Genomic DNA, 576716 nt, shown 5'->3' with positions numbered 1-576716 from the left:
TAGCAGGCAAGCTCCCTCACTCCTTCACAGAAAACTGGCCACTTTGAATGTTTGGATTTTGTTCTACTACCACTAGCAATGACTAACAGCTTCCACTATGGCTAGGAACCAAAATCAGATGTTTGCTCCCCTGCTGTTGTACTTCTCCCCTAAGCAACATCTATGACCAATGATTTAAGAGCTTTAAAAAATAAAATAGTAAGGACATGTCCATCGTGATATCATACCAACTCTGCCATTGCTTATAGCACTGTAGGGAGGCATGGCCTTAAGGCAGTCAAGATGGCTTCAAGACCAAGGCTCAGACGAGCAAGACTATAATCCCATGAATATGTGTTCATCATTTCTCCAAATACACTAAATAAAGTAAGGCATGAGGACTGAATATGTGTTCATTATCCCTCCAAATACACTAACTAAAGTAAGACATGGAGGACAGTGCAACACTCAAGAAACCAAAGACTGCTGCATGGCGTGAAAGAAGAGCAGCAGTGTAGACACGAAACTGAGCACAATGAGGTGTGGCCTAGTTGGAGCATCAGAAAACACAGCAGGTTTCTGACAGTGTGCAAATGGAGCCGGAAATAGCGGAAAGGGCTCATTGACTCATACTTTTCTCTTGATTGCTGACCATGAGGAGGGGCAGGAAGTGACATCGAGATGGTCAGCGACCTGGGGAAGAACTGGGGCTTAGGAGACCAACACCAACTCAGATGCCCCTTCAACCAAAATTCCAACCAGCAGAAAGGTATGTGTGAAGAATGAGTGCACCAGTACTCGCACAGAGCATAGTCACAAAGGTAGTGTGCTGCAGAAAAGAAGAGCTACAGATGGCGATGTGGGTGGAACAATAGGATCGGCAAATGATTGGCTGTGCCATGCACTGTAGAAGAGCAGCATGGCACAAACTGAAAAAACAAACTATGTTGCCTCAAGGGTGGCATGGTGCCAAAGTTCAAGAGTGCAAGGTATTCTTTATGAGCTGTTGTGAGGACTCCTAGTGAAGAAGGAATAATGGTGAATAACAACTGCACCTACATATGCTAAGCCTTGCTAGGATGCGGGAGAGACTAGTACGGCAATATTAGCATTCAAGCACTAACTGGTAGTACAGGTTATGATGGGACTGTCTGCTGGGCAGCTGTGAAAGGAGTAGGGGCAAGATATGTGGGGGGAATAAAAGAGCTGAAAGGCCACAGGACAGAGAAGCTAGCTAATGATTGGTGCATGTTATGTTATGTTAGGAACATTTATAGAGTCTATTAAACCCAAAGGTATCAAATCGCTGACAGACGGCATAAGCATTCACTCAAAGCTGTGCAAAATAAAAAGCCAAGGCCCATATTTATACTTTTTTAGTGCCACATTTGTGCCGCTTTTTGACGCAAAAACGGCGCAAATTTACAGAATACAATTGTATTTTCTAAGTTTGCGCCATTTTTGCTTAAAAAAATGACGCAAATGCGACGCTAAAAAAATATAAATATGGGCCCAAGTGTTTAAATGTTTTTTAAAGATAGAGAACATTTCTATGTCCACAATGTGAGATGGCAAAGTATTCCATAACTGAGCCGCTCGTACAGAGAAGGCCCTTCCACCCTGTCTAGCTTTGTGAAATCTAGAAACAGCTACAAGTTTATGTAGAGAACACCTGAAAAGCGTGGAAGGAGTATACCACCGGAACATTGCATTAGGCTGTTTGATATTCTGGGAGTAGAGGGCCTTATGAACTTCCCTATTCCCTATCCTTCCTGGTAGGCAACAGCAAGTAATGAAATCCCCTCCCCCAACTGCCTAAGCCAACATCTTTGTGTACAGGCACAAGGGTGTGACACAAGTAGCAAACCCAATCAGTAAACAAAAATGGTCAGATATGTAGTTATGTGCCGATAGAAATGAAAGACCGGGCAGGGAGGATCACCCCCAGGGAACCCGGATCATGAAGATCCTAAAGAACTGGGCCCCTCTCTCATGGATATAATGGTGGCTATACATGAAGTGAAGAAATTGTTACAGCGAAAGATTGATTCAGTCATGATAGAAGTGAACCTCCTATGTGCAGGCATCTGGACTTTTAGCAAAAGGGTCAAACACTTGGAAAAGACAGTAGCACATCTTAAAGTTGAAACAAAACTCCTGAGCATCAAAGAAAGTGAAATTACCTAAGCGCATCTACAAGATAATGAGGGAAGGTTGAGAAGGAAGAACATAAGGGTAGTAGGAGTGCCAGAAAGAATGGAGGGGCCCAGTGTTGAACTCTTTCTCAAAGATTTCATTCTCCACACACTGCAGCAGAAAGGCATATAAAAATCTTTCTATTGAGCTTTCTCATAATTCACTGAAACCAGAGTCCCCCTCACGGACAATGATTTGAAGGAATTTTAATCACAGAGTTACAGGTGCTATCCTCCAGGCAGCATTGATGTGGCAACACCTGTGCTATAAATACAGAAATACATATTTTTACTAATTTCACATTTAATGTGCAGTAGCAAATGCACAGCTTTGACGAAATTAAGCACCTCCTACGAAAAAGGGGAATACAGTTTCGAGTAATTACTGAAGGAAGAACATGGGCCTTTGCATCCCCAGAGGAACCTTGGGAATGAATGGAAGGTTGACAACCAGTTGAATGACTTAGAGGTATGGCCAGATAAGGTAACAGACTGACAAACCCAAAAAGTCAATGGTTGCTGCAACAGGTGAATGATGAAGAGCTGACCTTAATAGGTGAACAGGGAGATCTTTTATCAGCACAGAGGGGCTCAATAAATGTGTGGAGTGGAGAAATACTGAAACTAAAGTAGTACGAGTGGGTCAGGAGAATCATATCCAACAGCAGGGGTTGACCCAAGGAGCCACAGGGCACAGGGAAGGCAAGTACCTGAACACCTACACTACAGGGATGCATGGGGTGGTTTGGGGTTTTCTGTTACATAATACACTTTTGCCAGGTGAGCTACATGATTTTTGTACTTAACATATCCAACACTAGGAGATAGGGACAAAGTAGGATAAATGCATCTTAAGGAAGCAACACAGATCCAAACATGCAGGAAAGATCCAAGCTAAATATTATGCCATTGAACTTTAATGGATGAGGGAGCAAAGTTAAGAGAGGATAGTGCGCAATACCTTAAGAGGCATTGCTTGGATATCGTAATGCCACAAGATACTCATCTAAGTGGTAACAGTTGTGAGGCAGGGACAAGTGGTACGTACAAATTGCTTGCCCATCATAAGTACTTTATTGCCCCAAGAGGTGCTGGAATGCTCATTAAGAATGTGACACCATATATCGCTTAACAGACCAGGATAAACACCTAGGGGAATATGTAGAACTGATAGGATTATAGTAAGGCCCTCAACTTAATTTATACCCTGTATACACCCCTACCCAAAGACAAAGCAACAGCTATGGAGGCATTGACAGCAATGCTTTTGCAGTTACCCATAAGGATCTTGGGGGACACCCAAATGCTATCACGAGGGATGTAGAATACCAGACATATTTAGTGAAAGGGTTAACAGGCAACAAACCCTTTATGGGATTTCTAGCGGTGAAGGGCCTCAGAGATGTTTGATGCACACAGAAATAACAAAGGAGGCATTACACCCTTCATTCAAGTGCACACTACATGTATCAACTATATCCTGACATACATTGCGCAAGTGTGTTTTTTCCATTGATGCTAGAATGCCAATGGGTGGGTGCATCTCAGATAATTACCTCTTATAGGTAGAAGTCCAAGGGCTACAATTGTGAAATAGAGAGAGTTGGCGACTCGACCCCGGTCTCTGAAGAACAGAGAAATGGTGGATAAAATATGGGAGAGTACATATCTATATTTCCAAGAGAATGTAGATTCAGTAGTGTCCTCTGCTATGATCTGGGAGGCATATAAAAAGGTGCTAAGCGTGCAGGCCATCCCCTAACCTAAGGGGCAACAAAGCATAAAAGGGAACAGGTTGATAAACTGGAACATGAAATAATGAAGCATGAACAAAGTATGGAGTTGTCAAATGTTACAGAAATAGTGCATAAACTATGCCTAAAGCAGTGGGAAATCCGAGATCTAGTGGAAAATACAACCAGGGTGATGGCTGTGGTTGTATGGCGACAGCAAAAAAGATAGAGAACCTTTGGCATGGTTGGGTAAAAGTGAACGTGAATTGTACTCTAAGACTGAGCAGATGATATGGGGAGATGTATTAATTGCTGTGCTAGATACTATTGTAGGGTGCACCGTACATCCAATACAAAAACCAGTAAGGATGAAAGGGAATTTCTTAAGGATCTTATCAAGTTGCTGTCCTTGGAGAGGGCACATGACTTAAATGCAGATATCATCAAAGAAGAGATAACTAGGGACATAAGAGACTTGCAATCATATGAAGCATCTGAGCTGAATGACCAAGCTCTATGGAACTCTATAAAGGAGCGGCCAGTATTCTTGCTTCACATATGCAACAAATAATCAGAGAGGCTAATGAAAGGGGGATCCTCCCTCAGGACTAGTGTATGGCAACCATAATAACCATATTAAAGGAGGACAAACCATCTAGTAATTGTGCCTCATATCAGCTTATCTCTTTGCTCAATGGGGAACACAATTCCTTGCAAAACTACTGCCAACTAAGCTAAGAATTGTAATAACAGACCTGATCAATCAAGATCAGTCTGGAATTTTACCCCATAGAGGGACAAGACTAAATACAAGATGAATATTTGGTTGCATCCACAATATTAAAAGAGTATCAGAACCCACAGATGGATGTCCTCATACCCAATCAAAGTTTTGGACACTCTAGAATGAATTGCGTCCTCCCAGCCTCGGTACCCACCAATGAATATACCAAAGTGGAGCTATATATTATGTGTCTTTATTTTTCTATGTATAACCACAAACTCAACCTTCTAAACCTGCCTTCACTTCTCACATTCTAACGCTTATATCGCAGCTCTACGAATCCTTCAGCAGCCAAAAGGTTTTTGTCAGTCACACTCACACGACACTATCCCTCCCCCTCTGCTAAATAAAAAATTATGATTTATACAAACATATACACAATCATAGCTCTTTGATAAGCCATCTTGGTGCTATGATTATTCGTCCTGATCATGTCTTCAGAAACCAGGAATCAGCAACAGGAGTATCCATCATCTGCATTGGCGATGTACGGGCAAAAGAAGTTTGGGGTTTTCCCATTGTCTGTTTTGAACCAGTCTCAATATTAACTTCAGCATCTGACCAGTGGTGAGCCACATGTCTGAAATGTGAGGAATCTTATGTAATGGATTTTCCAGGACATTTGCCAGTCACTATGGGAGTCATTATGACTTCGGCAGACAGAAAAGCCCATCCAACGAAGTACTGATGGGTAGGTTGCCGCCAGTGTGGCTTCCTCCCCACCGGCCCCATTATGGGTATCCTGCTGGCTCAGCACCCATTGGACCAGCAGGAAACAGCCTACAGCTCTGTCACTGGCTTGTAATAGAGCTGATGGCAATGCTATAGTGCGTAGGGTGCACCAGCACCCGTCTTTGCACCGGGGTGGGCCAAACGGGCCCCTGAACTGCCCATGCCAAATGCATAGGATCTCACAGCAAAACTGTTCAAATTCAAGAGGACTTCATTGGATACAGTGTCTTACCTTGAACTGCCAGAAGATTTTAAACTCAAAAATAGCACCTGAATGTAGAGATTTTCACTGGGCAAAGGTGCAAAAAGTATCTGACCAATGAGAGGACTTCAATGGGCATAAAAGTTTAATTTCCTGCTCTCAGCTGTTGCTGGCAAAACCAATGGCTCCAACAGAACCCAATCCAAATGTTATCTGACCTTGAGAGGACTTCACCAGATAATGCCAGCATCCTTGTCCAGCTGCCGGAATTTGACATTTATTTCAGAGACTAAATCAGAAGGTAAAATATTTGACCGGGATGACCTGATAGGTGTATCCAACCTCTGCTCCATAGCAATCAGCCTAAATTTCCCAAACAGTGACTTATGATTGGCACTTTTTCTTGGAACATTTTGGTCTAAAACATTAAACATTCATATCTCTGGTTCCCGTTATTAGATTTTAGTTGTTTTGGTGTCATTTTTCCAATTACAATTTTCCCTATCATTATACATTGGTTGTGGTACTTCTAATGTATTATGTTTTCACTTTTCTATTATTAAATATTCTACATATTTTCCTTAAATTAAGCCTACATGCTGGGTGCCATGGCTACCAAAGGTTAAGCAGAGGTTTATTTATTGCACTTGTGTGTTGGACCTGACAACATTTTTGATGTATTAATTTTGACAAACTTACATTCTCTCAAACTAATAACCCACTTTCTTACAATCATTTTTACATACCACTTCGATTACTCTCCCTTATGAAGAAAGTACTGTTAAGAATCTAAAATTAATTTGAAACAATGTGAATGAAATTCTCTGTTTACAACTCAAATCAAGCCATTTGCCAATTTGTTTTTTAAATGTTACTTTGTCTAGAGAAAGAGATGTTAAAGAAAGAGATCTAGACACACCCTTCTCATTGAGTTGGATATTGTGGAAAACAATTTCCAAATTTTACAGCTAATATCAGAGATACCTTACTCTTATCAAGACAATGGCCTGCTTGCCAGTTTTACTCCAGATAGTCTGGAAACTACTGCCAACAGTTAATTTATAGGTAGAGGTAGATGCACAGAAACTGTCCAAAGCTTTCACATGCACTGAAAATGTTCAGATCAGTGTCAATAATATGGGCATACAACAGTACCTAAAATGAACATTAGCATTAAGGTGAAAAACCAAATTCAGTCACATGGCATTCAGGCTATGAGAAAGCATGAGAATCTATTGTTACCAACTAGAAATACATTTATAATCAATCTAATTTCTTTATATGTTCATTATTTATTTTATAAAGTGTCAATTCTTGTTTTCCCTACATATAATTATGTGTACTGTTTTACAAGGTTACTTGTGGAGGGGGGACCTAATTTTAATATTGTTCAAATGTATACATTAAAATAGAATAAAATAAAAAATCGTCCTTTTATGATAATGTCTGATTATGTCCTCAATCAGCAAAAGCACAGGATAGGTGGTCATGGAAATAAAGTTACCAATTCTCTATTAGGATATTTCCTAAATTACCTGTAGCTCAGTTGTGTTAGAAAATATGAGACATATTCTCTAGAATCATAGTTAACGATTTGAATTTGATACTGAAATTCCTTATAAGTTTTAAAACCAAGACCTCCTCAAACCTCACTTGCATTCCAAATGTGCAATACGTTGCTCATAACACAAGCAATTAGCTTTAGAATAGACATGGAAAATAATTTTCACTAGTAATATATGGACCAGCTTGAATGAACCTGAATGGTCCATTACACTCCTATTGTAAAGATATTTTATCAATAGAAAAGTAGACTTGTTGTTGAAGGGCCCCGGGTCAGAGACATTCAAAAAAATAATTTTGGATAGGCAGGAAAAAGAGCATGAGACTAGTTTGGTTATCTGGCCACTGATTTGGTGATGACCATGCAGGAGTTTACTATAAAGCTGTGATATGGCAAGTAACATACTAGGATTGTGGAGCAATCAAACTGCTAGTTTTACTTATTGAACAGAGTTGAGTTCTAACCAGGTGAAAAAAACAAATTATTTTATTTTGGACCTCTGTGTTTTTTTAGACTTCTTCTGTGGCTTTGGATCCCTAACAGAGTCTCACCCACTATTGCAAAATGGTTTTGAACTGTAACCTCCATTTATGTGTACACGTGCATGCAAGCAAGAAAGACTGTTGTCTGAATCAGCCTGGCATCACTGCACAGGTAGCACTGTGGCAGATTGGGCGTAGACAAAATTAATTTGATTTGATTGGAAACAAAAAAGAACTGAGCCATCCCTTTTTTAAATACAGTGTAAACTGTGCAATGTTATTTTCTGAGTAAACATGCGTACATTTGGTTTAATTCAATTTCAGATTGTAATGAGATAAAATGTAGGTTTGGACATGTCTGCATATGTTCGGGAGAGAAGGAAGCATAGGGTAATCAGAGGAAACTGGGCCACAACCATGGTGGATGAGGCTATTTGATACTGAAGTCTTAGGTCCATTCCATTATGGTTCTGGAACTGGGCCAGGTACAACCCTACAAGCTCACAACCTCACAGACTTCTCAGGGAGGTGGTGTGGAGTGCAACCGCCACAGAAAAGACACAATGAAGTATCATCCACCACAGTGCTAGTCTTCTAAGGGAAAGAAAGCTCTTTAATCACACAGGATTACTAAATAATAGACATTATATATATGGTTCAGTTACAGATTTGTGTATACCCTATAGGATCTATTCAAATTAATATTTCCTTATGGTGCCTGTTTCCTCCTCATTCTCTCGCTTGTGTGATTCAGGCAAATGTATTGGTATGGTAGATCACTGGTGATTGCCACATAGATTGACTCAATTAATCAATATTTCTATAACGTGGCTAATCACCTGTGGGGTCTCAAGGTCTCAAGGCGCTGTTTGCGGTTGTGCTGCTCTATCAAAAAGCCAGGTCTTGAGGTCCTTCCTGAACTGCTTCAGTGATGCAGTTTGTCTGAGTTTGAGAGGTAGCGTGTTCCATGTCTGAGCTGTGAGGTAGGAGAAGGATCTTCCTACTGCTGTGTTTTATTGCATCTTGGGAATAGCTGCGAAGGCGAGCGGGGAAGAACGGAGTTGTCTGTTGGGCACGTAGAATGTGAGGCGATGGTTGAGGTAGGTCAGTCCTATGTTGTGTAGTGCCTTGTAGGTGTGAATCAGAAGTCTGTATGTGATGCGCTTGTTGACTGGGATCCAGTGTTGGTCTCTAAGGTGGGAGGAGATGTGGTTGCTTTGGGGGATGTCCAGGATGAGCCTGGCTGCTGCATTCTGGATTCTTTGTAGTCTTGACTGCAGTTTCTTGGTGATGCCGGCATAGAGTGCATTGTAGAAATCCAGTTTCCTACTGACGAGTGCATGGGTGACTGTCCTCCTCGTGTCGGTGGGGATCCACATGAAGATCTTTAGAAGGAAACGGAGGGAGTGGAAACATAATGATGAGACAGTATTGACTTGGTGGGTCATCGACAGAGAGGAGTCCAGGTTATGTCCAGATTGCGTGCGTGGTCAGTGGGAGTGGGGTTTTTCCCAGTGCAGTTCCAGGTGGAGGGGGTGGAGCCAATTACGAGGATCTCCGTCTTGTCCAAGCTGAGATTGAGGCAGCTAGCTTCTATCCAAGCAGCGACTGCCACCATCCTATTGTGGAAATTTGTCTTGGCCTTTAAAGGGTCATTGGACAGGGAGAGGATCAGCTGGCTATCATCGACATAGGAGATGACGTTGAGCCCATGTAGTTCGATGATCTTGGCAACCGGGGCCATGTAGATTTTGAAAAGTGTTGGGCTGAGTGATGATCCTTGGAGTACTCCGCAGCATGTTTCTTTGGGTTCTGGTGTGAACAGCGATAGTCTGATACTCTTTGTTCTTCCGGTGAGGAAGGATCCTATCCATTCCAGTGCTTCATTACAGATGCCGGCGGTGTGGAGTCTGGCACAAAGGGGGTAGTGGGAAATGTTGTTGAAGGCGGCAGAGAGGTCAAGGAGGATGAGTCCGGCCGCTTCTCTGTGGTCAAGTATGGTGCTTATGTTTTCTGTTGCTGCTCTAAGTTCTATTTCGGTGCTATGGTTGCTCCAGAATCTGGACTGGTATGGGCCTAGAATTTGATGTGTTTCGAGGAAATCGGTGCTCATAGGTCAGATCAATTGTCTTTTGTTTCAATAAGTCCATGCCAGCAAAGGTTAGGGTTATCAGCAACAGTTCCTCTCTTTTTGTCATGCACAGTCTTTCAGTTAATTCAGTCATAGTACTACATAACCTGCTAAGTAACACTGGTCAGTTCCAGGTACAGACAGGTGCTATGAGTATCTTTACACTTTTGATTAGGCAACGGGGTAGAATACCCAGACAGCCATAGAGTCCACTGCAGGATCACGAGCAACTGAGAAATATGCTTGCTGGCTTGTCACTGGCCACAGCCTTTAGATCAATACAGGTTGGCATTCATCTTCTGTAGATGCAGTGATTGGGGCCATGCAGGTGGATGCTTGTTTTTGTCAGTTGAATGCTTGAAGGCCAAAGGATGTGGGTGCTTTTCTTCAGCAGTTATGGCCCTGCAGGCTGATAGACACAAATACTTATCTTCAGCAGTTACAACCTTGGGGGTCAATGTAACACATCCTCATTGGTGGGCACATACAGGTGGGGGGTGGTCACAGCATAAGTTACAAAGGGACACAAGGGGAACTTGCAGATTTTGGATCAGGACTGTCATTCCCTCTTTGCTGCCAGTTTCTTCTGGGTATTCCACACCCTGGGAACACCTAGGGAACACCCTGGGCAACCTGGCTAGTCTCTTCTACAGATGCTCGACAATACTGTTCCCTTTATGAACAGACAGGCATGCATTCTCACAGCAGATAGATGACTCAAAGTATAAATATCCAATACATGGACACAATGAAGTGAAAGTTCTCTGCAGCTGGCTGCCATCACCTTCATATAGTAATCAGAAACAGACAAAAGGGAAGGTCATACTTAGAAGGTTCCTCACCGGGAACCACAAAAACCACAGGCACAACCTCATCTGCCACCATCTACCAGATGTCTGTGCTCTGGAAGAAGTAATTAGTAGCATTTTGCTAACAAGGTTCTTGTTGAATTTCTAACATAGCTGTCTCTCCATTCGCCAGCAACATGAATGCAGTCAATAAAAACACACTATCTTGGAAAGCTATCATCATCCTGCATCTTGAGACATGCTAAACCAGGGGCATCCAACTGTGTTCCAGTGCACTGTACTGCAGGAAAGTAGTCTTTTTCTAGCACGGTTAACCCCATTTTTGGCCTGATTGTCAGTCTGTTTGACTGTGTCTACTGGGATCCTACTAACCAGGACCCCAGTAGTTATGCTCTCTCCCTCTGAGTTTGGTTGTTGGATACTGATAACACAGTATTCCACTCATAATTTGCATACTGGTGCCCCTTATAAGTCCCTAGAATATGGTACCTAGGCACCCAGGGCATTGGGGTTCCAGGGGATCCCTATGAGCTGCAGCATTTCTTTTGCCACCCATAGGAAGGCCATGCAAAGGCTTATACAGGACAGCCATTGCAGCTTGTGTGAAATGGTGCATGCACCCTTTCACTGCCATTTACACTTCACCAGGTCACTTATAAGTCACCCCTATTGCAGGCCTTCTGCATCTGCAGGCCTTGTGCATCTTGAGACAGAGTACCTGTGTGTGAGGGCATCCCTGCACTAGCAGCAGTGCCCCCCATGACCTACAGGACCATTTTCCTGGACTTTGTGAGTGCAAGGATTCCATTTTACACGTGCACTGGACATAGGTCACTACCAATGTACAGCTTTACAATGGTAACTCCGCATATGGCCATGTTTGGTATCAAACATGTTGGAATCATACCTCAAGGCCTTTGCAAGAATTGGTTGTATGATTCCATGCACTCTGGGGGCTCCTTAGAGGATCCCCAGCACTGCCATTATAGCCTTCTGAGGTGTTCCAGGCAGCCCCAGCTACTACCACCTCTCAGACAGGTTTCTGTCCCCCTGTTGCTGAAGCAGCTCCAGCCCAGGAAGGAAGAACAAAGCATTTCTGTTGGGAAAGGGGCGTTACACCCCTCCACCTTTGGAAATAGGTGCTACAGGCATTGGAAGGGTTTAAAGGGCACAGATGGTGCCCTCCTTGCATAATCCAGTCTACACCCGTTCAGGGACCCCTAGTCCCTGCTGTGCCATGAAAATGGACAAAGGAAAGGGGAGTGACCACTTTCCTGTCCATCACCACCCAGGGGTGGTGCTCAGAGCTCCTCTAGAGTGTCCCTGGGCTTTGCCATCTTGGATTCCATGTTGGCAGGGCACTCTGGGATCATCTGAGTGGTCAGTGTCAGCAAGTGACGTCAGAGCCATCCCCTGATAGGTGCTTACCTGTGCAGCTGACCAATCCCCCTTTCAGGGCTATCTAGGGTCTCTCTCTTAGGTGGGTCTTCCGATTTGGATTGCACTAGCAGGAATCGTCTGCATCCTTTACTTCACCTTCGTACCAATAGAACTGCATCTGGACCCTCCAGGAACTTTACAAACTGCAACAAAGAAGCAAAGACGATTTCTGCAACATTGTAACTTAAGCTCCTGCCAGCAACTGTAACTGTTTTCAGGTTGTGCATCCTCCGAGGACTGACTGTCTTCAACCTGCACCAGAAGAACGAAGGAATCACCCTTGAAGTGAAGGATTCACTTCCCTGCTTCAGCAGGCACCCCTCTGCAGCGACGACCTGTGGCTTGGGTCCCCTTTCCCGAAGAAGTGTGTGGATCCAGCAACACTGGTGGTAGACTGAAATGGTCCAGATCGTCCAGACGTCCAACTGTCCAACTTTGGTGGAGGTAAGAGCTTACCTCCCCACGCAAGACAGTTTCCTGCGTGATTCTCCTTTGTTTAGTGTTGCATGGGTCTCCTTTTGTACCTTCTTTGTCCCTGTAATGTGGGACTCCTGTGCATGCAGCCTGGTCTTCTGAGAGCCCCCTCTGTCTCCCCCTCCTGAGTAGAGGCCACCAGGTCCCTCCTGGTCCCGGCAGCACCATTTTCTGCTAACCGTGAGCTGTGCGTGTGCCAAGGCTTGTTGGCGGCATCCAGCGACACAAAGCATACTGCAATCATCCATCCGGCGTGGGACTTCATCTGCACCAACCAGGAACCCACATCTGTCTTTTTGGGTGCAGCACTGACTGTTGTTCTTCACCGGTGGTTCTCGTTTTGCACCTTTATCCAGGTTAGCAGGGGCTCCTGTTCTCCCTGGACCCTTCAGTGCTTCTTGGGCTTGGTCCCCTTCTTCCACAGGTCTTCAGGTCCAGGAATCCATTGCTGGTGTCTTGCAGTCTCTTCTAGTTCTTGCATAATCTTCTTTCTCGTGTTCTTGTGTGTTCTTGAAAAGTTACTGTGATTTACTCCTGCTTTCCTGGGCTCTGGGGTGGGTTCAATTACTTACCTTTGGTGTTTTCTAATACTCCCAGCGCCCCTCTACACACTACACTTGCCTAGGTGGGAAACCGACTTTCACATTCCACTTTCTTAGTATATGGTTTGTGTTCCCCCAGGACCATGTCTAGCTATTGTGATTTTCACTATTTGCACTGGTTTCTAACTGTTTTTACAGCAATTTCTGCATACTAGTTTATATAGTGTGTTTATTACTTACATCGTAAGGGAGTTTAGTCTCTAAGGTATTTTTGCCATTTGTGTCACCAAAATAAAGTACCTTTATATTTTGTAACACTGAGTATTGTCTTTTATGTGTGAGAGTTGAGACCGCAGCTATGCAGGGGGGTCCAACCTCCACCACAGCCCTAGTGGTTTCATGACTGCCAGGGTCGTAATGAGGCTCTATGTGTACGCAGCATCCGTAAATTAAATGCTACTAGTGGGCCTGCAGCACTCATTGTGTCACTCACCAAAATAGCCTTTTAAAACATGCCTCAAGCCTGCACTGCAGTCTATAGTGCAGTTTTGAGCTATCATTTCAACTTAGCAAGATAAACTTTTTGACAGGCATAAACTGCATCCCGTCCCTGCCACCGTTTGCATGGCAGTGCTACTGCTATGTAATCGATGGCTGAGAAGGGACTTGTAATCCCCAGGGCAGCAGTGCTTGCAGCACTGCCCTAGCGGATCAGGACCGCCAGCACCACCAGCACAGCCAGTCACAGTCGTGATTGTGGATGTCAGACTGCCACATTGGGGGCGGTTCGACTGCCACTGTGGACCTGGAGGTCTTAAGACCACCAGGGTCATAATGAGGGGCATGGTGTTTACTAGGGGTGGGCAGAATGTTTCGTTGCACTCGCAAAAATGGTGGAATTGTGGTCACTCCATGTTTCTATTTAGTGGAATTTACCTCCCACAAGGCTCCAGAAAATGAGAACCAGCTAGCAGGATTTGGGATCTCCCCTATAATGAAATTCTAATGCAGGCGATCACAGGTGGTCACAGGTGACTGCATTTAGGGAAATGCTGTTTGAGTAGATTTTCTGCTGCTTGAGTAGATATTCTACTCTAGCAGCAGCAAAATAAACCTGAATGGCCTTGTGCTCTTGCACAATGCATGGAGCAATTTCACTGATTTTTCAGCACTGCTCGAGCTACCTGCACTAAATTGTTGGCTTTTATGTAATTCAGCAGAAGTCTGTGAAGTGAAACTCCTTGAGTTCCACCCACCCCTAATGTTTACACCCAAATAATCACAATTTAAAATCATCTTTTATGGTAAAGTGGGATTTTAAGTCACAATTATAAAAATTACACTTTTAGAAAATTGGCATTTTCTTGTCCTTTCCTTTTTTGCCTTCTGCCAGTTCCTGGGACACATGACTGTGAATGGCTCTGAGTTTGCATATTCCTTCCAGACAGTGACACAAAGGGGATGAGACATGAATAGGATGGGTGATCCAGTCAGGAAGGTTGGGGCAGAGCTGTACCCATCCCTACCTTCATTTCTTAGGGCTTTGCCTCCAGTACACACAAAGGAACTTGACTCTACTCTTTTGTCACTGGTAGTTTAGGGAATACCCACACTTCAAGGCTGGCACCAGGTCTAAATACTGGACCTCCAGAGCTACTCTTCAATACACTCCTGGACCTCTGGACATTACATAAGAAGGGCTACCTTGCTCCTTGGAGTACTGCTCTGATGTTTGGGGTCTGCTCTGCTCCCTAGAGGACTGCGCTGCTGCAATGAGAGAAGTACATTGCTGCTTGGGGCTGCCTTGACCTCGATAGGGCTGCCTGGCTGCTTGAATACAGCCCTGCTTACTGAGAAGGGAGATCTGAGCTGTTCCCTTCTTCCCAGGCTAACCTGAGTGACTACTGGGGTCAGTTGGCTGACCTCTTGTCTGGGCTATCGGGAGACAACAAGCTCTAGAAGCCTCCCTGCAACTGCCCAGATGACCTCCTGCACTGTACCTGGCTGAACTTCCAACTGGATCTGCCCGAGCCGTGCTGGCCTCTACTTGAGTGAAATCCTGATCTGCAAGAGATGCTTCTCCATGTCCTGAACCCTTTGCTGGCATCAGTTGAGCTCCTCTTGTTAAGAAAGGTGAAATCCTGATGTTTTGGGCTTTTCGCAACTGCGAATGAGTCAATTCGTGCCAAGGCTGCTCCACCCATGACGAACGCCAATGCGAAGCTGCAGTGAACCCAAGCCTTCACACTACAGTGACCACCAGTGATGGCCGACAACACAAGATCTGCACTTCCTGCTACAGTGATGATTACCAGCTCCAATCATCAATGTGAAGCTCCGGTAACAACAGACTACAATGTTCAAACAGATCTTCATGCTACAACAATGACCATCCACTCCTGCTCCTCGCAGCCTCCCCTACCACAAACAGAACTCTTTGCTGCAGACTTTGAGATGTTAATTTTTCAACAGGACTAAATTGATTGCTCTGTTCAACTTGCACTCCAACGTAGTGGGTTTGAACCTATGCCTTTCCCCAGTTTAATATGACAAGATGCCCATGAGTGACGTTTTGTGCTTTTAGGCACTATATGGACTTATAACTTTGAAATTTCATATCTCCCGTCCTACTGTTTGAATTTTTGTCATTCTGGTATCATTTTATTTATTAAAATTTTCTCTAGTTTTTTTAATTGGTTTGATATTTTTCTTATGCCCTATTTTCACTTTATTACTGTTTGTGTGCTGCATAAATACACTTTGGGCCTCATTTACAAGGGCTTTGTGATACTGTTGTGTCATTTTTTCTGACACAATGGTGGTGCAAGCAGTGCTTTACACAGCTCCACAAATACAAACTGACACATTGGGCCCAAAGTGTCAGTTTTTAAATCCTTGCTAAATATTATATCATACTTGTGCCAGGTATCATGCATGCAAGGTAGGCATTCTCTCTGGAAAACCCACGCAGAACTGATGCAGTGAAATTTATAACATTTCACTGTGTCTTTCTGTGTCTTCACTGCGACAGAATTTTAAAGCCTGCTCAGAGTGGGAGTCAAACTGATAGAGGGCTTTTCTCTATTGGAGTCTTCCTTGGACTCCAATTGGAGTCATTACGACCGTGGCAGAGCATCCACAGTAGGACTGCCGACACCGCCACATTGCTGCCAGCCAACAGCCTGGTTGTCTTGGCGGTCTCAGCAGTTTGTAATCTGGCAGGGTGTCCAAGAGTGCACCGCCACACTGGGGATTATGACGCACGAATCCGCCAGCCTTTTCATGGCGGTTGGACCTCCATGGAAAGGCTGGTGGAATGGGGGCATTGGGGGCATCCTGTGGGCCCCTGCACTGCCCATGCACTTGACATAATACTATTTACTAACTACTCACAAATAAATTAAATGTGTCAATTAAATGGAAGCCAATTTTACCATGTTTGAATGATAGATAACAAACATGTTAGCAATGGTAAGCAGTGGTAAATTATACAGAGCCAAAATGCCAAGAAATAAAAATTCAGCAAAACAGGAGGGGTGAAGACCAAAGCATGTCAGATTTAACATCACCCTTACTTAGTAGGCATTATTTTATATAACGTTTAACATGGTGCCTTTACATTAAGGTAAATGTTACATTAGGAGTCTTTAAGTCACCAAACAGTACATCAGAGTTTATACCTAGTATGGGCGTTAGTAGATTATGGGGGTGATTCTGACCCCGGCGGTCTTAGACCGCCGGGCCAGGGTCGGCGGGAGTACCGCCGACAGGCCGGCGGTGCCCCGCAGGGCATTCTGACCGCAGCGCTTTGGCCGCGGTCAGTGCAGGAAAACCGGCGGTCTCCCGCCGGTTTTCCGCTGCCCCTAAGAATCCTCCAAGGCGGCGCAGCTCGCTGCGCCGCCGAGGGGATTCTGACCCCCCCTACCGCCATCCTGTTCATGGCGGGAAAGCCGCCATGAACAGGATGGCGGTAGGGGGGGTCGCGGGGCCCCCGTAAGAGGGCCCCGCAAAGTATTTCAGTGTCTGCCTTGCAGACACTGAAATACGCGACAGGTGCCCCCGCACCCGTCGCACCTTCCCACTCCGCCGGCTCGATTACGAGCCGGCATCCTCGTGGGAAGGGAGTTTTTCCCTGGGCTGGCGGGCGGTCTTTTGGAGACCGCCCGCCAGCCCAGGGAAAAACTCATAATACCCTCCGCGGTCTTCTGACCGCGGAGCGGTATAATGGAGGGCGGAATTCTGGCGGGCGGCTTCCGCCGCCCGCCAGAATCAGAATCACCCCCTATATTTGTTGAGGACTCAGTGACATATTTTTAGTGACAGATTATTAGAACAATCAATGTTATGGCTGGGTACTTATTATTTTGGGAGTTTTTTTAGAGTTCAGAGGTGGATTTTAAGATAACTGTTAACAGGACATTAGGGGTTATTGATGGGTAATATTTTGGTGTGCAGAATTTCATTTTTATTATTTGGTTTCAGTGACAGGTTATTATGGACGGGTTTTTGGAGTTAAAAGGGTTATGGACTGGTAGTATATGCAATTTAGGGTGTTTTGTTAGTGTTATGGGATGGATTTTAAGTTATGACTTATTTTTTACCACAGGTTTTCCATTTTTCTAGGTGGTAGGCGATCTTTCCTATAATTTGTTTCTACTTTCTTTTAGTTTGTGGCAGAAACAGTTGTAAAACCAGTGGGTGAACCTGGAAAGATGTCAATTCAGCAAAGATTCACTTGTGTAGATTGGTTATGGCATCCACAAATAAACTAAGTCTTAATATAACAAAATAATGAAAATAAGATAGTTGAGGTTGAATAGGTGACAGCGTTATCATTTATAATTCTTTGCCCTGAAAGTCAAGTTACAAAAGTAATATACATGTCATACCCTTCTGGTGTTACACCCTGAGTACCTTAAAAACATTGTCACATCTGGGTAGGGGAGGCATAGTATTTGCTGGTTGTCCAAAACATGTGATACCCAGATCCAACAACTAAGCTGCTGCTTATAATTATTATTCATTGTGTGCCACCTATGCTTTGATGTACTAAGGTAGAATCTAATGAATGAAAAATGGGCATTAGGGAAACCTGTGCATTCTCTTAAAAGGTGCCCAAGATAATGGGTTTAGGAATAGTGGCTGTTTATACTACCCTGAACTTAGGGCTTCACATGGTATCATTTGACTCAAAGGGCATATTGTAAATTGTGTTCTTTTTTGCACACTGTATTAGGTATGGAAGACACAAATGGAGAGAAATTAATTGTTAATAACATATGTTATACTATTCTATGCTTATAAGCTTTTGCGGATAAAACCAGTACCTCATTGGTGAGGGTGGGCCTATCACCCATAACAGGAATGGCCCCAAACGCAAAATTAAAACATAACATTTTTTTGTGTGGCATATTTCACTGCAGTGCCCCACTCGATATTGTTATTTAGTCCATTAACATTCCACATAAATATTTTATATGTGCTAGGAGTGCCAGAGCCACTATCTGATGCCATATGTTGTACTAGTGGAGGAAAGGACCACCAAGTGCTGTGCGATCATGAGAGGTAAAGCAGAACAAGAACAAAATATTCACCCCAAGACCCCTCTCCCCACATTTCTTCCATTGAAGCATCTGTCACTCAAATCATGGAATATTATAAAAACATGTTAAGAAAACAATATACAGACTAGAGTACAGCTGGGAGAGGGGTATATATATCTGGCACATAGGAGACTGTCCTCACGCCCCTTTTTGGTGGATACTTGCCCGTGAATACATTGTCACATCTGCATAGGGGAGGAAGGTTGCTCCCACATCTATGGCCACATTCAGCCACCATTTCAGCTTCATTGTGGATACACCCAGCTTCTTCTGAGATGAGTTGGGCTTGTTTCTTTGTTGTCGGAATTTAGAGTGTTGTTCTTTTGGGTGGTGGCTGCATTTGGGGGACTGTTCAGTCCCAGCCCCCAATTCATGGGCCAAGTTTTGGCCTGTTGGTAAAGCGGCTTCAGCCACTCCCAAGCTTCATATGGCATTTCAAAGAAATGGGTATTCCCTTGCTGGATCATCCAGAGCTTGGCATAGACAATAGCATAACGTACCTCAACTGCATGGTGCACAGTTTGTGTTTGATGCCAGAGCAAAATTTTGCTACTGCTGGACTTTAAAGGTGACTTTAGATGAGTTATGAAAGACAGTTCCTTTGTGCCTGGTGGCTATGAGGATTGTATTGTGGTCAGTGTAGTTCAGAAGATGCGCTTTGATGCTACTTGGTGGGGCATCCGGGGAACATTTAAGGGCTAGGGAGAGGGGGTCCATAAAGCTGAGGGAGAGGTCTTTTGCAGGGACCAAGGAGAGTAATCAGTCTGACTTGACATCTGTGGGAGTAGGACCCTCCGCCCCCTCTGCAAACCCCACAATTCTTATGTGGTTATTCCTCGGGCAGCCTTCTGTATATTCTAGTTTTGCTTTCAGGTTCATGGTAGTGTCTGCAGTTGTGGGAACCTCGTTTGCAGGCCTCAGTAGACCTCCTCAGCTCCTGTGAGTTTACTATCTGCCTCCATCAAATGGTCCACCACATTTCGTAAGTCTTGTTGCAGCAGTGAGATATTGAGGCCCACTTCTTCAGAGTGCCAGGTTTTCTGTCCCGGAAGATGGAGTCCATTCATGGCTTGATGCTCATTCTGATTAACAGAACCTGAAGATGCTTGGAAACCTTTTCAAATATCCATATACTTTGAGAGGTCTCTTTGGAACCCATTAAATAAAGGTAAACATCTCCCTAATTCCATCTGCAATGTTGATCCAACATTTTACTTTTTTTCATCAACACTCGTTCTTCGACCCATACGTTTTTTACTTCATAAATTGTTGCAATTGCTAAAATGTCTATTGACATATGTATCCTGCTTCATCTTTTGCAGAGGGACATTTCAGCCTGAGCAACCAAAAAGGTTAGTCAAGGATGCTTTTGGATTTGCTGCTCTCTTCATACCTCTACACATTGTATGTAAGACAATGGCCCTCATTATGAACACTGCAGTCCGTACCGCGCCACCTGCGGTGGCGGTAAAAACCACTAACAGAGGTGCGGTCCCGACACCAAATAATGAACCAATCGAAATACAGGCATCCAGAAAACCACCCACTGCCAGTAGAGGCGTGCTGACGACGACAGCAGAGTCTGCCCACAGGCTGACGGAAAGGCCCAACCCACCCCACAAATAATGAACCACTGTTCCGCCACCAGTTCCGGGGTGGGAACCACCGGCACGCAAGTCCAGGCGGAAATTAATTAAATCCAATGAAATACTCACCGGAGGCCCACACAACGCGCCAAAGAAGACATGGATAGAGAGCTGCAGATCATGCCAGCCCTGCTCCTTGCCATATACCTCCACGATCGAGACCACCGACGAAGACAGCGATGGTAAGTACCGCAACCTACGAAACAAGTGAGGAAAGGGAACAGTTACATACTGTGACGGGCCGACCCGAGGCAGCCTGTACACAAAACCGACTGGTGCTGACACTGCCCCAGGTGCTCCGGAACTTCCTGGGGCAGGAACCAATCTGCTGTCCCTGATGACCGTGACGGAGGGACCAGGAAGAGGAACCGCGGAACCCGAGGGAGAGAAAAGCCGGCGTTCGGGAAACGAGAGGCGTGCAACAGGGAGGCAGAGGAGAGCGGCGCTGACGGAGAGAAGAAACATATTTGAAAAAAGCAAGAAGACGAGGAGGAGGCAGGCGGTGGAACGAACATCGCGGCGGCCGAGGAGGCGTAAGGAGGACTCCCCAGTCACGCTTCTGGAGAAGCGTGGCACACTCAGGTGCGTTTCACTAACCAACTGATGGGCCCCAGAGGGTTGGGAGGACGGGAGGAGCAGGGAATAAAGAACAAGGGGGAGTGGGTGGTTGGGATAAGAAGGGAGAAGGGACTAAGGTCAATAGGAAAGTCTTATACTAAAAAAAAAGAACACCCAGGAGTACAATAAGGCTACAGAAAGAAGTACCTCAGTAGTTTCACCACCTGGAGGAAGGTTTTCAGAGGAAAACAACCTAGGCAACAGCATAGCAAGGGAAAGAAGGAGAAGGAGCTATACGAATAAGGAATCCATAAAGAAAGAGAGGTCCAGTAAAGAGACAGTGGAGGCTAAGAGGGCTAAGTAAAAGAATGTCTAGCAGAAGATCTTATCAGAGGAAAAGAAACACAGAACTCTATACAGAGAAGAGACAACAGAAAGAGAGAGAGATTAAACATTTAAAACAGGATCAGAGAGAGAGAGAGAGAGAGAGAAATACATACGATGTGACAGAGAAGGAAGGAAAAGAAGGGGTAGAAAAGAAAAAAAGGACACAAAGAGAAAGGAAACTTACCGATACTTCTCTTGTTCTTCCCCACACATGCGCTTCCTGGAGCCCTGAAAGAGAGGAAAAGACCACGAAGAGGTGAAAATCCAGGGAAAAGGACAAAGAAGCTATAAAGGAAACAGTATAAGAAAGACGAAAAAGACACATTATTCACTCCAAAATATTATTCAATAAATCACATCCGAAATCAAACCTAGAGCTTCGTGTCGTCCTTGAACCCGGCCAACCACACAGGGTGCCGCCAAAGCACAGGCCACACAGAAATAATTATTCAAGCTCACAGAGCCAACTACTTCCAACAAGGCCAATGGCCAGTCCGTAGCGCAACAAGTGCCATGGGCCACAACGGACCCAACCTGACTCCCAAAAGTGCACAGGTACTCCGCCTAATGGGGCAACAAAGGGGCATCCAGACACCTCACGGAACGGGGGCAGGTGGTGGTGAGTGTGGGGACTTGTGACGGGGGTGGGGCTTGGACTTGCGCATGGAAGGTGGAGGGGGTGTGGGTTTGTCCTTTGAAGGTTAGGGGGGGTTGTTTCAAGCGGGTAGCGCCAGATGGACTTGGCTCTGCACAGGGCTTCTTCTTCTCTGGGAAAGGGGCACAGGAATGTGAGGGGTGGACAGGGGTGGACTGTGAAGTGGAAGGAGTGGAAAGGGCAAGGAAGTGTGCACGCTTAGGGACAAGGCGGGGTGGGCCAGTGGAGGCAGAGGGTGCGGACGTATGTGGTGTAGGGGTGCGTGTAGTGGGTGCAGGTGACTTGACAGTATGCTGAGGTGTGGTGGATGTGTGATGGGTAGGTGTCTTGGTGCATTTGTGTGTTTTTGGAAGAGGGGGTGGACACAGTGGGAGAAGACAGACTGCCAATGTGGATGTATGTTGTGTGGGTGTCTGCAAGTCTGGTGAGTGTGCTGCATGTGTCAACTACAGTAGTTGTGGTGAATGCAGGTGTGGTGTCTGGGGTGCATGTATGAATGCCTGCTATTGTGGTGAGTGCAGTAAGAGGAGCAGCAACAGTGACTGACAGTGCAGTGCATGAGGGTGTGCTTGTAGAGGGGACAGACAGGGAGGCGGAAGAGATAGGCACACTGGGGGAAGTGGATGTTGTTGTGTGTGCATGTGTATATTAGCTGTGTGAATGCTTGTGGTGGGAGGTGTGGTGCTTGTGTTTTGGAGTGTGCTTCTTGTGTGTTGATGTGCTTGACTGCATGTCAGATTGTGTGCTTTGGACAGGTGAAGGGAGTGGGGTGCTGGAAGGGGTAGAGGAAGTTAGAGGGGGGACGGAATGGCCAGGGCAACTGGCTGCCATCCAAGAGAAGGGCAGCGGATGTCTCTGCCTCCAAGGATCCATGGGCCGCTGCTTCCCCACTTGCTGGTGCCTCAGCTCCCTCGCCAGATGTTGCTGCTGTACAAAAACAACACAAAAGAGTAGGGACGGGGAGACAAAACAGGAGAGACACTTGTAAATAGCTGAATGGAGATACATAGGGCCTCATTCCAACCCTGGCGGTCTATGACCGCCAGGGTGGATGGCCACGGAAGCACCGCCAACAGGCTGGCGGTGCTTCCATTGGCATTCTCACCGCGGCTGTAAAGCTGCGGTCGCCCAGCCGGGTCCGGCGGTTTCCCGCCGGATTACCCCCGGCTGGGAGAATCCTCCATGGCGGCGCTGCAAGCAGCGCCACCATGGGGATTCCGACCCCCTTCCCGCCAGCCTGTTTCTGGCGGTTTTCACCGCCAGAAACAGGATGGCGGGAACAGGTGTCGTGGGGCCCCTGGCATGGGCAGTGCAGGGGCCCCCTAACAGGGCCCCAGCATGATTTTCACTGTCTGCATTGCAGACAGTGAAAATCGCGACAGGTGGAACTGCATCCGTCGCACCCCTGCAACACCGCCGGCTCCATTCGGAGCCGGCTTCAATGTTGCAGGGCCTTTCCCGCTGGGCCGGCGGGTGCTCCTTTTGGCGGGCGCCTGCCGGCCCAGCGGGAAAGTCAGAATGGCCTCGGAGCGGCCATTTGCCGGTTCCCGCCAGGCGGGCGGATTGGAATGACCCCCATAGTGGCCAGACAAACACCCACCCAGAAGACACCCCCAACAGGCAGCACCTTTCACTATGCCCATAGCCATGCCCCTGACTACTGACCAGAACCGTGCTCTACACACATCCCCTGAACTACCATAGGACCCGACGTGTGGGAGATATGACAAAGACACCCCTACACCCTACGGGGACCATCATGTTGATGGACAACAGTCAGAGTCCCTGCCTCTAAGCAACATGAACCCTAATGCACACACAGACATCCTTCCAGACTTAAGTTTGTGACATGAGTACTCACCCCCTTGTGACTGCTGTGCAGCCTTCAAGCGCCCATCCAGGTCTGGGTATGCCACCGCCAGTATACGTTGCATGAGGGGGCTCAGTGCCCGATGGGCACCCCTTCCACGTTGGGAGGACTTCCCCAGCCGGGCCTCACAGATTTCACGCGCCCAGCGCCGCAGGTCCTCCCACCTCTTCCTGCAGTGGGTGCTCTGCCGGTTGTAGAACCCCAGGGTCCGCACCTCCTTGGCGATGGCATGCCAAAGTGCCCTCTTCTGGTGGGCGCTGACCTAAAAGGGTGACACAGAAATGGAACACAGAGGTCAGGCACTTGCAAGATAGGTACAGCTGGCTATTCGTCCACTCTGGGATGGACAGTACTGTCAGACTTACAGGACACACACACGCAGCATGCCATGATCCATGGCCCATGCAGGCTCTGAGGTGCACACATATGTCCTTACAACACCATCCATTACACCCAAATAGTGCACCCCAAACCCCGACTCACCTGTTCCTCTAGCCGTCCATAGAGTTTTGCGTACAAGGGCAGGACCCCGGCCACTAGCCTCTCCAGTTCCTCCTGGGTGAAGGCTGGGGCCCTTTCCCCTGCAACACGAGCCACATCCATGACCAGAGGCAGGACACAGCAGTACACACAGTGGAGTACCTGTTCGCACGAGATCAGGGAGTCTAGTGAAATATAAATGATGAATTAGCATATGTACAACGGAGGTGTGCACCGTCACCGCCGGTGGCAATCACGATACGCCAGGATTCCCCATTTGCATCCATGTTAACCAATGACGGTGTGAATGGGAGTAAACACCTCCTTACACTGTTACGTCAACCACTAGTGATATGAGGTCACTTCCACAATGACAGGCCTGGATTAGAATGGGAAGACACTTTGGCATTAACTACGCATCTATAAATAAAAACTGTGCACAATGCAGGCCCTACTTTCCACATGAAGCACCTATGCATGTGACCATTTCAAAATATAACACACATGAAAACCACTGTTTCCTCATTGAGGTGTAGATGTAGATCTGTCAAGAACATGTTACTGTTGAGTCACTACAATGAAGTGTGCAGTGCACAATTGATGACAATGTGAGCCTATGTATGTGTGTTCCGCACACTTTATTGATATCCCTCGTATGTACTGACCCTTGTGACAAGGAAGGGCACCATCGGTATACAGACCACTTGTGGATATGAGGACCATGGTGGAGCGTCAGATCATAATCAATTACAGACTCACCGGTGCAACAATTCTGGAACTTTGTGCATTACTGGATCCTGCACTAACCGAGGGAAATCGTAATCAGCATGCCATCCCTACTGAAGTGCAGGTGCTCTCCACACTCCATTTCCTGGCCATGGGATCATTTCAAGTGACTGTGGACATGGGTACTAGATTTTCACAGCCAATGTTCAGCATGGTACTGACAAGAATTCTAAATGCATTTGTCCCACACCTGCAGTCCTATGTGAGATTTACCCAATGTACTGACCTCCCTGCCATCAAGTCTGATTTCTATGCCTTTGCCAACATACCCCATGTGATAGGTTGCATCGATCGCAACCACATACCGATCATACCCCCAAGAGTCAGTGAACAGATGTACAGAAACAGAAAGAACTTTCATTCCATGAATATCCAATTGGTATGTACTGCAGACCAGTACATCTCACATGTGAATGTCATGTTCCAAGGTTCAGTCCATGATTCCTTTGTGCTGAGGAACAATAGTGTGCCTCTGAAGATGGAACAACTCCAAGAGGACAGATGGTGGATCATAGGTAAGTGTTTCTGTCACTAACTGACACATAGCAGACAGCCAGGCTGTCTGACTAAGGGGCTTGACAATGACTACTCTGTATTGCACCTTTTTCTAGGTGATTCTGGCTATCCAAACTTGCATTGGCTCCTGAAACCAGTGAGGAATCCTAGGACGGATGCTGAGAGGAATTACAATGAGGCCCATGGACGTACTAGGAGGGTGATAGAGCAAACAAAAGGTCTCCAAAAGGCTAGATTTTGTTGTCTACATATCTCTGGGGGTTCCCTGGCCTATGGGCCTGAAACGTTGTGAAGAATAGTGGTGGCATGCTGCACAACGTGGCAGTGAGACATTCTATCCCCCTCTTGGAGGTGGAGGATACTGTATGTCCTGACCAGCTACCTCAGAAAGGGGATGAGAGTGATGATGATGATGATGAGGAAGGGGAAGATGTCGATTCCAGGACCCAACTGATACAACTCTACTTCCAGTAACTATGTGGGACTTAGGGCTGACATTGGGGTTTGTGACACATACTGTCAGTGTGCTTTGTCATATGGGGGGGTTTGATTCTTATATGTGAAACAGGGTCCAGGTCTGCATGGTACAGATTTCAATTTAGTGCATTTACTTTGGGGCCACATTTAGGCACACAGGAGTCCTTTCATGCAATGATTTGACAATAAAGTGGTTATCAGCCAGTTGCATCCATACCTCACTTTGTTCACATTTTATGACAGGGGACAGTGTTACAGGTGTGATATGTGTTTTATTGGTGGCAGGGGGTGAATAGTGCAATTTACAGTGATGGCAAGTGGTCATGGATGGGTGTCCTCAATGCCAACATGGTGGAAACCTTGTTGGTAGTATTGATGGGTCCATCAATCCTTACATTAGTTCATATTGCCTCTTAGCAATGTGTGGTGGTTGATTGTGTGGGATGGTTGCTGTGCAGATTGTTGCTGAGTTACTTCTTGAAGGGGGCCTTGTTTTTTGCTGGGGTTCCAGTGCCATATTTTGGCCTGAGGGTCCGTTTGGGCACCTGCTGTTGATCTTGAGGGGATGACATGGTTGGCCCTTGGGTTTCCTGTGAGGTTAGTTCCTGGGATGTGTCTGATGATGGTGTGATTGCCAGGTCTGTGTCCGGTGCTGTACTGGTGGCCTCCTGTCCTGTGTGGGTCTCAGACTGGGTTTATACCAGCTGCAGCAGTGCTCCTGCTATGCTGGCCATTGTGGCGTTGTGCTGTTTCCACTGCTTCATGGCCTGTTGGCGGTGTTCCTGCTGCATCTTCTGACTGTGCTCCAGGGTGGATACTATCTGTGCCAACCTGTCATGGGTTTGCTGGTAGGTCCCTAATACCTCAGATATCACGTCCTGGGCTGCTGCATCCATCCTGTGGCCTCCCCCTGGCCCACTGAGGACCTAGCACTTGTCCTAGTCCCCTGTGCCTGTGTCCCCTTCACAGGTCTGGCAATACCACTTGTACTGGGACCCTCGCCTTCTTGCATATATGGATTGGGAGACTGTGGCCTCTGTACCTGTGTTCCATCAGTCTGTGGCCTGGATACACTGGTGTGGGGACGCTTACCCCTGGCTGCTGTTCTTGACTGGGTGGTAGTGGTGTCAGTGGTATCCTGGGTGGGGCTGCTGCATGGTGACAGTCCATGACTGTATGAGGGGCCTGCCTTCTCATCTGTGTCCAGGGATCCTTCACCAGTGTCCTATGAAGTGCCTCTGTCTCCGGGGGGGCACTGGCACCCCTTGTCCCGTCCATGAGGGTGGCATGGGTGGTGGTGCCTGTTGGGGGACATAGACATGTCTGTTACAAATGCATGAATGGTTGGGGTGCAGAGGACTTTGCTATTTTGTGCTGGTGTAAGTTTTAGTGGCCATCCAGGGTGCCTTTGTCAGGTTTACACTGCATTTTGCTTAGTGTGGGGGTTGCATGGGGGGGGTGTTGTTCCGTTGTGGATCCTTGCAGTTGGCTGTGCACAGGGGGAGGGATGTGGGCCTGTTAGAGGGTTTGTGGTCATGCAGGGGGTGGATTCAGTGGCTCTTACCTGGGTGGAGTATTGGTCCTGGTGGGTGTGGGTGGGGTGGTGCATGCATTACAGGTATGGTGTATATGGGATAAATGTGGACGACTTACCTGAATCCATTCCTCCAGTCAGTCCAGTGAGTCCCTCAGGGTGCAGGATGGCCAGTATCTTTTCCTCCCAGTCGGTGTATTTGGGTGGTGTTGGTGACGGTCCTCCCCCAGTCTTCTGGACTGCAATGTGGTGCCTTGATGCCATGCCCCTGACCTTACCCCGCAAGTCATTTACTCTCTTCCGGATGTCGTCCCTTGTACGTGGATGGTGTCCCACTGCGTTGACCCTGTTGACAATGGTCTGCCATAGCTCCATCTTCCTTGCGATGGGTGTGTGCTGCACCTCAGCCCCGAATATTTGTGGCTCCACATTGAGGATCTCATCCACCATGGTCCTTAACTCCCATTCTGTGAAGCGTGGATGTTTGGAGGGGGTGACATGGTGAGTGTGGTGAATGGTGTCGGGGTATGGAAACGCGGTGAGGGTGCTCTTCTGTGGGTCAGTGTGCGTCTCGTGTATTGTGACGTTCGGTGTCTGCTTCTGGTGCTCTCCATCTTCTTTGGCCTTGTTTTGTTGCAAAGGATTGTGGGGTGCGTCTAGCAGTGTTTTATGGGGTATGAATGTGTGTCAGGTGTGTGGGTTTCAAGCTTATCCAATGTGTGCACGTCTTGCTGTTGAGTCGACTTGCCGCCCATGGCAGAGCTCTCAGTAAGCTGAGGGCAGCATGAACAGATAGGGAGTCATGGTTTGGGGACATAGTTGAGACACTGAAGAGGTGGGCAACAGACCAAGAGTGACAGGGAGGAGAGCCAAGAGATTAAGAGAGTGAGCCAAGAGACTGAGGATACACAATTGGAACAAAGGGAGAGAGAGAGTAGACTGAAAGTGGTAGATGGGAGAAAGGAAAGCCTAGGAGAGAGAGCAAGGAGACTCAAAAGAAGGGGAAAAGACTGAGGATGGCATGTGGGGAGCTGAGGGACTGGGTGAGAGAACAGAGAAAGATGAAGGATTGTGGAAAGACTGAGTGGGAGTGAGAACCCACCAAAGGTGGTGGAGAAGAGAGTGGGGAGAAGAGAAAAGAGTTATGGTGAAAGAGGTGGAGTAGAGAATTTGAAATTGATAATTGAGTCAGAGCTGAAAGTCTAAAAGGAAGGAGAGCAGACCATGGGTGGAACAGTGGTGAGTGGATAAACTGAGAGAGAGCAGAGAAGGTCAGGGCAGAGTGGAGAGACACCAGTTAGAAAGAAAAAACTGGTGGTGTTAAGGAGAGAGTAGGGGGACTGGAAGTGAAAGGGAGAGAGAACTGACCAAGATTGTCAGGAAGGATAAGTGACTGATAGTGATAACAGAGAGACACAGGGGATAGAAAACATCCTGATTTGGCTGGTAGGAGAACAGAGTGACTTGGAGGGAAAGTGAAGAGGTTCAGAGAAAGGAGAGCAGACCCAGGATGGCAGGGGAAATCTACTAGACTGGGAGGGAAAGCAGAGCCCCTCAGATGAGAGAGAACAGACTGAGCGGGGCAGGGGGAGAGCATATGGATAGAGGGAGAGCAGAGACATTTGCAGTAAGCAGTGAATGGCTTAGAAAGTGGTGAGAGACTGGCAAGGAGAGTAGAAAGATAGAGAGATTGGAGGGTTGGTGAGGTAATTGGACATACTGGGAGGAAAAGCAGACATTCTTGGGGTAAATTTACACAGGGGAAAATAGAAAGAGTTGATGGGCGACCAGGTAGGGTGCAGGAATGCATACCAGCTGAGGGGGCAACAGCCAGTTCTGGAGATGGAGCAAATGGGGAAAGCAGGTTGACTTGGGGAATGTGAGCTGACTGAGGAATAAGTGGTCACAATCTGTAGAGAGTTGGTAGAATCAAGGGATTCCAACACAGTTGTGTAGAAGTGTACAAGGCGTTCTTCCACCATCCAGTATCCGATAACAGTAACCATATTACTCAAAAGTATACATTCTATAACTCCCTCAACATTCCAATAGCCCATCACTGAGCAAACAATTACATCACTGAGCGGACCATGGAATGTACAAACAGAACATATCTCCCCTCCTTCCCCAACAAAAATCTAAAAAAGGAAAAAAAAATAAAAAACATATATACAATTAAAAACTGACCACACGTACCTGCCAGAACTTGAGGACAAACCTCATTAGAGAAATCACTCATGAAACCACTTAGGAATTACAATAATTCTATAACTTCTCCTTCTACTTTCATCTTTAGACAAAACAGATATACCACACTCCTTGGTATGTATTTGCTTGTTAGTTTGTTCTTGTGCCTTGTCCCTTAGGCACATGCCACTAGAACTGTGTTTGACTTTGACCACTTTAGCAAGTTTCCACCAATGTCCCCCATCAACTTGAACTGTGTTGCAAAGCATCTTTTATCTTCTGACCTGCTTTCCAAACTTGTTTTAACCTTTCTTCACATATACAGGAGACCTTAATTGAACCATGTTTCCTCTTTCTAGGGGAGCTAGTATGACACATTCCTTTTTACCTTACCACATTTCTGGTTTCTTGTGGCTGGGCCATATTTTCCTTTACCGCAGATATCAAATTAGCGTCATTGGAATCACTTTCAAGCCATTTTGTTGTCCATGCAGGTCTAAAACTAGTGATGGCCCTTCCTCCTCTCAATAATTCAGGAGACATTTTATTGGATGAGTGTAGTGTTGTCCTATAGAACCATATCATGCTATTAACAGCCTTGTTAACATCATGATTTCCATTGGATATACTCACCCACCACACACTTCATTCTCTACACATGTCTGTTGGTTGTGGATGGTACAGAGAAATCTTCACATGTTTGATGCAGCAAGCTTCCTAAAACATTTGTAATTCTTAACTCACAAATACAGTTCCATTGTCTGAAACTAGGACCTCAGGAAACCCTTCACTTGAAGAAACTAGAAAATGATTGTGGTAATTGGTTCCTTGACCATCTTAACTTCAGGCCATTTCGATGCATTGTCCATGAGTACTAAACTATATCTACAACCATTCAAGAATCGTAAGGCAGCCTCATGATATCAATGCCTAGTTTGACCAAGGGTCCCAAAGGACATTCCATTGGTTTGAGGGGTTGTGTCACTAATTTAAAGGTTTATCAGTAGACCCACACACACAATTTCTAATTTCTAATTTTTTCATCAGCTTCAACATCCATGCTCGGCCACGAAAAATGTCTCACAAATATGTCATTTGGTGAGAGACCAACCTAAATGTTCCTCATGAACCTTTTAATGACATAAATCCTAACAGGTTGATTTGGAATAATTTTGTCAGCATGCAACATCATTCAAGATTCAATAGAAATTTCACTACCAACCTTACAATATGATTGCAACAAAGGGGATATAATTTTCTCTCTGTGCCATCCTTTTCTCACCATTTCATACACTTGTTGTAAAATGTGGTTGACTGTCATAGCAACAACCCATTAATTTCCAGTACTCATTCTTAATTCAGGTCTGTCCACTACTCCTACAGTCCTCAGAATTTTCATCAAGAAGATCAGAAAATTCCAAGTCATCTGCATCCTCCTTTTTGTGTGGGAAACAGGAAAGAAAATCGGCCCTTCCATTCTTACCACCCGAGATGTGATCTACATCAAATTGATACTGCAATAACTTAGTGACCATTCTCAAAATCTTTGGAGTGCAACATTTGCTCATACCACTAGCAAGAATGCTGACTAAAGGCTTGTGATCAGTTTGTAGCCTAAAAATCTTTTCCATACATATGGTGGAAACTTCTCAATGACCCACAAACACACCAATAGTTTTCTTTCAATAGCCAAAAACTGGAGTTCTGCTTCTCTCAACACTCTGGAAGCAAATATTACAGTATTTTCACAACCACCAATTTCTTGTATCAACCGAGTATAACTTGGCTGGCATCAACTGTGATGCAACATGAGAACTCTGGATTGAACGGCTTGAGTGCTTTACTCTGACTCAACAACAGCTTGATCTATTCAAAAGCCTTAACGCAATCTTTGCACCAGACAACTTTGACACCTTTATTGAGTAAGTTGTTAATTGGACATACTTTGGTGGCAAAACCAGGAATGAACCTGGAGTAATATTTACACAACCTTGGCAGAGACTTAATACTTGTCTTCTCTTTGAAAGCCAGGGGACTCATAATTGCTTCTACCAAACCTGGTCTGGGTTTTATTCCCTTCTCCGAAATCATGTGTACTAGGTACTCAACCTCAGAGCACTTGAACTTACACTTCTCTGTCTTCAAAACCACACCTTGTTTTTGAAAAATACTTAACATCTTTTGTAAGATGTTTTCATGTGATTCAGCAAAAACTAGTACATCATCCTGACACACCAGGACTCCCTCCATCTCTTTGGAACACCAAATTCGCAGAGGCTAACCCAAAAGGCATGCGATGATATTGAAAGGTTCCAATGTGAGAAATGAACACAGTAAAAAGTCATGAATCAGGATGAATTTCCACTTGATGGTAAGCACTGGGTAAATCAAGTTTAGAAAATATCAAGTGCCTCTTGTTAGAAATGGGGTCTTTGGTTGGCAGTCAGGTTTCCCCCGTCCAAGCAAGGACCCTCACTCCAGTCAGGGTAAAGGAGAATCACTCTCAGTTAACCCCGCTCGCCCCCTTGGTAGCTTGGCACAAGCAGGCCGGCTTAACTTCAGAGTCTAGGTATAAAGTATTTGTACCAACACATACAGTAACTCAGTGAAAACAGTACAAAATGACACAACACAGGTTTAGAAAATAGGTCATATTTATCTAAACAAAACAAGACCAAAATGACAAAAATCCACCATACACAAGTCAAGTTATAAATTAAAAAGCAAAAAGAGTCTTAAATCCTTTGAAAACAGTGCTAACAATGTTAGTGGGAAAAAGTACCTGGGTTACATCAAAATAACGCCACTCGGGCAAGTGTGCATCGGAAAAGGCCAACGATGCGTTGATTTCTTACTTGCAAGCAAGACTGTGCATCATTCCGCCTCCCGTCGGGTTGGCGTGCGTCGTTTTTCCTCTCGGCAGGAGAGTGATGCATCGATCCAGACAAGCACCTCTGGTCTGGGCAGGCTGTGCATCAGCGATGTTGCATCGAAAATCCTGCCGCACGGTACCAGAAAAACTGCGCCATGTCGGTTGCGACGTGATCAGCCTCTGTCAGTGGGTGTTGCACGTCATTTCTCCAGCCGTGTGCGTTGATCTTTCAGCCACGATGCAGGTGGAGCGTAGATTTCAGCCGCGAAGCCAGCGGAGCATCGTTTCTCAGCCACGTCTCGGAAGGTGCGTCAAAATTGTTCCCTGTCTGTGTGTGTCACCTTTCAAGGGCCCAGGAACCTCATAGGGTACCACTCGGCAGGGTAGGAGTCTCAGCAGATAGTCCAGGTGCTGGCAGGGGAAGTCTTTGATGGCCCTGTTGTCAAACTAACCCAGACAGGGATTCCACAAACAGGCAGAGTCACACATAATCTCAAAACCAACTTTACTAAAAGATGTATTTTTAAATTGTGAGTTCAGAGACCCCAAACTCCACATGCCCATCTGCTCCCAAAGGGAATCTTCACTTTAATCATATTTAAAAGTAGCCCCCATGTTAACTTATGAGAGAGAGAGAGAGAGAGAGAGATAGGCCTTGCACAGTGAAAACCACATTTGGCAGTATTTCACTGTCAGGACAGATAAAACACATTAGTATATGTCCTACCTTGATCATACACTGCACCCTGCCCATGGGGCTACCTAGGTCCCACCTTAGGGGTGTCTTACATGTAAGAAAAGGGAAGGTTTAGGCCTGGTAAGTGGGTAGATTTGCCAAGTCGAATTGGCAGTTTAAAACTGCATTCACAGACACTGCAGTGGCAGGTCAGAGCCATGTTTACAGGGCTACTAATGTGGGTGGCACAACCAGTGCAGCAGGCCCACTAGTAGCATTTGATTTACATGACCTGGGCACCTCTAGTGCACTGTTCTAGGGACTTACAAGTAAACCTAATATGCCAATCTTGAAAATCCAATTAAACATACATTTTACATAGGAGAACTTGCACTTTAGCACTCGATAGCAGTGGTAAAGTGCCCAGAGTAACAAAAACAGCAAAAACAGAGTCCAGCCTACATCAACAACCTGGGAAACAGAAGCAAAACGTTAGGGGAGACCACACCAAGGATGCCAAGTCTAACACCTGTTATGCCATCAAGCAGATCATTAAACTTTGTCAACGGGTGCAGGTCCACTCATATCTCCTTATTTAATGATCTCAGGTCCACACACACGTGTAATTGTCCACACTTGTTGTGCGTGACCACTAGGAGAGACAACCACAATGACGATTCAATTGGTTCAATGATGCTACTCTCATGCAGATTCCTAAGTTCCTTCTCTAGGTCATCTCTCACTCTAAAAGGGACACTTCTAAGCTTATGTTTTGTAGAAACAGCACCCTTTTTAATTTTGATCTTATGTTTGAATCTACAAATGTTCCCTAAACTATCACTGAACACAGAGGGAAACTTTTCCTTCTACCTTTGATCCTCTTCATCACAGTCAACAACCAAAATTTGCTCTTTGTCTCAATATCATTCCAAACAGTAATTTGTGGAACCACTCCAGAATGTTGAGCCCCTTTACAGCCACATAGGCCTTCATTATGACATTGGCGGTAAGTTCCGCTTACCGCCATGCGGACTGCCACCAACATACCGCAACCACAGCGGTATACCGATACCCATATTATGACCCACACATAGCAATCCATCACTATACAGACACACACACAAGTCCGCCAGCCCAGAGATTAGTGATAAGCTGGTGGTACCAAAACCCACACCGTTACGCTAACAGAACTATGCCCACAGCATTATGACCCATGAATCACCGCAGCAGACATTCAACCACGGTAAACCATTGGCGGTACATACTGCTGCGCTCAAAATACACACACACATACAAAACAACACCACATTGGACAATTCAAACTACACACACCTGACACACATACACACACCACACCCACATACCAACATTATAAAACACACACACACATTACCCACATCCCTTTACGACTACCAAATATTGCCCCTACAGAGAGATACAGCAAGAGCACCCACAGAACCAGAGCCACAGAACACAATCACCAGTACACCATCCACCCACCTCACAGCACACACCCCAACACATCACCCCACACACCCTCACACACACCACACACACAACACTCATTGCACCACAAAGACACCCCAGGCTCTCAGAGGAGGAGCTAAGGGTCATGGTGGAGGAAGTCGTCCGGGTAGAGCCACAGCTATTCGGATCACAGATGCAGCAGACATCCATTGCTAGGAAGATGGAGCTGTGGCGGAGAGTTGTGGATAGGGTCAACGTCGTGGGACAGCACCCAAGAACAAGGGATGACATCAGGAAGAGGTGGAACGGCCTATGGGGGAAGATGCGTTCCATGGTAGCAAGACAACAGAAAGCAGTACAGAGGACTGGCGGTGGATCCCCACCTCCTCCCCCACAACTAACAACATGGGAGGGGCAAGTCTTGGCAACACTGCATCCTGAGGGCCTAGCAGGAGTAGCAGGAGGACAGGACTCTGGTAAGTCAAATTTCTATTACAATCACCCCCCTACCTGCATGCCATCACATACTCCCACCCCTACCCTCATCACCCCACCAACTCACATACATCCCACCATCACAACCCACCCACCCCAGTGCCCAGCACTGCATGCACCTCCAATGCATGGACACCACTCACAGCCCTGCATGGACACCCATCAACACAGCATGCACACTTGAGAGAACCACCTAGCCCACAAAATTACTACTCACACAAGGCAAAGCTGACAGGGCACTCACAACCATAGAGGCCAATACACCCATGCACAAGATGTCACATGCAGAAACAATAACACTGCATTTACATCCCCACAGGTCCCCCACACAATGTCACCGGAGAGGAGGTGCCAGCAACATCCAGTCCCCCCCCCAGAAGAGGCCCACAGTGATGACAGCAGCTCTGCTCCCCTGGATCAGGATGACCAACCTGGCCCATCAGGGACCTCTGGACAGTCGGTTACCCAGGAAAAGTCCCATACCACCACAGATCCTCCCCCCTCAGGAAACACCACCACAGAACCCACCCAGCGGGCCTATACCTCTGTCCCCAGGACACGTCAATCAGCAGTGTGTCCACCACTACAGGGACCCCAGGCTACCCCACAAACACAGGACGATCAGGGACCTGGGGTCAGTGGCAGTGGGCACACGGTTCAGGGGACAGAGGCACAGGACAACATGGAAGCTGGGAGGACTGCTGTGTGACGGGGGAGGACAGGCACAGGGAACCGACTCTCCACGAGGCACTCAGCAACATCCTGGGAGCATACCACCACTCCCAGGAGACGATGGGCCAAATACTGGCCGAGTTGCAGGAGACCCAGTGGCTTCAGGAGGGACAATACCTTGGGATCAGGGAGGACCTGAGGGACATCCACACCACCTTGGTCACCATTGCAAGTGTGCTGGCAGACATGGCCAACACCATGAGGGAGGCAGTGGCACACCAACGGGCCCCTGACACTAGCCAAACCGATGAACAGCCCTCCACCTCCGCTGATGTTAGTGGACAGGACGCCCCGCCACAGGAACAACAGGCCACCAGCACACCATCCCCTGCAGAATGAGAACCACCCCGCAAACGGTCCCTGCGATCAAGGCAGAAGCCAGAGAACATTGCCAAGACCCCCACCAGGAAATAAGACTCTCCTGATTGTCACCCTGTCCACCTTGAACTGCCATTGCTACACTTCCTATGCCCCCTTGGACAATGCACCTGTGATACAAATAGACTGGACTCTAACTTGGACTCTCCTCCACCACCCCCCAGCCTATAGCAAAACACCATCCACTTGTTAGCACATGAATAAACATCCTTGTAAAAAATTAAAGTATTGAGTCTGTCAAGTGATTGAACTATGTATTTCATAATCTGTAGACATTGCAATTCAACTGTACAGTAATGTATACTTAGGTATGACCTGTAGTTTGCTGCAGTCAATACACCAGGAACCAGAGTGGGGCACAGATATCTGTAAATAGACATGTCAAAGGGTACAGTAAGTGGCCATAGTAGTGGGAATATCAGCCTGACAGTGAAAATTTACAATACAAATCTGCAATGGAAGGTGAAGTTACAGTGTCTTACCTGTGTGTCACTGGAAGTACTATCGAATGATTGCTGTTCTGTTGTCCACATCCTCATCCTCTGCCTCATTTTCATCACTGTCCACAGGGTCCAACGCTGCCACACGCCCATCCTCCTGCAGAAAAGGCACCTGGCAACGTAAGGCAAGGTTGTGCAACATTCAACATGCCACGATGATCTAGCACACCTTCTTGGGTGAGTAGCACAGGAAACCACCTGTGCCTCATTGTAACATTCCCCTGCCCTTGTCCTGGGATTCCTCACTGGGGTCAGTAGCAATGAGAGGTTGGGGTAACAAGAGTCACCTGCAAATACTGAGGGATACCTGTTAGCCAGACACTAACCCTTAGGGCCAACCCCATACACCAACATATACTGGGTACTCTGTGCCTCTGGAGTTGAGCCATCACATATGGGATGCTGCTATTCCTCAGGATAAAGGCATTATGCACAGGCCCAGGGTACTTTTCATTGACATGGGAGATGTACTGGTCCGCCAGGCACACTATCTGCACATTCATAGAGTGAAAGCTCTTTTGATTTCTGAACACCTGTTCATTTCTCCGGGGGGGGAGGGGGACAAAGGCAATATGTGTACCATCTATTTCCCCAATAATGTTGGGGATATGTCCCATTGCAAGGAAGTCAGCTTTCACTGTGGCCAAATCCTCTACCCGGGGGAAAACAATGTAGCTGTGCATGTGTTTCATCAGGGCAGACAACACTCTGGTCAGAACTATTGAGAACATTGGCCGAGACATTCCTGCTTCCAAGCCCACTGCCACTTGGAAGGAGCCAGTTGCCAAGAAATGGAGCACAGATAAGACTTGCACAAGAAGGGGGATCCCAGTGTGGTGACGGATAGCAGAGATCCGGTCTGGCTCCAGTTGGGCACACAGCTCTTGGATTGTGGCCCTGTCAAGTCTGTAGGTGAGGATAATGTGCCTGTCTTCCATTTTTGCCAAGTCCACTATGGGCCTGTACACGGGGTGATGTCTCCATCTCCTATTCATCCTCAGCGGTTGTAATCTAGGGAGCAAAATTATAAGCAACTGGTCAGTTTTCAACATTTCCTAAATGTACAGTGCATTGCATGTTGTGACAGAAACAGTATGTTGATGTATAGACCCAAATGGTGCCTATGTGTGCTGTGACACAGTTACGTGCCATGGCCTGCCCCCCTCCCAAATGGCAGCCGCCTGTCCTGTGTGGATGGACAGGTGGAAATGAGGTAATGTTCCTGATGTTGTCTGCCGTTGCGGGAGGCGGTTGAGTACTGGCGTGCAACTCCTCATTGGTTAACATTGGGCCCTATGGGTAATAGTAGCCAATGGTGATGTAAGCTGACGGTGACCATACACACCGCCGCGGACGTGACCGCCATTTTCTCTCTGTTCACTCACTTGCTACCTGACCTTCAACAGGAGAGGACCTACACTGCAAGTACTGCTGTGACCTTCGTCTGGAACCGACCATGGCTCGTGTCACTGGGGAAAGGGCCCCTGCCTTCACCGCTGTAGAGTTGAGAGAGACTGGTGGATGGGGTCCTACCCCAGTACCGAATTCTGTATGGGCCTCCAGACCAACAGGTGAGTACACTGTGAGCACGATGCATGGGGCATGAATGCATGGAGTGCTGTATGTGAGGGCCTCGTGTAAGGGGGCAGTGGTTGAGGGGTGCTGGGCTGCGTGCTGCATGTATGGTGGGCAATGTATGTGCGTAAGGGGATGGGAGGGATACGGTGGGCCATTAGTGTAACAAGCCGGACGGTATGATTGATACCCTTTTTATATGTGTATTTCTTCTGCTGGTTCGCACTGATCAGAAAAAGGGTATATGGCATGCCATTGCCAAGGATGTGCGGTCCCTGGGGCTCTACAGCAGGTGGAGCACCCACTGTCACAAACGGTGGGAAGACTTGAGATGCTGGGCACAGAAGATGGCAAAGGCCCAGCTGGGGATGGCCTCCCAGCGAGGGAGGGTGTCCGTTGAACCCTGACCCCCCTGATGTTCTGCATACTGGCGGTGGCCTAGCCGGAGCTGGAAGGGCACTTGAGGGCATCACAGCAGCCACAAGGGGGTGAGTACTGTTCCCAATATACTACTTGCACGTGATGGGGTGGTCTCTGGGTGGGGGATGTGCGCCTGTTGGTGCCCCAAGGCCAGGACGGACATTGCAGGGTAGGTTCCATGTTGGGCAGGGGCTGATGAACTCCACCTCAAACCAAGCTAGTGGGCATCCACTACTGGGTAGGGCTCTGTGGGTCTCAGGGAGGCTGCAACTGACGTTAGGTATTTCTGTCCATGACATGGTGACTAGCATTGTGACTGGTAGTGCATTGGCTAGTGCGTAGGGCTGTTCCCTGTGTGGTGTGTACGCCAACGGTGGTATTGTTGTTGCCATTGACCAATGTATCCTCTGTCTCTTCTACCCTTTTTGTTTTGTCATTCTGTCCTTATGTGCATTAGCATCATCTGGTGGAGGAGCAGAGGCACCTGCGACAGAGGGGACTGCATCTCACATGGCCAGGGGGACGAATTCACTGATGGTGAGGGCACCAGTGGGACGGAGGGTGAAGGGAGCACCACAGCAGAGACAGGAGGGGACAGTTCTGACAGTGATCCCTCCTCTGATAGAAGCTCCCTGCTGGTGGTGGGCACCTCTGTGGCCACCCCAACTACAGGTACAGCTGCCACCCCCATGCCAGCACCACCCTCCCAGCAGCCCCTCAGTGAGTTTCCTGTGCCCGCTCACCCAGGAGTGTGGGCATCTCCTTCATCCCAGGCACCTCAGGTCCTACCCCAGTTAGCCCTGCTGCCCTGAGTGAAGAGGCTATTGACCTCCTGCGATCCATCTCTGTTGGGCAGTCAACCATTGTGAATGCCATCCAGGGCCTGACAGGGCATTTGAACATACAAATGCATTCCTGGAGGGCATTCACTCTGGCGTGGTGGCCCAACAGAGATCATTCCAGGCTCTAGCCTTCTCCCTGATGGCAGCCATTTTTCCTGTCTCTAGCCTCCCCCCTCCAACTTCATCTACCCAATCCCATTCCCCTCACCCCCAACCTATCCCAAGTACACAGTCAGACCAGCATGCACCCAAGACAATACACAGGAGTGGCTCAGGCAAACACAAGCACCACACATCATCCCACAGGCACTCACACAAACATAATCCAAATGCTGACATAACAACATCTACTACCTCCACTGTGTCTCCCTCCACCTCGTCGTCCACCTCTCTCCCAGTCACGTCTCCACTCACACCTGCATGCACTACATCCTCATCCACTACGCCATCAGCATCACGCCTATCACTACACGCCCCTCACTGGCAGTCACCACCCCCACATCCATGCACACGTCCCCTGTGTCCTCTCCCACTGTGTCTGTGCCCCCTCCTCCCAAAGTATACAAACGCAAGCAGTCAGCCACCAAACAGCCATCCTCCTCACAACAGCATCCAGCCCATGCCCCTGCACCCAAACACAGCAGACAGACACCTCCTACAACCACTCCCTCTTCCTCCACTCCCAAACCTTCACCCTGTTCCCACCCAGATTTACCAAAGAAGCTTTTCCTCTCTGCCGTTGATCTCTTCCCTACTCCTCCCCCACAGTCCTTCACATTGGGCCAGGGTGGGCAGAACCCAGGCTACCACCTCAGCCACCCAGTGCACAGCCACTTTTTTTTTGGCAGCTACTGCAGGTATGAGAGGCTCCAAGGAAACACCCATCAGCACTGGCAGTGTGCCTGCACCAGCTGCCAAGGGGATGGGCAAGGATGTACCACCAGCTGTCAAGGGCAAGGAGGCACCACCAGCTTACAAGGGGAAGGGCAAGGAGGTACCATCAGCTTACAAGGGGGAGGGAAAGGTGGCACCACCAGCTTGCAAGGGCAAGGAGGCACCACCAGTCGACATGGGCAAGGGTAAGGAGGCACCACCAGACGGCAAGGAGGCACCAGCACGTGGCAAGGGCAAGTGCAAGGGCAAAGGGCCTGCCCCTGCAGGCAGGAGGGACTGGAGGCCTGGTGCTGGGACTCAATCAGAGCCCCCACCACCAACCGTGGCGCTTCAGCCATCCGAGGCTGCATGGAAAAAGCTGGAGCCTCCCCCACCACTGCCAGCCCCGACGCCAGCATCGCCATCAGCACCGCCACCTGCACTGCCGCCAGCACCGCCACCAGCGCCACTGCCAGCAGCAGCAGCCCCAGTGGGCAGCCATCCAAGCTGCAGGGGATGGGCTGGAGCCTCCCCCACCACTGCCAGCACTGCCACTATCATCACAGCCAGCAGCAGCAGCCCCAGTGGACAGATGTCCAAGGCTGCAGGGTATGGGCTGGAGCCTCCCCCACCACTGCCAGCACCGCCACCAGTACCACTGCCAGCAGCAGCCCCAATGGGCAGCCGTCCAAGGCTGCACAGGATGGGCTGGAGCCTCCCCCCACCACTGCCAACACCATCACCAACACTGGCACTGCCACCACTGAGCAGCCATCACCGCCGGCGGGCAGTGTGTAGTCCTGCCTCCATGGAGTGTAATGCATCCTGCCTGATGCAAATCGTGAGGGTCTGACACCCAAGGGAGTGACTGTGACCTTGCACTCTCCAAGATCTTAATCACAGGGCAGAAAGCCCCCTCCAGAACCAATGGAAGAAGGCACCCATTCACCCCCTCCTTGCCAGGATGAAGCACACTGGGCACAAAGCCCCCTCCAGAACCAGTGGAAGAAGGCATCCACTAGAGAGAGTGTGGCCTTGCACTCCCCAGGATCAAGCAGTGGGCAACCCACCCACTAGAGACATTGTGGCCTTGCACTCCCCAGGACCAAGCAGTGGGCAGCCAGCCCACTTTAGAGACTGTGACTTTGCACTCCCCAGGACCAATCAGTGGAGAAGCCATCCACTAGAGAGACTGTGGCCCATTCCCTGTCCCCGTGAGGTGCCTTTGTATTTTCAACCTGATGCCCCAGCAGTGTTCTCTCCGTGTTGATGCAGGAGTAAGGTGGGGCCTTGGCCTATGTGATATGACTTTGTGACCCATGGACATTATGGACTGGGCAGTGTCCCTTCATTTGTATATATGTAAATACGGTTTTGAATTTTGAGGACGTTTTTAAAGTATTTTATCTTATTACACTCACTTTAATCAATTCCTTTTTTCCTTGCATTATTCCTGAGGGGTACGGGGTGGAGGTGTAATGTTGTTGCATCTGTTTGTGTGGATGTTGTTGGGGCTGGGGGTGTTGCGTGTTGCGTGTGTGTGTCACTCTCTTTCCCCCCGTGTGATAGGCGGCAGCACTCACTGTGGTCGTCGTTGCCGGTGTTGGTATTCCTGGTGTAGGAGGAGGGAGACCAGCGTGGGGAACATCTGCATTTCGGGCTCCATGGCGGCGTGGTTCTTCCCTGAGTCTCCAGAGGTGAGTCCTTTGACTTCTGAGATCTGTTTCCGCTGTGCTTTTGTTGTCATTAGTACCCCCGCGGAAAAGATGGCGGATAGGCCTATTGTCGTACAGTGAGCGGTACATTGTCTTCCACCTGGTTGTTGGCGGTTACCACCGTGGTGCTTATTGCTACTGCCGTGGCAGTCGATGTGCTAAAGTGGCTGTCTGCGTTGGCGGTTTCCGCCATGGTCATAATTCCATTTTTTTTACCCCTGGCTTGTTGGTGGTATTACCGCCGCTTTATCATAAACCGCCAAGGTCGTAATAAGTGCCATAATTTTCTCTCTGAATTGTCTCCCTTTGAACTTCATCACCTCTTCTATATAACCCAACAGTTCAATTGTATGTCCTTCACATGAGACAGGAGAACGATCGGTATTAACATTGGTCTCTCTCCTCATGTCTCCTCAAACAGATGCTGTGTTATCATGGTGATTTTGACACCAAAATCCACCAACATTTTTAGAACCTTGCCATAAATATTTACGTCTGCTATGGGATCCACACAATGTGGGGGATCACCTACTATCAGATCAATAGCAGCATCAACAAATTTTGATATAAGTTCAGTGGACGGGATAACCTGTCTGCTGAATTTCCGACAGGGAGGTTGCCCCATGCTGGCTTCCTCCCCGACGGGCCCATTATGACTTTCCCTCTAGGCTAACGGGTGGAAACTAAGGTTTCCGCTCGTCAGCCCAGCGGGAAAGTGGCAACAGTATTGCTGCAGGCTCATAATCAAGCCAGCAGCAATGCTACCACCGCAGGGTGCACCAGCACCCTCACAATGCTCACTGTCTGTAGAGCACACAGTGAGCATTGCGAGGATTCTTGGCAGGCGGGCCCCTGCACTGCCCATGCCAAGTGCATGGGTGGTGCAGGGGAACCACTGTGGCCCCCTGCACCTGTTCTCCACCAGCCTTTTCATATGCAGGGATACCACTACAAAAAGGCTGGTGGAGAACCAGGTTGTAATCAGCAGGGCGGCGCTGCATGCATTGCTGCCCTGGCTGATTCTGACCTCCACTACCGTCAGCCCATCAGGATCACTGATCCTGTTGGAGACTGTGGTACCATGGTGGTCTGACCGCCAGGATTATAATGTGGTGTCCGGACAGTCACAGCAGCAGTGGTCCTGACCGCAATCGCGAGGCTGGCAGACTCCAGACTGCTAGCCTCGTAATCATGCCCTTAGTGTGGTGTCCCAATTTCTGAAAGCATTTACCTGCCCCAACAACATTGACAATTTCACCTGGTTTGTCATCAAGTTCTTTTAACGAGACCTGAGAGATCTCTAGGTTTTTTGCTCCTGTGATGGTCTCTTCTAAAGTGGGTTTGCCAATAGTCAATAACTTCTGCTTACTTTGTTTGTCTCTGAAGTAGCACACAAACTGATCTCTGATCAGTTGATCTGTAAAATGTTCAAATTGACATACAACTGCCAATCTACGTAGGATTGATACATATGCATCTTCGTCTTCTCCCTCGCTCTGTTTCCTTTTGAAAAGTGTATGTCACAAAGCCATAAGACTTGGTTGTTTGCCAAATCGGTTTTAGAACAGCAGTGGCATACTCATCAACTTGAGCTTCATCACCTTTTTGTTGAGGTGACTCAGCCAAATGTTTAAAAATGGATTTACCCTCAAATCCCAACAAATGAAGAAGCAGACATTTCTTCCTCAGTGCTGAATCTCACAGCTCCTATTGCTTCAAGGTAAATCTCGAATGCATCAAACAAAATTTCCCATTTCACATGTGGTTCGCCTGGAGTATCCAAGAAGGAAGGAGGGGTAGAAACAGCTTGCATAGTGCACATGTTATTGATAGCCAAATTAACTTATACAAAGAAAAGGAAAAAAATTAATGAAGCAACACTACTGAAAGATCTATGGGAAACTAGAAATGTAATCTAGCCACATAATGTACATGCAATGAGTGTTTATAGTTGTTTTTGATTATATACTTAGGGAAGCTGATATGATAAATGCAGTAGAATGTATAAAAACTCCTAATGGTGTGCACATCATCGTATGTACACAGTAGTAAAAGGTTTGTGTGCCGAGTTAAATGTGTGCACGGTATCAATGGTGTGCGCGTCACAACAAAAACCCAGTAAAGTTAGGTATTATTGTGCACATTCCAAATGCTGTGCGCGTCACTGAAAGAACTCAGGGGCATATTTATACTCCGTTTGCGCTGAATTAGCGTCGTTTTTTTAGACGCAAATTCGGCGCAAAACTAACGCCATATTTATACTTTGGCGCTAGACGCGTCTAGCGCCAAAGTATGAGTAAAGAGCGTCATTTTTTAGCGTGAACGCCTTCCTTGCGTTAATGAGATGCAAGGTAGGCGTTCCCGTCCAAAAAAATGACTGCGCCGCAAATGCGTCGTATTTATACTCCCGGGCAAAAATCACGCCCGGGAGTTGGCGGGGCAGAAAACCCCGCATTTGCGCAACTTTTTAACGCCTGGGTCAGGGCAGGCGTTAAGGGACTTGTGGGCTCAAAATGAGCCCACAGCTGCCCTCCCATGCCCCCAGGGACCCCCCCTGCCACCCTTGCCCACCCCAGGAGGACACCCAAGGATGGAGGGACCCACCCCAGGGACATTAAGGTAAGTTCAGGTAAGTATAATTTTTTATTTTTTTTGGCATAGGGGGGCCTGATTTGTGCCCCCCTACATGCCACAATGCCCAATGACCATGCCCAGGGGACAGAAGTCCCCTGGGCATGGCCATTGGGCAAGGGGGCATGACTCCTGTCTTTACTAAGACAGGAGTCATGTAAATGGCGTCTGGGCGTCGTTTAAAATGGCACAAATCGGGTTAAGACGATTTTTTAGCGTCAACCTGACTTGCGCCATTTTTAAGACGCCCTAACGCCATTTTTCCCTACGCCGGCGCTGCCTGGTGTACGTGGTTTTTTTCCACGCACACCAGGCAGCGCCGGTCTGCTTGCGCCGGCTAACGCCATTCAATAAATACGGCGCCCGCATGGCGCTTCAGAATGGCGTTAGCCGGCGCAAAATTTTTGCCGCTAAACTGCGTTAGCGCAGTTTAGCGTCAAAAAGTATAAATACGGGCCTCAGTACAGATATAATGTTTAGTATACTTCATGCACAGTTCAAATGGTGTGCCTGTCAGCGCAGAAACCTAGTACAGAAATAAAATAAAGTTAATTACACTTCACCAATATACATGCGGAATGCTGAAAGAATGTCAGGTACGATGATTTATGCCAGCATTCCAATAAACGTGTTAAATAAAATGGCTCCACGGACTTTGTATGTGTGATAGTGGCCTTTGAAAATGCCGAAGGTGTTGAATAAAGACAGGTAAGGAGAGAAATGTCTGCTGGATGTGGCGCTTACGACGTGCGTCAAGAGACGTTGTACGAGGAACTCTTGATGGCCTTTGGGATATCTTGCTGGCCAGTGGGAGATTAGGAGATAGTGACGGTCTATAGGCAGCGCGTGGCTTCCAAAGTAGCCGGATGGACGGACAGCAACAGCCGTTGAAGTCGAGCGATAGGAACAGGCAAACCCAAGCATAGCAGTAAGAGTATTGAATGCGGCAGAAGTGCAGGAAGGACCACGGGCACGGTCCGGCGGTGTACCAAGTCGTCGGCAAAAATCTCTGTAGTAATGGTGCTGTTACAGGGAGGTGATATATTGGTAGGTTTGTTTCCAAAGGCTACACTGCTGTGTGGAAGCATACAAGCCCTCTTTCCACCATCCAGTATCCGATAACAGTAACCCGGTTATTCAAAAGTATACCTTCTATAACCCCCCGCATAATTCCAATACCCCATCACTGAGCAAACAATTACATCACTGAGTGAGCCATGGAATCCACAAATACAGCAGAGGAACAGGCAGACTCTTGTGGACTGAGATGAAAGGGGCAAGAATGTAGATTTTCTTTATAATTTATGAAGGAAAGTCTTAATTTCAATTCTTGCTTTATATCGAATAGCAGCAGTCAAGATAAATTACAAATCCCATGGGGCAAATAAAAGTAACCAATGGGAAAGAGCAAATGAACCCGCCAATTGCAACCCAGAGACCCTTTATAATACCTAACTTGACTGCCAATAGCCCTCTTTTTCTGTGCAAGAATTTAGAAAACAAATAATGGAAAAAGGGAAAAAATAATAGCTAATGTCATAATGAAAGAGAAGAGTTCTTGAAAAAAGTTCATCAATCCAGGACTCCTGAAGGTAGCTGGAAGTTCATGTAGAATTGGATCCTCACAAGAAGGCAAATAAAAAGGAACATCCAAGGATGGAGAAAGTGAAGATGATCTTATGAAATCCTTAAGAAGATGTAGAATGCAACGCTGAAGCTGCTGTCAGGGAGGGAAAGGAAACATCAGTTAATAAGTGTTGAGGTGGGATAATACTTGCCTCTGTGTCTTTAATAAAATTAAGACTTTCCTTCATAAATTAGGAAAATCTACATTTTATGTCAAAACTGAGGCTCCTATTATAACAACAGAAGTAGCAGTATGAACAGGTTTGCTATAAAACATTCTAAACATATTATCATTTGTCCAGTGAGCTAAGCTCAGAATGTCCTCAAGTCTGGAACCTGCCCAGAAGGCTCTGGAAGCCATGACACCCCCAGAGGAATGAGCGCCAAAAACAGAAGTATCAATGCCTGCTAAGGACATAATCGATCTGACCCAGCGAGCCAGAGTGGTGGAGGAAACTGGAAGATGAGGTTTACGGAAATAAATAAGTAACTGAGAATGAGAGGGTATTCTGAGAGCAGCAGTTTGTTGTTCATATACTTTGGGGGCATTGTTCAACACATAGCCAGTCATTACGTCCCTGGCACCACCACCTTTCAGCCGCCCGTTTGCCTAGCGGCGCTGGCAGTCCCAATCCACCCGGGCAGCGCTACATGCACCAGAGCAGTTCTGACCTGGGGATTACCACCCCCTCTCTGCCAGCGTTTACATGGTGGTTGCCCTGTCACGTAGAGGCGGGCAGAGACGGGATGCACAGGCCCCATGGGGGCCCTGCACTGCCAATGCAATTGGCATGGGCAGTGTAGGGGCCCCCATGGCCAGCCCCATGGTGATGCAGCCTATGCACTGCAACATTGCCGCCGGCTCAATTATGAGCCAAATTCAATGTTGTGGGCTGTTTCCTGCTGGGCCAGTGGGCGGAAACTCTGTTTCCATCCACTGACCTAGTGAGAAGCTCGTAATGGGACCCGCGGGAAGGGAACCACACTGGCAGTAACCTGACAGCTGGAGTTTGGCAGACAGCCTTTTCCGTCCGTCAAACTCTTTAAGACCCCCATAATTTGAGATAATCTGGAAAACAAGATTAAAATATTGAATTTAAATTAGTTTTTGTTCATTTATTAATTGTAAACATTACTTAAGTGGGGGTATATTGTTGAGAAAATATATCTAAAGCTTTAACATCTGATAAACATTTAATGGAGATTAGACATAACAACATTGTAAGTTTTTACAGAAAGCATTTTTAGAAATAGAGTTGTATTATCAGGCCAAGAAATAAACAACTTCAAAACCACATTTATGTCCCAAGGTTTATTATACTTTGGAAGAGGAGGTTTTGAAAACTTTACTACCTTCAACAGATGACAGATGAGCGTGTGTTCTCCAACTGGTTTACCATTAATGTGGGGATTATTTAGCTAGATTGCTGATCCATAGAGGTTTATAATTCTATAAGACTTACTTCCACTAGCTTTCCGCTGCTAAGAAATTAACAATATAGATTACATCTGTTGAAAAAGGATTGATATGTTTTCCGAAACACCAGCTAGACTATAAAGACCAGGCTGACTTGTAGGCCTTTGTAGTCGTAGGAGCCCAGACTTTGCCAATGAATTCTGAAGCCTCTGATGAAAGGAGATGGGATTGTCGGGATGACCAGATATTCTCCAAGCAGATAGAGTGAGGGAACTGTTTAGACTCAAGTTGTGAGGATGACCTAGTCGGTCCAATAGAAAAGTGGGAAAGGATGGGTGAAGGACAAGAAAATCGAAAGTCATTTCGAGTAGATGAAGAAACCATACCTGTGACTGCCAAAAGGAGGCTATAAATACCAAAGAGACTTGCTGGTATCTTACTTGAGCCAGTACTCTGTTGATCATTAGAAAAGGAGGAAAAGCATAGTTGGTTGACTGAGACCAATCCTGTAAAAACGCATCTGTAACTAGGGCAAGAGGATCTGGATGACAACTGAAGAACAGAGGAAGGTGGGAATTCAGATGGGAAGTGAAAAGATCTATGTGAAAGGGAACCCATTTTTGAGACAGAGAACGAAAAACAGAGGGGTGAAGTCTCCAATCGCTAGAATCCGTCAAATGACAAGAGTGTCATTCCGCAATAGAATTGAGGTTTCCCCAAAGATATTCTGCTTGAACCGAGATTTTGCTGTACAGACATAGGGGGTCATTATAACCCTGGCGGACGGTGGTAAAGCGGCGGTAAGACCTCCAACAGGGTGGCGGTCATTTTTTGATTATCATGACCATGGCAGTTACCGCCATGGTCATCCGCCGCTTCTCCGTTCCGCCCACCAGGGCGGAGACGACCGCTGGGCTGGAGATCTGGGTCTCCAGCCCAGCGGCCGCCACAATACCACCGCCGGTATTTTGACCTGGCTTACCGCCGTGGATTTCCAGCTGTAGGAACCGCCATGAAATCCATGGCTATAAGCACTATCAGTGCCAGGGAACTCCTTCCCTGGCACTGATAGGGGTCTCCACCACCCCCCACCCGACTCCCTCCCCTATACCCCCCACCACCCCTGCCACCCCCCAAATGTGGCAGGGCCCCCCTCCCCACCCGACTCCAGACATTACCTTACACATACACATCCAACACGCATGCAGGCACCACCAACACACATACACGCACACCCACATTCAAACATACACGCACACATCCATACAGTCATACCTACAGACATACACGCACTCATTCCCAAAACACGCAACACCCCCGCAAGCATACACGCACTCACACACACCCCTACATACACAGACGCACATCCCCATGCACCCACACAACACACAACACCATCCCACCCCTCTCCCCTAACGGACGATCGATTTACCTGTTCTGTCGATCCGCCGGGAGGGGACGGGAGCCATGGGGGCAGCTCTACCGACACCACACCGCCAACAGAACCCGCTGCGCAGAATCACAGGACGTGATTCGCTGGGCGGTGTTCTGTTGGCGTGGCGGTGGAGCAACCTCCACTTCCCCGCCGCCAGTATGGCTGTTGGTGGCTCTCCGTCTGAAAAACGACTGAGGGCAGCCAACGGTCATAATACGCCGAGCGGCAAACCGCCACTACTGGCTGTCTTCCGCACGGCGGTCCCTCGGCGGTCTTGTTAAAAGACCGCCGAGGTTGTAATGACCCCCATAGTTCCCAAAAACTGTTTGCTAGTTCTGCGAGAGGTTTGGATTAGGTACCACCCAAATGGTTTATATAACAGACCACGGAGATGTTGTGCATTTGCAAGAGGATAGATCATTGAATCGTGTCTTTTGCTAGGCTTTTGATCACAAAGGCACCTGCAAGCATCTCATGTACCTCCAGTCGAGATTGTACCACAGCAAGCGGCCCAACCTGTCAGGCTTGCATCTGATTCTGATACAAGATCTGGGGCTGATGTGAAAATAGTCCTACTGTTCGAGCATCTAAATGTTCTATCCACCATTGGAGTTCTAACTGGGATTCTGGGTCAATACTGATGGAATCGGCATAAGTCAGACCTCTGCGAAGATGACCAATTTTTAATCTTTTCAGAGCTCTGTAATGAAGAGGTCCTGGAAAAAATTGCCTGCTTGGAAGAGGAAAGAAGGCCTTTTATCCTTCCTAGGAACCTGAGAGAAATTTCAGAACTGTGAAGGGTGTGGAGAATCTCATGTTTTATCGCTTTGACTTTTGCCTGAGGAAGGTGTAAAACCTAGGAATTCGATTTGTTGCATCGGACCATTATTGATTTTTCTATTTTTAGGCAAAAACTGAGATCTGATAGAAGAGTACACAAAAGATGAAGCTGATCGCGTAAAGTTTAAATGTCTTGGCTCATGAGTAAAATGTCATCTAAATATATTATAAGTCTGATGCTTAGAGACCTGGGGTAAGCCACAATGGGGTTCATCACCTTTGTGAAGCACCATGGAACTGAAGAAAGACCAAAGGGAAAGGAGGAAAACTGGTAAGTTTGACCTTCCAACTGGAACTGAATAAATTTCCTGTGGGAAGGATGGATAGGGATTGTGGGATAGGCATCCTGAAGATCTAATCTCACCATCCAAGCGTGTTGACGAAGAGAATCTCTGAGGTGAATTATAGTCTCAATTTTGAAATGACGGTATACCACAAATTGGTTAAAGTATCTGAGGATGATGACTGGAGACATCTTTTAGTTTTTCTTCTGAACTAGAAAGATGGAGCTGAAAACCCCCGTTTGATCTTAAAGAGAAACTTGAATGGCTTGTTTTGTTAAAGAGATTGAATTTCCAATGAAATCAGGATGGTCTTGTCTGAGGAAAATTTTGTAGGAGGAGGGAAGATGTTTTGAAAAGGTGGAGTGTAAAACTCTATAAGATAACCCAAGGATCTGCAGTTATCGTTTGCCACTTTGAGAGAAAGAACTGAAGCCAACCCCCTATAGGAGGAAGGTTGGAAAGAGGACTCACCTTGTTGATTGATGTTTCTAAAGTTTCTATGTCCGCAAACTCTGTAACCTCTACCCCTTTGTGTGTAGAACTGTGGCTTGTACTCTTTGTAATTATAGTTGGTATTAAAGGAGCTTCTTGATCCTTGATTGAGAAAGGAACGCCTGGTAAAGCGGCTCCTGCCTTTACCGGCCCTTGCAAAAACACGTTGGGAGAACATTTTTCATAAGGATTGTTGAGCCTTGTTGATCGAGGAAATGGTTATCATATACCTACTAAGGTCTTTGATAAATGAATCTCCAACTAGGAGTCCTTCCGCTTTGATTCGTGGATCAAGAGTATCTAGGTTAGCTAGTTTAGGATCCAATTTTAGTAGGATTCCTTTTCTCTGTTTGTGTGTGATTGCAGAGTTCGCATTTCCAAGTAGCCAGAAAGCTCTCTGAAACACATGGAAATATCTTGAGGATTGATATCTCAATTGTCCAATCTGGCGGCCTCTACTATATCAAATATACGGGCCAAGGGACCCTCCACTTCCAGCAGTTTGTCTTGATAGGTGATCCAAGTCTTATTGACAACTTTGCATGGGTCTTTGCCAAACTTTGAAAAGAAAGTAAGTTAAGACGGATTGATAGAAGGAATGGCTGCAATATTCACAGGGAGAGAATGTCTTGGGTCTTCAGATTTTAATTTACTCTGTGTTTGTTTATCCAGAGGGAGTCGAAGTCTAGAAGATGTGTAATCTACATGTGCAACAGGGAGCCACTCCTTAGAATTTGGGTGGCGAATAAGGGAGGCCACAGGAGACCCTTCAGCACCTAGAATTATTTTGGTCAAAAAGTACTCTGATTTAAAAAAAAAATTATGGGGGAGGAAGAGGAATTTCCAAATATATCGGTAATGTCATCTGTGTCACCCATTTCATTCTCAGTATCTAAAATACAAGAAATTACTATTTGTTGAGGAGCATATTGCGTATTTTGAACATTCTTAGTTCTGGCAATATAATTATCAGAATTGTTAGAATTCCCCTCCTTTGTAGGAGGCCTCAGAGAAACAGAGCCCTCAGTCTGCTGTGAGGGAGCCTCTCTGTTCAATGAAGTCAAATCAGTAGAGATGAGTCGCTTACGTGATGATGATGATAAAGACTTATGCTTTCTGCTTTCCGCCGCAGACTGGGCCAACAAAGTTTTTGACATTAAAGTCCTCATAGAGTTCTCAATATTTTTTAAATGTTTCTCCATAGGGGCTAAAACAGCTTGTTCCACAGAAGAATGAATGAAATCATTCAGGTCATTTTTAAATGCTTTCCCATCATCATATTCAGAATTGTGTAAAGGAGAGCTATTCATCCCCATTGTTAAAATAGGTAGGCAGAAAAAGGGTGAACTTGAGGAGAAAGAGAGAAGGGGAGGGGACCAGGGCCTAAAACACTTCTTGTGGGCATTGCCGTGTGAGGAAATGGCTTGAGGAGGCCGGAGAGATGGAGAGTAGGCCACGCCTCCATGGTGACGCTTAGAAAGAAACATAACTAAGCAAAACGCTGACAAAGCGAGACGCGGTGAAAACACAACCCGCTTCAGGTGCAAACATTTGAAGAATAATTTGAAGGAAACACCAAGGATATGCAAGTGCGATGAGCTGGAAAGATGGTGGTTGCTGAGTGAAGGGACTGAAGCGACGAGCATGCAGTAAATGCGGCAGAAGCAGAGAGCCCGTGGCGCTCACTGTATAAACAAAGAGTATAGCAAATAAGAAGGGAAAACACTGTTACAACTAATTGAATAGTATAATAATGTATATAACCAATGAACTACGAAGATGAATTATAAAGGTACTTATGTGAACTGCGAGCAGCAAGAAAAGAGGGCTGATCGCAGTCAAGTTAGGTATTATGGGGGTCGCTAGGTTGCCATTGGCTGGTTCATTTGTAGTATGTTTCTTTTCCCATTGGTTACTTTTATTTGCCCAATGGGATTTGTAGTTTGTTATCTTGATTGCTGCTATTCAATATAAAGCAAGAATTGAAAGCATATTGGGAACCTCTGGTCTTGAAATAGAATTGTGTCCAGAATAGGCATGCTGGGAAAAAGCAAGCAGGCTTGTGGGGAAAACAGAGACATTGGGGTAAAGTGGACAGGCTGAGAGGAAAGTGTGCAGAATCAAGGACAAAGTGGAGAGAAAGTGCATAGCCTCAAGTGAGAACAAGCAGACTAAGGGAAAGTGGGAATGCTCGGTGAAAATAGACGGATTAAGGGAGGGTGAATAGAGGAAGGGAAGAAGGGGTTAAAGGGGGAAATATTGACGAAAAATGGGAAAGGCTGTGAGGAAATTCATCAGACTTAGAGAGAATATGAGAAGACTGGAAGAAAGATGGCAAGCTGAGAGTAAACTTTGCAGACTCATGGAGAATGGACAGACTCAGGGAAAGCAGGCAACATGAGGGGGAATGGGCATGCAATTGTCATTCAAATGGCAAATTGAAGACAATTGACTTGGATGAGGGAACATGAGTTGACTTTGGGGGAGAATGGGCAGATGCTGCGTAAAGTGGTGCAGCGTAGGTAGAGGGCAGGCTAGCAGACTGAGGGCAAAGTGAGACAATTCGAGTGGAGAAATGTGTGAAAAGTGTGCATTCTTGGGGTGGGGCAGTCACACATGGAGAAGAACAGCCAAACTGGGAGACGAGAGCAGACTGTTAAAGAAGCAGGCAGACTTGAAAGGGCATGGACAGACTGCAGATAAAGTGGACAGACTGAAGCATAAGTAGGTAGAGTTAAGAAGAATGGGCAGACTTTTGGGAAATAGGCAAGCTGATCAGAAAGCTGTCAGACTTAGGAGGAGAGGGAACAGACATTTCGGAAAGCGGGCAAACTCAGGAGAGAGTAAACAGGCTGTGGGAAATTAGGCAGGCTGAGAGGAAAGATGGATGATGTGTCACAACCAGTGCTTGAAATGGAAAATAGAAGTGCAAGTTCTGTGTATCAGAGTACCTGCTTGTTTCTGAGAAGTCCTTGTACTCTCCAATGAAAAGTATTATGTTTTTCTTGAGAAGTGCAGGTACTCTCCCTCTTTAAAAAAGTGCCATTACTCAGTACCGGATAGTACAGACCCATTTAAAGCACTGGTTACAACGAAATGTCTGCGGGGAAAAATAACTGCCTGAGGAGAAAGTGTAGAACCAAGCTAGAAATGGTGATGGTGGGCAGAGTCTAGTGTTTACAGAGAATTTAATTGATGTGTATCATTTTATACTTCTGTGCAGTTTGACCACCCTTAAAGAGTAGCACAGATATATTCACAACATACTATTGGAATTGCATGGTGTTCCACAGGTTCTGATCACTGAAAGAGTGTCACAATTGCAAATTCTGAACTGCTATTTTTAAAGAGCTAGATATGGACGTTCATCTGTGCACTCATTGCCATCCTTAAGTGGGCAGACTGACAGACTGACTCAATGCGTTGAACACTATTTGGGATATCCGTCTTATTACAAGAAATGTTTTGGTACACAATGTTGCAGTTGTCAGAGTTATCATACTATGGCATAGACTACTCATGTATTTATTTTTATGTATGTGATTATCCCAGCACGTTTTCTTTGGAGAATTCTCAATCCATATCAGCCATAACGTTGTTTCACAGATCTCTGATTTCTTTCCAGTGGACCTGTATTGAATTGGAAGTACAGAGAAGCATTCAGGAAGTTATGTTGTTGTTGGAGACAGACTTTAAACTATCTTCTCAAAATTTTTATAAAATATTAGAAAGCTGCTGACTGCTATATTTACAAAGGGTTATGCTGTTACAATACAAAAAGGACTGATTTGCTTGTATTATGTATGAAAGACAAGTATACGGTATTATAGTTCTAGTATTAACACACACATTTCCAGAATTAGGGAACAACAGAATATTAATGTAGTTGGTTACCTTGCATTTTATTGGGCAGATTTAACAAAAAATGACGGTGCCTGGCTCTGCGCCAAATTTGGCAGTGTCACCCACTGTCATTTTCAAAACACAGGGATGCGCTGTATTTAAAAGTATACTGCACACCGCTATGTTTCGCCCTGTGCCGGCGGTATATTTGCTGCCAGCTGCCAATACAACAACCCTTGCACCATTGTGCAAGGATGGCTGCGTTGAGGGGGAGATTGTTTTCGTACAGAAAGAAACACCTTCCTGCACAAAAACAATCTTAAATGGCGATTTGATTATTCCATGTGTGCTGCATAATGCTGCACACATAGAAAGTGCAACAAACGAGGAGAAATGAAAGCATTTCTTCTCGTTGCACCTTGCTAACACCACCCCTGGGGTAGCGTTAGATTTTGGCGCTGTAAATCTGAGGCAGACTCAAAATGCAATGGGTGTTGCTACGGCACGCCCACAGCAACACCTATTGCATGCCCCTTCCACGCAAAGTGCTGCATGTGAAGGGGATGTATTTACAGTGTGGTGTTAAGCCACAAAAAGTGGCTTAACTCCACCTTGTAAATATGGTGCATTGCATAGCACCACCCGAGCGTCACTAAAAGTGACTCTTCGGTGGCGCCTGGGGGCTCTTAAATATGCCCCTATATCTTTTCAAATAGAAACTATAACTCATGTTCTACAGAGACAGAATAGTGTTGAAGATTGAGGTAGTTATTCGAGTCAGAGGGTAAAGTGAACATATATTGGCATTAACAGACCTGGGTGCCGGTCCCACTATGTCAGTGGAACCAAGCTACACCTGGCTGAAGAGCCCTAATAAGGGGCAAAACTGGCTCTTTGTTGCCTGTGTTTCGTATCCAGGAGGACCTAACCTGGCACTTTGGACTGGACTGTTGCCATGAGGAGCATAGTCAAGATTGTTGTGGATATGGCTGCGTCCAAACTGAGGTGGTGTGGTGAGTGAAAAATTATGGACTTGAATGTGGTCCAAGTGACTGCCAGTAGCTGGGATTAATTCAAGCATTCCATTTATAAACTTGTTGTTTTTGCATTTGATGCCCTAGGTGCGTTGTGTATTCTCAGATGTGTGTCCCGGTCTTACTGTGCCGTTGAAACTAAGATATATATGGCTGAAGAGCCCTAATAAGGGTGATCCAGTCCTGGTTGTTTGTGTTCCAATTCAGTGAAGACCTGGCCTGGTAATTCAGGCTGCATTGCTTCCAAAAGGAGTAGGGTCAAGACTGATTTACACATGGCTGGGTGCAAACTGAGGTGGCATTGCGCGCAAAAAATGATGGATTGGGATGCAGCCCTCCATTATCGCCAGTGGCTGAGTTAATTCAAGCATTCCATTCATCACCTTGTTCTTTTTTTATGTGATGCCCTAAGTGCTCTGGATATGACCATACATGGGCCCCAATGTTCTCTATGCCAATGGAACCAAGCTGTACATGGCTGAAAGCCCTAATAAACTGACTCTGGGATGTTTCTGTTCAGTTCGGGCTGAACTGTCCCAAGAGGAGCAGGGTCAGGACTGATTTGCTTATGGCTGGGTTGAAACTGAGATGGCATGGCAGACAAAAAAATAATATATTCAGATGAGGCCCTAATGATTGCCAGTGGCTGAGATTAATTCAAGCATTCAATTCATTACCTTGTTATTTTTGCATATATTGGATATAATTATTCATTGTGTGTATTTACCACACATTTCAATTACAATGAAGTCATTACAAAGCATATACCTTTACCACACATACCACTACCATGAATTTACCTTTGTCATACATGCCTTTACAACACATGTAATTACAACGCATACCTTCAACACGCAATATTGGGTAAGTAAATGGGTATGTATATGTAGGTATGTACAAGTACTGGCTAAATTTGTTTGTAAGGTTTAGAAATTTGTTGGAAAATAGTTATATATGCTATATTTTATCTACAGGCCTATACTAGTATTACATATTTAAATATGATAGTAGTTAGTAGGATTTGTAATGCTAACATTGCTTTTAAAACATATTGTAAAAACAGGGCACTGTATTTTAGGGGTGGGATGTAAGGAATCTGGGATGTTTGGTGGGGAAGTGTATTAACTTTAATACCCGAGTATTAACTTTTAGAATTTGAATGTAAAGGGTTTTTATGTTAAATTGTTTTTTAAAAAATATTTTAAAAACTAGAAAACTAATTTTTACGGATGGGAGGTAAGGGATATATGGGTACTGGGTAGGAAAATATATCAATACCCAGGCATTCATTTAATAAATTAGTATTCAAAATTAAAATATGTTTTTAATTTTATTTTCATGGTAACGTTTTTTAAGTATTCTAAAACCTAGAAAACAAACTTTCGGGGTGGTATGTAAGGAATAGAGGGATATTGGGTAGGAAGGTGTATTAAGATTGAGGTTTTAAGTTAAATACCTTAGTATTAATTTTTAAAAGGTTATTTTAAAGGGTTTTTAATTGTAATATTTCTTATGAAAATATTATAGAACCTAAAAAATAAACATTTAGGAAAGCGTTGTATGGGACATAGGGGTAGTTAGTGGAGAAGTGTATTAACCCCCAAGTATTACCTTTAATGACTGAGAATTATTTTTTTAAACAAAAAGTGTAGATTTTTAATGCTTAAAATAAATTTAGAAAATATATTTGAAGTAGAAAATTAACCAATAGGGACAGAATGCAAAATATATGGAGTAATGGGTGAGGACATGTATTATTTTAAAGGTACTAATAACTGATTATTAGTTTTAAACCTATAATATTACTCATTTAGTATCATACATCATTAAACTAAAAGTAAGGGGAGATACACAATATGTTAAACATTTTCTAAAAAGTAAACGTTACTATCAAAATGCTTTTTTAAATTGATAAAAACATATAAAATAACATTATTACTAAATATAAAATATGACAACTAGTTTTCAATTAAAATAATTATTAACACATTTAAAAAAAATCTGAATTTCTTTCAATAAACAGTAACATACCTAATTTTTTACAAATATAACATATTTATGTAGTACATAGCATAATCTTTTTATATGTTTTAATACATTTTCCCACTGTTTTTCATAGACTTCAAAGTGTCCTTTTTCATTTTACTTTCAGGCTTGATGTAAGTGGTGTTGGTGGCTCGTTGCAGTCAAGATCGGATGCAAACAATAGCTGTGATCCGGTAAGTAAAACTTACTTCACGGTTTTTAAACAAATTGGTGGTTACGTTAATTGTAAGGAGGGATGGGGAGAGGTTGATAGATGGTGTAATGGATAGGTTTTATTGCTGCTTTAATCACCTTTACATCCCCATGCAGGTTGTCTTCATATGCACACCTCTGCATGATTGTTTTATTTCAATGTAGGTTTAAACAAGTTGTGAAAAATTAATGAATACAACCTTTTCAAACCTATTTGGTATAAAAAACATCTTTTAAGATTTTCGTGTGTCTTGTTTTTCTCGGTTTTTGCCACTTAAGAAGACAAAGACCAGAGCTTTGCTTGGAAAACTTGGGATTCATGGATGGATAGCAGCTGGTTTTGTTTTGGCAAAAATCATTTTGAAAATTGAATGTTTTGACACTGCTTTTCTTTGGGAAATTCAATTTTGGATTCTATTTTTCTTGCTTTTTTGCGGAGTGCCAAAAAAGTGGAATGTTGGAGAAGGTGTAGATCTTTTTTGTGGAATTGGGCTTAACTGTTTGGATTATTGGATTGCTTTTGGCTCTTGGTGACAGGTTTTTATGAAACATGACAAAGAGTCAAAGAAAGAAGAAAACTACAGGTAGGAATAAAAATATTGTTTGAACTTATCGGGTTCTTCTGTGAACTGACTTTTCTTTGTGGTCTTGGTGTGAAAGGAAAGTTCACTGTTCCGGATCTTGAAGGTTCTTGTCTGTCCAAGATAGGGGCGACCCTTTCTGGTAGCCACGGTGCTGCAGATAATGGAACACCTACCTTCTAGAAGGAGTCCTCAAGAGGAAACACCCTGAAGGCAAAAAACCTGTGATGATAACTGGAGACTCCAGGAGGTGGAAGATCGCTGGAAAAATGCGGAACCTAAGACTAAAACAGAAATAAAGAGTAGTAGAGAAGGAAGGCCCAAGGATGAATCAGGACAGGAAACAGGAATCAGAACCACCAATGGAGTGACACAGCAGAAATGAGGAGTCAGCAACTAAACAGCAAAAAAGCAAAGACACACCAGAATGAGAAGAGAGTGTTGCAACACAAATAGAAAAGACAGTTCTGACCCTTAAATACCCGATGACGGAAGTGATGATATAAGAAGTTAAAACACCATTTTGGTTATGGAAAAAACAACAGAGAAAGCATGGTACCACCTCTATGATGGATAGGTGTAACAAAATCCCTTCCTGAGGGATTCTGGGAGGAAGAACTACAAAAAAGAGGAACATGCCCCCCCCAGGAAGAAGAATCCCTCCATGCCAGTCACCCAGCAAAACGAAGCATAGCCTTCCGCAGCCCTTCACATGGCCCTCCAGGCTGCAAATGAGTGAAAGGAGTGTCACACGGTATGACAAGGGATGCTGTGGAGTCAGTTGAGGGGCATTGCACAGCCCCGCAGACTGGGCAAGAATGAAAGTGGTGAGCCGTGGGTCGAGTCAGGGACCACTGTGTAACAGTAGGCTCCACCCAAGGCTTGTCAAGAAACAGACAAAAATATCGGAAGACTTGGCTAGGTGCATGAATCGAATCAGCATCCTTACATGACCTGTCACTCGGGGGATACCCCTTCCAATGAATCAAGAGCTGTAAGGGGTTCCAAAAGAACTGAGAGTCACAGATTTCCTGGACCACATATTCAGGAACATTATCCACCAAAACAGTAGGTGGACGAGAAAACACACAGCGGTAGGGAGCAGGAACTTAGGGTTTCAACTGAGAGGTGTGAAAGACAGGGTGTATCTTCTAAGAATGTGGCAATTGTAGGTGGAAGGCAACAGAATTTACAATGTGAACAATCTTGAAAGGCCCGTAAAAACGTGGCTTGAATTTATTGAGAAACAGATATATTGGCAAGTACTTCAAAGAAAGCCACACCTTTTCATTCACTTGATGACAAGAAGAATGCCATCAGAGAGCATCAGTAGACACTTTCATTATCTGTTTGGCCTCTCATAAATTGGAGATGATTTTTTGTCACACAACATGTAAAAGAGGCGACCGCTGGAACAGAAACAAAATCTTGCAGGGCAGAAGGATAGGCTAAAGGATGATAACCGTATATACAAAGGAAAGGTGTCGTTTTTGAGACACTATGTAGTGCATTATTGTAGGAAAATGCAGCCAGAGATAAATATGTGGACCAATCACTTTGGGTAGAATTGCAAAAGCAATGTAACTATTGCTCAAGACTATGGTTTAAATGTTCAGTTTGTCCATTGGTTTGAGGATGGAATCCAGAAGACAGGTCTACCTCAACATGTATGGATTTGCGGAAATGTTTCCAGAACCGAAATATATATTGAGGTCTACAATCTGAAATAATGGTTTGTGGTATCCCATGAGGATGGAATATCTCATACATGAAGATTTCTTCTAACTCGTTAACAGTATGCAATTTAGTTAGAGGCATAAAGTGTGCCTATGAGAAAACAGGGCTGATTGCAGAGGCCCCCTAACTTTCTGCACCCATTTTTCACTTTTTGCTGAAGTTTTTACTGACTCTAATGGTGTTCTGGGTATTGCTAATCAGTCCCATGTCCTGTACTCTGTGTAAAATGAGTATGCAAATTAGGCTAATGATAATTGGCTGTTTCAAACTGCCTATAAGTCCCTAGTGTATGGTAGGCCATGTAGGCTTAGGAACCCCAGCATAGGTAGTGCACCCATAGGTGCACTGATGAGATGCCCAATGTCATTTTAAAGGCAGGCCTACCTATCTGGCTGCTTTTACATTAAAGTTGTATGCAAATTCGACTTTGGAATTAAAAGTACTTCTAAAGTCTTAAAATACCTTTTGTTACATATAGGGTGTGCCCTATGTTCCCCTAGGGTGGGTGCCATGTAACTATAAGCAGGGACCTTATAAAAATAGTTTTATAAGCCCTGGTGAGGTAAGATAGCCAAATCCATTTTCCCCTCACTGTAGTGAAAGGCCTCCGTAGGCTCAAATGGGGAGACTTTATTTTAATTATGTTAATTAACAAAGTCCCTTTAAGAAATCTCAGTTTGGTATAAAATTAATTGTTATATTAAATCCCACAACTTACAATTGTTTGATTTAATATAACTAGTTTAGGTAAAGAGTTTTAAAACTATACCTGAAAGTTGTCAACTTCACCTCTGCAGTGCCCTTCCCTGATTGGCCAGCCTCTGGCAGCCTGGCCAGGCTGCATTGATGAGGTGTGAAGTGGCCTGGGCTGAACACAAAGGATGTGCCTGGGGGAGGAGATCCGCCTCAACAGATGGGGAAGCAGGAATGGGGGAGGGTGGCCAAACTGGTCTTCAAAGGCAGGGAAGGACAATTGGAGCAGCCCCGTACCTCCCTCACATCCTGCAACCCCAGACAATTAGGTGCCCTCTTGATTAGATTAGGAGAGGGCAGGAGAGGGGTGTGTTTAGGATTTTTAACCATACCAGTGGGTTGGCTCAGCCAGATCTAACCTCCAAAAATCACTTTCAGCCATGTTGGATTTTTGAGGAATGTTGCTCCCTAGGATTGATTTTTGCCACACTCCCTAGGAAGTGGTCATCAAAGGGGGAAGGAGCCTGCCTGTGATTGGATACCCAGGATACCCCTTTTTTTCACCCAGAAGCAATGATAAATATGGAAGAGCTGAACCCACACCTCAGATCCCTACAAGAAAGAACATCAGAAGAAGAAAGACTGCCCTGTTGGACCCGTGACCTACACCTGGACACTGCACTGTGAAGGACTGCACCAGTTGCTCACTTGAGTTTTACCACAAGAAGGACTTTGCCTGGCTTGAACTTATTCAAGGAGGGACTCCCTGGTTGCTGCAGGTGAAAAATAGCTAACCAGAGTCCCCGCATCAAATCCTGAAGAAACTGACCAGCTGACCACTGACCAGTGGCCATTTTGGAGTTTGAGCTATGTGCATTCTGGGAGTTGGAGTCTGTACCCTCAAGGAGCAACTCAGAGCTTCTGGAACCTTGAGGTGAGTTGTGGACTCCTAAAGGACCTTCAAAGATCTTCTGTAAGAGGATCCAGAAGTTTGGAGAAGATTGGCGAACTTTTTTGGAAAAAGCTCCATAGAGTGACCAACCCACAGCGGGGAGTCTAGCCGGTTTGCTTCAACCGTGACCCGATCTGACTTGCAGGTTCGTCCCACTAAAGAAAATCTCCCAAAAAGTGACTAAGGGGGTCATTACAACATTGGTGGTAAAAGCCGCTTACCGCCGTGCAAAAGACCGCCAATACACCGCCGCGGAAATCCGCCACAGCTATTATGACCCACATCTCGGAATCCGCCTTAATTCAGACACCCACACAAGTCCGCCACACCAAAGGTCATTGATAAACTGGCGAAAACAAATCCTCCACCGTCACGCCAACAGAAACACCCCCATGCTATCACGGGCCACGAATCCACGTGGCGGTCTTCCATTGGCGGTACACACCGCCGCGCTCAAAATACACACACATCTCCAAAACACCGCCACATTGGACAATTCAAAATACACATACAAACACCACTCCCACACAATCAATACAATATAAAACACACACCCATATCACCCACAAACCCCTATGACCAAAAATTACAGAGGAAGGCGAGAGAGAGAGCACAGCAGAGACAACCCCACCACACAAAGGCACACAACACCATCACCCACACAACATCCACACACAAAACACCCCACACAACTACACATCACCACACTCATCACCACATACACCACCCCACACATCACCTACACCATCCCATGGCATGCCAAAGACACCCCAGGTTTTCGGAGGAGGAGCTCAGGGTCATGGTGGAGGAAATCGTATGGGTAGAGCCACAGCTATTTGGATCACAGGTGCAGCACACCTCCATAGCTAGGAAGATGGAGCTATGGCGAAGAATCGTGGACAGGGTCAACGCAGTGGGACAGCACCCAAGAAATCGGGAGGACATCAGGAAGAGGTGGAACGACCTACGGGGGAAGGTGTGTTCTGTGGTCTCCAGGCAAAACATTGCTGTTCAGCGGACTGGCGGCAGACCCCCACCTCCTCCCCCACAACTAACAACATGGGAGGAGCAGGTCTTGACCATTATGCATCCTGAGGACCTCGGAGGAGTCGGTGGAGGAATGGACAGTGGTAAGTCAAATCTTAACTATCATATCCCTCACCCTACCTGCATGCTATCACACACCCCCACCCTCACCCCCTCCCCTATCACTCCAACTCCGCACTAATGTACTAATAACACAAATCACTCATCCCAACACCAAGCCCTGCATGACACAACAAAGCATGGTCACACCTCACTAAAGCATGGCCACTTCACATACCCATAACACCCCCTAACCATCATCACACAAGCCCCCACACAGGAATGCTAGCACTGGGGTACACGCTCACCCACCCATTGCACACCATGACACACACAGATGCAATAATCATGCTTTTACACCCCTGCAGGACCACTACCCAACGTCACCAGACAGGAGGGTCCAGACGTCTCTACCCTACCCACAGAAGAGGCCCACAGTGATGACAGCAGCTCTGGCCAACTGGATCCAGATGACCAGCCCGGACCATCGTGGGCCTCGGGACAGTCGGTTCCCCTCACCCAGTCACAGCCCAACACTGACCTTCCACCCTCTGGAAAGACCAGTACAACACCCACCCAGCGGGCCCATACCTCCGTCCCCAGGACACGTCAATCAGCTGTGTGTCCACCACTACAGGGAACCCAGGATAACCCACCACCCCAACAACAACAGGGACCTGGGGGCAGTGGCAGTGGGCACACGGCCCAGGGGACGGAGGCACAGGAACACAGGGGAACTGGGAGGGCTGCTGTGCGACAGGGGGCGGACAGGCCAAGGGAACCCACTCTCCACGAGGCCTTCTCCTCCATCATGGTAGCATACCACCACTCACAGGAGACGATGGCTACGGTCCTGGCCAAGTTTCAGGAGACCCAGCGCCTGCAGGAGGAACAGTATTTGGGGTTCAGGGAGGAAGTCAGATCCATCAGCTCCGCCCTGGGCACCATCGTAGGGGTGCTGAAGGACATACAGAACACCATGAGGGACACCGTGGCACTCCAAGGGGCCCCTGACACTAGCATGGATGATGAACGGGCCACCACCTTCGCCGGCGCTAGTGGACAGGACGCCCCGATACAGGACCACCACACCAGCACCCCACACCCTGCAGATGGCGAACCACCCCACAAGTGGTTCCTGAGAGTTAGGAGCAGGACAGAGCACGATGGCAAGACCCCCGCCAAGAAATGAGACCACCCTGATTGTCATCCCACTGTCCCACTTTGGAACTGCCCCAGCTCCACTTCCTATGCCCATATGGGCAGTGCACCTGTGAGACTAATAGACTGGACTCTGCCATGGACATTCCTCCACCATCACCCTTCACCATTTTACCACCCCCCTCCAATATTTAGCATGTCAATAAATACCCTTGAAGCACAAAACAATCTGGAGTCAGTCTGTGATTCTGAAAATGTGTATTAGCTATGATAGTGACAAAATGTGTTTTCAAATATAATGTCAACATATCTATTTCACACATCACAAGTCCATGAAGGATGCAAGCAGATGACACACATTGGCAACCACTCCTGTGAAACCGTAATGGAAATGTACAACTCAATTACCAAATACTGCTTGAATTTGACAGACAGGATAAAGGTAGAAGTGTGAAAGTACTTGTAGTAGTCAAGAAAGTGTTCTCTGTATGACTGAGTCCCTGTTGTCAATGTCTTCTTCCTCTGCTTCCTCCTCATCACTGTCCACAGACTCCACAGCTGCCACAACATCGTCATCTGGACCATCCTCCTGCAGAAAAGGCACCTGGCGTCGCAAAGCAAGATTGTGAAGCATACAGCAGGCGATGATGATCTGGCACACCTTCCTTGGTGAGTAGAATAGGGAACCACCTGTCATATGGAGTCACCTGAACCTGGCCTTCAGGAGGCCGAAGGTGCGTTCGATCACCCTCCTAGTCCACCTATGGGCCTCATTGTAGCGTTCCTCTGCCCTTGTCCTCGGATTCCTCACTGGGGTCAATAGCCATGACAGGTTGGGGTAACCAGAGTCCCCTAATAGCCACACCCGGTGCCTCTGGAGTTGACCCATCACATAAGGGATGCTGCTATTCCACAGGATGTAGGCGTCATGCACTGAGCCAGGAAACATAGCATTTACCTGGGAGATGTACAGGTCTGCCAAACATACCATCTGTACATTCATGGAATGATAACTCTTCCGGTTCCTGTACACCTGTTCACTCCTGTGGGGGGGGACCAGAGCTTCATGGGTCCCATCAATGGCACCTATGATGTTAGGGGTATGTCCAAGGGGATAGTAGTCACCTTTAACTGTAGCCAAATCCTCCACCTGAGGGAAAACGATGTAGCTCCTCATGTGTTTCAGCAGGGCAGACAACACTCTGGAGAACACGTTGGAAAACATAGACTGGGACATCCCTGATGCCATGGCCACTGTTGTTTGAAAAGACCCACTTGCTAGGAAATGGAGCACTGATAGCACCTGCACTTGAGGGGGTATTCCTGTGGGATGGCGGATTGGTGAGATCAGGTCTGGCTCCAACTGGGTACACAGTTCCTGGGTTGTGGCACGGTCAAACCTGTAGGTGATGATTAAATGTCGCTCCTCCATTGTCAACAGGCCCACCAGCGGTCGGTACACCGGAGGATTCTGCCATCTCCTCACATGTCCCAGCTGACGGTGCCTAGGAAGGACAAAAGCGACCACAGAGTCAAGCAACTCAGAGGTATGTACCCACAGCCACACAGAACACAAAACATAATCCAAAAAGTTGTCTGTATGTGTGTTGAGTCCAGGCCTAGGTATGTGTGACGCAGTTGAAAATGAAGCCATGTGGGCCCCTGAAATGGCGGTTGCCTGACCTCTAAACTGGGACAATGGAATGTGAGGTAACTGCGCTGGCGTTATACACCGTCGCGGTAGGCAGTCGAAGACCGCTGCGCAATGCTGCATTGGTTAACATTGGACCCTATGGGTCCCAGGATCCAATGACGAAGTGCGCCGGCGGTGATGATACGCACCGCCGCGGACGTCACCGCAGCGGACGTGACCGCCATTTTCTATTTGTTCAATCACTCGATACCTGATCTTCCACAGGAGAGGACCTATACTGCAAGTGCTGCTGTGACCTCGGTCTGGAAGAGACAATGGCATGTGCGTCTGGGGAAAGGGCCCCTGCCTTCCCTGCACAGGAGTTGGAGAAGCTCGTGGACGGTGTCCTCCCCCAGTGCACGCTACTCTACGGTCCAGACCAACAGGTGAGTACATAGGGTGCAAGTTGTATGGGCTATGCCTGGGTGGAGATGGCTGGTTGTAAGAAGGAAGGGGGCAGCGTTATGCGAGCATGAAGGACTGTGCATGCATGTGCCACATGGCAAGGGGAGGGATGTGGGCCACACACTTAGACGGTGCAGTTGGTAATGACTTCTCTTCTTCCCCAGTACATGTCATGTAGGTCAGCGCAACCAGAAGAAGGATATTTGGCGTGCTATCAACAAAGGAGGAGGGACCGGGAGAGTTAGTGGTCCAGTGTACAGTCTCCCAACAATAATCACTAAACAAAGGTACACTGTTCCAATCGAAAAAGAAAAAGGAAGTGAAAATAAAAACAGGAGACCTGTGATCTCAGGAGCGAGAACCCTCAAGCATCACCCTGGATGACTAGTATCATCATCGGCAATTGCTCCTCACTAGGCCGGCACTGCAATGCCTAGTGGGCACCCCGAAGTGGGGGCTCTCAGCCGGATCTTTTATGATAGTGACTAGTAAGTTCGACTATGCGAAGTGTGGATGCTGTTAGTCATCATCAAAAAACAGAAAAAGAGGTTAAAATTGGTTCTTCATCCATAGAATACCATCATTTAATTTATCTGACATAAGGATGAGGACCAAGGTTAAAAACAGAAATTTGAAAGTTGAGTTGAGAATTATGCTCAAAAACCTTTGGCCGTCTCCGAGGGTAGGTCCACAAGAAGGACCGGGGTTCGAGAACCTAGTGTTACTCTGAGTCCCAGAGACGCACTACCCATGGCACCTGTTCTCAAGTAGGGGTTGGGTACCTGTACTAACCATTTAACTTAAGTAAGTAACCGGTTTCTATGTATCTTGATTTATGATACGCACTTAAAAGAGGTCTATTTATTGAGTTACGTAGGTCCTGATGAAGCCTCGATGGATCCGGATGGACCAATGGACGCGAAACATGTCGACCATAATATAGTTTTTTTTTAATTGTTTAAAACTCTCTATAACATTTATCCATTTTTTGAAAGGTTTTTGAGCATAATTCTCAACCCAACTTTCAAATACTAGTCATCCAGAGTGATGCTTGAGGGTTCTCGCTCCTGAGATCACAGATCTCCTGTTTTTATTTTCACTTCCTTTTTCTTTTTCTATTGGAACAGTGTACCTTGTTTAGTGAAGGATATTTGGCGTGCCATCGCCAAGGACGTCCGGACCCTGGGGGTCCACCAGAGACGGAGCACCGACTGCCGGAAGAGATGGGAGGACATTCGCCGCTGGAGCAAGAAGACGACGGAGGCTCAGCTGGGGATGGCCTCCCAACGTGGGAGGGGTGCCCGTCGAACCATGACCCCCCTGATGTTCCGGATCCTGGCGGTGGCCTACCCTGAGTTGGATGGGCGCTTGAGGGCATCACAGCAGACACAAGGGGGTGAGTATACTCTCATTCAGCTGACTTTGCGCGCAGTGGAGGGGTCTGGGTGGGGGAGGAGGGCTGTGGGTTTCCCTAGGCCAGGGCGAGTTCCGTAGGCTAGGCCCCTCCGTAATGCAGGCCATGTGGCACTCCACCCCACCTCTGTAGAATGCCAAGTACAGGTATACATGCCCCGTGTCATCTATGTGTGCAGATGTCCACCATAGCCATGTAGGCCATATCCCAGGAACTGCATGAGTAGAGCCCAACAGCGCGGCGTAGTGCAGGGGGCTGCTGTGTCTGTATTGTCCGCCAACGGTAGCAGTAAGCCATGCACTCAACCTGTCTTTCTTCCGTCATCCCCCCCCCTTTTTGTGCTCTCCCTGTTCTTTTGTGCATCAGCATCATCAGGCAGAGGTACAGTGGCACCGGAGCACGAGGGGGCTGCATCCCACATGGCCATGGAGGGCCACACCACGGACTCAGAATACTCCAGTGGGACGGAGGGCGAGGGGAGCTTCACGGCGGTCACCGGATCAGCAACCTGCGACACAGACTCGTCCTCCGATGGGAGCTCCCTTGTGGTGGTGGCAACATCTGTGCCCCCCACTTCTACAGGTACAGCTGCCACCCCCCCTACCAGCACCGCCCTCCCTGCAGCCCCTCAGCCTTCGCCCTGTGCCCGCTCACCCAGGAGGGTGGGCATCACCTTCGACCCAGGCACCTCAGCCCCTGCCCATGTCACCTCTGCTGCCCTCAGTGAGAAGGCCATTGACCTCCTCAGGTCACTCACTGTTGGGCAGTCTACCATTGTGAATGCCATCCAGGGTGTAGAAAGGGAGTTGCAACACACTAATGCATTCCTGGAGGGCATTCATTCTGGTCAGGCGGCCCATCATCAAACCCTGCAATCTCTGGCCTCAGCACTGATGGCAGCCATTGTCCCTGTGTCTAGCCTCCCACCTCCAACTTCCTCCACCCAGACCCAATCCCCTGTACCTCTGCCTATCCCAAGCACACCATCAGACCAGCCTGCACACACCTCAACACACAAGGGAAGCTCAGGCAAACATAGGCACCACACATCTCACAGGCACTCACACAAGCATCACCAACATACAGAAACAGCAACATCCACTGCCTCCACTGTGTCCCCCTCATCGTCGTCTCCCTCCTCCCTCCCATTGTCGTCTACACTCTCACCTGCATGCACTACCACTACAGCCACTAGGACTCGCACCAACACACCCACCACAACACCCCGCTCACCTGCACTCACCACCCCGACTACCATTTACACGTCCCCTGTGTCCTCTCCCAGTGTGTCTGTGACGCCCCCTCCCAAAGTACACAAACGTGGGCACACACACACCCAACATCAACCTACAACCACCTCCTCTTCCTCCACTCCCAGACCCCCTCCAGCTACCCGTCCCAGTGTTCGTCAGAAACGTTTCCTGAGCAACGTTGACCGCTTTCCCACCCCCCTCCAATTCATAGGTCCCGTACTAGCACCTCAGCCAAAAAATCTCCGGTACCAGTGGTGCCTGTTAGAGGTATGTGGAGTGCACCGGGCACCAGGGCAGCCAGTGTAACACGAAGCCAAAGCACAGCCAGTCCCCCCCGTGAAGCACCAGAAGTTGGACAGTGCCCGACGGGATAGGGGGAAGACTCCAGCCAGTGTAGAAGCCTAATTATCTAAGTATACAGCTGCAGTGCAGGGAGGAAGGAAATGGTGTAATACAATGGAAGAACCAAATTAACACAGAATGCTAGCAGCCTGCGTATGGCTATAGTTAACTATCTGAATGTTTTCGCGAGGTGCATTATCGGAGCCCGCAACAGAGGACAACAGAGGAAGAAATGCCCTTGGCATGCCACCGGAGACAGAGAAATAAAAAAATGTCATTACAAAAAGCTGGCTAAGGGGTACGGCAAATAGAAATATTAACCATAAATGCATAACCACTGTATGCAGGAAACATATTAACGAACACCCCAGTTAACTCCCTGTTTCGCAATATTTACACCGAAAACACAGTAGAGCAAACAGCGAGAGCAGGACCACGAAGCAGCAATAGATACTCACGACAGCTCCAGCCTCCGTCGCAGGAGGGGCCCTGTCCAATGCGTCAGCTGTCGCCCCAACCGAAACAGGAGCTGGGATGCAGGGAGTCATCCGCTGAACGAGACCGCATTCTCCACCAAATGTAAAAGCCTAATTATTCAGCACCCATTCAGGATACAAACGACCGTTAGCCAGCTCTTCTAGATAAACATAATGAATTTATTAGGGATAGAATAGAAAGACATGTACATGGAGGATGCTCTGTACTAGTGTACACTCGAGCAGCCTAATACAAGGAAGTAATACACAATCTTTTATAGTATTAAACCACAAACATAATTCAACGTCTTATTGGTTCTTTGGCTTTGACGTATGACTACTTCTCCATTATGGCTGAGGTCATTTTTCCTATCATACCATATATAGTAACAAAAAGCATAGAAAAGGATTTTACACAAGGTGGCCTACGTGCCTAATATCACATGGTCCATCTTGTGACAGAACTTGAGAACATCACGTACTCAGACTGGTACTTTCCAGAAGGGAGATTGCTTCAGCTAGCATGCAATGACGATGATATTTCATGATGTCTGTTCAGAGGGCAAGCCTTGCAACATAATGTGTTCCTAGCAGTAGCGAATTACATTTGTAGGCCTCTTTTCTTAATGATAGGCCTGTGCAGAGATTGTCATTGTGTATCACAGGGGCCACTAGGCATAGCATACCTAAGAACTGTAAAATGCGATTCCACACCAGCAAAGCCGCTCACAAGGGTCCCGGGGGGAGTGTCGAGTCAGCTGTGACTCCTCCCAAGGTGGGTAAGGGGCAGAAGAAAGCACCAAAGTCTGGGAAGAGCAGCACGGCGGAGAAGGCCGCCATCATCCCCGCTGCCCAGGAGGCCTCCGCCAGCCCGATCGTCAGTGGTCAGGAGACCACCGCCAGAGTCAGTGCCCAGGAGGGCACCGGCAGCCACAGCCCTACAGGGCAATGAGGGACAGCCATGACAAACACCGCTGCACAGGTCAGAGACAGCAAAGTGAAGCACCACTGAACAGGGCAAAGACCGCCATGGCAAGCACCGCTGAACAGGTCAGAAACTGCAAAGTCAAGCACCGCTGAACAGGGCAAAGACCGCTGAACAAGTCAAAGACTGCCATGGCAAGCACCGCTGAACAGGTCAGAAACTGCAAAGTCAAGCACCGCTGAACAGGGCAAAGACCGCCATGGCAAGCAACGCTGAACAGGTCAGAAACTGCAAAGTCAAGCACCGCTGAACAGGGCAATGACCGCCATGGCAAGCACCGCTAAACAGGTCAGAGACTGCAAAGTCAAGGACCGCTGAACAGGGCAAAGACCACTGAACAGGGCAAGCACCGCCAAGTCAAGCACCGGTAGCCCATGTAAGGGAGGGGCAGTGACAGAACTGGGACCATCACGGGGAGAGTGAGGCACTCTGGGCACCAGTCCCCCTCCAGAACCAGTGGAGAACAGCATCCACTCCGTCTGTCCTGCACAGGATGAAGCACTCTGGGTACCAGTCCCCCTCCAGAACCAGTGGAGAACAGCATCCACTACCTCTGTCCTTAACAGGATGAAGCACTCTGGGCACCAGTCCCCCTCCAGAACCAGTGGAGAACAGCATCCACTACCTCTGTCCTTAACAGGATGAAGCACTCTGGGTACCAGTCCCCCTCCAGAACCAGTGGAGACTGTCATCCACTTGCGAGACGGTGGCTTTGCGCTCCCCAGGATGGTACAGTGGGCAACCCACCCACTGTAGAGACTTGTGTGACTGTGGCTTTGCACTCCCCAGGATGGTACAGTGGGCAACCCACCCATTGTAGAGACTTGAGAGACTGTGGCTTTGCACTCCCCAGGATGGTACAGTGGGCAACCCACCCACTGTAGAGACTTGAGAGACTGTGGCTTTGCACTCCCCAGGATGGTACAGTGGGCAACCCACCCACTTTAGAGACTTGTGAGACTGTGGCTTTGCACTCCCCAGGATACATCAATGGGCATGGAGCCCCGTCGTGGATCTAGCGTGGTGCTGTCATCCGGCTGAGGTGCCCCCCCTTCCTTTCCCCCTGAGGTGCCTGTTGTATTTCGATCTGATGCCCCAGCAGTATTCTCTCCGTTTCTGGTCAGATATTGTGTGTGGGCCTCGCCCATGCATTTTGGGCCCAGTGGTCCATGGACATTGAATTGTGCATACCTGCACTTCTAATCGTGATGTATATTTTGTTGAATGTGTATATATATCTGTGTATATTAGCTTACTGTATTTTGCTACATTACAATGGTTGAACTAATTTCCTTTTGTCTTTGCATTCTTCCTGGGGGGTTGTTACTGTGATGTTTGCATATGCATTGGTGTGTGTGTTGTAGTGGGTGAGGGTCGGGGTGGGGGTGGGGGTGTTGCGTGTGGGTGTCCCTGACTTTTGCCTCCCCCCTCCCCTATGTCGTAGGTGCAGTACTCACCGTTGTCTTGAGCGCCGGCATTGCTGATGATCGTAGAGGAGCAGGAAGACTATCGCAGGGAGTATTTGGAGTTCCGGCTCCATGGTGCCCTCCTTCCTCGTGGAGTGTGTTGAGGTGAGCGTTTTCCCATTGAAATGCCTGTTTCCGCTGTGTTTTTATCCACTGTGAATCTTCCCTGGAAAAGGTGGCGGATTGGTAGGTCGTGATACTGTGGGCGGTACTTTGTCTCCCGTCTGTCTGTTGGCGGTGACCGCCGCGCTGCTTGTCTGTACCGCCGTGGCGGTCGGAGTGTTAAAGTGGCTGTCTTTGTTGGCGGTTTCCGCCATGGTCATAATTCCCTTTTTTTTTTCGCCGGCCTGTTTGCGGTCTTACCGCAGCTTAAACACCGTCCGCCAGGGTTGTAATGACCCCCTAAGTCCGAACTTAAAAAGTTGACCGGGACCTCCTGCGCAGTGTATCCGAAGAGGGCTCCAGGGACGTCGGATCAAGAATTAGGTTTGGCTCGGCTGGAGGATTTCCGTCTTGAAAAATCCGAAAGTAGAAATCTTCATCAAGGTTTCCTGCAATGCGTATCCGAGGAAGGACTCCAGGGAGGTTGGATCTGAATGGTGACTTCGTCCCGCTGAAGTAAATCTTCAAGAAAATGACTAAGGGGATCATTATGACCCTGGCAGTCCTGCCCCACCACGCTGCCAGTGGCAGCCAGGCCACCAACAGCATGGAGGTGCAGGACCACGAAATTATGACAACAATAGTGAACTGGCTGCCTTGCAGCCAGTTCACCACTTGTACCGTCAGGGGGGTAGGACTGCCTGGCCGAAGGTTGACCACATTCGACCCGACAGTCCACCTAACACTGCCCGCGGTATTTTGAGTATCCTTATCATCAGGGATTCCATGGTGGTAAGGATACTGATGACAGGAATATTCATTCCTGTCGCCAGTAAAGGACTCCCCAAAACCCCCTCCATGTCAGAGCCCCCCACCCCCTGAGACCATCAGAAGCCCCCCAAGCAGTGATGTCCCCTCCCCATCCCCATTCTGTACCTCACACCCCATCCCCATACTGTACCCCCACTCCTCATCCACTCATGCACACAGCATACTTGCATACATGCACTCACACACCACACATACATACATATACACACACATCCATGCTCACTCATTCACACATGGCCACAACACTCCTCCCACTCCCGCATGCACGCAGTCACACAGGCACACAGAAACTTGCACACACATGCCCACAGACATACCGCCCCACCCACTTCCATTGAACCACAGCCCCCATTTGCACACACAACACTCAACACCCTCCCTGCGGTCGATCACCTTAGCTGGTGGTCGCAGTCGTCATCCAAGAGGGAACGGGGTCCTTGGAGCTTGCTCCACTGCCAGTGCCCCACCAACACAACACCACTACACTGCTTACAGTGTTGTAATATGGCAGAAAGTGTTGTGGTGACATGGGGTGGCAGTGGAGCAACCTCCACTAGATGGCCGACCATTAGTATGGCTGCTCGCCCCTTCCCTGCCAAATAGTGGTGGAGAACAGCCAGCAGCCATAATATGGCGGTACGAAGACCGCCAACACAAGGGGCGTGTCTTCGTCAGTCTGAGAAAAAGACCGCCGAAGTCATAATGAGGGCCAAAGTCAGAAAGCAAATATTTGACCGAGGCCTCTCGCTTGCTGTGGCCGAACAGGGCTCCATCACGGTCGGCCTTAAACTTTGACTTTGCCCCGCTCCAGGTACGACCAGATGAACAGATTGGCGCCATTCGTTTCTATGTGCTAAAAAACAATAAGGCCCTCATTATGACATCGGCGGTAAATCCCATTTACCGCCAGGCTGACTGTTGCCAACATACCGCTGCCTTGGCGGATATCCGTTCACCATATTATGACACACACACACACACCAGTTCGTCACTATACAGCCACAGACACAACTCCGCCACACCAAAGGTCAGTGATAAACTGGCAGTATCAAAACCCACACCGTTAGGCCAACAGAATAACGCCCATCATATTATGACCCACGAATCACCACAGCGGACATTCAACCGCGGTAAACCATTGGCGGTACATATCCCTGCGCTCAAAATACACACACTCAAACAAAACAACACCACATTGGGCAATTCAAACTACACACACCTGACACCCATACACACACCACTATGAAACACACACCCACAGACATTTACGACTGCAATTAGTAGCCAACAGAGAGAAACAGCAAGAGCACACACTCAACCAGAGCCACATACCACCATTACCTACACACCACCCACGCACCTCACAGCACAGACCCCAGCACATCACCCTACACACCATCACCCACACCACTCACACTACACCCATGGTACCACAACAACAACCCAGATTCCCTGAGGAGGTGCTCAGGGTCATGGAGGAGGAAATCATCCAGGTAGAGCCACAGCTATTTGGAGCACAGGTGCAACAGATATCCACTGCAAGGAAGTTGGAGCTATGGCAGTGGATCGCAGACAGGGTCAACGCCGTGGGTCAGCACCCCAGAACAAGGGATGACATCAGGAAGAGGTGGAACTACCTATGGGGGATGGTGCGTTCTGTGGCAGGAAGACACCAACTAGCTGTACAGAGGACTGGCGGTGGACCCCACCTCCTCTCCAACAACTAACAACATGGGAGGAGCAAGTCTTGGCAATCAAGCATCTTGAGGGCCTGGCAACAGTAGGAGGAGGACTGGACTGTTGTAAGTCAACTCTATACTACTACAACTCCCCCTACCTGCATGCTATCACATACCCCCACCAAACCCTCACTCCCATCACTCCACCACCTCCCACACACCCTACCATCACAACCCTCTCATCCCAAGACCAGCATGCACCACCAATGCATGGACACCACTCACAGATCTGCATGGACACCTATCACTAAAGCATGCACACTGGAGAATCACCTAGCCCACCACATAACAACTAACACAAGGAAAAACTGCCAGGTCAATGACAACTGTAGAGGGCAAGCCACCCATGCTCAATATGTCACACACAGAAATAATAACACTGCATGTACATTCCCACAGGTATCCCAGCCAATGTCACTGGAGAAGAGGTGCCAGCAACATCCAGTCCCCCCGCAGAAGAAGCCCACAGTGATGACAGAGACTTGGCTCGTCTGGATCTGGATGACCAACCTGCCCCAACAGGGACCTCCGGACAGTCAGTTACCTAGGCACAGTCACACACCACCACAGAGCCTCCCCCTCAGGAAACATCACCACAATACCCACCCAGCGTGCCCATACCTCTGTCCCCAAGACATGTCAGTCAGCAGTGTGTCCACCACTACAGGGACCCCAGCGCACCCCCATACCAAAGACAATCATGGACCTGGGGTCAGTGGCAGTGGGCACACAGTTCAGGGGACAGAGTCACAGGACAGCAGGGAAGCTGGGAGGACTACTGTGTGACAGGAGGAGGACAGGACCAAGGAACCAACTCTTCAGGAGGCACTCACCACGATCCTGGGAGCATACCAACTTTCTCTGGATATGCTGGGCCAGATCATGGACAAGTTGCAGGAGAAGATGTGGCTGCAGGAGGGACAGTACAAGGGCATCAGGGAGGACTTGAAGTCCATTAACACCACCCTGGTCTCCATTGCAGGGGTGCTGGCAGACATGGCAACCACTATGAGGGAGGCAGTGTCACACCAGCAGGCCCCTGCCACTAGCCAAACATCTGAACAGCCCTCCACCTCTGCTGCTGCTAGTGGACAGGAGGCCCGCCACAGGACCAACAGGCCACTAGCACCCCTCCCCCTGCAGAAGGAGAACCACCCAGCAAACGTTCCCTGAGATCCAGGCAGAAGCCAGAAACTATTGCCAAGACCCATGCCAGGAAATAAGACTCTCCTGAATGTCACCCATGTGTCCCACTCTGTCACCCTGTCCACCTTGAACTGCCATTGCTCCACTTCCTATGTCCCCTTGGACAATGCACCTGTGCTACCAATAGACTGGACTCCACCTTGGACTTTCCTCCATCATCACTCCAGCCCATTGCACTACCCCCTTTTCTTCATAGCTCTTATATAAACACCCTTTGAAAAAATACAAGTATGGAGTATGTCGAATGATTTATGTATGTATTCGTTTAACAAGGTTTAAACATTGCAATTCAACTGTACAGTAATTAATTTGTAGGAAAGACCTTTAGTTGGCTGCAGTGAACACACCAGGAGTGATAGTGGGGCATCAACATCTGCAAAAAGAGTTGCCAAAGGGTATAGTGAGTGGGCATAGAAGTGGGAATTCACAGCCTGCCAGTGACAATGTCAAACACAAAACTGTCAATGAAATGTGAAGTTACAATGTCTTACCTGTGTGTCATTGGAAGTATTGACATATCACTGCAGTTCTGTTCTCCTCATTCTCATCTTCTGCCTCCTCATCTTTACTGTCCACAGGGTCCACTGCTGCCACACGGCCATCTCCAGCCTCCTCCTCCTGCAGAAAAGGCACATGGCGTCTCAATGCAAGGTTGTGCAACATGCAGCATGCCATGATTATATGGCAGACTTTCTTGGGTGAGTAGCACAAGGATCCACCTGTTAGATGGAAGCACCGAAACCTTGCCTTCAGGAGGCCGAAGGTTCATTCTATTATCCTTCTTGTTCGCCCATGTGCCTCATTGTAACATTCCTCTGCCCTTGTCCTGGGATTCCTCACAGGGGTCAGTAACCATGAGAGGTTGGGGTAACCAGAGTCACCTGCAAATTCCGAGGGACAACTGTTAGCCACACACTATGCCATATGGCCGACACCATACCCATACACCAACATATACTGAGTGTGAACCAGGGCTCACCTATTAGCCACACTCTGTGCCTCTGAAGTTGGGCCATCACATTTGTGATGCTGCTATTCCTCAGGATAAAAGCATCATGCACCGAGCCTGGATACTTAACATTGACATGGGAGATGTACTTATCCGCCAAACACACCATCTGCACATTCATCGAGTGAAAACTTTTATGATTTCTGAAGACCTGTTCATTCTGGCGTGGGGAAGAGAAATGCAATAAGTGTTCCATCAATCGCCCCAATGATGTGGGGATATGTCCCATTGCATAGAAGTCAGCCTTTACTGCGGCCAAATCCTCAACTTGGGGGAAGACAATGTAGCTGCACATGTGTTTAATGAGGGCAGACAACACTCTGGTCAGCACTATTGAGAAGATTGGCTGTGACATTCCTGCTGCCAAGCCCACTGTCACTTGAAAGAACCAGTTGCCAAGAAATGGAGCACAGATAGCAGTTGCACAAGAGGGGGGATCCCAGTGGGTTGACGGACAGCAGATATCAGGTTAGGCTCCAATTGGGCACATAGCTCTGTGATTTTGGCCCTGTCAAATCTGTAGGTGAGTATAATGTGCCTGTCCTCCATTTTTGCCAAGTCCAACTGGGGTCTGTACACAGGGGATTTCTCCATCTCCTATTCATCCTCAGCGGTTGCAATCTATGGGGCAAAAGAGTGAGGAGCCGGTCATAATCTGTACATTGTAGCCACTACAGTTCAATGCATTATGTGATTTATTATTGTATTACTGGCCTATGTCTGGAATGTACAGTTGTGATCTGTGACGCAGTTAGGATCCATGGTCTACACCCCCATTGAATTGGTGTCTGCCTGTCCTGTATAGAGGGACAGGTGTAAGTGAGGTAATTCCGCTGACATTGTGCGCCGTTGCGGGATGCAGCCGGGAACCGCTGTGCAACTCCTCATTGGTTATAATTGGGCCCTATTGGTTACAGTGACCAATGGTGATGTATGTCGGTGGTGCAGCAACAAGGGGGTGCGTTCAGTACCCATCATTACTACTTACGTCTGGTGGAGTGGTATCCGGGTGCTGGATGTGTGCCTATTGGTGCCCCTAGGCCAGGGCTGACATTGCAGTGTAGGTCCCATGTTGGGCAGGGTTTTGATGTGATATTCCTCCAAACTAGCTAGCAGGCATCCACTACTGGTCAGGGGGGTGTGGGTCCCAGGTATGCTGCAGTGGGCGGGATGTGCCCCTCCCCAATGCAAGGTGACTAGCATTCTTACTGGTAGTGCCATGCATAGTACATATGGCTGTTCCCTGGGTGTGCGGGTGCTGTGTACGCCAGCTGTAGTGTTGATGCAGCTATTGACCAAGTGTATCCTTTTTCTCTCTCCCCCCCTTTCTTGCTTTGTCATCCTGTCCTTATGTGCATTAGCATCATCTGGCGGAGGAGCTGATGCACCTGCGTCGGGGGGATCTGCATCATACAGGACCCAGGAGGCAGAGTCCACCGACGGTGAGGGCACCAGTGGGACGGAGTTCGAGGGGAGTACCACGGCTGGAGGGGACAGTTAGGATACGGATACCTCCTCCGATGGAAGCTCCCTGGTGGTTGCAAACACCTCTGTGCCCACCCCATATACAGGTACAGTTGCTACCCCATACCAGTGCCGCCTTCCCAGCAGCCCCTCAGCAAGTAGCCCGTGTCAGCTCACCCAGGAGGGTGTGCATCTTCTTCGCCCCAGGAACCTCAGGCCCTGCCCCAGTTAGGCCTGCTGCCTGGAGTGAGGAGTCTATTGACCTCCTGCAATCCATCGCTGTTGGGCAGTCAACCATTGTGAATGCTATCCAGGGGCTGGCATTCACACTGGCTTGGCGGCCCAACAGTGATCAATCCAGGCTCTGGGCTCCTCTCTGATGACAGCTATTGTCCCTGTTTCTCCCCTCCCCACTCCAACTTCCTCTTCCCAATCCCATTCCCCTCAACCCCAACCTATCCCAAGCACACAGGCAGATGAACATGCACACAGGACAACACACAGGAGTGGCACAGGCAAACACAAGCACCACACTTCATCCCACAGGCACTCACAAACACCATCCAGATGCAGACATACCAACATCCACTGCCTCCACTGTGTCCCCCTCCTCCTCCACCTCCCTCTCAGTTGCGCCTACACTCCTGCATGCACTACAGTCTTATCCACTACCACCATCACCAGCACACCTATCAGAACATACACCTCGCTGGCAGTCACCACCCAAACATCCATGCACATGTCCCCTGTGTCCACTCCCACTGTGTCTGTGCCCCCCCAAGGTACACAAATGCAAGCACTCAGACACCCAACAACCATCCACCTCACAACAGCATCCAGCCCATGCACTTGCACCCAAACACAACAGACAGACACCTCCTACTACCAGTCCCTCTCCCTCCACTCCCAGACCTTCTCCCTCTTCCAGCCCTAATGTCCCTAAGAAGCTTTACCTCTCCACCATTGATCTCTTCCCTACCCCTCCCCCTTCCTTCACGTCTGGCCAGGATGTGTGGAACCCAGGCAGGCACCTCCGCCACCCAGTCCATGGGCCCAGTAGTGTCCACAGCAACTCGTGGTGGGAAGGGATCCCGGGCAACAGGCAGCCACACAGAAAGAGTGTCTCCCCTAAGTGCTGCCAGGACGGTAAAGGTGCCACCACCAGCTGCTACTGTGAAGGTAAAGGTGCAACCCCCAGCTGCTGCTGTGAGGATCAACGAGCCACGCCCAGCTGCTGCCAAGAGGAGCAAGGAGCCATCCCCAGCTGCTGTGAGGAAGGGCAAGGGGTCTGCACCCACAGGCAGAAAGGACAAGGGACCTGGTGCTGGGACTCAGTCTAAGCCCCCACCACGAACTATGGTGGTGCAGCTGTCCAAGGCTGCAGGGGATGGGTAGGAGCTTCGCCCCACAACCACCACCAGCAGCACCAGCACCACCAGCAGCAGTGGGTAGCCATCTGAGGCTGCAGGGGATTGGCAGAGCTTCCCCCCACAACCACTACCAGCAGCAGCACCAGCAGCAGTGGGCAGCCATCCGAGGCTGCATGGGATAGGCAGGACCTTCCCCCCCACAACCACCACCAGCATTGGGCAGCACAAGCACCACCACCAGCATTGGGCAGCCGTCTGAGGCTGCAGGGGATGGGCAGGAGCTTCACCCCACACCCACCACCAGCAGCAGCACCAGCACCACCACCAGCATTGGGCAGCTGTTCCAGGCTGCAGGGGATGGGCAGGAGCTTCCCCCTACAACCACCACCAGCAGCAGCACCAGCAGCAGTGGGCAGCCATCCGAGGCTGCAGGGGATGGGCAGGAGCTTACCCCACAACCACCGGCAGCAGCAGCACCAGCAACACCACCATCAGTGGGCAGCCGTCTGAGGCTGCAGAGGATGGAAAGGAGTTTCACCCACAACCAGCAGCAACATCACCATCACCGCCACTGAGCAGCTGTCACTGCCAGCGGACAGTGTGTAGTCCTGCGGGGTTGACACCCACCTGAGAGACTGTGACCTTGCACTCCCCAGACCTGCATCACAGGGCATGATGCCCCTCCAGAACCAGTGAAGAAGCCATCCAGTCACCCCATCGTCCCCAGGATGAAGAGCACAGGGCACGATGCCCCCTCCAGAACCAGTGGAGAAGCCATCCACTCACCCCATCCTCCCCATTATCAGAAGCACAGGGCACGATGCCCCCCGCCAGAACCAGTGGGTAAGACACCCACTCACCCCATCCTCCCTAGGATGAAGAGCACAGGGCACGATGCCCCCTCCAGAACCAGTGGGTAAGACAACCGCCTACCCCAGCTTCCCCAGGATGAAGAGCACAGAGCAAAAAGCCCCCTCCAGAACCAGTGGGTAAGACACCCTTCTACCCCAGCCTCCCCATTATCAAGCACAGGGCATGTTGCCCCCTCCAGAGCCAGTGGGCAAGTCACCCACTTGAGAGAATGTGGCCTTGCACTCTCCAGGACCAAGCACAGGGCATGTTGCCCCCTCCAGAGCATGTGGGCAAGTCACCCACTCGAGAGACTGTGGCCTTGCACTCCCCAGGACAAAGTGCACAGGGCATGTTGCCCCCTCCAGGACCAGTGGTGTTGTCCCATCTGCCAGCTGAGGTGCCCCCCATTTCCCGCCCCCCTGAGGTTCCTGCCTATTTTCAAAATGATGCCCCTGCAGTGGTCTCTCTGTGTTGGTGCAGGAGACAAGGTGGGCCTTGGACTTTGTGACGTGGCCCACGAACATTGAGGACTGGCCATTGTCCCTTGATTTGTAAATATGTATATACTTTTAGATTGGATGCACCTATTACTACTTTATTTATCTTATTACAATCACTTTTGTCTATTCGTGTTGTCCTTGAATTATTCCTGAAGGGTACGGGGTGCATATGTTTTATTACTGCATCTGCTTGTGTGTATGGTGTTGGGGGTGGGGATGTTGTGTGTTGTGTGTCACTCTCTTTATCCTCCCCTGTGTGCTATGCGGCTGTACTCACCGTGGTCGTCTCCGATGTTGTTGGTGATCGTGGTGGACCAGGACATAGAACAGCATTGGGACGCAGTTTAGCGTCAAAAAAATTAGCGCCGTCTAACGCCATTCTGAAGCGCCATGCGGGTGCCGTATTTATAGAATGGCGTTAGCCGGCGTTAACTGACCGGCGCTGCCTGGTGTGCGTGGAAAAAAAACACGTACACCAGGCAGCGCCGGCGTAGGGGAAAATGGCGTATGGGCGTCTCAAAATGGGGCAAGTCAGGTTGAGTCCAAAAAATCGCCTTAACCTGATTTGCTCCATTTTTTTACGACGCCCATCCCCCATTAACATGACTCCTGTCTTAGCAAAGACAGGAGTCATGCCCCCTTGCCCAATGGCCATGCCCAGGGGACTTCTGTCCCCTGGGCATGGTCATTGGGCATAGTGGCATGTACGGGGGCACAAATCAGGCCCCCCTATGCCACAAAAAAAAATAAAAAAAATACTTACCTGAACTTACCTTAATGTACCTTAATGTCCCTGGGGTGGGTCCCTCCATCCTTTGGTGTCCTCCTGGGGTGGGCAAGGGTGGCAGGGGGTGTCCCTGGGGGCAGCGCAGGGCACCTCTGGGCTCATTCTGAGCCCACAGGTCCCTTAACGCCTGCCCTGACCCAGGCGTTAAAATCCGGCGCAAATGCGGGTTTTTTTGCCCCGCCCACTCCCGGGCGTGATTTTTGCCCGGGAGTATAAATACCACACACATCATTAACGCAAGGAAGGTGTTCACGCAAAAAAAATGACGCTAACTCCATGGACTTTGGCGGCAGACGCGTCTAACGCCAAAGTATAAATATGGAGTTCGTTTTGCGTCGAAATTGCGTAAAAAAAAACGACGCAATTTCGGGGTAAACGGAGTATAAATATGCCCCCTTGTATTTAGTAACTATTCTGAACATTTCGCGGAATCCATTTTGTATTCATGGCAGCCATTTTCTCTGTCACATGCTGCCATGTGCTCACCATGGGCTCTGTCCTACCTTTCTGTTAACTACTCTTGAAAATCTGCCTAGTGACAAGTTATATTTAGCATCTCCCACTTTCGCACATGCTCAGTAAGGTCTGCAGCTGTTAGTTCTTGAAAACTGTTAGCTCCTCCTACCTGTCGACTGTGCATTTCCACATGACCTTACATGTATGCAAGTCTTGCTTCTATAATTGTACCACCTCCTTTTAGCCCCTGCGTGGGTATAAAAGGACCATGCTCTCTCAGTTCAGTGTGCTACTTTAAACATTACCGAAGGGTGCTGTTTGAACTGTAGTACCACCTCATGAGGTTAATAAACTTTGTCTTTTATTTCAGTTTCTGTGCCAACTTCTTCCTACATGGTCTGAGGACTTTGTGCAGAGAAAGGTGAACCCCTTGCACTAGTAAGCCTTGCTGAGGCTTACTTCTACAAATTGGCACCTGAACAGGGCGTCATCAGCGAATCGGACGCCCAACAGGTTGGTCGCGACGAAGGATTGGGATCTCGCTGCGGACGATCAATGCCTGAGGAGACCTGAGTCTTGGCAACCACGGCGTTTTTTCCTTCTTTCTGATTTGACCATCCAGGTGGCGCCGGTCCTCGACTGATATCCTTTTTGTTCATTCGTCATGCAGTGACCATTTGTTCGATTTTAGAACTTGGCAGTTGGAACCTGGACACCCTGTGATTGGTAAGAGCCGTTTTACGACACTTGCTGTGGGTTTTGATGCCTTTGTTTGGTAATGTACTTTAGCACTACTTACTGTGGCTCTCGTGTTTTGGGTGACTAGTCAATTTGTGTCCTTTGAATTGATATATAAATTGCAATTTATACAGGCAGGTAATGAGGAGAATTTTCTCCAATTTAATTTTGATTTGAACGGCACCTTAAGTGCTACTTTGATTATAATATTGCATATTCTGCACTATTTTTTGGCATGCCTGTTTTTAGCGCACTTCGTAGGATATGTTGCTTTTGTAATGGTACCAATTTGAGACTAGAAGAATCGCAACCGGCACCCCCAGAGGGGACGCCAAATAGAGATATGTATGTTAAACATGGTCTTTCTTCTATAATGTACAGCACATTATGGAATAAATACACTTGTGCGGATCCTGAGTTACGTTGGCCTATGCATGGGTCATTTGATTTGCGAAAGATTGAGTATGTGGAACAATGTATGTGTAAGCGAAAGTCTAGGCAAGATATGTTTGACTGTGTACGAATGTGGGAGAAAGAAGTGCGTGGACGAGTGAAGCGTGAGCAAGCCGTGCATGAGAAAGAGCAGCGGAAGAATGTATATGTGAAAGCATTGGAAATGAGAAAGAAAGAAATAAATGACTTAAAGGAGTTAGAAGAGAAAGAACGTAAATTGCAGGCAACTGGCCAATACACCGTTAGGTAACCTCTCTATCTTATCCTTAATAAACCACATGATGATTTTTTGTTACTAGATCGCCCTCCACCTCCGTATGTTGTTCCTTCTGCCCCTCATGAGTTAGCTAAGGTCTCCAGTTTGGAGCAACAGAAGATGCAAGACAGTCGCTCTATGTTGCCTGCTGACCGTGCGTCTGAGCTTAGATCTATTGCTCGTAAAACAATTTGTAGCGTTGTCTCTGCTTCTGAACTTCTAGACAACATGAAAGGGTGGACGGAAAAGGAACAGCTGTATTTTACTGAGGCATTTGGCTCAGAAGTTATTGAACTATATCGGAAATATTCTGATGAGTTAGAGCCCAATGATGTAGCAGCTGATCATAAGCAAATGCGTGATGGTCTTTTTGTTTTCTCCCAGGTGGCTGATGCAATCAGGCGTTTGGTGAAATTATGTGTTACGGCAGTCCGTTTGCAAGAGGAGAAAAGGGCTGTGGACGTAGTTGCACGGACATCTAAGACCGGTGGGGTGCAAGCTTCCATCTTCAGAGCAGATAAGACTATGATAGTTCACGCGAAACCAATGCGGGAGGCCGCGTCTTTGTATGTTCCTACTAAAGGATTGGGTACAAGTGATGATAAAACTTCTGTTGATGCTAAGGGTTATTTTATTTATAATTGGGTGAATACTCCTTGGAATAGGGCAGATGTAATGGCATTTAAAACAGCATTACCTGACCCACGGAATAATCCAGCTGCCTTTTATGAGGAAGTTGAGGGAGCAATTAGTTCTTGTACTATGACTTTGGCTGACATTGATTTATTTTTTGGATTGATATTACATGCCAGATATGTGGAGAACTGTTCGTAAAATTGATGATCATGCAGTTTTTGGGGCGTCATGGAAAGAATTAGAACAGATGGACGGGGATAGGGAACCTGCGAAAAAGCAGCATATCAGTTGATTCTAGAACTTCCTGCAGCCATATTAGTTAAGTTAAAAACGATTATTCCCCCTAAAAGATAGATTGGACTGTTTTAGCGTCTTGTAAGCAAAAGGCAGATGAATCGGGCTCTGATTTCTTTACACGCTTTGAAGAAGCATTTCATGATTTTAGCGGTCAGTTATTGTCAGATGATATGGGCAGACATTTGTTTGTTGATAAATATGTCGCAAATCTGTTACCAGGAATAGCTGGTCGTCTAAAAGCTAGCGAAAGTTCATGGACTACCTCTACTCCAGTTTCTCTTTTGACTATGGCTCTGTATTATGAACGTCAGGAATTAGAAGCAAAAGGTAGCAAGGATAAAAAGATTAAAGAATTAAAGACGAAGGGTATGTTGGCTCAAGCTTATGGTCCGCCTTTTAGAGGTAGTGATAGAGGTGGACGTGGATCTTATGGTTCTTCTTACACTCGTTCAAATTTGTCTGTTGATCAGTGTGCGTATTGTAAGAAATTTGGGCATTGGGCTGCCGATTGTCCAGCACTACGTGTTCAGCAGTGTTCATGTGGTCGGGGACAAATGAGAAATCGCTCAGGATATTCAGGACCTAGAAGAAGCATGAATGATCATGCTAGGGTTGATGCTAATGTACGAGGGCAGGATGGGTTTAACACTTTTGATAGACGGAACCAATATCAGATGTCTAACCATGTGCAGCCTGATTTCCAAGATTCTGCTTATGCATAGGATTGCCTAGGATAGGGTAAGAAATGAGTCGAAGTTTCAGTAGATCAGAGGGGTCCCTTTGTTACAGCACATGTTTTGGGTACTACTGATCAGTTTCTGGTTGATACAGGAGCTACTCGTAGCGCCTTGTCTAAACAATTGATTCCAAGGGCTCCCCTGTCTGGCTTAACCATTACATCGATAGGTTTCGATGGAACACCTTCCCCTAGCCCATTGTCACAAACACTTGCATTCCATGTTGATAAATTTACTGCTCCATGTCCATTTTTGCTTTCTCCAAATACACCAGACAATATTGTGGGTCTTGATATGCTCAAGTATTTCAGGGCTACAATACGATGCTCTCCTGAAGGGGTGTGTGTTATTTTAAATGATAATCATCCTGTGATGGAAAGAGTTTGTCTTGTTGAAGAGGATATTGCATTAGCTTCACTCCCTAGTACTTTGTGGGCTACTTCAGATACTGATGTGGGACAAATGATTATTCCACCTGTACATATTAGTGTCAAGGAGGGAGCTGTATTGCCACGTTTGCCTCAATACAAAATTTCACAGGAGGGCGAAGAAGCACTCACACGAATTGTGCATGATCTTATTGCAGTTGGAGTTGTTGAGGAAGTTCTGTATAATGTTTGTAACAGTCTGATTATTCCTATTCTGAAAAAGGATACTGATACCAGGATTTACCGATTCATTATTGATTTACGAGAAGTCAATAAGATTGTGATACCACAATATCCTGTGGTATCTGACATCACAACACTTCTTACTTTGGTTCCCCCAACAGCAACTACGTTCTCTGTGATAGACTTGAATAATGCTTTCTTTTCAATCCCTATTTACCTGACAGCCGATATTTGTTTGGTTTTACTTTGAATAAACAATCATGTAGATTTTGCAGAGTTCCTCAAGGCTATACTGAGAGTCCAAGTATTTATAGTCAAGCGTTAAAACAAGAACTTGATTCTTTTGTTTTGCCTGAAGGTGTGGCTCTCATACAATATGTCGATGATATTTTGTTGGCGGCTGATACCCCTGAGCAATGTGAAAAGTGTACTTTGTCCTTACTTTCTTTTCTTGCTTCACACCATCATAAAGTTTCACAAAAGAAACTGCAATATTGTAGACCAAAGGTGACCTATTTAGGTCACCTTTTGTCTAAGGAGGGCCATGCACTTACATCAGATCGTATTCAAGCAATTTTGGACACACCAGTACCCTATACTCAGAAAGATGTTCGTGCATTCCTTGGTCTTACTTCTTTTTGTAGGCAATGGATATTAGGGTTTTCACACATTGTCAAACGTTTGCTAGCACTTTTGACTAAAGATACTCCAATGCCCCTCCCATGGACAGATGAATGTGAGACTGCTTTCCGGCATCTGCGACAAGCCCTTTGTTCAGCACCAGTGTTAGGTACTCCAGATTACATGAAGCCTTTTGCACTTTACGTACATGAGAAAGATGGATGTTCATTGTCAGTTTTAGTACAGACACATGGCGATAAGGAGCGTCCCTGTGCATATTTTTCAGCAGTACTTGATCCTGTCGCTCAAGCGTTGCCTGGGTGTTTTCATTCAGTTGCCGCAACAGCTGTGTCAATACGTCAGAGTGAAGGGATAGTTTTGTCACATAAGCTGTTGGTGTTAGTACCCCATTCGGTTGATGCTCTTTTAAATCAAACAAAGACACAACATTTAACTAGCGCCCGCATAAGAGGATATGAATTGACATTGCTGGCTCCTCACATTACACTGAAGAGATGTACAACACTAAATCCAGCCACTTTGTTGCCATATCCAGTGACTCAGCTTCAGTCACAAGAAACACATGATTGTATACTCCTTACCGAAGAACAGACAAAGGGTCGTATTGATTTTCAAGATACGCCCCTTCTAGCTGTAGACTGGGAATTATGGGTTGATGGGTCTTGTTTGAAGTTGCCAGACGGTACGACCTCAGCTGCATATGCAATCACCACAATACACATGGTAGTGGAGACAGCTCGTATACCACAGAAGTCAGCTCAAGCAGCTGAACTAATAACTTTGACAAGAGTATGTGAGCTTAGTACTGACTTATGTGTGAACATTTATACCGACAGCCACTATGCTTTTGGAGTGGCTCATGATTTTGGTTTGCTTTGGAAGGAGAGAGGTTTTCTCACATCCCACTGGATGCAGATAATGCACGGAGAATTAGTGCATAACCTCTTGACTGCATTGACATATCCAAAGAAACTAGCTATTGTGAAATGTAGTGCACATAAGAAAGTGACCAATAAGATAGGGCAAGGTAATGCTCTTGCGCACCGCGTAACACGTGAGACTGCGATGCAGCGAAGTACTACTTCTATGTATGTAGTGAAGTCACAAGCTGAACTTTGGCATAATGCTAGACAAGACGTATTAGATATACAGAAATCTGCTTCTGTGAAAGAACGTGAGCAATGGTCTGAAAATGGAGAATTGGATGATGAGGGCTGTTGGCGGAATAAGCAGATGGATAAATGGAAATTGCCTATAGCTTTTGTACAACCTATGGTTCAGATGGCACATGGGCTGGCACATGTTGGAGCTTCAACAATAACGAATTTGCTTTCGCAAGTTTGGGAGCATCCAGAAATTTCCAGTACAGCTAAGAGAGTAGTACAGTCTTGTTTGATCTGTTTACAATACAATCCTGGAAAAGGGACATGTACTCCTGCAGGAGGGTTTGCTACACCAACTGCAGCTTTTGAATTTCTACAAATGGATTATATTCAGCTTGAATGCTGCAACAATTTAAAGTATGTCTTGGTGGTGGTATGTGCCTTCAGTAAATGGATAGAGGCGTACCCCACAAAGGATAATACTGCCATTACCACAGCGAAGGTGCTTTTGAAAGAATTTTTCCCTAGGTTTGGTGTTTGCAGACTATTATGGAATAATAACGGACCTCATTTTGTTGGGGAAGTTATTAAGTATGTCCTGAAAGGATTAGGGATCAAACAGAAGTTCCATGCGGTTTTCTACCCACAATCAGCAGGGTTGGTGGAAAGCTATAATGATACTTTGAAGCTGAAGTTAGCGAAGATACAGGCTTCCACATCCTTAACTTGGCCGGATGCATTACCGTTGGCATTATTGTCTATTAGGTCAGTGCCGCACTCTCGATTCGGCCTTAGCCCATGTGAAGTGGTTTTCGGGAGGCCAATGAATATTTGGGGAGTTCCTAAGCCAAATTCTGTATATGATGTACCTTGTGTCCTAATGAATGATTATTTGGCACAGTTAACCGACAATTTGGTTTCTATTCATCAACAGGTTCGAGAAGCACTTCCTGACAGATCTACAGGTGAAGGCCATGAACTCCGACCTGGTGACCAGGTGATGATTAAGTCCTTTGAAAGATCAAGCAGCTTGGAACAAAGGTGGCAAGGCCCAGAACAGGTGCTCCTTGCGACAAGGACAGCAGTTCGAGTGATGAACCGAAAGAATTGGGTCAATAGTACTCACTGTAAGAGAGTGCTACCTACCTTGGTGGAACCTGCTGTGCTGACCGATCATCGAGAGATTTTGACTACGGAGAAAGGCCGTGCTATATCACCTGACGAATCTGCAGAGGTCTTCCCGGACCAAACGACTTCTGGAGTGTCATGATATAATTTGAGACCGAGGAAAGAATCTGAATTTTCTTTTTAAAAAACTGGTTGAGCTACCACCCTGGGTTAGTGAAACGGAGAGCCAATGTGGCAAGGGGGGGGAATCAGCCATGCATTAGAGTAGTGACACCCGTCTTGGCCTGTGGTGAAGAAATCAGCGGCTGCCCAGGGATAAGAGCTCCAACGATTGTTTTTAATTCATTTCTGAAAGGCTAGATTATCACTGTTGCTAAAATGAATAACAAACTGATCATTATTACTATGGGGTTTGTTGTTGTTTTGGTGGTTATAGCAATAATCACCTGGTTTGTTGAAAAGAAGGCTCCTGCTTGTGAGTTTTTTGTTGCCACTACTCCAGTACTAGAGGATCACTATTACTTTACGCTTCCCTATCAGGAGCAGAAGCACTGTCAATCGTACTTCAATAATACTTTCATTCAGATGTTGCATCATACTCATAATGCTACAAAAACTACTACCTGTTGGGTATGTGGAATGATACCTGCGCATCAAAAGAAAGGAGGAACACCTTTCATTCCTCTTCCTTTCTCACACAATGGTTCTTGTCAAGCTTGGTACACGCTTTTGTTTGCATATGGAAAACGTGCAGAGGGCGGACTTCTTTTTCGAATTAATAAAGTATGCTACCAAGACAAAGATGGGTATCTGCAAGCCAAAGGAACTAAATGGTAATGGGAAGAGTATCAACCGGGCAATGTTTCAATACCATATTTCTTCACAAATATAAGAGACTCTGACAAAAAAGAACAATTTGTGATTTCTGTTACAAAAACTAAAGCAGATTTATGTATACATGGCATTGGGCGAATTCCAGTAGGGATGAGCGATTGTACCTTGATTTTAATTATCAGGGGTGTAAATAATAGTAGTTTTACAGCTTCACATAATACATATTTTGTTTGTGGTAACTATGGATATTACCAAAAACCTGTTGGGTGGTCAGGTGTGTGTTATGTATCTTTTCTATTACCCCCTGTGTTTTTGGCCCCTGCATCATATCACCGAGATTTTAAACTGTTCAATTACATCATTAAAAATAGATATAAAAGGGCAATAAGTACAAATGAGGTAGACCAAACGGATACTAGCCTGCAACAATATATTGATTTTAATTTGGGGTTATTCCCCTTTGTGGGTGCTGCGTTAAACAGTAGGAAAGTGAGATGATTGACTAGGGTTGTGGAAGCTGTTACCAATCAGGCAGCTCTGGCACTTGGGAATATTACTGAGGAGCTCCAAATTGCGAGGATTGTAGCGCTCCAAAATCGTATGGTACTAGATGTGATATTAGCTGACCGAGGTGGTGCATGTCGTATCATCGGTAGTAGTTGCTGTATTTTTATTCCTGATCACTCACCTTCAGTATATGATGCAATATCTAAATTGCATAAAATTGCTGCAGAAATCCACACAGAGACTGATACTTGGACCTTTTCTGGATGGTTTTGGGCTCTTGTTTCCGCGTGGGGTTGGAAACTACTGACTATCCTGTGTGTAATGATTGCAATATTTTTCACATGCTGTATCTGTATTCAGTGTGGTCCAATGTTCTGCTCCATGTGTATTACTGCTTGTATGCCTACCAAAAGAAATATTACAGAAATGAAAGCACAACATATGTTAGATAAGGAAATAGCTGAAATGATGAGCATAAATATACAAGATGAATATTTAGATTTTCCTAGAAAGACGAATGTCTTCAGCTAATGCTGAAAGGGTCGCCTGTTGTAGTTTAGCAGCGATTAGATTAAGCATTAGCAAAATACATCTTGTATTTAGTAACTATTGCGAACATTTCGCGGAATCGATTTTGCATTCATGGCAGCCATTTTCTCTGTCACATGCTGCCATGTGCTCACCATGTGCTCTGTCCTACCTTTCAGTTAACTACTCTTGAAAATCTGCCTAGTGACAAGTTATATTTAGCATCTCCCACTTTCGCACATGCTCAGTAAGGTCTGCAGCTGTTAGTCCTTGAAAACTGTTAGCTCCTCCTACCTGTCGACTGTGCATTTCCACATGACCTTACATGTATGCAAGTCTTGCTTCTATAATTGTACCACCTCCTTTTAGCCCCTGCGTGGGTATAAAAGGACCATGCTCTCTCAGTTTAGTGTGCTACTTCAAACATTACTGAAGGGTGCTGTTTGAACTGTAGTACCACCTCATGAGGTTAATAAACTTTGTCTTTTATTTCAGTTTCTGTGCCAACTTCTTCCTACATGGTCTGAGGACTTTGTGCAGAGAAAGGTGAACCCCTTGCACTAGTAGGCCTTGCTGAGGCTTACTTCAACAAATGTCCATCAGAAGAAGAGGAAATGGAGAGTCATTGCCCAGAAGGTGCGAACCCCCGGTACACAGCTGGCGGAGCGCCCACCGCTGCAAGAGGTGGGAGGACCTGAGATGCTGGACCCTGAAGATTGCGACGGTCCAGCTGGGGATGTCCTCCCAATGTGGACGGGGCACATGTTGGACCATGACCCCCCTAATGTCATGCATCCTGGTGGTGGCATACCCAGACCTTGATTGGCATTTGAGGAAAGCATAGCAGCCAAAAAGGGAGTTGAATACAGGGCATATTCCTGCCTGTCACATTGCCAAGTTATTGTGTTAGTTTCTGATATCTTCCACTGTTGATTAGGGATGAGCCATGTATGACACAGTAGATGAGTGACTGTTTGTGTAGATATGTCATGTGGTGCCTACTGATGTGTCTTGCCTATTGGTTGAGGAACCTAGGCCTCAACTGGGTACAATCTACAAACAATTTGCTCTCTAGGGGCAACACATGGCTGTGTACATTGATCCATCAAGTACTGTTTGTTGTTGTAGTGGGTGTAAATGCTATGCAACAGACCACTACTCTTCAGTGTTACAGGCCAAAGGTAAGGAAGTGATGGATCACTGTCCTCAGCCACATGTCTGGTCAAATGAGCATATTTGCATCTGCCCCCTGGAGGCTACTTGTCTTCAGTGTGTGAAGGGTGTTGGTGCCTCACTGCTGTCTGTAATGTGAAGATGGCCATAATATGTGTGCAAGTGCATATATTGGCCCTCATTACAACCCTGGCGGTTGGTGATAAAGCGGTGGTAGTACCGCCAACAGACCGGCGGTAAAAAAAATGGAACTATGACCACAGAGGAAACCACTGAAACAGCCACTTTAACACTCCAACTGCCATGCCGGTAGCAACAAGCACCACAGCGGTAGCCACCACCAGCCAGGCGGAAAACAATGTACCACCTACTGTATTAAGACAGGCCTATCCGCCACCTTCTCTAGGGCGGTACCAACGATATCAAAAGCATGGCAGAAAAAGAACACAGAAGTCAAAGGACTCACCTCTGGACACTCATGGAACAACCACGATGCCATGGAGCCTGAGTTGCACATTTTCCCCATGCTCGTCTACCTCTTCCTGCATTACGAGCAGCAATGCCGGCGAAGACGACCACGGTGAGTACTGCCACCTAGCACACAAGGGAGGTGGGAGGAAAAAGAGAGTGACACACACGCAACACGCAACACCCCCACCCCCAACACCATACACATAACCAGATGCAGTAACATTACATATTCACCCCCTACCCTCAGGAACAATGCAAGGACAAAAAGATTGGAAGAAAGTGACTGTAATACAATAAAATAACATGCATAAGTGCATCAAAATACAAACATATATACATATTTACAAATGGAGAGACACTGCCCAGTCCTCAATGTCCATGGGCCACAGGGCCACAACACATTGGCCAAGGCCCCACTTCACTCCTGCAACAACACGAACAGAGCACTGCAAGGGCATCAGGTCAAAAACACAAAGGCACCTCAGGGAGACAGGGAATGGGGGGCACCACAGCTGGAAGATGGTAAAACGTCACTTGAACTGGAGGGGGCTACATGCCCTGTATGATGTCCTGGGGAGTGCAAGACCACAGTCTCTCAAGTGGGTGGTTTGCCCACTGCTTGGTCCTGGGGAGTGCAAGACGACAATCTCTCAAGTGGGTGGTTTGCCCACTGCTTGGTCCTGTGGAGTGCAAAGCCACAGTCTCTCAAGTGGGTGGTTTGCCCACTGCTTGGTCCTGGGGAGTACAAGGCCACAGTCTCTCAAGTGGGTGGTTTGCTCACTGCTTGGTCCTGGGGAGTGCAAGGCCACAGTCTCTCAAGTGGGTGGTTTGCCCACTGCTTGGTCATGTGGAGTGGAAAGCCACAATCTCTCAAGTGGGTGGTTTGCCGTCTGCTTGGTCCTGGGGAGTGCAAAGCCAGTCTCTCAAGTGTGTGGTTTGCCCACTGTGTCGTCCTGGGGAGTGCAAGGCCACAGTCTCTCTAGTGGATGGCTTTTCCACTGGTGCTGGAGGGGGACTTGTCCGCAGTGTGATTCATCCTGGGAAGGATGGGGTTAGTGGATGGCTTCTTCCACTGGTTCTGGAGGGGGCCTTGTGCCCAGTGTGCTTCATCCTGGGATGGATGGGGTGAGTGGATGGTTTCTTCCACTGGTTCTGGAGGGGGCCTTGTGTCTAGTGTGCTTCATCCTGGGAAGGATGCTGTAAGTGGATGGCTTCTTCCACTGGTTCTTTAGGAGGCATTGTGCCCTGTGATGCAGATCTTCAGAAGTGCGAGGTCACAGTCTCTCACCAGGGTGTCACACCTACAGGATTTGCAGGGTCCAGGACGCCCTACAGCCCATGGAGGCAGGACAACATACTGCCCGCTGACGGTGATGGCGGTTCAGTGGTGGCAGTGGCGGGTCTGGTGTCGGGGCTGGCAGTGGTGGGGGGAGGCTCCAGCCCTTCCCCTGCAGCCTCAGACAGCTGCCCACTGGGGCTGCTGCTGCTGGCAGTGGTGCTGGAGGCAGTGCTGGCAGTGGTGGGGGGAGGCTCCAGCCTTTCCCCTGCAGCCTCGGACGGCTGCCCTCTGGGGCAACTGCTGGTGGCGGTGCTGATGGCGGTGCTGGTACTTGTGGGGAGTAGGCTCCAGCCCTTCCCCTGCAGCCTCAGACAGCTGCCCACTAAGGCTGGTGCTGGTGGTGGTGCTGGTGATGGGGCTGGCAGTGGGGGGGGCTACAGCCCTTACCCTGCCACCTTGGATGGCTGCCCACTGGGGCTGCTGCTGCTGGCAGTGATGCTGGTGGCGGGGCTGGCAGTGGTGGGGGGAGGCTCCAGCCCTTCCCCTGCAACTTCAGATGGCTGAAGCGCGATGGTTGGTGGTGGGGGCTCTGAATGAGTCCCAGCACCAGGCTTCCTTTTCTTCCTGCCTGCTGGTGCTGGCCCCTTGCCCTTTACTTTTGTAGCTGGTGATGCCTCCTTGCACTTCCCTTTAGCAGCTGGTGGTGTCTCCTTGCCCTTCCTTGATGAACCTGTTGCATGCACACTTCCAGTACTGCTGGCTGGTTCCCGGGATCCTCCCCCACCTGCAGTAGCTGTTGAGACTACTGTGGCCTTGGACTTGGTGGCTGAGGTGCTCACCTGAGTTCTGACCACCCTGGCCCGACATGAAGGACGGTGGGAGGGGTAGGAAAGAGGTCCACGGTGGAGAGAAAAAGTTTCCTAGGGACATTGGATCCTGCAGAGGGTGAAGATTTGGGAGTGGAGAAGAGGAAGTGGTTGTAGGAGGTGTCTGTCTGCTATGTTTGGGTGCAGGTGCATGGGCTGGATGCTGTTGTGAGGTGGATGGCTGCTCGGTGTCTGAGTGCTTGTGTTTGTGTACTTTGAGAGGAGGGGGCACAGACACAGTGTGAGAGGACACAGAGGACATGTGCATGGATGTGGGGGTGGTGACTGCCAGTGAGTGGTGTGTAGTGATAGGCGTGATGGTGATGGAAGTAGTGGATGAGGATGTAGTGCATGCAGGTGTAATTGTAGACTCTACTGGGAGGGAGGTGCACGAGGAGGAGGAGGGAGACACAATGGAGGCAGTGGATGTTGGTATGTCTGCATCTGGATGGTGTTTGTGTAAGTGCCTGTGAGATGATGTGTGGTGCTTGTGTTTGCCTGAACCACTCCTGTGTGCTGTCCTGGGTTCATGCTGGTCTGCCTGTGTGCTTGGGATAGCTTGGGGTTGAGGGGAATTGGACTGGGTAGAGGAAGTTGGAGGGGAGGCTAGAAACAGGAACAATTGCTGCCATCAGAAAGGAGCCCAGAGCCTGGATTGATCTCTGGTGGGCCGCCATGCCACAATGAATGCCCTCCAGGAATGCATTTGTTTTGTGTTTCAAATGGGCTGCCGGCCCCTGGATGGCATTCACAATGGTTGACTGCCCAACAGAGATGGATTGCAGAAGGTCAATAGCCTCCTCATTCAGGGCAGCAGAGCTAACTGGGGCAGGGCCTGAGGTGCCTGGGGCAAAGGAGATGCCCACCTTCGTGGGTGAGCGGGCACGGGAAACTCGCTGAGGGGCTGCTTGGAGGGCTGTGCTGGTATGAAGCGGCTGTAGTTGGGGTGGCCACAGAAGTGTCCGCCACCACCAGGGAGCTTCCATCAGTGGAGGTATCACTGTCCAAACTGTCTCCTCCAGTCTCTGCCGTAGTGCTCCCCTCTCCCTCTGTCCCACTGTTGCCCTCACCGTTGGTAGATTCGGCGTCCTGGCCCTGTGGGATGCAGCTTCCTCTGTTGCTGGTGCCTCAGCTCCTCTGCCAGATTATGCTAATGCAATGAAGGACAGGGTGACAAAACAAAAAGGGGTGGGGAGAGAAAAACGATACACAGGGTCAATGGCTGCTCCAACACCACCGTTGGCGTGCGCGACACACACACACAGGGAACAGCCCTACGCATTAGGCAATGCACTACCAGTCACAATGCTAGTCACCAGCCCATGGACAGTAATACCTAACAGCACTAACAGCTTACCAGAGACCCACAGACCCCAGTCCAGTAGTGGATGCCTACTAGCTTGGCTGGAGGTGGTTCACATCATACCCTGCCCAACATGGGACCTACCCTGTAATGTTCGGCCTGGCCTAGGGGCACCCACGGGCCCACATCCCCCACCCGGGGACCACCCCACCACACACAAGTAGTATATTTGGAAACTGTACTCACCCCCATGTGGCTGCTGTGATGCCCTCAAGCACCCATTCAGCACTGGATAGGCCACCGCCAGTATGTGAGCCATCAGGGAGGTCAGGGTTCGACGGGCGCTCCTTCCTCATTCGGAGGCCATCCCCAGCTGGGCTTCCGCCGTCTTCCTTGCCCAGCGTCTCAGGTCCTTCCACCTTTTCTGACAGTGGATGCTCTGCCTGCCACCAGTCTCTCCAACTCCGCAGCGGTGAAGGCAGGGGCCCTTTCTCCAGTCACACGAGCCATGGTCGGTAACAGAAACAGGTCACATCAGCGCTTACAGTGTAGGTCCTCTCCTGTTGAAGGTCAGGTAGCAAGTGGGTGAACAGATAAAAAATGGCGGTCACGTCCGTGGCAGTGTGTACCGTCACCGCCGGCGTACATCACCATTGGCCACTGTAACCCACTGGGCCCAATGGGATCCAATGAGGAGTTGCACAGTGGTTTTCGACCGCCTCCCGCAACGGCGCACAATGCCAGCGGAATTACCTTATTTCCACATTTCACTCTATACAGGACAGGCAAACACCATTTCAGGGGGGAGGGGAGGCCATGGCACCTAACTGCCTCACAGTACACATATGCACCATTTAGGTCTATAATACAATCTTGTGTTAGAGTCACAACATGCAATGCAATGTAGTGTTTTGAAATATGGGATACTGATCAACTACTCACTGTTTGCCCCCTAGATTGCAACCACTGTGGATGAATCGGAGATGGAGACATCCCCCGTGTACAGACCACTGGTGGACTTGGCAGCATTGAAGGACAGGCACATTATCCTCACTTATAGACCGGACAGGGCCCCAATCACAGAGCTGTGTGTCCAATTGGAACCTGACCTGAGATCTGCTATCCGTCAGCCCACTGGGATCCCCCCTCTTCTGCAAGTCCTATCTGTGCTACATTTCCTGGCAAGTGGCTCCTTCCAAGTGACAGTGGTCTTGGCAGCCGGAATGTCTCAGCCAATGTTCTCAATAGTGCTGTCCAGAGTGTTGGTTGCCCTGATTAAACACATGTGCAGCTACATCGTTTTCCCCCAGGTGGAGGATTTGGCCACAGTGAAGGCTGATTTCTATGCAATGGGACATATCCCCAAAATTATTGCGGCTATTAATGGTACACATATTGCATTCCCCCACCTCCGGAGAAATCAACAAGTGTACAGATATCGAAAGAGCTTTCAGTCAATGAATGTGCAGATAGTGTGCCTGGCAGACCAGTACATCTCCCATGTCAATGCAAAGTACCCTGGGTCTGTACATGATGCCTTTATCCTGAGGAATAGCAGCATCCCCTATTTGATGGCTCAACTCCAGAGGCACCAGGTGTGGGCTAATAGGTGAGTCCTGGTTCCCACCCAGTGGATGTTGGTGTATGGTATGTGCCCTAAAGGTTAGTGTGTGTCTAACAGTTGTCCCTCTATATTTGCAGGTGACTCTGGTTACCCAACCTCTCATGGCTACAGACCCCTGAGAGGAATCCCAGGACAAGGGCAGAGGACCGTTACAATGAGGCACATAGGCGAACAAGAAGAATAATAGAAAGGACATTCGGCCACCTGAAGGCCAGGTTTCGTTGCCTCCATTTAACAGGTGGATCCCTGTACTACTCAGCCAAGAAGGTGTGCCAGATCATCATGGAATGCTGTATGTTGCACAACCTTGCCCCCAGGCTGCAGAAGGATGAGGATGGAGATGGGCGTGTGGCAGCAATGGACCCTGTGGACAGTGAAGATGAGGAGGCAGAGGATGAGGATGAGGACAACAGAAGTGCTGTTATAAGACAGTACTTCCAATGACACACAGGTAAGACACTGTAATTACACTTTACATTGACAGTTTTGTATTTGACATTGTCACTGGCAAGCTGATTTTCAAAATTCTATGCCCTCTTACTGTACCCTTTGGCATCTCTATTTTCAGATATTTTTGTCCAACTATCGCTCCTGGTGTGTTGACTGCAGCCAACTACAGGTCATTCCTATGTATACAATACTATACAGTTATATTGCAGTTTTTAGCTTGTTAAATGAATACATGGTTAAATGACTTGACAGACTCCATACATGTATTTTTTCAAATGGTGTTTATTCAAGTGTTTATGATTAGAGGGGGATGTGCAATGGGCTGGAGTGATGATGGAGGAAAGTCCAAGTTGTAGTTCAATCTATTTGGCTCACAGGTGCATTGTCCAAAGGGGCATAGGAAGGGGAGCAATGGCAGTTCAAGGTGGACAGGGTGACAGAGTGGGACACAATGGTGACATTCAGGAGTCTTATTTCCTGGCGGGGGTCTTGGCAGTGTTCTCAGGCTGCTGCCTTGAACGCAGGGACCATTTGTGGGGTGGTTCTCCTTTTGCAGGGGGTGGGGTGCTGGTGGCCTGTTGTTCCTGTGGCGGAGCCTCCTGTCCACTAGTGGCAGCAGAGATGGAAAGCTGTTCATCGGTTTGGCTAGAAATAGGGGCCCCATGCTGTGCCGCGGCATACCTCATGGTGTTGGCCATGTCAGCCAGCACCCTTGCAATGGTGACCAGGGTGGTGTTTATGTCCTTCAAGTCCTCCTTGATCCCCAGGTACTGTCCCTCTTGCAGCCGCTGGGTCTCCTGCAACTTATCCAGTATCTGGCCCATCGTCTCCTGGGAATGGTGGTATGCTCCCAGGATGTTGGTAAGTGCCTCCTGGAGAGTCGGTTCCTTTGGCCTGTCATCCCCCTGTTGCACAGCAGTCCTCCCAGCTTCCCTGTTGTCCTGTTCCTCTGTCCCCTGAACTGTGTGCCCACTGTCACTGACCCCAGGTCCCTGATCATCCTGTGTTTGTGGGGTGGCTTGGGTTCCCTATAGTGGTGGACACGCTGCTGATTGACATGCCCTGGGGACAGAGGTATGGGCCTACTGGGTGGTTACTGTGGTGATGTTTCCTAAGGGGGGAGGCTCTGTGGTGGTATGGGACTGTGACTGGGTAACTGACTGTCTGGAGATCCCTGATGGGACAGGTTTGTCATCCAGATCCAGGCATTCAGAGCTGCTGTCATCACTGGGGGCCTCTTCTGGGGGTAGACTGCAAGTTACTGTACCTCCTCTCCAGTGACGTTGGGTGGGGGACCTGTGGGGATGTAAATGAAGTGTTATTTTTTTTTGTGTGTGTCATCTTGTGAATGGGTGTGTTGCCCTGTATGGTTGTTATTGCCCTGGCAGATTTGCCTTTGAGTGAGTAGCTGTTTTGTTGGCTAGGTGATTCTCTCCAGTGTGCATGCAGTGGTGATAGGTGTCCATGCAAGTCTGTGAGTGGTGTCCATGCATTGGTGTTACATGCAGGGTTTGGTATTGAGATGAGTGGGTTGTGATGGTTGGGTGTGTGAGAGGTGGTGAAGTTATGGGAGTAAGCGTAGTGGTGGGAGTTTGTGATGGCATGCAGGTAGGGGGGGGTGATAGTAAAAGAGATTTGACTTACCAGAGTCCAGTCCTCCTCCTACTCCTAACAGGCCCTCAGGATGCATAATTGCCAAGACTTGCTCCTCCCATGTTGTTAGTTGTGTGGGAGAGGGCGGTGGTCCACCGCCAGTCATCTGTGCAGCTATTTGGTGTCTTGCTGCTGTGGAACGTACCTTCTCCCGTGTGTCGCTCCACCTCTTCCTTATGTCATACCTTGTTCTGGGGTGCTGTCCCATGGCATTGACCCTGTCCACGATTCTCCGCCTTATCTCATTCTTCCTTGCAATGGACGTCTACTTCACCTGTGATCCAAATAGCTGTGACTCTACCCAGATGATTTCCTCCACCATGACCCTTAGCTCCTACTCAGAGAACCTGGTGTGTCGTTGCGGTCCCATGGGTGTATTGTGAGTGGTGTGGGTGAGGGTGTGTGCATGGGTGTCAGGTGTGTGCTATTCAATGTGTCCAATGTAGTGTTGTTTTGTATGTGTGTGTTTGTGTGTTGAGCGCGGCGGTATGTATCACCAGTGGTTTAGCGCCATTGAATGTCCCCTGCGGTGATTCGTGGGTCATAATGCTGTGGGAGTAGTTCTGTTGGCGTAATGGTGTGGGTTTTGGTACCGCCAGTTTCTCACTGACCTTTGGGCTGGCGGACTTGCGTGTGTGGCTGTATAGTGACAGATTGCTATATGTGGGCCATAATATGGGTGGCAGTAATCTGCTGCAGCAGCAGTATGTTGGCAGCAGTCAGCATGGCGGTAAGTGGGATTTACACCAAGGTCATAATGAAGGCCATTGTTCTTTGGGTCTGGTACAGATTAGCACTTTCCCTTTGTAAGTGTGAAATTTCTATTGACATGATTTGGGTGCCGTCACTGTTGCCAACATTAATTGTGCCTACATGTTAGCATGTGTCCCTTTCTCTTTTGACAAAATGTGTATTCTTCTGTCTCATGCATAGTCTACCTGTATTCATGGGCTGATTCCTGTATTCCCTCACATATATGTGCATGCCAATCTGTGTGTGGAATAGGACATTTGCAATAGGAGCACATTTCATGCAGTGCCACAGACAGGAGTTTGTCACCATTGATTGTTGGCTGACACATACCCTCACCTGTCAGAGCATGTCGTTTGGCATGTACAACTGCAGTAGCAATGAGGGACATGACCGGTTGACCTAGATTTTTTAGCCACAATGTGCATTTCCAGGCCAGTGATGTGGCATCATGTTGCTAAGTGCACTGCACATGCGTAAAGGGGAAGGTTTGTAACCTGACTGTTAGCATACATCATGGAGTGACTTGCAGTTATGTTGAAACCACATGTTGCAGTGTACAACCATTCATCCACAGACATCTGGGTTTGCAGAACTAAAATGAAGACAGTGATGTAGCTTCCCATTAGGCAGCATGTTTATGGCCTGATTTAAGAAAAGTGGTGCTGCACCCAGTGCAGCACTACTTTTCTTACACCCCTTAGTGCCCCCCTAACCCCACCATGTGTGCGCTGTATCTAAGATATGGGGCACCATGGCGGTAGTTAGGGGAACTAGCAACAACATTTTTGATGCTAGGTTAGAGCTTAGTAGGATTAGAGCCAAAAATGTTGAAGCTAATCCTGCAAAGACCATTGAGGCCCCTTGTAAACAATGGGGTGCCTCCTTTTAACGACTGCTCTGAGCAGGCGTTAAAAGTACAAAAAAAAAATCTCTTAGATTTATTTGCTCCATTTATTTGGCCCCCTTAACGAGGAAAGCCTCCTTTGCAGATATTATGCCCGGTGCAGGCATAATGTAGTGCAAAGGGTTACAAAGTGGCACAGTGCATGCATTGCACCACTTTGTAAATATAGAGCGGGAAAATGGCCACCTTAGTACAAAAAAAAAATGAAACTAAGGTAGCGCTAATGTGGCGCTAGGCCCTCTTAAATCAGGGCCTTACAGCCTTCTATAGGTAATTGCAAATCTCTGGGCCCCTCCCACATACAAAGGACTATTGGCATCTACTAATGGAATCAGAGCATGTAATTGTAAGGGGAGCCAGACAGAGTGGTGATTTCCCTGGGGCTTGCTGATTCATTGGGTTGTGGATTTTAGGGACATATCTTCCTGTCATTTGCACATGATGCCTACAGTGTACATTTCCATGCCAAATGTGTGGGATTTCAGAGCAACATTGGTACTAACTTTATGGCTCCATTGGGACAAATTTCACTTGCTGAAGTGTGCATTGTTGATATGTTTCCAGTGGGATATGAGTAATTCCATGTCACCTTTTTCAGGCTATTGTACTGTTGTCAGCAACGTGGCATGTTCTGGGACCATCATTTCTTATTGTTGTGTTATTGCTTATGTGACAAATATATGTCTGTATGACCTTGTTTGGGGTCCATGGGAATAAAGGTGGCATTGGGCTACTATTGTACAACAATAGGTAACTGAGGTATGCTCCACAAGGCAAAGCATTGAAGGTGGTGAGGTCTCCTACTTGTTCAAAGGTTACTGTGATTGCACAACTTTAGCCATGCAATTGTAGTTGTCTAGGGTCTAGATTTTTCTGTGGGAAACTATTGACAGTTCTGATGGCATACATGCATATGGCATGGTACATATAGGGGTCACTTAGGTGAAGTTTGTTGCTGGGGCTTACTTGACATCATGGTAGTGTTTGCTAATCAGAGCTCTTGTTCAAGTGTGATCAGGAAGATGTGGTGACCCTTTTTCTCTTTGTATTTTCATCATCAGCCCAGGAAAGTGAGTAGACAGGGCACAGCCAAGCGAGGAAGCATCTCAACACGGTACCTCTGGTCAAGACATCACCGACATGGAGGGACCAGGGGCCAGATGTAGCAAATTAAAAATTTGCGAGGTGCAAAGTGCGAGTCAATGCGACTCGCACTTTGCACCTCGCAAATTGGTATGCAGTACGGTGTCTCAAACACCGACTGCAACTCGCTATGGGGTCGCAATGACCCACCTCATGAATATTCATGAGGTGGGTCGCAAATTGCGGCCCCATCGCGAGTATAGGCACTCGCAAACATGGAGGCCTGCTGTCGTCAGCAGACCTCCATGTTCGTGACTGCTTTTAAATAAAGCAGTTTTTTTTTTTTTAAGTGTAGCCCGTTTTCCTTAAAGGAAAACGAGCTGCACTTAAAAAAAGCCCGAAACCTTTAGTTTCGGTATTTTTTCAGGGCAGGGAGTGGTCCCTTGGACCACACCCTGCCCTGAAAAAATATTTGTGGGTCCAGTCACAAACTGGAAGGGGTCCCATGGGGACCCCTTCCAATTTGCGAGTGGGTTACCATCCACTTGAAGTGGATGGTAACTGCGATGCCATTTGCGACCGGGTACGCGGTCGCAAATGGTATTGCATATCACTCAGACTCGCAAATAGGAAGGGAACACCCCTTCCTATTTGCGAGTCGGAAATGCATATTGCGAGTCTTTACCGACTCGCAATATGCATTTCTGCATAGCAAAGAGGCATTTGCATCTCGCAAACATCGATTTTCGCCGTTTGCGACGTGCAAATACTTTGCTACATCTGGCCCCCAGTGGCCAAGAGGGTGAGGGGAGTGCCTTGGAGGAAACCGGATCTACATCCTCATCATCAGATTCTACCTTCACTGGCCACTCCCTAGTGGTGGAGGACCCTTCGGGACGTACTCCTGTTCCATCTTTGTCTGCCACCCCCAGTTCTATCGCCACCCTCTCTGTGGCTCCCCAACCAGTTGTCCGTGCCTGTCTCCTTTGCCACAGGCACCTCTGCCCCAGCCCCTGTGACCCCCTGCTGCCCTGAGTGAGGAAGTTACTGACCTCCTGAGTAACATCTCTGTGGGTCAGACTGCCATTGTGAATTCCATCCAGGTGTTGGCCAGCCATCTTTAGCAGATCAGTGCTTTCTTGGAAGGCATTTATAGTGCCATGTCTGGCCTAAAGACATCTTTACAGGCTCTGGCCTTGTTACTGATGGCATCCAGCCAACCCCCCATTCTTCCCCCTCCACCTCTCTCTTCCCCATCTAAATCCCCATTTCCCTACCTATCCCAAGCACACAGACTCATCCGCATGTATCAACCTCAACATACACAAGCAGCACACATTCTCACAAATACCACAAGATACACTGGCACTTAGGCACTCAACATACACCTACACACACACATCAGTCACCACTTTAGCAGACACCCCCACTGACCCACACACCACATCAAGCATACCCAGAAGCACCACCAAACCAGGCAGTGACACATCCATGACACCCACCATACACACAGACACCACCCTAACAGATACACATACATCCACCACACCCCCCATACCTGCAGACACCACCCCACCAGACACGTAGACATCCACCACCATATCCATCCTACTTGCGGACACCACCCCAACAGACACACAAACATCCACCACTACCAGCATATCTGCAAACACCACCCCAACAGACACACACCCATCCACAACTACATCACCTAGCATCTCTACCTCCCAGCCCTTGAAGACACAAAAATGCCCACACTCACACACAACAGACACCACCCAAAACAGAAACATACTTCACACACGCACACATCCAAGACATCTACACCCACACAGCAGAAGACCACTCCCTCAAACTCCAAATCTCCAACCCCTTCTGATCACCATCCCCATGTTCCAAAGGAGAGTTTCTTCTTTGATCTTGACTTTTGCCCTGTTCCCTCCATTTCATCCCAAACCCAAGAGGCCCCCTTCCTCATCTAAGTCCTCTCCTGTCACACCTGCCCCCCTGCAATCACCCATACCAATCCCCCTAAGAAGTCCACCCCTCCTAAGAAATAGTCCACTCCTTCCAAACCCAAACCTACCCAACCTACATCTGACCCCCCCAAAGGATGATCTTTGGGGGGCCTGTCTGCCCACTTAATGCCTCTTCCTGTGGAGGTTCCCTGGCAGGAATAGGAGACATGTGTGGGCAAAGTACTGTGCAATGACTTTATAATGGACTGGTAAATGGCCTTTGCTCATTATCGTTTTGGTTAGAATAAACCTAAGTAGTAATTGTTTTAAGAACACATTTGTCCTGCAATTCCTTCTGTACCTTTATGTTGTTCTATAGTAATTTGTGTTATCTGCCTACAGCTGTGTGTGTCTTTGACTGACTGATGATCCGTTTGATGTTGTTTGAAAAATCTGACTTTGTGGTTAGTGCCCATGTTACCCAGACAAGGGTATATGATGACTGTATAGATATGTGTTTGTTAATGTAGTTGTGGTGTCATTGTATTGTGTTCTATTTGATATGGTAAGTATTTCATCATGTGTGGTCCAATGTCAGCAAGTATGGTGTTAGACTAGTGCGACTGGTACGGATTGTAGATTTGTCTCATGTGTGGCAGCTTGAGTTTTATTTGTGCAGAGATGGAGGATATTCAGTTGTGCTACTTTTGTTTGGATTTGACTGAACATGCTGTTGCTGTTGTATGTACTTTCTTGGCTTGCACTTCTACATTCTGCAGAGAGGTATGTCCCTTGACTCTAGTATTGTTTGACAATATGTGTGTAATCATTTGCTCCAACCACATGTGGTATGCCACCGAAAGTATACAAATCTTCCTTCACATTTGCAAAAGTCTAATTTCATGGAAAATGGATGAAGATGTTGATGTTTCTCATCATTGAAGAAAGAAATTCTTGTAGCACACCACTAAAAGTTGGTAGTGATATGCCTCAAGATACTGACACAGTGTATTGGAATGGTCCTGCAGCCACAAAATGGAATGTAGCCATGATGTTCACCATTGATGGTTTTGATGTGGGATTCCTTTGTGAGGAAGAAGCTCTAACTTCAGCTGACGACATAAATCAAGAATAGTTTGCCTATTCAATCTGATTTTTTTGATAATATCCCTTTCTTCCATGGTGGCAAGGTCTGGAAATGGCCAAAACTCTAGAGGCTATTTTCTTTCACCTCTCCCTTGGCGCATATGTCTGCATTTAAGACAAAAGAGAAACATCACTTTAAATGGGCAAGCAATACTTTGATAATCAATCAATCAAATTTCTTAAGCGCACTACTCAGCCGGTAGGGTCTCAAGGCGCTGGGGGGGGGTGGTGTTACTGCTCGAAAAGCCATGTTTTGAGGTGCTTTCTGTAAGTTAGGAGGTCCTGGGTCTTGCGTAGGTTGGTGGGGAGGGAGTTCCAGGTTTTGGTGGCGAGGTGGGAGAAGGATCTGCCACCGGAGGTGGTGCATTGGATGAGGGGACTGTTGTGAGGGCGAGGTCGGCGGAGCTGAGCTGTCGAGTTGGGTTGTAGAAGTTGATTTGTTCATTGAGATAGGCCGGTCCGGTGTCATGAAGGGCTTTGTGAGCGTGGACAAGGATTTTGAAAATTATCATTTTGTTGATGGGTAGCAAGTGTAGTGATCTGAGGTGGGCAGAGATGTGTCCGTGGCGAGGGGGGTTGAGGATGAGACGTGCGGCTGCATTCTGGATGCGCTGGAGTTTTCTCTGAAGCTTGGCTGTAGTCCCTGCATAGAGGGCGTTGCTGTAGTCCAGTCTGCTGCTTATGAGGGCGTGGGTGACTGTTCTTCTTGTTTCTAAAGGAATCCATTTGAAAGTCTTGCGTAGCATGCAGAGGGTGTTGAAGCAGGAGGATGATATCGCGTTGATTTGCTGAGTCATGGAGAGAGATGATTCCAGTATGATGCTGCGATTGTGTGCGTGGGTGGTGGGTCTCCAGGCATTGTTCCATGCTGTCTTGTTGGGACCGAAGATGCTGATCTCGTTTTTTTCTGAGTTTAATTTGAGGTGGCTTGCTGTCATCCAGTTAGCGATGGCGAGGAGTCCGGCGTGTAGGTTATTTTTGGCGGTAGATGGTTTCCTTGTGAGGGAGATGATGAGCTGGTTGTCGTCAGCATATGAAATGATGGTGAGGCCGTGGGGGCGGATGATGCTGTTGAGTGGAGCCATGTAGATATTGAAAAGGGTGGGGCTGAGGGAGGATCCTTGTGGGACCCCACAGATGGTCTTGGTGGCTGTAGACCGGAAAGGAGGGAGGCAAATTCTTGGGTTTCTTTCGGAGAGAAAGGAGGTGAGCCAGTCCAGGGCTTTGTGGCGAATTCCGGCATTGAAGAGGTGTGTGAGGGGGGTTTAGAGGCATACGGTGTTGAAAGCTGTGGAGAGGTCTAGGAGGATGAGGGAGACGGTATCGCCCATGTCCATTATGGTCCTGAAGCCGCCTGGGCAGGCAATGTCAGTGGTTTCGGTGTTGTGGTTTTTGCAGAATCCAGACTGGGAGATGTTGAGTGTGTTGTTGTCTTCCAGGAAGCGGGAGAGTTGTTTGTTTACTATCTTCTCTATGACTTTCGCGGGGAAGGGGAGTAGAGAGATAGGTCAGTAGTTTGTGACTGCAAGGGCTGCTTTGGGTTTTTGGAGAAGAGCGTTGACTTTGGCGTGTTTCCAAATATCTTGGAAAGTTGCGGTCTCGAAGGAGCTGTTTATGATGGTCCGGAGCTGGGGAACAATGAATTGGCTGGCCTTGTTGAAGATGTGGTCGGGGCAAGGGTCTGTTGGGGAGCCTGAGTGGATGGAGCTCATGACCAACACACATCTCATTTGTAAAATCCCATATGTTCTTTTGACATATACATACACCTCATTTTTAGTGAAGTTGTAACAGATAAACACTCTTTTATGTCTGATATTTTTTAAACATAATGTGTAAATTATACATTTTAAATGTATTATTTACACATTATTATTTTTTTCTAAAATTCCATCAATGGAAGAATAAAATAAACCTCATCACTATTGCATTTAAACACAGAGATGCACTACATTATACTTTTTAAATTGTATTAAAAAATAGTCATGTACACATTTTGTATAAGTTATCAAACTAGCCACCATTTTGAGTGGTGGTGATGCATTTAACATTTAAAAATACATTGGTTCACTTTATAAAATGGTGGTCGTCTAACCATACTGTCAGGACATTGGCAATCTAACCGCCGTCAGTGAAATTTGACCACATAGTAGGTGTAACACTCCACGACGGACACAGCCATAGGCTAACATGTGTGACAGCAATGTTTGAAAGACAATGGCTGTGGCTGTCTCCGTTGACGATCGCGTATGTCGTGTACATGTACAAGGCTTTATGAAAAAAGCTCACTTGCCTCCTAACATTGCAGCCTACAACATCTCCACTTTTGCTATTGTTACCAACCTCTGGGAGCCTCAGTGCTGGCAAAGCAGGTGACAGCCCGTTAACTTCTTAGCTGAAGTGTTGGAACTGCTAACCACGGAGGTCCTGTCCCTGTATAGCCAGCTGTATAGGAACACAGAGGAACAGGTGCATGTTTGAATGTAAAATGTATTTCTAACTAACTTGTTTTTTATAACGCAGGCTAAATTGTCCCTTTTAGTCCCTGAGTGAAGGGTTGTGATTGGAGTATGGTCAATTAAATATTTTGGCTGGGAACACTATGATGTTTAACAATATTTTAATTCTCTATAAATGGAAATGAAAAGTTATCAGAATGAATAAGGTGACTTTTCATTTCAGTTTACTCACAATTCAAAATGTTCAATTACCAAACGGCATGCCCCTTATTTCCAGTGTCCTGTAGACACTGTACCATAAATATACGTGAAATATACAGCCATATGTAAAGATTAGAGAAATGTAAAGTGCAAGAAACCACTCTCAAGTTATGGACTTGTCTGTATATTTTATTACTTTAAAAGTATCCCATTTTCTGATAAATGAGTGTCAGTATGTATTGTCCATGTAATGGTGCCAGATGTGAACAAAGATATATCTTGTGCTACAAGTACATATGATACAGGCTCTCACTCACCCATATAAATATGTCCTAATCCGCCACACACTTGTCCATAAATCACCAAAAAGTGTGTTCTCAATGACGCACATAGCAGCCCTTTCATACTGCCCTTAGTCATAGTATGTGGTTCTAACCATAGTATCAAGCTCTAAAAACATTAGGATTTAAGCCAATGAAACTGGGTGTAGGGGTGTCTGCTAAAAATGTAGAAGTTGTTTAGCCTTCAGTGGCTCACAATGATTTAGACTGATTAGAGGTATCTCTCACTAAAGGAAATGTTTCAGACACCTGGCCTAGATGATGTTTGTGGCCTGGATTTGTACAATGAGGACATCAAAAGTGATGAGGGTACTCAACTGGTCACTACAAATTAATATTTGCTAGGAAATAATACATTGAAAATACACATTACACGCCAACACTCACAAAACATGATTTCTTTTTTTTCATATCCATAGAGGTCAACCCCCATTAGAGAAATGTGATATGGAAGGCCATCGCCAAGAAGGTGCAGACCTGGGGTCTACAAGTGGCACAGCATCTATTGCCTCAAGAGTGGGAGGAGCTATAATTCTGGACCTGAAAGTCATTCGAAGTCCAACTCGGTCAGTCCTCCCAATGTGAGAAGTGCATACATCATGCACAAACCTTCCTAATGTCCTTCAACAGCAGCATTAAAGAGGGGTACATTTTTTTGAGTTCTTACCGTTATTTAACTTATTTTTGTTAAAGCAATACTTTATGCCATCATCAACATAAAGGTTGACACACATCCAACGCACAAAAAGAGTTCTGGAAGTTGTAGGTTTTGCACATGATAATGTGTTTTGTGTATTGATTTGTGTTAAAGGTCAGCAGTAGATTCCTTAGCACTACAAAAGGACCGTTTTGAGCAGACACATGCCTGCCTAAGAAAAAAGAGGTACCTGGAATTTTGTCTATGTTATTATGAACGGAGGTACCAAACAGGCTACAATTGGTGATTCTGTCAGGTGTGATGCTCCATCACAATTGTGAGGAGGTTATGTTGGACTTATTACAGGTGAGACAGCATACAACGCACTTATGATACAGTGGATATTTCTGACTTCACATTGGTGAGTTGGCATAATGACCAGACAATATTGATTATCTGATCCAAAAAAACTAGGAACATAAGAACATTGGCGAAATTTCATAGCAAAAACATTTCAAAACCTTTCCTAAAACATTTCACGTTAACAGTTCCAGATTGCCACAAAGTCTTACTCCTTCACATATGTGCATGTAAGCAAATCTGTTTCAACAAAAATGAATTTAGTAGGCAAACATTATTAATTGAAATTAACAGGAATGTGTAACCATTGGTGACAGAGTTACACATACCCCAACCAACATTTTTTGGCCTTTGTTGTGTCCAGATGACTAATCAATATTGAAGCAAATTAGTTATTGAAAGGGAATATTGAAGGTGTACAATGTACATGATACAAAGGTTTCTTGCTAGATATTTATTTTTGTGACATCATTTCTGTTACAAATGGGGTTTCTAGTTGGCATAGGTATACACCCTTGTCCAAGTAGGAACCATAATCCTAGTCAGGGTAAGTCACAAACAATCCAAACAATCCTGTGGCCACCCTCTGGTAGCTTGGCACTGAACAGTTAGGCGTAACATAGAAGGCACTGTGTAAACTATTTGTGCAATTAATCATACAGTAATACAGGGAAAACACCACAGAAAGACACCACACAGGTGTAGAAAACTAGCAAATATTTATCTGAATAAAATAAGGTAAAAATGATGAAAATCCAATGTACATAAGCAGAGTTATGCATTTTTAAAGATTAAATCCAACCAAAGCACCTGGAAAACACAATAGCTCCAACTGGGGCTATCACGGCATCGTTGACAGAGTTGTTCCCAGCAATCCAACACCGAATTGTACTGATCACTGAGACACAAAGCCCCCCAGGTACAGCAGCTTTGGAAAATGAAGAAAAGTAATGTTGCACAGAGTTGGAGAGAGGTGTCACTGAAGTCGGTGTGGTGTCAGTCCCTTACGGAGTCCGAGGAGATGAGGCACCAGTTCCGTGCTGCGAAGAAGGTGGAGGTGAGGCGGTGATGTCAACGGAGTCGTGGCAACATCAGACTTGTGTTGCAGGCCAGAGTCGTTGTGTGCAGAAATTTCCACGGAGCGGGACCAGGCTGCAGCGTCGCTGGCTTTGCTGAAATTGTTTCAGCATCGCTGAAGTAAAAAACTATCAAAAATCTAGCTGGTGAAGTCTTTTTTAGCCCTGAGACTTCAGAAAATAGGATGCATGCTCAATCCAAGCCCTTTTGGAGCACTTCTCAGCAAAGTCAGAGTTCAGCAGGGTAGCAGGGCAACAGCAGGTCAGCAGTCCTTCTTCGAAAAGCATTCCAGATGAGTCCTTTGTGCAGCCAGGCAGTTCCTCTTGGCAGGTTGCAGGTTCAGGTCCAGAAGTGTCTGATTTGGTGGGGCAAGGACCCAGTTTATATACCCAAAAATGCCTTTGAAGTGGGGGAAACTTCAAAGAATGGTTTTGAAATGTACAAGTTTCCCTTTCAGTACAGGTCTGTCTGTTAGGGTCCCAGTAGGGTAGTTTGGCAGTCCATTGTGTGAGGGCAGGTCACTAGCCTTTGAAATGTAAGTGTGAGGCAATCCACCCTTTCAGCACAGGAAGACCCATTCAGTATGTAGATGAGCGTAGATGTGACTAAGTTTCCTGTGTTTGTCTGGGTGAAATGCACAAGGAAACTGTCAACAAGCTCAGCCCAGACATTGATTGGAGACAGGCTGCAAATCACAGATGGATTTTAAGTGAAAAGAAATGCTCACTTTCTAAAAGTGGCATTTCTAAAATAGTAATATAAAATCCAACCTCACCATTAAGCAGGATGTTCTATTACCATTCTGGACATAGTAAATATGACCTGGTTACCCATTTCTGATCAGAATCTAACACTCAAAACGTATAGGAGGGTAGCCCTAATGCTATCCTATTAAAGGGGCAGGTCTCACAATAGTGGAAAATGAATTTAGGGGTTTTCCACTACCAGGACATATAAAACACACATGTACATGTCCGGCCTTTTACTTACATAGCACCCTGCCCTATGGTTTACCTAGGACCTACGTGTGACTTATATCTTGAAAAAGAGGAGTTTAAGGCTTGGCAAGTACTTTTAAACACCAAGATGAAGTGACAGTGAAACTGCACACACAGGCCTTGCAATGGCAGGCCTGAGACATGGTGAAGGGGCTACTTATCTGGGTGGCATAACCAGGGCTGCAGTCCCACTAGTAGCATTCGATTTATAGGCCTTGAGCACATGTAGTACACTTTAAAAGGGTCTTACAAGTAAATCAAATATGTCAATTGGGATTGAAGCAATGTCACCATGTTTAAAGGATAGAGCATATGCACTTTAGCACTGGTTAGCAGTGGTAAAGTGTGCAGAGTCCTAAAACCAGCAAAAACAGTGTCATAAAAGTGGAGAGAGGTATGCAAAAACTTGGGGGATGACCACCCTAAGGCTGTCAGGTCCAACAATTTCACTATTCAAAACAACCAATCTGTACCATTTAGCAAGGTTAAACAGTTCCATGAGAAATTCAAAGTTTTTAAGAAAAATTATCTAAAATGAAATGGGACTAATGATGTTAATTTACCAAACTGTGAACAAATGGGTCTGTAATATTTTCCATACATGTATGGTGTAATAGTAAAGTATACTCAAGTTTTATATATGGCTCATTGTATCAACCTGGCTGTGCCGACCTTTAAGGTCAACAAGGTCCATGTACTGCCCCCCCCAGCACTAGACACTCTACAGGGAGTTATGCAGCCCTTTTGTGAATCGAGGCACATCCCTATTCAGGAGAAAGTATCAGCTCCTCCCTCCCATCTAACCTAGGAAGACCCATCAGCCTGGTGATGGGCCATCAGTATGCAAATGGCACATCCAAGCTCCCTTTGTGTGTGACTGTCTAGTGGGAATGCCCAAAGTTTAGCTGTCATCTACACCAGACTGGTATTTAGAGAAAGACGGAGTCACAAAATGGTTAAAGTGAAAAAAATGGCAACTTTCTGAAAGTGACATGATCAGACTTACAATTTAAAATCCAACATCATCATAAGTTGTGATTTTAAAATGTGAGTCAAGGGACACCAAACTCCATAAGCCTATCTCTTCCAAATTGGAAATTACACTTAAAATATGTTTAAGGTAACCCCAGTGCTATCCTATGGGAGAGGTAGGCCTTGCAATAGTGAAAAACAAATGTAGACGTTTTTCGCTATCTGGAAACGTTAAACTCAAAAGTACATGGCCATCTTTTTAAATGCACCCTGCTCTGGGGGCTAACTAGGGGCTCTCTTAGGGGTGACTTACATGTAATAAAAAGTAAGGTTTGGGCCTGGCAAGTGGGAACACTTTCCAGATTGAAATGGCAGGTTAAAACTGCACATGCAGGCTCTGCAGTGGCAGGCCTGATACATGTTTGAAAGTCTACTGTAGCGGGTGGCACAATCTGTGCTGCAGGCCTAGTAGTAGCAGTTCATATACAGGCCCTGGGCTCACACAGCTTTCTTTACTAGGGACTTACAAGTAAATTAAATTAAATATGCCAATTGTGGAGAAGTCAATGTTAAAATGGTGCCCCAGGCATCCCATCCCCAGAGACCATACTTTTTTTTATTAAGGGGGGTGGGATATGCAGCCCTGTCAAAAGTTTAGGGATGACCTGCAAAAATGTCCAGCTCTAACACAACCCCCTACCATCCTAAAGTCAAAGGAGATAAATCAGTACCTTGACAGGCTTCCCTGATTGGGGAGATAAAAGAGGGACCCTGGCCCACAACAGCAGGGGCATGTTCCAGTTCTTAACCTTCCTGTACCCAGTTGGATCCCTCTGTCCATACTCTCAGGGCCCACTAAGCTAACCCATGGGGAACCTTTCTCCTCACCTTTTGATACCACCTGTGCAGCAATTAATCTTACTTTGCTCACAGATGTATTCCAGTGGGCAGACAGTAACACCATGGCCAACACAGTGGTGTGGCCCACTTCACCCCCTGGGTGTGACTCCTACCCCCCCAAGGGGCAACTCTCTCCAACAGGACAGCAAGCCACAGTGGCCACTGACAGCTGTCAGGGATGAGAGGCAGGCCCCAGGACTCTCAAGGCTCTCCAACCATTGTGACTGGGGAGAGTGGGGAGCAGTAGCCCCAGGTGCCTAGCACCCTTTGACCACTCTCACTTCCACCAGGTCAGAGATGATAGTCTGACACTTGTCCTCTCTTCTGGGACTCTACACCCTCTCTCTATGAGCGGCCCCCCATTGATTCCAGAATTACCAGACTGCTTGTAGAAGCAGCTGTGCACAATTCTACAACCAGCGCAGGGATCTTAACCTACAACTGGCCTTCCAACCTGGCCTTCCAACCTTGGATCTGTACCTTCAGGTTAGACCGGGGTCAGGGGTGACGCTTCCCTTCCCCTACCCTAATCCAACAGGGTAGGGGCACTGTTAGTAGTGGCCCCTCTCTCCAGGTCAGAGGGGACACCCTGAACCTGGCCCTTCACCTAGGCTCCTGGTGTATGTTAACCCTCTCCTTCAAGTTGGGCACCAAGACCCTAGGCATGTGTGCTTCCTCAGTACTGGTCATAAGACTTTTCCTGCCCCCATCTGAACTGGACTCAGTCCTCATGGCTCCGAGTTTCAGCTCTTCAGAGCTTAGGTCATGAGCTACAAACATTTCTTTTTCTTTGGTTAAGGCTTTCTCAGCCTCAGCTCTCTCGAGCTCTTCATCCAGCTCTCTCATCCACTGCTCCTGAGCTAGGAGCCATCCCTCTCTCACTGGTTCCCTTTCAGGGCCACTGCCCTCCTCATCAGAGTAGTCCTCCTCCTCAGAATCATCTGGTACGGTTGCTTCCCAGCGTTTCATCACATACTGAAACAGAGCTGTCTCAAGAACCCACCTTTGGGACCTTCTCTTCACAGCCAGCCCCCTTTCCTTGCAGAAAACCTTTAGCTCCCTCACTGTTTAGATCTTCAGGTGCCAGAAGTTGACTTGCATTCTGCAAAGGCCTCACAGGTGCAACCAAAAACCAGCATCCACAAAGTCACAATACCTCCAAGAGGACAATAGAGAACATGGGAGGAAAAAACAGTATGTGGTTGTGTAATGGCCTGTACTAAAAACAGTAGTTTACACCAATCACTGTATGTCAAGTACAAATACAAGTCAATTCCTCACCGCTGATCACCAAAGTTAGAAATGGGGTCTTTGAGGACCTGGGGGACCTTATCGCGATAACCTCCTACCTACTAACCCGGTGAACCCTATCTTGAAGGCGACCAGAGCAGCGTGGCGAAGGGTCCACAGACTATTTGGGGTACACCCCCTCATCCACGCTCAGGCGCCTCTATGGCATAATAGCGGACTCCAAATAGGTGGGGAAGTGCTCAATTGGTCACAGTGGAGGGAGGCTGGTATCCACACTCTCTCTCAGATACTGGAGAACGAGGTGCTCAAGCCCTTCCCAAGACTAAGGGAAGAATTCGGTCTACAGCCAAACCAAGAATGGAGGTATCTACAGCTTAAACACTGCATCTCCCGAAGGGTTGAAGCTACCCGACGGGGGTCCCAACCCTCACCTATAGTGGCCTACCTGCAGCAGTGGGCCCAACATACAGGAGTTATGTCGGGTCTTTACGCCCTAATCACCAGACAGCTCTACTCCCAACCTCTCCTAGACAAATTACGTCTGCACTGGCAAACCCGGTTACAGCAACCCTTAGATCCAGCTGACTGGGAAGATGTTCTGGAAGCTCTGGACAGAGGTACCCGCGAGGCACGATTAAAGTTCTGTCTTTTTAAGGTCTTACACGTCTGGTATTGGTCCCCGGCGAAATTGCATAGGATAGGACTCCTTCCGCACACGCAGTGTTGGAGCTGCCCAGAGACACACTGCGATCTAAATCATATCTTAATTGATTGTCCAACGGTCCGACCACTATGGGATGCGGTGAGCTCCACCTTGGCTGAATCATTGTCACTCCTGTCACCGCTCCCCCCTTCCTTAATACTTCAATAAGATACGACCTCTCTTTCAGACCTCTCTAGACCGCAAAAAAGGCTGCTGCATACGGCACTATCCACTGCAAAGATCTGCATACTCCACCACTGGTGGTCAGAAATCTCCCCAACCCCAGAGGAATGGATCATAGCCATGACCCGCACGGCTACCTACGTATGAAAGAATCATCTATAACTTGCAAGATCAAGCCCAAACCTTCGCCCAGGTGTGGGCTCCCTTTCTGGCCGGGGGGTGTTCGTAGTTCATAGATTGCAAGCCACCCCCCCATCTTCAGTTCTGTCTCCCCTCCCTCCTCTTCCCTCCCCCCCATTCTCTTTCCTTTTTTACTTTTTTCCCTTTCAATCCCCCCTCCCTGTCCCTCCCTTTCCTTTCTTTTTCTTTCTTTCTTTCAGCAGTCTCCCCCCACAGACTCACCCACACGCGCCGCTGATAGGACATTTGTACTAAATAGAAGCTGGGCGAGCACAGACAAATGCTTTAAGTCCCATCCTCCTGTCGTATCGGTCCCCCCCTCTGCTACCAACATCACCCTAGGGCATGCTATCGCCTGCCACTATGACCCCCAGGCTTGGCACGGACCCAGGTACCCAGGCACCTCCATACCGGCTCCCAACTCAGGTGGCAACACAATACAGTACAGAGCTTGCCCTCTTACTCCCAGATGGACAGACGACTCGGCCCTCATGCCTCATGCCTCATGTCCAAGCCACCCGGCTAGATTGGCTAGCTTGTCTATTTGATTCCCTGCTATTTTTGGTCCCCACCCCGATAGTCCTATAACCTTATAATTTTATAATCTTACAACTTTATAATCACTGTAATGCGATACAACCAGACATCACGTTTCCGCCCTGTTTCTTGCCTCTTACCTTTATTTACATCTTCTTCCCTATCATCCCCTCCCTCATCCTATGTGATCTGATACATGTTTTTCCTAAGTTACGTTCGACAATACCCCATCGATCCATCCGCTCCCCCATTTCATTGTTCATTGTACTTTGTATACAATTGTTGAAAACTGTTGGGGCTTTGATCCTATTTGGGTTTTGTACGACCTTGCAATGTTCACAATAAAACCTTAATAAAAAAAAAAATAGGTTCTTTGTTTGGCAGTGAGGTTACCCCCTGTCCAAACAAGAACCCTCCCTCTAGTCAGTGTAAAGGAGAAACACCTGGTTAAGCGCCACTCACCCCCCCTTGGTAGCTTGGCACGAGCAGAAAGGCTTAACTCAGAAGCAATGTGTAAAGTATTTGTACCAACGCACATAGTAATAAAGTGAAAAACTACAAAATGGACAACACACAGGTTTAGAACAATAGAGAATATTTATCTAAATCAAACAAGACCAAAACGACAAAAATCTAACATTTACTAGTCAAGATATGAATTTTCAAACAAATAAGTCTTACTCCACAGAAAACAATCAAAACATTGGTACTACAAAAAGTACCCGTTTTGCGTCAAAAAGAAAGCCACACGGGTGAGCGTGCATTAGAAAAGTCAGCAATTTGTTGATTCCTTACTTGCAAATTAGGTGGTGCGTCATTTGTTCTCCGGTCAGATAGGCAATGAGTCATTTTTCTCCCTTGCAGGAGTGCAACGCGTCGATTACTAGACAGGGCACCTCGGATCCTCACAGGTTCATGATAACTTTGACCTCTAGCGATGATGGGTGAGAAATCTAGTTGCTCGATCTTAGAAACCGCACTGCATGGGGTTTGTGTCATTATCAGCAGCCACAAGGGGGTGTTGCGTTGTTTCTCCAGCTCTGATACATTGATCTCCCAGCCGCGAGGCAGGTGGAGCGTTGATTTCAGCCACGAAGCGGGTGGCATTTTGTTTTTCAACCATTTTGCAGGTGGTGCATTGAAAACTTCCCTGCACGGTGTTCTGTGCATGGATTTCAGTCCTTGTTTCTGCTAACCTCAGCTTTCCAGGGCCCATGGACACCATGGGGCACCACTTGGCAGGGCAGGAGTCTCTTGCAGAGAGTCCAGGTGCTGGCAGAGGAAGTCTTTGATGGCCCAGAGACTTCAAAACAGGAGGCAAGCTCAGTCCAAGCCCTTGGAGGTTCTTCTCAAGCAGGAATGCACAACAAAGTCCAGTCTTTATCCCCTTTCACAGACAGAAGCAGCAACTGCAGGATAGCTCAACAAAGCACAGTCACAGGCAGGGGTATCACTTCTCCTCAGCTCTTCAGCTCTTCTCCGTGGCAGAGGTTCCTCTTGAATCCAGAAGTGATCTTGAAGAACTCTAAAAGACTGGGGTTTTGGGTCAGTAGTAGGAAGGGATACCTTTAATCATCATATTAAAAGTGACAGTTATCCCGCCCCCCGGAAATGACGTCATTTCCGGTGGCTGGGACTTCCGGTGTCCCTGAAAGCCCTCCCCGGAAGTGACGTGGGTGCATGGGGGTGTCAAGTGGGATGTGCCCTCATGGTGTCACGTGTTAGCCCCCCTTTTTTTGAAATGTTGCATATAAGGAGCTGGATAGAACCGGCTGTCAAACCGTGAACCAGGGCTGAAACAGTTTGGCAAGGTGTCATGAAGAGATACAATCCGATCGCAAGAAAAGCCGCCTCCTCAGGGGCCCTGAACACTATTGGTAGATATTACCGGACCCTACCCCCTCTTACGATGGATGAGAATGCACAACAGGGTGTCCCTGCCACCCAGGATACCTATGTTACCGGTTTTGAAGAGGAACTTTGCTATCGGCTTGAAAAGCTCAACCTCAAGGATGTGTCGACCCTGATATCCCATATTAAGGGGTCTGACAGCGACAGCAATGCCTCAAAAGATGAATTAAGTGTTGCATCTAACTTCATAGACATTAAAGATGTTGAAGAATGTGTAGCACCACCGAATTCGCCCATCTATGAAGACATGGGCGTCCAGGAGGACCCCGAGTCAGAGGCCGTTATTGTACAGCCATCAGGTGTAAGCTCCGGCGATGTTTCTACCCCAATGGACCTCTGCGACTCCCAAGATTTCAGAGGAGCCTCTGAGTGTGACGCGAATATGGAGGTTGGTAATGACAGTTTTTTTTTTTTTCTTGTTTTTTTTTTATGCCTGTATACTCTAATGTCATACTTTTAACTAATAATGGGCCTCATTACGACCCTGGCGGGCGGCGGAGGCCGCCCGCCAGGATGCCGCCCTCCATAATACCGCTCCGCGGTCAGAAGACCGCGGAGGGTATTATGAGTTTTTCCCTGGGCTGGCGGGCGGTCTCCAAAAGACCGCCCGCCAGCCCAGGGAAAAACTCCCTTCCCACGAGGATGCCGGCTCGTAATCGAGCCGGCGGAGTGGGAAGGTGCGACGGGTGCTACTGCACCCGTCGCGTATTTCACTGTCTGCTACGCAGACAGTGAAATACTAGCGGGGCCCTCTTACGGGGGCCCCTGCAGTGCCCATGCCATTGACATGGGCACTGCAGGGGCCCCCAGGGGCCCCACGACAATCCTTACCGCCATCCTGTTCCTGGCGGGCGAGCCGCCAGGAACAGGATGGCGGTAAGGATTGTCAGAATCCCCTCGGCGGCGCAGCGAGCTGCGCCGCCTTGGAGGATTCTTAGGGGCAGTGGAAAACCGGCGGGAGACCGCCGGTTTTCCCGTTCTGACCACGGCCAAAGCGCCGCGGTCAGAATGCCCAAGGGAGCACCGCCGGCCTGTCGGCGGTGCTCCCGCCCCCGTTGGCCCTGGCGGTTCTCTACCGCCAGGGTCATAATGAGGCCCAATGTGTCTTGTGCTTTCTGTTTGAACCCTAGAACGTAGCTGAAGAAAGAGAGCCTCTAGAAGGGTCAACTCCAAAGGTTAACGCCGTAAATTTTTACTGCTTATGCTGTTCCAGAGTGTCTGAAAGTATTACAAGCCAGAACAAAGAGCCTCATACGAAATGTGTCTGCACCTACACTAGCCGCGATTTTGAAAAGGAAGCTCCGGGCGTACCCTGGGCCACCATATGGCCAGGTAAAGGTTTTGCAGCGGCAGCTGTGAACGCTTGTGTTAAACGGGATTATTATGATCTTTGTTACGGGCATAAAATTAATGAGCCTCAACAGGAGGCTCATGAATGTTTATACGATGCATACACAGCAAGAATAATTCGCCACATTTGTAGTTGGATAGACCCTTACCGGGTATATAAGTTGTTAAGGGTTGTGTATGGGCTGTCTGCTGTGAAGAAAGGTGTCCACAGTGATATGATTAAGGTCTTGGCTGCAGCTGTCAATGAGATCCGATACGCTGCTGAGCCCTGCTCAAAACTCGACCGCATGCACGGGATGTGTCCCCACTTTGACATAAGTATGTTAGAACGGGTTATAGAAAGACGAATGTGTGACATTTATTATAAAAACAGAAGAATGATGTCTTTAGCCCCACGAAAGCTGTTTTAAAAAAAAAAAAAAAAAAGTAGACCATAAATGTGTTACTTAACGCTCCATACTTACTCACTTTTAGGCGGGGAATCCGGGTATCGAGATGCAAGATGTCTATGAGTTACACCCGGGCTACATCTGTATCGGGAGATTGATTTTTGTGCTGGTTAAAGAAAGAATAGCTGAAATACATACTGCGACTCTGCGGTATCTGAACATTTCGGAACCTTCGGCCTTGTTGCAATGTAGCAGTCATGTGTGTATCGCCAAGTGGTGTATCAATGGACGGCTAAACGCATCTGTTAAATGCCGGACCTCGGACAAAGATCACAATCGAGAGTTAAGACTTTCACCTGAGACGGGGATACACGAGGCTTTGGAGAACATGACTGAAGATTATCTCACAAATAAAGGTTCTGAATGGTCCTGGCTAGAACTGTATGAACTGTTGAATTCTGTCAGTATCCTGAGTGTTCAGAGTTATAGGCGTGGGGAGTGGGAAGTCATGTCTAGAGCTATTGAGAGTATAGCTATAAAAATATCAAAGTTTGTGGCGCTTAGGGTTTGTAAAAGGACATGCTCTGAGTAACATGTGTAGTGGGGGTTGTACTATGTATACGATTGTAAAAAGACCACAGCGGTCCAGCGTTATGACATCTATAAGCTATGTAGCACAAAATGTCAAATACACGCTGGTTGTGTTGCCCAGCCGCACTTTTATGTTTTTCATGTTTAATAAAATGACCTTACACAAAACAGTCGTCTTTCATTTCGTGGTGTTGGTGGGAGACAGCATGACGGATGCGGATTTAAGGAAGCTTTATTACGATAAACATGGGGTTGGAAGTTTCGGAGGCTCCGAAGCTCTATTTAGAAGGGCTCGAGCAGAAAATGAATCTGTAAAACGTGCCAGGGTGAAGACTTGGTTAGCTGGGGAAGAGGCTTATTCGCTGCACAAACCTGCCAGGAGACGCTTTAAGAGGAGGGCCACCGTTGTTAACGCAGAGCTCGATTATCAGTGGCAGGCCGACATAATCAGTCTTCAAGATCTAGCAAAACATAACGATGGAGCCATGTATATATTAACAGTCATAGATGTCTTGTCCAAGTACGCCTATGCAGAGGCATTAAACGATAAAAGTGGTACCAGCGTTATATCTGCTTTTAAAGACATCTTCGCTAGCGGGCGTGTGCCCCAGAAACTACAAACAGACGCCGGAAAGGAATTTTTAAACAAACATTTCCAAAAATTATTAGACCAGCACGCTGTTCAACATTTTGTAACGCACACAGAGGTAAAGGCTGCTGTTGTAGAGCGTTTTAACCGTACTTTAAAGTCGAAGATGTGGCGATATTTCACCACCAACAACACCTACAGATACGTGGATGTTCTAAAGGCTTTTATAGATGTTTATAACGCCACCTACCACAGGACAATCAAAATGGCCCCTGTTAAGGTAACAAGGGATAACTCGTTAACGGTGTGGAGAACGGTGTACGGTGGGCGTGTCACGCCGAAGGTCAAGAAACCGAATTTAAAAGAAGGGGATCATGTCAGGGTTTCAAAGTTGAAGGGGGTCTTCACCAAAGGCTACCAGCAAACATTCAGCAATGAGATATTCATAGTGGAAAGTGTGCAGCTTAAAGAAGGGATATATATTTACAGGTTAAAAGACTACGCTGGGGAAGAGGTATCGGGTGTCTTTTACACCGAAGAGTTGCAAAAGGTGCCCTACGATCCGAACAGGGTGTACAGGGTTGAAAAGGTTCTGAAAAGGAAAGGGAGCGGTGCCCGGAGACAGGCGTTGGTCAAATGGCGTGGGTGGCCCGAGAAATTTAACAGTTGGGTCCTGGCCAGCTTATTGCACGGTGTGTGAGGTCAAGCTGTAAGCGCCATGATGGAGAACTCCCCTTTTTATATCACGCTGCCATCCAATGCTTCGAAGGACATGTTCCCAGACAATCAGATTTCGAGTTATACGGTGAAACTTGCAAAACCAGTGGATTTGAAAGGCCCGTGGGAGGTGGCACTAACGGAAATACAGTACCCTAGAACTTGGAATACCTTTACAAAGGCCGATGTTAAATTTCATATAAAGCGCCCTCAGGATACCCTGACCTATCACCTGTCTTTCCCACACGGCTATTACCCCACCGTAGCGACGGTAGTCGAGGCCATCAACAAATCTATAGGCAGCATTGAGACGTATGCGAATATATATCTGGTATTGGATTACGTTAGAAGAAAAGTGTTTCTTAAAGCCCCAGAGCTCAGTACCGTGTTTAAATGTAGTGGTAAATTACAACGGGTTTTAGGGACCGTACAACATCAGCAAAGGCAGGTGGATCCAGACCCTACATGTCCCGATATTGTAGAGCCGCAGAGGGTCGGGGACAGTTATTCACCTTTGTTGAGGTGGGTCCCTGTGCAGGGCGAAAATAACACGATGGTTAATATACAACATCACAAACTTGACTATGTTGCAATTTCTAAAAACCATTTTGACACTATAACCATCATGGTGTACAACGATCAGTCGGAGCCGGTTGCTTTTAAATACGGGAAAGTTATTGTCAAGCTTCATTTAAGGCCACGGCGCGAAGGTGACTATTAGACAGCTGCAATGGTCATCATGAAAACCTACGGGGATCCCTCTATGTACAGGGACTATTATAGAGTTCAGGCGGGGTATGGAGGCCCCCAGCCCTACTTTCAAGGGGCTCCGGTTATGTATGGGGCGGGATTGGGTGGTTTCTTCCGGAGCATGTTTAGGAGAGCCATGCCCTTTTTGAGAAGAGGGTTCGAAATTGCAAAAACTCATGTTAAAGCGGCTGCTACAAACATCGCCCAGGATGTTGTGGGTAGTGTAACGTCTGCGGTAGCCGAACGCATGAATAGACAGCCCCAAGAAGGAGCGTGGTTGCTGTATAAAGCGCATGGTGGTGTTAAAAGGAAGCACAGGGCTTCGAGGCGTAGGACTACTTCAAAAGGCCCTCACAAAAGAAGAGCCGTAAGACGGAAGAGATCGAACAGGAAGAAGAGAACTTGTTCTAGTGCAAATATTTTTTAAAACATCAATCATGGCCTTCGTACACTGTGCATCGGGTGAATGCGCCAAATCTGAGTTAGATCTGTTTTCTCTCAAACCCACACAGACCAGCATTGAAAACAGTTTTTTCATGGAAGTGTCGCCGATGTCCGCTCTGACACCCCTTGCACCGATAGAGTTTTATGTGTCGGGGTCCACGGATATGTACCTTGATCTCAACAACACTCTCCTACACCTCGTCTGTAAAATAACCAAAGCGAACGGTGACAACATCGAGGATGATGCTAGAGTGGCCCCAATAGCCTACCCCATCTCAACAATGTTTAATCAAGTGGACATTAACCTAGGCGATCGCCTCGTCACACAGAGTGATAACATGTATGCCTACAGGGCCTACATAGAGAGTATTCTAAATTATAGTCGCAATGCGCTAGACACACATCTTTCAGCGGGGCTCTTCTACCGAGATACCGAAGCGCATTTGGAGAACACGGCTTTGGACGGGGACAATGAGGGATTCAAAAAAAGAGCCCGCTTCGTCGCCGGCAGTAGGCATTTTGACCTCCTAGGGCGCGTACATTCAGACCTTTTCTTCCAAGACAAACTGTTAGTCAACGGTATCGATCTTAAGATCAAACTCAATCGTAACAAAGACGCTTTCTGTCTCATCAGCGGTGATGCAGAGCAGTATAAACTGGTTATATTGTCAGCGAGCCTGTTTGTAAAGAGAGTGAAAGTGTCCCCAAGTGTCAGACTGGCCCATGCTGAAGCTTTACAATTATCGAACGCCAAGTATGCCATTGAAAGAGTTGCTCTGAAGATATTCAGCATCCCGCCGGAACCCGATTAACGCAGCAGCAGAATCTATTTCTGGGGCAATTACCGAAACTCATCATCATAGGGTTTGTGGACAATACCGCTTTTAGTGGCGTCTACAACTCAAACCCTTTCAACTTCAAACACTATGATATCAACTATGCTGCTCTGCTTCACGAGGGCGCCGTGATCCCCGCAAAACCTTTCACGCCGAATTTTGGAACATCAAATTTTGTCTGGGAATATCTTGGACTGGTCTCGATAACAGGGAAACAGCTGAGGGACTCTGGAGTAGTTGTTTCAAGAGAAGGGTATGCTGCCGGCTACACTCTGTTTGCGTTCGACCTGACGCCTGACATGGAAGACGGCGACCATTACAACCTGATCAAAAACGAAATCTAAAAGCGGAAATACATTTTACAAAGGCGGCGCTGGCGGCCAATGTGAACATGGTTGTGTTCTCGGTATTCGACAGCGTTATCCAGGTCAACCACACCCGTCAGCTTATGTTTGACTACGATTGAAAGAGTGTAAAGTAAAAAAAGAAAGATTTTGTTTAATATATAAAATGGACACTACGGAGATACGGGACTTCTTAAGTAGACATAAACATGCTTAGAAATACTTTCTAGGGGTATACCCTAGCGATGGACTACCTGAAAAGATAGGTCCAGAAAGGCCCCGCACCCTCATCTTTAACACCGATCCCCATTACAGGGGTGGTGCACATTGGGCGGCTCTGTTTCTGGATGTGGACAAGGTTATAGTGTTTGATAGTTTAGCCGAATTCCCTGAGCATAGTATTTATACAAAGCCGATATTCAAATATGTAAAAAAAGCATCACCCACTGTTGTGTATAATAAACTTTGGGTACAGGATCCTATGGCCATCACATGTGGGGAACATTGTATATACTTTATTAGTAAAATGTCTGAAGGTATAACGTTTAGAATTTTTTTTAATCTGTACTCAGACGATCTAGTAAACAACGATGGTGTTGTTATGAAATATGTGAATGAAAACTCCAGGACAATGTCGCACGTTGTTAAAGCAGAATATGGTCTTTGTCAAAAGTGTAAGGTATTGTAAAGCTGTTATTTGTACTTATGTGTGCCTAAAATAAAAACCATCTTAAACATGCTTTCATCCTTGGCATTTTTTTTTTTAATTCACACTGCGCACATTTTCAAACCATTTATAAACAAAAAGATGGCAGACTACTGATGAAAATTTAAAAGTGTTTATTACAAGCATGTTTCAACACTAACATTTACAAGGTTAAACATATAAAATGAAGCACAATTTTTCGAACCGTAAAAACTTTTAACAAAAACTGTACAGGTGTGCAAAATTAGAGCGGTAGCCAGGTGTTCATTTTGAATAGTCTCTTTTTAGGCTCCATAGGAAGAGCAGCACTGTTCCGAACGGGTGTTAGTTGTGGAAAGAAAGGTGATGTCGATATAGCGGGGCTCCTTGTAAAAACAGCTGGGGCCGGATCTTTTAATCTTTCAAGCTTACGGCGATTCTCTGCATTACCGATAATCGTGGAGGGAATGTTGAGTTCCGCAGCTGCACTTAGGAACTGCTCCAAGCCTCTAGGAGCGTCTTGTGTCGATAGGGTTTTACCGTGTGTGAGACCCCGGACCAGATCATACATATGGGAACCAGCAACCGGCTGCCCTTTGTAAACGAATTCACCCCGGTCGTTCCAGGTGGTCAAATCTTTAGTAGTAGTCATTTTACTGAGCAACATTTGAGCAGCCCCTCTATATTTCTGACTGATATTTTTTAAAAGGTCTAAGACAAAGGCATCCATTGTGGGTGTGGGGCCTATGTCTTGAGACGCCGTAGAGGGTCCTGGCTGCTGTTCAGCATCTGGGGTATACAGCGTCAGTTTGTTTTTTTCAGAGGTTAGCTGCTTGTAGTATTGTAGAAAGTTTTGAAGGGCTCCTGAGTAAAGCCCTGCTTTGTCGTGGGGTTTTAAATCAGTTCGGTTCAAAATGGCTTTGATTTCAGCATCGAGACGCTGCGTTTCGTTTTTGCGTATGTCCCAGACATCCGTGTTAGAAGGGCCAAGATGTTCCAGCTGTTGCCGTGGTACGAGGTACATTTTGTGGGCGTGCTCCATCAGGACCTCGACAGTAACCCTGTGATTAGGGGTATAGCTATACCTAACAGCGACCTTATAAAGCCTCCTGACTGTTTGAACAGTTTTCTTTTGGAAAGGAGCGATGCCCTCTTATTGCTGAGCTTCTTAATAATGTGGCGCTTCTTCTTCAGAACGCGGAACTGGCTCGTTGATATCGGGACATTACCTTTTAGGGTGTTTAGGGCTATTTCTGAAATGGCGGCCACTAAGTCGTCCGAGGCAGCGCAAAGGATTGCTTTTCTTTTAGAGGGGCTGGCTGTGATCAACATTTTTAGAAGGCCTAAATTACGCCGCAACCTCGCAGACATTGTGGGGTCCTTATATTACAAGGTTTAGAGTGTAAATGTTATAAACATCTTTTTACTTGTTCTTTTTATAGGTTTTGGGCATTGTTTTAGGCGTGTAGGCGACAGGGAAGTCAGGTGGTAGTATGCCGGCTCGTAGTCGGTAGTCTTCAAGAGTGTTGGGTTTCAAATCCACCAGTAAGTAACCATGGGGTTTTGCTGTAGCATCGTTAAAGGCCTCCATGAAAAACGGGGTGTTTCCGGGGTACATTTGTTTAGCTATAATTGAGATCTGAAGTTTGTCTCTGGGGTTTTTAAATAAGACCAGGTATGAGGCGTTGAGAGTTATGGACCGGCTGCTCTTGCCCTTGTAAAACAGGTTCTGCACTCTATAGCATATGCTCAGATTACGGTGGTGTGAATATTGCGTAAAAGCCCGCTCAATCTCGGGGTGGTCCCCGCCTTCACGCATGAGGTCATCCACCACGACCATGTTTACAAGTTGTTTTGGTAGCAAATCATCGTCGTTGAGATTATCGGGGATACCCTCTATAAACCGAATGTGGGGGAACTTTAGGGTGAGCTCCGTGTAAAGATCCTGCCAGCATGAATAAAGCCACACAATGTGGTTAGGGGTCTGAGATAAAACACCGGGAGCGTTTTCTAGCAGTTTCTTTATGAAAAAACTTTTACCGCTATTGGAGGGACCTGCTAAAACGCAGGAGAATGGGTGTTGTAGTCTAGTGTCCATATCTGGGTGGAGTTCGAGCCTCTAATGTCTTTTAGTAACCGTAAGGCAGTGTTTTGTAGTCCGATGTGAGGACCCGTTTGTCAAACACTACTCTTAAGGTTTTATACATAGGTTGGGTTGTAATTTCCCATTTTTTCTTGGACCTGACAATGCTCGGGTGGTTTACAACAATGGCTTTGCTATTTTTGTGATCGCTCGAGGCAGAGTATTCGTGCACCCGACCCTTCAGACTGTCAACGTTTATTTTAATCGTATTGTTGACGTTTAAAGTGATACCTTTGACTTTCATGCAAACCTTGTTGTTTGAGGTCTTATAACTGTACGTCTTAGGGCCTGATGAGGTAAATTCCTGTATATACTCCCCCTTTTCGAGCTCGCTGGTCAAATCCCCTAGATAATCACCCAGCAGAGGATCTTCATCACCCTCTTTACTCACAAAGATAACCGAGTCAGTGTCATGGTACAAACACCGTTCCTGAAGCTTGTCCAGCAACCTGTAAAGCTCTAGCCTGGCGTGAGCGGTTGTGAAGCAGGCTATAAAGATGTTTATATTGTTACACGTTGTGGGGTACTCTTTGGCGTATTTCCAGCATAGAACGGCCGTCTCGTCGTCAATAAATTCACAACTGGATATGTCATAAACCGGTGTGAATATATACTTAAAAAGCTCATCTGGATCTGTGACGATGGATGTGTTTGACAAATTGGTCCACAAGGAATTGAGACAGAGCTCAGCTAGCTGACGGCGGGCGGGGTTAACCTTAATGAACGCAGGTCTCAGTTTAATGCCCTCGCGAGCTTTGTAATCAGCGATATACTTTTTCTTTGAAGGCTCATCGACACACCATTCTGGATACCCCGAGGCCTCCTGTTTGTCTCTGAGAAACAAGTTGATGTACTCAGAAAAGAGCTGGGTTGTTGTGTTTGGAAAGTGCCAGACTTCCAGGATTTTACCTAAGCGATACCCTTTCTCTAGGGCCGTCTGCACCTCGATGGTACACCATGTCCCTTCCAGCACCCTCTGCTCATCACTATGCAGACATTCGCTAAGCTGTTTACTTTCAGCGCAGGTATGGCATAGGGGGAACATTAGCTTACCCTCGACTCTATAAGGGAGCACCGGAAAGTAAAGTTTCCGCGGTGGGTGAATCTGACACTTACTGATTCCAAAGTACTCTTTGAGAGGTTTAAAGTTCCGGTATATGATTGTAGGATGGCCCATAGGGTACAACTTCACCTTGTTCACAAACGGATACAGACTTGTGAAGTCGTAGTAATGTATTTTCTCACCAGGGCCAGCTACACGGTACAATTGAATGGCGTTTGTACGACCACCGAATAAGGCGTCACGGGGTTCCAGCGGTGAAGGTAACTGCTGGCTCTTAATAAAAGTGCTCAGTTCACCATCTTTCGATAGCTCAGTTACCCAATCATGTTCCCAGAGAGTTCTCAAAACAAACCCACAACTCTCAATATACTGCGCCTTCGCCATAGTCCTGCGGTGCAGATGTTCAAACGTGGTTCCCTGCAGTCTATTAAACTCATGGGGCTTGTAACACTGAGGGCATCCATGGTAAAAACACCTGTTGAGCTCAAAGGCCGTTGGTACACCGTTAATTAATGCATACCCGTCTAGATAGTAGCGACCCAACCGGTATTCGCCGCCCTGCAAAGCGTGCTGAATGAAGATGCTCTCATTCGCAGAGACGTACATGAGCCACTGAATAGAGGGGGTGGAGTAACGTTTCTGCTTGCCGTTATAGAGGTCAGGTGGTACTAAGGCGATAGTTCCATTCAATAAAAACATATGTTTATAAATAGACATGCACATTGAAGCCAGAGTAATGTTTTGAAATGGGTCCAGGTATATAGTTATTTTTTCCTTACTCTTGAGTGATTCGGTTTCAACAAACAGGACCCGCTTTGTCATCGCCACCACAATATCTCTGAAAAGGTTGCATGCTTTTCGCAATATCATAACATCCGCCTGACAGTATGCTTTCAATTCAGTTTGAAAATAAAACCATTTTTCACGGTTTTCATCGTACCACTGTAGAAAACTCTCTTTTTCAGAGGGCATCATGTACTTGCAACCATAACTGTCGGGCGGAGGCATAGGTCCGCTGTAATTCTGATTAGCCCAGGTGTTAAAAAAGTGAGGGAAATAACCTTTACAGCCTTCAAACCCAAAGGCTTTTGGCAGTTTGCTCAACTTCATGGGCAGAAAATTCAAGGTGTCTATGAACCTAATGTCAAAAGGTACAACCTTAAGCAGCATTAGTTTGGAACCTTGGGTTATGAGACTAATGGGCAGCTTTTCATGTATCAGGTCACGGATAATGAAGAATGAGTCATATGCTTTGGAGTTGTGAGCCAGACATGTATAATCCTGGTATCGAGGTTGCATGAACGTGATGAGGAAATCATTCACGCATGACCGTCCTTCAAACTCCCAGCTCTCATCACCTGTTAGATGGTGGGCGTAAATACAGTTTGGCTGGTGCACCCCCTTCTCTTGCGTACACTCTATATCAAATACGATATAGTCTTCTGTTTTTTTCTGGTGGTGACTTCTGAGCATGTAACACTCATGTGTTGTTCCGGCTATAAAAGCCTCGGTACACCTAGGGCATTGCATGCCTTTACATTTGTGGTCGACAGGTTTATAGCGACCGCATGTCCCACAGTCGGCTTTAAGAACACATTGGGCTAGGCCAATGTGCGTGATTAAGCAGTCTTGCGACCGACAAAACAGCTTACACTTTGTGCAGTTCACTTTCTGAGCATTGTCATTGACACAATCGTCCCTCTGACACATTTTACAGTGTAATTCACACTGGTGTTTGGTCCGATTGTTGTATATATGATCGCAATGCTCGCACACATACTTGGCCCCTAGAAAACCCTTCAGGTTCAAGACACCGTAAAAGTGTTTTTCATGATGCAGCACATACACGGTCTTGTTTTTCACACCTTCATTGGTAGTGAAGTACTTCCAAGAACCGGCATGGTATAGAACTTTAACCGTCACGGCAAAGTGATTCTCAAAAAGGCCCAGATCCCCAAAACCTACCATTTTGTCAGACGGTATCTGAAGCGTCTCATGTGCCGCTACAGCCATCGACATAATGACGGCGTCTGGGGTAGAGCGGTCCATCAATAAGCCCGCAATGCTTGCGGCCAGACACATGTTGGTAGCTCCGGTATTAAAATCGAGCAACCACCGAGATTTCTTGCCAATGATTTTACTGTACATACCGCTCTTTAAGGCTCTGGAAGCACCACCCTCGCGACCCCTAACAACGAGGGCGATGATTCTAAAGGACCCGTACGCCAATAATTCAGCCTTGCTCTGTAAAAGTTTAGATAGGTTTTCTAAAAACATTACAGCGTCAAACACATCCCGAGATGACCGTCTGGTGAACAGGGGGCTATTGAGACCCTGTCCCTGAAAACGCATCTGAAAGAAATCATTAGGACCCACATCGTGTAACAATCGTTCGATTAGCGCTTGCACAGCCTGATGTATAGCTATAATTCCATGATCTGAGGAGTGTAGGCGATCTAGGTTAACAAACCTAAACTCCTCATAGTGCTCTGTAGAGTTAAACCGCTCTACAACTCGACTATACCGTCCCACACTTTCCATAAATACTGGTTCTGAAGCCTCAGTTTGAGAATTACTGGTTGTTGGAGAGCTCACAGGGGTATGGTTAGATGTAGGTGTGTTTTTAGACCTTCTGGTAACGCAGAGTCTGGCATTCTTTAACTTTTTTATTACAAGCTTGCGTTTTCTAGAGCTACCAAGCCACTTTGGCTTCTTATGGGCCCATCTGGTTTTTGGTAACTGTCCCCCGCCGATCTGAACAATATTTGTGTTGTTTACAAATGGTGACACTGACCCTTCACCTACTTCGGATGGGTCTCCTTCAGACTGCTTAAGGCTGAGACTGCTCGGACCATCACCCCCAGAGGGCCTGTAAAGACCATCAGCACCTCCTAACTCTTTATTTTGAGGTCTTATGGGTGTTGGTTTTGGGGGTTGACATGACCTCTGACTATTGAGCGCTCGTAAAACTCTTAGAGCTCTACTAAGCAGGTGCTGTGGCTTCTTTTCATATTTAGACCTACCCATTGGCCCATTGTACTGGTAAATGTAGCTCTAACATTCCCCGTGTATGTATGCGCGCCTAGTCATGATGGTATGTTACCCATGGCTATAACTGTTGAAGCGCAAGTTTGGGCCATTGTGTTTCTACACCGAGCCATCAGCTGTTTTAAAGCCTTTATGCTAGCTCTGGATGCCCCTATATTACCGTCGTTCTTACATAGTTTTAAAGTTTTTAGACGGAGTTGGCATTTTAATTGTCTGAACGACTGATGGATTTCTTTAATGTAGCTGTCTAGAACTTTAGTACGGTTTGAAAGGTTGGTTTCAAGGCCCGTACTTATGACATTAGAGGTATGATTGCCAATACCCTGAGCCACCCCGGTTATAGGACAATGGCTGGCGTTATCACCACCACTCACTGTTGATGGACCAGAGCGGGACGTAAAAACAGGGTTCCAGTGTGAACATCCAGGAGTTTGAGAGCCCTGATCATCGCTCGAGGGTGTTCCAAAACTCTGATTTTGCGTTCCGCTACACCCTATACTGCTGTTGGGGTATATTGATGAGGATGGTGAAGACCACTGCGCACAGGCACTTGGCGTAGGACTGGTGGGGTCGTATGCCCCCGGGGGAGTATCGGGGGACATCAGACATGGGGAGGTTAAATGTTTATCGCAATAACGAATGGCCGCTGATGTAGAGGCAGTGTTGTGGCTGGGTGCTACTGATTGAGACCCTACTGATTGTAACCCTGAGGGGATCATCTTAGAAGTATCACAAGGGGATGCCGGGGCTTCAGAACTTTGGGTAGTACCAGCTAGAGCCTTAAGAAGTCCTATACAGTGGGAGTAAGGATCCTCTGCAGGGTGATCATTTTCCAATGACGAGTCATATAACACAGAGGGGATAGTTGTACACCCTGTAGGGGTTAGGGTGTGGCCTGACACCCCGGTATTAGAACTCTGGGCCCTAGGGGGAACCGGTTGTACCTTAACAACATTTTTAAAAGACTGGTCTAAAGGCCCAGATTGCAGCTCAGGGGTCTGGAACTTCTTCCTACGACTCTTTAAGGACAGCCGATTTATTTTAGGACTGCTGCACTGTTTTGGGGACCCTCCAGAGACCTCACACGGTACAAACAGTTGGGCTTTTGGTGATGTAAGAACGATAATGTCCGTTTGTCCATGCCCCATCCCCTGGATAGTTGTTGCAGAAGTGTTCGCTGTACTAGGTATTCCCTTTATGACGGATGGTGTGGTGCCGTTAAGAGTTGTACCTGGACCATGATCGGTGGCTGTAGAGGGGTTGCAGGGTGGGTCTTGATGTTCGGGTTGGTTCACGTGTACCGATGACGCGGTGGGGTTTTGAGCAGTCCCAGTGCAGACCTTTAAAGACGACATCCGCTGCTTAGGCTGAGGGCCAGCGTCTCCGGAGCTCTGGTGTGATGATTCTAGGATGTAAAGATAGCAAAATACATATTAGGGCTAGTTATAACTGCTATACTGTTGGGTGTGAAAGACGTTTAGACACACTAAGGACAGTATACATCAGACTCTACATTTTCTAAAACTCACCTTGGGTTTTTCGGCTTGAGGAACCCTTCTTAATAGGCGGGCCGTCCTTAGACCCAGGGGACTTCCTTTTGCGGGGCTGGCTTTTAAGCTTTGCATCCAAATTCCGGATCGCTTCTTCCATAGGGACCCCTCGGGATAAAAAACATAAAAAAAATAATGTTACACTTACAATATAATACATAGACTACACAAACTCACTGAGATGACCAAATATAGGTCTGATTGTAGGGCTTGTTAGGTTTTCAGAGGGGTTACAAAAAGAACCCTAATATTTACCTGCAGAAACGTTATCCTGTGACAAGATGCTTGACCCATCTTGAACATGAAGGATTTGTTGGAGAGAGGCAATGGCACACCTGAGTTCGGCATCATAACCTATGCAAACACATGGGTTCCCATTAGCAGTAAAATAAAAAAATAACATTCCTGACAACGTAGTTTAGAACGACCTATGGCCTGTAACTCACCTTGCTGCACGGTCTCCATTTCCACATGGGATTCCCCAGACTCTTGACAGTCCTGTGTACAAGAGAGACAGATTTGCCTATAAGCACCCCACAATTCATCTTCTAGGTCAGAACCCTTCATAAAAACACACCGAGTGTTGACATTTTTTTTTTTTTTTTAATTTGAGAAAAAAAAAAAGTAATGAAAAAAAATATATATATACATATATATACATATATCAAGATTCAAATTGTTGAATCCCTATGTTCTGTAAGTATAAATACATATTGTCAACTGTAAAACTTTTCTCAAAAACTATACACGGTTTAATAAACAAATTCCACATGGTGGCGCTCTTGCATAATACGAGCTCTAAGATTGTCTCTATAAGACATAGCCAGGAAACCGGAATCTAGGAGCCATGCCTGGTTTTCACCTTAGCTGAACAAGGCTGTGAACCATGTGTGGGGGCGGAGCTCAGTCTAAACTCCAAGCTGAGCCAATTCCAACACCACACAGTCTTTGTTTAAAAAAAAAAAGAAAATGGCCGGATGTGGATGCAACATGTGTGAGGTCCTGGGTTTTTCAGGGCAACAAAATCAGATCCAATGCCATCCTGAACTACGGTGAGTGGTGTGGGGTACTTGAGGGGTCTGAGGCTCCCTACCAGGGATAGTTATTTTTTAATCATTATTATTTTTTATTTATTTCAACAGCTTTTATTTTTTTTAATTTATGTGATTTTCTATTTTTAAAATGTTCTAGACTTCAGGGTCTCCTAAACCCCTGGTCACACTTGCCATATATATATATATATATATATTTTGTTTTTTATAAAGCATGCCCCATGGAGACCTGGGGTCTCTGACCCTGGTGCTCAGGGCCCTCATGGCCACCCAAACTTTATTTGTATTTAAAAAAAAAAAAAAAATCCTGCCCTAAGGGACCCTGGGAGCCCCAATCCCAAGGCCTCCTAGGGCGCGTACATTCAGACCTTTTCTTCCAAGACAAACTGTTAGTCAACGGTATCGATCTTAAGATCAAACTCAATCGTAACAAAGACGCTTTCTGTCTCATCAGCGGTGATGCAGAGCAGTATAAACTGGTTATATTGTCAGCGAGCCTGTTTGTAAAGAGAGTGAAAGTGTCCCCAAGTGTCAGACTGGCCCATGCTGAAGCTTTACAATTATCGAACGCCAAGTATGCCATTGAAAGAGTTGCTCTGAAGATATTCAGCATCCCCGCCGGAACCCGATTAACGCAGCAGCAGAATCTATTTCTGGGGCAATTACCGAAACTCATCATCATAGGGTTTGTGGACAATACCGCTTTTAGTGGCGTCTACAACTCAAACCCTTTCAACTTCAAACACTATGATATCAACTATGCTGCTCTGCTTCACGAGGGCGCCGTGATCCCCGCAAAACCTTTCACGCCGAATTTTGGAACATCAAATTTTGTCCGGGAATATCTTGGACTGGTCTCGATAACAGGGAAACAGCTGAGGGACTCTGGAGTAGTTGTTTCAAGAGAAGGGTATGCTGCCGGCTACACTCTGTTTGCGTTCGACCTGACGCTTGACATGGAAGACGGCGACCATTACAACCTGATCAAAAACGAAATCTAAAAGCGGAAATACGTTTTACAAAGGCGGCGCTGGCGGCCAATGTGAACATGGTTGTGTTCTCGGTATTCGACAGCGTTATCCAGGTCAACCACACCCGTCAGCTTATGTTTGACTACGATTGAAAGAGTGTAAAGTAAAAAAAGACATTTTTTATTTTTTTAAAAAAATATGTAAAATGGACACTACGGAGATACGGGACTTCTTAAGTAGACATAAACATGCTTAGAAATACTTTCTAGGGGTATACCCTAGCGATGGACTACCTGAAAAGATAGGTCCAGAAAGGCCCCGCACCCTCGTCTTTAACACCGATCCCCATTACAGGGGTGGTGCACATTGGGCGGCTCTGTTTCTGGATGAGGACAAGGTTATAGTGTTTGATAGTTTAGCCGAATTCCCTGAGCATAGTATTTATACAAAGCCGATATTCAAATATGTAAAAAAAGCATCACCCACTGTTGTGTATAATAAACTTCGGGTACAGGATCCTATGGCCATCACATGTGGGGAACATTGTATATACTTTATTAGTAAAATGTCTGAAGGTATAACGTTTAGAAATTTTTTAAATCTGTACTCAGACGATCTAGTAAACAACGATGGTGTTGTTATGAAATATGTGAATGAAAACTCCAGGACAATGTCGCACGTTGTTAAAGCAGAATATGGTCTTTGTCAAAAGTGTAAGGTACTGTAAAGCTGTTATTTGTACTTATGTGTGCCTAAAATAAAAACCATCTTAAACATGCTTTCATCCTTGGCATTTTTTTTTTTAATTCACACTGCGCACATTTTCAAACCATTTATAAACAAAAAGATGGCAGACTACTGATGAAAATTTAAAAGTGTTTATTACAAGCATGTTTCAACACTAACATTTACAAGGTTAAACATATAAAATGAAGCACAATTTTTCGAACCGTAAAAACTTTTAACAAAAACTGTACAGGTGTGCAAAATTAGAGCGGTAGCCAGGTGTTCATTTTGAATAGTCTCTTTTTAGGCTCCATAGGAAGAGCAGCACTGTTCCGAACGGGTGTTAGTTGTGGAAAGAAAGGTGATGTCGATATAGCGGGGCTCCTTGTAAAAACAGCTGGGGCCGGATCTTTTAATCTTTCAAGCTTACGGCGATTCTCTGCATTACCGATAATCGTGGAGGGAATGTTGAGTTCCGCAGCTGCACTTAGGAACTGCTCCAAGCCTCTAGGAGCGTCTTGTGTCGATAGGGTTTTACCGTGTGTGAGACCCCGGACCAGATCATACATATGGGAACCAGCAACCGGCTGCCCTTTGTAAACGAATTCACCCCGGTCGTTCCAGGTGGTCAAATCTTTAGTAGTAGTCATTTTACTGAGCAACATTTGAGCAGCCCCTCTATATTTCTGACTGATATTTTTTAAAAGGTCTAAGACAAAGGCATCCGTTGTGGGTGTGGGGCCTATGTCTTGAGACGCCATAGAGGGTCCTGGCTGCTGTTCAGCATCTGGGGTATACAGCGTCAGTTTGTTTTTTTCAGAGGTTAGCTGCTTGTAGTATTGTAGAAAGTTTTGAAGGGCTCCTGAGTAAAGCCCTGCTTTGTCGTGGGGTTTTAAATCAGTTCGGTTCAAAATGGCTTTGATTTCAGCATCAAGACGCTGCGTTTCGTTTTTGCGTATGTCCCAGACATCCGTGTTAGAAGGGCCAAGATGTTCCAGCTGTTGCCGTGGTACGAGGTACATTTTGTGGGCGTGCTCCATCAGGACCTCGACAGTAACCCTGTGATTAGGGGTATAGCTATACCTAACAGCGACCTTATAAAGCCTCCTGACTGTTTGAACAGTTTTCTTTTGGAAAGGAGCGATGCCCTCTTATTGCTGAGCTTCTTAATAATGTGGCGCTTCTTCTTCAGAACGCAGAACTGGCTCGTTGATATCGGGACATTACCTTTTAGGGTGTTTAGGGCTATTTCTGAAATGGCGGCCACTAAGTCGTCCGAGGCAGCGCAAAGGATTGCTTTTCTTTTAGAGGGGCTGGCTGTGATCAACATTTTTAGAAGGCCTAAATTACGCCGCAACCTCGCAGACATTGTGGGGTCCTTATATTACAAGGTTTAGAGTGTAAATGTTATAAACATCTTTTTACTTGTTCTTTTTATAGGTTTTGGGCATTGTTTTAGGCGTGTAGGCGACAGGGAAGTCAGGTGGTAGTATGCCGGCTCGTAGTCTGTAGTCTTCAAGAGTGTTGGGTTTCAAATCCACCAGTAAGTAACCATGGGGTTTTGCTGTAGCATCGTTAAAGGCCTCCATGAAAAACGGGGTGTTTCCGGGGTACATTTGTTTAGCTATAATTGAGATCTGAAGTTTGTCTCTGGGGTTTTTAAATAAGACCAGGTATGAGGCGTTGAGAGTTATGGACCGGCTGCTCTTGCCCTTGTAAAACAGGTTCTGCACTCTATAGCATATGCTCAGATTACGGTGGTGTGAATATTGCGTAAAAGCCCGCTCAATCTCGGGGTGGTCCCCGCCTTCACGCATGAGGTCATCCACCACGACCATGTTTACAAGTTGTTTTGGTAGCAAATCATCGTCGTTGAGATTATCGGGATACCCTCTATAAACCGAATGTGGGGGAACTTTAGGGTGAGCTCCGTGTAAAGATCCTGCCAGCATGAATAAAGCCACACAATGTGGTTAGGGGTCTGAGATAAAACACCGGGAGCGTTTTCTAGCAGTTTCTTTATGAAAAAACTTTTACCGCTATTGGAGGGACCTGCTAAAACGCAGGAGAATGGGTGTTGTAGTCTAGTGTCCATATCTGGGTGGAGTTCGAGCCTCTAATGTCTTTTAGTAACCGTAAGGCAGTGTTTTGTAGTCCGATGTGAGGACCCGTTTGTCAAACACTACTCTTAAGGTTTTATACATAGGTTGGGTTGTAATTTCCCATTTTTTCTTGGACCTGACAATGCTCGGGTGGTTTACAACAATGGCTTTGCTATTTTTGTGATCGCTCGAGGCGGAGTATTCGTGCACCCGACCCTTCAGACTGTCAACGTTTATTTTAATCGTATTGTTGACGTTTAAAGTGATACCTTTGACTTTCATGCAAACCTTGTTGTTTGAGGTCTTATAACTGTACGTCTTAGGGCCTGATGAGGTAAATTCCTGTATATACTCCCCCTTTTCGAGCTCGCTGGTCAAATCCCCTAGATAATCACCCAGCAGAGGATCTTCATCACCCTCTTTACTCACAAAGATAACCGAGTCAGTGTCATGGTACAAACACCGTTCCTGAAGCTTGTCCAGCAACCTGTAAAGCTCTAGCCTGGCGTGAGCGGTTGTGAAGCAGGCTATAAAGATGTTTATATTGTTACACGTTGTGGGGTACTCTTTGGCGTATTTCCAGCATAGAACGGCCGTCTCGTCGTCAATAAATTCACAACTGGATATGTCATAAACCGGTGTGAATATATACTTAAAAAGCTCATCTGGATCTGTGACGATGGATGTGTTTGACAAATTGGTCCACAAGGAATTGAGACAGAGCTCAGCTAGCTGACGGCGGGCGGGGTTAACCTTAATGAACGCAGGTCTCAGTTTAATGCCCTCGCGAGCTTTGTAATCAGCGATATACTTTTTCTTTGAAGGCTCATCGACACACCATTCTGGATACCCCGAGGCCTCCTGTTTGTCTCTGAGAAACAAGTTGATGTACTCAGAAAAGAGCTGGGTTGTTGTGTTTGGAAAGTGCCAGACTTCCAGGATTTTACCTAAGCGATACCCTTTCTCTAGGGCCGTCTGCACCTCGATGGTACACCATGTCCCTTCCAGCACCCTCTGCTCATCACTATGCAGACATTCGCTAAGCTGTTTACTTTCAGCGCAGGTACGGCATAGGGGGAACATTAGCTTACCCTCGACTCTATAAGGGAGCACCGGAAAGTAAAGTTTCCGCGGTGGGTGAATCTGACACTTACTGATTCCAAAGTACTCTTTGAGAGGTTTAAAGTTCCGGTATATGATTGTAGGATGGCCCATAGGGTACAACTTCACCTTGTTCACAAACGGATACAGACTTGTGAAGTCGTAGTAATGTATTTTCTCACCAGGGCCAGCTACACGGTACAATTGAATGGCGTTTGTACGACCACCGAATAAGGCGTCACGGGGTTCCAGCGGTGAAGGTAACTGCTGGCTCTTAATAAAAGTGCTCAGTTCACCATCTTTCGATAGCTCAGTTACCCAATCATGTTCCCAGAGAGTTCTCAAAACAAACCCACAACTCTCAATATACTGCGCCTTCGCCATAGTCCTGCGGTGCAGATGTTCAAACGTGGTTCCCTGCAGTCTATTAAACTCATGGGGCTTGTAACACTGAGGGCATCCATGGTAAAAACACCTGTTGAGCTCAAAGGCCGTTGGTACACCGTTAATTAATGCATACCCGTCTAGATAGTAGCGACCCAACCGGTATTCGCCGCCCTGCAAAGCGTGCTGAATGAAGATGCTCTCATTCGCAGAGACGTACATGAGCCACTGAATAGAGGGGGTGGAGTAACGTTTCTGCTTGCCGTTATAGAGGTCAGGTGGTACTAAGGCGATAGTTCCATTCAATAAAAACATATGTTTATAAATAGACATGCACATTGAAGCCAGAGTAATGTTTTGAAATGGGTCCAGGTATATAGTTATTTTTTCCTTACTCTTGAGTGATTCGGTTTCAACAAACAGGACCCGCTTTGTCATCGCCACCACAATATCTCTGAAAAGGTTGCATGCTTTTCGCAATATCATAACATCCGCCTGACAGTATGCTTTCAATTCAGTTTGAAAATAAAACCATTTTTCACGGTTTTCATCGTACCACTGTAGAAAACTCTCTTTTTCAGAGGGCATCATGTACTTGCAACCATAACTGTCGGGCGGAGGCATAGGTCCGCTGTAATTCTGATTAGCCCAGGTGTTAAAAAAGTGAGGGAAATAACCTTTACAGCCTTCAAACCCAAAGGCTTTTGGCAGTTTGCTGAACTTCATGGGCAGAAAATTCAAGGTGTCTATGAACCTAATGTCAAAAGGTACAACCTTAAGCAGCATTAGTTTGGAACCTTGGGTTATGAGACTAATGGGCAGCTTTTCATGTATCAGGTCACGGAAAATGAAGAATGAGTCATATGCTTTGGAGTTGTGAGCCAGACATGTATAATCCTGGTATCGAGGTTGCATGAACGTGATGAGGAAGTCATTCACGCATGACCGTCCTTCAAACTCCCAGCTCTCCTCACCTGTTAGATGGTGGGCGTAAATACAGTTTGGCTGGTGCACCCCCTTCTCTTGCGTACACTCTATATCAAATACGATATAGTCTTCTGTTTTTTTCTGGTGGTGACTTCTGAGCATGTAACACTCATGTGTTGTTCCGGCTATAAAAGCCTCGGTACACCTAGGGCATTGCATGCCTTTACCATTTGTGGTCGACAGGTTTATAGCGACCGCATGTCCCACAGTCGGCTTTAAGAACACATTGGGCTAGGCCGATGTGCGTGATTAAGCAGTCTTGCGACCGACAAAACAGCTTACACTTTGTGCAGTTCACTTTCTGAGCATTGTCATTGACACAACCGTCCCTCTGACACATTTTACAGTGTAATTCACACTGGTGTTTGGTCCGATTGTTGTATATATGATCGCAATGCTCGCACACATACTTGGCCCCTAGAAAACCCTTCAGGTTCAAGACACCGTAAAAGTGTTTTTCATGATGCAGCACATACACGGTCTTGTTTTTCACACCTTCATTGGTAGTGAAGTACTTCCAAGAACCGGCATGGTATAGAACTTTAACCATCACGGCAAAGTGATTCTCAAAAAGGCCCAGATCCCCAAAACCTACCATTTTGTCAGACGGTATCTGAAGCGTCTCATGTGCCGCTACAGCCATCGACATAATGACGGCGTCTGGGGTAGAGCGGTCCATCAATAAGCCCGCAATGCTTGCGGCCAGACACATGTTGGTAGCTCCGGTATTAAAATCGAGCAACCACCGAGATTTCTTGCCAATGATTTTACTGTACATACCGCTCTTTAAGGCTCTGGAAGCACCACCCTCGCGACCCCTAACAACGAGGGCGATGATTCTAAAGGACCCGTACGCCAATAATTCAGCCTTGCTCTGTAAAAGTTTAGATAGGTTTTCTAAAAACATTACAGCGTCAAACACATCCCGAGATGACCGTCTGGTGAACAGGGGGCTATTGAGACCCTGTCCCTGAAAACGCATCTGAAAGAAATCATTAGGACCCACATCGTGTAACAATCGTTCGATTAGCGCTTGCACAGCCTGATGTATAGCTATAATTCCATGATCTGAGGAGTGTAGGCGATCTAGGTTAACAAACCTAAACTCCTCATAGTGCTCTGTAGAGTTAAACCGCTCTACAACTCGACTATACCGTCCCACACTTTCCATAAATACTGGTTCTGAAGCCTCAGTTTGAGAATTACTGGTTGTTGGAGAGCTCACAGGGGTATGGTTAGATGTAGGTGTGTTTTTAGACCTTCTGGTAACGCAGAGTCTGGCTTTCTTTAACTTTTTTATTACAAGCTTGCGTTTTCTAGAGCTACCAAGCCACTTTGGCTTCTTATGGGCCCATCTGGTTTTTGGTAACTGTCCCCCGCCGATCTGAACAATATTTGTGTTGTTTACAAATGGTGACACTGACCCTACACCTACTTCGGATGGGTCTCCTTCAGACTGCTTAAGGCTGAGACTGCTCGGACCATCACCCCCAGAGGGCCTGTAAAGACCATCAGCACCTCCTAACTCTTTATTTTGAGGTCTTATGGGTGTTGGTTTTGGGGGTTGACATGACCTCTGACTATTGAGCGCTCGTAAAACTCTTAGAGCTCTACTAAGCAGGTGCTGTGGCTTCTTTTCATATTTAGACCTACCCATTGGCCCATTGTACTGGTAAATGTAGCTCTAACATTCCCCGTGTATGTATGCGCGCCTAGTCATGATGGTATGTTACCCATGGCTATAACTGTTGAAGCGCAAGTTTGGGCCATTGTGTTTCTACACCGAGCCATCAGCTGTTTTAAAGCCTTTATGCTAGCTCTGGATGCCCCTATATTACCGTCGTTCTTACATAGTTTTAAAGTTTTTAGACGGAGTTGGCATTTTAATTGTCTGAACGACTGATGGATTTCTTTAATGTAGCTGTCTAGAACTTTAGTACGGTTTGAAAGGTTGGTTTCAAGGCCCGTACTTATGACATTAGAGGTATGATTGCCAATACCCTGAGCCACCCCGGTTATAGGACAATGGCTGGCGTTATCACCACCACTCACTGTTGATGGACCAGAGCGGGACGTAAAAACAGGGTTCCAGTGTGAACATCGAGGAGTTTGAGAGCCCTGATCATCGCTCGAGGGTGTTCCAAAACTCTGATTTTGCGTTCCGCTACACCCTATACTGCTGTTGGGGTATATTGATGAGGATGGTGAAGACCACTGCGCACAGGCACTTGGCGTAGGACTGGTGGGGTCGTATGCCCCCGGGGGAGTATCGGGGGACATCAGACATGGGGAGGTTAAATGTTTATCGCAATAACGAATGGCCGCTGATGTAGAGGCAGTGTTGTGGCTGGGTGCTACTGATTGAGACCCTACTGATTGTAACCCTGAGCGGATCATCTTAGAAGTATCACAAGGGGATGCCGGGGCTTCAGAACTTTGGGTAGTACCAGCTAGAGCCTTAAGAAGTCCTATACAGTGGGAGTAAGGATCCTCTGCAGGGTGATCATTTTCCAATGACGAGTCATATAACACAGAGGGGATAGTTGTACACCCTGTAGGGGTTAGGGTGTGGCCTGACACCCCAGTATTAGAACTCTGGGCCCTAGGGGGAACTGGTTGTACCTTAACAACATTTTTAAAAGACTGGTCTAAAGGCCCAGATTGCAGCTCAGGGGTCTGGAACTTCTTCCTACGACTCTTTAAGGACAGCCGATTTATTTTAGGACTGCTGCACTGTTTTGGGGACCCTCCAGAGACCTCACACGGTACAAACAGTTGGGCTTTTGGTGATGTAAGAACGATAATGTCCGTTTGTCCATGCCCCATCCCCTGGATAGTTGTTGCAGAAGTGTTCGCTGTACTAGGTATTCCCTTTATGACGGATGGTGTGGTGCCGTTAAGAGTTGTACCTGGACCATGATCGGTGGCTGTAGAGGGGTTGCAGTGTGGGTCTTGATGTTCGGGTTGGTTCACGTGCACCGATGACGCGGTGGGGTTTTGAGCAGTCCCAGTGCAGACCTTTAAAGACGACATCCGCTGCTTAGGCTGAGGGCCAGCGTCTCCGGAGCTCTGGTGTGATGATTCTAGGATGTAAAGATAGCAAAATACATATTAGGGCTAGTTATAACTGCTATACTGTTGGGTGTGAAAGACGTTTAGACACACTAAGGACAGTATACATCAGACTCTACATTTTCTAAAACTCACCTTGGGTTTTTCGGCTTGAGGAACCCTTCTTAATAGGCGGGCCGTCCTTAGACCCAGGGGACTTCCTTTTGCGGGGCTGGCTTTTAAGCTTTGCATCCAAATTCCGGATCGCTTCTTCCATAGGGACCCCTCGGGATAAAAAACATAAAAAAAATAATGTTACACTTACAATATAATACATAGACTACACAAACTCACTGAGATGACCAAATATAGGTCTGATTGTAGGGCTTGTTAGGTTTTCAGAGGGGTTACAAAAAGAACCCTAATATTTACCTGCAGAAACGTTATCCTGTGACAAGATGCTTGACCCATCTTGAACATGAAGGATTTGTTGGAGAGAGGCAATGGCACACCTGAGTTCGGCATCATAACCTATGCAAACACATGGGTTCCCATTAGCAGTAAAATAAAAAAATAACATTCCTGACAACGTAGTTTAGAACGACCTATGGCCTGTAACTCACCTTGCTGCACGGTCTCCATTTCCACATGGGATTCCCCAGACTCTTGACAGTCCTGTGTACAAGAGAGACAGATTTGCCTATAAGCACCCCACAATTCATCTTCTAGGTCAGAACCCTTCATAAAAACACACCGAGTGTTGACTTTTTTTTTTTTTTTTTTTAATTTTTTTTAAAATTTGAGAAAAAAAAAAAGTAATGAAAAAAAATATATATATACATATATATACATATATCAAGATTCAAATTGTTGAATCCCTATGTTCTGTAAGTATAAATACATATTGTCAACTGTAAAACTTTTCTCAAAAACTATACACGGTTTAATAAACAAATTCCACATGGTGGCGCTCTTGCATAATACGAGCTCTAAGATTGTCTCTATAAGACATAGCCAGGAAACCGGATCCTAGGAGCCATGCCTGGTTTTCACCTTAGCTGAACAAGGCTGTGAACCATGTGTGGGGGCGGAGCTCAGTCTAAACTCCAAGCTGAGCCAATTCCAACACCACACAGTCTTTGTTTTAAAAAAAAAAGAAAATGGCCGGATGTGGATGCAACATGTGTGAGGTCCTGGGTTTTTCAGGGCAACAAAATCAGATCCAATGCCATCCTGAACTACGGTGAGTGGTGTGGGGTACTTGAGGGGTCTGAGGCTCCCTACCAGGGATAGTTATTTTTTAATCATTATTATTTTTTATTTATTTCAACAGCTTTTATTTTTTTTAATTTATGTGATTTTCTATTTTTAAAATGTTCTAGACTTCAGGGTCTCCTAAACCCCTGGTCACACTTGCCATATATATATATATATATATATATATATATATATATATATTTTGTTTTTTATAAAGCATGCCCCATGGAGACCTGGGGTCTCTGACCCTGGTGCTCAGGGCCCTCATGGCCACCCAAACTTTATTTGTATTTAAAAAAAAAAAAAATCCTGCCCTAAGGGACCCTGGGAGCCCCAATCCCAAGGCCTCCTAGGGCGCGTACATTCAGACCTTTTCTTCCAAGACAAACTGTTAGTCAACGGTATCGATCTTAAGATCAAACTCAATCGTAACAAAGACGCTTTCTGTCTCATCAGCGGTGATGCAGAGCAGTATAAACTGGTTATATTGTCAGCGAGCCTGTTTGTAAAGAGAGTGAAAGTGTCCCCAAGTGTCAGACTGGCCCATGCTGAAGCTTTACAATTATCGAACGCCAAGTATGCCATTGAAAGAGTTGCTCTGAAGATATTCAGCATCCCCGCCGGAACCCGATTAACGCAGCAGCAGAATCTATTTCTGGGGTAATTACCGAAACTCATCATCATAGGGTTTGTGGACAATACCGCTTTTAGTGGCGTCTACAACTCAAACCCTTTCAACTTCAAACACTATGATATCAACTATGCTGCTCTGCTTCACGAGGGCGCCGTGATCCCCGCAAAACCTTTCTCGCCGAATTTTGGAACATCAAATTTTGTCCGGGAATATCTTGGACTGGTCTCGATAACAGGGAAACAGCTGAGGGACTCTGGAGTAGTTGTTTCAAGAGAAGGGTATGCTGCCGGCTACACTCTGTTTGCGTTCGACCTGACGCCTGACATGGAAGACGGCGACCATTACAACCTGATCAAAAACTAAATCTAAAAGCGGAAATACGTTTTACAAAGGCGGCGCTGGCGGCCAATGTGAACATGGTTGTGTTCTCGGTATTCGACAGCGTTATCCAGGTCAACCACACCCGTCAGCTTATGTTTGACTACGATTGAAAGAGTGTAAAGTAAAAAAAGAATTTTTTTATTTTTTTAAAAAAATATATAAAATGGACACTACGGAGATACGGGACTTCTTAAGTAGACATAAACATGCTTAGAAATACTTTCTAGGGGTATACCCTAGCGATGGACTACCTGAAAAGATAGGTCCAGAAAGGCCCCGCACCCTCGTCTTTAACACCGATCCCCATTACAGGGGTGGTGCACATTGGGCGGCTCTGTTTCTGGATGTGGACAAGGTTATAGTGTTTGATAGTTTAGCCGAATTCCCTGAGCATAGTATTTATACAAAGCCGATCTTCAAATATGTAAAAAAAGCATCACCCACTGTTGTGTATAATAAACTTCGGGTACAGGATCCTATGGCCTTCACATGTGGGGAACATTGTATATACTTTATTAGTAAAATGTCTGAAGGTATAACGTTTAGAAATTTTTTAAATCTGTACTCAGACGATCTAGTAAACAACGATGGTGTTGTTATGAAATATGTGAATGAAAACTCCAGGACAATGTCGCACGTTGTTAAAGCAGAATATGGTCTTTGTCAAAAGTGTAAGGTACTGTAAAGCTGTTATTTGTACTTATGTGTGCCTAAAATAAAAACCATCTTAAACATGCTTTCATCCTTGGCATTTTTTTTTTTAATTCACACTGCGCACATTTTCAAACCATTTATAAACAAAAAGATGGCAGACTACTGATGAAAATTTAAAAGTGTTTATTACAAGCATGTTTCAACACTAACATTTACAAGGTTAAACATATAAAATGAAGCACAATTTTTCGAACCGTAAAAACTTTTAACAAAAACTGTACAGGTGTGCAAAATTAGAGCGGTAGCCAGGTGTTCATTTTGAATAGTCTCTTTTTAGGCTCCATAGGAAGAGCAGCACTGTTCCGAACGGGTGTTAGTTGTGGAAAGAAAGGTGATGTCGATATAGCGGGGCTCCTTGTAAAAACAGCTGGGGCCGGATCTTTTAATCTTTCAAGCTTACGGCGATTCTCTGCATTACCGATAATCGTGGAGGGAATGTTGAGTTCCGCAGCTGCACTTAGGAACTGCTCCGAGCCTCTAGGAGCGTCTTGTGTCGATAGGGTTTTACCGTGTGTGAGACCCCGGACCAGATCATACATATGGGAACCAGCAACCGGCTGCCCTTTGTAAACGAATTCACCCCGGTCGTTCCAGGTGGTCAAATCTTTAGTAGTAGACATTTAACTGAGCAACATTTGAGCAGCCCCTCTATATTTCTGACTGATATTTTTTAAAAGGTCTAAGACAAAGGCATCCGTTGTGGGTGTGGGGCCTATGTCTTGAGACGCCATAGAGGGTCCTGGCTGCTGTTCAGCATCTGGGGTATACAGCGTCAGTTTGTTTTTTTCAGAGGTTAGCTGCTTGTAGTATTGTAGAAAGTTTTGAAGGGCTCCTGAGTAAAGCCCTGCTTTGTCGTGGGGTTTTAAATCAGTTCGGTTCAAAATGGCTTTGATTTCAGCATCAAGACGCTGCGTTTCGTTTTTGCGTATGTCCCAGACATCCGTGTTAGAAGGGCCAAGATGTTCCAGCTGTTGCCGTGGTACGAGGTACATTTTGTGGGCGTGCTCCATCAGGACCTCGACAGTAACCCTGTGATTAGGGGTATAGCTATACCTAACAGCGACCTTATAAAGCCTCCTGACTGTTTGAACAGTTTTCTTTTGGAAAGGAGCGATGCCCTCTTATTGCTGAGCTTCTTAATAATGTGGCGCTTCTTCTTCAGAACGCGGAACTGGCTCGTTGATATCGGGACATTACCTTTTAGGGTGTTTAGGGCTATTTCTGAAATGGCGGCCACTAAGTCGTCCGAGGCAGCGCAAAGGATTGCTTTTCTTTTAGAGGGGCTGGCTGTGATCAACATTTTTAGAAGGCCTAAATTACGCCGCAACCTCGCAGACATTGTGGGGTCCTTATATTACAAGGTTTAGAGTGTAAATGTTATAAACATCTTTTTACTTGTTCTTTTTATAGGTTTTGGGCATTGTTTTAGGCGTGTAGGCGACAGGGAAGTCAGGTGGTAGTATGCCGGCTCGTAGTCTGTAGTCTTCAAGAGTGTTGGGTTTCAAATCCACCAGTAAGTAACCATGGGGTTTTGCTGTAGCATCGTTAAAGGCCTCCATGAAAAACGGGGTGTTTCCGGGGTACATTTGTTTAGCTATAATTGAGATCTGAAGTTTGTCTCTGGGGTTTTTAAATAAGACCAGGTATGAGGCGTTGAGAGTTATGGACCGGCTGCTCTTGCCCTTGTAAAACAGGTTCTGCACTCTATAGCATATGCTCAGATTACGGTGGTGTGAATATTGCGTAAAAGCCCGCTAAATCTCGGGGTGGTCCCCGCCTTCACGCATGAGGTCATCCACCACGACCATGTTTACAAGTTGTTTTGGTAGCAAATCATCGTCGTTGAGATTATCGGGGATACCCTCTATAAACCGAATGTGGGGGAACTTTAGGGTGAGCTCCGTGTAAAGATCCTGCCAGCATGAATAAAGCCACACAATGTGGTTAGGGGTCTGAGATAAAACACCGGGAGCGTTTTCTAGCAGTTTCTTTATGAAAAAACTTTTACCGCTATTGGAGGGACCTGCTAAAACGCAGGAGAATGGGTGTTGTAGTCTAGTGTCCATATCTGGGTGGAGTTCGAGCCTCTAATGTCTTTTAGTAACCGTAAGGCAGTGTTTTGTAGTCCGATGTGAGGACCCGTTTGTCAAACACTACTCTTAAGGTTTTATACATAGGTTGGGTTGTAATTTCCCATTTTTTCTTGGACCTGACAATGCTCGGGTGGTTTACAACAATGGCTTTGCTATTTTTGTGATCGCTCGAGGCGGAGTATTCGTGCACCCGACCCTTCAGACTGTCAACGTTTATTTTAATCGTATTGTTGACGTTTAAAGTGATACCTTTGACTTTCATGCAAACCTTGTTGTTTGAGGTCTTATAACTGTACTTCTTAGGGCCTGATGAGGTAAATTCCTGTATATACTCCCCCTTTTCGAGCTCGCTGGTCAAATCCCCTAGATAATCACCCAGCAGAGGATCTTCATCACCCTCTTTACTCACAAAGATAACCGAGTCAGTGTCATGGTACAAACACCGTTCCTGAAGCTTGTCTAGCAACCTGTAAAGCTCTAGCCTGGCGTGAGCGGTTGTGAAGCAGGCTATAAAGATGTTTATATTGTTACACGTTGTGGGGTACTCTTTGGCGTATTTCCAGCATAGAACGGCCGTCTCGTCGTCAATAAATTCACAACTGGATATGTCATAAACCGGTGTGAATATATACTTAAAAAGCTCATCTGGATCTGTGACGATGGATGTGTTTGACAAATTGGTCCACAAGGAATTGAGACAGAGCTCAGCTAGCTGACGGCGGGCGGGGTTAACCTTAATGAACGCAGGTCTCAGTTTAATGCCCTCGCGAGCTTTGTAATCAGCGATATACTTTTTCTTTGAAGGCTCATCGACACACCATTCTGGATACCCCGAGGCCTCCTGTTTGTCTCTGAGAAACAAGTTGATGTACTCAGAAAAGAGCTGGGTTGTTGTGTTTGGAAAGTGCCAGACTTCCAGGATTTTACCTAAGCGATACCCTTTCTCTAGGGCCGTCTGCACCTCGATGGTACACCATGTCCCTTCCAGCACCCTCTGCTCATCACTATGCAGACATTCGCTAAGCTGTTTACTTTCAGCGCAGGTACGGCATAGGGGGAACATTAGCTTACCCTCGACTCTATAAGGGAGCACCGGAAAGTAAAGTTTCCGCGGTGGGTGAATCTGACACTTACTGATTCCAAAGTACTCTTTGAGAGGTTTAAAGTTCCGGTATATGATTGTAGGATGGCCCATAGGGTACAACTTCACCTTGTTCACAAACGGATACAGACTTGTGAAGTCGTAGTAATGTATTTTCTCACCAGGGCCAGCTACACGGTACAATTGAATGGCATTTGTACGACCACCGAATAAGGCGTCACGGGGTTCCAGCGGTGAAGGTAACTGCTGGCTCTTAATAAAAGTGCTCAGTTCACCATCTTTCGATAGCTCAGTTACCCAATCATGTTCCCAGAGAGTTCTCAAAACAAACCCACAACTCTCAATATACTGCGCCTTCGCCATAGTCCTGCGGTGCAGATGTTCAAACGTGGTTCCCTGCAGTCTATTAAACTCATGGGGCTTGTAACACTGAGGGCATCCATGGTAAAAACACCTGTTGAGCTCAAAGGCCGTTGGTACACCGTTAATTAATGCATACCCGTCTAGATAGTAGCGACCCAACCGGTATTCGCCGCCCTGCAAAGCGTGCTGAATGAAGATGCTCTCATTCGCAGAGACGTACATGAGCCACTGAATAGAGGGGGTGGAGTAACGTTTCTGCTTGCCGTTATAGAGGTCAGGTGGTACTAAGGCGATAGTTCCATTCAATAAAAACATATGTTTATAAATAGACATGCACATTGAAGCCAGAGTAATGTTTTGAAATGGGTCCAGGTATATAGTTATTTTTTCCTTACTCTTGAGTGATTCGGTTTCAACAAACAGGACCCGCTTTGTCATCGCCACCACAATATCTCTGAAAAGGTTGCATGCTTTTCGCAATATCATAACATCCGCCTGACAGTATGCTTTCAATTCAGTTTGAAAATAAAACCATTTTTCACGGTTTTCATCGTACCACTGTAGAAAACTCTCTTTTTCAGAGGGCATCATGTACTTGCAACCATAACTGTCGGGCGGAGGCATAGGTCCGCTGTAATTCTGATTAGCCCAGGTGTTAAAAAAGTGAGGGAAATAACCTTTACAGCCTTCAAACCCAAAGGCTTTTGGCAGTTTGCTCAACTTCATGGGCAGAAAATTCAAGGTGTCTATGAACCTAATGTCAAAAGGTACAACCTTAAGCAGCATTAGTTTGGAACCTTGGGTTATGAGACTAATGGGCAGCTTTTCATGTATCAGGTCACGGATAATGAAGAATGAGTCATATGCTTTGGAGTTGTGACCCAGACATGTATAATCCTGGTATCGAGGTTGCATGAACGTGATGAGGAAATCATTCACGCATGACCGTCCTTCAAACTCCCAGCTCTCCTCACCTGTTAGATGGTGGGCGTAAATACAGTTTGGCTGGTGCACCCCCTTCTCTTGCGTACACTCTATATCAAATACGATATAGTCTTCTGTTTTTTTCTGGTGGTGACTTCTGAGCATGTAACACTCATGTGTTGTTCCGGCTATAAAAGCCTCGGTACACCTAGGGCATTGCATGCCTTTACATTTGTGGTCGACAGGTTTATAGCGACCGCATGTCCCACAGTCGGCTTTAAGAACACATTGGGCTAGGCCGATGTGCGTGATTAAGCAGTCTTGCGACCGACAAAACAGCTTACACTTTGTGCAGTTCACTTTCTGAGCATTGTCATTGACACAACCGTCCCTCTGACACATTTTACAGTGTAATTCACACTGGTGTTTGGTCCGATTGTTGTATATATGATCGCAATGCTCGCACACATACTTGGCCCCTAGAAAACCCTTCAGGTTCAAGACACCGTAAAAGTGGTTTTCATGATGCAGCACATACACGGTCTTGTTTTTCACACCTTCATTGGTAGTGAAGTACTTCCAAGAACCGGCATGGTATAGAACTTTAACCGTCACGGCAAAGTGATTCTCAAAAAGGCCCAGATCCCCAAAACCTACCATTTTGTCAGACGGTATCTGAAGCGTCTCATGTGCCGCTACAGCCATCGACATAATGACGGCGTCTGGGGTAGAGCGGTCCATCAATAAGCCCGCAATGCTTGCGGCCAGACACATGTTGGTAGCTCCGGTATTAAAATCGAGCAACCACCGAGATTTCTTGCCAATGATTTTACTGTACATACCGCTCTTTAAGGCTCTGGAAGCACCACCCTCGCGACCCCTAACAACGAGGGCGATGATTCTAAAGGACCCGTATGCCAATAATTCAGCCTTGCTCTGTAAAAGTTTAGATAGGTTTTCTAAAAACATTACAGCGTCAAACACATCCCGAGATGACCGTCTGGTGAACAGGGGGCTATTGAGACCCTGTCCCTGAAAACGCATCTGAAAGAAATCATTAGGACCCACATCGTGTAACAATCGTTCGATTAGCGCTTGCACAGCCTGATGTATAGCTATAATTCCATGATCTGAGGAGTGTAGGCGATCTAGGTTAACAAACCTAAACTCCTCATAGTGCTCTGTAGAGTTAAACCGCTCTACAACTCGACTATACCGTCCCACACTTTCCATAAATACTGGTTCTGAAGCCTCAGTTTGAGAATTACTGGTTGTTGGAGAGCTCACAGGGGTATGGTTAGATGTAGGTGTGTTTTTAGACCTTCTGGTAACGCAGAGTCTGGCTTTCTTTAACTTTTTTATTACAAGCTTGCGTTTTCTAGAGCTACCAAGCCACTTTGGCTTCTTATGGGCCCATCTGGTTTTTGGTAACTGTCCCCCGCCGATCTGAACAATATTTGTGTTGTTTACAAATGGTGACACTGACCCTACACCTACTTCGGATGTGTCTCCTTCAGACTGCTTAAGGCTGAGACTGCTCGGACCATCACCCCCAGAGGGCCTGTAAAGACCATCAGCACCTCCTAACTCTTTATTTTGAGGTCTTATGGGTGTTGGTTTTGGGGGTTCACATGACCTCTGACTATTGAGCGCTCGTAAAACTCTTAGAGCTCTACTAAGCAGGTGCTGTGGCTTCTTTTCATATTTAGACCTACCCATTGGCCCATTGTACTGGTAAATGTAGCTCTAACATTCCCCGTGTATGTATGCGCGCCTAGTCATGATGGTATGTTACCCATGGCTATAACTGTTGAAGCGCAAGTTTGGGCCATTGTGTTTCTACACCGAGCCATCAGCTGTTTTAAAGCCTTTATGCTAGCTCTGGATGCCCCTATATTACCGTCGTTCTTACATAGTTTTAAAGTTTTTAGACGGAGTTGGCATTTTAATTGTCTGAACGACTGATGGATTTCTTTAATGTAGCTGTCTAGAACTTTAGTACGGTTTGAAAGGTTGGTTTCAAGGCCCGTACTTATGACATTAGAGGTATGATTGCCAATACCCTGAGCCACCCCGGTTATAGGACAATGGCTGGCGTTATCACCACCACTCACTGTTGATGGACCAGAGCGGGACGTAAAAACAGGGTTCCAGTGTGAACATCGAGGAGTTTGAGAGCCCTGATCATCGCTCGAGGGTGTTCCAAAACTCTGATTTTGCGTTCCGCTACACCCTATACTGCTGTTGGGATATATTGATGAGGATGGTGAAGACCACTGCGCACAGGCACTTGGCGTAGGACTGGTGGGGTCGTATGCCCCCGGGGGAGTATCGGGGGACATCAGACATGGGGAGGTTAAATGTTTATCGCAATAACGAATGGCCGCTGATGTAGAGGCAGTGTTGTGGCTGGGTGCTACTGATTGAGACCCTACTGATTGTAACCCTGAGGGGATCATCTTAGAAGTATCACAAGGGGATGCCGGGGCTTCAGAACTTTGGGTAGTACCAGCTAGAGCCTTAAGAAGTCCTATACAGTGGGAGTAAGGATCCTCTGCAGGGTGATCATTTTCCAATGACGAGTCATATAACACAGAGGGGATAGTTGTACACCCTGTAGGGGTTAGGGTGTGGCCTGACACCCCGGTATTAGAACTCTGGGCCCTAGGGGGAACTGGTTGTACCTTAACAACATTTTTAAAAGACTGGTCTAAAGGCCCAGATTGCAGCTCAGGGGTCTGGAACTTCTTCCTACGACTCTTTAAGGACAGACGATTTATTTTAGGACTGCTGCACTGTTTTGGGGACCCTCCAGAGACCTCACACGGTACAAACAGTTGGGCTTTTGGTGATGTAAGAACGATAATGTCCGTTTGTCCATGCCCCATCCCCTGGATAGTTGTTGCAGAAGTGTTCGCTGTACTAGGTATTCCCTTTATGACGGATGGTGTGGTGCCGTTAAGAGTTGTACCTGGACCATGATCGGTGGCTGTAGAGGGGTTGCAGGGTGGGTCTTCATGTTCGGGTTGGTTCACGTGCACCGATGACGCGGTGGGGTTTTGAGCAGTCCCAGTGCAGACCTTTAAAGACGACATCCGCTGCTTAGGCTGAGGGCCAGCGTCTCCGGAGCTCTGGTGTGATGATTCTAGGATGTAAAGATAGCAAAATACATATTAGGGCTAGTTATAACTGCTATACTGTTGGGTGTGAAAGACGTTTATACACACTAAGGACAGTATACATCAGACTCTACATTTTCTAAAACTCACCTTGGGTTTTTCGGCTTGAGGAACCCTTCTTAATAGGCGGGCCGTCCTTAGACCCAGGGGACTTCCTTTTGCGGGGCTGGCTTTTAAGCTTTGCATCCAAATTCCGGATCGCTTCTTCCATAGGGACCCCTCGGGATAAAAAACATAAAAAAAATAATGTTACACTTACAATATAATACATAGACTACACAAACTCACTGAGATGACCAAATATAGGTCTGATTGTAGGGCTTGTTAGGTTTTCAGAGGGGTTACAAAAAGAACCCTAATATTTACCTGCAGAAACGTTATCCTGTGACAAGATGCTTGACCCATCTTGAACATGAAGGATTTGTTGGAGAGAGGCAATGGCACACCTGAGTTCGGCATCATAACCTATGCAAACACATGGGTTCCCATTAGCAGTAAAATAAAAAAATAACATTCCTGACAACGTAGTTTAGAACGACCTATGGCCTGTAACTCACCTTGCTGCACGGTCTCCATTTCCACATGGGATTCCCCAGACTCTTGACAGTCCTGTGTACAAGAGAGACAGATTTGCCTATAAGCACCCCACAATTCATCTTCTAGGTCAGAACCCTTCATAAAAACACACCGAGTGTTGACATTTTTTTTTTTTTTTTTACATTTTTTTTTTTATTTGAGAAAAAAAAAAAAGTAATGAAAAAAAATATATATATACATATATATACATATATCAAGATTCAAATTGTTGAATCCCTATGTTCTGTAAGTATAAATACATATTGTCAACTGTAAAACTTTTCTCAAAAACTATACACGGTTTAATAAACAAATTCCACATGGTGGCGCTCTTGCATAATACGAGCTCTAAGATTGTCTCTATAAGACATAGCCAGGAAACCGGATCCTAGGAGCCATGCCTGGTTTTCACCTTAGCTGAACAAGGCTGTGAACCATGTGTGGGGGCGGAGCTCAGTCTAAACTCCAAGCTGAGCCAATTCCAACACCACACAGTCTTTGTTTTAAAAAAAAAAGAAAATGGCCGGATGTGGATGCAACATGTGTGAGGTCCTGGGTTTTTCAGGGCAACAAAATCAGATCCAATGCCATCCTGAACTACGGTGAGTGGTGTGGGGTACTTGAGGGGTCTGAGGCTCCCTACCAGGGATAGTTATTTTTTAATCATTATTATTTTTTATTTATTTCAACAGCTTTTATTTTTTTTAATTTATGTGATTTTCTATTTTTAAAATGTTCTAGACTTCAGGGTCTCCTAAACCCCTGGTCACACTTGCCATATATATATATATATATATATTTTGTTTTTTATAAAGCATGCCCCATGGAGACCTGGGGTCTCTGACCCTGGTGCTCAGGGCCCTCATGGCCACCCAAACTTTATTTGTATTTAAAAAAAAAAAAAAAATCCTGCCCTAAGGGACCCTGGGAGCCCCAATCCCAAGGCCTCCTAGGGCGCGTACATTCAGACCTTTTCTTCCAAGACAAACTGTTAGTCAACGGTATTGATCTTAAGATCAAACTCAATCGTAACAAAGACGCTTTCTGTCTCATCAGCGGTGATGCAGAGCAGTATAAACTGGTTATATTGTCAGCGAGCCTGTTTGTAAAGAGAGTGAAAGTGTCCCCAAGTGTCAGACTGGCCCATGCTGAAGCTTTACAATTATCGAACGCCAAGTATGCCATTGAAAGAGTTGCTCTGAAGATATTCAGCATCCCCGCCGGAACCCGATTAACGCAGCAGCAGAATCTATTTCTGGGGCAATTACCGAAACTCATCATCATAGGGTTTGTGGACAATACCGCTTTTAGTGGCGTCTACAACTCAAACCCTTTCAACTTCAAACACTATGATATCAACTATGCTGCTCTGCTTCACGAGGGCGCCGTGATCCCCGCAAAACCTTTCACGCCGAATTTTGGAACATCAAATTTTGTCCGGGAATATCTTGGACTGGTCTCGATAACAGGGAAACAGCTGAGGGACTCTGGAGTAGTTGTTTCAAGAGAAGGGTATGCTGCCGGCTACACTCTGTTTGCGTTCGACCTGACGCCTGACATGGAAGACGGCGACCATTACAACCTGATCAAAAACTAAATCTAAAAGCGGAAATACGTTTTACAAAGGCGGCGCTGGCGGCCAATGTGAACATGGTTGTGTTCTCGGTATTCGACAGCGTTATCCAGGTCAACCACACCCGTCAGCTTATGTTTGACTACGATTGAAAGAGTGTAAAGTAAAAAAAGAAATTTTTTATTTTTTTTAAAAAATATATAAAATGGACACTACGGAGATACGGGACTTCTTAAGTAGACATAAACATGCTTAGAAATACTTTCTAGGGGTATACCCTAGCGATGGACTACCTGAAAAGATAGGTCCAGAAAGGCCCCGCACCCTCGTCTTTAACACCGATCCCCATTACAGGGGTGGTGCACATTGGGCGGCTCTGTTTCTGGATGTGGACAAGGTTATAGTGTTTGATAGTTTAGCCGAATTCCCTGAGCATAGTATTTATACAAAGCCGATATTCAAATATGTAAAAAAAGCATCACCCACTGTTGTGTATAATAAACTTCGGGTACAGGATCCTATGGCCATCACATGTGGGGAACATTGTATATACTTTATTAGTAAAATGTCTGAAGGTATAACGTTTAGAAATTTTTTAAATCTGTACTCAGACGATCTAGTAAACAACGATGGTGTTGTTATGAAATATGTGAATGAAAACTCCAGGACAATGTCGCACGTTGTTAAAGCAGAATATGGTCTTTGTCAAAAGTGTAAGGTACTGTAAAGCTGTTATTTGTACTTATGTGTGCCTAAAATAAAAACCATCTTAAACATGCTTTCATCCTTGGCATTTTTTTTTTTAATTCACACTGTGCACATTTTCAAACCATTTATAAACAAAAAGATGGCAGACTACTGATGAAAATTTAAAAGTGTTTATTACAAGCATGTTTCAACACTAACATTTACAAGGTTAAACATATAAAATGAAGCACAATTTTTCGAACCGTAAAAACTTTTAACAAAAACTGTACAGGTGTGCAAAATTAGAGCGGTAGCCAGGTGTTCATTTTGAATAGTCTCTTTTTAGGCTCCATAGGAAGAGCAGCACTGTTCCGAACGGGTGTTAGTTGTGGAAAGAAAGGTGATGTCGATATAGCGGGGCTCCTTGTAAAAACAGCTGGGGCCGGATCTTTTAATCTTTCAAGCTTACGGCGATTCTCTGCATTACCGATAATCGTGGAGGGAATGTTGAGTTCCGCAGCTGCACTTAGGAACTGCTCCGAGCCTCTAGGAGCGTCTTGTGTCGATAGGGTTTTACCGTGTGTGAGACCCCGGACCAGATCATACATATGGGAACCAGCAACCGGCTGCCCTTTGTAAACGAATTCACCCCGGTCGTTCCAGGTGGTCAAATCTTTAGTAGTAGTCATTTTACTGAGCAACATTTGAGCAGCCCCTCTATATTTCTGACTGATATTTTTTAAAAGGTCTAAGACAAAGGCATCCGTTGTGGGTGTGGGGCCTATGTCTTGAGACGCCATAGAGGGTCCTGGCTGCTGTTCAGCATCTGGGGTATACAGCGTCAGTTTGTTTTTTTCAGAGGTTAGCTGCTTGTAGTATTGTAGAAAGTTTTGAAGGGCTCCTGAGTAAAGCCCTGCTTTGTCGTGGGGTTTTAAATCAGTTCGGTTCAAAATGGCTTTGATTTCAGCATCAAGACGCTGCGTTTCGTTTTTGCGTATGTCCCAGACATCCGTGTTAGAAGGGCCAAGATTTTCCAGCTGTTGCCGTGGTACGAGGTACATTTTGTGGGCGTGCTCCATCAGGACCTCGACAGTAACCCTGTGATTAGGGGTATAGCTATACCTAACAGCGACCTTATAAAGCCTCCTGACTGTTTGAACAGTTTTCTTTTGGAAAGGAGCGATGCCCTCTTATTGCTGAGCTTCTTAATAATGTGGCGCTTCTTCTTCAGAACGCGGAACTGGCTCGTTGATATCGGGACATTACCTTTTAGGGTGTTTAGGGCTATTTCTGAAATTGCGGCCACTAAGTCGTCCGAGGCAGCGCAAAGGATTGCTTTTCTTTTAGAGGGGCTGGCTGTGATCAACATTTTTAGAAGGCCTAAATTACGCCGCAACCTCGCAGACATTGTGGGGTCCTTATATTACAAGGTTTAGAGTGTAAATGTTATAAACATCTTTTTACTTGTTCTTTTTATAGGTTTTGGGCATTGTTTTAGGCGTGTAGGCGACAGGGAAGTCAGGTGGTAGTATGCCGGCTCGTAGTCTGTAGTCTTCAAGAGTGTTGGGTTTCAAATCCACCAGTAAGTAACCATGGGGTTTTGCTGTAGCATCGTTAAAGGCCTCCATGAAAAACGGGGTGTTTCCGGGGTACATTTGTTTAGCTATAATTGAGATCTGAAGTTTGTCTCTGGGGTTTTTAAATAAGACCAGGTATGAGGCGTTGAGAGTTATGGACCGGCTGCTCTTGCCCTTGTAAAACAGGTTCTGCACTCTATAGCATATGCTCAGATTACGGTGGTGTGAATATTGCGTAAAAGCCCGCTCAATCTCGGGGTGGTCCCCGCCTTCACGCATGAGGTCATCCACCACGACCATGTTTACAAGTTGTTTTGGTAGCAAATCATCGTCGTTGAGATTATCGGGGATACCCTCTATAAACCGAATGTGGGGGAACTTTAGGGTGAGCTCCGTGTAAAGATCCTGCCAGCATGAATAAAGCCACACAATGTGGTTAGGGGTCTGAGATAAAACACCGGGAGCGTTTTCTAGCAGTTTCTTTATGAAAAAACTTTTACCGCTATTGGAGGGACCTGCTAAAACGCAGGAGAATGGGTGTTGTAGTCTAGTGTCCATATCTGGGTGGAGTTCGAGCCTCTAATGTCTTTTAGTAACCGTAAGGCAGTGTTTTGTAGTCCGATGTGAGGACCCGTTTGTCAAACACTACTCTTAAGGTTTTATACATAGGTTGGGTTGTAATTTCCCATTTTTTCTTGGACCTGACAATGCTCGGGTGGTTTACAACAATGGCTTTGCTATTTTTGTGATCGCTCGAGGCGGAGTATTCGTGCACCCGACCCTTCAGACTGTCAACGTTTATTTTAATCGTATTGTTGACGTTTAAAGTGATACCTTTGACTTTCATGCAAACCTTGTTGTTTGAGGTCTTATAACTGTACGTCTTAGGGCCTGATGAGGTAAATTCCTGTATATACTCCCCCTTTTCGAGCTCGCTGGTCAAATCCCCTAGATAATCACCCAGCAGAGGATCTTCATCACCCTCTTTACTCACAAAGATAACCGAGTCAGTGTCATGGTACAAACACCGTTCCTGAAGCTTGTCCAGCAACCTGTAAAGCTCTAGCCTGGCGTGAGCGGTTGTGAAGCAGGCTATAAAGATGTTTATATTGTTACACGTTGTGGGGTACTCTTTGGCGTATTTCCAGCATAGAACGGCCGTCTCGTCGTCAATAAATTCACAACTGGATATGTCATAAACCGGTGTGAATATATACTTAAAAAGCTCATCTGGATCTGTGACGATGGATGTGTTTGACAAATTGGTCCACAAGGAATTGAGACAGAGCTCAGCTAGCTGACGGCGGGCGGGGTTAACCTTAATGAACGCAGGTCTCAGTTTAATGCCCTCGCGAGCTTTGTAATCAGCGATATACTTTTTCTTTGAAGGCTCATCGACACACCATTCTGGATACCCCGAGGCCTCCTGCTTGTCTCTGAGAAACAAGTTGATGTACTCAGAAAAGAGCTGGGTTGTTGTGTTTGGAAAGTGCCAGACTTCCAGGATTTTACCTAAGCGATACCCTTTCTCTAGGGCCGTCTGCACCTCGATGGTACACCATGTCCCTTCCAGCACCCTCTGCTCATCACTATGCAGACATTCGCTAAGCTGTTTACTTTCAGCGCAGGTACGGCATAGGGGGAACATTAGCTTACCCTCGACTCTATAAGGGAGCACCGGAAAGTAAAGTTTCCGCGGTGGGTGAATCTGACACTTACTGATTCCAAAGTACTCTTTGAGAGGTTTAAAGTTCCGGTATATGATTGTAGGATGGCCCATAGGGTACAACTTCACCTTGTTCACAAACGGATACAGACTTGTGAAGTCGTAGTAATGTATTTTCTCACCAGGGCCAGCTACACGGTACAATTGAATGGCGTTTGTACGACCACCGAATAAGGCGTCACGGGGTTCCAGCGGTGAAGGTAACTGCTGGCTCTTAATAAAAGTGCTCAGTTCACCATCTTTCGATAGCTCAGTTACCCAATCATGTTCCCAGAGAGTTCTCAAAACAAACCCACAACTCTCAATATACTGCGCCTTCGCCATAGTCCTGCGGTGCAGATGTTCAAACGTGGTTCCCTGCAGTCTATTAAACTCATGGGGCTTGTAACACTGAGGGCATCCATGGTAAAAACACCTGTTGAGCTCAAAGGCCATTGGTACACCGTTAATTAATGCATACCCGTCTAGATAGTAGCGACCCAACCGGTATTCGCCGCCCTGCAAAGCGTGCTGAATGAAGATGCTCTCATTCGCAGAGACGTACATGAGCCACTGAATAGAGGGGGTGGAGTAACGTTTCTGCTTGCCGTTATAGAGGTCAGGTGGTACTAAGGCGATAGTTCCATTCAATAAAAACATGTGTTTATAAATAGACATGCACATTGAAGCCAGAGTAATGTTTTGAAATGGGTCCAGGTATATAGTTATTTTTTCCTTACTCTTGAGTGATTCGGTTTCAACAAACAGGACCCGCTTTGTCATCGCCACCACAATATCTCTGAAAAGGTTGCATGCTTTTCGCAATATCATAACATCCGCCTGACAGTATGCTTTCAATTCAGTTTGAAAATAAAACCATTTTTCACGGTTTTCATCGTACCACTGTAGAAAACTCTCTTTTTCAGAGGGCATCATGTACTTGCAACCATAACTGTCGGGCGGAGGCATAGGTCCGCTGTAATTCTGATTAGCCCAGGTGTTAAAAAAGTGAGGGAAATAACCTTTACAGCCTTCAAACCCAAAGGCTTTTGGCAGTTTGCTCAACTTCATGGGCAGAAAATTCAGGGTGTCTATGAACCTAATGTCAAAAGGTACAACCTTAAGCAGCATTAGTTTGGAACCTTGGGTTATGAGACTAATGGGCAGCTTTTCATGTATCAGGTCACGGATAATGAAGAATGAGTCATATGCTTTGGAGTTGTGAGCCAGACATGTATAATCCTGGTATCGAGGTTGCATGAACGTGATGAGGAAATCATTCACGCATGACCGTCCTTCAAACTCCCAGCTCTCATCACCTGTTAGATGGTGGGCGTAAATATAGTTTGGCTGGTGCACCCCCTTCTCTTGCGTACACTCTATATCAAATACGATATAGTCTTCTGTTTTTTTCTGGTGGTGACTTCTGAGCATGTAACACTCATGTGTTGTTCCGGCTATAAAAGCCTCGGTACACCTAGGGCATTGCATGCCTTTACATTTGTGGTCGACAGGTTTATAGCGACCGCATGTCCCACAGTCGGCTTTAAGAACACATTGGGCTAGGCCGATGTGCGTGATTAAGCAGTCTTGCGACCGACAAAACAGCTTACACTTTGTGCAGTTCACTTTCTGAGCATTGTCATTGACACAACCGTCCCTCTGACACATTTTACAGTGTAATTCACACTGGTGTTTGGTCCGATTGTTGTATATATGATCGCAATGCTCGCACACATACTTGGCCCCTAGAAAACCCTTCAGGTTCAAGACACCGTAAAAGTGGTTTTCATGATGCAGCACATACACGGTCTTGTTTTTCACACCTTCATTGGTAGTGAAGTACTTCCAAGAACCGGCATGGTATAGAACTTTAACCGTCACGGCAAAGTGATTCTCAAAAAGGCCCAGATCCCCAAAACCTACCATTTTGTCAGACGGTATCTGAAGCGTCTCATGTGCCGCTACAGCCATCGACATAATGACGGCGTCTGGGGTAGAGCGGTCCATCAATAAGCCCGCAATGCTTGCGGCCAGACACATGTTGGTAGCTCCGGTATTAAAATCGAGCAACCACCGAGATTTCTTGCCAATGATTTTACTGTACATAACGCTCTTTAAGGCTCTGGAAGCACCACCCTCGCGACCCCTAACAACGAGGGCGATGATTCTAAAGGACCCGTACGCCAATAATTCAGCCTTGCTCTGTAAAAGTTTAGATAGGTTTTCTAAAAACATTACAGCGTCAAACACATCCCGAGATGACCGTCTGGTGAACAGGGGGCTATTGAGACCCTGTCCCTGAAAACGCATCTGAAAGAAATCATTAGGACCCACATTGTGTAACAATCGTTCGATTAGCGCTTGGACAGCCTGATGTATAGCTATAATTCCATGATCTGAGGAGTGTAGGCGATCTAGGTTAACAAACCTAAACTCCTCATAGTGCTCTGTAGAGTTAAACCGCTCTACAACTCGACTATACCGTCCCACACTTTCCATAAATACTGGTTCTGAAGCCTCAGTTTGAGAATTACTGGTTGTTGGAGAGCTCACAGGGGTATGGTTAGATGTAGGTGTGTTTTTAGACCTTCTGGTAACGCAGAGTCTGGCTTTCTTTAACTTTTTTATTACAAGCTTGCGTTTTCTAGAGCTACCAAGCCACTTTGGCTTCTTATGGGCCCATCTGGTTTTTGGTAACTGTCCCCCGCCGATCTGAACAATATTTGTGTTGTTTACAAATGGTGACACTGACCCTACACCTACTTCGGATGGGTCTCCTTCAGACTGCTTAAGGCTGAGACTGCTCGGACCATCACCCCCAGAGGGCCTGTAAAGACCATCAGCACCTCCTAACTCTTTATTTTGAGGTCTTATGGGTGTTGGTTTTGGGGGTTGACATGACCTCTGACTATTGAGCGCTCGTAAAACTCTTAGAGCTCTACTAAGCAGGTGCTGTGGCTTCTTTTCATATTTAGACCTACCCATTGGCCCATTGTACTGGTAAATGTAGCTCTAACATTCCCCGTGTATGTATGCGCGCCTAGTCATGATGGTATGTTACCCATGGCTATAACTGTTGAAGCGCAAGTTTGGGCCATTGTGTTTCTACACCGAGCCATCAGCTGTTTTAAAGCCTTTATGCTAGCTCTGGATGCCCCTATATTACCGTCGTTCTTACATAGTTTTAAAGTTTTTAGACGGAGTTGGCATTTTAATTGTCTGAACGACTGATGGATTTCTTTAATGTAGCTGTCTAGAACTTTAGTACGGTTTGAAAGGTTGGTTTCAAGGCCCGTACTTATGACATTAGAGGTATGATTGCCAACACCCTGAGCCACACCGGTTATAGGACAATGGCTGGCGTTATCACCACCACTCACTGTTGATGGACCAGAGCGGGACGTAAAAACAGGGTTCCAGTGTGAACATCCAGGAGTTTGAGAGCCCTGATCATCGCTCGAGGGTGTTCCAAAACTCAGATTTTGCGTTCCGCTACACCCTATACTGCTGTTGGGGTATATTGATGAGGATGGTGAAGACCACTGAGCACAGGCACTTGGCGTAGGACTGGTGGAGTCGTATGCCCCCGGGGGAGTATCGGGGGACATCAGACATGGGGAGGTTAAATGTTTATCGCAATAACGAATGGCCGCTGATGTAGAGGCAGTGTTGTGGCTGGGTGCTACTGATTGAGACCCTACTGATTGTAACCCTGAGGGGATCATCTTAGAAGTATCACAAGGGGATGCCGGGGCTTCAGAACTTTGGGTAGTACCAGCTAGAGCCTTAAGAAGTCCTATACAGTGGGAGTAAGGATCCTCTGCAGGGTGATCATTTTCCAATGACGAGTCATATAACACAGAGGGGATAGTTGTACACCCTGTAGGGGTTAGGGTGTGGCCTGACACCCCGGTATTAGAACTCTGGGCCCTAGGGGGAACCGGTTGTACCTTAACAACATTTTTAAAAGACTGGTCTAAAGGCCCAGATTGCAGCTCAGGGGTCTGGAACTTCTTCCTACGACTCTTTAAGGACAGCCGATTTATTTTAGGACTGCTGCACTGTTTTGGGGACCCTCCAGAGACCTCACACGGTACAAACAGTTGGGCTTTTGGTGATGTAAGAACGATAATGTCCGTTTGTCCATGCCCCATCCCCTGGATAGTTGTTGCAGAAGTGTTCGCTGTACTAGGTATTCCCTTTATGACGGATGGTGTGGTGCCGTTAAGAGTTGTACCTGGACCATGATCGGTGGCTGTAGAGGGGTTGCAGGGTGGGTCTTGATGTTTGGGTTGGTTCACGTGTACCGATGACGGGGTGGGGTTTTGAGCAGTCCCAGTGCAGACCTTTAAAGACGACATCCGCTGCTTAGGCTGAGGGCCAGCGTCTCCGGAGCTCTGGTGTGATGATTCTAGGATGTAAAGATAGCAAAATACATATTAGGGCTAGTTATAACTGCTATACTGTTGGGTGTGAAAGACGTTTAGACACACTAAGGACAGTATACATCAGACTCTACATTTTCTAAAACTCACCTTGGGGACTTCCTTTTGCGGGGCTGGCTTTTAAGCTTTGCATCCAAATTCCGGATCGCTTCTTCCATAGGGACCCCTCGGGATAAAAAACATAAAAAAAATAATGTTACACTTACAATATAATACATAGACTACACAAACTCACTGAGATGACCAAATATAGGTCTGATTGTAGGGTTTGTTAGGTTTTCAGAGGGGTTACAAAAAGAACCCTAATATTTACCTGCAGAAACGTTATCCTGTGACAAGATGCTTGACCCATCTTGAACATGAAGGATTTGTTGGAGAGAGGCAATGGCACACCTGAGTTCGGCATCATAACCTATGCAAACACATGGGTTCCCATTAGCAGTAAAATAAAAAAATAACATTCCTGACAACGTAGTTTAGAACGACCTATGGCCTGTAACTCACCTTGCTGCACGGTCTCCATTTCCACATGGGATTCCCCAGACTCTTGACAGTCCTGTGTACAAGAGAGACAGATTTGCCTATAAGCACCCCACAATTCATCTTCTAGGTCAGAACCCTTCATAAAAACACACCGAGTGTTGAATTTTTTTTTTTTATTTATTATTTTTTTTAATTTGAGAAAAAAAAAAAAGTAATGAAAAAATATATATATATACATATATATACATATATCAAGATTCAAATTGTTGAATCCCTATGTTCTGTAAGTATAAATACATATTGACAACTGTAAAACTTTTCTCAAAAACTATACACGGTTTAATAAACAAATTCCACATGGTGGCGCTCTTGCATAATACGAGCTCTAAGATTGTCTCTATAAGACATAGCCAGGAAACCGGATCCTAGGAGCCATGCCTGGTTTTCACCTTAGCTGAACAAGGCTGTGAACCATGTGTGGGGGCGGAGCTCAGTCTAAACTCCAAGCTGAGCCAATTCCAACACCACACAGTCTTTGTTTTAAAAAAAAAAGAAAATGGCCGGATGTGGATGCAACATGTGTGAGGTCCTGGGTTTTTCAGGGCAACAAAATCAGATCCAATGCCATCCTGAACTACGGTGAGTGGTGTGGGGTACTTGAGGGGTCTGAGGCTCCCTACCAGGGATAGTTATTTTTTAATCATTATTATTTTTTATTTATTTCAACAGCTTTTAATTTTTTTAATTTATGTGATTTTCTATTTTTAAAATGTTCTAGACTTCAGGGTCTCCTAAACCCCTGGTCACACTTGCCATATATATATATATATATAATTTTTTTTTTAAAAAGCATGCCCCATGGAGACCTGGGGTCTCTGAGCCTGGTGCTCAGGGCCCTCATGGCCACCCAAACTTTATTTGTATTTAAAAAAAAAAAAAAAATCCTGCCCTAAGGGACCCTGGGAGCCCCAATCCCAAGGCCCCCAAAACGCTATTCATTTATTTTTTATTTTATATATATGTACGGGCCCCTAGGGCCCTAGCACGCGTGGTCAGGGCCCCACAGACCATGGCCACGCGCCATTAATCCTCCTTCTTTTTAAAAAAAAAAAACAAAAAAAAAAAACAAATGCCGCACCCTGGCGGCAAGCGATCGGATCACCGAGGCCTCAGGAACCCCTACGAGTTCTCGGTGAGCCGATCGGATGGTTTAATTACAGAGAATGCCGCGTTGAAACAAACACGGCATTCTCTGTATTTAAACCATCCAGGCGGCTCTCAGAAGCCACTAGGGAACCCCCAGCGGCTTCTGAGAGCCGCCTTACCCCTTGTAGGACACCTCGTCCCCACCCGGAGACCGGTGTAATTATTCATTAAAGCTGTAATGCTCGCAGGGACCTCGTGGTCCCTGCGAGCATTTCAGCTTTAATGTATAATTACACCGGGTTCCCGGGCGGCCGCGGCCACCCTGGAGACCCGCTGTAATTATTTACTAATGCTGAAATGCTCTCAGGGACCGCGTGGTTCCTGAGAGCATTTTAACATTAGTGAATAATTACACCGGGTTCCCGGGCGGCCGCCCTGGAGACCCGTTGGAATTATTTACTAATGCTGAAATGCTCTCAGGGACCGCGTGGTTCCTGAGAGCATTTTAACATTAGTGTATAATTACACCGGGTTCCTGGGCTCCCGCGGCCGCCCGGGAGACCCGTTGTAATTATTTACTAATGCTGAAATGCTCTCAGGGACCGCGTGGTTCCTGAGAGCATTTTAACATTAGTGAATAATTACAGCGGGTTCCCGGGCTCCCGCGGCCGCCCGGGAGACCCGTTGTAATTATTTACTAATGCTGAAATGCTCTCAGGGACCGCGTGGTTCCTGAGAGCATTTTAACATTAGTGAATAATTACAGCGGGTTCCCGGGCTCCCGCGGCCGCCCGGGAGACCCATTGTAATTATTTACTAATACTGAAATGCTCTCAGGGACCACGCGGTCCCTGAGAGCATTTTAACATTAGTGAATAATTACAGCGGGTTCCCGGGCTCCCGCGGGCGCCCAGGAGCCCGGTGTAGTTATACATTAAAGATGAAATGCTCCCAGGGACAGCATGGTCCCAGAGAGCATTTTAGCATTAATGAATAATTACACGGCCTCCGAGTGTCTACGGACGCCCAGAGGCCGTGTAGTTATTCACTAGTGTTAAACGGCTCTCAGAGACCATGCGGACCCTGAGAGTAGCTCGGAGCATAGTTAATAACAGTGCGCCCCAGAGCTCAGGACTACTCTGGGGCGCATTGTTATTAACTATGCTCCACGCTACTCTCAGAGACCGCATGGTCTCTGTGGTCAGGGCGGGAAATCAATAATAATAATAAAGGGTTCCCCAGAGCTTAGGGCATCTCTGGGGGGCACTGTTATTAACTTTAGAGCTCAGTGCAACACAAAGCAGAGAGCTGAGCTCTAAAGTTAATAACAGTGCCCCCCAGAGATGCCCTAAGCCACAATTATATATGTATGAACACATAATACCAAGGCTGAGTTACACATGTCTCTGAGAACAGCTCTGAAAAAATTAATAACGTGGTGTCCCAGAGCGCTGGTTATCTCTGGGGAGAACCAGAACTAGATAGTACAACTTAAACCTAAAACCAACCCCCAAAATACAACCCCACAAAAATACCTGCCCATGCACAACCCCTGAACCATCCCGTACAAATTAAGCCCTAGAGCAAACCCTAAAATAAGTGCAGACCCTCAAAAATACCTTCAAATGCATAACCCCTGAACCAGCATGTACAAATTAAACCCTATAACCACCCCACAAAATAAGTGCAGACCCTAAAAAATACCTTCACACAACCCCAGAACCAGGAAGTACAAATTAAGCCCTACAACCAGCCCACAAAATAAGTGTTCCCCCCTCAAAATACCGACACATACACAGCCCCAGAGTCAACATGTACAAATTAAACAATACAGCCCACAAAATAAAATGCTTACCCTTAAAAATACATGTACATACACTTCCCCAGAACCATCCGGTTCAAATTAAGCAATACAGCCATCCCACAAAATGAGTGCAGATCATCAGAAACTCATGTAAATGCTCAACATAAGAACCAGCCTGTTCAAAATAAGCAGTACCATTACATCCCACAAAATAAGTGCGCTCACGCAAAAATACAAATACATAGCCCACGACCCTACAAGTACCAATTAAACAAAACCATCCCATAAAGTAATTACAGTATCTCAAAAATACACTAATAGCTTTTAAATTTGTATTTGTTTTTATTTATTTTTTAAAAGCAGGCATTTTGCATATCTATGTATAGTTAAACAGGTTGGGGCTAATGTCATTGTTAAACTTTAGTAAAACGCATACACACACCACACTGTTACAGACCTTAAGTAGAAGATGTTCAGCATCACCAGTCTGAGCTCTGCCCTTCATGTTTCCAGCCATGATGTCCTGATACAGCCCTGCTTGCCACAAATGTCAGTATGTAGTTCAGAAAAAAGAGGTCTGTGAAGGTGGGGGGTTCTTATACCATGCTCACAGTGGTAATTATGCCTGTGCTCTATGATTGGTGGGACCTGGAAATAGACATCTGTTATAGGTTAGCAATACTTGGCCTTTGTTGTGTTTCAACTTTTAATTACTGGGTCAGTTTTCTAATTTAATCCCCTCTGTGACCCCTGGAAAGAATGTAGGCCCACCTCTGTTTTAGATTTGCTATGCCCCTCATCCTCTGTTGTGTTTCAAACTTTTAATTACTGGGCCAGTTTCTAATTTAGACCCCACTGTGTCCCTGGGAAAGGCTGTAGGCACACATCTGTTTTAGATTTGCTATGCCCCTCATCCTCTGTTGTGTTTCAAACTTTTAATTACTGGGCCAGTTTCTAATTTAGCCCCCACTGTGTCCCTGGGAAAGGCTGTAGGCACACATCTGTTTTAGATTTGCTATGCCCCTCATCCTCTGTTGTGTTTCAAACTTTTAATTACTGGGCCAGTTTCTAATTTAGACCCCACTGTGTCCCTGTGAAAGGCTGTAGGCACACATCTGTTTTAGATTTGCTATGCCCCTCATCCTCTGTTGTGTTTCAAACTTTTAATTGCTGGGCCAGTTTCTAATTTAGACCCCACTGTGTCCCTGGGAAAGGCAGTAGGCACACATCTGTTTTAGATTTGCTATGCCCCTCATCCTCTGTTGTGTTTCAAACTTTTAATTACATGGCCAGTTTCTAATTTAGCCTCCACTGTGTCCCAGGGAAACCCTATAGGCACACAGCTGTTTTAGATTTACCTCTCTAAATTGATAGGCTGGCTCTAACAAAAGCAGCATTTGACCATTCCCACTTTTTTGGATTAGCCAACAGTGTGGAGGTTTGACCAGACCACCCACTTTGCAGCCCTATGCAGAGGCACCCTTACAGCCACTTGGGCATGAATGTCTGACATGTCCAGACCTGTCCCTCTCAAGCTCTGAAACCACGTGCACATCACTAAGTCATACTTTTTACACATCTCATAGGCCAAAACCCAGGGGCTAGGACCCAGACACAGGGCTAACACGTGACACCATGAGGGCACATCCCACTTGAAACCCCCATGCACCCACGTCACTTCCGGGCAGGGCTTTCAGGGACACCGGAAGTCCCAGCCACCGGAAATGACGTCATTTCCGGGGGGCGGGATAACTGTCACTTTTAATATGATGATTAAAGGTATCCCTTCCTACTACTTGGGTCCAATACTTATACCCCTTTCTGCCTTTGAAGTTGCCCAACTTCAAAGAAAAAGTCTCTGTTTTTTACAGGATACTGCTGTGCCCAGGCCAGGCCCCAGACACACACCAAGGGGTTGGAGACTGCATTGTGTGAGGGCAGGCACAGGCTATTGAGTTGTAAGTGACCATTCCTTCCTCCACTCTAGCCCAGATGGCTCATCTGGATATGCAGGCTACTCCCCTGCTCCCTTTGTGCCACTGCCTGGAGGGGATTCACAAACACCCCAACTGTCAGTCTGACCCGGACAGGGAATCCACGAACAGGCAGAGTCACAGGTTTAAGCAAGAAAATGCCTAATTTCTAAAAATGGCATTTTCAAACTAACAATCTAAAAACCAACTTCATTAAAAGACGTATTTTTTAATTGTTAGTTCAGATACCCCAAACTCCAAATCTCTATCTGCTCTCAAAGGGAAAGTGCACTGTATGGATATTTAAAGGCAGCCCCCATGTTAATCTGTAAGAGAGATAGGCCTTGCAACACGGAATAATGAATTTAACAGTATTTCACTGTTAGGACATGTACAACACATCAGTATATGGCCAAATTTTTAAAAAAAACGGCACCCTGTCCATGGGGCTACCTAGGGCCTACCTTAGGGGTGCCTTACATGTATACCAAGTGAAGGTCCAGGCCTGGCAAGTGGGTACACTTGCAAGGGTCAAATTGGCAATGCAAGACTGCACACACAAACATACTGCAGTGGCAGGTCTGAGACATGTTTACAGGGCTATTCATGTGGGTGGCACAATCAGTGCTGCAAACCCACTAGTAGCATTTGATTTACAGGCCCTGGGCACCTCAAGTGCACCTTACTAGGGACTTGTTAGTAAATCAAATATGCCAATCATGGATAAACCAATCACCAATACAATGTATACAGAGATCATATACACTTTAGCACTGGTTAGCAGTGGTAAAGTGCCAAGAGTCCTAAAGCCAACAAAAACTTGTCAGAAAAGTTAGGTGGAAGGAGTCAAAATGTTTAGGGATGACCAGGAAAAAAAGGCCAGGTCCAACACCAGCCTATAACCTCTCTGGCTGGTATAAACCTTCTGCTCCAACATTCCAATGTTTGTCTTCATGTTTCTCCCCTTTTAATTTAGAACATTCTACCCGCACTGATAGTAAAGTTATTTTAGCCTTGTAAGCCTTCTGGCTAGAGTTATACCACTGGTTAAAGGCTCTAGTCCCCGGCAAAAAACATTCCTTTTCTTGTGATGAACTTCCAAAGATGTGGCTTGGCAGACTGGAAAGAACTCGGTTAACAAATTTAACTCGGTGGATAAAACCTTCGAGGAATTGTTGCATGTGTTTTATCAAGTGACTGCGTTCATATTGGGCCTGTAGTCTGGGTTGATATTAAATAAGGGCAATGTCCGTTCATTAACGGCTCATTGGCATCTCACTCGAAGGTTCAGGAAGTTAGAAACATTTTTCCGCGAATGATCGACCGTCATAATAGAAAAACGGTTTTGTGGTAAAAGTGTTCAGTACAAAATGTAAACCATATCGAAAAAAGATATGCAAAATATACAATTGAATGAAAAAAGGATCAAGTGCTGTGTTAATTACAGTGTTTACAACTGATTTACTGAGTGCTAAGCCATAGAGCCATGAAGGCACGCAAAACAGTTTTACTTTGAAACCAATTTTCAGGTAAATGCCTTGGAAAATAGAAGGCATCATGCATTAAGGCGTTCGCTTATAAACAGATAGACAATTCTTGAATTGAATGAATGGATAAAATTAATTGAATAAATGAAAAGGCTTGTTCCATCATGTTACTGATGCAGGGGTGCAACCAGGACAAACAAGAAAGAGTGTTGCAGCTTCATAGATCCCCCATGTTTTTAACGCCTTTATCCTGCTTGTCATCTTCAACCTACTTCCCAAGCAAGTTTGATACTGAGAGCCAGATCTCACAATCTTTTGACTCAAAGGTGACTGAAATAGGCTAAATACAGATTTTGTGTGCAGATGCATGCAGAGACCTGATCTTTGGAAGAATATTTGTACCAGTGCTTAATTTGTGGTTGTTTTTTCCGGTGCTGAGCACTGGCACTTATTTTTCAGGGCCGGCGCTTATTCTTCTGCCTCAAGCATTTGCTGAAAGCAAAAGACACATATGGGAAAGACGGAGGAAGAGAAAAACGAGAAAGCGTCACAAAGGAAGAAAGCAGAAAGCTGCTAAAGTGCACTGAAGGGGCGGTGAATGGCTTTAAATAGATTGAAGAGGCCCGACATGGCTTCAGGATTACGCTGCCTCAGTATTCCATGCTCGCACATTTAAATGCAGCAGCCGCGTGTTTCAGAGGAGGGCTTTGAGCAATGGCACGTTTTAATTTACAAATTAAGCACTAATTTCTACTAATGTAGGATATACATTTCCAAATTAGCTTCCCTTTTGACAGACCTTGTGCTGATCTGTACTCTCATTATGAATGGTGACAGGGGCACTGGATATTATCCTTACTTCTGCCCAGAGAATAGCTTGGGAAGGTGGGGGGGAGGGTGTGGCGCATGAGCAAGGGCAGAATGGGGCTTCTGTGACTGCCCTAGCTCCCTCTCTGAGTTGCTGCTGGATATAGTAAGGAGCGACAATACCTGCAACACACGAGTAAAGTATATAGCTTTGTACCCAGGCCAGGCACAGCCCATATGTGTAGACATAGTTAGATTCTCTGCGTGTTTTCCCCTACCTTTTTGCCTTTTGACCTCCAGTGTTTCTGACTGATTTTTGCTGAATTTAGATTCTGGAAACTTTACTACTGCTGACTAGTGCATAAGTGCAGGTGCATTGTACTCTAAATATGGTTTAGTTATGTCATGTCATGTTGTGTAGTATCGTGTCATGTCATGTTATGTTATGTTTTATGTTATGTAAATTAATAGAGCACATTCACCCAGGAGAGGATCCTGGTGTTGACCAGGGAAGAGGCTAATCAAATTTAGGGTCTAGGGGACTATTCGAAAAACCAGATTCTCATATTTATGTGGAATTCAAGTAGTGAGGAGGAAGAAGCTGTAATGTGTAGTAGCAGGTCATTCCACACATTAGGTGTGATGCACGAGAAGGCTTGATCACCACATCATGGTTTGTATATGCATGGGGTGTGTGCAAGTAGGACTTTGGATGGGATAAGGTGCCTAAATATTTTGTGAAAGCATATGGGACTGTTGAGGTATGCTGGGCCAGTGTTATTTAGTGTCTTGAAAGTGTAGGTGAGAAGTTTTAATTGTGCTCACTTGTGTAAGGGGAGCAAGTAGAGCTACTTCAGGTGTTGCATAAAGTAAGTGCAGCTTGGGATGTTGAGAGTAATTCTTGCTGTAGAGTTCTGAATGGTTTCAGCCTTTTGGTGAGTTTCTTGTTGATCCTGGTGTTTTTTGTACTCCAGCTTGCTTGTGACCAGGGCATGCATGATGGTTTTCTGAGTGCTGATTGTGCTGACTGGAAGCCATTTGACAATCCTCCTCAGCATCTGCTGGGTATGGAGGCATGAGGATATATTAGTTTTGATTTGGCCAGTCGTATCAAGTTTACTGTTGGGGATGATCCTGAAATTTTTGGAACTGGTGGTGGAGGTGAATCTTGGACCTAGATCTTTTGAGTCCCACGCTGAATTGCTCTTCATGAAGATTCCAATTTTTCTTCTGTCAGTGTTCAGCTTTAGATAGTTAGTCTTCATCCAGTGGGCAATTTAAGTTATGCAGACATTGAACTAGATCGGGGTACAAGGCGTCTTGTCCAGGAGGGAGAGAATGAGTTGTGTGTCTGAGGCACAGGAGAAGACGTTGATGTTTTGATAGCAGTTGATGTGTGCTATGTTGTTGAAGAGGGTCAGACAGAGGGTCAGACTCAAGGAGGATCCTTGCAGAACTCCACATATTAGTTTGAGGGTGTCCAAGGTGTATGGTGCCGGGCTGACTGACTAGACCCTTCCAGTCAGGGAAGAATAGATCCATCAGAGTGTGTGTGGCCTTGGATTCTTATCTTGTGTAGATGTTGGATGAGGATGGAGTGGGAGATCATGTCAAATGCTGTTGAGAGTTTCAGGAGGATGAGGGTCACTGTATCTCTCCTGCTGGCAGTCTCTGGCCTGTGGTTGGGTCTGAAACTAGACAGAGTGGTGTTGAGGAGTTGGTTGTCCATGATGTATTCTGTTGATGATTTTCTTTAAGACGTTGGTCTGGAATGGTAACAGGGAGATCTATCTGCAGTTGGACATTATTGAAGCATCCACAGAGGGGTTTTTTCAGTAATGGGAGAGCAGTTGTGTGTTTCCAAGCATCTAGGAATGTTGGGGAAGAGCATTCAGAATGGGAGTAAGCATAGGGCTGATGGCTTGTATCCTCCAGAATAGGCATAGTGGGGGCTGATGGGGCTCCTGGGTAGATGGACTTCATAGTGGTGGCAGTTTCATCTGCGGTGTGGTGCCATGGGGTTAGCACTAGTTCTTTGGATAGGATCTGGAAGAATTTGAAAGGTCTGCGGGGTCTGATTGTAAGTTGAAGTTGCTGTAAATGGCAGTAATTTTGTGGCTGAAGAATTGAAAGAGAATTGTGTAGAGGTAATACGAGGAGATGATCCAATTTGGAATGACTGTTGGTGAGATGAAATCCTTCTCAATGGCAAAAATATCTTTGCTGCTGTTGGTGCTGGCATTGATGCGGTCCACTATAATGGTGAATATTTGGAGGTCTGGATCATTTGATAGCCGCGTCTCAGAGCGGATTTGAATGCACTCCTGTCTGTATTGTCCTGCCTCATTCTGTATTTGCACTCCAATTATTTGCACTGGTATTTCATCAGTCTGAGTTCCTTCAATTACAAACTGGCTGGGGTCTAGTACTTGTTGTTTGATGGCTTTGGGGAGGCTGTTGCTGGGTTAGTAGGTTCTGAGAATGGTGTTGTTCAAGTCCTTGCCAGAGTTGCTGCTCCAGTTTTCAGTGGACTGGTCTTTTATTGGTACATGTGTGTTGGACAGGGACAGAGATGCAGAAATTGATGAACGCATAGTCTGTCCAGGAGGCTGCACAAAAGGGTTTGACAACTCAGATTTTGTCGAAGGTGGTGAGGTGCACAGCACCATAGGTAGACCCCTTTAATAGCTTGGTGAGGCACAGCCTTCCAAATTCTTCGTTAGGTGCTTTTGAGATGGGGTAGACATGGTCTTCCAGATGGAAGTTCAGGTCTCCGAGTAAGATGTAATTGCTAGTGTTGAGGGATGATTGTATGACAAAGTCCATGATGGTGTCATTGAAGATGGTGCCCTGTCCCAGTGGTCTTTAGTTGAGAGTGCCACTTGGGGTGGAGTTTGCAATGACATGGAGCTTGAAGGTCAGGTATTCCATATTGGAGGATGACATGCCCTTGGAGTTTGTGCAGTTAATGGTGTTCTTGTGGATGAAGGTGATTCCACCTCCGGGCTTGCAAAGTCTGCCTTGCCTGGTGACCTTGTAGCCAGAAGGGTTGTTGTGGTGATATCAGGTGTTGATGCAAAGTTCAGCCAGGTTTTCATGAAGAAAAGAAGGTTTGAGACATTGTCCTGCCACAGGTCCACGATCTCTGTGACACGTTTGGTGAGTGAGCAGGTCTTGAGTATCATGCATGCAAGTGCAGAGTGTTGTATGGGTGGCTGCATGAATGTGTGAGCATGAGAAAGTAAGGTGTTAGGAGCTGTTTGTACAGTGAATGTTTGGTGTCGGTAAGTGCCTTAAAACTTGCAGGAATTCCAGAAGAGAACTCCTTTGTTGTTGTCTGGTGAGGCAGCAGCATATGGAGCAGCTGCCACGTTTGAGGGCATAGATGATCACAGCAGGATAACAACGGGAGTGGGTAAGTCTTGGTTTCATTGGATTCTTGGTGCTAGAAATGGTCAAGATGCAGATGGGCATAAGCGAGCTTGCCTAGGACACTCCAGTGGCACACCAGCTGTGCGCGTCCACTGTGCATTCATCCTGTGGGCCCATATTATGACAATCCTAGGAGGTGGGAGAAGTGATACAAGCTCCTGTGCAGATAGGCAGATAGAAAATGGCCAATCCAGTGATGTCACTTCCTGTGCACATGGATAATGGGAAATCCAGTGATATCACCTCATGTGCAGCTGGATGATGGGAAATCCAGTGATGTGACTTCCTGTCCAGATGGGTAATAAGAAATAAAGTGATGTCACTTTCTCAGTGTTGTGTGTTGAATCACTTCAAGTTGAAAAACTCTATAGTTCATGTCATAATGATTGTTTGATGTCATCATTCATGCCATATTGACATGTTGTTAGTGATGTCATCAAGGTATCATTCAACATTTGACGAGTGATGTAAATAGCGCATAGGAGCATCAGTTATAGATAGCTCAGTAACTACAACTGGTGATTGTCATAACTCGCGCCCTAAAGTAACTATAACTTACGCCCTTGCCATGCAAAATTTTCTTATAAATAATTTTATTGCAAATACTGCAGTGATCGTAAAAAATATGTCATACAAGATCTCATCAGTGATATAATATGTGGAGTTATTAACTGTGCATGGCGAAGGTGCTAGTTATAGTTACCTTAGGACGCAAGTTGTAGCTACTTAAAATAACTCTAACTATAACTGCTAAGTTCCTATGGTTTTGTACGAGTAAATTCAGAACCTAACTATAACCTCCCTATAACCTTTGTTTTTCTCAGTGAATTCCGTTGTTTTTTTAACATAAAGCAATTTTAATTACTATACGTTATTCCAACCCCAGCTGCACATGGCCTTCGGCCCTGCGTGGCAGGGGTTTGTCTCAAGGTCTGGCCTGCAGCCAGGCCTTGCAGCCAAGCCTGTATAAGCACCCAACCCCACGCCACGCATGTCTTTTGGCTGTGGGCAGCGCAGGTTGGCCACATGGCCTGTCTCTGTCAGTGGAACTGTGAGTGGGTTAAAGGGGAGCATGGGTGTCTGACTGGGTGTGTGAGTAGACGCATGAGTCTCTAAATGCATGTATGAGTGAATGAATTAATTTATGAATGAGACTGTGGTTTTTCTTTCAAATGTTTCCAAATTTGTGAAAATTTGTGAATTTTCACAAATATCGGTCATGGTGATGCAAAATTAATTTAAACCCATAATTTGCACCTAAAACACACCTATGACACACCCTGGGGATCAGGGTACATTCACCCTGACTGCTTATGCCATTTCCAATTTAGATGTTCACCCCCAGGGACCGTGTACAGTGAAATAAAATGGTGGCTGAACTTTGCAGGCAGGTTGCGGTCAGCCAATTGCAACGCTTCTTTTTGCATGTGTATTCGTGGAAAATTAACCAAATTTGTGACTTATTAGCAGCCAGAGATATACATATTTATTTTCCCTTTAATATCTCAAATAACTACTGAATAGATTCAGTAAGTTTTAAGTGAAAGTGTAATATGCTTACTGACGGCTAGCTTTCTGCCAAATTTAGTGTAATTCCGTCCAGTGGTTCGGCCTTTAGTCCTCTCTAAAGAATCCTATGGGAATTAACATGGGAAATGCAATGTTTATTTAGTCCCATTTTTCTCAGCTCCCACTTGACAGGTCACCCCAAAATGTTTTATGAATAACGAGAATCACTGCAACACTTTTTTGGGAAAATGTTGTGAAGATTGGTCAAACAGCACCAAAGATATAGGCAAGTCATCACCACTAGGTAATATATATATATATATATATATATATATATATATATATATATATATATATACATATGTATATATATATATGCATATATATATTTATATGCAGAGAGAGAGAAGGAGAGAGATAGGACCTACTTTCCATAGGAAAAACGTTTTTTACCTTGGCTATATCTTTGGCAGTGTTTGACAAATCTTCATTAAATTTCCCCAAAAAAGTGTCTTGTTGGATCTTGTTGTGTATGGAAGGTTTCGGGGTGATCTGTCAAGTGGGGGCCGAGAAAAAGGGAGGGTCAAAAAAAGTGTGTTTACCATGTTAATTCTCACAGAGATTTTAGACACAAATGCGTCCCGAACCGCTGATCTGAATGACACCAAATTTGACAGGAAGGTAGCTCTTGGTCAAGAAACCATGCCTTCTGTCAATATGGTTAAATTCACTGAGTAGGTTTTGAGATATTAAAGGAAATCCAAATTTATATATATGGGCAGAGCCTAAGCACAGATCTCATGGTGAGATCTGATTGGTGAGGTACTGGGTTTTTCAGAACCGGTACTGATCCGGTAACCCAGCGGTGCCAGGGTACACCCAAAGACCTCGGGTACTTTCCTGATTCAGACCACAGAAACTCAGAGTCTTCTAGGTGAAGTCAAAGATCAAATTTATTGGCTGCAACCAAGTAACAAGCGTCCTAGAAGTACAACAGCACGATTTGTATGTTCTCAGGAGACTGTGTTTCAATGCAAAGTCAGGTTTCCTTATATACAGTTTTTTAAGCTTCAGGCAAACATTCTTGACATTTTGGTTGGTCATTCACATGTTTTCACTACAAAGGAAAAAACAGTGTCATGATGAAACCTCATATTTCATGTCATCCAACCCATAATAAATTACCCGGCAAGGCCTAGTATTTTACATCAGATAAGTGTGGACCCCCAATAAAAACGGGCACCTCCCCCTCGTAAAGTAAGAAGAAGAAAAGAGCAGGTGCAGGTGTGAGCAAGATTAGACAGGGTGTGTGAGCGATAATAAGGGTTTTATGGCATGGTGTGCCTTGATGCTATCTGATTCGGCCACTGGGAGAGGGACTGACCAAACAGGTTTGGCCTGAGGCAATGGTTCCAGCTTGCCCAGGTCAGAGAAAAGTCAATCAAGGTGTACGTGTCCTTGGAATCAAATCTGACTGTATTATAAGCCTATGTGAGGGCAACTTTTAAAAATGGCTGCCGTATATAAAATGGGAGCCAAGAGTGCAGGACGAAAATGGTGATTTCGAGGTGAAAACGCTGCTGGAATTGAACGAAAATGCTCATGCTTAGTGTACTAGTCATTATCGGTCTTTTGATACTAAAATCGTACTGCTGTGGCAAAGTAAATTATATGGGTCCAGAATTTTTAGAACCACAAACCCTCCTTTTGCCCTTACATAGGCAATAAACCTATTCTCATGCTAATCTGAGTCCAGGTCTATGTTTATAAGGCCATGGAAATGTTGCTGGAGCAAAATTCTAGTACTTGGTAACTCTCTCTGGACAGGTCTCCTCGAACATGAAGTAGCACAAAAGGCCACATATGGCAGGACAAAATAAGGAATACCTCTATCTGCAGTAGGTGGCATAAGATCAAACACCCAACAATTAGTGATGTTCACTACTAACTAGTGTTGATGCAGAAGCTGTACAAAAGAATTGCTTACGAATTCTGATCTTCTAACCTGCTCATGTTTAGGAAAAGGGTGAAAAGAGTGCAAAGAAACAATAGTAGGAAAAGACATAGGTTGGGAAGTGGGTGCAGAAGTCAATTGAGTAGAGAAAAACAATCCCACCCATAAATGACAACATCATGTTTAAAAGACACTAGAAAACACGTTATTAAGAACATATAGACAACGGGAGAAAGTAGTGACCACTATTACAAATGAAATAATAATTTTTCACAACCCTAACCAAAAAGCAAATCCTAAAATTATCTAGAACATTTTTAGGGCTCCTCTGCATTTCAGTAATTTTTGTATGTTCAGGTGGAACAGTGGTGTATCTCATCAATGCTCTAAGGTGAAAAGGGGGTACTCTTTCTACAGAAAATGGACTTTATTCTGCTTTTACTAAACAGAATAGTACTTTAAAACAATGCCAGCAAAACAATCAGTCTCCTAACACCTAGTCTATACAATCACACGGAAATCTCTTGTGAAACCAACTATGCCCAGAGTCCGTTCAAAAAGCCTCTCTGGCAGGCTTCTATTGTCCATCAAATTTTCTTTTGTTGTTTTCTTTCACATGGGCCTCTCAATTCAGGCCTCTTCGTGAGAAAAGTACTGCTTAGTTGGAGTGCCCTCCTGGCAAACACCCACAGCTCACTCGAAAGTCTCAATGTCTTAAAGCAATGCACCAGTGTCTTTCCTCTGTGGCAGACACTACAAACAATGTGCTCTTCATTGATCAAGGGCACAAATCATCTCGTGCAGACCCAAGCACCATTAATTGGGAAATAGCTCAAGCTCAGCAGCACTTTCAGACTCCAACACTCATTATTTAGTGTCAGAGGACGCTCAAGCTGCTCTTTCATGGGCACCACAATATAGTGCCTTTTTCCAAACTTGAAATTTCTGGTGCACTGCCCTTCTTCCGTTGGAGCAAAGAAAAGGGTGTGTGTGGCCAAAACTCAGGCCAAGGGGCTCAAGGGATTGCACACTGTCAGAGGTTACCAGCACATGACAGGTAGAGAAATGAAACCTCAAAACCGCTCTGCTATCAACAACAGGAATCCTTCTCTTTAGCTCTTTTACACTGAAACTTTGGTTTTGTGATGTCCAGCGCCGTCTGATGGAGCAAGTACGATACCATGCGCTGGCGATCGCTGTCCAGCTTTGCTACTTTCTGGGTGCTGAGACTGTAGGGCCAAGACGTCCGTCTTTCATCTGTAGCTGTCACTGATGGGAATTAGGCTTAAATCAATGTCCTGCAGGTTATTATGACTTGATACCCGCAGAATCTAGTGACGTAGGAAATGTGCCACAGTTGTTAGTTTCCTTCAATTTAGTAAAAAAAAAGTTAATGGTTTTTAACAAGGGGACTGCAAGCAGGTGGTCTGCAATCTTCAAAGGAGTAGCCATACACCATGGGCATAAAATACAAAGACAAAGGCAGAAGGGCAAAACAGGGTCTCTAGCATCTTTAATTGGGTTCTCTCCATTATTCTCTGCCATCTATAGCTACATGAGAATTCTATCTGAATGGATTTCCTCACACAGTAGCATTGTCTAATGGGGTAAACACATATTTTCCTCAATGATTAAGTCTAGGTGTTCCTCCTTACCTTAGAACATCTCAATAGAGAAATCACATGATACCGATTATCAGGGACATGTAGAAACCTTCCTTTAAAAACTGTGCATCAGGTGCACTATGCAATACACAGGCTAATAGTCAAATGTGCAAACAAAAAAACAAGAACTAGAGGGTCCTGATATTTGCATGATTAGGACATATCTGATCCCACCAAAAATTAATGTAGCAGGAACAGAAGGGAACCGAAAACCAAATTAAAATAGACATTGAAAATTCGTCATGTTCAAAAAGGTAAACATAAGATATCTCCTATTGAAATGGAAAACTTGTCTTACTATAATATTGAGTCAGTTAACCAGTCTATCGCTACCCTGACAGTCAGGCTGGAAAACATTGAAGCAGGCCTAAGGCAAATTCTTGAAAACCAGTCTGGTCATACCAAAGGGAATTATACATAACATGGGGGTCCCTGGTACATCACTGCAGTCTGGAAATGTGAACCTGAACAATACATCAATAATAATAAAAGGGCTGACTGGTGAAAGGAATTCAAAAAAGAGAAATGGGACTAGGACATAGCTAAAATCTCAATAACTAAGCATGATGCGACATTGGTCAGGAGAAGTAACAAAAGAAAAAATCTATAGGAAGAACAAAAAAAATTATTTGGGTGATAGTCAGGCATGTGACACAACACCGAGAGTACGGGTGATACACAAAGGCCAAAGTTACACAAATTTTAACTCTACCGTTGGCGACTACACCATATACGGTACTCCTAGCTAATGTTTCAGTTCCTTCTTCAGGAAAAAATGAAAACCTAGTTTTCTTTTAAGGAACGAAAGCCATATGCTACTTAGGAAACAGAACATCATTAACTAATGTAATATAGAAATTAGGCCACCTTGAGTCACAGATCTATAATTTCATCCTTAGGTCCAATCAAGGCTACATAAATGTAGGGCTGTCTGTTCCTTTAAGGGAAGGGGCAGTAACGTGACTAACTGCAGGTGACACACTTTGATCCTGTATATCTCTTTTTATTTTCCTTCAATACCATTATAGCCAAATAGACATGCACTGGTGAAGTGTTGTCTCTTATGTTCACAGCATGAAATATCATTATCTGTGGAATTTAGTAACCAGAACAAGTTCAACCAACTGTTGCGTAGCGATGGGCATCGTCATGACCATCCCCTCACAACACAGAGGAGCTTGTAATAGTATCAAAAGCAGCAACAAACATGCAAAAAACAAATAAAAAATAATAAAAACGCACAAAACGTCAAGCCATCAGATATACTTGCTGTGTATCAAGCACAAAAAGCATAGACAAAACAATAGCATGTGTGAATAAGCGGTGACACACAACACCATGTCATGTACTTTATGCACTGTAAACCTGCAGCCCAAAACCCAATATTTGGGCCTGTTTAATTTGTCAGGTTTAAAATCCTTACCCTCCTTTTGACAGTAGATCACCAGGCAATGGAAATCTGCTGTCAAATATAACTTTACTGTTTCTCTTCTAACATACAGGACCAGCAAGAACAATTCATGATAGGACCAAATACATGAAAATAAATTTCCATTACTTAACTGTTACCCTCTTGTCAGTTACTTCGCAACATCAAGCCACCTTAGTTTTACCTTTCTAAAAGTAAAAATTGTTACACTGACACTCCATATTAATTTGGCACCTACAATTTCCACTGTGAAAAATAAGTCTTAATTGGCAAATCGTTCTCATTAAGGCATGAAGCCTTCAAAATTTTAGAAAAGGGCTGCATCTTATTTTCTGTCTAAGACTTAATGCAACACTTCGTTTTCTGTCAAATAAAAGCAACTAGCTGGCATCATTTTATTTTTTTAGAGCGGAGACACAAATGTATCAGTTCTGCAGAGCATTTAACATGATGTTGGGACTTTCGAAGAAACCCCTTTTTTTATATTTTCCCTTTGGAATTAAGTTCTTTAATTGTATTGATGTTCTTCTGGAGAAACCAGAAATCCCACTTTTAGAGGCCCGTAGGGTCATTCTGCATTTCACAGAGACAAGGCCCTAATTTAAAAGGGCACAAGTGTCAACATGACAGCCTCCTCCATTGTTTATGGGAAAACTAAAGATAGCATCTCAGCAGCATGACTTGAGCCAGCCTCTGTAGCTCTCCTAGCGTCTGCCACTCTGAATCTGTCAAAGACAGTAGGCCTTCCTATTTTCCTTCTAACCTGCAATAATTCACTCTATTTAAAAAAAAAAAAAAATTCCTTTTTAGGCGCTAAAAAGAATTATCTCTATTTCCAGATTATTAAACTACATTTACTGTGAATAATTCACAAACCTTAATAACACACATACCAGTTGTTAGAATAAATGCTTGTTGCAATCCCATGCAATGGTACATATTTCATCATCCTCGAATGAATGAACGTCTCAGTAGGCCCAGCTGAAGTTAGAACCTTCAACCTTGATATTTAAACAAGCCTTTGTACTGGCACATTGACTCATTGAATCATAAGAAGGCACAACCTGCAAATATATATCAAACCTAAATGTATGCATTTACTGAAGCCTGAGACACTTTAAAAAGTACTCTGAATGAAAGAAAATGCAGTTTAAACAGTGCTTTTGCCCAAAATCGACTTTGATATTTTAGGCATTAAAAAATCAATATCCTACAATTTTCTTGCATAATATGCATTACCAGAATGTCTATTACACAATCCATGAGTCAGCCATTGAAAATATTAACTTATACTTTATAGAAATGAGCTTGTTTGCTCCTGCGCCAAGGGAAAATTGCACATACAAATGTCATTTTAGCGGTGCAACATAACTTAAATTAAATTTTAATGTTAGGAGGTCATAGTATAGGTATTAAGCTTTATAAATATTAAAAAACGATTTTGAAAGGCACTTAATTTTTAAATAATTTTTCCATAATTCATAATTTTCTTTTAAAAAAATAATAAAAACCCAATTATTATTTTTTTTGTGATAATTCCACATATAAAAGCAAGCTGCATCCCTTGCCTATTATTTGGGATACATTAACTCACAAGCCTAAGCGCATAAGCCTAACTTGAAATGCGTCACATTTTTGCGCCACTTTCATTTAAAAGGAAGGTTATGCAAAATTCCACCCATGTTTAACTGGGAAAGTGCTGGCTGAATTGAACATTCCTATCAAATATACTGCAGCTGAAAAGTTTGCCTGTGAACATCTAATACAATGCATCTAAGAAAAATGCTGTAAATGTATTTTTTTTTTGTTGCAAAAATAGATAATTTCGTTTTTTTTTTGGGGCCCTATTTATATCTATTGAATGTGTTTTCTAATTTATTAAGCATTTAACGGCAGTTTTGTATATGTGCACAATTGCTCATTCTATAAATTAAAGAGCAACATATAGCTATGTTAGCACATCACATGGCTCATTTCTGGATTTTTTCTAAGTTTCTACTTAATATTAATTAACCAACATTTTACTTAACAAACTGTAAACATCAAGAAGACCCACAAACACACATTGAGCTCATTTCAGATATAAACAGAAAACACTCAGTACACACAATACAGCGCGCTTTAGCCATTTTTCATAAATAGCGCCGTCGCAATTTACTTACAGAACCGTTTGCAGATCCTAGTTGTAAGTCATATTTACAAGAAAAAAATAAAACTTTTCTCAATTATTTCCAAGAATAGCGGACCCATACTTTATTAAACGTGATGGGGCCTACTCCGTGCTTCACATATACAGTAGTTCATAGGTTGGAGTTCCAATCGGAAGAACCGGACATGAGTCCTCCAACCGGGAGTCCCTTTTACAACCAAGACAAAACACATTTCCAAGTCTGCTAAGACCAGGCATCTTCGCTCACTAGTCTAGCTTCAAACTTCAAAGGATTATCGTTTACGATAGTCTTGTGAATACACGAGTCCTTCGGCTTTGGTACTTGCAAGTTCCAAATCAAAGTGATCCCGAAGTGATACCAAACCAAATGTCCAACTAAGGACCAAACCAAGGTGGTCATTCCGACCTAGGCGGGCGGCGGTTGCCGCCCGCCCGTCGGAAGCCGCCTGAATACCACCCCGCGGTCAATAGACCGCGAGGGGTATTCTGACTTTCCCGCTGGGCCGGCGGGCGATCTGAATCAGATCGCCCGCCGGCCCAGCGGGAAAGCGCCTTCCACAAGGAAGCCGGCTCGGAATCGAGCCGGCGGAGTGGAAGGCGTGCGACGGGTGCAGCAGCACCCGTCGCGCTTTTCAGTGTCTGCATCGCAGACACTGAAAAGCCTAGTTGGGCCCTGTTAGGGGGCCCCTGCAGTGCCCATGCCATGGGCATGGGCACTGCAGGGGCCCCCAGGGGCCCCAAGACGCCCGTTCCCGCCGGCCAGGTTCTGGCGGTAAGAACCGCCAGAGCCAGGCCGGCGGGAAGGGGGTCGGAATCCCCATGGCGGCGCAGCATGCTGCGCCGCCATGGAGGATTCCCCAGGGCAGCGGGAAACTGGCGGGAGACCGCCAGTTTTTCCTGTCTGACCGCGGCGTTAGCGCCGCGGTCAGAATGCCCTTAGGGGCACCGCCGGCCTGTCGGCGGTGCTCCCGCGCACCTTGGCCCTGGCGGATTGTATCCGCCAGGGTCAGAATGAGGGCCCAAGTGTCCAACTAAGGACTGGGAGACGCTCCACTTATACTTAACTGAAAATATCGATGACGTCACCAGAAGACTCGTCTTATCGTTTCGCTCTACCAAACATCAAGGGTCCAAATCAGAGCGATAGCCAGGGCAGCAGTCCTTCGTAGCCGTCGGGAAGCGGGGAACCTCGCACCAAAGACTTTCGGACCACGTCGACATGCAGGGGTCGATGAAGTGGCGGCCTTCCTCCAGAATTTTCACACAAAGCTCCCCACGGACCTCAGGCTTGGACCGGTACCGCTGGTATCGCCCCACGTTGGGCGCCAACTGAGGTACTGGGTTTTTCAGAACCGGTACTGATCCGGTAACCCAGCGGTGCCAGGGTACACCCAAAGACCTCGGGTACTTTCCTGATTCAGACCACAGAAACTCAGAGTCTTCTAGGTGAAGTCAAAGATCGAATTTATTGGCTGCAACCAAGTAACAAGCGTCCTAGAAGTACAACAGCACGATTTGTATGTTCTCAGGAGACTGTGTTTCAATGCAAAGTCAGGTTTCCTTATATACAGTTTTTTAAGCTTCAGGCAAACATTCTTGACATTTTGGTTGGTCATTCACATGTTTTCACTACAAAGGAAAAAACAGTGTCATGATGAAACCTCATATTTCATGTCATCCAACCCATAATAAATTACCCGGCAAGGCCTAGTACTTTACATCAGATAAGTGTGGACCCCCAATAAAAACGGGCACCTCCTCCTCGTAAAGTAAGAAGAAGAAAAGAGCAGGTGCAGGTGTGAGCAAGATTAGGCAGGGTGTGTGAGTGATAATAAGGGTTTTATGGCATGGTGTGCCTTGATGTTATCTGATTCGGCCCCTGGGAGAGGGACTGACCAAACAGGTTTAGCCTGAGGCAATGGTTCCAGCTTGCCCAGGTCAGAGAAAAGTCAATCAAGGTGTACGTGTCCTTGGAATCAAATCTGACTGTATTATAAGCCTATGTGAGGGCAACTTTTAAAAATGGCTGCCGTGTATAAAATGGGAGCCACGAGTGCAGGACGAAAATGGTGATTTCGAGGTGAAAACGCTGCTGGAATTGAGCGAAAATGCTCATGCTTAGTGTACTAGTCATTATCGGTCTTTTGATACTAAAATCGTACTGCTGTGGCAAAGTAAATTACATGGGTCCAGAATTTTTAGAACCACATTGGCTTTCAGCACTTTAACCAGAAAGTGATGGCAGCCATCTTCAGAACAATACAGATAATAGCACCCCATTGAAATGCGTTGTAGTGAATGGCAGGTCACAAAAAGGAGAACTTTTAAAGGGTGACAACAGATTTTAGTTGCAATATAAATCATTTGTTAATAAGGTAATTTTACCCTGTGAAATATGTTCCTGCTGGGATTTCATGAATCATGTTTGAGAGAAAACATTTTTTCATGATTGTCCCATAAAGGTTATGGAAGGTGCTCCAGAAGCTAAGATGAGAGTATATGTTCTGTAAAAGCACAGTATCTTTCTCAGCCATATGGGAATGAAGTCTGACATTCTCAGTAAAACACATACTTCCAACAGTATTAGCCTGTCAGTTGATTCCCTTGCCTTCTACTGCAGCCTCCCAGAGTGTTCTAAAGAACAACCAGAGCTCTAAAAGTTTTACGCATGACAAAAGTGTGGCACACCTGAAGCCATCTTGATCATAATCAAACTGGTAAAACTTAAAACACTTAATTTAGAAATAACAAAATGAGGGGGTTCATTTTGTCATTGAAATTATGGTTAGTGCTGTAGAAAGAAAAATAAAGGCACATTTTAAGTGAGTGGTCAAATATCTTCTTGTTGTACTTCAAGAGGAGAAGCCTGTCAGTTGATTGCCTTGTGTTCTGCTGCAACCTCCCAGAGTGATCTAAAGAACAACTAGAGCGCTAACAGTCAGTCTACTTATGAAAAAGGTATGGCACACCCGAAGCCATCTTGAATGAATCAATCAAACTAGTAAAATATAATACATTTAATTTAGAAAGCAACAAAGTCAGGTGTTTCATTTTGTCATTGAAATTATGATTAGTGCTGTAGAAAGAAAAAAATAGGAAACATATAAAGTGAGTTTTCGAATATTTTTCTCTTCTATTTCATTGAAACATTCTAACATGTAGACTGAAACATGCACTTTCAACACCAGCAGCAGATTGTTAGTTAGCTCTCTGGGGATCAGTTTACTACGTTGTTCTAATGAGCAACTAGTGTGTAAACATTCTGAATTTATGACAAAAGTGTGGTACATCTAACCGCCATCTTAATGGAATCAAAAAAAGCTGAAATAATTTTCTGCTAAGGATCATGCAGTAAATGAGGATATTACTGAGTTTCAGAACACATAAATCTCCCAAGATGGCCACCAAAGAAAAAAGAGCTCAACTGTAGCACAAATATAACCCAAAAGTAGCCCAAGCATAGCTCAATGACAGAAGTGTGCAAAACACTTATTTTCTTTTTTTTTTGCAGTTGTATGTAGCACAGGCTTGACCCAAAGGTATTGGAGTGCTTTACAAGTGCATCAGTTACATTACATAAGGACACACTCCTTTTGGACTTTAGGCATGGGGAGATTAAGTGATTCGCTCAGAATAAACAGATGTTGAGCTTACGCCGAAACTCAAACCTGGTTGCCCGGTTGCAAAGTCTGACGCTCCGGCCATAACACTATGTTCTCTCCTCTAACTGCAACATATAATCAAGTGATCTACTGGATAAAAAACAATCAAGTTGGAAATCATTTTGAAGTGCTTTGTCGCTATGTGAGAATTTAGAAAATATGTCCTCATTTTACTTTTTTAGAGCACTAACCATAATTTCTATGGGAATAAGACCCTCTCATTTTATCATTTGCAGAGGAAATGCTGTACGTATTACATTTTTAATACCATCAAGATGATGTCAGGTGTGGCACACGTTTGTGATAGATATAGATTGTTAGTAATCTAGTTGTCCAATAGAATACTGTAGGGAGGCAGATGCCAGGAGCACAGACTCAGATAATTGAGGATATGGAGGAGATTGTGGAAGCAACAAGTTGACAACATTGGGAGGGGGAGGGGCTGTGGCAGCACAACAGACCATGAACGGCAGAGGAAAGGGGTGCAGAGGCAACAAACCAACCATGCAGGACAGGCATGAGAAGCTATGGCAATATAACAGACTATTGAGGGCAGACGGAAGAGGCTGTTGGAGTATATCCATACATGCCAACAGTCCTGAGTCAGGCAGGATACTCTAAATGTTTTTAAGCCAAAAAGGTCTTTATTTTATCTGCCTCTGCCTACAATCTCTTCTTTTCAAATGTAAGTCAATGAGGAAAATCAATTGCCCAGGTTTTCTTTTCAAAAGCTTCTTTTAACCAAGTTCAAAGTGTTGGCTAATATGGTACATTGGATCACTGAGGGCAGGAAGAATGGGGTAGGGACATGGACTCGGATAACAGAGGGCTGGAGTGAGATGGGCAGTGGCAGCAAACTGACCTGTTCGTGTAACTATAACTCGTGCCCTAAGGTAACTTTAATTTGCGCCCTCACCATGCACTGCTTTTACCCCTGATATTACATCACTCACAACATCTTCTATGACATGATTGTTGACATCACAGTAACATTTTCAGAAAAGTTGTTGATGAGAAAACCGTGCAAGGCAAGGGTACGAGGTATAGTTACCTAAGAGCATGAGTTATAGTTACTTAAAATAACTGAATTTCTATGGTTTTGTGCATGTGAAATCTGAATCTAACTGTAACTTCCCTGTAACCTTTGTTTTTTTAGTGAATGTAAACACATGTAAATATAATATATACATATATATATACATATATATATATATATATGTATATATACCGTTTCCATTGTTTTCCATGGAAAAAGACTCTTATTCTTTTGAAAATTAATATCTTGACTTGTGTATGTTGGATTTTGTCATTTTGGTCTTGTTTGATTTAGATAAATATTCCCAATTTTTCTAAGCTTGTGTGGTGTCCATTTTGTTATGTTTCACTGTAGTGTGTTGGTACAAATACGTTACACATTGCTTCTGAAATAAGCCATTCTACTCATGACAGGCTACCAAGGGGGTGAGCGGGGTTTAACCAGATGTGTTTCTCTTTTGCCCTTTCTAGAGTGAGGGTTCTTGCTTGTACAGGAGGTAACCTGACTATCAAACAAAGAACCCATTTCTAACACCTGGCAGATGGGTATACTTGGTGGATAACAAATATCTCACCTGCCAGATTACAGTCGACAAAAAATAGAAAATGATGAACTATAGTGCAGCAAGCAGGATCTTTATCCTTTTCTTTGTGACAGCGTGTCCCAGCAGCCAAAATCCAAATCATGCCCTCAGTCCCACAATACACCCAGGCCACCAACATAGATTATTCTCAAGAAATACTTGACTTGGCAATGGGGAAAAGTGAGTCCACAGGGAGGTAAGTTACAGGCATAGGACTAGGTAGAGGTTCAACTATGTAATGGTTGGTTGGGTGTCAATAAATGACCATATAATACTGATTGCCTGTTCAAATAGTTTTCCTCCCATCAATCAGTGTGAAGAACTTCAAAGTCACCTTGAATGATAGAGGGAAAAATATTGAAATCATCAATCTGTAATTGACGATAAATAACTTCACTTGGGCAGAGAAATGTGACAGAGACTCCACATGCCAAGATAGAATTGACTTTATTTAGGTAGGCTAGAATAAAAAGACAGAATTATGAAGTGACTAAATGGGCACTGGGAAACACACCTTGTTTTTGATAGTGATTTGTGCACTGCACACTGTGCCACAGCAGACGCAAATGAATTAAATCACTGCCTGGACTCACTGCAGCAACAGCATTGGAGATTGCACGATGCTGCTGTTTTAAGTGGCATCTAGAGATGAGAAGCCAAGAGCAGGGACTGGACTATGGAGGTGCTGCGCAGGATATTGTACTCACCTAACCAGTGCAGTAATACATTGTCAATAAGAAAATAAGGTGACTTACCTCTTGTCCCTGGGGACTGGGACAACATCTCACTCTGTTGCTTGCAGCTCCAACAACGTCCCAACTGAGATAGTACTACTGATGGTGGTCTTTGCGCCTGGTGAAAAACATAAAGCACCCATCTTAGATACCAGATAGCCACCTAAGTATTTATTTTGCCCAAGATACAACAGCGCTACCTCACTACAGTTTTGATACCTCACTACAGTTATGTTAGCTACCTACCCACTTCATTTTTTGCTATCAAAAGTAATCAATGTGGTTGGCTTGTGTTATTTATTGCGTGACAGCAGCCAGGTAGCCATTGTGTCAACCATAAAAAATCTTTTTTTCCTGATGGAGGTATAGGGATCATGATGAGAAGGATTCAGGAATAAGGTTAGGCAGAAGGTGAGGCTAGACTATGATTCTATGAATGGATAAGGGGTAGAAGGGAATGCAAATGGCACATGGTATTGGTTCTGAACATGGTATCTCATTCCTACCTTGCTGCACTTTCATGGAAACTGTTAGTATAAGACAACATTGGTGGTCCATGATCAACATGACCACTCTGACTCTGCCCCTGTACTTTTTGAATGTTTGTTTTAGTACAATCAAGAAAACAACCAATTTGTTTGGTGAGTAGAGTACTACTTGGGCCTGGTTGTGCAATCCTTATGTTGCCAAAAATGTTCACCTCTTGATTCTACACAAAGTGACATGTAATTTAATTGTAAAAGAGGGGCAAGGGGAAGCTTAAGAAAAATGAGAGAAGAAAGGTACAGACAGGAGAAAATCAGCTACAGAAACAGGAAATATAGAAAAATACAGGGAAATGCAGATAACAAGCAACCTACATGACAAAATAGTCAGTGTGCAGAAGACCATAATTTAAAAGGGGGGCTAAATTTTTTTTACAGGGGCAATGGAACCATCAGCCGTGACACTGGTGGTGGTGGTGGTGTTCACACCCACTGAGTTGCTGGTAAATCCCAGAACTGAGGATGCGCTCTTCCCTCTTGCCCTGGGATGCTTAAGAAAGAAGATAAAAAATTACTGGTGGTACTGTGTACAAACATTTTTTGACAGGCGCAGTACTTTTTCCATCAAATCGCTTATTCCAATTTCTTAATCCTAGTCCTCACACCGTAACATTTTGAACTATTCATGCTTTCCAAAATAATGATCTTTGCTCCTCTGCCCTCTTTTGATGAGTCTAATCGGCCTCCCTTTGCCTATTGCACATCTAAGAGATTAGGACTACTAGCTACATAAAGAGATAAAGGCACAGATAATAACGTAAGTTAGTTACTCAACAGCCCTGATATAGTTTACTAACATTGTATGACTGACTGACATGCTGATGCGTTGAGAATCATACCTTAAGTCAGCCCAAGGGAGCACCTGCCTAGCTCATACTGAGACAGAATCCTGCAGTATCATTCACTTGACTTCTAATACCCTCCTATGTTGCCAACTTCCTTCATATATTCACTTAAAACAGCAAAGGTTACAGGGACGTTAAAGTTAGTTCTGAATTTACTCACACAAAACCAGAGAAATGCAGCAGTTGGAGTAAGAGTTATTTCAAGTAAATCTAACTCACGGCCCAAGGTAACTATAACTTGTGCCTCCATCATGCACAGTCCTTGTCTTCAATAATTTTACTTTGAATGTTTCATTGCTATTTTTATTGACGTTATCAAAGTTGTCATGAGTGTTCTAATATCTGTTGTAATTAGCAGTGAATGGCGAGGGAGCGAGTTATAGTTACCTAAGGCTCAGAGTTGCAGCTACGTTAATACAATCACCCCACACTTTTTTGGGAACATTTTGTGAAGATTTGTCAAATGATGCCAAAGATATAGGCAAGTCAAAAAATGCTTTTCTTAGGTAAACACAGTCCTAACTATAACTACCTACTGGTGACCACAAATAGGTAATATATATATGATGAGAAAACTATGCATGGAGAGGGCGCAAGTTTTAGCGGGTTTTAGTTACCTTGGGCACAAGTTATAGGTACTTGAAATAATTCTAACTATAAAAGCTACATTTCTATCGATTTGCACGTGTATAATCTGTACATAACTAAACCCGTCTCTGTAACCTTTGTTTTTTAATGAATTTCTATATAAGATATATATATATATATATATCACAGATTGTGCTGCCCGTTAATAATAATAGTATCCTGTTGCTTGTAAAGAGGAAAAAAGAGCTTAATAGCGGATGTTGACAATGTTATCACTCAAAAGCATTTATATTTAAAAATGTCCACACGTTTAAACTACATATCCAACGATATATCACTAATCTACAAGCCATCCTCAATAAGGTTGGCCGTGTGTTTATGAATCGCCCAACCCGTTTACCTTCCAGACGTAGCTATTATTGTTAACAATATCGTGTTTGCCTTCAGACGCGAGTACACTCATCAGTTGGGTGCGCAGCACAAACAGAATTAAATTAGCACGTATACGTGTTACGCGCGAGTTCCATGAGCTCACGTCCTAAGTCCTTCCTCTATTGCACTGTCCCTACATCCCGCTGGTTATAGAAAGAGGACTTTTAAAGTCCATCACTTTTACCTGAAATTCAAAAGGCATACTGTTCATCAGACACAAAAATTACGTTTGTTATACTCAAATACAATCCTTAATTGTCACTACCAATGAATGAGCGAGTACACTGAAGTATAATACACAAGTTATATAACTTGTAACTTTATTATACGTCCCTCTTCACTATGTATGTCCCTAATACCTTACTAGTAATCGAATAGGGGCCTGGCAAAACCACCTATTAATTGTATATATCCTAAAAGGACATAATATCCAATCCAGAGAAAATAATATATCTTGTTGGCCAAATTAGGTCCTGAAATTGGCAGTTATGTTTATCAAGTACAGTAACTGGTAGTTCTAGATTATAACTCAATCCCGTGGGATATTAATACTCAAAAGAAGTTAATAAACCTTCAACTCCATGCTTTGCTGTCTGTTTTAAAACAAAATCCAGTATCAATTCTGAATATCATATTATTAGTATAGTCCCCTGTACCATTATTTGTCACCCAAAGAAAAAATCAAGTAAGTTTGCGATCTGTCTCCTATGATTGTAAAAATGTGAACTATACATCCTGATATGGATATTGAATGCTCATCTGTTAATTGATTCTTTTCCCTTTAGTTTCCTATGCTTATGTCCTTAGAAAGTATTCTAACTCAGGGTCTGTGTTTGACCCACTTCCACCGCTTGTAACTTCATGATCCATAGTGATTCTTTATGTCTCAGTTGTAATTCTCTGTTACCACCCCTAGAGTCCACAGGAAAATGTTCTAAGCCAAAGAATTGTATTCCTGTATAGATGTGCTGATTGGTACAAGCCAGTATATGTTGTACTATTGGATACCTATCATCCTTTTGTTTCAATGCCATCAAATGTTCACTAATCCTTAATCTTAGTGGGCGTATCGTGCTGCCAACATGTATCCATTCACATTTGCATTTGATAATATAAATTACATATTTAGTGTCACAAGTTTTATATGTGATCTCAAACAATACACCTTCCCACAAGTATCCACATATTCCGTTATGCCATGACATGCCCACTTACAAATTCCACAATGGCCACATTTATAAAAACCTAGGTTCTTTGCTGTGAGCCAATTTACTTTGATTTTAGTTCTTGGATATGTCTGGCACAATAGATTCTTCAGAGATTTCCCGCTTCTATATGTAAAAAGAGAACCTGTTGATATAAACTTATTCAGAATATTGTCCTTTTTCAAAATGTTCCAATGTCGTTTGATAATCTTTTTCATAATAAATGCATTTTCATTGAAATCTGTAATCAGACGTATCTCATTGGAGTCTTCTTCCCGAGGTTTCAGACGTGGTAGTAAAGTTTCTGTTCTCTTGATTTTCTTGATTCTTTTCTGTGCAGAGTTAATGATACTCTTACTGTAGCCTCTTTGTTCAAAAAGAAAAATCATATCATGTGAACATTTCTCAAAGTCCTCATCCATACTGCAATTACGTCTTGCCCTCACTAGCTCACCAAAAGGAATTGCTTGTATTTGGCGTTTTGTGTGTGCACTGGAGACATGTAATATTGCATTACACGAAGTAGGTTTCCTAAACAATCTACTGTGAATCTAATCATCCTTAATAAAGAGTTCTACATCTAAAAATTCTATTTTATATTTGCTGTATTTTCAAGTAAATCTAATGTTTACATAATTACTATTCAGATACTCACAGAACTCAACTAAGTTGTTCCCTGTGTTCCCTGTCCAAATCATGAGACAGTCATCAATGAATCGTCCCCAGTATAGAATGTGGTCTTGCCACTTTCTCGTGCCTGGTCCCCAGATCCACTTCTCCTCAAACCAACCCATGAAGAGGTTGGCATAGGAAGGAGAGAGCCTGGCTCCCATTGCCATACCTTGTTTTAGTTTGTACCACTGATCATTGAAAAGAAATACATTATGGTTTAGAATTAAGTCTACCATCATTAAGATCATTTCCGTATGCTTAAGGAAACTAGCTGATATCCGATTTAATATATATCTCAACGCCTCCAGACCTGTCTCATGTTGAATACTTGTATATAATGCCATCACATCCAGAGTCACTAGCATCATATCTGTCTCCCATTGTAAGTCTCCCAATATTTCTAAAATGTGTTTAGTGTCTTTAATGTATGATGGCAAATTTATAACTAAAGGTTGTAAGAAGACGTCAACAAATTCTGAAATTTTCTCCGTAGGTCACCCATTCCTGAAATGATTGGTCTCCCAGGGGGAAATGGGAGTTTCTTATGTATCTTCGGTAACGTATAAAAACATGGGTATCTAGGTCTATCCACTTTTAAATACATGTACTCTTCCTCTTCTAATAATCCTTGTTGATGCCATGTTACTAATAAGTGATTTATAAGGTTACTGAGGCTACATATTGGGTTGGAAGGGAGAGCTTCATAACACTTTTTATCATTTAGTTGACTGTATATTTCCTCATCATAATCTTTCTTGCTCATAACAACAATATTCTCACCTTTATCGGCCTGTCTAATTATTATGTCCTCATCTTCTTGTAATATGTTCAAGGCCTACCATTCTTTATTATTAAGATTGTGACTCATTCTCCTGTTAGTATTTTTCAACATGTATTGTCTGAAATCCTTAATTACCGATCTATAGAAGACTTCAATGTTGCTGTCATTACCCATTTTGGGTGTCTAATTAGATTTTGTCTTTAGACCACTAGTTTCATGTGAGTTAGAAAAGATGTTTAAATCTTGTAATAGTTTTTGTGTAATCATAGGTGTTTCTTCATAATCTGTGATTGACATTGTAGTTGCAGTGTCATGTATATCCTGAATTGATAACTCAATGTGTTTCATCTGCTTATTTGTGGGCATAGAGTAATGGCATAATTGCTTCCTTACTTCAAATATACAAATATATCCCCTACTTGTGGGGCAACAACCCAAGCTTCTTTGACAAATTAATTACATTGATTTGCTGTCCTGTTTCGGACCCTGTGTTCTGTCCCATGATCTCGTTTTCATACCTCTTCTCTCAGTACTGTTTTCTCCCTCCATGTCCCCTCCTGGTTTTCCTATTCCTTCTCTTTTTTGTTGCCGATTCCCTTGTTTTATTCTCAGCATTTCCTGTAAAAAAGAAGAACTACCAATTGTAGGATCGAAACTTGTGCTTGCTTCATTCCCATGGTTGCTACTCTCCCTTGTTGCCTCACTACCACCTGAGGATGAAATAGAACTCAGAGAGATGCTCGGAGACGTTTTCTTATTGTTTTTTTTAGCTAGATGATCATATTTCCTAGCAAAAGTAAAAACTCTACCATTTAAATAATCCCATTCATCTCATTTTAGTTTTCTTGCCTTTCTTTGTTTGACTTCTTCTTGATGTTGAATTCAAATGTCATTCAATATTCCATAGTTTTTATCTATTGCTTCCTGTAATCCAGTGTCTTTAATTTCTTGTTCTTATAAATCAATTTCTTTATGTAATTTTGAAACCTTTCTATCTGCATTCTTAATCAGAATGTCCATTAGTCTCATACAGCTTGATGTTACTTCCTTGTCCCATTGTGATAATAAATCTAGGTCCTAATCGTCATATGTCAGAAAACTTGTAACCTTAGGCCCCTAGGGATTCTATTAATTTTTTTGTTTTGTTCTAATGTCATTCCCTCCCACCATATGGACATTTCAGACTTTTTACATTTTTGTAATCTCATAAATTTCTCAGACATACTCTGTTTATTTATTGGGTTCCCACCTTTCGTTGTTTCATGTACAGTGCGACCTTTCATTAAATTACTGAACAGTTCTTCTGCTATTTTCTCCCTTTTCATTGTATGTCTTAGTGTAAGGAATCCAGATGGAGCTGCCCACTCACAATAAATATGTTAATATATAGTGGGAGGTTTCTACAGAGTATGATAGCGCTTCCTATCTTAGATTCCTGCTTGCTTAGCTCTGGAGGTGCACCGAACAGCGTGATCACCCCCAAAAGACCCTGTGTATCAGCAACAAATTACGGCTAAACATGAATTCTTATTCTCAGGCACTCACCAGGCACTAGAACACAGTTTGTAAATCTCGCAGTACACAAATCATATTAATCGATTGTCCTTATTCCAAACAATATTTATTGCACTTCTTTACACTTTCCATGTGAGTAATGTCCACTGTACATCCAATACAGTGCCATCAAATGTTCATCCAGTCACATAGTCTAACTTTCACATTAAATTTCCAATGAAAAGAAATCTTGTGTTCATCAGTTTGATCCCAGCCTTGTGTTTATTCAATAGAGCCAATTTCCAATTTAAATAGATCTTGTGTTCATCAATTTGGTCCCAGCTTTATGTTCAACAATTAAGCCAACACGTGTTTCATCAGGGCTATCTCCCTCTAGACTTCATCAGGGCTGTGATGGTATATAGCAAAAATAATTAAATATGCAGTGCCACAATGGCTAAATCATATTAATTTACCATGCAGTGTTCCGTGGGTAATAATCTGGGGCCAGATGTAGGTAGGTGAAAATTTGCGACTCGGAAATAGCAATTCAATGTGAATCGGTATTTCCGACTCGCAAAATGAAATCCAAGAAAAAAATGCAACACCAATATGCGAGTCGCATATGTGTCGCACCGCAATTTGCCACCTCGCTAAAAGCGAGGTGGCAAATTGCGAGAAGGGTGTCGCAAATTGCGACTGTCTCGCAAATTGCCTGCAGGTGCAGCACAACAGTTTGGAAATCCACTTCCTGGCTCTTGGTGATGACATTAGAACCAGGAAGTCATCAAATACACCTGGGAAGAGGGAGGACCACACCCTTTCCAAACTGCTGTGCAACACCCAGGAGAGAGGACCTGCTGCTCCAATGGAGGAGACAGGCAGTGCTGGAAGGTGAAGGAAGCTCACATTTTCTGACAAAGAACTGGAGGTGTTGACCGAGGAATGCTGCCTGCACCACAACCAACTATTTGGGAAGGCAACCATGAGTGTCCCAGACACTCAAAAGAAAATGATTTGGCAGCAAATCCAGGAAAGGATAAATGCCATGGGGTAAGCCACCGCACCCTTGAGGAAATCAGGAAACGGTGGTATGACCTGCGCTCTAGGACAAAGGAGAGGGTATCAGAGCACCTGAGAGAGATGAGGGGCACCGGAGGAGGCCCATCCACCGTCCCACCACCCACAGCCATGGAAGCAATGGTCGAGCAGACCCTGGAGGCAGAGGCCATAATTGGAATGGGAGAAGTGGACTGTTCTGCGCCAGGGACATCCAAAAGTAAGTACCATGAGATATGCATTCACACCCACAAATGCAGTATACACACTCTCCCAGTACACAGCAGCAAGCACCACCAGAGTAGCTCCATTCCAGTCTAGCAACCTCTAGAATAGTGCATTCTGGGAAATGTAGTACTGTAGTCAACATATAGGCAAATGTTTATTATGAGGCATAAAATAGATGTGAGAGACTGAGAGTGCATTCCCTATGTCCCACAGGTCTCCCACAAGACACCCCCAGCAGCGACACGAGGCAGGGAGGAGAGCATGGGCCAGAGACATTGCAGGAGGCTGCTGCTGAAATTCCTGAGCCCAGCAGGACACCACCAGAGTCCTATGAGGAACATGCACATGAAATGGGGGCAGGTGATACAACCCCAGGGCCCAGCCCCACAGCAAGTCAATCTGAGCCAGCAGCAGGACAAAGGCGCTGACACCGGCACAGAGTTCTGGCGGGGCCCCAGGAGGCGGTAGGGGAAGCAGGCTTCCTCATCCTCCAAATCTGTGTCTTCAGGGGTGAGATGTAGCCCACGTCTGGTGGCAATGTTGTATAGGATTGCACAGGTGGCGGCAATCTTGAATGCTGTTTCTGGGACATACTGGAGTGCACCTCCGCTTTTGTGGAGGCACCTGAATTTTGCCTTTAACAATCCAAAGGTCCTCTCGATGACAGTTCTGGTCCGCCGATGGGCACTGTTATAACCCCAGGTGTTAGGTATGGGGTAAGTATCCACGGTCTTAGAGCATATGCACTGTCACCTGTTTGCCAAAAATAAGCAATGTTAGCAGGGCATGAATGGTTTCCACAGTGACCTGTATGTAAGGCTTCAGGGTGTAGTCAGCAATACCTAATATATATGCATCTCCAAATTCCCCACGTTCTAGGCGTTGGTGTATCCCACTGTGCCTGAATATGTATGAGTCATGTGTACTCCCTGGAAATGTAGCTACAATGTCAATAATGACATTATGGCCGTCACATACCACCTGGATGTTTAGTGAGTGGGTACATTTCCTATTGCGGAACACATACTCCAGATTTGCAGGAGGGCAGATTTGTATATGTGTCCCGTCCACACACCCTATTACATGGGGGAAGTTGGCAATTCTGTAGAAGTCCAACTTGGTGCTGTTAATTTCTGCCTCATTCCTGGGTAGGTATATATATCTGGACATGTGTGTGAGTATAGCACCTAGGAAACATCTGCAGAATCGTGAGAGTGCATTTTGGGATACCCCACCTGCCACAGCAATCACCCCCTGATAGCTACCCGAGGTCAAGAGGTGCAGTGAGCATAGCACTTGCACATGTGTAGGGATGGCGCTGCCGCACATTGTCTGTCGTTAAAGCTGCGGATTGAGTAGTTCAATTAATTCTAAGATTGCAGCACTGCTCAGTCTATATTTGTCAGAAATCTCCTCCTCAGTTTGTTGGAATAGTATCTGTCTGGTTCGGTGTATCCTCTCCTTTCTCTGCGTCCTCCTCCTCCTCTGCGGGGCGGCGTGGACTCTCCTCCTCCATGCTAGCCAGTTCACTGCAGTGGTTACAATTTGGCGGTCCTGCACTTCCACACTGTCAGCAGTCTGGCCGCCACCGTCGTCATGGTGGGACAGGACCACCAGGGTAATAATGACCCCCTCTATTTCCTAACTCTAACATCCATGTAACCTTTGTTTTTTCAGTATATATATATATATATATATATATATATATATATATATATATATACATATATATATATATATATATATGTACAAAGGTTACAGGGATATAGGTTTAAGAAATGGTTGAGATGTATATATATATATATATTTATATATATAAATATATATATAAATATATATACTGAAAAAACAAAGGTTACATCGATGTTATAGTTAGGAGATAGAGGGGGATATTTATATTTCAACCATCACTTATACCTATATCCCTGTAACCTTTGTTTTTCAGTGTATATATATATATGTATGTATGTATATATATATATATATATATATATATATATATATATATATATATACACATAGATAAATTAGGTCTCTAGTTGGCAGAGGTATGCACCCTGTCCAAGTAGGGGACCACAATCCTAGTTAGGGTAAGTCACAACACAACACAAATTGTCCTGGGCTCATCCTCTTCTACCTTGGCACAGAGCAGGCAGGCTAAACTTGGAAGACAATGTGTAAAGTATTTGTTCAATAACTCATGCAGAAACACAGTGAAAACACCACAAAAATATACTACACAGGTTTATAAAAATAGAAATATTTATCTGAATAGAAAAACATTAAAATGACAAAGATCAAATGAGCACACGTTGAAATATCAATTTTTAAAGGTTCCAAAGAGTCTCAGTTCTTAATAAACAGTTGTTGTATCATTGTAAAATACAGTACCTGGAATGCGTCAAAAATAACAACACATGGGGGCTGCAAAGGAGGAGATGCGTTTAAAAATAAGGTGCTGTGTAGGATTTTGTAGCGCGGCACAGGCGATGCTACAAGGTGATTTGACGATTTCCAGAAGCGCAGCTTGGTTTCTCCCTGCAATGCAGGGATAGTTTGACACCTAGGGACCATGCGTTGAAAATCAATGACGTGCTGGTAGAAGGAGCAGGGGCTGTGTCGATCTGGTAGGCGATGCAGCCAAATTTCAACCTCGAGGCATACTCTGCGTTGATTTCTGCAGGCGTTGCAACAATTTTCCGATGCACAAGGATTTCCTGAAGGGATGAGGTCCTTGTTGCCACTTAAACTTCAGAAACAGGAGGCAGGCTCAATCCAAGCCCTTGGAGAGCACTTTAGAAGAAAGACAGAGTCCTTCCAGCAGAGTCAGGAGCACCAGGCAGCAGAGCAGCAAGCAGGAAAGCAGTCCTTCAGCAAAGCAGTCCAGATGGCTCCTTTGGGTAGCCAGGCAGTATTTCTGCCAGAGTCCGGGTGTAGGTCCAAAAGTGTCTGCTTTGGTGGGGTCAGAGACCCAGTTTATATACCCAGAAATGCCTTTGTAGTGGAAACTTCGAAGAGTGGTTTTGAAGTGCACAAGTTGCCCTTTCAGCCAAGTCCTGTCTGCCAGGTTCCCTGTGGGGGGGTTATTGGTCCTTTGTGTGAGGGCAGGCCACTGGCCTTTGAAGTGTAAGAGAGATCCCCTCCACCCTTCCTGCCCAGGAAGACCCATGCAGTATGCAGATGAATGCAGATGTGACTGAGGCCCTCATTGTGAACACGGCTGTAAACACCGTCGACCGCCGTGGCGACGGCGAACAGAAGCCCGCCACTGGCGGTGAACAGAAACCCGCCACATAATGATGCAAAAATCAGAAACTCCCAAAAATCTCCCTGCCACCAGTCACCTCCAGGACCTTGTCGGTGGAAATGCTGGACCTCCTACCCTGCCACCGTTGAGCACACAATGGTGCTCGACTGTGGCACCCGCCCTCCAAATAATGAAACACAAATCACTGCAGCAGTTAGTGGAAGCCGAACGAACATTGGTACCACATTGTGTCTCGCTGATGAATAATCCCTTATTTCCGGTTGCTAACCAGACCATTCATATAGGATAGTGGTGGATTACAGACATTTGAATAGTCATACACGCACATATGCAATACAGAATTCACATAGCGCAGCGCTTATGAACAATATAGTGCGTAAAAAATACAAAACAACATTGGATATCTCGAATGGATTTTTCTGCCAGAATATTGCGCCCGAAAGTCGGGACTATACCAGTTTCAGTGCGTTTGGCTCTCAGAAAAATTTTGTCGTTTGCCTCAGGGGTATAAAAATAGCCCAGGACTGTTTTCGGCTCGTGTGACTGAAATGCTACACGAGTTGGACCCTGAAGCGTTATCATATGTTGATGACATATATTTGACAGACGATGAGATTCTGCAACATCTAAGGCGCGTAGCGTGCATTGTTGTGGGATTTGCTGATATTGGCTATAAGTTTAATATCAAGAAATCAAAGATTGCCTTCCTCAGCGTAATTTTTCTGGGATATGAGTTATCGAGTGAGGGCAAGAGCCTAGCACCACATTTTTTGGAGAAATGTGCTTTATTGCAGCCTCCTAATACGGTTCGGAAGCTTCAGTCATTGTTGGGGTTTCTGAATTTTGGCAGAACTTACATTCCTGATTATGCTACGCGTATAAAACCATTATATGAACTGATTCGCCCGAATTTTTCGAGTAGATTTTGGACGATTGAGCATACACACATACTGCGAGAGTTACAGAATGATCTATTAGCAGTTAAACACTTACACACACGGGACAATAAGACACATTTAGTCATCAGGGTGATACCTGGGGCTGTTGGGTTTACGTATGTCACCTTTAATGAGGGTGAGACAGTCCCAATAGCATACAAGTCCCACTTGTATTCTGCTGCAGAACAACGTTTTGCACAGACTGAGAAAATACTCACTGCAGTACAGATGGCTGTGATCAAAGAAAGACCGCTTGAACAGGGCCAACGCATTGTTGTCGTTTCCCCGATTCCGGCCTTGGAGGCTGTTACAAAAGCAAGTGTTTCTAATTCGAAAGCTTTACACCCGCGATGGATACAATGGGCTACGTCTTTGACAGCCACTGATGTAGATTACATATTTGACCCTAAACTGCAGACTCAAGAATTTCTTCAATATGAAATAGAGTACCCAGTTCCTGCTGGCACATTGCCTATTGACCAATATCAAGTGGTCATGTATACCGATGGCTCTGCGCAACCAGCGGTTGGGACTAAACAACAGTATTCTGCTGCATGTGCGGTGGTGAGCGGCAATATGGAGGGGGAAGTGTTCTGCCCCCGACATACTTATACTAAAACATTGGGAGATTACACGGCACAGCTGGCTGAGCTCAAAGCTCTTTTGTTAGCGTTGGAGCACGCAGATCCGGCGATTTTGACCTTGCTGGTCTGTGACTCCTACTACTGTGTTCAGTCTTTCAATGAATATCTGCACTATTGGAAGTTGAATGGGTTCAGAGATTCTAAAGGCAACACCATTAAACATAAATTGTTGTGGGGTAAGGTTGCGGGTCTGAAAGAAACGCTTCCTAAGGTCCATGTTGTGCATACACTTGGACACCAGCGCGTTGGAATACACGTTGCTGGGAATACTTTGGCTGATGAAGCTGCAAAGTCGACAGTGGCTGTCGCCACTGTAGCCGCAGTGACTCGTTCGAGTTCCAAACCAGACACAGAGATTTCGGCTGCCATAAAAGCTACGGCTGATGGCACGCCATTTCCTAAAGGATTTCCTTTTAAATATAGTTACTGCTTGAGTGGTGCGCTACATGCTGTTGTTAATATTCCAGGCATTGGAGTACGTGAATTACCTAATAAAATTGAGAGACCTCGATTAATTTCTGCAGCACATGAAGGGGTGGCATCTGCACATGCTGGTGTGGCTGCCACGATTTCACTTTTACAGGCTTGTTACTGGTGGCCTGGTCTCTATAAAGAGACAAAGCAGTATGTCCTTTGTTGTGACGTCGGTCAACAAATTAAAGCATCGTCGGCTAGACGCCCGCAGCAGACGCCCCTTCTGATTTCAAACAAACCGTTACAGTGTGTGTACTTGGACCATTGTGGTCCGCTGACACCAGATAGTGCATACAAATATATATTGGTTGCTGTAGATTCGTGCTCCAGATTTGTGTGGGTATGGCCACAACGCTCGGCTGATGCTCGGACTGTTATTAAAGATTTGCGTATCTTTGTTGATACATTTGCAGTTGCGGCTTTTCATTCGGACCAGGGCCCTGCTTTTGCCTCTAAGGCATTCAGGGACACCATGGCTTCGTTGGGGGTCCAGCTCCAATTCTCGTCTCCATTTCATCCCGAGGGAAATTCTGTCGTGGAGCGTTTAAATTGTGATTTAAAGCAATCCTTAACGGCCAGGGTTATAGGTACGGGTCGTAGTTGGCTAGCCCACCTGTATGGAGTACAGAGAGCACTTAATAACTTGCCTAGAAGGTCACTGGGGGGTCGTACTTCATATGAGTGCCTGTTTGGAACACAAATGTATGTTCCTGATCTAGATGGTCCTGGTGTGGAGGCGGCAGATACGCCCTTTGACATAAATGATCGTGTCACTGTTTTGCAGGATTTACAACAATTCCGTGAAGATAACTCTTCTGCAAGTGCTGCCTCCTCAGGAATTAAGGATGAGCCAGTAACACCTACTGGTTGGATTTCCAGGATTGGGGATCTAGTGCGTGAAAAGGTCGCAGTGAAGAAAGAATTTGGTCCTTCTTATCGAGCACCTGTCCCTGTGCTAGGGGTGAGCGGCACAAGAACTGTGATTTTACCGCCGATGCAAGGGGCCAAAGGAAATCGCTTTGTTTCCATTGATAATGTCAAGTTACAACATGTGGCTGATTCTGCACAGCAGACCAAGAGGGACACCCAGTAGTTCCGGCATCCCTCTCACTACTGGGGAAGAAGTCCCGCTGCAGGTGATTTACACCGATGTTGTTTCCTCTCCGAGCTTGGGGAGGGTGGAAGATGATCTTGCGATTGTTCCACAGACAGCGATTAATATGGAATCTTTTGATCAAGTTGCTGTACGTTCTACTGATGTTTCTGAACATGTGGTTTATAGCGTGCCTAGGAGAGAGCCTCCATCTGCTTCTTTGTTCACAATTGCACCTTTTGCGAGAACTGCCTCTGGCTGCTTCAACGACGCTTATGAAGCAGTGTCCAGCTCTTCGTCATCAATGTCTTCTGTCCGAGGTCCACGTAAGCTGCTCAGTTGGCTTAAACATACATATTTTGTTTTTCCTTGGAACTATTTGTGGCTTTTTATGGCTGTAATGACTCTTTTTTTATGGTTGGGATTTGTAGTTACTTTTTTTCTAGTAATACATGGTCATTTTCTTCCTGATCGATCAGACATTGAGAACGTGGAGACTGTGTTGAGACCACATTTTTCGTCTCATATGGTTCGAAGAGACTTGTCCAATGTGAACATTTCTGCAATACCAATTCCGGATGGGATTGTGTGGGATAAAGTAATGTTTGATATATATGGTCCCACTGAATTGATTCAAATACCGTATGTCCTCAAGTTATCAATGAATGATATTGTTATACCAGGCATTGTTTCTGATGATTGGGATGTGAAGACAGTAGATTCTATGCTAACGGATTTGCCATATTATACTGTATATGACGATGAAGATGCTTACCAATTTAGAGATAATAATGGTGACATGTTTTGCTACAACTATTATGGACATCACTTTATTCATAAAGCTAGTAGCCCTAAGTCCATCTTTAATTATGTGCAATGGGAACATTGCTCGACTCCTCCACAAGGGAGTTCGAAAACGTATTATGATAAATTTGCATATTTTTCTGGGCATAATCAACGGGATGCTAAGTCTTACTATTTTAAAGTTACACCGTATTCTAATAAGCAACTGTTATTGACCGATACTAAATTATTGTATTCAAATTTGTTTGTATCTAAACTTTCGGTCGAGGGGTATGAATACTGGTTTAAAACTGTTGACTTGAAAAGTGTTTGGGGTACAAAACATTGGCAAATGCAAGGCAGGGATACATTATTTAGAGCATGTCTTATCCCTGTACAGATGATTTTCCTCAATGACACAGTACAACAGACTAGCTGTTTGGGCTTGGCGACGATTAGAGAGTTGACTTTACCTAGTATCCCTGTCCCTGGCAGCACTATGTGAATGCTACTTTTAGTGAATTTACGCATTGGGTCCAGAATGGTACGCTTAACACTTCATCGTTACATCCGGGCGGGTGGTTATTGTGGCCTGTAGACACTAATCAGTGTCATCAACGTTTTGTCACCTCTTCAGGGGGGTTCAGAACTAGTAGGGCAGACCCTCGTTACATTTCACCAGAACATGCAGATATAATAACTACGTACAGCGAGGGGAAGCTTTGTCAACAATGGTTGAAGTACTCCACGCTGGATGCAGTTAAGTCACACCTCAAGTTACTGTCTAATGGTACTGATTTACAAGATTTTTTGTCGGGTCCCAAGATGCCACGGAGGAAAAGGTTCTTATACGAAGTATATAATGAGATTTGGAAACTTTCACAACAAGAGGCTGCTGCCCGGTTGAGGCAGATTGATCAAGATAATCTGCTACAGGCTTTGTCTGTTGTTGATAATGGCATGCATACCCTTTCTGACCGTGTTTACACGATTGACAGCATTGTCTCCTCTGATATTGACATTATTAAATCAGACATGTCTTCTTTATATCATGGGCAGAGTCAGACACGGTCCATCATGCAGCTGGGTTGGACTCTTCAGACCTTGAAGGCGGGTCGCATTCCATGGCAGCACATTTGTGCCAAGGAGATCTTTATCTTCTTTAATTTGACTCGTCAACAACAGTTGATGGCTAAAAAGGAAGCGACATATGTTATGTTGAATATTGAGAAATTAGAGAAACTGCCTTTTACGGTGGCTGAGATTCCGTCAGCTGCATGGTTGATTCATGGGGTTATTAATTTGCCTATCTCCACTCTGCAATTTTGCTTGTTTGAAGCACATTCCGGTGGGTAGATATGAACTATTGGGAGACAGTTACATGCACAAGGTGTGGGAGCTTCCCTTTCAATACAGATGTGTTAATGGTTTGAGGGAGGTTTTTCTTAGCGGTAGCGAATGCGAAGCTTCTGTCAGCCATTCCATGGTTTGTAAACAGCTGTCCTTGCACGGAGCGTGTAACGCTTCGATTGCTAACTTAGCTTGTTATCTGAAGGGAGTTCCAGTCCCGGTAATCAAAAACACTTTCCAGGTGCTTTCTAACGGCAGTTACATTGTTCTTAACAGCAAACTGTGGCATGCGTGCAGGAATAGTTTATGTTGTCATTGTCAACAAGGCCGTTACGTGCTGCGGGAATGTGTTGTTTTCCCCCACTCAAATTAGGGAGGTAGCGGACATCTGGCCTCATATTGCTACTTTCAAGGTTGATTTCGACAAGTTGAGTCGGCTGAAAGCTTTATTGTTTCAAAAGCATGTGGCCCTACATCTGCTAACGAGACCTACGCGCTTCAAGTGGCAAGGTCATCGGCGGAGATACAGTCCCTTTTGAACACTAACTTTCCAAGTCACTTCGGTGAACTTGTGGGACATATATTTAATGCATCCAGCACTGCTGGTATTGCTCATTTTTTCAAAGCCGTTGGTGTTGGTTTCGCTCACACCTTCTCTTCCATATTCGGTTTGATACCTTCGGCTATACACTCTATTTTCGGAAGCATTTTTGGGGGTTTCCCAATTACTTTGGCTTTATTGGCTGGAGTCTTGCTGTTGTTGCTATTTTTTCGCAATGACTGTCCCGCCATGACGAGATCCTATATTGCTGCTCCCGTCAGCGCAGCTGTGTCGTGAACGCATTATGCAGCGTTTTGGAGCTACACTCCTGGGTCATTTGGAGTGTGACTGGTCTTTGTCATTCAGACCGGTTTTGGATTGTGTGCAACCCGTGTTTCGGTGCCTTTGGTGCTCGTTTGAACATGCACTGGCTTTCTGTCTCTCACTGCAGCGCTCTCCAGTGGTCGATCCTGATCTGTTGATGTTCCCGATTAGGGCTCATTCCCAGACTTGTGCACTACGATTGCGTTTGCTTCGTGAGGCGGTCTATGAGATTCCCTTCCTGGAGGAAGATGGTATTGTCTCTTTTATTGGCCCTGCACGGGGTGCCGCCCTGGATGGTTTTGGGGCTTTGGAACACACCTGCTCCATGGTAATTTCTGGCGTGGATCTTCCGATATTAACATATATCAAGGTGGAGGAGCTCCTACTATCTATTGCTTCTGTCTGACAATTGGATTTTTTTCTTCGGCTAAATTGATACTATATTGAATTTGGCTTTATCGTCACATGTTTCCTAAATTTATGACTTTGTTGTCTTCTTACCTTGTCGAAATATATATTGTTTATATTTTGGGGCATGTTTTTATGTTATTGGAACCACTTGCTACCGACAAGGGGAGGGTGTAGTGTGGTTAGTTTTATGTATATTTTGCGCATTAGCTTCAGGCTTTAGGCCTTTCTGCACTTTGCCCTGAATGTATTTTATTCATTTGCTGCCAGCTTACAGCCTCTGTGCACTTTGCTCTAAATGCTTTTCATTAGGCTTCGTACTGTTATTTTACGAAATGGCCAGTTCTACAGTGTTGTTTGTTATTCATATCACACTGTTTTGCCTACTTCAGCACTGGAGTTCTTCATAACATATTCACTCTGTGCTTTAGTCAAGGATACAGTCTGGTACATTGCCGATAGACGTGGTAGGAGTTTAGATTTGGCATTCCTGCGTAGGGACATTTTGTGATCACGATGACATGTTAGTTATAAAATAACTTCCACAACTAGACGCTGACTGCCTCGTTGCAGATGCTGAACCAGATCACAGGCCTTTGCTCAGGTATGAGGGTTTATGTCTCCCCTTTGACTCGGAAAGGCAAGCTAGAAGCTTAACATGCTGTGCTCTAAATAGAACAAGCAGAGGGAGAGTAGAAACTAATATGCAATATGATAGCTTTGTTCTTATGTTTTACTCTCCTGGTGACTATTTCAATCCTACTATGTTGTATTGTTCTGGTTATTGCGGCTCACGCCTTAATATCTAAAATACAGTTGTTTTATTAAAACATTATATAAAACTTATACTGTCTTTGTCATTTGTATATGAGACCATATTGTAAATGAGAGAGTTGGTTTGGATCTGAGTGACCACGACTTCCCTGAGAAGTTCCTAAGATGTCATGCGCTCGGCTGCCCAATCATCTCTTCCCCCTGGGAGAAATGAGGCACTGCTAGTTAGCCGGAGCAAAAACCGGATTTAGGGTGAGAGTTCTTTACACGTGGGTCAGACTCAGTCCCCCACACCGTTATCGATCCTGCTGCCTAGAAATCTAGTAGTCTCATTTAGGATAATGAGAGCCCACGCGACAGTACCACCCTCTCAAGACACACAGGGGATATCCATCTCAACCTGTACCGGCCAACACCAGGCACCCAAACGGTCCCTCAGGACCAGATATGGCACAGGAACACCTGCCAAAAAGAAGGCCCCCTCAAAGAAGTGACTCTAGCAAGAACTGTCCTCCATTTGGCCCACTGAATCAACCACCAAACCGTGTGAAAAAAACAACAAACTCCTGTAAACTTTGATGGACCTACCACTACTGCCAACATTGCGGCAACCATGTTGCCATATTGTTCAACCACCAGTAGGCCACTCTCATCACTGATTTTATCCCTGCACCAAACAAAAACACCTTTTCACCTGTTACAATGTCCCCTGTCATTAAGTTGAAACAAAGTGAAGTATGGATGCAACTCTATGATAACTCTTTGATTGTTATCTGATTAGCAGGAAATGCACCACACGACTTACATGTTGTTGTGCCTACAGATGTGTTGAAATTTTATACTATATTGTAATCTGGCCTATGCAGACCAGGTCACAGTGGCAATGAGTATTGACCCAACACCCCCATAGATGACAAGGCACAATGACAGTATGATGCACAGACAGCAATTGCATCCAAGTGTCCCACAAAGTTACTGGAAGTAGATTTGTATCAGTTGGGTCCTGGTCTGTACATCTTCCCCCTCCTCATCATCAACATCACTCTCATTCCCTCTCTGAGGAAGCTGGTCTGGATATACAGCACCCTCCTCCTCCAAGAGGGGGATAGAATTTCTCACAGCCACGTTGTGCAGCATGCAGCAGACCACCACTATTCTACATACCTTTTCAGGCCCGTTAGCCAGGGAACCACCAGAGATATGTAGGCAACAAAATCTAGCCTTCAGGAGACCTATTGTGCGCTCTATCACCCTCCTAGTACGTCCATGGGCCTCATTGTAGTTCCTCTCTGAATCTGTTCCTGGATTCCTCACTGGTGTCAGGAGCCAACGCAAGTTGGGATAGCCAGAATCACCTAGAAAAACATTCATTGACATCTCTCAGAGGCAGTCAGTCTGGCTGTCTGCTATGTGACAATAAGTGTCAGAACCACCTACCTATGATCCACCCTCTATCCTCTTGTAGTTATTCCATCTTGTGTGGCACACTACTGTTCATCAGCACAAAGGAATCATGGACTGATCCAGGGAACATGGCATTCACATGTGAGATGCACTGGTCTGCAGTACACACCAATTGAATGTTCATGGAATAAAAGTTCTTCCTGTTTCTGTACACCTGTTCACTGATTCTTGGGGGGATGATAGCTATGTGGGTGCCATCGACGGCACCTATCACATGGAGTATTTTGTCAAAGGCATAGAAGTCCGACTTGATGGCAAGGAGGTCAGCACTTTGGGGAAATCTAACATAGGACTGTAGGTGTCATACAAATGCATTCAGGAATCTGGACAGTATTATGCTAAACATTGGCTGTGAAAAACCTGCACCCATGCCCACTGTCACTTGAAATGAGCCAGTGGCCAGGAAATGGAGTGCAGAGAGCACCTGCACTTCCAAAGGGATGGCATGCTGATTTAATTTGCCGGTTTCAGTGCTGGATCCACAAAGTTCATGAATAGTTGCACGAGTGAGTCTGTAATTGATAATGATGTGACGCTCCACCATGGTCTACAAATCCACAAGTAGTCTATACACCGATGGGGCCCTTCCACGCCACGAGGGTCTGTACCTAGATGGAGTTTAAAACATGTGTAAGGAACACACATAGATCTGCATACATTGTTTTTCATTCAGCACAGCTGGCATGATTGTAGATGACACTAATGCTTAGTGTGTGTGACATTACAGCAACAGAAGCAGAATGATATATCCAGAATGGTCAGGTGAGATAATGTATAATGTTACATGCCTATGGGTGTTTAGGGGACAATAGGGCCTGCATTCTGCAGATAAAGGTTTTATAACTGCGTAGTTAAGGCCAAAATGTCTGCCCCCTGTAATCCAGAAGTATTGTGATGGAAGTGACCTCATACCGCTAGCGGTTGACGTAATGGCGTAAGGCGGTGTTTACCGCCGTGTGCAAATTCATTGGTTAACATGGTTGTCAGTGGGCAATCTTAGCATATCATGATCGCCGTTGGTGGTGATGGTGCACACCGCCGCGGTGCGTACGCCAACTCTTCACCCCAACTTCACTTGACTCCCTGATCTAGTGCATGCAAGTACTCCACTGAGTATACTGCTGTGTCCTGCCTCTGGTCATGGAAATGGCATGTGTTGTAGGGGAAAGGGCCCCGGCCTTCACCAACGAGGAATTGGAGAAGCTCGTGGACGGGGTCCTCCCCCTGTATGCCAAGCTCTACGGACAGCCAGAGGTACAGGTGAATAGGAAGATTGGGATGCATAGATGTGTGTAGTGGTGGGTGTTGGCTGCATACATGTGTGCACCTGTGATACTGTATGGTCCAGGGTTCCTGACATGCTCCATGTGTGTGTGCTGTTTGAAATGTCCATCCCATAGTGGACGTATAGCCAGCTGTATATGATTGGCCAGTGTCTGACCTCAGTGTTATTTTTCTGTGTGTTCCATATAGATCAATGCCCACCAGAAGAGGGCACTTTGGCATGCCATTGCCAAGGAAGTGCGGACCCTGGGGGTCTGAAACCGGCAGAGCACCCACTGCATGAAGAGGTGGGAGGACCTGCGGTGCTGGGCGAGGAAGATCTGCGAGGCCCAGCTGGGGAAGTCCTCCCAATGAAGAAAGGGTGCCCGTCGGGCACTGACCCCCCCTTATGCAATGCATCCTGACAGTGGCGTACCCGGACCTGGATGGGAACTTGAAGGCTGCACAGCAGTCACAAGGGGGTGAGTACATATACCATGTTTTGGCCTCTTGATGGATGTGTGTGTGTGTGTGTGCATTCGTATTTAGGCTGTCGAGTGGCAGGGACTCTACATAATGGCCCCGTGGGGAGTAGGGGTGTTTGGGTCAAGACTGCAGTACATCTGGTCCTTAAGTTAGTTGGGGAATGGCTGCAGATCAGGGGCATAGCATGTGTATAGCGGTAGGTGCTGCCTGGTTGAAGGTTTTCTGGGTGGGTGTATGTGTGACCCACTAATGTACCTCCATTCAGCTATTTACGAGGGTCTCTCCTGTTTTGTCTCCCCATCTCTGTTCTTGTGTGTTGTCTGTGTACACAAGCATCATCTGGCGAGGGAGCTGAGGCACCGGCGAGTGGGGAGGCAGCGGCCCATGGATCCTTGGAGGCTTAGTCGTCTGACACCAAGGGGACCAGTGGGTTGGAGGGTGAGGGGAGTACCACGGGGGAGGCAATTACCACTGGAGGTAGTGACTCTAATACCTCCTCCGATGGGAGCTCCCTGGGGGTGGTGGACCCAAGTGGGCCCCACCCCTGCTGTTTCATCTTCCGCCACCCACCATACCATCACTCCCCTCCCATTTGCTCCCCACCGAGTTGCCCGTGCCCGCTCACCAAGAAGGGTGGGCGTCTCCTTTACCCCAGGCACCTCATCCCCTGCCCCAGTCAGCCCTGCTGCCCTCACGGAGGAGGCTATTGACCTTCTGAGAACCATCTCTATAGGGCAGACAACCATCGTCAATGCCATCCAGGGGCTAGCATCAGAGGTGAAGCAGACCAATGCCTATCTGGATGGCATTCACAGTGCCTTGTCTGGCCTACAGAGATCTTTTCAGGCTCTGGCCTCATCTTGGATGGTGGCTAGTGTCCCTGTCTATTCTGTCCCCCCTCCAACCAACTCTACCCCTTCCAGCACCCCACTCCCTTCACCCGCCAAAGCACACATTCTGACACGCAGGCACACACCTCATCACACAAGAAGTACACTTTAAAACACAAGCACCACACCTCCTACCACAAGCATACACACAGCCAACAAACACATGCACACAAACCAACATCCACTTCCCCCAGTGTGCCCACCTCTTCCACCTCCCTGTCTGTCCCCTCTACATTCTCACCCACAGTCACTGCACCCTCATTCAATGTTGCTGACCCTGTTCCTGCAGTCACCACAATAGCACACATCTATTCATGCAACCCAGACACCACACCTGCACTCACCACAATGACTTTATTTGACACATGCAGCACACTCACCAGACTAGCTGACACCCATCACACATCCATTTACACCGGCAGCCTGTCTTGTCCCACTGTGTCAACCCCGCCCAAGACACTCAAACGCTCCAAAACACACACCCATCACACATCCACCACACCACATCATACTGTCCAGTCACCTGCACCCACATCACACACACCTACACCTGTCACAACCACTCCCTCTACCTCCACTCACACGCCTTCATCCAGGTCCACCCCAATTGCCCCTAAGAAATGTTTGCTCTCCCGTGTTGACCTATTCCAACCCACTGGCCCACCCCATCTCATCCCTAAACGTGCTCACCTCCTTGCCCTATCCACTCCTCCCACGTCACAGCCCACCCCTGTCCACCCTTCCCACTCCTCTGCCCCTTCCCCAGAGAAGAAGAAGCGCCATGCTGAACCAGGTCCATCTGCCACCCCGGACCAAGCCCACTGCCCCACCTTCCAAGGGCAAAACCAAAAACCCTCCACCTGCCGCACAAAAGTCTAAGCCCCCCGTCGTAAATCCCCACCCCACCACCCCTGCCCCTATTCCCTGAGGTGCCTGGGTGCCCCATTGTTGCCCCTATGAGGTCGAGTACCTTAGCACTTGTGGGAGTGAAGTTGGGGCCATTGTGGCCCATTGGACTTATTGCACGATGGACTGGACATTGGCCTTCTAAGCACTTCTGTTGCTCAGTGAGCATAATGAAGGTTATTGTGTGGCCTGTGTTGTTAGAGGCACACTCTGGAGCCGTGGTCTCTCGTTTCATTGGGGGTGTTGGGCACATGTATGTACTTTGGGCAGGTTGGATTTGCCTTGTGTCGAGTAAGTACCTCTTGCTCTGGGGGGGTGTGGCTTGTGCTGCTGTAAAGGGTTGTGGGAGCATTGCAGGGTGGGTGGGGTGGGTGGGTATGTAACTGTGCCCTTTCCTCCCTTGTTTATTAGGTTGCGGTACTTGCCGTCGTCGTCTTCGTCGGCAGTCTCTGTCGTGGAGGTATTTGGCAAGGAGCAGGGCTGGCATGATCTGCAACTCTCTATCAATGTCTACTTCGGCGTGTTGTGTAAGTCTTTGGTGAGTGTTTCCTTATAGTTGGTTTGTTTCGACCTGGCTTTGCATGGCGGTGGTCCTTCCCGGAACTGACGGCGGTCTAGTGGTTCATTATTTAATGGGCCTGTGGGTGGGCTCTGCCGTCATCTTGGACACTCCTCTTCTGGCGGTGAGTGGTTTTCAGGATGCCTGTGTTTCAGTTGGTTCATTATTTGGCAGTTTGGACCGCACATGTGTTGGCGTTGTTACCGCCAGCGGTGCAGTGTTTACCCTGTGTTCATAATGAGAGCCTGAGTGTCCTGTGTTTATAGTTGTCTGGTTGGAATGCACGGGGGAGCTGTCAATCAGCACAGAGAAGATGTGGACTGGAGGCAGGACTCTAAGTCACAGATGGCAGAAAGCACAAAGAAATGCCCACTTTCTAAAAGTGCAAAAACAACAGATGATTGACTGAATGCAGAACAAATCAAACATTCACCCCCAGTCACAGATCTGGGTTTAATCCATCAGTTTATGAAGGGTGACCAAACTGGTCCTAGGATGCTTGTTTCTGGTCCAGGGAGGTCCTGGCTTGGCAGATCGGGCTCAACTGTTCCCATGATTTGAAATGGCTGGGTCCCAACTTGGGTGGTGTGGTAAGCAAAGAAATGTTGGATTAAACCCAGATCTTTGTGACTGCGGGGTGAATGATTGCATTGTTCAGCATTTCATCCATCATCTGTTCTTTTTGCATTTGTCACCCCAAGTGGAAAGGGTATACCCAGACGTGGGTCCCGTGCTCACTGTACCACTGGATTCAAGCTAGCCTAGCTAATGAAGGGCAATACCCTGAAACCAGTCCAGGATGCTTGTTTCCGGTCCATGGAGGGCCTGGCTTAGCAGTTCGGGCTGGACTGCTCCCATGGGGAACAGGGTCAAGACTGATTTGCATATGGCTGTGTATCAACTTGGGTGGTGTGGTGAGCAAAAAAACGATGGATGAAACCCAGATCTTTGTGACTGGGGGTGAATGTTTGCATTGTTCAGCATTTCGTCCATCATCTGTTCTTTTTGCATTTGTCACTCCAAGTGGGAAGGGTATGCCCAGACGTGGGTCCCGTGCTCACTGTGCCACTGGATTCAAGCTAGCCTAGCTGATGAAGGGTGATACCCTGAAACCAGTCCTAGGATGCTTGTTTCTGGTCCAGGGAGGGCCTGGCAGTTCGGGCTCGACTGTTTCCATGGGGAACAGGGTCAAGGCTGATTTGGATATGGCTGGGTCCAAATTGGGTTGGTGTGGTGAGCAACAAAACAATGGATTATGCCCATATCTTTGTGATTGGGGGTGAATGTTTGCATTGTTCAGCATTTTGTCCATCATCTGTTCTTTTTGCATTTGTCACCCCAAGTGGGAAGAGTATGCCCAGACGTGGGTCCTGTGCTCACTGCGTCACTGGATTCAAGCCAGCCCAGCTGATGAATGGTGGTACCCTGAAACTGGTCCTAGTATGCTTGTTTCCAGTCCAGGGAGGGCCTGGCTTGGCAGTTCAGGCTGGACTGTTCCCATAGGGAACAGGGTCAAGACTTATTTGAATATGCCTGGGTCTCAACTGGGGTGGTGTGGTGAGCAGAAAAATGATGGATTAGACCCAGATCCTTGTGACTGGGGGTGAATGTTTGCATTGTTCAGCATTTCGTCCATCATCTGTTCTTTTTACTTTCTAAAAGCGGGATTTCTAAAATGGTAATATTAAATCAAACTTCATCAGTATGCAGGATTTTCTATTACCATTCTGGCAATAATACACATTAGAGGGCTGCTCCTTCCAGATCAGAATCTACCACTTAGAAGTAGATGAGGGCAGTTCTAATGCTAGCCTGTGAGAAGAGCAGGCTTCACAGTGGTGGAAAATGAATTGGTGATTTTTTCAATACACATAAGTTCATGTCCTGCCTTTTACCTACATAGCACCCTGCCCTTTGGGCTACCTAGGGCCTAGCTTAGGGGTGACTCATATGTGGAGAAAGGGGAGTTTAAAGCTTGGCAAGTAGTTTTCAATGGCAAGCCGAAGTGGCAGTAAAACTGCACACATAGGCCTTGCAATGGCAGGCCCAAGACATGGATAAGGGGCTACTCATGTTTGTGGCACAATCAGTGCTGCAGGCCCATTAGTAGCATTTAATTTACTGGCCAGGGGCACAGGTAGTGCACTTTACTAGGGACTTATAGGTAAATTAAATATGCCAATTCGGTAGGAACCAATGTCACCATGTTTAGGGGAGAGTGCACATGAACTTTAGCTCTGATCAGCACTGGCAAAGTGCACGGAGGATCAGAGAAATGGAGGGAAGCAGGTAAAATTTTGGGGATGACCACCCTAAGGCTGTCGGGTCACACATATATATTTATTTCTAAAACCTAACTTTCTTTTCCTGTTATCATGCTACCTGAAAAAATATTAGATTTTTTTTTTTTTTCTTTACTCACTGAGCGACGCCAGTAGATCCTGTTTGGAGTCAAGGATATCTACCCAGTGATGCTGCTGCTGGGTGTGAGTGATTCTGGTGCTGTGCTGCACACACCTTTGCACTCACCCCTACAGAAGCTGAAGCTCCCACAAGGCATAGCCCTTGTTGGGCCTGCCGCCTGCTGCTAGCATGCAAGGGAGGTGGCATTGCATCCAAGAAATTAGTGCTGCCACCTCTTCCTTTTTAAAGATGGGGCACGGTTGTACCCCAGCTCTTCTGCGCCACCCACATGGGATGCAGGTGACTCCCATGTTGCCTTCTTCTGCCATAGTGACAGTCAAAAAGGAAGTAAGTGACTGGAGTGAACAACAGGAGGAATACATACGGTATAGGCTAGGAAAGGAATAGGGATAAAGTAATGCCCAAAAGCGTTGACACAATGTAAAATAAACACAAAAGTAAGCACAGGGACTATGACACAATAGGAAACTAAATACAAAATTTTGGGTTGGAGGAATAGGAAAGAATAGACAGGGTACAATGGATCTAGATTAAAGGCAGTCAGCAAGGAAAGGCAGAAGCAAACAAAACAAAAAGGCCACAGCTTTGTGGACTGCGTGGTGCCAGAAGCACTGACTTTAAGTGAGAAACACACTACTGGCCTGAAAAATGGGTGGATGGGTATTTTAAGCCCATTCCCAGAGTTCTGCATAATCTTGCAGGATTGTTTTGTAACTCTGTGTAGTTCTGCAAAGCAAAATTCTGTAAATTACACCCTGGCCTAGTTTTAAACTCAGAGAATCACTAAAATTCCCCAGTTATAGTTACCTCTAGTAACTACAACTTTTGCCCTACTGTAACTATAAGTCGCACACTCGTCATGCACAGTTAATTACTTAACCTATTACATCACTCATGATATGTTCAGAACATCATTGATAACATCACTGCAACATTTTGAAATAACTCCATTGATAAGAAGACTGTGCATGGTGGGGGCACAAGTTATCTTATAGCCAAGAAATAGTTACTAGAGGTAACTTTATACCTATAGCTGGTGACTTTCACTGTTTTTTTTTAGTTGTGTTTAAAACATTATGTTGTCACTATGTCACTGAAATTAATGTCCACCTATCCATAACATCACTTTACCCTTTGTCTTTTTCAGTGAATTAGCACATATACATATATATTTCCTTGTAGTGGTTACCACTAGGTAGTTATAGTTAGGTCTGCTTTTCCATAGAAAGAATGTTTTTTGGTTTGCTAATAACTTTGGCCCCATTCGAGAAATCTTCACAAAACTTTCCAAAAAAAGCATATCCACCTCAGCTCCTTCCTGGAATGTTTTGAGGTAATCCATGAAGCGGGCTGAGAAAAAAGAGGGGTGTCCAAAACGCGAAATCTCCATGGATTTTCCATTGGCTTCTTTAAGACTGACTACAGCAAAAACTAAAAAGTGAAGGGTCAAATATAAATGTATATCTGGATGGTTGGGCTCACAAGAGTCTCACCAGAATCTTGCAGGAGCACCAATTCAAAAATAGAGCATTCTTATTGGCCCAGGGGGCTTGAATTCCCTCGGGCCATCTCACTTCTACTGGAGTAGGACTCCCACAAGAGAAAACTGTTGCTGTCAGCCATTACAGGACTAAGGGACTTAGAGCTACTTGAACAAAGCTCTTTAGAGGTTGCAAACCATCCAATACACGCATTCAGGCAAGTTTGCAAACAATAAAAAGCATTTTTGTATGTACCAGGGCCAAACTGTGATTTGGTATCCTGTTACCGAATCGCAACTTGGTTTGTGATTCAGTATTAGGCAGAGGTGTGTTTAGGGCATCCCTTCCTTATACAGAATCACTGTGGTATGTATGAATATTTTGCAACCAAAATGCAGTCACAAAACATTTGCAGTTTACCACCAATTTGAAATTGGTGGTAACCCATTCACAAATTGGAAGAGGCCCCAAAGAGCCCCCTTCCCCTATGTGAAGGATTGTAAAAGGGAAACAGGCTGCAGTTAAAAAACAAATGCTTTATTTAAAAGCAATCATAGACATGGTGGTGTGCTGACCAGAGCAGGCCACCATCCTGTGATTTTTGTGAAAACCAATGGGTCGCAAAGGGAAACCTACCTGATTAATATTAATGAGATAGGTATATTCATACCCAACTGGGATTTGAAAATTATTCTCAAAGCAGTTTCACATATATTGCAATTTCCTAACTGCGAATCTCATGTAATCGCAATTAGGAACTTACAGTTTCACACTTTCGCACTGGTGGCCCCATTCCCTTATCCTGAAGTTAGAACAAATAAAGCTATATGGGGGTAAGGTAGGTCTACTCTCACTCCCTAGGCCCCAAGGGTGGGGTGGGGGAATCCAGAGGGACTTCCTTTGGGACCAAAAGAAAAAAAATCTGCAATAAATGCCACAGTCTTATAAGGGAACACACACAGAAAATAAAACAGTGGCAGCTAAGGCTGAATTCCTTAGTACTCCACGCCGGGGAGCTACCCTCAGGTCTAAAATCATCAAAAAAGAGGAGGGAAAAGTGCAGACCCCCTCCCCAGCCATTAAGTGCCCCAGGGAGCCCATCCCAGGGCTGACATTTGTTAAAAAGGGGAGGGGGCCATGCTACCCCCCAATCCTCAAGACTCCTTGGGGACCCCACCCCCTGAGGCTGATTTATTTAATGAAGGGGAATACGCCATGCAGCTGCACTCCTTGAGCCACTGAAAGCCCTAGGGAGCCTTCCCATGGGGCCAAAATGTGGTACCCTAACCCTGGGAGGCAAATTCTTTAATGAAGGAGAGGGTAGCTGCACAGCCCCCTTCCCAAGTCTCTATGGGCCCCAGGAAGCCCACCCCCGGGGTGAAATGTGCTAAAAAGGAGAAGGGGTATCCAGCCCCACTTCCCGGGCTGCTAAAGGCTCAAGGGTCCCATCCTCTGGGGCCAGCTCAGATGGTATATCCGGGGAAGCCCAACCCCAGGGCAGAGGTTTCCCTGCCTGCCTGCCTGAAGGCCATGTGCAGCATTGGTTTGGCAGCCTGCAGGCCCTGTGGCCAACCCCCACCATGCACAACAGAAGGCCTTGTGCAGTGTAGGCCTGGCTCCCTTTATGGGAGTAGGACACAGGTTCTTGTGAGGGGTTGAATTTACATATCATAATTAAATATTACTTTACATAAAAAATCCCTAGAAATTCATTGAAAAAACAAAGGTTAAAGTACCATTATAATTAGGTTTGAGAAAAAAAATGGTTTTATTTAAAATGTAAACCCTTAGAAATTTACTGAGAAAACCAAAGGTTAAAGTAACATTATAATTAGATGAATTTGTCAGTAAAAACATTAATGTTTTAAATTAAAGAAAACACATAAATACTTTAGTTATAGTTAGCTGATCTGACTTTAACCTGCACCTCTGCCATTTACTCCTTATGACCTCAAAATTGACATCACTCATAACATGCCATGACATCAATGATGACATCTCAAATGACCTAACCGATGACATAATCCAACCTTTTCTTGTACACATTGCTCTATAGATGGATATACCATTAGAGCTATGAAAGTAAGTTTAAAGTACCTTAAAAAATATAAAGCATCTTTACTGCTATCATACTTACAACCACCATAGGTAAAGCTAGATTGTGTTACGCTCTGCATGGGCAAACATATTTGAGCTTAGCTTAGGCCTGTAGCCCGTGCCCCTTTACCTACATATGTGCTCTGATTTCATTTAATTAAGTTTTATCCATTTTTAGTTAGCCTGCTTTCAGCGGGGATGTTTTTGTTTTATAATCAGCGGTAACACTCTGATTCTGTCATACACTTCATGGGTAGCCAAGTTAATGTTGACTATTAACCACAGATGGAAGGGTAACCTAACCTGCACACAGTGTTCAATCTGTACACAACTGTTCAGGGAAAACCAAGTTCCTCCAGATACTCCATGCCTGTAACCTAACTAATGCCCTTCTACAGGTAGTCTTTACCTGTATCACACCCCTTGCAGTAACTGAACCTACATTGAGAAATAAAGTGTATATGAGTAAAAATGTGGGTACTTTTAACAGTGTTTACCAGTAACAGCTGGTGTCAGTGAAAGGTAGTGGGGCAGCGCAGGGGGGCAATAATAAAACAAATATAGCCGTTCACCGCTCGCCACTCTCCTGCTGTGTGTGGACAGGCTGAGGCTCCCAGACTCTCTTACAGCCAATCCAGAAGCTTATCTCATGCAGGCAATACCCATAAGAATAGACTTGGGATCGGGCAGAGCAGGCTGGTTTTGCGCTCCCAGGGAGACTGGTAGCCTGTGCCTCCTGTTGTTCTTCACCCACCAACGCAGCTGGGTTGGAGAGATGTAAATGTGCATGTTGGTTTGGCTGTCCTAAGGCAGCCAGCCAAACCGACATGCTAACTGACAGCAGTGCCCACCACTCCCCCACCATTGTTCCTTCCTACGGCCCGCCTCCAAGACTCAGCTCCTAATGAAAAATAAAATGATAATAAACTTGTTATCATTTTATTTTTCATTTGCCTCTGGTAGCAGGGGGGCAATGCTCATCCACCATAACGGAGGAGCTTCTGCTGCTGCTTACTCTACGTAGAGTTTACTCTGTACCACACTGTTTGTAGACAGTGAAAATCTCATGAGAAATAGAGCACAGAGTATTAAAAAGTAACTAGTAAGCACAGTGTGCACTCTATGCAAAAGTTGTACAGAGAGTTACTATTCAGTTAAGATAACCGAGGTCTGAAGGTGTTCAATATTATACTACCTGCTACTTCCAGACTGTGGTGAAAACTTTACAGATAGTTCATCTTCTGAAGCAAAGGAAACAAATGTACACAGGTTAGGACCTGGTCACACAGTCTTCTATGCTGAGTAGAACCTGTCATGCTGAGACAATTCTGTCAACCCAAGGCTGCTTACAACACCTAGGGGCATATTTATCGTACTTTTACACACTGCAATGCAGCAAGCCACTTTACTACACTGAGCTGTGTGAAAGGTAAAGGGTAGGAATGCACCAAATTTAATAAATACATGTAATAAAGTAGAAATAGGTAGGGAAACACAATACAACCTACTACTTACCTAAATGTAAGGCCCTAACCCAGAAAACAGCCAAAGTGTGGTAAAAACTACATGGCTGCCTTTTAGGTTTGTAAATGAAGCCATTAGCAAATGATATACTGCCTTGTGATCGACATATACTGTGGTATACTGCAAAGGTACCACAGTATACCGCAGACCAATTTATAACAACGTGTTTTTTCACTTATGACCTTAATTGCATCTCACTATTTACCTCTTATACCAAAAATTACCCTTTTTACTCTATTATATTTATACCTGCCAAATTTCATCTACATCCATCCAGTCACTTTCACACTATGGCCCTCATTACAACGCTGGCGGTCAGTGTTAAAGCAGCGGTAATACTGCCAACAGGCCGGTGGAAACAAAAAATGGAATCATGACCAAGGCGGAAACCAACACAGACAGCCACTTTAACACTCCGACCACCACGGCGGTAGAAACAAACACCGCGGTGGTAACCGCCAACAGACAGGCAGAACACAATGTACCGCCCACACTATTACAAGAGGCCTATCCGCCACCTTTTCCGGGGCGGTACCAACATGATCAAAAGCACAACGGAAACAGTACTTGAAAGGAAAACCACTCACCCCTCGGCAACCAACAAGAAACCAGGACACCATGGAGCCCGAACTACATGTCCTGCCCATGCTGGTCTTCCTCCTTCTGTTTCAGGAGCATGAAAGATGCAGTAGACGACCACGGTGAGTACTGCACCTACAACACAGGGGAGAGGGGGAGGGAAAAGAGAGTGACACACAGATGCAACACGCAATACCCCCACCCACAACACCCCCTCACCCGCTGGAAGAACACAAGGACAAAATTCAATGATTATAATGAGTGTAATCAATAAAAATCAGATAGTGCAAGTTCAAAAATCACTACATACAAATATGTACACCAACTACACAAGTCCGGATATTAATCAAACATCGTCAGTGGATCAGTGTCCCAAAATGCATGGGCAAAGCCCACACAAGATATCTGACTCGAAACGGGGAGAACACTGCAGGGGCATCAGATCGAAATGAAACAGGCACCTCAGGGGGAGGGGGGCACCTCAGCGGATGAACGCACGACGCCACTGCTCCACGAGGGGGCTCCATGCCCACTGATTTGTCCTGGGGAGTACAAAGCCACAGTCTCGCAAGTCTTTCCAGTGGGTGGTTTGCCCACTGCACTATCCTGGGGAGTGCAAATCCACAGTCTCACAAGTGGATAACAGTCTCCACTGGTTCTGGAGGGGGCTTGATGCCCAGAGTGCTTCATCCTGCCAAGTACTGAGGAAGTGGATGTGAATCTCCATTGGTTCTGGACTAGGCTTGGTGTCCAGAGTGCTTCATCCTGCCAAAGACTGAGGAAGTGGATGTGAATCTCCACTGGTTCTGGAGGGGGCTTGGTGCCCAGAGTGCTTCATCCTGCCAAGGACTGTGTGAGTGGATGTGAATCTCCACTGGTTCTGGAGGGGGCTTGGTGCCCAGAGTGCTTCATCCCGCCAACGACTGTGTGAGTGGATCTGAATCTCCACTGGTTCTGGAGGGGACTTGGTGCCCAGAGTGCTTCATCTGGCCAAGGACTGTGTGAGTGGATATAAATCTCCACAGGTTCTGGAGTGGGCTTGGTGCCCAGAGTGCTTCATCCTGCCAAGGACTGAGGAAGTGGATGTGAATCTCCATTGGTTCTGGACTAGGCTTGGTGTCTAGAGTGCTTTATCCTGCCAAGGACTGAGGAAGTGGATGTGAATCTCCACTGGTTCTGGAGGGGGCTTGGTGCCCAGAGTGCTTCATCCTGCCAAGGACTGTGTGAGTGGATGTGAATCTCCACTGGTTCTGGAGGGGGCTTGGTTCCCAGAGTGCTTCCTCCCGCCAAGGACTGTGTGAGTGGATCTGAATCTCCACTGGTTCTAGAGGGGACTTGGTGCCCAGAGTGCTTCATCCCGCCAAGGACTGTGTGAGTGGATATCAATCTCCACAGGTTCTGGAGTGGGCTTGGTGCCCAGAGTGCTTCATCCTGCCAAGGACTGAGGAAGTGGATGTGAATCTCCACTGGTTCTGGAGGGGGCTTGGTGCCCAGAGTGCTTCATCCTGCCAAGGACTGAGGAAGTGGATGTGAATCTCCACTGGTTCTGGAGGGGGCTTGGTGCCCAGAGTGCTTCATCATGCCAAGGACTGTGTGAGTGGATGTGAATCTCCACTGGTTCTGGAGGGGGCTTGGTGCCCAGAGTGTTTCACATGCAGTGTGGCTGGTTCCATTCTCTCATATGGGTGTGTGTGCCACGAGATTGCCTGGGAACAGGTAGCATGATAAGTCATGGAGGCAGAGACATACCCCACCCTGCTGTGGCTTCGCCTGCCACCTGCAGGTGCAAACAGTGATGAGAGTCATGCCTCATAGAAGCTGGGCAGGGTCCAGGACGTTTCCTGCAGCCTCAGACAGCTGCCCACTGGGGATGATAGCCATGTCAGCTATGGTAGCACTGTCTGAGCACGTTGCAGGGCTGGTGGCTGTGCTTGCGGCGGTGTCTGTGACGGAGGTGCTGGCGGCGGTGCATGTGTCTGCACCTGTTGAGGGACACAGTAGGATGTCTACTGCAGCCTCGGACGGCTGCCCTCTAGGTATGATGCTGGGGACTGTTGCTGAGGCCGCAGATGTGCAGGTGGCGGTGCAGGTGGCAGTGCTGGTGGTGGTGCTGGTGGCGGTGCAGGTGGCGGTGTCCACCGACGTAGAGGTTGGTGTAGTGGTTGACAGAAGGGGTGACTCTAGTCCCTCAGTCGGAGCCACCGTGCCCTGTCCTGACCTGCTCTTCGGCTTGTGTCCCTTCCCCACCTTTGATGTTGCCGCTGGTGTCTTGCCACTGTCCCCTTTTGGTTTGGAGGAGCCCTTGCTTGCTGGTAGGTGCGTCTTCTCCCGCCGGGATGTGGGCACCTTCTTCACCTTGGCAGGTGGCGGAAGGCCTGCTTCTTGGCCTCGCTATGTGGCACACTGGCAACCCTGATGGGTGGCACACTCGATGAGACCGGAGCTGCTGGCACCACTGTGCTTGGGGATTTGGTGGCTGAGGTGCTGGGCTGGGACCTTGAAAGCCTGGCCCTAGGGGAAGGACGGGGGGAGGTGTAGGGAAGAGGTCAATGTTAGCCAGGAAATTTTTCTAAGACACACTGGGACGAGAAGATGGAGAGGGTTTGGGAGTGGAGAAAGAGGGAATGGTTGTAGGAGGTATACGTTTGATGAATTTGGGTGAAAGTGCATGGGCCGGAAGCTGTTTTGAGGTGGGTGGCTGTTGGGTGGGAGTCTGCCTGCGTTTGTGTACTTTGGGAGGAGGGCTCACAGACACACTGGGAGAGGACACGGGATGTGTGAATGGTAGTGGGGGTGGTGATTTCACGTGAGCGGTGTGTGGTGATGGGTGTGCTGGTGATGGAGGTAGTGTCTGAGGATGTAGTGCATGCAGGTGTGAGTGGAGACGAGACAGGGAGGGTTAAGGAGGACGTGGAGGAGGGGGACACAGTGGAGGCAGTGGATGTTGCTGTGTCTGCATGGGGATGGTGCTTGTGTAAGTGCCTGTGGGATGTGTGGTGCTTATGTTTGCCATGTCCACTCTTGAGTGTTGATGAGTGTGCATGCTAGTCTGATGGTGTGCTTGGGATAGGCTGAGGTACAGGGGATTGAGTCTGGGTGAAGGAAGTTGGAGAGGGAAGGCTGGACACAGGGACAATGGCTGCCATTAGTACTGAGGCCAGAGCCTGAAATGCTCTCTGTTGGGCCGCCTGCCCAGAATGAATGCCCTCCAGGTATGCATTTGTTGTTTAACACCCTGGATGGCATGCAAAATGGTATATTGCCCAACAGTGAGGGATCTCAGGAGGTCAATAGCCTCCTCACTGAGGGCAACAGGGCTCACTGGGGCAGGGCCTGAGTGCCTGGGGCAAAGGAGATGCCCACCCTCCTGGGTAAGCGGGCACGGGACACACGCTGAGGGGCTGCTGGGAGGGTGGTGCGGGTAGGAGGGGTGGCGGCTGTACCTGTTGATGTGGTGGGCACAGAGGTGCCCGCCACCGCAAGGGAGCTCCCATCAGAGGAGGAGTCGCTGTAGCTGGAGTATGCTCCTGTCCCTGTCGTGGAGCTCCCCTCGCCCTCCGTCCCACTGGTGGCTTTAGACTCCTTTACTTCACCCTCCAGGGCCATGTGGGATGCAGCTCCCTCTTGCTCCGGTGCCACTGCTCCTTCGCCAGATGATGCTAATGCACGCAAGAAAAAGGAGACAAAACAAAAAGGGGGGGGAGACAGAAGATACACATGGTCAGTGCATGCAACACCTCTCCATTGTCGGACACAACACACAGGGAGCAGCCCTATGCAGTAAGCTATGCACTAACAGTTCTTAGGAAATTCACATGCCCATGGGGGACACTGCCTAAGCCCATTTGCTGCACACCTGTAACCCACAGGAGCCTGACTAGGTGTAGATGGCTATTACCACTATTGGGGTTGGAGTGCCACAGAGCCTGCCTAACAAGGGACCTACCCTACCAAGTTCGCCCTGGCCTAGGGAAACCCACAGCCCACTTCCCCCAGCCAGACACCTCGAAAAGCACACAGAGTCAGCAGAATTAGACTGTAGTCACCCCCTTGTGGGTGCTGTGATGCCCTCAAGCGCCCATCCAACTCCAGATAGGCCACCGCCAGTATCCGGTACATCAGGGGGGTCAAGGCGTGATGGGCACCTCTTCCACGTTGGGAGGCCATCCCCAGCTGGGCCTCTGCCGTCTTCTTGCTGCAGCGGCGCAGGTCCCCCCATCTTTTCCGGCAGTGGGTGCTCCGTCTATGGTAGACCCCCAGGGTCCGGACATCCTTGGGGATGGCATGCCAAATACCCTTCTTCTGGTGAGCGCTGATCTAGAGGAAAAGTGAAGTTAGAATGGATGTTACTATCCCGTACAGTTCTTCTCACGCATTGCCTAAACACCCCCGACCCTGACCCAGACATACATACACACACACTATCCTCACATGCTGGCCTGTCCCCCTCCCCACCCTCTTCCATAAACGACACTCCATACAATCATGTGCCATCCACCATGCTCACAGTGTACTCACCTGTTTGTCTGGAGGACCGCACAGTTGCGTGTACTGAGGGAGGACCCTATCCACCAGTTTCTCCAACTCCTCCAAAGTGAAAGCAGGGGCCCTTTCCCCAGACACTGTAGCCATCGTCGTTTCCAGAGACAGGTCATAGCAGCACTTGCAGTGTTGGTCCTCTCCTGTTGAATGCCAGGTATGAAGTGAGTGAACAGTTAAAAAATCGGGGTCAAGTCTGCGTCAGTGCGTACCGTCACCGCTGGCGTACATCGTCATTGGCTCCTGGAACCCATAGGGCCCAATGATAAACAATGCTGAATCACGCCACGGTATTCGACCGCCTACCGCGACGGTGTACAACGCCAGTGCAGTTACCTCATTTCCCCTTGTCCCACCTTACAGGTCAGGCAGCCGCCATTTCAGGGGGCCACATGGCAGCCAAAAAAACTGCGTCACACATATTTAGGCCAGGAATACGGACAGACAAAGGCACATGGCGAATTTGTAATGTTTTTGCAAAAAACACATTGTGATACCTAAGTGTGGTATGACCCTCTACTCACCGTTCTCCTCCATAGGGCACGTCCACTGGGGCAGGTGATGAGATGGCGGCATCCTCCCGTGTACAGACCCCTTGTGGACCTGTCGACAGTGGAAGAGAGACATATCATTATCACTTTCAGACTTGATCGTGCAACAATCCAGGAACTGTGTGCCTAGTTGTGGCAGACCTGATTTCAGCTATCCCCATCCCACAGGAATCCCTCCTCTAGTACAGGTTCTGTCTGTACTCCATTTCCTGGCCAGTGGGGCTTTTCAAACAACAGTGGCCATGGCATCAGGGATGTCCCAGCCAATGTTCTCTAATGTGATGTCCAGAGTGTTGCCTGCCCTGCTGAAACACATATGCAGCTACATCGTTTTCCCTCAAGTGGAGGATTTGCCCACAGCAAAAGGTGACTTCTATGCCCTGGGACATATCCCCAACATAATTAGTGCCATTGATGGTACACATGTGCCATTTGTCCCCCTCCGCAGGAATGAACAGGTGTACAGAAAGCGCAAAAGCTACCATTCTATGAATGTGCAGATGCTGTGTTTGGCAGACCAGTACATCTCCCATGTGAATGCCAAGTATCTGGGCTCAGTGCATGACGCTTACATTTTGAGAAATAGCAGCATCCCTTATGTGATCAGGCAACTCCAGAGGCACCGTGTGTGGCTAATAGGTGAGCCTAAAGTCCCCAAATAGTTCTATTTCGTGTCTGGGTATGGCAGATTCCCTAATGTTTGGAGGATGTCTAACTGTTGTCCCTCAATATTTGCAGGAGACTCTGGTAACCCCAACCTGTCATGGCTACTGACCCCAGTGAGGAATCCCAGGACAAGAGCAGAGGAAGGCTACAATGAGGCACATGGGCAAACTAGGACGATTATAGAGCGCACCTTCGGCATCCATAGGCCAGATTCCGGTGCCTCCATCTTACAGGTGGATCCCTATACTACTCACCGAAGAAGGTGTGCCAAATCATCATGGCCTGCTGTATGTTGCACAACCTGACTTTGCGACACCAGGTGCCTTTTCTGCAGGAGGATGGGCCTGATGTTGGTCTTGGGGTAGCAGTGGGGCCTGTGGATAGTAAAGAAGAGGAGGCAGAAGAAGAAGATGTAGACAACCGAAACAACATCATCATGCAATACTTCCAGTGAGACACAGGTAAGAAGATGGAACTGTTTCCCACATCTCAAACTATTGTAGGAGCTAGCATAATTTTGCCTTTTTCACTCTGTGTATGGACCCTGACTTGTTACTTTGGCTTTCCATTTCACAGATGTGGCTCCCAATTTGTGCCCTCTGCTATGTTTACTTCTGGCCTACAGCTGCGTAACCTTGGTATGTGAACAAGTACATTGGCATTGCTATATTCAAGAGATTTTGCAATTACACAGACTGACTCCAGATTGTTTTGTGAATCAAGGGTGTTTATTTCTGTGCAAATAAGTGGAGGGGGTGTGAAATGGGCTGGGGTGATGGTGGAGAAATGTCCATGGCAGAGTCCAGTCTATTTGTATCACAGGTGCATTGTCCAATGGGGCATAGGAAGTGGAGCAATGGCAGTTTAAGGTGTACAGGACGACAAAGTGGGACAGAAGGGTGACACTCAGGAGGGTCTTATTTCCTGGCGGGGGTCTTGGCAATGTTCTCATTCTTGTTCCTGGATCTCAGGGACCGTTTGCGGGCTGGTTCTCCTTCTTCAGGGGATGGGGTGCTGGTGGCCTGTTGGTCCTGTGGCGGTGCCTCCTGTCCACTAACGCCGGCGGAGGTGAAGGGCTGTTCATCGTCCAGGCTAGTGTCAGGGGCCCATTTGTGTGGCACTGTGTCCCTCATGGTGTTGACAAGGTCTCCCAGCACCCCTGCAATGGTGACCAGGGTGGTGTTAATGGACTTCACGTCCTCCCGGATCCCAAGGTAGTTTTCCTCCAGCAGCCCTGGGTCTCCAGAAACCTGGCCAGTACCGTGCCCATGGTCTCCTGGGAATGGTGGTATGCTCCCATGATGTTGGAGAGTGCCTTGTGGAGAGTGGGTTCCCTGGGCCTGTCCTCCCCCTGTCGCACAGCAGTCCTCCCAGCTTCCCTGTTATCTTGTGCCTCTGTCCCCTGAACCGTGTGCCCACTGCCACTGACACCAGGGTCCCTGATTGTCTTGGGTTGATGGGTTTGTCTGGGGTCCCTGTAGTAGCGGACACACTGCTTATTGATGTGTCCTGGGGACATAGGGATGGGACCGCTGGGTGGGTGCTGTTGTGGTGTTTCCTGAGGGGGGAGGCTCTGTGGTGGTTTGTGACTGTGTCAGGGGAACTGACTGTCCCGAGGTCCCTGATGGGCCGGGCTGGTCATTTTGATCCAGGCGTGCAGAGCTGCTGTCATCACTGTGGGCCTCTTCTGTGGGGGACTGGATATGTTTGGCACCTCCTGTCTGCTGACGTTGGGTATGGGTCCTGTTGGGGTGTAAAGGCATAATTATAGTATCTGTGTGTGCCTTCTTGTGCATTGGGTACAGTACCCTCTACTCCTGTGCTTGCGTCATTGTGTTAGCCCTTTTGTGATAGTTGGTTTGGGGTCTGTGTGGGTTTCTGTACTGGCCATGCTTTGGTGACGGTGGTCCATGCATAGGTGTTGCATGCAGGGCCTTGGTATTGAGATGTGTGGGTTGTGATTGTGGGACATATGGAGTTGATGGAGTAATGGGAGTGAGAGTAAGAGTGGGAGTATGTGATGGCATGCAGGTGGAGTGGGGGGATATGGTAGTAAAGGGTTGACTTACCAGAGTCCAGTCCTCCTGCTACCCCTGCAAGGTCCTCAGGATGCATGATCGCCAAGACTTGCTCCTTCCAAGTTGTTAGTTGTGGGGGAGGAGGTGGGGGTCCACCGCCAGTCCTCTATACAGCAATCTAGTGTCTGGATACCACGGAATGCACCTTCCCCCATAGGCCATTCCACCTCTTCCTGGTGTCATCTGGTGTTCTTGGATGCTGTCTCACTGCGTTGACCCTGTCGACAATTCTCCGCCATAGCGCCATCTTCCTTGTAATGGATGTCTGCTGCACCTGTGATCCGAATAGCTGTTGCTCTACCCGGATGATTTCCTCCGCCATGACCCTGAGCTCCTCCTCAGAAAACCTGGGGTGTCTTTGAGGTGCCATGATGTGGTGTGGGTGATGTGTGAGGTGCTGTCTGTTGTGATATGTGATTGGATGTGTTGGTGTGTGTTGTTTGAGGTGTGTGGATGTTGTATGAGTGATGGTGTTGTGTGTCTGTGGATGCTGGTGTTGTGTTAGCTAATCTCTCTTCCTGGTCTTCTTTCAGATTTTTGGTTGTAAGGGTATGTGGATAATGTTGGTGTGTGCTTTATATTGGATTGGGTGTGTGGGTGCGGTGTGTGTATGTGTATCAGGTGTGTGTATTTTGAATTGTCCAATGTAGTTGTGTTTTGTAAATGTGTGTGTATTATTTTGAGCGCGGCGGTGTGTACCGCCAATGGATTACCGCGGTTGAAAGACCGCCACGTTGATTTGTGGGTCGTGATAGTGTGGGCGTATTCTTGTTGCCGTGACCGTGTAGGTTTTGGTATCACCAGTTTATCACTGACCTTTGGTGTGGCAGACTTGTGTATGTGTCTGTATTGTGGCGGATTCCGAGCTGTGGGTCGTGATACCTGTAGCGGAATTCTGCTGCCGCAACGGTATGTTGGCGGTCTTCAGCACGGTGGAAAGCAGGATTTACCGCCAGGGTTGTAATGAGGGCCTAGGTCTCTTTAAATTTAAACTACACTCCAATACACCATATACTACTTCAGTCTCTGGTACTACACTGTACAATACTGTATGCCACTACTTTCTGCACCACTACACTCTACGCTATTTGACTGTTTGCCACTCCGCTGTATAACAGTCATCTTTATGCCACTACAATGTATACCACTCCACTCTAGACTACTACACTCTACAGCACTCAATTCTATGCCACTGCACACTACTTCACCCTATGCTATTTGACTTTCCACCACTCCATTGTACTACATTTCACTCTACCATCATCCACCCTGATCAGTATAGGGAAAGGTGCGGAAGACATTGTGACGCGAAGGGTTAATTAGCTTGAACAGTTTAGATGAGCGTGATGCCTGCTGAAGCAAGAGCAAAGTGGAAAAAATTCACGATGTTCGCTTTCAAGCTTGTTTTCTTTTGACATTCCGTAGATAAACTTATTCGCAGCTGCATTGGGAAAAACAGGTTGTGAAGGAGATTCAGTCTCAACCTTGAGAACGAGACCACAGTAAAAGATGGAATGAAAACAATGGCCAGGGAATGGCAAAGCAGCCAAGAGACATGGGGGGTCATTCCGACCCTGGCGGTAAAATCCGCCAGGGCCGGGGACCGCGGATGCACCGCCAACAGGCTGGTGGTGCATCCCTGGGCATTCTGACCGCGGCGGTACAGCCGTGGTCAGAAACGGGAAACCAGCGGTGTACCGCCGGTTTCCCGCTGCCCTGGGGAATCCTCCACGCCGGCGCAGCTTGCTGCGCCGCCATTGGGATTCCGACCCCCATTACCGCCATCCTGTTCCTGGTGGTTTTGGCCGCCAGGAACAGAATGGCGGTAAGGGGTGTCGTGGGGCCCCTGCAGTGCCCATGCCAATGGCATGGGCACTGCAGGGGCCCCCCTAACAGGGCCCCACCATGATTTTCAGTGTCTGCCATGCAGACACTGAAAATCGCGACGGGTGCAACTGCACCCGTCGCACCCTTCCCACTCCGCTGGCTCCATTCGGAGCCGGCTTCCTCGTGGGAAGGGGTTTCCCGCTGGGCGGGCGGGCGGCGTTCTGGCGGTTGCCCGCCCGCCCAGCGGGAAACTCAGAATAACCGCAGCGGTCTTTTGACCGCGCAGCGGTATTCTGGAGGTTCCAGCCAGGCCGGCGGCGGAAGTCAGAATGACCCCCATGTACTGATAACATAGCTAGAAAATACTGGAAGGGGATAGAATCCAAGCTTCAGGTTACTTAAACACTGAAAGGCGGGTGAGGGAATTGAAGCTCGCAGATGGAGTTGTGAAAACTGTCATCTTCAGACCCAGAGCTGCCTCCCTGTTGTGCCGTTCAAAGACCGTGACGCTCGAGGAGGAGAGAGGTCCAAGTGGGCGGTAGAGGGCTTCCCAGCATTTTGTGGACTAAGTTAAGTTCCACCCAGGGATGAAAGGCCTTTGTTTCTCTGCTCTATTATTATGATTTAGTAATATGCTTGCACTGTGTTCATAATCTGAAGAATTCAGCTTGTTTATATTTTGCTTACTGAATATCGTAGTGTGAGCCTGCAGCAGTAATCGAAACATGCCTTTTCATGTGCAGTAAATCAAAGCTTATCTGAAGTATTCAACTTGTTTATAGTTTTCTTCCTGAACATCGTAGTGTAACACATTTTGGTATACAGTTATTCCAAGCTTATATCTGTCATCGTTGTGTAATACATTTTGGTATACAGTTATTCCAAGCTTATATCTGTCAATGAACTCTTTGCTCAGATGTATACATAGATGCTCTTTGTAGTGTACTTATATATAAATAAATGCTTTTTCATTGATATTCTTATTCTGTCAATTAACTCTTTGCTCATACGTATACATAGATACTCTTTGTAGTGTACTTATATATGAATAGATGCTTTTCATTTCTATTCTTATTCCACTATTGTTAATATGCTAAATGCCTACATTTACCTGAAATTCTAGTAAAGATAAATTGCATTCATAATTGGCGTGTGGTCCTTCATTGAGCGTCCTTATTGACTTATACCCGAACAGGTGTCAATCAGTCACTTGGATAAGACACACCCTATGCCACTCTACTGTACCCCACTGTAGTCTACGCCACTCCACGATGCAATATTCTACTCAACTGCAGTAGACTCTATGATACTTCACTGTATGTCACAACACTGTTCCCTCTACCATTCTATGCCACTTCCGTCTACACCACTGCACTCTATGCTATTGCAGTGTATGTGACTCCACTCTACGGCACTCCACTCTACACCAGTCCACTGTATGCAATGCCAATGTATTCCAGTCCACTCTGCCCTATTCCACTGTACGTCACTCCACTGTACGCCACTCCACTTGAGGCTATTCCACTCTATGTCACTCCACTCTATGCCAATTCACTTTGCACCACTCACTCTATGCCACTACACTCAAAATCACTTTACGCTATTACTCACCTCTCTACAATACACTGTGGTGTGCAAATGATGTAATTTGCAATGTTATATGTTTTGTTAGGAATGCTACAAGTTCAGGTTTTATAAGTGATGCAATAGGAAAGGTTTGAAGCAGTGCATGGAGAAGCAACAAGTTATCGTTAATGTAGAGTGGCTACCAGGATCCCTACACTGTGTATGGAGATGCACAAGTTATAATACTTTGAAGATAGTGCATACATTATAAATTTAAGGTATAACTATAACTTTAGAATTTCTGATTTTATCGGATTTAAAGCCTTTGCATTCACCTTCTCCTATTAAAAAACAATAGCATTCATAAGTGCTTTCTAGAGCACTAATCCTACTTTCTATGACATAAACCCCTTCTTTTCTTCCTTACTGCCATATCCTCTGTTGTTCAATCTGGCCTTCTGTGCATGGTCACTGCAGATATTTGTCATCCCTTGTTGTTTTTGTTGGCTTGAAGAAGACTGTGCACTTAATTCCTGCTAATCAGTGGTAGAGTGCTTGTGCTCTCCTTTCTAAACAAGATAATATGTTATACACCTGATTGATACATTCAATTTATCTAAGCCCTGTAAATTAAATGTTACTAATGGGCTGCAGCACTCAGTGTGTCACCCACTAAAATAGCATTCTAAAATATGCCACTGTAGCCTGTAGTACAGTTTCAATCTGCCATTTTGACCCAGCAACATAAACCTTTTTCCAGGCCTAAAACCTCCTTTTTAATACTTACTGGGTTCTAGGACGGGGTGCATGGTATTTAAAAAGTAGGACATAAGTATTTAAGTCTTACATATCATGACAGTAAAAAAGTGCTAAAGCCATTTTTCACGGTTGTTTCTTTAGGTAACCTTATTACCCTTGGTAATTGATTACTTTAATTTGGTACCAGCTAGATACTTTGACCTTTCTAAAAATCTGAATTATAATTTAAAACCCTATTTTATAGCAATGTTGTATTTCAAGTTATTATTCCTACCAGTTTTATAAAATGTAGGATTTTTGTGCCTAGTCTAGAGTCACAGAACTGTGAATGGCTTTCCTATGGTGTTTTGTGTATTCCCTCCAGACATGAGAACAAAAAAGGCGTTTTGGGTGGGCAGCATCTTCCTCTCCTGGGCAAGATGTTCTAGGGTGTTCTACACTGCGTTCCTGAGCTTCAAATTGTAGCCTTAGGACAATGGCCAACCCCCTTATGACTTCTAAGCCCTGCCACTGAAAAATGCAGCTCAGACATAGGCCTGCCTGCCCTTATGTTAACCCAGACAGTTTGGAGACAAACCCATGAAAGGGAAGGTTAGAGAAAGGCAACATTCTCCACCCAGAATATGGCAATGGGTATAAAAGTAGTATCTTCCAAACCATTTATCAGGACACTTCTGGGCCTGTGAAAGACTCAGAAGAAGGAGTGTTCTTCTGTTTAAAGAAGGAATATTGGACCTGTTTGCCTTAGATGCACACACTGCAGAACTAACTCCAAGGGTCAGTTGACTGACCCCCTGTTTGAGCCAGAGGAACACAACAAGCTATCAGATTCCTCCCTGCAACTGCCTAGATGACCAGCACCAGCTGGACCTGCCTGAGCCTTGCTGCTGGCCTCTGTTGGAGTGAATCCTGATCTGCAGGAGATGCTGGCCAGGTCTTTAGGCAGCATCAAAGTGCACTTCTCCCGGATTAAAGATAAAAATCCAGAGGTTTTAGGCTCCTCACAGAGGTGAAGCAGTTTCTTCACACTGAATGATGACTGTCCACCATACCTGCCAGTGTGAATCTCCAGTGACGACCTCCTATATATATATATATATATATATATATATATATATATATATATATATATATATATATTACCTACTGGCAGTCACCAGTAAGTGGTTGAAGTTAGAACCTCGTGTCCATTGAAAAAACATTTATTGACTTGCCTATATCTTTGGTGTCGTTTAGTGAATCTTCACGAAATGTTCCAAAAAAAGTGTTCCCAAGAATCTTGTTGTGCATGGAAATTTTCAGGGTGATCCATCTTGCGGGAGCTGAGAAAAAGAGGGGGGGTAAAAGAAAGTGAATTTCCAATTTTGATTCCCATAGAGATTTTAGAGAGTACTACAGTCCAGACTGCTGGACAGAATTACACCAAATTTGGCAGGAAGGTAGCTCTTGGTCCACAAAGAGTGATTGTTGTTATTTGGTGTAAATCCATTCAGTAGTTTTTGTAATATTAAAATAAAAATACATTTGTATATCTGGAGGTGCAAAAACTTTGCAAATACTCTCTATCTTGTACAGAGATATGATTACCTGCCAAAACATCAGGAAGTGTTGGCAGCCATTTTGAGACTCAAAAGCAAAATGTTAAAAAAAGAAATGGAGCCAAAGTAGGGATACTCTGAGCCCTTAGTCTTGATGCAGGGGTACCCCAAGGAGCCCTCCAAGACTCAAAAGTATTGTTTTCTAAATCATGGTGACTATTGTGGCAGAACCACAAATTTTGCCATGATTCATAAACAAAAACAAAAAAACAAGTGTGGTCTCACGATTTTCCTTTTAATTATCCCCTCAGGTGGACAAGGTCTGGGAGATTGCAGCCAAAATAGGAGGGGGGCGCATGGGGCCTCCTCCTAGGGCTTATAGAAACCCCGGGGACCTGCCAGCTCCCTCTCTATATGTTAAAAATAAGTGGGGGTACCACTCGGTCCCTCTGAACCATGGGGACCACCACCTCCCCAGGGCTTATTATGTTTATATTTAAAGAGGGGTTCTGTGGACTCCCCCATGTCCAGGGTACCATCATCTCCCCGGGGCTATTTTAATATAGTATGTGGGGGGTCCACCTCCCTGGGGCAAAATATACATTGAATAAGGGGGTCCTAAGGACCCCCCTCCTGGCCCCAGATACCGCCCCTCCCCTATAATTTATAAATATGAACTGGCCATAAAGCCTCCCCATACCAATGGGACCACCACCTCCTGAGGAGAACATAAGTAAACAAATAATAGAAGGGTCCTACAGACACCTCTGGCCCCAGGGACCACCACCTCCATGAGGTTATAAAATTACATAAGAAGGGAGTCTGTTGAGGACCCCCGGTGACACCACCTCCTCGGGAAACATTTAAATGAACAAGGGAGGCTGTGAAGCCCCCTCATGGAGCTATAGATGGCCTGGGGACTTTCACCCCTCCCCCCCCCCCACCAGGGCTTGCTTCTTGGGAGATAGCTGTTTGTTTTTGCTTCCTGGGAGCTGACAGTTCCCACCAAGCAAAAGCAAATATAACTCCACTTTCAGCAAACAGGAGCAGTTTAACAGCTCCCGCTTCCTGGAAGCAGAATTTTAATCTCTTTCCCGGCACGCAAACATGCATGCAGGCAAAGAGATGAAAATATTGCTCCCACAAGCAGGGAGCTACTATTTAAAGCTGCTGATTCCCACAGGAGACTCCCCCCGCAGGCCCCATAGGCTTTTATGGGTGCCCTTGGCACCCTTTTATGTATAGCCAGACCTCAGAGAGTTATAATTACCTTAGCAAGAGTTCTAGTTACTTGAAATAGCTCTAACTATATCAGGTGAATTTCTGTGGTTTTGTACATTTAAAATGAGCCTAACTATAATGTCTAGTTTTTTAGGTGAACATATATGTATATATTATATAGTGGCATCCTCCGATGTACTTGGCGTTATACTTTCTAACTCAGGAATGCTAGTGGCATCCTCCCATGTATTTGAGGTTCTACTCTCTAACTCAGAAATGCAGACAATACACTTCTGCTGTTTAGAGGAGCTGTACCACAAGCTCCATTGTGTAGCATGTTACCTCAAGAGCAATCCAAAATTCATCCCAGGAGCCTCAGCATTCTCACACTCACATCCAAACAGAGTCCTGCTGTTATGCACACTTTACACAAAGCTCACTTGACATGCAGATGGGGTGGGTCTTTGCCTCATGCAACTTGAACTTTGCAGTAGTGCACCACACTACGGAATCAGAGAAAAAGATCTATTCTGGGCTACGATCATGTAAATGGAACAGTGCCACCACCGCTTAATGTCTACAACCCAGGACACGGACAGTAGTCCCATGTCAGCAAAAGAACACACATTGTAGATCCCACCAGGCTTCGAAACCAGAGTCTGGGCCTCAGAGTCCAAATACAGGCTTAAGCCTCAGTGCACCCACTCTAGTAGTCTGTGAGCAGGGCAACAAAAGGTCACATTTCATATGCAGTTGTGTCACTCAGGGTAGGGGTACCCGACCATTTACCATGCTGGGGACATTCCATCCTAATGGGGAGCTAGTTTAGAACACAATCTCTCATTCATTGAATATCTCTTAAGCCTCATTTCATGGAAACATGGTCTTTTCTGTGTATTGCCTCATGTGTAATGCAGGTTGTTTTGATAATAGATTTATAACAACATCGAGCCAGCCAGACAGTAAAAACATGTTCTCATGCTCACTGATTTACATGTAGTAGTTGTCTTGTCACTGCATTTTTAATTATTTTTAATTATTAAGAAGCATATTACAGCTCACATTCATTGGCATAAAGCAGTGGTGACACTGGGCTTGATTACTGGGCTGGCGACCTTGAGACCACCAGCCTCGCGTGGCAGTCAGGACCTCCACTGATGTGGCGGTCCGGCTGCCTCATTACGACCTTGGCGGTTAGACTACCAGGGTCGCGCCATGCTGGGATTGGTGATCCTGATGGGCTGACGGTGGTGGAGGTCGGTATCACTGCCATGAAATGGCTGGCAGAGAACAGGTGCTGGGGGCCACAGGGGGGCCCTGTACTGCCCATGCAGTTGGCATGGGGAGTGCAGGGGTCCCGTTGCCCAGCACCCCGCAATGTTCACAGACAATGTGTGCAGACAGCGAGCATTGCTGGGGTGCTGGTGCAACCTGTGGTGGCAGAAACTTTCACGCTGGGCTGCCGGCCACTTTCCCACTGGGCGGGCGCCACTTTCCCACTGGGCTGATGAATGGAAAGCCTAGCAGGAAAGTCATAATGGGCCCAATGGGAAGGTAGCCAGCATGGCAGCAACCTCCTCATCGAAGGTTCCGAGCTCGCAATGAGGCTGTAATAATCAAATTAGTGACCCGTATCTTCTGTTGGAAATCCAGATGTAGAAAAATGTCCCATAGTATCCACAAGAAATGAAAAGGTGTTTTGACTTGGTTAACTTGACAGTTTGTGGATCAGGCTGAGTCCACAATCATTGGTGCAAAAAATTGTTCAATGTAGGTACTCAAAGGATAGTATTTTTCTAATTTCTGCATTTTAAATCTCCGTTTGTGATGCATTACATTTCAGGTAATTTGTTATCATCTAAAGGTCTTTGGCTCTGAAACAATTACCTACTTTACAATCTCCAAGTTCATTAGGGCTTTCCAATATAATGATTCTGTGGATGTCAGCTTTTCATTACAATAATAGCTGAAATAATTCAATGAGTTCAGGCATTGGGCTGACACACATTTAAAAGGATTAAGCCTTCAGATACTCCTGATTTAATACTATATGGTAAAGAAGAGAACAAAGATACTGAAAAGCTTCATTTGTTCAAAATGTTATCATGAGATCAATTTCCTGTCACTGGAGTAGTACTGCTGCAACTTTCTTTTTATCCACAATTGTTTTCCAAATTTCCCAGAAGTCGATCAAAGCTGATTATGTACCTCACCCAGGAAGGAAGCCATCTGCTCATCAGATATTAGCATATTCTCGTCCTGGAAGTTTGAGATTTGGTGGGACTCTGGTCTCACTTAGTTTTCAAATTATTTGTCTTTTTCCGACTGGCTTGTACTTGTTATGATCAGCTGAGTCTCGGTTGTAGTATTTCCCAATGGTTATATGAATGATGCCTGGAGCTCTCCTGGAGCTATGCCTGTGGTTAAGAAGTTGCTGATTATATTTGTTGTTGAAATTGTGACCAAAGATTTTTTCAGAATTTTTTGGAGTTCTTGAAGGGGCTTAGATGCAATAGTTATGTTACGTTCTGTTCTGTTATGTTATGCAGATTTATAAAGTGCATGGCTACCCGAAGGCATCCCAGTGCTGATAGCAGAACACTTAGAGTTCGCAAAAAGTTAAGCTTTAAACATCCTGGTTTTAGGAGCCTTCCTAAAAGATAGTTCATGGTTGATAGTGCGAAGGCTAGGTGGCAATAGAGTCCATTATTTGGCCCCTTGGTATGCCAGAGAGCTTCCACCCCATCTAGACTTCTTAACCCTAGGGATCATGGCTAGACAAGCTGTAGATGACCTAAGTTGTCTAGTAGGGATGTAAAATGAGGCCAGTGTTCTGAGAAGAAGAGGGCCTATCTTGTGTAAAGCTCTGTGCATATAGCACAGGGTCTTAAATACTATCCGGTGTACCACAGGAAGCCAATGAAGAGAAGAGATTGCTGCTTTTACAGAATCATACCTAGGTATATTAATAAGCAGAAGAGCAGCAGCATTCTGTACCACCTGCAACTTTTTAATCACAAAGTTAGGGGATCCAATGTAGAGAGCATTTCCGTAATCCAACCATGAGCTAATCAACGCCTGTATAATGAGTCTTTTAGCAGTAAGAGGAAGGATTTTAAAAACCTTCCTCAAAAGCCTCAGCAAGCCAAACGAGGTACCAGAGATTTTGTGGACCTTTTGAGCCAAAATAAGTTGGAGGTCGAACCAGACACCCAGACTTTTAATAAGCATTTTAGGAAGGGGAAGATTTCCCAGACTTCCAGCACCAAAGGATTAGATCTAGGTTGTGACTGATGTCCAAAGATCATAACTTCAGTCTTATTATCATTAAGTTTCAGCTTACTTAGTGACATCCAAGCCATCACTGCTTGAAGGCAGGAAGCAAGTGTTGAGCTGTTGCCATTGGGATTCATCAAAAATGATACTACCAACTGCGTATCATCCGCATAGGAGACTAGGGACATCCCAAATGGCTTGACAACTTCTGCCAGAGATAGCATATAGATATTAAACAGTGTGGGGCTGAGAGTGGAACTCTGTGGCACATCACAACTATTCATGACAGGGGATGAGAAGTAGGACCTGTCCAATACCTTTTATGAAAGAGGTGATCCAGTCAAGGGCAGATGATGATATTCCAATCTTTCGTATACCAAGTAGTATATCCGGGTCTACAGTATCAAATGCCGCACTGAGGTCCAAGAGAATAATCACTGTAACAGAGCCATGATCCAAACTCCTTCTTGCCTTTCCAGTAACTGCAATTAGGGCTGATACAGTAGTATGGAAGGGTCTAAAACTAATCTGACTAAAATGGAGGATATTATTATCCTCTAAGAAGCAGGATAGTTTAGTATTAACATGTTTTTCAATAATCTTAGACAGAGCAGGCAGCAATGATATTGGTCTATAATTGCTAAGTATCATGGCATCTAAACTAGTTTTTTTAAACAAAGGTTTAACAATGGCATGTTTCCATTGTTCTGGTACTGTGCTCCTAGACAGTGAGAAATTAAGAAGATCAGTGACAGCAGGTGATATCACTGTGGCACCTAAGGCCAGGACCTGGGAAGGAGCTGAATCGAGGGGGGAGCCTGACATGAGAGTACAAAGAGATTTCAACACTGAGTCCCACTTGTGGTCAGGGCAATGTCTGTGGGGAGAGTTGAATAAATATCCAGGAATTTTTGCTGAAAGTACCTTGCAAGGTTGTTACTATGTTCTTGAGATGCATCCATGGGAATCGACTTTTGTTGTGACTGGGTGATCTCGTTAAATATCCGAAAAATATCCTTAGTGGAGTTTGATGGCGCTTCAATTTTGGATGCATAATATGTAGATTGCGCTACTTTAATTTTGGCATGATAGGATCTTATGGCTTTTCGATATACTGATTTTAGAGCATCATCATAGGACTTTCACCAACCTCTTTCCAGCTTTCTACATTCTCTTTTAAGCTGGTGTAGATGCGGGGAAAACCACGGCGTGCCCTTCCTGCAGTGTCCTCTGGCTTTAGTGTTGCATGGCACTGGTCGCATAAGTGTTACATAAGCTACTGGTAATCCAGTTATTGAAGTTTTCTAGCATGTCGATCCCATTGTCCTTCTTGGGGGGTTTTAAACTTACCAGAGCATTAATCCAGTCGTTGGCCTTAAGGTCATGGGAAAGTTTTCTGGGAGTAGGAATGGTTAATTTAAGAATTTAAGGGTTATCAAAAAATGGTCAGACCAGGCCAGGAGAGGGAGAGACATGGAAGTAAATTCTACCATATTTGAAAAAACTAAATCAATGGTATGTCCTTTCACATGTGTAGGGCCCTTAATCAGTTGTACCAGGTTTAAAGCACACATATCCGGCAGTAGAGATCTAGTGAGAGAGATATTTGTATCCTCTGCATGAATATTAAAATCACCGAGCAGCGTGAAATTCAGCATAGAGCACGTAAGTTTTGAAGTATGGTCCGAGAGGGAATGTAAAAAGTTCTCAGGTGGACCAGGAGGGCGGCAGATGAGTGCACCTGAAAAGGTAAATTGGGCATTCAGGGTAATCGAGAAGTACATACTTCTCGATTATAAATAAAGGGTCCTTGCCTACAAAGCTCGCCCTAAACTAGGGGAACCCACTGCCCACCTCCCCCACCCAGACACCTCCAATGCGCGCAGAGTCAGATGGATGTGACGGTACTCACCCCCTTGTGGCTTCTGTGATGCCCTCAAGCGCCCATCCAACTCCGGATACGTCACCGCCAGGATCCGGAACATCAGGGGGGTTATGGTGCGACAGGCACCCCTCCCACATTGGGAGGCCATCCCCAGCTGGGCCTCTGCTGTCTTCTTGCTCCAGCGGCGAATGCCCTCCCATCTTTTACGGCAGTGGGTGCTCCGTCTGTGGTGGACCCCTAGGGTCCTGACGTCCTTGGTGATGGCATGCCAAATATCCTTCTTCTGGTGGGCGCTGACCTACAGGAATAGTACAGTGGAAAATGAGAAACTTTAACTGTCTGGACCGTCACAGTTATTGTCCCACATTTCCCCCCTTGCCCTGACGCACATACACTCACCGTCCGATCATGCAGGCCTCATCCCTCCCCGTATCCACACCACTCAAAACAGGCATTGCCCATACAGCATGCTAACAGTGTACTCACCTGTTTGTCTGGAGGACCGTAGAGTAGCGTGTACTGGGACCCCATCCAATAGTTTCTCCAACTCCTCCGATGTCAATGCAGGGGCCCTTTCCCCAGACACATGAGCCATCGTCGCTTCCAGACTGAGGTCACAGCAGCACTTGCAGTGTACGTCCTCTCCTGCAGAAGATCAGGTATCAAGTTTGTGAACAGACAGAAAGTGGCGGTCAAGTCCGCTGTGGTGCTTACCGCCACGGCCGGCGTACATCGTCATTGGCTCCTGGGACCCATAGGGCCCAAATGTTAACCAATACAGGATTGCGCCGCAGTCCTCGACCGCCTACAGCGGTGGTGTACAATGCCAGCGCAGTTACCTCATATCCCCTCATCCCATATTACAGGTCAGGCAGCTCCCATTTCAGGGGGCCACATGGCATTACTTTTAAATGCGTCACACATATCTAGGCCTTGCATACACACAAAGACAGGCACATAGCGGATTGACAAATGTGTGCAATAAAATTGTTTTTTTACTACATCAGTGTTGGCTGACTCTGTGCTCGCTGTTCTCATCCATATGGCACGTCCGCTGGGGCAGGTGAGGAGATGGCGGCATCCTCCGGTGTACAGACCGCTGGTGGACCTGTCGACAATGGAAGAGAGACATGTAATAGTCACCTACAGACTTGATTGTACCACAATCCAGGAACTGTATGCCCATTTGGAGCCAGACCTGATGTCAGCTATCCGCCATCCCACAGGAATCCCCCCTTTAGTACAGGTACTGTCAGTATTCCATTTCCTGGCAAGTGGGTCTTTTCAAGCAACAGTGGCCATTGCATCAGGGATGTCCCAGCCTATGTTCTCAAACGTGTTGTCCAAAGTGTTGTCTGCCCTGCTGAAAAACACATGTGCAGCTACATCGTGTTCCCTCAGGTAGAGGATTTGCCTACAGTGAAAGGTGACTTCTATGCCCTGGGACATATCCCCAACATCATAGGTGCCATTGATGGGACACATGTGGCCTTGGTCCCCCCGCACAGGAGTGAACAGGTGTACAGAAACCAGAAGAGCTATATTCAATGAATGTGCAGATGGTGTGTTTGGCCGACCATTACATCTCCCATGTGAACGCCAAGTTTCCTGGCTCAGTGCATGACACTTACATTCTGAGGAATAGCAGCATCCCTTATGTGATAGGGCAAGTCCAGAGGCACCGTGTGTGGCTAATAGGTGAGGACAAGGACCCTATACCCTGTGAAAAGTTGTCTGGGTCTGGGGTTGTCCCTAAGGGCTAGTATGTGTCTAACAGTTGTCCCTCGACATTTGCAGGTGACTCTGGTTACCCAAACCTGTCATGGCTACTGACCCCAGTGAGAAATCCCAGGACAAGGGCAGAGGAACGCTACAACGAGGCACATGGGCGAACTAGGAGAGTGATAGAAAGGGCCTTCGGCCTCCTGAAGGCCAGGTTCCGGTGCCTCCATATGACAGATGGTTCTCTCTACTACTCACCAAAGAAGGTGTGCCAGATCATCGTGGCCTGCTGTATGCTGCACAACTTGGCTTTGCGATGACAGGTGCCTTTTCTGCAGGAGGATGGTCCAGAAGGAGGTCTTGTGGCAACTGTGGAGCCTGTGGACAGTGAAGAAGAGGAGGCAGAAGAAGAGGATATCAACAACAGAAACAACGTGATCCAGCAATACTTATAGTGAGACACAAGTAAGAAGACATCACTGCCTCCTACATCTGATAAAATTGTCAGACCTATCATATGTCTGTCACTTTCGCCCAGTGTATGGACCATGAGCTGTCACTTTGCCTTTCCATTACACAGATGTGGGTCCCACTGTGTGACCTCTGCTATGTTACCTCATGGACTAGAGCTATGTGACATAGGTATGTTGACAATACAATGGACATTGCTATTTTCCTCAGTTATTGCAAATACACATTTGTGAAAGCACAGACTGACTCCAGATTGTTTTGTCATTCAAGGGTGTTTATTTAAGTGCAAAATAGTGGAGGGGGTTGTAAAATGGTCAGGAGTGATGGTGGAGGAATGTCCATGGCAGAGTCCAGTTATTTGTCTCACAGGTGCTTTGTCCAAAGGGGCATAGGAAGTGGAGCTAGGGCAGTTTAAGGATGGACATGGTGACAAAGTGGGACAGAAGGATGACATTCAGGGTGGTCTCATTTCTTGGCGGGGTCTTGGCATTGTTCTTTGTCTTGTTCCTGGATCTCAGGGACCATTTGCGGGGTGATACTCTATCTGCAGGGGGTGGGGTGCTGGTGTTGTGGTCCTGTGGCGGTGCCTCCTGTCCACTAGCTCCGGCGGAGGTGGTGGGCAGTTCATCGTCCAGGCTAGTGTCAGGGGCCCCTTGTTGTGCCACAGTGTCCCTCCTGGTGTTCACAAGGTCCTTCAGCACCCCTATAATGGTGACCAGGGTGGTATTGATGGAATTGAGTTCCTCCCTGAACCCCAAATACTGTTCCTCCTGCAGCCACTGGGTCTCCTGAAAGGTGGCCAGTACCGTTGCCATCGTCTCCTGGGAATGATGATATGCTCCCATGATTTTGGAGAGCGCCTCGTGGAGAGTGGGTTCCCTGGGCCTGTCCTCCCCCTGTCGCTGAGCAGTCCTCCCAGCTTCCCTGTTTTCCGAAGCCTCTGTCCCCTGAACCGTGTGCCCACTGCCCCCAGGTCCCTGATCGTCCTGTGTTAGTGGGGTTGCCTGGGTTCCCTGTAGTGGTGGACACACTGCTGATTGACGTTTCCTGGGGACAGAGGGATGGCCCCGTTGGGTGGGTGCTGCGCTGGTGTTTCCTGAGGGGGGAGGCTCTGTGGTGGCTTGTGACTGTGTCAGGGGAATTGACTGTCCAGAGGTCCCAGATGGGCCGGGATGGTAATCTAGATCCAGTTGGACAGAGCTGCTGTCATCACTGTGGGCCTCTTCTGTGGGGGGTGTGGACATGTCTGGAACCTCCTGTCTGGTGACGTTGGGCAGGGGTCCTGCAGGGGCGTAAAGGCATGATTATTGCATCTGTGTGTTCCATCATGTGCAATGGGTGGGTGACCCTGTACCCCAGGCTTACATTCTTGTGTAGGACCTTGTGTGTTAATTGTTTTGGGGTCTGTGTGGGTATCTGTAGTGGACATGCTTTGGTGATGGGTGTCCATGCTTTGTTGTTGCATGCAGGGCTTGGTGTTGGGATCGGTGGTTTGTGATAGTGGGACATATGTGAGGTGTTGGAGTGATGGGGCTGAGGGTGAGGGTGGGGGTATATGATAGCATGCAGGTATGATGGGGGGTATGCAGTTAAGATTTAACTTACCAGAGTCCATTCCTCCAGCTACTCCTGCGAGGCCCTCAGGATGCAGTATAGCCAAGACCTGCTCCTCCCATGTTGTTAGTTGTGGGGGAGGAGGTGGGGGTCTGCCGCCAGTCCTCTGAACTGCAATCTGGTGTCTTGAGACCACGGAACGCACCTTCCCCCATAGGTCGTTCCACCTCTTCGTGATGTCATCCCGTGTTCTTGGATGCTGTCCCACTCCGTTGACCCTGTCCAAGGTTCTGCTCCATAGCTCCATCTTCCTAGCTATGGAGGTGTGCTGCACCTGTGATCCGAATAGCTGTGGCTCTACCCGGATGATTTCCTCCACCATGACCCTGAGCTCCTCCTCAGAAAACCTAGGGTGTCTTTGCGGTGCCATGGGGTGGTGTGGGTGATGTGTGAGATGGTGTGTGTTGTGATGTGTGAGGGGATGTGTTTGTGTGTGTTGTGTGAGGTGCGTGGAAGTTGTGTGAGTGATGGTGTTGAGTGCCTGGGGATGCTAGTTTGTTAATGGTGGTGTCTCTCTCTGGCCTTCTGTCGCAATTCTGGTCATGAGGGTTTGTGGGTGATGTGGGTGTGTGTTTTATATTATATTGGGTGTGTGGGAGTGGTGTGTGTATGTGCATCAGGTGTGTGTATTTCGAATTGTCCAATGTGGTTGTGTTTTGTAAATGTGTGTGTATTTGGTGCGCAGCAGTGTGTACCGCCAATGGAATACCGTGGTTGAAAGACCGCCGTGTGGATTCGTGGGTTGTGATAGTGTGGGCGTATTCCTGTTGGTGTGACGGTGTCGGTTTTTATATCGCCAGTTTGACCTTTGGTGTGGCGGACTTGTGTGGGTGTCTGGATTTTGGCGGATTCCGAGCTGTGAGTCGTAATAGCTGTAGTGGAATTCCACAGCCGCAACGGTGTGTTGGCGGTCTTCTGCACTGCGGTAAGCGGCATTTACCGCCAATGTTGTAATGAGGGCCAAAGTACCTTTGAAATTCCTGCTTGAGAAATTACCGCTTTTAGGGTCATATTTATACTCAGTTTGCACCAGATTTGCATCATTCTTTTCGATGCAAAAATCGGCGCAAACCGAACTCCATATTTGTACTTTGGTGCTAGACCCGTCCAGGTTTTAGTACGTAAAAACCTACCTTGCGCTAATGACATGCAAGGTAGGCGTTCCTGTGCAAAAAATAACTCTAAGGCATGTGCGCCTTATTTATCCTCCAGTGTCAAAATGACTCACAGGAGGAGGCGGGACTTAAAACGTGGCGCCCAGCTGGATTTGCGCCATTTTTTAATGCCTGGGTCAGGTCAGGCATTAAGGGACCTGTGGGCTCATTTCCATGGTGGGAGACCATGGAAACAGTCCATAGGTGCCCTTCCCTGCACCCAGGGACACCCCCTTCCGCGCTCGCCCACCCCTGGAGAACACCCATGGATGGGGAACCCATCCATGATGAGTGCAGGTAAGGGCAGGGAAGCATAATATATATATTTTTTTTAAGTGGCATAGCGGGGCCTAACTTGGGTCCCCCTACATCCACTGTGCCCAATGGACATGCCCAGGGAACAGAAGTCCCCTGGGCATGGCCATTGCGCAGGGGGGCATGACTCCTGTCTTTGCTAAGACAGGAGTCATTTCCATGGGGGTTGTGCGTCAAAAAATGGCGCAAGTCAGGTTAGAACCAATATTTTTTACTCTAACCTGACTTGCAACATTCTTTGGCGCACAACTCCCAGTCTTCCCTTCGTCTCCGCTGCCTGGTTAGAGTAATTTATTTTGACGCTAACCAGGCTGTAGGGCCGGCTAACATCATTCCATAAATAAGGCGCCCGGCTGGCGCGTTGGAATGGCGTTAGCCAGCGGTAAACTTTTGGGCACAAATCTGCCCTAGCGATGATTTGCATCAAAAAGTATAAATATGGACCTTAGTTTTTCTTACTTGAAAGATTAATCAATTCTATTGTGTTTTTGGAGGCCCGTTTTGTCTTCTGTGATTCGAACCATTGTCATTTGAGGAAACCTAGTTGAGTTTTTTTATCATTTTTATTTAATTATTCATCAATGATATCTTCCATTTCTTTCTTTGATGTGTAGAGTTTTTCAGAGGACTATTTTGCCAAATAATTTTGTTCAGTCATGTATTTTGTACATTGTGTTTATCTTTTCAAAGTCTGTGCATGTGACAAGGTGAACTTCAAAGTTATCCATGTTGTGTCTGTTCCATTGTCTGTAGGTTATTGGGTGCACAGGAATGATGATTGTAAGTCTAGATGGGATAACTAAATGAAAGAGATAAGTTATGATTTTTCCAGGGATGGAACTAATTACTTTATTCTTGAATGATTCTTTGTTGCTGAAAACAATGTGCTGCAGTGTGGGTCATTAAGGGGATGCCATAGTTGATGGAGATTATTAGCTCCCAAACTGGGTATGGTGCAAATGTGTTATGGCATCTTTGGTTTATCAATATAGATGGTTAAATTGCTAAGGATGCATGGTTTAAACTATTAGTTTCCTGTGTCTGATATTTAGTCTGGTGAGGTATCTGTGGAATCCCCTGTATAATAGTACAAGTATGCAGGAGGAAACTGGGATTGGGTTGCATTTTATAAGTAGTGATCTTTAACTTGTTATATACATAATGTCAATATTTGTGGTCATAGAGGAAGAGAATGTGGATGGTGGAAATGCAATACGGCGAGGTTGATGAGGACAGGTACTCACTAATACTGGGTGAGGAACAGAAGATATGTGAGAGGGGTGAAATAGTGTAATAAGACAGTGTGAACCTATGAGTTTTTATGTTAGGGTAGAATGAGGAGGCCCATGTTCTGCTCCTATGTCTCCATGTGGTCTAAAGTTGGGTGTCAGATCTGTGAGTTTATACAGTCAACTGCTTAATGCAGAGTTAGATCAAGTACTAAAGACTATTGTGCAGTTTTTGCTATTGTGTAGTGGTGAGATGAATCAGGGAGGAAAAATAAAGGTAAGAGGTACTTGTAAGCTTTGAATTATGTTAGCGACAACCTGGCAAATGTTAAATGGACAAACGGGAAAGGTAGCAAATATTGTGATTGTTGCTCACTATACACAGAAATTATGTTGTAGCTGGGAAGGGGAAGGTGGTAAGCACAGTGGTTCTTACTTACTGCTCCATTAATTACAGTAGTAGGGGGCCGTTAACATATTATGCCACAGATAAAAGGGTATTTCTTATACCGTTGAGGGACTGTGGTTCTGTAACTTAAGGTGTTGGACCAATCTGTAACATCCTCCCCAGTCTGGCACCACTGAATGACTAGGTCACAGATGGGGTTGCTAATCACATGCCTTTATTCCTCTGAGTGTACCTGTGAACTCCAACATTCTAAAGCAAGCTTTCATACATTCCATTCTAGTGATTATATCACACACTGATACGGAGTTCTCAGGGAGATAGAAAGGTTCTGTTCCTAAAACATGCAAGAAACTTCCCCTCTATTAAATGAATAATTTCAAATTTGTAAAAAAAATCATTAGACAGGCACAATATCTACAAATACAGAAACTTGTATAACTATGGCACTTCAATTCTTCTTCTTGGCACTTTTATCTGTCAACCCGTTCTGTTTACTGGGAGCTGTAAACTGTCATCTTCAATGTTGGAAATTGCCAATGATGGTAGGAAAGCAGTAACAGTCATTGAGTTTTCACAACTAGTCTTTCTTTCACCATCTCAAGTTGAAGATCAATGAAATACAGACCTGAAGTGAGAAGAGTCTCTGGTAAAGGACTTTCCACGTCATTGGGTAGTCACCATGTATCCTTTGGTAGACAATACCTTAAAAGGTTCAGCATCGTAAGGAGCATCAAATTTTCTTTTCCATAACTGTTTAGTGATCACCAAATATCATTTTCCGAATGAGAGGTCTTTTGCATGTTGCCTCTTGACTGCAATCAGGTTTTCATTACTATCTCTCTCTGTGGTCCATTGGGGTATCATGGTTGCCATTACTTTCCAGAACATCAAAGTCACAGGACTTTCACCTGTGGTTGAGTGGGGTATTGAACAATAGACTCATAAAGTACAGTTCAGCACTGATTTTAGACGGAGGTTCTCCAAAGTTGTGTGATGCACTGCTTTCTTTAGCATACTCATAAACGCTCAAGAAGTCCATTGCTTTATGGCCACAAGGGTGTGATCTTTTGATGCTTTATGTTCAGATGCTCCAGAAATTATTTTAATTCTTTGCTGTTGAAGAGTGGACCATTGTCAAACTTCACAATTGCTGGCAAACCCCATGTTGCAAATATGCCATCAGGGTTTTCAATTACTCGTTCATGTGTCATGGAGGAGAGATCTTTAATCAAAGGAAAACTATGATCACTATTAAATGATATCCATTGCCAAGTAGACCAAAAACATCAATCCCTATTGTTTTCCAGGTATGCTTAGGGAGTTCTGACATGTTCAGAGTATGTTAGGTAACTTTGGGTGACAGGCAATTACATACGTGACAGGCCTTGAAATCCTTTTCAATTCTTTCAACTGAGTATGGAAACCAAACTCAGTCTCAGACAGCTCTCTTTGTAGCATCAATTTTACAATGTCCTTTGTGAGCCATTTCTATCACCTTTTGGTGTAGACTCTCCTGAATCAGGTTCCTTGATCCTCGCAGAATAGCTTCTGGACAATGCATCTTTGATATTGTTGTACTTTTGATATTCACCCTCATTATTGAGAGGTCAAACATGTTTGTTCCATGACTGATGAGTTATTAAGTCTTTTAACTTGAGGAGGTTACTATCATGACTCATAGCAGTGACAATCTGGGCTAATGATACAGCAGCTGGTGTACTTGTCTTGACAATGAAATTGATGTAGGCCTCAGCCAGTTTGGATGGAGTGCCATGACCTTGAATGGGCACTCTCGAAAAGTAGTCAGCAGGAGTTTGATCCTCTCCTGGGTCAGGCACAATTGTATAGTCATACTTTTCAATCACAATTCCCATCATTAAATTCAAGGAGGCATCTTGGTTTTTTAATTGCCCAAGATGGTCAGCAAGGCATGATGATCAGTCACCAGCTTAAAAAGGCTTTCTCTACAGGAATACATGGAAATGTTCACAAGCCCATACTATGGCCAAACTTCCTTTTCAGGCTTTGCGTAAGCACATTCTATTTGAGATAAACTTCTACTAGTATAGGCCACAATATGTTGTCTTGCATTTGGTTGTCCACAATACTTTGTAAGTATTGCGCCTAACCCAATGGGGCTAGCGTCAACTACAGTCTCAGTACAGAGATTTTGATAGATCACACCATTTCTGTATTATCTTCTATGGCATGTTTGATTCTCATGAAACTCTTCACATTCTTGTGACCATTTCAAGGAAACATTTTTCTTTCTTAACTATTGTAATGGAGAATTAACAGTGGCAAAGTCCTTTATGTATTGTGAACAGTAGCTGGTCACCCCAGAAAACAAGAAAAGAACATACCATTTAAACATCTTGTGGAGGTTCAGCATTGGTCAAAACTTTGACTTTTTCAGGACAAGTCATCATACCTTCATCAGAAAAGATGTGACCAAAGAATGTCAGTTTTGTCTCATTTAACTCATACTTGTCTGCGTTTAATTTCAAACCTGCATCTGGGTAGCTCTAAAAAACAGCATGTCGTTGCTATAGTTACATGCATTCACAACAGGTTGTGTGATGTGTCGTATGATGTCTTGGAAAAGCTCTGTAGCCGATGGCACACAAAACTAAAAGCCTGATTTAGATCTTGCTGCACTACCAAGCTGCGTCGACCACGGACCCGAAAAAACCATAAAATCGATGGTCTTCTACCTGCTGTATTTGGATGTATTGCGTATGGGTCTACTTCGTGGCACAAGCTGCATCCCACAGCCTACGCAATGGACTCCATCGCCATCTTAAAGATGGGATTCCGCACAGGCTATTTAAATCACACAGCGGCGGGCCCAGGATGGCGGGAGTCCTTCGCGGGATGAATTCAGCATAGTACTATCACTTTGGCCATTGGTTGGATGCTAATAGCCTCTGCCTGTTGTATATTGGACAATTATGAACATCTGTGAAACACACTATAAAACACACTGCCTTTCCAACCATGATCCTTTCCATTACACAACAGAAACCATTTGGATGCAGGAATTGCCACACAGGAGCCAGTTTTTATTCTCTCCCTCTGTGATTTTTGTTAGTATTGTTTTGTAGATTATCCTTCATCTTACTGGGTACTAGTGTTTTTCACAATTACTCACTATGGGAGGGAGGTGAAGTCCATGTTTCACAGACGGAGAGACGGCTGTCATGGTGGATAAAATCATTAGAATAGAACCACAATTGTGTGGAGCACAAGTACAAAATACAACCAAATCTCAGAAAAAGGCAAATGTGGTCCTGAATAATTGACGGAGTGAATGCTGTATTTAACAATCTGTGCACACAGGAGGAGATTAGGAAGAAGTGGAACGACCTGCAGAGGAGAGTCCATTCACTGACCTCCAAGCATCACCTGGCGGCCCAGAGGACTGGTGGTGGTTCTGCCAGCCTCCCATTACAAGTCTTTCCCTGGGAGTAGAAGGTCTGGCAGATCCTACATCCTAAATCTTGACTGGAATCGCTGGTGGAGTGGAGTCTGGTAAGTTGTACTTAACAATGTCTCAACAATCATAAATTGAGTTCTGACCTTAGTTTAGATGTTTAGAATTGTACAAAACCCTTAGCAAAACAGATATAACACGACACAAAATATTATATTTCATTCCATATACTAGCATCATGGTTGTATCTCTCTCTTTAACAATCTGAAATATGTGTCGTCAGATTGTATGCTGTCCCAATGGATCATTCCTTTCATCTGCTCAGTCCCTTGCTTTCTATCAATGTATATTGTTGTTCTCCCCAAAACAGGTCCAGAACTCCATCCACTTGCACAAGAAGGTATAATGTTTGTAAGGGGTATTTAGACCTATTCACATCACACCCATATGTGTGTACATGTAGTAAATGTGTGTTGATCTCCACTATAGGTATTGAAATAGATATGTGTAACTCATTTTTGAAAAAGTATTGTCTATGATGTCAACAGATGACTACAACTACCATGATGCCCTGTTTTTGGATCTGCAAAATAGTAGTGCAATTTAATGTTGCTTCATCTCTTTTACTTCCATATGTGCACATATCTCAAAAACGTGTGCATTTGACAGTCACCATGTCATGCTATGGATAAAAATGTCACTTGTTGTGTATTACAAGCATGTTGACACCTTCTTATAGCTACAGTGAAGTGATGGAAATACTCACATAATTCATAGCCTTTTAGATCCAGGATTTCTAACAACGTTGATATGTCATGCTGAATAGAATTAACAGCCACTCACAATTTACTTTGCATTGCCCATATGATGACCAATGATAGGTTAAATTTTAAGTTGAACCACATTGATTCTAATGTTTTGCAGCCTGAAAGGCCTTGGAATGGTCTAGTACTCTAATCTACTTACCACTGTGTGGGTGGAATTTCTGCTATATGTAATGTGCAATTCAGAAATATCACTTTTGCATTACAGAACATGCCTACAGCATCAGCACTGGCACTGTCATCCATGAAAATCAGCCTACCTGTGTAAAACAATGAAAATCACACAAAGGCTTCATCTGTATATCACTCTATTTTACTTTTTTTGGTTGCCCCATTTGTAGATAAAATGCACAAACTATATATTAAGTACATATTCTCTGCATCCTTCTCAGGTCCAATCCCCTGGGCCACTGTACCACCCTCTGCTACCCAGGACACCTCTGCTCCAAACCAGGAGCAAGCCTTCAGTGAGGACTTCACTCCTGCAAGTCTAGATGATCGGAAGCCAGCTGGTCCATTTGGTCTGTCTGGCCAGACAGCTCCAGTGAGTTGCACTCGACCCACAACTACACCTCCCGCACCAGCTGCAACACCATCTCAACATGATGAAACATCTGCTTCCTGTGTACCGAGGAGGTATACATCAATCCTGTACCCCCAGACCAGGCTGATGTTGAGCCAGAACCAACACCAACATCAGATCTTGATATGGCAGGACCCAGTGGGATGGGGCACACTTCTTCAAGGGCATGAGGTGTTGGGGATAGAGGGTCATTGGAGGGAATCTGTGGGCCAGCCACATGAGGCCATTGGGGTCTTTGTCAGCCAGACCTCCATTGATCAAGTCTTGGGAACAGTACAAGAGTCCTAAGACGTAATGGGCCAGGTTCTGACTGAGCTCTGTGAGATCAAGGAAGTGGATAGGGAGCTCATGGTAGAAAAACACAACCACACTGAAAATATGAACACTCTGACTTGGGGTTCTTTACAACATCTACCACCCAGTGAGCAGGGCTTTCCATTCTATCTGCCCAGTCTAAGTTCCCTCTACATCTGGCCCAAGTCCACTACTGCTCCCCGCAGCAAGGGAGGCCCTATCACATGAGGAGCCTATTACGTCCGCTCCATTCCCTGCAACAGTACCCCCCGGAGAGGACGGTCATCTGGGCTGCCAGGAGAGGATGGCAAGACTGGCACCACCACCTCCAAAAGATACAGATCCTAACATCCTCCAGTGTGTGTCTACCATTCACTCTGTGGACTATTCCAGGGACACATGTACCTTTTTGGAGGACAGATTTATTTTGTACATTGGACTCCAAACTGTTTTGTTGTTCTACTACCACAATTTCATCAACCATAATAGACTTTTTTGATCATTTTCTCATTTCTTAGATTCACCTTTCTGTTCTTTTGTATCATGAAAATAAATGATATGGACACAAACTACAAGACTCTTGCTGGATTTATTGTGGCATTTCATTTGTCATGTCTGCCTTCCACCATCATGTCAAATCTGTTGAACATTTCTTTGCAAATGAAAAGTATAAATGACAAACAAACATTGTGCTACCCATTTCATTCAAACAAAACAAAACCAATTTGTAATACATTGGGATCATACATATGTAGCTAACAAGTGCTTGAAGAAATCAGAGCTGAGATTCACAAACCATGCCTGACCCTAATATTCTGTGCTTTTCAGGAGTGGATGCTCCATGATCGTGAAGCCATGGAAGAAAGGGAATATTGCATGGGAGCAAATAAAATAGGCAATCTAGCATTAATGCATGAACTAGGTTGGAACCATACATCCTGCCCTCACAATAGGAATATCACATCAATAACATCAATAGTCTACATCATGGCAGAAACAAACGTTGAGACCACATGACCATTAGAGGACACTGTGGCAGTATCTGATGCAATGACACAACCCCCATTCAGTGGTTTGCTAAAAATGTTCTATCAACTATGAGGAGACACATCAACAGCTACCTCCACTGAACATAAATTGAAGATTTAGCCATTGTGAAGGAAGAACCCTATGCTAGGGCTTGACATACACATGTGGTTTGAGCATGTTAAGTGGCACATATTGCCTTGATGGCACCATCACACAGAAAACAGGTCTGATACAATCTCCTGAACTCTTATTCTATCAGAGTGAAAGTTGTCTCTGTACACGATTTGTCCAGCACAAGTGGGTGTCTGTCCCAGGTTCAACACATGTTCACTTTATATTTTCCAACAACAACCAATCACTGCAAATGTCACAACTTTGAAATGTCCAAATGAAAATGACATGGTGAAGGACCCTGAAATGGAATAACAAGGGATAATAAATGATTTCTCATATTAAATTTGACTCAAATGACAAGTTAGGAGGAGCAAAAGCAAAGTTAATCTACGTCAATAACCACAGTAGTAAATGTACGGACGTCTGTTCCACTAACATCTTTGCCTTCGACTTTCCCAAACTTAACATTCCTACCAAATTACCATTGCAGACAGATATGTTCCCTATGTCACAAGTTGTTCTGACAATCTATCACATCTTGACGTAGGTCATCTCCTTCTTCGCCACTGTCCTCTTCATTGGGCAGTTCAATATCCTCACCTGGTGGCTCTTCATGGTCTCCCTTCTCTGTGAATATAGAGCTCTTCCATCGCAAGGTGATGTTGTGGAGCATGCAGCAGGCAATTCTGATTTGGTCCACCTTATCGGGTGAGTAGAGGAAGGCTCCACCAGCCTTGTCCAGGCATCTAAACCTGGCTTTGAGGACCCCGAATCCCCACTCCACTGGCCTATGTGTTCGTCCATGGGCCTCGTTGAAGTGGACTTCCCCTGTCGTTGTTGGATTTCTCAGCGGCACTAACAAACATGGTCATTGATGATAAGCTGAAGAAACACATCAATGTATTAATAACATATCAAGCCATTGTACCTTCCTAAACTTGGATACAAGCAAATTATCCTCAATTCAAATTGTACTTACCAACAAGTCAGGCCCTCTCCAGACCAAGGTATGACAGCTGCAGTGATATGGCCCTGTTATGTAGTACAAATGAATCGTCTGTTGAGCCTGGGAAACGGGCAAACACACTTGAGATGTATAAATTGGGTAAGCAGATACTTGCAGCGGGCTTCCCAAAAGACTCCAATGTTGGTGGTAAACCGACTGCCATATTAAGAGTTACACTTCGAAGTCAGACAAAAAACAGCCAAATATCTGAAACCACCAGGACACTGGAGGACAGAAAAGAGGCAGGCACACCACCACCACCACCAGCCTGACAAAAATGCTCCCATCATACTACGACCCACAAATCACAACAGCGGTTCTTCCATGGCAGAAAACCATTGGCGATGCGAACCACAGCAGTCTCAACTCACATCACACTTAACACAACACCACATTGGATAGTTTGAATACCCACACATGACACACATCCACACACTCAACACACCTACACACTCCACTATATAACACACCCCTATACAACCCACAATCCTTTGCAACCAGAATGCCACTCACAGCCACAGAGGAGAAATAACCATCACAGATTTACTACAATAACTGTTGCTCCCCACACACATTTCAACAAGCATACAGCACACACCTGCCAACATACACAACATACAATGAACTTACACACACAACACACAACAACCGTCACCCACTCACATCACAGCACCTACACCTCATCACTTACCTCTGCTACAATTTTTCACTATTTTAACACTACCTCACCATCTTTACCACCACTACCATGTCCCCACAAAAACACCCACCTTTCACAGATGATGAGTTGAGGGTCCCGGTGGACAAAATTTCAGGGCAGAGCCATACCTGTTCAGAGCACAGGTCCAGCAAACATCAATAGCCAGGAAAATTGAGTTTTGGCAAAGAATAGTCGACAGGGTCAATTCTGTAGGCACCTATCCACGCACAAGTGAGGACATCAGGAAGAGGTGGAGTGACCTCCTGGGGACGGTGTGTTCCATGGTATCCAGGCACCTGCTGGCGGTACTGAAGACTGGCGGTGGGCCCCCACCTCCTCCACCTACATTTACATCTTGGGAGGAGAAGGTCTTGGACATACTGCATCCTGAGGTCCTGACAGGTATACCTGGGGGACTGGAGTCTGGTAAGTCCCTACAACATTCATGCCACCCAACTGCTTTGTCCTGCATGCTTCATCGCCATCTTACCACACCTCAATTAACAAACCATCCACAACCCCTTTGTCCAAATGCTCTAAAACCCCTCTCTCGCATGCCACATGTCCACTAAACTCATCTAGCACCACAGCCATTGAAATGGCATGTGAAGTACTGAAACTGATAGCACTACTCCCAGAAGGCAGTATCACACCATTATGGAAACCTGAACAGCGCACAGTCTCATGTTGTACTAAGTAAGAGTTTGCAGCAACCGACATTGTCATTTCTGGAGATCATGTTAAGGCACAGTGTGTATGTCTCGCAACATCACTAATACTCTAAATGAAACATCACTTGTATCACTTACAGCAACTCTGTAGTTCCACTTCTCCCACAGGTAACATTGCCATTGCCACCATGGAGAGGATATCATAGACTGCTGCTACCCCTCCAGATAAAAAGGGACCCAGTGAGTACAACAACCCCGGATGTGTGGACACCGAAGATGAAGCTGGCCTATCATGGACACTTGGTCAGGCAACAACTGTCAGCCTCCCCCTGCTCACATCGACTTCTTCCAGACCTGTACCATCAACATCACAGGTAACCATTCGCCCCCAAAACTATGTCCCAAGGACTGTTTCATCCATTGTGTGCTCCCCAGTGGAGGTACCTGAGTCTCACCTTGTCACTCCTGACAATAATGGTCCTGCCACCACTGGGCGTAGGCACTCTATGCCAGGGCACAGACATGTGGATGTAGGGTGCATGGGAGGGGGTGTAGGCCAGATGATGGGGGCTTCAAGGGACAACACTGAACAGGAAACCATCTTCCAAGTCTTGGTAGCCTACCAAAACTCCCAAGGCATGATGGGCCAAATAGTCACTATGATGGGGGAATCCAACAGCTGCAGAGGGACAACCACCAGGAAGTCATGCACCAGTGGCAGGCACAAAATGCCATCCTGCTTTCTATTGCTAGGATGCTGAAGGACATCAACACTACCCTGAGTAGGTCTTCCCAACAACATCAGGCCTCTTCCACTATTAATGACTCATCTGGCCCTTCTAAATCAGTGGCTGCTAGTGGAATGGAGAACCTGCCAGGAGGAGGAACCCCCCCCAAATGTGGACGTCCACCCAGACATCCAGGAGAAGCAGATGCCAAGACAAAACCCACTGCCAGGAAGAGAACCTCTCCTGATTGTTTCCCCTTATGTGCCACAGGTACACCCTGTTGACTGTTCTGAAACCTAAATACATTTTCCTATGTTTTAAGTACACTGGACTTGTGTTTCCAAGAGGTGTAGCAGCTACCCTGATGATTTCAGCAACCATGACTGAACTATTCACTGTTTGCTTTCTGTTATTTTTGTTTAAATTCACAGATAGGCCCTCATTAAAACCCTGGCGGTTGGTGATAAAGCAGCGGTAATACCGCCAACAGGCCGGCGTTAACAAAAATGGAATTATGACCACGGCGGAAACCGCTCAGACAGATAGCCACTTTAACATACCGACCGCCACGGCGGTATCAACAAGCACCAAGGCGGTAACCGCCAACAGCCAGACAGAAGACAATGTACCGCCCACACTATTATAACAGGCCAATCTGCCACCTTTTTCCAGGGTGGTACCAATGACATCAAAATCACGGCGGAAACAGAACTCAGAAGTCAAAGGGCTCACCTCTGGAGACTCAGAGAACAACCACAACACCATGGAGCCCAAGCTGCACATATTTCCGATGCTCGTCTACCTTTTCCTGCATTATGAACACTGACATCAGCGAAGACGACCACAGTGAGTACTGCTGCCTAGCACACAAGGGAGGGGGGAGGAAAAAGAGAGTGACACACACAAGCAACACGCAACACGCCCACCCCCAACACCATATACAGAATCAGAGGCACAAACATTATGGCCCTCATTACAACATTGGCGGTAAAAGCCGCGCCGTGCAGAAGACCTCCAACACACCGCCGTGGCTGCGGAATTCCACCACAGCTATTATGACCCACAGTTCGGAATCCGCCAAAATTCAGACACCCACACAAGTCCGCCACACAAAGGTCAGTAATAAACTGGTGATAACAAAACCTCCACCGTCACCCCAAGAGAAATACGCCCACACTATCACGACCCATTAATCCATGCGGCGGTCTTTCAACCGCGGTATTCCATTGGCGGTACACACGCCGCGCTCATATTACACACACATTTACAAAACACAACCACATTGGACAATTCGAAATACACACACCTGATACACATGGACACACCACTCCCACACACCCAATACAATATAAAATACACACCCACATCACCCACAAACCCCTACTACCAAAAATTCTGAAAGAAGGCCAGAGAGAGACAGCACCAGCAAGAACAACAGCATCCACAGTCACACAACACCATCACCCACAGAACTTCCACGCACCTCACACAACACACCACTACATATCAGCACACTTATCACCACACACTCCACCCCACACATCACCTACACCACCCCATGGCACGGCAAAGACACCCCAGGTTCTAGGAGGAGGAGCTCATGGTCATGGTGGAGGAAATCGTCCGGTTAGAGCCACAGCTATTTGGATCACAGGTGCAGCACACCTCCATTGCAAGGAAGATGGAGCTATGGCGAAGAATTGTGGACAGGGTAAACGCAGTGGGACAGCACCCAAGAAATCGGGAGGACATCAGGAAGAGGTGGAACGACCTACGGGGGAAGGTGCATTCCGTGGTCTCAAGACACCACCTGGCGGTTGAGCGGACTGGCGCCGGACCCCCAGCTCCTCCCCCACAACTAACAACATGGGAGGAGCAGGTCTTGGCGATTCTGCATCCTGAGGGCCTCGCAGGAGTAGGTGGAGGAATGGACTCTGGTAAGTCAAATCTTAACTATTACATCCCCCAACCTACCTGCATGCCAGCACAAACCCCCACCCTCACCCCCATCACTCTACCTCCTCACAAATGTCCCTACATCACAAACCACACATCCTAACAGCAAGCCCTGCATGCAACAACAAAGCATGGACACCCATCACCAAAGCATGCCCCATGCACATACCCATACAACCCCCTAAACCATCATCACACAAGGTCCCACACAGGAATGCAAGCACTGGGGTACACAGTCACCCACCCATTGCACACCATGCCACACACAGATGTAATAAACATCCTTTTATACCCCTGCAGGACCCCTACCAAACGTCACTGGACAGGAGGTTCTAGACATGTCCAAACCACCAACAGAAGAGGCCCACAGTGATGACAGCACCTCTGTCCAACTGGATCTAGATGACCAGCCCGGCCCATCGGGGACCTCTGGACAGTCGGTTCCCCTGACATAGTCACAGGCCACTACAGACTTCCCCCCTCTGGAAACACCAGCACAGCAACCACCCAGCGGGCCCATACCTCCGTCCCCAGGATACGTCAATCAGCAGTGTGTCCACCACTACAGGGAACCCAGGCTAACCCACTACCCCAACAACAACAGAGACCTGGGGGCAGTGGCAGTGGGCACACGGTCCAGGGGACGGAGGCCCAGGAACACAGGGGAACTGGGAGAGCTGCTGTGCAACAGGGGGCGGACAGGCCAAGGGAACCCACTCTCCACGAGGCCCTCTTCTCCATCATGGGAGCCTATCACCACTCTCAGGAGACAATGGCAACAGTACTGGCCAAGTTTCAGGAGACCCAGCGCCTGCAGGAGGAACAGTATATGGGCTTCAGGGAGGAACTCAGAACCATCAGCTCCACCCTGGGCACCATCGTAGGGGTGCTGAAGGAACTCGTGTACACCAGGAGGGACACTGTGGCACTACAAGGGGCCCCTGACAATTGCATGAACGATGAACTGCCCACCATTCCCGCCGGCGCTAGTGGACAGGAAGTCCCGCCACAGGAACACCAGACCAGCACCCCACCCCCTGCAGAGGGAGAATCACCCCGCAAACGGTCCATGAGATCCAGGACAAAGACAGAGCACGATGCCAAGACCCCCGCCAAGAAATGAGACCACCCTGATTGTCATCCTACTGTCCCACTTTGTCACCCTGTCCATACTTAAACTGCCCCAGCTCCACTTCCTATGCCCATATGGGCAATGCACCTGTGAGACTAATAGACTGGACTCTGCCATGGACATTCCTCCGCCATCACCCCTCACCATTTTACTACCCCCTCCAATAATGAGCGCTTAAATAAACACACTTAAAGCACAAAACAATCTGGAGTCTGTCTGTGATTTCGAAATAGTGTATTAGCAATTACAGTGACAAAATGCTCTTACAATTGTAATGTCAACATACCTATATCACACAGCTCTAGTCCATGAGGAATCTAAGCAGATGTCACACAGTGGGACCCACATCTGTGAAATCATAAGGGAAAGTGCCAACTCAGTGCCAACACACTGGTTGAAAAAGACAGACAGTAGAGAGGTAGTAGTGTTAAAGTACATGTAGCAGGCAGGTCTGTACTCTTACCTGTGTCTCAGTGGAAATATTGCTGGATCCTTGAGTCCCTGTTGTTCATGTCTTCTTCCTCTGCTTCCTCGATTTCACTGTCAACAGGCTCCACAGCTGCCACAACACTGCCATCTGGACCATCCTCCTGCAGAAAAGGCACCTGTCGTCACAAAGCCAAGTTGTGAAGCATACAGCAGGCCACGATGATCTGGCACACCTTCTTTGGTGAGTAGAATAGGGATCCACCTGTCATATGGAAGTACCGGAACCTGGCCTTCAGGAGGCCGAAGGTCCGCTTGATCATCCTCCTAGTTCGCTCATGGGCCTCATTGTAGCGTTCCTCTGCCCTTGTCCTGGGGTCAGTAGCCATGACAGGTTGGGGTAATCAGAGTCACCTGCAAATGGCGAGGGACAACTGTTAGACACACACTAACCTGTAGGGATATCCCTAGACCCAGACAACCATTCTCACTGTCTTGCTCCCAGGTGCTCACCTAATAGCCACACATGGTGCCTCTGGAGTTGCCCCATCACATAAGGGATGCTGCTATTCTGCAGGATGCGGGCGTCATGCACTGAGCCAGGGAACATGGCATTCACATGGGAGATGTACTAGTCGGCCAAACATACCATCTGTACATTCACTGAATGATAACTCTTCCTGTTTCTGTACACCTGTTCACTCCTGTGGGGGGGACCAAAGCCACATGTGTCCCATCAATGGCACCGATGATGTTGGGAATATGTCCCAGGGCATAGAAATCATTTTTCACTGTAGGAAAATCCTCCACCTGAGGGAAAACGATGTAGCTCCGCATGTGTTTCAGCAGGGCAGACAACACTCTGGACAACACGTTGGAAAATATAGGCTAGGACATCCCTGATGCTATGGCCACTGTTGTTTTAAATTACCCACTTGCAAAGAAATGGAGCACTGACAGCACCTGCACATGAGGGGGGATTCCTGTGGGATGGCGGATTGCTGACATCAGGTCTGGCTTCAACTGGGTACACAGTTCCTGGACTGTGGCACGGTCAAGCCTGTATGTAGTAATCACATGTCGCTCCTCCATTGTTGACAGGTCCACCAACGGTCGGTACACCGGAGGATGCCGCCATCTCCTTAAATGTCCCAGCGGACGGTGCCTATGAAGGACAACAGCGAGCACAGAGTCAAACAACTCAGAGGTACGTACCCACGATTTACACAGAACACCATTCATACACAAATGGTGGCCTGTATGTGTGTTGAGTCTAGGACTAGGTATGTGTGACGCAGTTGAAAACTAATTCATGTGGGCCCCTGAAATGGCGGCTGCCTGACCTGTAAAGTGGGACAATGGGATATGAGGTAACTGCGCTGGCGTTGTACACCGTCGTGGTAGGCGGTCGAAGACCGCGGCGCAATGCTGCATTGGTTAATATTGGACCCTATGGTTCCCAGGAGCCAATGATGATGTACGTCGGCGGTGACTGTACGCACCACTGCGGACGTGACCGCCATTTTCTATCTGTTCAATCAATCGATACCTGATCTTTGACAGGAGGGGACCTACACTGCAAGTGCTGCTGTGACCTCGCTCTGGAAGAGACAATGGCTCGAGTGTCTGGGGAAAGGGCCCCTGCCTTCACATCGGAGCAGTTGGAGAAACTCGTGGATGGGGTCCTCCCAAGTACACGCTACTCTACGGTCCTCCAGACAAACAGGTAAGTACACTGGGAGCGTGTTGTATGGGCTATGCCTGTGTGGAGAGGGCTGGATGTCAGAAGGAAGGGGGGAGAGTGCGGCGTGCATGAAACGACAGTGAATGCATGTGCCACATGGCAAGGGTAGGGATGGGGGCCAATCACTTTGATGGTGCAGTTGGTAATAACTTACTCTTCCCCTTGTACATTTCATGTAGGTCAGCACCCACCAGAAAAAATATATTTGGCGTGCCATTGCCAAGGACGTCCGGACCCTGGGGGTCTACCACAGACGGAGCATCCACTGCTGGAAAAGATGGGAAGACATTCGCCGCTGGAGAAAGAAGACGGCGGAGGCTCAGCTGGGGATGGCCTCCCAACATGGGAGGGATGCCCATCGCACCATGACCCCCCTGATGTTCAGGATCCTGGCGGTGGCCTACCCGGAGTTGGATGGGCGCTTGAGGGCATCACAGCAGCAACAACGGGGTGAGTACACTCTCATTCTGCTGACTTTGCACGCAGTGGAGGGGTCTGGGTGGGGGAGGTGGGCTGTGGGTTTCCCTAGGCCAGGGCGAGTACCGTAGGCAAGGTCCCTCCATAAGGCAGGCAATGTGGCACCCCACCCCACCTCTGTAGAGTGCCAAGTACACATTGTCATGCCCCTGTGTCATCTATGTGTGCAGATGTTGTCCATAGCCTTGTAGGGCATTTCCCAGGAATTGAACTTTGGAGCCCAAGAGCGCGGCATAGTGCAGGAGACTTCTGTGTCTGTGGTGTCCACCAACGGTAGCGGTAATGCATGCACTGAACATGTCTTTCTTCTGTCACCCCCCCCTCCTTTTTGTGGTCTCCCTGTTCTTGTGTGCATTAGCATCATCAGGCAGAGGAGCAGTGGCACCGGAGCACCGGGGGCTGCATCCCACATGGCCATGGAGGGCCACACTACGGACTCAGACTTCACCAGTGGGACGGAGGGTGAGGGGAGCTCTACGGTGGGGACAGGAGCTGAGACCAGCTCCCTTGCGGTGGCGGCAACATCTGTGCCCCTCCATCTACAGGTACAGCCGCCACCCCCCTTCCAGCACCGTCCTCCCAGCAGCCCCTCAGCATTCGCCCCGTGCCCGCTCACCCGGGAGGGTGGGCATCACCTTCACCCCAGGCACCTCAGGCCCTGCCCCAGTCACCCCTGCTGCCCTCAGTGAGGAGGCCATTGTCTTTCTCAGGTCTTTCACAGTCTACCATTTTGAATGCCATCCAGGTTGAAGAAAGGCAGTTGCAACAAACAAATGCATTCCTGGAGGGCATTCATTCTGGTCAGGCGGCTCTTCAGCAAGCTTTTCAGACTCTGGCCTCAGCACTGATGGCAGCCATAGTCCCTGTGTCTAGCCTCACCCCCTCTAACTTCGTCCACCCCGACCCAATCCACTGTACCTAAGCCTATCCCAAGCACACATACAGACCAGCATGCACACACCTCAACACACAAGGGAAGCTCAGGCAAACATAAGCACCACACATTCCACAGGCACTTACGCAAGCATCACACACATGCAGACACACCAACATCCACTGCCTCCACTGTGTCCCCCTCCTCCTCGTCTCCCTCCTCCCTCCCAGTCTCGTCTACACCTGCATGCACTACCTCTACAACCACTACGTCCCTCTCCAGCACACCCACCACCACACCCCACTCATGTGCAATCACCTCCCCCACTACCATTCACACGTCCCCTGTGTCCTCTCCCAGTGTGTCTGTGATGCCCCCTCCCAAGATACACAAACGCAGGCACACACCCACCCAACAGCCATCCTCCTCACAACAGCCGCCAGCGCATGCACCTTCACCCAAAGTCACCAAACGAACACCTCCTACAACCACCACCTCTTCCTCCACTCGCAAACCCCCTTCAGCTACCCGTCCCAGTGTGTCAAAAAAACTTTTCCTGTCCAACCTTGACCTCTTTCCCACAACGTCCCCCACCCCGTCCGTCTCCTAGGTCCCGAACTAGCACCTAGGGCAGCCAGTGTGGCATGGAGCCACAGCACATACAGTCTCCCACCTGTGAAGCATAAGAAGTTCGCCAGTGCCCGGCGGGAGAGGGGGAAGACTCCAGCCACCAAAGCCGCTCCCAGGGGTCCCGGTGGGAGTGTGGAGTCAGCTGTGACACCTTCCAAGGTGGGGAAGGGCCACAAGAAACCTGGGAAGTCTGGGAAGAGCAGCACGGCGGAGAAGACCGCCATCATCCCCGCTGCCCAGGAGGCCACCTCCAGCACAAGCCCAGCTGCCCAGGACAGGACCGCCAGCACAAGCCCAGCTGCCCAGGACAGGACCGCCAGCACAAGCCCACCTGCCCAGGACATGACCACCAGCACAAGCCCAGCTGCCCAGGACAGGACCACCAGCACAAGCCCAGCTGCCTAGGACAGGACCGCCAGCACAAGCCCAGCTGCCCAGGACAGGACCGCCAGCACAAGACCAGCTGCCCAGGACAGGATCGCCAGCACAAACCCAGGACAGGACCGCCAGCACAAACCCAGCTGCCCAGGACAGGACCGCCAGCACAAGCCCACCTGCCCAGTACAGGACCGCCAGCACAAGCCCAGTTGCCCAGGACGGGGCCACTAGCAGAAGCCCAGCTGCCCAGGACAGGACCGCCAGCACAAGCCCAGCTGCCCAGGACAGGACCCCAAGCACAAGCCCACCTGCCCAGGAGGCCACCGCCAGCAAAAGCCCCGCTGGGCCATGAAGGACAGCCAGCAGCTGAGTCCCTGCAATGGAGACCGCCGCTTCAAGCACCGCTGCACAGGGCACCGCCATCTCAAGCACCGCTGAACAGGGCAACGCCGTCTCAAGCACCGCTGAACAGGGCACTGCCGTCTCAAGCACCGCTGAACAGGGCACCGCTGTCTCAAGCACCGCTGAACAGGGCACCTCCGTCTCCTGCACCGCTGAACAGGGCACTGCAGTCTCAAGCACCACTGAACAGGGCACCGCCATCTCAAGCACCGCTGAACAGGGCACCGCCGTCTCAAGCACCGCTGCACAGGGCACCGCCGTCTCAAGCACCGCTGGCCCATGAGCAGCAAGGGCACTGACGCAACTGAGTCCGTCACGGGGTGAATGATGCACTCTGGGAACCATGCCCCCTCCAGAACCAGTGGAGACTGTCATCCACTACCTCTGTCCTTAGCAGGATGAAGCACTCTGGGCACAAAGCCCCCTCCAGAACCAATGGAGACTGTCATCCACTACCTCTTTCGTTAGCAGGATGCAGCAGTCTGGGCAAAAAGCCCCCTCCAGAACCAGTGGAGTATCACATCCACTACCTCTAACCTTGGCAGGATGAAGCACTCTGGGCACAAGGCCCCCCCAGAACCAGTGGAGACTGTCATCCACTACCTCTGTCCTTAGCAGGATAAAGCACTCTGGGCACAAAGCCCCCTCCAGAACCAGTGGAGACTGTCATCCACTACCTCTGTCCTTAGCAAGATGAAGCACTCTGGGCACAAAGTCCCCTCCAGAACCAGTGGAGTTTCACATCCCCTACCTCTGTCCTTGGCAGGACGAAGCACTCTAGGCACAAGGCCCCCTCCAGAACCAGTGGAGACTGTCATCCACTTGAGAGACTGTGGCTTTGCACTCCCCAGGATTGAACAGTGGGCAAACCACCCACTGTAGAGACTTGTGAGACTGTGGCTTTGCACTCCCCAGGATTGAACAGTGGGCAACCCACCCCCTGTAGAGACTTGTGAGACTGTGGCTTTGCACTCCCCAGGATTGAACAGTGGGCAAACCACCCACTGGAGAGACTTGTGAGACTGTGGCTTTGCACTCCCCAGGATTGAACAGTGGGCAAACCACCCACTGGAGAGACTTGTGAGACTGTGGCTTTGCACTCCCCAGGATTGAACAGTGGGCATGTGGCCCCCTTGTGGATTTGGCGTCGTGCACTCAAGCGGCTGAGGTGCCCCCCCTTTCTCTCCCCCTGAGGTGCCTGTTTAGTTGCTCTCTGATGCCCCTGCAGTGTTCTCTCCATCATGGTCGGGGATCTTGTGTGGGCCTCGCCCATACCGTGTGGTCCCAGTGTTCCACGGACTTTATTAGAGCACTACCTGGACTACTATGCTTGGTATATATTTTGTACATGGTGTATAGATATGTTTCTGCCTACTTGCTTTTAATATATTACAATGGTTACACTCATTTTCTATTGTCTTTGCTTTCTTAGAGGGGGTTTGGGGGGTGTAACTGTGATGTATTGATATGCGTTAGTGTGTGTGTTGTGGTGGGTGAGGGTGGGGGTGTTGCGTGTCCTTGTTTTTTCCCTCACCCCTCCCCTGTGTCGTAGGTGCAGTACTCACCGTGGTCTTCACCGCAGGCATTCGTACTCCTGGTAGAGGAGCAGGAAGATTATTGCAGGTAGAATTTGGAGTTCCGGATCCATGGCCTCGTGGGGTGTGTAGTGGTGAGAGTTTTTCCTTCGGGATTCCTGTTTCCGCTGTGTTTTTATCCGCGGTGAATCCGCGCCGGAAAAGGTGGAGGATTGGCCTGTCATAATAGTGTGGGCTGTACACTGTCTCCCGCCTGTCTATTGGCGATGACCGCCGCGCTGTTTGTTTGTACCGCCGTGGCGGTCGGAGTGTTAAAGTGGCTGTCTTTGTTGGCGGATTCCGCCACGGTCGTAATTGCAAATTTTTTACCGCCGGCCTGTTGGTGGTCTTACCGCCGCTTTAACACCGAACGCCAGGGTTGTAATGACCACCTATATGTCCACCAAATACCCCTCAGGAATAATGCAAGGACAAAATGATTGGAAGAAAGTGAATGTAATACGATAAACTACCATGATTAAGTGCATCAAAATGCAAACGTATATACATATTTACAAATGTGGGGACACTGCCCAGTCCTCAATGTCCGTGGGCCACAGGGCCATATCACATAGGCCAAGGCCCCACCTCACTCCTGCAACAACACGGAGAGAACACTGCAGGGGCATCAGGTCAAAAATACACAGGCACCACAGGGGGATGGGGAGTGGGGGAGCACCTCAGCCAGAAGATGTTACAACACCACTGGTCCTGGAGGGGGCTTCATGCCCTGTGCGATGTCCTGGGAGTGCAAGGCCACAGTCTCTCAAGTGGTTTGCCCACTACTTGGTCCTGGGTAGTGCAAGGTCACAGTCTCTCTAGTGGGTGATTTGCCCACTGCTTGGTACTAGGGAGTACAAGGCCACAGTCTCTCAAGTGGGTGGTTTGCCCACTGCTTGGCCCTGGGGAATGCAAGGCCACAGGCTCTCTAATGGGTGGCTTCTCCACTGGTTCTGGAGGGGCTTTGTGCCCAGTGTGCTTCATCCTGGGAAGGATAGGGTGAGTGGATGGCTTCTTCCACTGGTTCTGGAGGGGACATTGTGCCCTGTGAGGCAGATCTTGGGGAGTGCAAGGTCACAGTATCTCACCTGAGTGTCAGACCCACATGCTTTTCAGGGGCCAGGATGCAAAATAGCCCATGGAGGCAGGACTACACACTCTTCGCAGGCGGTGAAGGCAGCTCAGTGGTGGCGGTGCTGGTGTCGGTGCTGGCAGTGGTGGGGGGAGGCTCCAGCCCAGCCCCTGCAGCCTCGGACAGCTGCCCACTGGGGCTGCTGTTGCTGGCAGGGGTGCTCGTGGAGGTGCTGGCAGTTGTGGGGGGAGGCTCCAGGCCATCCCCTGCAGCCTAGGATGGCTTCCCACTGGGGCTGCTGCTGCTGGCAGTGGTGCTGGTGGAGGTGCTGGTGGCAGTGCTGGCAGTGGTGGGGGAGGCTACAGCCCTTCCCCTGCAGCCTCGGACGGCTGCCTACTGGGGCTGCTGCAGCTGGCAGTGGTGCTGGTGGCAGTGCTGGCAGTGGTGGGGGGAGGCTCCAGCCCTTCCCCTGCAGCCTCGGACGGCTGCCCACTTGGGCTGCTGCTGCTGGCAGTATTGTTGGTGTTGGTGCTGGCAGTGGTGGGGGAGGCTCCAGCCCATCCCCTGCAGTTTTGGACAGCTGGCCACCGGGGCTGCTGCTGCTGGCAGAGGTGCTGGTGGCAGTGCTGGTGGTGGTGTTTGTGGCAGTGCTGGCAGGGTTGAGGGGAGGGTCCAACCCTTCCCCTGCAGCCTCGGATGGCTGAACCACCATGGTTTCTGGTGGAGGCTCCGAATGAGTCCCAGCACCAGGCCTCCTGTCCTTCCTGCCTGCTGGTGAAGGTCCCTTGCCCTTCCTGTCAGCAGCCGTTGGTTGCCCCTTGCCCTTCCCTCCTGCAGCTGGTGGTGTCTCCTTTCCCTTCCTAGGCAAGCTGATTTTCCCAATTCTATGGCCACTTACGGTAGCCTTTGGCATCTCTATTTTCAGATATTTGTGCCCCACTATCGGTCCTGGTGTGTTGACTGCAGCCAACTACAGGTCTTCCTATGTATACATTACTGTACAGTTGTATTCCAGTGTTTAACGCTTGTCAAACAAATACATATTTTAAGAATTTGACAGACTCCATACTTGTATTTGTTCAAATGGTGCTTATTGAAGTGCTTAAAGAGTGGAATGTGCAATGGGCTGGGGATATGGTGGAGGAATGTCCAAGACAGTGTCCAGTCTATTTGTATCACAGGTGCATTGTCCAAGGGAGCTTAGGAAGTGGAACCATGGCAGTTCAAGGTGGACATGGTGACAGAGTGGGACACAAGGATGACAATCAAGAGAGTCTTATTTCCTGGCGGGGGTCTTGGCAGTAGTCTCTGGTTTCTGCCTGGATCGCAGGGACCGTTTACCGGGTGGTTCTCCTTCTGCAGGGGGTGGGGTGCTGTTGGCCTGTTGTTCTTGTGGCGGGGCCTCCTGTCCACTAGCGGCAGCTGAGGTGGAAGGCTGTTCATCAGTTTGGCTAGTGTAAGGGGCCCGCTGGTGTGCAACTACCTCCCTCATGGTGTTGGCCATGTCTGCCAGCACCCCCTCAATGGTGACCAGGGTGGTGTTGATATCCTTCAAGTCCTCCCTGATCCCCAGGTGCTGTCCCTCCTGCAGCCGCTGGGTCTCCTGCAACTTGTCCAGTATCTGGCCCACCATCTCCTGGGAATGGTGGTATGCTCCCAGGATGTTGGTGAGGGCCTCCTGGAGAGTCGGTTCCCTAGCCCTGTCCTCCCCCTATCGCGCAGCAGTCCTCCCAGCTTCCCTGTTGTCCTGTGCCTCTGTCCCATGAACGGTGTACCCTCTGCCACTGACCCCAGGTCCCAGACCATTTGTGGGGTGGCCTGGGGTCCCTGTAGTGGTGGACACACTGTTGATTGACGTGTCCTGTGGACAGAGGTATGGGCCCGCTGGGTGTGTACTGTGCTGGTGTTTCCTGAGAGGGAAGGCTCGGTGGTGGTATGGGACTGTGCCTGCGTTACCGACTGTCCGGCGATCTCTGATGGGCCAGGATGGTCATCCAGATCCTGGCGTCCAGAGCTGCTGTTATCACTGTGGGCTTCCTCTGGGGGGGGACTGGATGTTGCTGGCACCTGCTCTCCGGTGACTTTGTGTGAGGGACCTGTGGGGATGTAAATGCAGTGTTATGGTTTCTGTGTGTGTCGTCTTGTGCATGGATGTGTTGCCCTCCATGGTTGTTATTGCCCTGTCAGCTTTGCCTGGTGTGAGTAGTTATTTTGTGGGCTAGGTGCATGCTTTAGTGACGGGTGTCCATGCAGGTCTGTGATGGGGGTCTGGAGAAGAGGAGAAAGACATCTTAGACTATACACAATGTTTGAAAGAACAGATCCACAGTTTATGGGACGATTTTAGGACACACCTGGAGGAGGCCCAAACAAGACAAAAAAGATATTACGATAGGAACACCTCTCTTTTAACATTACAACCAGAAGACCGAGTGCTTATATTACTTTCCAGCTCATAGAATAAATTATTGGCGGAATGGCAGGGTCCTTATACAGTAAAGAAGGTAGTGAGTCCTGTTACATATGAGATAGAACTATCCAATAGCCCCCACTGTACTCAAATCTACCACATCAACCTACAAAAAAATGGGAGGATACAGACGACCTAACAGCGCTGATACAAACAAGTTTCTCAGTAAACAGAGCCAACCCTCTCTAAATTACTCTTTCTCCACAAACTGAGCAAACTATGGAGGATCTCCCTACATTTCCCTCCACGCTCTCACCAGAACAACAGGACCAAATGAGAGCTATCCTTCTTAGTTATCTTAGTTTTTTTTTCCCTAATCCCCGGGAAAACCTCCCTCATTCATCATTCCATCAAAACTCAAACAGGTAGACCTGTTTGACTCTGACCATACCACATAACGGAGGCACAGAGACACTTAGTAGAGGAAGAAGTCCAAAAAATATTACAGTCTGGCATCATTGAACTATCTACTAGTCCCTGGTGATCATCCGTGGTACTAGTTCCAAAACCCAATGGGTGTATCCGCTTCTGTATTGATTTCAGACAACTAAACAGTATTTCCCAATTTGATACCTACTCTATACCTCGGGTTGATGAGCTATTAGAACAATTGGGCAAAGCACATTATGGGGGTCATTCTGACCTCGGCGGTAAAAGCCGGTTACCGCCGGTCAGAAGGCCGCCACAATACCGCCGCGGCCAGCCGCCACGGACATTCTGACCCACAACTGCAAAACCTCCCAAAATCCGCCCTCCACTGCAGTCCGCCACATCAGTGGCCAGCGGTAAACTGGAGAAGACCAAACCTCCACCGCCACGCCAACAGAAATACACCCATCCCATTATGACCCACAAATCCACGCGGCGGTCATTCAACCGCGGTATTCCATTGGCGGTACACACCGCCGCGGTCAAAATACACACACCTTTACAAACCCCTACCACATTGGACAATTTGAAAGGCACACACCTGAAACACATACACACACCACTCCCACACATCCAATACCATATAAAACACACACCCACATCACCCACAAACCCCTACCAACAAAAACCAGAGACGAAGGAGAGAGAGACACATCAGAGAATAGAGAGCCAGACACACAGAGGCACACCACAACATCACACACACCACATAGAAGCACAAAGCACCACACACCAACACACACATCATCACATACACCACCCCACACCTCATACACACCACCCCATGGCACCACAAAGGCACCCACGCTTTTCAGACCAAGAACTCCGGGTCATGGTGGAGGAGATCATAAGAGTGGAACCCCAGCTTTTCGGCTCACAGGTCCAGCACACCACCATAGCAAGGAAGGCGGAGCTCTGGCAGCGGATCGTGGACAGGGTCAACGCGGTGGGACAGCATCCCAGAAATCGAGAGGACATCCGCAAACGATGGAACGACCTACGGGGGAAGGTGCGCTCGATGGTCTCGCGACACAACATCGCAGTGCAGAAGACTGGCGGGGGACCCCCACCCACTCCACCCAAATTCACAACATGGGAGCAAGAGGTACTAAACATCCTGCATCCTGATGGCCTCGCTGGAGTACACGGAGGAATGGACTCTGGTAAGTACAAGGCCAACCACTTCACCCCCCCCCAGCATGCTAACCCCCACCCTCACCCCCAACCCCCCAGCACACATCCTCCCTGAGAATGTCTCCCCAGAACAACCCACCCAACACCAACCCCTGCATGCCATCCCCAAACTATGGACACCCATCACCTAAGCATGACCACTGCACATACCCATCCCCCCCCCCACAAAACACCCTCACAACACCTCCCCCAAGGGAATGCCAGCACTGGGGGACAAGGGCACCCATAAAACGCAAGCTAATGCACACACAGAAACAATAACCATACCCTCTTACCCCATGCAGGACCCGAACGACAACACACCGGTCAGGAGGGACCAGAAATGTCCATCCCACCCCCGGAACAGGCCCCTAGTGATGACAGCAGCTCTGTCGACCTGGAACCTGACGACCAGCCCGGACCATCGGGGACCTCTGGGCAGTCGGTTCCCCTCACCCAGACACAGGCCACTGCAGACCCAACCCCCTCTGGGAACAACAGCACAGCTCCCACCCAGCGGGCCCATGCCTCTGTCTCTAGGACAGGTCTAGCAGCGGTGTGTCTACCACTACAGGGCCCCCAGGGTAACCCACCAACCCAACAACAACAGGGACCTGGGGGCAGTGGGAGTGGGCACACCGTCCAGGGGACAGAGGCCCAGGGAAACAGGGCAACTCGGAGGGCTGCTGTGCGACAGGGGGGGGAGGAGAGGCCCAGGGAACCCACTCTCCAAGAGGCCCTCACCACCATCATGGCAGCCTACCACCACTCACAAGAGACGATGGTGACGGTACTGGCCAGGTTCCAGGAGATCCAGGCACAGCAGGAGCAACGCTACATGGGGTTCAACGACCAACTCAGCAACATCTCAACCGCTATGGGGAGCATAGTCCAGGCCCTGAACCGTATAGAGGACACGTTTCGGGACCATGTGGCATCACACAGGGCCCCTGTCACTAGCCAGGAACAGGAACAGCCTACCACCTCCGCCGGCGCTAGTGGACAGGAGGCCCCACCACAACGACAGCCCACCAGAACCCCACCTCCTGCTGAACAACACCCGCCCCGCAAAAGGAGCCTGAGATCAAAAAAACCGACAGAGTAGGATGTCAAGTCCCCCGCCAGCATCACATACCCCCTGAAGTCCTCCCACTGTTCCACATTGCCACCCTGTCAAACCTTGAACTGCCCCTGCTCCATCCTGCCACAGGCATATGGACAATGCACCTGTGAGACTGAGAACTGGACTCCGCCATGGACATTACTCCACCCCCACCCATCACTGTTTCACTATCATGTACCAATATCTATGCACTAATAATAAATCACACATTGCACTGAAATCAATCAGGACTCAGCCTGTCTTATTTACAAATGTATGACACATTACATATCAATTACGTATTATTAACATTGTGAATTACACATACTGAGGTAACTTAGCATTAGTCCATGGGCCAACCAAGCCGAGGTCACGCAGTGGCTCATACAGCACAGAAAAGGGAAGGGAAAATCAAACATCATGTTTATAGTTCTGGGGGGAAATCGACAAAGTTGAGATGCAGGAGGCTTTCAGGAAATGTAAAATGGCATGGGTGATTATTACCTGTGTGCTACTGGAAATACTGTTCTATTACTCTGTCCCTGTTGTCTGTGTCGTCCTCTGAGTCTTCCTCCTCTTCACTCTCCGCAGGCTCCACAGCTGCTTCAACACCACCATCTGCACCATCCTCCTGCAGGAAAGGAACCTGACGTCGCAATGCCAGATTGTGAAGCATACAGCAGGCCACGATGATGTGGCACACCTTCTTTGGAGAGTACATCAGGGATCCCCCTGTCATATGCAGGCACCTAAACCTGGCCTTCAGGAGGCCAAAGGTCCTTTCGATGATCCTCCTAGTTCGCCCATGGGCCTCATTGTACCGTTCCTCTGCCCTGGTCCGGGGATTCCTCACTGGGGTCAGTAGCCAAGGCAGGTTGGGGTAACCAGAGTCACCTATTAGCCACACACGTTGTCTCTGTAGCTGCTCCATCACATAGGGGATGCTGCTATTTCGCATCACATACGCGTCATGCACTGACCCTGGGAACTTGGCATTTACATGGGAGATGTACTGGTCAGCCAAACAGACCACCTGGACATTCATTGAATGATAACTTTTTCTGTTTCTGTACACCTGCTCATCGTCTTTTGGGGGTACCAAAGCCACATGGGTCCCATCAATGGCACCAATGATGTTGGGGATATGTCCAAGGGCATAGAAATCACCCTTCACTGTAGGCAAGTCACCCTCCTCTGGGAAAATGATGTAGCTCCGCATGAGTTTCATCAGGGCAGACAACACTCTGCTCAAAATCTTTGAAAACATAGGCTGAGACATTCCAGATGACATGGCCACTGTTGTCTGGAATGACCCAGTTGCCAAAAAATGGAGGACTGACAAAACCTGCACCAGAGGGGGAATCCCTGTGGGTTGGCGGATGGGGGACATCAGGGCTGGCTCCAGCTGGGCACACAGTTCATGGATAGTGGCACGGTCAAGTCTGTATCGAAGTATTATATGGCGTTCTTCCATTGTCGACAGGTCCACCAGCGGTCGGTACACGCGAGGATTCGTCCTTCTCCTCGCAAGTCCCAGCGGACGGTGCCTAGGAAGGACAACATGGAGCACAGAGTCAGGCAAACCACAGGTACGTACAGACAGCTTGCACAGTTAAAGAATGGCAATGGGTTGAAAGGCGTGTATGTGTGGCAATGCAAGGCCTAGGCCTGTGTGTCGCAGTCAAAATTAAGCCATGTAGGCCCTTGAAATGGCGGCTGCCTGACCTGTGAAGTGGGACAATGGGATGTGAGGTCAATGCGCTGGCGGGGCACACCGTCGCGGTAGGCGGTCGAAGACCGCGGCGCAAAGCCGCATTGGTTAACATTGAACCCTATGGGTTTCAGGAGCCAATGACGATGTGCGCCGGCGGTCGCGGTACGCACCGCCGCGGGCGTGACCGCCATTTCCTAGCTGATTGATCACTCGAGACCTGATCATCCACAGGAGAGGACCTATACTGCAAGTGCTGCTGTGACCTCGGTCTGGAAGTGACAATGGCTGCTGCGACTGGGGAAAGGGCCCCTGCCTTCACGTCTGAAGAGTTGGAGAAGCTTGTGGATGGGGTCCTCCCCCAGATGCGCTACTCTACGGTCCTCCAGACCAACAAGTGAGTACACCGGGTGCACATGGAATGGGCTATGCCTGTGTGGATTGGGGTGGATGTAAGTTGGTGGGGTGGGGGGCGAATGAGGAGTGCAACGCACGACAGATGAGAGCATGTGCCATATGGCAAAGTTGGTGGGGGGGGCCAATCACATCTAACATGCAGGTCATTGATGATTTCCTCCTTTCCACCCTGTACATGTCAAATAGGTCAGCGCCCATCAGAAGATCGAGATTTGGCGTGCCATCGCCAAGGAAGTCCGGAACTTGGGGGTCCACAACAGACGGGGCACCCACTGCCGCAAGAGGTGGGAGGACATCTGCCGCGGAACAAGGAAGAGCGCAGAAACACTGCTGGGGATGGCCTCCCAACCTAGGAGGGGTGCCAGTCGCACCATGACCCCCCTGATGTCCCGGATCCTGGCGGTGGCCTACCCTGAATTGGATGGGCGCTTTAAGACATCACAGCAGACACAAGGGGGTGAGTATCAGCACATTCTCCTATCTTTCTGCGCAGTGGAGGCGTCTGGGTGGGGGAGGAGGGCTGTGGGTGACATTAGGCCAGGGCGCTTTCTGTAGTGTAGTCCTCTCCCTTAGGCATGGCCCTGTGCCCCCGGCCCCCACCTCTGTAGGGTGACAAGTACAGCCATTGAAGGTCCAGCATCACCCATGTGCGCGTTTGACGTCTCTTGGCCTGTTGTCCTAGTCAGTAGTACTGAGTAGTGTACCCCGAATGCGCGGCTTAGTGCATGAGGCTCCTGTGTCTGACCTCTCCGCCAACGGTGTTGACATTGCATGCACTCAACTTGGTCTTCTTTTTTCTCCCCCCACCCTTTCTCTTCATCTTCTTGTGCATGTGTGCATTAGCATCATCAGGTGGAGGAGATTTGGCATCGGAGCACGAGGGAGCTGCAGGACACAAGGCCCCGGTGGGCCCAGGAACAGACACCGAGGGCACCAGTGATCCGGAGGGCGAGGGGAGCACCACGACGGGGACCGCTGGTAAGAGCAGCGACAGCGACACGTCCTCGGATGGGAGCTCCCTAGCGGTGGCGGCAACATCCGGGCCCCCCGCCTCTACAGGTACAGCCGCCACCCAGCGCACCAGCCCCACCCTCCCAGCAGCCCCTCAGCCTACGCTCCGTGCCCGCTCGCCCAGGAAGGCGTGCGTCTTCTTCGCCCCAGGCACCTCAGCCCCTGCCCCTGTTGCTCCTGCTGCCCTCAGTGCGGAGCTCATTGACCTGGTGAGGACGCTCATTGTTGGGCAGACGACCCTTTTGAATGCCATCCAGGGTGTGCAAAGGGAGGTGCAACAGAGCAATGCGTACCTGGAGGGCATTCATTCGGGTCAGGCTGCCCATCAACGAGCGTTCACTGCTCTGGCCTCAGCACTGACGGCAGCCATTGTCCCTGTTTCCAGCCTCCCTCTTCTTACTGCCTCCAGCCTTTCTCTGTCTCCTGTTCCTCAGCCTATCCCATCCACACCATCAGACCAGCCTGCACACACCTCAACACCCAAGAGCAGCTCATCCAGAGACAAGCACCACAGATCCCACAAACACTCACCCAAGCAACACCCAGATGCAGACATTCCAACAGTCACAACCACCTCTGTGTCCCCCTCCTCCTCGTCTCCCTCCTCCCTCCCTGTGACGTCTACACTCACACCTGCATGCACCCCAACATCAGCCAGTGCTTCCATCACCACCTCACCCTCCAGTACAGTCCACACTCATGCAGTCACCACCCCCACTGCCATGTACACGTCCCCTGTGTCCTCTCCCACTGTGTCTGTCACCCCCTCGTCCAAGACACACAAACGCAGGCAGCCACCCACCCAACAGACATCCACCTCACGACAGCCTACAGCACCAGCACCTTCACCCAATGACAGCACACCTGACTCTCCTACAACCACATCCTCTTCCTCCACTCCCATCACCACTTCTCCTACCCTTTACCTTGGACCTAAAAAGCTTTTCATGGCTAATCTTGACCTCTTTCCCTCCGATGAGCTCCCCCCTCCATCTGCAAAGAGTCCCAAGAGCACCTCAGCCACCACCAGCCCAGCTTCGCGTGTCACTGTTGAGCATGGGATCTGGAGTCCACCCTTTGCCAGCAGTGACACATCGATCAGCAGCAAGGACACGTCCAGCCCCCCCCGGCAAGAGGACCCGCAAAAACAAGGGCCGCCGTGCGAGGACCGACAGGGCTGCCCCCAAGGAGCAATGTGCGGCCACTTCACCAGCCACACCATCTAGGGGAGGCAAGGGCCCGAGAGCCCCATCAAAGGAGCGGAAGGGCAGCAGGAGCGCGGAGAAGGTGGACCCCACATGTCACATCCCAGCTGGGAAGGAGGACACTAAGGAGGCCAGGAGTCCGTCCCCGAAGGGTCCAGAAACGTCACGGTCCGAGGGCGACTGAGCAGGGAGTCCAGGCCAGGTCTGGCTCCCTTGACCTGCTGGATGAGCACCGCTGAACAGGGCCCGCCGTGGAGAAGAGCACCGCTGAACAGGGCCCGCCGTAGAGAAGAGCACCGCTGAACAGGGCCCGCAGTGCAGAAGAGCACCGCTGAACAGGGCCCGCGGTGCAGAAGAGCACCGCTGAACAGGGCCCGCCGTGGAGAGGAGCACCGCTGAACAGGGCCCGCGGTGCAGAAGAGCACCGCTGAACAGGGCCCGCCGTGGAGAGGAGCACCGCTGAACAGGGCCCGCCGTGGAGAAGAGCACCACTGAACAGGGCCCGCCGTGCAGAAGAGCACCGCTGAACAGGGCCCCGCCGTGCAGAAGAGCACCGCTGAAGAGGGCCCCGCCGTGCAGAAGAGCACCGCTGAAGAGGGCCCCGCTGCGAGGATAGGCACCGCTGAAGAGGGCCCCGCCGTGAAGATAGGCACCGCTGAAGAGGGCCCGCCAGCTCAAGCACCGCTCCGCTGGGCCCTTCTTCTCAAGCACCGCTCTGCTGGGCCCCGCCGTCTCAAGCACCACTCCGCTGGGCCCTTCATCTCAAGCACCGCTCCGCTGGGCCCTTCATCTCAAGCACCAGTCCGCTGGGCCCTTCTTCTCACGCACCGCTCCGCTGGGCCCCGCCGTCTCAAGCACCGCTCCGCTGGGCCCTTCATCTCAAGCACCGCTCAGCTGGGCCCTTCATCTCAAGCACCGCTCCGCTGGGCCCTTCTTCTCAAGCACTGCTTGGCTGGGCCCCGCCGTCTCAAGCACCGCTCCGCTGGGCCCTTCTTCTCAAGCACCGCTGCGCTGGGCCCCGCCGTCTCAAGCACCGCTCCGATGGGCCCTTCATCTCAAGCACCGCTACGCTGGGCCCTTCATCTCAAGCACCGCTCCGCTGGGCCCCGCCGTCTCAAGCACCGCTCCGCTGGGCCCTTCATCTCAAGCACCGCTCCGCTGGGCCCTTCATCTCAAGCACCGCTCCGCTGGGCCCTTCTTCTCAAGCACTGCTCCGCTGGGCCCCGCCGTCTCAAGCACCGCTCCGCTGGGCCCTTCTTCTCAAGCACCGCTGCGCTGGGCCCCGCCGTCTCAAGCACCGCTCCGATGGGCCCTTCATCTCAAGCACCGCTACGCTGGGCCCTTCATCTCAAGCACCGCTCCGCTGGGCCCCGCCGTCTCAAGCACCGCTCCGCTGGGCCCTTCATCTCAAGCACCGCTCCGCTGGGCCCTTCATCTCAAGCACCGCTCCGCTGGGCCCTTCTTCTCAAGCACTGCTCCGCTGGGCCCCGCCGTCTCAAGCACCGCTCCGCTGGGCCCTTCTTCTCAAGCACCGCTCCGCTGGGCCCCGCAGTCTCAAGCACCGCTCCGATGGGCCCTTCATCTCAAGCACCGCTACGCTGGGCCCTTCATCTCAAGCACCGCTCCGCTGGGCCCTTCTTCTCAAGCACTGCTCCGCTGGGCCCCGCCGTCTCAAGCACCGCTCCGCTGGGCCCTTCATCTCAAGCACCGCTCCACTGGGCCCTTCTTCTCAAGCACTGCTCCGCTGGGCCCTTCTTCTCAAGCACCGCTCCGCTGGGCCCATCCATCTCAAGCACCGCTCCGCTGGGCCCCGCCGTCTCAAGCACCGCTCCGCTGGGCCCTTCATCTCAAGCACCGCTCCGCTGGGCCCTTCTTCTCAATCACCGCTCCGCTGGGCCCTTCATCTCAAGCACCGCTCCGCTGGGCCCCGCCGTCTCAAGCACCGCTCCGCTGGGCCCTTCATCTCAAGCACCGCTCCGCTGGGCCCATCCGTCTCAAGCACCGCTCCGCTGGGCCCCGCCGTCTCAAGCACCGCTCCGCTGGGCCCTTCATCTCAAGCACCGCTCCGCTGGGCCCCGCCGTCTCAAGCACCGCTCCGCTGGGCCCTTCATCTCAAGCACCGCTCCGCTGGGCCCTTCTTCTCAATCACCGCTCCCCTGGGCCCCGCCGTCTCAAGCACCGCTCCGCTGGGCCCTTCTTCTCAAGCACCGCTCCGCTGGACCCTTCTTCTCAAGCACCGCTCCGCTGGGCCCTTCATCTCAAGCACCGCTCCGCTGGGCCCCGCCGTCTCAAGCACCGCTCCGCTGGGCCCTTCATCTCAAGCACCGCTCCGCTGGGCCCTTCTTCTCAAGCACCGCTCCGCTGGGCCCCGCCGTCTCAAGCACCGGCCTGCTGGGCCCTTCTTCTCAAGCACCGCTCCGCTGGACCCTTCTTCTCAAGCACCGCTCCGCTGGGCCCTTCTTCTCAAGCACCGCTCCGCTGGGCCCTTCATCTCAAGCACCGCTCCGCTGGGCACCGCCGTCTCAATCACTGTTTATGGTTCACTGTGCCCACCATGCCTCCTCCTTGACCAGTGGAGACTGTCATCCACCTGATGGACTGTGGCTTTGCACTCCCCAGGATGGTACAGTGGGCAGCCCACCCACTGTAGAGACATTGAGAGACTGTGGCTTTGCACTCCCCAGGATGGTACAGTGGGCAGCCCACCCACTGTAGAGACATTGAGAGACTGTGGCTTTGCACTCCCCAGGATGGTACAGTGGGCATGGTGGCTCCTCGTGGATCTGGCGTCGTGGACTCATGTGGCTGTGGTGCCCCCCCCTTCCCTTCCCCCTGAGGTGCCTGTAGTTTTTACATCTGGTGCCCCTGCAGTGTTCTCTCCAAAGGACTCAGGTCTCCTGTGTGGGCTTTGCCCTTGTTTCTCAAAACTTTGCCCCACGGACATGATGAATTTGTAGGATGTGCAGGACTTGTTACTTCAGTTATACACTGATGTGTATATCATTTGTTTTCTTGTGAATATCTTTCATGTTTGTACGATAATTTTCAGGAGCTTTTTGGTACATAAATATTTATTCCAATTTTGATTATGTCCTAGCATTTTTCAGGGGTGTTTGGGTGGTGTCACTGTGACTTGTTGCTCTGCATTGGTGTGTACATAGTTGGGGGGGGGTCGCATATGTGTGTGCCCGTAACCTTTCGTCCTCCCCCCTCCCGTGTGTCGTAGGTGCAGTACTCACCGTTGTCGTCTGCGCCGGACTTCGTACTCGTGGTAGATGAGAAGGTAGACGAGAGCAGGTAGGATGTTTAATTCGGGTTCCATGCTGTCCTCCTTCCTCCTGGAGTGCGTAGTGGTGTGCATTTTCCCGTTCGTAGTCTGTTTCCGCCGTGTTTTCATCGGCGGTGCTCCCGCCCCGGAAAAGGTGGCGGATTGGTGAGTTGTGATAGTGTGGGCGGTACATTGTCTGCTGCCTAGCTGTTGGCGGTGACCGCCGCGCTGTTTGTTTGTACCGCCGTGGCGGGCGGAGTGTTAAAGTGGCTGTCTGTGTTGGCGGTTCCCGCCAGGGTCAGAATTCCATATTTTTTACCGCCAGCCTGTTGGCGGGTTGGCCGCCGCTTTAACACCAACCGCCAGGGTTAGAATCACCCCCTATGTGTCTACACTAGACCTGACAAAGGGTATTGGCAGATTCCACTACATCCCCCAATAAAGAAAAAACAGCTTTCTCTACCCCTTCGGGCCTATATCAGTACACTGTTCTCCCTTTTGGGCTACATGGGGCCCCTGCCACCTTACAAAGGTTAATGGACAGACTGTTAAGGGGACACAAGGGATATGCTGCAGGTTATCTCTATGATATTGTTATTTATAGTGAGAATTGGGGGAATCATTTGCAACATCTAAAAGCGGTGTTTCAAACATTGCTTGAGGCAAGATTAACAGTTAACCCTGAGAAATGTAACCTGGCAAGGGATACTATTGCCTTCTTAGGGTATAACATAGGAAATGGACAAATACAACCCCAGGTTGACAAAGTTCAAGCAATCCTAGACATACCTCAACCCACCTCCAAGCGAGACATGCGTTCCTTCCTAGGGATGGTGGGTTATTACCGATGATTCATACCCAGATCCTCTACCATTGCTGCACCGATGACATATCTGTTAAAAAATGGTAATCCAAACAAAATAACAGCATTAACAATACACCAGCTTCATAGTTTTGAGATCCTGAAAAAGAGTTTGACAACAGAACCTGTTCTGCAATGCCCTGACTTTACCTAACCTTTTTTTTTAACAAACCGATGCCTCTGACGTTGCGATCGTAACTGTCCTTTCTCAGAAACCCGACGGAGAGATCCTTCACCCCATTGTTTATATTAGTAGGAAGTTAGTGCCCAGACAGCAGAACTATCCGATTATAGAAAGAGAGTGTCTGGCAATTAAGTGGGCCATTGAGACCCTACAGTATTATTTGCTAGGACATCCGTTTACCCTCTACACAGATCATTCCCCTCTCACTTGGCTGGCCATACACAAAGACACTAATCTAAGGATACTGCTGTGGTTTATGGAGCTTCAACCATGTGTTTTCCAGGTTTAATATCTCCCCGGTTCCCAGATGACCACAGCAGACTTTCTCTCTAGACATCCTATAGATCAAGGTCTCCATCAGCAATTCTCATGGGGGAGGAAGTGTAACAGGGTCACAACATCCCCATATCCCAAAAGTCCTATGGGGCCTCTATGTATGTACCAAAGGGGTACATTGGAGGGGGCCGGCAATAGGAGCGCCAAATCTGGATATCCGCTTGGCAGTAAGCCAAAATGAAACCGGAACTCAAGAGGCAGCGCGCACGGAAAATCTTTGAACAGAGATGAGAGGCATACAGAAAGTGGATGAGAGACAACGCGGAGCGTCTTCCGAGGAGCCGGAGCCACCAGCTGAGAGGAGCGACGAAGAGAGAGAACTAGGCTCTGCGTGCCCGGACGCAGAGGAGAGCGAGGACCCAACACCTTTGATTGGAAACGCTGGAAACCCCAGCCACATCCCTGGGAGGGACGTGGCTGCTTCAGGTGCGTACACGTATTCCTGGCACCCAGGGATATTGGTGGACGTGGGGAGGAGGGAGGAGGGACAAGGGGTGCTAAAGGGGTAGAGATAGAGAGTCGGGCACTTGGGAGCACTGTGGAGTGATCCCTACACATCTTCATGGGACATTTTGGTTATTTTACTCTGTCCTACCCACTCCCCTGCACACTGCTTGGCCCAAAACAACCCCAAACCTCCCCCCTTAGACAATAACTACAGAAGACAGGTATAAGCAAACAAATTCACTTACCTTGTTTTCCCTGATCCTTCTCTCCCCACACAACGCTACCAAAACGCGAGCTGAACAACCCGAAGACAACATACCTAGAAGAGAAAAAAGACAGTGAGCGAGTGAAATGAATTAAGGGACATGGACAATAATAACAAAAGGAAAGAGTAAAGAAGAGAACAGTGAACAGGACACATGATTGAATAAGTAGCATTGAGAAGAATCAGAGAGAAAGAAAAGGAATAAAACAATAGAAAAGACTAAAAAAAACAATTTAAGAAGGAAAAGAAACATGTTTTGTGTTTCCCTCTTGGAAAGCCAAAGAAAGAATAATAAAGAGATCTGAAAGATTATTCAGCACACAACAACTCTTGTCTCTTCATTTTCGAAGAAAGAACCTCTTTCTTTCCAAGGAACCCACAACAGGCTCATAGGATGTTGAGAAAGTTTTTTTATTTACATTACCACCAATTCCTCTGTTACCCAGGTTTTACTACACACGTGCACAATTAGACTACTAAACATGAAGGCAACACTTACTAATAGCTTGCATAATATAGAGAATCATCAATGATGTGGATACAATAACTTTTCCATACATATAATTGTCTCAAAATGGCAGCTGCCTGACCTACTGTACTGGACATGAAGAAGTGACCTAACTCTGCTGGTGGATGTCGTCATGGTGGTAGGTGGTCACAACCGCGGTGCACAATGCCATTGGAACACATAGCTGCCTCTTGTGGACCTGGGGCAATGGCAATGTCTGTGGATGGTGGCAGTCATGTACGTGGTGGACGTGACCGGTATTTTCTGCTATAATGGTCACTTGACTCCTGACACTGCTGCCACCAAGACCTCCACTACCTGAGCTGCTGTGTGCTGCCTCTGGGATCTATCATGCCATGTCCTGCAGGCGATAGAGCCGCAGTCTTCACTCCAGAAGAGCTGGAGATGCTCATGGATGAGGTCCTACCCCTGTATGACCAGCTACATGGTGCACCAGAGGATCAGGCGAGTGCAATGGTATACCAATGTGTGAGAGGTGGAGTGTATGATGCTGTACATGAAATGTGAGTTAGTGGGGATTCGGCAATAATGTCTGGGTTTATGTGAATTTGTACATGTGCAGAGGAAGATGTCCAGCATTGAAACATGGTAGCTAGTGTGTAATCTAACTTCCTTTTTACGCAACATGGATTGCAGCAAGTACAACAATAATGGTGTGAGAAATGTTCATAGAGTCATGTCACGTTCTGGATGATAATGTGGCCTGATCATATGTGTCTAGTCAATACCAAGTACTGTTCATGCGTGTCATATGGGAGAGTCCATTTCACACATGGGCTGGCTGCAGGTGGTAAATTGTGAATGGATTTGGACTGAGAGGAAGGGTATGTTTGCCAACTTACTAACTTACTCTGACTTAAGTGTTCAGACCACTTGTGTTTGGATGGTGCATGTGAACATAACTTTTTCCTTTTGTCTGTGTCATCCATGCAGGTCAACGCCCATCAAAAGTGGTGTACCATAGCCAAGCAAATGCAGACCCTGGAGGTCCACAGCTGGCAGAGGACCCACTGTAGGCAGTGGTGGGAGGACCTGAGACACTGGGCTCAGAAGATGGCAGATGCCCAGCTGGGGATGTCTTCCCAACAAGGGAGGGGTACCAATCGGACATTGACCCCCCAATAGCCCTGAGTTGGATGGGCTTTTGAGGGCAGCACAGCCACCACAAGGGGGCAAGCACTGACTATTCACATGTACATCCCTCTGCCAGTTCAGTATATGCTGTGTGAGTATTTAAGCAGTAACAATGTGATAGGTGCTAAAGGCAAATGGTCCCCAATGTGCACTTGGGTGTAAAAGTTATAACATTGACATTGAGGTGTGGAGCTTCTAGTGTGTATAGGGACATCAAACTCACCAGTGTTGACCATATTGTATTGAAACCTGTGGTGATGCACATGTGATAGTGCCATTCGTGTACCATTATACTGCTCTATACATATAACATGCTGGGTCATCCTTACCACCTACTGATCCATACTCCAGGTATCCTGTTGGTAAGTTGGTCAGGTCTTTGGTCTCTGTCCAGTCCTGTTACACTGGAGATAACTCTATGTGCAATCTAGGGTCTGACAAGTGAGAAACAGGCCAATTAATCATGGGTTGTGACCTAGATGTAAAGTCCATGTGAGGGTGTGATCTCAATATGAAAATGAAAATGCCATACTTGTTACACTTACTCTGAGGTATGAGGAGGTGCCCCCATAGTTAAGTGAGGACTATACATTACAAAACTGTGATGTACAATCAGGGGGGACATTCTACATGATGAATAGTGTGGTGATATTTCTACATTCATACAGTGCAAGACATGTCATAGAAATGTGAGTTCTGACTTTTTGTCACATGTACATGGTAATGTGTAGGTAAGTGGTCAGCCTGCTAGTCCCTTAGCCAATATATTGTGGGCATGCTACATGGAGCAGGACATCTTCTAAATGGTACAATATGTACTGTTTGTAGCCATCATTGTGTTCATTAGTAGTTCCTGCATTTTCCCAGATTTCTGCTCAGTTATAGCATACTTATTGTAGTTATTCAGAATCTACTTAGATGGGTTTTAGTATGGCTAAGCTCAATTAGCACTGACTTCATTATATTGCTGGTTTTGTTGTTGACATTCACACATTGATAAAATGGTATATGTTATCAGTTAATTTGCTGCACTCTAGTTGTATGTCTCATTCATGGTCACTTAAAGCTTGTTTCTGTCAGTGTAACTTTACTCCAAAGATGTTAGGTTAGTCATGTCTGAAGTGCTGAGAGTCATGTTGTGATTTGGATAATGTTGATATGAGATTGATGATCATCAGTATTATTAGTACTGTTTGTGGCCTTTATGCACATGACAGGTGACAATTGTATTGAAGGTGTTGTAATGGTTCCTGGGGTTGTCTGTGGGTAAATCCTGTGTGCTGGGTAGGCCCCATGATGCAGTACTTGACTTTGTTTACTATGTGATAATTGCTATTATGAGTAGGTCCACAAAGTATGTATCAACCTTACTAAAAACACTATTGATACATGTGTTGTTGAAATGCAACAAATCTTTATACCCCAACTTTGGATATGTCAAATGGAGTAGGTGCATCTGTGTTTTTTTGCATTTGTGAAAATAATAGACACAGTTACAAGTTATGAATGTGATTGCTAAGCAATATACTGTGTTATAATTGGAATGCCATGAGTTAACCTTCATAGGACATGGCATCTGTTAATGGACTGAGCTAGTGTAGATATGGAGTATGTATGATATCACAGGCAACACTAATTCCCATTGATGAATTACAGTTTTTACAGTGATGGTGAGTATAGGGACACACTTTCAATGTTGGCAATTCATCTTGTGCTGGTACAGGATTTGTTATAGCTGTACTGATGGGATGGTGATGAAGTGTTCAGATAGTTAGCTTATGTTGTGTGTGACATTCTTGTCATATAGGGTAGTGGGATTATGTTGTTGTGGCTCAAAATGGTTCCTACCTGGGGGGTATTTTACACATCAATGTGTTGTTACTGTTGTGTATGGTGTAATGTATGAGTATGAAAAGAATGTGATGACCCTGCCTCTCTCTTTGTTTCTCAGCATCAGCATCGGTAGGCAAAGGAGACGGGCGCAGCTGAGTGGGGAAGCTGCTGGCCATGGGGCTGAAGTCATGATACCACCAACACCGAGGGACCTAGTGGCCCGGAGGGTGAGGGGAGTGCCACGGGTAGACGTGAACCCAGACATGAACCCATTCTTCACTTTGAAATCCTCCACCAGTGGACACTTCCTGGCAGTGGCGGACCAATCTTGGACCACCCCAACACCATCTCTGTCCACCACCCCCTTTCTACAACCATCCTCCCTGTAGCTCCTCACCCAGTTGGCTGTGCCCACCCACCCAAGAGGGTGGGCATCTTGTTTGCCGCTGCCACCTCTGCCCCTACCACTGTCAGCCCTGCTGCCCTCGGTGTTGAGGCTATTGACCTCCTGAGGTAGATCTCGGTGGATCAGTTGACCATCATGTATACCATCCAGGGACTGGCAATTCAGCTACCACAGAGTAATGCATTCCTGGAGGGCATTTATGATGCACTGGCTGACCTACAGAGATACTTTCAGGCTCTGGCCTCCACACTGTCTGCTGCCTTGCTGCCCCTACCTGTGGAGGTTACATGGTAATGAGGAGTCAAGTTCGGGGCACACGGATGTGCATCAAGTGCATGTTGCACTATTTCTATTTGGACTGGCCTTTGGCCTTAGACATTTTCACATTTATTCCCACTTTTGATAGATAATTGGACCAACCAGTTGTTGGTTTTTGACATCACATATTTGTCCTGAATTTCTTTTCTTAGTGCATATTTGGGAATGGCTGACATTTTTTGTGTGTGAGTATTTGTGTGTACCTGTTTTGTCTGGGCAGCATATGAGGTTGTGTGCAGTGCATTTGTCCCCCAGTGTTGGGTGTGTGTTGTGTGATGGGCATGTGTATGGTGGTGACATGTCATCATGGTATTGGTTGGTGTTTGTGTTGACATGCTTGTTGCAGTATTTTTGTGGCTTTGTATGTTTTGACTGTGTGCTTGTGCCTGTTGGTGCATGGTATTTCATACATGTTGTGATGTGTGTTTGCTGTGTATGTTGAATGCTGCATTGTATGGTTGTGTGATTGTGTGATTGTGTGTGTTTGTTCTGTGTTTGTTGTTGTATGCATGATTTGTCACTGAGTAGTGTCTATTGTGGGTGCATGCCAATGCATTGATGGTGTTGCGGTTGTGGTATTCTAGTGCCATTTTGTGGTGTTGTGTGTGACTGTGCTGGTGTTGTATTCTTGGGAGTAGGAGTATGGTTTTGCTGCATGTGTGTCATGGCTGTAGTGTGTGTACTGTGTATGTGAGTGGATGCAGCTATCTGTGAGTGTGAGTGTCAGGTTACGTGTGTGTGTCGCCCTCTCCCCCCTTTCCCGATTGGTATGTTGTGTGAGCATACGAACATTTGGCAATTTTCAACAGTGACAGGTAAGTGTGTATACTCATGGTTGCTGTTGTTGTTTTCAGCGTTGATTCCGGTGTCTCTGGCCGAGTAGGAGCAGCTGTATGACGTGTAGTTCTTGTGCCCTGGTGGTTCCAGACAAGTATGACTTCCTGAAGGTGTGTCTCCTTTTATGCAGTTCATTTCTGCCTGGGTATTTGTGCTGGGGCGACCATGGCGGAAACCTTGGTGGTGTGCAACCTCCTAATCTGCCCGACTTGAACATGGTCTCCGCCGTCCTGCAGCTGGCTACTGTCATCCATGGCGGCCACACTGTTGTTGCAGTACTGATGGTGCTTTGACTGTATTTTTTACTTAATACTGCCAATGTCATAATTTGACAGTCTTCTCCAGCTGCCTGTTTGCATTTGGACTGCCACCTCCAACATGGTGATCCTGAGGCCGCCAAACTGGTTTTGAGGCCCCTAATGTTTGTGAAGTATTGCACACACCGGGGACCTATGACCTTCATACATCTCTGCCATGTTTGCAGTTTAGAGGTAAGATTGGTAGTACATTCTGTGTACACCCACTTGCAGCATGTTGTGGTGGAATTGCTACACCATCATGGGATTGTTACGTTCCTATTGGGTATACTGTTTCAGTTAATACTTTAAATTGTATTCGGAAATTATTGCATACACCTGGTGTGGACACATTCCTCTTTGTGATTGCTGTGACTTTTTGTGTAGGTGTCTATTGCCATGTAGGTAGTTCGTACTAGATTGGTGGCTGTTACTTATATCTCAAGGTCTGTTCTTGTACCTTTTCTGAATTCAACATTACACACATAAGCATTGAGCATCATTATGGTGTTCTTTGCCAAAAATATGCAACCATGCACAAGTCCAGTGCTCCTTTAAAGCAACAGTACTGACGGTAACATGTATTACCATGACTTACCTGTTCTGGAAATGACAGGGTAGATTTCCATTTTTGCACTGGCCTAGGAACAATGACAGGACTGGTATGAGTGAGTTAATGGTGGCAGGAAATGTGGAAAACATAAAAAAGTTGAGTTTTGCTCTTTTATCCTTCCCAATCCGCCAACTGAGGTGTGGAGGTGTTGCCCCCACAGTTGTGCCGGTGGGAATGCACATTGTGATTGGCTTGGCGGGAAAAGGGGCTGTCGTTCTGCCACCAGCTGCTTTTGCCTATGGCACCCTCAATTTGGGTGGACATTCTTGGTGGTGAGGGCAGACCATCGGTAGTCTTTCTCCTATACTCCTACTAACATCTAAACTTGGTGGGAGCACTGTCAAGGTAGCGGACGGTTTTCAGGTGGAAAAGCAATGGCTAGACCATTATCACCAAGATCTAAATGAGGCCCTGAGGGCCTCATTCTGAGTTTGGCGGCTGCGGTCAGACCGCAATTGAATTGGCAGTCTGACCACCATATTACGAGTCATGCAGGCCTATGGAGCAAAGACTGCTGCAATTCTGCCAGCACCACCAGGCAGCACAGACTGGCACAGTCACAAGGTACCACAAACAGGCAGGTGAAGCCTGTGTTGCTGCTGGACACATTACGAGGTTGCAGACGGCCATTGTGACCATGGTGGTCCAACCACCAAGCACGCAGGAGACACTCACCTGCACGCAGTCTTCCACGTTTGCTTCCTCCATGGAGTCCATCACACATGTGCTGCCAGTGCTGGTGATCTATAAACTAGACCAATATCCATGCTGCCATGGGTGCAATTGACCGTAAGTGCCCACATCTAGCTGTGTCATAGTCCACATGGAATGGGGCTCACGCTATGGGCACCAAGTACATGTCTCATTCTATATACACTTGGGGACATATTTATACTCCGTCTGCGCCGATTGTTTGTCAAACATTTTGACGCACAATCAGCGCAAACGTTGCCCTGTATTTAAACTTTGACGCCCGAGCCCGCGGGTGTCAAAATTCCGCCGGGTGCGTCATTGTTTGGATGCGGCAACCCGCCTTGCGTTAATTATATGCAAGGTAGGCATTCCCGTCCCAAAAATGGCTTAAACAGCCGTGCGTCGTATTTATGCTTTCAGGCAAAAATGACGCACAGCTTGGAGGCGGAGCCAGAAAATGGCGCACAGCCCGATTTGCGTCAAAATTTAACGCCTGGGTCAGGGCAGGCATTAAAATGGGGCAAACACACCTGTATTTAATCAGAACACACAGAAAAAACAGCAGAGCAGCAGAGCAGCAACAGGGAGCCATGGAGGTGATACTAATCCAGCGTGCACGCAGACGCAGAGCCCAGCAGCAACAACAGCAGCTACCACAACACCTGCAGGGACCCCAAAGGCAGCGCAGAAGGCAGGAGAGGATATTCCGCCCAAGAACCACCCTTCAGGGCCTCAGGGAGCACGACATCATCCAGAGATACTGGTTGAACTGGCAGGCCATTCAGCAGCTGCTGCGCAACATTGAACAGTAGTTGGCCCCCACTTTGGTGACCCCCATCCCAACAGAAACAAAGCTGCTTGCCGTACTTCATATGCTGGCAAGTGGCTCTTTCCGAACAATTGGTGCCCTGGTTGGCGGAATATCACAACCATCATTCTCCGCCTTTTTGCCCAAAGTACTGGATGCCATCATTGGACTGACACCCCGCCACATCTGCTTCCCTAACACACTGCAGAGGCAGCAGGAAACAAAACAGGGGTTCTACCTCATCAGTGGCTTCCCACACGTCCTTGGTGCAATCGACTGCACACATGTACGCCTTGTGCCACCTGCTGCAACTGAACACCTCTACCGCAACAGGAAGCACACACATTCCATCAACGTGCAAGTCATTGTCGATCACCAGGGATTGATCACCAACATCGTGGCCAAATATCCTGGGAGTGTACATGACTCATACATCTTCCGTCACTGCACCATCAATGAACACTTCCAGGATGGACGGTATGGAAATGGACTACTTGTTGGTAAGTACAAAAACCTACTTATATACACACTGCACAGCAACCCTCTAGGACACACAACACATACACCACAACAGCAACACGGGAACAGGAACACACTGAGGTCGTGACATCGCTAGCCATGTTTCTTAGGTCACCATTTAACCTGTCACACATCTGAAATTACTGTATAACCTAATGTTAAGACGTCAATGAGTGTGGTTGCCTAAATGTCACCTTGCAAATTGTAAGTGTCCCAATGACCTTTACATTAATCCATTGCATAAGTCTAAAGGTATGGGATGTCCAGTGTACATTGATATGAACGTGTTAACAACACTGTCAATTTTAACTGTACATGGAACTATCATCTCACCCCCAGTGAAGACACACGGACACCTGTATCACAAGTCACAATTCTAGGGAGGGCACACTGTACTGCAAATCCCAAAACATACTGCTGACAAACGGTTAGCAGACAAACACTCGTTCAGCCAAGGAAACAACACAATGCAGATGGTACAATGCAGATGGAACAATACAAGCATAGGATGCCACATTATTACACAAAAGAGTCACAGACAACACAAGACAACTACTGCCATAAAAGGTCATTTCAATAGTGCCAGCTACATCAACATGATCCCAATCATTTTCTCTTGCAGCTGATAAGGGGTGTGGCATCCAGCCATGGATCATGACACCATTTGGCAACCCAAGAACTGCTGCAGAGCGTGCCTACAACGACGCCCATAGGAGGACACGCAACATTGTCAAGAGGACCTTCGGCATCCTCAAGTCAAGGTTCCGCTGCCTCGACATCACTGGTGGTAGCCTCCTAAATTCCCCAGAGATCGTCTGTAGGATCATTCTCACATGTGCAATATTGCACAACATTTGTATCAAAAGAAACATTCCCCTCCTGGAACCAGAGCCACACATGCCTGAAGAGGAGGAAGAGGAGGATGCTGGCCTGCAACAGGAGGGGGAACTACAGAACACGGCCGCTGGTATACGCAGGCGGCAACAGATCGTAAATAATTTCTTTTGAATATGATCACCTTCACCACTTTAGTTAATGAATTTAAATAAACACCTATTCTAATCACCACATCATGGTCTGGCTATTCTTTTTTGCACACCTTCATCTCTACTTATCAGAATAAGAGTGTTGCCTCATGGAGCATTGCTGAGATACTGAGTAGGACACGGAGCATCCCAGAGCTAATGTGATGCCTAACATACAATGGTCACATACACACACACTCTTAATGACATATATCATGTACATTTCTCCTTTGAAGGCCAATAGCAGAGGACCACAACTATTTCACACATACATGTTGAAATCAAGGTCCAACCCAGCATATGGCACACAACTAAGACACCATCACTCAATAAGGAGGAAAACAAGCCTCATACATGAGGCGCTCAATGTGCTTTGGCATCAGTAACAGGAATGCCTGACCAGACCCTTGACAGCAGTAAGTCCAACTGCATCCAATCTTTGCAAGGACTATCTGTGACTAGAGTTCCCTAGAAGCAAAACATAGACAGCACAAGTGCCACACATCTGACAAGCATTGCGCACATGACATTCCATATACATGTCAGCCCATTTCCTAACTCCTGACACACCCATGCACCTGGTCACAACCCACCTGTCGGAAGAGGTCCCTGGAATACTAAGAAGTGTACCCTGATATTCCCTCCTCTACACACACAGACCAACATTAGCAAACCAGTGTGCTACACCCTTTCCTATGGTGTGCCATTGACATAGAACATCTGACTGCAAGGACGTCAGGTCAATTTATACACTGTCTTCTAGTTTCAAAGCCCTGTTAGCACATGTAGATTGCTTCCCCTGTGAAAAATGTATGTTGGCCCTTAGAATGCAAGTCTCACCTACAGGACTGGTGAGAAACAGATGCAGCCCACACCTGTGATCACCTCCATGCACACCACACATTTCAAAAAGCACTGCACCTGATGATGCCTGGAACAGCATAGGAGTTGCCATTATGTCAAATACACCGTCAAGCATTGATACTAATTAAGCCGTGTAACACAGCCCTTGGGTTCATTTGTCACCTTCAAAAACACAGGACATACACAGTTTGACATGTCAACTGTCTAGTTTGTCCTCCAAACAGTCTCAGTCAGACCACTGATTACGTAACTTGTCAAGTAACTGGATCCTGAATCACCTTGCATTCTGTCAGCCTGACTGGCAACTGTCTGTGCGTCACACTAAAGTATCCCTGTGTCTACATATGTACCACACTTGCGTTAGCAAACCTCTCATTCATCAGGGGGCATTGGGCATGGGCTTCTTCCATGCATACACAAATACATTGTATAGCATCATCTGCCTTTTAACTGTACCATTTGAGTTACATCCTCTTGGAAAAGCAATATTCATGGCCCATCCCTTGTCTGGGTTGCATTTATGCATGAATGACAAAGTGTGACAGTGTCCCACGGCCGTAGGCAGGGATTGGGTACAGGGCTTTCAGTACAACCAGCAACCTCTGATAGTGTCCATGAATAATACACAAATGTCAGGACCCTGACAGTTCACACACAGAATCACAGTGCGCACAACATAGTGATGGGCCGTGTGTGGTGAATAGCTACAAGAATAATCAGCACAGAGGCTGTGATGTTCCCAGATGCAGTGGGAAGTGCAGAGGCCAACCTGTGTACAAATGGTGTAATTACACCTGCCGGAACATGACACCTGAGACATTATCTCACTCAGCACACCAAGGTTGCCCTGTTGACTGTCTCATTACACGTCTTTAGTGACAGGGTGGAACCATCCACATGTAGGTTCACATGTTCACATCCACTTTACTCACATTGATCAACCAACGATACTCAGTAGATACAGGAATAGCTGCCACTGACTCATGATGAGTCCTGGACCGAACAGTGACAAATTACACCCCAAAAAATATACAGGATCATCATTTGACCACACACATGAACAAGACACCTATGTGCAATTGATCACTGGAAATAAGTGGACACATGCTGTCTTGTATGCTGGTCCACCACAGCCACTTGATAGTTGGGGCTCACTTCTATGGCCTCAACTGTGGTGTCATCATACATTTGAGATTCACCCTTGTCTGTCTGTGCAAACAACATAGTACCCACTTCCTCAATGCATGTGTATGACTCACTGTGGGATTCTCCAAGTAGTGCGTAGGAAGCTCTTACCAATACTCTAGGACATAGGATGTAGAAAATGTGGACCATTGACATGAACAAGCGTCTGCCATCCATCTGGTGCATGCTATGTCACATGTGGTGTCTACGTGACCCTAAAACTTGGCAGTACACTTTACGGGTGTTGTTACATGTATGACTAACACATGCCTTCGCTCATTTCCAATATGACTTGCATCTAAGGATTTGACAGATGGACGTCACATTCATACAACCATATGTACAATTATGCTTCATGTGATACACACACACTTGGTCAACCAACACATTAGTGGCCAAAGCACACAATTTGAGCCAAAGGCATTTAGGTATTGTACATATGTGTGTCACATTGCTATCCTCTCCTTATGCCAAACATGCACAATTTGTGCAACACATATAAGTAGGCCACACTTATGACCATCTATTGTGTCAGCCAACTGCAAAAATACTGTGAAGGGAGTAGTGGATCATGTTCCGCTTCAGTATGATGTCACACATGTGAACAAACACCATCAACACCATACTGTCTTCAATTAGCCAATCTCTGATGTGTCCCAAATGTAACATAACCAAAAACCAAGTAAAAATGCCCCAAACCAGTTAATGCACTGTAATTTTGACGTCCCTAGCGTTGTGCGTCATTTTTTGTTTACCAAAACTGTATTTGCGTCATTTTTTTGATGCACAGGAGTGAAATTTAGCCCGCATACAGATATTTGTACAGTCCATGTACCATTATGTGGATGCAGGTTAATATTCACTTCTGTGCGTCAAAAAAATTACGCAAATACAGTTTTGGTAAACAAAAAATGACGCATAAGGTGAAAAAGGTGGGACTTTTCATACAGGAAGTGATGTAATAGGATATCCTGTTTACAGATCATGTACAGTGGGTGTACTTTCACTTTGCAGTCTATGATCCTTCTAGACTGTGTGGCTGTGTAGAGAGTGTTGTCCTGAGATTTTGTGCTGTTTTTGTCCTGTGTGCTATCTATATTGTCAATTTGTGAAATAAATATTGTTTGTGTAGACTGTACTACTGTGTTTTGTCTACATTTGTTCATTTATCTTGTGTTTTTGTTGTTTGTGGGAGTCTGTTGTGGGTAGTGTTAGTTTGGGGATAGTTGGGCTCTTTTAGTGTTTAGGTTTACTTTTTTTCTGTCTTTGTACCCCTACTTTCCCCCTTTTCACCTTTCTATTTTTTTAACCCCTATTCCATTTCACTTCTACGTATGTCTGGTAGGCCACGTCTTGGCAGGATGGGGGAAGAGGAGTTGCGGGGGTTCATCTGGCTTGTGACGCATTTCTTGCAACTCATGATCCAGGCAGGTGGCAGGGTGATACAGGGGTATCCGACAGAGGCGCGCAGAATCCGGTGGGGAAAGGTGCTGCATCACCTGCAGCGTGTGTATGCCAGCCAGAGGAGTGACCACCAGCTGAAGCACCAGTGGGGTGACCTCATCATCAGGGAGCAGGATCTCCTGGACCACCTGGGAATCATGATTGGTGGCACTGTTGTTGAGTACGAATTATGTTAATGTGCACAATTAAATGCTCTGTAGTGACATCAGGGGATTAGTACAATGTCTGCCAGCTAACTTGCTGACTGTGTGTAATGCTAGGGAAATATAGGGGGATCATTGATGCACTATGGCAAGGATCACAATTGCTAGCTGTCAGGTAGCAGGTGCTCAGGAAACTCACAGGTTACTTTTCCATGAAGGAAATTGGTGCGGCCTTTTTGTCAGAACAGCTAACAAAATATGAGCCAATCATGTCTATATAGGGTACTATTGACAGAGAAGTACAGATGTACCAACATTTAGGCCAACTATGTTGACGCAATTGCTAGACTGACTTTAGAATCACTACATAATGCAGAAAATGAGTGCTGCCTTCACGTCAATTGATAATAGCAAAGTGGCTCAGACATAGGTCTCATGTGATTATATCAACAGAGCCTTTCTCTTATTTGGTCATGATTTTCTGGACATTTAGTTTTCCTGTGTTATAACCATTTAAGTATGTTTAGATTTTTATGCCTTATCTTTGGTCACTCTGTTTTTTATTGTGGATATTGCACATTTATTGTTTCTGTGTGGTAACACAGTTCGGTTGAAGGGTTTCTTTCTTCTTTCTTTTTACACAATATGAAGTCTATTCTTCACTCTCTTTGCGGTTTATGCCCTTTACTTTCCCTCCCTGTATTTCCAGACCAGATGGCGTTAGACTTTGGGTTCACTCTGATCTATTTGGATATTCACATTTCAGTTTATATTCTAATGTGGGGAATGTACAATTACGGGTTCTTTTTCTGTTTATGGTTTTGGACATTAGATTGTGTGTGAGTTTCGGTTTATATATATACTGATCTATGTTTGTCAACATATTTGTATACATTTGTTTTCTGGTATTCTTTGCAGCCTTGGGGATTATTTACTCCCAAGACGAAACACGTGTTGGCTGGTCTCTGATACATTAAAGATGAACTCTTCACCCAATGGACTTTTTCGGAACTTCCTTATTTGATTGTCTTATTTTAATGGGATCATTGAGTGATTAATTCTATAATTACGAATACAGCCTTTGAACTATCTGTTATATTACGTGTGCCTTGGTCTTTGTATTATATTTTGTTGTATCTTTTGGAGGAAGGGGAGGATCCTCCTAGGCTGGGAGCACTGTACCTTGATTTGGTTTCTTCTACTAGAGGGGAATGTTTGGAGCGCTTTCTTTCCCTTCATATTCCTTCCTATTTTTTGTAATATGTCTCATGTGAGTCTGGTGAGTGTGGAAGGAAAGCGTTCACGGAAGTACTATGAATGTGTGGGATTATTGTGTTCCTTGATCTTTTTGGATACATGTCAGTTCTTGATTTTAAAACATCGTGAAAAGGTGTAAGGTGCCCTCAGGTAACATCTTAAGATGTTTGTTGGAATTAGTTGAGCCACAATCCAAATATGGATGGCAGTCCAAGTCTATGCACATAGCCTCACATCTTGTCATCACCACACAAACTTGCCAAGTCAAATCAAAGAAGTGCATGAGAAAAGCAAAGAGATATCCTCAGTGGAGAGAGCAAAGCCCAAACTGGAAGAAGGTTTGCAGAGTAATCTTGCGCTTATTTCAAAGGAAGAATCAAGAAGAGAAGATCCAAGATGGCCACTGTGAGTCCTGAAGGTTAGTTACAGTTCTAGTCTTGCAATCGGTTGGTTGCTAGGTTACGAGCTCTCCAGCTGGAAGCCTTGCACTTCAACTGAGGTCTGACAGGAATCAGCTGTGTGGGGAGAGAGAGCGCTTCAGAACAGAAACTCCTGTGAGGTAAAATTACATTTGAAGATTATATTACAGAAAACAGATAAATATTGTCAAGGTTTATTCGAAGAGTTTGATAGTAGACCGTTCCCGTGGAAGTTTCTTCCTTCCATACCTTACAGGTGGACCGGCACCCTACACTGTGGGGGGGTGGCGACATTTGAGGACCCCGACCACTCCAGTAAGTGTTGATATGTCTGTTATGTGTTGTGTTTGCTGGTTATGGACTTGTGTGAGTTAGACGCATAGCAAGGAGTGATGCGTTGGGCAAGATTTTCTCTTGTTCCATGAGTGAGAATGCAGTTCTCACATGTTTTGAGTTTGCCAATGCGTATCCAGTGGTATCATGTAGGGATTGTAGGACATCCCTGTAGGCCCCACTGTGAGTACAGGGGTTAGTCATGTGTATAACACTTGTATCACCAAGAGTCGCAATGGAAGTCAGCCCCAATTTAGTCAGTCTGTCAGACCCACATTCTGTAAGATTGGTACAGCAAATAGCTTTCCAATAGACATCTGCTTCCGTATTTACCTACGTTATTTTGAAACAGTAGGTAGAACCTCCTAGCAGCATGTACTTCCACATGTAGTGCAACAAGTCTGTGGAACCTGAGTGCAATGGCTTAGGTGTGCATGCAATTCATGATCATGGGTGTTCTAGCAACTCTGTGTCTGATGTAAGTCAGGCCTCACTGGAAGTATATGTTGTGTACCAAGTTCAGAAGTTCCTGACATGTCTGACCCTATGAGTGCTCTAGGGTTTGCTGACTCCTAATTGTAGATAGACCTTACCTGTGGTGTGTCTGTAGAGACAAACATGTGTGGAGTTTCCTATACACTCGTCGGTGTACATGTTGTTGGCAAATTATAGTTGTGTATCCACCCCCCCCTCAAACACGGCCATGGGTTTGTGAATGGGGTACCTAGTACTGATGCTACCAGTATGTTACACATACATGTGAATAAGTGACGGTTTGGTTGCATACTAGTATACACACTCAGGTTTGGCACTTGGTACTATACTGGCAAGTCCAGTTACAACTTGCAGACAATGTGGCTTTAGTTTTGCTTTCCGTACACTGACATTTGTAGCCCAGGTCTTGGTGGAGGATATGCAGCATGATTCTTAGATGATAACTGGCAGAACTCAGATTGCAAGTCAAAGCCAGTTATTACCCATCTTGTAGGTTATGGATGTGCTTTGTGTGATATGACCTTTGTAGTCTGGCCTGCCATATACTTCCTCAGGGACATTCAATGCTCTGTATTGTGATATGAGCTGTTACAAGTACAGTAGATGTAATGTCTGATAAACTTGCTGTGCCATTTCACACAATGCAGTTACTAATGTAGAATATTTGCATTTGTCTTCACAGCTGCTAACATGACTTCAGACCAGGTCCGTGTATTTCACCGCCGGGCCATGCGATATCAGCACATCCTGCTGGTGGAGTCGGAATTTCCGGAGGATGGCCCGGCGATATCGCCATGAACAGGCCTCCGGGGCATGAAGAGCCTTCCCACAGGGTGGGCCTACTTTGCCCACCACAGCCACCACCAGCACAACCACCAATACGAGCCAGGTGGCCCCACCCACAGCTGCCACTGTTTGTCCAACATCTGCTGGACTTCCAGGCCCCAGCATTGCCACCGGTGCAGGACAGCCCACTAGGCCTGGCACCACAACCACACAGACCTCCTCCACCAGTACACAGACTGCCACTGCTCCATCTGTTGACCCTGCAGCCTTTAACCGAATGGAACATAAGATGGACAAAGAGCTGCGCAAGTTGAGGCACCTGAGCCGGGACATGCAGCACATTAACCGCCGGGTTGAGTCCATAAGGAGGGCCCTCAGGAGGGCCAACTTCTAGACACTTTTTTGATGGACATGATTCCCTCCCCTCCCTCCTCTTTCCTTGTTCTTATAGTTAGTGGGCTTAGGGGGCTTAGTGTTAGGTTAGTATAGGCTGTTAGTTTAGTTAGTGTTAGTGGGTGTGGGGTGGGGGGGCCTGCTTGTTTCTATTTTTACTTATTACATGTGTGGGTGGGTGGGTGGTGGCTATGTTGGGGTTCTTATGTGTTAAAAAAAAAATACAAAAAAAAAAATACTAAAAAATATATATTTGTATAGGATAGTATAGTATGTGTTTAGGTTAGTATGTGTTGTCCTCCATGTGTCCCGTCTCATAAGGGGGGTGAGGGGTAGATGTTTAGAACGTTTCGTTACATGTGATAAGTAAGTGTAGCTTAGGTTAGTTAGGGTAATGAGTAGTCAGGGTAGATTAGGGTAGGTAAGATTTTTCCCTCAGTTTCCTCATCTGTGATTAGCATTTAATAAATATTTGGTTAACCCTTAATTGTATGTGTTGAATGGTACTTGATCGTGGGTTTGGGTTCAGTGTACATCAATTTTGTACTATAACATCTGTTTCCTATGCTACAAACAAATCCCAACTGAGCTGTACGATTGGCAGCTAGCCCGGAGCTACCTTGCAAAGTGTCGACCCTTTGTTGCAACCACCAATCACAGTTAATATGGATCCCAAAGTGTTTCTGTTGATAAGTGTGTTTTCTAAGTCACAAATAGTACTTCCAGACTTGGTACTGGGGAAACAGTTTTAGGTCTGACTGCAGTGTGATGATCATGCACACCCTTATAAGATGAGTTTTCATTGGCAATCTTGTATTCTTGTCTTCATGACCCTCATACATCATTTGTGACACAGTTCGGCATGATTACCTATTTGTATGTTAACTCAGACCCCTTCATTTGTGCAGTTTTTTTAGTGTTTACTTAGATTAGTGTGGCATGTTTATTGTGTTATTTTTGAAAGTTTACAACATTTTGAGGCCACTGTGTGATGACTTAGTTATCCCCTGAGGAAGCATTCTTCTGTTCAACACAGCATGGTGGTGTATGGTTTCTCACTTCACCCGATTTGTCCCTCAGGATGGGCAGAGTATGATACAATCATGGGCACTGTGCAGAATTCTCTGACTACATATTATCAGGACGGTTGTATTGACAAGCTACGTAATTTGACAGTAGGCACATTTCAGTTATCTGCTTCACAGTTGATATGTCACATTACCCAGAGACAGATTTGTTGTGTAAGTGCTATTTATTGAAACGTGCTGTAGTGCTATCTGTACATTGTCCATGATTGTGAGTCCATTATAGTGACATCTTAAATTGTGATCCAACACAAGGGGTTACGGAAATGCTTTTGACATGCTGGCGTTGATGTTTCAGACAGTGCAGAGGGGCAGGATTTGGCAATGAGTAGGAGAGAGACAATCACTGGGCTGGGTGACAAGATATACAGTGGTTTGTAGAACAGTGCTCGAGTAAAGTTGTTGCAAGACTTGCAAGTTACAATGCGCAGGACCTTGGTAAATGTGGGCCATGTGGCAGGGACTAGTGCTTCCGGGTCATTTTCCTTGTGAATGTGATCTGTTCCATGTCTTCTTCTTCTGATGATGTGTGTGTTGCCTGCTATGTCCTTGTTGTTGTTGGTTGTGAAGGGGCAACACACACCTCAGTGTTAGAAGACGTGAAGTCAGACATCCCGGTCACTGCCCCCTGTGAAGGTCTTAATGGCAGTACTGCAGCAAGGAGGGCCTGCTGGTTCTTGAGAATAGCAGCCACATCACGATGGTAGGCAGCCAGGTCGGCCCTGAGGGAGTCATGATTGCATTCGTGCATGCAGTGGAAAGTTTGGGGTGCGAGGTGTTATGGCAACTCCCTTACTGCAGTGGTGAATTCCGTGACAGTTTCTTGTAGCCCTTGCAGTATGGATGTTAGGGCTTGCATAGCTGCTGCCTGATCTGCAGATGACATCATGCAGAAACGCATCCCCTCAAGGCTGGCTGCCATAGTTTGCATCCCCACCCGCACCTCCTTGGCCAGCTCTCGCTGTACTCCAACTACAGTTCTCTCAAAGCTGGTGCCAGTGTCGTCTGAGTCCTCAGCTGTATTGGAGCTGGCAGGTCTTACAATTGGGGTGGTGGGTGGATCCTCTGCGATGGCTGCTTGTTCTGTGCTCCTCCTTGTGACTGAAGGTGGGGTCTGGAGGGTGTTGAGGACCTTTTGGATAGTCTCCTGGGGAATGTTTATCGGCTCGTCATCCATGTCATCAGGGAAATCTGGGACAGGCATATCGGCAGGAGATCCATCTTCCTCTGCAATGAAACAGGGTACAATTAGTGTGTCTGTGTTGTGGCAATTTTGATGTGACGTGCCTGCCTTTTGATGAATTCACTTTGTGATCTTGTTTTGTGTTAATTTCTCCAGTCCTTCAGATGGGCATTCTTCCAGGCCTATGGCCCACCTGTGTGTCACATGTATGTTATTGAGTTATCAGACTTGCCAGCCTCATTGCCTCTAGGTGTTGGTTTATGCCAAATACAGAATTGCCACCTTCTTGTCCTACTCAACCCTCCGTGTACATCCATTCTCATGGTGAGACCTTTCACTGGCTGTGGGTGTTCTGATGGCCCTGGCAGCACACTTAACAATCTGGACCTGCCCCAATCTCTGATCTTTCACATCCACTTAAATGTAATTGACATGTGGCATATCCTATGCATGGCAATGTTATGATCCGATATGGATGTTGACATTGGTAATGTGTCCTGCTGATGTTGGGGAATGTGTGTTACATTGGATTGCCCTGATAATCGTATCAGTGTCCTATTTCCTCCTCTGACTGTGCAGGTGTATTTCAGTGACCAGTTATATGTGTCCCCTCCTCAATGCTGTTGTCTGAGCAGTATGACATTTGGGATGTTGCATTGTTACCCAGGCACAGGATGGACCCTGACATATGCAGCATGGGTGTGTCCTTAGTGCTGTGTAGCTCCTATTGTTGTTTACATTGGCTAATGTTTGCGACAACTATGGGCATTGACATTTGAGAGTACTAGGGACTTTGTCTTGTTTCTGGGGATTGTTGCAGTTGTCATCCTCACCCCCTAATTTAGGTGTGTATGATCCATGGGGAGATTACTGCCATTGGCTACTTGAGCTGCACACAGAGCAGAGGTGGTAGTGGCAACAGTTGTCGCAGTTACATTCCAGTTGTCGGTCTGGCTAGAGGTTGTTAATAGGGCCCTAGTTAATGTAGGGGGTATGTCGGCTGACGTGTGCCGGGATGTCAGTTTGACGTAGTAGCCTTCCCTCCTTGTGTGGCTTTCCCTTTGCTCCATCGTTGGCATGACAGCATGCCCCCACGGGACTGTTGTTGATGTTGTGTAATGGTGTGCCCCAGGTCTTCTCAGAACGGGCCATGCCCCCCTGCCGTGCCCCTTTACCCATGCCACTCCTTGTATATGATGACTTCCATGCATTTAGTGGTCGGTATCCCCCCCGCTCACAGTTGACATTATTGCATTATAATTCCCCATGCAACTTACCCTGCATGTGCGTTGTCTCCTGGTAGTCTGCGCTGTCCTGTCCTTGAATCCCTGTGACGATCTCCTCAGGGATGACGGCTGCGACCATCTCCTCCTCCAGGGCCTCCTGCGGTGCTGGACTCCCACCTGCAGTCTGCAGTGCTGCCTTCCTGTCCCTGGCCATCTTTTCCTTGGTCCCGCGCTTGCAGTCATGCCAGCGTTTCTTGCACTCAATGACTGTCCTGCGTACTTCAACCACACTGTTAATCTTGTCTACAATTTGTTGCCATATAGCCTCTCTCCTACTGATTGGCAACTTTGATGTGACAAACAGTTGGTGCTGGTGTTCCGTCACCTCTTTCACCAGAATTTCCTGCTCCTCTGCACTAAAACACTTTCTTTTCTTCTTAAAAGTGTCCTGGTTCTTGTGTGGGACACCCTGGCTGGTTCCTGTCTGCTGTCATCTTCCTGGGGTCTGTAGTGGCATCTGGGATCCATTTTCTGGTGAAATGGCTGTGTTCACTGGTTTTTTTGATGCTATTGTGTAAAAAAAAATTGTGCATATCTGGTTTGTGGTGTCGTAAATAGACCCACAGTCATTTCCGCCGCGTTAACGTCGTTTTCCTTTACGACTTGACGCCGCAGTGTGAGTCAACTATAATAAATCCCACCTGTTGTTTGCGCTGCCATGCGTGAAAGTATAAATATGACGCCCTCATGGCGCACCAAAATGGTGTTAGCCGGCGGTAATATTTTTGACGCAAAACTGCACCGGCGCAGTTTTGCGTCAAAAAGTATAAATATGGGCCTTGGAATCATACATAAAGATGGACACATTCCCAGGCATAATACGACCTCTCTGGGCAGGTCAATCACACTGCACCGCAACACTACACAAAAACACACATCTGACCAAATCAGGTACAGGGACACTGAATGGTACACAACATTGTGTCTCACACAATGGCAACAACACACCAACATCACAAATACAAATACAACTCACACTCTCACATTGCACACATGCCATGGACTATCATCACATCCAATGCACATATAAGGATGTGGGATGGAACACAAACAACACTCCTATTAAACAGCCCTGCAATGGACACACATATCACACACATTACAGCACAATGGAAGGGCAATAGCATGCACAAGAGACAGCGAAATAAATATGCCACGCTCACTATGCAAACCATATTTTCACAATAGGGATGGGGCCATCAGGAGCACTCAGGGAAGTAGGCTACACTGGGACACATATCACTATCGACATGCCCCTCACACATAATTTTCACAGGAAATATCCCTGCATGTATCTCGGGGACAAACAATATTAGTACCAAATGATAGGTCTAGCTCCACAGTGTGGCAGAGCAAGTCAACAAAGCACATACAATACCAACTACATGGGACATACATCTAAAGGAACTAGCTGCAAGGTGCACACAGCTAAATGGACACATGCACAGTCAACTGTAAAGAAAGATAGCAAAACTGAACACACTCCATGTCTGCACAAACAAAACTCAAGCTGACACACATCAGATGAATTCATGATCCATATTAGAGGGACAAGTCCAACACCATACAGGATCACAGTGGACAATACAATATGAAATACTTACCATAACAAACAGTATACACTGCTATGACAACATGATTGCATTTACACCCACATATCCAGACAGTCAACACATACCCTTGTCTTGGGGGACAACAAACCTGCCTACAAAGTCACATACTAAAAACAACAGCAAAAAGAATAGCGAGCAGGCTGAAATATACAAAACAGTGGGCGTACATCACACATTACTCAGGAAAAAAATAACAGTAACAAAGGAATTGCAGGACAAAGGTGTACCCATAAAAACAACAACTGTTTGGGTTTATTTAAAATAAATAAATGAGAACAATGGCCATTGGCCAGTCCACTTCCCTGTCCATAATAGCACAGTATTGTGCAGAAACTTAACTCCTAACTGCCATGGAACCTCCCCAGAAAGGGCATCAAGTGGGCAAGCAGGTACCTCAGGGATCATCCTTTAAGGGGGTGGGTTTTGGAGGAGTGTTTGGTCTTGGATTTGGGAGGGGCGGTCAACATTTTGGGAGGGGTGGGATTCTTGTTGGGGGGAGAGGTATGGGGGCTTGCAGGGGGGGTAGGGGAGACCGTGGAGGTGGAAGGGAAGGTCCGGAAGGTAGGTGGATGCCTCTTCAGTCTGGGACGGGGTGGAGGGAATGGGGAAAGGTCAAGGTGAAACATAAAAACTTTCTTAGAGACACCAGTATGGTCAGCAGAAGGGGGTAGGGATTTGGCGGTCAATGGAGTGGTTGTCTGCTGTGTAGGTGTGGTTGTTGTAGGTGCTTGCTTCTGAGAGGTATGCATCTGTTTGGTGGGTGTCTGTTGAATGGGTGAGCGAGTGTGTTTGTGTGTCTTGGGGCTGGGAGGAGGAGGTGCAGGAGGATGGAGTTGTGGATGTGTGTGTGACTGTTGGGATGGTGCCTGCAGGTATGCTGTATGTGGTGGAAATATGAGTGTCTTGTTGTGGTGTCTGTAGGGATGGTGCTCGTGGTGAATGTCTGGGGGTCTGTTGGGGTGGTGTCTATGGGTATGATGGATGTGGTGGGTGTGTGACTGACTGTTGGTGTAGTGTCTATGTCTATGCTGGATGTGGTGTGTGTAATGCTGGGGTGATAGGTGTGTCTGGGGATGTGATGACTGTTGTTGTGTCTGCGAGTAGATGTTTGTGTGTGTGCAAGTGTGTTTTGTGGTGATTGTGTTTGTGTGTGCTGCTCTTGTGTGTTGATGTGGATGTGTGCAGATCTGTCTTTGTGCTTTGCGTAAAAAGGGAAAGGGGAGATTTGGAATGGAAAGACAGAGGTGGAGGGGAGATGGAAGGTAGGGGGTGACTGCCGTCTGTTTGGAGGAATGCATTGGTCTATTGTAGATGACTTACCAGTTCCCTGGATGGCATTCACAAAAGCTGTCTGATTCACAGAGATACTTCTCAGGAGGTCAATAGCCTCCTCACTAAGGGAAGCAGGGGTAATAGGGGCTGTGGTGTAGGTGCCTGCGACAAAGGAAACACCCATTCTCTTGGGTGTGTGGTGTGAAGGAGGGCTTGGTGTGTCCTATAAATTGTAATGACCAGTGCCCCTGCTAACCAGGATCCCTGGGCCAGAGCTCTTTCCCTAAATCTGTGATGATTTGGCACAATTAGATACACCACCATAAGTCATAGTAAGTGGTCATTGGGTACTATGGGTAGATCCCTGAGGGCAGCAGCACTGATTGTGCCATCCTCTAGGGCCATGTGTCCAGATGCACCCAGCACTGCCATTACAGGCTGAGTGTTCTAGTGCAAACCTAAAACACAAACTCAACATGGCACACTATCTGTGTGCCTGTCCACCATATACTGCATGCACTATAGGTAAAACACTCCTCTGGTAGGCCTTGCAGCCCTAAGGCAGGGTGCTCCATATTATATGGGAGGGCATAGCCCCATGAGCAATATGCCCCCACTGTCTTCTTGCCAAACCTGAGACATAGTGAGTGAACAGAGCAGCCATTTTAATACATGTGCTGGACCCTGGTCAACATGAGTTTCTCCCCTACATGATGGCCACTCTGAACCCTGGGTTGTTTGGTATTAAACAACTCAGAATGATAAATCCAAACTGGTGCCAGCCTTGGATTAATCCCTAAATGTACCCAGGGGTTACCTTAGAGGTGTCCCCTACAAAAGCTAACTATCCTGGCATAGTTGCTGACTGGTCCTATCCAGCTGCCACCTCCAGACAGTCAATATGCAAACCTTAAGAGAGAGCCCTGCCTCTCCGGTTTGTAAATCAATGCCCTTTCTAGGTGGAGGAGCTACCACTCCCTTCTTCAGGACTGTACACTGTCCTAGCAGTGAGCTTCAAAGGGCTTGCCACCTTTTAAACATGACCCCCAAACCTGTTGCTAGCAGCAGCTGGCAACCACCTTTGCAAACGCCCACTTTTGGTGGGAGCAAAGGCAGGAAACCTAACAAAGGGTAGGAGGAATGGCCTCACCTGGCATGCACCACCCCTAAGGTGTTGCCTGTGAGATGGACCCTCTTTTTCATTTTCCTCCATCTTTACAGGAGAGAAGTAGCCAATTATGTTTAGGGCAGTAACCCTTCCCACAGGAAGTGGTCACTATAGTAGGTGTAACCACCCAAAGGTAAGTGACCCGTTGGACACTACTAGGTTCCCCCTAAAACACCCACTAAATTCAGTATTTATTGGGCACTCCTAGACCAAGATTTCAGATTCAAAAGGTCAAAGAAGACCTGCACCAACGAAAATCCAAAGCAAGAGAACTGTGGATCTGCTGCATCCAGAAAAAGGCGTCAAACCCTGCCTGCTGCACCCAGGACCTGACAATCGCCACTGCGGAGATGGACACAGGACTGACCTCAATACACTGAGAGGACCTCCAGGCTTCAACAATTGCCCAAGATATCTCTCCAGAGTGGAGTTACCACTCTGCAACCAACAAATAACCATGAACCCAGTGAAGGTCACTGCACTGACCATGCTGATATCTCCTGAACCAGAAACTGTAGCCAGACCTGACGAAACACTGACAACTGCCAGGACAAACCCCGCAAGTGTGCCAAGTTTGGTGGCACAGCACTCTTCAGTGACTCAGTTCTGCCAATTCACTGAGTAGTGGTCAGCTGACATCGGACAATAAGAAAACCAGCTTCCCCAGAGCTGAAACCAGACTAGGAGGAATCCCCAGTTAAGGGACTTCAGGATCACCCTGGATTTCCTGCCCGAGTGACCCGGTTGTCCTGTGAGCAGCCCTCAAAGAGACTCACCTCCAGCTCCAAAGTACTCTGTAGTGCATAGCTCCTGGATCACCAACTCGCTCTGCACCCACCTGCCCAGCATCCTGAATTGAGAAACCAGCTGTGCCACCAGGTTCTCACACCCCCTTTGACCTTGCCACCACAAAGGGACCCCAAGGCACCTGCTTTAACTTTGAAACTGCAGACCTTTTCCAAGTGGTCCCTTGCAGTGGCCCTGCACCAGCTCCAAGAGATTTTCCAATGCTGTTCGAGCCAGAACCAGAAGTATCCCAAACTTCTCCTGCTGGCACAGCCTGCCCACCAATGACCTCGACCAACATGCAAAAGCTGAGCTTCGTACAGCAACTGTACAATTTTATATGCATTTTTGAAAGTGACTGCCTATTGACTCCTATGGTGCGTAATTACACACAGAAAGACTGCATTTATTAAAACGTTCAGAAAATCATGTCTTAAAAAGTACATAACGTATCCTTATGATCTTGGTCTTAAAATGTATGTAAAAAGTTGAAGTATTTTCATAAATTGTTTCGAGTTGTTCCTTTGAGTGTGTGTGGTGCCTGATTCATACTGTGAGTACAACAAATGCTTTGCACTTCTTCAAGATTAGCTTAACTGCTCACCCAAGCTATCTGAAAAATTAGAGCATTAGGTGATCTAGTTTTTGCCTCTGACCAACGTGTGGTTGCCTGGACCCCTGTACAGTGTGCCTATTTTTGCACACTACATAGAAGCCCAGCCTCCTACAAGTGGGCACAGCCAACTGGGTGGTGAACAACAGGGAGAGCGGTGATAAAACAAGTGGTGGCGGACAAGGATGCTACAGGTGGAGGCCCGATGGGTCCTCCACCACTAGGGAGTGGCCACTGGAGGAAGAATCCAATGACGAAGAAGGTTTTCTGGTCTTCTCGATGGCACTCCCCTCGCACTGCAGGCCACTGGGTCCCATTTGTGTTGGTGGTGTCTTGAACCGGGTCCTATGGTCAGATGCTTCCCCACTCGTCTGTGTCCCGTCTTCTGGCTTGCTGGTGCTGAAGCTGCAAATACAGAGAGAAATAGGGTCATCACATCTCCATGTTCACACATGAACAACAGCTCTGATCAGGAAACATTGTCAGAATATCAAGAAGGCCCCAGTAACAAATTCCACCTAATTGGTCCATACATGTGCCCTAGCATATACATGCATGCCATCTGAACTATCAACAGTTGCCCACAGGTAAATCAGGATCTCGGGCAACTGCAATTGCATGGCTAAAGTTGTGCAATCACAATAAGCTTTCAACAATTAGAAGACAATCTCACCTTCACACTTTTGCCCCATGGAGCAGACCCCAGTTAGCTGTTGGCATACAATAGTAGGCAAATGCCAAATGCATTTCCACAGATCCCACACAAAGTCAGGCACATATTCATTTTTCACATACATAATGACCCTATATTGAGAAATGAAGATACAAAACCCTGCCATGTTGATGACAAAAGTACAATAGCCTGGAGAACGCCTAGAGAACGAAACATGGAAATTCCCATATCACACTGGAAACATATCAACAATGTACACTTCCCCAAGTGATATTTGTCCCAACAGGGTCATGGAGGCAGTATAAATGATGCTCAGATCGGCCACAACTGTGGCATGGAAATGAACACTGTAGACATCATGTGCAATATGTCAGGTAGAGATATCCTTAAGATCCTCCACACAATGAATCAGCAAGCCACAGGCTAATCACCACTAATGTCTGGCACCCCTTACAATTACATAATTTGAGTGCATCAGCAGATGCCATTAGACCCTTGGATGGTAGACAGGCCCAGAGATTTGCAAGCACTTGTTGAAGGCACTCAAAATGTTGCCCAATTAGAAGCTACATCATTGTCTCCGCTATGGTCATGCAATCCCAGATGTCTGTGAATGAATGGTTTTACCCACCCACATGTGATTCCAACATAACTGCAAGTCACTCCATGATGCTGGCCAACAGTCAGGGCATAATCCTTACACATTACACATGTGCAGTCCACTCTTCCACATGATGTCACATCAAGGGCAGAGATATTCACATTGTGACACTAAACTCTTGGCCTACCCTTCATGTACCTTGTTGCTACTGCAGTTGTACATGCCAAATAACATGCTATGATGGGTGAAGGTATGTTTCAGATAACAAACATTTGTGACACACTCATGTTTGTGGCACACCATGAAATGTACCCCCACTGTAAATGTACTATTCCACAGTTTGCCATGCACATACATGTGAGGGAATACCAATATTATCCCATCAACATAGGTAGACCATGTATGAGACAGCAGCTTACAAATGTTTAAAAAAAAAAAAAGGGACACATGCTGACAACAAGAATGTTGGCAACAGTGATGGTCCAGGAGTCATGTCAATGGACATTCTACACTTACCAAGGGAAAGTAGTGACCTAAAGATGCATACAAAGATCAATGTAAGCTCCTTCACATGTCTGTTGGACATCTTCATTTTACAGACTGCAGTGAGGCAGCAGCACCCATCATACACTGAAGACAACTGGTCTCTGGCTGGAAGATAACTATATGCACATTTACCCAGACACATGGCTGAGGACACTTATCCATCACCTATTTACCTTTGGTCTGAAACATTTAGGAGCAGTGGTCTGTTGAATAGAAATGAAACACACTACAACAACAAATAGTAGTTGTATGATCAATGTTCCCAGCAAAATGTTGTCCCTAGAGAGCCACTGGTTTGTGGATTCTACCCAGTTGTGTCCTAGGTCCCTGTGTCAATATGCAAGGCATATCAGTATGTACCACTTGACATGTCTACACAAACAATCACTCATCTACTGTGTGACACATGGCTCATCCCTAATAGTCGGGGGGAGCTGTCAGAACCAAATGCATTCACTTGGCAATGTGACAGGCAGAAATATGCCCTGTACTCACACCCTTGTGGCTGCTGTGCTGTCCTCAAATGACCATCAAGCTCTGGATAGGCTACCACCAGAATGCAGGCCATTACGGGGGTCATGGTCTGATGGGCACCCCACCCACCTTGGAAGGGCAGCTCCAGCTGAGCCTCTGCGATCTTCCAGGCCCAGCATCTCACGCCCTCTCACCTTTTCCTGGACCCCCAGGGTCCACACCTTCTTGGCAATGCCTCTCCATAATCCCTTCTTTTGATGGGAGATGACTTGCATGGATGCGAAAGACAAATCAAGAGATCATGATCACAACTTTCCTAAAAAATGGTTGTCACATGCATATCAGAAAGATCAAGCCAGGACTTTCCTATTTGTCTTTACTCCCCAAGTATGACACATACAAGCCAATAAGTACAGGGACATGATTACAAACATATAATTCCCCAATGTACAGACTAACACAATACCCTGCTTAGGGCTTACAATGACTAAACAAGCTTACTCACATCATGTAGGCCACGCTATAGCAACCTGACCGTGATGTAAGCGACTATGAAACACATCTCACTTATATAGCTGCTGAAGGGTAAACTCCTTAGGCATGAATGGAACAACACATTCACACTTTGTGAGATTGGCTTTCTGTATGCAGTCCCTATAGCCAACTACCAGAGTACAAACTCAAACATTACACATGGGTAACAATGAAGGGGCTGGCATGTAGGGTACAGAAAGTGACTTCCCTGTCCATGTGTGGACATGTGCCATAACAAATGGAGACTTATGCCACCAAATGGGAGTGGTGTTCTGTGGAATGTACCTGTATCACATAACAGTGATTTGGATATATGTGTCCATCCTACAGAGATGGCATTCAACACACAAAGGCATGTGTTGTACAGTTTCTGCTATGTGACCAATCTACTGAGTCACATATCATGGCCTCACTGATATCAACACACTGTCTGCACTGTGGGACTGTCATTCGTGCAATAAGCCTGCACAGGATAAGTATGGCCTGTGTTAAGGTGACAACAGGTCTGTAGGAGTAAGGATCCTGTCATGAGTCAAAGACACACATTGACAATGATGCCTAGTGCACCTATGGCATAGATCAATAACTTACCTTTTTACCCATTCCTAATCTAATCAAAGAAATGACGGCATTCTAGGCAGGATTTGCCACAAGAGCCTCATTTTGGCCACATGACAGGATCTACTGGGGTTCAGGGAGTGGGCTCAGTGCCACAGTTCCATAGCCACAGTGACCCTACTGAAGCCTACACTAGGCCCCACACTGGGAGATATATTTGACAGGCCGTGGTCTCTGCATACTGAGCAGACAGAACCTACATGACACTCCATTCCCACAGTTCCATGCATGACAGTACATCATGTAGACAACAGCAAATTGGCATGTTGTATGTGTGGCAACCTGTAGGGCAGAGTGACTCATGATATGTCTTCCAGACAACAGTTTAACAAGGGCAAATGTGTTAATGAATCTTTGTGGCATCATACGCAATGCTCACATTACTCACAACTGAATCATACAACATGCATACTCAGCTCATGCTGTCATGCACATACATGCAGTCTGATATTTACAACAATCATGAGGAAAGACATTTCAGTGGAAGGCAGTAATGTCTCCTCACCTAGTTATGTACTTCCAGTTATGTACATCCAACAAAAGGATGACCTTGGAACCCAAACAATCCACACAACACAATGTAACTTAACTTTACATTTGCAACTGGCCACCAATATCTGCACATTGTCCATCCCATTGATGCCACACAGACTGCAACAACAGGCAGTTGAGTAGTCAATCTGGCACACATGAGCACATTCTAGCCTGTGAGGAGGCAAACAATGGTGACGTACAGAGAAAACTGTGTACATGAGGTACTTACCTGCTCCTCTGGTGCACAAAAGAACTGTTCATACAGGGGTAGGACCTCGTCCACTAGCCCCACCAGCTCTTCTGGAGAGAAGGCAGGAGCCCTACCACCTGCTGAATGTGGCATGATTGCTCCCAGAGGCGGTATACAGCAGCTCAGGTAGTGGAGGTCTTGCTGGCAGCAGTGTTAGGAGTCAAGTGACTGGATCAGCAAAATATGACTGTCACATCCGCCACATACGCAGTCATCACTGCCGTGGACACAGCCATTGATCCGCGACCACCACTGGCAACAACATTAGCCTGTGGCTGATCACACTGCAGCTGCAACCGCCTACCGCCATGATGACTTTTGCCAGAAGTTGCTGGCGGTTCCAATGCCCTGTGTAGTAGGTCAGGCAGCTGTCATTTGGCAGCATAAAATGCTGAAATGGACCATCTGCACTGTGTCACACCCTAAAAACATGTGATATAAGCTCACATAATCCTTATGTTGTATTGTGAAGTAGGTCATTCTAATCAAACAATATCTTAGTATGTTGCAGGGCACAGATGGGCATTAAACACCAGTGCATGGTAAAATCCCTCTTTCTTTTTTACCATCACATTTCCGGGGTGAATTGTATCACACAAAGTCCTAGTTTGGTCCAATACCATGTAGTAGGCACATCTGTGTGAAAACATGTGGGTCACATGTGACTCCTGTGTAGTTGCCAGCTGGGATGTGTACTGGGTGCCGTGTCTATGCAGTCTGAAATGCTATGTCTCATGATAAACTTGGTATGCATCATGTATGGTGCAGTGGATACACTGACTAATATTACAAATCATGTCTTGTCACACATAGGTACCCAGGGAGAGGGAGGAGGCATCAACCTCCTGTCTACCATCCACTGCCAGACCTTCAGACCATGGAGCATCGCCACATCATAATGTTGTACTGCCTGGATAGGCGAACAATAGTGAACTTGTGTCGTCAGTTGGAGCCAGATCTGATGCCAGCTATTAGTTATCCAATCAGCATACCACCCATTGTACAGGTCATGTCAGTGTTGCATTTTGTGGCCACAAGGTCCTTCCAACATACAGTGGCCCTGTTAGCTGGTATGTCCCAGCCTATGTTCAGTCTGGTGTTGAGGGACGTCCTCTCTGCAATGTTGAAACACCTTGACACATATATCCAATTTCCCCAATGTGAGGATTTAGCCAATGCGAAGACTGACGTTTTTGGTTTTTCATGCTTACCGCTTACCACATGTGGTGGGAGCTATTGATTGCACACATGTAGGTTTAGTGCCACCACATGCCAATCAATATGTCTATCGAAATAGAAAGAACTTCCAGTCCATGAAAGTGCAAGCAGCCTGTTTGGCAGATCTCTAAATTTCACATGTATGCCCGTTATCTGGGTTCAGTCCATGACTCCTTCATAATGTAAAACAGCATCATACCCCAGATGATGTCAGAACTGCAACCAGAGAGGGCCTAGCTCGTTGGTAAGTCACGTCTGTACTATTTCCACATATGCGGTGTCAGGGGCTACAATCATGAAGTGTGGGAACATGGATGCAAATATGCCCCATTCCTGTGGAGAAGCCCCATTCCTGTGGAGAAGTGTGGCACAATGGTTAGAGCAGCAGACCCTGATGCAGAGATCTGGCCCAGGACCAGGGTTCAATTCCCACTTCGGTGGGTCTTAGGCTCAATTCCTTTGGACCAGATAATTCTTGCCTTGGTACCTAATCTAATTAATGGGTCCCACTCTGTAACTCTGGGCAATAGCTTGCTTACTCTCCACAACGGCCCTGACAGTGCTTGGATGCCTGGCTTCACCCTGGGGGTTGTCCAGCAGTGGGGGCCTCACAGGGAAAAGCCAGGAGGTGTTCCACAGCAGAATGTGTACAGCGCCCTGAGACCCTAACGGGTGAGTAGTGAGCTATACAAGTGCAAAATGTATATTTATTCCTTGGCAGGAGAGTCTGCATAGCCCAACCATCCTTGGTTCTTGACACCAGTAAGGAATCTAACTACACCAGGGGACGTTCGCTTCAATGAGGTCCATGGAAGAACAAAGCAGCTTTTGGGCTCCTGAAGGCCAGATTTCGGTGCCTGGATCGGACAGGTGGAGCCCTCCTCTACTCAGCCAAGAAAGTGTGTAAGATCACTGTGGCACGCTGCATGCTCCACAACCTCACCCTGTGTATGAACATCCCATACATCACAGAGGAGGGGGAGCTTGTGGTTCCAGTGGGTGAGACTCCTGAACTGCTAAGTGGAGATGACAGTGGTAAAGAGGAAGGGACTCACTCATGGGAAAATCTCATCAAAAGCTACTTTTCATGAGTGTAAGTATGTTCTGTGATGATATGACTGTGACTGTAGTTGTAAGAATGTGTGGAGTTTCTTTTATACAAAAAAGCTAAGGAGCTGACACTGCAATGGCCTGCCAAAGCCAGAATAATTAATTTGCGTTTGACAACCTTGAGGTTGTTGCTTTGTTAGTGTTTGTTTTTGAACAATGTAAGTGTTTTCCAAGTTGCTTGAAATGTGATTTGTGTCATTGTTATGACTCCAAACCTATCCTTGTTTTGTCTTTGTACAGGTACCTTCTCTATAACATCCTCATGTGGGTATACAGAGTTGTGACAGTGGCAGGTTTGTGATGCTGCTATGACAGACAAAGTGAACATTGATTATTCCAGGTGATGTAGGTCACAGAGTGTGGGTGTAGGAGAGGTGTGCCAGCTTGCACAGTGTCTTGGTGGAAGGTCAGAAGTGTGCATTGGAATTGTTGTATGTGCTGTGGATGGGCCACTTACATCATGTGTCATCATATGGGCATAACACATGTAGTCATAGATTTAAAATAGTACATTTTTCCTTTGCATTCGATATACACTTTTTGCAGGGCCCATATGTAGCTGTCGATGTGTTTCATCATTGCAGGCCACAGTGCCTGTGTCACAACACTGACACATGTTTGTGTCATAGCACCAGATGCATGGTAACTGAATCATGATGGCATGTGATCAGGGACTGTTCCACTGCCATCTGTCTGTATTCTGGATTATGTGGTGTTGGAAAATGTTGATGTGGAATATGATAAGGCTCAATCTGGTGACATCACCTGCTTCCTTATTTGTCTATTTTACGGGTCAATTTCTGGCAAATCCCTTTCCTCCGTAGTCTAAGGGCTGTTTTTTGGCATATGCACAGCCATGCACTATGACTTATAAAATCTTGTTTCTAAAAGTCCAGTCATATGGACAGCCTATGTGCTTTACTCTCTAATTAAATGTATTTGTGTGACTAGAGAGTTGTGCTAATGAGTTGGTGTATAATGATTATGGTCCTGAGCCGGACACTGTGTACCTCTGACATATCCCTCCTTGCACAAGTAGCTTGTGTCCTCGTCATATGGTCTGCATAGTTTACATCTGTATGTAGCAATTAGTAAAAATTAAGAAGCAGACAACAAGTTTGTGAAGGGTAAATTTATTACAATGCTAGTGCAAAACATAAATTGTAGATAGACATGAACTTAAAAGCAAAGTGTAGGGGTCAGTCATGGTGGATGAAATCAACTGAGTAGATACCACACCATTGGGAGTCCAAAGTCCAGAGTACTTGTCCTATTGGAACAGGTAGGTGGTTCAGGAAAAGTCAACAGAGTGAATGTATGGCACACAAAGGAGGTCCCTTAGAAAGAGGTCAGTTTCTAGCAGTGGTGGGTGTCTTGCTATCTACACCTCCTGGATTCTTTGCTGCACGTCCCCACTTGCGGTAGGTGTGGGGAATCTGCTGCTACAGAAGCAGGGGTCTATGTGTCCGGTGGTTCCCCTGGCAGGGCCTCCCTTCCAGTGGATAGCATCGATGTCGGGGTCCTGGTGTTGCTGCTACAAAGGAAGGGGTGGAGTGATGTTGAATAGCCCTGCTCAGAGTGGTGTTGATGTCTCTCAACACCCCTGTTAGGCAGGCCATGTTGGAGTTCTGGGTCTCCTATTGTTCCTGCATGTCCCGATGGATGTCTCTGTAGCTGCTTCCTTTACCGGAGTTCAATCGGTACCAGGCCCATCATGCTGTGATAGACACTTGAGTTGTGACTGATGGAGTCCTGTCTGACGGCATTACCAGTGGCCCCACCCCACTGGCTTACAGCATCCCGCCCTTCCACACAACCCTCATGGGCCTGTAGTCTTGCAACAGGTTGCCCTCTCCCACTTATTCCTGGACCCTCATTGTCCAAAGAGTTTCACTGCAACTCAAGATCCAGGACTGGGGGACATGAAATTGTCAACACTGTGCTTGGTACACAGGTTGGGGGCGAATAGCTATCTGAGATTTTGAGGCAATCAGGGTGGGAGGTGTTGATGTGGGCACTTTGAGACTCACTGTAGCTGTCTGACTAGGTTGCCCAGATGAGCCGGGGGTGTCCTCCACATCCGTGAGTGCTATCCTCACTGACGGATTCATCTGAGGTGGGGGGTTGTGGTAGTCTCCTCTGAGGCCTCTGTGTTCCCAGTGGAAGCTCGGCCTGTTGATGTGAAACATACAATGTTACTGGTTGTATTGTGACATCTACCTGCACCAGTTTAGTGTTACAGTAAGCCGAGACCTTCTTCAAAGTTAAGTTGCAGTTGATCCAATTGTGCTAAGTGACCATAGTATTGGGTGTTTTAACTTAACATGTGTGAAGTTTTCCAGTTCATTTTGGCCCAAGCAGCAGATGTGAAGTGCAGCTCATTTGCACTTTGAAGGATGACCTGGAAATGACATCTTGCCACCAGTGCAGACAAGACAGTGGCTGTGCAGGATATGGCTTTGGCCATTTTGTGGCCTAGTTGATTGAGATGCAGGAAGAGGCAGGAGTTGGTTATATATGCGGCTGAAGTAATCATGTGGTGAGTGACGTGTGACTATGTCTCCTCTCCTGCCAATAGCATTCTGGTGATGCATCTTGAGGTCCTGGGGCTTAGTTTCTGGCACTGGGTAAGGTTTCCTTCCTGTCTTCACTAGTTGGATATGTTTATTAATTTTTTATGCTTTACTTAGATAATTTATTAATTATAAAATGTTGACATTTGTGTTTTTAGTTGTATTATTGTATATAAATAAAGGTTTTATATTTTTGTAGGAGCAGCATATTAAGAGTTTAATGGATATGGGTCAGGATATTTTTAAAAAGTGTATATTCGATGGTAATATTTTTAATGATACGCAAATTTATATTTTACTTTTGTAAATTTATTTTGTTACAATAAAGGTTTTATACACTTTAATTTAATATTATGTAACCTATATTAATGGTATTAAATTAACAAATAATGTTAATACAAATTTAAAATGTTGAAATAATTTATAAAAACATTTAAAAAGTATTTATGAAAGTAAAATAATAAAACTTCAAAGTAATATAGTTTTTCTGAGAAATATTCATTAATCACACAGATATCTTATGTTTATTTTGTTATTTTAATACATTGAATACATTTTAATTTAATGATGATTAAAACAGATAATACTGTTATTATTTTTTTAAGTAAATATTAAAGCAATTGTTAATTATTAAAATAAGATAAAATACAAATATGTAACACTATATAATTTTCTGTAATATTTTTAGATAATTTAAATATTTTAAATGTATTTGTTCTAAAATTATAATTTGATATTTGAATTATATAGTTAAGCACATTTTTAAATAATGGTTTTAATGAATTTTAAATGTTATGAATTGTTAATTTGAGATTATGAATTTAATGTTTTTATAGTATAATCTTCAAGAATGGTAGAAATATGTTTCTAGTTATATTAATGACTACTTGCCATAGTTTTTATAGTTTGATGTATATATATATATATATATATATATATGTATATGTATATATATATATATATATATATATATATATATATATATATATATATATATATATATATAAACAAATCCCTTTCAGGGTTAGAGTGACGCATAAATTATGCAAAAAAGAATAGAGAACTGTGTAGTTCCCAAGTTTAGGTGGAGAGCAGCTATAGTACGGAGAACTCTGCATAATTTATGCGTCACTCTAACCCTGAAAGGGATTTGTTTTGACTTATATTGGGTGCTCCCTTGTGTCTGGACAAAGCTAAACCTCTCTGATGAGCTCTAATGAAAGTGAAACACTTGTCAGGGGTTGCTTTTACTCATTCCAGGTTGGCTTGGACGGTATTTTAGCAGCCCAAAGCTGTAATGCTGTGCCTGGAGTGGTAAATGGCTTTTGTCATTTTATAGCTCGGCAAGGTTGACACTGTGTCAAACCTATGCTTAAAGATTTTGCTGTATTAATGGCAAAAGACTTTGTCACTATCTAGCTCGGCGTGGATAGCACTGTGCTGATTCAATGCTTAAAAACTTTGCTAGATAAACAGACATTTGAGGTGAGCAAATCTAGAGTGTCGCTGGTGTTTCAGAGTGCTCCTTACTAGAGCTGCTCTCCACCTAAACTTGGGAACTACGCACAGTTCTCTATTCTTTTTTGCATATATATATATATATATATATATATATATATATATATATATATATATATATATGTATATATATATATATACACATTGTCACCTCCTGCTCTGTAAGGAGCCACAGACCCTGCAGGGTGGCCTGGGTTACTGGGGCGAAGCATCCCACAGATAATATCTCCCAAACACGAAAAGCCCAGGCACCAGTCCATGTTAAAATCCAAGCATTTAATAGCATTTCTGAGCAACAAGACAAAAAATCCTGACGCGTTTCACCAACAGCATGCCTTGTTCACAGGTAAGTAAGAGCAGGTGTGAGTGAGCCAGTGCTTTTTAAATACACAGTCATGTGACTTCAATAACCAAACTCCAACTTCCATAATGCACAGTTCCATATAAATAACTTCCTGAGCTGGAGCGCTTACTTTCCATATAGCTGCAATCGCGTCACAGGCACTTCAGTTCACCATACAAATATTCTTATGTGCATTAGGTATCCATTACCTGATAGTCCACTTTTAACAGCAATGCAGGGAATACATATATACACATATATACATATATTTTTAGTTTTGAATAGTCTGCTTTAGAATACATGTTATTGTATTTTATGGCCCTCATTCCAACCCTGGCGGTCTCTGACCGCCAGGGCGGAGGGCAGCGGAAGCACTGCCAACAGGCTGGCGGTGTTTCAAGGGCTATTCTGACCGCGGCGGTAAAGCCGCAGTCAGAAAAGGGGAACCGGCGGTTTCCCGCCGGTTTTCCCCTGGCCCAGGGAATCCTCCAAGGCGGCGCTGCTTGCAGCGCCGCCATGGGGATTCCGACCCCCTTCCCGCCAGCCTGATTCTGGCGGTTTTCACCGCCAGAACCAGGCGGGTGGGAACGGGTGTCGTGGGGCCCCTGGGGGCCCCTGCACTGCCCGTGCCACTGCTTAGCAGACAGTGAAAATCGCGACGGGTGCCACTGAACCCGTCGCACCCCTGCAACTCCGCCGGCTCCATTCGGAGCCTGCTTCCTCGTTGCAGGGTCTTTCCCGCTGGGCCGGCGGGTGCTCCTTTGGCGGGCGCCCGCCGGCCCAGCGGGAAAGCCAGAATGGCCGCCGCGGTCTTTTGACCGCGGTGCGGTCATTCGGCGGTGACCGCATGGCGGGCGGCGACTGCCGCCCGCCGCGTTTAGAATGACCGCCTATGTGTGTGCATGACGTACTTATGGTGTATGAACAATGTTCAATGTGTATTACCTTTATAAAAATCTTTTACAGTGAAGTGTATATAGTTCATTTGACCGCTTTAGCATCTAACCCTTCTTCAAATAGCCTTACAATTCCATGTAAATAGTAAAGGTAACACCTTTAGGCCTGTATTTATACTTTATAGCGCCGCATTTGTGCCGCTTTTTGACGCACAAATGGCGCAAACATACAAAATACAATTGTATCTTGTAAGTTTGCGCCGATTGTGCGTCAAAAAGCGACGTAAATACGGCGCTAAAAAAGTATAAATATGGGCCTTAGTGTCTAGCACCTTCCTCCAATGTGGTTAGATTGGAGTGTGAATAGCAAATGTCATCCTTTTTGTGTTCAACACTTTCCCCCTATATGATTAAATTGGAATTTGAATAGAAAATATCACCCCTATAGTGCCAACATTTTCCCCAACATAATTAGATGTGAGTGGAAATAGTAAATGACACCATTTTAAATGTTTAGATTGGAGTGGGAATAGTTAAATGTCACCCACTTAGTGTGTGACACCTTCCCCCAATATGGTTAGGTTAGAGTGGGAATAGTAAATGTCACCTCTTTAGTGTCCAAAGTCTTCTCCCAATATGGTTAGATAGGCGTGGGATTAGTGAATGTCATTGTTTTCATTTTCCACACCTTTTGCTAATATAGTTAGTTTGGAGTGGGAATAACAGAGGTCACCACTTTAGTGTCCAACAGCTTCCCCTCGCATGGTTTATATTGGAGTGGAAATTGAAAATGAAACCCTTTTAGTGTCTAACATTTGTTTTTAATGGTTTATGTTGGAGAGTGATTATTTAATTTTAGACTTTTATTCTGAAACCCTTTATTTTAAAAGATTCCTATGTACTAGAAATTGTTTGGGTGATTTTATATGTATTGTTGGTGTTTAGGAGTTGACATTTAGAAATACAATAAACATAGCTAGTTGTATGTTTGTAGGCAATAATATCATTAATTATATTTTCTTATAGAATAAAGACACACATTTTTCTCATTCTATTGTTTTTTAAGTTTATTTATTGTATACTTTTACATTTTAAACTTGTACATTTCAACTTCACAATAACATTTATATAAACTTAATTAAATATTGTTTGATTATTTTTATTATTAAGAAAGTAAATTATATTTAATTACTATTATATGTTGTATATTTTCCACTTTTATATCCCATTTCTTTAGGTTTTTTAACATTTCTCATATTGTTTTAATCATTTTAACATATGTTTTTTCATTGTGTGTAGATTTTATACTATTACTGTTATTTCATTGATACATTTTTGTAACATTTTTAACAACATTTTGTGTCATGTTTTTCTTTTAATCATTTTTTTACATTTGTGCATTCAAAATTGTGACGTTAATTCACATTCATTTCAATGAGGAGATAGGGCCTGATTACGGGCACTTAGGGTGCCATGTATGTGAAAGAAGGGAAGATTTGGGCCTGACAAGTGGGTACACTTGCCGGGTTAAATTTGCAGTTTAAAACTACACACATAGACACTGCAGTGGCGGGTTGGAGCCCTGTTTACAGGGCTACTCACGTGGGTGGCACAATCAGTGCTGCAGGCCCTCTAGTAGCATTTGATTTAGAAGCCCTGGGCACCTCTCGTCCACTTTACTAGGGGCTTACTAGTACATCAAATATGCCTATCATGGAAAAGGCAATTACAAATACAGTTTACACAGAGAGCACTTGCACTGGTCTGCAGTGGTAAAGTGCCCAAAGAACCAAAAACTAGCAAAAACAAAGTCCAGCACACAGTCACAACATAGGAAGCAGAGGTAAAAAAAACAGGGGAGGCAAAGCTAAGGATGCTAGGTCTAACAATGGATATGTTGGATATGTACAATGTTTGCCCCTGGATCACAACCATGTCTCATCCAAACATACATACAAGTGTGTACCAATACCAACCTAAGTACATTGCAGCAACAATAGCCAGGCATCATTTCAGAAACATAGCAAATCGGACATGACACCAACAATCTGCAATTTATTTGGCAGAACATGAAGAACATGGAAGGAGTGGATACATCTGATGATTTCATTATGAATATGAAAACTTTAAATGATCTCTGTCACCAGCTGGAGGCACGTCACCTAGCCCACAAACGTAGACCCTCATCAATAACATCAATAGACATACACTTGGCAGTGCTACATTGTGTGATCACAGGATCATCCCAGTCCATATTTCCAGTATCACGTGGAATATCAGCAACAAATATATGTGTTGTGCTACAAGCACCTTGCCCTACAATGATGAGACACATCAACAGCTTCCTATACATCACACAATGAAGATTTAGCCAATCTGGAGGGAGAATAACATGTTTTAGCTCCACCACAACATTTTGTTGTAGCACATAATGGAACACACATTACATCAGGGCCAACACATGACAAGAAACAAGTCCGATGGATTCCTCAGTACTTCCACCTTATCACTGTGCAAGCTGCCCTAGTACAGGATTTGTACAACCCACGTCTGTGTCTGTAATACCCAGGAACAATCATTGTCCCCATTGTACATCGAAACAGCATCGTATACCCACAGATTTCACAACTTTGAAATTTCCAATTTAGGATGCCATGGTGAAGGTACCTAAAACAGAAAAGTAATGAAAATTAGCTGTCAACCCATGCAGGTAAGACAAAGATTAGTCAATTCCTGGAGAACACAGTCCTTGACAAACTTTCAGAACAAAACATAGCAACACAAACATAATTACCATGTGTCATAACCTTGTCCAACAAACACATCCCTTCTGGATTACACAGAGCTTGCCCTACATGATATTATCCCATAACTTACTCCTCCCATCATCACTACAAGAGTTGTTGTTACAGTCCAAGTCATGACATGTTATCAAAATACTTACACCCATAAGAAGATGTTGCTGATGAGATCTTAAAGGAAGTCAGCTCCTTCCTCCCCACCACTATCATCATAATTTGGCATTCCAGAATCTTCACCCAATGACACTTCAGGGTCTCCATCCTGCACAATACAAGGGATGTTCCATTGCAGGGCTAGGTTGTGGAGCATGCAGCAGGCCACAGTGATCTAATATATCTTCCTAGGTGAGTAGATTAGGGCTCCTTCAGTTTTGTCCAGACAGCGGAATCTGGACTTTGGGAGCCCAAAGTCCCACTCCACTGGCATCCTTGTCCTTCTGTGGGCCTTATTGAAGCAGACTTTCCCTTGCATTGTAGGATTCCTCAGCAGGGCTTACAGTCATGGCCAGTTGGGAAAGGCTGAGTCTCCTAGATTGAAGACAGTCATAGGTGCAAAAATAAGTTAAGCAGTTCCTGTTTATTCTGCCTGACATTACCCACACAAAGTTAGCTCAGTTCATACTCACCATCAAGCCAGGCCCTCTCCAGTGGTAGCTGTGACATCAGCTGGGTTACGGTCCTGTTCCACATGACAAAAGAATCATGGGCAGATTCAGGAAACCGGCAACAGACATTTGGAAATGTATAAATCAGCCAAGCAGACAACTTGGATGTTGAAGAATGGAAGTTCTTCCTGTTATGGTAAACCTGGGTCCTGGTTTGTGGTGGTACTAAGGCAAAATGGGTGCTATCACTGGCCCTAACAACATGTGGTATCTGAGCAGCTCCCTAAAATTCAGCCTTCACATTGGTTAAATCCTCACACATGGGGAATCAGATGTAGCTGTCCAGGTGTCTCATTATTGCTGAAAGCACATCTCTTAGTAAATGGCAGAACATCGGTTGTGACATACCAATACATATTGCCACTGTGTATTGAAAGGAACCTGTTGCCAGGAAATGAAATACATCATCTCTTTCTCAATTTTTTATACACATTTGGGATTTGTGTTTTGAGGCAGGAGATCAGACTCCAACTGATGACATAGATCCAGTATTTTTTGCCTATTTAAATGAAATTAAACAAAATGAGTGAAGGTCTGTAAATGATCTGTACACATGTCTTCATCCTCTGCCAGTGTGGATTGTACCCAGAATATGAACGTTGGTCACAATGTCCACATTACCATTTGCGAAGAGTAGGCCAAAACTCATGTGACAGTATATACCTGTTTCAGATTTCAAAATAGACATTTTAATTTAATTTGTATATTTTGCAACATCCATCACCAAACCACATTGTTGCCTTGTCATGTTGTTTGTACATTGATGTATAAATTGTACACCACTGATGTTTAATTTGCACCTCTTCTTTTTTTAAATAAATTTGTATTGGAGAAAATGCCATCTACCACAGTGTACAGTACACCCTGCTAATCAAGCCTAAAAGCTCACTAATGCAGCAGACAGATACAAAGTTTAATGAAAATATTTGACAATGGTTATTTACATGTTAACATGTTAACCCCTCATTTGTAGTGATGGTGATGCAGCTAACACTCATTATTACAGCATTTTCAGCCACTAAAATGGCGTCTTCCTGACCACGCACATTGGACACTGTGCATCTGACACTGCCGGCGGAAGTCGACCCTGGGGTGGGCAGATGAGTGAGGCCAGCATTGGTGATTGTGGTGGTCAAGGGCCAATGGCTGTGTCCGTGTGCGCTGATGACCACGTACATGCACGCTGAAGTTTGGAAAAAAAAGTCACTTGCCTCTTAACACTCCTGCTATCAAGACCTCCTCCATTTTTAGCTGCTATTTGTCACCTATGTTAGCCAAGCAGGTGGGAGGGCCCATTCCTTCTCAGCAGAAGAGGTGAAGCTGCTGGCAAATTAGGTCCTTTCCCTGTATGGCCAGCTCTACGGCTCACTAGAGGAACAAGTAACTCTCTCTCTCTCATGCATACGTTTCTATGTTGTAATCCATAATGTTCCTTCCCACAGGAAGCATTGTGCCTCTGAGTCAAATTGTCCAATCTGATTACTTGTGTAAAATATTGTAGTCCCTATATAGGATAATAATGTCAGGGATTGTCCAACACTATACATTGTGTACTGAACATCACCATTGGGATGTGTAGAGTGTGGAAAGTCCTACATTCCAATTATGGTGTACGTAGATATAAATGCAAGTATAGCTTTCATGGTGCCTGTGACTAATTTAGCATTCAGAGCATTCCAACTCTCCAAACACGTCCGGCCCTTACTGCATGAGCTGTGATTGTATCCTGGACTAAACTGTTGAGAATGTTGTTAGGTTGGTGTAGGTTCCCACATATCACTCAGTGTAGATCATGTCTCAATAAATAAGTTGTCTGTGAACTACCAATAGCTTATAGACCCCTTTAGAGTGCCACCCAACCCTAAGCACAAATATGGAATGACCTCAAGCTGCAAAATTATATTTTGAAATGTTTGAAATGTGATGTTCAGGTGGGATTAATATGCTCTGCATGCAGGTAACAAGGCCTGGGAGTAAGTTGTCAACAGTTTTTACCTCGGGCCAGGCTGTGTGGCAATGCAACTGATGCCTTGAGTATTTTCCGCTATAGATCTGTGAATCCTTCGATGAGCACAGAAAGAGTTTGAACACACACTTCAAACACACAATAGTAGCCCTGATTGCTTTTACATGGGATACATTTGGAATGGTGATTGAGGTAGCCCTTTTGCTCTGATACTTATTCCATTGACCCACATTGCCATTGTGTCACATTTCATGATGACAGACTCCTTACACCTACAGCTCTGGATTCTATTATCCATGAGTAATGCATGCACTGAACAGGCCTAATTCACATGTTACACATATACAATGCAAATACATTTTTGGTTAGACGTGGTGTTAATTTATACATTAACAATTTCTTAACATCGATTCAAACAAAAAAACAATGGTATGTTGTTGTCAACCCTGTAATAGTGCCACATAGGCCACAATATGTGTCCTTTCATGCATGTACATACTAGACAAACTCTAACAGATGTAGTTTGATGTTACATTAAGTTGTCCACATGTCCACACATTAGCATGGGAAGGGCTGTCATGAGTGTCCAATTGTAGGATGTAGTCTGTATTATGCTTCCCGAGTGTATGGACCATATGCAACAGGCCTTATTGTAAAGTTGCCTGTGGAATAAAGCAGAAATAGCGTGCTGTACTTAAGCTCACAATGGTGTGTTATGTTTCAAAGTGGTTACCATCACAGTATATGTATGATGGCCCAGGGCTACATGATGCTAGTGTGTTGGCTTAGTCAGTGTAGGACATGACCAGGGATGAGGATGGCCAGCCGATGGCTACCTAAGTGTTAATTCATGTCTTTGTAGTGCTCAACATTTGGAAACACAACATGTTATGTGTTCACTTTTGATTTTGCCTTGTGCTAGTCGTCGACAAATTGTGTCACCACAAAAAACAATAGCCAAATAATTACAGTGACATAGGTTCTTTCCTCTCTTGTGTCCATACAGGTCAACACTCACCAGAAGCGTAACATCTGGAAAGCCAGTACTTAGAAGATGCCTGGAAGGTGCAGGCCCAGGGGGTCTATCGTCTGCGCAGCATCCATTGCAGGAAGTGGTGGGAGGACCAGGAAGAAACAGAGGTCCAGCTGGGGAAGTCCTCCCAATGGGGACAGGTTATACCCGGTGATTGACCCCCGAATGGCCCCCATACTGGTGGTGGCATATCCTGACCTTGCTGAGCCTAAGAGCAGCTACAAGGGTGTGAGTCCTGGCCAGAGTTGTCCATGTTACCTTACAAACTATTTTATTTGCAGGTAGCCATTTGCCCAAGAGTTCTGGATTGTGAAGGTCTGGTCGTTAGTGCATGATGATATACTTTGCCTAATGTCTTGATGACCAAGAGGCCAGCAGAGTCCAGTCCACTGCCAATTTTCTGTTTAGAGCAGACACATGGCTTAGTAAAGCTATGATCACCTCATGTGGTTTGATGTTCTGGGTGAAGGTTGTACTGTTGTTATAGCTTATAGTTATAGCTCCATGCACGTTATTTTTAACATATTAGGCCTGCCACTGTGCACTTTAACCTAGATATATTTTATTCGGCTTTGCTTTATTATTGTTACAGTGGCCGCTTTTACGGTCTTGTTTTATTTTCTCTCTATCTAACTGTTTTCGCTTAGGCCAGCACTCTGTTCTCAAACAAGATATTCTTGCTCACTCTGTGATTCTCCCAAGGCTGCAGTAAAATAGGTTGCCGGTGAACGTGGTGCAGAGTTTTGTCTTTGACATTCATAGAAAATACACATCCTTACGTAGGGACATTTTCTCCGAACATTAGCTGTTTTATTATAAAAACACTTCCCTGTCCCTTACACGTTAGAGGGAGATTCCATCCAGAGACCCATGACTGTATGCTGATTGCTGAATGCTTTGCTACAGCTGCTTATGCAGACTTCAGGCCTTTGCTCAGGTATGGGGGGATGATGTCTTCCCAAGGGAAACTGAAGGGCAGAGTTAGAGCTTAACACGCTGTTCTCTATTATAGCCTAGGTAGGAATTAGTCTATTGACTCTAGTGACAATATGGTAGCGTTATTTCTATGCTTTCCTCTCCTTGTCACAATTATAACCTTGTTGTGCTATATTGTCCTGGTTATTGCAGTCCATGCTTTGCTATCTAAGATGCAGTCACTTTATTAAAGCATTCTTGAAACCTATACTGCCTCTGTTTGTCATTGTGTATGTGAGACTAATGTAACTGAGAGAAACAAATGAGACCTGAGTGACCACGGTTTCCCTGAGAAATCAATTATATCATGCGCTCAGCTGCCCAATCATCCCGCCCTTGGATGGAGATGAGGCACTGCTATTTAGCCGGAGCAAAACCCGGATTGGAGCGACAGATGTCACCTGTAGTGGGTCAGACTCAGTCTCCCACACCACAGGCGATTCTGCTGCTCAAAATCCAGTAGTCTCATTAGAATGATGAGAGCCAATGCAACAGTACCAGACAGACCACGTGTCAGGAGTGATGTTCCCTCTTTACTGTGTCTCATGTGATGGGAGCCATATTAAATGTGCCATAGGATACAGTGCACTTTTGCTGCAGTGACTGAACTGAACTTCCCGTTGGTAAGTTGGGATTCTACAGTGACATGAGTATGCAAACATAACTGGTGACATCAGCATTAGAGACTACATGTTACCCAGTGTACCTTTTCCTATTGTTCTATCAACTGCAATACTGTTTCAAAGTGCATTTGTTGACTGGTGGCATGCATCAGGGAGTTATGTTTGGCAATGTTGGAATCATATGCGAGAGTATGCACTACTTTTTCCAGGGTATTGGTGTTTCATATACCAAATGGTGCAGTGTTGGACACGTCTTCATGTCATTGATATTCACTGTTGTACAGCAAACCTCTGAGGTATCTCATCTCCTTGGAGTACAGTATGAGAATAGCATTGTCACCAGTAGCAAGCTTGAGTGGGGATGATCATAGTGCCATAGGTACTATTATGATATGTGCATTTGTAGTGGATATCTCCTAATGTCTAGGCCTTGTTTCTCTCCAGCCTACTTTTCTAAACAACAGGTTATAGGTAGTGGAGCTACCTCAGTTTCCTAACTTGATCATGGATATATGATGAAGTATCAACAGAAAAATGATATTAGTGTGAACTGAGCCTTGGAATGTGACATGATTTGTGCTACATCACTTATTTTATCTACCTTGCCGACAGGCTTGTCGATCATCATGTCATGATGTTGTTTTTGAGGAAATGAACATTATGAGAATTCTGGGGCTTGTGTGGAGACTGTAGAGATGTCTTGTTGCTAGCCATGATATCTTGTGACATCTGTTCAGAATGGTATGCTACAAGGGCCAAAGTATACAAGGTAGTCAACTGTAACACTAAATACATGAGGATGGAGTGTTGTCAAGTTATTTCATGGTATAGGATGTTTTTTGAGATTATGAGATTATTGTGACCAACTATTGTCTTCTAATATAGCAAACATGCCCATGTTCCTGATAATGCTCAAGAGCATGCAGTGAGCCATGCAACTGCAGTAGTCTGTGCCCTTCTGTAAACTTTTGTGTTTGAAGCTAATGGTCAGGTGTGTTCACGCAGATGCAATCCACCATTTCTAATGTGTCACTTCGGGATCAGCCAGGGCAAGCAAAAAGCTTGCCACATTGGTTTTGGGTATGAGTCTCAAGGAACCGAGGGACCCAGTGGCCAAGAGGATGCTTTGAGTGCCATTGAGGATGCTAACTCAAGCTCTTCATCATCCTCCTCCTCCTTCAGTGGACACTCCTGAGTGGTGGCAGACCCCACAGGATCAGTAACATTTTCATCCATGTCTGCCACTACCAGTTCCATCTCCACCCTCCCTGTTGCTCCCCATCCAGTTGGCTGGGCCCCCTCTCCTAAGAGGGGGCCGTCTCCTTTGCTCCAAGGACCTCAGCCCCCTCAAACCCCCCTTCCAAAACTCACTCCTACATTCCCTATTGAGGACCCTTCCTCTTCCCTGGTCCTGAACGCTCCTAAACCTCAAACCTGTACTCCCAAAAAGGTTTGTGCCCCTCCCGCACGCAAGACCACCTCTCCCACCTCCCAGCCTATCCCTAGTATCCACCCATCTGCCCTTCCAAGTCCCACGGTACCCCTCCAAAACATTTATCCACCCCTTAAACCTCCCTAAATGTAGATCCACCCATTCCTCTTCCCAACCCACGACTTCCCATACAAGTCCACCCCTCCCAAACCCAAACATCCCCCTCCCAAGTGAAATCTTACAGGTGCCTTTCTTGCCCAATGGAGGCCCTTTTGTGAGGAGGTTACCCTGGCAATTTCTGATTAGGTAAGTTTGGAGGCACAGCACTGTTGAGTATTTAACTGAACATTGATCTTTGCCATACAGGCATTTTTTTCTTATTCAGAAATAAAAACCTTTTTTGCTGGTACACATTAGTCCTTGTTTTACTTCTCCCTAGCTAGATTTGGAACCTACCAATGTTACATCAGTTTGATTGTGACACAATGCCATTGTGTCTAAACAATATGGCAGGCTATACTCCACCTATATTTGTGGTGTACTTTGTTATGGACATGCACAAATTGTAATGATATGTGTTGGTGGCTGGCTTTTCTGGGAAGTCAATCATAATGGTGCTGAGCACTTGCCCCACCTAATCTCTGTGCTTTGTAACATTGAGATGTGGGACGGCAGATGTGTTATTTTCACACTTAATGGTGATCAATGTAACCAGGCTTGTATATTTGACTTTTGGGGCCTGTACAGGACTTACATAGGTTAGGGTGCACTCTTACATGGATGTATATGTGGGACATATCCAAATTGGGTCACACATTGTTTGGGGGGGGGTTCAAATGTTAAAGGTTTCAGCTACTCTTGTGCATTGTCAAACTCATTTGGCTGGCACTTCTCCCATGGTGTATGATGGATATATTTTGACTGTGTGCTAGTTAGTTACTTATTTGTCCACACTTGTAGGATGATTGGTTCTCAAGGCTTTTTTCCTTCTTTTTGTGAAATGTGTCCATTGTTTTGTGTATACCTTACACCTACTTTAGTTGTCTGAGAAGAATGCAGTAACTGATGTGTTTGTTTAAATATCTTGCACTTACACATTGCACACATGTGCATGATATACTTTAAGCCAGGGGGCCTGTGCACTGAGGCGTTTTGGGGCATGGGCAAAGTGGACTGTGGCCCAGGGACCCAGAATTTCAGAGGACCTCCTGATTGACTCAACCCTGTTCTACAGAGGGTGTTTCCATGATTAACTTTAATTAGTTCTTAGGTGGACTGTTTAGGATAGCATTTTACAAATGGGATTGGTTTCTATGCCTGATTTATGACAGTCAATTGTAGTAATTTAGCATTGGAGGTGTGTTTCAGTTTCATACAACATCCCTACTTAAGTTTATTATCTTTCAATAGTGAACCTAGCCTGTGAGACGTTGGAGTGTGTCAGAGGGATTATTTGCTGTGATGTTAGTGAAGACCTGCTTTTGTTTTGTATATACACATCACTAGCCCAGTCAATTTGTGTGCACACATTGCAAATTTAAAAGAGTGTTCCTGTGCAGTGTCAGAGACCTGGCCAAAGAGGGCATCAGATAGGTGACTTGGGATCATACATTAGTAGCTGCTCTGGATGAGGACCCACAAAATAGGTTTAGCCCGGGGACCCCATGGACCTTTTATTGCACCTGTCTGTGAATCTGTGTACTGGAAATTAAATGGAAGCAGGTGAGATGAGGACTTACATTTGGTTGCGTCCACATTGGGTTTAAAATGTCATCAAGCAGCACCAGCAGCGGCAGGTCGTGTACAATCGGCTCCATGGTGGCAGAGGTCTTCTGCAGCTGAGTAAAGGTAAAGTTCTGCCTTTTATTCCTCCTTTTTTACCAGTTGAGGTGTGGAGGTTTTGCCACCACAGTTATGTCGGCAGCAATGGACATTGTGATTGGAACAGCGGTGAAACTGGCAGTCCGCCCTCAGACATATGCATTAACCTCAACCACCGCCGTCATGGTCTGAATTCCTGGCAGTGCTGCAGCAGTCTTCTGTCTATGCACCTGTATGACTCATATTGGGTGGGTGGACCGGCGAGTTGGAGGTCAGGGAAAACGACGGCAGTGACTGTTATGGCAAACTCGTAATCAGGGTCATAGTATTTTTTTTTTTGTTTTAGTTTCATTCAGAGACCATTTTTCTGCTGCTCCATCTATTTTGTTATCTATGTGTCTTATTTTTATTCTATTGTCCTTTACCAGGTCACCTTAAGGTGCTGCTGTTGGTCAGAACAGGTAAGTCATTTTTTGAGGATTCTTTAAGGGTTTTAGTGAAGTCCACAAGTTAGCTATACCGCTATCTGTACCTTTTTGGTATATATAAATTTGTTGATCGCAGGGTTTTTCACTAGATTATAGTTTTGTATTCTGTACACTGATTTAGTAATTTATCATTTTGTGATGTTAAAGTGTACTATGTTACATATAGCTCGATGGTTAAGTGTAATGCATATGTCCTTTTGGGAACTTAATATATTTTGCAGGTGGGTTTCCTAATTTTCTTTACAGGTTTTTTTCTATGAACATGTCCTATGGGCACCGGGAGTTTCTGTTTCTTTTTTGTGAAAGGAGGCAATTTTGGTTTATAATAACCAATGCTTTTAGCTGTGATTTCCTTTTTAGGAATCCTGGAATGTTTCTATTTTTAAAACAATTTTCTGTTGTTTTTTTACAGCTCCTACAGACTTTGGATTTCTTTGAGGGATTTCTTGGAATTGTTTTATCTTTGCTTTTTTGGGGCTTTTTCGATAATATTTTTCCCATTTTAGGGGGATTATATTTAATAATAATTTTTGGAATGATGTAATGAACTATAATAATTATTTATGAAAACATTATATTGTTATGTGGGTATACACTTTAGGATTTTTTTTTAGGATTTTGGTAAGTTAATTTTTATTTTATAACATGCTTTTTGAGATCATTTCTCAAATATGTACTCCTTTGTTATTTATTTAGAGGTTGACTTTAAATGTTAGCATGTCCTACCTTCTTTTGGTTTGTTTGTTAAGTTTAGGAACAATTTGGCTAACAGATTGCTCCATTCAAAATTACTGATAGCTTTGCTCTTTTTGTAATGCTCCTATACATTTATAGAGTGTAGGTCGGTTTCTGCCTAGTGTGGATTGGAAGGTATTGTGACATTCTCCCACTGTGTTGTTTGTTCTGGCTTCCTGTGCCGAGGTATTGTCATATACAGTCCACCATGGTATTTGGGATTTGGGTTGGCATATGTGCCTGGAGTGATGCATTCTCCCATCCCAAGTATCTTCGAAATGGTCCATTAAGAAGCTTAGTTTACCTTATTTTTTTGGTAGAAAGGGCTTTCTATTACTAAATTGTAGTATTTACCTATCTCTGTGACAGGGACATATGCTTGTGCTATCATTTTGATTTTGATTTCCAATGCATATTGGCTGATTGTAGACTATTCTACACATAGGGCCTGATTTAGAATGTAGCGGAGGGGCATTCTGGATCACAAACGTGATGGATATCCTGTCTGCTATATTATGATCCTATTATTTCCTATGGGGATACTCATACGAACATGACGGGATATCTGCCACGTTTGTGACAGAGTAACCAGTCGACCAGGATCTAAATCAGGCTCTTAATGCAGATTGTTGGAGGTGTCTCCTTATGCTTTGATTAAATTGATAGTAATAACCTTGTATGGCTGTGGGGGTACATATTAAAAATAGTTTGAATCAGACTTGCTCAAAGTCTGTGATTATTTTTTTGCTTAGTATTTATTGTTTTATTTTTAATGTGATTTAACAAGTCATAGTAAGTGTTGCTTAGTTTATTTGGTAGTAGGGCATATATAAAAGGAGTATTTGTATTTTGATATTCACCACATATGGTGTATATCTGAGTGAATGGTTTGGGACACATTTTGAAGGTCCCATCCATCATCCCGTTTGACATAGGCTAAGTTTTAGTAAGTTATTTGCTGAAGAGAATATTAGGATTTGTTTCTCATTATTTTGGTTGTCATGCAAAGGGAAATGTTCTTCATTATGTGTTATTGTTAAATGTTAATGTGTTTTTACATCTTTGTATCTTCTAGGGGCTGGAGACGTATGGCTGGTGGCTTTTCTAGTTGAGGCACTTGAGTTTGGGTAGTAATTAGCCTGGGATGTGTTCTAGGACTTTTGGCAGTATATCTTTAAGGAGTTTGGTTGTGGGTTCATGAGGACTAGTGCGTACCCCTCTCTCTCTTATGTCCTACAATATCTCCCTTACATCTATTTCTGTCACATTTTGGGGGGGGCTGGAATTGTGCTCGCTTGCATGAATTACATCATCTTTTGTAGTTGCCCTTTGAGTACATTTCCAATTTATATTTTCTGTTGATGTACTTTCTTTGCTGTAGGTATAGCCTATGTTTTTAAGTACCTACTTTCCTTTCTATGAAGTGATGTACTTTGCTGCCTTGGTCATTTATCTGAAATTAGTGTGACGATGCGTCATTTCTTTTCACGCTGCAAAGTGATGTGCCAAATTTTAGGAGTGCAGCATTGGTTCCTTATTGTGATGCAATGATATTTTGATGCCCAGGGACGATGTGTTGAAAATCCTTGGCATGCTAATAGAAGGAGCAGGTACTGTGTTGATCCGGTAGATGATGCAGCAAACTTTCAGCAGTGAGATGAGCGCTGCATCAATTTCCAGTTGCAAGTCTGCCACTGCGTCATTCCGGTTGGTGGTGTGGTGATTTTCTATCCACGAGACAAGCGTTGCATCAATCTTTGCAGGCATTGATTCAAATTTCTGATGCACGGGGATTTCCTGACAGGATGAAGTCTTTGTTTGCCCTCAGACTTCAAAAACAGGAGGCAATCTCAATCCAAACCCTTAGAGAGCACTTTAGGAGGAAGGCGGAGTCCTTCCAGCAGAAACAGAAGCACCAGATAGCAGGGCAACAAGCAGGAAAGCAGTCCTTCAGCAAAGTAGTCCAGATGAGTCATTTGGGTAGCCAGGCAGTCTGTCTGAGAGAGTCCAGGTGTAGGTCCAGAAGTGTCTAAACTGGTGGGGTCATAGACCCAGTTTATATACCCAAATTTGCCTTTGAAGTTGGGGAAACTTCAAAGAGAGGTTTTGATGTGCACAAGTTCCCTTTTCACCCCAGTCCTGTCTGCCAGGATTCCTGTGGGGATTATCAGTCCTTTGTCTTGCCTTTGAAATGTAAGAGAGGGCCTCTCCACCCTTCTTTCCCAGGGAGACTCATTCAGTATGCAGATGAATGCAGATGTTACTGCGTGTCCTGTGTTTATGGCTGTCTGATTTGAACACACAAGGGAAGCTGTCAAACAGCACAGCCCAGACGTGGATTGGAGATAGGGCTTTAACCCCTTGGGTGACTGGACGAGCTGGTCTCACTCTCTGCCGAGGACGAGACCAGCTCGTCCAGCTATGGGCCCCCCAATGGCCGAGCACCCTCCTACCCTGGACAGAGATGGAAGGGGAAACGCTTCCCCTTCCACCCCCCACCTCCTCTGGCATCTGATGATGTCAGCGTGCTTTCGCGTGCTGACCTCATCAGAGGCCTTCCCTCTGGCGCTGGAAGCTCAGCTTCCAGCACCCTTACGAAGGAGAAATGCAAAAGCATTTCTCCTCCGATCACGTGGAGGGGGCAGAGAGGCATGAAAGGAGAGGAAAGGCCTTTCCTCTCCTTTCATGTCTCTCTGAGCATTTCTGCTGCCTGATCGAATGCAAACGGGCAGCAGAAATGCCACTAGACACCAGGGATTTTTTTTTTTTTGTTATTTCCAATAAGGGAAGCGGCCCCTTGGGCAAGGGCCACTCCTCTGGGGCAATTCATTTCTTGGCTATTTCTGCCCCCCCGGGGGCAGATTGGCCTAAAATTATTATTATTTATTATTAATAATATTAGGCCTATCTGCCCCCGGGGGGGCAGAAATCCACTAGACACCAGGGAAACTTTTATTTATTGTTTTTTTGTTTTTTTTCTGTTTGGGGAGCAAACCCTTGGGCAAGGGTCGCTCCCAGGGGGGGGAATTTATTATTAGGCCATTTCTGCCCTCCCTGGGGGCAGATCGACATTGCGATCTGCCCCCAAAGGGGGCAGAAACCACTAGACACCAAGGAATATTTTTTTTTTGTGGTCTATTTCAAGTAAGGGGAGTAGCCCCTTGGGCAAGGGCCACTCCTCGGGGAGCAAATTATTTCTAGGCCATTTCTGCCCCCGGGGGGGCAGAAATCCACTAGACACCAGGGATAATTGTATTTATTGTTTTTTTTATTTGTTTATGTTTGGGGAGCGACCCCTTGAGCAAGGGTCACTCCCAGGGGGACAAATTATTATCAGGCCATTTCTGCCCTCCCCGGGGGCAGATCGGCCTTGCGATCTGCCCCCAAGGGGGGCAGAAACCACTAGACAGCAGGGATGAAAAAAATATATTTACTTTATGTTTTTATGTATGGGAGCGACCTTGGGGGTGTAAATTGTATTTAGGCCATTTTTGTTAGGCCGATCTGCCCCCAAGGGGGCAGCAACCTCTAGACACCATGGATTGGTGTGTGTGTATGTGTGTGTTTTGTTTGAGGGGGCAACCCCTTGGGCAACGGTCGCTCCCCATGGGGGCACATTACTGTTGGCCATAACTTTCCCCCTTGGGGGCCGATTGGCCTATTTTCGAAGGCCCATCTGCCCCCAATAGGGGCAGAAAGCCCACCAGAAACTAGGGAAGATTTTTTTTTTCAAAATAAGAGGTTGTGGATATGGCCATACTCCCACCCTAAATAAATTGGGCCAAAGTTGTTCTGCCCACCAGTGGACAGATTGGGCAATTACCCCAGATCCACACCCCTGGGGGACAGAAAGTCTACTTGATGCTACGGAATAAAAAAAAATACAAGAAAATAGTGTGGTGGTGGCTACCAACCAGTATGTGCCTGGTTATGCCCCCACCCATCTGAAGGGGCTAACAGTCTTTCAGCTCTCCCCCGCACACTAAAACATCTTATCCCATGGCAAGCAAGAGGACATTTGATTATTTTTGGTTTTTGTTTTACATTTCGGCAATGAGAGCTTGGTAACTCTCAAAATCGTCCCACTTGGAATGGTGAGGGCTGCATTTTTTTTTTACTTTGGGACGCTGTCATGTAGAAAAATCCACAAGACCTAGACACACCTGAAAACTAAACATCTAGTTGATTCCAGGGTGGTGTGCTTCACATGCACCCCTCACCATTTCTTTACCCACAATGCCCTGCAAACCTGAAACTTTGCTGGAAAGCACACATTTTTCCCACATTTTTGTGATGGAACCTTCCGGAATCTGCAGGAATCTGCAAAATTCCTACCACCCAGCATTGTCTCATCTATACCGATAAAATTTCTGCTGCACTTGTCAACCTAAAAATGTATTTTTTCAAATTGCCCTTCTGGACCCACTTTGGTCCCCCCTCAATTTCGACGTGTTTTTGGCTCTTCCCTGTCACAAACACTTGGCCCACCTACACAATTGAGGTATCATTTTTACGGGGAGACTGAGGGGAACGTTGGGTCATAGGAAATTTTTCCCGGTGCAGTGATCCCACACGGAAATGTGGGAAAAAATAGATTTTTGTAGCTAAATTTGAGGTTTGCTGAGGATTCTGGGTAAGAAAACATTGGGGGATCCACGCAAGTCGCACCTCCCTTGACTCCCTCGGGTGTCTAGTTTTCAGAAATGTTTGGGTTTAGTAGGTTTCCCTAGATGGCTGCTGAGCCCAGGACCAAAAATGCAGGTAGTTTTCTATTTGATAATTTTGATGTGTCCAGATAATGTTTTGGGGCATTTCCTGTTGCGAGCACAAGGCCTACCCACACAAGTGAGGTACCATTTTTATCGGGAGACTCAGGGGAACACTGGGTGGAAGGAAATTTGTGGCTCCTGTCAGATTCCAGAACTTTCTGTCACCGAAATGTGATGAAAAAGTGTTTTTTAGCCACATTTTGAGGTTTGCAAAGGATTCTGGGTAACAGAACCTAGTGAGAGCCCCACAAGTCACCCCGTCTTGGATTCCCCTAGGTCTCTAGTTTTCAAAAATGTGCAGGTTTGGTAGGTTTCCCTAGGTCCCGGCTGAGCTAGAGGCCAAAATCCACGGGAAGGCACTTTGCAAAAAACACCTCTGTTTTCTTTGAGAAAATGTGATGTATCCACATTGTGTTTTGGGGCATTTCGTGTTGCGGGCACTAGACCTACCCACACAAGTGAGGTACCATTTGTATTGGGAGACTTGGGGGAACAGAGAATAGCAACACAAGTGTTATTGCCCCTTGTCTTTCTCTAAATTTTTTCCTTCCAAATATGAGAAAGTGTGTAAAAAAGATGTTTATTTGTGAAATGCCCTGTAATTCACATGCAAGTATGGGCACCCCAGAATTCAGAGATGTGAAAATAACCACTGCTCTTCAACACTTTATCTTGTGTCCATTTTGGAAATACAAAGGTTTTCTGGATAGCTATTTTTCACTCTTTGTATTTCAGCAAATGAATTGCTGTATACCTGGTATAGAATGAAAACCAACTGCTTGGTGCAGCTCATTTATTGGCTCTGGGTACCTAGGGTTCTTGATGAACCTACAAACCCTATATATCTCTGCTATCTTAAGAGTCCAGCAGACGTAATGGTATATTGCTTTAAAAAATCTGACATTGCAGGAAAAAGTTACAGAGTAAAACTTGGAGAAAAATGGCTGGTTTTTTTACCTCAATTTAAATATTTTTTTATTTCAGTTGTCATTTTCTGTAGAAAACCCTTGTAGGATCTACACAAATTATCCATTGATGAGTTCAGAATTCTGTCAACGTTTCAGAAATGTTTAGGTATCTGGGATCCAGTATTGATTTCACACCCATTTCTGTCACTGACTGGAAGGAGGCTGAAAGCACAAACAATTGTAAAAATGGGGTATGTCCCAGTAAAATGCCAAAATTGTGTTGAAAAATTGGGTTTCCTGATTCAAGTCTGCCTGTTCCTGAAAGCTGGGAAGCTGGTGATTTTAGCACTGCAAACCCTTTGTTGATGCCGATTTCAGGGAAAAAACCACAAGCCTTCTTCTGCAACCCTTTTTTCCCATTTAAAAAAAAAAAATCACTGTATTTTGGCTAATTTCTTGGTCTCCTCCAGGGGAACCCACAAAGTATGGATACCTCTAGAATCCCTAGGATGTTGGAAAAAAAGGAAACACATTTGGTGTGGGTAGCTTATGTGGACAAAAAGTAATGAGGGCCTAAGCGCGCCCTGCCCCAAATAGCCAAAAAAAGGCCTGCACCTGAAGAAGAAAAGGCCTGTCAGCTAAGGGGTTAAACACAGATGACAGTAAGTGCAGAGAAATGCTTACTTTCTGCAAGTGGCACTTCTAAAAGAGTAATATTAAATCCAACTTTACCAGTAAGGAGGACTGTCTATTACCATTCTGACAATACTAAACATGACAGGGCTCCTCCTTCCATATCAGAATCTATCACTTAAAAGTATATAAGAGCAGTTCTAATGCTAGTCTAAGAGAGGAGCAGACCTCACAGCAGTGGAAAACAAATGTATGAGTTTTCCACTACCAGGACATGTAAAATACATAAGTACATGTCCTACCATTTACCTACATAGCACTCTGCCGTAGGGGTTCCATTGGGCCTACCTTAGGGGAGATTTATGTGTAGAAAAAGGAGAGTTTAAGGCATGGCAATTAGTTGTAAATGCCAAGTTGAAGTGGCAGTAAAACTGCACACACAGGCCTTGCATTGGCAGACCTGAGACCTGTATACGGGGCTAGTTATGTTGGTGGTACAATCAGTGCTGCAGGCCCAGTAGTAGCATTTAGTTGACAGTCCCTGGGCAACTCTAGCATACTTTACTAGGGACGTACAAGTAAATTAAATATGCCATTTAGGTAGGGACCATGTTTAGGGGAGGGAACACATGCAGCTTAGCACTGGTCAGCAGTGGTAAGGTGTGCAGAGTCCTAAAACCAGCAAAAACACGGTCAAAGAAATGGAGGGAAGCAGGCAAAATGTTGGGGGATGACCACCATAAGACTGTCAGGTCCAACATGTGTCCCCCTCAGCTGAAAGTGGGGAGAGCTATCAAACCCCTTGAGAGTTCTCATCACAAAGGCGGAAGAATCTGGAAAGACCATGAGCATTGGTGTGGTCAGTCCCCCGGTAATGTTCCACCGTGAAGTACATTTCCTGTAGGGAGATGGACCACCTCAAGAGTTTAAGACTTTTGTCCCTCATCTCCATGAGCCATCTGAGGGGCCTGAGGTCTGTATGAACCCAGAAGTGAGTCCAAAACAGATATGGTCTCAGCTTCTTCAGTGCCCAGACCACAGCAATTGTTTCTCTTTCAATGGCACTCCACTTCTGTTCCCGTGGAAGTAACCTCCTGCTAGTGAAGGCTACTGGTTGGTGTAGGCCCTCATTCAGCTGTGCTAAGAGTGCCCCTATGCCATGCTCTGAAGCGTCCGTCTGCACTATGAAATCCTTGGAGTAGTCTAGGGCCCTGAGGACAGGTGCTGTGCACATGGCTTCCTTGAGGGAATCAAAGGCTTTCTGGCAAGCCTCTGTCCAATTCACTAACCTGGGCTGCTTCTTAGAATTCAGCTCAGTTAAGGGGCAACCCTGGTGCCATATCCCTTAACAAATATCCTGTAGTAGCCAATGAGGCCTAGGAAGGCTCTCACTTCAGTTTAAGTTCTAGGAGGATGCCAAACCATGATGGTTTCAATCTTGGCCTGTAGGGGCTGCACCTTGCTACCACCTTCCGGGGGTCCCAAATACACCACAGAACCCTGCCCAATCTGGCATTTACTGGCCTTGATTGTCAGTCTTGCCTGTTGCAGGGCCTGGAGCCCTCTTGGAGATAAAGCAGGTGTTCCTCCCAGCTGGCACTGTAGAGAGCAGTATTATCTAAGTAGGAGGCACACTACACCTCTTTACCAGCCAGGACCCTGTTGGCCAAACGTTGGAAGGTAGCAGGGGAATTCTTCAAGACAAAGGGCATCACCCACAATTAGTAATGTCCCTCAGGGGTTGAGGACGCTGATCTCTCTTTTGCCCCCTCAGTCATGGCAATCTGCCAGTACCCTTATGTTAAATCAAAGGTACTGAGGAATTTGACAGTGCCTAGCCTGTCAATGAGCTCATCAGCTGGAGGTCCTCTAACAAAGGTTGAAACTCCACCAGAGAGGCCTTCTGGTCCTACCACCAGACTTGACTAGCCTCAAGGTTGCATTTGGCCTTTTTCCAGGAGCGGTGCATCTGGTTGCAGAGGGGCAACATGTAGATGACCACATCCAGTAGGGGTTTCTTGGGAGCTTTCTCCCACCCCTCCCTGACAATGCTTAAAGCCCCCTTACAGGGTAACCATAGAGAAGTTCAAAGGGACTGAACCCTACCCCCTTTTGGGGTGCCTCTCTGTAAGCAAATAGAAGGCATGAAAAGAGAAAGTCCCATTAACGCCTCATGGCCTCAGGTAGGCCTGCAATCATGCCCTTCAAGGTCTTGTTTAATCTTTCAACTAGACCAGTGGGTGATAGGATGTGGTGAACTTGTAGGTTACAACACACGTATCCCATGTGGACTTCATGTCCGCAGACATGAAGTTATTGCTTTTGTCAGACATTGTCCATTTGGGGAACACCACATGGGTATGGATCACCATCAAAGTTCTGGTCACTAGTGGTACAGTCACCGTCCTCAAAGGGATTGCCTTTGGGTAGCATATGGCATGGTTCACCAAGTCCAGAATAAACCTGCTGCCAAGGGCTGTCTTGAGGTCCAATGTACCAATGACGTTGATGTCTACCCTTTCAAAGGGGGTGCCAACGAAGGGAAGTGGGATCAGGGGAGCCTTCATCTTTTTCCCTGACTTCCCACTGGCCTGGCAGGTGGGACAGGACCTGCAAAACGTACCTGAGGCTGTCTTTATTCTGGGCCAATTGAAGTTGATGACAAGCCTGGCAAAGATCTTGTCTTGCCCTAAATGTCCTGCCAGGGGTATGTCATGAGCCAAACACTGTAGGAAAGCCTGGTAACACTGGGGGACCACCAGAACATGTGCTGGCCCAGTATCTGGGGCCTTAGGTTCACTACCTAGGAGGTTATTCTTCCAGTAAATTAGGTGATCCCCAGAGGCTTCACTTGCTGCATGGGCTGAGATCTGTTGTCTCAAGCCCTCAAGAGTGGAACACTCTTTCTGTGGTTTGCAGAATTCCTCCCTGGTGTGCCCATCCTCAGCTTGCTAGCCAGCAAGCTCAAATAGGTCATGTAGGGTGGCAATGTTCTCCCTGATGGGCTAAGGAGGCTACTTATATGGCATGCCCACTAGTAGCATTTAATTTACAGGCCCTGTGCACCTCTAGTGCACTTTACTTGGGGCTTACAAGCAAATCAAATTAAGGGATAGTGAAAGTTATGACAAATTGACTAACAACCCCACAAATCAAATACTACAGTTAGTTACCAGCAAATTAGAAAAATGGCACCAAGAATCATTTATTAATGAAGAGGAATTCAAATATCTAAGAACTAGCCATCCCATAATGCCAACAGTATATTTTCTTCCTAAGATTCACAAAACTCTTAAAAATCCTCCTGGGAGGTCGTTTGTCTCAGGGTGTGGTTCTATATTTGAAAATTCATTGAAATATGTGGTTTTCTATCTTGATCTATTAGTCACCTCCTTTAGTTCATAAATTAAAGACACAGGAAATTTCTTGAGAACCATTAAAAGCATACAATGGCAATTGAGTAACAATCTAGTTACTGTAGATGTAATATCGTGAAGTGGGTTTGGAAGCATTAAATTACTTTTTGAGACAGAAGAATTTTAAAGAAAAAAGACACTCTGAAATGCTTCTAGAACTGCTGGAATTGTGTCTCAATAAAAACATCTTCACAGTTGACAAAGCAATTTATAGACAGGTACGTAGGATTGCCATAGGAATATTTCTCTCCCCCAGCTACATGAATCTAACATTGGGCTGGCCTGAGAGAGAGATTGCATGGCAGGAGAATCACTTTGAGCATCTGTGTAGGGTAGTCTTATAGCTGCTCTATATAGATGATTTATTTTTTATTTGGGACGGCACTAAGGATGAATTTGCTGCCTCTTTTGAAATTTGGAATCACAACAATTGTGGACTACGTTTCAAATATAATATCAATGACAAACACATTTTTGGATATTCTTGTCTATATAGAGGCAAATCAGATACACAACCATGTTTAGAAAGGCTACTGCTACAACTAGCATTTTGCATGGGACAAGTAGTCATCATAAACCCCTGCTCAAGAGCATTTCGTTTGGAGAATTTATTCGAACCAGACACAACTGTTCCAATGACAAAGACATGGAAATTCAATTTGTAAATGTAAAAAAAAGGTTTACCCATAGAGGTTATCCACAAGCAAACATTGAATTAGGTGCTAAAAGAGCCAAAATGATAACTAGACAAAAAAAGCTGGTAGATAAAACATTGAACATGATGGAGACCGATGGGAATATGTGTCCTCGCTTAATTCTCAATGACAGCAAGGAAAGTAAAGGTATTGAAAAAATATTCAGAAAACATTGGAAAATATTAAAAAGTGATTGAGATATTGCACATAAGGTGGGTCCTATACCAAAAATAACGTGTAGAAGATCACGTTCATTAAGAAACATGCTTGTAAAGAGTCATTACTAAGTAGCAACAGTGAAAAATTGGCTGAATAGTGAAACTATGGGCTTTTACAAATGTAACAAGTGCAAAGTGTGTCAAATTGCGAAAAACACAAAGACGTTTACAGACTTCAAAAGAAAGGAGATACACATTACTCAAAGAATCACTTGTAACAGCCGATACATGGTATATTTGATCCAATGTGAAATGTGGCCGAAGATATATAGGCAGCACCATCTGTCAATGAAAGAAACAAATTCTTGAACATACCAGAGACATTACCAATCAGGATCAAAGCTATGCAGTTGCCAAACACTTTCTAAAACATCATACGAAGGATTGGAGAGGAATTTGATTCTTCAGTCTAGCACAAATCAATAAAAGTGACCGAGGAGACGATAGGACCTTGAAACTACGGCAACTGGAAAGCAGATGCATTATCCAGTTACATACAAAAATACCATATGGATTGAACATGGACGAGAAATTGTTTGTTCAGCAATGAGTTATAAATGATAACAAAATGCTATATTTTGAGGGTGAATCATATTTTAAAATACATGTCAAGCCGTAAGGGACTGAGGTCTTATAACCCCAACAATACCATTGGCTGTAAAAATACAGATGATTTAGGGACTTAGCACATTTTTTGATGGATGTTTTAATATATAATAGGGTGGAATTGAACATTAATAGTTAAGTAACAACAATTAAGTTGCTGAATGTTATAGCACTAGGCTTAAAGGGAATTCAATATTGAATAACAAGAGTGAAACATAATTTACATTGTAGTCATCAAACTAGCCATGGATTATATACTTTATTTGCATCTCATTTTCTATGCCCATTCCTCAGGATCAAATTTTTATGTGATAAAACAATGTATTTGGTAAATAATAATGAAAGTGTATCTATTGACATCAAAACATGTGATTGTCCAAAATAAGTTGTTTAAAAAAGATTCTGCAGAATTCAGTAAGATACACATTGTAGGATTGAGTACATTAGCAGATTTACTTTAACATAATTGTTGTCTCTATTATAATTTTATATTGGTTTTACTTCAACATCCAGAATGCATTATAATTGGCAGGACGGATATTTGTTATATAAGGTGAAAGAAAAAAAAGAACCCACTAACCGTGAACTAGACTCCAAGTGAGTTGAAATGCGTTGGTGGTTGTTGCGCTGTTCTTAACTGAAATACATTCATAATATTTCGGATTTCATGGAGTGCAGTGATCTTTCTTGTTAAATTGTGTATGAATATATAAATTAGGTTATAGTTTTTATGTTAGTAGTTAATGGTAATTATTTTGGGATTTATTGTTATGAATTTAGATATATATAAGTTATTGGGGTGAATGGTAAAGATTTTGTTGATGGAATGTATTAATATTTCGGTTGGACATGTGTTTAAAATTGAAGTGATGGATCACTAGATAAAGCAATTTTTATATCACAATGCTCACAAAATTGTGTTTTTAAGGAGAATATTGCTCTGGTGATGTGCAAAGTAAGAGATGTTCCCTTGGCTGTGAGACAAGAGATGTATGCTGAGCTTGAGAAAGTGAAAAAGAGGGTATTATTGAAGAGGTTGAGGCAATGGAATTGGTTGCTTTGGTGTGCTCACCCAAAAGACTATAGGTTATGTATTGATTTAAGTCGGAAGAAACAAATCAGTGGTTGTAGACAAAAATCCCCTCCCCAGTATAAAATAGATGCTGACTCAACTAGATGGTAGAGTGGTCTTCCCTACTTTAGACCTTAAGGCTGCCTACCACCAGATCAGATTGGACAGTAGGTCCATAGATCTGACGATAGGTAGCATTAAGGTCTAAGGCAGAGAAGACCACTGCACCATCTAGTTCTGTTATATTGGGAAGGGGATATACCCCCATCCGATACATCAGCTCAGCCAGCTCTCAAGTGACACTGCTTAGTCATTCTACATTCTATGAACCATTACATCAGAACCATGTATATAACACGTCTGTCTATACAGCACACACATCTTTTAGGTTTATTTCCAATAAATGTTTTATTTGAAAGTTATTTTTTTATATTTGTAAGATTTAATAATGATTGTTTAATTGATTTGGCAGTAATATTATAGTCCATATTGTGTGAAGCAATATTTTTTATATATTATAAGCTTATTTAAAGGTAACAATATTTCTGTTTTCAATATAGGTCGTAAGATTATGGGGGTCATTCTGACCTCGGCGGTAAAAGGCCCTTACCGACGGTCAGAAGTCCGCCATTCTACCACCGTGGCGCGGTAAACCGCCACGGTCATTCTGACCCACAACTGACAACCCGCCAAAAATCCAACATCCACAGCAGGCCGCCACATCAGCGGCCAGTGGTAAACTGGAGATGACCAAACCTCCACCGCCACGCCAACAGAAACACGCCCATGTCATTCTGACCCACAAATCCACGAGGCGGTCTTTCAACCGCGGTATTCCATTGGCGGTACACACCGCCGCTCTCAAAATACACACACAGCTCCAAAACACAGCCACATTGGACAATTTGAAATACACACACCTGATACACATACACACACCACTCCCACACACCCAACCCAATATAAAACACACACCCACATCACCCACAAACCCCTACGACCAAAGATCAGAGACGAAGGAGAGAGAGACACATCAAAGAATAGAGAGCTACATCACACAGAGGCACACTACACCATCACACACACCACATAGAAGCACAAAGCACCACACACCAACACACTCATCACCACATACACCACCCCACACCTCATCCACACCACCCCATGGCACCCCAAAGGCACCCACGCTTTTCGGACCAAGAACTCCGGGTCATGGTGGAGGAAATTATAAGAGTTGAACCCCAGCTATTCGGCTCACAGGTGCAGCACACCACTATAGCCAGGAAGGCGGAGCTATGGCAGCGGATCGTGGACAGGGTCAACGCGGTGGGACAGCATCCCAGAAATCGGGACAACATCCGCAAACGCTGGAACGACCTACGGGGAAAGGTGCGCTCGATGGTCTCGCGACACAACATCGCAGTGCAGAAGACTGGCGGGGGACCCCCACCCACTCCACCCGAATTCACAGCATGGGAGCAAGAGGTACTAAACATCCTGCATCCTGATGGCCTCGCTGGAGTACACGGAGGAATGGACTCTGGTAAGTACAATCTCAACTACTTCACCCCCCCCAGCATGCTAACCCCCACCACCCCCCTCACCCCCAAGCCCCCATCACACATCCTCCCTGAGAATGTCTCTCCAGCACAACCCACCCAACACCAACCCCTGCATGCCACCACAAACTATGGACACCCATCACCTAAGCATGACCACTGCACATACCCCCCCCCCCAAAACACCCTCACAACACCTCCCCCAAGGGAATGGCAGCACTGGGGGACAAGGGCACCCATAAATCGCACGCAATAGCACACACAGAAACAATAACCATACTCTTTTACCCCATGCAGGACCCGAACGCCAACACACCGGTCAGGAGGGTCCAGAAATGTCCATCCCACCCACGGAAGAGGCCCCCAGTGATGACAGCAGCTCTGTCGACCTGGAACCTGATGACCAGCCCGGACCATCGGGGACCTCTGGACAGTGGGTTCCCCACACACAGACACAGGCCACACCAGACCCAACCCCCTCTGGGACCAACAGCACAGCTCCCACCCAGCGGGCCCATGCCTCTGTCTCTAGGACAGGTCAATCAGCGGTGTGTCTGCCACTACAGGGCACCCAGGCTAACCCACCAACCCAACAACAACAGGGACCTGGGGGCAGTGGTAGTGGGCACACCGTCCAGGGGACAGAGGCCGGGGGAAACCGGGCAACTCGGAGGGCTGCTGTGCGACAAGGGGGGGAGGAGAGGCCCAGGGAACCCACTCTCCAAGAGGCCCTCACCACCATCATGGCAGCCTACCACCACTCCCAAGAGACGATGGCGACGGTACTGGCCAGGTTCCAGGAGATCCAGGCACAGCAGGAGGAACGCTACATGGGGTTCAGCAATCAACTCACCAACATCTCTACCGCTATGGGGAGAATAGTCCAGGCCCTGAACCATATAGAAGACACGTTGCGGGACCATGTGGCACCACACAGGGCCCCTGTCACTAGCCCGGACCAGGAACAGACAACCACCTCCGCCGGCGCTAGTGGCCAGGAGGCCCCACCACAACGACAGGCCACCAGAACCCCACCTCCTGCTGAAGAACAACCACCCCGCAAGAGGAGACTGATATAAAAAAAATAGACAGAGTAGGATGTCAAGACCCCCGCCAGCATGAGATACCCCCTGAAGTCATCCCACTGTCCCACATTGCCACCCTGTCCAACCTTGAACTGCCCCTGCTCCATCCTTCCACAGGCATATGGACAATGCACCTGTGAGACTGAGAACTGGACTCTGCCATGGACATTACTCCACCCCCACCCATCACCGTGTTAATATCATGTACCATTATCTAGCACTACAAATAAATCACTCATTGCACTGAAATCTATCAGGAGTCAGCCTGTATTATTTACAAATGTATAACACATTACAGATCAATTATGTTCGGTTAACTTTGTGTTGAAAACATACCGAGGTCAATAAGCATTAGTCCATGGGCTAACCAACCAGAAGTCACGCAGTGGGTCATACAGCACTGAAAAGGGAAGGGAAAATCAAACATCAGTCTAAAAGAACTGGGTGGAAATAGACAAAGTTGAGATACAGGAGTCTTCAAGTAAATGTAAAATGGCGTGGTTGATTCTTACCTGTGTGCTACTGAAAATACTGTTGGATAACTCTGTCCCTGTTGTCTGTGTCGTCCTCTGAGTCTTCCGCCTCTTCACTCTCCGCAGGCTCCACAGCTGCTTCAACACCACCATCTGGACCATCCTCCTGCAGGAAAGGCACCTGACGTCGCAATGCAAGATTGTGAAGCATACAGCAGGCCACGATGATCTGGCACACCTTCTTTGGTGAGTACATCAGGGATCCCCCTGTCATATGCAGGCACCTAAACCTGGCCTTCAGGAGGCCAAAGGTCCTTTCTATGATCCTCCTAGTCCGCCCATGGGCCTCATTGTACCGTTCCTCAGCCCTGGTCCGGGGATTCCTCACTGGGGTCAATAGCCAAGGCAGGTTGGGGTAACCAGAGTCACCTATTAGCCACACACGTTGTCCCTGTAGCTGTTCCATCACATAAGGGATGCTGCTATTACGCATCACATACGCGTCATGCACTGAACCAGGGAACATGGCATTTACATGGGAGATGTACTGGTCAGCCAAACAGACCACCTGGACGTTCATAGAATGATAACTTTTCCTGTTTCTGTACACCTGCTCATCGTTTTTGGGGGTACTAAGGCCACATGGGTCCCATCAATGGCACCAATTATGTTGGGGATATGTCCAAGGGCATAAAAATCACCCTTCACAGTGGCCAAATCAACCTCCTCAGGGAATAGAATGTAACTCCGCATGTGTTTCGTCAGGGCAGACAACACTCTAGACAAAACTTTTGAAAACATGGGCTGAGACATTCCAGATGACATGGCCACTGTCGTCTGGAATGAGCCACTTGCAAGAAAATGGAGGACTGACAGAACCTGCACCAGAGGGGGAATTCCTGTGGGTTGGCGGATGGGGGACATCAGGGCTGGCTCCATCTGGGCACACAGTTCATGGATAGTGGCACGGTCAAGTCGGTATCGTAGTATGATGTGGCGTTCTTCCATTGTCGACAGGTCCACCAGCGGTCGGTACACGCGAGGATTCATCCTTCTCCTCGCAAGTCCCAGAGGACGGTTCCTAGGAAGGACAACATGGAGCACAGAGTCAAGCAACTCACAGGTACGTTCACCACAGCTTGCATAGCACACGGTTATCTATGTATTGAGAGCGTGTATGTGTGGCAATGCAAGGCCTAGGCCTGTGTGACGCAGTACGAATTATGCCATGTGGGCCCTTGAAATGGCGGCTGCCTGACCTGTGAAGTGGGACAATGGGATGTGAGGTCAATGCGCTGGCGGGGCGCACCGTGGCGGTAGGCGGTCGAAGACCGCTATACGAAGTCGCATTGGTTAACATTGAAGCCTATGGGTTTCAGGAGCCAATGACGAGGTGCGCCGGCGGTCGCGGTACGCACCGCCGCGGTATGCACCGCCGCGGGCGTGACCGCCATTTTCTATCTGCTTAATCACTCGAGACCTGATCATCCACAGGAGAGGACCTATACTGCAAGTGCTGCTGTGACCTCGGTCTGGAAGTGACAATGGCTGCTGCGACTGGGGAAAGGGCCCCTGCCTTCACGTCTGAAGAGTTGGAGAAGCTCGTGGATGGGGTCCTCCCCCAGTATGCGTTACTCTACGGTCCTCCAGACCAACAGGTAAGTACACCGTGTGCACATGGAATGGGCGATGCCTGTGTGGAGTGTGGTGGATGTAAGTTGGTGGGGTGGTGGGCGAATGAGGAGTGCAACGCACAACAGATGAGAGCATGTGCCATTTGGCAAAGTTGGTGAGGGGGGGCCAATCACATCTAACATGCAGTTCATTTATGAATGTTTCCTTCCCACCCTGTACATGTCAAATAGGTCAGCGCCCATCAGAAAGTCGACATTTGGCGTGCCATCGCCAAGGAAGTCCGGACCCTGGGTGTCCACAACAGACGGGGTACCCACTGCGCAAGAGGTGGGAGGACATCCGCCGCGGAACCAGGAAGACCGCCGAGTCACTGCTGGGGATGGCCTCCCAACCTAGTAGGGGTGCCAGTCGTACCATGACCCCCCTGATGTCCCGGATCCTGGCGGTGGCCTACCCTGATTTGGATGGGCGCTTGAGGACATCACAGCAGGCACAAGGGGGTGAGTATCAGCACATTCTCCTATCTTTCTGCGCAGTGGAGGCGTCTGGGTGGGGGAGGAGGGCTGTGGGTGACATTAGGCCAGGGCGCTTTCTGTAGGCTAGTCCCCTCCCTTAGGCATGGCCCTGTGCTCCCGGCCCCCGCCTCTGTAGGGTGACAAGTACAGTTATTGATGGTCCAGCATCACACATGTGCGCGTTTGTCGTCTCTAGACCTGTTGTCCTAGTCAGGAGTACTTAGTAGTGTACCCCGAATGCGCGGCGTAGTGCATGAGGCTCCTCTGTCTGTCCTCTCCGCCAACGGTGTTGACATGGCATGCACTCAACCTGGTCTTCGTTTTTCTCCCCCCACCCTTCTTCTTCATCTTCTTGTGCATGTGTGCATTAGCATCATCAGGCGGAGGAGATTTGGCATCGGAGCACGAGGGAGCTGCCAGTCACAAGGCCCCGGTGGCCCCAGTGATCCGGAGGGCGAGGGGAGCACCACAACGGGGACCGGTGGTGAGACCAGCGACACAGACACGTCCTCGGATGGGTGCTCCCTAGCGGTGGCGGCAACATCCGTGCCCGCCGCCTCTACAGGTACAGCCGCCACCCAGCGCATCAGCCCCGCCCTCCCAGCAGCCCCTCAGCCTACGCTCCGTGCCCGCTCGCCCAGGAAGGCGGGCGTCTCCTTCGCCCCAGGCACCTCAGCCCCTGCCCCTGTCACCCCTGCTGCCCTCAGTGCGGAGCTCAGTGACCTCCTGAGGACGCTCATTGTTGGGCAGACTACCCTTTTGAATGCCATCCAGGGGGTAGAAAGGGAGGTGCATCGGAGCAATGCCTACCTGGAGGGCATTCATTTGGGTCAGGCTGCCCATCAACGATCGTTCAATTCTCTGGCCTCAGCACTGACGGCAGCCATTGTCCCTGTTTCCAGCCTCCCTCTTCTGACTGCCTCCACCCTGTCTCTGTCTCCTGTTCCTCAGCCTATCCCATCCACACCATCTGACCAGCCTGCACACACCTCAACACCCAAGGGCAGCTCATCCAGACACAAGCACCACAGATCCCACAAACACTCACCCAAGCAACACCCAGATGCAGACATTCCAACGGTCACTACCACCTCTGTGTCCCCCTCCTCCTCGTCTCCCTCCTCCCTCCCTGTGACGTCTACACTCACACCTGCATGCACACCAACATCAGCCAGTGCTTCCATCACCACCACACCCTCCAGTACAGTCCGCACGCGTGCAGTCACCACCCCCACTGCCATTTACACGTCCCCTGTGTCCTCTCCCACTGTGTCTGTCACCCCCTCTTCCAAGACACACAAACGCAGGCAGCCACCCACCCAACAGCCATCCACCTCACGACAGCCTACAGCACCAGCACCTTCACCCAATGACAGCACACCTGACTCTCCTACAACCACATCCTCTTCCTCCACTCCCATCACCACTTCTCCTACCCTTTACCTTGGTCCTAAAAAACTTTTCCTCGCTAATCTTGACCTCTTTCCCTCCGATGACCCACCCCCTCCATCTGCAAAGAGTCCCAAGAGCACCACAGCCACCACCAGCCCAGCTACGAGTGTCACTGTTGTGCATGGGTTCTGGAGTCCACCCTTTGCCAGCAGTGACACTTCAATCAGCAACAAGGACACATCCAGCCCCCCCCCAGGGAAGAGGACCAGGAAACACAAGGGCCGCCGTGAGAGGACTGACACGGCTGCCCCCAAGGAGCAAAGTTCGCCCACTTCACCTGCCACAACATCTAGGGGAGGCAAGGGCCCGAGAGCCACATCTAAGGAGCGAAAGGGCAGCAGAGCGGAGAAGTCAGGCAGCAGGAGCGCGGAGCAGGTGGGCCCCACATGCCACGTCCCAGCTGTAAGGGAGGACACCCATGGGCCCAGGACTCCGTCACCGAAGGGTCTAGAAACATCACGGTCGGAGGGGGACTGAGCAGGGAGTCCAGCCCAGGTCTGGCTCCCTTGACTTACTGGATGAGCACCGCTGAACAGGACCCGCCGTGAAGAAGAGCACCGCTGAACAGGGCCCGCCGTGCAGAAGAGCACCGCTGAACAGGGCCCCGCCGTGAAGAAGAGCACCGCTGAACAGGGCCCACCGTGCAGAAGAGCACCGCTGAACAGGGCCCGCCGTGCAGAAGAGCACCGCTGAACAGGGCCCCGCCGTGCAGAAGAGCACCGCTGAACAGGGCCCGCCATGCAGAAGAGCACCGCTGAACAGGGCCCGCAGTGCAGAAGAGCACCGCTGAACAGGGCCCGCCGTGCAGAAGAGCACCGCTGAACAGGGCCCGCCGTGCAGAAGAGCACCGCTGAACAGGGCCCGCCGTGCAGAAGAGCACCGCCGAACAGGGCCCCACCGTGAAGAAGAGCACCGCTGAACAGGGCCCGCCGTGCAGAAGAGCACCGCTGAACAGGGCCCGCCGTGCAGAAGAGCACCGCTGAACAGGGCCCCGCCGTGAAGAAGAGCACCGCTGAACAGGGCCGCCGTGCAGAAGAGCACCGCTGAACAGGGCCCGCCGTGCAGAAGAGCACCGCTGAATAGGGCCCCGCCGTGAAGATAGGCACCGCTGAACAGGGCCCGCCGTGCAGAAGAGCACCGCTGAACAGGGCCCGCCGTGCAGAAGAGCACTGCTGAACAGGGCCCCGCCTTGCTGAAGAGCACTGCCGAACAGGGCCCGCCGTGTAGATAGGGACCGCTGAACAGGGACCCGCCATCTCAAGCACCGCTCCGCTGGGCCCTTCCTGTCAAGCACCGCTCCGCTGGGCCCCGCCGTCTCAAGCACCGCTCCGCTGGGCCCACCGTCTCAAGCACGCTCCGCTGGGCCCTTCCTGTCAAGCACCGCTCCGCTGGGCCCCGCCGTCTCAAGCCCCGCTCCGCTGGGCCCTTCCTGTCAAGCACCGCTCCGCTGGGCCCCGCCGTCTCAAGCCCCGCTCCGCTGGGCCCTTCCTGTCAAGCACTGCTCCGCTGGGCCCGCCGTCTCAAGCACCGCTCCGCTGGGCCCCGCCGTCTCAAGCACCGCTCCGCTGGGCCCTTCCTGTCAAGCACCGCTCCGCTGGGCCCCGCCGTCTCAAGCACTGCTCCGCTGGGCCCTTCCTGTCAAGCACCGCTCCGCTGGGCCCCGCCGTCTCAAGCACCGCTCCGCTGGGCCCTTCCTGTCAAGCACCGCTCCGCTGGGCCCCGCCGTCTCAAGCACCGCTCCGCTGGGCCCCGCCGTCTCAAGCCCCACTCCACTGGGCCCTTCCTGTCAAGCACCGCTCCGCTGGGCCCGCCGTCTCAAGCACCGCTCCGCTGGGCCCCGCCGTCTCAAGCACCGCTCCGCTGGGCCCTTCCTGTCAAGCAAGGTTAACGGTTCACTGTGCCCACCATGCCTCCTCCAGAACCAGTGGAGACTGTAATCCACCTGATGGACTGTGGCTTTGCACTCCCCAGGATGGCACAGTGGGCAATCCACCCACTGTAGGGACTTGTGAGACTGTGGCTTTGCACTCCCCAGGATGGCACAGTGGGCAATCCACCCACTGTAGAGACTTGTGAGACTGTGGCTTTGCACTCCCCAGGATGGCACAGTGGGCAATCCACCCACTGTAGAGACTTGTGAGACTGTGGCTTTGCACTCCCCAGGATGGCACAGTGGGCAATCCACCCACTGTAGAGACTTGTGAGACTGTGGCTTTGCACTCCCCAGGATGGCACAGTGGGCATGGTGGCCCCTTCGTGGATCTGGCGTTGTGGACTCATGTGGCTGTGGTGCCCCCCCCTTCCCTTCCCCCTGAGGTGCCTGTAGTTTTGTCATCAGATGCCCCTGCAGTGTTCTCTCCAAAGGACTCAGGTCTCCTGTGTGGGCTTTGCCCTTGTGTTGTTACACTTTGGCCCACGGACACTTCGATTTACTTTTGATGTGCAGGACTAATTGCCTCGGTTATCCATTGCACTGTATATATAATTATTTTGGTATTGTTTTTTGGCTAATTGACCAATACTTTTCAAAGCCTATATTGTACATAAATATTTTTTCTAATTTTCATTATGTCTTTGCATTTTTCCGGGGGGTTTGGGTGGTGTCACTGTGACTTGTTGCTCTGCATTGGTGTGTACATAGTTTGGGGGGGTGGGGGTCGCATATGTGTGTGCGCGTAACCTTTCCTCCTTCCCCCTCCCGTGTGTCGTAGGTGCAGTACTCACCGTTGTCGTCTGCGCCGGCGTTCGTACTCGTGGTAGATGAGCAGGTAGACGAGAGCAGATAGGATGTTTAATTCGGGTTCCATGCTGTCCTCCGTACTCGTGGAGTGTGTTTCGGTGAGCGTTTTCCCGTTCGTGGTCTGTTTCCGCCGTGTTTTTATCGGCGGTGCTCCCGCCCCGGAAGAGGTGGCGGATTGGTGAGTTATGATAGTGTGGGCGGTACATTGTCTGCCGCCTGCCTGTTGGCGGTGACCGCCGCGCTGTTTGTCTGTACGCCGTGGCGGTCGGAGTGTTAATGTGGCGGTCACTGTTGGCGGTTCCCGCCAGGGTCAGAATTCCATTTTTTGGACCACCGGCCTGTTGGCGGATTGGCCGCCGCTTTATCACCGACCGCCAGGGTTAGAATCACCCCCTATATGTTTACCACCAATACTTGTGTTTTTTTATATTTGTAGTTTTATTACTTAAGTATAGGAATTTAATATTTAATTTCCTATTATTCCTTGTGTTTCCATATTAAATGGATCAATATTATGTCAGTGATTCTTTGTTGTTGATCCCATACAGTGTAAATGCATTGCTCACCTTCCTGTAGGTGTAAGGAGGAGGTTAAGTTGAAAATAGTGTAGACGGGTCTCCTTTAGCTATTTTATGTGTTTTTTTGATTAGCAAGTAGCTCTGAACACTGCCTTTTGGTGAATGATAAGAGTGAGGGGTAGGACTACAGAATCTGTTGTGATAGGCGAGAAGCCCTTTACATGATGTCTGTCCTTTTGTCTTTTCCTGATTACTCCATCCATTGGGTGTATGAGAGCTGGGTGCAGAAACCTCACAACTCTTTGTGCCTCTCCTAAGGGTGTGTTAGGATGAGAAGCATCACTCTACCCTCACAATGTGTGTAGAGTACACATTGGAAAGGACATTTTAAATGAGAACCACCTCAAGCAGGTTCGGCAGTTTGAGACTGTGAATCTACATCTTCTATCTGCCATTTCAGTATAAAAGTGGGCTCCCAAATACCTCATGTTTTACCAGTTCAAAGTCCTCTTTAATCAAGGAAGGGAGTGTTCTGCAGAGTGCTCAGAGTGCAGCTGTCTCCCTCACAACCACACTCCCAGAGGTGAGGGAACATCAACTGAATAGTGGATCTGTTGCAGGATAAGCTGCGTACTTTCCTCAAGTGCCTACAAGCCCATCTGACAGCCTGCTCAGCGTGCAAAATAGCTTTACTACTCTTTGCTCCCAGTAGATTACACCCGTATCGAATAACACAATTTAGCTTTACTACTCTGCAGGACTGTCCAGGAATTAATATGATCAAACGTGACCCTGGTGGCTGTCAGGCACCCAAACAAGTAGACTACTTGTGAACAATCCAGGAGGACCTGGATGTCAGCAGGCCTATCCAGACTGTCTCAATGGTGCTAGATGGTGTGACTCCACAACAATGTGATCACCAAGACCCAGTCACAGCTCCGATTGTATGTTACTACTTGGCCAACAATGGGTTGCATTTGTGAAATCCCTGATCGACCGAGGGTAACTGCATCTGCTGAATCTGTAATTAGGCCCTCATTACAACCCTGGCGGTCAGTGTTAAAGAAGCGGTAATACTGCGGAATCACGACCATGGCGGAAACCGTCAACATAGACTTTAACACTCCGACTGCCACGGAGGTCGAAACAAACACGCAGCGGTAACCGCCAACAGACAGGTGGAAGACAAACTACTGCCCATTGTATTTCAACACGCCTATCCGCCACCTTTTCGGGGGCGGAACCAACGCTATCAAAAGGACAGCGGAAACAGTGCACAAAAGGGAAAACACTCACCTTTCAACACCCAACGAGGAACCAGGACACCATGGAGCCCGAACTACAGGTGTTATCAATGCTGCTCTTCCTCCTGCTCTATCAGGAGCAGGACAGATGCTGTCGACGACCACGGTGAGTGCTGCACCTACAACACAGAGGAGGGGGGAAGAGAGTGACACACACATGCAACACACAATACCCCCACCCCCTCCCTCACCCACAGCATCACACATACAAATACATGCAGCAACATTACATATACACCCCATCACCCCCTGGAAGAATGCAAGGACAAAACAAAATGATTGTTACCAGTATAATCATGAAAAATCTGATAGTCAAAAATCAAAATTCAGTATATACAAATATGTACACCAACTACACAAGTCCGGATAGTGTACCAATCATTGTCCGTGGACCACTGGTCCCAAAATGCATTGGCGAAGCCCACACTAGATACCTGACTGGAAACGGAGAGAACACTGCTGGGGCATCAGACCGCAAATATACAGACACCTCAGGGGGAGGGTGAGAGGGGGCACCTCAGCCAGATGAACACACAACACCACTGCTGCACGAGGGCGCTCCATGCCCATTGCTGTATCCTGGGGAGTGCAAAGCCACAGTCTCGCAAGTCTCTCAAGTGGGTGGTTTGCCCACTGCTTTCTCCTGGGGAGTGCAAAGCCACAGTCTCTCAAGTCTCTCCAGTGGGTGGTTTGCCTACTGCTTTATCCTGGGGAGTGCAAAGTCACAGTCTCTCAAGTCTCTCACGTGGGTGGTTTGCCCACTGCCTTATCCTGGGGAGTGCAAAGCCACAGTCTCTCAAGTGGATAGCAGTCTCCACTGGTTCTGGAGGGGACCTGGTGCCCAGAGTGCTTCATCCTGCCAAGGACTGAGGTAGTGGATGTGATTCTCCACTGGTTCTGGAGGGGGCCTGGTACCAAGAGTGCTTCATCCTTCCAAGAACTGAGGTAGTGGATATCATTCTCCACTGGTTCTGGAGGGGGCCTAGTGCCCAGAGTGCTTCATCCTGCCAAGGGCTGAGGTAGTGGATATCATTCTCCACTGGTTCTGGAGGGGGCATGGTGCCCAGAGTGCTCCATGTGCAATGTGGCCGGTACAATTCCCTCACCTGGGTATGTGTGCCACGAGATTGCCGAGGTACAGGTAGCATGATGCGCCATGGAGGCAGCGACATACCCCACACTGCTGTGGCTTCGCCTTCCACCTGCAGTGCAAACAGGGATGGAAGTCATGCCTCATGGAAGCTGGCCAGGGTCCAGGAAGTCCCCTCCTATCTCTGATGACTGACCTCTGGAGATGGTAGCCATGTCAGCGGTGGTGTTACTGTCCAAGCACGTCGCAGGGCTGGTGGCGGTGCTTGCGGCGGTGTCTGTGGCGGCTATGCTGGCGGTGGTGCATGGGTCAGCACCTGCTGAGGAACACAGCAGGACGTCTCCTGCAGCCTCGGACGGCTGCCCACTGAGGAAGAGGCTGGGGACTGTCGCTGAGGCTGTAGATGCACCAGTGGCTGTGCAGGTGGCTGTGCAGGTGGCGGTGCAGGTGGCGGTGCAGGTGGCGGTTGTGGAGGCGGGGCAGCTTGCGGTGTTGGCCGCCTTAAAGGTTGATGTGGTCGTGGACAGAAGGTAAGACACTGGTCCCTCAGTCGGTACCACCGTGCCCTCTCCTGACCTGCTCTTCTGCTTTTGTCCCTTCCCCACCTTTGATGTTGCCGCAGTTGTCTTGCCACTATCCCCTTTTGTTTTTGCTGAGCCCTTGGTGGCTGTTAGTTTGGGCTTCTCCCTCTGGGATGTGGGCACCTTTTTCACCTTGGCAGGTGGCGGAATGTCCTTGCCCTCGCTATGTGGCACACTGGCAGCCCTGATGGGTGGCGCACTCGATGACCCCGCAGTTGCTGGCACCACTGTGCCTGGGGATTTGGTGGATGAGGTGCTGGGCTGGGACCTGGAAAGCCTGGCCCTAGGGGAAGGACGGGGGGAGGTGAAGGGAAGAGGTTAAGGGTTGCCAGGAAAAGTTTTTTAGACACACTGGGACGGGAAGATGGAGGGGGTTTGGGAGTGGAGGAAGAGGTAGTGGTTGTAGGAGGTGTACGTCTGCTGAATTTGGGTGAAGGTGCATGGGCCGGAGGCTGTTGTGAGGTAGATGGCATTTGGGTGGGTGTGTGCTTGCGTTTGTGTACTTTGGGAGGAGAGCTCACAGACACACTGGGAGAAAACACAGGAGATGTGTGCATGGTAGTGGGAGTGATGATTGCACGTGAGCGGTGTGTGGTGATGGGCGTGCTGGAGAGGGACGTAGTGGCTGTAGAGGTAGTGCATGCAGGTGTGAGTGTAGACGTCACTGGGAGGGAGGAGGGAGACGAGGAGGAGGGGGACACAGTGGAGGCAGTGGATGTTGTTGTGTCTGCATGTGTGTGATGCTTGCGTGAGTGCCTATGGGATGTGTGGTGCTTGTGTTTGCCATGTCCACTCTTGTGTGTTGATGAGTGTGCATGCTGGTCTGATGGTGTGCTTGGGATAGGCTGAGGTACAGGGGATTGGGTCTGGGTGGAGAAAGTTGGAGGGGGGAGGCTGGACACAGGGACAATCGCTGCCATCAGTGCTGAGTCCAGAGCCTGTAATGCTCTCTGTTGGGCTGCCTGCCCAGAATGAATGCCCTCCAGGTATGCATTTTCTTGTTGCAAATGCCTCTCAACTCCCTAGATGGCATTCAAAATGGGAGATGGCCCAACAGTGAGGGATCTCAGGAGGTCAATAGCGACCTCACTGAGGGCAGCAGGGCTGACTGTGGCAGGGCCTGAGGCGCCTGGGTGAAGGAGATGCCCACCCTCCTGGGTGAGCGGGCACGGGACACACGCTGAGAGGCTGCTGGGAGGGCGGTGCTGGTAGGGGGGTGGCGGCTCTACCTGTTGATGCGGTGGGCACAGAGGTGCCTGCCACCGCAAGGGAGCTCCCATCAGAGGAGGGGTCGCTGTCACTGGTGTCTGCTCCTGTCCCCGCTGTGGAGCTCCCCTCGCCCTCCATCCCACTGGTGGCTTCAGACTCCGTTGCTTCACCCTCCAAGGCCAAGTGTGTTGAAGGTCCCTCCTGCTCCTGTGCCAATGCTCCTCCTCCTGATGATGCTATAGAACACAAGAACAGGGGGACCACAAAAAGGGGGGAAACAACAGAAGAAAAACATGTTCAGTGCATGCAACACCACTACCGTTGGCGGACACAACACACAGGGAGCAGCCCTCATCACTATGCCATGCACTAAAAGTTCCTCGAAAATTCACCTGACCATGGGGTACGAGGCCTAAACCCAATTGCTGCACAGAAGTCCTAGAAGTCACAGGAGCCTGACTAGATGTAGATGGCTCTTACCACTAGTGGGTTTGGGGTGCCACATGGGCTGCCTCACAAGGGACCTTGCCTACCAAGTTCGCCCTGGCCTAGGGGAACCCACTGCCCTCCTCCCCTACCCGGACACCTCGTAATGCGTGCAGAGTCAGCTGAATGAGAGTGTACTCACCCCCTTGTGGCTACTGTGATGCCCTCAAGTGCCCATCCAACTCCAGATATGCCACTGCCAGGATCCGGGACATCAGGGGGGTCATGGTGCGACGGGCACCCCTTCCGCGTTGGGAGGCCATCCCCAGCTGGGCGTCCGCCGTCTTCTTGCTCCAGCGGCGCAGGTCCTCCCATCTTTTACGGCAGTGGGTGATCTGTCTGTGGTAGACCCTGGGGGTCCGGACGTCCTTGCCAATGGCACGCCAAATACCCTTCTTCTGGTGGGTGCTGACTTAGAGGAATGGTCCCGGGGGAAAGGAAATTACTCACCCGTCCAGACCGTCATACTCATTGCCCACCAGTTCCCACCCATGCCCTGACACACATACAATCACCATCCGCACATGCAGACCTCAGCCCCCCCATGTATCTTCCATCCACACCACTCAAAGCAGGCATTGCCCATGCAGCATGCGAACAGTGCACTCACCTGTTTGTCTGAAGGACCGTAGAGTTGCGTGTACTGGGGAAGGACCCCTTCCGCTAGTTTCTCCAACCCCTCCGAAGTGAAGGCAGGTGCCCTTTCCCCAGACACTGTAGCATTTGTCGCTTTCAGACACAGGTCACAGCAGCTCTTGCAGTGTAGGTTCTCTCCTGTTGAAGGTCAGGTATCAAGTGAGTGAACAGACAGAAAATGGCGGTCACGTCTGCGGCGGTGCATACCGTCACCACCGGCGTACATCGCCAGTGGCTCCTGGGACCCATAGGGCCCAATGTTAACCAATACAGAATTGCGCTGCAGTCTTCGACCGCCCACCGCGACAGTGTACAACGCCAGCGCAGTTATCTCATATACCCTTGTCCCACCTTACAGGTCAGGCAGCCTCCATTTCAGGGGGCCACATGGGATGGATGAAAACTGCATCACACCTATATAGGCCGGGAATGCAGACAGATACCGGCTCATTGCGGATTACTAACGTTTGTGCAAATAACACATTGTGATACATCAGTGTTGGATGACTCTCTGCTCGCTGTTCTCCTCCATAGGGCATGTCTGCTGGAGCAGGTGATGAGATGGCGGCATCCTCCAGTGTACAGACCGCTGGTGGACCTGTCGACAATGGAAGAGAGACACATCATTATCACATACAGACTTGATCGTGCAACAATCATGGAACTGTGTGCCCAGTTGGAGCCAGACCTGATGTCAGGTAACCGCCATCCCAAGGGATAACCCCTCTAGTGCAGGTCCTGTCTGTACTCCATTTCCTGGCCAGTGGGTCTTTTCAAGCAACAGTGGCCATGGCATCAGGGATGTCCCAGCCAATGTTCTCTAACGTGTTGACCAGAGTGTTGTCTGCCCTGCTAAAACACATTTGCAGCTACATTGTTTTCCCTCAGCTGGAGGATTTGACCACAGTGAAAGGTGACTTCTATGCCCTGGGACATATCCCCAACATCATTGGTGCCATTGATGGTACACATGTGGCCCCCCCCGGCAGGAATGAACAGGTGTACAGAAACCGGAACAGCTACCATTCGATGAATGTGCATATGGTGTGTTTGACAGACCAGTACATCTCCCATGTGAATGCCAAGTATCCTGACTATGTGCATGACGCTTACATTTTGAGAAATAGCAGCATCTCTTATGTGATGGGGCAACTCCTGAGGCACCGTGTGTGGCTTATAGGTGAGGCCAAGGTCCCAATACAGTTGACATAGGTGCCTGGGTATGGGGTTGTCCCTAAGGGCAGAGGAACGCTACAAGGGGGCACAAGGGCGAACTAGGAGGATAATAGAATGCACCTTCGGCCTCCTGAAGGCCAGATTCCGGTGCCTCCATCTGACAGGTGGTTCCCTATACTACTCACCGAAGAAGGTGTGCCAGATAATCGTGGCCTGCTGTATGCTGCACAACCTGGCTTTGCGACGCCAGGTGCCTTTTCTGCAGGAGGATGGGCCAGATGGTGGTCTTGTGGAAGCTGTGGAGCCTGAGGACAGTGAAGAAGAAGAGGCAGAAGAAGAGGACATTGACAACCGTAACAACATCATCATGCAATACTTCCAGTGAGACACAGGTAAGAAGATGTCACTGCTTCCCACATCTCATACTATTGTTGGAGCTAGCATAAGTCTGTCATTTTCACTCAGTGTCTGGACCCTGACATGTCAATTTGACTTTCCATTTCACAGATCTAGGTCCCACTTTACGCCTTCTGCTATATTTACTCCTGGCCCACAGCTGTGTTACATTGGTATGTGAACAAGTAAATTGGCATTGCTATATTCCATAGATAATGCAATTACACATTTGTGAAAGCACAGACTGACTCCAGATTGTTTTGTGATTGAAGTGTGTTTATTCCTGTGCAAATAAGTGGAAAATGGGCTGGGGTGATGGTGGAGATATGTCCATGGCAGAGTCCAGTCTATTTGTTTCACAGGTGCATTCACAGGTGCATTGTCCAAAGTGGCATAGGAAGTGGAGCAATGGCAGTTTAAGGATGGACAGGGTGACATAGTGGGACAGAAGGGTGACATTCAGTGGGGTCTTATTTCCTGGCGGGGGTCTTGGCAATGTTCTCTATCTTGTTCCTGGATCTCAGGGACCATTTGCGGGGTGGTTCTCCTTCTGCAGGGGATTGGGAGCTGGTGGCCTGTTGTTCCTGTGGCGGTGCATCCTGTCCACTAGTGCCGGTGGAGGTGGAAGGCTGTTCATCGTCCAGGCTAGTGTCAGGGGCCCGTTGGTGTGCCACTGTGTCCCTCCTGGTGTTGGCAGGTCTGCCAGCACCTCTGCAATGGTGACCAGGGTGGTATTGATGGACTTCAAGCCCTCCCTGATCCCCAGGTAGTGTTCCTCCTGCAGCGGCTGGGTCTCCTGAAAGTTGGCCAGTACCATGCCCATGGTCTCCTTGGAATGGTGGTAAGCTCCCATGATGTTGGAGAGTGCCTCATGGAGAGTGGGTTCCCTGGGTCTGTCCTCCACCTGTCGCACAGCAGTCCTCACAGCTTCCCTGTTATCCTGTGCCTCTGTCCCCTGAACCGTGTGCCCACTGCCCCTGCCTCCAGGTTCCTGATCGTCCTGTGTTAGTGGGGTTGCCTGGGTTCCCTGTAGTGGTGGACACACTGCTAATTGACTTGTCCTGGGGACAGAGGGATGGGCCCGCTGGGTGGGTGCTTTGGTGGTGTTTCCTGAGGGGGGAGGTTCAGTGGTGGTTTGTGGCTGTGTCAGGGGAACCGACTGTCCCAAGGTCCCTGATGGGCCGGGCTGGTCATCTTGATCCAGGCGTGCAGAGCTGCTGTCATCACTGTGGGTCTCTTCTGTGGGGGGACTGGATATGTCTGGCACCTCCTGTCTGGTGACGTTGGGTATAGGTCCTGTTGGGGTGTAAATGCATAGTTATTGTATCTGTGTGTGCCATCTTGTGCAATGGGTGAGTGACCCTCTACTCCTGTGCTTGTAATATTGGCTTGGTCCTTGTGTGATCGGTGATTTTGGAGCATGAGTGATCTCTGTACTGGACATGCTTTGGTGATGGGTGTCCATGCATTGGTGTTACATGTAGGGCTTGGTTTTGGGCTGTGTGGGTTGTGTTAGTGGGGTATCTGTGGATTTTTGAGGTGATGGGTGTGAGGGTAAGGGTGGCGGTATGTGATGGCATGCAGATGTGGTGTGGGGGATAAAGTAGTAATGATATGACTTACCAGAGTCCAGTCCTCCTGCTACTCCTGCAAGGCTCTCAGGATGCATAATTGCCAAGACCTTCTCGTCCCATGTTGTTAGTTGTGGGGGAGGAGGTGGGAGCCCACTGCCAGTCCTCTGTACAGCAATCTGGTGTCTGGATACCACGGAACGCACCTTCCCCCGTAGGTCGTTCTACCTCTTCCTGATGTCATCCCGTGTTCTTGGATGCTGTCCCACTGCGTTAACCCTGTCGACAATTCTGTGCCATAGCTCTATCTTCCTTGCAATAGATGTCTGCTGCACCTGTGATCCGAATAGCTGTGGCTCCACCCGGACGATTTCCTCCACCAAGACCCTGAGCTCCTCCTCAGAGAACCTGGGGTGCCTTTGAGGTGCCATGATGTGGTGTGGGTGATTTTTGAGGTGGTGTCTGTTGTGATGTGTGAGGGGATGTGTTGGTGTGTGTTGTTTGAGGTGCGTGGACGTTGTGTAAGTGATGGTGTTGTGTGTCTGTGGATTCTAGTGTTGTTTTAGGTAGTCTCTCTCTCTCTGGCTTTCTTTCACATTTTTGGTTGTAAGGGTGTGTGGGTGATGTGGGTGTGTGCTTTATATTGGATTGGGTGTGTGGGTGTGTGTATGTGTATCAGGTGTGTGTATTTGGAATTGTCCAATGTGGTTGTGTTTTGTAAGTGTGTGTGTATTTTGAGCGCGGTGGTGTGTTACCGCCAATGGATTACCGCGGTTGAATGACGGCCGCGTTGATTCGTGGGTCGTGATAGTGTGGGTGTATTCCTGTTGGTGTGACGGTGTAGGTGTTGGTATCGCCAGTTTATCACTGACCTTTGGTGTGGTGGACTTGTGTGGGTATCTGTATTGTGGCGGATTCCCAGCTGTGGGTCGTAATACTTGTAGCGGAGTTCTGCAGCCGCAGCGGTATGTTGGCGGTTTTCTGCACGGCGGAAAGTGGGATTTACCGCCAGGGTTGTAATGAGGGCCTTGGTCTTTTTAGAGCTTTAACTGCTGAGTTATTGTTCAGCCCATGTGGGGCTGTATCTGCTGAATCTGTGACTTGTCCGTGGAGGGGCTGAAACTACCAATGTGTTAAAGGCCGTGTGGGAGCTATGCCTGCCGTCACCCTGACCTGCCGTGGGTTGCAACTGCCAACTGCAAAGACCCAGAGGGACTACTATTTGCAGTGGCCTGGGTGGCACCATAACATCTCAGAATTGCTCATTTCCAAGTGACAGTGAAGGAAAAGGCAAGCAGGCCTGTCAACAAACACAACCTTGCATCTTGAACGAAAGAATTCCACCATAATCTGACGGTGCGCTGCTACTCTTACCTTCCCAGCACTTGGTGATATGAAAGTCATCCTGAGATGACTGACTCATCCTGTGAAAGCATAAGAAGCAGCGGTTGAACTGCATACAGAAAAGTATGGGAACTGTGATCCTAAGTAGAGCTGGGGCAGTGCCAACAAGGTTGGGGCAGGGCCAGAGACATGGTTAAAAATATCAAAGTATTGACGATTTTGTTTGCCTTCCAGGTATAGGTAACTGCTTTTAAAATATAATGCACACACATTAAGTGAAAAATAAATTCAACTTAAATTTATCTTCGGGAAAATGCATTTTTTTGGATAGGGAAGCTTGGTGAGTGCAATTACTTCATATACCTGTGGTTGTAACCAGATGGTCACTAATTTGAATCCTGGTCATTGCACAGGGGAACTAGTGATTTGCATTGATAGTGTGCATAGATCTAAGTCTGTAACAGAAAGCACTGCTGCCTCATTATTTAAAAAATATGTATTACCTACAGCATGACGTTGCACACATTATAATCATGCTATGGAAAATGTGTAGAACGATTCTTTAAATGTTTATTGTGCTTTCAAAAGTTATGTTTTAATGAGACGCTAACTGCATCTAGTATATACTTTTCTTATAGCTTTCCATTAAAAGGATAAATTCCAGATTTAACCAATTAAAGTCTGTACTGGCTCCTATATAGCCTTTGGGGTTGTTGATTAACCAATTACAAACTTTTAAATGTCTTTCAAGTAGCACGCTCTCTATAGAAAAGGTGTGCTTCTTCTTCAGCTGGTTCTTCCTTCTCTCACTTCACAGTACGGTGGACACCTTTTTTCCCTTTTTAATCAAGGGGAGCGCAACCATTCAGTGTAGGAGGCTGGAGTGGTTTGTAGTGGGTACCTTGGGTACTTACACCTTATACCAGGTCCAGTTATCCCTTATTAGCGAAGTAGCAGTGTTCTAGCTGCTTAGGCTTATACAGGTAGCTGTAGCAGAGCAGCTTAGGCTGAACTAGGACACATGTAAAGGTCATGCAATACCACTTATATTTACACAGTACGTATACACAAGTAAAGACTATACTCAGTGTTACCAAAAATAAAGGTATTTATTTGGATGACACAGTACCAAAAATATCTTGGAGACAATACTCCTTCTGGAGGTAGGTATTATACACAATATTTACTCTAGACACCAAAATGTGACAAGTAAATAGTCATAGAACAATGCAAACAATAGTAAATGCTATAGATTCCAATGGGAGAAAATAGGTCTAGGGGCAACACAAACTATATACTAAGAAAGTGGAATGCCAATCACGAATTCCCCCCTAGACAAGTGTAGTGTGTGCAGAATCGCTGGGAGAGTAAGAATACAGTAAACATAAGTAAATTACCCCACCCCAGAGCCCAGAAAAGCAGGAGTAAAGTACTTCAAGTTTCCTTAGGACACACCACACCTCGTGATTGTGATTGTGCAGTAACCAACCAAGTCTGCAAACAACAACTGCTAGATTCCTGGACCTGAAGACCTGCAAAAGAAGGGGACCCAGTCCAGAAGTCGAAAGGAGTTCCAGGAAGGGTAGGATCCCCTCCCAACCCAGAAGAGGGTGCAAAAAAAGAGTCCCCGGTTAGTCAAAGACTGCAGAAATGTAAACATTCTCCCACTGTGTTGTTTGTTCTGGCTTCCTGTGCCGAGGTATTGTCATATACACTCCACCATGATATTTGGCATTTTGGTTGGCATTTGTGCCTGGAGTGAAGCATCCTCCCATCCCAAGTGTCTTCGAAATGGTCCATTAAGAAGCTTAGTTTACCTTATTTTTTTTGTAGAAAGGCCATTCTATTACTAAATTGTAGTATTTACCTATCTCTGTTACAGGGACATATGCTTGTGCTATCATTTTGATTTTCACTTCAAATGTATAGTGGCTGATTGTAGACTATTCTACACATAGGGCCTGATAGAGATCCTAGCGGAGGGGCATACTAGATCACAAACGTGATGGATATCCTGTATGCTATATTATGATCCTATTATTTCCTATGGGGATCCTCATACGAATATGACAGGATATCTGTCACGTTTGTGACAGAGTAACCTGTCCACCAGGGTCTAATTCAAGCTCTTAATACAGATTGTTGGAGGCATCTCCTTATGCTTTGATTAAATTGATAATAATAACCTTGTATGGCTGTGGGGGGGGGGTACATTTTAAAAATAGTTTGAATCAGACTTGGTCAAGGGCTGTGATTACTTTTTTGCTCAGTTTTATGTTTAATGTGATTTAACAAGTCATACTAAGTGTTGCTTTGTTTATTTCGTAGTAGCGCATATATAAAAGGAGTATTTGTATTTTGATATTCACCACATATGGTGTATATCTGAGTGAATGGTTTGGGACACATTTGGAAGGTCCCATCCTTCATCCCGTTTGACATAGGCTAAGTTTTAGTAAGTTATTTGCTGTAGAGAATATTATGATTTGTTTCTAATTATTTCTGTTGTCATGTAAAGGGAAATGTTCTTCATTATGTGTTATTGTTAAATGTTAATGTGTTTTTATATCTTTGTATCTTCCAGGGGCTGGAGACATATGGCTGGTGGCTTTTATAGTTCATGCACTTAAACATTTTAAAATGAGTTTGGGTAGTAATTAGCCTGGGATGTGTACTAGGAATTTTGGCAGTATATCTTTAAGGAGTTTGGTTGTGGGTTCATGAGGACTAGTGCGTACCCCTCTCTCTGTTATGTCCTACAATATCTCCCTTACATCTATTTCTGTCACATTTGGGGGAGTGGGAAATTGTGCTCTCTTGCACAAATTACAATGCCATCTTTTGTTGTTGCCCTTCCAGAGCATGCATAAGTATAATATTTGAGTACATTTACAATTTATATTTTCTGTTGATGCACTTTCTTTGCTGTAGGTATAGCCTATGTTGTTAAGTAACTACTTTCTTTTCTGTGAAGTGATGTACTTTGCTTCTTCGGTAATTTATCTGAAATTATTGTGACAATGAGTCATTTCTTTCCACGTTGCAGAGTGATGTGTCAAAGTTTGGGAGTGCAGCATTGGTTCCTTACTGTGATGGGATGATATTTTGATGCCCAGGGATGATGTGTTGAAAATCCTTGACATGCTAATAGAAGGAGCAGGTACTGTGTCGATCTGGTAGACGATGCAGCCAAATTTCAGCCGCGAGGGGGGCGCTGCATCAATTTCCAGTTGCGAGTCTGGCGCTGCATCGTTCCGGTTGGTGGTGTGGTGATTTTCTATCCACGAGACAAGCGTTGTGTCAATCTTTGCAGGCATTGATTCGAATTTCTGATGCATGGGGATTTCCTGACTGGGTGAAGTCTTTTTTGGCCCTGAGGCTTCAGAAACAGGAGGCAATCTCAATCCAAGCCCTTAGAGAACTTTAGGAGGAAGGCGGAGTCCTTCCAGCAGAAACAGAAGCACCAGACAGCAGGGCAACAAGCAGGAAAGCGGTCCTTCAGCAAAGTAGTCCAGATGAGTCCTTTGGGCAGCCAGGCAGTCTGTCTGACAGAGTCCATGTGTAGGTCCAGAAGTGTCTGAATTGGTGGGGTCAGAGACCCAGTTTGTATACCCAAAATTGCTTTTGAAGTGGGGGAAACTTAAAAAAGAGGTTTTGATGTGCACAAGTTCCCTTTTCACCCCAGTCCTGTCTACCAGGATTCCTGTGGGGGATTATCAGTCCTTTGTCTGGCCTTTGAAATGTAAGAAAGGGCCTCTCCACCCTTCTTTCCCAGGGAGATCCATTCAGTATGCAGATGAATGCAGATGTGACTGAGTGTCCTGTGTTTATGGCTGTCTGAGTAGAACACACAAGGGAAGATGTCAAACAGCACAGACCAGACGTGGATTGGAGACAGGGCTTTAAAGCATAGATGGCAGTAAGTGCAGATTAATGCCTACTTTCTACAAGTGGCATTTCTAAAAGAGTAATATTAAATCCAACATCATCAATAGGGAGGATTGTCTATTACCATTCTGGCAATACTAAACATGACAGGGCTACTCCTTCCAGATCTGAATCTATAACTTAAAAGCATATGAGTGCAGTTCTAATGCTAGTCTAAGAGAGGAGCAGGCCTCACAGCAGTGGAAAACACATCTATGAGTTTTCCACTACCAGGACATGTAAAATACATGAGTACATGTCCTATCATTAACCTACATAGCACCCTGCCCTATGGGTTACATAGGGCCTATCTTGGGGAGACTTATATGTAGAAAAAGGGGGGTTTAAGGCTTGGCAAGTAGTTGTAAATGTCAAGTTGAAGTGGCAGTAAAACTGCACACACAGGCCTTGCAATGGCAGGCCTGAGACCTGTATACGGGGATAGTTATGTTGGTGGCACAATCAGTGCTGCAGGCCCGTTAATAGCATTTAATTAACAGTTTCTGGGCACATCTAGAACACTTTACTAGGGACTTACAAGTAAATTAAATATACCATTTGGGTAGAGACCATGTTTAGGGGAGAGAACACATGCACCTTAGCACTGGTCAGCAGTAGTAAAGTGTGCATAGTCCTAAAACCAGCAAAAACACGGTCAAAGAATGGAGGGAAGCAGGGAAAATGTTGGGGGATGACAACCATAAGACTGTCAGGTCCAACATGTGTCGCCCTCAGCTGAAAGTGGGGAGAGCTATGCAATCCATTGAGAGCTCTCATCACAAAGGCAGAACAATCTGGAAAGACCATGAGCACTGGTGTGGTCAATCCCTGGGTGATGCTCCACCGTAAAGTACATTTCCTGTAGGTAGATGGACCGCCTCAAGAGTTTAGGATTTTTGTCCCTCATCTCCATGAGCCATCTGAGGGGCCTGTGGTCTGTCTGAAACCAGAAGTGAGTCCCAAATAGATATGGTCTCAGCTTCTTTAGTGCCCAGACCACAGAAAATGTTTCTCTTTCAATGGCATGCCACTTCTGTTCCCGTGGAAGTAGCTCTCCTGCTAGTGAAGGCTACTGGTTGGTCTAGGCCCTCATTCAGCAGTGCTAAGACTGCCCCATGCCGTGCTCTGAAGTGTTTATCAGCACTATGAATTCCTTGGAGTTGTCCAGGGCCCTAAGCACAGGTGCTGCACATGGCTTCCTTGAGGGAATCAAAGGCTTTCTGGCAAGCCTCTGTCCAATTCACTAACCTGGGCTGCTTCTTAGACTTTAGCTCAGTTAAGGGGAAACCCTGGTGCCATATCCCTTAACAAATATTCTGTAGTAGCCAATGAGGCCTCGGAAGGCTCTCACTTCAGTTTAAGTTCTAGGAGGATGCCAAAACATGATGGTTTCAATCTTGGCTTGGAGGAGCTGCACCTTGCTACCACCTACCAGGGGTCCCAAATATACCACTGAACCCTGTCCAACATGGCACTTACTGGCTTTGACTGTCAGTCTTGCCTGTTGCAGGGCCTGGGGCCCTCTTGGAGATAAAACAGCTGTTCTTCCAAGTTGGCACTGTAGAGAGCAGTATTATCTAAGTAGGTGGCACAGAACGCCTCTTTACCAGCCAGGACCCTGTTGGCCAACCGTTGGAAGGTAGCAGGGAAATTCCTCAAGACAAAGGGCATCACCCAGAATTAGTAATGTCCCTCAGGGGTTGAGAATGCTGATCTCTCTTTTGCCTCCTCAGTCATGGCAATCTGCCAGTACCCTTATGTTAAATCAAAGGTACTGAGGAATTTGACAGTGCCTAGCCTGTCAATGAGTTCATCAGCTGGAGGGTCACTAAAAAAGGTTGAAACTCCACCAAAGAGGCCTTCTGGTCATACCAGTGTTTCATTACCTCTTGACTAGCCTCATGGTTGCATTTGGCCTTTTTCCAGAAGCAATGCATCTGGTTGCAGAGGGGCAACATGTGGATGACCACATCCAGCAGGGGTTTCTTGGGAGCTTTCTCCCACCCCTCCCTGACAATGCTTAAAGACCCCCTTTCAGGGTAACCATAGAGAAGTTCAAAGGGACTGAACCCTCCCCCCATCTGGGGTGCCTCTCTGTAAGCAAAGAGAAGGCATGAAAAGAGAATGTCCCATTAACGCCTCATGGCCTCAGGTAGGCATGCAATCATGCCCTTCAAGGTCTTGTTTAATCTTTCAACTAGACCATTGGATTGAGGGTGACAGGGCTTGGTGAACTTGTAGGTTACACCACACGTAACCCACATGGACTTCATGTACGCAGACTTGAAGTTAGTGCTTTTGTCAGACATTATCCATTGGGGGAACCCCACATGGGTATGAATCCCCATCAAAGTTCTGGTCACCAGTGGTGCAGTCACCATCCTCACAGGGATTGCCTTTGGGTAGCATATGGCATGGTTCACAAAGACCAGGATAAACCTGCTGCCTAGGGCTGTCTTGAGGTCCAATGGACCAATGACGTTGATGTCCACCCTTTCAAAGGCGGTGCCAACGAAGGGAAGTGGGATCAGGGGAGCCTTCAACTTGTTCCCTGACTTCCCACTGGCCTGGCAGGTGGGACAGGACCTGCAGAACGTACCTGAGGCTGTCTTTATTCTGGGCCAATTGAAGTGGGTGACAATCCTGGCAAAGGTCTTGCCTTGCTCTAAATGTCCTTCCAGGGGTATGTCATGAGACAAACATTGTAGGAAAGCCCGGTAACACTGGGGCACCACCAGAACACGTGCTGGCCCAGTATCCGGGGCCTTAGGCTCAATATCTGGGAGGTTATTCTTCCTTTAAATTAGGTGAGCCCCAGAGGCTTCACATGCTGCATGGGCTGAGGTCTGTCATCTCAAGCCCTCAAGAGTGGAGCACTCTTTCTATGCTTTGCAGAATTCCTCCCTGGTTGGTCCACCCTCAACTTGCCAGCCAGCAAGCTCAAGTCGGTCATGTAGGGTGGCAATGTTCTCCCCGATAGGCTCAGAAGGCTACTTATGTGGGTGGCACAATCAGTGCTGCAGCCCCACTAGTAGCATTTCATTTACAGGCCCTGTGCACCTCTAGTGCACTTTACTAGGGACTTACAAGCAAATCAAATTAAGGAATGTTGAAAGGTATGACAAATTGACTAACAACCCCATGAATCAAATCCTACAGTTAGTTACCAGCAAATTAGAAAAATGGCGTCAAAAATCATTGATCAATGAAGAGGAATTCATATATCTAAGAACTAGCCATCCATAATGCCAACAATATATTTTCTTCCTAGGATTCAAAAAACTCTTAAAAATCCTCCTGGGAGGTTGTTTGTCTCAGGGTGTGGTTCTATATTTGAAAATACATTGAAATATGTGGTTTTCTATCTTGCTCTATTAATCACCTCCTTTAGTTCATAAATTAAAGACACAGGAGATTTCTTGAAAACCATTGGATGCATAAAATGGCAATCGAGTAACAATCTAGTTACTGTAGATGTAATATGGTTATAAACATCAATTCGACATGAAATGGGTTTGGAAGCATTAAATTACTTTTTGAGACAGAGGAATATTAAAGAAACAAGACACTCTGAAATGCTTCTAGAAATGGTGGAATTGTGTCTCAATAACAACATCATCACAGTTGACAAAGCAATTTACAGACAGGTACGTGGGATTGCCATAGGAGTTTTTCTCTCCCCCAGCTACGTGAATCTAATGTAGGGCTGGTGTGAGAAAGAGATTGCGTGGCAGGAGAATCACTTCGAGCATCTGATTAGGGTAGTCTTATGGCTGCTCTACATAGATGATTTATTTCTGATTTGGGATGGCACTAGGATGAATTTGCTGCTTATTTTGAATCACAACAATTGTGGACTATGTTTCACATATATTATAAATGACAAACACATTGATTTTTGGGATATTCTTGTCTATATAGAGGCAAATCAGATACACAACCATGCTTAGAAAGGCTACTGCTACAACTAGCATTTTGCATGGGACACGTATTCATCATAAACCCCTGCTCAAGAGCATTCCGTTTGGAGAATTTATTCGAACCAGACACAACTGTTCCAATGACAAAGACATGGAAATTCAGTTTGTAAATGTCAAAAAAAGGTTTACCCACAGAGATTATCCACAAGCAAATATTGAATTAGGTGCTAAAAGAGCCAACATGATAACTAGACAACAAACGCTGGTAGATAAAACATTGAACATGATGGAGATCGATGGGAATATATGTCCTCGCTTAATTCTCACTGACAGCAAGGAAAGGAAAGTTACTGAAAAAATATTCAGAAAACATTGGAAAATGTTAAAAAGTGATTGAGATATTGCACATAAGGTGGGTCCTAGACCACAAGTAACGTATAGAAGATCACGTTCATTAAGAGACATGCTTGTAAAGAGTCATTACTATGTAGCAACAGTGAAAATTTGTCTAAATAGGGAAACTATGTGCTTTTACAAATGTAGCAAGTGCAAAGTGTGTCAAATTGCGAAAAACACAAAGATGTTTACAGACTTCAAAAGAAAGGAGATACACATTACTCAAAGAATCACTTGTAACAGCCAATAAATGGTATATTTGATCCAATGTGAAATGCGGCCGAAGATATATAGGCAGTACCATCTGTCAATTAAAGAAACAAATTCTTGAACATACCAGAGCCATAACCAATCAGGATCAAAGTTATGCAGTTGCCAGACATTTTATAAAATATCATACAAAGGATTGGAGAGGATTCTTCGTTCTAGCAAAAATCAATAAAAGTGACTGAGGAGACGATAGGACCTTGAAACTACGTCAACTGGAAAGCAGATACATTATCCAGTTACATACAACAATACTGTATGGATTGAACATGGACGAGAAATTGTTTGTTCACTTATGAGTTATAATTGATGACAAAATGCTATATTTTGAGGGTGAATCATATTTTAAAATGCATGTCAAGCCATAAGGGATTAAGGCCTTACAACCCTAACAAGAGAATACCATTGGCTGTAAAAATGCAGATGATTTAGGCACTTAGCACATTTTTTGATGAATGTTTTAATTTATAATAGGGTGGAATTGAACATTAAAAGTCAAGTAACAACAATTAAGTTGCTGAATGTCATAGCACTAGGCCTAAAGGGAATTCAATATTGAATAACAACAGGGAAACATAAGTATAATTTACATTGTAGTTATCAAACTAGACATGGATTATATAATTTATTTGCATCTCATTTTCTGTGCCCATTCCTCAGGATCAAATTTTTATGTGATAAAACAATGTATTTGGTAAATAATAATGAAAATGTATCTATTGACATCAAAACATGTGATTGCCCAAAATAAGTTGTTTAAAAAAGATTCTACAGAATTAGCAGATTTATTTTAAAAGAATTGTTGTCTTTATTATAATTTTATATTGGTTTTACTTCAACTTCCAGAATGCATCATTATTGGCAGGACGGATATTTGTTATGTAAGGTGAAAGAAAAAAAAGGACTCACTAACCATGAACTAGACTTCAAGTGAGTTGAAATGCGTTGGTGGTTGTTGCGCTGTTCTAAACTGAAATACATTCATAATATTTGGGATTTCATGGAGTGCGGTGATCTTTCTTGTTAAATTGTATATGAATATATCAATTTGGTTATAATTTTTATGTTAGTAGTTAATGGTAATTATTTCGGGTTTTATTGTTATGAATTTAGATATACATAAGTTATTGGGGTGAAGGGTGTAGATTTTGTTGATGGAATGTATTATTATTTCGGTTGGACATGTGTATAAAATTGGAGTGATGGAGCACTAGATAAAGCATTTTTTATATCCTGAAACTGCAGTTCATATTGTCATGCCCACACAAATATTTTCCATTTCATTAGCAATGCTCACAAAATTGTGTTTTAAAGGAGAATTGTGTTTTTAAGGAGAATGTTGCTCTGGTGATTTGCAAAGTAAGAGATGTTCCTTTAGCTGAAAGACAAGAGATGTATGCTGAGCTTGAGAAAGTGAAAAAGAGGGTATTATTAAAGAGGTTGAGGCAATGGAATTGGTTGCTTTGGCGTGCTCACCCAAAGGACTATAGGTTATGTATTGATTTAAGAGGATGAAACAAATCAGTGGTTGTTGGCAAATATCCCATCTCCAGTATAAGAGAGATGCTGACTCAACTAGATGGTACAGTGGTCTTCCCTACTTTAGACCTTAAGGCTGCCTACCTCGAGATCAGATTGGACAGTAGGTCCATAGATCTGACGATAGGTAGTATTAAGGTTAAGGCAGAGAAGACCACTGCACCATCTAGTTCTGTTATATTAAGGGGATATACCCCCATCCGATCCACCAGCTCAGCCAGCTCTCAAGTGACACTGCTTAATCATTCTACATTCTACGAACCATTACATCAGAACCATGTACATAACACTTCTTTCTATACAGCACACACATCTTTTAGGTTTATTTCAAATAATTGTTTTATTTGAAAAGTTACTTTTTATATTTTTTAAGATTTAATAATGATTGTTTAATTGAGTTGGCAATCATTTTATAGTCTATATTGTGTGAAGCAATATTATTGACATATTATATGTTTATTTAAAGGTAACAATATTTTTGTTTTCAATATTTCTGTTTTCAATATAGGTAGTAAGATTATATTTTTACCACCAATACTTGTGTTTTTTACATGTGTGGTTTTATTACTTAAATATAGAAATTCAATATTTAATTTCCTATTATTCCTTGTGTTTCCATATTAAGTGCATCAATATTATGTGAGTGATTCTCTGTTGTTGCTCCTAGACAGTGTAAATGGGTTGCTCACCTTCCTGTAGGTGTAGGGAGGAGGTTAAGTTGAAAATAGTGTAGACTGGGCCCCTTTAGCTATTCTATGTGTTTTTTGATTAGCAAGTAGCTCTGAACACTGCCTTTTGGTGAATAATAAGGGTGAGGGGTAGGACGGCAGGATCTGTTGTGATAGGTGAGAAGCCCTTTACATGACGTCTGCCCTTTTGCCTATCCCTGATTACTCCATCCATTGGGTGTATGAGAGCTGTTTTCAAAAACCTCACAACTCTTTGTGCCTCTCTAAAGGGTGTATTAGGAGGAGAAGCATCACTCTGCACTCACAATGTGTGTAGAGTACACATTGGAAAGGACATTTGAAATGAGAACCACCTCAAGCAGGTTCTGCAGTTTGAGACTGCGGATCTACATCTTCTATCTGCCATTTCAGTATAACAGTGGGTTCCCAAATACCCCATGTTGTACCAGTTCAAAGTCCTCTCTAATCAAGGAAGGGAGTGCTCTGCAGAGTGCTCTGAGGGCTGCTGTCTCCCTCACAACCACACTCCCAGAGGTGAGGGAACATCAACTGAAAAGTGGATCTCTTGCAGGATAAGCTGCGTACTTTCCTCAAGTGCCTACAAGCCCATCTGACAGCCTGCTCAGAGGGGGAAATAGCTAGACTACTCTGCAGGACTGTCCAGGAATTAGTATGATCAAACATGACCCTGGTGGCTGTCAGGCACCCAAACAAGTAGACTGCTGGTGAACAATTCAGGAGGACCTGGATGTCAGCAGGCCTATCCAGACTCTCCCAACTGTGCTAGATGGGAACTGTGACTCCTCAAGAATGTGATCGCCAAGACCCCGTCACAGCTGAGATTGTATGTTACTACTTGGCCGACAAGGGGTTGCATTTGTAAAATCCCTGATCGACCATAGGTGACTGCATCTGCTGAATGTAATAAGCCTTTGTACAGCTTTACCTGCTGAGTTATTGTTCAGCCCATGTGGGGCTGTATCTGCTGAATCTGTGACTTGTCCGTGGAGGGGTTGAAACTACCAATGTGTCAAAGGCAGTGTGGGAGCTATGCCTTCTGTCACCCTGACCTGGAGTGGGTTGCAACTGCCAACTGCAGAGACCCAGAGGGACTACTATTTGCAGTGGCCTGGGTGGCACCACAAAATCTCAGAATTGCTCATTTCCATGTGACCGTGATAGAAAAGGCAAGCAGGCCCATCAACAAACACAACCTTGCATCCTGAACGAAAGAATTCCACCATAACCTGACGGTGCGCTGCTACTCTTGCCTTCCCAGCACTTGGTGGTATGAAAGTCATCCTGACAGGACTGACTCATACTGTGAAAGCATAAGAAGCAGAGGTTGAACTGCATAAAGAAAAGTATGGGAACTGTGATCCTAAGCTGGGGCAGTGTCAGCAAGGTTGGGGCAGGGCCAGGGACATGGCTAAAAATATCAAAGTATTGACTATTTTGTTTGCCTTCCAGGTACAGGTAACTGCATTTAAAATATAATGAACACACATCAAGTGAAAAATAAATTCAACTTAAACTTATCTTCGGGAAAATGCATTTTTTTGGATAGGGAAGCTTGGTTAGTGCAATTACTTCACATGCCTGTGGGTGTAACCAGATGGTCACTAATTTGAATCCTGGTCATTGCACAGGGGAACTAGTGACTTGTATTTATAGTGTGCATAGATCTAAGTCTGTGACAGAAAGCACTGCTAATATGCCTAATTATTTAAACAATATGTATTACACACAGAATAAGGTTGCACACATTACAATTATGCTATTGAAAACGGGTAGAACGATTCTTTAAATGTTTGTTGTGGTTTCAAAAGTTATGTTTTAATGAGACGCTAACTGCATCTAGTATATATTTTTCTTATAGCTTTCCATTAAAAGGATAAATTCCAGATTTAACCAATTTAATTCTGTACTGGCTCCTAGATAGCCTTTGGGGTTGTTGATTAACCAATTACAAACTTTCAAATGTCTTTCAAGTAGCACGCTCTCTATAGAAAAGGTGTGTTTCTTCTTCAGCTGGTTCTTCCTTCTCTCACTTCACAATACGGTGGACACTTTTTCTCCCTTTTTAATCAAGGGGACCTCAACCATTCAGTGTAGGAGGTTGGTGTGATTTGTAGTGGGTACCTTGGGTACGTAGGACCTTATACCAGGTCCAGTTATCCCTTATTAGTGAAGTAGTAGTGTTCTAGCTGCTTAGGCATATACAGGTAGCTATAGTAGAGCAGCTTAGGCTGAACTAGGAGACATGCAAAGCTAATGCAATACCACTTATATTTACACAGTACTTATACACAAGTAAAGACAATACTCAGGAGGTCATTCCAAGACCCCGCCCGCCAAACTTACCCCGCCAATTGGCCGCTCCGCGGTCAAAAGACCGCGGGGGCCATTCAGACTTTCCCGCTGGGCCGGCGGGCGCCCGCCAAGGGAGCGCCCGCCGGCCCAGCGGGAAAGGCCCTGCAACACAGAAGCCGGCTCCGAATGGAGCCGGCGGTGTTGCAGGGGTGCGACGGGTGCAGCTAGGGCAGTGGCATGGGCAGTGCAGGGGCCCCCAGGGGCCCCACAACACCCGTTCCCGCCATCCTGTTCCTGGCAGTAAAAACCGCCAGAAACAGGCTGGCGGGAAGGGGGTCGGAATCCCAGCGCCGCCATGGAGGTTCAGCCTAGCCAGGGGAAATCCAGCGGGAAACCGCCGGATCCCCTTTTCTGACTGCGGCTTTACCGCTGCGGTCAGAATGGGCAATGAAGCACCGCCAGCCTGTTGGCGGTAGTTCCATTGCCCGCGGCCCTGGCGGTCCAAACCCGACAGCGTCAGAATGAGGGCCTCAGTGTTGCCAAAAAAAAAGGTATTTATTTGGGTGACATAGTACCAAAAATATCTTAGAGACAATACTCCTGGAGGTAAGCATTATACACAATATATACACTAGACACCAAAATTTGACAAGAAAATAGTCATAGAACAATGCCAACAATAGGAAATGCTATAGATTCCAATGGGAAAAATAGGTTTAGGGGCAACACAAACCATACACTAAGAAAGTGGAATGCCAATCACGAATTCCCCCGTAGACAAGTGTAGTGTGTGCAGAATCGCTAAGAGAGTAAGAATACAGTAAAGGTAAGTAAATTACCCCACCCCAGAGCCCAGAAAAGCAGGAGTAAAGTACTTAAAGTTTCCTTCAGACACACTACACCTCGTGATTGCGACTGTGCAGTAACCAACCAAGTCTACAAACAACAACTGCTGGATTCCTGGACCTGAAGACCTGCAAAAGAAGGGGACCAAGTCCAGAAGAAAAAGAGTTCCAGGAAGGGCAGGAGCCCCTGACAACCCAGAAGAGGGTGCAGAACAAGAGTCCCCAGTTAGTCAAAGACTGCAGAAATGCACCCTAGGAAGATGCCAGCCATTTTCTACATGATGCAAAGGATATCCCACGACGTGGAGATGGATGCAGATGTGATTTTGTGTTGGAAGTTGCCAACAAGCCTTAGTTACAACAAAAGTGCTTTTTGCATCAAAATGGCACTGGCTGGACCCAGGAGGGACCTTGGGGCCACAACTCTGTGTGAGGAGGAAGAGAAGACTCTCAGCACTTTAGAGAGCCCTCAGGGTGCCAGACAGCATCCAGGGGAGTCCCAGGACACGGGGACAAAGGAGGTGCAAAATACGGTTGGTGCAGCACAACAAAGGAAGGTCCCACACCTCTGGAGAACAACTCAGGAAGTTGAGCATCACAGGATAGAGTGCTGGGGACCTGGGCCAGGAAGTACATAAAGTAATTTTGCAAATAGTGCACAGAGGCCTCAGGAGGTGAAGAAGACGCAGTACAGAGGGGTACCATCCCTCTCAGTGAAGGCAAGGTCTTGCCTTCTCCAAATTGCATCAGCAGGACCTCAGGACAGTCTATGTGGATGGGGGTCCAACCTCTGTGTCCTTAGGAGCACGCTCGTCACTGTGAGAGAAGTCCAAGGGTACCGGTCGTTGTCTTAGAAGGTGCCGGCTGGAGCAGGGGAGTGACTACATCACCCCACAGGAGATTTCTTTAGTCGTTCTGGTGCTTAATGAAGACAAGGAGTCCTCAGAGCGTTCACAATGTGGAAACTGTTGCAGTTGCTGGCTGGAGCTGAAGTTGCAGAGGAAAAGTATCCCTTGTGGATACTTTGTTGCTGTTACAGTGGTTCCTGGAGCAGGCTGCGGTTTATCCGAGGTCAGAGGATGATGAAGTAGTTGCGGATGATTCCTGAATGAAACTTGCAAGCCGAATTTGAAGAGAACCCGCAGGAGAGACCCTAAATAGCCCTGCGAGGGGGATTGGCTACCTTATCAGGTATGGACCTATCAGGAGGGGTCTCTGACATCACCTGCTGGCACTGGCCACTAAGAGCCCTCCAGAGTGCCCCCACACCTTGCAAAGCCAAATGGCTGAAGTCTGGGACACACTGGAGGAGCTCTTGGCACCACCCTTAGGGTTGTGATGGAAAGGAGAGTGGTCACTCCCCTTTCCTTTGTCCAGTTTCGCGCAAGAGCAGGGGATAAGGGGTCCCTGAACAGGTGTAGACTGGCTTATGCAGGGAGGGCACCCTCTGTGCCCTTCAAAGCATTTCCAGCGGCTGGTGAAGGCTACCCCTCCCCAGCCTGTAACACCTATTTCCAAAGGGGGAGGGTGTAACACCCTGCTCTCAGAGAAAATGCTTTGTTCTGCCTTCCTGGGACTTGGCTGCCCAGACCCCAAGAGGGCAGAACCCTGTCTTTGAGGTGGCAGCAACTGTAGCTGTAGTGCAAGCCTCAGAGAGCTGGTTTGGCAGTACTAGGGGTCCACGGTGGAACCCCCAGGCTCCCCAATACCAGATTTGGAATGGAGGGACAATTCCATGATCTTAGACATGTTAGATGACCATATTCAGAGTTACCATTGTGAAGCTACATATAGGTATTGACGTGTAATGGCTTCCCCACTCTCACAAAGTCCTGGGAAATGACACTGAACTATGTGGGGGCACCTTTGCTAGTGAAAGGGTGCCCTCACACTTAGTAACTTTGCCATATAGGTGACTTATAAGTTGCTTAAGTGCAGTGAAAATGGCTGTGAAATAACGTGTGTGCTATTTCACGCAGGCTGCAATGACATGCCTGTGCAAGGGTTTGTCTGAGCTCCCTATGCGTGGTGAAAGAAATGCTGCAGCCTCTATGGATCTCCTGGAACCCCAATGTCCTGGGTACCTAGGTACCATATACTAGGGACTTATAAGGGGGGTCCAGTGTGCCAATTGAAATTGGTAAATGAAGTCACTAGCCTACAGTGACAAATTCAAAAGCAAAGAGAGCATAAGCACTGAGGTTCTGATTAGCAGAGCCTCAGTGACACAGTCAAGCACTATACAGACACACCCATTAGGCCATAAACTATGAGCAATGGGGTCCTGACCAGCAGGATCCCAGTGAGACAGGCAAAAACATACTGACATACAGGTAACAATGGGGGTAACATGCCAAGGAAGATGGTACTTTCCTACACTCAGGAGCAGTTGTTTTTTTTAATAAAAAAGTATGGGAACTGTTTTGATCAAATGAATGAAGCTTGGGGATGTTGTTCTGCTTCCCACTTTGACCTCTGATAAGAAGGGACTTAAGAATGAGCACACTAATGCATTTGGGGGTGATTGAACTGCCATTGTGCTATAATCATGTTCCTCCTGCTTACCCCCAGAGAAACAGGGGGAAACTGGGGACAGTGCAGACAAAGAGGGAGCAGGGTGGGTGCAGCAACTGACCAGAGATACTTTTTTTGCTTATTGTAGTGTGTAATACTGAGTGTAAGTGGGTGATTAAAGCACTTTCCTTTCTGCAAAGATAAGCAATGTGGACATCCACTTGATTTGGTCTGTGGATTGATTACTGAGCTCTAAGCTCAAGCACCCACACACTACCTCTTTGAGAGGCCACTGACTGCTCGTGCCTGCTACCCGAGGGTCAAGTGCAGAAAGGGTTCTACTTGTCAGAGCTTCACGGTCATAGTAGAAAGATTCCCAGAACAACTGAGGCAAAGGACCTGACCCCCCATGCGTTTGTATCTTCTGTATCCTATGGCCTCTGAATGGGGTCTGACAAGATAAAAGAGGCTATTTTGTTTAGTAGACATGTTGTTCCTGTGGCCACATGTGGGCTGGGTGATAACTTTCTCAATTCAATTTATGCTGCAGATTGCATAGTTGTACACAGTGGGTGGAATCTGTAATGGAGCTTGCTCTTTGATAATAAATAGCAATACATAGCTATACATCAATAAATGATAACAAATATGGAAACATATTTTGTATCCATAGTGATATTATTAATATCATAATTTGTGATATAGGCCCTCATTATGAACTTGGCGGTAATCACTGCTGACCGCTGTGCTGACATTGAACAGAAGACCGCAAGTGGTGGTGGACTGCACACTGCCGAATAATGATACCAAAAAGATAAACCTCAAAAAATTCTGCAACCTCCACCCACCGCCAGGGCCAACAACAGCAGAAAGGCAGTACACCCCACTCCGCCACCTCCATGCAGACAAATCCTCTGCCCACCAAATTATGATGCACAAATCAGCTTGGCGGACAGTGAATGCCGAACGTCTATTGGTAATACGGACCACCAAGGCCAGCAATGGGACCCACAAACAAAAATGCACATATTGGCATGTTTGAAACCCACACACCTGACACACATCCACAACACTATAATACACTCACATGCACACCCCACAATCCTTTGCAATGCCAATAGAACAACAAATAATGACAACACAACACGCATACACTGAACGCAACATCACACAAGTCACACACACACAACCACACAACAGCACCCTCACCAATACACCTACAACACAACACCCACAACGCACACCATGGCACACCCTAAGCACCCCCGTTTCACAGACAGGGAGCTAAGGACCATGGTGGGCGAAATACTCAGGGTCGAGCCACAACTTTTCGGGGCACAGGTGCAGCAGACACCCATGGCCAGGAAGATGGAGCTATGGCAGAGGATAGTCAACGAGGTCAATGCAGTGGGAAACCATCCACACACAAGGTATGACATCCAGAAGAGTTGGAACGAGCTGCGTGGGAAGGTTCGGTCTTTGGCATCCAGGCACAAAATTCTCGTACAGAAGACTGGAGGTGGTCCCCCACCTCCTCCCCCTGAATACACTGACTAGGAGGAGAAGGTCCTGGCCATCCTGCACCCTGTGGGGCTCACTGGACTTACTGGAGGACTGGACTTGGGTAAGTCAACTGCAATATCTTCATGTTCACCACACCTGTAATGCATGTATCATCCCATCCCTTCACTACCACCAGGACCCCATCTGCTACACAGTCCACAACACCCACATCCAAGTCCTCTGCATGCCCAGAATCCCACAAACAAATCTCCATCCAGCCCCCTGTGCACAGTCACCTACCCCTGCCTGGAATCCCAGTGGCACTACAGCACCCACAATGCACCTCCACCCCCACCAGAAAATGCACCAAAATGGACAGGAAGGGACCTTGCATGCCACTACAGGGGAATATAAGCATAAAAAAGTGCAGACCAGTGCAACAATTGCCGAATAAGTACAAAACACCCACATGTCTATTCTCCCAGACACAGGCACTGCCACCCATGCCACTCGGATGGAGATAGCCCTCCATCTGAAGATGGATGCCCCTCTCAGGAGAGTGCAGAGGGATGTCTGGGCACAGAGCATATCCCTGGCCCATCCCACAATCCTGGACTGTCAACCTCCAGTAGTCCTACCTAGGACATCACTGACGCCCCTACCACACAGCCACCATCATCAGCTCTGGCCAAACGACCCCACACCAATGTTTCCTGGCCATGGACTGGCTGCCCATATGTACAGAGGCCAGAGTCTCCACCCACCAATAGGCAGGATGATGAAGGGCACAGTGTCAGTGGGACTGCCAGATTTGTGTAGGGGACACAGGCACAGGGGACTAGGGCCAGTTGGAGGGCATCCGTGGCCCAGGGTGTTGGCCAAAGGATGGATGCTGCAGCCCAGGAGGTGATATCTGAGGTCCTGGGAGCATACCACCAGGAAATGATGGGCCAGATCCTGGCCACCCTAGAGCAGAATCAGAGGCTGCAGATAGCACACCACCAGGAGGCCTATGGAGCAATGGAAATAGTTAAATGCCACCATGGCCTCCATTGCAGGGGTGCTGCTGCACCAGTACCACAGCCAGCCTGAGTCCTCCACTCACCTGCAAGCCCCTACCAATAGTCAGGACACTTGCCTGTCATATACATTTGCAGCATCAACGGGACTGGTGGCACTGCCAGAGGACTCACAGGAAACAAGCACCCCTACCCCTGCACCCCAGCTGCACCTTCACAAACTTGCCCTCAGACCAAGATATCCCACTGAAACACTAGCCAAGACCAAGTCCAGCGCCAGGAAATTACTCTGCCCTGAAATGTCTCCCTTGTGTGTCACAGAATTACCTTGTTGGCATGCCACTTCCATCACACCATCTTACAATGGCCACATGGACTATACCCCAGTGTAACCAACAGCTGAGCATATGTACCTAAGTATGTTTTTCATCATGTGCCCACTCCCTTTCACTGTCCCAAAATCTATGTATATAATGTCATTCAATAAATACACCTATGCACTCAAATCGTATGTCATTCATCAATATGAAAGATCAATTTTGAATGTGAATGCATTAGCCAGTTACTAACATAATCATACTTTTATTGCAGGAGGGGATCCAACACACTACTGTCTGAAGTATGTCACACTGCACCTAATATTGAGTTCCCTGGCACATGCCACTTCAGTAATGATTTAGCATTGTCACTGGCAAAAGACACCACAGTACTTATTATATGAGCGAAACTGTAACTATGCAGTGAAGACATCAGCATCACTGAACTGTACTTTAGAGTCACTGGAAGTATAGCCGGATTAGCTGGATTCTGGAGTTGAGATCTTCCCCCTCTTCCTCCTCACAATCATTCTCATCCCCTCTCTGAGGTTGCAGGGCTGGTTGAACAGCACCCTCCTCTTCCAGAAGTGGGATAGCTTTCCTCACAGCCAAGCTGTGCAGCATGCAGCAGGCCACCACTATCTTACACACCTTGTCAGGGACATAGCATAGAAATCCCCCAGAGAGATGGAGACAACTAAATATTGCCTTCAGGAGTCCTAGAGTGTGCTCTATCACCCTCCTAGTACGACCATGGGCCTCATTATAATTCCTCTCTGCATCTATCGTGGGATTCCTCACAGGTTTCAGGAGCCATTGCAAGTTGAGGTAGTCAGAATCACCTGCAAAAGTGGGAGAAAGAGGACTTGAGCCCATCTGTCAACTATGTAACTGATCCAGTGTCATACACACTCACTTACAAGCCAAGCTCTGTCCCCTTGTAGTTGTCCCATAATAATCATAGACTGATCCTAGGACCCTGGCATTGACATGTGATATGTGATATGTACTGATCAGCAGTACACACCAATTGTACTTTCATTGAGTGATAGTTCTTACGATTCCTATACATCTGTTCATTCACTCTTGGGGATAATGGCCACTATCACGTGGGGGATATTAGCGAAGACATAGAATCCAGATTTGATGGCGGTGAGTTCAGCCCTTTGGGGAAATTGGACATAAGTTTGCAAGTGGTGAACGAAGGGATCCAGAATTTAGACAGGATGAGGCTGAACATTGGCAGTGAGACCCCTGCAGCCATTTCCACTGTCACCTGAAATGATCCTGTGGCCACAAAATGGAGTGCAGATAGCACTTGCACAGTTGTCAGAATGGCATGCCGATTCTGATTGTCCGGTTTCAGAACAGGATCCATTAATGCACAGATGTCATGAATTGTAGCTCTATTGAGTCGGTAGGTGATAATGATGTGATGTTCCTACAGAGTGGCCATATCTACCAGGGGTCTGTAAACAGATGGGGCCCTCCCTCGCCACATGGGTCTGAACCTATGGGGGAGGAAAGAACACATTCTGAGTCTCAACGACAATAAATAATTGCCAGCAGAGAGAGTCAGCAAGAGCAAACACACAACCAGAGCCACAAACCACCATCAACTTATACACCACCAATGCACCTTGCATCACACACCCCAACACAGCACCCTCCACATCCTCACCCACACCACTCACACTACACCCATTGCACCACAGCGACACCCCAGATTCTCTAAGGAAGAGCTAAGGGTCATGGCGGAGGAAGTCATCCAGGTAGAGCAACAGTTATTTTGATCACAGGTGCAGCAGATATCCAGTGCTAGGAAGATGGAGCTATGGCAGAGAATTGTGGACAGGGTCAACGCCATGGAACAGCACCCAAGAACAAGGAATGACATCAGGAAGAGGTGGAACGACCTGCGGGGGAAGGTACATTTCATTTTAGCAAGACACCAACTAGCTGTACAGAGGACTGGCGGTGGACCCCCACATCCTCCACCACAACTAACAACATAGGAGAAGCAAGTTTTGGCAATCATGCATCCTGAGGGCCTGGCAGGAGTATCAGGAGAACTGGACTCTGGTAAGTCAACTCTATACTACTATCACCCCTCTACCTGCATGCCATCACGTACCCCACCCTCACTCTCATCACTCCACCACTACCGACACAACCCACCATCACAACCCACTGATCCCAATGCCAAGCCCTGTCAGCCATACCAATGCATGGACACCACTCACAGACCTGCATGGACACCTATCATCAAAGGATGTACACTAGAGACAATCAGCTAGCCGACCAAATAACAACTCACACAAAGCAAAGCTGCCAGGGCAACAACAACCATGAAGGGCAACACACCCATGCACAATATGTCACAAACAGAAACAATAACACTGCATTTCCATTCCACAGGTACCCCACACAATGTCACCGGAGAAGAGGTGCCAGCAACATCCAGTCCCCCCAGAAGAGGCTCACAGTGATGACAACAGCTCTTCTTGCCTAGATCTGGATAACCACCCTGGCCCATCAGGGACCTCCGGACAGTTGGTTACCCAGGCACACTCTCACACCACTATAGAGCCTCCCCCCTCAGGAAATACCACCACAGCACCCACCCATTGGGCCCATACCTCTGTCCCCAGGACACGTCAATCAGCAGTGTGTCCACCACTACAGGGACCTCAGGGCACACCACAAACCCAAGACAATCAGGGACCTGGGGTCAGTGGCACTGGGCACACTTTTCAAGGGACAGAGGCACAGGACAACAGGGAAGATGGAAGGACTGCTGTGCGCCAGTGGGAGGACAGGCCCAGGGAACTGACTCTCCATGAGGCACTCAACGCAATTCTGGGAACATACCAACATTCCCAGGATATGCTGGGCCAGATCCTGGACAAGATGCAGGAGAACATGTGGTTGAAGGAGGGATAGTACCTGTAGATCAGGGAGTCCATTAGCACCACCCTGGTCTCCATAGCAGGGGTGCTGACAGACATGGCCAACAGTATGAGGGAGGCAGTGGCACAACAGCGGGCCCCTGACACTAACTACACTACTGAACAGCCCTCCACCTCTGTTGCCGCTATTGGACAGGAGGCCCCGCCACAGTATGAACATGCCAACAGCACCCCTCCCCCTGCACAAGGAGAACCACCACGCAAACGTTCCCTGCAATCCAGGCAGAAGCCAGATACTATTGTCAAGACCCCCACCAGGAAATAAGACTCTCCTGAATGTCATCCTTGTGTTCCACTCTGTCACCCTGTCCACCTTGAACTGCCATTGCTCCCATTCCTATGCCCCCTTGGACAATGCACCTGTGCTACCAGTAGAATGAACTTTCCTCCATCATCACCCCAGCCCATTGCACTATCCACTGTTCTTCATAGAACATAAATAAATACCCTTAGAAAAAATAGTATGAAGTATGTCAAATTATTTCAAAATGTATTCGTCTAACAAGGTTCAAACATTGCATTTCAACTGTACAGTAATGTTTACACAGGAACGATCTGTAGTTGGCTGAACTGAACACACCAGGAGAAAAAGTGGGGCACCAACATCTGAAAAAAGTAATGCCAATGGGTACAGTGAGTGGCCATAGCAGTAGGAATTCACAGCCTGCCTGTGACAGTCACACACCAAACTGTCAATGAAAAGTGAAATAACACTGTCTCACCTGTGTGTCATTGAAAGTATTGACGAATAAATGCCCTTCTTTTGTCCTCATCCTCATACTCTGCCTCCTCTTCTTCACTGTCCACAGGGTCCACGTCTGCCACACGGCCATCTCCAGCCTCCTCCTCCTGCAGAAAAGGCACATGGTGTCACAAGGCAAGGTTATGCAACATACAGCATGCCACGATGATCTGGCAGACCTTCTTGGGTGCGTAGCTCGTAGATGGAGGCAACAAAACCTGGCCTTCAGGAGGCCGAAGGATCTTTCTATTATCCTTCTGGTTTGCCCATGTGCTTCATTGTAACGTTCTTCTGCCCTTGTCCTGGCATTCCTCACAGGAGTCAGTAGCCATGATAGTTTGGGGTAACCAGAGTCACCTGCAAATATCGAGGGGAAACTGTTAGTCACACACTAACCCTTGTGGCCCACACCATACCCATAAACCAACATCCACTGGGTGGGAACCAGGGCTCATCTATAAGCCACACCCTGTGCCTCTGGAGTTGGCCCATCACATTTGGGATGCTGATGTTCCTCAGGATAAAAGAATCATGCCCCGACCCTGGATACTTAGTATTGACATGGGAAAAGAACTGGTCCACCAAACACACCATCTACACATTCATAGAGTGAAAACCTTTGCGATTTCTGAAGACCTGTTCGTTTCGCCAGGGAAGGGGGACAAATGCAATATTTGTCCCATCAATCGCACCAATGATGTTGGGGATATGTCCCATTGCATAGAAGTCAGCCTTCACAGTGGCCAAAGCCTCCACCTGGGGAAAAATGATGTAGCTGCACATGTGTTTGTTCAGGGCAGACAATACTCTAGTCAGTACTATTAAGAACATTGGCTGTGACATTCCTGCTGCCAAGCCCACTGTCACTTGGAAAGAACCAGTTTCCAGGAAATGGAGCACTGAGGTATGTCTCCATCTCCTATTCATCTGCAGCGGTTGCATTCTTTGTGGCAAAAGAGTGAGCAGCAGGTCATTATCTGTACATTGTAACCACTACAGTACAATGCATATTTTGATTCATACAATATATGGTGGCATATGTCCAGAATGTGACAATGTGAACTGTGATGCATTTAGGATCCATGGCTGCCCTCCCACCTGAAATGGCGTCCGCCTGTCCAGTATGGAGAGATAGGTGGAAGTAAGGTAATTCGCTGATGTTGTGAACCATTGCAGGAGGTGGTCGAAAACCGCCATGCAACTCCTCATTGGTTATCATTGGGCCCTATGGGTTACAGTGGCCAATGGTGATGTATGCCAGCGGTGACGGTACGTACCGCCGCGGACGTGACTGCCATTTTCTATCTGTTAAATTACTTGCTATCTGACCTTCAACAGGAGAGGCCCTACACTGCATGTGCTGCTGTGAACTGTGTCTGGAGCCTACCATGGCTCATGTGACTGGGGAAAGGGCCCCTTCCTTCACCTCAGCGGAGTTGGAGAGACTGGTGGATGGGGTCCTACCCAAGTACGGACTGCTGTATGTGCCTCCAGACCAACAGGTGAGGACACAGTGAGCAGAAGCACATGTGACAGAGGGAGCTGCATCCCACCAAACCCAGGATGCAGAGTCCACTAAAACTGAGGGCACTAGTGGGATAGAGGGCGAGGGGAGCACCATGGCGAAGACTGGAGGGGACAGTTCGGACACAGATACCTCCTCCGATGGAAGCTCCCTGGTGGCAGCGGACACCTCTGTGCCCACCCCAGCTACAGGTACAGCCACCACCCCCGTACCAGAACCGCCCTCCCAGCAGCCCGTCAGTGAGTAGCCCATGCCCGCTCACCCAGGAGGGTGGGCATCTCCTTTTCCCCAGGTACCTAAGGCCCTGCCCCAGTGAGCCCTGCTGCCCTGAGTGAGGAGGCTATTGACCTCCTGCGATCCATCTCTGTTGGGCAGTCAACCATTGAGAATGCCATCCAGGGGCAGGCAGCCCAAATACAACAGTCCAATGCATTTCTGGAGGACATTCACACTGGCTTAGCGACCCTACAGAGATCAATCCAGGCTCTGGCCTCCTCGCTGATGGCAGCCATTGTCCCTGTTTCCACTCCCCCCAGCCAACTTTCCCTTCCCAATCCCATTCACGTCAACCCCAACCTATCCCAAGCACACAGGTAGACGAGCATGCACACAGGACAACACACAGGAGTGGACATGGCAAACAAAAGCAGCACACGTCATCCCACAGGCACTCACACAAACACCATCTAGATGCAGACATGCCATCATTCACTGCCTCCACTGTGTCTCCCTCCTCCTCGTCCTCCACCTCTCTCCCAGTTGCCTCGACACTCACGCCTGCATGCACTAAATCCTCATTCACTACACCCATCATCACCACACCTATCAGATCACACACCTCACTGGTAGTCACCACACCCACATCTGTGCTCATGTCCCCTGTGACTCTCCCACTGTGTCTGTGCCCCTCCTCCCAAAGTACACAAACGCCAGCGTGGTCAAAACCCAAGCAAGCACCTCAGCCACCCAGACCACAAGTACAGTAGTGTCCTCAGCAACTCCAGATGTGAAATGATCCCGGCCACCAGCCAGACAGACCGAAAGGGTGCCTGCCCCAAGTGCTGCAGAAAGGAAGTTCAAGGAGCCTGCCCCAAGTGCTGAAGGAAGGAAGGGCAGGGAGCCTGCCCCAAGTGCTGCAGGAAGGAAGGACAAGGAGCCGGCCCCAAGTGCTTCAGTAAGGAAGGGCAAGGAGCCTGCCCCAAGTGCTGCAGGAAGGAAGGGCAAGGAGCCTGGTGCACGGAATCAGTCGGAGCCCCCACCACCAACTATGGTGGTGCAGCTGTCCGAGGTTGAAGGGGATGGGCTGGAGCTTCCCCCAACACCACCAGCACCATTAGGCAGCTGTCCGAGGCTGCAGAGTATGGGCTGGAGCTTCCCCCCACCACCACCAGCAGCACCGCCACCAGCACCACCACCAGCACCATTGGGCAGCCGTCCGAGGCTGCAGGGGTTGGGCCGGAGCCTCCCCCCACCACCACCAGCAGCAGCATCACCATTGGGCAGCTGTCCGAGGCTGCAGGGGATGGGCAGGAGCTTCCCCCACCACCACCAGCAGCACTGCCACCAGCACCACCACCAGCACCATTGGGCAGCCATCCGAGGCTGCAGGGGATGGGCTGGAGCCTCCCCCCACAAGCAACAGCACCATTGGGCAGCCATCCAAGGCTGCAGGGGATGGGCTGGAGTTTCACCCCACCACCACCAGCAGCAGCACCACTGCCACCACTGAACAGCTGTCACCGTCGACGGACATTCATTAGACTTGGGTCCATGGGCTGTTGTGAGGCCTGACCCCTACAAATCCAGTAGGTATGACACCCACCTGAGAGACTGTGACCTTGCACTCCCCAATATCTGCATCACAGGGCATGATGCCCCCTCCAGAACCAGTGAAGATGCCATCCACTCACCCTATCCTCCCAAGGATGAAGCTCACAGGGAGTGATGCCCCCTCCAGAACCAGTGGAGATGCCATCCACTCACCTTATCCTCCCCACGATGAAGCTCACAGGGCACGATGCCCCCTCCAGAACCAGTGGGAAAGTCACCCACTTGTAGGACTGTGGCCTTGCACTCCCCAGGACCAAGCACAGGGCATGTTTCCCCCTCCAGAGCATGTGGGCAAGTCACCCATTTGAGAGACTGTGGCCTTGTACTCCCCAGGACAGAGCAATGGCCACGCTGCCCCCTTTAGAGCATGTGGGCAAGTCACCCACTTGAGAGACTGTGGCCTTGCACTCACCAGGACAGAGCACAGGGCACATTGCCCCCTCCTGGACCAATGGTGTTGTTCCATCTGCCGGCTGAGGTGCCCCCATTCCCTGCCTCCCTGAGGTGCCAGCCTATTTTTGACCTGATGCCCCTGCAGTGTTCACTCTGTGTTGTTGCAGGAGTAAAGTGGGGCCTTGGACTTTGTAATGTGGCCCTGTGGCCCACGAACATTGAAGACTGGGCAGTGTCCCTACATTTGTGAATATGTATGTACTTTTAGATTGGATGCATGTATTTCTACTTTTTTATCTTATTACACTCACTTTCATCAATTCCTTTTGTCCTTGCATTTTTCCTGAGAGGTACAGGGTAAATATGTTATATTGCTGCATCTGCTTGTGTGTATGGTGTTGGTGTGTGTGTGTTGTGTGTGTGTGCCACTCTCTTTTTCCTCCCCCCCTCTCCTGTGTGTGGTGGTCTTCGCCATCCTTGGGGCTCGTAGTGGAGCAGCATGTAGAAGAGCATTGGGAAGACATGCAGCTCGGGCTCCATGGCGACATGGTTTTTCCCAGAGTCTCCACAGGTGAGTTGTTTCCGTTCTGTGCAGTGTTTCTGCCAGGCTTTTGATGTTGTTGGTACCACCCCGGAAAAGGTGGTGGAATGGAGTGTCATAATACAGTGGGTGGAACATTGTCTTGCACCTGGCTGTGGGCAGTTACCGCTGTGGTGCCTGTTGATTCTGCCCTGGCAGTCGGTGTGTTAAAGTGGCTGTCTGTCTGAGCGGTTTCCTCCATGGTCATAATTTGGCAATATTTATCGCCGGCCTGTTGGGGGTATTTCTGCCGCTTTATAACCAACCAACAGGGTTGTAATGAGGGCCCTAGTCTAAAGCAGTGGTTCCCAACGTGGGGTCAGGGGACCTCTGGGGGTCCGCAAAGCCTCCTCAGGGGGTCCTTGACTGCTGAGACAATGAAATAATATTAACAGATTAGATCCCCAGCTTTCAGTAATGACTCAGTGGGGGATCCCCGGATTCCAATAATGATTCAGTGGGGGTCCCCGGGCTCAAGTATTGATAAAATGGGGTCCACAGAAGTCAAAAGGTTGGGAACCACTGGTCTAAAGCCCTTCCTTAAAGTGTCCTATGCATGAAGCATGATGTTTAGAACTGAGACAATTTCTAACAAGTAGTTCAATGCAAGGCTATGTAGTCTGGAATGCGGTGGTCAAATTGCTTCAGTTCATAGCGAGGAGTGTGACTCAGGGTTCTTTGGAGTTTGCTGATGTGTTTCCTGTAGTCCTGTATGGATGGTGTTACAGTCCAGATGTGAGGTTGGTATGATGAGGACAAATGCAATTCTCCTTTTAGTAGTATTTAAATATATATGTTTTATAGATCCAAAGGGAAAATGGCCCTTACATTTGACAACTACAATACAAAGAATTGTGAGAGAAATTAATGAGGTGAACGAATGAACGAAGTTGAGTGTGGCAGCCTGTAAGTGAAGCTTTCTATATGTTTCTTCTGCACAGGGAAATGACTATTTGACATTTGCTTGCGTTTGTAAAATGATGTTTCCAGCCTTAAGAATCTATCAGTCTGAACTCCCTGGAGTCACCGGAGATGGAAATAAATTATTCCGATAAGGGGCCGAAAGGAGTAATGTGCACAGTGGAGTACAAGAAATAGATGTGCCCCATAGAATGTGGTGAGGGGACCGCAGTCTCTCAAATGTAATAGATATTCATAGTCGTTGGGCTGAATGAGGGCCCCCAGAAAGGCAGTAGACCATTTGTGCCATACGGCTGCAGGGTCCTTTGTTACACATCTAAACGGCACAGAAAAATGTACTGGATGCAGGATGGTTTGAAACTGACTCTAGTCTCCACAGACCGTCCATGAAGTTCTTTTTAGATTGGTGTAATGTGGTTACGTTTTGTTGAATCTGTGGTGCTCCTGATAGGTGAATGAAGTACCACTGTTAGAGGAGATCAAAGATTGGTGTAAGGATTGTATTGCTTAAGTCAAAAAGATGATAACATATTGTAATACCATATAATTTTACGAAAGAAAATGAGTGTATTTCTTCATCAGATGAAGTGAATAGTTTGCTGGTTTCTTGATTTGCTTGACGTGTGTACTTATATTTGGGATTCTAGGACAATTAGCTATGATTTTACATGACTAGTGAGTGATGTTAGAAGAGACAATGCTTTTTTTGTGGCAGGATTAGCAGATACATGACCTTTCAGTTGTTGCTGGAGATGGAAGACATTCCTAGATACTGTTGTTTTGAAGAATGGATGTCAGCTTAACCCCTTCTGTGCTGAGGACGTAGTGGTTACGTCCTTCGGCACAGTACTGCTGTGCCGAGGACGTAACCACTACGTCCTCGGCACACAGCCCAGAGGGAGCGCTCTTGCTCCCTCTGTGTGCTTCCCCCCACCCCCCCAAAGTCAGGGATGGAAGGGGAAGCCCTTCCCCTCCCACCCCCGACCCCCCCAACTCCCCCTGTGATGTCAGCGAGCGAGCGCGCGCTGATTAGTCACAGGGTCTCCCCCAAAGAGAAATGCTTTTGCATTTCTCTTTCAATCCCATGGGGGAGGCCCCGAGAGGCTTCAAAGGGAAGGAAATGTATTTCCTTCCCTTTGAAGTCTCTCACAGGGTTTCAAAAGCCGGATTGCTTGCAATCCGGCTTTTGAAACCCCACTAGACACCAGGGATTTTTTTTTTTTCAATGAAACTGTCAAAAGGGAGCGACCCCTTGGGCAAGGGTCGCTCCCATGGGGGGCATTTTTTTAGGAAGGCCTTTTCTGCCCCCCCCCTGGGGGCAGATAGGCCTATTATTAGGCCGATCTGCCCCCAGGGGGGGCAGAAACCTCTAGGCACCAGGGAGCTTTTTTTTTTTTTTTTATGTGATGTTTTCTTTTTTTTTAGGTAGGGAGTGACCCTAGGGGGCAATATATATTTAGGCCATTTCTGCCCCCCTTGGGGGCAGATTGGCCTATTTTGATGAGGCCAATCTGCCCCCAATGGGGGCAGAAACCATTAGACACCAGGGAGGTTTTTTTTTGCGTGAATTTCACGCAACAGGAGCGACCCCTTGGGCAAAGGTCGCTCCCGGGGGGGCATTTTTTTGGGAAGGCCTTTTCTGCCCGCCCTGGGGCAGATCGGCCTATTATTAGGCCGATCTGCCCCCAGGTGGGGCAGAAACCTCTAGGAACCAGGGATCATTTCTTTTTTTTTTTCTTTTTGTTATGTTTTCTTTTTTTTTTAGGTGGGGAGCGACCCCTTAGGCAAGGGTCGCTCCCTGGAAGGGGGGGGGGATTATTTTAGGCCATTTCTGCCCCCCTGGGGGGTAGATCAGCCTATTTTGATTCGGCTGATCTGCCCCCAAGGGGGGCAGAAACCACTAGGCACCAGGGATTTTTTTGTTTTTTTGTTTTACAGATGGGGAGCGACCCCTTGGACAAGGGTCGCTCCCCTGGAGGGGCAAAATGTATTTAGGCCATTTCTGCCCGCTTTGGGGGCAGATCGGCCGATTTTAGGTCAATCTGCCCCCAAGGGAGGCAGAAACCACTAGGCACCAGGGATCTTTTTTTGCGCCGTCACGCAAGGGGAGCGACCTTGTAGGCAAGGGTCGCTCCCTGGGGGGGGGGATAGGGGGGGCAAAATTATTTTAGGCCATCTCTGCCCCCCCTGGTGGCAGATCGGCCTATTCGTATTAGGCCGATCTACCCCCAGGGGGGGCAGAAACCTCTAGGCGCCAGGGCAAAAAAAAATTTGTGTTTTTTTTTTTTTTTTTTTTTTTTTTTTTTTAAAGATAGGGAGTGACCCATCAGGCAAGGGTCGCTCCCCTGGGGGGCAAATTGTATTTAGACCATTTCTGCCCCCCTTGGGGGCAGATTGGTCGATTTTAGGTCAATCTGCCCCAAGGGGGCAGAAACCACTAGGCACCGGGGATTTGTTTTTTGGCGCCAATGTCACGCAGGGGGAGCGACCCCATAGGTAAGGGTCGCTCCCCGGGGGGGTGGGGGTTCGGGGGGCAAATTTATTTTAGGCCATTTCTGCCCCCAGGGGGGGGGCAGAAACCTCTAGGCGCCAGGGCAATTTTTTTGTTTGTTTTTTGTTTGTTTGTATTTTTAGAGATGGGGAGCGACCCATCAGACAAGGGTCGCTCCCCTGGAGGGCAAACTGTATTTAGACCATTTCTGCCCCCCTTGGGGGCAGATTGGTCAATTTTAGGTCAATCTGCCCCAAGGGGGCAGAAACCACTAGGCACCGGGGATTTGTTTTTTGGCGCCAATGTCACGCAGGGGAAGGGACCCCGTAGGCAAGGGTCGCTCCTGGGCATGGGGGGTATGGGGGGGTGGGGGGTCAAATTTATTTTAGGGCATTCCCCCCCCCCCCCCCCCGGGCCGGCTGAGCTAGAGGCCAAAATCCACAGGTAGGCACTTTGCAAAAAACACCTCTGTTTTCTGTGAAAAAATATGTTGTGTCCATGTTGTGTTTTGGGCCATTTTCTTTTGTAGGCACTAGGCCTACCCACACAAGTAAGGTACCATTTTTATGGAGAGACTTAGGGGAACGCTGGGTGGAAGGAAATTTGTGGCTCCTCTCAGATTCCAGAACTTTCTGTCACCGAAATGAGAGGAAAAAGTGTTTTTTGGCCACATTTTGATGTTTGCAAAGGATTCTGGGTAACTGAACCTGGTCAGAGCCCCGCAAATCACCCCATCTTGGATTCCCCTAGGTCTCTTATTTTCCAAAATGCGCTGGTTTGCTAGGTTTCCCTAGGTGCCGGCTGAGCTAGAGGCCAAAATCCACAGGTATGCACTGTTTTCTATGAAAAAATGTGATGTGTCCACGTTGTGTTTTGGGCCATTTCCTGTCGCGAGCGCTAGGCCTACCCACACAAGTGAGGTATCAATTTTATCGGGAGACGTGGGGGAACACTGGGTGGAAGGAAATTTGTGGCTCCTCTCAGATTCCAGAACTTTCTGCCACAGAAATGTGATGAACATGTGTTTTTTTAGCCAAATTTTGAGGTTTGCAAAGGATTCTGGGTAACAGAACCTGGTCCGAGCCACACAAGTCACCCCATCTTGGATTCCCCTTGGTCTCTATTTTTCAGAAATGCACAGGTTTGGTAGGTTTTCCTAGGTGGCGGCTGAGCTACAGGCCAAAATCTACAGGTAGGCACTTTGCAAAAAACACCTCTGTTTTCCTTCAAAAATTTGGATGTGTCCATGTTGCGCTTTGGGGCGTTTCCTGTCGCGGGCGCTAGGCCTACCCACACAAGTGAGGTATCATTTTTATCGGGAGATGTGGGGGAACGCTGGGTGGAAGGAAATTTATGGCTCCTCTCAGATTCCAGAACTTTCTGCCACAGAAATGTGAGGAACATGTGTTTTTTTAGCCAAATTATGAGGTTTGCAAAGGATTCTGGGTAACAGAACCTGGTCCGAGCCACACAAGTCACCCCATCTTGGATTCCCCTAGGTCTCTAGTTTTCAGAAATGCACAGGTTTGGTAGGTTTCCCTAGGTGGCGGCTGAGCTACAGGCCAAAATCTACAGGTAGGCAGTTTGCAAAAAACACCTCTGTTTTCCTTAAAAAATTTGGATGTGTCCACGTTGCGCTTTGGGGCGTTTCCTGTCGCGGGCGCTAGGCCTACCCACACAAGTGAGGTATCATTTTTATCGGGAGACGTGGGGGAACGCTGGGTGGAAGGAAATGTGTGGCTCCTCTCAGATTCTAGAACTTTCTGCCACAGAAATGTGAGGAACATGTGGTTTTTTAGCCAAATTTTGAGGTTTGCGAAGGATTCTGGGTAACAGAACCTGGTCCGAGCCACACGAGTCACCCCATCTTAGATTCCCCTAGGTCTCTAGTTTTCAGAAATGCACAGGTTTGGTAGGTTTCCCTAGGTGGCAGCTGAGCTACAGGCCAACATCTACAGGTAGGCACTTTGCAAAAAACACCTCTGTTTTCCTTCAAAAATTTGGCTGTGTCCACGTTGCGCTTTGGGGCGTTTCCTGACGCGGGCGCTAGGCCTACCCACACAAGTGAGGTATCATTTTTATCGGGAGACGTTGGGGAACGCTGGGTGGAAGGAAATTTGTGGCTCCTCTCAGATTCCAGAACTTTCTGCCACAGAAATGTGAGGAACATGTGTTTTTTTAGGCAAATTTTGAGGTTTGCAAAGGATTCTGGGTAACAGAACCTGGTCCCAGCCACACAAGTCACCCCATCTTGGATTCCCCTAGGTCTCTAGTTTTCAGAAATGCACAGGTTTGGTAGGGTTCCCTAGGTGGCGGCTGAGCTAGAAGCCAAAATCTACAGGTAGGCACTTTGCTAAAAACAGCTCTGTTTTCTGTGATGTGTCCACGTTGTGTTTTGGGGCATATCCGGTCGCGGGCGCTAGGCCTACCCACACAAGTGAGGTATAATTTTTATCGGGTGACTTGGGGGAACATAGAATAGCAAAACAAGTGTTATTGCCCCTTGTCTTTCTCTACATTTTTCCCTTCCAAATGTAAGACAGTGTGTAAAAAAGACGTCTATTTGAGAAATGCCCTGTAATTCACATGCTAGTATGGGCACCCCGGAATTCAGAGATGTGCAAATAACCACTGCTTCTCAACACCTTATCTTGTGCCCATTTTGGAAATACAAAGGTTTTCTTGATAGCTATTTTTTACTCTTTATATTTCAGCAAATGAATTGCTGTATACCCGGCATTGAATGAAAACCCACTGCAGGGTGCAGGTCATTTATTGGCTCTGGGTACCTAGAGTTCTTGATGAACCTACAAGCCCTATATATCCCCGCAACCAGAAGAGTCCAGCAGACGTAACGGCATATTGCTTTCGAAAATCTGACATTGCAGGAAAAAGTTACAGAGTAAAACTTAGAGAAAAATTTATGTTTTTTTCACCTCAATTTCAATATTTTTCTTTTTCAGTTGTTATTTTCTGTAGGAAACCCTTGTAGGATCTACACAAATTACCCCATGCTGAATTCAGAATTTTGTCTACTTTTCAGAAATGTTGCGGTTTCTGGGATCCAGTGTTGGTTTCATGCCCATTTCTGTCACTGACTGGAAGGAGGCTGAAAGCACAAAAAATCGTAAAAATGGGGTATGTCCCAGTAAAATGCCAAAATTGTGTTGAAAAATTGGGTTTTCTGATTCAAGTCTGCCTGTTCCTGAAAGCTGGGAAGCTGGTGATTTTATCACTGCAAACCCTTTGTTGATGCCCTTTTCAGGGAAAAAACCACAAGCCTTCTGCAGCCCATTTTTCCCATTTTTTTTAAAAAAAACGAAATTTTCACTGTTTTTTGGCTAATTTCTTGGCCTCCTTCTGGGGAACCCACAAAGTCTGGGTACCTCTAGAATCCCTAGGATGTTGGAAAAAAAGGACGCAAATTTGGCGTGGGTAGCTTACGTGAACAAAAAGTTATGAGGGCCTAAGCGCGAACTGCTCCAAATAGCCAAAAAAAGGCTCGGCACAGGAGGGGGAAAAGGCCTGGCAGCGAAGGGGTTAAAGTAAAAAAATACACTTATGTTTCCATTTTTGTCAAACTTCTTTCAGTAGATTTTATCAATCACAGACACTTGTACAGCTTTCAAATAGGTGTTTCACAGTACATCAGAGGAGGGCTGTAGTCTTATTCAGCATTTCATAAATATGCCATGTCCCCTATACTCTGAAATGCACACTTAACAGAGCTATGACAATGCAGACATGTATATATACTCAAACGAACAAAAATAAAAAGGAACAACTATAAAAACAACCAACCAGGTTGCATGCCATTAAGTCAGGACCGGTGCCTCTTTTTCCTGCCATGCAGACGCAATTGCTAATTTGGCTGCCCCCTTGACATAGAACATTATAGTTTTGTCACTTTTACTTCAAAGAATCATCCCAAGGCCTAAGAGCGCAAATTTCGGGGTATCTGGGATTGGGTAACTCAATATGGTTTTAATGTTAGCTATGATTTCAGTCCAAAAGGGTTGTTTCACCGGCCAACCCCACCAAATGTGGCAAAAGTCTGCTAAAATACACATCCCCTCCAACAAAGATCTGAAGTACCGGGGAAAATGTTTTTCAGCTTATTGGGGCATAAATACCAATCATATACTGTCTTGTAGTGAGCCACTCATACCTGGAGAGGGGTTATGCTTTGGTATATCTCTCCATAAAGTTTTCCACTGCTCCTCCGAAGGCTACGTGTCGGGGCTGTGGGGTAGACTGTGTTTGTAATGATAACAAGAATAGAAAGGGGATGATGCACCTAGAGGCCCTAGCTGCTTTTGCAAAGTGTTCGATCAGTGTAAGTTCCCTAGTGGCCGCTTCACGGAGTTCTGACTGTACTATCCAATGTTTCAACTCTGAGTATTGAAAGTGTTCTGAACTTGGGAGGTGAGAGTCCAGTTGACAGTGTTCAAAGTTCAGTTTATCCCAGTTGTGGAAAAGGTCAGCCACAGTGAGACATCTTCCCTCCCTGCAGGCATCAAATGGGCCTTGGTTAGGGGCGGGAGGGAGAGAATGCTGGGTTCAAATGGATCAGGTGAAAGGTAACGGGACGTTTGTCCAATTAGCTGATCTATTCACATTATCCCAAACAGTAAGAGTTGTCCTTGTAGGACTGGCTAAGTAGGCATTCCGTGGATGGGTTGATTTCGGTTTCCATAATACATCAAAAATGACTCTCCCACTACTGCCCTGTCCATGTGAAGCCAGTGTTTATCTTACTCACATAGCGATCACTCAGAGGTGACCCATAACTGAGCTGCTTTATAGTAGAGGTGAAGGTCTGGTAATGCTAGGCCCCCCTTTTCTTTTGCCTGTCTTAGTATTGTAGGGCAATCAAGCCCGTTTATTTTGCCATATAAATATTGCAAGTATAGTGTGTACCTTTGGTAAGAATTCTCAGTCAAGAACAATGGCGTAGGCTTTGGAAAATATATAAACATTTCGGTAGGACTGTCATCTTAATGGCATGTATTCTACCTAACTATGAGAGATATAAAGGGGTCCATTGCTTAAGATCCTCTTTTAATTGTTGCAAAAGTGGAGGGTAGTTGACTTGGAACAAAGTCAAAAGCTATGGGGTGATTTTAAAGCCCTGATATGCGAGTTATTTTTTTGCCCACTGGAAGGGAGTTGCATGTACTAGGGCTGTCATGTCTGATTCAGAGAGTGTTAAGTTGAGCATGAAAGATTTTGTCAGATTAGCACGTAGACCTTCCACTCCATCAAAAAGCTGTAGCTCTTCTTGCAGTGCCTGCAATGATTGCTGAGGAGCTTTTAGTGTCAATAAAATGTTGTCTGCAAATAGCGATATTTTGTGTTCCTCTGAATAAAACATGATGCCAATTATAGATGGTATCACTCGTATCTTTGCTGCTAGGGGCTCAATACTTGGTGCAAACAGCAGTGTTGACAGTGGACACCCTTGTCTTATCCCCGCCCCAGATAAAATAGTTCAGCGCTGATGCCATGGACCAGTATTTCAGACATGGGTGTGGTATAATCGGCTTTAATCATAACAATAAAGGCCTCACAGAAACCAAATTGCCTCAATGTGTGGAATAAGAAGGGCCAGTCCATCCTGTCAAATGCCTTCTCAGCTTCTAAGCCCAGAAGAAGAGCCAGGATGTGTTTCTTTGTGACTTTCTCAATCAAGTGTATAACCCTCCTTACGTTATCATGTGTTTGTTGACCCTTGATAAAGGCAGACTGATCCCAGTGCTTCAAGTCCAGCATCATATCCTCTAGTCTTGAGGCTAAAATTCTTGAATATAATTTAGCATCTGCATTAAGGAGGACTATGGGCCTGTATGAGCTACAGTAACAGTGGTCTTTTCCTGGTTTAAGCAAGACAGTGATAATGGCCTTGCTCGTGGTAGGTGTGACGTGTCCTCCCTCTGCAATGTAGTTGAAAAGGTATGTAAGATGAGGGACCACATCAGAACTAAAGGTATTGTAGAAATGAGCTGTTAATCCGTCCTGTTCTGGGGATTAATGGAGTTTTAGAGCCCCAATTGCATTTCGTGCTTCTACTTCGCTAATTGGCTCTTTGAGTTGTTCATTTTGGGCTGGTGTTACTTGTGGGAGGTTGATTGTTTTCAGGTAGTCCAACTGGGAGTGTGTATCGGAGTGATCTGCTTTGTATAGTGTCTCATAAAATGTGTCAAACACCCTCGCTTTCTCTTTTCTGAAGTCACTTGTTCCCCTATGTCATTAAGTATGCTGTGAATGTATTCCTTTTACCATTAGACATGTAACTGCCTTGCAAGATGAAACCCCATCTTATCGTTATGCATATACGATGTTTGCTTTAGGTGCAAAATCATCAATTCAGCCTGTTAGTGTAAATAGCGTTAAGCTTAGCCCTTAATGCTGTCACCTTGTGCTGAAGGGTCAAAGTTGGAGTAGTCTTGTGTGTCTCTTCCAATGTTTTCAATTCCTTTTCTAGTGCTAAACGTTCCCTCTTCCTTTGTTTACTGTTTGCAGGCATCAATGCCACACATTTAGGGGCATATTTATACTCCGTTTGCGCCGATTGTGCGTCAAATAATTTGACGCACAATCAGTGCAAACGTTGCCCCAGATTTAAACTCTGACGCCCGAGCCCGAGGACGACACAATTCCGCCGTGTGCTTCATTTTTTGGATGCGGCAACCCGCCCTGCGTTAATGATATGCAGGGTAGGCGTTCCCGTCCAAAAAACGACGCACTGGGCCGTGCGTCGTATTTATTCTTCCAGGCAAAAATGACTCTTGGCCGGGAGGCGGAGCAAAAAAATTACGCACAGCCCGATTTGCGTCAAAATTTAACGCCTGGGTCAGGGCAGGCGTTAAAATGGGGAAAACACACCTGTATTTAATCAGAACTCACAGAACAAATAGCAGAGCAGCAGAGCAGCAACAGGGAGACATGGAGGTGATTTTTATCCAGCGTGCACGCAGACGCAGAGCCCAGCAGCAACAACAGCAGCTACAACAACACCAGCAGGGACCCCAAAGGCAGCGCAGAAGGCAGGAGAGGATATTCCGCCCAAGAACAACCCTGCATGGCCTTAGGGAACACAACATCATACAGAAGTACCGGTTGAACTAGCAGGCCATTCAGCAGCTGCTGCGCAACATTGAACAGCAGTTGGCCCCCACTTTAGTGACACCCCGCACCATCCCAACAGAAACAAAGCTGCTTGCCGTACTTCACCTGCTGGCAAGTGGCTCGTTTCAAACAACTGGTGCCCTGGTTGGCGGAATATCACAACCATCATTCTCCGCATTTCTGCCAAAAGTACTGGATGCCATCATTCGCCTGACACCCCTCCACATCTGCTTCCCTAACACACTGCAGAAGCAGCAGGAAACAAAACAGGGGATCTACGCAATCAGTGGCTTCCCACACGTCCTTGGTGCAATCGACTGCACACAGGTACGCCTTGTGCCACCTGCTGCAACAGAACACCTCTACCGCAACAGGAAGCACACACATTCAATCAACGTGCAGGCCATAGTCGATCACCAGGGATTGATCACCAACATCGTGGCTAAATATCCTGGGAGTGTACATGACTCCTTCATCTTCCGTCACTGCACCATCAACCAAAACTTCCAGGATGGACGGTATGGCAATGGACTACTTGTTGGTAAGTACAGAAACCTACTTATATACACACTGCACAGCAACCATCTAGGACACACAACACACACACCACAACAGCAACATCTAGACAGGAACACACTGAGGTCCTTACATCACTAGCCATGTTTCTTAACTCACCATTGAACCTGTCACACATTGGAATTTACTGTACAGCCTAATGTGAAGAAATTAATGAGTGTGGTTGCCTAAATGTCACCTTGCAAATTGTAGGTGTCACAATGACCTGTACATTAAAACATTGCATAAGTTTCAAGGTATGGGATGTACAGGGTACTTTGATATGAACATGTTAACAACACTTCCAAATTTAAATGTGCATGGAACTATCATCTCACCCTCAGTGAAGACACACGGACACCTGTATCACAAGTCACAATGCTAGGGAGGGCACACTGTACTGAAAATCCCAAAACATACTGCTGACAAACGTTTAGCAGGCAAACACTTGCTCAGCCAAGGAAACAACACAATGCAGATGGTATAGCCTACAAGTATAGGATGTCACATCAGTATACAAAAGAGTCACAGACATCACAAGACAACTACTGCCATTAAAGGTCTTTTCAATAGTGCCAGCTACATCTACATGATCCCATTCTGTGTTTTTCTTTCAGCTGATCAGGGGTATGGCATCCAGCCATGGCTAATGACACCATTTGGGAACCCGAGTACTGCTGCAGAGCGGGCATACAACGACGCCCATAAGAGGGCACGCAGCATTGTCGAGCGCACCTTTGGGATCCTCAAGTCAAGGTTCCGCTGCCTTGACATCACTGGCGGTAGCCTTCTATATTCCCCGGAGATGGTCTGTAGGATCATACTCACATGTGCAATATTGCACAACATTTGTGTAAAAAGGAACATTCCCCTCCTCGAACCAGAGCCACACATGCCTGAAGACAACGAAGAGGAGGATGCTGGCCTGCAACAGGAGGGGGAACAACCAAACATGGCTGCTGGAGTGTGTAGGCGCCAACACATTGTAAATAATTTCTTTTCATAATTATCAGCATCTCCACTTAATGCACTATTGTAAATAAACACTGATAACAAACACCACATCATGGTTTGGCCTATTCATTTCTGCCCACCTTTAGCTTGAAATATCTGAAGAAGAATGTCGTCTCATTGAGCAATAATGATATAACAATCATGACACAAAAAAATACACTACAAATGTAATGGCCACCATACAATGGGCAAATACACACACAATGTATATGACAGACATCCTGTACAGGTCACCTTTGAAGGGCAATAGCTGAGGACCACACATATGACTCACATACATGTAGTAAACATGGATCATCGCAGCAGATGGCACACAACTAAAACACCATCACTCAACTAGGGGAAAACAGGCCTCATACATCAGTTCACATGCAAATTCTTCAGGAACAGGAATGTAGTACTAGACTCTTGCCAACAGTAATTCCAACTACTTACTATCATTGCAATGACTATCTGTCACTAGAGTTACACATAAGCAGAACATACACAGCACAAGTTCTACACCTATGACAAGCATCCAGCACATCACATCCCATCTCCATGTCAGCCCTTTTCTAAAAACATTACACACACTTGCAGCTGCTCACACCCCACCTGTCTGAAGAGGTCCCTGGAATGCCGATTTGTGTACACTGAGATTCCCTCATCTACACACACACACTCACAAGAGTCATCCAGTGTGCCACACCCTTTCCTATGCCTACCATTGTCATACTACCATCTCACTGCATGGAACTCAGCTCATATAATACACTGGCTTGGAGTTTATAAGGCCTGGTATCACCTGTCGATTGATTCTTCTGTGAAAGGTACTGTAGGCTATTTATCAGCAAATCCCATCTGACAGGACTAGTGAGACACAGATGGAGGCCACACCAGTGATCACCTCCATGCACACCACCCAAATGTACATGCCCCGTCCCTGCGGATACCTCCTACTGCATACATGTTTGAATTTGAGCTATTACATCATTAAGCTTTGACACTAATGTTGCCGTAGAAAACTTTATCAGGGTTCATGTGTCACCTTCAAAACAACACAGGACATACACAGTGTGACATCTCAACTGTCTACTGCTCCCTCTGACCAGTCCTAGTCAGAACACGTGATCATGTAATTACTGAAAGAACTTGCTCCTGATTGACCCAGCATCCTGTCAGCCTGACTGGCACCTGTCCGTGGGTCACTCTACAGATACCTGGGGTCCACCTATGGACCACACGTGCTGTCCAAAACCTCTTGTACCTCAGACACTAATTTGTCATTAGCCTCATCAATGTATGCTCAAATACATAGTATAGCATCATCTGACTGTTATTTGCATCCGATTTGTGACAGTGCCCTTGAATAGCCAAATCTTGGCCCTTCCGTTGTCTGGCCCTCATTAATGCCTAAACTACAAAGTGTGACACTGGACCAGGACCATAGTGTATGATGGTGTAAATGGCCTCCATCAAAGCCAGCAACCTCAGATAATGTCCATGAAAAGGTAACACATATGAGGACCCTGACTGTTCAAATGCTGAGTAACATTGTTCAGATGATAAAGATGAGTCTTGTGTGTTGAATACCAGCCAATTACTTCTGCACAGAGGCTATGATGTTTCCTGATACATTACCATCCACAGAGGCCAACTGGAGTAGAAATGTTGTAATGACACATGCCGGATCCAGACACCTGAGACATTCTCTCACTCAGCACACCAAGGTTGCCCAGTTGAAAGTCTCATTACACGTTTTCAGTGACAGGGTGGGACCATCCATGTGTAGGTGACCATGTCCTCAATGGCTTCTCTCAAATTTTGCTACAAACAAGACCGAATAGAAACAAGATTAGCTGCCACTAACTCATGAGGAGACCTGGAAGTTACAGTGACAACATACACCCTGACAGTTGATACTGGATCAATATTGGACCACACACATGTACATGTACCATCCAATCAACAAAATATTTGCAAGCAGCCGATCACAGTAGTGTCCCAGTTGTAACCTAGCAGGAACAATGAAACATGCCACTAAACCAGGTAATGCATAAAGGGCCACATACATCAACAACCTATTTGCCATCAGGACATGAGGAACGTTGAGATTTTGCAAAAAATATCAATGCAAAATGGTGTGTCAGATTTCTCCAAAGAATCAATAGGGCAAATGTCAAATGGGCAAATGGGATTACAGAATGGCAAACAATGAATCATACCCTATTTGCTTCCATGAGCCTGCTGCTGCAGGTTTAGCATTACTGAATTTGGGAAACCCTTGGATAAATTTGCAAGTCTGGAAGAGCAAACCCTAGGGTGCTGGGGGCCTAAGTCCACCTCTACTGCCCCCCAAATAGACATTATTTATGCACATGTGAAGCACACACATGCATAATGCGCATGTGTGGCCTACATGTCAAAAGTAAAACACATTTAAGATACATTAACTCATAATTAGGACATGGTTACCCCCTTAAAAAGTGTAGGCGACAATTGCACTACCTATTTGGCCTTTATATAATTTTGATTACCGTGATAAATGTGGACACATTTTTGCTAAGGAATACATCCTGGTATCCCATTCATATTTTGAAAATAGCCATCAGCAATTACCCACATATGTGTACAATTATGAGTAATATCCATTCTGACAATTCATTACTATTGCACTGTGAATGCCTTCTATACATCCTATAAGGGACATTTGCCATAGCTAACCCCAAATGTGTATCACTTAGCACCGTTTGGTCATGACAAAATTCATTTCACAATTTGACAAATGAAAGACATATTTGTCATAATGCGTCATATTTCCACGCATACAGCTTGTGCATCATAATTTTTGACGCACGGGAGTGCAGATAATGCTGAGTCAAAAAATTATTTTAAAAATAGATATAATAATATCCAGCATTACATGGCCTCCATTTTTTCCCATAATGCTTCATATTTCCACGCATACAGCTTGTGCATCATAATTTTTGACGCACAGGAGTGCAGATAATGCAGAGTCAAAATTATTTTTCATATTTAGATATCATAATTGCCAGCGGCTTAATTTTCAACTCTAGAACTGTAAAATAAGCCTCAAACAAATAAAATGGACCAATGATGACATTTTTTTTGACTCTGCATTATGTGCACTCCTATGCATCAAAAAATATGACGCACAAGCTGTATGCATGAAAAAATGACGCATAGCGGGGAAAAAACGGCGGCCATTTTATGCAGGATGTGATGTAATAGGATATCCTGTTTACAGAATCTGTACAGTGGGTGTACTTTCACTTTCACTTTGCAGTCTCAGATTATTCTAGACTGTGTGGCTGTGTGGAAAGCATTGTCCTGTGTATTAGTGCTTTAGTGTCCAGTGTACCTTCTCAATTTGTTCTTTTGTCATCATTGTCTTGTTTTTGAATATTGTCTGAGTCTGTGTTGTATTATTTTGTCAAGTCCAGTGTTTCATTTATTGTCTGTGGGAGTCTGTTGTGGGTACTGTATTATAGGGGTTAGTTGGGCTCTTCTTCTTAAGTTTTCTTTGTTTTTCACCACTCTACCTTTCCCCATTTCCACATGTCTGGTAGGCCACGGCTTGCCAGGATGGGTGAGGAGGAATTGGGTGGATTTATATGGCTTGTTTGCCATTTCCTCCCACTCATGCTGGAGGCTGGGGCTGGGGTGATACAGAGGTATCACACGGAGGCCCGTAAAGTCCGGTGGGGGAAGGTGCGCCATCACTTGGTCCGTGTATATGGTAGCCTAGGGAATGAACATCAACTGAAGCACTGCTGGGCTGATCTGATATCCAGGGAGCAAGATCTGCTGGACCACCTGGGAATCAGGATTGGTGGCTATGTTGGTGAGTACAGATCAATTACACCTGCACAATTTAAAGCTGTGTGGCGACATGTGATGATTGTTACCCAATCTGCCAGATAAGTAGCTGACTGTGTGTAATGCTAGGGAAACCTACTGGGTAATTGATGTACAATGTGAAGGAAGACAAATGCAAGCAGTCAGGTAGTTCATGTTTTCTACACATACCGGTTGCCTGTAGCAGTATGTAATGTAGTGCTGCCTTTGTGTCAGACAAGCAACACATTAATGACTCAATTAGAACTCTACAGGTCACAATAGCCATTGATAAATGGATGTTGAAACATCATACCTACATATGTAGACGCCATAGCTAGACTGACATTTGTAAACCCTACATGAGGCTAAAAATGAGTGCTGCCTTCACGTCAATTGAAGTTAGCAATGTTGTCCACACATATGTCACATGTGTGTCTGGTTGGTGTGTAGGGAAAATGACCACATAGGCTGTTTGAGTTTGAGAGGTCATGCAGTCCTCAAGTAACCAGCTTTTGGATGTCTCTCTTGGATGCACATGATGAGATGAATGCACCCCTATATTGTTGGGGCATATTAATGGAGGTGCATCTTTGACACCACATGACTGTCCAGGCCACTGCATGTGTGTAATAGGGTGTGTAACTGTAGCAGGACACTCATCCAATGTAAATGTTGCTCATGAAAAATTCCATGCAGTATGAGCATGTGTGAAAGGGTTTCATTACTCATGTCATATTCTCACATTGTGTTTGTAATTGCAATTGTTTGTCAGTGCACGGATTCTGAGTATATTCTTCCTTCCATGCTTTACAGGTGGACCTGCACCGTACACAGTGGGAGAGGTGGCTCATTTTGAGGACCCCGACACCTACAGTGAGTGTTGCATGTGTGGTATTTTTAATGTTTGCTGGTGATGCATGATGGACTACTGTGTGTTCAACAGAATTCAAGGTTTGATGCGCTGCCCATTCATTAGTATTGTTCCATTAGTAGGATTTCATATATCACTTCATTTTGAGTTGACCTATGCTTATCCATTTCTTAGATTTTGGGTCTGTAGGCCATTCCAGTAGGGCCCGCTATGGGGAATGGGGTGAGTCATGTGGAATACACTGGTTAATGTAAGAGTTGCTCTGGGACTTGTCTCGGACTGAGTCTGCATTTCAGACTGACATTCTCCCAGATAGCTTTTGCAAAAGGCTTGTCTGAAATCTGCTGCTTCCCTAGTTAACGATGGAGTGAGTACACTGTAGGTTGGATCTTCCGGGGGCATGTACTTCCACAAGTTGAACTAGAAGTGTATGGCACTAGAGTGCAATGGCCTAGGTGTACATTCTACTCATGATCATGGGTGTTCTTGCTCCTCTGTGTCTGTCGTAAAATATGCCTCACTGGTAGTATGTGATGTTGACCTAAGTCAGTACATTTTGACATGTGTGAACCTTGGATAGGACAAGGTTTAGCTGACTCCAATTTGTTGCTAGGCCTTCACTGGTGTTGTGTGTGTGGAGGCAAAAACTTGTTGAACTTTCTATACACTCCTGGGTGTGTATTGATTATGGGATTGTTGGAGGTTCTTCTCACCCCACCCTCAAAGACTGCCATGTGTTTGGGAATAGGGTACCTAGGACTGTAGCAACCAGTATGTTACACATACTTGTGACCATTTGAAACTTTGTTTTGAACCTAGTGTACACACTCGGTTATGGCACATGAGTTCTATACTAGCAAAAACAATTACAAATCGCAGATATTGATGGTTGTGATTGTTATCACATAGACTGACATATGTAGTCAAGGCAAAAGGCGGAGGAGGTGCAGCCATTATGCCAGCTGCATTACTAATTATTTTGATGAGAAGTTTAGGCTGATGTCACCCATCATGTATAGACATGTATATGCTAGGTGTGAGATGCCCTTTTGTATGCAGGCTTCCCATGTACTTCCTCTGAGACTTTCAATGATCTATGTGGTGATATGAGCTGTTACAACTACAGTAAAAGTAATTTCCAATTGACCCATTGTGCTATTCCACCCAATGCATTTCCTATGGTAATTAGTTGCCCTTTCTCTTCACAGCTGCAAACATGAGTGCCGCACAGAGGCATGATTTTGAAAGGCGGGCCATGAGATACCGGCACATCCTGCAGGTGCAGTCGGGGTTCCGACGGATGGCCCAAAAATACCAGGCGGATCGGGCCTCCGGAGCATGGTGGGCCTCACCACAGGGTGGCCCAACGTTGCCCACTACAGCCACCACCACCACATCCACCAGTTCTCCCCAAGTGGCCCCAGCAACGGCGGGGACAGTTGTCCCTGCCTCTGCAGCACGACCTGGACCCAGCAATATCAGAGCTGCAGGACAGTCCAGTCGGCTACAAACAACTCCCACACCGAGCACCTCTGCCAGCACACAGACAGCAGCAGCACCTCCAATTGACCCTGCGGCATTCCAGGCTTTAGACCAGAAAATGGACAAGTTCATTCGGAAGGTGGACAAGCTGAGCCAGGATGTGGCGTACATAAAGAAGCGGGTCAGGTCCACCAGGGCGGACCCTACGGAGGGCCAACCTCTAGGACTTATTTGGTCTATTTTAATTTAACCCTCCCCTCTCTCCTCTTTCCTTTTTATCATGATAGGTGGGTTTTGGGGATTAGTGTTAGGTTAGTATAGGTTGTTAGCTTAGTTAGTGTTAGGGAGGAGGGTGGGGGGTCCTTATTCTTTCTATTGTTCATTTTTGAGTGTGTGGGTGGGTGGGGGTCAATGTTGGGATTCCTGTCTGTTTAGAAAAAAAAAAAAGAAATATATAAAAAAAAATAACAAAAAATATATGATTGTTTAGGATAGTATAGTATGTGTGTAGGTTAGTATGTGTGTGTTGTCCTGCATGTGTCCTGTCTCATAATGGTGGGTGGGGGGTTGATGTTTAGATCGATTCGTTATATGTGTAGGGTAAGTTTAGCTTAGGTTAGTTAGGGACAGTTGTGGGTTAGGAGTAGTCAGGTTAGATTAGTGTAGGTATGACTTTTCCCTTAGTTGCCTCTGGTGTGAATACATATGAATAAATATATTGTTAACCCTTTGCATTATGTGTTAACTGCTACTTGATCATGGCCTTGACATCAGTGTAGGTGATTGTTGTTCTATGACATTTGTGTCCTATGCTACACACCGAAGAAAATAGAGGTTTAAAATGGCAGCTACCCCTGTGCTAACTTGGTGAGTATCCACCATTTGATAGAACCACCATTTGTAGTTTACATGGATCACCAAGGATTTGTGTTGATGAGTATGTTTTCTACATCACAAAGTGTGCTTCCAGACTTGGTATTGTGGGTAATTTATTAGGTCGGACTGCAGTGTGATGTTCAAGGACATCTTTGTAGATGAGGTGTTGTTAACACTCTTGTCTTCTTGTCTTCATTACTGACATAGATCATGTGTGCAAAAATTTAGCATGACTTCCCTTCATGGAAGTATACTCAGAAAGGGTGATATGATGCTGTGTTTAGTTGTGTTTGCTTAGATTATACTGCATAATTTAATGTTTTAGTATTGCATGGTGCCCACATTGATCAGCCACCATTAGTTGACTTTGATTGCGATTGATGGAACATTATTCTGTCCAACACAGCATGATTGTGTGTGGTTTGTCCCTTCATCAGTTATTCTCCTCAGGATGGTCAGGCTATGATGCAATCCTGGCCACTGCACAGATGTATCAGACTATATGATGTCAGGACAGTTGTATTGACAAGCTACATGGTTGTCACACAGGCACTTTAGAGTTATCTACTGCACAGTTGATGTGTCAAATAACACAGAGACATATTAGGTGGGCAAGTGCTATTTATTGATAGGTGCTGTAGTGCAAAATGTACATTGTCCATGTTTGCTGAGTCCGTTCTAGTGCATTCTTACATGGTGATCCTAGAGAAGGGGTGTGGATGATGCTCCTGACATGCTGGGGTGATGTTACAGACAGTGCAGAGGGACAGGATTTGCCAATTAGTAGGAGAGAGACATTCACTGGCAATGCTGACAAGTTATACAGTGGTTAGCAGAACAGTCATTGAGTATAGTTGTAGTGAGACTGGCATTTGACAAAACGTAGGACCTTGGTCAAAGTAGGCCATGGTGCAGGGACTAGTGCTTCCGGGTACTCTTCCGTGTGAATGTGATCTGTTCCATGTCTTCTTCTTCTGATGTGTGTGTTGCCTGCTTTGTCCTTGTTGTTGTTGGTTGTGAAGGGGCAACACACACCTCAGTGTTAGAAGACGTGGAGTCAGACATCCCGTTGGCTGCTCCCAGTGAAGGTCTTAAGGGCAGTACTGCAGCAAGGATGGCCTGCTGGTTTTTGAGAATAGCAGCTACATCACGATGGTAGGCAGCCAGGTCGGCCCTGAGGGAGTCATGATTGCATTCGTGCATACAGTGGAAAGTTTGGGGTGCGAGGTGTTGTGGCAACTCCCTTACTGCAGTGGTGAATTCCTTTATAGTTTCTTGTAGTCCTTGCAGTATGGATGTTAGGGCTTGCATAGCTGCTGCCTGATCTGCAGATGACATCATGCACGAGCGCACCCCCTCAAGGCTGGCTGCCATATTTTGCATCCCCACCCGCACCTCCTTGGCCAACTCCTGCTGTACTCCAACTACAGTTCTTTCAAAGCTGGTGCCAGTGTCGTCAGAGTCCTCAGCTGTGTAGGAGCTGGCAGGTCTTGCACTTGGGGTGGTGGGTGGTTCTTCTGTGATGGCTGCTTGTTCTGTGCTCCTCCTTGTGACTGAAGGTGGGGTCTGGAGGGTTTCAAGGACCTTTTGGATGGTCTCCTGGGGAATGTTTATGGGCTCGTCATCCATGTCATCAGGGAAATCTGGGACAGGCATATCGGCAGGAGATCCATGTTCCTCTGCAATGAAACAGGGTACAATTAGTGTGTCTGTGTTGTGACAATTGTGACGTAACATGCCAGCCTTTTGATGGATTTACTTTTTGATCTTGTTTGGTATTGGTATCTGCTGTCCTTCATATGGGCATTGTTATAGGCCTATGGCCCACCTGTGTGTCACATGTATGATATATAGTTATCAGACTTGTCTGCCTAATCGCCTCTAGGTGTTGCTTTATACCAAATAGGGAATAGCCATCTTTTTGTCCTACTCGACCCTCCGTGTAAATCTATTCTTATGGTGAGACCTTTCACTGACTGTGGTTGTTCTGATTGCCCTGGCAGCACACATCCCTGATTGTTCACATTGACTTATGTGGCATATCCTATGCATGGCAATGTTTTGATGTGATATGGATGTAGACATTGTTAATGTGTCCAGCTGATGTTGGGTAATGTGTGTTTAATTGGATTGCCCTGTTTATCGTATCAATGTCCTATTTGGTCCTCTGACTGTGCAGGTGTATTTCAGTGACCAGTTGCATGTGTCCCCTCCTCAATGCTGTTGTCTGAGCAGTATGACATTTGTGACGTTGCCTTGTTAGCCAGGCACGTGAAAGACCCTGACATATGCAGCATGTGTGTGTCCTTAGTGCTGCGTCGCTCCTATTGCTGTTTACTTTGGCTGATGTATGTGACACCTATGGGCATTGACATATGAGTGTACTGGGGCCTTTGTCTTGTTTCAGGAGATTGTTGCAGATGTCATCCTCACCCCCTAATTCAGGTATGTTTTTTCCATGGGGAGGTTACTGCCATTGGCTACTTGAGCTGCACAGAGATCAGAGGTGTTAGTGTCAACTGTTGTTGCAGTTACATTGCAGTTGTTGTTTTGGCTAGTGGATTGCTGATAGGGCCCTAGTTAATGTAGGAGATATTTTGGCTGACGAGTGCCAGGATGTAAGTTTGACGTAGTGGCCTTCCCTCCTGTTGAGGCCTTCCCATTGTTGTCATGACAGGATGCCCCCATGGGACTGTTGTTGGTGTTGTGTAATGTTGTGCCCCAGCTTCTGTATGTGCAGGGCATGCCCCCCTGCCGTGCTCCTTTACCCATGCCACTCCATGTATATGCTGACTTACATGCAATGTGTAGTAGTATTTCCCCCCCTGCTTACAGTCAACATTATTGCATTTTAATTCCTCATGCAACTTACCCTGCATGTGTGTTGTCTCGTGGTAGTCTGCACTGTCCTGTCCTTGAATCCCTGTGACGATCTCCTCAGGGATGACGGCTGCGACCATCTCCTCCATGTGGTCCAGGGCCTCCTGGTGTGCTGGACTCCCCCCTCCAGTCTGCCGTGCTGCCTTCCTGTTCCTGGCCATTTGTTCCTTTGTCCTACGTTTGCAGTCATGCCAGCGTTTCTTACACTCGGTGACCGTACTTCAGCCACACTGTTGATCTTGTCAACAATTTGTTGCCATATGGCCTCTCTCCTACTGATTGGCAACTTAGAGGTGATGAACAGTTGGTGCTGGTGTTCCGTCACCTCTTTAACCAGGATTTCCTGCTCCTCTGCACTGAAGCGACACTTTCTTTTTTTCTATATATGTCCTGGTTCCTGTATGGATCATCCTGTCTGGTTCCTGGTCTGCTGTCATCTTCCTGGGGTCTGTAGTGGCATCTGGGATCCATTTTGTCTCTCCTCTGCTGAAAGGGCAGTGTTCGCGGGTATTTTTGATGCTATTGCGTCAAAAAAAAAACGGTGCTTTCCGGGTTGCGCTGTCGTAAATTGACCCACAGTCATTTACGTCGCATTAACGTCGTTTTCCTTTACGACTTGACGCTGCGATGTGCGTAAAAAAAAAGTCACCCTACCTTCTCTATCTGTCGTACAACCCACTTGCTGGGAATGTATAGAAGAATGGAATAATAGTGTGACCCCGTTGTGCTTTGTAAATGCCAAGGTCTTATAGATCATGGGGTATGCCCTGTGTTTCAATCTGTGATTTTCAGCCCTTTTAAGGTGTGTCTCCTATATTGTTGGTCAAGCAGATATTTCCACAGTTTTTGCAGCTTAGCTCATGAATTGAGGCCCCTTACTTCCAGGAAAGCGTAGTAATCACTATGACGTTGGATGCCCTCTTACTCCCTGCTCCTGGAATCTCAGCATTCCTTAATATTGTATTTTCCCATTCTCATTCCTCCGCCTCGTGTGGTCCCCAGCCACTCCCTACTGAGCACTGCTGCTCCCCCTTGCTGCACAATAAAACACTGCAGCTCCACAACAGAATGACATACATTCACCTGTAAATAGTACTACAACAGTCTGAATGCTTGAACTGATGAGATAACAGGTCCCGATTGTTGTCCCTTATCTAGGAATAATAACATTGTGATAGGTGATTTGGTCAGTGATCGCTACCATGGCCAAAATATTGTTAATGTAGTCAAGGAATTTAAAGGTTACATGGAGTCCTTTGGGTCATGTCCTTGCAGATCTCCAGGTGTCTTGGCCTTGCTTCCTTGTAACCAACCTTACTAGTATACTAAATGAATATACCTTCAACAGATTAATGTTTCTGTGAGATTGTCTTCTCCTCACCTCCAGCTTTCTAGCCAGCTGTGAAAAGGTAAATCCTATCCTGACTCGACAATGGAGGTGTGCCCTGTGCATCATTTATTATTTCCTCTGATATCTTGTTGCATCGCTGTGATAGCCAGGGACCCTCGCTCCATGACCCTTTCGCACCCTGCCTTGCTGCTCCTGTGTCCTCCTGTGAGTGTTGCAGTTCGGACTTGATTAACTCCAAAAGTGTCAGGGCCTCCTCAAGATCGGTGATATGGTGTGTTTTGTTATGCGACTCAAAGACAAGGCCGAATGGGTATGTCTATCAGTACTTCATATCATCCTGTCTCAGTTTTTCAGTGATGGGTCTAAACTATTTATGATGCGCCAGGGTCGCTGGGGCAATGTCTTGGAAGAGTGAGCACGTGGCTCCTTGAAATGTTACGTTGTCTAGCTTTTTAGCAGCTTGCAGTATGGCCTCTTTCACTTTGAAGGAGTGCAATTTAGTTTAAATATCCTATTGGTGTGATCTATCGCCTATTAGTGGTTCCCCCACTCTATCTAGTTTAATTTTCGTTTGCGTATGGCTGAGCACCTCTGTGAAAAGGCCAACAGTGAAGGCTGTACCCTCTGCTCCCTCCTCCACATCCCTTATCCATATATTATCTCATCTAGATCTGTTCTCCAAGTCTTCCTGTTTCAGGAGTGTCACTTGCAGCTGTTGATGGAGGGAGTGTGTGAGTTTACCCATCCAGTCCGAGAGTTGTTCTATATCAAGCATTTAGTTTCCATATCTTGAACTCTTGTGCCCACCAAGTCTATGTCCCCTTATAAAGAAATCAGTTTACCGTTAAGGTCTGCTCTCAGTGCCTCAAGGGATGAAGTCAGGTCTATTTTAAGCTCCTCCTGTAGTTCCATCTTGAACTCACAGAGGGATGACAGGAGATCCTCCTGCGTCAGAGACTTGGTGCCACCCTTATTCATGGGAAGGCCTATGACTTGTGTTTCTGCTGGGGAGAAATATCTGGACACTCTGTTGCTCTGTGACTTTTTGGGTGGCATAAATATTGCTGGAACAGGTGTGTGTTGTGCTCGGGGTCTCCTCAGGTTCGCATTTAGTAGTCTCTGAGTTTTTCATGCAATGTCACAACTCGATAAATGCCTCATGGGAGCTTGTCACATAGCAGAATTGTGAAAGCAGTGAGAGAGTCTTATCATCCGGTGTTGAGAAATAGCTTTGATGCCTGATAGGTGGGCAAGTTTTTCATCAGGGTCGCAGCTCTTGTGCCTCTACTTCATTCCCATCAGTGGGCTGTGATTAGCAATGTCAATGACCCCCCCCCAACACAGTTTCAGGCCAAATTCCTTTCTATTCTCAGTGGGGGAGTATCAACAGGTCAATGACACCCTCTTTTGTTGTAATCTTATATGCATCTAGAGGTGCAGTCTGTAATATTCTCACAGCCACAGGTGGTGTCACTGCAACGGTAAACACTGTATAGAGGTGGCCTTTACATTGGGAACTCCAGTTGCATCCAGACGGGATTCATCCATTGACTCTGTGCATTTTCTGCTTTACTTTCTTGTCCTCTTTTATTAAATTGAAGATGATTTTCCTTAAATTTATCTTATGTGGTTGCAGAGCCTCCATGGATTACTTCCACTCGGCCATCTTGTCTGGCCACGCCCCCATGTTTCAATTTTTTGCATGTTTTTGAGGCGAACCAGATGAGCAAAACAGATCCAGAGGGAAGCTGTAGAGGCTCCTTTTGCCTGTTGGGAATTCATTTTTCATATTTTCCACTTCATTTCTGGCAATCTTAGATTGTTGAAATAATTTCCTAAAACTCTTTGGTAATGTTATAAGTGCAATTCAAACACATAATTGATAAATTAATACACAAACAAAAAATCAAATAAATAAATGCCTTAAATACCCTGATCAGCCTCAGTTGATGGCATTTCAGCAAGCTGGCATTTTGATCAGTTTGTAAATGTGAAAAAACGCCTTTCTTTCTAGAGTTTACAATGGCAGACAACTAAATAGTCACATGCACTCGGATGATGACGCTCCTTTTACATCTTCTGATGGGACGTATGTCTCCAGGGAGGAGATGTGGGAAGTTCTGGCTCTTCTTCGTGACAATTTGGGTTTTCCTGTTTTTCACCCTCCTGGGGCTGACTCTCATTTGTTTACGAAGTATGTTACTGTTTCTCGGTTTGCCATGCCTTTCCAGGGTCCGGTTAAGTGGAAGGAGGTGGACAAGGCCCATGTTCCTCATTTTCTTCAGAAGCTGTACTTGCTGGAGGGGGAGGAGGTGTTGCCTCCTTCCGTTAAGCTGGATTCCATTTTGGCTACTTTGATTGGCAAAACTGCAGTAAATCTGGAGGACTGTGTTCCTGCTGATGCCACTGACAGGAAAGTAGATTCCAGCCTGAGGAGGGCCTTTGCTGCTAAAAATTTGGCGCTCAGAGCTGGGATTTTCTCTGTGTACTCTGCACAATCTTTGGTTTAGAACTTTGACAGACTTGTGGTGGCTGTGGCTGTGCAGGAGGGCTCTGAATGTTCAGAGTTACTGCCCGTTATAGAGCAGCAGGCCAGGTTGCTGGCTGACGTGTCTTCTGATGTGGTCCGCACGTTGTCTCTGGCGTCTGGGGCCTTGATTGGGGCCCTGAGGTCTTTCTAGTTGCGTCTGTGGAAAGCTGATCCAGGGGAGAAAGCTGCTCTCCTGTGGCTTTTTTTTGAAGGACAGGCACTGTTTGGGGATCAATTGCCTTCCATGATTTCCAAGGCTTTTAAGGAGAGGAAGCACACCTTAACTTATAAGGGTTGTCCTCATCAGGTAAAGGTTGGCAGGAGCATTCTTGGCCTTCTCCCAAATTGGATTCCAAGTCTTTTTCTTCCAGGAAATGTCATTTTCAGCCCTCGTTTCCTCCTAAGAAGTCTGGTCCTTCTGTTCGGGGTGGCCTCAAGAAGGGTTCCTGACAATCACTGTGGGACTGGATGTTGGCCGGTTGAGGGTCAGCTGAGACACTTTCTCCCCATTTGGCAGGGGAATGTCACTGATCGATGGGTGCTGGACATTGTGGAGAATGGCTATGCCATCGACTTCGATCTGGTTCCTCCAGATACGGGGGTTCGTCAAACGCCCTTGGCTGCGGCCGGTACCAGGAGGGCGCTTTGCTGGAGGGTGTCAGAGACTTACTGTTGAGAGGGGCCATCTCCTGGGTTCCTGTAGGGGAATGGGGCAAGGGTGCTAATTCCCTCTTGTTCCTTGTTCAGAAGGTATCAGGGGGTTTTCGTCCGGTCCTGAATCTACAGTGGGTGAAATCCTGGATCAAGACTGTGCACTTCCGGATGTTTTTCATTCAGGTGATTTCTCCGCTGATCAGCCCAGGGATTTCCTGGGGTCTCTGGATCTGCAGGATGCTTACCTGTATGTCCCTGTCGCCCTGTCTTCTCAGAGGTTCCTCTGCTTTGCAATAGGCCAGGAACATTCTCAGTTCTGTGTTCTTCCATTTGGCCTCAAGTCCTCACCCAGAATTTTCACCAAGGTGCTGGCTCCCCTGGTGGCTCTCCTCTATTCCGAGGGGGTGTTTATCCATCTGTATTTGGACGATGTTTTGATTCAGGGTCCCAGCAGGGAACAGTTGGGGGTGCATGTGTCAAGGGTTTTGCTGGTCCTACAGAGTCACAGGTTTTTGGTAAATTGGGGGAAGTCAGATTTGGTTCCTTCCCAGGACCTCGTGTTCATCGGTTCCGGTTTCTGACTCTGCAGGGGTTGGTGACTGTGTCGGAGAGGCAGCTGCTGAGCCTCCATTCACAGGTGATTGCTGTTTTGTCACAAGGAGCTCCCAGGGCTCATCAGTAGTTGTGTCTGCAGGGTGACTTGGCTTCAATGACTTTTCTGGTGCATTCTGCAAGGTTTCATCTTCTTTGCCTGGTCAACTGGTTTCTCTCTCGTTGATCACCAGATCCTTGCGATCTTCAGACGAGGATTCCTGTGTCAGGGTTCATTTGCAGGGAGTTGGGTTGATGGCTGGTTCCTGCTCATCTTCGATTGGGGGTGCCTTTTGCCCCTTCGGTGCCTCTAGTGGTGACGACCTATGCCAGTCTCTCAGGCCACATACATTCAAGGGGTGGTCAATGTTCGGGCAGATCAGTTGAGCAGGGTCATTCCTTCCTCCCAGGGGTCGTCCTATGCTGGATTTGTTTGCCTCCTCAGAGAATGTGAAGGTGATGCGCTTCTGCTCCCGGTTTTGGTGCCGTCAGGCTTGGGCGGTGGACAGGATGTAGTGTCCTTGTCCACGGGTCTTCTTTGTACATTTCTCCCTTTTCAGTTGCTCTGTGCCTTTCTGGTGAGGGTCCGTCTGCTGGGGGCGAGGGTTATTTTGATCGCTTCTAATTGGCCATGGGTGAATTGGTTTCCATTGCTTCAGTTGTTGGCCTCCGGTCAGGAGCGGACTCGTCCTCTCCATCCCTCTCCTCTAATGTTTCCATGCCTCTCCCAGGGGTCGTTGCGGAGGTTGCACTTGACGGCTTGGAAATTGAACGGTGGGGGTTGAAAGGGCTGGGGTTTCCTAATCCTTTGACTGCGACTTTGCTAGCCTCCAGACGTCGTTCCATGTTGCTTTCCTTTGGTCGTCAGTACAAGGTATTTTCGGCTTGGTGTTTGCTTCACCAGGTGGATCCTACGGTGGCGTCTCTGTTTGTGGTGATGCAGTTTTTTTCAGAATGAGGCTCACTGGGGTTTGTCTGTTGCTACTCTGCAGGTGCAATGGATGGCTATTCAGGCTTTTAGGGGTGCTTGGCGTAATCTGTTTGATGAGGGACATTTGATGCCGACATTTTTGAAGGGCCTTCTGAACTCGTTTCCTTGTCCGGTGCTTTTCTTTCCTGCCTGGAATCTTTTGTTGGTGTTGGAGTTCTTGTCGGGCCCTCCTTTTGAGCCTCTGGAGACCTGTGATTTGTGTCATCTGATGCTGAAGACTTTTTTCTGGTTGCCATCACTTCGACCAGGCGTTTGAGGGAGTTGGGGGTGTTGGCCTGCACTTTTCCTTTTTGCAAGGTTTTTCCTGATTGAGTTGTTCTTGTGTCTGTTCCCTCTTTTGCTCCGAAGGTAAATTCAGCTTTCCATGCTCGTCAGGAGGTTATTCTCCCTGCTTTTTGTCCTGACCCTTCCTCGGATGAGGAGATCTGGTTGCATTCCTTGGATGTATGTCAGGCCTTGTTAGAGTACCTGAAGGTGGTTGCTCCCTTCCGGAAGGGTGATTCATTGTTTGGTAATTTTGTGCCGGCTTCGAAGGAGGAGAAACCATCTACTGCTCCTTTGAGTCAGTGGGTCCGCTCTATGGTTTTGCTGGCCTATTCTTTGAAGGCGGCTGTGCCTCCTCGAGGCCTTCAGGGGCATTCTACTCGGGGTATGGCTGCTACGGTGGATGAGTTGCAGGGCGCATCTGTGGTAGAAATTTGTAGGGCTGCTACTTGGGCCTCTCCCTCCACCTTTGTTCGTCATTACAGAATAGCGGAATTGGGGTGTTTGGAGTGGGTGTTGGGTCACCATGTATTCTCTTCTATGATGTAATAGGGGTGTTCCTTTCTGGTGTCCTGATTTGTTGTGATAACATTTGTTTTATGTTGCAACTCAGTGTCCGTCTCCTGTTTTTCTCGTGTGACATCTCATTGGTCTTTAAAGGAAGGTGAGGGAGGGACTGGAGGTAATGTGTCCATTACTTACTGGTAATGGCATTACTCCTAGTCCTACATCCTTGCCTTCCTTTCCTTTCCCTCCCACCCTCCCGGTATGGGACGCCTGAGTTTCTGTTTTGGGCTTGTTTCTGTACAGGAGGAGTTAGGGGCGGGGGACTTTTCAAAGGGAAAGGGAAGGGTCTAGGGGAGGCAAGGAGCCTCATTTGTGTTTAACCGAAGGCGAGGGAGTAGGACTAGGAGTAATGCCATTACCGGTAAATAATAGATGCATGATTGAACGTGTAGGCCTATGCTCATAATAGCTAAGGCAAAACTACAAGTCCTAGACTTCACAGTGTTATTTGCGAAACACAGACAAATAGTTAAAGGTCATTCTAATGTCATGCGTGCAGCTGGCAACTTTAAAATCTAATCCATTGTACTATCCTTGAGATATTATGTCTCTTTAATTTACAGCACTTTGTTTTCTGGAACTTTATGTTTACAGATTACCTCTTGAGAACAGAGACCTGCAAAGTCCTAGAAGGAAAAGTGCTGCTGCCTAAAAAAGCAGGACTTGCTGAATACGTCCCCAATGCATGGGACCCTTGGTGATTATAAAAGATACTAACCTCTTTTTCCTGGAACAAGCTTAGGGTTTTGATATTATTGAACAAATCACGAAGTAAAGTCGCAGCTTGTAGCAAAATAACGTTAATACTTCATTGAATTAACCCCTTCGCTGCCAGGCCTTTTCCCCCTCCTGTGCCAGGCCTTTTTTGGCTATTTGGGGCAGTTCGCGCTTATGCCCTCATAACTTTTGTAGCGCATAAGCTAGCCAAGTCAAATTTGTGTCCTTTCTTTCCAACATCCTAGGGATTCTAGAGGTACCCAGACTTTGCGGGTTCCCCTGATGGAGGCCAAGAAATTAGCCAAAATACAGTGAGCATTTCTGTGTTTTCAAAAAAATGGGAAAAAGTGGCTGCAGAAGAAGGCTTGTGTTTTTTTCCCTGACAATGGCATCAAAAAAGGGTTTGCGGTGCTAAAATCACCAGCTTCCCAGCTTCCAGGAACAGGCAGACTTGAATTAGAAAACCCAATTTTTCAACACAAATTTGGCATTTTACTGGGACATACCCCATTTTTCCATTTTTTTGTGCTTTCAGCCTCCTTCCAGTCAGTGACAGAAATGGGCGTGAAACCAATGCTGGATCCCAGAAACCTAAATATTTCTGAGAAGTAGACAGAATTCTGAATTCAGCAAGGGGTCATTTGTGTAGATCCTACAAGGGTTTCCTACAGAAAATAGCAACTGAAAAAGAAAAATATTGAAATTGAGGTAAAAAAACAGCACTTTTTCTTCTCTACGTTTTACTCTGTAACTTTTTCCTGCAATGTCATATTTTTTAAAGGAATATACTGTTACATCTGCTGGACTCTTCTGGTTGCGGGGATATATAGGGCTTGTAGGTTCATTAAGAATCCTAGGTACCCAGAGCCAATAAATGAGCTGCACCCTGCAGTGCGTTTTCATTCTATACCGGGTAGCCAGCAATTCATTTGCTGAAATATAAAGAGTGAAAAATAGCTATCAAGAAAACCTTTCTATTTCCAAAATGGGCACAAGAAAAGGTTTTGAGGAGCAGTGGTTATTTGCACATCTCTGAATTCCGGGGTGACCATACTAGCATGTGAATTACAGGGCATTTCTCAAATAGATGCCTTTTTTACACACTCTCTTATATTTGGAAGGAAAAAATGTAGAGAAAGACAAGGGGCAATAACACTTGTTTTGCTATTCTATGTTCCCCCAAGTATCCCAATAAAAATAATACCTCACTTGTGTGGGTAGGCCTAGGCCTGCGACAGGAAATGCCCCAAAACACAACGTGGACACATCCCATTTTTTGACGGAAAACAGAGGTGTTTTTTGCAAAGTGCTAACTGTAGATTTTGGCCTCTAGCTCAGCCGGCACCTAGGGAAACCTACCAAACCTGTGCATTTTTTAAAACTAGAGACCGAGGGGAATCCAAGATGGGGTGAGTTGTGTAGCTCTGACTAGGTTCTGTTACCCAGAATCCTTTGCAAACCTCAAAATTTGGCTAAAAAAACAAATTTTCCTCACATTTCGGTGACAGAAAGTTCTGGAATCTGAGAGGAGGCACAAATTACCTTCCACCCAGCGTTCCCCCAAGTCTCCCGATAAAAATGATACCTCACTTGTGTGGGTAGGCCTAGCTCCCGCAATAGGAAATGCCCCAAAACACAACATGGACACATCACAATTTTTGACAGAAAACAGGTGTTTTTTTCAACCTCAAGATTTGGCTAAAAAACAAGTTTTCCTCACATTTCGGTGACAGAAAGTTCTGGGATCTGAGAGGAGCCACAAATTTCCTTCCACCCAGCATTCCCCCAAGTCTCCCGATAAAAATGATACCTCACTTGTGTAGGTAGGCCTAGCGCCCGTGACAGGAAACGCCCCAAAACACAACGTGGACACATCACAATTTTTGACAGAAAACAGAGGTGTTTTTTGCAAAGTGCCTAGCTGTAGATTTTGACCTCTAGCTCAGCCGGCACCTAGGGAAACCTACCAAACCTGTGCATTTGTGAAAACTAGAGACCTAGGGGAATCCAAGATGGGGTGGCTTGTGGGGCTCTGACCAGGTTCTGTTACCCAGAATCCTTTGAAAACCTCAAAATTGGGCTAAAAAAACACATTTTCCTCACATTTCGGTGACAGAAAGTTGTGGAATCTGAGAGGAGCCACAAATTTCCTTCCACCCAGCGTTCCCCCAAGTTTCACGATAAAAATGATACCTCACTTGTGTGGGTGGGCCAGGTGCCTGCAACAGAATAAGGCCAAAAACTTGTAGAGATAGAGGGGATAGCACAGCGAGTTGATAAGGACATATTCTTCTTTTATACATATTTAGGCTGACTCTGCTTTGGGGACCCATACAAGTGAGGTGTCATTTTACTTGGGAGACTGAGGGGAACGCTGGGAAGTAGGAATTTTGTGCTGGAGCGATGATCGTACAAAAGAAAGTCAGGAAAATATGCTTTTTTAAGCAAATTGTGAGGTTTGCAGAGGAGTCTGAGTAAGAAAATGTTGGGGGATCCACGCAAGCCACACCTCCCTGGACTCCATGGGGTGTCTAGTTTTAAAAAATGTCTGGGTTTGGTAGGTGTCCCTAGATGAAGGCCGCACCCAGGACCAAAAACATAGGTGCCCCCTCTCCCCCAAACACAGGTAGTTTTGCAATATATAATTTTGATGTGTCCACATACGTCTGTGATGTGCCAAACACTAAAATTGTGAAAAGAAACGCACTTAGGTTATGTGAAAAAGACCCCTCACCCACCAACCAAGTTGGTGGCATGCTTCATCATCGGGGTCCCACCTGAGACACCTAGTGTGTCTCAAGTGTGCTGCGACGCCTGATTACAGCGGAGCAGGTTTTGTCATTTGTACCACACATACTGGTTGGATTTGGCACGAGGGTGAGTGATGGTTCAGTAGATCAAATTTTATTAACAAGAGATTTCACAAAAGTGAAATGCGCTGGTAATAACTGGAAGGCCAAAAAACTGAACCAATGACTCACAGTAGAGCCATCACTGTAAAGCCACGGCAAGGCACCAACCATTTTACAGTCCATTCACACACCTTTCATACATGATATGCACAAGACCATTCACGCCGCCAGCCACGGGCCCAGCACATTACAACACTTGCATCGACAGACAGCGCCAGTCAAGGGCCCATCACTTTCATACGCCCACATGCCTGATACAGCAATCACACCAGCTGATGAATGTGTGGACTGGCGTTTGATTGGCACCGCTAGCCAAGCGCCACCCCACCCATACCGCCAGCCAAGCGCCACCCAAAGCACACCGCCAGCCAAGCGCCACCCCACCCACACCGCCAGCCAAGCGCCACCCCACCCATACCGCCAGCCAAGCGCCACCCCAAGCACACGCCAGCCAAGCACCACCTCAAGCACACCGCCAGCCAAGCGCCACCCCATCCATACCGCCAGCCAAGCGCCACCCTACGCATACCCCCAGCCGAGCGCCACCCCAAGCACACCGCCAGCCAAGCGTCACCCCACGCACACCGCATCACTTTTTTTTTGTTTATAAACAACAAAGAAACCACTAACTAATTATAAAATAAGTACAAAACTAAAAACACAAAAGCTCTAACTAAATACATGACAGTGATGCCAACCGTGAAACTCAACATCTGAAAATATAAAACAGGCAGTTTACGCTCACGGTATTTCCCAAAAGTTTTTCCTTGTGTGGTAACTTCTAAAACAGCTGGGCACACACAGCCCAGGCTTTGAAGGGCATTCGGGACAGTACATCCGGCTCTCCCTCCGGATTGATCTTCGGGCACATACTCTACATTTCTTTGTGGGCAAGTCTTTTTTGGGAGTGGGAGAAATGTGATCTGGAAAGTGCTGATCTTTCAATCTAGCCACATCCTCCACCACTTCTACTCTAGGAACTCTTGCCTGTTCCACCACAATAAGGCTTTCTATCACTGACTCCTGAAATTTAACAAATGTCATCCTTGACTCAGGTGAACAATCCTTGAACACAATAAAAGCATTAAAAGTTGCCAAATGAAATAAATGTAGGGCCAACTTTTTATACCACACGTAAGACTTATGAAGAGCAGTGTAAGGTTCCAACCTCTGATCTACTCTATCAACACCACCCATGTGCCTATTGTAGTCCAAAATGCACGCATGTTTGCGCACTTCCGCAACCTGACCCCAAACAGTCACAGGGGAAGTACTCTCATCATGGATGGTAGATAGCATGTACACATCCCTCTTGTCTGAAAATTTCAGAGCTAGCAACTTATTAGTCCGCAAGGCACTGCACTGTCCCCTCTCAAGTTTTTTACAGACAAGCTCCCTTGGATAGCCTTTCCGGCTAGAACTGATTGTGCCACAAGCAACAGTGTCCACTCTAAACAACTCCTTGCACAACTGCACTCCAGTGTAGAAATTATCTACGTACAAATGGTGACCTTTGTTAAACAGTCGTCTACCAAGTTCCCACACAATTTTTTCACTAACTCCAAAAGTGGCCGGACAACCAGGAGGGTCAATACTGGAATCCCTACCAGTGTAGACCCAGAAATTATACACATATACTGTACTGCTTTCTGACAGCATATACAATTTAATCCCATACCGTGCCCTCTTACTAGGAATGTACTGCTTAAAAACTAAACGCCCCTTGAAAAGGACCAAAGACTCGTCCACACTTATCTCTTTGCCTTGAACATAGACCTCTGAAAACCGATCTACAAAATGATCAAGGACAGGACTAATCTTAAAAAGACGGTCACAATCAGGATGATCTCGTGGCAAGGCTAAAGCATTGTCTACAAAATGCAGCATACGCAGAAGAAGCAAATAGCGATTACGTGTCATAGTTGCTGGAAATATAGCCGTTGCCATCAAAGGACTAGTAGACCAGTAAGAAGCCAGTGACGGCTTCCTTATCAACCCCATCAAAAAAGTCAAACCTAAAAACTTTTTCATCTCTTCCAGATATGGGGGAACCCACTGAGTAGCTCTAGACTGAGGCTTAAGTCTGGCAGCGTTTTCCCTCAAATATTGCTCTGCATGCAAATTAGTCTGCTCTACAATCTCTTCCAAAAATACATCGTCCATAAACAAGTGAAAGAAATAGACAGGCAAAATGTTTTCCATATTGACTCAAACCCTGGGAGACCAGTAAATGCAGGTAACTGTGGCTGCTCCATGTTTGGGGCAATCCAGGTGTCAGGTCTTCTAATGGGAAACCCTTCAGCCCCAGGCTGCTGCACTCTTGGCACATCAATGTCCTCCTCTACAACAGGCCCTTTATCTGCACTGAGAGTAGCTTCCTCGTCAGAAGAATCCTCTCGGACAGAAAACTCACTGCCAGAGTCTCTCACTTCCTCCTCTGCCTCAGATGCAGAGTCAGTCTCGTAATCATGGTCTGAAGACGACTCAAAGAGCATGCCAACAACCTGCTGGGCGGTCACTCTGTGGCTAGCCATGATCCTCACTAACAACAAATGGATTGCCAACAACTAGCACTAAAATAAGTAATAAACAAAGTGTAGCTTTATCACAAAGAGTTATGTACTAAAAAACTATACCAGTCACTTGCCTGAAAAAGCTACTCACCAGCAACTATTCTGCACAGACACAGCAATCACCAATGATATCCCACTAAAAAGAAAAAAGAAAAAAAGCAAATTAGACATATGACAACACAAATATCATTGTGCTCAAATCTAAGGACAATTTCACACACAATACTTCATTTAGTACACCACCTATAAACATGTCATTCATGCATGTCAACAATACTCCTTTGGAGTAAATTGCTTTCACTTACCTAAAACATGCAACTATGCAAACCGCAGGACAACTACTGCCAAAACCGCAAGGATCCACAGCAAAGGAAGCAAAAGCTTTGAACTAGAACAAAAAGAAGAAATAAACTGTTATAACCACAAATACAAATACTTCGCTAGTTGACAAACACCCAACCACCAAGAACTTAGAAATTGTCCCTGGTGCCTAAGTGGATGGGCAACAGCTCTGTGCCCCCTTTAGGGGCCGACCCTTCCCAAAGGGGGCACCCCCAGCACAAAACAAAAAAAGGGGAACAAAAAAAAATCCCTGGCGTATTGGTGGTTTCTGCCCTCCTTGGGGGCAGATGGGCCTACAAAAATAGGCCCATCTGCCCCCAAAGGGGGCAGAGATGGCCAATACGAAATGTCCCCACTTTGGGGGGGGCGACCCTTGCCCAAGGGGTGCCCCCAAACACACAGCACACACACACACACACCACACAATCCCTGGCGCCTAGTGTGTTTCGACCCCCCCCGGGGGCCAGATCGTCCAAAAACATGGCTGATCTGCCCTCGGGGGCCGAAACAGAAAAAAAAATAGCCCCCCAGGGGAGCGACCCTTGCACAAGGGGTCGCTCCCAAAATAAACTTATAAAACTAAATCCCTGGTGTCTAGTGGATTTCGCCCCCCCCAGGGGCAGATCGGCCGAAAAATCGGTGATCTGCCCCCGGGGAGGGCGAAATACTAAATAAAATAGCCCCTCAGGGGAGCAACCCTTGCCCCAGGGGTCGCCCCCAAAATAAACTTATAACACTAAATCCCTGGTGTCTAATGGATTTCGCCCTCCGAGGGGGGGGCGAAATACAAAATAAAATAGTCCCCCAGGGGAGCGACCCTTGCCCAAGGGGTCGCTCTCCAAAAACTAATAAAATAAAAAATCCCTGGTGTCTAGTGGGGATTCCTGCTCCAAAATCGGGGGCCCTGCCCGCGATCGTGGAGCAGGAATCCACTGAAAACAGGCACAGGGGGAAAGGAAAAACCATTTCCTTTCCCCCGTGTCTGTTCCCCCCCCCACACCCCCAAAAAGCCAAGGACTTACCACAAGGAAGTCCTCTTCCCTCGACGCGCTGGAAGCAAATGGCTTCCAGCGCGTCCCGGCAATACTTGATGACGTCGGCACACTGTGAGCGCGCTGACGTCATCAGATTGCCGGGGGGGTCGGGGTGGAAGGGGAAGGGCTTCCCCTTCCATCCCTGCCTTGGGGGGGGAGCACATGGGGGGAGCGCTAGCGTTCCCCCAGTTCCCGGGTGTAAGACGAGGTGATCTCGTCCAAGGCACCCGGGAACCGGTGCCTTGGACGAGATCACCTCGTCCAAGGCACCCTAGGGGTTAAGTGAATGACAGTTTTATTGATGTGGTCCCTAGAAGAAAACACACAGAGAAAATGTTTTTCGTGCTCTCGCATTTTCTAAATAAAAAATTAATTGTTTAAATCACTGTGTACTAAAAGGTTATCACCTGTATGAGTGACATTTTTTTTCTACTATATGTCCAGAGATTTCATCAATTCGCCCAAACCGAGTTTGAGAGGCTCAACTAGGTTTGGGTTTTTAGCTTATAACTTTCCTCCCTGATCAGTATATTTTTTATAATTGCCATTATATGTCATGGCATGGATTGATGATCGTCTCATCCTTGATTAAAAAAGACATCTTGATATCTTTGTGAAGTATCGGAGCTCTTTAATGTCCCATTTTGTCAAAAGTGACTGTGAGATCCTGTAATTGCTGTTTTAACCTTCTATCACTGATAGATATAGTTCTGCATTTATAGTAGCAAAGCAAAACCACAAACTGATCCAAAGCTAATATGGGTCTTACATCTTTAACTTGAATTGGAAATCTTGTGATCTCCTAGAAATCTAGTTCTGGAAAGCATCAAACACAGGGCCATTCCCATCCTTTTAAGCACGGCTCTCAGAATATGTTAATTAGGAAGGAGGAACTCACTACTGCTTCTATTCTCACACTCTCTGCAACACGCCCTGCTTAAGCACCACGACACAAGCCGTACCATGCTTGGAGCATGTCCTTGTACATCACATACCTTGAGCAACACCTTCCATATACTACATACTACATGCAATGACCCTTTCAATCACACAGAGGTGTAACACGAGCAGGGGCGTAGGAGACAATACATTTCTGGGGGGGGGACAGGGACAGCCTTGGGGACTTTCAAATGGCTCGTTGTTTATGAATTGCAGGCTCTGATAAATATACACAATCAAATATATTGGAAGTGAAATAGGGAGGAAGGAAGGCATGTTTTCACAGTCTGAAAGTATCTTTTATTGTTATTTACATTCACAAAGTAATAAGCTCAAATGTGAAAATAACATGTTGATTAACCTTGCATCTTCATGCACCAAGCAAATAAAGGTAGGAGGGTGAAAAGGAAGAACATACCCTTTGCGCCCCACACCCATCATGCCCTTCGCCTCATGCCAATTGGAACCGCACTGGAGATATCAAAAGCGGTTAGGTACAACAGTTGTAAACTGTGCTCGGAAACCATAGTTCTAATAGCACTTCTACTCCTGTGTGTGATCTTGGGGAGCTCAGCTCCACATCAGTCATAACTAGAAGCATTTCAACTGAAGAAGCTCTTGGAGTTACAGGCTATATAAACATGGATTCTCTAATCTCTGTATAAACTGCAGTCACTAATTTCTTTAGAAATGGCTGTTTGTGATGCACCAAGTCACTGCGTATAAAGAAAAGACATTCACTGATTATAAAGAAGAGACATCAGAAAATGACTATGATAGGGTGATTACAGTCAAGTTTTGACATTACAATGCCTTCTGCCAGAGCTAGCAGCCAAGGTAAAAGGCAGATCAGGTCACAGAGCATAATTAATGCAGCTATTTGAAGCAAAAAATTGAATGTTGCTTTTCTTTCTTCTTCTCTACTTTAAAAGCTTGGAATGACAGAAGCTACGCACTAAGGTTTTAAGTGGTTTGTGGGAAAGTTGGTGGTGTGACCATGTATTATATGGGGTAAAATATCCCCTGTGTACATAAGGATATTGCAAGTCACCTTGAAGTTCATACCTTATAAATAAGCATTGGCAAAGCCAATAGTTCTCGCATGTGCAAGTTCTATTGCCTTTGCCAATGTGTTTTAGCCATGCTGTGCACTAGTGAGACTACTATTCAGCATGGCTCTAAGTTAATGGCATAAAGGAGAATGATGTGTCATCGACTGGTGAGGCGTAGTGTTATGGAGTAAGTAGAGTGTCCTTGAATGGAGCAGTAAACTAGCTTTAAAGCAACAGGGGTCCCTTGAATAAAATGCAACACCACTCCCATAAACAATGATATTAAAGTAGTATGCAAATGGAATGTTTCATGCATTTATTCAATCAAAATATAAAAGATCAAATGTAGTGGGAAAACGTCAACAGGGGAAATCGAGAAAGACTGGTATTCGGGCGTTACACAAGTTATCTGGATGACCCAATGTCACCAATTACAAGAAAAATATAAAAAGTAACCTATATAGTACAGTGGTTTGGAGGAGGCTGGCCTAGTTTGTAGTGGGTACTTATGGTACTTATACCTTATACCAGGTGCAGTTATCCCTTATTAGTGAAATGTAGGCAGTGTCTAGAAGCCAGGCTCTCTAGATGTAGCTGTAGCCAAGGCGGATCTAGGAGACATGCAAAGCTCATGCAATACCACTGTAGTCACACAGTACTCACCCACATGAAAGAAAATACTCAGTGTTACAAAAATAAAGGTACTTTGTTTTAGTGACAAAAATGCCAAAAATACCATAGAGACTATACTCCCTTAGGAGGGAAGTAATACACCAATTATATACACTAGTATGCAGCAATAGCAATAAAAACAGAAAACAGTGCATTTAGTGAAAATCATAATGGCTAGAAATGGGCCTAGGGGAAACACAAACCATATACTAAGAAAGTGGAATGCGAATGTCGGTTTCCCACCTAGGCAAGTGTGGTGTGTAGAGGGGCGCTGGGAGTATTAGAAAACACGAAAGATAAGTAATAGAACCCACCTCAGAGCCCATGAAAGCAGGAGTAAATCACAGTAACTTTCCTAGAACACACAAGAACACGAGAAAGAAGATAATGCAAGAACCAGAAGATACTTCAAGACACAAAGAGTGGATTCCTGGACCTAAAGACCTGTGGAAGAATGGGACTAAGTCCAAGAAGCACAGAAGAGTCCAGGGAGGACAGGAGACACTGGTAACCTGAATCAAGGTGCAAAGGAAGAACCACTTGTGAAGAACAACAGTCAGTACTGCACCCAAGAAGATGGATGCGGGTTCCTGGTTGGTGCAGATGATATCCCACACCGGATGGATGATTGCATTCTGGTTTGCGTCGCTGGATTCAGCCAACAAGCCTTGGCACACGCAAAGCTCACGGTTAGCGGAAAATGGCACTGCTCGGGACCAGGAAGGACCTGGTGGACTCTACCCAGGAGGAGGAGTCAGAGGGGGCTCTCAGCAACTCAGAGAGCCCACAGAAGACCAGCCAGTGCACACCGGTGTCCCCCAGCATGGGGACAAAGGAGTTGCAAAAGGAGGCCCACGCAGCATAAAAACAAAGGATTCCATGCCGCAAGAGAACCGCTCAGGAAGCTGTGCATCGCAGAAAGGAGTGCTGGGGGCCAGAGCTACATTGTGCACAAAGAATTTCATAGAAGGATGCCAACAAGCCTTGGCAACTGAAAAACACGTGATGCACAGGGGTACTGTCTTGGGTAGGAAGGCAAGCTCTTACCTCCATCAAAGTTGGACAGTAGGAAGTCAGGACCATCGGGACCACTTCAGTCCACCACCTGTGATGCAGGATCCATGCAACTCATCAGGAGAGGGGACCCACGCAGATGGTCGTCGTTGCAGAGAGGTGACTGCTGAAGCAGGGGAGTGACTCCTTCACTCCAAGGGAGATTTGTTCATTCTTCTGGTGCAGACTGAAGACAGGCTGTCCTCTGAGGATGCACGACCGAGAAACAGTTGCATTTGCTGGCAAGAGCTGAAGATAAAATGTTGCAGAAGTCGTCTTTGCTTCGTTGTTGCAGTTTGTGGAGTTCCTGGAGGGTCCAGATGCAGTTTCTTAGTTGCGAATGTGAAGTAAAGGATGCAGAGGATGTCTGCTGGAGTCTTGCAATCTGAATCTGAAGAACCTCCCAAAGGAGAGACTCTAAATAGCCCTGAAAGGGGGATTGGTCAGCTAAACAGGTAAGCACCTATCAGGGGACAGCTCTGACACCAGCTGATGGCATTGGCCACTCAGATGCTCCCAGAGTTCACTGCCAACTTGGAAACCAAGTTGGCAAAACCCAGGGACCCTCTGGGGGAGCTCTGAGCACCACACCTGGGGTGGCGATGGACAGGGGAGTGGTCACTCCCCTTTCCTTTGTCCAGTTTCATGCCAGAGCAGGGACTGGGGGTACCTGAACCGGTGTAGACTGGATTATGCAAGGATGGCACCAAATGTGCCCTTCAAAGCATTTCCAGTGGCCTAGTGAAGGAAGCTACCCCTCCCAAGCCTGTAAAACCTATTTCCAAAGGGAGAGGGTGTAACACCCCTCTCCCAAAGGAAATCCTTTGTTCTGCCTTCCTGGGCTTGAGCTTTTCAAGCAACCGGAGGACAGAAACCTGTCTGAGAGGAGCAGCAGCTGGGGCTTCCTGGAAAGCCTCAGAAGCCTGGAATGACAATATTGGGGGTCCTCTAAGGAGCCCCCTGAGTGCATGAAATCATGCAACCAATGCTTGCAAAAGCCTTGGGGTATGATTCCAACATGGTTGATACCAAACATACCTATGTTCGGGGTTACCATTATGTAGCTGGGAATGGGTAGTGACCTATTTCCAGTACACGTGTAAAATGGCATCCCCGCACTCATGAGGTCTGGGAAAATGGTTCTGGAGGTTGTGGGGGCACTGCTGCTAGTGCAGGGGTGACCTCACACACAGGTACTCTGCACCCTGCCCTCAGGGCTGGAGGGCCTGCTATAGGGGTGACTTATAAGTGACCTGGTGCAGTGTAACTTGCAGTGAAAGGGTGCATGCACCTTTTCACGCAGGCTACAATGGCAGTCCTGCAGAAGCCTTTGCATGGGCTCCCTATGGGTGGCAAAAGAAATGCTGCAGCCCATAGGGATCTCCATATACTAAGGACTTAAAAGGGGGCACCAGTATGCCAATTTTGGGTGAAATACTAGGTTACCAGTATGCAAAAACCATAATTTAAGAGAGAGAGCATAACTACTGGGGTCCTGATTAGCAGGATCCCAGTAGACACACTCAAACACACTGGAAACAGGCAAAATGTGGGGGTAACCAAGCTAGAAAGAGGTTACTTTCTTACAAGGTTAGCATCCACAATAATGATTTACAAGCTTTTATACACTGACTTTTACCTGAATTACTCAAATAGTGAATCAAGAAGTCATTAGCTCATAGTACCTATGCTTATGCCAACTTATGTACAATATCACAAATTCAAGTCAAGGTAGGTTGACGATATTTCAATCCCCTAGACAAGTATCAGGATCATCCTAAGCCTTTGTTAAGCTTGAGTTAAAAGGGTTACAGAGTGCTTGTAACCAAAACGGCAAAGAAATATCTGACTCACGTCTCATACGAGTGAGAATGCAATCAAAGGAGATCTGAATCTCTAATCAAGCGCCAATGCCATAAAGTAGTAGTAGTGTGGAGTAGTGTCACTGTGTAATAGAGTGTCATAGAGTCAAGTGGCAGAGTGTCGTAGAGTGGAAAGGCATAAAGAAGAGTGAACTGGAGTAGAGTGAAGTAAAGTACTGTGAACTGTCATAGAGAAATGTGGGTAGAATGTTACAGTGAGCATAGTACATTGTTGTATAGTGGAGTGGCACAGAGGGTTGTGCAGTGGTGTTGAGTAGAGTATCGTAGATTGAAGTGGCATAGAGTGGTGTGGGGTGGCATAGAGTGGAGTAAAGTGGAATTGAGTGGCGTATAGGGAGTTGTGTAGGGAGTTACAGAGTGGAGAAAGTGTTAGAGTTTAATGGAATAGAGTGTCAGAGTCTAGTATCAGGGAGTGTAATGTCAGAGGGAAGTGTCAGAGAGTGGAGTTGGGTGGTCTAGAGTGAAGTGGCATAGAGTACAGTGGTGCAAAGTAGATTGGTGTAGAGTGTAGTGGTATAGAGTGCATTGGTTTTGAGTAAAGTGGTGTAGAGTACACTGGCGAAGACTGCACTGGTTTAGCGTACAGTGCAGTAGTGTAGAGTGGTGAAGAGTAGAGGGGAGCAGAGTGGAGCAGCACAGCATAGATTGCAGTGGTTCAGAGTGCTGTGTCATAGAGTGATGCAGTGCATGGTACAGTGGAGTGGTGCAAGGTAGAGTAGACTGGTGTAGAGTGCAGTGGTGGAGTGCAGTGATACAGAGTAGAGTGGCATAGAGTGTAGTGGCATATAGTATATTGGTGTAGAGTGCAGTAGAGTGGATATAGTTGAGCGGTGCAGAGTAGAGTGTTGTGGTGCAGAGTAGAGAGGAGTATAATTCAGTGGCAGAGTGCAGTGTTGCAGAGTAGAGTGTTATAAAGGGCAGTGGTGTAGAGTAGAGTGGCATAGAATGCATTGGTGTAGAGTGCAATGATGTAGAGTGATGCAGAGTAGAGAAGAGTGGCTTAGAGTACAGTGGTGCAGAGTAGAATAGAGTGCTGTGGTATAGAGTAGATCGCTGCAGAGTACAGTATAGTGGTGCAAAGTAGATTGTTGCAGAGTGGAGCGTAGTGATGTAAAGTGCCGTAACATAGAGGGGTGCAGAGCAGATTGGAGTGGTGCAGGGTACATTGGAATGGTGCAGGGTAGATTAGGCTGGCATAGCACAGAGTGGAGTTGCGTAGATTGCAGTGGCATAGAGGAGGTGATTTCAAAGTAGAGTGAAGTGCCCCACAGTGAAGTGGTGTAGAGTAGATTAGAGTGCAGTGGTGCAGAAAAGAGTGGAGTGGGACAGAGTACAGTCGCATTGAGTGTAGTGGTGCAGAGTAGAGTGGCGTGGAGTTCAGTGGCAGAGAGTGCAATGTTGCCGATTAGAGGGTCGCAGAGTACAGTGGTGTATTGTAGTGGCATGGAGTGCAGCGGTATAGAGTGCTGTGGCGCAGAGTACAATGGCATTGAAAGCAGTGGAATAGAGTGTTGTGGTGCAGAGTAGATTGGCATAGAGTGCAGTGTCATAGAGTGCATTGGTTTTGAGTAAAGTGGTGAAGATTGCAGTTGCAGAGTGCAGGGGGATTAGAGTAGAATAGAGTAGAGTAGAGTAGAATAGCATAGACTGTTGCAGAGTAGAGTGGTGTAGAGTGGAGTGGTGCAGCATAGATTGCAGTGGCGTAGAGTAGCACAGAGTGGAGAAAAGTGGTGTAGGGTGCAGTGGCATAGGGTAGATTGTTTCAGAATAAAGTGAAGAAAAGATAGAGAAAAGATAATATACTTCAATATGCTGAAGTATGTAACAATAACAACAACATAAATAATAACGCTAGGCATAACGGTCCAAAATGAAATATGGCTTCTCCCTGTTAGCCACACTGTAATCAAGCCCTTCATTACCTAGATAACAAAACATTACACATAAATATTATAAAAATATACCCTTCTAATAGCTAAATTGTTGTGTGAAAATGTAAAATCTGGGCTCAATCTCGACTTCACTGTTTCACCAACTGGTGTGATCTTAGGCAAATACAAATATTGTGTTTCACAGAGTCTCCTTTCTAGCCTTCAGGCATCAGGGTGAGTGGGACTCTATTTCCTCTTTAAATCTTCCTCATTGTCTTGCAGCTCCACTTGAAGGCATCCTGCAGTGCTCCTCTTCAAGGCGGCAGGTGATGCAGACAGTAATCATCCAAAACTCTTTTCTCCTCCTCGCCCTTTGTTCTTATGAGCACCCTTAATGCCCACAGCTGTGAACAGGACAAACACAAGGGCAGAGGGCACAGGGGGGCTCCTGACTCACCTTCATTCTGTCACCATCAGATTGGAGGATGGTCGATACAGGGCCATTATAAGTAGCGTTTTCGTGCGCTAATGGCCCTCTGAATAATAGATGTGAGAGGGGAAATTATTTTGTCCCCTTGTCTCCCCCACCTTCGTCCCCGTGTCCCCCACCCTCCAAAATCTGGGGGGATACATCCCCCGTGTCCCCCACACTTCCTACGCCCATGAACACAAGCCCCCATTCCTCCTGTTGGCGAAATCATCAAATCAAAACTGGGCTAAATTCTGAACAGTAGCTTCTGTCTAGGAGCAGCCTCCTATTTGAGAGATGAAATGGAAAAAGAAACAGCTGCAAGTTAAACTTTCTGTTGTTGCTGGCGTAGAAGAGAGGCCCAGGAAGAAAGGCATTCCAGGTTCTTTGTGGAATTGTGGAAGAGAGCATATAAGTGGAGAAATAAGTGAAAGAGTGACCAGGAGGAGTTCGAGGGAGAAGATGAAGAGGCAAAGGCCTCTTCAGAAACAATGTTTATGAAGTAAAGGAAGGTATCAGCTGTTTGTGCCTGTTCGTGGGTGTGTGTGCGTGTGAGAGAACGTGAGGAAGGTACAGCAGAGGCGAGAGGTTTCTAAAGAGTAAAGCGGGAGAAAGCTGGGTGCTTGTGTATGTGTGTGTGAAAGAGAGAGAAAGAATTAGAGAGCACTAGAGCAAAGGAATTAGAGAGAGCTACAATAGAAATGAGAGAGACCCTTTCTAAAGGGACAAGTGAGAATGAGTCTCCTGTGTGTGTGCGTGCATGTATGTGCGCTAGAGCGGGCGAGTGGGAAAATGAGAGGGAGCTACAGCCAAGGCGAGAGATACGTGTTCTAAAGAGACGAGAAAGCCACGTGCGTATGTGTGTGTTTGAGAGAGAGAGGCATCAAGTGAGAGAATGAGAGAAGGTTGCAGCAGAGATGAGAGAGAAGGGCTCTAAATGGACAAGAGAGAAAGCCACAACTCTGTGTTTGTGTCTGTGGGCGAAAGTGCAAAAAAAGAGAACAAAAGGTTTCTAAAGAGTGAGGTGAGAAAGAGACTGCTGTGTGCATATTTGCGCAGGAGAGGAGAGCCAGATTGAGAATGAAAGAGAACTATAGTACAGACAAGAGAGCGAGAGCGCAAAGACTACCAGTGCAAAGAAAATCAACTATAGTAAAGTGGGAGAAAAGTAGAGTGTAATGGTATGTGAGCGAGAGAGAGCGACAGATTACAAACAGGTGCGAGAGGGAAGTGAGAGCTACAGATGATAAATAAACCGGTGCGAGAGAGAGATGTTTTGAAAGAGGCGAAGAGGCAGCAAAAGGAGAGATAAAAAAAAATGGAGAAGCGCGTTCCAGAGCCAGGTGTTTTTTTTTTTTTGTTTTTTTTTCAAAGAGGTAACACATCAAGCGGTAAGAGACAGACACAAGAGCGGCAGCAGGGAACAGTAAGGAGAATTTTACATGTTTTTCTCAAAGAGATTTCAGCTGCTTAAAGTGGGTGAAAACATGCAGAAACCTGTGTGAACGCACTGATTCCTGCATTTGATTCCCTGAAGATGTGTATTTCACATTATTTCGCCACCCTCGAAATTAATAGTACCCCATGCAATGGTAATTGTCTCATGGGGAAATAACTAGGATTATTTTGGGCCACTCATAATCGAGTCCTAGATGTTAATCTGGGAAAGGGGCTCAGCAGAAGGAGCAGCAATGACAGGAAAGAAATCAGGCTCTGTTTCTGAGGCCGAAACTGAGGAACACAAGCAAGCAGTGTGTGACTGTCAAACATGTTTAATGCTGGAATGTGTGTTTATGTGCCTTGTCTGTCTAATTGTGTGTGCCTGTATTAGTTATTTTTTATGTAGTGTTTTGCTTTTTTTACAGGGGAACTTCACAGTAGGTCAGGCCCACTATTGCAACTGTAGAAATGAGCAAACAACTATTCCCTCCTACCTAATCTGGCACACTACAATGGGTGTAGCCATCTCTAGCATGATATGATGGCCATGTGTTCTGTGAAATGTGACACGTATAATCTACAGTTTTTGTGATGCAAAACAATGTGTACATGGTATAATAAACATATTGGTGCATACCTTTTTTTTATAGAATAGTTGTCATAATCAGTGGCAGTTCCATTGGCACCTTTGTTTTATGGGTATTAAAAAGTTGTTTTAATTGTACTTCAATAAAGCAGTTTAGTTTTGGTGGCGGCATGGGGACAGACCGGGTTTGTTTCTGAAAGGTTTGTCACCCTTGAATCGATAGGGGCTCCACTTCTACTCATATTCTTTGTTGGAGAGGTAGATTATCCCACCACTGCCATATCGAGCTTTTGGACCCAGTAGATCCCTATTGCCATCCATAAAAGGACGTAAAAGTCCATTCGATTCTGAAGCTTCACCAGATAAAAGACCCAACTGAACATAGACTGATCCTCCGTGAAATGTTTGGTGACTACAAGCGCCCTGAAAGAGAGCACTAAAGTAAGACTTTGGCAGTGTTAGTGTCCATAAGTTGTCTTTTTACATATTTAATATTGCACTTTTGTTGACACTGATGTTCATGTCTATAATACGAGAGGGTGAGAAAAAGCAGCAAAGAGTCTCATTTTGCATCTGAATAATACAGTCCTTTTGCTGTGTAGCAGAACGGGCGCTGGGCTGAAAAATGTCATGGTGCCCATAAATCTAGCACCCTCCTGGTTGATATTGTTCAGCTAGTCGAAAATGAAGAGCACACGTGGTACTGGATGAGTTTTCAGCACATATCAGGAACCCAAAGTATACCTCAAATATATATTTGGCAATATTGATGTGTGTTTCATGCGTGCAGGCTACTTCCAACTAAACACACAGGCACTTTGTTCATACATTTTGACTTTAAGGTGCAGCTCCCCTTCTACCCTGTGGCTATTTTGCATATTTTGCAAACCATTAATTTTGGATTAACCAGACAACACCCGGCCATCCCTTAATGTCCATCTTGTGTCAGTGATCATCTATACTCCACTATGTCAGTTAAAAGATTTATCTCATAAACATTGTAAGCTGCTGGAAGATTGAAAACATGCACATGCAGTTATTAAAAAAAAATCTTGCACTGGACCCTGTATTACCAGGCAGCACTTTCTGCCAAGCTGCATTAGAAGTCGGTAAATAAGCAACTATATCAGTGCAAATCTAACAATGTGTCACTCAGTCCCAGAGAAACTGGCTTCTTCCCAACTCAAAAGCAAAGCACAGAGCTTGCCCTCATCAGAGTCTAAAATGGGTTGAGAGTGATCTCGGACCAAGGAGAGATGAAAGCCCTCATCCTACTCAACCTCTGCACCATTTATGAGACTGCTAGCTGCTTTTTTGACAAGCTGGCGAGTGTTTGGGCTGGCAAAGTAGCACTAGAGTGTTTTGCTCCTTTCTGAGATGTAGGAGTCAATCAGTCATCATGCTCCTATTCAGGTCTATTACCAAGAGAGCCTCTTGCAGTGTGCTACAGTGATCTTCTTTGAGCCCTACACTTTCTATTTTTAGGTGGCTTTGTTGGCGAAACTGATACAAGTTATTCTGTTATGCTGCAGGTGCTATGAAGATGACACCGAAGTCACTCTGGGACGGTATGGTCAAAGTAACATCTTTCAGCCACATTTCTTGCAAGGTTTAAGGATAGTTCCGAGTTGGATGGCTAAATTGTTTAGAACTTAACATAGAGAAAACTAAGGTGCAGATTCTTGGCAGATCTACTTCTTGCTTTTATCAGGCTTTTGCTTTGCTGGTATAGTCCATTCAGAATTCTTAGCAATTCATCGGCCCCATTACTGCAGATCCCTGAAATAAGGAAAGCAACCCCAAAGTGGCAAACCTGTTGTTTTGAGGTGGCCACACTTTCTGATTCCGTTCCATTAACGTTACAGCTACATACTAATCTATCTATATTCAGGAATCTCCTCAAGACAAGGCTATTTGCAGCTTTCTTTCTTTTCAACACCATAGCAATTGTGTGTTTTAGAGATGCTTCAACTATATAAAAAATAAAACAAATTGCAGCCTCTGCTGGTGGATGTAGCAGCATCCACTATTATACATGCTTTCACCATGCACGGACAGAGGCACTAAGAAATGTGCACTCCATGCAGAGTACTCAAAGAGGGCTGGACTGTTTTAGAAGGAACAAAAAGTAAAGGATAAGGAATTAAAGACTTCCATGTGGAGTGAGTGAAACTGCATTTACGCTCCAAGTGAGGTGTGAGCTTATATCTAATTTTGCACATGAAGAGGATCCATGTAGTTTGAATCCAGAGCCTAAGGGACTGTGTAATCTGTGGGATAGCGTAGAACCATGAGGACTCAGGACAGGAGGAATTTTGGGATCTTCTGAAAGTATGATCATACTTTGCAAGGCAGGCCCTGAGCTTTTGTTATGAAACTGCAATCAAAATGTCTGAGAGGACACCCACAAAACAGATGAAAATTGAAATGCTTCGAGGCAAGCTTTACATATGCTGCAATAAAAAAAACAATACAGTCTCAGTTAATGACCGTTAGATGAGATGTCCTCCACACTTCTGTGTGTGCGGGTAGTGACAGCGTGCCAAGGGAGTCATTTTATACTGTGTTTTTGTTTCAAATGTGATTTTTATGGTGTGTTTTTCTCCTTTATTATGAGGATGCCTTGAGTGTATATGGTGAGATGCTGATCTTCTTTGTAAGTTACTCTGTAAGTATGCATTGAGAGGCATGTACTTCTGTGTAACAATGTGTAGTATGAGGGATGAGACTCTCCTTTTCATATGAGTTTTAATGTGTGCAGTCATTTGTTCTTCTCTGATGTCGGAGAGAGACTAACAAAGTCAGGAAGTGATTTCCTCTCAATTTTGTGAATTCACAGTGAGTGTGAGGTTAGGCGTACAGTTCCAGTGTGTAATTAGAATGAGATTATATCACATGTTCCCTGTGTGTCGGCAAGTAACGTGCAGTGGGATGTCCTGTGCCCACTGTGAGAACTTGTGATAGTAATTTTGGTAAGCAAAGCTTTTTTCCCTGTATGTGTAATTGGGGAGTGGGAGAACTGGACTTCTGCTCTGTTTTCTGCTTTTGTTTAATTGTGCAATGTGAACTTGGGCTGAGGTGCCCTACTGCCTCCATGAGTTTGCAATGCATGTATATATGTATAGTATTTGCATAGTGCAAACCTAGCCAAAAGAGAGTACATAACCACACAAATGGGAAAAATGAGACATACAGACAATGAGTTATAGGACAGAGAGCTGGAATCTGGGAACAGAAGTGTACTGTTATTACATGGTGATGTAGTGTCCTTTAAAGAGGTATGTCTTCAACTCTTCTCTAAATTCGAACAGCACTGGGGAAGTCCTGATGGATATGCCTATGTTGTTCCATGGCCTGATGTAATGTAATGATAATATGAACTGAGATGCCATCACAGTGTATAATAAAACCTCCTTTGGAGAAACTTGCAATGTACTGTGATGCTACTTAGTGGAAGCTTGCAACATGGGTGCTAGAAGGTTACCATAGTACCTCACTGGAGGGCCAACTGGTCCCCTAAGAGTACTGCAATATCCACAACCTGAAGTTTTGTTTGTTACATTTTAATCACAGTGGACGTCTATATGGATCTCTCCCAAAAGTGCCTCATGAGCCTGGGGGTCCATATTCTGCCCTCTTAGGCCCTTTAACATTTTTGTTTTCAGGGCATCAAGATTGAGCACGTTAGTCCTGTAATGACCGCTGCAGCATTTTCCTGAGCTGTTGAGGACGACCAATTTGATTGTCACATACTGTGGTATAGTCTCATGTACTGCAGTACCTCATGAGACAAAGGTCCTTCAACCAGTGGGATATAAGCATTTGATACATTTTTGTAAAGCAGGAGTCCCGCAGAACTCCAGCTGTACAAAATAGTTCAGATATCAAGGACATTTTCAGGAGAGTAACCCTTTCAAGAGCACCCAGATGACATTTTCAGATGCAAATAAAAAAATAAAAAAATCTACTGAAAATATTTACACCTGAAACAAAAAGTATTCTTTCTGAGTGAAGTTCTAGGGGCCATATTTATACCCCGGATTGTTTTGCTCTTGTGTCACGCAATGTGGTGTAAAAGCAACACAAACCTTAAGTCAGATTATTGAAGCCATGCAAAGCCACTTTGCGTGGCTTCAAACATTTGGAGTAGGGCAACATAGTGCAAATCGCTGCATTACCTTAATCTGCGCTGAGGAAGTATTCCATGGGAGTTGCGTGGGATGGATTTTGACGCATCCCCAGTTTTATAAGAACTTGTAAACCTGGGGATACACCAAACTCTTACGCCTCCCAGGGGAGGCATAATGAGAAGAAATATCTCTATTTCTCCTTGCTTCTTCCTCTTTCTATGTGTGCTGCATTCTGCATTGCGTTGGAGCTAGGCTGCCCATTGTGCACCAGCACAGGGGGACAAGTCAGGAATGCACTGTATGCCTTAAATATGACGCATTCCTGCCCTTTCCCTGTAACACAGTACAGTTAGCAAGGTTTTTTGCTGCACTGCAAAGCATGACAATCTGATGAATATGCCCCTAATGTTTTGCCAAATTGATGTAATTCCTATTAGCTGGTATCTCTGTATCAGAAAGTAAAGTTATTCTATGGGAATTAACAAAGAAATCGAAGTTTTTGGACTGGAACCCACATTTTTTCTTGGCCCCTGCTTGACAGATCAGTAAAAACCTTTCCATGAAGGAGCCAAACTTAGTGGAATTATTTTTAGAAAGTTTCATGCAGATTCATTGAAGTTGGATGTCTTAAGTGAGGGAAATGACCTACAGGGTGTTTCATTCACTCATGTTCTCTCCTTTCATCTGTAATCTTTAATTGTTAGCCTCTTATGTCCTTTTTCTCCCAATGTTTCAGAAAACGTTCATTGCCATATCTCACAGATCATCTCTTTCCTCTTCATCATTTTCTTTTCATTCTGTTCTTCCTATACTTTCTAATGTTGCCTCCTATTATCACACAACATCATGTTCTTTACCTTTGGCACTGTCAATGTTTCACTTTGTCACAAAATAGTAATTATAATCTGCACATGTTTAACTATTGGTCGTTGTGTTCAGAAATGTAAGGAGTGGATGACCCACTGAAAGAAACTGTGAGATACTCTCACTGCCTTCCGAATCAATTCCAAGGCTCCCGATTGTGTCCCATCTCACTCATCCTCCTAAAATCTCAACTTACTCAGATACCTAGTGTAGGAGGCTGGCCTGGCTTATAGTGGGTACCTGATGGTACTTACACCTTGTGCCAGGTCCAATTATCCCTTATTAGTAGATTAGTAGTGTTCTAGCAGCTTAGGGTGATAGAGGTAGCTATAGCAGAGCAGCTTAGGCTGAACTAGGAGACATGCAAAGCCCCTACTATACCAATTATATAATATAGCACTATATCATAAGAATCACAATACTCAGAGTTACTAAAAATAAAAGTACTTTATTTTAGTGACAATGTGCCACAAATATCTCAGAGGATATATTCCCTTAGGAGGTAAGTAAAATACACAAAATATACACACAAACCAAAATCAGGTAAGTAAATAGTTAGAAAAGTAGTGCAAACACTGTAGAATGCAACAGGATGCAATAGGCCTAGTGGCAACACAAACCATATACTAAGAAAGTGGAATGCGATCCACTTAGGGACCCCAGGCCTAGTGCACTGTGTGGAGGGTCGCTGGGAGTGTAAGAAAACACTAAGGGTGTCCAAGATAGGAGTAAAGTTACCCTACTTCCCCAGAAACACACTAAAGTCGCGATAGGAGATTCTGCAAAGACAAAAAAAATAAGAAAAAAAATAAGGGGGAGGAGCCAAAATGGCGGCCGAGAAGGATGCCTAATTTGTGAGCTCCGACTCGGGCTCGCCAGACACATCCTGAAGGTCGCCCCCCGGTTTGGTGTCGACGTCTGGGGGGCGGAACCTGAGCTCAGGAGACCGACGTGTGCTGGAGGAGCAGCTCGGCGCCAGGATCAGAGCCACGGCTGCCGAGATTGAGCGGTGGCCATGTGGCGGCCCGCGGGGAGAGAAGGACTGCGACACCTGGGACGGAGCAGGGCGAGCTCCGTGTCCCCGATCGCCGGTTGCTGGAGCGAGCCGAGGAGGCGCCTGTGTGCGGGGGCCGGCAGCCTGGAGGAATGGAACAGCGACTCCCGGGCCGAGACCCGGTCAGGACTCTCCCCCCTCATCGTCTTTGTCTCCACTTGCGCCACGAGGAGTGAGCAACGTGAACTTCGGTGCTCCCACGGAGGAGCGCGCCATTTTGGTGTTGGATCGGCGCCGGCCCAGGGGTGTTGGAAGCCGAGGGCCACAACGTGGGAGGTAGCCTGTCATCAAGACAGGCGAGCGGAATCAGGACCGGCTGGAATGAGGACGTCTGCTCGCCGCGGTGCCCCAGCGCTTGACTGCCCGGGCGTGGTGCTGACGGCCGGGGGCCGGGATTGCGGCTTCCTGCCTGGAGCGGCGCGGGGCACGCTCCGCGGCTCCGGCCGCAAGACAATAAGGAGCGGTGAGTGAACGGAGGGGGGTGGTCTTGGCTGCGGGAGATGGTGCGCGGCTGGGACTTCCTCCCTCCCTCCCGACACTGGAGCAGAGACACTTCGGGGCACCGGACGCCGCTGGCAGTCATCAGAAGCAGGCTCCCAGTGCCGTGTGCTGGAACTTCACATCCACCAACTATGGAGGACTACTGACTAGGAATTTGGCCAGGCCCGCTGGCGGATCTCTCCCCTGCCCGGTGGCTCTAGAATCTTGGCCAGGCAATCTAGGAGTGGGTTGGAGAGGGGGGCAGTGGACGGACCTCCGTTCTCCCCACCTTCCCCCCCCATCTTTCCTTTTTCCTTTATTTTCTCCCTCTCGCCGCTCCACCCGGGGCGTTGCTGTCGCCCGCCCCCACCGTAGCCCTTGTGGGGGGCCACACAGACAAGCAGGAACTACATAAAATCTATACAATAGGGGGCGCCTCAGCCCACTAGAGGCCCTGTATAGTCGGGGATGACCGGCCGGAGGAAAGCTTCCGCTCAAGATCGTTAAAAAGCAGGAGTGAGGGCCCATCAGCCACGCTTGCAACGGACCTCACCTCTGCCCTGTCTGCTCAAGGGAACTCGAGTGCCTCCGGCAGCCTCACAGTGCAGAGACATCAGCACTAAACCAAAGATACACCAAAAGGGAAATCCGCGGAGTGGGCTGCACTTGGACACATCCCGCTACACCCCAAAAGGTACCTCATAGTTAAGCAACATGGCGGGGAGATCTAAATCAGCAAAAAAACAGGACCGAAACACACAGGGCCCAGCTCCTAGTGATCAACAGATAATCCCAAACTTACAATCACTAGAAAGTAAGCTCCAAGCCCACTCCACACAATTTGAAAAAGTGCTACAGGCAATAAGGAACACTAAATCCTCCCTGGAAAATAGAATAGATACAGTGTCACAAGATTTGAATTTACTCAGAGTGGACCACCGCAAATTGACGGAGAGAGTGAAATCAGCAGAAGAGGCATTGATTGAACTAACTCCCATGACTACGGATAATCAAAAACAAATCCAACGCCTGGACGCAGAGATGAAGATACTCTGGAGGCGGGCAGAGGAGGCTGAAGGTAGATCGCGCTGCAATAACGTTCGCTTTCTGGGGTTCCCCGAAAAATTACAGGAATTGAGCACGGAAATATTCCTAGAACAATGGTTAATCAAAGAAGTGCTTAACGGTGCTCCATCGAAGTTCTTCTCTGTGGAAAGGGCGCACAGAGTTCCGGGGAGACCGCCGGTCCCGGGTCAACCACCTAGACCACTGATAGCCAGATTCCTAAATTATAGAGAATGTGATGCAATATTACAGCAGTTCCGCAACAAAGGCCCATTCAGTTATGAGGACTCAGTTATTAATGCCTATCCAGACTTCACACAAGTGGTACAAAGACAACTCAACTCCTATGTTAAAATCAAACAGCGATTACGCGAGCACAATATCAAATATGCCTTATTGTTCCCTCTCCTGAGAATGGACACGGCTACACGCCAAGGGGCTTGCACGCCCCAAAGAGCGCGCGGACGAAGGCGAGGAATGGCTAACCTCTACCTCACGGAGGCGCTCCAGGAGGCAATATAAGGGGCAACCCACTGAAAAACAGGCAGCGGCAGAAAGGGCAAGAGTACTGAGGGAAACTCCCCTGCTTACACAGAACTCTTTACCCTTACTCCACTTTCATACGACCTCAGTAGTTTTTTAAATGCTGAAACAAGTTTAGTATGAACAGTGATTGGATCAGTGCTTAATTTGTACAATAATAAGTGGCAGGTCCCAAAGTTTTGCTCTGAGGTCCACAGCCAGCGCTGCTGAATGGCAGGGATGCCGAATGCCAAGGCTGTGTAGTCTTGATTCCATCTCAAGCTTGTTTCATCAACAACCAGACACTCACCGCCCCTTCATCTCACTATTGCACGTCTTTTTTCATCTCTGCTTTCTCCGTTTGTAACTTTTTCGTCTGCGTTTCTCACCCTCCGCCTTTTTTGTTTTTCTGTCTGTTGATCTGGATCAGAGTCTGATGAGTAAAAGAGCTGGTGTCCAAGAACAAGTGCGGGCGGGCACCACATGCACTCACCGGCTCAAATTAAGCACCGGGTTAGATACATCAAACAGAAATTTTAATGTTAATGAATATAGACTTTCTCAGAGATAATATTTTTATCTCCCAAACATTTTTTACTTTCATATAGCATTAAAAAAGAGAAATATATTTTCAACCTTTTCAACAATTATAGAATTATTGAATGAACATTTAGCAGCAAAGTATATCATTAAAAGAACTGCCACATAGGAATGGGGAAGAAACATATGTATCTCAGGTTTACATACATAGAGATGAGATCTGATATTCATCCTAAACTTTACCTTAAAACGCACTTTTCCAAAAAGCTTACCTAGCTCTTTTAGGACTATCCAGTGTTTTCTTTTACCTTAGAATAGAAGAATTCCAAATCAAACAAGAGATTAACAAGAGAAAATAATGTCCAATTGGATGACTCACAATAAGCTTTTGCTGAATGTAAACTAAATGGACGTCAAAGTGGTTGGGGACGAAATTAATCTTTGGTCAAGTTGCTGGTAGCCTGACAGCATGGGTCTTTCCCCTTCTCCGGCAGAGATGGTGAAAAAACGTTGTTTTTCTTTTTGATCAGAACCAGTGAAACCACAGGTTAACAAAACAGTAGCCATTTGATCTATCATATTGAAAGGCTGCAGAGCATTCTTCATATCTTTCCCTCAGAGATGGTAATAAATCTTGATTTTCTTTTTGCTCAGAGCCTCTGAAATCACATATTAAAAAACAGTAGTCACTTCTTCTGCCACATTGAAAGGCTGCAGAACCGTCTTCCTCTCTTTATGATAGGTTTTCAAAGATCGATTATGACAGGTAACTAATGAAAAACAACTTCTAGATTGATATTGTTAGAGCACGTAGATCTGGAAATCTGCATCCTACAGGAGCAAGGATATTTTCAGCACTTCACAAAAGAGTCCTCAGAAGTACTATGTTGAAGCTATACTGTAGGCTTGAACAAAGGAGAATGGAACAAGGACGATGCTTGATATCATCACATGCATGGTTGCACACTGGACATAATCCAAACCATTGGAGTGTTGACATCTAAAAAGCAAAGGGACATTTTAATAAAACGTTATTTTGAACACTGATGTTTAAACTTGAAGTGTTAGCTATGAATATTCTTCAGACACTGGCTGTAATTTCCCTCTCTATTGCAATTCAAAACTCAGCATTTCTTCTCTGCTGAAATATAACTGAGTTTTAATATAGTAACCAAATAACCACCAGGATGCAAAAAGCTTGTTTACCATTAAGCACTATCTTTAAGCATGGGAAATACCTTTTTGTGCTTGGTTCGCGTTGAAGGTGACATGGAATAACTGTAACATGAAAGTATGTGTAGTTTATAACCCTGGTCATGCATGTATGCACCATCTTTCATTATAGCATACTATACAGCAAGGTGCTAATGGAGGTTCAGTGGAGTTTGTAATAGTTTATGGCTCACATGGTTGATTCCTTGTGGCATAAACATTGTAATAGAGTTTAATATTTTATCACTGACTCTTGTGAAACAAACCAGTGCTATAGAGTTCCTAATTCCTATGTTTAATCCTTGTGAAACAAGTGCAAGTCAATTCTAGCAAGACACGTCAATGATTCCTAGATTTCTTTGTCATTTTCACCAAAGAACAGATAACCGCATTTGTGATTGCAGCAACTATATATTATGAGGAACTTATACTCTGTGCTTTAAGTTGGTTGCCACCGTTGGCAAGCTCATGAGAGTGTTCTTGGCTCATAGAACACATGGTCATCCTTGGGGCTGGAGTGGGGGCTGCATCAGGGAAGCAGCACAGAAGCAGCAGGGGGGTAGAAGGCAGCGGAGGGCCACAGCGGGTCAGAGAGGTAGTCGGCAGGGCAAGATGGGGTGTGGGCGGGAAGTAAACAGAGCCCTCCAGATAATCAGAAAGTAGCAGTTGTCCCTGCATCTGCGTCCAACTCCACCTTAGGGCTCCTCCTTCAATGTTTCGAGTCAGACTCTACTAGGATCTACAGTCTAGAATCAAGTCTTGAGGGGTTGCCTCCAGCTTAGTAGGCTTTGTTAACTACCATCAAGGAAATAATTTGCTCATGCTGTCCACCATTCTTTCAACATCAGAGGCAGACGAGGTCTGGCGCACAGTGATTTCATCACCATGAACGCACTGGCTTTTACCAGCTGGACTTCTGATATAAGAACAGATGTCAAGTTACACCATGTCATGTGAGATGTACTCAGCCAGTTCAGCCTTTTATCTAAGAACATGTTAAGCTTTCGAGCCTAAACCTCATCTGATTTTATATTGTTGTGAAGTCTTCCCTGGAACTTGGTTCAGGCCTACCTCTCACAGGTTCTCAAGAGTCTTAAATACAGACACTTTTAAAAGTTTTATAATGCTTCATTGAAGAAAATCCAATAACATTCAGTATTGAATAATGGAAAATTAATAAGCAAGCACTATAAATACAAGAAAAGCATTTTGAATTTTGAACGGGAAATAAGCAATATACTAAATTACATAGTATAATGGATATATTATAATGAGCTAGAATAATCTGATTTAAGCAAATAGCATTTTAAGAATTTTGAAGAATACAAGAAAGATAAAGGAGAGAAAGAAAGAGTAAAGTAAGGAGAGAAGAAATATTTAATAGATCCAAAGAAGTACAAATATATAACAGTAAAAAAATATTACTTTCATCAACCATATATTTGGTAAGAAAATTATGGGGGTTCAAAAGTACTATTGATAACTGAGTGGATACCATCTTGGTATCATTAGGAATGGAAAAGGATGAAGGAAGAATAAAGAAAGTGAAGGAGCTATAGGAGAGAGAGATGAGTAGGGAGATAAACGAGTTCCCCATTAATAGAAGAAAATAGATGACAAAAAGTCAAATGACTTTAGCCATTTGTGGCAACAGAAGAAAGAGGGTACTCTGAATGTTAGAGGTGGTGGAGCATGAAAGCAGAGTCCAACAGTAGCAAATCCCTGAGGAATAAAAGATAATAACATACCTACGGGAGGAGGAACGATAAAAGATTAATATATAAATCCAAGACTAACAAACATCATGCAGACATACCAACAAGGATATGAACAATATATTGATGACAGGATGTGAACTTGAGAACAAAGAAACACTGAAGGGCACACCACTCTGATCCAGTGGTCCAGGGATAACCGGGGACCTGTAAAAAGTAAAGTAGAGATTAAGTGACTCGTATAAACCAGATCAGGTTTTACCAAGTTCCTAGCTTCCCCCATGTGGATATGGATAAACCACCTCAGATCTGTTGGGTTATAAAAAGTGGTTGTGTTGTCTTTACAGGTGAACTTGAAGGAATTGAGATGAATAATATTGTAGTGAGCATCATGGATCTCAGGGCCGTGCGTAAGTCCAAAAATCATTTCCTTCGAGTGGCCATCGCTCTGACTACATCTTACCTGAAGAAGATTTTATGTCCATACCATAGCATCTGTTTAAGTTGTTTAGCGGCTAATGGTACTTTCATAATGTCAGAGTATTGCAGAAAGAAGACAGTAATCCCTCTTGGTCTGGTAGATATAGAAACTTGTGATGAACCAATATGATGTGTCCTTTGTATATTAAGTTTGATAGATTAATGAAAGCCAACAATCCAGAGTGTCATAAATAAGCAAATTGTTGTGCCTGTTACAGTTTTCTAAATCCTCAGTCTATTTTTGTTATAGAAAAATGTCATTAGACACACAATCATCCTTGGCCAAGACTTCTGGAGCATCGCTGACTTGTTGTTCAACCTCATTGAGCCTAGAATCTAGGTGAAACCATTTCTCCTCGGTCTATGAATGACTGCATTTGTCTCCACTTCAAATGGTTTCATAAGCTTAAGTTCATCCATAATGTTTCAAACGTTAATTGTAGTGGTGATTTTGTGGGAAGAAGTCAGATTTTTCTTAACTCTCCCATTAGCATTTCCTCCAGATTCTATACAACTTTGGCATTGGCAGTAGACGATGCAAAGGCTTTTGAAGAGCACAAAGCATCCATGGTAATAGATAAGACAGCACTTGGCTAGCAAAATGGACTTGTCCCACCAAGAACTTTAACTATATAGTTTATGAGTGATTCAGTCGAATGGTGCTGTAGAGGGTGATATCAGAGGGGTTCACAGAGTTCAAAGTCAAATATAGGTTATATTTGCGCTCAATCATAAAAAATGAAATTGTTTATAGTGAAACACCCTTGCTAGGACGCAGGATGCAGAACAATCATGAGTCATTGGGGCATAGTAGGCCTAACATGTGAGGCAATACTGAGGAGAAGCCAGTAACATTGATCTGTGGGGTATGAAGGCTGGAAAGTCCCCAGTAATAAGAGGAAAAAAAAATATTGATGGGAAGGAGTCCAAATTGCCAAAAAACATAATTTGACAGAAGAAAACAGGGTCTGAGGTAAAAAATAAAATTAAAAAAAAGGGCCAGGAGCAGCAGAAATTGGCAGCTGCGACCATTCATTACGGCAGAAGAGGTCATGAATTGCAAACTCTGTGTATACATCAAGCAAGGTCTTCTAACGCCACCACTCCCCAATGCCTCTGCCACCATTTCCAACCATCAGGTACTTCTTTAACCGGTTCTGTGCCTTGGACGAGATGATCTCGTCCAAGGCTACAGTTCCCCTGTGCCTTGGACGAGATCATCTCATCCATGGCACAGGGGAACTTGGGGGAGCGCTAGCGCGCCCCGTGCACCCCCTCCCCCTCCAAACCGGAGATAGAAGGGGAAGACCTTCTCCTTCCACCCCCTCGCCACCCACCCCCCCTGTGACGTCAGCGCGCGAGCGCGCGCTGATTAGTCACAGGGGCCTCCCCCATCGCGCTAGAAGCAGAGCTTCCAGCGCGATTGAAAGAGAAATGCTAAGCATTTCTCTTTCTATCACGTGGGGGAGGCCCGGAGGGGCTTCAAAGGGAAGGAAATACATTTCCTTCCCTTTGAAGTCTCTCCGAGGGTTTCAAAAGCCGGATTGCTTGCAATCCGGCTTTTGAAACCCCACTAGACACCAGGGATTTTTGTTTTTTTGTTGTTACTGACAAAAGTGAGCGACCCCTTGGGCAAGGGTCGCTCCCAGGGGGGACATATTTTCAGGAAGGCCTTTTCTGCCCCCATGGGGGGCAGAAACCTCTAGGCACCAGGGATAATTTTTTTTTTTTTTAGGTGGGGAGCGACCACTTAGGCAAGGGTCGCTCTCCTTGGGGGAAAATTATATTTAGGCCATTTCTGCCCCCCTTGGGGGCAGATTGGCCTATTTTGATGAGGCCAATCTGCCCCCCAGGGGGGTAGAAACCACTAGACACCAGGGAGTTTTTTCTTTGCGTGAATTTCACGCAAGGAGAGCAACCCCTTAGGCAAGGGTCGCTCCCTGGGGGGGGGCACAATTTATTTTGGGGCAGATCAGCCTATTATTAGGCCGATCTTCACCCGGGGGGGCAGAACCCTCCAGGCACCAGGGCAAATTTTTTTTGTGAGTTTTTTTTGTTGTTTTTTTAGAGATGGGGAGCGACCCATCAGGCAAGGGTCGCTCCCCTGGGGGGCAAATTGTATTTAGGCCATTTCTGCCCCCCTTGGGGGCAGATTGGCCGATTTTAGGTCAATCTGCCCCCAAGGGGGCAGAAACCACTAGGCACCTGGGATTTGTTTTTTGGCGCCAATGTGACGCAGGGGGAGCGACCCCGTAGGCAAGGGTCGCTCCCGGGGGAGGAGGGCATTTTATTTTAGGCCATTTCTGCCCCTCCCTCCCGGGACCGGCTGAGCTAGAGGCCAAACTCCACAGGTAGGCACTTTGCAAAAAACACCTCTGTTTTCTGTGAAAAAATATGTTTTGTCCACGTTGTGTTTTGTGGCTCCTCTCAGATTCCAGAACTTTCTGCCACAGAAATGTGAGGAACATGTGTTTTTTTAGCCACATTTTGAGGTTTGCAAAGGATTCTGGGTAACAGAACCTGGTATGAGCCCCACAAGTCACCCCATCTTGGATTCCCCTAGGTCTCTAGTTTTCAAAAATGCACAGGGTTGGTAGGTTTCCCTAGGTGCCGGCTGATCTACAGGCCAAAATCCACAGGTAGGCACTGTTTTCTTTCAAAAATTTGGATGTGTCCACGTTGCGCTTTGGGGCATTTCCTGTCGCGGGCGCTATCCCCTCCTTGGATTCCCCTAGGTCTTTAGTTTTCAGAAATGCACAGGTTTGGTAGGTTTCCCTAGGTGCCGGCTGAGCTAGAGGCCAGAATCGACAGGTAGGCACTTCGCAAAAAACACCTCTGTTTTCTTAAAAAAAATTGGATGTGTCCACGTTGCGCTTTGGGGCGTTTCCTGACGCAGGCGCTAGGCCTACCCACACAAGTGAGGTATCATTTTTATCGGGAGACTTGGGGGAACATAGATTAGCAAAACAAGTGTTATTGCCCCTTGTCTTTCTCTACATTTTATCCTTCCAAATATAGGAGAGTGTGTAAAAAAGACATCTATTTGAGAAATGCCCTGTAATTCACATGCTAGTATGGTCACCCCGGAATTCAGAGATGAGCAAATAACCACTGCTCCTTAACACCTTATCTTGTGCCCTTTTTGGAAATACAAAGGTTTTCTTGATAGCAATTTTGTACTCTTTATATTTCAGCAAATGAATTGCTGTATACCCGGTATAGAATGAAAACGCACTGCAGGGTGCAGCTCATTTATTGGCTCTGGGTTCCTTGGGTTCTTGATGAACCAACAAGACCTATATATCCCCGCAACCAGAGGAGTCCAGCAGACGTAACGGTATATTGCTTTCGATAAGCTGACATTGCAGGGAAAAGTTACAGAGTAAAACGTAGAGAAACATTTATGTTTTTTTCACCTCAATTTCAATATTTTTCTTTTTCAGTTGTTATTTTCTGTAGGAAACCCTTGTAGGATCTACACAAATGACCCCTTGCTGAATTCAGAATTGTGTCTACTTTTCAGAAATGTTTAGGGTTCTGGGAAGCTGCTGAGTTTAGCACCGCAAACCCTTTGTTGATGCCATTTTCAGGGGAAAAACCACAAGCCTTCTTCTGCAGCCACTTTTTCAATTTGTTTTGAAAAAAACGAAATTTTCCCTGTATTTTGGCCAATTTCTTGGCCTCCTTCTGGGGAACCCACAAAGTGTGGGTACCTCTAGAATCCCTAGGATGTTGGAAAAAAAGGACGCAAATTTGGCTTGGTTAGCTTATGTGGACAAAAAGTTATGAGGGCCTAAGCGCGAACTGCCCCAAATAGGCAAAAAAAGGCCTGGCACAGAGGGGGAAAAGGCCTGGCAGCGAAGGGGTTAATGAGGTAAATCCACTCTTCTGAGAAATGTAATCTTTGTTGCTTCAGGAGGAGTGCTACTAAACGTCCATCTTGTCCTGCTTCTGTGTGCACCGTTATAGGCACTTTTTCTTTCACCCTATTTCTGCACTCTTCAGTTCCTCAAATACTTTCATTTTCATAAAGTTCTCATGCATATCCCCTTTTCAAGCCTGGAAAAGCAAAACAATCTTTGGATATTCTCTCAAAAATATTATTAAAGCAAACACCAGCCAAGATGCCCATTGTGCCCACTGCAACCCTATATCTAATGGCTCTAAATGGACCTCACAAAAGAGATCAATACATATCAGTGTCTAAACACATCTGTCTGCCTCTTGTGTCATCAGGAGCTAAGCCTTGAAACAAGTGAGTTGTTACATACTGTCACACATTGGTGATGATTGGGATGTCTGTTATGTCTATCATTGGAAAATTGCACCAAGCTCCTCAGAGATATTGCAATAGATGTTTGACATCTCAGTCTTGTCAAACAGGTAGAATATATCTGTGTTCTCAAGCACCCGGTTTTTGATTGGAGTTGTCACTGTCTTTGGACAGAAGTATTTGGATTCTCAACAGATAGATTGCCAAAGTCCAACTCTCAAATGAAGCCCCTTCAGAGCAGACCTATTCTTTCTCAGCTGGCACAATGCCATAGAAGCAGCTGCTTTGAAGACATTCATTCTGAACTTGACCAACATTCACTCCTATGTCTTTTCTCCCTTGCACATGATTGCTCCTCTAGGACTAGAATGAGGTTGATCCTGCAGAGGTGGTTAATGTTTCTACCTTTTCCAAGTCTTAAACCTCGATACCCTTTGTCCTGGAGTAGGTTAGGAAGCGGCTCATCTGCCTCTTCCTTTACTTGGCCATTCTGTTGGGCAAGACCAAGACTAGTTCCTCAGGGACATTTAGGATTAACCTCTTGGAGCATTTCTGGTCTTTTTAGCTCGGATTAGGAATTTTTGGCTTCTGCTTCAGAATTCACTTACACTGTCTGGATCTATGGCAATTGTAAGTGATATAAATCAGTTTGGACCTACTGTGTCAATATGTTAATGTCAATATTTATTTATTGTTTAGTTGAGAAAAATCATAACAAACTTTATGTGCAGATCATTGTGGGCGATAACGTCCATCCAAGACCACCATTTACAAAAAAAGTACATAATCATGCTACCAATAAAATTGTTTCTAAAACTTGGAATGTGCCACAGGCACCCCGAAATTAAAATTAGTCTTAATAAAATCTATTAGATTGCTAAAAGCTAAAATGATCAAAAATGCATCCCAAAAACTAAATGGTTAAAGTGCAGTAATACTAGATGATGGTTTTGTGCATGACTAAACGTTGTAAAGTGCTACATGCGATATATGTCCTGTGAGTGGTGGAAGCGAGGCATTCCAAGTATCTAAGTGCAATAATCAGTAATGAGCATTTGAATATACTTAATATGTTGGAAGTCCATAGTTCGGAGTCAAAGATGAGTGCTTAGTTCGTTGATAAATTTGCCACACCTTGATGGAGCTCTTACATCTGATTGGGAAAAAAACATATCAAAGAGGCCTCTTGACAAGTACGGACCCCCTTTGTCAGGAAGATTGGTTTCAGTAAGGACCTCCTGACGGCATTGATAGAGGGGCAACAGCACAGAAGGTGCAGCCAAGAATTGCTCTTGAAGTTACATAGTCTACAGGACCCCCCTTCCTGGATTGACCCATAAGTTACAGTCTGCCATGTAGGCCTAGCAGTTGCATGTATATAATGTCTCTATGTACTGTAATATTTGTGGCTTCTGAAAGGTATGGCTGGGGTCTCCCTACCAGATATGAGGTATTGAGAGGATGTAGGATATAAGAAGACTTAAAGAAGCAATGCCTTGCTCAAATGAAGCTAAAAGCATATGTTTGTTGATTACCTTTTTCCACATCAGAAAAGTGATAGTATCGAGTGTTAGCACTGATGCTTCTATGTGGAGTGATGTAATTGCCTTCTGTAATTGCCAGTGGTTTGGATTCCCAGGGCTCTCAAATATATCTCTGAGACAAGCTTGAGTGAACTCCCAGGAAATTTCAGGATGCATTCATAGAATTTCAAAATGTCAGACTCACAGGTTGACTTGACAAACCCAATTCCAGGAGGATTCTGAATCTATGACAATATTTGGGAATTTGAAATACTTTCCTGTAACCTAAGGTCTATGCGTGTTCTAAACTGAGAGCACAGGTGCTGGGAAAGGCCTGGTGGCCATATTGTGATTCTGAGAGAAGAGAGGTCTTTATAACTTTAAGAATTGGTAGAGCAGGGGGGGCTTTTTAGTTTCTTATTAAAGCAGGCGAGACTGTACATAATGGCTGCAGCTATCTTTTTTAGCAAGCCTATGTGGGCTGAGAGTTTGGAGATCTCAGTTTACCAAACAAACAAGTAGTTATATTTCAGAGCCATTTTCATAGTCTTTGTCCTCATATGCCATGAAAGAGATCTCTCATTCTTGTAACGGCCAAAGATTACAACTTTATTTATTTACCCTGATTTATCATGAGGTAATTCTTTTTAATATAGGTATGTAGAATATTCCATGCATGCTGTATACTGATCTTAGTGTGATCCACTATACCAATAAGGTCTGCATATTAAAGGTTGTGTGGAGTTGTGTGGCCTAATCATGGAGGGGCCATACCGCTGTTTGCCAAAGCTTTTCCCAAGTCTGCTGTACATAGATTGAAAAGCAGTGGTTAAAGAATGCAGCCCTGCTTCAAACAGCCATGGGTGGTAATTTGGGAGTGAGGTATGTGGCCCAGTTTTGACGTGGACACATGTATCTGAGTAGAGAGAGATTATAGCCCCTAGGAGGTTTTAGGGAATGCCCCACATAAATTATTTCCTCCATAGCGTGTGATGGTCTTCCTTGTCAAAGGCAGCACTGTAATCAATTAAACAGCAAATAGTGGAAGCTGTTTTCTTTGGGCTGCTTGGTGACTCAGCACAGCAAGTGTAGTAATGTTATCAATGGTTGAGGCCGCTGCCTGGAAATCCTGTTTGAAAGAATGGAAGTACATCATTGTCCAGAATCCAAACCTCTAACTGTTTAAGTAGTAAGCGAGCATAAGCTTCAGCCTCTAGATTTAATATGACTATCAACTGATAGTTAGATGGCTTTGTTGGGTCTCCTTTCTTGAATATAGGACAAAGGATAGAGCACATCAATGTATCTGGGATTCGAGCAGAGAGGAAGGCTTGATTGAAGAGAGGAATTAAGACCTTTTCCCAGTCATCCAGGGTGCATCTGAGGATTCCAGCAGGAAGGCCGTTGGGTCCTGGCACCCCCTCGTTTTTTATTGCCTTGATAATTTTGCAAACCCGGGCCTTGGTGGTATGATCTTGCTGGTTCCAGGTGGACTGGTCTGCAGACCGCCATTTATCTAGATGGGCTGGTGCAGCTGGGCACTAGAGCATGTACTGCTACACAGGCCACTCAGACTCCTTCCCTGGTGAAGTTTGGGGTTTTTAGTTTTTTTATGTAATTCCAGACGTGAGCTAAGCTTCTTTCTTGGAACATTTGATGCATCTTTAACCATTCCTTATCTTCTGCGGCTGTCTTCACTTCCCACACACGTTTTAATGTTCCTTGTGAAATTTGATGAAATCTATTGCAGTATTAACAGTGGGGTTATACTTATGGTTGCAAAAGGACCTTTTTAACACTCTCCATGTGGTAATAATGGCCTTGTTGTACTGCTGGTTAAGCTGCTCTCTTCCTGTTGCTGCTGAAAATTGTGTGTGACGCCCAGTTGCTAATAAAGAATCCATAATCTCCATTGTCGGTCTGCCTCACATAGTTTTCATGTCACCCTGAGTGGCGTTGGGGAACATGATCATCTTATGTAGCCTCTTAGTAACCATTGGGGTGTCTATGATTCTCTATTTAACCCTCTTGACTAACTTTGTTGCTTTGGCGTGCATAGAGAACCACACTGTCAGAAGTTTGGTCACCATGAGAACTCCTAAGTCCACAGTTAGAGTCAAGGGGTAAGGATCACTTCACACCTGTAATGAATCTCAAAGTTAGTAAGACAACTTCCTAGAAATTCGAACAGGAAGATATAATCGATATTAACATTTCTTTAAAGGTAAAGGAGAGCTGACAATTGGGGTCTCGAGCCTTGAATACTTGTTCAGCAGAGATTAGTTTGAAGGTGCTCAGGAGATAATATATTTTTTCCTGTTCCTTGGTTTTTCAGGCACAGGTGCTTCCCAAGTCCCTGATATTAAAACCTCCTGTTAACAGGACTTCATGTGAGGCATACTCCAGAAGAATAGCTTCCAGGCAGTTGCAGAGGTTCTCTGTTGCATGCAGTTTTAGTGGTTTCAGTACATTCTGATAGCAGTGTATCAGGAGCAGGGGAGTCTTTTTGTGACAAATTGCTAGCCCTGAAACTGTTTCCACTTGAAAATCTGGGGAGTTTTGTATAAGGGGACCAGCTTCAATTTTGCTGGTTTGCTTAATGAAGATTGAGATGCCTCCCAATGGCTGGCCAAACAGATTAGTGAATTTTTATGGCTTAAAGATCTCATAGAAGCAATATAACACTATAGGAGTATGCACCCACGTTCCTTGTAAGTAGATAATGTAATTTCTGTGTAAGAATGGCACCGCAAATTTACTTGTCAAGATTGACCGCAGACCAGCCACATTCCCTGAGGTAATTGTGAACTTGGGCTCCATCGCAGATTTCTGAGATTGTGAACAATTTGATCAGTGGAGGCTAGGAATGGTCCTCAGAAGTCCCACAGTAAAAATTTCCCACATGGCTCCAGTCATTGTTGTTGTTGCATCTTGTCATGCATGTTACAATTCTATGGTTATGGGCACATGATATTTCTAGGGAGTTTGCAGCCTTTGATGCACTTGGAAGATAATCATGAGTAGCAGTGAACCCCCTCTCAGGACACTCCAATGTAGCCTCGGTGCCTCTTGCAGCAGTAGCACATGGGGATATTTTGGTGGATGTAGCGTTAACATTTCAATGCACTAGACCTCAAAGATACTTGATTTGCACAGAATGGCCCTCCGAAGTCAGCTCTTTTCAGTGTAGTAATTGTGGCATTCGGGGAACCTTTTCCTGGGATCCTGACAAAATTTACAGAAGTTAGTTCATTCGAGGTTAGTTCCTTCAAGGTTGGAATATATTGGAACAGACATAAAAGGTTTCCGCTGGTTAATATATCATGGCCACCCTTGGAGGTTTAGTGCTGAATAAATGCCAGTTCAGACTGATTTGAGAAGCCTACATTTGTGGCTTCTCTTAGCCTATTAGATTGAGGCTCTGGGATCCATTGGGATTGAAAAAGTAAAGGCCTGAATACACCTTGCCGGCCACTTGGGTGGTCAGGAGATGGCTTGCTTGTTGGGCCATTTTGCCTCCAGTAACTAGACAGTTGCTCCTGATGTTGTTTATGTCTGATTAACAATCCACATTGCCGGCAGTCACTTAGGAGTTGGTCTTGATGTTGATTGTGGATAATTGTCTTGCTCTCTGCTGTCCCTTGGCATGTGATGGGCCCGCTAGTTGAATAGATCTGTTCCAAATTCTTGTTCAGCCCATGTCGTATGCTCACTGGAGCTAAGTTGCCAGGAGAAACATCACAAGGCCAATGGGCATCTTAGCTGCTACTGCCAGGCCAAAAAGGCCTTTGGTAGGGAATTAACTGTTGGTTACGTTGATGCAAGGAAGGGTTGTATTGGTGCTCGTCTCTGCCATTTGTAGCCTGGGACTAATTGTAAATATAGGAAACATAGGCCCCTGTCCATTAGGTTTAGATGGCTGCATCCCATTAATCCCAAGTGTGGCCACTGTGAGAACTGTGCTTATAGGAGCAACCTCAGTGCGCAGTACAACTTGCGCTTTGTCTTGGGGAGAGTTATTCATCACTATTTCTGGTACACAGCTTGATGAGCAGGTGCCTCTCTGGGTCTCCTTGTGGGCCATTGCTGGCTCGAAGGCAGTTACGGGCATCTGTGTGGCTCCTAATACATTAGTACTGGCCATTGGTGCCTGAGCTGAGTTGGTCCCATGAGTAATCACTTTTTGGTATGTTTCTGAATCTTTAGCGGAGATCGGTAGACTTGCTTCTTCCATGTGCCCCACGCTTCCTTGAGTAGTCAATTTTAGTTTGCTATCTGGGTGGTTATCAGAGATCGATGGACTTGTGACTTCCATAAGCCCCATATTTGATTTGGGGACTGAGCTAAATATCGGAAAAAGTTTTGAGGACTTGTCCCCATGATCTACATGAGAAGTAGAAAAGTCCACTGTAATCAAATACCTCTGTTAAGGCTCTGTTCTTTTAAAAAAATGTTTCAATTTCTTTTTTCCTCTGCTCGAGAGATAAAAGATGTTTGATGAGCCTAATGGGGATGTTGTTTCAGGAGATTGAGTATTTGTGCTTTCTTCGGTCCAACTAGGTGGTGGCAGTATGGATATGGTGCTAGAAATGCAAGTGGACTCTTTTGTTGAAAGCTGTGTCTCCTGTTCAGTCCTGGGGGGACTGGAGTTCCAAGGAGAGATTGTTTTTAGTACCACTTGAATTAGCTGTGGGAGTTCTACTCAAGGGAGATGCTTTTGTGTTTTTTGCCATGGCACAGTCTGTAATCTTGACGTTGTCATATAGGATTTCTGGCAGAGTACTTGGTTTCTCTATCAGGGGAGAACACAAGCAGGATTAGTCCACCCCTGCCTGCCCATGAAGGTTTTCTCAGGAGGTTAATCTAAGACCCAAGGGCACTAAGTTTGAGGTGTTGAATTGTCTATCTGAAGCTCCATCATTTGTGATTTCCATAATAGAGCTCCAGCAATCATGTCTTGCTTAATACTGGTGGAGGACAGAGAGGCCAAGGAGGGGATGTGGGGCCTGATATTGGGAAAAACTAATGCTCTTGATTGTATAGGACTCATGGATTTGCAATTGTGCTTGTTTCTAAATACTGGAGTTTGTGCCAGTGATGCTTCAATTTGGGCTTCGATCTGAGCATCCAATGTTGCAAGGAAGTGATCCTATGGATATCCCAGTTCTTGATCAGATATTCTTTCTATCCTAGACTTTTTGTGGGTGATTGAGTAGAATTGACCTCTGATGTGTTTTTAATTGTTCAGTTTCCAATTATGTTGACTTGGAGGATAGGGGCAATCACACTGTCATTTGTTTGCGCAGTCACCATAATGGCACATGCTCGCTGTTTTCTGAGCTAGACTTCTCTTTCTAAACTCCAATTGTCCATGTTTGACTGATTCAGGGGATAATTGCCTTCCTTTGTTGCTGCTGTCTTCAGGAAGGCTCCCTGGAAACGAGGTAGAGGTTCAGGTAGGAGGATTCCCTTGCTACACTGAAACTTCCCTTGTAGGCTTGGACAGAGGTTTGATCTGCAGGTTTTTAGCCCTGCAACTGGTGGTCCTTCTGGGCATTTGCTGCATGAGGTCACTGATGGTTTTTTAGACTCACATGAGCCCAGTGAGATGGATGAATGAGGTCCCTTATGGGGGGACTCGTGGAAATATTCATTAATCAATCCTTGTATTGGCATTTGGGCTCCTTGGGACAGATTCCTTTTGTGGAGTACACTGGACAGCCCGTGGAACTTCTTTATAGATGTTGACAGGGGCTTTTGTGTGCCTTCTTGTCTGTGCTTCTCTATCCCCTGTATGCTTGACTTATTAGGTGAGATAAGGCCATGCTCCTGATTAGGTGAGCTGAAGCCAAACTCAAACTCACTCTTCTGAGAGGGAAATGCCAGAGGTGGAGTAGAGGAGTCCTCTGTAGTTTCATTTTTTTCTTTTTCCGGGGATGGAAATTTTTGGGGGGCATAAACACCCTCCCCTAGAAAATATTGGAGGTAGGGATTTTCTACAGAAGTGTATGTTACTACAAAAGTGCGTTACTTTAAAAGTTGAGTTTGTGAATCTCAAAAAGTAGTAAACGTGCTCAAAAGTGCAGTTTATGAATGGCACTTTCACCACCACACCTGCTTCAAAGAGGAGTTAGCGAGTCAGTCCTTTATGCCCGTATTTATACTTTTTTAGCGCCGCATTTGCGTAATTTTCTGATGCAAAAATGGCACAAACTTGCAAAATACAATGTTATTTTGTAAGTTTGCGCTGTTTTTGCGTCAAAAAGGGGTGCAAATGTGGCGCTAAAAAAGTATAAATATGGGCTTTAGTGTTTTTCTTTGGTTTAAATTGTAAGATACCATGGTATTAGTGTCTCAGAAAAAGTTGTTGTAATGAAGGCGATAAAAACAGCACTGAATTGATGGATGAACATTTTTTAATGAATCTAAAATTGCTCTAGGTGGTTAGCATTTAATTATTAGATCATCTGTATGATGGTAGAAAGAGACCAATTGTATTCAATTCAGGCTTGAACAGTCCCAAAAGAGGCAGTTGAGCTTTGAGCACTACATGGTGTCCTTTCTAAACAAGACCTCAGCAGCACCTGATGCGCCTTGAGCTTGGCACCATGCCTGGATGCCTTTGCCCCTTAGGGAGACTCATTTAGTACAAAAGTAATGGATGGGAAAGCTTAAATGAATCCAAACCACCATTAAACACTTGGGTGCCTCGGACGTAACAGTTACGTCCTCAGCAGCATCGCTCGGGTTCCCAGGACATAAACTTTATTTCATACACCCGGCCATCGGTAAAAGCAGTAGCGCTCCCCCCAAGGTCCTCCCACCCGCCTCCCATGGTCAGGGATGGAAGGGGAATCGCTTCCCCTTCCACCTCCGCCCCCTGCCCTCTCCCAAAGACGTCTGATGACATCAGCGCGCAATTGTGCGCTGACCTCATCAGAGACCGCCCTCATTGTGATGGAAGCTCAGCTCCCAGCGTGATTGGAAGGGAAATGTATAGCATTTCTCTTCCGATAGGGGGGTGTGGGCAGGCAGAGGCATGAAAGGAAAGGAAAGGAAAGGCCTTTCCTTTCATTTCTCTTTGAGCATTTCTGCAGCCCAATCGTAAAGAGATCAGGCTGCAGAAATGCCCACTAGACACCCGGGATTTTGTGTTTATGTGTGTTTATGTGTGTAATTGGCATGAAGGGACCCCTTGAGCAAAGGTCACTCGCCAGGGGGCAATTTTTTATTAAGCCATTTCTGCCCCCCCGGGGGTGGATCAGCCTATTTTATTCAGGCTGCTCTGCCCCCGGGGGTTCAGAAACCACCAGACACCATGGATATATTTTTTTACATAATCAATAAAGGGGTGTGACCCCTTCAGGAGGGGTCGCTCCACTGGGAGGCAAATTCTTTTAGGCCATTTCTGCCCCCCCCTTGGGGGCAGATCGGCCTATTTTTATTAGGCCACTTTGGGGGGCAGAAACCGCTAGACACCAGGGATTTTATTTTTTACCTTAGTTCACAGAAGGGAAGCAACCCCTTAGACAAGGGTCCCTCCCCTGGGGGATATATTTATTTTAGGTCACTTCTGCCCATCCTGGGGGCACATCAGCCCATTTCAGTTAGGCTGATCTGCCCCTGGGGGGGGCAGAAACCACTTAGACACCAGGAATTTGTCAGGAATCCCCAAGGTGCCTCCTGCGTTATCTATCAGCATCCCCAGGGATTAGGGTTAAATCATATCTCTGTTCTTGGTTAAACCTTCATGTTTCTAAGTAAACATAATTAGCTGTGTTACACAATTGGTTTTACCAATGCTTGTTTGCTAATGTGAGCAGGTGTAGACATGTGCTTCTAATTGGGTGTGGTATAGACATGTTCTTCTAATGGGATGTGGTGACTCATCCACATGTGGAAACTCAACTGCTTTCCTGATAGGCTATAAGTAGCGGAGTGAAGCATGCCTCTCTGCTTAGTTTTGTTTTGCTTCCTGATCTTAGCATCTGACTTGACATCCAGCCCCTGCTGTCATCCTCGTATTCAGGACTTTTGAGGCAATTCTTTTCTTTGTTCCTGTACCAGCTGACACCAGGCATTCCTCCAGCACTCCGGAAAAAGACTGCAGCTAAGTGACTAGTATTCTCCAGGGAGTTTGTTCTTTGAGCGCCGTGCTTTCCTAGAACAGCTGGTGTATTTCAGACCTCAGATTTTGGCAGAGTGCTTATCTTGAAGAGATAAATGCATTTCTGAATATTCTACATTATTATTGTAGGTACTTGCCTAAATGTGCTTCAGGAAATCTGCTTGAGCTCAAGTACTACAAAAAGTGACAGTGCAATTTTAAAAGAGCATTTACGTGACTTTTCTTTCTCTAATAGCATAACTCTTGGATTTAAATTGTGTAATTTATGCCTGTGTTTTAGGTTTGAGGAATTTTCTTTTTGAAGGGTTTTTCACACACACAGTGAAACCAAACCAAACTGTGCCACGCTAACTGTTTGAACCCAGAGTGGACATTTGTATTTCTTGGATTGTTTTTGTTCATTTAAGTTTAACCCTATGCATGCAGGAAAGTTAAATGTTATATAATTAATGCCCTTGTTTGGCTTTGTTGTGCCTGATAAGTGCAACCACCATTCTAATTGTAGTGTGCAACAGTGAATCTCTGTGAAGCCAGCCCTCGTGTTGCAGTACTTATTGTTGTGGTACTCAGTTTGAGTTTTTGATAATGCAGTGTTAGTAATTGTGCCAACAGTTATTGTTATCCAAGAAAAGTGCTGGAGCATCCTGGTGTTCTTCTACCGCTCCCAGGCCCATATCAAAAAGAGAGATTCAGTTTCAAGGAAGTTGAGTGCATTAACTCTACTATCACTCTGTCAACAACGACCTTCCCCCCGAAAATACAAGGTGCCTGGCTGGACCGGCAAGACGTGGCAGTGTTTTGTCTCTTTCTCTTCTACTCCCCCTTTCCTTCTGGGATACCTGCCAGGGTTTCTGTGTCCACCAGGAAGTGCCGAGAGGTGTTCCAGGAGGTCGGGGACATACTATCACCCCTGCAGACATCTTGCCTTTCAGGTGAGTGGCCCCATCTCAACATGATTGGTGTTTTGTTTGTGGGGGCAGCACCTTGGGCAAGGGTTGCTCCGAATGGGGGCACATTACTTTTGGCCATTTCTGCCCCCCCTTGGGAGCAGATCGGCCTATTTTTGTAAGGGGGGACAGAAAGCCCACCAGACACCAGAGAAGAATTTATTTTTCAAAAAAAGAGGGTGGGGGTATGGGAATACCCCTACCACAAATACATGGGGACAAAGTTGTTCTGCCCACTGGTGGGCAGATGGGGCAAGTACCCCGATCCACTCCCCAGGGAGGAGGGCAGAAAGCCTACTAGATGCTAGGGAAATTAAAAAAAATAGTGGGGTGGTTGCTACCAACCAGTATGGGTATGGTTATGCCCCATCCCAACTGAAGGGGGTAAATGTCTTTCAGCTTTCCCCCACACACTAAAATATCTTATCCTATGGCAAGCAAGAGAACGTTTGAATATTTTGGGTTTTGGTTTTACATTTCTGCCATGAGAGTTTGTCTAACTCTCAAAATCATCACACTTGGAATGGTGAGGGCTGCACTTTTTTTACTTTGGGATGCTGCCATCTATAAAAATCTACGAGACCTAGACACATCTGAAAACTAAGCATCTGGTTGAGTCCAAGGTGGCGTGCTTTGCATCCACCCCGCACCATTTTCTTGCCCACAGTGCCCTGCAAGCCTCCAACTTTCCTTGAAATCACACATTTTTCCCACATTTTTGTCATGGAACCTTCCGGAATCTGCAGGAATCCACAAAATTCCTACCACCCAGCATTGTCGCATCTATACAGATACAAATTCTGCCCCACTTGTCAGCCTGAAAACGTTTTTTTTAAACTGCCCTTTTGGACCCGCTTTGGTTCCCCCTCAATATCGACATGTTTTTGGCTCTTCGCTGTCACAGGCACTAGGCCCGCCTGCAGAAGTGAGGTAGCATTTTTATCGAGAGACTGAGGGGAATTTTGGGTGGTGGGAAATTTGTGCTGGTGCAGTGGTCCCACACAGAAATGTGGGAAAAATGTGATTTTTTTGTCTGAATGTGAGGTTTGCTGAGGACTCTGGGTAAGAAAACACTGGGGGATGTGACCACGTAGTGTTTTGGGGGCATTTCCTATCGCGGGCACTAGGCCTACCCACACAAGTGAGGTACCATTTTTATCAGGAGACCTGGGGAAACGCTGGGTGGATGGAAGTTTGTGGCTCCTCTCAGATTCCAGAATTTTGAATGTGAGGAAAAAGTGTTTTTCTTTGCCAAATTTTGAGGTTTGCTAAGAATTCTGGGTAACAGAACTTGGTGAGAGAACCACAAGTTACCCCATCCTGTGTTCCCCTAGGTGTCTAGCTTTCAGAAATGTCCAGGTTTGCTAGGTTTTTCTAGGGAAAATGTGATCTGTCCATGTTGTGTTTTGGGGCATTTCCTGTTGCAGACACTAGGCCTACCCACACAAGTGAGGTACCATTTCTATCGGGTTACATGAGGGAATGCTGGGTGGAAGGAAATTTGTGGCTCCTCTCAGATTCCAGAACTTTCTATCACAAAAATATGAGGAAAAAGTGTTTTTTGCCATATTTTGAGGTTTGCAAAGGATTCTGGGTAACAGAACCTGGTGAGAGTCCAACAAGTCACCCCATCATGGATTCCCCTAGGTGTCTAGTTTTCCAAAATGCACGTTTGGGAGGTTTCACTAGGTGCTGGCTGAACTAGAGGTCAAAATCCCCAGCTAGACACTTTCCAAAAAACACATCAGATTTCAATGTAAAAATGCAAATGTTGCGTTTCCTGTCACGGACATTAGGCCTACCCACGCAAGTGAGGTACTATTTTTATTGCGAGACTTGGGGAAACACAGAATAGAAGAACAAGTGTTATTGCCCCGTGTCTTTCTCTACATGTTTTCCTTCCAATTGTAAGACAGTGTGTAATAAAAAGACGACTATTTGATAAATGCCTGTATTTCACATGCTAGTATGGGACATCGGAATTCAGAGATGTGCAAATAATCACTGGTTCTCAACACCTTATCTTGTGCCCATTTTAGAAATACAAAAGTTTCCTTGATACCTACTTTTCACTCTTTATATTTCACCAAATTAATTGCTGCATACCCGGTATACAATGAAAACCCATTGCAAGGAGAAGCTCCTTTATTGGCTCTGGTACCTAGGGTTCTTGATGAACCTACAAGCCCTATATATCCCACAACATGAACAGTCCAGCAGACTTAAAAGTATATTGCTTTAAAAAATCTGTCCTAGCTGGAAAAAGTTATAGAAGAAAACGTGGACAGACTTCTTTTTTTTTACCTCAATTTCAATACTTTTTAAATTTAGCTGTTACTTTCTGTAGAAAACCTTGAAAGATCTACACAAATGACACCTTGCTGAATTTAGAATTTTTGTCTAATTTTCAGAAATGTTTACCTGTCTGGGACCTAGCATTGGTTTCACACCCATTTCTGGCACTAACTGAAAGGGGGCTAAAAAGCACAAAAAATAGTAAAAATGGGGTACGTCCTAGCAAAATGCCAAAATTGTGCTGAAAAATGTGGTTTTCTGATTCACGTCTACCTGTTCTTGAAAGCTGGGAGGATGGTGATTGTAGCACCTCAACCTCTTTGTTGATGCCATTTTCAGGGGAAAACCACAAGCTTTCTTCTGCAACCCTTTTTTCCACTTTGTTTAAAAAAAAAAAGAGATTTCAGCTGTATTTTGGCTAATTTATTTGCCTCCTCCATGGGAACCTACAAACTCTGGGTACCTCTAGAATCCCTAGGATGTTGGAAAAAAAAGGACACAAATTTGGTGTAGGTAGCTTATGTGGACAAAAAGTTATGAGGACCTCAGCGCAAACTGCCCCAAATAGCCAAAAAAAAAGGTTTGGCACCTGAGAAATTACCAGTCCATTATTTTGTAGGTCTCATGTATCATTTCCGATAGTAATCATTCAATTGCAAATTAATCCTGGCTCTGCCCTTAGCCAGACATTCCAGCCAAATGTGCCCGCCAAATTTATCTGAACAGGAACATGAGAAACTCTTCTTTCTTATCTTAAAAAAGATGATGTATTAGTGTTATGCTCTCAGTGTGGCAACTGTTCGTTACGTCATTTCTTTTGTCATGTTTTGTCTGTGTTTTACGCCGAAGGGCAAGCCAGATTGCAAGCTTTCGCTAAATGACTGGTAACATTGTTTGGCTATCAGTCCATTGAAGGAAGTGCCGACATTTACTGCTGGGTATAGTGGTCCAGGGAACTAATAAATCCACTGCTGCATCAGTCTTTGGTCCCATGGTCACATCATACTCTTAAGTTGGAAGACATGAGTATCATTAGGCTGGCAAATGAAATACCTCTTCTATTTGTGACAAGATGTCCACTGCCGGATGCGCACTTTACACATGCAGATGTTGTGTGAGTGCATTTCCCCCCGTTTTGTTTTAATTTCTAACACACTTTCAGATCAATCCTTGCAGCATTGAAAATAGGTTAAAAAAATTAGAGAAAATATGAAACGGTGTATAGAAAGAGTTGAATAGTTTCAAAATGTCTCAAAGGCAAAACAGATCCTTAGTTTAGTTTGTACTTCATTGTTAGCACACAGGCTGCTGCTAATGTCAATCATCCCAACTACAAAACACTTAGGGGAGTAACAAAGATACATGTATAAGCCTGACATACTGTCGAAAAAACATCCAGCCTTCATGTGTTTGTACTATAATAGCAGTAGCTCACTTTTGTTAGCTCACCCCATTTTGCTTGTGCCAAAATCATTTTAAGGAAACAAGGCCACTTATCAGAGAGATCACTATTTCAGTTTACTGAATACTAACACCTCTGTTCATAACGCTTCCTGTGTATAATCCATTAAATGTGTACATGAAATATGTGCAGGGTTAGAAAAAAATAAAAATATTTATTTTCACACTTTACTATTTTATTTTAGAATATTATTATCTGTCCACTTATAAGACACCTCTTCCTACACGCATTCTCTTATTATTGCATCAATTTATAGACTCCACTAACTCTCTGGTCAGAATGTACATGGTTTTGTGGACACAGATTAGGTGCTCTCTTAGACTACCAAATGAATCTGTAAATCAGTATGAATGCCTCAAAACGTATTATTTTCTTAGTGTGAAACAAACTGGCATTGCGAGAACTAACATGTTGCAAACATTATGCTTTCTTACCTCACTCAGCACATTGTTAAATACAAAAAACTAGGTCTATGTTATTTGCTGAATCAAGTAGGTTTTTTGAAAATGTGCGCATTCCCACTTTTTGATTTGCTTCAGAACGTTAGTTTAGAAAATATCACTCGAGCCATCATTACTACTTCTGTTTCCAGACACTCGTGTAAAAAATGGAACTCGTGGTAGCCAGTAACCTGGCTTATTGCCAAAGTGAGCCTCCAAAAAGCGAATCCATCCATGTGTATTGTGCACGCTTACACTACATGTGAGCCTGATCTCTGAAAATGTTACTCCTCTTTGATCTCAGAGATGCTCCATTGTGTAAACAAAATGCCTGCAGCCACCCTTCTCATAGAACCACCCTCTTCCCATAAACATCATCGCGAGATCGGGATCATTAGAGTATGTCCAAGGCAGATCCCTGGCTATTTGAAGAATCTGAGCTGCTATGAAGAACAGACGTGATAAACTAGTACCTGCTCGACGAATGTGCGCCTTTTCTGCTCTGAAACACAATCCTATGTTTTACTTTGTGGTACTTAAGGCTCACAGCCCATCATAGACTATTGCAAATCCATTGAGAATATTCAGTACGTTAGGGTGGTTTGTGCATCTTATTTGAAAGTGCTTGTAATGCTTGCATCTGGACTTCTATATTTGTGATGTGACAAAAATGTTTTAAAAACGTACTTTGTAGGAGTTTAGAGCTTAAAACATGTTTTTTAAAAAATTAATATGTTTTAAATCAATTTAAATTCCCGGTCTTTTGCCATATCTGGCAAAGGAACCTTCATTCCTCTATATGTAAGAGTGCTGGAAATGTAAAGTAACTTAGATAACCATTGAAAACATAGATCTGAGCTGTGTGAAACCATCCAAACTTAATCAATGTACAAGAGGTTGTGCTTCTCTTTACTCCTTTGCAAGAGTGGCAATTGTAAGCCCAGGGGTTAAAAAAGTGTGAATTTTTCAAGGCATCCTAAATGTGCATGTTCGCTACGGATTCATATTATAGACCCAAATGTTACTTCTTCAGTTGTGCATGTTCACTAATCAAGCTCGAACCCTGCCTGGTTTGTGGCTACTATGGGCAGGATCTGCAAACCACCTCTATAAATATAATCAAAGCCATGGAAAATACCAAAGATATGTACAAAAAAAAACTGCAAAAATATGGTCTCTGTGGCTTTCTTGACAACTTGTACAAGCCAAAGCTCCCCCACAGGATATTTTTTCCATAGACTATATCAATATTTTAAAACCATCCATCAGCAAATAATGTGCACATAAAATTAAATAGCTATTAAATATAAATACTTTGACAGAATTCACATCCCTGGGAGTGGATACCAGCTAATGATGATTATACATAAGCACCTGGCTAAAAGCACACAAAGATACAATCTTTAGCTTTAGAATTTAAACAGTTCAGATAGTTTTTTAAATACCACGTTTCTAAATCTGTTAGGTTAGTGTAAAGAAGCTAATTGAATGAGGTCTAAACTGTGGTATTGAAATAAAGCATGTTCCTCATGCTAAACATTTCTCTTCGAATTGTTTGTTTTGTACTTCTTAACACAAGTTTATTCAAGCAATAGACGCAGTGCTGCTTTATGTTGTCCTCTACGAGAGAAAGAGCGAGAAAGAGCGCAATAGGAACATAGGGCCATATGTATGAACAAACCCCTTTGCGAATCGCAAATAGCGATTTTTAAGAAATCGCTGTTTCTGAGTCGCAATATGCAATGTAACATAATTGGGATTCGGAATTAGCGATTTCTTAAAAATCGCTAATGCAATTTGCGAGGCCCAAATACCGAATCACAAAAAAAATAGTGATTCGGTATTTGAAAATCGCAAATTGCACACACCTGGCAGAGCCTGATGACATCACAAGCAGGAAGTGAGTCATCCCAGGCAGTTTGCAGGTGCCACACCCAAAGGAGCAGTGAGAGAGACATAGCCCAGCCACAGGGAGCAAGTATGTGAGCAAGGCAGGACTTCACATCAGCATGGACAACTCTGCAAATGGAAAGGAGAAGGGAGAGAGGAAGAGAAAACTGAAGTTCAGTGAGCAGGAACTGGAGGTGCTCACTGAGGAGGTGGTGAGGAGCCATGACCGGCTGTTCGGGAAGAGCTCACTCCAGGTCACAGAGAGTGAGAAGAGGAAACTCTGGGCAAACATACAAACCAAAATCTGCACTGTGGGGGTTGCGCAGCACTCAGTGGAGGAGATTAGAAAGAGGTGGCACGACCTGCATTCCCGAACCAAGGAGAGGGTGGCCAGAAGACTACAGGAGGCAAGGAGCACAGGAGGCGGAGCATCCACCCAGACACCCTCCACCCCCATGGAAGACCTTGTGGAGTCGACACTGCTCCCAGTAGCTGTCAGTGGGGTCACTGACATAGACACATCCGGCACACCAAGCACCAGTTAAGGTAAGTGCAATATTGAAATGTAACCCCATATGTGTATGTACACAAGCCCCTTAGTAATTAGCAATTAGTGCAAAACATTGTGAAAAGTAGTCCATACCACATCTTAGAAGCGGCACAACAATGCCTTATGTGAATGGTAGTCCACAACCCAGAGCTGAAAGTAGCACATAAAATGCAATTAAGTAGAGCAACATCCAGAAGAACACAACACCCACTACATAGTGATATGATGTAACTGTACATTTATTACCGTTGTGTAACCTTTGGTGATACATACATAAATGGCATGCTGCACATTGTCATTGCAGACGGCCCAGGTCCAGCAGCATCAGCATGTGCCGTTGGAGTCTGATGGGGGATGCTGACACGCAGCCTCCATCAGACTCCAACACCAGTGAGTCAACGAATATTGCGCCTATCAGACGCAGGACAAGGGCTGTACCTCTCCCAGATTTGAGCCAGGACTCAGATGACATGCGGGATGAAGGCCACACTCCATCCCCAGACAGCAGATCCACCGTAATGCAGGAGTCCCAGCCCCAGCGTCACTCAACACCCCGCAGGAGGCCTCAGTATGCAGGTACACAGCACGTGGAAGCAGGAGACGGCCCATCATTCTTCGGTGGCCTGGAATCCTCTATGCTTAAACTGCAGTGCCTGTATAATAATAAGATTGCGGCAATGCTTAGGCAGATGTAGGCACACAATGCCAACATGGGGGGCTGCATCAGCAGTTGGAATGTCTTAATTCAAACATTTCCAAGCTGCATGAGGGACAGATCACAGCTGCCGAGAACACCAGGGAACTGACCAATGCAGTGAAGGAACTCTGCACAGAGATAAGGCATGAGAGAGTTAGCCACCGCAGGCATGAGAGGCGATTTATGGGGATGTTTAGTGGATTCTGTAGATCTGTCAATCGCCTTGCAACATCTACGGCCCTCATATTGTGGCGTGCTGTGGCCACACAGGTGGAGGCAGTGCACAGCAGTAGGGATGTAGGCCAGGGACTGGTCCAGATAACGAATGTTCTGGATACTATGCTGGGTAACCGCTCTGCTACACCCAGTGAACTTGGACTAGGGGAGACTGAGGACTCATCTAGCCTCAGCAGCCTTGCAGTGCCCATGACAGATCCTAGGCGTCGCAGTACCAGGCACAGCACTGCCACTGAGGCAGATACCAGAGGTGCCGGCGAGGCCACTGCGCACTCGAGTGGCTTGCGTGGCTGTAAAAAGTGACCTTGATGGCCACAGGGGACTGTCTGCATATTTTGTTGTACAGTGAACTATGAATACAATAGTGAGACACTGTTAATGGTTATTTTATGACACATATGTTTATTTATTTTTGCTATTGACACTTATGTTACCTGACGTTAAGGTAATAAAGATACTAACTACCAGAACACATGTCAGTGAAGTTGTGTTGTTATTACTTACATCTGAAATGGTTTCGCCTTTGCCTGCCCTCTGCTGCACTTGTCCTGTCTGCTGGCTGTAGGGGGGGTATGGGATCATCAACCTCATCTGAGTCTGGATTAGATATTTCCACAGGTATGCCCCTGGTGGTAGCTATATTGTGCAGGATCGCACATGTGGCCACTATTCTGCAGGTCATGCCCGGGCTGTACTGTAGTGCCCCTCCACTTTTGTGGATGCACCGGAAGCGACTCTTCAGCAAGCCAAAGGTGCGCTCCACCACATTGCAGGTTGCCCTGTGTGCTGAATTGTATCTCCGTTCTGCTGGTGTTGTAGGATTGAGGTGGGGCATCATCATGTAGGTGTGCACTGCGTAGGCACTGTCTCCTGGAAGGAACAGATGGTATAATGAGTAAGTGAGCCATCTGACGTCACAACGCCATCAATGCACCAGTGTACAGAGGGACAATACCTAGTAGATATCCTTCACCAAACTCCCCAGGTAACAGTCTTGTATGAATCCCGCTGTGGTGAAAGATGTACGAATCATGTGCGCTCCCTGGGTACCTGGCCAAGAGATCAGTTATGATATAGGAGGCACTGCATATCACCTGTATATTCATGGAATGTTGGCATTTACGATTGCTGTACACATACTCTGTGGCCGATGGTGGACAGATTCGAACATGTGTCCCATCTATGGCACCTAGGACGTGGGGGAACTGTGCTATCTGGTGGAAATCTATTTTTGTCTGCTATATTTCCTGTGGGGTGTGGGGGAATCTGATGTACTGGTGTATCCTACTCAGCATGGCATTGATAAATGCATTGAAAAATCTGGAGAGGGCACTCTGTGATACTCCTCCAGCTGCTGCTATGACCCCCTGATAGCTCCCTGAGGCACGTTGGTGCAGGGAGCATAATACCTGCACATGGGTGGGTATGCTATTTGTCCTATGTGTTGAGCGCTGCAGTATAGGTTGTAGCTCAGTTATCAGATCAAGTATCATGGCTGAGTTCAACCTGTACTTATCATATATCTCCTCCTCAGTCTGGTCAAAAAGGGTAATGCGCACTCTGAAAATGCGTTCCTGTCTCCTCCTCCCTCTCCTCAAACCTGCCAAGATCCTCATTCTCCTCCCCATGACATAGAGTGCAGCCATTGTGGAAAAGAGTCTGAGGCATTCTGGGCCTCTTTATATAGGTTGCACCTGGTTACCACCTGGTTTCACTCCGTGGTAATTTGCACGTGTAAAAGGCCATTCTGCGAAAATTCGCAATTTGCACATTTTTGATGCATCGAATTGCGACATGGTTTTGCGTGTCGCATTTTGCGTCTAGCAAATTTCCAACGTAAAATACTGAATCGGTATTTGCGAGTCGCTATTCTGACTCGCAATTTGCGAAATGCTAATAGCGATTCAGTATTTCATGTTGCAAATTGCGAGACGCACAATGCGACACGCAAAACCATGTTGCTTTGCAAAAAATCACAAATTTCATGCATCGCAGACCACGTTTTTGCATTCGTAAACGGCCAAATTCTGCGATTCGCACCGTTTGTGAATGCAAAATGGTTTGATACATCTGGCCCATAGACTCAGCGGCCTAACGAAACTTAAGGGGACCCCCCTGCAAAGTACCTATAGGGGACCCCCGCCTCCCGTGGACCCAGTGAGGGGTACTGTGCTGAGGGGTCCCCCTGAGGTTCGGGCCCCCCTGCACTTTGGGGGCTGCAGGGGCCCTTGTTATGCCACTGCATAGACTTAAATGTTACAGGTTTTAACCCTTAGTTGTACTGTTATACTGTTGAAGTAGTTTCTTAGTGCAGTACCCAGAGCAAAGCAACTACCTAATAGCATGCACAATTTTGCAGATATATATTGAAGAGATATTTCAGGGGTGGCTCATGCTCATGTGCATTAGAGTTCCATCCTCCTTATTTGTATACTTGTTTTCCTATAGGGAACAGAATTTTCATCATTCATAAAGTCCTTCCCTGACGCCCAACAAGTCTGAGGGTAATCCATTTCCTTTTACATCCTGCAAGGGGAATTACTTCCGCCAGTTTCAGTATGGGAAAAAGTTGATGCTGTATGTAGAAATTACCAGACGTGTTTTTGTGAATCTTCCCAAAATTCCAAGGCAAACTATGGATCTCATTATGAGGCTGGCGGTCTTGTGATTGCCAGCCTCGCAGTGGTTGTCAGGACCGCCACAGCTGTCCGATCGCCACATTACAACCTTGGCGGTCAGACAGCCAGGGTACCGTTGTCTTCCCCGGGATCAGTGATCCAGACCGGCTGATGGTGGTAGTGGTCAGAATCAGTCAAGGTGGTTTTCCATGCAGCGCCGCCCTGCTGATTATGCCCTAGTTCTCCCCCAGTCTTTTCATGGCAGTATCATGAAAAGGCTGGTGGAGAACTACTGCAGGAGGCCACAGGGGCGCTTCTGCACTGCCCATGCATGCTCTCTGCAAACAATAAGCATGGAGAGGGTGCTAGTGCCCCCTGTGGTGGCAGCATTTCCGCTGGATCGAATACAAGCCAGGGAAAGTGTTGGCGCTACTCCTGGGCTGACAAACAGAAACCTTGGTTTCTGCCCATCAGCCCAGCGGGAAAGTCGGAATGGGTTGAGCGGGGAAGTCACCAGTTTGGCAACAACGTCCACATCGGAAGTTCGACGGATGGGTCTTTTGCCATCCGATAAACTCCGAATCAAGCCCTATGTCTTGAAACCTTCACTCCTCCCTTTTGAATTGTATTTACTACTGCAGACTTTGCTCCACTTGTGGTGGAGAAGTCTACAGTATTAAATGACGTTGCCCCCACCAGGAATTCTATTGTTGATTCAAAGCAGACATGTAATGTCACTTTTAATCAGATTACCTTTGCAGAAAGGGCCTTATGGACTCTTATTAAATTTACATGAGTATTGTGCTTTAAAATGCGCCATTGACTCATTGTTTCACACGTTTCTCATAAGGAGAACTTCTCCAAACCCTTCCAGTGGAAGTAGGGCTTACTTGCTTTACTCGCTTGCAGAAATGCAGATCCTGTATACTCCCTACCACTTTCAAAGATCAGCAACTGCAAGTAGATTCTTTTCACTGACCCACCACAAAATGGCAATCTCAAACACAAAGAATTCAGCCTTCCATATACCTGGGCTCATGCAGTTCTCGGCCTTCACATCTCCACTTGTTGAGCAATGGGCTGCCTCTCTGATTCATTTAGTGTTTGAGGATGCATTCCTAGACTTCATTGCACTCCTACTTATCAATTTCCCTGCTGGTCAGCCAATCCTTATGGCCGTACTGTGTTTGAAAGTCCCCAGTCGCTCCAGAATTACGCATTTTCTAGTTTCATTCCTTCACTGATTCTTTGCCCTAAGGAATATTTGTGTCCAGAGTTGTTATCTGAATACTTTAGCTTGAAGTCGTCAACACTAGGCGTTATTGACTGCCACATCATTGTTTTGCCATTTGCGAACGTTTAATTAATGTATCTGGTCGACTTGCTTGAGCCAATTGTTTCACTTTTTCCTTGTAAATACACAGTAGAATTTATATTTACTGACTGTTACATAAATATGTGATCTCTGAAGCGCAGGCACCATTAATTTTAGTGCTTTTTTCATTTCTTAAATGCAAAAAAAATAGACTTACATGACAAAGAGTGTCATTCAGTCTTGTGTTAACCATTTGATTTAACAGTTTTAATTATTACAGTCTCTAAAATTGTACCACTCTAAGCCCTGTTGTGTATATATATGTATATTTGTTGTCCTGGCTTTTTATGTGGTTAAATGGGCTACTCCAGTGATGTCTGCATTATGGTTTTAGACAGCAAGCTGAAGATGATTCTGGGATGACAAATCCCTCACTGTTGCTACTTTCTTTATTTTTCATCAAGGTTCATATTGAAGAAGTATTCTTTCATCATGAAACATCCTGAGGTGCATTGAAAAAATTTAGATTATGCCTCTAAACTGAGGTATTTCCCAGCAAATCAGGTTTTGAGGATCGCACAAAGGAGCACATACAAAGGGTGATAACAAATTTTAGTTACCATATAAAGCATTTGTTGGAGGAATTGTGGTCTATTGTAAGGTAATAGTACCCTGTAGAATAGTCTGTCCCTCAGCTGAAGAGCATAAGCTTCAGCTCTAGAAACAGTTCAGACGCCATCAACTTTTCCTGGGATCATATTGTATACACCCCAGGAAATACATGGTTAGTTCTAAAACTGCTTTTTTGGGGGATGGGGGTCTACTGCACTCCCTGCAGCCCTCCACAACATTTTTTAAAATGTAATTCTGGTGTCCCCTGCCCATATTGGGGCAGTACAAATCAAGAACAAGTAGCTCATGAAGAGCATTATGGAGTGCTCTTTGCTGGGATCGGTGAATATTAAATGAGTAGTGCCAGATGTCCATTTATTGTTTCCTTTCAGTGTCCTTGGGCTGCATTTTTTATTTTTTTGTTCAAGTGTCCTAGTCTCACCCGGAACACCCTCACCTGTAAATACTTTTGAAGAGTGCAGGGGGAGCCCAAATGCCCCGGCAACCCTGCTACCCATTCAGCACACATCATGAATGCCGATGAGAGCTGACTCCAATTGTCTGCTCCATCGCCGCAGGAGCAGCTTTTCTTCCTGCTCCCACCAAATGAGAGCACTCCTATGCTCCCTGTCCCTGGTCTTGTTGGCAAGAAACAAAACATAGGGGAAGATTTAAGAACCCCTTGCACCTCCCTCTGCCACATTAGCATCATACTTTTTTCAGCTACTGTGGCCCAAAGAGACCAATATCGCTGCACCAAATTTACAAAGTGGTGCATTGCATGCATTGCGCCAGCTTGTAACCCTTTGCGCTACAATATGCATGCTCTAGGCATAAGGTATGCAAAGGGGGCCATCCCCGCTGGGGGGGGGGACAAAAAAGTGGCACAAACAAATCTAAGAGATTTCTTTGCACCATTTTTTGGCACTTTTAATGCCTGCTCAGAGCAGTCAAAAGGAGGCACACCATTGTTTGCAATGGACCTCAATGGACTTTGCAGGATTAGCGTAAAAAGTTTTTACACTAGTCCTGCAAAGCTCTGAGCTATGGTAAAAACTGTTGAAGCAAATTCCCCTAACTACCACCATGGTGCACCGTATCTTTGATACGGTGCCCACGTGGTGGCGTTAATGGGGCGTTAAGGGGTGCAAGTGCAGTACCACATTTCTAAATCAGGCCCATAGTGTCCCAGGGATAGGTTCCCCCGGGAAACTATTTACCATCAGGTTCTATGGAGAGGGTCCTCAGAGCCATTACGTAGCTCAGGGAGGGTGGTGCCCCTCCTCTTGACCTAAACAAATATGTAATGCTGCAGGCCCCAGAAGATGGGGTCTCTGGGGCAATTAGATAGCTTGGTGTGGGAGGCCCATGCACATCCACCTCCCCATATAAAAAAAAATAAATACAAATTGACTGACCCTGGGACTTGGCCCACCCTGGGGGAGTTATCATTTTTACTCATGTACTGTGGAATTCGCTATGGAACAAACCCACATGCCCCTAACCTGCCCCCATATATGCTTTTGTCCTTTTTTTCAGCCTGACACAGCAATTGAGTCCCCAAGTCTAAAAATGGCTGCCAGATATCTTTGTTGATCTTGACAGCAGCTAGTCAGCTCGTAATCTTTTCTGCCACTCCTGCAGTAGTATATCATTGATATATAGCTAGAAATTTGAATCTTAATTTCTCAAAAGATACGCACAGATTTCCAGCAAATCACAAAAAGCATATGTGAGAAATTGCATTACTGGTAAAGCAGCAACCACAATTTCTGTCAGAGTTAAGTCATAAGCAAACCACAAATTCACCTGTTCTTAATCCTCTGCTAGCTTGGCACAAAAGTAGTCAAACTTAACTTAGAGGCAATGTGTAAAGTATTGATGCTTGAAACTTCAGGCTGACTGTGATGGAGCATGGGCCTGATATAGAGAACAAGTTAGGCATGCTGAACAAAGTATGTGAAATCCTGATTGCAGAGCGATGTGAAGTGCAGTGTTGAGGATAAGTTGCATAGCAGAGGGGATGCGAGTTTCTTCTGCAAAGATGCATTACAAAGAGGCGGTTCAGAGGAGCTGTGGTGGCAATGTGAGGTCTATGTGTGAAAATCCATTGCACAGTGGCGGTTCTGAGGAGCTCTGGGGCCTAGGTGAGGACCGCGCTTGGAGATGTGCTGCGAAGTGGTGGTTTCTAGGAGTTGCAGTGGCAATTCAACATCCTACATGGAGATGCTTCACATAGTGGTGGTGATGAAGGTTTGCGGGGTCCGATGCAAAGTCTTGAATTGGGGATGCATCGGGCCTCGGTTCTGATGAGGAGTCCTACGAGGTGATGAGCCTCACTGTATTGGTTGTTCTGGCACCACTGATTGGCTGACATAGCACATTTAGGTCCATTTTCAAGGATCCAGGACTCGGTTGGCATCAGCTGAGAGGACAGGACACACAGCTAACAGAGTCCAGGTGCTGGGTTTGAGGTTGCCCGAGCCTGTTCAGTCCCTGAGGCTCTGATCAGGAGGCCGGTCATCTAGCCCTTGGAGTAGTTCTGGGGGTCATGGGCTCAAGCTACAGGCCCAGTCCTTCTCCCTCAGGTAGGAGGGAGGCATGGCAGTCCAAAAGGACAGCAGTGTGGCAATCCTTCATGTAGCAAAGCAGCACAGCAGTCTTTCTTCTGAGCATTCCAGTAGTTTAAATGTGTACCGAAGAGTGGATATGAGGGTCCCATATTTATTCCTGATGCCTTCTTTAAAGTAGGAGACATTTTTTGAAAATTCCCTTTGAAGTACGTGAAGTTTCTGGACTCCCCTGCCCTGGTTCCTAGCTGGCTGCAGGAACAATACAATGGTGACAAGTCTTTTTTGTGAAGGCAGAACTTATTGGAGATTCAGTTGCAAGTAGAGCTGTGCCCAGCCCCACACTCCATCCTGCCAGTTGGTAACTCTTCAAGACACACCCAATCTATCTATTGTGTGGCTATCTAGGAGGATTAAACAAAATCCAACTGCCAACTATGCCCACTCATGTGGCCTAGTATAGGCGGGGTGAAAGCAAATAATTTAGGGTTGACCCTGCAGAGATGGCCAAGCCCAGCAGCATGATTTCTGGGTAAAGATCTAGCTTTCTGATAAATCTGAAATTTGAAATACTTCCATTCAGCCATTTTGCCGGTAGCGCTGTTCAAAATTTCTGTGGGAAATTACATGGGCAAAGCAGGATTTGGCATCCACTTTTTTTGGTTGCCGATTGACAGATCAATCCAAAACTTTCATGGAAGAAGCTGAGGTGGATAAACATTTTGGAAAATATTGTTAAGATATGACAATCAGTGGAAAAATTATTAGCAAAAAATAAAAACATTGGGGACCGCTACTACGTTGATTATATATTCACTTAAAAAACAAAGGTTAGAGGGATGTTATAGTTAGGCTCACATTTTAATTGTACCAAACCATAGAAGTTCACCTGTCATAGTTATAGTTATCTTGTGCCCTAAGGTAAGGTAACTATAACTTCTGCCTTCTCCATGCACTGCTAATTTCCTCACATTATATTATACATCACTCATGACATCCCTTTGATAACATAATTGATAATATCAATGTAACTTTTGTAGTACAGTTATTTCGTCAAAAACTGTTCATGGCAGGAGCGGTGAGATATAGTTACCTTAGGGCATGAGTTATAGTTACATGAGATAACTCTAACTATAACAGGTGAATTTCTATAGTGTGGTATATTTAGAATGTGAGCATAACTATAACATCCATGAAAACAAGTGTGTGTGTGTGTGTGTGTGTGTGTGTGTGTGTATATATATATATATATATATAAATAAACACACTGAAAAAACAAACTTTAACATCCCTGTAACCATTAGACACAAAAATGGGAATGCTGTCTGCTCTAAGAAGTCCCATGGGATTAATAGTGGGGTTGTGGGGGCATGGGGGTGGAAGTTGGCCATGGGATGGGGTCAGGGTACACAGAGGTCGCCTTAGTACCAGTTGGTGGGGTGGATGTTGCAGCCATGGCCACCTTGCCTCTCTGCATGGAAAGGTATTAGCAGAGGCCTAAAGTCAATGGGACTAAGATGGAGGCTCTGAGAGATACTGGAGCCAGTGTGGCTAGTGTCACAGAAAAACTGTTTTCTCCAGAGCAGGTCGTACAGACAGTACAACCAAGCTCCATCCCATGGCAATGGTGAGCTTAGAATGGGGAGGTGTGAATTGCCCTGAAAAGGTATTGGTATCTCCTGTCCTCCCAGTAGAGTTTCTGCTGGGAAATGATCTGGAAGAATCTGAATGGTCAGAGATGGAAGGAAGGGTCCATGCACGAATGCTGGACCTCCTTGAATGGGTGTGTGCTGTGACCAGGTCACAGGCAGCACAATAGGGAAGTCCTGGACACTTGGACCCTGGAACAATAGGCTAAGCCACCAAGCAAGAGAAATGGCACACAGTCTGGCTTGCCAGCTCCAAAACGTACAGAGCTTCAGGAGGAATCCAATCCTGAGGGGGAGGGTCTGACCTCTGAGGGAAGGACCCCTCCACTGCAAGCCCTGCCCGACTTGGTAGAATTGCAAGGGGCAAGTGGGCCTACAAGGGAAGAGTTATGCCAGGGGCAAAGAGAGTGTCCCACTCTTGAAGGCCTGAGGCAGACTGCCTCCAGGCAAGAACAAAGGAATCACAGTGGGTGGCACAAGGTTTATTGACCGTCCCATAGCATGACATTTTGGGAAGACCAAAATCTGGAACAGATTGGTCAACCATCTTTACTGGCCCCATATGTAGGAAAAAGTGAAGGAGTTTTGCAGCTCCTGTGTCATCTGTCAGGCCAGTGGCAAGCCAGGGGGCATGCGAAAGGCTCCCCTAATAACACTGCAAGTGGTTGGGACTCCCTTTGAGAGGGTGGAGATTGCCATTGTTGGTCCACTATACTCACCAACTGCCTCAGGTAGCAGATTCATTTTGGTGGTAGTGGACCATGCCACCAGGTATCCAGAGGCAAAACCCATCAGGACAGTCCCTGCTCTAACAGTAGCTAGTTCCCTGCTTGGTGTGTTCACCAGAGTAGGATTCTTAAAGGAGGTGGTCTCAGATAGGGGCACAAACTTTATGTCTGCCTATATGAAAGCAATGTGGGATGAGTGTGATGTTACCAATAAGTTCACCACCCACTATCATCCACAGACCAATGGTCTGGTGGAGAGATTTAACAAGACTGTGAAGGGCATAATAATGGGTTTAACTGACAAACTCAGGAAGAGATGGGATGTTCTCCTCCTATGGCTGCTGTTTGCATACAGGGAGGTACCACAAAAGGGAGTTGGATTCAGCCCCTTTGAGTTACTGTTTGGGCACCCTTTAAGAGGCCCATTGTGTTTAGTGAGAGAGTCTTGGGAGAAGCCTTGCAAAGAGTCCAAGTAGAATGTGTTTGATTATTTGCTGGGCCTTAGTTCATACATGACTGAGTACATGAAGAAGGCAAGCAGCAACCTGGAGACCAGCCAAGAGCTCATGAAGCTCTGGCATGACCAGAGGGCTAACATGCCTGAGTATCTCCCAGGTCAGTTGGTGTGTATTTTGAAGCTGTTGGCTCCTAGGGTACTTCAGGCCAAGTGGACTGGGCTCTATCCAGTTTTGGAGAAGAAGGGTGAGGTCACCTACCTGGTGGACCTTGGCACCCCCATGAATCCTCACAGGATCCTACATGTTAAAAGGCTAAAACCCCACCAGGACAGGGCAGACATGACCGAATGTATGGTCACAGATGTGGGAAAGGAGGAGGCGAGTGCCAGACCTCTTACTCTACAATGCACAGGAGGGAGTAGTACTGTCACCCAAGCTGACAGCCCGGCAGCAAAAGTACTGCAGACAGGTTTTGGAGCAGTTTACTGTGCTGTTCTCTCTGAACCTTGGACTCACCAATTTGTGTGTCCATGACACTGGCGACAGCATACCTGTCAAAAATAAGTTGTACAGGTTGTCAGACCAGGCCAGAGCAAACATCAAAGCTGAAGTAGCTAGGATGTTGGAGTTTGAGGTAATTGAGCTCTCTGATACTTGGGCCAGTCCAGTGGTGCTGTACCCAAACCAAATCCCCAAGGTGGGAAGAAAGAGCTAAGATTCTGTGTAGTCTATAGTGGTTTAAATGCAGTCACCAAGACTGACACTTACCCCATACCTAGAGCTGATGGGCTCATTCATAGGTTGGGGGCTGCTATGTTCCTGAGTTTATTTGATTTGACCTCCTGATACTGGCAGAATGCCTTAAGTCCAGGAGCTAAGGAAAGGGCAGCATTTTCCACCCCAGAGGACCACTTTTAATTCAAGGTGATGCCCTTTGGTTTGAAAAATAACACTCCCACTTACCAAAGGTTGGTGAACCAAGTCTTGCCTGGGTTGGAATCTTTCAGTGCAGCTAATCTGGAGGATATACCTTTGTTTAGTTCCACATGGAAGGATCACCTGGTCCACCTGAGGGAAGTGCTTCAGGCCCTATTCCAGGCAGGCCTGACTATCAAGGCAAACAAATGCCAGAAAGGGTAGAGTTCAGTGGTGTACCTGGGCCACCTGATAGGTGGAGGCCATGTATAGTTTTTTCCAGCCCAAGATCCAGCTCATCCTGGATTGGGACGCTCCTAAAACCCAGACTCAGGTGAGGACCTTTCTTAATCTGACTGGGCATTACACGTTGTTTGTTGACAATGATGGGACCATTGTGGCCGCTCTGACAGAATTCCCCTAAAAAAGCAGCCAAAAATGTAATTTGGACCCCATAGTGTCAGAAAGCCTTTGATACTCCGAAGGAGGCTATCTGTTCAGCACCAGTATTCTTGGCCCCTGACTATAACAAAGTGTTCATAATGCAAACAGATGCTTCAAAGACAGGGATTGGGGCAGTGTTATCACAAGTAAATGAAGAGGAGCCAGGATCAGCCAGTTGCCTTCATTAGCAGGCGACTATTCCCCAGAGAGCAAAGGTGGAGTGCCGTGGAGAGGGAGGCCTTTGCTGTGGTCTGGTCCCTGAAGAAGTGGAGGCCATAACTGTTTGGCACTCACTTTCATATTGAAAGTGACCACAGACCTCTCAGATGGCTCATGCAGATGAAGGAGGAGAATCCAAAACTATTAAGGTGGTCCTTTGCCCTACAGGGGATGCACTTCACAGTGGACCATAAACCTGCGACTGCCCGTGCCAATGCAGATGACCTTTCCAGGTTTTTCCACATAGCTTATGTGGACTACCAGGGTGTAGGTTGGTACCAATCACATTTCGGGGGCAGTGTAGGAAAGTCCTCTTTTTTGTCCTGGTCACCCCCAAATGTTTTGGAAAGATACTGGTGGGTACTGACTCTTGGCTGTGCCCTGGGTACTGCTAACCAGTTCCAGGGCCAATTCTCTTTGTAAAATGGATTATGCAAATTAGGCCAATTATAATTGAAGGTATCAACCTGCTTATAAGTCCCTACTATATGGTAGGACATGTAGGTTTAGCAAACCCAGCATAGGTAGTGCACGCATAGGTGCACTGCTGAGGTACCCAGTGTCATTTTATAGGCAAGCCTGCCTTGCTGGCTGCTTTTAACTTAAAGTCAACCTCAAATTTGACTTTGGAATTAGAAGTACTTCCAAAGTCTTAAACTCCCTCATTTGTACATATAAGTCACCCCTAAGGGTCACCCTAGGAGGCCCCGGGTCTGTGTGACATGTAACTCTAAGAAGGGACTTTATAAAATGACTATTTATAAGCCCTGATGATAAAAAAAATAGCCAAAATAGTTTTTCCCTTACTGTAGTGAATAGGTTCCATAGCCTAACATTACAACCCTGGCGGTCGGTGTTAAAGCGGCGGTAAAACCGCCAACAGGCCTGCGGTAAAAAAAATGGAATCACAACCATGGCGGAAACCGCCAACATAGACAGCCACTTTAACACTCCGACCACCACAGCGGTACAAACAAACAGCATGGCGGTCACCGCCAACAGACAGGCGGAAGACAATGTAATGCTCACAGTATCATGAGAGGCCAATCCGCCACCTTTTCCGGGGTGGATTCACCACGAACCAAAACGCGGCGGAAACAGGACTTGGAAGGGGAAACGCTCACCTCTACACACCCGCGAGGAACCAGGACGCCATGGAGCCGGAACTCCATATTCTTCCTGCCATTGTCTTCCTGCACCTCTAACAGGAGCACGAACGCCGGCGGCGAAGACCACGGTGAGTACTGCACATACGACACAGGGGAGGGGGAGGGAAAAGAGAGTGACACACACACGCAACACGCAAAACCCCCACCCCCACCCTCACCCACTACAACACACACACAAGCACATGTTGATACATAACATTTACACCCCCTAACCCTCCCTGGAAGAATGCAAGGACAAAAGGAAATGAGTTGAACGATTGTAATCAATAAAAATTTATTACTCATAAATATATATATATACACTATTAACAAATATATACACCAAGAATTCAAGTCCCTGTACTGCTCATACATAGTCCGTGGACCAATGGGCCCAAAATGCATGGGCAAGGCCCACACTCAATACCCGATCAAAACGGAGAAAATCCTGCAGGGGCATCAGATCAAAATTAAACAGGCACCTCAGGGGGAAAGGAAGGGGGGGGCACCTCAGCCGGATGAGTGCACGACGCCAGATCCACGAGGGGGCTCCATGCCCATTGATGTATCCTGGGGAGTGCAAAGCCACAGTCTCACAAGTCTTTCCAGTGGGTGGTTTGCCCACTGCTGCATCCTGGGGAGTGCAAAGCCACAGTTTCACAAGTCTTTCCAGTGGATGGTTTGCCCACTGCTGCATCCTGGGGAGTGCAAAGCCACAGTCTCACAAGTCTTTCCAGTGGGTGGTTTGCCCACTGCTGCATCCTGGGGAGTGCAAAGCCATAGTCTCACAAGTCCTTCCAGTGGGTGGTCTGCCCACTGCTGCATCCTGGGGAGTGCAAAGCCACAGTTTCACAAGTCTTTCCAGTGGGTGGTTTGCCCACTGCTGCATCCTGGGGAGTGCAAAGCCACAGTCTCACAAGTCCTTCCAGTGGGTGGTTTGCCCACTCACTGCTGCATCCTGGGGAGTGCAAAGCCACAGTCTCACAAGTCTTTCCAGTGGGTGGTTTGCCCACTGCTGAATCCTGGGGAGTGCAAAGCCACAGTCTCACACGTGGATAACAGTCTCCACTGGTTCTGGAGGGGACTTAGTGCCCAGAGTGCTTCATCCTACCAAGGACTGAGGTAGTGGATGCCTTTCTCCGCTGGTTATGGAGGGGGCTTTCTGCCCAGTGTTGTTCATCCTGCCAAGGACTGAGGTAGTGGATGGGATACTCCACTGGTTCTGGAGGGGGCTTTGTGCCCAGAGTGCTTCATCCTGCTGCCAAGGACTGAGGTAGTGGATGCCTTTCTCCACTGGTTCTGGATGGGACTTTGTGCCCAGAGTGCTTCATTCTGCCAAGGACTGAGGTGGTGGATGCCTTTCTCCACTGGTTATGGAGGGGGCTTTCTGCCCAGTGTGGTTCATCCTGCCAAGGACTGAGGTAGTGGATGCCTTTCTCCACTGGTTCTGGAGGTCGCTTTGTGCCCAGTGTGCTTCATCCTGCCAAGGACTGAGTTAGTGCATGCCTTTCTCCACTGGTTCTGGAGGGGGCTTTGTGCCCAGTGTGGTTCATCCTGCCAAGGACTGAGGTAGTGGATGGGATACTCCTTTGGTTCAGGAGGGGGCTTTGTGCCCAGAGTGCTTCATTCTGCCAAGGACTGAGGTAGTGGATGTCTTTCTCCACTAACAGTGGGCCTACATGGAAGCTGCCCAGGCCCCTGAAACTGACCACCAGCTTTGTACGACTGACCACTGGGGATGGCAGCCATATCTGCGGTGGTGCCACTGGCACATGATGTGGCGTGGCCACTGGCGGTGCCTGCGGCGGCCTCAGTGGTGGTGGTGCTTGCGGCGCTCATTGGCCTGCGGTGCTGGTGGGTGGCTCAGTGAGCGTGTTGGTGGCGACAGTATCCTGGGAAGTGGTGCTGGTGGCGGCGGTGTCCTTGGCAGCGGTGCTGCTGGCGTCAGTGTCCTTGGCAGCGGTGCTGGTGGTGGCGGTGTCCTTGGCAGCGGGGCTGCTGTTAGCGGTGCTGGTGTTAGCGGTGCTGGTGGTGGCGGTGTCCTTGGCAGCAGTGCTGGTGGCAGTCTTGTCCGCCGTGCAGGTTGGTGGTGACTTCCGTTTCTTTCTCTGCCCCTTCCCCACCTTGGATGGTGGCGCAGCTGTCTTGCCGCTCCCAACTGTAGTCCTGGGAGAGCCCTTGGTGGCAGGTGTTTTGCCCTTCTCCCTCTGGGTTGTGGCCAACTTCTTATGTTTCTGAGGTGGGGGACTGTCCGTGGTCTGGCTCCTTGGCACACTGGCTGCCCTGCTACTTTGCGCAGTCCAGAAGCCGGTTACTGCTGGCACCACTGTTCTCAGTGATATGGTGGCTGAGGTGCTCGGTTGGGACCTTGAAAGGCGTGCCCTAGGGGACGGAAGGGGTGGGGGAGGTGTAGGGAAGAGGTCAACATTTAAGAGGAAAAGTTTGTTAGACACACTGGGACGGGTAGATGGAGGGGGTTTGGGAGTGGAGGAAGAGGTAGTGGTTGTAGGAGGTGTACGTTTGCTGACTTTGGATGAAAGTGCATGGGCTGGAGGCTGTCGTGAGGTGGATGGCTGTTGGGTGGGTGTGTGACTGCGTTTGTGTACTTTGGGAGGTGGGCTCACAGACACACTGGGAGAGGACACAGGGGATGTGTGAATGGTAGTGGGGGTGGTGAGTGCACGTGAGCAGTGTGTGGTAATGGGCGTGCTGGTGATGGACATAGTGGCTGAAGATGTAGTGCATGCAGGTGTGAGTGGAGACGTGACAGGGAGGGAGTAGGGAGACAAGGAGGAGGGGGACACAGTGGAGGCAGTGGATGTTGGTATGTGTGCATGGGTATGATGCTTTTGTGAGTGCCTGTGGGATGTGTGGTGCTTATGTTTGCCAGAGCTACCCTTGTGTGTTGAGGTGTGTGCATGCTGGTCTGATGGTGTGCTTGGGATAGGCTGAGGTACTGGGGATTGGGTCTGGGTGGAGGAAGTTGGAGGGGGGAGGCTGGACACAGGGACAATGGCTGCCATCAGTGTTGAGGCCAGAGTCTGAAAAGCTCGCTGTTGGGCTGCCTGACTAGAATGAATGCCCTCCAGGTATGAATTTGTCTGTTGCAACTGCCTCTCTACACCCTGGATGGCATTCAGAATGGTAGACTGCCCAACAGTGAGGGATCTGAGGAGGTCAATGGCCTCCTCACTGAGGGCAGCAGGGCTGACAGAGGCAGGGGCTCAGGTGCCTGGGGCGAAGGAGATGCCCACCCTCCTGGGTGAGCGGCCAGGGGGCACACGCTGAAGGGCTGCTGGGAGGGCGGTGCTGTTAGCGGGGTGGCAGCTGTACCTGTAGATGCGGGGGCAGAGAGGGGCCCGCCACCGCGAAGGAGCTCCCATCAGAGGAGGAGTCCGTGTCGTTGGTCTCAGCACCTGTCCCCACCGTGGAGCTCCCCTCACCCTCCGTCCCACTGGTGAATTCGGAGTCCATAGTCTCACCCTCCAGGGCCATGTGGGATGCAGCTCCCTCCTGCTCCGGTGCCACTGCTCCTCCGCCTGATGATGCTATTGCACACAAGAACAGGGAGACCACATAAAGGGGGGGAAGACAGAAGAAAGACATGTTCAGTGCATGCAATACCTCTGCCGTTGGCCATCAGTACAGACACAGCAGACCTCTGCACTACGCCATGCACTTAGAGTTCCCTAATTATTCACAGGGCCATGGGGTACAAGGCCTATGCCCGATTGCTGCACACATGGAAGTCACAGGAGCCTGACCAGGTGTAGTTAGCTCTTAACACTGGTGGGGTGGGGTGCCACATGGCCTGCCTTATGAAGGGACCTTGCCTACAAAACTCACCCTGGCCTAGGGGTACCCACAGCCCACCTCCCCCACCCAGACACCTCCAATTCACGCTGATTCAGCTGAATGAGAGTGTATTCACCCCCTTGTGGCTGCTGTGATGCTCTCAAGCCCTCATCCAATCCCGAGTACGCCACTGCCAGGATCCGCAACATCAGGGGGGTCATGGTGTGAGGGGCACCCCTCCCACGTTGGGAGGCCATCCCCAGCTGGGCCTCCACTATCTTCTTGCTCCAGAGGCGAATGTCCTCCCATCTTTTCCCGCAGTGGGTTGCTCCGTCTGTGGTGGACCCCCAGGGTCCGGACTTCCTTGGCGATGGCACAACAAATATCCTTCTTCTGGTGGGCGCTGACCTACAGGAATAGTACTGGGCAAAAGCAGAAGATATAACCGTCCGGACCATCACAGTCATTGGCCCGCGTTCCTACCCTTGCCATGACAAACATACACTCACCGTTGTTTCATGCATACCTCATTCCCCCGTATCTTAAATTCACACCACTCCACACAGGCATTGCCCATACAGCATGCTCACAGTGTACTTACCTGTTTGTCTGGAGGACCGTAGAGTAGCGTGTACTGGGGGAGGACCCCATCCACTAGTTTCTCCAGCTCCTCCATGGTGAAGGCAGGGGCCCTTTCCCCAGACACATGAGCCATTGTTGCTTCCAGACTGAGGTCACAGCAGCACTTGCAGTGTAGGTCCTCTCCTGTCGAAGATCAGGTATCAAGTGAGTAAACAGATAGAAAATGGCGGTCACGTCTGCAGTGGTGCGTACCATCACCGCCGGCGTACATCGTCATTGGCTCCTGGGACCAATAGGGCCCAATGTTAACCAATGCAGGATTGCACTGCGGTCTTAAACCGCCTACCGCGACGGTGTCCAACGCCAGTGCAGTTACCTCATATCCCTTTGTCCCACCTTACAGGTCAGGCAGCCGTCATTTCAGGGGGCCACATGGCATTATTTTTAAATGCGCCACACATATCTAGGCCTTGCATACACACTAAGACAGGCCAATAGCGGATTGAAAAATGTGTGCAATAAAGTTGTGTTTTTGTACCTCAGTGTTGGCTGACCCTCTGCTTGCTGTTCTCCATAGAGCACGTCCGCTGGGGCAGGTGAGGAGATGGCGGCATCCTCCGGTGTACAGACCACTGGTGGACCTGTTGACAATGGAAGAGCGACATGTAATTGTCGCCTACAGACTGGACTGTGCCACAATCCATGAACTGTGTGCCCAGTTGGAGCCGGACTTGATGTCAGCTATCCGCCATCCCACAGGGATACCCCCTCTAGTGCAGGTCCTGTCAGTACTCCATTTCCTGACAAGTGGGTCTTTTCAGATGACAGTGGCCATAGCATCAGGGATGTCCCAGCCTATGTTCTCCAACGTGTTGTCCAGAGTGTTGTCGGCCCTGCTGAAACACATGTGCAGCTACATCATGTTCCCTCAGGTGGACGATTTGCCTACAGTGAAAGGTGACTTCTATGCTTTGGGACACATCCCCAACATCATAGGGGCCATTGATGGGACATGTGTGGCCTTGATCCCCCCGCAGGAGTGAACAGGTGTACAGAAACCGGAAGAGTTACCATTCTATGAATGTGCAGATGGTGTGTTTGGCCGACCAGTACATCTCCCATGTGAATGCCAAATTTCCTGGCTCAGTGCATGACGCTTACATTCTGTGGAATAGCAGCATCCCTTATGTGATGGGGCAACTCCAGATGGCACCGTGTGTGGCTATTAGGTGAGGACATGGACCCTATACAGTGTGAATAGTTGTCTGGGTCCGGGGTTCTCCCTAAGGGTTAGTGTATGTCTAACAGTTGTCCCTCAACATTTGCAGGTGACTCTGGATACCCCAACCTGTCATGGTTACTGACCCCAGTGATGAGGCACATGGGTGAACTAGGAGGGTTATAGAGAGGACCTTTGGCCTCCTGAAGGCCAGGTACAGGTGCCTCCATATGACGGGTGGTTCCCTATTCTACTCACCAAAGAACGTGTGCCACATCTTCGTGGCCTGCTGTATACTGCACAACTTGGCTTTGCGACGACAGTTGCCTTTTCTGCAGGAGAATGGTCCTGAAGGAGGTGTTGTGGCAGCTGTGGAGCCTGTAGACAGTGAAGAAGATGAAGCAGAGGAAGAGGATATCGACAACAGAAACACCGTCATTCATCAATACTTCCAGTGAGACACAGGTAAGAAGACATCACTGCCTGCTACATCTGATACGCTTGTTCTACCTCTCATCTATCTGTCACTTTCACCCAGTGTATGGACCCTGATCTGTCACTTTCCCTTTCGATTTCACAGAGGTGGCTCCCACTGTGTGACCTCTGCTTTGTTTCCTCATGGACTAGAGCTGTGTGACATAGGTATGTTGACAATACAATGGATATTGCTATTTTCCTCAGTTATTGCAAATACACATTTGTGAAAGCACAGACTGACTCCAGATACTTTTGTGATTTAAGGGTGTTTATTTAAGTGCTAAATAGTGGAGAGGGGTTGTAAACTGGGCAGGTGTGATGGTGGAGGAATGTCCATGGCAGAGTCCAGTCTATTTGTTTCACAGTTGCATTGTTCAAAGGGGCATAGGAAGTGGAGCTGGGGCAGCTGATGGATGGACAGGGTGACAAAGAGTGACAGAAGGATGACAATCAGAGTGGTCTCATTTCTTGGCGGGGGTCTTGGCATTGTTCTCTGTCTTTGTCCTGGATCTCAGGGACCGCTTGTAGGGTGGTTCTCCATGTGCAGGGGGTGGGGTGCTGGTGTCGTGGTCCAGTGGGGGTGCCTCCTATCCACTAGCACCGCCGGATGTGGTGGGCAGTTCATCGTCCAGGCTAGTGTCAGGGACCCCTTGTATTGCCACAGTGTTCCTCCTGGTGTTCACGAGTTCCTTCAGCACCCCTACAATGGTGCCCAGGGTGGTATTGAAGGATTTGAGTTCCTCCCTGAACCCCAAATACTGTTCCTCCTGCAGCCGCTGGGTCTCCTGAAACTTGGCCAGTACCGTTGCCATTGTCTCCTAGGAATGGTGTTAGGCTCCCATGATGCTGGAGAGGGCTCGTGGAGAGTAGGTTCCCTGGGCCTGTCCTCCCCCTGTCGTACAACAGCCCTCCAGTTCCCCAGTGTTCCTGGGCCTCTGTCCCCTGAACCGTGTGCCCACTGCCACTGCCCCAGGTCCCTGCTGTTCTTGGGGTGGTGGGTTAGCCTGGGTCCCCTGTAGTGGTGGACACACTGCTGCTTGATGTGTACTGGGGAAAGAGGTATTGGCCCGCTGGGTGGGTGCTGTGCTGGTGTTTCCAGATGGGGGAGGCTCTGTTGTGGCTTGAGCCAGTGTGAGGGGAACTGCCTGTCCCGAAGTCCCAGATAGGCCGGGCTGGTCATCTAGATCCAGTTGCACAGAACTGCTGTCATCACTGTGGGCCTCTTCTGTGGGGGGAGTGGACATGTCTGGAACCTCTTGTCCGGTGACGTTGGGTAAGGGTCCTGCAGGGGTGTAAAGGCATGATTACTGCATCTGTGTGTGCCATCATATGCAATGTGTGGGTGACCCTGTACCCTAGTGCTTGCATTTCTGTGTAGGACCTTGTGTGCTAATTGTTTAGGGGTCTGTGTTGGTATGTGCAGTGGACATGCATTGGCGATGGGTGTCCATGCTTTGTTGTTGCATGCAGGGCTTGGTGTTGGGATGTGTGGTTTGTGATAGTGGGACATGTGTGAGTAGTTGGAGTGATGGGAGTGAGGGTGAGGGTGGGGTATGTCATAGCATGCAGGTAGGGTGGGGGATGTCAATCAATCAAGCAAAACGATTTATAAAGTGCGCTACTCACCCGTGAGGGAGGGTCTCAATGCACTTGGGGGGGCAGGAGGGTCATTGTTCGAACTACCATGTTTTGAGGTTCTTTCTGAACAGCAGGAGGTCATTGGTTTTGCAGAGGTTGGTGGGGAGGGAGTTCCAGGTTTTGGGGGCGAGGTAGGAGAAGGACCTGCCTCCTGTGGTGGTGCGTTGGATGCGGGGGACTGTGGCTAGGGCGAGGTTGGCTGATCGGAGGTTGCGGGTGGGAGTGTGGAAGTTCACTCTTTCATTGAGGTATGTCGGGCCGGTGTTGTGGAGGGATTTGTGTGCGTGGATGAGGATCTTGAATGTAATTCTCTTGTTTATGGGGAGCCAGTGAAGGGATTTGAGGTGTGGTGGGATTCACTTGTGGAGGGGGAGGCCAAGGACAAGGCGTGCAGCTGTGTTCTGGATTCTCTGGAGTTTGCGTGTGAGTTTGAGTATGGTGCCAGCGCAGAGGGTGTTACCGTAGTCTAGTCTGCTGCTGATGAGTGCATGGGTGACTGTCTTCCTGGTCTCTGGGCGAAGCCAGTTGAAGGATTGAGGGATGTTATAGTTAAGATTTGACTTACCAGAGTCCATTCATCCAGCTACTCCTGCGAGGCCCTGAGGATGCAGTATAGCCAAGACCTGCTTCTCCCATGTTGTTAGTTGTGGGGGATAGGAGGTGGGGTTCCACCACCAGTACTCTGAACCGCGATGTGGTGTCTTGAGACCACGGAACGCACCTTCCCCCGTAGGTCGTTCCACCTCTTCCTGATGTCATCCCGTGTTCGTGGGTGCTGTCCCACTGCATTGACCCTGTCCACGATTCTGCGCCATAGCTCCATCTTCCTAGCTGTGGTGGTGTGCTGCACCTGTGATCCGAATAGCTGTGGCTCTACCCAGTTGATTTCCTCCACCATGACCCTGAGCTCCTCCTCAGAAAACCTGGGGTGTCTTTGTGGTGCCATGGGGTGGTGTGGGTGATGTGTGAGGTGGTGTGTGTTGTGATGTGTGGGGTGATGTTTAGGGGTGTGTGGTGTTTTGTGCGTGGATTTGTATGTGCGATGGTGTTGTGTGCCTCTGTATGGTGGTGTTGTCTTTGCTGTCCTGTCTCTCTGTCCTTCATCAATATTTTAGGTATTAAGGGTTTGTGGGTGATGTGGGCGGGTGTTTTATATTGGTGTGGGTGTGTGGGAGTGGTGTGTGTATGTGTATCAGGTGTTTGTATTTGGAATTGTCCAATGTGGTTGTGTTTTGTAAGACTGTGGGCCTCATTCCGACCCGGACGGGCGGCGGACACCGCCCGCCGGGCGGAAACCGCCCAAACACCGCCCCGCGGTCAGAAGACCGCGGGGGGCATTTCAACTTTCCCGCTGGGCCGGCGGGCGATCTGCAAAAGATCGCCCGCCGGCCCAGCGGGAAAGCGCCTTCCACGAGGATGCCGGCTCCGAATGGAGCCGGCGGAGTGGAAGGTGTGCGACGGGTGCTGTGGCACCCGTCGCGCTTTTCAGTGTCTGCTAAGCAGACACTGAAAAGCAATGTGGGGCCCTGTTAGGGGGCCCCTGCAGTGCCCATGCCATTGGCATGGGCACTGCAGGGGCCCCCAGGGGCCCCACGACACCCGTTCCCGCCAGCCAGGTTCTGGCGGTGTAAACCGCCAGAACCAGGCTGGCGGGAAGGGGGTCGGAATCCCCATGGCGGCGCAGCTTGCTGCGCCGCCATGGAGGATTCCCATGGGCAGCGGGAAACCGGCGGGAGACCGCTGGTTTCCCGTTTCTGACCGCGGCGTTACCGCCGCGGTCAGAATGCCCATGAATGCACCGCCAGCCTGTTGGCGGTGCATTCGCTGCCCTCGGCCCTGGCGGATTCAATCCGCCAGGGTCAGAATGAGGGCCTGTGTGTATTTTGAGCGCGGCGGTGTGTACCGCCAATGGTTTACCGCGGTTGAAAGACCGCCGCGTGGATTCGTGGGTCGTGATAGTGTGGGCGTATTCCTGTTGGTGTGACAGTGGAGGTTTAGTTCTCGCCACTTTATCACTGACATTTGGTGTGGCGGACTTGTGTGGGTGTCTAAATTTTGGTGGATTCCGAGCTGTGGGTCGTAATAGCGGAATTCCCCGGCCACGGCAGTGTGTTGGCAGTCTTGTGCACGGTGGTAAGCGGGATTTACCACCAATGTTGTAATGAGGGCCTTATATTTTTAATGAATAAAGTCTCAGAAGGAGCTAATTATTTCAAGTTTGGTATCAAACCTATTCTTATAATAAATCTAACAACTTTCCATTGTTGAATTTAATATAACTAACTCAGGGAAAGTGTTTTAGAACTCTACCTGAAAGTTGCCAACCTTAGCCCTGTAGTGCTCTTCTTTCATTGGCCAGCCTCTGGCAGCCTCACCAGGCTGCTTTGATGAGGTGTGAAGTGGCCTGGGCTAAAGAAAAAGGAAGTGCCTGGGGGAGGAGAACTGCCTCAGCAAATGGTAAAACAAGATGGGGGAGAGCAGCCAAACTGTACTTCTATGGAGGGAAGGACGTTAGGTCCAGCAAGTGGACCTTCTCCATTCTCTGCAAACCCAGACAGCCAGGTGCCCCCTGATTAGTTTAGGAGAGGGATGGAAAGAGGTAGGTTAAGGGAAACTTAGCCACACCTAACCTTTGAGATTGAATTTCTGCCATTTTTGATTTTTGAGGAATGTTGCTACCTGAGATTGATTTTTGCCACACTTTCCAGGAAGTGGTCATCCTAGAGGGTGCTGGCCTGTTTGTTAAAGGACAGTTGCCCCCACCTGCTTTCCATCCCAAGAGCAAAGATAAGCATGGCAGAATTGCACCCACATCTCAGATCCCTATAAAAAACAAGACCAGAAGAATAAGGACTGCAATGCTGGACCCCTGACCTGCACCTGGACACTGCACTTGGACACTGCACTCTGAAGGACTGCACCAGCTGCACACTTGGACTTCACCACAAAAATTACTTTGCCTGTTTTCAACTACTTCAAGAAAGGGCTCCCTGTTTGCTACAGGTATAAAATAGCTGACCAGAGTCCCCTACATCAAGCCCTGAAGAAAATGACCAGCTGACCAGTGGCTAGTGGTCATTTTTGGATTTGAACCTGGTGCATTCTTGGAGTTGGAGTCCTAACGCAGAGCTTCTGGAACTTTGTGGTGAGTTGTGAACTCCTAAAGGACCTTCAAAGACCTTCTGGAAGAAGATGCACAATACCCTGGACTTTCCTCCATCATCATTTGCCCATCTACTTCTTAGCACTTAAATAAACAGCCTTTGAAAAAATACACGTATGGAGCATGTCATATTTATTTAAGTATGTACTGTATTTGTTTAACCAGGTTCAAACATTGCAATTCAAATATACAGTAATGTTCAAATAGGAAAGACCTGTAGTTGGCTGCAGTGATCATACCAGGAGCGATAGTGGGGCATCAAATCAACATCTGCAAAATGAGTTGCCAAAGGTTACAGTGAGTGGGCATAGAAATGGGCAATAACAGCCTGCCAGTGGCAATGATAATCTAAATAATGACAATGAAATGTGAAGTAACACTGTCTTACCTGTGTGTCACTGGAAATTCTGTTGTCCTCATCCTCATCCTCTGCCTCCTCATCCTCATTGTCCACAGGGTCCACTGCTGCCACACGGCCATTTCCAGCCTCCTTCTCCTGCAGAAAAGGAACATGGCGTCTCACGGCAAGGTTGTGCAAATGTAGAATGACACGATTATCTGGCAGACCTTCTTGGGTGAGTAGCAGAGGGATCCACCAGTTAGATGGAGGCACCTGAACCTGGCCTTCAGGAGGCCAAAGGTCCGTTTGATTATCCTTTTTGTTCGCCCATGTGCCTCATTGTAATGTTCTTTTGTCCTTGTCCTGGCATTCCTCACAGGGGTCAGTAGCCATGATAAGTTGGGGTAACCTGAGTCACCTGCAAATATCGATGGACAACATTTAGCCACACACTATCCTATATGGGCCGCACCATACCCATACACCAACATCTACTGGGTGGGAACCAGGGTTCACCTATTAGCCACACACGGTGCCTCTGTAGTTTGGCCATCACATTTGGGATGTTGCTTTTCCTCAGGGTAAAGGCATCCTGCACTGACCCATGATACTTAGCATTGACATGGGAGATGTACTGGTCTGCCAGGCCCACCATCTGGACATTCATAGAGTGGAAACTCTTTCGATTTCTGCACATCTGCTCATTTTGCGGGAGGGGGGAATGCAATATGTGTTCTATTAATTGCCCCAATTATGTTGGGGATATGTCCCATTGCATAGAAGTCAGCCTTCACTGTGGCCAAATCCTCAACCTGGGGGAATACAATGTAGCTGCACATGTATTTAATCAGGGCAGACAACACTCTTGTCAGCCCTATTGAAAACATCGGCTGTGACATTCCTGCTGCCAAGCCCACTGTCACTTGGAAAGAACCAGTTGCCAAGAAATGGAGCACAGATAGGACTTGCACAAGAGGGGGGATCCCAGTGGGGAGACGGATAGCAGATATCAGGTCAGGCTCCAGTTGGGCATATAGCTTTGTGATTGTGGCCCTGTCCAGTCTTTGGTTGAGTATAATGTGCCTGTCCTCCATTGTTGCCAAGTCCACCAGGGGTCTGTACACAGGGGTATGTCTCCATCTCCTATTCATCCACAGCAGTTGCAGTCTTAGGGACAAAAGAGTGAGGAGCCGGTCACATTGGAGCCACAACAGTACAATGGATGATGATAATTTGTCATGGGTAAGTGGTATTTGTCCTGTATGTCCAATGTTTAACTGTGACGCAGTAACTATCCACCACCCCCGCCCCTGAAATGGCGTCCGCCTGTCCTGTGTGGAGGGACAGGTGAAAGTGAGGTAATTCGGCTGACATTGTGCGCCGTTGCATGAGGTGGCTGGGAACCGCCATGCAACTCCTCATTGGTTAACATTGGGCCCTATGGGGTACAGTGGCCAATGGTGATGTACGCCGGTGATGAGGGTATGCACCGCCACGGACATGACTGCCATTTTCTATCTGATCACTCACTTGCTACTTGAACTTCCATAGGAGAGGACCTACATTGCATGTGCTGCTGTGACTTGTGTATGAAACCTACCATGGCTCGTGTGACTGGGGAAAGGGCCCCTGCCTTCACCTCGGCAGAGTTGGAGTGACTGGTGGATGGGTTCCTTCCCCAGTACCGACTGCTGTGTGTGCCTCCAGACCAACAGGTGAGTACACTGTGAGCACGATGAATGTGGCATGAATGCATGGAGTGGTGTGTTTGAAGGCCTCATGTAGTGGGGGGGTGGATGTCCCCTGGGTGGCGTACAGCTTGTGTGCTGGGCCATGTGTGTGTAAATGGTGATGTGAAGGGGTATGGTGGGCCATAAGTGTAAGAGGCAGGATGGTCTGACTGATCACATGTGTGTATTTCTCTGCAGGTCAGCGCCGATCAAAAGAAGGGTTTATAGAGTGCGATCGTCAAGGACATGCGGACCCTGGAGGCCTGGGACCAGCGGAGCACACACTGTCGGAAACCTTGGGAGGACCTGAGACGCTAGGCATGGAAGACAGCGGAGGCCCAGCTGGGGATGGCCTCCCAACGAAGAAGGGTTCCCCTTTGAACTCTTACTACCTGATGGCCCGCATACTGGCGGTGGCCTATTCGGAGCTGGATTGGCGCTTGAGGGCATCACAGCAGCCACAAGGGGGTGAGTACAGTTCCCATCATTAGAAATTACTCATGGTAGAGGGGTACCCGGATGGGGTATGTGTGTCAGTGGGTGACCCTAGGCCAGGCCTGACATTGCAGAGTAGGTCCCATGTTGGCCAGGGTTCTGAAGTGATAATCCTGCTACCTAGCTCATAGGCATCCACAACTGGTCAGGGCTTTGTGGGTTCCAGGTGTGCTTTATTTGGCCCTATGTGCCCCTCTCCATGCCTTGGTGGCTAGCATTATAACTGGTAGTGCAATGCATAGTGCGTAGGGCTGTTCTCTGCGTGTGATGGTGGTGTGTACACCAACGATTGTGTTGGTGCAGCCATTGACCCAGTGTATCCTTTGTCTCTCTTCCCCTTTTTGTTTTGTCACCCTGTCCTTATGTACATAACATCATCTGGCGGAGGAGCAGAGTCACCGACGATTAAGGGAGATGCATCCCACAGGACTCAGGAGGGAGAATCCTCCGATGGAGAGGGCACCAGTGGGATAGAGGGCGAGGGGAGCACCACGGGGGAGACAGGAGGGGACAGTTCGGACACAGATACCTCCTTCGATGGAAGCTCCCTGGTGGTGGCATACACCTCTGTGCCCACCCCAGCTACAGCTGCCACCCCGTACCAGCACCGCCCTCCCAGCAGCCCCTCAGCGAGTTGCCTGCACCCGCTCACCCAGGAGAGTGGGCATATCCTTCGCCCCAGGCACCTCAGGCCCTGCACCAATTAGCCCTGCTGAGTGAGGAGGCTATTGACCTCCTGAGATCCATTTCTGTAGGGCAGTCAACCATTGTGAATGCCATCCAGGAGATGGCAGCCCAGATGCAACAGAGTAATGCATTCCTAGAGGGCATTCACACTGGCTTGGAGGCCCAACAGAGATCAATCCAGGCTCTGGCCTCCTCTCTGATGGCAGCCATTGTCCCTGTTTCCACCATCCCCCCTCCAACTTCCTCTTCCCAATCCCATTCCCCTCAACTCCAACCTATCCCAAGCACACAGGCAGATGAGCATGCACACAAGACAACACACAAGAGTGGCACAGGCAAGCACAAGCACCACACGTCATCCCACAGGCACTCACACAAACACCATCCAGATGCAGACATACCAACATCCACAATTTCCACTGTGTCCCCCTCCTCCTCCACCTCCCTCCAGGATGCATCTACAATCACACCTGCATGCACTACATCCTCATCAACTGCCAGCATCACCACCACACCAAGCAGAACACACACCTCACTGGCAGACACCTACACAGCAGCCAAGCACACATCCCCTGTGTCCTCTCCCACTGTGTCTGTCACCACACTCCAAGGTACAAAAATGCAAGCATTCAGACACCCAAAAGCCATCCACCTCACAACAGCATCTAGCCCATGCACCTCCACCCAAACACAGCAGACAGACACCTCCTACAACCACTCCCTCTTCCTCCACTCCCAAACCTTCTCCCTCTTCCTGTCCCAATGTCCCTAAGAAGTTATTCCTCTCCACCATTGACCTCTTCCCTACCCCTCCCCTGTCCTTCACATCTGACCAGGGTGGCAAAAACCCAGGCAAGCACCTCAGCCAACAAGTCCACAGGCCCAGTAGTCTCTACACCCACTTGTGGTGGGAAAGGATCCAGGGCATCAGGCAGCCTCAAGGAAAGGGTTCCTGTCCCAGTTGCTGCCCCGAAGGGCAAGGAGCCATCCCCAGCTGCTGCCTGGAAGGGCAAGGAGCCATCCCCAGCTGCTGCCAGGAAGGGCAAGGAGCCAGCCCCAGCTGCTGCCAGGAAGGGCAAGGTGCCAGAACCAGCAGGCAGGAAGGACAAGGGGCCTGGTGCCGGGACTCAGACGGAGCCCCCACCACCAACCATGGTTGTGCAGCCGTCCAAGGCTGCAGGGATGGGCTGGAGCTTCCCCCCACCACCACCAGCAGCATCAATAGTGGGCAGTCATCCGAGGCTGCAGGGGATGGGCTGGAGCTTTCCCTCACCACCAGCAGCAGCAGCACCTCCACCACCAGTGGGCAGCCATCCGAGGCTGCAGGTGATGGCCTGGAGCTTCCCCTCACCACCAGCAGCAGCAGCACCTCCACCACCAGTGGGCAGCCATCCGAGGCTGCAGGTGATGGCCTGGAGCTTCCCCTCACCATCACCAGCAGCAGCACCCCCACCACCAGTGGGCAGCCATCCAAGGCTGCAGGGGATGAGCTGGAGCTTCCCCCAACCACCACAAGCAGCACCACCAACATCAGTGGGAAGCTGTCCGAGGCTGCAGGGGATGGGCTGGAGTTTGCCCCATCACCAGCAGCAGCACCACCACTAGTGGGCAGCCATTGAGGCTGCAGGGGATGAGCTGGAGCTTCTCCCCACCACCACCAGCAGCACCACCACCAGTGGGCAGCCGTCCGAGGCTGCAGGGGATGGCCTGGAGTCCGAGGCTGCAGGGGAATGGCCTGGAGCTTCCCCTCCCACCACCACCAGCAGCATTACCACCATCAGTGGGCAGCCATCTGAGGCTGCAGGGGATGGCCTGGAGCTTCCCCCCACCACCAGCAGCAGCGCCACCAATGGAAAGCTGTCCGAGACTGCAGGGGATGGGCTGGAGCCTCCCTCCACCAGCGGCTGCAGCAGCACCACTACCACCACTGAGCAGCAGTCACTGCCGGCGGACGGTATGTAGTCCTGTCTCCATGGGTTGCTGTGCAGCCTGCACCCTACAGATCCAGCGGGTATGAGACCCAGCTGAGAGACTGCGACCCAGGATTAGAAGCGCAGGGCACGATGCCCCCTCCAGAACCAGTGGGTATGACACCCACCAGCCAAAGCCTCCCCAGGATCAAGAGCACAGGGCATGATGCCCCCTCCAGAACCAGTGGGCAAGTCACCCATTAGAGAGACTGTTGCCTTGCACTTCCTAGGACCAAGCACAGTGCATCTTGCCCCCTCCAGAATCATTGGTGTTGATCCATCTGCCGGCTGAGGTGTCCCCCGTTCCCTGTCCCCCTGAGGTGCCTACCTATTTTCAAACTGAGGACCCTGCAGTGTTCTCTCCGTGTTGGTGCAGGCGACAAGTGGAGCCATGGCCTTTGGCCTGTGGCCATGTGGCCCACGCACAATACGGACTGGGCAGTGTCCCTTGAACTGTACAAATGTATGTGTCATTACATTGCATTTTCGTATTTCTACTGTGTTGTTATTATTACACTCACTTTGATATATTCCTGTTGTCCTTGCATTATTCCTCAGGTGTATTGGTTAAATATGTTTTATTACTGCAGCTGATTGTGTGTATGGTGTTGGGTATGGGTGTGTGTTTTGCGTGTGTGTGTCACTCTCTTTTTCCTCCCTCCCTCCCCGATGTGCTAGGTTGCTGTACTCACCGTGGTCGTCTTAGTCATCATTGGTGTTTGAGGTGGAGCAGAAGGTGGAAATTAATTTAGAATATTTGAAGTTCAGACTCCTTGGCGGCGTGGTTCTTCCCTGTGTCTCCAAAGGTGAGTCTTTTGACTTCTGTGCAGTGTTTCTGCCAAGCTTTTGCTGTTGTTGGTACCACCCCAGAAAAGGTAGTGGTTTCCAGGGTCTTAATATGGTGGGCAGAACATTGACTTCTACCTGGCTATAGGTGGCTACCACCATGGTGGTTATTGTATCCGCCCTGGCGGTCAGTGTGGTAAAGTGGCTGTCTATCTGAGTTGTCACCGCCATGGTCATAATTTGGCGGTAGTTACCCCCAGCCTGTTGGCGGTATTACCGCCACTTTATCACCGACTGCCAGGGTTGTAATGAGGGCCTAAGTCCAAATGTAGAATCTTCACCACACCCCCCTGTGCAGTGTATCTGACGAGGGCTCCAAGGGAGTCAGCTTGAATTCTGACTTGGTCCCAGACGAACATTTCCGACGGCAAGGCCTCCTGCAATGCGGATATGAGGAAGGGTTCCAGGAAGGTTGGCTTAATCTGTAACTTTGTCCTGATGAGAAAGAAGACTGTTAAAAAGACTTATGCCATCATTATAACATTGTTGGTAAATCCCGCTTACCGCTGCGGTGACGGCTGCCAACATACTTTTCACGGACGCGAACATCCGTTTGCCATATTATGACACAAACACACCAAACCGACAGAATACTGCCACAAGCCCATATCCACCAGACCAAAGCTTATTGGTAAAGTGTTGGTACGAACACCCATACTGCTACGCCAACAAAACAACGCCCACCATGTTATGACCCACGAATCACCACAGTGGATATTCAATGGCGGTAAACCATTGGCAGGACACACCGGTGCTGTCAGAATGGCCACCCAAATACCAAACAACACAAAATTGGCCTAAATGAAAATCACACACTTGACACTTATACAGTCACCACACACCCCTACCCACAGCTTCAAACTTTAACTTTGCCTCCATCAATGTGCAACCAGATATCTCAAGTGGCCCTATTCAAATCAAATAGTAACTTTATTTCGGCTAGAAGCCATAAAAGTAGACAATACAAGAGCATAACGTGATTGTGCAACATATCAGTTATAAGAAAGAGAAAATGGCAAAAAGGTAACACAGTTTACTTTAAGAATTCTGAATAAAACACGGTTGTAGAAAACGGTGCAAGACAAGCATTATTCTTAAAATCTTAAAATCCCAGAATATTAAATATAAAAGTATTAGGTCATTGTATTTTGACTCCAATCAATTAAAACTTGTTAAGCTGGATAAATATAGTCTAAGACCAATATGTTAAAAACACACGATTATAGCAATTCTCTAGTTCTTATCTCCCATATATTCTACAAATATCTCGCAGCTGGGGGAACAATTTTGTCATTTGTCTCAGTTGTTGACTATAAGAGGGAGGAATTCCACAGTTTACTTTAAGAGCCCTAGATAAATAAAAGGATCACAAAGTTGTAGGAAACAGAGCAAACCATCATTGTTCTTAAAATCTTAGGATCCAGAAATAAAAATACTGTATAAAGTATTAGGCCATTATATCTTAACCCCAACCATTTAAGACTTGTTATGTTAAATAGATATAATCTAAGACCAATGTGTTAAAAACACACTATTATAGTAATTCTCTGGTTCTTATGGCCCATGCACCCGTGCAAATATCTCGCAACTGAAAAAACAATTTTGTCATTTGTGTCAGTTGTTAAAAGGCGAAATGCTGTATTCCATTCCCTTATCCCAACTGACCTACATAACGAGCAATCCACTTTTTTCTAGGTGCCAGATATCTAGGACAAAAAAACATAAAGTGCGCGAGTGACTCTTTTGTCTTTTGACTATGATGGCAGTATATTAAGTTACAGTCCTCCAATCTCCATTGCGCTGTAAATGTCTTGAGTGGGAGGGTCCCTAATCTGAACTTGATGAATAGTGGTTTAGTATAGGGAGGATTTACATTATCCATGTAGGCCTCAAATTTGGGGCTGCATTTATGGTCTAGGAACTGTAGAGTCCGACTGCCATGATTTTTTGACCTAATTTGAGCCAAAATGTTCTCCCAGTAGCACCTTTTTACACGCTCCTTTATTTCCCTGGTCAAATTATGAGGAGCACTCCACACCTCCTCCATCTTGAGAAATTTGCACGTATCTCTAATATGTCTGAACCAAGGGATCTTTAGTGCGCTGTCACTTACGAGAAACTCATTTAATGCTACATGGAGGATGGACAGATACTCCGAAGTCCAAAGACTAATCCAATACATTAGTGGTCTTAATGCAATTTTGTTGTGGATCTCGTTTAGGGCTAGGTCAAATCTAAGGGGGGTGAGAGGGGTGCTCATCGGCAGCCTCAAAAAGTTTCGTATAAAACGGTTTTCTACCGTGGTCAGAAACCTAGAGTTAGTGTGTCCCCAAAGCTCAGCACCATAAATTTAAGCTGCTACTGCCGCTGCTTTGTAAACAGTGATGGCAGGTGATATCTCCCCTTCCAAAGTATTGGCAATTTTCCTCCCTATCACTGTTGACCTCTGCCTAAGTGCTGTCAGACTCTTCCCGATCTGTGCCGACCAATGTTGGTCGTCGCTTAGCCTAATCCCCAAATAATCAAATTGGCTGATTCTCTCCACTGGTTGGCCTGCTATAGTCATTTTCCCCTTAAACAGTTTATGCAGGTTAAAAGCCATGAACTTCGATTTTGTTGGGTTTATTTCAAATCATTAAAACAAAAATTATAAAAGGCATCCAATTCATTTTGTAAGCCCATGGGTGTTCTTGAAATTAATAAAGTATCATCGGCGAACATTAAAATGGGGACGGGGGATCCAGCTAGCCTTGGGGCATCATGATTGCAATGTAACAATTGGTCCACAGCGCCATTGATGTAAAAGTTAAACAGTGTTGGTGCCAAAATGCACCCCTGCCTAACCCCCCTATTGACAGGTATAGCTTCCGTTAGATCGCCACTTTCTGACGAGCGTACGTGAGCATAAGTCCCTTCATGTAGATATCTAATCAGTCTTAGTAGTTCACCATCAAGTTGATAACTCTCCATAACTTTCCATAATATATCCCGAGGTACCATGTCAAAGGCAGCTTTTAAATCAATAAAGGCTACATACAAATGGCTCTTATTGAGTGACAAGTATTTCCAACAAAGAAGGTTAAACCTAAATGCCTGATCTATTGTACTCATTCCTCTTCTAAAACCTGCCTGAGAATCGGAGAGAATTTGGGAATCCTCTATCCATGTCTGTAATCTATTCAGTACCTGCTTGCTGAATATCTTTTGGCTAACATCAATTAGACTAATAGGCCTATAGTTGGTAGGTTGTTCCCTTGGACCTTTCTTATAAATGGGGACTATGATTGCTCCTTGCCACGTAGTAGGAAGTCCTCCCCCCCTCAATATCTCATTACTAAGCGCATTTAGATACAGAGACCAGGTTGTCGGTCGAGACAAATATAAATCACCTGGAATGCCATCAAGGCCAGGGGCCTTCCCTTTACGTATTGATTGGAGAGCCAATGTTATTTCTTTTAGGGAGAAAAGGTCCAGGTCAAATTTGGGTGGTACTGCTCTCCCACCCGTTAAGGTGTTGGCAAAAAGGTCATTAGGTTTTAGGAGAGGAATAGTAGTACTACTAGTTTGAGGTTTTCTGTATACATTTGAAAAATGCGTCACCCAAGTTTCTGGCTGAATTACAGTGTAGTTTTCCATACCTTGGGAAATACTTTTGTCTGCCACTAGTTTCCAGAATAAATTAAAATCCTTCTCGTGAAGTGCCTCAACCATCCTATTCCAATATCTGGTTACCCACTCTTTTTTTGCGTTTTTAAGTACATCTTTATATACAGCCCTGGATTTTCTTATCTCTATGAAGTTCCCTTCCTTAAGTGCTCCCAATAGCTGTATTTTGGCCTGACGGCAGGAGTTAGAGAACCACCTCGATACTCTAGTCCCAATCTCTGTCCGCCTCCATACTGTCTGGAAATGTGGTTTTAACCGGGTAATCAGGATACTATGCAGATTGATCAAATCCACCAATAACATATTTATATGCTTCAATGGGGAAAGCGTTGTTGCAACTATTCTATAAATTAATAGCTGGAAGTTTACGTCATCTTCCACCCATTCCCATTTTTACCATCATTGGTCCTAGTTAGGGCACTGTTTTGGGCCCATGTTGTCAATGTCTTACAACTGAATAAGATAGTAGAAAAGGAGGTACTCAAAGATTGATGGTCACTATCATTACGAGGGAAAACAACCATGTCAATAAGAGATTTCCAGAGAGCGTCATCTACTAGAACGTAGTCCAGGTGACTCTCCTATATGTAGGTGACGCCGGGGTATCTGATCTGGTGTTTCCATTTACTATTCTTAGTCCCTTCATTTTTATTAGATCTTCGAGTAGTTATAATGCTCCTCCTTCTTTCTTAGATGTGGCTTGCACCGGCCCAGATCTATCCCATGAATCTGCAAGCTGGATTCCTCCTTGCTTGTTGTCGTCTCTGCAATTCAATTGCATATTGAAATCTCCTGCGGCAATTAAACCCCGCCCTCTAGGAAGGCAGTTAAGAAAATCTGATAGCGTACTCATCTGAACAGTCTGAGTCCTTTGGGTGCCAGGTCTAACATATATATTTACAATTATTATACTAACAGGACCCCTAGCAGTACTAATTTCCACCGTGACAGCTAATAGATCCCTCGTAGGGGTTGCTATCTCCTTTGCCTTTGGAAACAAATCATGTTTTAGCCAGATTATGAGACCACCTGAAGCCCTGCCTGATGGTGATGGAAGCGCAGTCTTCTGGAAGGTCCAGTAATCTTCTCTGTTTACTGCAAATGGAGCCCATGTCTCCTGTAGTAAAATAATATGGTGTTGATCTATAAATCTACACCAGTCAAGGTTAGCTGTCTTCTGAATCAGCCCTGCCACATTCCAAGATAAGATCCTGATTGGTAGATCATGACCATCCCCATTTTCTGGCGGCTTCTCTCTAGTCTCATTTAAGCAAGATATTACTCCCTGGACCTTCTCCTTTAGTGAGTCACAACAATGCACTTTTGGCTCCGCTCCCAGGGTATCTAGTATGTGGTTCCTTGGCATATAAGGATCGAGACTGAGTATGCCATCACTCCCAACTTCAACGGCGGGGGCTTCACGTCAGTCTATGGCTGAAGTTGGGCTGTGCTTTTGATCCCTTCTATAGGCACATATATGCTGGGCCATTGTGGTATTATTTCTCTCTTGAGCAAACAAGTTTATCAGTGATTGGGGGAGTTTATGGGCAAGTGTCACTTGGGATAAGGCACCAGGTCTCACTCTTTCATCAAGTGCCAGAAGGCCCTTAACTAGACTCTGGCTGGTCAATTTTAACCCTATAAGATATGTTGTTGATCCTACGCTTGTGTGTCTCTGTGCGGTAACCATATCGTCCCTTATAATGGACCTACACTTCTTTGTCCCCCTTACAGTACCTTCAGGCAGCCATGCACTTATAAGCTGCCTAGTCCAGAAGAGTTTAGATAAATGTCAGGGGGGTGGCCCTGCCCTGCCTCTTCCTGGCAATGACGGGCAAGGACGGGCCCGCCCTTGGCCCGGGCTTCGCCCGGCGCTGCCCGGGCATGTCCCGCGACAGCGGGAGCATGAAGGAAATTTAAAGGGCTCCTGCCCCTCTTGACAGTCTCCCGGCTCCAACCAGCGCGCTTGAAGCGCGAAGGAAATTTAAAGGGCTCCTGCCCCTCTTGACAGTCTCCCGGCTCCAACCAGCACGCTTGAAGCGCGAAGGAAATTTAAAGGGCTCCTGCCCCTCTTGACAGTCTCCCGGCTCCAACCAGCGCGCTTCCCGCGACAGCGGGAGCGCGAAGGAAATTTAAAGGGCTACTGCCCCTCTTGACAGTCTCCCGGCTCCAACCAGCGCGCTTCCCGCGACAGCGGGAGCGCGAAGGAAATTTAAAGGGCTCCTGCCCCTCTTGACAGTCTCCCGGCTCCAACCAGCGCGCTTGAAGTGCGAAGGAAATTTAAAGGGCTCCTGCCCCTCTTGACAGTCTCCCGGCTCCAACCAGCGCGCTTGAAGCACGAAGGAAATTTAAAGGGCTCCTGCCCCTATTGACAGTCTCTCGGCTCCAACCAGCGCGCTTCCCGCGACAGCGGGAGCGCAAAGGAAATTTAAAGGGCTCCTGCCCCTCTTGACAGTCTCCCGGCTCCAACCAGCGCACTTGAAGCACGAAGGAAATTTAAAGGGCTCCTGCCCCTCTTGACAGTCTCCCGGCTCCAACCAGCGCGCTAGTGGCCCTATTAGTTTCTATGCGCTAAAAAACATTTATTCTTTCACAATTCACATCTCCTCTCCCCCTTATACGATTTTAGTCATTTTGTTGTCAAATTAAAGATAAAAATATAATCTATTTTTATAAATTGGTTTTGGATTTTTCACTGTTTCCTGTGTTTTATTTAATTTGTTTTGTGATTCTTGAATGTTTTACACACTTCGGGGCTCATTATGAGTTTGGCAGAGGTTGTACCTCCCCGCTGGCCCCATTAAAAGTTTCCCGCTAGGTCAGCGGGCAGAAACCTGAGTTGCCTACTGCATTGTCTCTGGCTCTCAATCAAGATGACAGCAATGTTGTAGCACACTGGGTACAACAGCACCCTTGCAATGTTCACTGTCCGCATACCATTGCAAGAGTGCAGGCCTGGGGGGGCCCAGCTCCTGTTCTCTGTCAGCCTTTTCATGGTGGTGGTACCGCCATGAAATCGCTGGCAGGGTAAGGGGTCATAATCCCCAGGGCAGCGCTGCTTGCAGTGCTGCCCTGGCAGATTAGGAATGCCACAACCTCCGGGCCACCCGGATCTCCGATCCTGGAGCAGCCTTCAGTTTCCTGGTACCCGGACCGCGAGGGTTGTGACAAGGTACTCGAACCGCCACATTGGCAGAAGTCCGACCGCCATCAGTGAGTCTGGCGGTCTGGTGACTGCCAGACACGTAATGAGGCCCTTTTTCTTCTAAGCTAAGCCTTCTTGCTCATTGACAAGCTACCGAGGGTTGAACCAGGAGTAATTTATTGAGACCCTGACTGGACCTAAATGGGGAAGTTGTGGCCTATTGCTAAGTATACATACTTACCTACCCTTACCAATAATCCACTTTCTAACAGTGAGTGAGTGAGTGGGTATGTAAGTGGCTGTATGAATGAGTGAGTGTGTGTGAGTGGTTGTATGGGTGAGTGAGTGGTTGTGTGAGTAACTGTTTTGGTGAGTGAGCAGCTGTGTGAGTGGCTGTCTGAGGGAGTGAGTGGGTGTGTGAGTGGCTGTATGGATGAGTGAGTAGGTGTGTGAGTGACTGTATGGGTGTGTTAGTGGTTGCATGAGTGGTCGTATGGGAGAGTCAGAGGGTGTCTGAGAGGCTCTATGGATGAGTGAGTGGGTGTGTGAGTAGTTGTATGCATCTGTGAATAGGTATGTGAGTGGTTGTGTGGATGTGTGAATGGTTGTATGAGAGGCTGTCTGGGGGTGTGAGTGTGTGTGTGATAGTGGTTCTGTGGATGATGTCATCAGTGATGTTGTCTGGTGATGTCACTGACCAAGTCATGAGTGATGTAATATGTGAGGTCATAAGCAGTGCATTGTGGGGGCGTAAGTTATACTTAGCTGAGGTAACTATCAGTGCTGAATTTCACTGGTTTTGTATGAGTGAAATGTGAGCTTATCTATAATGTACCTCGAACCTTTGTTTTTTTCAGTGACTTTCTAATTTTTTTAAATTATATGTCCTAACTCTAATATCCTTGTAACCTTTGTTTTTTTTTCAATGAATTTACACGGTTTTGTAATGAAAAGTAATGCTACTTATTACATGTTGATTTATCCAAGCAAGGAGAGAAGAGTAATATTGTGAGAACAGAAAAAACGTAATATAGTAAATGGAGTAAAAAATGGGAAGCAAAGTAGGGAGAATGAGAGCAAAATATGAAGAAAGAAAAGGACATTTATGAGTAGAACAATAATACAGAATAAATAATTTACAATAAACATTAACTAATGTATTATTATGTTTAAGCATTTTTCTTGATCCACGGATTTTCTGCTGCTCTGCAAATTGCCGTGTGAATGAACTCTATGGTTTTTGTTTCGTCCATGTGATGTAAGCAAGCCTGCAGATTCTAGTCAGCAGATTCATCAAATTATTAAAAAGTTATTTTATGTATATGGGAGTCTCTAAATTAAGAATGAACATATTTGAAAGGTGATAAATGATTCTCCTTATTTGTTCATGCATAAATAGGTTGTTTTAACATTGCAGCAAATCCGTGGAGTAGTGGCAAAATCTGCCTAGTCACTCGATGACAAAAACAAAATGTACCTTTCTATTGGTTTATATGAACTGCACCCAACTTTAAAAAAAAAACACACCCAATACTGTCACTTTTAAATTGTCTATTGCTGAAGAAAGGCGCAAACCTTTTACCTGCAGATGAATAATGGTTCAATGTAGTGTTCCTACTGCATCTCAGGCACCAGAGCAGGAAGAAGATGTTCATGAAGGAGGTTCTTTCAGAAAATAAAGTGAAGTTTGGGTGTGGTTTACTGTGCCATCAGGTGAGAAGTGAGTGTGTATCAGTTATGTGGAATGTAAGTTGTGTGGCAACAGTTTTCTAGAGGCATACTTAAAAAGTACTGCTATGGCACATCCACAATGTGGAAGCACGTCAAGAGCAACCATGAATGTGCTTATCTGAGGAGGGTGAGGGAAACAGCCACTGCTGAATCTGATGCTGGTCCTTCTACATCCAGCACTGGCCAACCACCTACAAACATTTGTATTCCATCTACATGCAGTGAACAGAAATAAATGGTAATCCATTGTGGTAAGTGAAGTGCCAAGAGCTTGTCATTAAAAGGAATGATACAATTATTGCCACATAAGACAAGGTGAAAAGTTACCGCTGTTGAGTTTTTTGTTTTTTTTATTTTCATTTTAGTGTTACAAAATACTAGTTTTTGCAGTATGCAACTGTTTTGCATACAGTTTCATTGTTTGCACTTTTTGCATTCTACAGTTTTTTAAAGAAATACAAAACATTAAAACAGGTTCTTACAACCGCCATATTTTTTACAACAAGCTTTCTTTGCATTTGCATTATTGACTGAATATATTACTGTAAGTGTCAGTGTATCTTGTGGTGTGTGAGTGTGTGCATCAGTGTTTATATCAATGTATGCCTAGATATGTTAGTGTATGCATCAGTGTGTGCCTAGGTATGTCACTCTATGCATCAGTATGTGCATAGGTGTGTCAGTGGATACATCAGTGTGTGCATGGGTGTCGCAGTGTGTGGATCAGTGTGTGCCAGGGGGTGTCAGTGTGTGCATGAGTGTGTGTCTGGGTGTATTAGTTTATGCATCAGTGTCTTCCTGGGTGTGTCAGTGTATGCATCAGTGTGGGCCTAGGTGTGTCAGTGTATGTATCAGTGTGTGCATGGGTGTCAGTGTGTTTATCAGTGTAAGCCTGGGTGTGTCAGTGTATGTATCAGTCTGTGCCTGGGTGTGTCAGTGTCTGCATTAGTGTATGTCTGGGTGTGTCAGAATGTGCAACAGTGTGTCCCTTTTTGTGTGATTGTATGCATCAGTGTATGCCTGGGTGTGTCCATGTATGCATTAGTGTGTGCCTGGCTGTGTCAGTGTATGCATCAGTGTGTGCCTGAGCGTGTCAGTGTAAGCATTAGTGTGTACCTGGGTGTACTACTGTATGCATGAGTGTGTGCCTGGGTGTACCACTGTATGCATTAGTGTGTGTATGGTATGTCAGTGTATGCATGACTGTCTCCTGCGTGTGTCAGTGTTTGAGTGTGTGGCTGGGTGTGTTACTGTATGTGTCAGTGAGTGCCTCGTTGTGTTAGTGTATGCATCAGTGTGTGCCTGGGTGTGCCACTGCATGCATCATTGTGTGCCTGGGTCTTTTAGTGTTTGTATCAGTGGGTGGCTGGGTATGTCGGTGTATGAATGAGTGTGTATCTGAGTATGTGAGTCTGGGCATGAGTGTGTGGTAGGTGTGTCAGTGTGTGCATGAGTGTGTGCCTGGTGCGGCTGGGTGTGTGTATTAGTGTGCGCCAGGGTGTGCCACTATATCCATTAGTGTATGGCTGGGTATGTTAGTTTATGCATCAGTGTGTGCTTAGGTGTGTCAGTGTATTAATTAGTGTGTGCCCTGGTGTGTCAGTATATATATATCAGTGTGTGCCTGAGTGTGTCAGTGTGTGGATCAGTCTGTGCCTGGGTGAGTCATTGAGTGCATGAGTGAGTGCCTGGTGTGTTAGGGTTTGCATAATTGCCTTACTAGGTGTATCAGTGTATGTATCAGTGTGTGCCTAGGTGTGTTACTATAGGCATCCTTGTGTGCCTCAATGTGTCAATGTATGCATCAGTGTGTACCTGGGTGTGTCTCTGTATGCATCATTATGCGCCTGAGTGTGTCAGTGCATGCATCAGTGTGTGCCTGGGTGTGTCACTGTATGTATTAGTGTGTGCCTGGGTGCTTCAGTGTTTGTATCAGTGGATGGCTTGGTATGTCAGTGAATTTATGATTGCCTCCTGCAGGTGTCGGTGTATGCACAAGTGTGTGCCTGGGTGTATCACTGCATGCACCAGTGTGTGCCTGGGTGTTTTAGTGTTTGTATCAGTGGCTGGGTATGTCAGTGTTCAAATGAGTGTGTCTCTGGGTATGTGAGTGTATGCATGAGTGTGTGCTGGGTGTGTCAGTGTGTGCATGAGTGTGTGTCTTGGTGCGGCTGCGTTTGTGTATTAGTATGTGCCTGGGTGTGTCACTAAATGCATCAGTGTATGCCTGGGTATGTTAGTGTAAGCATCAGTGTGTGCTTAGGTACGTCAGTGTATGCATTAGTGTGTGCCTAGGTGTGTCAGTGTATAGGTCAGTGTGTGCATGGGTGTGTCAGTGAGTGCATGAGTGAGTGCCTGGGTGTGTCAGTGAGTGCATGAGTGAGTGCCTGGGTGTGTTAGTGTATGCATCAGTGTCTTCCTGGATGTATCAGTGTGTGTATTAGTGTGTGCCTAGGTGTGCCAGTGTGGGCATCCTTGTGTGCCTAAATGTGTCAGTGTACGCATCAGTGTGTACCTGGGTGTGTCAGTGTAGGCATCATTATGTGCCGAGTGTCAGTGTGTGCCCTGATATCTCCGTGTGTGCATTAGTGTGTCCCTTTGTATGTGATTGTATGCATCAGTGTATGCCTAGGTGTGTCATTGTATTCATTAGTGTGTGCCTGTGTGTGTCAGTGTATGCATCAGTGTGTGCCTAGGTGTGTCAGTGTATGTATGAGTGTATGCATGGGTGTGTTAGTGTATATATCAATGTTTTCCTGGGAGTGTTAGTGCATACATTAGTGTTTGCCTGAGTATGTCAGTGCATGAGTCAGTGTTAGTGTTAGTGTTTATACCAGTGTGTCCTCGGGTGTCTCAGTGTATGTATGTATGTATGTATGGGGGTATTTGTAGAGCGCATTCCAGCCCGGGGGCATCGAAGCGCTAACTAAGGAGAGGCAACAAAGTCAGTGAAGAGCAAGGTGCAGGCTATCGAGGAAACAACCAGGTCTTAACCCGTTTCCTAAAGATAAGATAATTGTTCTCTTTTCTGAGATCCAACGGGAGAGAATTCCAAGCCCTAGCGGCCGCTATAGTGAAGGCTTTATCCCCCACTTCACCTTCTTAGTGCAGGGAACCTGGATTAGAAAGGTACTGGCAGATTGCAGAGCCGTGTAGATCGGTACCACTGAAGTTTAGTAGTCAGATACTTGGGCCCAATCCCGTGCGTGGCTTTATGAGAGATACAGAGAGCCTTAAAGGAAATCTGTTGGGCTATAGGGAGCCAATGAGGATTTCTAAGGCTTTCCTTAGCAGAGGCAGATCGTGGCAAATTCAAAATTAAGCAGCTGCAGTTTTTTAAGAGATTCTATATCCAAGTTAAGCAAGAGGGCGTTACCATAGTCCAATCTGGACCTGACCAGAGCCAGAGTGGCAGTAACTCTCCATTCTTTTAATAGATAGGGAAACATTTTCTTCAGTTTCCTCAGAGTCCACATGCAGGTTTTGATGGTCAGATTGACCTGAGGTTGAAAAGATAAGTGGTCATCGAAAATAAATCCTAGATTCCTAGAAGTGGAACCTCGTAGGGTCAAAGTGCCACACTCTTTGGGCCAACAATCAGGGGACCACTGTGCCCTACTTATCCCAAAACAGAGAACTTTGGTCTTATCACAGTTCAGTTTTAGCCAATTGGCCTTCATCCAACTGCTTACCGCCGACATGCAGGTGTTGAACCGAGCCGCGACTATCTCCACATCTTTATTGATAGGAATAATAATCTGAGTATCATCTGCGTATGAGGTTGGGGTGAAGCCAAAAGAGCGTATTAGTTCCGCCAGAGGGGCCACATAGACATTAAACAAAGTGGGGCTAAGAGATGAACCCTGAGGAACCCCACAGGGCAGAAGGTAAGCGGGGGACCTAAAGTCTCCGCTACTTACCGTAGACCACCTGTCAGTAAGAAAGGACTCAAGAAGCTTCAGGGCCTGGTCCCTGATACCCACATGATGTAGACGTTCTAGCAGAATGTGGAGGGCAATGGTGTCGAACGCAGCAGATAGGTCCAGTAGGACCAAAACAACACCCTGTCCCTCATCAACCAACCTCCGAATAGTGTCTGATGAGGAGATGAGGGCAGATTCTGGACAATGACACTTCCGAAATCCATGTTGAGAAATATCAAAACCCTCAGAAGCTGACAAAAAATTGACCAGTACTCTGTTGATAAATTGTTCAAACATTTTAGCCAGCAGAGGAAGCAGGGCTATTGGACGGAGATTGGTTAAATAATCATGTTTCCCTGTTTCCTTCTTTTTTAGAGGAATAATAGTAGTTTCCTTCCAAGCAGAGGGATAGATGCTGGAAGTAAGAACTTCTTGGAATACGGGGACCAGCGCAGATGCCACCAACTCCAAGACCAGTTGCAGAATAGCTGGAGGGCAGGGGTCCCAGATTCACATTCGTGAAGTAGCTTACAAATTATATCTTGGGATGGCATATTGAACTTAGAAAGTAGCCTACAATTGCCGAGTCTGGCTGAGGGTGAAGTGGAAGGGAGCCATGCCGGGGTGGTGGCCGGGAAGGAGAGCCCCTGAGTCTTAGCTATGGTAAAGCTGGAGTGAATGTTTAAAATTTTGTTTTCAAATAATTCTGCTACTTTATTGCAAAAATCTTGAGAGTTTTCCAGCTTAGGCAAACAAGGGGAGGTGGTAAGGGCATTAATAACTCTGAATAACTCTCTAGAGGAATTGGCAGCTTTCCTAATTTTTAGTGTAAAATATTCTGATTTAGCTGTAAAACAAGCCTCCTTATTAGGCAACTTTTAAATGGAGTTTCTCACTGGCATCTGGATAAAGTCTCCAACGACGCTCCTGTTGTCTGTATTTCCTCTGGAGTGCTTTGAGGTCCTTAGAGAACCAAGGTTGGCTGGGTTTTTTCCCTAGGCGTAGTGCATGTACCTTCAGAGGAGCTAATGAATTAATCGCCACAGTAATTCCCTGGTTAAAACGGGCCAGTGGCGATCTTAGGATGTATGCATGTATGTGTGCCTGTGCATGTCAGTGTATGCATGAATGTGTGTTTGGGCATGTCAGTGTGTGCTTAGGCATCTCAGTGTCTGAAAGAGTGGGAAATGAAAATGAAAAGAAAATATATTTTATAAAGCACGCCTATACCCAAGGGTGCCATGGTGCTAACCACAGACAGATATAAAAGAGGAGTAGGGGAGACCTACTATCTAAAGACCAAAACGTCAAGTTTTGAGCTATTTCCTAAAGCAGTGGAGTGAAGAACAGTTATTCAGATCCACTATAAGAGAATTCCAAAGTTTGGTGGTCCAGTAGATGACTGCACCCCCCCACCCCCAACGGGCTTTCTTGAATTGAAGGACCAACAGATTATGAGCTGATGATGACCTAAGGGGTCTTGCAGGAACATACCGAGTGAATTTCTCTTTCCTATATTGTGGTCCTAGGCCATACAGTGTGTTATGAGCTAACATAGCACTTTAAAGTTGATGTGCTTGTGTACGGGATGCCAATGCAGTTGGACAAGGGTCTCGGAAGCTTATTGGTATTTTGGAATTCCTAAGAGAAGCTGCGCTGCAGCATTTTTCAGAATCTGCAATTTGTTCAGTAGCTGCTTCTGCAGATTCAATTGCAAGGTGTTGCAGTAATCCAATTTAAAAAAGAATAAGTGCTGTGATTACTAGTTCCCTCAGCTCTAATGGTATAAAAGGAAGAACCTTTTAAATAATTTTCAAAGCAAGAAAGCAAGAGGAAGTGATCGCATTTGTTTATCAGAAGAGAGCTGCTCATCAAAGACAAAGCCCAGATTTGTAACTTTGGAAACTGAGAATGGAATACTACCCAGGTCTGAAGGCCATCAGTCTGGGGACCACAAAGAATTGTTGTTACCCAGAAGCAGCACTTTTTACTGGAGTACAGTTTCAAACAATAGTTTGACATCCAATGACTGATCTGGTCATTGGTGTGTGCTTGGGTGTGTCTGTGTATCTTTCAGTGTGTCTAGATGGGCCAGTGTATGTATCAGTGTGTGGATGGGTGTGTTAGTGTGTGCATTAGTATGTGCCTGGAAGTGTCAATGTATGCATCAGTGTTTGCCTGGACGTTTCAGTGTATGCATTAGCATGTGCCTGGGTGTGTCACTGCATGCATCAGTGTGTGCCTGGGTGTTTCAGTGTTTGCATCAGTTGGTGGTGGGGTATGTCAGTGTACGAATGAGCGTGTGTGTGGGTATGTGAGTATGCGCATGAGTGCCTGCTGGTTGTGTCAGTATACGCATGAGTGTGTGCTAGGGAGTGTCACAGTGTGCATTAGTGTGTGCCTGGTTGTGTCACTGCATGCATCAGTGTGTGCCTGGGTGTGTCGGTGTATGCATCATTGTGTGCCTGTGTGTTTGAATATGTGAGTGTGTACTGGGTGTATCAGTGTATGCACGAAAGTGTGTCTGGGTGTGTCAGTTTGTGCATTAGTGTGTGCCTGGGTGTGTCACTGTATGTATCAGTATGTACCTGGTTGTGTCTGGGTATTTCACTGTACGCAGGCACCTGTGGGTGTCACTGAATGCATCAGTGTGTGCCTTAGTGTTTCAGTGTTTTTATCAATAGGTGGATTGGTTTGTCAGTGTATGCATGAATGTGTGCCTGAGTATGTCAGTGCATGCATGAGTGTCTGCTGGATCTATCACTATGTGCCTTGGGGTGTCACTGTATGCATCAGTGTGGGCCTAGGTGTGTCAATGTATGCATTATTGTGTGTCTGGGTATTTCAGTGTATGCATGAGTGTATATTTGGATGTGTCGCTGGATGTTTTACTGAATGCATTAGTGTATACCAAGGTGTGTGTTCATTAGTGTGTACTGTTGTTTTAGTATAATAACGTATGTGCATAAAGTATATGTGTGGGTGGTGTATGATTCAATAAACATATAATTAGTTACCTACATTACTCCAAAAATGTTTTTAGTCTGTGTACAAAGAGAGAAAACAAATTAAAGTCAAAGTTTCATTTTATACATTTCTCTATTAAAAATTCATAATATGTAATAAGAAAAGCTATTGATAATATTAATAAAATTCAAGAAATTCACATCATTCTGTAGCAATTATACATGTTATTGGCTTATGTTGCATTCCCTTCCTTCAGTGTTCTCAGCTTCTATAGTTTTACACTATTAATTAAAGGCTTACAAGAAAGCATTGCATCAACATTTTGAACACTGTGTAACAACACATCCTAACGCCATGCTTGCGCCAGATTTACAAAATGGATCTACATGGCGCTAGGATCTGGGCAATGTGAAACAAAATGATGCTAGCATGTGCGAGGCATCGTAACATAAATGGGGCCCTTTGTGTATCATGTATGAGGAAAAAAAGATGCAGTGCAGTCAGCCAGCTTGTTGTACAGTGCTGTGTCATGCAGAAAGTGCATGGATGCGCGGTATGCACTGAAATACAGGGCATCCGTGCACTTTCCTCAGCGAAGGCGCACAAACTGTTGCCTAGCTCAAATGCAGGCATCCTTGTACTATACAGCTCCTTGGTCTCACTTGGGCCTAAGCACAGTATTCTAGGATGGAAATCCTCTGAAGGGAATGGTTGTGTCACTGGACAAACAACTCATCTGAAAGGAGTCAGGTGTTGGTGATGGGAGGCATACACACATAGAGACATGGCAAGAGACATGTCTATTGTACCCTGCATAAAAATAAATTGCACCCAGCTGACATGGTGGGCAGGGGAGTACACACAGGTGACATCTACCATGGAAGGGACTACAGGAAGTCATCACAAAATAGCAATTGGAAAGTAGGTGATGTGAAAAATGTACAACACTGGACCATGTGTGTACAAACTAATGATTATGTGTGGGCATGGTGGGACACTGCTACTGCTCTGCATGGTAGGTGCTGACTCCTCATGACAGCACTACATTTGATCTGAATGGAGAGTCAGTACATACTGGTGAGGCAGAAATGGACATGTGTACTGCATGGTACTATACAAATATACATGCACTACTGGGTCTGACTGGGCAACGCTAGTGGCACACCTAGGAAAATGGCAGAGAAAACCCATTGGGGGGCCACAACCTACATGACATGTCCACCCGGGGGGAGAGTGTGGCACATGCCAGGAAGGAGAATGGTGCAACTTTGAATCATGGTGCTACATTCACAATTTGGATGAGGTCATTCAGGGATTTGAAAAAGTGGTACCAATAAACACCTAACCACCACACATCATGGAGGAACTGAGGCTGGATTGAGCAGCCCCACTGATGTGGGTTTCAGATGAAGGGACTTGCGTCCAATCACTACATCACTACAATATGGGTTGAGGCCTCAGCAATTACTGTCTGTAACAAAACTACATGTAGTCCCACTGGATATGGGCATGCATGAGCAACCTGTCGTAGCCATGTGAGAATGAAAGTATGAGTCAGGTAGGATCACTATGTGCCACTTACCAATGTACCTGGTCTCAAAAGTGGGTAATCTGAGGAGGCCTGAAGACGTACAATGGCGTGGGCCTGAGCAATATGATGTAGGACACTCTGCAGATCAACAATGCACATCAGGATGTTATGGGGGAAATTAGGTGAGCCAAATTACCAAGTAGTACAGAAGCCCATCCTCTCAGAGCTGGCAACAATGCCTGTAATAACAATCCCTTAGCAATGCAAATATAGGAATACTGTGCATCAATAGCCATGGACAACATGTCTACAACACATCACTGTCCAACTCTGGGCCCCATGTATAAGGAAATGATGAAACCTGGTGCATCATTTAGAAAGTGCATGGATACATGGTAGTTACCAAAATGCAACACATACCAGTACTTTCCTGCATGATGGTGTACTGCCTGCTTCCTAGCGCCAACACAGACACAGTTGTGCCATGGTGTAGGGGTGCCTGCATTGCAGGGATGAGTGCTCATGTGCTGAAAAGGATATGTCCTTGAATTAGAACAGGAATGAATGTCGACTTTCACTTACTATGTGGGCTGCTTAATGCTGCAAACATTGAATTAATAATATGGACCAAAATGTCAAATCTTCCTGTGGCAGTCAGGTTACCCCGTCCAAGCAAAGACCCTCACTCTAGTCAGGGTAAAGGAGAATCACCCTCAGTTAACCACCGCTCATTCCCATATTAGCTTGGCACGAGCAGGCAAGCTTAACTTCAGAAGCAATGTGTAAAGTATTTTTACCACCACACACAGTAATACAGTGAAACAATACAAAATGGACACCACACCAGTTTAGAAACATAGGTAATATTTATCTAAATCAAACATGACCAGAACAACAAAAATCCAACGTACACAAATCAAGATATGAATTTTAAAAAGAATAAGAGTCATAGACCCTCATTATGATATTGGTGGTAAATGCCACTTATAGCCACTGTAATGGCCGCCAACATACCCCCACGGTGGCGAATATCCATTCGCCATATAATGACACACACACACACAGCAATCCTACAGAACACTGCAACATATATAAATCCGCCAGCCCAAAGGTCAGAGCTAAAGTGGCAGTACAAACACCCATACCGTTACGCCAACAAAACAATGCCCACTACATCATGAGCCACGAATCACCACAGTGGATATTCAACGGCGGTAAACCATTGGCGGTATACACTGGCGCGCTCAGAATGGACACCCAAAAACTAAACTGCACAACATTGGCCAATACCAAAATCACACACCTGAAACTCATACACATACCACACCCACCCACACACAGCACTATAAAACACACACCCACATCACCCACAACCCTTTACGAATACAAATTATTGCCACCAGACTGACACCAAGGCCACTGCGACAACTAGACACACACACCACATACATCCATACATCCCCCACTCACCCCACTACACACACCCAACCACAGTACCCAACACCCACACACTTTCACACACAACATCTATGTCCCCACAAAGGCTCTCTTTCACAGATGAGGAGTTGAGGGTCATAGTGGAGGAAATATTCAGGGTAGAGCCACAGCTGTTTGGAGCAGAGGTACAGCAAGTATTCTGTCTAAGGAAGATGGAGCTATGGTGGAGAATCGTGAACCGGGTGAATGCCTTGGGACAGCATCCAAGAACCCATACCGTTACACCAACAAAACAATGCCCACTACATCATGAGCCATGAATCACCACAGTGGATATTCAACAGTGGTAAACCATTGGCGGTATACACTGGCGCACTCAAAATGGACACCCAAAAACTAAACTGCACAACATTGGCCAATACCAAAATCACACACCTGAAACTCATACACATACCACACCCACCCACAAAAAGCACTATAAAACACACACCCACATCACCCACAACCCTTTACGAATACAAATTATTGCCACCAGACTGGCACCAAGGCCACTGCGACAACTAGACACACACACCACATACATCCATACATCCCCCACTCACCCCACTGTGCACACCCAACCACAGTACCCAACACCCACACACTTTCACACAGAACATGTATGTCCCCACAAAGGCTCTCTTTCACAGATGAGGAGTTGAGGGTCATAGTGGAGAAAATAGTCAGGGTAGAGCCACAGCTGTTTGGAGCAGAGGTACAGCAAGTATTCTGTCCAAGGAAGATGGAGCTATGGTGGGGAATCGTGGACCGGGTGAATGCCTTGGGACAGCATCCAAGAACAAGGGATGACATCAGGAAGAAGTGGAATGACCTATGAGGGAAGGTAAGTTCGATAGCAGCAAGGCATCAGCTTGCCATCCAGAGGACTGGCGGTAGAACCCCACCTCCTCCCCCACAGCTCACAGAATGGGAGGAGCAAGTCTTGGCAATACTGCATCCTGAGGGACTTACTGGGGTCAGTGGTCACACCGCTCAGGGGACACAGGCACAGGTCAACAGGGACACTGGGAGGACCGCTGTGTGCCGGGGAGGACAAACCAAGGGAACCGACTCTCCAGGAGGGCCTCACCAAGATCCTGGGTGCCTACCAACAATCCCAGGACACAATGGGCCAGATCCTTGACAACATGCAGGAGAACAAGCGGCTGTAGGAGGAACACCATCTGGAGATCAGGGAGGACTTGCAGGCTCTCATCACCACCATAATCTCCATAGCAGGGGTGCTGGCAGACATGGCAACCATCATGAGGGAATCGACAGCACACCAGCTGGCCTCTACACTAGTCAGTCTATTGATCAGCCCACCACCTCTGCCACAGGACCCACAGGCCACCAGCACCCCTCCCCCTGCAGAAGGTGAACCATCCTGCAAACTTTCCCTGCGACCCAGACCGAAGCCAGAGACACTTGCCAAGACCAAGACCACAACCAGGAAATGAGACTCTCCTGATTGTCCCCCTTGTGTCCCACCCTGTCACCTTCTCCACTTTAAACTGCCTTTGTTCCCCTTCCTATGGCCCCCTGGACACTGCACCTGTGCGACAAACAGACTGGAACAATACCCTGGACTTTCTTGTACCATCACCCCATTCCATTGCACTTTGCCCTCAGTTTTATAGCACTACAATAAACACCCTTGAACACAACTTGACTGATAGTATTTTATGTGTTGAGAATGTATATTCAGGGCAACAGTCACTTCTGGTGCAAATTATATGAACACTGTGATAGAATACAATTAATGACCTGTAACTGTCTGTAGTAATCACATCAGGACACTGTTGTCATATCACTAACACCTGTAAAATGACAAGCCACGGGTGACAGTAAGTTGAGATGCAAAGGAAGCGAATGTCATCATGCCACAGTCATGCAGATGAAATCAATATTCAGAGCAATAATCAGTTCCACTGTCTCACCAGTGTGTCATTGGACGTATTGATGTATAACTGATGTTCTGTTGTCCACATCCTCATCCTCTGCCTCCTGATCCTCACTGTCCTCATGGTCCACTGATACCACAGGGGCATCTCTAGTTTCCTCCTCCTGCAGAAAATGCACATGTCATCTGAGGGTCAGGTTGTGCACCATGCAGCATGCCAGTACTATCTTCCGGGTGAGTAACACACCTGTCAGATGGAGGCACCCGTAGCTGGCCTTCAGGAGGCCGAAGGTCCTTTCGATTATTCTTCTGGTTTGCCCATGTGCCTCATTATAGCAGTTCTCAACCCCCGTCCTGACATTCCTCACAGGGGTCAGGAGCCACGATTGGTTTGGGTAGGCAGAGTCACATGCAAGTATTGATGGACAAACATTAGCCTAAAACAATGCTATGAGGATAACACCTGAAGGCATACACTGACATACAGTGGGTGGGGACTGTGGCTCACCTATTATCCACACCCTGTTCCTCTGTAGTTGGGCCATCACATTTGGGATGCTGCTATTCCTCAGGACAAAGGAGTCACGCACCAAGCCAGGATACTTGGCAGTGACGTGGGAGATGTACTGGTCCCTCCAGGCACATCATTTGCACATTCATTGAGTGGAAACTCTTCAGATTCCTGAATACCTGTTTATTCTAGGGAGAGGGATGAATGCAATATGTGTACAGTCAATTGCCCCAATAATATTGGGCATATGCCCATTGCATAGAATCCTGTCTTATCAGTGGCCAAATCTTCCTCATGGGGGAAAACAATGTAGCTGTACATATGCTTCACCAAGGCAGACAAAATCCTTGCCCGCACGATTGAGAACATTGGCTGTGACATTCGTGCTGCCAAGCCCACTTTCACTTGGAAAGAACCGGTTGCCAGGAAATGGAGCACTGATAGCACTTGCACAGGAGGGGGGATCCCAGTGGGATGATGGATGGCTGATATCAGGTTAAGCTCCAAATGGGCACACAGCTCTGTGATGGTGGCCCTGTCGAGTCTACAGGTGAGTATAATGTGCCTGACATCCAGCGTATACATGTCCACAAGGGGTCTGTACACGGGGTTTGTCTCCTCCTCCTATTCATCCACAGCGGTAGGTATCTAGGGACACAAGAGTGAGTAGGCTGTCACAATTTGAACAATGGAACCATCACGTCAGTGTACATACAGCATCAATGTGATGGGACAGTGGTAATGGTTATGTACGTGCAATTTTATGGTTTATCTGATCATTGTCCACCACCTTGAAATGACACCCGCCTGTCCTGTATCTTGGGAAAGGTGGAAGTGAGATAACTCTGCAGACGTTGCACATCATGGGGGAAGGTGGTCTTGCACTGCCGTGCAATTCCTCATTGGCTTATATAGGGCTCTATGGAGTACAGTGGCCCATGGGGATCAGGGCCGACGGTGACGGTGTACACCGCTGTGGACGTGACCGCCATTTTCTATCCAAATCCTCACTTGTTTCCTGACTTTCCTCAGGATGACACCTCCACTACGTGTGCTGCTGTGACCTGTGTCTGGAACCTACCATTGTCCGTGCGACTGGGGAAAGGGCCCCTGCCTTCGCTTCAGAGGAGTTGGAGCGACTGGTGGATGGGGTCCTACCCCAGTATGGACATCTGTATGGGCCTCCAGACCAACAGGTAAATACACCCTGGGCACGATGCATGTGGGAAGATGCATGGAGATGTGTGTGCAAGCATCGTGTCATGGAGGGGAATGTCTGGTGGAAGTGTACATGGTGGACACCGGAAGATGTGTGTGGCAATGGTGATGGAAATGGGATTGGTGGGCCATATGTGTGACAGGCTGGATTGTAGGTGTAATGGTGTCCTCCTGACTGCATTCCCTCTGCAGGTCAGTGCCCATCCAAAGAAGGGATTGTGGTGTGCCATCGCCAAGGACGTATGGACCTTGGGGGTCTACAGCAGACGGAGCATCTACTGCAGGAAACAGTGGGAGGCCCTGAGATGCTGGCCATTGAAGACCGCGGACGTCCAGCTGGTGATGGCCTCCCAATGAGGAAGGGGTGCTCATGGGAACCTGACCCCCCTGATGGCCCGCATACTGCCGGTGGCCTACCCAGAGCTGGATGGGCACCTGAGGGCATCACAGCAGCCACAAGGGGGCATTACTACAAAAATTGGTAGGTGGTATGGGATCCTGGTCCTGCATGTTAGTTAGTGGGTGACCCTTAATGCCAGGCCAGACATTGCTGCGTGATCCAGCTCAAAGTTAATGGGTCTATGGCAATTGCAGGCAACCTAGCTTGTTTGCATTCCATGTCAGTCAGGGCTTTGTGGGTCCCAGGAGGTGTGCAGTTGGTGGTGTTTGGCCCTCATCCTGCTGTGGCATTTAGCCAAATCAATGGCAGTGCAATACATACTGCTCAATCCTGGTCCCTGTATGTGTCTCTGCTGTGTATGCCAACTGTGGTGTTGGTGAAGTAATTGACCCCGTGTTCCCTTTCTCTTTCTCCTCCCCTTTTTTCTTCTGTCATCCTGTCCATTTGTACATTAGCATCATCTGGCAGAGGAGCAGGGGCACTGACAACAGAGGAATCTGCATCCCACAGGACCCAGGAGGCCACTGACGCTGAAGGAACCTGTGGGACAGAGGGAGAGGGGAGCACCACGGTGAAGGTAGGAGGTGACAACATTGACTCAGATACCTCCTCCGATGGAAGCTCCCTGGTGGTGGCTGACACCTCTGTGACCATCCCAGCTGCAGGTACAGCCACCACCTTTGCATCAGCACTGCCGTCCCAGTAGCCCCTCAGTGAGTTGCCCGTGCCCGCTCACCCAGGAGGGTGGGCATCTCCTTTGCCCAAGGCACCTCAGGCCCTGCTCCAGTGAGCCGTGCTGCCCTGAGTGAGGAGGCTATTGACCTCCTGAGATCCATCTCTGTATGGCAGTCAACCATTGTGAGTGCCATCCAGGGGCTGGCATCCCAGAAGCAGCAATGGAATGCATTCCTGGAGGGCATCCACGTGGATTGGCGGTCCAACAGAGATTGATTCAGGCTCTGGCCTCCTCTCTGATGGCAGCCATTGTCCCTGTTTCTACCGTCCCCCCTCCAACTACCACTTCCCAGTCCCAGTCTCCTCAACCCTAACCCATCCCATGTACACATACAGATGAGCAAGCACACAAGACAACATACAAAAGTGGCACAGTTAAATACAGGCACCACACTTACGCCCACAAGCACTCACACAAACACCAACCAGTTGCACAGACAACCACATCCACTGCCTCCACTGTCTCCCCTCCTCCTCCACTTCCTTCACATTCATGTCCACACTCACACCTGCATGCACTGCTTCAACAGCCACCACCAGCATCACCACACCAAGCAGCATACACACCTCACTAGCAGACACCTCCACAACATCCATCCACGCATCCCCTGTGTCCTCTCCCACCCTGTCTATCCTCCCTCCTAAAGGACACAAACGCAGGCACTCATACACCCAACAGCCAGCCACCTCACATCAGCACAACTCCCATGCACCTGCACCCAAGTCGAGCAGACATGCTCCTCCAACAGCCACTCCCTCAACCTCCACTCCCATCCCTCCTCCATCATCCCACCCCAACTTTCCTATGAAGCTTTCTTTGCCCAACTTGCCCTCTTCCCTTCCCCTCCACCCCCGGTCCTGCCCGTAAGATCAGGGTCCCAATGACCCAGCCCAGCACCTCAGCTAAACAGTCGATGGGGATAGTGGAGCCACCTCTTATTCGTGGAGGCAAGACAGTGAAGGATCCCACTCCATCAGCCAGGAAGGGTAAGGATCCCACTCCACCAGCCAGGAAGGGGAAGGATCCCACTCCACCAGCCAGGAAGGAAAATAATCCCACTCAACCAGCCAGGAAGGGTGAGGATCCCACTCAAACAGCCAGGAAGGGGAAGGATCCCACTCCAACAGCCAGGAAGGGGAAGGATCCCACTCCAACCACCAAGAAGGGGAAGGAAACCTCACATCCTCCCAGGAAAAGGAAAAAACCTTTGCCTCCAGCTGAGACACAGCAGCCCTTGCTTAAAACGGAGGCTGCCCAGGAGTCACCTTCCCTAGCTGAGACAATGTAGCCCTCGCCTCTAACGTAGGCTGTCCAGGAGGCACCTTCCACAGCTGAGACACAGCAGCCCTGACCTCCAATGGAGGCTACCCAGGAGGCACCTTCCCCAGCTGAGACACAGCAGCCCTCCCCTCTAGCAGAGGCCGGCAGGGTACCAACAACACCACCACCAGTGGTCCCGGGTCCTTACCTCCAGCTGAGATGGTGAAGTCCTAACCTCCAGCAGTGAAAATGTAGGCCACCCTTCAGGGACTTCTGCACAAGGAGCCCCCTCCAGAACCAGTGGGCAAGTTCCCATCTCAGAGACTGTGCCCTTGCAATCCCCAGCATTGGGAAATGGGTATGGAGGCCCCTCCAGAACCAGTGGGCAAGTCCCCCACCTCAGAGTCTGTGACCATGCACTCCCCAGCATTGGGAAATGGGCATTAAGCCCCCCTCCATAACCAGTGGGCAAGTTCCCCACCTCAAAGACTGTGGCCTTGCACTCCCCAGCATTAGGAAATGGGCATGGAGCCCCCTCCAGAACCAGTGGGCAAGTTCCCCACCTCAGGGACTGTGCCCTTGCACTCCCCAGCATTGGGAAATGGGCATGGATCCCCCTCCAGAAGCATTGGACAAGTTCCCGACTTTGGCTGCGGTGCCCTCCACCCCCTTTCCCTCTGAGGTGCCTGACCACTTCAATAATGATGCCCCTGCACAGTCCTATGAGGATGTTGTCAGGAAACGAGTTGGGCCTTGGACTGTGCCCTGTGGACATGTGAGCCCTTAGTACTTTGGACTGGCCATTGGACCTTTGAGGACAATTGTACGTATCTCTTTGTTTTTCAATAGGTTCATGTGGTGGCCTTGCTAATACATTTTCTGTACTTCCGAACTCCAGTTTTTGTATTCTTATGCTGTTTGTCGTGTGCTATTGGTTTACGTCTGCAGCTGGTTGTGTGTATGGTGTGTGCGTGTCTGATGTGGGTCATATGAGTTTATGTTACTCTCCTTTTACACCCTCCCTCCCTTGTGTATAGGCAGCTATACTCACCGTTATTGTCTTCATCGGTGTTGGTGTTCCAGGTGGAGCATGGCATAGAAAAGCATTGGGAAGACCTGCAGTTCAGGTTCATGGTGGCGTTGGTCTTCTCTGTGTCTCTAATGGGGAGTTTTTGGTCTTCTGTGCAGTATTTCCACCAGGGTTTTGATGGCATTGGTTCCGCCCCCGAAATTGTGTCTGATTGCAGTGTCATGATAAGTGGGCGGTACCTTGTCTTTTGCCTGCCTGTTGATGGCTATTGCCGCAGTGAGTGGTGTTAACCCTGTGGCGGATGGTGTGGTACATTGGCTGTCTATGGGAGTTCCCACTGCCATGGTCATATTTTGGTACTATTTACCGCCAGCCTGTTGGCGGTATTTCTGCCACTTTATCACTCACCGCAAATGTCATAATGACCACCTTAATCCTTAGAAAACAGTGAGAATGCTGTTGTTACAAAGTACCTGGTTAGCATGAAAAATAAGCCGCATGGGCAAAGGTGTGTTGAAAAAGGCCAGCAATGTGTTGATTTCTCACTCCCAGGCAAGACTGGGCGTCGTTCCTTCTCCAGTCAGGTAAGCGTGAGTCTCTTCCTCTCTCCTGCAAGAGAATGATGCTTCAATTCCCAGATGGGCACCTCGGGTCCCGGCAGGCTTTGCGTTGATTTTTCATGCCCAGCGATGTTGCTTTTGAAATCCAGTTGATTGTGTCAGGAAGCCGTTCTGCGTGGGGCTTGTGTTGTTATCAACAGCCGCTAGCGGGTGTTTCACGTTGTTTCTCCAGCCACGATGCATCGATCTCCCAGCCACAATGCAGGTGGAGCATCGATTTTAGCCGCGAGGCTGGTGGCACGACGTGAATCAGCCGCTTTGCAGATGGTCCAAAGTTTCCCCGAACAGTGGTCTGTGCGCGGATTTCTGTCCTTTTCCACCAGCTCCACCTTTCCATGGCCCAGAGGCAAGTTATGGCACCACTTGGCAGGGCAGGGGTCTCAGTAGAGAGTTCAGATGCTGGCAGAGAGAGGTCTTTGATGTCCCTGAGATTTTAACAACAGGTGGCAAGATCAGTTCAAGCCCTTGGAGATTCTTCACAAGTGGGAAGTAAAACAAAAGTCAGTCTTTGTTCTCTTTCAGTCAGAAGCAGCTACTTCAGGACAACCTAGTAAAGCACAGTCACAGACAAAGGGGCAGTGTTCCTCTTCCAGCTCTTCTCCTTGCTTGGCAGAGGTTCCTCTTGGTTCCAGAAGTAATGTGATTTTCAGGGGTTTTGGGTTCAATACTGTTACCCCTTTCTGCCTTTGAAGTAGGCCTACTTAAAAGGAAAGTCTCTGTTGTTCACAATATCCTGCTTGCCCAGGCCAGGCCCCAGACACAGGGCAGGGGGTTGGAGACTGCACTGTTAGAGGGCAGGCACCGCCCATTCAGGTGTGAGTGGTCACTCCTCCCTCCACTCTAGCACAGATGGTTCAACAGGAGATGCAGGCTACACCCCAGCCCCCTTTGTCTCACTGTCTAGAGGGCTTTCACAAACAGCCCAACTGTCAAACTGAACCAGACAGGCATTACACAAACAGGCAGAATCACAGAATGGTTTAAGCAAGAAAATGCCTACTTTCTAAAAGTGGCATTTTCAAACTAAAAAAATCTAAAAAACAACTTCAATAAAAGATGTATTTCCGAATTGTGAGTTCAGAGACCATAAACTCCATATTTCTATCTGCTCTCAAGGAGAATCTAGGCTTTTAATAATATTTAAAGGCGGCCCCCATGTTAACCTCTGAAAGAAATAGACCTTTCAACAGTGAAGACTGAAGCTGGCAGTATTTCAATGTCAGGACATGTAACACACATCAGTACATGTCCCACCTTTAACATACACTGCACCCTGCCGATGGGGCTACCTACGGCCTACCTTAGGGGTGGCTTGCATTTATAAAAAGGGAAGGTTTAGGCCTGGCAAGTGGGTAGACTTGCCAAGTCGAATTGGCAGTTTAAACCTGTACACACAGACGCTGCAGTGGCAGGTTTGAGCCATGTTTACAGGGCTACGAATGTGGGTGGCACAATCAGTGCTGCATGCCCACTAGTAGCATTTGATTTACAGGCCCTGGGCACCTCTAGTGTACTTTACTAGGGACGTACTAGTAAATCAAATAAGCCAATCATTGATAAGCCAATTTACACATACATTTTACACAGGAGCACTTGCACTTTAGGACTGGTTAGCAGTGGTAAAGTGTCCAGAGTATTAAAAACACACATCGACAACCTGGGAAGCAGTGGCAAAAGTTTAGGGGAGAACAGGCAAAGGAGGCCAAGGCTAACACATGCCCTCCAGCTGAAAGTGGGGAGAAACTACTCAACCTCATGGGAGTTCTCATAACTAAGGAAGAAGAATCTGGACAGACCATCAGCACTGGCATGTTCTGTTCCCAGGCGGTGGTCCATCGTAAAATCCATTCCTGTACGGAAACGGACCGCCTCAACAGTCTTGGATTTTCACCCCTCATCTGCATTAACCATCTGAGGGAACTGTGGTTGGTCCGAACCCAGAAGTAAGTCCAAAACATGGAGGGTCTTAGCTTCTTCAGTGCCCAGACTACAGCAAAAGCTTCACGCTCAATTGCACTCCACCTACGTTCCCTGGGAAGTAACCTCCTGCTAATGAAGACTACAGGTTGATCTAGGCCCTCTTCATTTAGCTGTGATAACACTGCCCCTATACCATCCTCTGAAGCATCAGTTTGCACAACAAACTCCTTGAAGAAATTGGGTGCCTTCAGCACAGGTGCTGTGCATATGGTTGCCTTTAGGGTATCAAAAACCGTCTGGCATGACTCAGTCCAGATCACATTTCTGGGCTGCATTTTGGAAGTCAACTCAGTCAAGGAAGCAACAATAGTGCCATACCCCTTGACAAAACTCCTATAGTATCCAGTGAAACCTAAAAAGGCTCGCACTTCAGTCCGGGTCCTGGGAGGCTCCCAAGCCAGAATGGTGTCAATTTGTGACTGTAGGAGTGCCACCTGGCCACTCTCCACCTGGTGTCCCAAGTTCACAACAGAACCTTGCCCTATTTGGCACTTACTTTCCCTAATAGTGAGGCCTGACTTTTGCAGGGCCTCCAACACTTTACAGAGGTGCTGTAAGTGCTCATCCCAAGTGGAGCTGAACATAGCAATGTCATTCAGGTAGACTGCACTGAAATCATCCAGCCCAGCTAACACCTGGTTGTTCAACCTCTGAAAGGTGGCAGGGGCATTTTTCATCCTAAAGGATATCACTCTAAACTGGTAGTGCCCATCGGGTGTGGAGAATGCAGACCTCTCCTTAGCCCCCTCAGTTAGGGCAATCTGCCAATACCTAGAGGTAAGATCAAATGTACTTAGGTATTTGGCAGCCCCCAACCGGTCGATGAGCTCATCAGCCCAGGGGGTGGGGTGCGCGTCAGTCTTGGTGACCGCATTGAGTCCCCAGTAATCCACATTGAACTGGAGTTTTAGGAGTGGCACCAGCAGCAGCAGTTTTTGGGACCAAGACCACAGGGCTGGCATAAGGGCTACTGGAAAACTCAATAACCCCTAATGCTAACACCTGAGAAACTTCATCTTTGATGTTAGCCCTAACCTTGTCAGTCACTCGGTAAACTTTATGTTTAACAGGAGGGCTGTCCCCAGTGACCACATCATGTGTACACAAGTGTGTGACCCCTGGAATCAAGGAGAACTGGGAGGCGAGCTGACCCAACTCCTGGCGACAATCCTTCTGTTGTTCTGGGGTCAGGGAGGAGGAGAGATTTATACCCTCCACAGACCCGTCCTTCTCCTTAGCAAACAAGAGGTCATGAAGAAGCTCACTCTCTTCCCCAACCCCATCATCTGTTGCTAGGAGCATTGTTAACTCTGTTCGTTCAAAGTGTGGCTTGAGGCGGTTCACATGGAGGACCCGCAAGGGATTCCTGGGAGTTCGCAAGTCCACCAAGTAAGTGACTTCACCCTTTTTACTCCATCACCTAAAATGACCCAATCCATTTGTCCTGGAGCGTCCTAGGCTCCACTGGTGCCATCACCCACACTTTCTGGCCAGAATGATAATCGACCAGAATAGAATTCTGGTCATACCAGTGTTTCATGTCCTCCTGGCTTGCTTCTAGATTCTCTTGTACAAGACCCCTGAAACTGTCAGTCTGGTTTCTAAGAGCCAGCATGTAGCTGAATACACCCTGGTGGGGGGGCTTGGGGGCTTTTTCCAAACCCCCTTTCCAGACTCAAGGGTCCCCTGACAGGGTGGCCATACAACAGCTCAAAGGGGCTAAATACAAGCCATTTTGAGGCTCCTCCCTGTAGGCCAACAGAAGGCATGGCAAGAGAACATCCCACTTACGCCTCCAGGGCTCTGGTAGGCCCATAATCATGCCCTTCAAGGTGCGGTTGAATCTCTCAACCAGACCATTGCTTTGGGGGTGGTAAGGTGTGGTGAACTTATACGTTACCCCACAGTCCCTTCCCATAGACTTCATATATGTTGTTATGAATTTGGTACCCCTATCAGACATCACTTCCTTGGGGAACCCCATGCGGGAAAAAACACCCATCAATGCACATCCCACCACAGGGGAGGTGATTGACCTTAGAGGAATTGCTTCTTTGGTACCGGGTGGCATGGTCCACCATGACCATGATAAACCTGTTGCCCATGGCTGTCCAGGTATCCAGAGCCCCCCCCTACTCTTGCCACTTGTCAGACAAGTTTGGCAAGACCTACTGTGAGCATCCGAGTGCCTGCACATTTGGGGCCAGTAAAAGTGGGTGACAAGCCGCTCAAAGGTTTTGTCCTGCCCCAAATGACCAGCTAAATGCACATCATGAGCCAACCAAGTCGGAAGGCTCTGAAGCACTGGGATGACACCAGTACATGGGCTGAACCAGGCTCAGGAATCTTAGGCTCACTATATGGGAGGCCATCCTCCCAGTAAATCAAATGTGATCCAGGCTCCTTGCCAGATGTCTGGTCTACAGCCTGCAGCTGCAAATCCTCCAGAGTAGGGCATACTTTCTCCCTGGCGGGCCCCCCTTCCTGCTGTCACTGTGGCAGCTCAGGGACCTCTTCCACTTCAGTCACCTGTTACCCTGTAGGCTCCACGGCCTCTCCCTCAGGTTCAGCCTCCGCCTGGACCATGGGAATTTTTAGAGCTGGTTTCCCACGCCCCTTGCCGTCCTCCTTCTGGCAGACACCTGGGCCACTCTTTCAGTCTCCATGGTCTCTTGATCACCCTGACGGGCTGCCATGGACCTGGTAGCCCCAACATTTCTAAGTGTGACCTGCGTTCCATCTCCTTCAACGGGAATCCTCCAAGCCACTGCCAAGCAAATAATCCACAGACATGGTTGGACTTACAGCTACTTTCAAGGAACCTGAGACCCCCCATTCAAAGGGAACCTGCGCCACTCTGCACAGGCAGTCTGCGGTGTCCACTGCAACTACTTGGTGAAGTGCACAGGGATCTATCAGCTCTTCAGACATCAGGAGACTCCTCACTGTAGTCACAGTGGCTCCTGTTGCTCTTAGATCCTCCACCCTCTGTCCATTGATGGGCATCCTCTGCTCTACTTTTTAGTGTTCTAAGGCACTAGGGTCCTCTGAACAATCTCACTGTCCTCTAGTGAAACAAGGGTCATCTCAGCTGGCTCCCAGACCCCTGGAACCAACTCTTTCCCAAGCACTACACTGGCCATACTCTGTGACTGAGGACAAGTGGGTGCCGGTATCCACATGGGACATTTGAGGTCCCCCCTGATGTGACCCTCCTGATCACATGAAAAGCACTAGCAGGGACCCTTCTCGGCAGGTTTCCCTGTAGAGACTCATGGTTTCTTTTCTACTGGCGGATGTGATTCCATACCCTGAGGACAAGGCTGGGGCCCTTTAGAGAACTCAACCTGTTTACCCTTACCCCTCACTTTCTCTGATGAGGACCCTGCCCACACTTGGCATGGTCTCCACATACCTCTTTTGGACCCTGGTGCACTCCCAATGGTCCGCTTCCTGCACAAGCTTCCTGGGATCAGTCAACTTGCTGTCAATCAGGTGCTGGCACATCTCTGGAAAATAAATACTGTACAAATGCTCCCAAGCCATCAAATTGTACAGCCCCTCAGAGGTTGTTACCTTTCCGTCCTTCACCCGGCCATCCAATGACTTGCAAAAGGAATCTACACACTCCAATCAAGTTTGGAACTCTTCATTTTGTAGGACCTAAACTAGTCCTTATACTGTTCAGGGTTCAGACCATAACTTGTGAGTACGGTGTCCTTCAATATGGTGTAGGTGAGCCCCTGAGGATCCCCTAAGTTTGTCTGAGTCTTCCTCCCCTCTACCTCAAAGTACTTTCACAGACCAGACCCCCAATGTGCCTCAGGGACCAGGTTCATATGGAAAGCAGACTCATACCCCTTGAACCACAAGTATACATCATCCTCCCTCTTATAGTCCTTCACTAAGTCTTTAGGAATGTATACCTTTTTCTCAGGCTTCACTGAGGTACTGCTGCCACCGTCACTACTGGACTGGCTCCTCTGATCCAGCTCCCCCAAGCTGAGCTAATGAGCCAGCAGTAAAAATTTCTCCTCAGTGGCCAGTCTCCTCTTTTCAATCTCCCTTTGCAACCTAAACTTCTCTAATTCTAACTGGTGAACCCTCTCTGCCTGTCTGTTCTGTAACTCTAAAGGAGTCAGACCCTTGGATGATACACTGCTACTGGCCCTGGAGACCCTCTCCACAGGCCTAACAGGTCCACCCACTACACCAATGTATATATTCTGCACTTCCTCATCCTCATACTCCTCTTTTGTGTGCCCCTCAGCCTTCTTGGCTGTCACCCAGGCCCTCAGTGCCTTTTGCAGCTCCTCCTTCCTGGTGGAGTTCTTAATGAGACAGGCAAGATCCTTACAGAACTGTTTCAACTGAGCAACTGTGTAAATTTCCAGTTTCCCTAACTCAAAAATAGCTCCAGCTGGTGCATCTCCAGATTGGGACATGGTGGCAAATCAAAAAGTGCAAAGTTCCAAGGCAGAAAAAAGAGTTCCCAAAGAGAAGTTCAAGAATGAATAAAAAGATGACCAAAAATTTGGAACTAATAAAAAGTCCAACAAGGAAAAAAAGCAAAATCACAAAGACAAGTAGTATGTGGTCATGTAATAGTCTACACTGAAAACAGTAGTATACACTTAATCAATGTACAAATACAAGTCCAACCCCAACCGCTGATTACCAATGTTAGAAATGGGGGCTTCGGTTGGCAGTCAGGTTACCCCCCGTCCAAGCAAGGACACACACTCTAGTCAGGGTAAAAGAGAATCACCCTCAGTTACCCCCCACTCATTCCCTTGGTAGCTTGGCACGAGCAGGCAGGCTTAAGTTTAGAAGCAATGTGTAAAGTATATGTACCAACACACACAGTAATACAGTACAACACTACAAAACTAACACCACACCAGTTTAGAAAAATAGGTAATATTTATCTAAATCAAACAAGACAGAACAACAAAAATACAATATGGACAAGTCAAGATGTGAATTTTTAAAAGAATAAGGGCCGCATTACGACCTTGGCTGAGGGGATTCCTCCTTCCCAAACATGACAGATATCCCACCCGCTGTATTACAAGTTCCATTGTATTCTATTGAACTTGTAAAACGGCAGACGGGATGTCCGTCACTTTTGGGCCAGAGTAATCTTCTCCACCAAGGTCGTAATGAGACCTTAAGAGTCTTAATCCTTAGAAAACAGTGAGAATGCTGTTGCTACACAATGTACTTGGTTAGTGTCAAAAATAAAGCCACACGGGCGAGCGTGAGTCGCAAAAGGCCATCGATGCATCGATTTCTCACCCACAAGCAAGACCATGTGTTGTTCCTTCTCTGGTCAGGTCTGCATGCATCGTTTCCTCTCTCCCGCAAGAGAGTGATGTGTCAATTCCCAAATGGGCACGTCAGGTCAGTCTTTGCAATGATTTTTCACGCCCAACGATTTTGCTTTCGAAATCCGGTTGCACGGTGTCAGGAAGCCGTGCTGCATGGGGCTTGCATCATTATTAGCAGCCACCAAAGGGTGTTGTGCGTCATTTCTCCAGCCACGATGTGTCGATCTCCCAGCTACTGGAGAGCTGATTTTACCCACGAGGCCGGCAGTGTGTCGTTTATCAGCAGCATTGCGGATGGTGCTTCAAAAGTTTCCCTGCACGGCGGTCTGTGCGTGGATTTCTGTCCTTTTCCACCTGCTTCACCTTTCAAGGGCCCAGAGACAGATTAGGGCACCACTTGGCAGGGCAGGAGTCTCAGCATAGAGCCCAGGTGCTGGCAGAGAGAAGTCTTTAATATCCCTGAGACTTCAACAACAGGAGGCAACCTCAGTTCAAGCCCTTGGAGATTCTTCACCAGTGGGAAGTCACACAAAAGTCAGTATTTGTCCTCTTTCAGGCACAAACAACTACTGCAGGCCAACCTAGCAAAGCACAGTCACAGGCAAAGGGGCAGTACTCCTCCTCCAGTTCTCCAGCTCTTCTCCTTGGCAGAGGTTCCACTTGGTTCCAGAAGTAATCTGATTTTCAGGGTGTTTGGGTCCAATACTTATACCCCTTTCTGCCTTTGAAGTGGGCCTCCTTCGAAGGAAAGTCTCTGTTGGTCACAATATCCTGCCTTTCCCAGGCCAGGCGTGTAGGAGGCTGGCCTGGTTTGTAATGGGTACCTTGGGTACTTACACCTTATATCAGGTCAGGTTATCCCTTATTAGTGAAGTAGCAGTGTTCTAGCAGCTTAGGCTGATAGAGGTAGCTATAGCAGAGCAGCTTAGGCTGAACTAGGAAACATGTAAAGTTCATGCAATACCACTTATAGTTACACAGTACTTATACACAAGTAAAGACAATACTCAGTGTTACCAAAAATAAAGGTATTTATTTGGGTGACACAGTACCAAAAATATCTTAGAGACAATACTCTTTCTGGAGGTAAGTACTATAAACAATATATACACTAGACACCAAAATTAGACAAGTAAATAGTCATAGAACAATGGAAACAATAGGAAATGCTATAGAATGTAATGGGAGAAAATAGGTCTAGGGGCTAAACAAACCATATGCTAAGGAAGTGGAATGCGAATCACGAATTCCCCCTAGACAAGTGTAGTGTGAGAAGAATCACTGGGAGAGTGAGAATACAGTAAAGGTAAGTAAATTACCCCACCCCAGAGCCCAGAAAAGCAGGAGTAAAGTACTGCAAGTTTCCTTAGCGCATACTACACCTCGTGTTTGGGATATTGCACTAAGGGGGTCATTACAACCTCAGCGTTCTTGCAAAAAGACCGCCGAGGCTGCGGGAGACAGAATACTGCCATTGCCGGCGGTATTCCTGGCTCTCTATTATGACATTTCATAATCAACATTGCTGCCGGCTTGTAATAGAGCTGGCGGCAATGCTGATGTGCAGCGGGTGCTACGCGCATTTCACTGCCCGAAAATCGCCAAGTGCATGGGCAGTGCAGGGGCCCCCAGGGGCAGCCCAAGTCCCCTTACCACCAGCCTTTCCATGGCGGTGTTTACTGCCATGGACAGGCTGGCGGTCGGGGACTCATAATCCCCAGGGCAGCGGTGTTACCGCCACCTTACAGGCCGGCCGCCAGGGTCGTAATGACCCCCTAGGTCTGCAAACAACAAGTGCTGGATTCCTGGACCTTAAGACCTGCAAAGGAAGGGGACCAAGTCCAGAAGTCAAAAGAAGTTCCAAGAAGGACAGGAGCCCCTGCCAACCCACAAGGGGGTGAAAAAGAAGAGTCCCAGGTTAGTCACGGACTGCAGGAATTCACCCTATGAAGACGCCAGTGGGTTCCTGCATGATGCAAAGGATATCCCACAATGTCAAGATGGATGCAGATGTGATTTTGTGTTGGATGTCACCTACAAGACTTGTTTATGACAAAAGTGTGTTTTGCGTCAAAATGGCACTGGCTGGATCCAGGAGAGACCAGGGGGCCTCAACCTACTCGGAGGAGGAAGAGGGGTCTCTCAGCACTTTAAAGGGATCTCAGGATGCCAGACCGCACCCACAGGAGTCCCAGGACTCAGGGTCAAAGGAGGTGCAAAACATAGAAGGTGAAGCACAGCAAAGGAAGGTCCCACGCCGCCGGAGAACAACTCAGTTAGTTGAGCATCGCAGGATGGAGTGCTGGAGACCTGGCCATGCTGTGCTCAAAGGAATTTTGAAAATAGTGTACAGAGGCCTCAGGAGATGAAGAAGACACAGTACACAGGGGTACTGTTGCTCTTAGGGAAGGCAAGGTCTTACCTCCTCCAAATTGCATCAGCAGGATCTCAGGGCAGTCTATGTCTATGGGGTCCAACCTCTGTGTCCTTCGGAGCACGCTCATTGCTTTGAGAGGAGTCCAAGGGTACTGGTTGTCATCTAAGAAGGTGCCTCCTGGAGCAGGGGAGTGACTCCGTCACCCCAGGGGAGATTTCTTCAGTCCTTCTGGTGCTGGGTGAAGATAGGGAGTCCTCAGAGTGTGCACACCACGGAAATTGTTGCAGTTGCTAGCTGGAGCTGAAGTTGCAGAGGAAAAGTATCCCTTGGGGATACTTTGCTGCTGTTACAGCAGTTTCTGGAGCAGGCTGCGGTTGATCCGAGGTCACAGGATGATGAAGTAGTTGCAGAGGATTCCTGAAGGAAACATGCAAGCAGAATCTGAAGAGAATCCACAAGAGAGACCCTAAATAGCCCTGAGAGGGGGATTGGCTACCTTATCAGGAAACGACCTATCAGGAGGGGTCTCTGACATCACCTGCTGGCACTGGCTACTCAGAGCCCTCCAGAGTGCCCCCACACAGTGTAAAGCAAGATGGCTGAAGTCTGGGACACACTGGAGGAGCTCTGGGCACCACCCCTAGGCTGGTGATGGACAGGGGAGTGGTCACTCCCCTTTCCTTTTTCTAGTTTCGTGCCAGAGCAAGGGACAAGGGGTCCCTGAACAGGTGTAGACTGGCTTATGCAAGGAGGGCACCATCTGTGCCCTGCAAAGCATTTCCAGAGGCTGGGGGAGGCTACCCCTCCCCAGCCTGTAACACCTATTTCCAAAGGGAGAGGGTGTAACACCCTGCTCTCAGAGGAAATGCTTTTTTCTGCTTTTCTGGGACTGGGCTGCCCTGACCCCAGGAGGGCAGAACCCTGCCTGTGAGGTGGCAGCAGCTGTAGCTGCAGTGCAAGTCTCAGAGAGCTGGTTTGGCAGTACAGGGGGTCCATGGTGGAGCCTCCAGGATGCATGGAATTGGCTCCCCAATACCAGATTTGGAATAGGGGGACAATTCCATGATCTTGGACATGTTACATGGCCATATTCACCATGACCTATATGTAGTGCACGTGTGTAATGGTGTCCCCGCACTCACAAAGTCCTGGGAAATGGCTCTGAACGATGTGAGGGCACCTTTGCTAGTGCAAGGGTGTCCTCACACTTAATACCTTTGCACCTAACCTTCAGCAATTGAAGGTTAGACATATGGGTGACTTATAAGTTACTTAAGTGCAGTGAAAATGGCTGTGAAATAACGTGTGTGTTATTTCACGCAGGCTGCAATGGCAGGCCTGTGCAAGGGTTTGTCTGGGCTCCCTATGGGAGGCAAAAGAAATGCTGCAGCCCATATGGATCACCTGGAATCCTAATGCCCTGGGTACCTAGGTACCATATACCAGGGACTTATATGGGGGGTCCAGTGTGCCAAATGAAATTGGTAAATGAAGTCACTAGCCCACAATGACAAATTTAAAAGCAGAGAGAGCATAAGCATTGAGGTTCTGATTATCAGAGCCTCAGTGACACAGTCAAGAACTACTGACAACACATACATTAGGCCACAAACTATGAACACTGGGGTCCTGGCTAGCAGGATCCCAGTGAGACAGGGAAACACACTGACATATAGGTTGTTATCCATGAGCACTGGGTTCCTGGCTAGCAGGATCCCAGTGACACAGTGAAAACACACTCACAAACAGGCCAAAAGTGGGGATAACCATGGTAGAAAGAGGCTACTTTCTCACAAGGCCCCAGACACACACCAGAAGGTTGGAGACTCCATTGTGAGAAGAGAGGCACAACCCATTCAGGTGTAAGTCAACATTCCTCCCTCCACACTAGCACAGATGGCTTATCAGGATATGCAGGCTACACGCCAGCTCCATTTGTCTCATTGTCTAGAGGGGATTCACAAACAGCTCAACTGTCAAACTGACCCAGACAGGCAATCCACAAACAGGCAGAGTCACAGAATGTTTAAAGCAAGAAAATGCCTACTTTCTATAAGTGGCATTTTCAAACTAACAATCTTAAACCAACTTCACTAAAAGATGTATTTTTAAATTGTGAGTTCAGAGGCCCTAAACTCCATATTTCTATCTGCTCTCAAAGGGAACCTACACTTTAATAATATTTAAAGGTAGCCCCCATGTTAACCTATGAGAGATAGGCCTTGCAACAGTGAAGACTGAATCTAGCAGTATTTCACTGTTAGGGCATGTAATACCCATCAGTACATGTCCCACCTTTAACACACACTGCACCCTGCCCCATTGGGCTACCTACGGCCTACCTTAGGGGTGCCTTAAATATATAAAATGATAAAGTTTAGGCTTGGCAAGTGGGTGCACTTGCCAAGTCGAATTGGCATTTTAAAACTGCACACATAGACACTGCAGTGGCAGGTCTGAGCCATGTTTACAGGGCTACTAATGTGGGTGGCACAACCAGTGCTGCAGGCCCAATAGTAGGATTTGAAGTACGGGCCCTGGGCACCTCTAGTGCACTTTACTAGAGAATTACTATTATATCAAATATACCAATCATTGATAAGCCAATTTACATATACATTTCACATAAGAGCACTTGCACATTAGCACTGGTTTGCAATAGTAAAGTGCCCAAAGTTTCAAAAACAGAAAAAACAGAGTCCAGAACACATCAGCAACCTGGGAAGCAGAGGCAAAACGTTATGGGAGACCAGGCCAATGATGCCAAGTCTAGCAATCACTGCAATGCCATCCTTGAGGTTGGATAGGAATTTGACATATTTCCAGATATCTAAATCTGAGAATGTGTCACATTCCTATGGATTTAATGGGTGTTGCAGAGGAACATCCACAGCAACACCGCAGGAACTCACCTTGTATGCACTGTAATGAGTGAAAAGGGTACACAATCACAGGGCCATAACAAGTGACACAAGTTAGTATGGTGTGATCTTATAAATGATGGCCCAGCACACTGTGCCACTGGAGCATCAACATCAAAGACACTCCAGTTGTGCAGTGTGCTCCTGGGGCCTTTGAAAATAGGCCTTTAAAGTGATACCTTGGAAATCGTGCTTGTGAACCTGATCACTCAGCTAAACATTAACTTACCTCCATTTCACTGCAGAGGATGACACCATACCTCCTCCCCAGCTACCTGCCCTGGACTTCTCCGCTGATGCGGATGACCAGCTGCAAACCATACATCCATATACCCTTCAGGAAATCCTGGGTGCCATCCAGACACCATCTCCAGTCGCAGGGAGGCTAGACAGCGTGGAGGTTATCCAGATGAACCACCCAACAGCCAACATGCACACTTGCCCTGGACTCCCAGGACCCAGCACTTACATTCTAAAGAAATGCAGTAGGAGTCCAGCGTGAGATGGCTTATATGGTGTGGGTGGGAATGGAGACTGTGGCAGGTACCCTAGAGGCAGTCCTGAGGTGCCTCACTACAAATGAGGACAACTAATCTTCCATGTGAGGTACCGACTCTTCACTCCCTGGTCTCCAGCGGTCCGTGGCTGACTTCGCTGGTGTCATGTTGCAGAGGCACGAGCAAGTGCCCAGCCAAAGTTCCACGAGTGATGTTGCCAACAGACTGTGAGCAATACAAAATGTCATGGAGTCCATGGAGCGGAAGCAGGACTCCCTCATTTTCACCTTGGTTGCCCTTCACCATGACGTTGTTGTAGTGTTGCAGACCATGCAGGTCCTCCTTGCTGTTATGCTGCCTCATGTGTTCTCACAGATACGAGCTGCCATGGACACAGCATCCACATCTTCAGCCCCTGATGTGTGTGTGCCTCTCTCTACTTCAACACCCTAGTCATGAAATGCACCACATTCATCAGAGGATGAAGATTTGGAAGGAACATCTTTCACTAGGAAAACTGCCCGGTAGCTTCTCTCTGAAGGACTTAGCCCCTTTCACCTTTGCTCCGTGGCAAAGATCATGCCAGTGTCAATACCCCTGGCACCGTCCTCATACGGAATCTCCCACTGTTGAGCTCTCACATATGTGGACTGTGTGGCAGCCCATATTTACAAGGCCATGCTAAGCCACCTAGTGTGTCTTTTTGGGGCCCTGCCAATACAGGCCCCTTTCACGCATGAAACATTGTGAAAATGGCATTCCATGGGTGTTGGTGTGTGAGTTCCCATGGAACACCCATGGAAGGTCAAGGAATCTGATGGATTCCCAGAGTTCCCAAGTCTGGGGATGCATCATATTCATATGCAACCTCTGTGGTAGCAGTGAAGTGAGACAAGGTGGAGAAATAACTTCATTTTTCCTCATTTTTCACCCTTCTATGAGGCCCTTCCTGCACAAAAACAATCATCCCCGCAATGCAGGCATCCTTGCACCATGGCTCAAGAGTGGCTGCGTTGGTGCTAGGCAGCTGAGTTAGCGCCTGCAAAGGGCAAACTACAGGTATATGCCATATTCTGGAAAATACGGCGCATCCCAGCATTTTGAAAATGACACAGCTCGGTGCGGAATTTTTGCTTGTGGCACTGCGCTGCTCTGCACCGTTCCCTCCTAAATGAGACCCCTCGAAAGAGCAAAACACGAGGGAAAAAAGTATTTTTGCACGTCTCGTCCCAAAACCTATCCTGACTCTAGAAGTAATACTGGGGTATTCTGGGAGTCCCCTACCCAATGTAGGTGGCCCTGTTTAGGCCATGATTTGGACTCTGCTGTGCTTCCATTTGGGTGTGTTTGTGAGGAGTTGTCATCCACAGTTACCGACTCTATACTTTGTTAGCTGCTCAGTAAGTAAAGGGGGGGTAATGGTCTTTCCAGTTAAGATTCCCACATATTAAATAATTTATTCTTTGCCTTGATGTACTCAAATCTGTTGCCAACAGTAGGAGACATGCTATGACATTGATTGGCATACATGCAAGATGATTACTGATTTTTCGGACACTGTGTTACACATACAGATGTACTGCCCCTGTGATACACTTACTATTTGTCATAGATGTGAGTGCAAAAGATGTTGATGTTGTGAGTTGTCAGCAATGTTATGAATATTTAACCCGTTGATTTGACACATGTGTCACACAGATCAACTGTTGTGGTCCTGACTACTATTTACAGACCTTGGCATTGAGTGTTGCCCGGATGCTTTATGCAGTGATTCCTAGCTATCTGTTTTCCTTTGAAGCAACAGTGCAATGGCAGATATGACTGTTTTAATGAAAACATGTTTGTTGGCAGGCAATGGAAACATTGCACACCACAATTTTCAGACCTCAGTGTATTTTGTCTGGTACTTAGATGATGGGGATACTGTGCACATTAGATTGACAACTCTTGGGGCCTTCTCATGGTTTCCTGGATGTAGATTGTTTTAGAAATGGGACTGTGCCAAACACTTCAAGACATATGCTTTATAGGATTATTTATTCATATGTTTGGCAGTCATGCCTTACTCCACATGTTTTCAGGTAAAGAAAGGCTGCATAATGTGGGCACGACTCTGTGCACCAGAAGCAGTGATCTGTATATCCGGATGATTTGGCATGTCATCATCCTCCTTTTCCTGGGGAGCCTCCTTCTCCTCATCCCAGGGGACAGTGATTTTTTCACATATATTGTGTAAAATGCTACTTGCCAGTATCATCTTGCAGACCATGGGTAGGGAATACAGCAGTCGCCCACTTGATACATCAGGCAGCAAAAGCGGGCTTTTAGCAAGCCAAAGGTCCTCTCCACAATGTCCTGGTCCGAACATATGCCTGGTTAAAGGCCCTTTCTGCATCTTTGTGCAAAAGGTGTAATTACTCATGTCTGGAAGCCATAACCTTGGTCCAATGAAATATTAAAGGAAAAAAAATGTCATTGCTTTGGTTTACTGCATTTACTTACATGCTGCACATGTGTGTCATATGTATTTGTATTGTCATGCACTTCTCCTAATTATGAACACATGATATGTGTATCATTCCACTATAGTGCAATTTCCAGGGGCCTGTTCACTTGCTGTATGTGAGGTCCAATGCAGTGCATGGGCAGGTACATCATACAAATCAACTTCCTGGCAGGCATATTTGTGCAACAGGGTTGGATGGTGTCTGATTTCCATCACTGTAGTCCACTCAATGTTTATGTTGCAACTACATGTGTGGTGGGACAGAATGTGGCTGTGAATCTTTTTTGTATGTCTAGTATAGGTTGTTGGTGACATGCCAGACAGGGCTGACACACACACACATAGGTATGGGTCCATGCTCTTCCCCAGATGTTGCTATTGCCCTACATTACATTTGCCCATGCCTTAGATTGTCCTTCATTGTCCGTGACATTTGCATGATGCCACTCACGTAGTATGCCCTTACACATCCCAACTGAGTGACATGATGTGACAACTGCCATTTCCCAATCCATGTTTGCATGTTAAAGTGTTGTAACTATGTCTACATGTGAGACGGATTTGTTCCAAATTTTTGCACGCTAGATGTCTCCTGCAGATTTGTGTGTGGTCATCTGCAGTCCAGCTACACAACTTCCTGCACTGTACTATGCCTCTAAGAAGTGGAACTGGTATATATTACTTGGGTCCTCCTGTCAATTTGGTTTCCATAAACTGGACTTATATACAAGTTGCCTTGCATGTCCACATTCACACTGGCATCAGGGGTGGTAGGTGTACTTTTTAGCTTTCAGGATGGAATATGTGCATGCAGGAGCAACTTCTAGCCAAGGCTGCTGCCTCAGTAGCATGGCGAGTGAGTGTGTGTAGCATTACACTTCGCACATGTGAGATGTGAGTTATTTGACATGGCATTAGACATTTGTGCAGTTACATGTCACCTGGCCATGGGCATTGGTTTTTCATCTAGCACCTAGGGCCTCATTTATGAGGCCCATGACACTGGGTAGCACAGAAAGTGCCTTGCTGTGCTGCCATGCATCACCAGGGAAGGCCAGGAATGCACCAAATCTACAAGATGTGGCACCTTTCTGGCCTCTCCCCCTGCACTTATGTGCAAATTGCTGCCTGGTGCCAAGGGAGGCAGCCTTGCACCATGGTGAAAGGGTGCCTTCATTGTGTAGATCATAGTTCTTGTGCAGGAAGGCACACCTTCCTGCATATAAACCATCACAAGATGTGTTTCCCACTTTCTATGTGTTCTGCAGTTTGCAGCACACATAGGAAGATACAGGGAGTGATGAAGATATTCTCCCCATTGCGTCATTCTTACGCCACCCCTGAGATGGATTAAAATTGTGATACATTCCCAGACTTGTAAATCTGTGAATACGTCAGTTAGCTTTGTCTTCCAGGGGTCTTGCATGGATATACCCCAAGCAACACACATGGAGAGACCCTTTCACAACGTTTCATGCATATAAGCTGTCCATATTTACAAGGCCATAATAAGCCATGCAAGGTGACCTTACATGGCCTTGTTAATATGGCCTGGAACACTGTGCCAGTAGAGCATCCAACACATGTTGCTTTGGTGGCACAACGTGGCACACAGGCCTGGTAACTAATGCCCCAAATCCCTGATGTATGGGGTATGACATGGTTGATATTCCATGGGTGTTGCTTGTGTCCACCCCCCAGTGTAGATGGTACACCTCACAAGCAATGTGTGGCAGCTCTCTCATCAAGAAAGATATTTACAAACAATTATCAAAGAAAATACAATCCAAGTTTAATAAGGTTTTGATTAACATGTTACACAAATATCTAACCATAATAATACAAATGTAACCTAATAGTTTAAATACAGCCCAATGCAAATATATAACAAAAGAAAAATATAACAACTAGAAATCTTTCCATAGTGTTGCAATTGTGTTATGGTGTAATCATTGCGGCTTGATGACACTTTTACAGACAATGGTGTAATCATTGCGGCTTGATGACACTTTTACAGCCAACACGTGTTTCGTCAGGGGAAATCTCCTTTTGAATTCCCAAACGACTTCTTCAGGGCTACAATTTATAAATACAAAGTAAAGAATAAGAACCAAAATGCTCCAACTTCGATATTTTAAAGATATGATAGGGGAGCCCAGAAAAAAAACAGTGTCTCTACCAGAGAAAAAGCAAAAATGACAAAAGAATCGATTAGTAACAAAAGGCATGCACCACACAAATAAAATTCTACCAGAGTGCTCCTTATACCACTACCAACGAAAGTGTTGTGTTTACTCGCACTAGAATAACACCCACAGTGACATCAAGAAAAACACCTCTGCTTATCAAACAACTCACTTAAATATCAAAAGACAAGAAAAACCAAGAAGAACCTGACCAACAAAAACAAAAAAAAGGGAGAACAAAGAGGCCAAGTAACCTATTTGTGATTTAATTTCCACTGAGTGAGCCATATAATTCCGAGCTTAACAAATCCCAAAAAGAAATCACCACGAGGACCAAGGTGAAATACCTTTCGTCCTGCATCAGGATGAGGAAATGTGATTTAAATCCATCTTCTATATATGGCTGTAAACAAAGTCAAAGGAGATATGCTCTAAGTACTAAGTAAAAACACGAATAACGTGCTGTTTCAGGCTAATAGGCGTGCACGATCCCACAAACACAAAGATACAAATATTTTGTACTCCAAACTCACCTCAAAATGTTTATGCAATGCCGTATCGGCGTAGTCAGTGCAAGGAACAAAATACGACGCTAGTGCGCCAAAGCCCGCGATCACACCCGGGCCAGTCTTCAATGCGTCTAAGGCGCAAAATAAAAAAAGGACTAACCAACAAGCCCGTGCATGCCAATAACAGGCTCTGTGGATGACAGGAACAAAGTCTATGTTAGGAACGACCAGACGATCTTGATCGTGCACACGAAGGGAAGGCAAAAGTGCTTCCAAAACAAACACAAACCTCAAGTCATGTGGATTTCACAAATAAATCGATCTCTCATCAGGGAAACTGATAAACACCAAGGTTACACCTTATCTAAAAGGGAGAAGGAAAATAAAAGAAAAAAACCTGTCCTATTCACCAGGCAATCGAAGCCTTAAATCTTAATACCACAAATTAGTTATTGAGATGGAATAGGACAAATAAAATGTCTACAAAAGACACAGGTTGTAAATAAGAACCCAGATCTATACATAGAAAACTATGTATATTGAATATTGACACATTGGAGGATTTTGGCTCATGATTGTACAATGAGGACCCTTCCTAGGTATAGAAAAATTAACATAGCACTAAAAATTACAATAGAAACCCAAGGGTATTGTTGAGCATTCCAATATCGAACTCCCAAAGTTCATGATTGCGTTAAATAGGGTCAACCCGGTACATAATAAATTTGCAAATCATCAAAGAAAATACGGCATTAAGTGAAGAAGAAATACTTGCATAAAGGTATTGATTGATGAGAGCAAAAATTGCTAATCCCCCAGGAAAAACTCTAATTCCCTGTCAGAATTTAGGCCTGATTCAACAGCCCTTAGCCTCATAATCCAGAGAGCTTATTTCCTGCGTAAGGTTAGTTCTCTGTTACCACCCCTCGGATCTTTAGGGATATGTTCAATTCCAAAAAATTCAAAACTCCTATGTGAGGTTTGTGAGAAACAGTCAACAATATGCGCTACCAAGGGATACCTAACATCGTTATTCTTCAATGCTCGAACATGTTCTCCAATTCTGGTCTTAAGTTGGTGTATTGTGCTCCCCACAGAAATCTTGAGACATCTGCAGCGTATGATGTAAACTACACAAGTAGTATTACAATTAATCAAAGTGCTGATACTAAATTTTCTATCTCCCTCAGAAAATTCACTAATATTGTGGCACGCCCAACGGCATACCCCACAGCACCCGCATTTAAAGAAACCAATTAGTTTTGTAGAAAGCCATGTTTTGTTGGTAAAGCTGGTGGGGAAACTAGGACATAAGATACTCTTTAGGTTTCTACCTCGCCGATAAGTTGTTGAAATCTGACAGGTCATAAGTCTTTTACAGACTCATCCTGTAACAATGTATCCCAATGCTTCCTCATATATTTCTCAAGAATTAAAGATGCATCATTGAAATCGGTTATGAACCTCGTCTTATTTAAACCGTCCAATATCACTTGACGTTCTTTGGTTTTCAAAATATCCCCTCTAGCGAGACATAAGGCTCTAGATTGTGCTCTCTTCACTAACTTCTTCGAGTAACCACGTGTGACAAATCTCCTACCCATATCATCAACCTGTTGCCGGAATTCCTCATCCCGGCTGCAATTACGCCTTGCTCTCACCAATTCAGCAAAGGGAATCGAGGCAATTTGGTGTCTAGGATGTGAGCTACTCGCATGCAGAATGGCGTTAAAGGCCGTGGTCTTGCGAAAAAGTCTACTCTGGATTTTATCATCCGCGACAAAAATCTCCACATCCAAAAATTCAATGCTTGCTGCACTAAATTGATAAGTAAATTTCACATTCATGGTATTAGAGTTAAAAAAACTATAGAATTCCACCAATTCTTGTTCTCCACCAGTACAGATTAGAAAAAAGTCATCTATGTAACGTCCCCAGAACAAAATATATGTTTGCCACTGAGCAGATGAAGGACCCCAAACCCATTTATGTTCAAACCATCCCATGAACAAATTTGCGTAGGAGGGGGAAAATTTGGAACCCATGGCCACACCTTGCTTTTGTAAGAACCAGGAATTATTAAACAAGAAGTAGTTGTTAGTGAGAATAATATTAATCATTTCTATTAGCATGTTCGTATGTGCCCAGAGACTAGCTGACCTTTTATTAAGAAAAAACCTAATGGCTTCATGTCCTAACTCATGATTGATGCACGTATATAGCGAAACCACATCCAATGTCACTAGTAGCATATTGTTTTCCCACTCAACATCATTCAATAAGCTCAAAATATGTGTGGTATCCTTTATAAATGAGGGTAGATTATAAACCATTGGTTGCAGGAAGCAGTCCACAAATTCTGAAAGTCTCTCGGTAGGACCTAAATACCTGATACAATTGGTCTACCCGGTGGAAAAGGTAGACCCTTATGTACCTTGGGTAGAGTGTACAAGCATGGATATCTTGGTTGGTCCACCTTCAAATAGAGATATTCATCTTTATTAAGTAGACCCTTGTCCATCCAGGCACGTAGCCTGATATTGATTATATGCGTAAGGTTAGGAATTGGGTTGCCCTGAATTTTCTTATAACACGTTGTATCTTGTAGTTGCGATAAAATCTCATTGTCATAGTCACTCCTATTCATAAGAACCACGTTTCCTCCTTTATCTGCTTGTCTAATGATAATTGCATTTTCTTGTTTAAGTACCTTGAGTGCGTCTATTTCCTCTAAATTCAAATTCTTTGTGAAACGCCTAAAATTGTTCCTAGTAAGGTATTTGTCATAGTCTTGGCAGACCAGTTCAAAGAATCTGTCGAAGCAATTTAAACTCCAAGATCTTGGTATCCAACGTGATTATTTCTTCAAGCCACTCGGGGTGCTCCTGTAAGAGTCAATATCCAAGTTTTGTAGAACGTCCCTTGCACACAGAGCAGATTTCTTATCTGCAATGCATGGCTGTGTGTCTTTACATCATGCAACGTATGGAAAAGTGGCTTGAGATGTCTTCACTTGTATGTCAGGATGGTTGGCATTAGATATGTGTACCGTAGCAGAGTGCATGTATATGTGAAAGGCCTCATTGTGCAGTTCCTATCTGTGCAGGCAGACAATGATCTGTTTGTTGCGTCCCCCATACCTATTAGTTCTTGTGTCTATTAGGTAGTTACTGTTTGCTTACCTACAAGAAAGCTATTCCTGTGTTGTCCATCCTGAAGCCTCTGATTGATCAAGAAGTTGTAGACGATGTACGCATCATGGACACTGCCTGGGTTATTGGCCAGCACATTGATGATTAAGCCACAATGATCCACAATGGCCTGCACATTCATCGCATGTGTGCTTCCAGTTCTGGTACACATGTTCTGTTGCCACAGGTGGTACAAGTAGCAGTCCATGGCTTCAAGGACATGGAGAAAGCCAGAAATTGTGTAGAAAGCCCTGCAATTGCTGGGTGTTAGGGAAGAGGACTTAATGGGGTGTGAGGTGGATGATTGCATCCAGAACAGAGGGCAGGAAAACAGACAGGGAGGGCTGCCATACTTGGTTGTGCGCGGGATGGTGGTGGACCGCTCAACCCTTGCCAGCAGTTGTGGTGCAACGAGGCAGGGCAGATGTACGATTGACTCCTGGCTCAGCCAGTTGAAGGTGAGGACCTCCTTCTCCCTGACATCAGGATGCCCGCTGGTAGAAGACACACTCCCTTCTCCTACGCTGCCACTGTGATCTGGGTGGTGGTGACTATGGTGGTGCTGGATGATGTGGTTGTGATGTTTGGGGTGGAACTGGTCTCCTTGGTACCCCAAGTTGTAAAAGGAGTAGGTGCATGTTGTCCTCCGGGTAGCCAGAGTGTTTTGAATGTGTTCTCCTTATAGACCTGTGACTAAGTTATTTTAATGCCTGGTCTAACTAGGTGTTAAAATTTTGACACTAGTCAGAGTTAGCACAACTTTTCCTAGGCGTACTTCATTTTTTGAAATGCTTGTAAATACGGCGCTTGCAGGCTAGCGTAATTTTTTTAGGAGGGAATGCCTACATTGCATGTCACTGTTGGTATGTGAGGCATGCAGATCCGATGCTGATGGGAAATGATGCCAGCCCAGAAAATGTGACACTAGAGCCCTCTAGCGTCACATTGTAGATGTGGAGTTAATTTACCGCCACTGTAGCATCAGATGATGTTATGGCAGCTCAAAATCCTTGTAAATGAGGCCCTTTGTATGTATAGATACTCATCCTTGAACAGTGGGAGGAAAAAAACAATCACATAGATAAAAAAAAAAAAAAATACCATGTTATTTTATATAAATGTAACATTACTATTCATCACACACTCCAAATATTGACCTAACATTTTTACCTACACTTTTTAAATAATATAATGTATATAATAGTTTTATCATACCATTAATGTGTATAAATCAATTTCATTGCTGAAAAGGTAAATAAAGACATCACCTTTGGTAGGCCGCGTACCGTCATAAAATCTGTCCATCCATTAAACATGAGTAGAGTATATCCATGGTGTAAATCTATCCAGATTGTTTTGAGCTGTTCTTCAAAGTTCAGCAGTATTCCTTTGTCTCTTCAGTAACCTTCGCCCTGGTTTGTAGTTTTTAATGTGTGGTTCTAATTTAGTTGTATCACTTTTGTTTTCCTTCAAGAGTAAGTTAATTTCAAGATTTTAAATCCGTTATAAATACATCAACCCTGGTAGGCCATATGATGTCTTAACTTGTATTAGAAGTCCCAGAAGTGTAGTATTCAATTTTTTAAGTAGTAATCCTCCTTAGAACCTTGTTTCAAGAGATTGATGGTAGGAATTTGGCAGCTTATAGGGTAATCTTTCCTTGAATGTACGGTTGCTATCATTACCCTCTGTCTACCAAGTTTTATTTTTTAATTAGATGGTCTAGTGTCCAGATGTAACATTTACTCCTGTATGAAAAATAACGACTATGCAGGTATTTTTTTTTTCCACAAATAGATATTTGATTAGCTTTTCCATTTTAATTTGAGTTTCTAATTTAGTTCCATTTGAATTGCATCGCTGTAGCATTAAGATTATATATTTGCCAGTTCTTCTTTTGTTCAAAGTTGATAACAGATCTGACTTGCAACCAGTGCGGATAATATTCTGTGGTGCATCTTTAAGCAATTTGTCAAAGGTGAAAGTTTTAAAGTCTGGTACAGTTAAGTAGGTAAATCATTCTGAATCTATTTCTGTTTTTGAAGAAAAGGAACAATTTTCACAATCATGCCGCCATGAGTAACTTAGTCCAAATAGTTTATCAATAAGTACTGTTTCTTCTTCTAGGGTACCAAGTACAACCATCAAGAATTCTTGTGCATCAAAGTGTTAAACCTGATAGGCTTATGGTGGTCATTCCGCAACTTTTTGCTTGCCTCCCTCCATTTTCCTCACCCTGTTTACAACTCAGCACACTTTACCACTCCTGAACAGTGCTAAAGTGCATGTCTTCACTATACATGGTAACATTGGCTTCTACCAAATTGGCATATTTAATTTACCTGTAAGTCCCTAGAAAAGTAAACCAGAGGTGCCCAGGGCCTGTAAATTAAATGATACTGGTGGGCCTGCAGCACTGATTGTACCACCCACATAAGTGGCACCTTAACCATTTCTCAGGCCTGCCATTGCAAGGCCTGTAAGTGCAGTTTCACTGCCACTTCGACTTGGCTTTTAAAACTTTGTGCCAAGCCCTAAACACCCCTTTTTTACATATAGGTCACCCCTAAGGTAGGCCATAGATAATCCATAGGGCAGGGTGCTATGTAAGTAAGAGGCAGGACATATATGTATGTGTTTTACATGTCCTGGTAGTGAAAAACTCACAAATGCATTTCTTACCCTCTATGATGCCTTCTCCTCGTATAGGCCAGCATTAGAACTGCCATTATATATTTTTTAAGTGGTATATTCTGATCTGAAAGGAGTAGCCCTGTCATATTTACTATGGCCAAAATGGTAATAGAAAACTCTGTTTACTGGTGAAGTTCGATTTAATATTACTATTTTAGAATTGCCAGATATAGAAAGTGGGCATTTCTCTGCACTTACTGTCTTCTGTGCCTTACAGCCTGTCTCCAATCCATGTCTGGTTTGTGCTGGTTGACAGAACCTCTTGTGCATTCCACCCAGACAGCCATAAACACAGGACACTCATCCATGTCTGAACTCATCTGCATACTAAATGGGTTTCCCTGGGCAGGAAGGATGGAGGGGCTCTCACTTACACTTCAAAGGCCAGTGTCCTGACCCCACATATAGGACTGATAACCCCCCACAGGGATCCTAGCAGTCAGGGCTGGGTTGAAAGGGGAACTTGTGCACTTCAAAACCCCTGAAGTTTCCCCCACTTCAAAAGGAATTTTGGGGTACATATACTGGGTCTGTTCCCCTCCAAAATCAGACACTTCTGGGTTTACAACTAGACTCTGTCAGATGGTCTGCCTGGCTGCCCAAACGACTTATCTGGACTCCTTTGCTGGAAGGACTGTTGCCCTGCTTGTTGCCTTGCTGCCTGCTGGCTCCTAGCTCTGCCGGAAGGACTCTGCCTTCCCCACAAGTGCTCTCCAAGGGCTTGGAGGGAGCTTGCCTCCTGTCCTGAAGTATCAGGGCCACAAAGACTTCACCAAAGAGAAGTAAATCCCAGTGCATCAGAAAATAAACGTAACACCTGCAGAAATCGTCGCAGCACCTGCCTCACGGCTAAAAAATATCCACATTGCCTACCAGATCAATGCAGCGCCTGCTCCTTCTTACCAGCGCATCAAGGATTTTCAACAGATCGTCCCTGGACATCAAAATATCCCTGCATTACAGTGAGGATCCAAGGCTGCACTCCTGGAAACTAACTCATCGGTTTTCAGCATAGAAAGAAACAAGACATCGTCTGTGCTGCACCAGAAAATCCAGTGTAGCACCTTAGTTTTCAACTCATCTCCTCCTCTGTGGCCCCCGGGCATCGCTATTTTTTATGCATCTCAGGTACTGTGTGTTAAAAGAACACTGATTCTTAAGGATAAAGACTCATCTAATCGTTTAAAAATTGATATCTTGAATTGTGCATATTGTATTCTTGTCATTTTGGTTTTATTTTATTCAGATAACAATTATCTATTTTTCTAAATTGGTGTGGAGTACCCTTTGTGGTGTTTTCACTGTGTTACTGTATGAGCTATGGCACAAATACTTTACACATTGCCTTCTAACTTAAGCCTGCCTCTCTGTGCCAAGCTACCAGAGGGTGAGCACATGATATTTTAGATAGTGTAGTGACTTACTCTAACTAGGATTTTGGTCCCTACTTGGAGAAGGGTGTCTATCTCTGTCAACTATAGACCCAGTTTCGAACACTAAGGAATTACAAGTTCTTCATGTAAGAGTGTCTTCAAGACAGGCTGTCCTTTTACAGGGGTAAGTTGCAATAAATCACCAAAAACAATGATATTCTTTCCTCCAAAAAGTACATCATACTCTGTCTTCAATATCTGCTGCATTCTCAAATGCACACGGGCAAGCATTAAGTTTGAGGTCATGATCATCTCATTAAAGACTAAAAGCTTTAATTTCTTCAACACTTTAAAAACTTCATGACAAGCTTGACCATATAACTTTTGGTATTCCAGTTTATTATTGTGTTCAACAGGTAGCATAAGTAGATGATGCAAGGCGATTCCATTGATGTTGTGTGCAGCTAATCAAATCGGGTTGTTATTACACATGACAAAATGGAGTTTGTAGTCTTCTGTAAATAAGTGGTTAGAACTTGGATTAAAAGGTGTTTTCCAGTGCCAGCTTGTCCATTGATATACAAAAGAATTGGATTAAAACTTGAATATTTACATTGATTGTTTTCGTGGATGAATCCATACTGTATTTTTCATTTGACTTCCATATATATTTCTTTCTGTTCATCATTCAGTTGTTCTACTAAGCATTGCAAGTCAAAATGTTCTTCTCTTGCTTGTTGCATTGCTCTCTCCACCTCCTTCATTGCTATGGCAGCTTCATTTTTGATTATTGTATCCTAGATGAGCACATGAGCCCACCTAAATTCAAATATTAGATTTACACTTGGATGCAACTTTGAGAGGCAGCTTATCCAATCAGAAGTTGATAATCTAAAAATATTAACAGGTGCTGTATGGAGTCGGTGTGCTTAAGATGGCACATCAGTAGAACCCCGACTCGGATAGCGCACCCGTTCCCAGATGCGTACTTGTAATTTAACCCTGGACCTGATTTATGAATTTTGGCTAACTGAACATGAACTATATGTATATGGACTATTGCTCTCTAATGTAACTTGAACATTGAGATAGCCCCAGGCTTTCAGCCACCTAAGGGGCGAAACACGTGTTGACTGGCTGCTTCCTAGAACCTTGCAATAAAATATTTTAGAATCAACAATATTGATTTTGATTGGATAAGCTTCCTCTCAAAGTTGTATCCAAGAGTCAATCTAATATTTTAATCTATGTGGGCTCACCTACTCATCTAAGATACAGGGAACTAATCTGCAGAATAAGTAGTCCATAAGTCACTTGGTGACCCACTTTTTCATTGAATATGGGCATTTCCTAACAGAAGAGTAGCAATGGACCTTTGGAGCAATTCATTTTTGATTATTGGCTGTCCAAGAGGATCTTGACTGAGAGCTCTGGAACTCTGGCTGCTTTGTGAACTGCCTTTTGCTATCTCATTAGCAATTGTTTCCTCTTGTTCAATTTCTTCAGGTGACATTTTGAGGCAGGTGGGAAATATTGGACATTCAATGCTGTCTTTCACAACATCGAGAGTCTTTGTAGCTTTCATATTGTCTAAGTAACTCAGTTTCAGAATGCCAAGGTTTGAATAGCAGGAGAAGTGCTAAGTAAAAAAATTATGTCCCTCATTATGACATTGGCGGTAAGTGCCGTTTAACGCCATGCTGACTGCCGCCAACATACCGCTACCGCGGCGGTATACCGCTATGGGTATTATGACCCACACATAGATATTTATCACTATACAGACACACACACAAGTCTGCCACCCCAAAGGTCAGTGATAAACTGGCGGTACCAAAACCCACACCGTTATGCCAACAGAAGTATGCCCACAGCATCATGACCCACAAATCACTGCGGCGGTCATTCAACCGTGGAAAACCATTGGCGGTACAGACTGAAGTGCTCAAAATACACACACACATACAAAGAAAAGCCACATTGGACAATTCAAACTACACACACCTGACACACATACACACACCACACCCAGACACCGACACCACTATAAAACACACACCCACACTACCCACAACCCTTTACGACCCAAAGATTTTGACAACTGAAAGAGACAAGCCAGGAGCACCCACTGAATCTGAGCCACAAAACACCATCACCCATACACCATCCACGTACCTCACAGCACACACCCCAACACATCACCCCACACACCCTCACACACACCACTCACACTACACCCATGGCACCACAATGACACCCCAGGTTCTCTGAGGAGGAGCTAAGGGTCATGGTAGAGGAAATCATCCGGGTAGAGCCACAGCTATTCAGATCACAGGTGCAGCTGACGCCCATTGCTAGGAAGATAGAGCTATGGCAGAGAGTTGGGGACAGGATCAACGCCGTGGGACAGCACCGAAGAACAACGGATGACATCAGGAAGGGGTGGAACGACCTATGGAGGAAGGTACTTTCCGTGGCTGCAAGACACCAGATAGCAGAACAGAGGACTGGCGGTTGACCCCCTCCTCCTCCCCCAAAACTAACAACATGGGAGGAGCAAGTCTTGGCAATCATGCATCCTGAGGGCCTGGCAGGAGTAGCAGGAGGACTGGACTCTGGTAAGTAAAATCTCTATTACTATCACCCCCCCCACCTGCATGCCATCACAAACCCCCACCCGTACTCTCACTCCCATCACTTCACCACCTCCCACATACTCCACCATCACAACCCACTCATCCCAATACCAAGACCTGCATGTAACACCAATGCATAGACACCCATCACAGCCCTGCATGGACACCCATCATCACAGCATGCACACTAGTGGCAATCACTTAGCCAACCAAATTACAACTCACACAAGCCAAAGCTGCCTTGGTAATAACAACCATAGAGGGAAACACACCTATGCACAAGATGTCACACGCAGTAACAATAACACTGCATTTACATACCCACAGGAGCCCCACACAACGTCACCGGAGAGGAGGTGCCAGCAACATCCAGTCCACCCCCAGAAGAGGCCCACAGTGATGACAGCAGCTCTGCACGCCTGGATCAGGATGACCAACCTGGCCCATCAGGGTCCTCTTGACAGACGGTGACCCAGCCACAGTCCCAAACCACCACAGAGCCTCCCCCTCAGGAAATATCACCACAGCACTCACCCAGCGGGGCCATCCCTCTGTCCCCAGGACACATCAATCAGCAATGGGTCCACCACTACAGGAACCCCTGGCAACCCCACAAACACAGGACGATCAGGGACCTGGGGTCAGTGGCAGTGGGCACATGGTTCAGAGGACAGAGGCACAGGGCAACAGGGAAGCTGGGAGGTCTGCTGTGTGATGGTGGAGGACAGGCCCAGGGTACCCACTCTCCACGAGGCACTCACCAACATCCTGGGAGCATTCCACCATTCCCAGGAGACCATGGGCCAGATACTGGCCAAGCTGCAAGAGACCCAGCGGCTGCAGGAGGGACAGTACCTGGGGATCAGGGAGGACCTGAGGCACATCCACACCACCCTGGTCACCATTGCAGGGGTGCTGGCAGACATGGGCAACACCATGAGGGAGTCAGTGGAACACCAACAGGCCCCTGACACTAGCCACACTGAAAAACAGCCCTCCACCTCCGCTGACGCTAGTGGACAGGAGGTCCCGCCCCTGGAACAACAGGCAACCAGCACCCCACCCCCTGCAGAAGGAGAACCATCAGGCAAAAGGTCCCTGCAATCCAGGCAGAAGCCAGAGAAAATTGCCAAGACCCCCACCAGGAAATAGGACTCCCCTGATTGTCACCCTTGTGTCCCACTCTGTTACCTTGTCCACCTTGAACTGCCTTTGCTCCACTTCCTATGTCCCCTTGGACAATGCACCTGTGATACCAATAGACTGGACCCTATCCTGGACATTTCTCCACCATAAACCCAGCCCATTGCCAATACCCCTTACATATATTATCACAGAAACAACACCCTTGGAACAAATACAAGTATGGAGTCTGTGAATTGATTGAAATATGTATTACTTAAACAAGCAGCTGTAAACATTGCATTTCAAATGTACAGTTATATTTACATAGGTATGACCTGTAGTGGGCAGCACTAAACACACCAGGAGCCAGAGTGGGGCACAGATATCTGAAAATAGAGATGCCAAAGGATACAGTAAGTGGCCATAGAAATAGGGAAATCAGGCTGCCATGTTCAATGTCCAACACAAAACTGCAATGGAAGGTGAAGTTACAGTGTCTTACCTGTGTGTCACTGGACGTACTGTTGGATTATTGTAGTTCTGTTGTCCACATCCTCTTCCTCTGCCTCCTCTTCGTCACTGTCCACAGGCTCCACTGCTGCCACACAACCATCCCCAGGCTCATACTCTTGCAGAAAAGGCACCTGGTGTCTCAAGGTTGTGCAACATGCAATCATGATCTGGCACACCTTCTTGGGTGAGTAGTACAGGGATCCACCTGTCAGATGGAGGCACCTGAATCTGGCCTTCAGGAGGCCAAAGGTTCTCTCAATGGTCCTCCTTGTTCACCAATGTGCCTCATTCTAACGTTTCTCTGCCCTGGTTCTGGCATTCCTCACTGGGGTCAGTAGCCATGAGAGGTTGGGGTAACCAGAGTCACCAGCAAATATCAAGGGATACCTGATAGCCACCCACTCACCCTTAGGGCCAAACACACACCCATATACCTACATTACGTGGGTGGGGACCATGGGCTTGCCTATTAGCCACACCCGGTGCCTCTGAAGTTGAGGCATCACATATGGGATGCTGCTAATCCTCAAGATAAAGGCATCATGCACAGAGCCAGGATACTTTGCATTGACATGGAAGATGCCAGCGGTCACAGTACGCACAGCCGCAGACGTGACCGCCATTTTCTATCTGTTTACTCACTTGCTACCTGACCTTCAACAGGAGAGGACCTACACTGCAAGTGCTGCTGTGACTTGTGTCTGGAAGCGACCATGGCTTGAGTGTCTGGGGAAAGGGCCCCTGCATTCACTGCGGAGGAGTTGGAGAGACTGGTGGATGGGGTCCTTCCCCAGTACCCTTTAATTTATGGTCCTCCAGACCAACAGGTGAGTACACTGTGAGCATGATGCGTGTGGCATAAATGTATGGAGTCCTGTGTGTGTAAGCCTCGTGAATGGGGCGGGGGGCTCAGGGGTCCTGGGCAGAATACTGCATGTATGGTGGTCAATGTCTGTGCGTAAGGGGATGGGAGGGATAAGGTGGGCCATGAGTATGACAGTCCGGACGGTATGACTAATCCCTTTTCTGCTGTATTTTTCCTGCAGGTCAGCACCCATCAGAAAAAGGGTATTTAGCGTGCCATCGCCAAGGTGGTGCCGACCCTAAGGGTCTTTGACAGGTGGAGCACCCACTACCGCAAACGGTGGGAGGACCTGCACCGCTGGGGCAAGGAAGACGGCGGAGGCCCAGCTGGGGCTGGCCTCCCAATGAGGAAGGGGTGCTCGTCGTACCCTGACCCCCCTGATGTTTTGCATCCTGGTGGTGGCCTATCCGGACTTGGATGGGCACTTTAAGGCATCACAACAGCCACAAGGGGGTGAGTACAGATTCAGATTCTTGACTTTGCACACGTTAAGGTGTTACCTGGGTGGGGGATGTGTGCTGTGGGTGCCCCTAGGCCAGGGCGAACATGGCAGGGTAGGTTCCATGATGGGCAAGCTCAGATGCACTCCAACCACAATAATGTTGGTGGGCATCCACTACTGGGCAGGGTCCTGTGGGTTTCAGGTGTGCAGCTAATGGCGTTAGGCATTGTACCCCATGGGCTGGTGACTAGCATTGTAACTGGTAGTGCATGGCCTAGTGCATAGGGCTGTTCCCTGTGAGTTGTGTGTGCCAACGGTAGTGTTGTTGCTGGCATTGACCAAAGTGTATCCTCTGTCTCTCCCCCCTTTTCGTTTTGTTTCCATGTTCTTGTGTGCATTAGCATCATCTGGCGGAGGAGCAGAGGCACCGGAGGGAGCTGAATCCCACATGGGCCTGGAGGCCAAATCCACCGATGGTGAGGGCACCAGTGGGATGGAGTGCGAGGGGAGCACCATGACGGATACAGGAAGGGACAGTACCAACAGCTACTCCTCCTCTGATGGAAGCTCCATAGCGGTGGCAGATACCTTTGTCACAACCCCAACTACAGGTACAGCCATCAGCCCCCCTAACAGCACTGCCCTCCCAGCAGCCCCTCAGCGTGTTTCCCGTGCCCACTCACTCAGGAGGGTGGGCATCTCCTTCACCCCAAGCACCTCAGCCCCTGCCCAGGTCAGCCCTGCTGCCCTCAACCACAATGAATGCCATCCAGGGTCTAGCAGGGCATTTGCAACAAACAAATGCATACCTGGAGGGCATTCACTCTGGCATGGCAGCCCAACAGAGAGCATTCCAGGCTCTGGCCAACTCACTGATGGCAGCCATTGTCCCTGTCTCCAGCCTCCCCCCTCCAACCTCCTCTACCCAGTCCCATTCCCCTCAACCCCAGCCTATCCCAAGCACACCTTCAGACCTGCATTCACCCAAATCAACACACAGAAGTGGCTCAGGCAAACACAAGCACCACACTTCATCCCACAGGCACTAACACAAGCACCATCCAGATGCAGACACACCAACATCCACTGCCTCCACTGTGTCCCCCTCCTCCTCATCGTCCACCTACCTCCCAGTAGCATCTCCACTCACACCTGCATGCACTACATCCTCATCCACTACCTCCATCACATCACGCCTATCACTACATGCCTCTCACTGGCAGTCACCAACCCCACATCCATGCACACATTCCCTGTGTTCTCTCCCACTGTGTCTGTGACCCCTCCTCCCAAAGTACAGAAATGCAAGCACACAGACACCCAACAGCCATCAACCTCACAACAGCATCCAGCCCATGCACCTGCACCCAAACACAGCATACTGACACCTCCTACAACCACTCAATATTCCTCTACTCCCAAACCTTCACCCTCTTCCTACCCCAGTGTCCTTAAGAAGCTTTTCCTCACCACCATTGACCTATTCCCTACCCCTCCCTCTCCGTCCTTCACTTCGGGCCAGGGTGGCTAGAACCCAGCCCAGCACCTCAGCCACCCATTCCACGGCCACTGTGGTTTCTGCAGCTACTGCAGGTGTAAGAGGCTCCAAGGAGGCACCTGTCAGCATAGCCGGTGTGCCTGCAACACCTAACAAGGCCAGAAGGGGCCGCCACCTAGCAAGGGCAAGAAGGGCAACCCAGACAGCAAGGGGAAGGAGGCACCACCAGCCAGCAAGGGGAAGGAGGTACCTCCAGCCAGCAAGGGGAAGGAGGCACCACCAGCCAGCAAGGGCAAGAAAAGAACACCAGCTGGCAGAAGCAAGGAGGCACTACCATTTGCCAAGGGCAGGAAGGGGCACACAAACCCAGCCATTGCACTTCAGCCGTCCGAGGCTGCAGGGGAAGGTCTGGAGCCTCCCCCCACCACTGACAGCACCGCCGCCTGCACCGCGGTCAGCACCACCACCTGCACCGCAGCCAGCAGCACCAGCCCCAGTGGGCAGCCATCTGAGGCTGCAGGGGAAGGGCTGGAGCCTCCCCCCACCACTTACAGCACCGCCACCTGCACCGTGGCCCCCTCCAGAACCAGTGGAGAAGCCATCCACTTGAGAGACTGTGGCTTTGCACTCCCCAGGACCAAGCAGTGGGCAAACCACTCACTTGAGAGACCGTGGCTTTGTACTCCCAAGGACCAAGCAGTGGGCAAACCACCCACTAGAGAGACAGAGAGACTGTGGCTTTGCACTCCCCAGGACCAAGCAGTGGGCAAACCACCCACTTGAGAGACTCTGGCTTTGCACTCCCCAGGACCTACCAGTGGGCATTTTGACCTGGGAAAAAAAACAGGCACCGCTCCATATTGAGGCAGAAGTCAAGTGTGGCATTGGCCTATGTATTATGGCCCCGTGGGCCACGGACATTTTGGAGTGGGCATTGTCCCTCCTTTTGTATATATTGTACATACTGTTTATTGATTTAAGGACATATTCATCTAAAACTGTACCATTACACTCATTTTAATCCATTCCTTTTGTCCTTGTGTTATTCCTGAGGGTTACGGGGGTATATGTAATGTTGTTGCATCTGTTTGTGTGTATGGTTTTGGGGGTGAGGGTGGGGGTGCTGCATGTTGCGTGTATGTGTCACTCTCTTTTTCCTCCCCCCCTCCCTTGTGTGTTAGGTGCAGTACTCACTGTGGTCGTCTTCGCTGGTGTTCGTGTTCCTGGTATATGAGGAGGTACACCAGCATTGGAAAAATGTGCAGCTCGGGATCCATGGTGTTGTGGTTCTTCCTTGAGTGTCGAGAGGTGAGTCGTTTCCCTTCAGTGTACTCTTTCCGCCTTGCTTTTGATGGCGTTGTTACCGCCCCGGAAAAGGTGGCGGATAGATCTGTTGTAATGTTGTGGGCGGTACATTGTCTTCCGCCTGGCTGTTGACGGTTACCGCCGCAATGTTTGTTGCTACCGCCGTGGCAGTCGATGTGTTACAGTGGCTGTCTGTGTTGGCGGTTTCTGCCGTGGTCATGATTCCATTTTTTTATACTGCCGGCCTGTTGGCGGTATTACCGCTGCTTTATCACCGACCACCAGGGTTGTAATGAGGACCTATATTTTTTCAGCAGTTTGACAAGTAATTTTTCTATGATTTAATAGATTACCTTTTGCATGCCAAACCAAACAACTGTTGCAAACAAGTACATCGTATTTGCCTTCATCAATGTTCTTCAAAACATTATTTTTTTAACCTAAGGTGCTGTATAAATTTGTACGGACACATAATACCAAGGTGTGCACTTCTTGGATAGTAGGTATCCAACATTTTTATTTTTACAATACCTGTACTCTCCGGATCAAACTGTGCTAGGCACTGAATTTCCGGAGAGGATTTCAATACTCTGTTTCACATGTTAACAAGGCATAGACTAACCCAAACAATTCCCCTAGACTTCAATACCAAGCTAGCTGAACTCAGTTTGTCACAGCCCTCAAATGAGCTTATCTCCCTATGCAAGAACTTTTTCAAGCTGAAACTGTATAATTTCTTTGATAGAGATTTTCTTGCTGAAATCTCCCCCCATGTTTCCTTCATCTCTGTTTTATTTTCAGATTTTGTGATGTATGAACTGACATTTTGACCAACAGCAATGTAATTGTCTGCGAAAAACTGTATGTCCATATTTGCATTCCAAAATTTCAGAATAACAGGATTAAAATCATTAATATATTTGGAGGCCTCTTATCTTTTCAGTTTATATGTATTTTTTATGGTGATTTCTTTTTCAGAGTATGCCTCACTGCAGACAAAAAGCAGTTTACTCTTCCTCTAGAAACGATATGCCTTGGAAATCCAAAAAGTCATCTTGTTTAACATTTTCCTTTTCTTTTAAGTATGTATCTTCATCAGCAATACTTCCCACATCTATGTGTTCGGAAGTGTAGAACTTTCTGTCCTAGGGTTTTGTAACTTTTCTGATCAGGGGTGGTGCATGAAACATACTGTTCTATGAAAGACAGTACACAATCATCAGTATCAGTTCCAAATTTTGGTGCCTCCTTTATCCATAGAAGCACATGGATATGAGGAGCACCTCTCGCCTGATATTCTTTTCTCCCAAAAAATCTGTGAGTTATCCAAGAGGAGGAGTTGGTTTATTGCATATAAAACCCAGCATCGCTTGAAACTTGTGTTTAAAATACCTGCATAGATTAGCAGGATTCAAAGAGCAAAGTTCCTCTGATATCTTCAAATGGATATACTTAATGTTTGCTTGTCTTAGAAATGTCTATTTAATCATCCCATACATACTCTGTGCAACTAAGCGTTACAAACAAGTAGGTTGACCTATGTTTTGGAGCATGCATTTAAGTTCTCAATGACGATGATACCAGTATTCACTAGTCCCATGTTGACAAGCCATCAAAATTATTAAATTGTACTCCAGAGTTTCATCCTTACCTTGTATTTTATCAACAAACTCCCTTGGAGAAAGATTTCACAAATTGACTCCTGCCTTACGAATATGGTTCACAGCATAAGATAGTTCTCACAAGTCAATCTTAAATACCAGATGGAATATATATGGAATACATTGTCAAAACATGGGGTCCTTTGAATATAGTCTTGTTGACCTGTATTCAGCTTCTGGTATTTGTACAGGTTGGTCATCATAGCGGCCACCTACTCCTGTGGGAAATGGCTGTGGAAAACACAAAGCCTCTGAACTTTTTCCCACACACTCATTGGTGGTCCTCTAGCTTAGCTTGTTTCATTTAAAACAGATCAATAGCATCCCTAACAATTTCTTTTGAATGAAGTGGATCAATATTATAGTGATCATATATTTCTTCTGATTTCTGCTCATCCACATTTTCTATTTGTTCACTTGATTGTAGTTCTTCTTCATCAATACAACTTATATCTCCAATGAAGTCATCATGTTTGTGAAAAATGTTATTCTCTGTCAAGTATAATGCGTTTTTTTTTTACTTTAGTCACATCAATTAACTCTTGCCAGATTTGTTTTACTTTTTGTAGGCACTCCATTTTTCTGCAGCTTTCTCAACACCCACAGTGTCTCAGTTTTTCTTAAAATCTAAGGGTAAATACACAACTCTTCCTTTAAGTCCTTTCTGCATTGTGGCAGCTTCTCTGTCTTTAGCTCTATTTGAATTATTGCTTGAGAAAGATGAACAGTTTGTATTAGAATTGATTCATACACATTTAATTGGTCAAGTTCTTGCGGCATTGGTACCAATTATAATCTATTATGAATTTCTTTAGCTGGCATTTTATTATCCTCTAATTTTTCATAACAATACTTGCATATTGTTAGACCTGACAGCCTTAGGGTGGTCACCCCAAACATTTGCCTGCCTCCCTCCACTTTGTAGATACTGTTTTTGATGGTTTTAAGACTCTGCACACTTTACCACTGCTAACTAGTGCTAAAGTGCATATGCTCTCTCCTTTTAAACATGATGACATTGGATCATGCCCAAATGGATTATTTAATTTACTTATAAGTCCCTAGTAAAGTGCATTATATCAAATCAAATCAAATCAAATCATTAACATTTATAAATCGCGCTACTCACCCGTGCGGGTCTCAAGGCGCTAGGGGAAAGGGGGGTTACTGCTGCTCGAAAAGCCAGGTTTTTAGGAGTCTCCGGAATGCGGAGTGGTCCTGGGTGGTCCTGAGGCTGGTGGGGAGGGAGTTCCAGGTCTTGGCTGCCAGGAAGGAGAAGGACCTCCCACCCGCCGTGGAGCGGCGGATGCGAGGGACGGCAGCGAGCGCGAGGCCAGAGGAGCGGAGGAGACGGGTGGGGGCGTAGAAGCTGAGGCGACGGTTGAGGTATTCCGGTCCCTTGTTGTGGAGGGCTTCGTGTGCATGGGTGAGAAGTCGGAAGGTGATCCTTTTGCTGACTGGGAGCCAATGCAGGTGTCTCAGGTGTGCGGAGATGTGGCTGCTGCGGGGTACGTCGCGGATGAGGTGGGCCGAGGCGTTTTGAATACGTTGCAGGCGTTTTTTGGAGCTTGGCGGTGGTCCCAGCATAGAGGGTGTTGCCATAGTCCAGGCGGCTCGTGATGAGGGCGTGGGTCACGGTTTTTCTAGTGTCGGCGGGGATCCAGCGGAAGATCTTGCGGAGCATGCGGAGGGTGAGGAAGCAGGCGGAGGACACGGCGTTGACTTGCTTGGTCATGGTGAGAAGAGGGTCCAAGATGAAGCCGAGGTTGCGGGCGTGGTCTGCGGGGGTCGATGCGGTGCCGAGGGCCGTGGGCCACCAGGAGTCGTCCCAAGCGGACGGGGTGTTGCCGAGGATGAGGACTTCCGTTTTGTCAGAGTTCAGTTTTAGGCGGCTGAGCCTCATCCAATCTGCGACGTCCTTCATGCCCTCTTGTAGGTTGGTCTTGGTGCTGGCGGGGTCCTTGGTGAGGGAGAGTATAAGTTGGGTGTTGTCGGCGTAGGAGGTGATGATGATGTTGTGCTTGCGTACGATGTTGGCGAGGGGGCTCATGTAGACATTGAAGAGTGTCGGGCTGAGCGATGAGCCTTGAGGTACGCCGCAGATGATCTCGGTGGGGTCTGAGCGAAACGGTGGGAGGTAAACTCTTTGGGATCGGTTTGAGAGGAAGGAGGCGATCCAGTCCAGGGCCTGGCCTTGGATCCCGGTGGAGCGGAGGCGGGTGATTAGGGTGCGGTGACAGACGGTGTCGAAGGCAGCCGAGAGGTTGAGGAGGATGAGGGCGACTGTTTCACCGTTGTCCATCAGGGTTCTGATGTCGTCTGTGACTGAGATGAGGGCGGTTTCAGTGCTGTGGTTGGTTCGGAATCCGGTTTGTGAAGTGTCGAGCAGGTTGTTGTCTTCCAGGAAGGTGGTCAGCTGTTTGTTGACGGTCTTCTCTATTACCTTGGCGGGGAAGGGGAGGAGCGAGATGGGGGGGAAGTTTTTCAGGTCGCTCGGGTCAGCCGTCGGTTTCTTTAGTAGGGCGTTGACTTCAGCGTGTTTCCAGCATTCGGGGAAGGTAGCAGAAGAAAATGAAGAGTTGATGACGGCCTGGAGGTGCGGGCGATGATGTCGTCGGCTTTATTGAAGATGAAGTGAGGGCAGGGGTCCGATGGGGCGCCGGAGTGGATAGAGTTCATGGTGGTTTTGGTTTCTTCAGTGTTGATGTGGGTCCAGTCGTTGAGGGTGATGGTCGGAGGTGTGGGTTCGGTGATGCTTGGTAGGGTCTGGTGTCCGAAGCTGTCGTGGAGGTCGCTGATATTGCGATGGAAGAAGGTGGCGAGGGAGTTGCACAAATCTTGCGAGGGCGTGACGGCGTTGGCGTTGGCGTTGGGGTTGGAGAACTCCTTGACGATGCTAAAAAGTTCTTTGCTGTTGTGGCTGTTTTTGTCCAGTCTGTCGGTAAAAAAGTTCCTTTTGGCAGCGCGGATCAGTTGGTGGTGTTCGCAGGTGGCGTTCTTGAGGGCGGTCATGTTGTCAGCGGTGTGGTCCTTGCGCCAGGCTTTCTCGAGGGCGCGACAGGTTTTCTTCGATTCTTTGAGGGTGTCAGAGAACCAGAGAGGTTTTTTGGTGTTGGTCTGTCGATGCGTGCGTTTGAGGGGAGCAAGTATGTCTGCGCAGTTGGAGATCCAGTTCGTGAGGCTGAGGGCTGCGTCGTTGGGGTCGGTGGTGAGGGTGGTTTGGTTGGCGGCGAGTGCGGTGAATAGTTGCTCTTCGGGGATTTTGTTCCACTGTCGACGAGGGATGGGTTGAGTGCGGAGGTGGCGGGTCTCGCGGCGGAATGTGAAATGGACACAGCTGTGGTCGGTCCAGTGTAGAGTGGAGGTGTGGCTGAAGAAGACGTGTTTGCTGGCGGAGAAGATAGGGTCAAGCGTGTGTCTGGCGATGTGGGTGGCGGTGTTCACCAGTTGCTTGAGGCCGAGGTTGGCGAGGTTGTCGAGCAGGGCGGTGGTGTTGGGGTCGTTGTTTTGTTCCAGATGGAAGTTGAGGTCGCCTAGGAGGATGTAGTCCGGCGAGGCGAGGGCGTGCGGGGAGATGAAGTCGGCGATGGCGTCGCTGAAAGGGGCGTGCGGTCCGGGGGGACGGTAGACGAGGGATCCTCTGAGGGTGGATCTGAAAATGCAGGTGTTCAGCGGCGAGAGGGGTGTCTTCGGTGGAGGTCGTGACGCTGATGGAGTCTTTGAAGACGATGGCGATACCTCCTCCTACTTGGTTGGTGCGGTCTTTTCTGGAGATCTTGTAGCCTTCGGGGATGGCAGTGGCGATGTCAGGGGCCGAGGAGGCGTTCATCCAGGTCTCCGGGATGAAGGCGACGTCCGGTGCTGTGGAGTCCAGGAGGTCCCAGAGTTCAACGGCGTGCTTGTGGACGGAACGAGCGTTGACCAGGTTGCACTTGAGGTGGTTGATGGCGTGTGGGCTGGTGGTCGTGGTAGTTGCGTGGTGGAAGATGCGTTTGCAGGAGTTGCAGGCGAAGGGTCCATTGGTGCGTTTGGGGTGAGCTTGGAAGCAGGTGTTGGAGCGCCCTGGGCTGAGGGCGTGGAGGGTGGTGGGGTCGTAGCGGATCAGCGGGGCTTGGGAGAGCTGGAGACCAGGGGTCGTGGCGCTGGGCACGGGCCAGGAGCGGGCCAGGCGCGGACGGGCTCAGACGGGCTCAGACGGGCTTGCCTCTGGCGCGCCACCGGCGTGCCAGCGGCACACCCACTGCGCAGTCGCGCAGCGGCCGCCATAAGAGGTAGGAGTGGGGAGGGGTCAGCTGAGGGCGAATGGGAGCTGGGGGCAGGGGCGTGCAGGAGGTCGCGGCGGGAAAGCGTGAGGGAGGGGGGACAGGTAGAGTGAGAAGAGCTGGGGGAGGGGGGTTTAAGGGTGGAGGGGGGTGAGTGTTAGGAGGTTTAGGAGATTAGGGAGAGAGGTAGGAGTAGGGTTGGGAAGATAGGGGAGGGGGGTTGTAGAGGTGGGTGAGGGTGAGAGGTAGAGTGAGAGGATAGGAAGATAGGTAACAGAGGGGGTGGCGGGAAGGGGGGAGAGATAGAGAAATAGATAGATAGAGAAATAGGTAGATAGGAGGAGGTGGAGAGTGAGGGAGTTAGATAGTGAGATAGAGAGATAGAGAAATAGATAGATAGAGAGATAGGTAGATAGGAGGGGTGAGGGGTGAGGGAGGCAGATAGCGAATGGGGTAGATAGGGGTGATAGAGAGGGGGAGGCGAGTGAGGGAGGGGGAAGAGGCAGGAGCAGGAGGGCAGGCGCGGGGAGAAGAAGAAGGAGGAGGCAGAAGAACCGAAGACAGAAGACAGAAGAACCAAAGAACAGAAGACAGAAGAACAGAAGAACAGAAGACAGAAGAACAGAAGAACAGAAGACAGAAGAACAGAAGAAAAAAAAAACAGAAGAGCAGAAGAGCAGAGGAACAGAAGAACAGAAGAACAGAAGAACAGAAGATCACAGAAGAACAGAAGATCACAGAAGAACAGAGGATCACAGAAGAAGATACAGAAGACGAAGAACAGAAGGCAGAAGACCACAGAAGAAGATGAAGAAGAAGAGAGGCGACAGGAGAGGCTGAGAAGCACACAGAAGAAGAGAGAAGACGGGGAGAAGAAGAGTACAGAAGAGAAGCGAGGAGGAAGAACAGACAGGAAGAAAAGAAGCAGGAGCAGGAGAGAGGGTGAGTAGCGCGGGCAGGGCGAGGGGCTGGGAGGTGGGGGGTATTTACTGTGAGGTGGGTCTCAGGAACCTGGAGGAGCTGGAGGAGCTGCAGCTGCAGGGGGAGCGACCTACCCTTGGGTCAAGGGTCGCTACCACTGTCGCGCAGCGGCCGCCATAAGAGGTAGGAGAGGGGGGGAGGGGTCAGCTGGGGGCGAATGGGAGCTGGGGGGCGGGGGCGTGCAGGAGGTCGTGGTGGGAAAGCGCGAGGGAGGGGGGGACAGGTAGAGTGAGAAGAGCTGGGGGAGGGGGGTTTAAGGGTGGAGGGGGGTGAGTGTTATGAGGTTTAGGAGATTAGGGAGAGAGGTAGGAGTAGGGTTAGGAAGATAGGGGAGGGGGGGTTGTAGAGGTGGGTGAGGGTGAGAGGTAGAGTGAGAGGATAGGAAGATAGGTAACAGAGGGGGTGGCGGCAAGGGGGGGAGAGATAGAGAAATAGATAGATAGAGAAATAGGTAGATAGGAGGAGGAGGAGAGTGAGGGAGTTAGATAGTGAGATAGAGAGATAGAGAAATAGATAGAGAGATAGGTAGATAGGAGGGGTGAGGGAGGCAGATAGCGAACGGGGTAGATAGGGGTGATAGAGAGGGGGAGGCGAGTGAGGGAGGGGGAAGAGGCAGGAGGGCAGGTGCGGGGAGAAGAAGAAGGAGGAGGCAGAAGAACCGAAGACAGAAGACAGAAGAACCGAAGACAGAAGACAGAAGAACAGAAGAACAGAAGACAGAAGAACCGAAGAACCGAAGACAGAAGAACAGAAGAACAGAAGACAGAAGAACAGAAGAACAGAAGTACAGAAGAACAGAAGAGCAGAAGAGCAGAGGAACAGAAGAACAGAAGATCACAGAAGAACAGAAGATCACAGAAGAACAGAGGATCACAGAAGAAGATACAGAAGACGAAGAACAGAAGGCAGAAGACCACAGAAGAAGATGAAGGAGAAGAGAGGCAACAGGAGAGGCTGAGAAGCACACAGAAGAAGAGAGAAGACGGGGAGAAGAAGAGTACAGAAGAAGATTACAGAAGAGGAGCGAGGAGGAAGAACAGACAGGAAGAAAAGAAGCAGGAGCAGGAGAGAGGGTGAGTAGCGCGGGGCAGGGCGAGTGGCTGGGAGGAGGGGGGTACTTACTGCGAGGTGGGTCTCAGGAACCTGGAGGAGCTGGAGGAGCTGCAGCGGCAGGGGGAGCGACCTACCCTTGGGTCAAGGGTCGCTACCACTGTCGCGCAGCGGCCGCCATAAGAGGTAGGGGGGGGAGGGGTCAGCTGGGGGCGAATGGGAGCTGGGGGGCGGGGGCGTGCAGGAGGTCGCAGCAGGAAAGCACAAGGGGGGGACAGGTAGAGTGAGAAGAGCTGGAGGAGGGGGGTTTAAGGGTGGAGGGGGTGAGTGTTAGGAGGTTTAAGAGATTAGGGAGAGAGGTAGGAGTAGGGTTGGGAAGATAGGGGAGGGGGGGTTGTAGAGGTGGGTGAGGGTGAGAGGTAGAGTGAGAGGATAGGAAGATAGGTAACAGAGGGGGTGGCGGCAAGGGGGGAGAGATAGAGAAATAGATAGATAGAGAAATAGGTAGATAGGAGGAGGTGGAGAGTGAGGGAGTTAGATAGTGAGATAGAGGGATAGAGAAATAGATAGATAGAGAGATAGGTAGATAGGAGGGGTGAGGGAGGCAGATAGCGAACGGGGTAGATAGGGATGATAGAGAGGGGGAGGCGAGTGAGGGAGGGGGAAGAGGCAGGAGGGCAGGCGCGGGGAGAAGAAGAAGGAGGAGGCAGAAGAACTGAAGACAGAAGACAGAAGAACCGAAGACAGAAGACAGAAGAACCGAAGAACTGAAGACAGAAGAACCGAAGAACTGAAGACAGAAGAACAGAAGAACAGAAGACAGAAGAACAGAAGAACAGAAGAACAGAAGAGCAGAAGAGAAGAGGAACAGAAGAACAGAAGAACAGAAGAACAGATGATCACAGAAGAACAGAGGATCACAGAAGAAGATACAGAAGACGAAGAACAGAAGGCAGAATACCACAGAAGAAGATGAAGAAGAAGAGAGGCGACAGGAGAGGCTGAGAAGCACACAGAAGAAGAGAGAAGACGGGGAGAAGAAGAGTACAGAAGAAGATTACAGAAGAGGAGCGAGGAGGAAGAACAGACAGGAAGAAAAGAAGCAGGAGCAGGAGAGAGGGTGAGTAGCGCGGGGCAGGGCGAGGGGCAAGGAGGTGGGGGGTACTTACTGCGAGGTGGGTCTCAGGAACCTGGAGGAGCTGGAGGAGCTGCAGCGGCAGGGGGAGCGACCTACCCTTGGGTCAAGGGTCGCTACCACTGTCGCGCAGCGGCCGCCATAAGAGTATATATGTGCCCAGGGCCTGTGGATTAAATGCTACTAGTGGGCCTGCAGCACTGATTGTGCCACCCATTTAAGCAGCCCATTAACCATGTCTCAGGCCTGCCATTGCAAGGCCTGTGTGTGCGGTTTTACTGCCAATTAGACTTGGCATTTAAAGTACTTGCCAAGCCTAAAACTCCCCCTTTTCTACATATACTTCACCCCTAAGGTAGGCCCTAGGTAACCCATAGGGCAGGGTGCTGTGTAGACAAAAGGCAGGACAGGTACCTGTGCAGTATACATGTCCTGGTAGTCTAAAACTCCTAAGTTTGTTTTGTGCACTGCTGTGAGGCCTGCTCCTTTCATAGGCTAACATTGGGGCCACCCTCATATACTGCTTGAGTGGTTGTTGATGATCTGAAAGGAGTAGATAGGTCATATTTGGTATGGCCAGAATGGTAATACAAAATCCTGCTGACTGGTGAATTGGATTTAATATTACTGTTTTAGAAATTCCACTTTTAGAAAGTGATCATTTCTCTGCACTTACATCCTTCTGTGCCTTACAATCCACATCTGGCTAGGTTCAGGTGACATTCACATGCATTCACTCAGACAAACCCCAAACACAGGGTACTCAGCCCCACTTGCATACATCTGCATTTTGAATGGGTCTTCCTGGGATGGGAGGGTGGAGGGCTAATAATGTCAATAATGTCAAAGGACAATAACCTGCCCTCACACAAAGGACTGCCACACACCCTACAGGGACCCTGTAGACATGATTGAACTAAAAGGGGACCTGGTGCACTTCTAAGCCACTCTTTGAAGTCTCCCCCACTTCAAAGGCACATTTGAGTATTTAAACAGGGCCTCTGCCCCTACCAACTTAGACAATTCCTGGAGAAGAGAACCTGAACCAGAAACTGCAACCTGCCAAGAAGAACTGCCTGGCTGCCCAAAGGACTCACCTGACTACTTTCTGAGAAGGACTGCTGCCTTGCTGTTTCCCCGAAGCCTTGCTGGTCGCTGGCTGTGCAGAGAAGTGCTCTCCAAGGGCTTGGCTAGAGCTTGCCTCCTGTTCCCAGGACCAAAAAGACCAAGGGCCAGATGTACAATCCATTTTGCATGTTGCAAATAGCGAATTTCACTGTTTGCGAAGTGCAAAAAGCACATCACGATGCCCAATCCCCGTTTTGCGAGTCAGTAACCTCATTACAGACTCACAAAATGGGACTACGAGTCACAATTAGGAAGGGGTGTTTCCCTTCCTAATTGCAAGTCGCATCGCAATGCTGTATTGCTTTATGAACGCGAACGCCGTCACAAAGCAATCGCAGTTACCACCAGTGTCACACTGGTGGTAACCCATTCGCAAAATGTGAATGGCATGGAAAAAAAAAATTCAGAGCAGGCAGTGGTCCTGTGGACCATTGCCTGTTCTGAAAAAATGAAACTAAAAAGTTTCATTTTTCATTTTGTAATGCATCTCGTTTTCCTTTAAGGAGAACGGGCTGCATTACAAAAAAAAACTGCTTTATTTAAGGCCACCATCCCTGTGAGTGACGCCACTCGCAGGGGGGTTGCAAATTGCAACCCACCTCATTAATACTAATGAGGTGGGCCTTTGCGACCCCCTTGCGAATTGCAGATGGTGTCAGGGACACCATCCTACATTCTGGATTGCGACTTGCAAATTGCGAGTTGGTGTGAGTTTTTGGACATCTGGCCCTTAATTCCTGCAGGAAAAACTCCCCGTGCATCGGAAATTGACGCACACATGTCAGAAAATGATGCACAGCCTGCATCGTGGTGAAAAATTCACCGCACACCGAACCAGAACGACGCAGCCTGACATCGCAAGGAAAAGATTGACGCAGCGCCAGCATAGCAACCGGAAATTTTATGCACAGCCCACTGGATCAATGCACAGCCAAGCCGGAACAATGCAGCCCGACTTCCTGGGAGGAATCCACACAGCGCCTGCCGTGCAGTAGAAATGTCTGTGCAATGCACTGGATCGATGCAACCTCTGTGACTTTGTCCTGTCAGCGCTGGATTTCAAAGCATCATCCCCGGGGCATTCGAAACCCCCGTAACCCAAAGAGGATCCAAGACCGAGCTCCGGAAATCGACGCAAAGCCTTCCCTGCATGAAAAATAAACAACTTATTGCTTTTAAGAGACTAAAGACACTTTATGTCACTGTGATATCTCAACATATACTCAATGCATTTTAATCATTTTGACCTGCATTTATCCAGATAAATATTATATATTTTTCTAAATACTGTGTGGTGTATTGTTGTGGTGTTCTACTGTGTTATTGCGTGATTTATTGCACAAATACTTTACACCTTTCCTTCTAAGTTAAGCCTGACTGCTCAGTGCCAAGCTACCTGTGGGTAGGCACAAAATAATTTGGATTGTGTGTGACTTACCCTGACTAGAGTGAAGGTCCTTGCTTGGACAGGGGGTAACCTGACTCCAAACAAAGACCCAATTTCTAACATTGGTGATCAGCGATGAGGATAGGACTTGTATTTTTGCAGTGACATACAATAGCTAAGTGTTCACTACCTACCCACAGTTGAAGGTCAACTTTATTTTTCAGCTTTTTTCTGCAATTTTGTTTTCCACCTGACACCCCTTTCTGCCATCCTTTCCATGGCGGTTCCTACCAAAATTGCAAACTCAGGAATTCCTACAATATGAAGTAGAATATCCAGTTCCAGCAAATACCTTGCCTATTGATCAGTATCATAGAGTCATGTACACCAATGGCTCTGCACAACCTGCAATTCGCAGTCGTGAGTGGGTAATTGGAAGGGGATACATTTTGCCCTCTACATACCTTTGCACAGACCCTAGGGGATTGTACAGCACAATTGGCTGAGCTAAAATCTCTGTTGATGACACTGGACCACACGGATCCGGTACAGCCTACGCCGATTGTTTGTGATTCAGATTATTGTGTCCAGTCTTTTAATGAATACTTGCATTATTGGCGCCAGCATGGGTTCAGAGACTCCAAAGGCAACACCATTAAACACAGACTATTGTGGGGGAAAATAGCTGACCTGAAAGAGACGCTACCGAATGTCCATGTTGAACATACACTTGGACACCAGCTCCTTGGAATACACGTTGCTGGAAATACATTGGCTGATGAAGCCGCAAAGTCAGCAGTGCCAGTAGCCACTGTAGCTGCAGTGACTCGTTTGAGTTC

The sequence above is a fragment of the Pleurodeles waltl genome, chromosome 7 (assembly GCF_031143425.1).
Source record: "Pleurodeles waltl isolate 20211129_DDA chromosome 7, aPleWal1.hap1.20221129, whole genome shotgun sequence".
Lineage (NCBI taxonomy): Eukaryota > Metazoa > Chordata > Amphibia > Caudata > Salamandridae > Pleurodeles > Pleurodeles waltl.
Note: the sequence above shows the minus strand (reverse complement) of the source record.